At 43.1% G+C, this 559,276-nt stretch overlaps 15 protein-coding genes, 2 long non-coding RNA genes and 1 pseudogene across 29 annotated transcripts; 9 read left to right on the top strand and 9 right to left on the bottom strand.

The window, feature by feature from the left end:
• The first annotated feature begins 36,854 nt into the window (after positions 1-36,854).
• LOC100135930 (fatty acid-binding protein, liver-type) lies at positions 36,855-38,575 on the top strand. Its single transcript, XM_021590970.3, has 4 exons — positions 36,855-36,988; positions 37,797-37,969; positions 38,316-38,405; positions 38,488-38,575. Exons 1-4 carry the CDS (start codon positions 36,922-36,924, stop codon positions 38,536-38,538), a joined length of 381 nt encoding a protein of 126 aa, XP_021446645.2. The 5' UTR covers positions 36,855-36,921; the 3' UTR covers positions 38,539-38,575.
• A 134-nt stretch (positions 38,576-38,709) lies between these two features.
• On the bottom strand, positions 38,710-47,325 carry LOC110509834 (histone-lysine N-methyltransferase Smyd1). Of its 2 annotated transcripts, XM_021590967.3 has the most exons (10): positions 47,158-47,325; positions 42,773-42,949; positions 42,359-42,566; positions 42,000-42,130; positions 41,884-41,922; positions 40,537-40,732; positions 39,808-39,900; positions 39,558-39,721; positions 39,287-39,455; positions 38,710-39,137 (listed from the first exon to the last, which is right to left on the bottom strand). In XM_021590967.3, exons 1-10 carry the CDS (start codon positions 47,289-47,291, stop codon positions 38,985-38,987), a joined length of 1,464 nt encoding a protein of 487 aa, XP_021446642.3. In that variant the 5' UTR covers positions 47,292-47,325; the 3' UTR covers positions 38,710-38,984. The 2 variants fall into 2 exon arrangements, with proteins under 2 accessions (XP_021446642.3, XP_021446644.3); XM_021590969.3 differs by lacking the exon at positions 41,884-41,922.
• A 2,073-nt stretch (positions 47,326-49,398) lies between these two features.
• Positions 49,399-53,283, bottom strand: LOC110509835 (sepiapterin reductase). Of its 2 annotated transcripts, none has more exons than XM_021590971.3 (3): positions 52,737-53,283; positions 52,132-52,422; positions 49,399-51,341 (listed from the first exon to the last, which is right to left on the bottom strand). In XM_021590971.3, the coding sequence occupies exons 1-3, from the start codon at positions 53,080-53,082 to the stop codon at positions 51,151-51,153; spliced, it is 828 nt and encodes a 275-aa protein (XP_021446646.2). In that variant the 5' UTR covers positions 53,083-53,283; the 3' UTR covers positions 49,399-51,150. The 2 variants fall into 2 exon arrangements, with proteins under 2 accessions (XP_021446646.2, XP_090082981.1); XM_090226855.1 differs by having other exon boundaries at positions 52,346-52,422; positions 52,737-53,082.
• Positions 52,377-54,945, top strand: LOC110509836 (uncharacterized). Its single transcript, XR_002471491.3, has 2 exons — positions 52,377-52,719; positions 52,831-54,945. It is a non-coding gene; the product is annotated as an uncharacterized LOC110509836 (long non-coding RNA).
• An 18,773-nt stretch (positions 54,946-73,718) lies between these two features.
• On the top strand, positions 73,719-82,057 carry LOC110509837 (uncharacterized). Its single transcript, XM_021590972.3, has 4 exons — positions 73,719-74,212; positions 75,759-75,938; positions 79,535-79,696; positions 79,989-82,057. Exons 2-4 carry the CDS (start codon positions 75,761-75,763, stop codon positions 80,408-80,410), a joined length of 762 nt encoding a protein of 253 aa, XP_021446647.1. The 5' UTR covers positions 73,719-74,212; positions 75,759-75,760; the 3' UTR covers positions 80,411-82,057.
• A 9,581-nt stretch (positions 82,058-91,638) lies between these two features.
• LOC110509838 (leucine zipper putative tumor suppressor 1-like) lies at positions 91,639-108,517 on the top strand. The gene is made up of 7 exons (XM_021590973.3): positions 91,639-91,837; positions 99,900-100,676; positions 101,202-101,816; positions 102,716-102,844; positions 103,105-103,296; positions 103,681-103,911; positions 104,163-108,517. Exons 2-7 carry the CDS (start codon positions 100,062-100,064, stop codon positions 105,009-105,011), a joined length of 2,631 nt encoding a protein of 876 aa, XP_021446648.2. The 5' UTR covers positions 91,639-91,837; positions 99,900-100,061; the 3' UTR covers positions 105,012-108,517.
• A 186-nt stretch (positions 108,518-108,703) lies between these two features.
• fastkd5 (FASTK mitochondrial RNA regulator 5) lies at positions 108,704-112,453 on the top strand. Its single transcript, XM_021590974.3, has 2 exons — positions 108,704-109,011; positions 109,466-112,453. The coding sequence occupies exon 2, from the start codon at positions 109,478-109,480 to the stop codon at positions 111,908-111,910; it is 2,433 nt and encodes an 810-aa protein (XP_021446649.3). The 5' UTR covers positions 108,704-109,011; positions 109,466-109,477; the 3' UTR covers positions 111,911-112,453.
• Positions 112,454-137,453: 25,000 nt separating this feature from the next.
• On the top strand, positions 137,454-139,229 carry LOC100301660 (vasotocin-neurophysin VT 1). The gene is made up of 3 exons (XM_021590976.3): positions 137,454-137,904; positions 138,441-138,642; positions 138,791-139,229. The coding sequence occupies exons 1-3, from the start codon at positions 137,785-137,787 to the stop codon at positions 138,928-138,930; spliced, it is 462 nt and encodes a 153-aa protein (XP_021446651.1). The 5' UTR covers positions 137,454-137,784; the 3' UTR covers positions 138,931-139,229.
• Positions 139,230-139,771: 542 nt separating this feature from the next.
• ythdc2 (YTH domain containing 2) lies at positions 139,772-165,152 on the bottom strand. Of its 2 annotated transcripts, XM_036967431.2 has the most exons (32): positions 165,083-165,152; positions 164,324-164,495; positions 164,130-164,220; positions 163,724-163,920; positions 163,347-163,549; positions 160,421-160,587; positions 160,224-160,326; positions 156,113-156,269; positions 155,754-155,861; positions 155,498-155,652; positions 153,286-153,421; positions 151,897-152,023; positions 151,730-151,795; positions 151,456-151,634; positions 151,221-151,317; positions 150,770-150,857; positions 150,243-150,323; positions 147,509-147,591; positions 147,272-147,377; positions 147,006-147,125; positions 146,554-146,826; positions 146,226-146,352; positions 145,601-145,809; positions 145,147-145,342; positions 143,452-143,558; positions 143,158-143,277; positions 142,817-143,028; positions 142,014-142,191; positions 141,688-141,894; positions 141,437-141,619; positions 140,933-141,019; positions 139,772-140,664 (listed from the first exon to the last, which is right to left on the bottom strand). In XM_036967431.2, the coding sequence occupies exons 2-32, from the start codon at positions 164,487-164,489 to the stop codon at positions 140,659-140,661; spliced, it is 4,335 nt and encodes a 1,444-aa protein (XP_036823326.2). In that variant the 5' UTR covers positions 164,490-164,495; positions 165,083-165,152; the 3' UTR covers positions 139,772-140,658. The 2 variants fall into 2 exon arrangements, with proteins under 2 accessions (XP_036823326.2, XP_090082979.1); XM_090226853.1 differs by lacking the exon at positions 139,772-140,664 and having other exon boundaries at positions 140,746-141,019.
• A 10,564-nt stretch (positions 165,153-175,716) lies between these two features.
• Positions 175,717-325,426, top strand: LOC110509842 (MCC regulator of WNT signaling pathway). Of its 5 annotated transcripts, none has more exons than XM_036967258.2 (19): positions 175,717-176,840; positions 178,398-178,642; positions 179,288-179,511; positions 230,822-230,935; positions 243,906-244,048; positions 246,026-246,168; positions 252,649-252,812; positions 259,296-259,502; positions 266,556-266,702; positions 267,720-267,809; positions 272,792-272,940; positions 275,166-275,306; positions 277,579-277,679; positions 281,664-281,847; positions 295,793-296,027; positions 296,759-296,971; positions 323,165-323,256; positions 323,356-323,478; positions 324,269-325,426. In XM_036967258.2, exons 1-19 carry the CDS (start codon positions 176,725-176,727, stop codon positions 324,447-324,449), a joined length of 3,012 nt encoding a protein of 1,003 aa, XP_036823153.1. In that variant the 5' UTR covers positions 175,717-176,724; the 3' UTR covers positions 324,450-325,426. The 5 variants fall into 5 exon arrangements, with proteins under 5 accessions (XP_036823153.1, XP_036823154.1, XP_036823157.1 ...); XM_036967259.2 differs by having other exon boundaries at positions 176,481-176,840; positions 179,300-179,511; XM_036967262.2 differs by lacking the exons at positions 175,717-176,840; positions 178,398-178,642; positions 179,288-179,511 and adding an exon at positions 198,408-199,286.
• A 5,767-nt stretch (positions 325,427-331,193) lies between these two features.
• LOC110509843 (boophilin-H2) lies at positions 331,194-334,677 on the top strand. Its single transcript, XM_021590981.3, has 6 exons — positions 331,194-331,916; positions 332,473-332,682; positions 332,961-333,125; positions 333,496-333,564; positions 333,710-333,788; positions 333,972-334,677. The coding sequence occupies exons 1-6, from the start codon at positions 331,853-331,855 to the stop codon at positions 334,024-334,026; spliced, it is 642 nt and encodes a 213-aa protein (XP_021446656.2). The 5' UTR covers positions 331,194-331,852; the 3' UTR covers positions 334,027-334,677.
• A 13,288-nt stretch (positions 334,678-347,965) lies between these two features.
• Positions 347,966-406,328, top strand: LOC110509844 (myosin-IIIb). Of its 3 annotated transcripts, XM_090226851.1 has the most exons (31): positions 347,998-348,384; positions 350,565-350,630; positions 350,990-351,120; positions 368,473-368,575; positions 378,145-378,247; positions 378,403-378,559; positions 379,259-379,361; positions 379,573-379,698; positions 381,786-381,894; positions 386,909-387,025; positions 387,148-387,248; positions 388,738-388,824; positions 389,910-389,975; positions 390,189-390,251; positions 390,600-390,650; positions 390,848-390,959; positions 391,363-391,406; positions 391,588-391,653; positions 391,858-391,977; positions 397,109-397,194; positions 397,360-397,407; positions 397,556-397,603; positions 398,728-398,819; positions 399,291-399,401; positions 399,688-399,809; positions 400,618-400,862; positions 401,163-401,252; positions 401,655-401,820; positions 401,970-402,347; positions 403,315-403,387; positions 405,527-406,328. In XM_090226851.1, exons 1-31 carry the CDS (start codon positions 348,283-348,285, stop codon positions 405,532-405,534), a joined length of 3,294 nt encoding a protein of 1,097 aa, XP_090082977.1. In that variant the 5' UTR covers positions 347,998-348,282; the 3' UTR covers positions 405,535-406,328. The 3 variants fall into 3 exon arrangements, 2 of the variants coding, with proteins under 2 accessions (XP_090082976.1, XP_090082977.1); XM_090226850.1 differs by lacking the exon at positions 390,600-390,650 and having other exon boundaries at positions 347,966-348,384; positions 390,189-390,302; XR_016493289.1 differs by lacking the exons at positions 390,600-390,650; positions 398,728-398,819; positions 403,315-403,387; positions 405,527-406,328 and having other exon boundaries at positions 347,966-348,384; positions 390,189-390,302.
• A 4,971-nt stretch (positions 406,329-411,299) lies between these two features.
• On the bottom strand, positions 411,300-474,852 carry arrdc1b (arrestin domain containing 1b). The gene is made up of 8 exons (XM_021590984.3): positions 474,427-474,852; positions 438,874-438,984; positions 423,363-423,413; positions 420,697-420,851; positions 417,002-417,184; positions 415,469-415,645; positions 414,427-414,892; positions 411,300-414,245 (listed from the first exon to the last, which is right to left on the bottom strand). The coding sequence occupies exons 1-8, from the start codon at positions 474,542-474,544 to the stop codon at positions 414,178-414,180; spliced, it is 1,329 nt and encodes a 442-aa protein (XP_021446659.1). The 5' UTR covers positions 474,545-474,852; the 3' UTR covers positions 411,300-414,177.
• A 5,814-nt stretch (positions 474,853-480,666) lies between these two features.
• Positions 480,667-481,703, bottom strand: LOC110509846 (glutamine synthetase-like; annotated as a pseudogene). The gene is made up of 3 exons (XR_016493139.1): positions 481,625-481,703; positions 481,187-481,445; positions 480,667-481,086 (listed from the first exon to the last, which is right to left on the bottom strand). The product of XR_016493139.1 is annotated as a glutamine synthetase-like (transcript).
• Positions 481,704-486,583: 4,880 nt separating this feature from the next.
• On the bottom strand, positions 486,584-488,122 carry LOC149970397 (uncharacterized). The gene is made up of 2 exons (XR_016493288.1): positions 487,529-488,122; positions 486,584-487,331 (listed from the first exon to the last, which is right to left on the bottom strand). It is a non-coding gene; the product is annotated as an uncharacterized LOC149970397 (long non-coding RNA).
• Positions 488,123-488,423: 301 nt separating this feature from the next.
• On the bottom strand, positions 488,424-505,044 carry mamdc4 (MAM domain containing 4). Of its 2 annotated transcripts, none has more exons than XM_090226849.1 (29): positions 504,695-505,044; positions 504,006-504,098; positions 503,547-503,708; positions 501,920-502,045; positions 501,536-501,772; positions 499,807-499,932; positions 499,569-499,727; positions 499,367-499,470; positions 498,772-498,927; positions 498,490-498,580; positions 498,200-498,316; positions 495,014-495,100; positions 494,688-494,825; positions 494,413-494,552; positions 494,177-494,285; positions 493,926-494,030; positions 493,590-493,724; positions 493,288-493,415; positions 492,906-493,119; positions 492,167-492,304; positions 491,721-491,848; positions 491,387-491,477; positions 491,149-491,298; positions 490,813-490,938; positions 490,526-490,650; positions 489,913-490,018; positions 489,614-489,819; positions 489,415-489,486; positions 488,424-489,312 (listed from the first exon to the last, which is right to left on the bottom strand). In XM_090226849.1, the coding sequence occupies exons 1-29, from the start codon at positions 504,975-504,977 to the stop codon at positions 489,277-489,279; spliced, it is 3,888 nt and encodes a 1,295-aa protein (XP_090082975.1). In that variant the 5' UTR covers positions 504,978-505,044; the 3' UTR covers positions 488,424-489,276. The 2 variants fall into 2 exon arrangements, with proteins under 2 accessions (XP_090082975.1, XP_021446663.3); XM_021590988.3 differs by having other exon boundaries at positions 489,415-489,489; positions 504,695-505,043.
• A 712-nt stretch (positions 505,045-505,756) lies between these two features.
• phpt1 (phosphohistidine phosphatase 1) lies at positions 505,757-509,556 on the bottom strand. Its single transcript, XM_021590993.3, has 3 exons — positions 509,220-509,556; positions 506,454-506,581; positions 505,757-506,298 (listed from the first exon to the last, which is right to left on the bottom strand). The coding sequence occupies exons 1-3, from the start codon at positions 509,383-509,385 to the stop codon at positions 506,206-506,208; spliced, it is 387 nt and encodes a 128-aa protein (XP_021446668.1). The 5' UTR covers positions 509,386-509,556; the 3' UTR covers positions 505,757-506,205.
• A 36-nt stretch (positions 509,557-509,592) lies between these two features.
• Positions 509,593-541,141, bottom strand: LOC110509849 (ectonucleoside triphosphate diphosphohydrolase 2). 2 transcript variants are annotated; one of them, XM_021590989.3, is made up of 9 exons: positions 540,731-541,141; positions 518,435-518,552; positions 516,664-516,814; positions 513,594-513,753; positions 512,960-513,187; positions 511,011-511,283; positions 510,681-510,800; positions 510,346-510,480; positions 509,593-510,118 (listed from the first exon to the last, which is right to left on the bottom strand). In XM_021590989.3, the coding sequence occupies exons 1-9, from the start codon at positions 540,845-540,847 to the stop codon at positions 509,903-509,905; spliced, it is 1,518 nt and encodes a 505-aa protein (XP_021446664.1). In that variant the 5' UTR covers positions 540,848-541,141; the 3' UTR covers positions 509,593-509,902. The 2 variants fall into 2 exon arrangements, with proteins under 2 accessions (XP_021446664.1, XP_021446665.1); XM_021590990.3 differs by lacking the exon at positions 540,731-541,141 and adding an exon at positions 532,011-532,135.
• Between the last annotated feature and the right edge of the window lie 18,135 nt (positions 541,142-559,276).

Here is a 559,276-nt window from a genome sequence, read left to right as displayed (position 1 = left end):
TACAGTCTAGCCAGACACCTACAGTGCCTTGCGAAAGTATTCGGCCCCCTTGAACTTTGCGACCTTTTGCCACATTTCAGGCTTCAAACATAAAGATATAAAACTGTATTTTTTGTGAAGAATCAACAACAAGTGGGACACAATCATGAAGTGGAACGACATTTATTGGATATTTCAAACTTTTTTAACAAATCAAAAACTGAAAAATTGGGCGTGCAAAATTATTCAGCCCCTTTACTTTCAGTGCAGCAAACTCTCTCCAGAAGTTCAGTGAGGATCTCTGAATGATCCAATATTGACCTAAATGACTAATGATGATAAATACAATCCACCTGTGTGTAATCAAGTCTCCGTATAAATGAACCTGCACTGTGATAGTCTCAGAGGTCCGTTAAAAGCGCAGAGAGCATCATGAAGAACAAGGAACACACCAGGCAGGTCCGAGATACTGTTGTGAAGAAGTTTAAAGCCGGATTTGGATACAAAAATATTTTCCAAGCTTTAAACATCCCAAGGAGCACTGTGCAAGCGATAATATTGAAATGGAAGGAGTATCAGACCACTGCAAATCTACCAAGACCTCCTACCAAGGAGAAGACTGATCAGAGATGCAGCCAAGAGGCCCATGATCACTCTGGATGAACTGCAGAGATCTACAGCTGAGGTGCGAGACTCTGTCCATAGGACAACAATCAGTCGTATATTGCACAAATCTGGCCTTTATGGAAGAGTGGCAAGAAGAAAGCCATTTCTTAAAGATATCCATAAAAAGTGTTGTTTAAAGTTTGCCACAAGCCACCTGGGAGACACACCAAACATGTGGAAGAAGGTGCTCTGGTCAGATGAAACCAAAATTGAACTTTTTGGCAACAATGTAAAACGTTATGTTTGGCGTAAAAGCAACACAGCTCATCACCCTGAACACAACATCCCCACTGTCAAACATGGTGGTGGCAGCATCATGGTTTGGGCCTGCTTTTCTTCAGCAGGGACAGGGAAGATGGATGGAGCCAAATACAGGACCATTCTGGAAGAAAACCTGATGGAGTCTGCAAAAGACCTGAGACTGGGACGGAGATTTGTCTTCCAACAAGACAATGATCCAAAACATAAAGCAAAATCTACAATGGAATGGTTCAAAAATAAACATATCCAGGTGTTAGAATGGCCAAGTCAAAGTCCAGACCTGAATCCAATCGAGAATCTGTGGAAAGAACTGAAAACTGCTGTTCACAAATGCTCTCCATCCAACCTCACTGAGCTCGAGCTGTTTTGCAAGGAGGAATGGGAAAAAAATGTCAGTCTCTCGATGTGCAAAACTGATAGAGACATACCCCAAGCGACTTACAGCTGTAATCGCAGCAAAAGGTGGCGCTACAAAGTATTAACTTTATAATTTTGCACGCCCAATTTTTCAGTTTTTGATTTGTTAAAAAAGTTTGAAATATCCACTAAATGTCGTTCCACTTCATGATTGTGTCCCACTTGTTGTTGATTCTTCACAAAAAAATACAGTTTTATATATTTATGTTTGAAGCCTGAAATGTGGCAAAAGGTTGCAAAGTTCAAGGGGGCCGAATACTTTCGCAAGTCACTGTAGGTACTTATAGATGTCCATATATTCTAGGTCGGAACCATCCAGGGTGGTGATGCTAGTCAGGCCTGCGGGTGCAGGCAGCGAACGGTTGAAAAGCATGCATTTGGTTTTATTAGCGTTTAAGAGCAGTTGGAGGCCACGGAAGGAGTGTTGTATGGCGTTGAAGCTCGTTTGGAGGTTAGATAGCACAGTGTCCAGTGGAGCAGTGGAGCTGTTGGCCGAAGTTGGAGTAGCCAGGAGGAAGGCATGGGAAATGAGAAAGGCATGAGAAATGCTTGTTGAAGTTTTCGATTATCATGGATTTATCAGTGGTGACCGTGTTACCTAGCCTCAGTGCAGTGGGCAGCTGGGAGGAGGTGCTCTTGTTTTCCATGGACTTTACAGTGTCCTGACATTTAATCCTAGTAAAAATTAACTGTCTTAGGTCAGTTAGGATCACCACTTAATTTTAAGAATGTGAAATGTCAGAATAATAGTAGAGAGAATGATTTATTTCAGCTTTTATTTCTTTCATCACATTCCCAGTGGGTCAGAAGTTTACATACACTCAATTAGTATTTTGTATCATTGCCTTTAAATTGTTTATCTTGGGTCAAACGTTTCATGTAGCCTTCCACAAGCTTCCCACAATAAGTTGGGTGAATTTTGGTCCATTCCTCCTGACAGAGCTGGTGTAACTGAGTCAGGTTTGTAGGCCTCCTTGTTCGGACACGCTTTTCAGTTCTGCCCACACATTTTCTATAGGATTGAGGTCAGGGCTTTGTGATGGCCAATCCAATACTTTTACTTTGTTGTCCTTAAGCCATTTTGCCACAACTTTGGAAGTATGCTTGGGGTCATTGTTCATTTGGAAGATCCATTTGCGACCAAGCTTTAACTTCCTGACTGATGTCTTGAGATGTTGCTTCAATATATCCACATAATTTTCCTCCCTCATGATGCCATCTATTTTGTGAAGTGCAGCAGTCCTACCTGCAGCAAAGCACCCCCACAACATCATGCTGCCACCTGTGTGCTTCATGGTTGGGATGTTGTTCTTCGGCTTGCAAGCCTCCCTCTTTTTCCTCCAAACACAACTAAGGTCATTATGGCCAAACAGTTCTATTTTTGTTTCATCAGACCAGAGAACATTTCTCCAAAAAGTACAATCTTTGTCCCCGTGTGCAGTTGCAAACCGTACTCTGGCTTTTTTTTATGGCAGTTTTGGAGCAGTGGCTTCTTCCTTGCTGAGCAGCCTTTCAGGTTATGTCGACATAGGACTCGTTTTACTGTGGATATAGATACTTTTGTACCTGTTTCCTCCAGCATCTTCACAAGGTCCTTTGCTGTTGTTCTGGAATTGATTTGCACTTTTCGCACCAAAGTACGTTCATCTCTAGGAGACAGAACGCGTCTCCTTCCTGAGCGGTACGACGGCTGCGTGGTCCCATGTGTTTATAGTTGCGTACTGTTGTTTGTACAGATTAACGTGGTACCTCCAGACATTTGGAAATTGCTCCCAAGGATGAACCACAATTTGGCTGATTTCTTTTGATTTTCCCATGATGTCAAGCAAAGAGGCACTGAGTTTGAAGGTAGGCCTTGAAATACATCCACAGGTACACCTCCAATTGACTCAAATGATCTCAATTAGCCTATCAGAAACTTCTAAAGCCATGACATAATTTTCTGGAATTTTCTAAGCTGTTTAAAGGCATAGTCAACTTAGTGTATGTAAACTTCTGACCCACTGGAATTGTGATAGTGAATTATAAGTGAAATAGTCTGTAAACAATTGTTGGAAAAATTACTTGTGTCATGCACAAAGTAGATGTCCTAACCGACTTACCAAAACTATAGTTTCTTGACAAGACATTTGTGGAGTGGTTGAAAAACGAGTTTTAATGACTCCAACCTAAGTGTATGCAAACTTCCGACTTCAACTGTATCTCTCCACACACCATCTCACGTCCACATTTTATGCATTCTGCCAGTGTTGCCAGGGACATGGATCTGCGTGGCTGCAGAGTGGTTGGGGAGGGGAAATTTGCAGGCACCAGTGACCACAACCACTCTCAGCATGAAAGGTAATTTTGTGTATGCAGTTATAGGCAAGTAACGTATTAAGAACTCTATCACATGTGCTCTAATTATCCCTACATGTGCAACTCAGGAGATCTAACAGTTAGTTGTATGATATTTTTTATTTAACACAACGCAATCACAACAATACATACCACTTGTTACAAAATGAAGAGTTGGTGAAAATAGTTATGCAGTTTGATGATTTGCCTGTTAATAATTTGAGCTGTGTCCCAATTAATCAGTAAAGTTGCCTTGTATAACAAAATGTACACAAATTGTAAATGATACAGTATTTAATAAAAGCTTCATGTACAAGTAGTACAATATACCAACTCCAGGATTCTATAAAACGCTCACAACATTGTATTTACATTGACATGAGTTATGTCAAACAAATATTGGAAGTGATGTCAGATATACTGTACTGTTTGCTGTGACATTATAGGGGTCCACCTGTCTTTTTTTGACATGAGTACAGCATGAGGTACTTTCTTTCTGTCCTCCTACACAAAAACAATCAACAAGTGCTGCATCAGAGTAAAAATGACAAGATAAAGAACCCCTTAGAGAAGTGGAAGGTTATGCATCCTGATGTAAATGATATGCAAATATGCTCTTACTTATATGTAAAATTTTGAACACTGAGTGTACAAAACATTAAGAACACCTTCCTAATATTGAGTTGCACCCCTTTTTGCCCTCAGAACAGCATAAATTCTTCGGGGCATGGACTCTACATTGTGTTAAAATCGTTCCACAGGGATGCTGGCCCATGTTGACTCTAACGCTTCCCACAGTTGTGTCAAGTTGGCTGGATGTCCTTTGGGAGGTGGACCATTCTTGATACACATGGAAAACTGTTGAGCGTGAAAAACCCAGCAGTTCTTGACTCACTCAAGCCGGTGCGCCTGGCACCTACGACCATACCCCTTTTAAAAGGCAGTTCAATCTTTTGACTTCCTCATTTACTCTCTGAATGGCACACATACACAATCCATGTGTCTCAACTGTCTCAAGACTACTCCCCTTCTTCTACAATGCCTTCTGCAAGTATTCACACTCCTCAACTTTTTCCACATTTTGTTGTGATACAGCCTGAATTTAAAATGGGTTAAATTGAGATTTCGTGTCACTGGCCTACACACAATACTCTATAACGTCAAAGTGCAATTATGTTTTTATACATTTTTACAAATGTATTAAAAATGAAATTCTGAAATTTCTTGAGTCAATATGTGTTCAACCCCTTATGTTATGGCTAGCCTAAACAAGTTCAGTAGTATAAATGTGCTTAACGAGTCACATAATAAGTTGCTAATCTAATGCCTCGCAAAGAAGAGCACCTGTAGATGGGTAAAAAAAAAGAAGCAGACATTGAATATCCCTTTAAACACGGTGAAGTTATTAATAACACTTTGGATGGTGTATCAAGGATGGATCAACAACATTGTCGTTACTGCACAAAACTAACATAAATGAGAGTGAAAAGAAGGAAGCCTGTACATAATAAAAATATCAAAGTGCATCCTGTTTGCAAAGAGGCACTGAAGTAAAACTGGAAAAAAATGTGTCAAATAAATTAACTTTATGTACTGAACACATCACTGAGTACCACTCAATATTTTCAAGCATAGAGGTGGCTGCTTCATGTTATGGGTATGAGTGTTTTTTTTAGAATACAAATAAACGGAATAGAGTGTAGGTGTGTAAAAATGTTGAATAATAAACTACATTTATCAATCTGACTCCATTATTATGTGAATAAATGCAACATACCCTGTGCATCTCTGTAGGATCTAGCAAGATAGAGAATTATTGTATCACCGATTTAGGACTACAATGAACATGTGTCTATCTTGCACTGTTAAGCAGCTAATCCTGGCGACCAATGTTCTAGCATTAATTTGAGGCAAACAGATCACAGATGTCAAGGTGGTACCCAAGCATGTGTTATTTGTAGTGTAATTAATAACTATTAATAGACCTACTAAATTATAAGCGTATAGTCAAATAATTACTCTGTAAAATGAGGAATGCATTTACTCAATTCAACTAATAATTTATTAGTTAGGAAATAATTGACACAATCCAGTCACTTTAAAAATACACCATCCAGAAAACATACAACGCAATAAGACATATCAAAACGCATAGCTTTTTGTGAAATCTTGAAACAATCCAAACATCACAATTTAATTCACACACAGCAACATCAATTTCGTAAATTCAAGTTTATCAGTCTGAGTTGGAGGACTGGCCACCCCTCATGGCCTGGTTCCTCTCTAGGTTTCTTTCTAGGTTTTGGCCTTTCTAGGAAGTTTTTCCTAGCCACTGTGATTCTACACCTACATTGCTTGCTGTTTGGGGTTCTAGAGGAAAACCTGGTTCAGTCTGCTTTCCAACAGACACTGGGATACAAATTCACTTTCAGCAGGACAATAACCTAAAACACAAGGCCAAATATACACGGGAGTTATTTACAAAGACACTCTCTTTGGGAATTATTTTATTTTGGAATTGAACAAGTCAGCAAAACAAACGCGGTGGCGATGTTGACAAATACTGAAGGTCCAGAGAGACGTCCTGGATCCATTCCTTAGATACTTTAGTCCCCAGAGGTATTAACCTAGAGAAGGACTATAGCAGGCTTTTGTGAAGGTCCCCATCGGTTTGTTGGTCCAGTGACAACCCCCCCATTTGTACTTCTTGTTTACACATGGAGGGAGCTTAGTAGCTCACTAACTGTTGTCCAAACCACTTGTTAGATCTCTTTGCCTAAGCTTATGTTTTGTTGTTGTTATCCCTAGTGTTGCTTAGCCCTGTTGTTAATTTTCCAATACTCAACATATTCAACATGCATTATATAGTAATATTTGTATGTCAATTACACCTACTGTAGTTGAAAAAAAGTTTCCCAGTTTTCCAATAGTTTTTTTTACTTGTTCCACTTCTGTATTTCATTACTAGGTGGAGACATTGACCATAGCACCCTACACCCTGCGTACCAGCCTGTAGGAAGACTGGGCTGTGAGCTGGACGTCCTGGGGCAGGCTGTGCTGACTTCAGACAATGGGCACGGCAGAATGGGCTCCAGCACATAATGGCACCAGCAGTCCAGTCTATGAGGGGATTGTGTTGCTGGAGCCAAGAGATTCACAATACCACGGGAACCCGAGGAGACTTAATCAGCATAAATTGGATTGCCTCGCTGTAGTTCCCTAACACTTGTAGGTTGATGGGAGTGGTATTGTGAGTGACCTGGCCTATAGAGCGCCCGACCACCGCTCTAACGTCCACGGGAATGGAGAGGGGCTGAGTGGGGTTGCCCAGCTCAGACACCAGGGTAGCATCCCCCCAAAAAACTATCATTGGCCCCAGAGTCAATGAGTACCCAGAGGGATTTCGTCTGGTTCCCCCACAGCAGGATGGCATGGAAAGGGGTGCGAGTAAGGGAAGAGGAAAAGTTCACCGTATGGCCCTCCAGGGTACTCGCCCCTTCTTGATTCTGGAACCTGACGGGCTTTTCTCTCCCAGTGCTCCCTCATTTTTGAGCTGCAGCCTTCTTCATTCCCCTCGGACCGCTCGAGGATGTCGTACATCATAACGAGGATGTCCGAGAGGGAGGGAGCCTGGGCTACGGCGGTGTGGGAGTAGTCTGCTGTCTGGCTCAGTCTAGAGGAGTTTGTGGCAGAAGTTCGGAAGGTGTTTGATTCTCCGTTGTCCAGGAGAGAGGCTGCTCCAGCTACGTCAAGACTCCCGTAGTGTGGCAGGTGGATTTTATCGAACGCCTGATCATGGCGTTCTGCCAGGGTATGGAGTCCTTCCATAAAGGCATTGCAGTAACTCCTCGTGTCTTCCAATGGTGGCTCCTTGAAGGGAGACAGCATTGTGGAGCTGGTCCAAGTCTGCCATTACCTCAGGATAAGACCCAGATGCAGACAACAAGAGATGTTTATTGACCCAAACAGGGGGGATGCAAAAGACAGGTCAAAGGCAGGCAGAGGTCCGTAATCCAGGGCAGAGTGTATAAGGTACTGAACAGTAGGGAGGGTCAGGGTAGGCAGAGGTTCGTAAATGGGTCACAGTCAGGCAGGTACAGAACAGCAGGCAGGCTCGGGGTAAGGGCAGGCAGAACAGTCAGAACCAGAACTTGATAAAGCAGGGAGATGGGAAAACTCGCTGGTAAAACCTGACAAGACGAACTGGCAATAGTCCAACAGAGAACACAGGGTGGAAACAAGCACAAAGACAGGTGAAACAGATCAGGGTGTGACAATATCTAGGAATTCCATAAGGTCACTTTCATCAGTGTGGGTGCTTTGAAATAAACAGGTAGTCCAAATCAGTGTTAAGAGTTGGATTATTTTCTGTAGGAAAAGGACCAACAAAAGTTTCCTGCAGGCAAATTACCAAATCGCCCTCTAGTGGCCTCATGGGTGGAATGTTATTAATATTTTTTTACAATATCATAATGAATAAAATAAAATGTAATGCCAAAAATCAGTTGTTTCTATGTCAAGCGATTGTTATATTTCAGTCTTCTCTGATGTATAAAGTTTAATATTGGGTTCCATTAAAAATGTAATGCATTTCAACTCTATAACTGACATGTTAGAGGTGTCTTGTTTTAAGCCCATAACCATGTGTGTTTGGTGTGTACTTTTGTTTCAAAGTATATTTGCTTAAGACTATCAAGAAACACTGTGTGACCCTGACTTAGGCCACTGCAGTAAAATGTTTTGAAATAACTTTCAGAAAACAGTATGCAAGATTGATAGATAGCATTAACAATAGTTTCTCCTATACTTCCAAAGCCATATGGTTATGCCTCTAATCATGCCGCTTATAAAACATCTTAGATGCACAAAAGCACCATTGTCAATTCAAATGTAAAGGAGTCTTTGTATTTAACCAAGACACTATACCATTGAGGATCTGCTGCATGGTTTGTCGTATTGGATCCTCTGCTCAGCTGAAATGTGGGAACGTCGCCTAGTGATGCAGCCTGCAGCTCCACTATAGTTAGGCAGGTAGCTCTCTGGTAGAGGCAAGGAATCAGCAGCGGCCAGCTTGGAAAACGATTGAAATTGGATAAATGGCATGCGATCAACGTTAGCTGGAGGTGGAACACACAAGAGGACCTCGGGTATGTGGCATGTGAAAACAAACAGTAAATAACACTCACGCCAATGAAGACAAAAAAATGCAGGCAAACTGGGATAGAGCGTGGGTTTGTCGGTATTGGATTTTGATTCTCATTGCTCAGCTGAGGTGTGGGAACGTTGCCTGGTGACGTCAGTAGCCTACAGTAGTTGTTTTCAGGAACAAGGGGTGTCCAAGCATAAACATGATCACTAACCACAGTATCATGGACCTCTGACGCCACACTTTCCTCACTTACATCGACTATCACAGTTATATCATTGTAACGTAGGCCTACATCTGACACACAACTTGTGTCATCATGCAGATCCAGCATCACAGTGATGTTGCAGCATCTGCATCCTCAACGACGTTACTTGCACAGTAAGTGTGATCATGTACAGCAGACGCTTTCGCATGATCAACGTTCACACTTACCTCTGTACCAACCACATTCCTTTGTCTTTCAATTGGGCATTGTGACCCCTTTTGAAGATGATCAGGGAAGGAGAAAATGGTTGGCACAGCAGTCGGGATGAGGCGGACCTTTCCCTTGTCATCATGCTGATAACACTTATGTTCAAAGTGATGGGCACAGACGAGAGTGTTGGCTTTGTTTGCAATTCATCCACCTGAAATCTGCTACCCACTGCTGCAGCCTGTGCATGTCATGAAATGGGAGCCTGTGGAAAAAGAATGTATTTAATAGTAGGCTAGGATTTAGCCAAGTGTAAACAGCAAACAACAGTGTAAACAGTCCTTACTTGACACAAAAAGGTTTAATTCTACACCCATTTGAATAGAAGAAAATATAATAATTTGTTTGTATAGATCTTCTCAGGGGACCCTGACCCCAAGTTTGGGAAGCACGTACCGAGACCACCTTTTCATCCTAATCTTCTAAAAATAAGTTTGCTCAAGCAATGTAGACACAATGATTAATGTAAATTACACTCTGCCTTATTTTTACCTGCTATCTTGCTATCTTCTATAATTGTGTTTGAAAGCTATTTAATGTGAATTTGACACACTAGCTTGCTAGCCTCAATCAACGACATTCAATGTGGGTAGGCTAACCAAGATACTAGCTATAGAAAATCACTAGCTAGACAAACTGCACAGATCGCTTCTAAATCGTTTTATTTTTTTAGGATAAAGTATCTCGCTAAAGTTAGTTATAGCTAGGCTGACTTGAGTCACATTAGATCTGTCACATTTAGCTAGTTAGTGAGCTGGCGATCTCACGAATAGCAAGATATCTAGCTAAAATGGATCCATGGATTCTAGCTAGCTAGATAGCATATATATACACAGTACCAGTCAAAAGTTTGGACACACCTACTCATTGGAGGGTTTTTCTTTATTTTTAATATTTTCTACATTTTAGAATAATAGTGAAGACATCAAAACTAACACATATGGAATCACGTCGTAACCAAAACAAGTGTTAAAATATAAATATATTTTATATTCTTCAAAGTAGCCACACTTTGTCTTGATGACATCTTTGCACACTCTTGGCATTATCGCAACCAGTTTCATGATGAATGCTTTTAAAACAGTCTTGGAGGAGTTCCCACATATGCTGAGCACTTGTTGGCTGCTTTTCCGTCACCTTATTTTCAGTAAGGTAAATTGTTAATATTCATCTATGCAAGTGATGTCATCTAGTAACATCCCATCTAGTAACAGTCCAAACCAAACCACCGCACTTGGGTTGAGGTCGGGTGATTGAGGAGGCCAAATCATCTGATGCACTACCATCACTCTCCTTCTTTATCAAATAGCCTGGAGGTATGTGTTGGGTCATCATCCTGTTGAAAAACAAATGATAGTCCCACTAAGCCCAAATGAGATTGGATGGCGTATCGCTGCAGATTGCTGTTGTAGCCATGCTGGTTAAGTGTGTCCTGAATTCAAAATAAATCACAGTGTCACATGCAAAGCACCACCACACCACCTCCTCCATGCTTCACGGTGGGAACCACGCATGCAGAAATCATCTGGTTAGAAGAGGATAGCATACAGACAAACAAAGAACATGAGAGAAAAAAGGGAGAAAGGAATGTAATCTACAAAGTCAGATTTTCTGCGTCTCACAAAGACATTTGGAACCAAAAACCTCACATTTGTACTCAGGCCAAAGGAAATATTTCCACTGCTTGTGTTTCTTGGCCCAAGCAAGTTTCTTCTTATTATTGGTGTCCTTTAGTACTGGTTTCTATGCAGTAATTCGACCACGAAGGCCTGATTCACAGTCTCCTCTGAACAGTTGATGTTGAGATTGTCATGTATTGTCATGTTGTGTCTTGTTTCTGTCCTTTCTCTTCACCCTGTCTCCCCCTGCTGGTCGTACTAGGTTACCTTTTCTTCCCCTCTTTCCCCCAGCTGTTCCTTGTCTTCTCTGACTACCTCGTTCACCCCTTTTCCCACCTGTTCCCTTTTTCCCTCTGATTAGGTCTCTATATCTCTCTCTGTTTCTGCTCCTGTCTTTGTCGGATTCTCGTTTGTGTTACTCATGCCTGAACCAGACTATCGTCGTGTTTGCTGCAACCTTGTCCTGTCCTGTCGGAATCTGCATGTTCATCTAACCTTGTCCTGTCCTGTCGGAATCTGCCTGTCCATCTGAGCCTACGTGTGTTTCGTCATTAAAGAAACTCTGTTTTGTTAATTCGCTTTTGGGTCCTCATTCACGCACCTGACAGAAGAATCCGACCAAGAATGGACCCAGCGACTTCGGATCCTCTCCACTCAGCCGTCGAGATCCAGGGAGCGATGCTAGGCAGACACGAGCAGGAATTGTCTGCTGCTCGACATGCCGTTGAGACCCTGGCCACCCAAGTCTCCAACCTCACAGAACAGGTTCACCATCTCCGCCTCGATCCACCGGCCACTTCCAGGGCTTTCGAATCTCCGGAGCCCAGAATCAATAACCCGCCGTGTTACTCTGGGGAGCCCACTGAATGCCGCTCGTTCCTCACCCAGTGTGATATTGTGTTTTCTCTCCAGCCCAACACTTACTCCAGGAGCACTGCTCGTATCGCCTACGTCATATCTCTCCTTACTGGACGGGCTCGTGAGTGGGGCACGGCAATCTGGGAGGCAAGGGCTGAGTGTACTAACCAGTATCAGGACTTTAAGGAGGAGATGATACGGGTTTTTGATCGATCTGTTTTTGGGGAGGAGGCTTCCAGGGTCCTGTCTTCCCTATGTCAAGGTAATCGATCCATAACAGACTACTCTATTGAGTTTCGCACTCTTGCTGCCTCCAGTGGCTGGAACGAGCCGGCTTTGCTCGCTCGTTTTCTGGAGGGTCTCCGCGCAGAGGTAAAGGATGAGATTCTCTCCCGGGAGGTTCCTTCCAGCGTGGATTCCTTGATTGAACTCGCTATTCGCATTGAGCGACGGGTTGATCTTCGTCACCGAGCTCGTGGAAAGGAGCTCGCGTTCTCCGTTGCCCCCCTCTCCGCATCACTACCATCTTCCTCTGCCGGCTCGGGTGCTGAGCCTATGCAGCTGGGAGGTATCCGCATCTCGACTAAAGAGAGGGAACGGAGAATCACCAACCGCCTCTGTCTCTATTGCGGTTCCGCTGGTCATTTTGTCACTTCATGTCCAGTAAAAGCCAGAGCTCATCAGTAAGCGGAGGGCTACTGGTGAGCGCTACTACTCCTGTCTCTCCTTCAAGATCCTGCACTACCTTGTCGGTCCATCTACGCTGGACCGGTTCGTCAGCTTCCTGCAGTGCCTTGATAGACTCTGGGGCGGAGGGCTGTTTTATGGACGAGACCTGGGCTCGGGAACATGACATTCCTCTCAGACAGTTAAGGGAGTCCACGGCCTTGTTCGCCTTGGATGGTAGTCCTCTCCCCAGGATTCAGCGTGAGACGCTACCTTTAACCCTCACTGTCTCTGGTAATCATAGCGAAACCATTTCTTTTTTCATTTTTCGTTCACCTTTTACACCTGTTGTTTTGGGCCATCCCTGGCTAGTTTGTCATAATCCTTCTATTAATTGGTCTAGTAATTCTATCCTCTCCTGGAACGTCTCTTGTCATGTGAAATGTTTAATGTCTGCTATCCCTCCTGTTTCCTCTGTCTCTTCTTCACAGGAGGAGCCTGGTGATTTGACAGGGGTGCCGGAGGAATATCACGATCTGCGCACGGTGTTCAGTCGGTCCAGGGCCACCTCTCTTCCTCCACACCGGTCGTATGATTGTAGTATTGATCTCCTTCCGGGAACCACTCCCCCCCGGGGTAGACTATACTCTCTGTCGGCTCCCGAACGTAAGGCTCTCGAAGATTATTTGTCTGTAGCTCTTGCCGCCGGTACCATAGTCCCCTCCTCCTCTCCCGCCGGAGCGGGGTTTTTTTTTGTTAAGAAGAAGGACGGGTCCCTGCGCCCCTGCATAGATTATCGAGGGCTGAATGACATAACAGTGAAGAATCGTTATCCGCTTCCTCTTATGTCTTCAGCCTTCGAGATCCTGCAGGGAGCCAGGTTTTTCACTAAGTTGGACCTTCGTAACGCTTACCATCTCGTGCGCATCAGGGAGGGGGACGAGTGGAAGACGGCGTTTAACACTCCGTTAGGGCACTTTGAATACCGGGTTCTTCCTTTCGGCCTCGCTAACGCTCCAGCTGTCTTTCAGGCATTAGTCAATGATCTCCTGAGAGACATGCTGAACATCTTTGTTTTCGTTTACCTTGACGATATCCTGATTTTTTCACCGTCACTCCAGATTCATGTTCAGCACGTTCGACGTGTCCTCCAGCGCCTTTTAGAGAATTGTCTTTTTGTGAAGGCTGAGAAGTGCACTTTTCATGCCTCCTCCGTCACATTTCTCGGTTCTGTTATTTCCGCTGAAGGCATTAAGATGGATCCCGCTAAGGTCCAAGCTGTCATTGATTGGCCCGTCCCTAAGTCACGCGTCGAGCTGCAGCGCTTTCTCGGCTTCGCGAACTTCTATCGTCGTTTCATCCGTAATTTCGGTCAGGTGGCAGCTCCTCTCACAGCCCTTACTTCTGTCAAGACGTGCTTTAAGTGGTCCGTTTCCGCCCAGGGAGCTTTTGATCTCCTCAAGAATCGTTTTACATCCGCACCTATCCTTGTTACACCTGACGTCTCTAGACAGTTCGTTGTCGAGGTTGACGCGTCAGAGGTGGGCGTGGGAGCCATTCTTTCTCAGCGCTCCCTCTCTGACGACAAGGTCCACCCTTGCGCGTATTTTTCTCATCGCCTGTCGCCGTCGGAACGTAACTATGATGTGGGAAACCGCGAACTGCTCGCCATCCGCTTAGCCCTAGGCGAATGGCGACAGTGGTTGGAGGGGGCGACCGTTCCTTTTGTCGTTTGGACCGACCATAGGAACCTTGAGTACATCCGTTCTGCCAAACGACTTAATGCGCGTCAGGCGCGCTGGGCGCTGTTTTTCGCTCGTTTCGAGTTCGTGATTTCTTATCGTCCGGGCTCTAAGAACACCAAGCCTGATGCTTTATCTCGTCTCTTCAGTTCTTCAGTAGCCTCCACTGACCCCGAGGGGATTCTCCCTGAGGGGCGTGTTGTCGGGTTGACTGTCTGGGGAATTGAGAGGCAGGTAAAGCAAGCACTCACTCACACTCCGTCGCCGCGCGCTTGTCCTAGGAACCTTCTTTTCGTTCCCGTTCCTACTCGTCTGGCCGTTCTTCAGTGGGCTCACTCTGCCAAGTTAGCCGGCCACCCTGGCGTTCGGGGTACGCTTGCTTCCATTCGCCAGCGTTTTTGGTGGCCCACCCGGGAGCATGACACGCGTCGTTTCGTGGCTGCTTGTTCGGTCTGCGCGCAGACTAAGTCCGGTAACTCCCCTCCTGCCGGCCGTCTCAGGCCGCTTCCCATTCCCTCTCGACCGTGGTCTCACATCGCCTTAGATTTTGTCACCGGACTGCCTTCGTCAGCGGGGAAGACTGTTATTCTTACGGTTGTCGATAGGTTCTCTAAGGCGGCTCATTTTATTCCCCTTGCTAAGCTTCCTTCTGCTAAAGAGACGGCACAAATCATCATCGAGAATGTTTTCAGAATTCATGGCCTTCCGTCAGACGTCGTTTCGGACAGAGGTCCGCAATTCACGTCTCAATTTTGGAGGGAGTTTTGCCGTTTGATTGGGGCTTCCGTCAGTCTCTCTTCCGGCTTTCACCCCCAGTCTAACGGTCAAGCAGAACGGGCCAATCAGACTATTGGTCGCATCTTACGCAGTCTTTCTTTTCGCAACCCTGCGTCTTGGTCAGAACAGCTCCCCTGGGCAGAATACGCCCACAACTCGCTTCCTTCGTCTGCGACCGGGCTATCTCCTTTTCAGAGTAGCCTCGGGTACCAGCCTCCGCTGTTCTCATCTCAGTTCGCCGAGTCCAGCGTCCCCTCCGCTCAGGCTTTTGTCCAACGTTGCGAGCGCACCTGGAAGAGGGTCAGGTCTGCACTTTGCCGTTATAGGGCGCAGACTGTGAGAGCTGCTAATAAGCGTAGAACTAAGAGTCCTAGATATTGTCGCGGTCAGAGAGTTTGGCTCTCCACTCAGAACCTTCCCCTTAAGACAGCTTCTCGCAAGTTGACCCCGCGGTTCATTGGTCCGTTCCGTATTTCTCAGATCATTAATCCTGTCGCAGTGCGACTTCTTCTTCCGCGATATCTTCGTCGCGTCCACCCGGTCTTCCATGTCTCCTGTGTTAAGCCCGTTCTTCGCGCCCCCGCTCGTCTCCCCCCCCCCCCCCCCATCCTTGTCGAGGGCGCACCTATCTACAGGGTCCGTAAGATTTTGGACATGCGTCCTCGGGGCCGTGGTCATCAGTACCTAGTGGATTGGGAGGGGTACGGTCCTGAGGAGAGGAGTTGGGTTCCCTCTCGGGACGTGCTGGACCGTTCGCTGATCGATGATTTCCTCCGTTGCCGCCAGGTTTCCTCCTCGAGTGCGCCAGGAGGCGCTCGGTGAGTGGGGGGGTACTGTCATGTATTGTCATGTTGTGTCTTGTTTCTGTCCTTTCTCTTCACCCTGTCTCCCTCTGCTGGTCGTACTAGGTTACCTTTTCTTCCCCTCTTTCCCCCAGCTGTTCCTTGTCTTCTCTGACTACCTCGTTCACCCCTTTTCCCACCTGTTCCCTTTTTCCCTCTGATTAGGTCTCTATATCTCTCTCTGTTTCTGCTCCTGTCTTTGTCGGATTCTCGTTTGTGTTACTCATGCCTGAACCAGACTATCGTCGTGTTTGCTGCAACCTTGTCCTGTCCTGTCGGAATCTGCATGTTCATCTAACCTTGTCCTGTCCTGTCGGAATCTGCCTGTCCATCTGAGCCTACGTGTGTTTCGTCATTAAAGAAACTCTGTTTTGTTAATTCGCTTTTGGGTCCTCATTCACGCACCTGACAGAGATGTGTCTATTACTTGAACTAAAGCATTTTTTTGGTCTGCAATCTGACATGCAGTTAACTCTAATGAACGTATCCTCTGCAGCAATGACCGGCCACTGGCATTAAACAAAGCATGTGTCCATGTATGCTGATGATTCAAGCATAAATGCATCAGCAACCACAGCTAATGAAGTCACTGAAACCCTTAAAGAGTTGCAGTCTGTTTTGGATTAGGTGTCCAGTAATAAACTGGTCATGAACATCTCTACAACTAAGAGCATTTTATTTGGTACCAAATTATTCCTTAAGTTCGAGACCTCAGCTGAATCTGACAATGAATGGTGTGGCTGTTAAAAAAGTTAAGGAGACTAAATTACTTGGTGTTACCTTAGATTTTAAAACTGTCATGGACAAAACATATACAGTGCCTTGCGAAAGTATTCGGCCCCCTTGAACTTTGCGACCTTTTGCCACATTTCAGGCTTCAAACATAAAGATATAAAACTGTATTTTTTTGTGAAGAATCAACAACAAGTGGGACACAATCATGAAGTGGAACAACATTTATTGGATATTTCAAACTTTTTTAACAAATCCAAAACTGAAAAATTGGGCGTGCAAAATTATTCAGCCCCTTTACTTTCAGTGCAGCAAACTCTCTCCAGAAGTTCAGTGAGGATCTCTGAATGATCCAATGTTGACCTAAATGACTAATGATGATAAATACAATCCACCTGTGTGTAATCAAGTCTCCGTATAAATGCACCTGCACTGTGATAGTCTCAGAGGTCCGTTAAAAGCGCAGAGAGCATCATGAAGAACAAGGAACACACCAGGCAGGTCCGAGATACTGTTGTGAAGAAGTTTAAAGCCGGATTTGGATACAAAAAGATTTCCCAAGCTTTAAACATCCCAAGGAGCACTGTGCAAGCGATAATATTGAAATGGAAGGAGTATCAGACCACTGCAAATCTACCAAGACCTGGCCGTCCCTCTAAACTTTCAGCTCATACAAGGAGAAGACTGATCAGAGATGCAGCCAAGAGGCCCATGATCACTCTGGATGAACTGCAGAGATCTACAGCTGAGGTGGGAGACTCTGTCCATAGGACAACAATCAGTCGTATATTGCACAAATCTGGCCTTTATGGAAGAGTGGCAAGAAGAAAGCCATTTCTTAAAGATATCCATAAAAAGTGTTGTTTAAAGTTTGCCACAAGCCACCTGGGAGACACACCAAACATGTGGAAGAAGGTGCTCTGGTCAGATGAAACCAAAATTGAACTTTTTGGCAACAATGCAAAACGTTATGTTTGGCGTAAAAGCAACACAGCTGAACACACCATCCCCACTGTCAAACATGGTGGTGGCAGCATCATGGTTTGGGCCTGCTTTTCTTCAGCAGGGACAGGGAAGATGGTTAAAATTGATGGGAAGATGGATGGAGCCAAATACAGGACCATTCTGGAAGAAAACCTGATGGAGTCTGCAAAAGACCTGAGACTGGGACGGAGATTTGTCTTCCAACAAGACTATGATCCAAAACATAAAGCAAAATCTACAATGGAATGGTTCAAAAATAAACATATCCAGGTGTTAGAATGGCCAAGTCAAAGTTCAGACCTGAATCCAATCGAGAATCTGTGGAAAGAACTGAAAACTGCTGTTCACAAATGCTCTCCATCCAACCTCACTGAGCTCGAGCTATTTTGCAAGGAGGAATGGGAAAAAAATTCAGTCTCTCGATGTGCAAAACTGATAGAGACATAACCCAAGCGACTTACAGCTGTAATCGCAGAAAAAGGTGGCGCTACAAAGTATTAACTTAAGGGGGCTGAATAATTTTGCACGCCCAATTTTTCAGTTTTTGATTTGTTAAAAAAGTTTGAAATATCCAATAAATGTCGTTCCACTTCATGATTGTGTCCCACTTGTTGTTGATTCTTCACAAAAAAATACAGTTTTATATCTTTATGTTTGAAGCCTGAAATGTGGCAAAAGGTCGCAAAGTTCAAGGGGGCCGAATACTTTCGCAAGGCACTGTAGATTCAATGGTTGTAAAGATGGGGACAGGTCTGTCCGTAATAAAGAGATGCTCTGCTTTTTTGACACCACACTCCAAAAAGCAAGTCCCGCAGGCTCTAGTTTTGTATTATCTTAGTTATTGTCCAGTCCTGTGGTCGAGTGCTGCAAGGAAAGACCTAGTTAAGCTGCAGCTGGCCCAGAACAGAGTGGCACGTCATTGTAATCCGAGGGCTAATATAAATACTATGCATGCCAGTCTCTCTTGGCTAAGAGTTAAGGAGAGACTGACTGCATCACTTCTTTTTTATAAGAAACATTGTTTTTTCCGACCATTTCAACAGAACTTCAACAATCAATTGGCAAAACTGAATATATACAGTACTTTCAGAAAGTAATCAGACCATGACTTAATATTTTGTTACGTTACAGCCTTACTCTAAAATGGATGGGGGAAAAAAGTGTATGTATGTATATATACAGTGCCTTGCGAAAGTATTCGGCCCCCTTGAACTTTGCGACCTTTTGCCACATTTCAGGCTTCAAACATAAAGATATAAAACTGTATTTTTTTGTGAAGAATCAACAACAAGTGGGACACAATCATGAAGTGGAACGACATTTATTGGATATTTCAAACTTTTTGAACAAATCAAAAACTGAAAAATTGGGCGTGCAAAATTATTCAGCCCCCTTAAGTTAATACTTTGTAGCGCCACCTTTTGCTGCGATTACAGCTGTAAGTTGCTTGGGGTATGTCTCTATCAGTTTTTCACATCGAGAGACTGACATTTTTTCCCATTCCTCCTTGCAAAACAGCTCGGGCTCAGTGAGGTTGGATGGAGAGCATTTGTGAACAGCAGTTTTCAGTTATTTCCACAGATTCTCGATTGGATTCAGGTCTGGACTTTGACTTGGCCATTCTAACACCTGGATATGTTTATTTTTGAACCATTCCATTGTAGATTTTGCTTTATGTTTTGGATCATTGTCTTGTTGGAAGACAAATCTCCGTCCCAGTCTCAGGTCTTTTGCAGACTCCATCAGGTTTTCTTCCAGAATGGTCCTGTATTTGGCTCCATCCATCTTCCCATCTATTTTAACCATCTTCCCTGTCCCTGCTGAAGAAAAGCAGGCCCAAACCATGATGCTGCCACCACCATGTTTGACAGTGGGGATAGTGTGTTCAGCTGTGTTGCTTTTACGCCAAACATAACGTTTTGAATTGTTGCCAAAAGGTTCAATTTTGGTTTCATCTGACCAGAGCACCTTCTTCAACAGGTTTGGTGTGTCTCCCAGGTGGCTTGTGGCAAACTTTAAACGACACTTTTTATGGATATCTTTAAGAAATGGCTTTCTTTTTGCCACTCTTCCATAAAGGCCAGATTTGTGCAATATACGACTGATTGTTGTCCTATGGACAGAGTCTCCCACCTCAGCTGTAGATCTCTGCAGTTCATCCAGAGTGATCATGGGCCTCTTGGCTGCATCTCTGATCAGTCTTCTCCTTGTATGAGCTGAAAGTTTAGAGGGACGGCCAGGTCTTGGTAGATTTGCAGTGGTCTGATACTCCTTCCATTTCAATATTATCGCTTGCACAGTGCTCCTTGGGATGTTTAAAGCTTGGGAAATCTTTTTGTATCCAAATCCGGCTTTAAACTTCTTCACAACAGTATCTCGGACCTGCCTGGTGTGTTTCTTGTTCTTCATGATGCTCTCTGCGCTTTTAACGGACCTCTGAGACTATCACAGTGCAGGTGCATTTATACGGAGACTTGATTACACACAGGTGGATTGTATTTATCATCATTAGTCATTTAGGTCAACATTGGATCATTCAGAGATCCTCACTGAACTTCTGGAGAGAGTTTGCTGCATTGAAAGTAAAGGGGCTGAATAATTTTGCACGCCCAATTTTTCAGTTTTTGATTTGTTAAAAAAGTTTGAAATATCCAATAAATGTCGTTCCACTTCATGATTGTGTCCCACTTGTTGTTGATTCTTCACAAAAAAATACAGTTTTATATCTTTATGTTTGAGGCCTGAAATGTGGCAAAAGGTCGCAAAGTTCAAGGGGGCCGAATACTTTCGCAAGGCACTGTATATATATATACACACACACATACATACATACACAAGAACAAGAATGTTTTTGCAAATATTTTAAAAGTAAAAATTAGATAGTGGGGCAAAAAAGTATTTAGTCAGCCACCAATTGTGCAAGTTCTCCCACTTAAAAAGATGAAAGAGGCCTGTAATTTTCATCATAAGTACACTTCAACTATGACAGACAAAATGAGAATAAAAAAATCCAGAAAATCACATTGTATGATTTTTAATGAATTTATTTGCAAATTATGGTGGAAAATAAGTATTTGGTCACCTACAAACAAGCAAGATTTCTGTCTCTCACAGACCTGTAACTTCTTCTTTAAGAGGCTCCTCTGCCCTCCACTCGTTACCTGTATTAATGGCACCTGTTTGAACTTGTTATCAGTATAAAAGACACCTGTCCACAACCTCAAACAGTCACACTCCAAACTCCACTATGGCCAAGACCAAAGAGATGTCAAAGGACACCAGAAACAAAATTGTAGACCTGCACCAGGCTGGGAAGACTGAATCTGCAATAGGTAAGCAGCTTGGTTTGAAGAAATCAACTGTGGGAGCAATTATTAGGAAATGGAAGACATACAAGACCACTGATAATCTCCCTCGATCTGGGGCTCCACGCAAGATCTCACCCCGTGGGGTCAAAATGATCACAAGAACGGTGAGCATAAATCCCAGAACCACACGGGGGGACCTAGTGAATGACCTGCAGAGAGCTGGGACCAAAGTAACAAAGCCTACCATCAGTAACACACTACGCCGCCAGGGACTCAAATCCTGCAGTGCCAGACGTGTCCCCCTGCTTAAGCCAGTACATGTCCAGGCCCGTCTGAAGTTTGCTAGAGAGCATTTGGATGATCCAGAAGAAGACTAGGAGAATGTCATATGGTCAGATGAAACCAAAATATAACTTTTTGGTAAAAAAACTCAACTTGTCGAGTATGCTGAGTTGCATCCAAAGAACACCATACCTACTGTGAAGCATGGGGGTGGAAACATCATGCTTTGGGGCTGTTTTTCTGCAAAGGGACCAGGACGACTGATCCGTGTAAAGGAAAGAATGAATGGGGCCATGTATCGTGAGATTTTGAGTCCCAAACACACCGCCCGGGCAACGAAGGAGTGGCTTCGTAAGAAGCATTTCAAGGTCCTGGAGTGGCCTAGCCAGTCTCCAGATCTCAACCCCATAGAAAATCTTTGGAGGGAGTTGAAAGTCCGTGTTGCCCAGCAACAGCCCCAAAACATCACTGCTCTAGAGGAGATCTGCATTGAGGAATGGGCCAAAATACCAGCAACAGTGTGTGAAAACCTTATGAAGAATTACAGAAAACGTTTGACCTCTGTCATTGCCAACAAACGGTATATAACAAAGTATTGAGATAAACTTTTGTTATTGACCAAATACTTATTTTCCACCATAATATGCAAATAAATTCATAAAAAATCCTACAATGTGATTTTCTGGATTTTTTTCTTCTCATTTTGTCTGTCATAGTTGAAGTGTACCTTTGATGAAAATTACAGGCCTCTCTCATCTTTTTAAGTGTTAGAACTTGCACAATTGGTGGCTGACTAAATACTTTTTTGCCCCACTGTACCTACATAAGTATTAAGACCCTTTGCTATGAGACTTGAAATTGAGCTCAGGTGCATCCTGTTTCCATTGATCATCCATGAGATGTTTCTTCAACTTGATTGGAGTCCAACTGTGGTAAATTCAGTTCATTGGACATGATTTGGAAAGGCACACACGTCTCTATAAAGGTCCCACAGTTGACAGTGCATGTCAGAGCAAAAAGCAGGCCATGAGGTAGAAGGAATTGTCCGTAGAGCTACGAGACAGGATTGTGTCGAGGCACAGATATGGGTACCAAACATTTCTGCAGTATTGAAGGTCCCCAAGAACACAGTGGCCTCCATCATTCCTAAATGGAAGAAGTTTGGATCCACCAAGACTCTTCCTAGAGCTTGCTGCCCGGCCAAACTGAGCAATCGGGGGAGAAGGGCCTTGGTTAGGGAGGTAACCAAGAACCAGATGGTCACTCTGACAGAGCTCCAGAGATGGTTGTCCTTCTGGAAGATTCTCCCATCTCTGCAGCACTCCACCAATCAGGCCTTCATGGTAGAGTGGCCAAACGGAAAGCCACGCCTCAGTAAAAGGCACATAACCGCTCGCTTAGAGTTTTTCCAAAAGCGTCACGTCTGGAGGAATCCTAGCACCATCCCTACGGTGAAGCATGGGTGTGTCAACATTATGCTGTGGGAATGTTTTTCAGCGGCAGGGACTGGGAGACTAGTCAGGATCGAGGGAAATATGAACGGAGCAAAGTACAGAGATATCCTTGATGAAAACCTGCTCCAGAGCGCTCAGGACCTCACACTGGGGAGAAGGTTCACCTTCTAACAGGAAAATTACCCTAAGCACATAGCCAAGACAATACAGGAGTGGCTTCGGGACAAATATCTGATTGTCCTTGAGTGGCCCAGCCAGAGCCCGGACTTGAACCCGATCCAACATCTCTGGAGAGACCTGAAAATAGCTGTGCAGCGAAGCACCCCATCCAACCTGACAGAGCCTGAGAGGATCTGCAGAGAAGAATGGGAGAAACTCCCTAAATACAGGTGTGCCAAGCTTGTAGCGTCATACCCAAGAAGACGCAAGGCTGTAATCGCTGCCAAAGGTGCTTTAACAAAAGTACTGTGTAAAGGGTCTGAATACTTATGTAAATGTCACATTTCCATAACACAAAGTGTACATACATACACACATACATTTCTAAAAAACATGTTTTTGGTTTGTCATTATGGGGTATTGTTTGTAGATTGAAAAATTGTTCATCCATTTTAGAATAAGGCTAATGTACCAAATGTGGAAAAGGTCAAGGGGTCTGAATACTTTTCAAATGCACTGTATATAGTGTGGGTATTTGTATTAGGGTGGTCATAGTTGGTCAGCTAACTTATTGTAATATTAGTAAACAATTGTTTTAGTATTACATTGTCTAAAGCTGTTCATACTGAACACATCCCAAATATCATCTATACAGCTAATGACAAAAATGTCATGTCAACAAAAGTTGCCATTAAAAGTGAGCTTTTGCTAAGTTACTTTGGACAAAATGAAGATGCAATGTATTTTTTTTTAATTCATCTTACTACAGATCAATTTGAGCTCATTCTGAATGTGATTTATTTATAGAAAATTCTGTTATAACTTAAACCTCTACAATAGTTTGATGGCCCTAGGCTATTGCACTTAAAGTGCCATACTTTATGGTACTGGATGTCCATGACCCACACATGATAAGATTACCTTATCTGACTGATAGCTAATCTTTGCACTTTAGTTCAATGGTTATTTGTAACCAATAGCATAACCCCTGTACCCAGAAATACTGCGAGGTCAGTTGGGTTTCTCATTTTGACTATGGTGCTCCTCAGCTACGATTATTCTTAAATCTAAAGATGTTGTCTTGACTACAAATTCTCAAATTGAAAAGCATGGATGTGTAATCCAAAGGGAACCTGCACACCATTGCGAAAGGCTATAGGCTGAAAAGTAAAATGTACTAAGTTTTAAATAAGTAGTCAGTTTGTATACGTAGTTCAATGTGTACTGCCAACCCCTTTTAACATGTTCCTCCTCAACACTTAGGTTTGCCAGATGATCTCATCCAGAAGGGAAAGGACATCAAGAGTGTGTCGGAGATTGAGCAGAATGGAGACCACTTCAAAGTGACCGTGACCACAGGCACCAAGGTCATGGTCAACTTGTTCAGGGTCGGCCAGGAGGCTGAGATGGAGATGATGACTGGAGAGAAGATAAAGGTGAGTTTGTCAACCAGACAAGCCCTGTAATTACTTGGCCTCCTGGGTACACCTAAACATTGGTTAACTTGTACTTGAGTTGTAAATACACTACATGGCCAAAGGTCAAACATCACATTCCAAAATCATAAGCATTAATATGGAATTGGTCCCCCCCTTTGCTGTAATAACAGCCTCCACTCTTCTGGGAAGGCTTTCTACTAGATGTTGGAACATTGCTAATGGGACTTGCTTCCATTCAGCCATGAGCATTAAGTGAGGTCAGGCAATTAGCCCTGGCTCGCAGTCGGTGTTCCAATTCACCTCAAAAGGTGTTCGATTTGGTTGAGGTTAGGGCTCTGTGCAGGTCAGTCAAGTTCTTCCACACCGATCGACAAACTATTTCTGTATAGACCACGCTTTGTGCACAAGGGAATTGTCATGCTGAAACAGGAAAAGGCCTTCCCCAAACTGTTGCAACAAAGTTGGGAGCACAGAATTGTCTAGAATGTCAATGTATGCTGTAGCATTACAATTTCCCTACATTGGAATTAAGAGGCTGTCACGGCCGTCCTCCTCTTCATCTGAAGAGGAGAGGCGAGATGGATCTGAGGACCAATACGCAGCGTGGTAAGTGTCCATGGTGAATCTTTAATAAAGAAAGACTGAACACTATGCAAAAGAGTAACAAAAACAATAAACCAAATACGACCGTGAAGCTACAAAATGAGACCTGTGCTGACACAAGCCACTAACATAGACAATCACCCACAAACAAACAGTGCAACCCAGGCTACCTAAGTATGATTCTCAATCAGAGACAACTAATGACACCTGCCTCTGATTGAGAACCATACTAGGCCGAAAACATAGAAATGCCCCAAAACATAGAAAAACAAACATAGACTGCCCACCCAACTCACGCCCTGACCATACTAAATAAATACAAAACAACGGAAATAAAGGTCAGAACGTGACAGAGGCCTAGCCCAAACCAGGAAAAACAGCCCCAGACCATTATTCCTCCACCAAACCTTACAGTTGGTACTATGCATTGGGGCAGGTAGCGTTCTCTTTGCATCCGCCAAACCCAGATTCGTACGTTGGACTGCCAGATGGTGAAGAGTGAGTCATCACTCCAGAGAACGCATTTCCACTGCTCCAGAGTCCAATGGTGGAAAAATTTACACCACTCCAGCCGACGCTTGGCATTGGGCATGGTGATCTTAAGCTTGTGTGCAGCTCCTCGGCCATGGAAACCCAGCTCCAGATGAACAGTTCTTGTGCTGACGTTGCTTCCAGAGGCAGTTTGGAACTCGGTAGTGAGTGTTACTGAGAACAGATGATTTTTCAGCACTCTGTGGTCCCGTTTTCTGAGCTTGTGGCCCAAAACTTTGCGGCTGAGCTGTTGTTGCACCTAGTCGTTTCCACTTGACATTAACATCCCGTAGCTGATCGGGGCAGCTCTAGCAAGGAAGAAATTTGACAAACCGACTTGTTGGAAATGTGGCACCCTATGACTGTGCCACGTTGAAAGTCACTTATCTCTTCCATAAAGTCTTTCTACTGCCAATGTTAGTCAATGGAGATTTCATGGCTGTGTGCTCGATGTTATACACCTGTACAAACAATAGTACGCAAGTATAAACACCATGGGACCATACCGCTCAGGAAGGAGACACGTTCTGTCTCCTAGAGTTGAACATACTTTGGTGCGAAAAGTACAAATCAATCCCAGAACAACAGAAAAGGACCTTGTGAAGATGCTGGAGGAAACAGGTACAAAAGTATCTATATCCACAGTAAAACAAGTCCTATATCGACACAACCTGAAAGGCCGCTCAAAAAGAAAGAAGCCACTGCTCCGCCATAGAAAAGCCAGACTACGGTTTTCAACTGCACATGGGGACAAAGATCGTACTTTTTGGAGAAATGTCCTCTGGTCTGATAAAATAAAAATAGAACTGTTTGGCCACAATGACCATTTGTTATGTTTGGAGGAAAAAGGGAGAGGCTTGCAAGCCGAAGAACACCGTCCCAACCGTGAAGCACGGGAGTGGCAGCATCATGTTGTGGGTGTGCTTTGCTGCAGGAGGGACTGGTGCACCCTTGTCGTAACACAGCTGATTGGCTCAAAGGCATTAAGAAGGAAAACATTTCCACATATTAACTTTTAAGAAGGCATACCTGTTAATTGAAACGCATTCCAGGTGGCAACCTCATGAAGCTGGTTGAGAGAATGCCAAGAGTGTGCAAAGCTGTCATCAAGAGAAAGAGTGGCTACTTTGAAGATTTGTTTAACGAGCAAGCCAAAAAGCAAAGGCAAAATCAGTGGGTGCAGTTCCCTTTTAAAGTAAACCAAAGTTTTAAAAAATACGTAAAACGCCATCTAAGCAGTTATCAAATAATGTTACTGGTATATGCAGTTAACTTAGCCAGCAGAGTCTGCTAATCCAATAGTGATATAGTGAGGTAAAGGTGGCATTGGGCAGAGGAGAAGAGTCAAAAATAAGATGGCAATCAGAGGACGGCTCCAGGCAGATGGAAATGATCACAACAGCAGCCAGTCAGCTACTGTAGCGCGCTAATACTAAGCAAAGGTTGAAAAACTCTGGAAGCCTACTTCACGGAGAACAGAGTAAGTACTGGGTTTGAGGAGCTAGAGAAGTAACTTTGTTCAACTCTGAGTAACCGGTCATATGCAAGTTAAAGAAGGTACATTTCTATGGCAAACTAACCGGCTCCGGGGCAGGCTAACTCCATTTATCCTAAATAAAGTGTCTGAGCCACGAGTTGAGGACCAATGAAATCAGATACCCTCCATCTTGCAAAGATTGTCATCACCCCCTTCATTTGAGGAAGACAATTGAATAAATACTGTATTAAAATGTTTGTGTGTAAATTCTTTTTTAAAAGGGTACTGTTAAATAGCTATGACAGCATTTGCTTTCCAAACCGTATGTTTCCCACGCGATTGTATTTAGAATTTTGCATAAGGCAAATTACAGCTGCAACCAACCATATAGTTCCCATTCAAGTCAAGACTGGCAGCTATTGCTCGTGTACCCATGAGTTTAACAGTCAAATTGCCAGATTTAGTGGTTCCAAACCCCTTCTATGAATGATATGTCTGTGGCCACAACACAACAAGATGTTCCACAGATAGAAGGAGCGATAGGAGTGGGGAAAAGGTGCTTGTGCATTGATACGCACACCTATTTCACACCATAGCCTGCTGAATTTGCAAGATAACTTTTCTTTAATTTTGATTTAGGCTCAAATGAAAATGTGGCACTTAGATTGACGTTTCAGCATTGTCTCATTGAAGGGTTCAGTGTTCGACTTACCATGTGCTATGTGCACTAGTAGTTAAAAACATGCTGGAGTTTATCTTCTTCTTCTGTGGATTTTTAATGGCGGTTGGCAACCAACTTTAAGATGCATTACCACCACCAACTGAATTGGATTATGGACCAGAGACGGAAGGACTAAAATACCCTAAAGAAAATAAATGCATAATTAAATACTATATCCCCTGAAGATATCCCCAGCAGTTCACTTGCTCTTGGCTTTTCAAATCAGTTACTCTACAGATCTAATAATAAATCACTCCCTTTCCCTCCCATATTTCTGGCACTGAAATAGAATGTGTTCCACGTCACCAGCGCCTCTTGACAATGATTACATCTCCCAGATGGATGTTTCCCCACCATTTTGTACTATTGAGCCTTGTGTCCCAGTCTCAGCATTGTGATTACGCTTTCCTCCCTTCTCTCTCGGCCTGATGACCTCTCTGCCCCCACCTTTTCCTGAATATTATACAGGTTTCTTCCCGTTCCCTCCCCTTTCCACAGCTCTTGCCATTTGTTTTTAACCACTGTTTTTATGGTTAAAAACTGCTTTACTGATTGACAATTCCATCTCAACATTAGGATGTTTAAGAACCTGCTTGTCGATAACATCCACATCCTCATTTCCCTCTACTGCAACATGAGCTAGTACCCAGATGAACATCCCAAATATCTGTCTCACCCTTTAAAAGCACTGCAAAACCTCATAGAATACTTCCTGTCTGCTCCGAGACAAATTAATTTAAGCTCATCAGTGCTGCAAAGGTGTCAGAGCCGATGACTACCCTGTCTGGCCTCACCTCCTCCACCCCCTCTGCAGCCAAGAGTATGGTCATCAACTCCATTCTCTAAATTGAAGAAAGCGGCTACCACCACCTAATTTTCCTGTTCCTTCCGTATGACTGACTCAAGGCACAGTACAGGATCCATCGTTCCCCTGCCTTTTCTGAACCCACTTTCATCTTGTGACATTAGTCCTCTATTCTCCATAAAGTAAGTCAGCCTTTCATCCTTTCCATAACTTTCCATACATGAGATGTCTACGCTATCGGCCAATCGCTTGAAGGAGTAGTAGGGCCTTCCCCTGGTTTCCGCACCGGCAACCACTAGTCTACTTCCAGGCAGTTTCCCTTCCTGCCACACCTTATTGTAAATGCCCAATACTTTCTCCATTGCAGTGTCTCTGAGATGAGACTTCATGATGTAACACATCTAATTCTTCCCAGGAGATGCTACCCCAGCTTTAGCTAAGGCTTATCTAAGGCTTATCTCTTATCTCAGGCAATGTAAAAGGGGCATTCAATGCATCCCCCACCATCTCCCTCTGATCCAGGATCCCCGGATGCTCTCCTCTGTCCGATTATTAGAGCTGTACATCTTCACAAATGCCTGAGCTAACATCTCTGCCTTCTCCATATCTCTCACTGCAACAATCTCCCCACTTTCAGCACAGGGAGATCCCAATCTCGTCTGACCCCACTCATCCTTTTAATCATCCCCCATACCACTACCAAAGTAAAAGTTCACTATAACCATGTTCCCACCTCCCAACACCACCTCTACATACTCCTGTCCTCCCTTCACCCACTACCGTTCAGTTTAATCAGGCACGCTACTAATTTATCAACTACACATTTACATACCTGCTTGAGTTTGACCTCCTTCTCATACTGTTTACATTGAAACACACCAAACTTCCATCACGAAGACCTTCAGCAGACACAACCTCTCCTACTTTACTCTCCAAATCCCTAGTCAAAGTGATCGGACTCAGCGCCGTGACTCCACCCTCGTCCTTAAATTTCACCAACACCTTGTACTCGCAGTACAATACTGCAACCCGAACCTCCCTCATCACTACTTTCCCCCGAAAAGAACGGCAAAGTCTCCTCAGGCTTCCTCTTCTTCTTAACCTTCCCTCTCACTACTCTACCTCCACCTTTTTCCTCTCCACCACTACACTCCAACCAGTCCTCCTCAACTCTTAACCCCCCTTACCTATCCAGCCATCTCTGCTCCAGTCACAGCCCAGTGTTGCTCAACCACCTCCACAGGAGGTAGCGGCAGGCAGACGTGCAATATCCCTGTCGTAGTACGAATGAAGACTGAGTAGATCTCGCTTGCTTCGTAGGATACCCCTCAGGTTGAAAGGTTGACCAAACAAATTGGAGGACGTAAAGAACAGACAAGGTTCTAAACAATTAGAGCAGGCAGGAATGATTTTCCACTTTCCTTTTGAGCCAGAGGTTAGCCTGCCAGTGCAGGAGAAATCAGAGTTGCCTGGAATTTAGGCTTACTAGTGTTTTAATCCCCAAAGATGTAACATGCGTTTCTCGAAACACCAAGTGCGATTAGGATTGAAAGAAAGGCAGCGCTGCTCTCGGATCAACCTTCGCCATTCAAGTCTAACCTTAACATTAGAATTATTTCACAATACTAATGACGGATAAGCTCTCAGAGAGTTACCTACCACCTACTACGTCTTCAAATGTTGAAGCAGCTTATTCTAATGCTTACCAAATAAAAATGTACTTAAATCACTTATCATTGAGCACACGTTAGGCTACACATCATGAAATTAGTTGGGACAAATTACAGACAGTAGCCTACTAGTGGCAAAATATAGCTCAATTGATGGAACATGACATTTATTTAAATATGATTAAAATAGGCCTATAGTTAACTCTTTATATTTTAATGCAGTCATGTCGGTTTTCATTTGCAGCATCTTTTCACCCATCGCTTTGTATCAATTGCAAAGACATTGGCAACCTTGTGTTTGTAGTCAACTTTGTTTTGATGTTACCTGTGGTCACAGATACACGATGTGATTCTATGCTTAGCGGAGATCTTCTGTGTATAAAGTGACGTGGGAGGGCAAAAAAGCATCGAACGACTGACTTAGCTGTACGAGTGGTCTGCGGCAGGCGTTAGATTAATAGTGATGGTTTTGGGAAACAGCTCGCCGATTTAACAACGCTCCTACAAAGGTTCTAACAATGAACTTAGCCTTAAAATGCTTTTGGGAAACCGGGATTGTAGCAGCTGAGCAGGATCATGCCGTCCTGATGTGTGGGGGGAATCTGAATGGTTGTTTACATCACACTGCCTCGTGATTGGTCGATTGTACCTCAACACTTGGTTTCCATCGTTGAGAAATATCAGCGAGGATGAGGAAGACAGAGGCCCAACTCGGTCTCCCTCCAGCAGGTGGCGTTTGTGTGTTGCGTCACCCACCAAGAAAGGAGTTTTTGTATGGAGGTCAAAGAGAGCGTATTGAATTTGGTCAACAAAAAAATGTATGGCATATTTGCTATGTGAAGTTTGTTTGATCGAATAGAAGTTTCAAAATGCTTAAGTAGTTACGAGTGTATTGATATCCTTTAAGTCGGACATGTGACATCCCGGCAACTTTGACTAAAAACACTATCGGAGTTGTTTCGAGATGGCTATGCATATTCATGGCATGAGGCTTGTAGCATAGCATCTCTCGCCATTGAATACAGGCGGCTGACGTCAATAATCCTCATCGAATATTCACAAAAGGATTACAATAATGAGATTTATCCACCAATCTTAAGAAAGAATAATGGCGGCAGAGGGGGGGCTTCCGTTTTACGGGCTTCTAACCAACTGTGCTATCTTGTGTTTTTTCACATTGTTTGTAACTTATTTTGTACATAATGTTGCTGCTACAGTCTCTTATGACCGAAAACAGCTTTTGGATATCCAAACAGCGATTACTCACCTCGAACTTGACAAACATTTTCTTTAATGAGTCCGACGCAAAGGATATACTGCTTCTCCGAGACCAGGCCCAAATTCCCATCATTCGAGTGAAGAAAAGACGGAAATACAGGGGGCAGAGATCGATGTGCCTGGTGAAAATTAGTCGGCGAGTGGGTCACCCACCTCTACCATCCGTTCCAGTGTCCAACGTGCAATCACTGGAGAATAAACTGGATGATCTTCATTCGAGGCTATCCTACCAACAGGACATTAAAAATGGTAATATCTTATGTTTCACCCAGTCGTGGCTGAACGACGACACGGATAATATACAGGTGGCTGGGTTTTCCATGCATCAGCAGGACAGAACAGCTACGTCAGGTAAGACAAGGGGTGCGGGTGTGACTATTTGTCAATAACAGCTGGTGCGCAATTTCCAATATCAAGGAAGTCGCCTGAGGTAGAGTACCTCATGATAAGCTGTAGACCACACTAGATACCAAGCGCGTATTAATTTACATTTTTCGTAGGCATCTATTTACGACCACAAACCGATGCTGGCACTAAGACCGCACTCAACGAGCTGTATAAGGCCATACGCAAACAAGAAAATGCTCATCCAGAAGCAGCGCTCCTAGTGTCCGGGGATTTTAATGCAGACAAACTTAAATCTGTTTTACCTCACTTCTACCAGCATGTCACATGTGTAACCAGAGGAAATAAAATATATAGACCACCTTTACTCCACACACAGAGCATACAATGCTCTCCTGGCCCTACATTTTGCAAATCTGACCATTATTCTATCCTCCTGATTCCTGCTTACAAGCAAAAGCTAAAGCAGGAAGTGCCAGTGACTTGCACTATACAGAAGTGGTCAGATGACGTACGCTACAGGACTGTTTTGCTAGCACAGACTGGAATATGTTCCAGGATTCATCCAATGGCATTGAGGAGTATACCATCTCAGTCACCGGCTTCATCAATAAGTGCATCGACAAAGTCATCCCCACAGTGGTAGTACGTACATATCCCAACCAGAAGCCATGGATTACAGGAAACATCTGCACCGAGCTAAAGGCTAGAGCTGCTGCTTTCAAGGAGTGGGACACTAGTCCAGAAGCTTATAAGAAATCCCACTATGCCCTCAGACGAACCATCAAACATGCAAGGGTCAACACAGGATTAAGATTGAATCCTACTACACCGGCTCGGACGCTCGTCGGATGCGACAGGGCTTGCAAACAATTACGGACTACAAAGGGAAGCACAAGCCTATCAGACGAGCTAAATGTCCTTTATGCTCGCTTCGAGGCAAGCAACACCGAAGCATACATGAGAGCACCAGCTGTTCCGGACTACTGTGTGATCATGCTCCCTGTAGCCGATGTGAGTAAGACCTTTAAACAGGTCAACATTCACAAGGCTGCAGGTCCAGATGGATTACCAGGACGTGTACTCAGAGCATGCACATACCAACAGGCAAGTGTCTTCACTGACATTTTCATCCTCTCCCTGACTGAGTCTGTAATACCTGCATGTTTCAAGCAGACCACCATAATCGCCGTGCCCAAGAAAGTGAAGGTAAACTTCCTAAATGACTACTGCCCCGTAGCACTCACGTCAGTAGACATGAAGTGCTTTGAAAGGCAGGTCATGGCTTACATCAACACAATCCTCCTGGAAACACTGGACCCCCTCCAATTCTCATACCGACCCAACCGATCCACAGATGAGGCAATCTCTATTGCACTCCACACTGCCCTTTCCCACCTGGACAAAAGGAACACCTATGTGAGAATGCTGTTCATTAAAAACAGCTCAGCATCATAGTGTCCACGAAGCTCATCACTAAGCTAAGGACTCTGACACCTCCCTCTGCAACTGGATCCCCCGACAGGCCACCCCCAGGTGGTAAGATTAGGCAACAACACGTCTGTCACGCTGATCCTTAACACTGGGGCCCCTCAGGGCTTAGTCCCCGACTGCACTCCCTGTTCACCCACGACTGCGTGGCCAAGCATGACACTGACGACAAAACAGTGGTAGGCCTGTTCATCAACAACGATGAGACAGCCTATAAGGAGGTTGTCAAGAGACCTGGCAGTGTGGTGCCAGGACAAGAACTTCTCCCTCAACGTGAGTAAGACAAAGGAGCTGTTCATGGACTACTGGAAAAGGAGAGCCGAACATGCCCCCATTCTCATCAACAGGGCTGTAGTGGAGCGGGTCGAGAGTTTCAAGTTCCTTGGTGTCCACATCAACAACCTATCATGGGTCAAACATACCAAGACAGTCGAAATGGGCACGACAAAACATTTTCCCCATCAGGAGACTGAAAAGATTTGGCATGGGTCCCCAGATCCTCAAAAAGTTCTACAGCTGCACCATCTAGAGCATCCTGACTGGTTTCATCACCGCCTGGTATGGCAAATGCTCGGCATCCGCGCGTAAGACGCTACAGAGGGTAGTGCGTACGGCCTAGTCCATCACTGGGGCCAAGCGGTCCCGGAGCACCAAGTCTAGATCCAAAAAGCTCCTTAACAGCTTCTACCTCCAAGCCATAAGACTGCTGAACAATTTGTCAGTCCACCAATTTGTCAGTCCACCTGGACTATTTACATTGACACTCCCCCACTCCCCTATGGTCAGGGCATGACAGGCTCAACCGGACCGGGTTATGTGTTGTGAAGCTAGCCACAATAAGGATTAGGCACAATAGTGGAATTTGCGGTTTGCCTTCAAAACAAAAGTATGTCTTTGAAAGCGATGCAGAAGGTTACAATTGATGGAATCTTGCCATATTTAGACTAGATAATGTTAAATAAGTTTGGAATGTGAAGAAATGAAATATCAGTCTATTTTGTGACACCCACAGAACACAAATGTGAAAACTTCATGCAAATATTAGCGTTGTAGCTCTTATCGCGGGACTGTGACTGTGTGAAAACCTCCCCAGTCAGCCTATTGTGTGTATTGGCATTCATATTGCACTGCACAGCATCACCTAAGGATTGGGGATCAAAGAAATGGGGTATCAGTCTACTTAATACCCAATATATTTTTACACTACATCCTCCTCAGAGTTATCAGACTCAAACATCCACGCAGTATTGTTTTTCCCCTGGAATAGTGTTCTACACACAGGTTGACAATAAATGTGGCTCAATTCACAGTTGTTTCAGAGTCCCGCAATAAGAGTTACGACGCTAATGTTGTGTCACTGAGTAGACTGATACCTATGTGTTGTGGATCAATGACATAGGATAAGGCTGTACAGTGAAATAAGTATGCCCCAATGCAATTCTAAAGCATAATGCATCCAGTGCGATTTCCACAGATTTTTGTTGATTTTATATAACATTCCAACCTCGTTTAGCATGATCAACACAATTATGGCATAATTCTACTATTTGTAATAATTTGCATCACTATCAATTACATACTTTTATTTGGAAGGCTAACCGCAAAGTCCACTATTGTGGCTAGCTTCACAGATGGGTCCTATCACCATTAATCAAATAAGAACCATCTTATAAATTATTGTTATTTTAGATGATGACACCTAGCTATAGTTAGCTAGCTACGTATAGATACTGAAACAGATTGTTGTTTTGCTATGTTTTTGGGGAAGAACATGGTTTGCATCCATGAGCTAGCTAGCTTTTTTTTAATGACCAGCACTGTAGGTGCACGAGACAATTTTACCAGCATCATAAACATATGTATTGATGAATCGTTGTAACATATGATATACTAGTGATAGTGTAATCAATGTGTTATAACTACGTAAATGATTATGTGACGTGCAGTCATATTCAGGTCCTGATTGGTCAACAAGCTTATTTGACATGCGAATTAGTGTTATTTGACACGCAAAGACCCAAACGGCGTTCCGTAGTTTGAGAAATCCTGGTTGAGAATGAAATGACTGAACAAATGAAACGAAACAGCACAACAAGCAAGTGAAAGAAATAGGTTTTGATTATGTTTTACTGGTAATGGGGCCATATGTAATTGCAAAAATGTTTTGGTCAGTGGTGTGTGTATGTAAGGCAAAGCAGTTAAGAACAAATTCTTCTTTACAATGACTGCCGACCCCAGGCCAAACCCGGACGACGCTGGGCCAATTGTGTGCCGCCCTATTGGACTCCCAATCAAGGCCAGATGTGATACAGCCTGAATTCGAACCAGGGTCTGTAGTGACACCTCTTGTACTGAGATGCAGTGCCTTAGACCACAGTGCCTGTGTGTGTGTTAAGCGTTCTAGTACAGTTAAATAGTTAAGGTCGCTAAAAAATGTAATATCGGTATCGTTTTTTTGGGGGGGGGGCAAGGAAAATATCAGATCAGTATCAGCCAAAAATGTAATAACAGTGCATCACTAATTTCTACCATATAAACCTCTCTCAAACATTGTGGTGGTGTCTGGGGACATACAGGGGATATGGATGCAGACTGCGTGTAAGTAGGCAACAACCTATTTTTTATGCGCAAAGATAGTCACTTGGTGGACATTCGATGATGCAATTAGGTCATACATCAGATAACATTGGCAATGGGCTAGATTTGTTCCTACCAACCTAACGATTAATTTGACAACCCCCATGTAACTATAGTTCAAACACAGACCAAATCGAAGTGTACCTTGTGTAAGATGTTTGCTGTTTGCTGAAAAGTTGTGTAAAATAAACATTTTGACTCTCGGGTCTGGTGATCAATAATGGTAAGTCACAGGCAGACAAAAAATATATCCGCATTATCAGTGGAGTCCCGGCCTTCGATGTGTACCAACGTACTCCGTGTTTATTTCGTTTATGCTTCACAACGCTAACCGGAATGTAGGTAGCAGCCATCTTGAAATTAGGTCATTGGCTCGGCCTGCCCTTATAAATGTGTATGCCCATATATGTTAGTAAAATGTGACGGCACTGATCAATAGCCAATATACTTAGCTTTCTGCAAACACCCTGCTTTTGCAGAAAGGGGCTACCGTTCTCATACCAGACTGAATTGAATTAAAACAAATATGGATGAAATAGGCTAAAGTACTCATTTTAGGTACCGGTAATGTTTACATTTAGGTACACGAGCTCCACAATCCTTTTGAGCTAATATTTTATAAGGGTAACAGGAGCAAAACATTTGAGGTGCCAGTACTTAGGTCCAGTGAGCTCCTGCCAAAGTAAAGCACTGGGTTTACCCAGTAAATTACTGGGAGCGTGTGAGTCTTTTTTTTATAACCCACTACAGTTTACTCGCCAGCACCTCTAATGTTGTGGGTGTGCCCCAGCTGATATTTTTCGCTAGATGTTTTTTTTGCCTTTACTGAAATTATATGCAGTGAACGTTTCAAAGGTAGATCTGATACGCACACAAACAGTCAAGGATGACTCTCGGTTAATCGGTCATAGGCCAAGTGATAGGCCTAATTCGCCTTTACCAATAAACGTTTTCCAGATTAGCTTGAAACTATCATCGGCACAGTTGAAGTTGCTTGATTGAAGTTCCCCGATTGCAGCTGTGGGAGAACCAGCCAATTGTTGCTCACGCGTTTCACAATGGATGAGCTCACCTGAAGCCACGTAGTAATTAAGTCACCTGATGGTCACGTAGTAATTAAGTCACCTGATGTATCTATCTGTTGGTTAATAATTACCCCAGTCTTTGGTATATAAAGGTAGAAGGGTCTCTCCTACATTCCACCCGCTCTTTAGTTCACGATGGCGTTCACTGGGAAATATCAGCTTGAGTCGCAGGAGAATTTTGAGCCTTTCATGAAGGCAATTGGCAAGTAACGAACTATTAATAGGGTTATGCTCTTATCATAGACAGTATAAAACAGCCTCTTTATGACTGTGCAAACGGTTAGTATTTTGTTCTGTGGTGCTATCTTCTCAATTTTCACTTTCACACTTTTATAATGGTAGATAAACCAACTTCTTGATGTTGCTGTTCTGTTGAAACAATCTAAATTGGCAAAACAATATTTAGAGTGGGCTGTCATAGTTGGTCAGTTAACTTTTTGTTACTCTGCTCATCCCAAGACAATCTATACAGTTGCCACTAAGTAGCTAATTTTGACAAAATCAAGATAATGTTTTTCTGGAATTAGTCTTATTACAGCTCAATTTGAGAGTTTGGAATTTGTGATTTAGTTAGCAAATTATGCTATAACTTAAACCTCTACAATAGTTTGAGGGCCCTAGGCTATTGCACTTAAAATGCCATACTTTATGGTACTGGCTGTCCATGACCCACATGCAGCTGTAAGATTGGTTATGTCAGATAAGGTACTCTTTGCACTTTAGCTCAATGGTTATTTGTAACCAATAACATAACCCCTGCACCCAAATACTGCTAGGTCGGTTGGGGTTCTTATTGTAACTATGGTGCTACGGTTATTCTTAAATCTAAAGATATCATAACTACAAATTTAAAAGCATGGGTTTGTAATCCAAGTGGAACCTGCACACCATTGCAAAAGGCTATAGGCTGAAAAGTAAAATGTACTAAGTTTTAAATAAGTAGTCAGTTTGTATACGTAGTTCAATGTGTACTGCCAACCCCTTTTAACATGTTCCTCCTCAACACTTAGGTTTGCCAGATGATCTCATCCAGAAGGGAAAGGACATCAAGAGTGTGTCGGAGATTGAGCAGAATGGAGACCACTTCAAAGTGACCGTGACCACAGGCACCAAGGTCATGGTCAACTCGTTCACGGTCGGCCAGGAGGCTGAGCTGGAGACGTTGACTGGAGAGAAGATCAAGGTGAGTTGGTCAACTAGACACACCTGCAATTACTTTGCCTTGTGGGCACACCTGAACATTGGTTAACTTGTATTTGCGTTATAAATAACATGAGTGGGCATTATGGTATTTGAGGGCCAAAGTATGCAGCCACTTTTTCCAGTTCCAACTTTTGCACATGAGAAACTGTTTCCTTAGTGCTTGTGCAAAGGTCTTGTTGCCCTCAATTAAGTTTCTCTCCCAACATCAGCTGTTTAATTTTATGAATGATGTTAAACCTGCTTAGGACAAGCTGTAGTGCAGTAACTTGGTGTAGTTTACTACTCTACATGTTATGTCATGCACTGACTCTTTTACCCTTCCCCAGTCTACGGTGAATCTGGTTGGGAACAAGCTAATGGTCTCATTGAAGGGCATTGAGTCTGTCACTGAATTCAATGGGGACACCATTATTGCTGTAAGTATGTGGTTGTTGGCCCAGCATGGGTTTAAACTGTCAAATGTAACTGCTGTAGACCCTAATCTGTGCACCTTTCTAGACAATGACGCTGGGCCCCATCGTCTACAAGAGGATAAGCAAGCGGATCTAGGGATCTCAACCCTCTTTGAATAAATTAAGGAAATGTATTTTGACTTTGTGGTTTGTCTATAAAATTTCTCTGTAGCTTTGCTTGAGCTGCAGTATATAGCACTAGATGACAATATCAATTTTCACTTATTACTGCATACATTCAATATTTCACATGGTACTTAGGCACATGGTTGGTACACTGATTCAATCTTTACTAGCATAAAGGTGGGAGCAATCATGATTTCACAGGTACTTTGAGCCTTACAGATGTAGATGAGGCCTCCTTGTATATTGTAGTTCATACATATGGAAATCTCAATGTTAAAAGCAGGAACTTCACTACTTACATTCCAACAATATCTAGCTATTGCGAAACTTGTGTAACCCACTTTCAATGTGAGAATTGATACTTCTGGGTAGATTTGGTGACCACTCATACCCTTGAAATGCATTGTCTACAGAAGCTTATTGCTTGTGGCTGAGTGCCTTTATGTTGTCCTCAACACTGCTTGCTTCAGCCATGGGCTTGTTCTGCAGGGCAGCCTCTCTCATGCTGTGGTAGACATGCTCATTCTGCTTGAACATCCTCAGCTCCATCTCAGTCTGCATACGCATTGACTAGGAAACAAAGTCGGGGGTCAAGTATGGTAATTGAGTTAACACTACCTGACATTCTACACTTCTATTTCATTTAACATTTGTTCTCTACTGAACAGGGCTGTCTTTGTTAAATTCCAAAAGTTAATTGACCTTAAGGTATTTGGTACCTCAAGGTCCTTGGTAATAGGGTGGTTGGGTCCGTGGGTGACCATGAGGATGGCGTAGGCCTTGCAGATCATTTCATGGCCAACCTTGATGAGCCCTGCGTGCCAGTGGGTCACACCAGCACGCATGATGGCCATGCCCAAATGGGCATTATTGGGATGGTACAACTTCCTGTTCAGGGGAGGGATAAAGATTAGTTAAGTGAAAGGAATGTGATGTCAATGCTAGACATGCTAATCTTATAGGCACATTGGTCTCCTCCCCATCACTCACATGTAGCCCTCCACCAGTCTGCCTGCGTATTCTGCAGCCTCTGAGAAGAACTGCAGGTAGGACAGCACCTCACTGGCTGTACTCAGCATGCGCAGATGGTACAGGTGTGTCTTACCAAACACGGGCTCCTGTTTGTGTAGACACTCACGACACAGCTTCACCACCTATAGGGTGAGTTATATGGGCAAGAAAAAGGTGGTTCTTTATCAAGCTCAATGCCATTCCTAATGGTAAAGGATGGGATTGTTACCTCATGGAAGTCGCCAGCAGTGCGAGCTGCCTCAACCTTGGCCAAGCACTCCAAACTGAACTCCTGTACCTCCTTTACCAGCTGATCAGAGGGCTGAGAATAGTTTAAACAAGTGTAAGTCTAGGACTATTTAGGAAACATGCACATCATTCACTCCTGATCATTGACAGTAAAATAAAGCTCATGACAAATGCAGTACTGCAGACAACCACAAGTGGCATCCACAACTGTTTCATTGAAGGACATGTTGGTCCAGTAAGTAGTCAAACACCTGGTGACCTAATGGTCAATTTGCTCTAAGTCAATGGATATATATCCTGTCATTGACCTGTGTCTAAAGACATGGTCATGTGCTGGAGTTAGTCATAGGATTTAGCAATGTCTCAATTGAAATTCAGCATCAGGTGATCAATGTATGTTTTATGGTCTCGGCTAATGTTTAGGGTGGGGATCATGTCAGGCACGATTGAGTTAAGGGTGAGGGGAAGCATGGAACTTGACTCAACTGAATAGTAACTAGGAAGTGAAGTGTTTAAGGCCCCTGGGCCCTCAGAGGTATGATCATTTTAAAACGTGCTTCTGACACAGCAGAGGTGCCCATCTGCGTGCAAGAGTTACGTGCCCAACGTGAGTCTGGGTATGGCAGGGTCCAGGGACCCAGAACCCCATTGTTTGGAATGGAAGGAATTGACACCAACCCTGTCCTTAACCCGCCACTACTTTCCCCACCTTGTTTCCATCGATCTCCTTGGCAGCCATCTTTAGGTCATCCTTGAGGTGCTCGCTGCAGCTTTTACAGGTACAGTCAAAGTGGTACTGATGCTTCAGGGCGCGCTGGCGGTCCGTTGACACATTCAGGAAGTCCACGTAGCCCACCGTCAGTTCCTCGTTCTCAGAAATCTTACACAGCGCACGCAGCTCGATCCTGGGGGAGCAGGGCGGCATGGTTAGCCCTTGGCCTTAGTGTACCGGCTGCTCTAGGATCAGCTCTAAATGTCACATGCTGGGCCATAGAACAGGCCCTAGAGAAGTTGATAAGCGAGATGCTGTATTGTGATGTCATGGGAGTAACCATAGGGGAGGGTAAAAGGGTAGTGTAGCCCCTAGGAGGTCTTTGGATCATTTATGGCACAGGTGGTAGTGTGCTTTCCCTGTTAGGGTAGGGCTGTGACTGAGTTCAAGCCATCCTACAAATGTTCCCTCTCAATTGCTACGATCGCAAAAGTGCAGGAAAGCTATTGCATTGACATAGTTTGCCAGGTACCTGGCAGCATTTGGGGTCTTTTGGAGATAGGAAACTGTGAAACCTTCATTTGCCAGTCAGCAAACATAAACATCACTGATTGGATAATCCTGGCTGCTCAAAGTTCAGAAGGTTATATTGATCGTTCAGAGTTCAATAACTTCTTGGACTGTTGGCTCCCGATGAGCAATAAATGACGCTTTAGAGAAACATCGACAGCCAGTTTGCAGAGACAGTGGGGGTTTCCATTTCCCTCAACTTTAAGAAACAGTCTAACAAAGCAGTTGGGGATTTTGCACTGACAGATGACCAAAAACACATCTCAGGTCATCACCAACACAATGCAAGCAGTTAAAAAAAAAAAAGCATTATTGTTATGATGGGATGTTTTAAAGTAATATTAAGGTAGATGACTGAAATTGAACAGTCTCTCACAATAGACACACCACTCAACAAAGCCCCAAGCAGGACAGCAACTCAGTCCTACTGGGAGCTAAAGAAACCATGCTATACGTTTTAGTTAGACCCAATTTGTTGAGTTTCATAATATTTTGTTTTCACCCTCCTAGGGGTTAAATTTGAGACTTATGAGAATTACTCTTTTGATCTTGTTCACTGAGCAAAATAGTCCCGTAGGTTACTGCTATAGAAAAAAATGAGAAATATAGGGGAAAATCACATCAATGTAATAGTCAAGGTTAGAATGCCTGAGTGTAATTTGGTACACTTCTGTTTTTACTTCCTCACTATCATCCAGTGATAGAGGTTTATAAGGATTGGCTGTTCAAGGTTCAAAGGTTAGACGTTAGCTCAAAGCAGACAGGCAGACCCACCTCCTTTTAGAGTGGTAGGCTGCGTTCAGAGTTGACTGACTGGAAGAGAAGATGGCAGTCAAAGTTTACAAAACACATATAAATCTCACTCTTTCTTTCTCTCTTGGGATACATACTTGCCATGGTTCAGGATGACAGTACAGTTGGGCCAGCAGTCGTGGTTGACCAGACACAGGTTAGGGAACAGACCCACTCCCACCGCCTGCAGACCCCTCTGGTCACTCAGAGTAAAGCCATTACACTTGATCTACAGATGGATGGAGGGAGAGGGACCGATGGAATGAGAATGCCAGAAACAAAGTGGATAGAGAGCGAATGATAGAGGGAGAGACCAAGGTTAATGATGACAATACCTCACAGTACATAGTAAAATAACACATACTATAGTCATAATAGATTAACCAGTGATCTTGTATGTACTGTGCCAAAGTTTGAAATAACTGGATGGTAAGATGACTAATTCAGTGATACGTACTATGCCAAAGATGTGTGAGATGTACTCCTTGCCATGCCTGGTTTTGGGACAGTAGTCCAGGAAGTTTTGCATGTCGATCTTGAGCTCTTTGAAGTCCTCAGCGAGCATGTCGGCCACGTGGTCCTCCAGCTGGTCCACAGAAGTCAGCTGGCCGTCCGACACAATGCCTGTGTCCTTCTGTATGCGCCACAGCACACGGGCAGTAAGACTGGAGAGGAACAGGGAGAGTTACCATTAATTAGCATTATAGGGTTATATTAACTTGCCAAGGCATTGACAACAACCCACCCCAGTATTTCTTCCCCTTTCCCTCCATTCTCCTCCTACTCACATTTTCCTCCTCCACCTCCTCTCTTCTTTAACTCTCCCATTCTCCTCTCCCTCCCTTCACGCTCTCCCTCCTTGCCTCCTTACCGTACATTCTCATTAGGGGCCTTTTCGTACTTCTTGATGGCGGCACACTCCTGCTTGTGCTCATCCCAGCATGCAGTCTGGCAGGTTCGGTCACAGTAGTGGGCGAATTTACACTGGGCGCAGCGGTGCAGGTTGGCCTGGCGACGGAAGCAGCTATGGCACACCTGCTGAGACAGACTGGAGGGAGGGTAAGGGAGGTCATGGGTTAGAGGTCATGATTTCTTATGGGGTTGCCCAGCCCCCTGGCACTCTTGTAGTCAAACTCTGTTGCAGTCTCATGCTCCCTCCTATCCTTGGTACTTTAACTATCATATTCATATGGATCTAGATATGAACAAAGCAAGGCAATAACCAGTGGATCATATCAGGGACTGATAATGGAGTGGATTTATTTAGCTAGCTATTTTCACTGTGGTGCGTCTCAAAGACAGTGATTGTTCCCATTTGAAACGGGGGTTGATTAGATGGCCGTGGTTGTGTGAGAAGCCAGCAGGTTGGAGAGACAAATACCAGGGATATGTTGGTGTGCTGAAGAGTAGGCTTTTAGGGATGAATGATGAGCTCTCATCAAACTGAGTAGGGAGCCATTTCTGTACCTTATCAGTATGACCTTTTCTGTGTCGGCATTTAAATCTCTAAGTCCGTTACTCCTTACCTCATATTTCCTCTTTCCTTTTTTTCCTATAGGTCTTTCCTGGCTATCCTCTTGTTTCCCCTCACCCTTTTTCAGTGTCATCATACATATCCCAAAAATATTGGCTCGTATTACTTGTGTGCTATATTTACATAATGGGCTATTCTGAGATGACACTACGGAAACATGATGACATTCTCCACACACCTTCCACACGTCTCTCTCTACTTCATCTTTCTCTCCTCTCTCTCTCTCTAAAACTCTGTTTGTACTTCATCTGAGAATGTTTCCACTGTCATTCCATGTACTTGTCAAGCTCCACCATTATATCACTGCTGGTGTATATATATTTATTTATGTGGGGTTCAGTGGCTAAGCTATTAGCCTCATCCATAGCTGGGAGGACATTAGCTATTTATGGTGAAAGGTCTTGGTCTACTAGTCATATGAGAACTAGCCTATATTTCTGTCGCCTTATTATAAAGTAAGGCCCTTAGTTGTTCAATAAACTAACTGAGTACATGATTTACTCTACCTATGACAGTTGAACATCAAGCACACATCAAAATATTTAAACAATGTGGACAACAACAAAGTTACCTTAAAACAATGCATACTGTAATTATCTTTATGATTGTGCCTGTAGTTTCATAGTTTTCAATTGAAACAGGCCCCAGCTGCCTAGGGGCCCCCACTTTATACAGCCTATATATTGAATAAATTACTAAAATTAAAAACGTACATGAAATACATATTTTCCATTATTGGATAAACATAATCATAGCAACTAATGTCTGTGGAAAAATGTGCCCTTTGGGGGCAGGGGGTGCTCAAAATGTCCCCTCAAGGGGGGGCCCCTCAACAACAACATTCTTAAAACGCCCATGTAGACAGGCACCTGACTGGTCCCAGCTTTCACTCCCTCTGATGTGCCAACAAAAAGGTACCCGAGATCCCATTTCTAAAGTAAAGAAATCACACAATACATGAGGCCAGACTTCCTAAAAAAAAAATAAGAATAATAATCTAGCAGCATTCAAACCTACTTTCTGAACATGCATGTTGTACACAACTTCCTAGATCTCTGAACTTTGCCTTAAGGTGAAGGCCGGGGAGTACATTATGTTTTTGTATATAAAAATAGAACATTTGTGGCACACATTCAATATTCCTGGATAAACATGTCCTATTGGACATTACTGTGTATAGGGTAGACCCTCTAGAACAATTTTAACCCAAGGTCTGCAAAAAGTTTTAGCATAGGTCTAGAAAGATGTGTAAGGGACACAGCAATGCCAAAAACATAATACTAAACAGTGGTTGCTTAAAATAAACTGCCACACCTTGAAGACAAGCTATGGGCTTGTGTGTGTAAACAGTTTATCCCATGGGTCTCTGGGAGTGTGTCTAAAAATATATAACTAGTTTGTTAATGCCTGCACTGATTGTTGGCATGCTGAAAAGCTTCAGGAACACATGTGATCTTCTTTTCTAAGAAATATGAAATGACTGCCTGATGATCTTCCTTCTGCTTTCCTGAATTTTTCAATACCTGTCTGGTACATTTAAATCCCTGGAAAGCATATTTAATTCAGATTTAAATTTGGCATTACCTGATTTGACATCTTTGTGTTATATTTGTGTTATAAGGCCAGATTCAAAAGCATCATGAAATAATTTTGAGAGATTTGTTTCCGATTCGCCTAGGGTCCTAAAATACAAAACAAAATAGTGTGATGGTCAATGATATCCCTATTTTAAAACAAATATGTTAATATTGGAGTAAATATAGTACTGAAATGCATGTATTCAGTGGAATGCACTGTACTTCGACATTGTGAAGGTCTGCCACATCTCTCCTTTGAAAGTCAACTGAGTCATTGGATTATTATGATGTTTTCTTTATGCAGTTTGGCTCATTGAACAGGTCAGAATCTATGTTTAAAGGTGTTGAGTGGTATGGAGGTTTTTTGCAATACGCTGTAGATGTATGTGTTCCAGAGTAGAGACCCACAATAGCTACTGAGTTACCTGAATGTCTTGTATTTATATGGTATTGGCTTTTCATTCTTAGTAGATCTAGTTTCTCAATGTTCATCTCAAAGTGCACCGGGTTGATAGCTGTTAATTTTTATTTTTATTTTTTTCAAATCCTAGCAAAGCCCCTGTACGTCTGCTGTTTAGTAAGACGTGGTTGGGCAGGGGGGAAAGTATATGTCACTTTGGTGGTGACATGTTGTAGATAAGCAACAAACACACAAACAGGTATTACAATATACAGTGTATCAATCTTGTTAAACCTCCATCTACTACTGTACAGTTGGATGGTCCATGAATAAGACCACACTTTTAGTTCAGTGCACTCTGTTTGTGTGTGTGTAGTGAGAGGTCGCGGTCTCTATATCTGCTGGAATGCTGGTCACCGATATGCCTGCTTATGCTGCAGGACCAGTGTGGGGCCATATAAGAACTAGCGTTGGTAGGACAGCAAGAATGCAGCTCTTAGCGTTCAGGAATTGTGTCATAATTGCTAATATTTGCCAGGTTGCAGTTGTTTCCGCCAGTCATTTTCTGAGGTTTTGTCAAAGCCCCTTCTAACGAGTCATGCGCGAAAACAAATTCAACGTGCCCACTGGCTATATAAACTGGTGGGTGCAAAGTCAAACAGCCCGCCCGCTGGTTTCGCGGTGACCACATGGTCCTAAGGAACACAGGTGCTTTTTGTTGTTGTTTTTTAACAGCCTGCAATTTTCTTTCAGAGATGGCTTTCTTTTTTACAGCCTGCTATTCGACCATCAAAAGGTTCAGGGCTGGACCAAAAACATTGACAGTGAGTGAATCCTGCCTGGTAAAAACATTGGATTATTTTTATGATCTAGTGTAACATATGTGGATGTGTGAAACTTACTCCTCGGCCTGCACTTGCGAATATCTAGCATTTCGCGTGGCGCTGACTGGTAAGACACTTCAGGAGGGCAGTCACGTGTGCTAGCAAGGCAGAGGTCCCGAGTTTACGTCAGGTGTGGGCTGAAACAGGATGAAGTGGTACTCGCTAAGCAAGCAGCGTGACGTCCTTTACACTAGCTCCATGTTGATTTACAACGTGTTGAACCCAATGCCGAGGACCTCTCAAATCATACAAGTCAACATGATGAGCTGAACAATCCGCTCTAATGCTGACGTTTTTCTGTGTGAAAATTTTGGGAAGTACACTTTGGAAAGAATAATGCTGAATCATTCATTTTTATTCTCTTGGAGGCAAAGGACACACAGTGTGACATCACTTTACTGTATATGAGTAGCACATTACTGAATGTGCAAGCATTTGCAAGCATTTAAACAACCGGATGTGAAGTTTTGGACATACTGGACTGCAATGTATTTCAATAATCTTTTGTTTGGTTGTAATATTAAACAGATATTAAAATGAATTACATTTATACTTGAACAGCAGGTAACCTTTTTAACCCAGCACCTGAGGAGTAATTATATGCTCATGCCACTATGAGATACCAATACTATACATGGCCACCATGAATCAGGCCCTACCTGTCAAAGACATAGCAGAATGAATGTATTTTTTAACTAAAAAGAACCACAGTCTCAAATTGTTAAAGATATGCATTGATACAGGAACCATATAGGTATCATTTGTGCATTCAATTTGGCTTTATTACTGAGAAATAATGGAAGTGTGCATGCCACAGAGATTTTGCCATTATGACCCAAATCTCCATGTATTGGGCCCTACCTGTCGAAGACCACTGCAGCGAAGCTGGGCTCAGCGAACACTACCTCCCCAGGACAAAGGTCTTTGGTGGTCCTAAGACCCCTGCCCTTCTCCCCAGCATCAAACACCTCTACGTTGTCCATATCCAGAGTCATTACCAAGTGGACAAGACTGGAACACCTCACAGATAGAGGTTAAAAAGAGAGGGAGAAGGAGTAGTGCTGTCTGGAGTGCGCTTCTAAAACGTTCAGCACCTGCCCTTCTCCTCAGCCCGACCCCACCCTCCAAATATAGACTGGCCTTCCTGGGACTGTACCATCTGTGTGTGTGGGGGGGCTGTGGGAGTCTAGGGCCTTGAGAGTGGAAGTCCTGGGAAAGCTTACTCCATAGGGGGAAGAGTTGTACAGGTCTGCCTGGATGTCCTCCCCTTCTTTGGGGTTGGTTGAGGCCAGGCCCAGGGGTATTTTTGTCTGGCAGCTGTGTCTGTATGTCTCTGTCTGGGGAGGTAGGAGGCAACTGACTTGGAAGAGGCCTGATCAAACACTTCTCTCTGTTGCTTTTGTTCTCACTCTAGCTACTGTATCGGTCAGTACCACAGTCTGCAGTTTGCTCTTCTCTGCTTTCTGTGTCTGGCTGTTCACACTTTCCTCTCATCCAGTGTCCCTTTCTCCCTTTTGTCAAAAATATATACATCTCAAGGACAGCAAGACTGTCATATATGAAGAATGGTCAAGTGCAATTAAATACATTGTTCTGTAATTTGTAGTTATATATGATAGCCCTATTTAATCCCAAACAATAAAACCTCATTGAAAGTCATGATTTATTGAATGCTGTAATATCCTGTCTCAACAAACCAGGACTTGACAATGACATACATTTTGAATATATGCTGCATGGGTCATATTTTCCCTTTCACTTCACAGGGTGATTAATACCCTAAAAGAACACCACCCAAAAGAAGCAAGGATGCTTCTGGGATTACACAGCCTTGTGAAGACAGACTGTTTACAGTGGGAGAGCGGTGAGGGGGAAGAGAAGTTAGAAAATCAGATGGGGGAGGAGAGGAGGATAGGATTTGTTTGCCTGTCACATGTAGCTCCTGGCAAATGTTCTTTGGAAGGTGAAGATGGGAGAGACTTAAGACAGTGGCTCTGAGCATTTACCCTATTTGTCCTGTTGTACTCAAAGGTCTGACTGGTCTGGTGCTGCAGAAACGAAACACTGATCAGCTGAGTAGGAAACTATGCAACACCATCTGTGAATCTAAGATCATACCACAAAGCATTTGACTTCATAACAGCAGAATAACTATGAATACTGTAATGTAAGCAGTCAAACGAGTAAAATATTAGTTTCCAAATAAAAATAAACTGCAGGAATTTTGTTATTTTATATGATTTTCACTTCGCGGCTGAGCCATTGTTGCTCTTGGATGTTTGCACTTCACAATAACAGTACTTACAGTTGACTGGGGAAGCTCTGGCAGGGCCAAAATTTTACGAACTGACTTGTTGGTTCCACATTGAAAGTCACTGAGTTCTTCAGTATGGGGCATTCTACTGCCATTGTATGTAAATGGAGATTGCATGGCTGTGAGATCAATTTTATACACCTGTCAGCAACAGATATAGCCAAATCCACTAATTTGAAGGGGTGTCCACATACACTACATGTCCAAAAGTATCTGTATTCCTGACAGAGAGAGTGGGTTACATTAATGGGTGTTTGTGATTCAATACATAAAAGGCCTTTAAAATGTTCCCAAAGTGGGCCTCCCGGTGGCGCAGTGGTCTAAGGCACTGCATCGCAGTGCTAGATGTGCCACCAGAGGCTCTGTCGCAGCCGGACGTGACTGGGAGGTCCATGGGGCGACGTACAATTGGCCTAGGGTTGCCTGGGTTAGGCCGGTAGGGATATCCTTGTCTTTCAGCGCACTAGCAACTCCTGTGGCTGACCAGGTCGCTAGGTGTACGGTGTTTCCTCTGACACATTGGTGCGGCTAGCTCCCAGGTTGGATGCGCGCTGTGTTAAGAAGCAGTGCGGCTTGGTTTGGTTGTGTTTCAGAGGACGCATGGCTCTCGACCTTCGTCTCTCCAGAGCCCATATGGGAGTTGTAGCGATGAGACAAGGCAGTAACTACTAATAATTGGATACCACGAAATTGGGGAGAAAAAGGGGGTAAAAAAAAGTCTCAAGTATTTTAAGCCAATACACAAATCAACCCATACAGTTACATGAGAATACAACAATTATAAGCAATTTACAGTACACAAACTATTTAATGAAAATGTCAACAGCGCATTTACAGTTCCCAACCACACTGAACACTAAAAAGTCCACTCCAGCGTAAAGCACAGGAGAGAGAGAGCGTCAGACAGACAAAATGGTCTTGGCTGTTAACTTCCGTCTCAGTTGCACGCATCTGCCTGTCTGTCCAATACACCGTTGGTTTGTCTGTCGTGCCAACCGAGAGCTCTCACACACACACAAGAAACATTTACTTCCTCCTTGATAGCTGGTGCGCTCTTAAGACCTCTTAAGGATCGGCCCCCTTTTTCCAATTTACGCCTAAAATGACATACTCAAATCGAACTGCCTGTAGCAAAGATATGCATTTTCTTGGTACCATTTGAAAGGAAACACGTTGAAGTTTGTGGAAATATGAAAGGAATGTAGGAGAATAACACATTAGATCTGGTAGAAGATGGTACAAAAAATACATTTTGTTTTCTTTGTATTATCTTTGAAATGCAAGAGAAAGGCCATAATGTATTATCCCATTCCAGATGCAATTTAGATTTTGGCCACTAGATGGCAGCGGTGTATGCAACGTTTTAGACTGATCCAATGAACCATTGCATTTTTGGGGAAAAAATGGTTTCAAGACTGCCCAAATGTGCCTAATTTGTTTATTAATAACGTTTCATGTTCAAAACTGCACTCTCCTCAAACAATAGTATGGTATTATTTCACTGTAATAGTTACTGTAAACTGGACAGTGCAGTTAGATTAACAATAATTTAAGCTTTCTGCCAATATCAGATATGTCTATGTCCTGGGAAATGTTTTTGTTACATACAACCTCATGCTAATCGCATTAGTCAACATTAGCGCAACTGTCCCACAGGGAACACACCAATCATGAAGAAGTTAAAGTGGTAGCGCACAGTGAAGGCTCTGTGCAGGATTTCACCACAACACTGAAACATATGGAATACCTCCATGAAATGCCACAAGTATAGCACAACAACTCTTAAAAAGCAAAGGCATTAATAAAAGTACAGACAGAAAGATAGGAGAAAATAATTGCTCTATACTGTTTAACAGCAGTAAATTTGGTCTCAATATATAGGAATGATTTTGAATGGTACATCTATACTACGAAAACAGATCTACATATAAGCAGAGGTAATGCAAGAAGGCACCATTCAAGTATACACGTATGATCATATAAGGAACACGAAATAATCAACGTTAAATCACCAATAAGTTGCAGCCTTCACTTGATTTCATTGGTTTTGTTAGGCTGTGACCATTTGTACAAACACGAGCATATCAGCACCACTAACAACTAGGAAATGGCAGATCAAAAGATGCACAGTTTAGAGTTCAGTAAACTTTGTTTGAGATAAAGAACTTTAATATATGCTATTTTGGTACCAAAAGTGCCAAGGCAAATTAGAACAGTACTGTCATGAGATGGAATGTTAGGCCCTAACATGGACTCGGGATAGTTTGCCAAACTCAGTAACTACTGTAGGCCTATGGCATTGGATGACAGAAACCTCTTCAACCTTCCTTCTCTCCATGTCTCCTGATTCGGTAAAAGGTTCACTCAATCCTTACCACCTTTGAAAACAGGTTTAGAATCAGATCTTATTAACCCAAAACCATCTTTGAAGCGAACTAACTAATCTGTACCAGTTGTTCTGGCTATAAAATTGTACCTACACCAGAAATATTCATCTCCAGTCTGAGCCACACTGTGTCTTCTAGTTCCCCCCTCTCTCCCTACAGATCATAGAAATCAAGGTGTGCTCCGGAGGGGTATTCATCCTCCAGCAGCACCTTCATCAGCTTAGCACAGGAGTCTTCACAGGTAAGCAGCTGACCCTGGGAGAGCATGACTGAGAAGGACTTCCTCACACCAGGGTCTGCCGTGCAGTCCCTGGCCTCCACCTGCATGTCCGTGTCCAGGGGACCTAGAGAAACACAGAGAGACAGGATCTAAGTTGGTCACAAGTCACTGGATGGTCATGTTAGAAAGGAAACAAATTGCAATATCGTGATAATGGGCAGTCATGATGATCCATTTCAAGGGTAAATTTCAGCTGAACTGGAATTGACCCCAGGCCTGACTGTAACATAGCTAAGTTCATAGGTCAAAGACATCCATAATAAATCCATTCAGTGCTCTATTTCAAAATCAGTAGTCTTACTACCTGGGGATTAATTTAATCTCCAATGCCAGGTTGAATTAGTCTGGCTAACGCCAAACTCTCGAAGTCCTCCTGACTTCAGAGTCTGAAATGGGGCTGTTCTCGGCACAATGCATCAAATGAAGGGTGCTGTGCTTTTACTGGTTGACTATCCTGTCTTTCTCACTCAAACACCTACAAGCAGCCACACACAGCCCCAGGGCACCGCCCCCTTCCATTACAATGGTTGGATTTTCAAATTTAAAAAACTAGCGGAGGGGAAAAAAACATTTCAGGGAACCAATCAAATATGTCGCACAATTTCTGAGCGCATATTGCATTAACAAACAGCCTCCTTTCCAGACCTGTGTGGTCACAGCTCACCCTGCGCTGTAAGTCACGTGGGTCGTGTCAGCCAGGCTAAGGTTGAATGGCTCTTGACAGACACATGAACGATGACCAAGTCAATTTCAAATAAATAAATAAATAAATATATAAATAATAAAGGTCAGTTCAGGAGTGTGTACCTGAGGTGTATTGTTTTATTTATCAGGGGTTAAAAGCCTAAAGCTACCTGGGGAATAGTTGAGTACACGAAGGTCTGGCTCCTCCTCTGCCAGCACACGGAACATCATGTCTCTGGCTGCCTTGCCTGTGCAGTACAGCACCCAGGAGGGGAGGGGCTGCAGGGCACACAACGAGCTCACGTTGACTACACTGCGCCGCAGCCCCTGTCGTCGTGGGAACACCTGCAGCAGGCCGGCTGTCAGGCTGAGGGCGGAGCTTACGTTGAGTGACAGGTAGGAGTCCACCTCCGCCATGTTGGTGAAACTCTGGGCATAGCGCGACACGTCTCCCAGAGAGGCTGGAGGGGGAGGGGAACGGGAAAATGTCAGATTATACAACTGTTGAATTATATCACTTAATTGCAGTGTGTGGACTAGGCCTACTAGGCTGTATAGTCCGACTTTGTAATTTTGGGAGATTTGATGAGCACAATCAAATACAATTAGATTTGATTCATAAATAAGTAACTAAAGATGAAAAAATTAATGAGACCTAATTTGAAAATCTGTAAACTGAACACTTTTTTTTTGGTTGGATAATTGTCATAGTAGACGTATGGCAGTCAAGCAAGCAGGAAGGCAGTAAACGGTTACAGGTGGATGAATAATTTACCAGCATTGTTTATCAGTATGAGATGTTCAATATCCTCGGAGGAAATCTCTTTCGCCGCCCTGATGACACTTTCCACCCCTTCTTTCATTCCCAGGTCTACGACAACACAACGAGTTACCAACCCTGCCCTGCCCGCATCCGATGAAGCCAAATTTTCCTGGAGTTCCCGCAATTTCTCATCGGAGCGAGCGGCCAAAACAAGCACCGACCTCGGTTTAAGTAACAGGGAAATCTCTTTCGCTATGGTTCGGCCAAATCCTTTGGACGCCCCGGTGATGATGCACAGCGCTCTCCCTAGGTCCTTCGCGTCTGGTATAATTACGTTGGAGATACCATTGGCCTGCATTTTGGTGAAATGGGAGCGGAAATGTACAGCTTCTACTTATAAAGGCTGGGAGAGTTTTGTAAAGAACCGTTTTAAAATAATTGTTCAAATCGATTAGATTGAGGAACGGATATGGATGCCAAAAATAAACATGACGAATGAGCACTCCTTTTATCCCGCCCACTTTATGATGTTCAAGCGAATTCGCGACTTAGTTTGTACAATGAATAAGCAAATGTTTTATTAAATGCCTAGATGTGGGCTGTGCTGGCCAAAATGTGTTCTTATCAATGATGTATCTTATTGTAGCGATAGCCGCGCTTATAAACTGGGGTCGCTACATTATTTAAGCAAATGAAAAATTAAAATATAAGATAAGACAACCGAGGTAAAGACAGTTTCTGAGCCATAGACTCCAAATAAGTGTCATAATGTTGGAAAAATTGCCCACAACATTGCACAGGTCTTATTTTCACGATTTGGACATTAATTCGCGTTTCAAAGCTAATAAACATGTGGAAATGTGAGCAGCATTTTGTAGTCCTAGTTGAATTCGTTAGGGAATGTAAACAAAGTACAAACTTTTTTTACATTCAAATTTCAATAGTTCCTTGGTCATGTGACCTAGTGACTTCAAACAAGGTTCAGAATGTCCACTGACTACCCTTCTATATTGCACACCCTTTAGTTTGTCCATTTTCATCTCACATGGTTTTACACACATTTTTCTAAATTTAGAATTTCAATAGCTCCTTGGTCATGTGACCTGGTGACTTCCAACAAGGTTCAGCATGTCCACTCAGTGGCCCTACACATTGCACACCCTTTAGTTTGTCCATTTTCATCTCACATGGTTTTACATGAATTTTTAAAAATTTTAAATTTCAATAGCTCCTTGGTCATGTGACCTAATATCCGCTGACTACCCTTCTATATTGCACACTATTGTTTGTGTACTGTAAAATCACGCGTTGTAACGTACATTTTTCATAGTTTCACATTTGCAATAGCTCCTTGGTCATGTCAATTACGCTCCTAAGAAGCATGCAGTGTATATACAGCCATATTGCATAACCTCTAGTCATGTATCTTCTATATTGTTGTACATTAATATTAGTTTGACAATTACGGGGTTCAGTCCAGTGTTGTGTTTACCCTTTTCTTTAATATTTATCTATAATAATTGGTAGTTCTAAGTACTTATTTTCCCTGTTTTTTATTTTTCCACAGTATTTAACAGTGGTACACAATAGGAGAGAGACAAATAATATCTCCTTTCGTTGTTAATATCAACCATAAAGGAAAAAGTATAAGAGTCATGCTATTAATTGTCCAAAGCAGGGATGGAGAGTGAGCTGGTGAGGTAGGCTGCAGTGGGTTTGCTGGTCAATACATATACTGAACATGTAACCACAGTAATGGTGGCTAGTAAATCCATGAATAAAAATGTAATATTGACAAATTAAACTGAAATTGTAGACCTTTAATCTTTTAAAACATGTCAGACACTTAACTTCAAATAAGTATGAAACATTTCCATGTTAACTTTCTCTTTATCCCTGGTTGATGGACATTTCAGAGCCTCTTCAGTGTGGATGGGGTATAGCATACATTTTCAACAACAAAGGCTACACTTCTAGTTTCTGTTCTTTACTCTTTTGAACTATTTTGTCTTCATTCCTAGGCACAGCACATGGAACCACCGTTGGCATGCAAAACATTAAATCTAAAACAAACCAAACGTAACACGTTATAAATAATATCAAGTATCAATGCTGTATGAAGAATTAGCCATCCATTGTGTTATGTCATAAATTGTCTTACATGCCGTCACTGTTGTCAAAAGATTATAAACATGTTAAATAAAGTTACTAACCCAGTCAGTCTTAGGGCCACATCCAGGTTCTTTATCAGTGGCACACATGAAGCAGTTGTTGGCTTTGTTGAACTCTGAAATCATAGGCATGAAATGAACATATGGCTGTCCCACACAACTACATAAAAATAAAGAATTTACATTTACTTTAAATTAAATGTCATTACATAACAGAAATGTTTAGTATATTCATAGCCATTTATTTTCGCAGTTGCTCCATGTGTTTTTTTGAAGGCTCCATGTCAATTTGAGAGGGGATGTTGGGGAAGTTCTGTGCAACTTCCTTGGCCATCTACACCAAAAAATAAAATAGAGTTTTTGACCTAATTGTCACAACAGCTAACCATTCATTATTGAAAATATAACTACCAAACCTGCATTACAAAGACCCCACCGCTGAAGGTGTCCTGCTGCATGGTGTGAATTATTTCCCCTCCTTTCCACTTTATGTCCACCCAGTCGTCTTTTCCATGACAGGATCTTCTCATTTTGAAGTATTGTCTTTTTTTATGTAAACATAATGGAATTATGATTAGTTATAGGCAAATGAATACACAAGCCAAATGTGTATGCTGTTTTCCTTATCACTATAATCTAGTAGGTCATTTCCTTTATGCCCCTTTCTACACACAGCCTAAATTATAGGCACTGAACCATTTACAGGACAATAATAAAAGTAGCATATAGGATCCAACCCTATCACATAGTGAATAAATGTAGAGCGTTTATAGACTTTAAGAAAAAAATATTAAGTGACAGTTACATCAGTACGCGCTTAAAGAAAGTCATATCACAAAGATCACAGATGACAGTGCCCACTAAATCTATGACAATAGAAAATGAATTGTAAGCACCAAAGTGTTTGCCAAAATAATATCTGAAAATGTCAGTTGTTGAAAATAATACTTCTATTTGCAATACCAATTTATGATATAGGCAGTTGAGGAATATCCCATGTACCAACACTACATGTAGGACGGACATAAGACATTCCCACATACAGTATTTTTTAAATTTCACCTTTATTCAACAAGGTCAGCCAGTTGAGAACAAGTTCTCATTTACAACTGCGACCTGGCCAAGATAAAGCAAAGCAGTGTGACACAAACAACAACACAGTTACACATGGAATAAACAAACATACAGTCAATAGCACAATAGAAAAGTATATATACAGTGTGTGCAAATGAAGTAAGATTAGGGAGGTAAGGCAATAAATAGGCTGTAGTGGCGAAATAATTACAATTTCACAAATAAACACTGGAGTGAGATGTGCAGAAGATGAATGTGCAAGTAGAGATACTGGTGTGTAAAGGAGCAAAAAAATATACATAAATAAATAAAAATATGGGGATGGGGTAGTTGGATGGGCTACTTACAGATGGGCTACGTACAGGTGCAATGATCTGTAAGCTGCTCTGACAGCTGATGCTTAAAGATAGTGAGGGAGATATGAGTCTCCAGCTTCAGTGATTTTTTCAATTAGTTTCAGTCACTGGCAGCAGAGAACTGGAAGGAAAGGCGGCCAAAGGAGGAATTGGCTTTGAGGGTGACCAGTGAAATATACCTGCTGGAGCGGGTGCTACGGGTGGGTGCTGCTATGGTGACCAGTGAGCTGAGATAAGGCAGGGCTTTATCTAGCAAGGACTTATAGATGACCTTGAGCCAGTGGGTTTGGTGACAAATATGAAGCGAGGAACAGCCAACGAGAGCATACAGGTCGCAGTGGTGGGTAGTATAGGGGGCTTTGGTGATGAAACGGATGGCACTGTGATAGACTGCATTCAATTTGCTGAGTAGAGTGTTAGAGGCTATTTTGTACATGACATTGCCGAAGTCAAGGATCAGTAGAATAGTCAGTTTTACGAGGGTATGTTTGGCAGCATGAGTGAAGGATGCTTTGTTGCGAAATAGCAAGCTGATTCTATATTTAATTTTGGATTGGAGATGCTTAATGTGAGTCTGGAAGGAGAGTTTACAGTCTAACCAGACACCTAGGTATTTGTGGTTGTCCACATATTCTAGGTCAGAACCATCCAGCGTAGTGATGCTAGGCGGGTGGGCAGATGCGGGCAGTGATCGGTTGAAGAGCATGCATTTAGTTTTACTTGCATTTAAGGGCAGTTGGAGGCCAGGGAAGGAGAGTTGTATGGCATTGAAGCTTGTCTGGAGGTTTGTTAACACAGTGTCCAAAGAAGGGCCAGAAGTATACAGAATGGTGTCGTCTGCGTAGAGGTGGATCAGAGAATCACCAGCCTCAGGAGCGACATCATTGATGTATACAGAGAAAAGAGTCGGCCCGAGAATTGAACCCTGTGGCACCCCCATAGAGACTGGCAGAAGTCCGGACAACATGCCCTCCCATTTGACACACTGAACTCTGTCTGAGAAGTAGTTGGTGAACCAGACGAGGCAGTCATTTGAGAAATCAAGGCTGTTGAGTCTGCCGATAAGAATGCGGTGATTGACAGAGTCGAATGCCTTGGCCAGGTCGATGGATACAGCTGCACATTATTGTCTTTTGTCGATGGCGATTATGATATCGTTTAGGACCTTGAGCGTGGCTGAGGTGCACCCATGACCAGCTCGGAAACCAGATTGCATAGTGGAGAAGGTACGGTGGAATTCTAAATGATCGGTGATCTGTTTGTTAACTTGGCTTTCGAAGACCTTAGAAAGGCAGGGTAGGATAAATCTAGGTCTGTAACAGTTTTGGTCTAGAGTGTCACCCCCTTTGAAGAGGGGGATGACCGCGGCAGCTTTCCAATCATTGGGGATCTCAGACGATACGAAAGAAGCTAGTAATATAGTTTGCAACAATTGCGGCGGATGATTTTAGAAAGAGAGGGTCCAGATTGTCTAGCCCAGCTGATTTGTAGAGGTCCAGATTTTGCAGCTCTTTCAGAACATCAACTATCTGAATTTGGGTGAAGGAGAAATGGGGGAGGCTTGGGAAAGTTGCTGTGGGGGGTGCAGAGCTGTTGATCGGGGTAAGGGTAGCCAGGTGGAAAGCAAGGCCAGCCACAGAAAAATGCTTATTGAAATTCTCGATAATTGTAGATTTATCAGTGGTGACAATGTTTCCTAGCCTCAGTACAGTGGGCAGCTGGGAGGAGGTGCTCTTATTCTCCATGGACTTTACAGTGTCCTAGAACTTTTTGGAGTTTGTGCTACAGGATGCAAATTTCTGTTTGAAAAAGCTTGCCTTTTCTTTCCTAACTGCCTGTGTATATTTGTTCCTGACATCCCTGAAAAGTTGCATATTGCGGGGGCTGTTCGATGCTAATGCAGTACGCCACAGGATGTTTTTGTGCTGGTCAAGGGCAGTCAGGTCTGGAGTGAACTAAGGGCTTTATCTGTTCCTGGTTCTAATTTTTTTGAATGGGGCATGCTTATTTAAGATGCTGAGGAAAGCACTTTTAAAGAATAACCAGGCATCCTCTACTGACGGAATGAGGTCAATATCTTTCAAGGATACCCAGGCCAGGTCGATTAGAAATGCCTGTCAGCTGAAGTGTTTTAAGGAGCGTTTGACTGTGATGAGGGGTGGTCGTTTGACCGCGAACCTATTACGGACGCAGGCAATGAGGCAGTGATCGCTGAGATCCTGGTTGAAGACAACAGAGGTGTATTTAGAGGACATGTTGGTCAGAATGATATCTATGAGGGTGCCCGAGTTTACGGATTTGGGGTTGTACCTGGTAGGTTCCATGATAATTTGGGTGAGATTGAAGGCATCTAGCTCAGATTGTAGGATGGCTGGGGTGTTAAGCATATCCCAGTTTAGGTCACCTAACAGTACAAACTCTGAAGATAAATGGGGGGCAATTAATTCACATATGGTGTCCAGGCGCTGCTGGGGGCTGAGGGGGGTCTGTAACAAGAGGCAACAGTGAGAGACTTATTCTGGAAAGGTGGATTTTTAAAAGTAGAACCTCGAACTGTTTGGGCACAGACCTGGATAGCATGACAGAACTCTGCAGGCTGTCTCTGCAGTAGATTGCAACTCCACCCCCTTTGGCAGTTCTGTCTTGGCGGAAAATGTATTCACATACATAGAGGCATTTTTCAGCTAGGATTTTACCAATCAGAATCCAGACTAGATATGACAATGTTGCCAGCACAGGATGTAATACACCCTTACAACAATCTATTTTTTGATCTTCTTGACTTCTTATCTGGTAAACTGCTACTGTGTGTCAATAAAAGAGCCCCAATTAGGGGTTAGTGTACTCCAGTAAAAAAGGGCTGGTTTAGATTAAAAACTATTGCCCTGTGTCCCCATTCATAGGGGCATGAGAGACTAGTCAGTGGTAGAATTGAGTTGACATTTTATTGGCCCAAACACCCACAGACCCACTTGGTTGAGGTTACTCATGGACAGTAATTAGTAATAAAAAATGTTTTTGCATTGATGCATTGTGTCTTCTAACTGTCCAAGAATAGGATCCAAAGTGTTCGGAAGTATTTGTTCCCATAAATACAAAGGAGGATGTCTCTCCTCATACCTCTGTCACTTTAGCCAGACTGCCAGACTGTGCACCACAGAGCCAATCAGGAGAGAATACGTACAGGTCTACGGTGCCAATTGAAAGTAAAGGGGTGTGTCTGTGCCTTTTGGATTACTCTCTCTTTATAGAAAACCTCTGTGGTTCAAGTCAAGAGCTACCCTTCCCCTTTCAGTCTGCTCTGCGCATGTCTGAAAGTGACAGAGCCAGCAGCCAAGAGAGTTTTTCACAGTATGTCATAAAAAAGTATTACATTCATAAGTTTATGTAAAATGCTAATATGTATTAGATAAAGTACAATGGAATAACTACGACCTGAATTTGAATACAGCATGTTCCGATTCCTCCTTCTCTTTCTGTCCAGCAGGGTCAACCAAAAACACTTGGCCTCATGCAGATACTGGGGAAGCAATATGGAAATGTATTGATCCCTTAAATTATGTTACTATTAAAATACCCATTTCACAACCCTCATACCACTTCACAAAAATGTACCTAAATCAATGTATTACTGCCTATTACTGTGATTAAAAAGAGCATATGAAACATTGTTTTTCATGAGGCACCTTCCTTTACGCACCTCTGTTCGAACACCTCTCCTGTCCTTGATCCATACCACATACAGCCATTTGTGGATCTTATCAGTGTCCATGTGAAAGTTAGTTATTGCGAGGATGGAACATTTGATGACTTAAAAACATTTTTGTTTTTATACCCATGTGAAATGAAGGCCTGCAAAGTTTACAGATTTAAGTCTAATAGCATGAGATGAAAGTAGACAAACATCAGAGTATGCAATATGAAGGCATAGTCAGTGGACATTCTGAACCTTGTTTGAGGTCACTAGGTCACATGACCAAGGAGCTATTGAAATTCTACATTTTGAAAAATTAATGTAAAACCATGTGAGATGAAAATGGACCAACTAAAGGGTGTGTAATGTGTGTCTATGCCATTGGGTTAGCCACAACCAGTTTTGAAAGGAGTAATGTTTAAAGAGCTATTGAAATGTGAACATTTTGATTTGTCACTATGTTGACGGTCCCTAACTGTTGGAAAACTACAGGCGAATATCCGTCGAATATCCAATCTGAAACTGTCTTCACCTCGGTGATAAGACATTATTTACTAAATCCAATAACTTAACTCAGTGCAACGTCAGTGCAACATAATCCTGACCTGTGTTCCACTAATTGGTCGTTTGATCAATCACAGCAGATCTTTTCACATTATGTTTTTTAGAGCTGATCCGATTGGTCAAACTAATAATTTGTGGAAAAAAAGACCAGAATTGGGCTGCCTGTCTAAACGTAGCCATATATAATAGAACTGTGTTGAGGAATGTTTTCCAGTCTCACTTGATCTGTTTTGTCGAAACCAACCAATCTAGTGATGCTCAACTTCCAGAGTATACAATAATGTATGCATTTTCACTACACTAAACTATCACACCTATTTTTTTTAAATTAATTTCCTTTTTGTGCACTTCAACATTGTCCCTTATGTGTTAATTGTCTGAGTACATCGAGAGATCCATCCTCAGATGAGATCTATTCTTTATCAATGAAGAAATCTTTAGTAAATTGGTGCTTTAGCTTTACACAGTCTGTACATGAGATTATCCATTAAGTAAATAATTAGATTTTCCAGTCTGTGTCCAATTTTAAGAATACATACATTGCCTGTCTAAACTGGTGTGTACATGTATTTGTAACAGTTGTTTGTACACCTGAATGTCACACCATACACCTTTTTCTTTACAACCAGATGGAAAATAGATATGGAATTCAACATGCCACATGATTTGTTTCATACATACTTACAGAAGAATGTGTAGCAAATCTCACCACATGACTTGACCACATGACTCAATTTACTGTATTGGCCCTCACCGAAGAGCAGCTTTTATTACAACTCTTTGAATCATGTCCATATCTATTAATTACAAATCATTCATAATTACCAATTTATTACCTATAAGTTACCTTGCCACACACACCTGTCTTTTTATCTGATACAATTATCATCCATGACCAAGAAATGCATGAAATGTATAGGTCTACAGAGTAAGGGGACAGCACTTGGTCACAGCATGCAACATTATGGTTCACACAGGGTGTGGCAAGTACTGTATCTACAGTACATGGTGCACGGGAGCTGAGGAATATTGCCACATAATGTCATGTTGTAGATTATAATGTATGATGATATGGATCAGAATGAAGAGGATTGTGGATGTTTAAAACATTTAAAAAAGTCAAATGTTACACTCAGTGCTTGACTTGAGCAATTTCTACAGCTTGAGTTCCTGCACCTCTTATAGAATATTACCTCAAAAGTATTGTGGAGTTCCTGCAACTAAATATAAACATCTATTTCAATCCAAGTCAAGCACTGGTTACGCTTTTAGTATGATATGAATCCATGTCTTTCTTTTCTGTGGGAAAAGGGACAATCATTTTTAAAAGATATCCACCCACAGTACCAGTCAAAAGTTTGGACACACCTACTAAATCCAGGGTTTTTCTTTATTTTTACTATTTTCGACATTGTAGCATAATAGTGAAGACATCAAAACTGAAATAACACAAATGGAATCATGTAGTAAGCAAAATATATGTTATATTTAAGATTGTTCAAAGTAGCCACCCTTTGCCTGGATGACAGACACATCTCAACATCATCTGTTCAGAGGAGACTGCGTGAATCAGGCCTTCATGGTCGAATTGCTGCAAAGAAACCACTACTAAAGGACACCAATAATAAGAAGAGGCTTGCTTGCGCCAAGAAACACGCACAATGGACATTAGACCTTGGTCTGATGAGTCCAAATTTGAGATTATTGGTTCCATCCCCGTGTCTTTGTGAGACGCAGAGTAGGTGAAAGGATTCTCTCCGCTTGTGTGGTTCCCACCGTGAAGCATGGAGGAGGGGGTGTGATGGTGTAGGGGTGCTTTGCTGGTGACACTGTCTGTAATTTATTTAGAATTCAAGGCACACTTAACCAGCATGGCTACCACAGCATTCTGCATCGATACGCCATCCCATCTGGTTTGCGGTTAGTGGAACTATCAGTTATGAGTCCTTCACTCGCAAAGTGAAGGAAAAGCAGCCAACAAGTGCTCAGCATGTATGGGGACTCCTTCAAGACTGTTGGAAAAGCATTCCAAGGGAAGTTGGTTGAGAGAATGCCAAGAGTGTGCAAAGCTGTCATCAAGGCAAAGGGTGGCTACTTTGAAGAATCTAATCTAGAATCTAAAACATATATGTTGTTTGGTTCCTACATGATTCCATGTGTGTTATTTCATAGTTTTGATGTGTTCTCTATTATTCTACAATGTTGAAAAGAGTTTTAAAAAATTAGAAAAGCACTCGAATGAGTAGGTGTGTCCAAACTTTTGACTGGTACTGTACATTGAGAGTAAAGTCAGGCCATTGTTGTCTTGCTTTATTCAAGCCACACTAGGGACATCATTTAAACCCAGTTTTAAGCCCTTATTTGGTTCTTTCTGAACCACATAGTACCAGAGTAACACTGTGGATCTCTCATTGAAATAAACATTGTGTCAACTTGGAACTGTTGTGAATGAAGCTGTATGGATAATGCATAGAGCTTCAGACAAGTAGGGAATGTGGAGTTAATAATACATTAGCTTTAGATTATGTTTTGGTATGAGTTGAGGACAGGAGTGACAGTGGAACACCATGGTTTAATAGTGAGTAATGTTGTTTTCATACCAACAAAATATTAGGCTTACAGTAAATGTTGTTCGACAACAGAGCATAGTAGTAAAATGGGGAATAAAACCCTTACTATATGATATATTCAGGTGTTTCTAATCTAGGTTTTAACATTAAATCTTGTATGTTATTCTCACAATCACATTCTATCAAGTTCCAAGCTCCCATGATTAGGCCAATGAGGATTTGATTGGTGATGTTATCATCTAGCCACACAGTGGCAGTGTTGGTCTTTCACTTTTAAAAATGGAAGACTATAGTTGATCATGTAACAGTCTTAGAAGCAGAACATAAAACACACTTGTCTCTCATGGATTGTGAATATACGACTGATTGTTGTCCTATGGACAGAGTCTCCCACTTCAGCTGTAGATCTCTGCAGTTCATCCAGAGTGATCATGGGCCTCTTGGCTGCATCTCTGATCAGTCTTCTCCTTGTATGAGTTGAAAGTTTAGAGGGACGTCCAGGTCTTGGTAGATTTGCAGTGGTCTGATACTCCTTCCATTTCAATATTATCGCTTGCACAGTGCTCCTTGGGATGTTTAAAGCTTGGGAAATCTTTTTGTATCCAAATCCGGCTTTAAACTTCTTCACAACAGTATCTCGGACCTGCCTGGTGTGTTCCTTGTTCTTGGGGATGCTCTCTGCGCTTTTAACGGACCTCTGAGACTATCACAGGGCAGGTGCATTTATACGGAGACTTGATTACACACAGGTGGATTGTATTTATCATCATTAGTCATTTAGGTCAACATTGGATCATTCAGAGATCCTCACTGAACTTATGGAGAGAGTTTGCTGCACTGAAAGTAAAGGGGCTGAATAATTTTGCACGCCCAATTTTTCAGTTTTTGATTTGTTAAAAAAGTTTGAAATATCCAATAAATGTCGTTCCACTTCATGATTGTGTCCCACTTGTTGTTGATTCTTCACAAAAAAATACAGTTTTATATCTTTATGTTTGAAGCCTGAAATGTGGCAAAAGGTCGCAAAGTTCAAGGGGGCCGAATACTTTCGCAAGGCACTGTACCCTTGAATCTTGTAATAAATCAAAGCTAGTGATACATAACTTGACATTATGAGAGGATAACAAACCTTCCAATTAATGGCAGTGCATTTCTTAGCCGTTGTAATGCTTGGTTACACAGTCAATCTTCTGTACTCCCTCCACTGAACTCTGCATCTCCTTCCGTACATTTTTCAAGGACAAGATCACCAAAATAAACTCATCACTGACTGATCCATCTCCCCACCCCTCCCCCGGTTATCATGCGGTAACAGAGAGAACATTCTATGACTAGGGTGGCTCACATCGGCTACTGAGAGGGTGATCACACAGTCTTCAGGAACAGCTGATGCTCGATGCTCGCATACATGCTTCAGTGTATTTCTATTTGTATTTATTATGGATCCCCATTAGCTGTTGCCAAGGCAGCAGCTACTCTTCCTGGGGTCCAGCTAAATTAAGGCAGTTTATTACATTTTAAAAACATTACAAAACATTCACAACAGACTGTGTGCCCTCAGACTGTGTGACTCCAACACTACCAAATATCTACAAGACTAAATCCATGTGTATGTGTGTATAGTGCGTGTGTGTATAGTGTGTAATCGAATCAAATCCAATTTTATTGGTCACATACACATGGTTAGCAGATGTTAATGCGAGAGTAGCGAAATGCTTGTGCGTCTAGTTCCGACCGTACAGTAATATCTAACAAGTAATCTAACCTAACAATTTCACAGCAAGTACCTTATACATACACAGGTGCAAAGGAATGAATAAGAATATGTACATTTAAATATATGGATGAGCGATGGCCGAACGGCATAGGCAAGATGCAGTAGATGGTATAGAATACAGTATATACATATGAGATGAGTAATGTAGGGTATGTAAACATTATATAAAGTGGCATTGTTAAAAGTGACTAGTGATACATTTATTACATCCAATTTTCAATTATTAAAGTGGTTAGAGATTTGAGTTAGTATGTTGGCAGCAGCCACTCAATGTTAGTGATGGCTGTTTAACATTCTGATGGCCTTGAGATAGAAGCTGTTTTTCAGTCTCTCGGTCCCAGCTTTGATGCACCTGTACTGCCCTCGCCTTCACCCTGCACGGTGAACAGGCAGTGGCTCGGGGGTTGTTGTCCTTGATGATCTTTTTAGCCTTCCTGTGACATCGGGTGGTGTAGGTGTCCTGGAGGGCAGGTAGTTTGCCCCCGGTGATGTGTTGTGCAGACCTCACTACCCTCTGGAGAGCCTTACGGTTGTAGGCGGAGCAGTTGCCGTACCAGGCGGTGATGCTCTTGATTGTGCATCTGTAAAGGTTTGTGAGTGTTTTTGGTGACAAGCCAAATTTCTTCAGCATCCTGAGGTTAGTATATTTGTTTACTGTGAAATAGCATTGTATCTGGTCAAACACAATTTTTGGGTTGGTAACAGGCTGATTGGTCGGCTATTTGAGCCAGTAAAGGGGGCTTTACTATTCTTGGGTAGCGAAATGACTTTAGCTTCCCTCCAGGCCCACACTTTCTAGTAGGTTTAAATTGAAGATGTGGCAAATAGGAGTGGCAATATCGTCTGCTATTATCCTCAGTAATTTCCCATTCAGATTGTCAGACCCCAGTGGCTTGTCATGTTGATAGACAGCAATAATTATTTCACCTCTTCTACACTGACTTCACGGAATTCAAAAGTACAATTCTTGTCTTTCATAATTTGGTCCGATATACATGAATGTGAAGTGTCAGCGTTTGTTGCTGGCATGTCATCCCTAAGTTTGCTTAACTTGCCAATTAAAAAGTCAGTAAAGTAGTTGGCAATATCAGTGGGCTTTGTGATGAATGAGCCATCTGATTCAATGAATGATGGAGCTTTTTTTCCCAAAGAGTTGGCTTTTTTTCCCAAAATATCATTTAAGGTGGCCCAAATATTTTTACTATCATTCTTTATATAATTGATCTTTGTTTCATAGTATAGTTTATTTAAATGTTTATTTAGTTTAGTCACATGATTTCTTAATTTGCAGTACATTTGCCAATCAGTTGGGCTGCCGGACTTATTTGCCATACCTTTTGCCTCATCCCTCTCAACCGCACAATTGTTTTATTTCTCATAAATGTAACAGTTTTTACAGTCATTTTCTTAATGGGTGCGTGCCTATTAGTAACTGGAATAAGCAATTTCATAAATGTTTTTAGTGCAGCTTTTGGTTGCTCCTCATTACACACCACAGACTATCAAATATTATTTACATCATCAACATGTCACACCCTGATCCGTTTCAAATCTGCTTGGAATCAAGAGGCACTGTTCGATATGTTCCTGCATGGCGTCACAGAGGAGGTCAAGGACAAGCTTGCAGCCCAGGAGTTACCTATGGAGCTCGATTCCCTCATCGCTTTGATCATCCGTATCGATGGGCGATTACGGGAACAACGGAGGGAGAGGAAATTGGATTTCACTCGCACGCCCAGGGATCCCCCTTGCCTCTAAGTCATCCCGGAAGCTCCCGACAGTCTCGTTGCTGAGAGAACCCGAGGCTTCTCGACCTGCCCCGAGGGCTGCCAAAGATGTCTGAGTCACCGCTTACTAAGCCTATAGCACTAAGCAGAGCTAGGCTGTCGCCAGCGGAACGGCAATGAAATAAGATGGCGCCGAAGAACAAGGCTGACGTTTTACATTCTCCCAACCAATTGTGCAATTTAAAACCAAAGGGTTTTGTGTAACTTATTTTTAAACTTATTGTGTGCATAATGTTGCTGCTACCGTTTCTTATGACCGAAAATAACTTCTGGACCACAGAAAAGCGATTACTCACCGCGGACTGGAAGAAATGTTTTCCTTTAACGAGTCCGATGGGAAGGATATGCTGCTTTCACTGGAACAGACCCAGAGCCATGCCTTTTGCGTGAAGAAAAGACACCGGAAAAGGGGACGCAGATCGGGGATCGTTCTGAGAAGACGGAGGCGAGCGAGTAAACTCCCAATGCCTTCCATTCTCCTTGCTAACGTGCAATCGTTTGAAAATAAAGTTGATGACCTACTTTTAAGATTATCCTACCAACGGGACATTAACTGTAACATCTTATGTTTCACCGAGACATGGCTGAACGAAGAAACGGACAATATAGATCTGGCGGGATTTTCCATGCATCGGCAGAACAGACACTACTTCTGGTAAGACGAGGGGTGGGGGTGTGTGTCTTTTTGTCAATAACAGCTGGTGTCTAATATTAAAGAAGTCTTAAGGTATTCCTCGCCTGATAAGCTGTCGACCACACTATCTACCAAGAGAGTTCTCATCTGTATTATCTGTAGTTGTCTATTTACCACCACAAAGCGAAGCTGGCACTAAGACCACTCTCAACCAACTCTATAAGGCCATAAGCAAAGAAGAAAATACTCACCCAGAAGCGGCGCTCCTAGTAGCCGGGGACTTTAATGCGGGCAAAGTTAAATCAGTTTTACCTCATTTTTACCAGGATGTCACATATGCAACCAGGGTAAAATAAAATCCTAGACCACCTAGACCACACACAGAGATGCATGCAAAGCTCTCCCCTGCGCTCCATTTGGCAAATATGACAATAAGTCTATCCTCCTGATTCCTGCTTACAAGCAAAACCTAAAGCAGGAAGCACCAGTGACTCGCTCAATATGGAAGTGGATGCTACACTACAGGACTGTTTTACTAGCACAGACTGGAATATGTTCCGGGATTCATCCAATGGCATTGAGGAATACATCACCTCAATCATCAGCTTCATCAATAAATGCATCGATGACGTCGTCCCCACAGTGACTGTAGGTACATATCCCAACCAGAAGCCATGGATTACAGGCAACATCCACATCAAGCTAAAGGCTAGAGCTGGAAGCTTTCAAGGAGCGGGAGACTAATCTGGACACTTATAAGAAATCCCGCTATGCCCTTAGACGAACCATCAAACAAGTGAAGCGTCAATACAGGATTAAGATTGAATCCTACTACACCGGCTCTGATGCTCGTCGGATGTGGCAGGGCTTGAAAACTATTACGGACTACAAAGGGACATCCAGAAGCGAGCTACCCAGTGACGCGAGCCTAGCAAATGAGTTAAATGCCTTTATGCTCGCTTCGAGGCAAGCAACACTGAAGCATACATGAGAGCAACAGCTGTTCTGGATGACTGTGTGATAACGCTCTCAGTAGCAGATGTGAGAAAATACTTTTAAACAGGTCAACATTCTCAAAGCCGCTGGGCCAGACGGATTATCAGGATGTGTACTCAAAGCATGCGTGGACCAACTGTCAAGTGTCTTCACTGACATTTTCAACCTCTCCCTGGCCGAGTCTGTAATACCTGCATTTTCAAGGAGACCACCATAGTCCCTATGCCCAAGGAAGTGAAGGTAACCTGCCTAAATTATTTTTGCCCATAGGCACTCACGTCGGTAGCCATGAAGTGCTTTAAAAGGCTGGTCATGGCTCACATCAACAGCATCCCCCCGGACACCCTAGACCCACTCCAATTCGCATAACGCCCCAACAGATCCACAGATGACGTAATCTCAATCGCACTCCACACCACCCTTTCTCACCTGGACAAAAGGAACACCTATGTGAGAATGCTGTTCATCGACTGCAGCTCAGCATTCAACATCATAGTGCCCACGAAGCTCATCACTAAGCTAAGAACTCTGAGACTAAACACCTCCCTCTGCAACTGGATCCTGGATTTCCTGACAGACCACCCCCAGGTGGTAAGAGTAGAAAACAACACGCTGATCCTTAACACTGGGGCCCCTCAGGGGTGTGTACTTAGTCCCCTCCTGTATTCCCTATTCACCCACGACTGCATGGCCAACACGACTCCAACACCATCATTAAGTTTGCTGATGACACAACAGTGGTAGGCCTGACCACCGACAACGATGAGACGGCCTATAGGGAGGAGGTCAGAGAACTGGCAGTGTCATGCCAGGACAACAACCTCTCCCTCAATGTGAGTAAGACAAAGGATCTGACAGTGGACTACAGGAAAAGGCGGGCCGAATAGGCCCCCATTAACATCGATGGGGCTGTTGTGGAGCAGGTTGAGAGCTTCAAGTTCCTTGGTGTCCACATCACCAGCGAACTATCATGGTCCAAACATACCAAGACAGTGGTGAAGAGGGCACAACAAAACATTTTCCCCGTCAGGAGACTGAAAAGATTTGGCATGAGCCCCCTGATCCTCAAAAGATTCTACAGTTGCACCATCGAGAGCAACCTGACAGGTTGCATCACCGCCTGGTATGGCATCTGCTCGGCATCTGTAAGGCACTACAGAGGGTAGTGCGAACGGCCCAGTACATCACTGGGGCCAAGCTTCCTGCCACCCAGGACCTATATAATAAGCGGTCTAGGACCAAAAGGCTCCTCAACAGCTTCTACCCCCAAGCAATTACTTTTTATTTTAGCTTACTTGGTAATTTTTTTTTTCTTCTTGAACCGCGTTGTTGATTTAAGAGCTTGTAAGTAAGCATTTCACGGTAAAGTCTACACTTGTTGTATTTGGCGCATGTGGCAGATAAAGTTTGATTTGAATACAGGATCGACACGAAGAGTTGTCTGTATTGCGGGACTCTTGGTCATTTTGTGTCCTCTTATCCTTTAAAAAAAACAGCCACACCGATAGGAGCGAGTACTCTGGTGGGCCATATGGAGAACATTCCTGATTCTCTTGCTCGCACCCCTTTTCATGCCATTCTGCTGTGGGGAGACCAGTCCAAATCTCTCCGGGTTCTCATTGATTATGGGGCCGATGAGAGCTTTTTGGACACTACCCTGACGTCTGAGCTGAACATCCCCACTCAGCCCCTCTCCATTCCCATGGACGTTAGAGTGCTGGAGGGGCGCTCTATAGGCCGAGTCACTCACAACACCACTCCCATCAACCTATACGTGTGTCTTGGAACCACAGCAAAATCTATCCAGTTCCTGCTCATCAAGTCCCCTCTGATTCCCGTGGTATTGGGATTCTCCTGGCTCCAGCAACACAATTCCCTCATTAACTGGTCTACTGGTGCCATCATCGGCTGGAGCCCGTTCTGCCACGCCCATTGCCTGAATTCAGCACAACCTGCCCCGGGACGTCTTCTTGGGGGCTCGGAAGGTGCCCCGGACCTTACCGCCATTCCCGCCGGGTACCAGGACCTCCGGGAGGTGTTCAGCAAGGCCCGGGCCACTTCACTCCCACCGCACCGAACTTATGACTGCAGGACTGACCTTCTCACTAGCACGACTACGCCCCGGGGATGACTGTACTCTCTGTCGGGACCAGAGACCAAGGCGATGGAGAACTACATTGGGGACTCCCTTGCTGCAGGATTAATCTGTCCTTATTCTTCTCCCGCTGGCGCATGGTTCTTCTTTGCACCCGTGCATCGACTACAGGTTCTCAACTACATAAGGGTGAAGAACCGCTAAGGCTAAGGTTACGTTAGTGGAGGAGCAGATTGTGACCACAGCAACACTGCCACCAGACAAAGTAGCCATCTCCTGTATCAATGGAGACACCCACTATTATTAGACACTGTTTCATTAGTCGTATGAGTGCGAAGATCTGGGCTCGCACAGCTTGGTCTGCCATGTAGGTCCATTTATGGAACTTTACGGCTCTATCGCGGGCGGTCAGTTGGTACCGGGACAGAATCTTGGTTTTTAGTCACCCATAGTCAGCAGCTTCGCGGGGGTCCAGGTCATAGTAGACTTCCTGGGCTATCCCGGTCAAAAGAGGGGCTGACGCTCTTGCCCATTCTGTGAGGGGCCACTCTTCCAAGGTGTCCGTCCTTTTGAATGTTATGATGAAAGCCTCAATATCATCCTTTGAGAGGCGAGGTAAGATGGCGTGAGCAGCAGCTCTCGGCTTCACTCTCAGTTCTTCTCGCCGGCTCAGATGTTGTTGCATGAGTTCTATGGTTGTCTGCTGTGCCATGATCAACTGTTGTAGTAGAGCATTATCCATCTTTCTTGAATGGTTCCTCTGTGTCTACCGGTAGATTTTCATTTTCCTCACTTTTCCTTGTGTAACTCGTCCACCTAATTCACGCATTCTCCACCAATGTGAGCTGACCAAGTACTTTGAGGTTGCTCTAAAGCGGAAAGGTGGAATAAATGAGTCGGGAGCAGGTTCTTACGTTGAACAAAGTTCTCTACTTAGGTATTTATTTCTTCTCAAACACGATCAGGGATGATCTCACAAGGAAAACACAAATCTTCTTCTTTACAGGAACAAGGAACACAAGTAATTTTGAACTATAACATAAATTATGGGTGTGTCGCCACCTTAACTATCCGTTCGTGGAGAGCCCCCTTCAGGGTGGTGGTACGGATCCGTGGTTGCCATTCCCAAGAGGTAGTTTTTCCTCTTCTTCTCCCTTCCGTCCGGTAAGTCCTCTCATTTGGAGAAGCAATAAAAAAAAAATTCTCCATTCTCCCCAACTACCGGTTCCCTCCTCTCTCTTGTAGGGGGAAAATAATAGGTCATTAGTAGCATCAGCTGTGCTTAATTGCCTCTGATCACCTTGACTCACAGGCTGGGCTACTATCCGTGGGACCAGCCTGCCCCCTGGTGGTCCTTCCACAAAAAATTAAGGATTTCCTCTTATCCGCTCGTTGTCCCCTTATGCAATAGTTTGGACATCTCAATTGTCAGTAGAAACCACATTTGTTTAAGCAAGTCAGCCATGTCTTTTTAAAAGACGGTAAATGAGGATAAATGAACTTTTTCGCTGCCAGACAAGGTACCGCAGAGAGCCAGGTATTGCTGAAAAGAAAGCTCTGCTGTTGGTACAGCTTTATATAGGCCCTAACAGTTTGTGGGCACCGTTTGTCACCGTTATAGTGCAATTAATGTATTGTTTAGTGTTGTGTTGTGTAGAGGCTTTGCTAAATGAAGATGAATGAACTGTTTCTCTGACAGACAAGGCTACGCTGAGAGCCAGGTGTAGCTGAAAAGAAAGCTCTGCTATTGGTACAGCTTTCTGTAGGCCCTAACAGTTTGTGGGCACCGTTTGTCACCATTATAGTGCAATGAATGTATTATTAAGTGTTGTGTTGTGTAGAGGCTTTGCTGGCATGCATCCCAATTTTGGGGGGTTGAGTTTGCCCCAACAAGATTTACATGCTAAAATCGCCACTGGGGACTAAGATGTGATATGGAGTTCGATTTGGCCTCTGCATTACTCCTGGTCTCCACATTTGTGTCACATGGAGCCTCCAACCACATTTTTGGATCAAGCATAATTTTTTTTAAAAGTTGCTCCGGGAAGGCATGAAGTATGAATGCCCTGACTTCTGGAAAGGCCGTATCACCAAATAAGCTGCACGGCCAATGCAGACTTCAGATTGATGTCCCAAGCACCCCGGATAGCAATGGCCTTTATAATTTTTGGTAATCCAGAGGAAGAGAGAGAAGGAAGCGAGATGTTTGAAATGGAAAAGTGGTAGCCTATGAAAAATAAGAACATCAAGACGAAGCAGCTGCTTTATAAGTGGTATGCACTGTTGAGCACTACACCCCGAGAGGTTCATGCTGATTGTGCAGAGATTGTGACAGCCGGTTAAATGCAGTCCCTTGAGAAGGCAAGAACAAGATGTATGTCAGGAGAAGTGCAGTATTATCATAAGGAGACATATACTTGGAATATGGAGGAGGAATGGAGGGAAAAAGTGAGGCAGAGGAGGTCTAAGAGAGAGAGAGAGGGAGGAAGAGGGTGAGATTGAGTCTGTTAGAAATAGCGGGAAAAGGGAAATGGTTTGTTAAAGAAGAATGGTAGAAAGTGTAAGCAGAGTGAGCTGAAGACAGGAGGAGAAATGGAAGTGAAGGAGGTCGATGTATCGGAGGTGGTAGGTGTGGTGAAGTTCTCGGAGGTCGAGGCTTTTACCGAGGGTCAGCATGAAGATGAGTGTGTGACAGCAAGAGTGAAGTTTTTGGAAAAGTGGACCCTTGCCTTTTGGCTGATCCATTTGTGGGTGAAAACAGAGTTGGGTGCTGTGGTATCGGTGAGGGTAATCAGAAGTGGTCTTGTGGTAATTGTTTGTGTTTCTGCTGGTCAGAGGGAGAAGGCGCTCCGTGTTAAACAAATGAGGACAAGAAAGGTAAATTGTTTCTCTCCCAAGAAAAGGATGCCAAAGGAGTGATTACTGGGGTAGCAGTAAATGTAAACGTTGACCAATTTAAGGGGAAGATTCACAGTGTTTGTGATGCTTGTCGTTTGAGGTAGGACTAAATAGATGTAAATAGTGGAGTAGGGTGGTGTTATTTTTAAGAAATTGTGAGTGTAGTGTTAAAATTAGAAGGTAGGGTATTTGTTAATTTATTGCTTTTTTCAAGCAAAGTATAAGGGAGGAGGCGGTAATGCAACATTTATTGGATGCCAACCGCCGTTAAACCTCATCGAAGAAAAAGGAAAGGAACAGGAAGCGAGAGGATCAACTCGGCGGCAAATCTGCTCCCCCAGCAGGTTGCGTTTTTTTTCGTTGTTTCGCCCACCAAGCAAGTCGTTTTGTATGTAGGTCAATGACAATGTCGAATTTGGTCAACTACAATATGAATGCCTTATATGTTACGTGAGGTTTATTTGATCGAATAGAAGTTTCGTAATGCTTAAATTGTTATGAGTGTACAGATATAAGTAGGACACGTGACATCCCGGCAATTTTGAGGGGAAAAAAACACTTTTTATTGGAGTTGCCTCTAGATCGACATGCATATTCATTCATGTGATGGGGCAGTTGCATAGCGTAGAAAGGATAGGCGGGAACTAGACAGCCCCTTTGTGGACAGCAACTCCCATTTTTAGGGCGGAGAGACATGTATCTTGTCAGTATATCTATTATTTTTGGCTAAATACAAACGAGATAATCCCGTGTTGAAATGGATTGAGATTACGTCAACTAAAAAACGATATATTTTTTTGCCACACCTATCAGTCGTTGAGATATATATTAATAATTATATGTTCGTGGATTTCATTGTTTTTTTTAGCTCGGTAAGTCACGTTAGCCATAGAAGTAGCTTGGGTATGGTTGTTGTTATTGTGCCCGTGCATTTTAAATAGCCATCTAGTTACTTGATTGATAATTTATTATCTGAGTTCATTCAGGGCACGAGAGGGGTTGGAACTGTGACATTTCCAATGCCTAATTTTACACACCCATCATGTATAGCTAGCTTTTCAGACAATAAACTGAACAATAGACGATTCAGTTGTTTCGCATGACGTTTTTATTTTTATTATTTGATTATCCCTGAATAGCACGTAACGTTAGCGAGTCTACATTTTAGTCTCAAGCATACTTTGTAGTGTATTGTGCTAGGCTTGGTGCTGGTTAGGGAAGGGTTAAGTGCTATATGCATTACCTAACAATGTTAGCTAATTTGATTCTGAGAAAATATTGCTGTTCTTAGAACAGCTCTCTCATTTGAGGTATCCCTACATTCGGTTTACAGTAGTAATGTTCCTACAACCTGCACCAGAACACTGCTTCTTAGTTAGGCAATTTTTTTTGTGTGCATAATCTCTCTTTACTTTGTAGGTGTAAACTGTATTTACATTGGAATTATATTATTATACTGAACAAAAATATAAATACAACAATTTCAAAGATTTTACTGAGTTACAGTTCATATAAGGAAATCAGTCAATTTAAACAAATGAACTAGGCCCTAATCTATGGATTGGGCATGTGCGCAGCCATGGGTGGGCCTGGGAGGACATGAGCCCACCCAATTGGGAGCCGGGCCCACTCACTGGGGAGCCAGGTCCAGCCAATCAGAATCAGTTTTTCCCCACAAAAGGGCTTTATTACAAACACAAATACTCATCAAATTCATCAGCAGCCCTGATGGCTGGTCTCAGACAGTCCCGCAGTTGTAGAAGCTGGAGGTGGAGAACCTGGGCTGGCGTGGTTACACGTGGTCTGCTGTTGTGAGGCCAGTTGGACGTACTGCCAAATTCTCTAAAACGATGATGGAGGTGGCTTATGGTAGCGAAATGAATGTTAAATTCTCTAGCAACAGCTCTGGTGGACATACCTGCAGTCAGCAGGCCAGTTGCACGCTATTTCAAAACGTGTGACAAAACTGCACATTTTAGTGGATTTTTATTCTCCCCTGCTCAATGTTAACATGCCACACCTGTCAGGTGGATGGATTATTTTGTCAACGGAGAAATGCTCACTAACAGGGATGTAAACAAACTTGTGCACAAAATTGGAGAGAAATAAGCTTTTTGTGTGTATGGAACATTTCTGTGAAAAACAAATTCAACTCATGAAATATGGGACGAACACTTTACATGTTGTGTTTAATATTTTTGTTCACTATACATCTAGCATAACCATACACATTGCTTGTCTGAAAGAGTAAAAAAAATATCCAGTCCAGACTAGTACAACACCCAGCCTAAATGCTGACATCACATTTATGCATTTGGCAACTGTTGCAAAGTCTGAGGTTGAAAAACCTTTCTCTGTTGTAAAGCAGCATCATTTGTAAAAATTGTTATTGGTAAATCCATTGTGTCTCCCCTCCAGCCATGACTCTGAGCATGTCTCCGGCTGCGGTGTGCCAGTGCTTTACACTGGTGTCACTGTGCACATCCATCGCCGACCCAAACTGGATCCAAGTCATGAACAACACTGACCCTGGAGGCAAACAGCTCATCTATGGTGTGGCTTTCATACTGCATGCTCCCCAGAACCTCACTGACACAGGTAGGGGCAAGACTGGAGGTGGAAGAAGTGTTGTACTGAGGATTGTCTTTTCACTCTTATCAAGTTTTATTGCTCGTATGTACGGAATACACATGGTATACACCGTCCAATGACATGCTTGCTTGCAGGTTCCTTCTCGACAATGCAACATCAATAAGAAATAAAATAATATAAACAAAGTAAATCAGTAGCATATAATACACATTTTGGCATAAGTATAATACAGGAAGACAATATATATAGTCCAATATTTACATGTGTTTTGGAGAAAGGATGGATTGGGGGGCAAGTGTCATGTTGACACTGTTAAAATGTGCTCACGCTATGTCTGATAATATGTGTCTGTATTCTATTCTTCTATGTTTGCATTGTCCATATGTAATTGTGTGTATTCCCTGCTTGAGCACATTAGTCTGTGAGCAGCTGTGGGTGTACTGTAAATGTTTATACAGTGCCTTCGGGAAAGTATTCAGAACCCTTGACTTACAACCTTATTCTAAAATTGATCAAATAATAAATTTACACACAATACCCCATAATGACAAAGCGAAAACAGGTTTTTAGAATTTGTTTGCAAATGTATAAAATAGAAATACCTTATATAACTATTCAGACCCTTTGCTATGAGACTCGAAATTGAGTGCATGTGCATCCTGTTTCCATTGATCATCCTTGATGTATTTAAAACTTGATTGGAGTCCACTTGTGGTAAATTCAATTGATTGGACATGATTTGGAAAGGCACACACCTGTTTATATCAGGTCTCGAAGTTGACCGTGCATGTCAGAGCAAAAACAAAGCCATGAGGTTGAAGGAATTGTTCGTAGAGCTCAGAGACAGGATTGTGTCGAGGCACAGATCTGGGGAAAGGTACCAAAACAATTATGCAGCATTGAAGGTCCCCAAGAACACAGTGGCCTCCATTCTTTAAATGGAAGAAGTTTGGAACCACCAAGACTCTTCCAAGAGCTGTCCGCCCGGCCAAACTGAGCAATCGGGGGAGAAGGGCCTTGATCAGGGAGGTGACCAAGAACCCGATGGTCACTCTGACAGAGATTGAGTTCCTCTGTGGAGGTGGGAGAACCATCCAGAAGGACAACCATCTCTGCAGCACTCCAACCTTTAGACCTTTATGGTAGAGTGACTAGACGAAAGCCACTCCTCAGTAAAATACACATGACAGGCCACATGGAGTTTGCCAAAAGGCACCTAAAGACTCTCAGACCATGAGAAACAAGATTATTTGGTCTGATGAAACCAAGATGAAACTTGGTCTGAATGCCAAGCGTCATGTCTGGAGAACACCTGGCACCATCCCTACGGTGAAGCATGGTGGTGGCAGCATCATACTGTGGGTTTAATTTTCAGCGGCTTGGACTGGGAGACTAGTCAGGATCGAGGCAAAGATGAATGGAGCAATATACAGAGAGATCCTTGATGAAAACCACCTGCTCCAGAGCACTCAGGAACTCCGACTGGGGCGAAGGTTCACCTTCCAACAGGACAACGACCCTAAGCACACAGCCAAGACAACGCAAGAGTGGCTTCGGGACAATTTTCTTAATGTCCTTGAGTGGCCCAGCCAGAGCCCGAACTTGAACCCGATCGAACATCTCGGGACAGACCTGAAAATTGCTGTGCAGCAATGCTCCCCATCCAACCTGACAGAGCTTGAGAGTATCTGCAGAGTAGAATGGGAGAAACTCCCCAAATACAGGCGTGCCAAGCTTGTAGTGTCATACCCAAGAAGACTTAAAGCTGTAATCGCTCCCAAAGGTGCTTCAACAAAGTACTGAGTAAACGGTCTGAATAATTACAGTACCAGTCAAAAGTTTGGACACACCTACTCATTCCAGGGTTTTTCTTTATTTTTTACTATTTTCTACATTGTAGAATAATAGTGAAAACATCAACTATGAAATTACACATATGGAATCATGTAGTAAACAAAGTGTTAAATAAATCAAAATATATTTTATATTTGAGATTCTTAAAAGTAGCCACCCCTTGTTTTGATGACAGCTTTGCACACCCTTGGCATTCTCTCAACCAGATTCATGAGGTAGTCAGTCACCTGGAATTAATTTCAATTAACAGGTGTGCCTTGTTAAAAGTTCATTTGTGGAATTTCTTTCCTTCTTAATGTGTTTGTTTGAGCCAATCAGTTGTGTTGTGAGAAGGTAGGGGTGGTATACAGAAGAGAGCCCTATTTGGAAAAAGACCAAGTCCATATTATGGCAAGAACAGCTCAAATAAGCAAAGAGACACGACAGTTCATCATTATTTTAAGGCATGAAGGTCAGTCAATCCCAGAAAATGTCAATAAATTTGAAAGTTTCTTCAAGTGTAGTTGCAAAAACCATCAAGCACTATGATTTTAAACTGGCTCTCATGAGGACTGCCACAGGAAAGGAAGATCTAGAGTTACCTCTGCTGCAGAGGATAAGTTCATTAGAGTTACCAGCCTCAGAAATTACAGCCCAAATAAATGCTTCACGGAGTTCAAGTAACAGACACATTTCAACATCAATTGTTCAGAGGAGGCTGCGTGAATCAGGCCTTCATGGTCAAATTGCTGCAAAGAAACCACTACTAAAGGACACCAATAAAAAGAAGATAGTTGCGTGGGCCAAGAAACACGAGAAATAAACATTTAGACCGGTGGAAATCTGTCCTTTGGTCTGATGAACCAAATTTGAGATTTTTGGTTCCATTCCAACCGCCTTGTCTTTGTGAGACACATAGTGGGTGAACAGATGATCTTTTAATCTGTGGTTCCCACCGTGAAGCATGCAGCAGGAGGTGTGATGGTGTAGGGGTGCTTTGCTGGTGACACTGTGATTTATTTAGAATTCAAGGCACACCTAACCAGCATGGCTACCACAGCATTCTGCAGTGATACGCCATCCCCATCTGGTTTGCGCTTAGTGGAACTATCATTTGTTTTTCAACAGGACAATGACCCAACACACCTCCAGGCCGTAATAAGGGCTATTTGACCAAGAAGGAAAGGGAAGGAATGTTGCATCAGATGACCTGGCCTCCACAATCACCTGACCTCAACCTAATTGAGATGGTTTGGGATGAGTTGGACCGCAGAGTGAAAGAAAAGCAGCCAACAGGTGCTCAGCATATGTGGGAACTCCTTCAAGACTGTTGGAAAAGCATTCCAGGTGAAGCTGGTTGTGAAAATGCCAAGAGTGTGCAACGCTGTCATCAAGGCAAAGTGTGGCTACTTTGAAGAATATAAAATATATTTTGATTTGTTTAAAACTTTTTGGTTACTACATGATTCCATGTGTTATTTTGTAGTTTTGATATCTTCTCTCTTATTCTATGATGGAGAAAATAGTACAAATAAAGAAAAACCCTTGAATGAGTAGTTGTGTCACTTTTGACTGTTACTGTATGTAACTGTCATATTTCAGTTGTGTTTCTAATAAATTTGCTATAATTTCTAGAAACCTGATGCTTTGTCATTATGGGGTATTGTGTGTAGATTCCCCCCGATAAATTTAATACATTTTAGAATAAGGCTGTATCGTAACAAAATGTGGAAAAAGTCAAGTGGTATGTGTGCGTTCCCTCCCTGCAGGTCCCCTGGGTGGTGTAAATGGCTGGGGGGTGTGGCTGCTTTATGCCCTGGCAGCTCTGTGCTACAGTGCTGTCCTGCTCTCCAGCTCCTCCTTCCTATTGGACTTCCTGGGGACTGGGATGTCCCACCCTCGACTGGTGGTGTTACTCCACATCTCCACAGGTAACCTAACTTCTCTGTCTCTCATTTTTATTTATTTCTCTCTTGCTCTCTTTTGCTGTCTTTTTCTGTTTTCTCACTCACTGAGGGCTTATCACAATACTGTCATCACTTGAAGAAGAATGCACTCTCACAGGTCTCTCAAAATATGAACTCTCATAGAATGACGAGCCATGTTTGCTGAGCCATGTTAGCTTACATCACTCTCTGCAGTTCTCTCTGGGATTAATTAGTATGTCATTCTCTCTCTCTCTCTTACCAACTCTCTCTATTTTCTTCCTTCCTCTCTACCCAGTGGTTCTCCTCCTGTCTGTTCTGGGAGTGTGTGGGGCCTGCCTGTACATCATTCACTGCAACCTTCAGGAGGGCAAGCTTGGGCCACTGTGGGAATGGGTGGGGGGCTGGACCTGGCCTGGGTCTGGCTCCAGGAGCCAGGGAGGGGTGGCGGGGATGAAGCCTTACCCAGGGGAGAGCTTCTACATCACCATGCTGGGCCTGCTCTTCTCCTGCCTGGCCGGTGTGATCAGCCTGAGCAGCCTAGGGGACACCACCTCCACCCAGAGGGACTACATAGCTGTGGTGGAGTGGGACGACAGTGACACAGAGCCCCTTACCCCCAGGGAGCAGGGAGTGGGACAGTCTGACGAAGAGGAGGGGGTAGGAGACGTGTTGCCTGAAATTACTCAGGGGGAGGTGGGTGGAAGTGGAGACTCCTAAAGGGGTTTCTCGGACCACTACAGAGGTAGAGGTTTGAATGTGTGGCCCAAAATGGCTTAGTTTCGGGCTAGAATAAAAACCAGGACCACACCACACATGGCCTGTAACAGACTTAATTAGACAGCAGTGCTGGCGCCTTCCCTGGTCATGTTTTGAATCCCTATTGCTTCACTGGACCAAGCTGGTGGAATCCAGTCAGGAGCCAAAAAAGAGACCAGATACATTTCCTAATGTTGTTTTAATGTTTGTCTGCCTAAAACATGCCTTCTCGGGGTATGTACAGTTGCACAACATCAAGTCAATAACCCATTTACCCATTTTTCATTGTGGGAGTTTATGCCCAGCGTCTCACACTTGACCTGACCAAGATAAATCGTTCTTTGGCTAGCTGTGATATTTGGAAAAGTGTGACAAGAATGTAACACGGTTAAGCTATTTCTGTCTGTGTGTGACCAGGGAAAGTGAGAGTCTGTATGTTATAATCGATGTGTGATGCAAATTATATGCCCTTCCTGCTCATCAATGGGAACAAGCTTTGACCCTGTTCACATTACTGCAAAATAACCACTGGGGAATGTTCCGGATCAGCGAATGGTTTGTAACAGTTCAGAACCAGAAAATATGTTCAATGAGCAGAAGTTCAGACTGCTTAACATTGCGATCGTAACACAGTACAATCACCTATTCTCCTCTTCTAGTTAACATAAAAATCACTAGAGGAAGGTTTTTCTGATTCTCTTCTTTTAACAGGTTGTTTTTTAACGTATGCATTATTTTAACTTCTTAAAACCCTTTGCACAGTCGTCCATAGTGACACTTTAAGTTTCCCAAATGGTGGAAACAAATCACAGATTTCTATGGAAGATTTACCTGAAGTATACTGAAACTGGAGTTTCCTCTGAGAAATTCCATTTAAAAAGCCCATTTGGCTTCTATTATGGCCACTATAGCTTTAATCACAAATTGAGGAACTATTTATTAGCATGGTTGTTTACTACTATAGGAAAGATTGAGTGGGGATATGAAGTCTTTCCTTTCCACAGTAGGTAGTGTAAATACATGGCTCTTGCCTTTAAATGACTTGCTATCTAATCATATTTGAATATGATGTATTAAATATTTGATGTGCTTAAATATTTATTGTTTCATAAAATGGCACTGCTATTGGTCACTAGATACCTCAGATCACTGTGAAAATATATCCCGGTTTGGCATCTTTAGGCGTCTACATTACAGCACAAACCACTGTATGTATGCTTAACCTACTTGAAGGTAACCAATAAGACAAGCTCCTTGATGGTGCTTGGTTGCATGTGACGGTAGGACCATGGATATTGACTTGATAAATTAAGATGGCTGCCTAGAATCAGGTTTTCCTTACCCGCTTATACCCTCAAGGCCTGTTTCCTGGACACAGATTAATCTTAGTCCTGGACTAGGAAACATTTTCGATGGAGATTGTTTTTAGTTCAAGACTAGGCTTAATATGTGTCTAGGAAACTGTCCCTCAATCTTTTCCTCAGGTACATAGGAAGACGTTCCTTCTCTTATTCCAGGGTCACAGTCCCATCTCTATGAATCCGACTTTTCATTGTTGTTGTTTATGATGCTATTTATTCATTAAACTATTTTTGCGTATTTGTAAAACATGTGTACATGCATTTTCTTTCTGTTCCAGAACAGAAGTGTCCAGTCCAGTTACTCTCATTCCCACTCATCTGCTGCATGTGTTGGTGTCTGTCATCTCTGCTTCTATAGGTTCATTTCCAACCTACATCATCAGGAAATGGTCTTCATCCAAGACCGCACATGACCAGGTATTAACTTAGAATGTACATGGTAATTATCCAGTAATAACCTACAGTATGAATTACTTGTTTTCTTTGGGATTCATTTAAACAAGCCCCCACAACATTCACCATTTGGTACTAGGTTATGAAAATGTGTTTTAATTGTTATAAGTACCTAACGCCATACTATTTCTCTAGTAAATGCCAGTCTAAACAGTATCAAAAATGAATTGCTACCAAAATTCAGCCTGTGGCAACATCTTATTATCAAATGAGGCATCTACTGTAGTAGAGGGCTAGGGATTTTCTTTTAACCACAAACAATGAGATCGTCCCCCGATGATGTTTGTTGTAATGGAATGTGTATACAGTATCTTCATAGTGTATATCTGACTACTCTATGCAGGGTTCCATCCTATCAAAGAAAAGTTGTCTGGACCAATGTCAATATTTTCCATAGTTACTGGCTTGTGTTTGTGTGGGGATGTTCTTATTTATCATGGGAGTGTCTAACACCCCTGGACATGATTGACATCTGAATCCTGTCTGTTGTTGACAGTAGGTATCCTGGGGTATATGTAAGACTCATTATAGGGACTGCTAACCTTCTCTTCATTGACAATCAGATGGATCCAAATATACCTCTCCCTTTCAGAACTGTCCCACATCTTTCCTGAAGTCTTTCTGAATGCATAGGCAGGATTTAGGGTTAGCCAGGCAGGACTCGCTGTGAATATGATGTCCCCTCAGTCAGCAAGCAATGACTTCAGCAGACAAACCACTACTGGGTAAATATAAATAATCTAAAGATATGGTTGAATATAGCCTATATCTATCCTATTAGTAGATTGGCACAAGGTTGGTTTACACCTGGGTTGCACTGTTCCAATCAAAAGCCCCTCTCTTTTCCTCTCCCCAACGGCTCCCTCTACTGTCACATGACTCCACTCCCTTCTCTCATTGGACGGAAACCATTACCATAGTGACCTTGATAAATTGTTGATGTCGCCAGTGAATTTGTGAATGAGAGATAAGAAAGGAGAGAAGTGGGAGAGAGTCAAAGAGCCTATTTTAGTGGTGGTGTTGCGCTGCTGGGTATGTGAGTTGAATTTGTTAGTTTACATACACTTAGGTTTGAGTCATTAAAGCTTGTTTTTAAACCACTCCACAAATGTCTTGTTAACTAACTATAGTTTTAGCAAGTTGGTTAGGACATCTGCTTTGTGCATGACACAAGTAATTTTCCCAACAATTGTTTACAGACAGATTATTTCACTTATAATTCACTGTATCACAATTTCAGTGGGTCAGAAGTTTATATACACTAAGTTGACTGTGCCTTTAAACAGCTTGGAAAATTCCAGAAAATTATGTCATGGCTTTAGAAGCTTCTGATAGGCTTATTGACATCATTTGAGTCAATTGGAGGTGTAACTGTAGATGTATTTCAAGGCCAACCTTCAAACTCAGTGCCTCTTTGCTTGACATCATGGAAAATCCAAAGAAATCAGCCAAGACCTCAGAAAAAAAATTGGAGACCTCCACAAGTCTGATTCATCCTTGGGAGCAATTTCCGAATGCCTGAAGGTACCACATTCATCTGTACAAACAGTAGTACGCAACTATAAACACCATGGGAACACGCAGCCGTCATAACACTCAGGAAAAATACGCATTCTGTCTCCTAGAGATGAACGTACTTTGGTGCGAAAAGTGCAAATCAATCCCAGAACAACAGCAAAGGACCTTGTGAAGATGCTGGAGGAAACAGGTACAAAAGTATCTATATCCCCAGTAAAACAAGTCCTATATCGACATAACCTGAAAGGCCGCTCAGCATGGAAGAAATTAGCTATCATAAATGTTAGCACCACCTCTGCCTTTGCAGGATGCGCGGGGGGATATGGTTACTAGTGTAACCAGGAGGTGAGGCCTCCAGTAAATTCACACAGTAAATTCATCAGTCTTTTAAGCCATGTTTCAGTCAGGCCAATCACTTCAAGATTATGATCAGTCTTTAGTTCATTGACTATAACTGCCTTGGATGTGAGGGATCTAACATTAAGTAGCCCTATTTTGAGATGTGAGGTATCACAATCTCTTTCAATAATGGAAGGAATGGAGGAGTTCTTTATTCCAGTGAGATTGTTAAGGCAAACACCGCCATGTTTAGTTTTGCTCAACCTAGGTCGAGGCACAGACACGGTCTCAATGGGGATAGCTGAGCTGACTACACTGACTGAGCTAATGGCAGACTCCACTAAGCTGGCAGGCTGGCTAACAGCCTGCTGCCTGGCCTGCACCCTATTTCATTGTGGAGCTAGGGGAGTTAGAGCCCTGTCTATGTGTCAGGTGCGTGAATGAGGACCCAAAAGCGAATTAACAAACAGAGTTTCTTTAATGATGAACACACGTGGGCTCAGATGGACAGGTAGATTCCGACAGGACAGGACAAGGTTGCAGCAAACACGATGATAGTCTGGTTCAGGCATGAGACACACAAACAAGAATCCGACAAAGACAGGAGCAGAAACAGAGAGAGATATAGGGACCTAATCAGAGGGAAAAAGGGAACAGGTGGGAAAAGGGGTGAATGAGGTAGTCAGAGAAGACAAGGAACAGCTGGGGGAAAGAGGGACAGAAACGGTAACCTAGTACGACCAGCAGAGGGAGACAGGGTGAAAGGAAAGGACAGAAAGACACAACATGACAATACATGACAGTACCCCCCCACTCACCGAGCGCCTCCTGGCGCACTCGAGGAGGAAACCTGGCGGCAACGGAGGAAATCCTCGATCAGCGCACGGTCCAGCACGTCCCGAGAGGGAACCCAACTCCTCTCCTCAGGACCGTACCCCTCCCAATCTACGAGGTACTGGTGACCACGGCCCCGAGGACGCATGTCCAAAATCCTACGGACCCTGTAGATGGGTGCGCCCTCGACAAGGATGGGGGGGGGGGGGGGGGGGAGACGAGCGGGGGCGCGAAGAACGGGCTTGATACAGGAGACATGGAAGACCGGGTGGACGCGACGAAGGTATCGCGGAAGAAGAAGTCGAACTGCGACAGGATTAATGACCCGAGAAATACGGAACGGACCAATGAACCGCGGGGTCAACTTGCGAGAAGCCGTCTTAAGGGGAAGGTTCTGAGTGGAGAGCCAAACTCTCTGACCGCGACAATATCTAGGACTCTTAGTTCTACGCTTATTAGCAGCCCTCACAGTCTGCGTCCTATAACGGCAAAGTGCAGACCTGACCCTCTTCCAGGTGCGCTCGCAACGTTGGACAAAAGCCTGAGCGGAGGGGACGCTGGACTCGGCGAACTGAGATGAGAACAGCGGAGGCTGGTACCCGAGGCTACTCTGAAAAGGAGATAGCCCGGTCGCAGACGAAGGAAGCGAGTTGTGGGCGTATTCTGCCCAGGGGAGCTGTTCTGACCAAGACGCAGGGTTGCGAAAAGAAAGACTGCGTAAGATGCGACCAATAGTCTGATTGGCCCGTTCTGCTTGACCGTTAGACTGGGGGTGAAAGCCGGAAGAGAGACTGACGGAAGCCCCAATCAAACGGCAAAACTCCCTCCAAAATTGAGACGTGAATTGCGGACCTCTGTCCGAAACGACGTCTGACGGAAGGCCATGAATTCTGAAAACATTATCGATGATGATTTGTGCCGTCTCTTTAGCAGAAGGAAGCTTAGCAAGGGGAATGAAATGAGCCGCCTTAGAGAACCTATCGACAACCGTAAGAATAACAGTCTTCCCCGCTGACGAAGGCAGTCCGGTGACAAAATCTAAGGCGATGTGAGACCACGGTCGAGAGGGAATGGGAAGCGGCCTGAGACGGCCGGCAGGAGGGGAGTTACCGGACTTAGTCTGCGCGCAGACCGAACAAGCAGCCACGAAACGACGCGTGTCATGCTCCCGGGTGGGCCACCAAAAACGCTGGCGAATGGAAGCAAGCGTACCCCGAACGCCAGGGTGGCCGGCTAACTTGGCAGAGTGAGCCCACTGAAGAACGGCCAGACGAGTAGGAACGGGAACGAAAAGAAGGTTCCTAGGACAAGCGCGCGGCGACGGAGTGTGAGTGAGCGCTTGCTTTACCTGCCTCTCAATTCCCCAGACAGTCAACCCGACAACACGCCCCTCAGGGAGAATCCCCTCGGGGTCAGTGGAGGCTACTGAAGAACTGAAGAGACGAGATAAAGCATCAGGCTTGGTGTTCTTAGAGCCCGGACGATAAGAAATCACGAACTCGAAACGAGCGAAAAACAGCGCCCAACGCGCCTGACGCGCATTAAGTCGTTTGGCAGAACGGATGTACTCAAGGTTCCTATGGTCAGTCCAAACGACAAAAGGAACGGTCGCCCCCTCCAACCACTGTCGCCATTCGCCCAGGGCTAACCGGATGGCGAGCAGTTCGCGGTTTCCCACATCATAGTTACGTTCCGACGGCGACAGGCGATGAGAAAAATACGCGCATGGGTGGACCTTGTCGTCAGAGAGGGAGCGCTGAGAAAGAATGGCTCCCACGCCCACCTCTGACGCGTCAACCTCGACAACGAACTGTCTAGAGACGTCAGGTGTAACAAGGATAGGAGCGGATGTAAAACGATTCTTGAGGAGATCAAAAGCTCCCTGGGCGGAAACGGACCACTTAAAGCACGTCTTGACAGAAGTAAGGGCTGTGAGAGGAGCTGCCACCTGACCGAAATTACGGATGAAACGACGATAGAAGTTCGAAGCCGAGAAAGCGCTGCAGCTCGACGCGTGACTTAGGGGCGGGCCAATCAATGACAGCTTGGACCTTAGCGGGATCCATCTTAATGCCTTCAGCGGAAATAACAGAACCGAGAAATGTGACGGAGGAGGCATGAAAAGTGCACTTCTCAGCCTTCACAAAAAGACAATTCTCTAAAAGGCGCTGGAGGACACGTCGAACGTGCTGAACATGAATCTGGAGTGACGGTGAAAAAATCAGGATATCGTCAAGGTAAACGAAAACAAAGATGTTCAGCATGTCTCTCAGGACATCATTGACTAATGTCTGAAAGACAGCTGGAGCGTTAGCGAGGCCGAAAGGAAGAACCCGGTATTCAAAGTGCCCTAACGGAGTGTTAAACGCCGTCTTCCACTCGTCCCCCTCCCTGATGCGCACGAGATGGTAAGCGTTACGAAGGTCCAACTTAGTGAAAAACCTGGCTCCCTGCAGGATCTCGAAGGCTGAAGACATAAGAGGAAGCGGATAACGATTCTTCACTGTTATGTCATTCAGCCCTCGATAATCTATGCAGGGGCGCAGAGACCCGTCCTTCTTCTTGACAAAAAAAACCCCCGCTCCGGCGGGAGAGGAGGAGGGGACTATGGTACCGGCGTCAAGAGCTACAGACAAATAATCCTCGAGAGCCTTACGTTCGGGAGCCGACAGAGAGTATAGTCTACCCCGGGGGGGAGTGGTTCCCGGAAGGAGATCAATACTACAATCATACGACCGGTGTGGAGGAAGAGAGGTGGCCCTGGACCGACTGAACACCGTGCGCAGATCGTGATATTCCTCCGGCACCCCTGTCAAATCACCAGGCTCCTCCTGTGAAGAAGAGACAGAGGAAACAGGAGGGATAGCAGACATTAAACATTTCACATGACAAGAGACGTTCCAGGAGAGGATAGAATTACTAGACCAATTAATGGAAGGATTATGACAAACTAGCCAGGGATGGCCCAAAACAACAGGTGTAAAAGGTGAACGAAAAATTAAAAAAGAAATGGTTTCGCTATGATTACCAGAAACAGTGAGGGTTAAAGGTAGCGTCTCACGCTGAATCCTGGGGAGAGGACTACCATCCAGGGCGAACAAGGCCGTGGACTCCCTTAACTGTCTGAGAGGAATGTCATGTTCCCGAGCCCAGGTCTCGTCCATAAAACAGCCCTCCGCCCCAGAGTCTATTAAGGCACTGCAGGAAGCTGACGAACCGGTCCAGCGTAGATGGACCGACAAGGTAGTGCAGGATCTTGAAGGAGAGACAGGAGTAGTAGCGCTCACCAGTAGCCCTCCGCTTACTGATGAGCTCTGGCTTTTACTGGACATGAAGTGACAAAATGACCAGCAGAACCGCAATAGAGACAGAGGCGGTTGGTGATTCTCCGTTCCCTCTCCTTAGTCGAGATGCGGATACCTCCCAGCTGCATAGGCTCAGCTCCCGAGCCGGCAGAGGAAGATGGTAGTGATGCGGAGAGGGGGGCAACGGAGAACGCGAGCTCCTTTCCACGAGCTCGGTGACGAAGATCAACCCGTCGCTCAATGCGAATAGCGAGTTCAATCAAGGAATCCACGCTGGAAGGAACCTCCCGGGAGAGAATCTCATCCTTTACCTCTGCGCGGAGACCCTCCAGAAGACGAGCGAGCAAAGCCGGCTCGTTCCAGCCACTGGAGGCAGCAAGAGTGCGAAACTCAATAGAGTAGTCTGTTATGGATCGATTGCCTTGACATAGGGAAGACAGGGCCCTGGAAGCCTCCTCCCCAAAAACAGATCGATCAAAAACCCGTATCATCTCCTCCTTAAAGTCCTGATACTGGTTAGTACACTCAGCCCTTGCCTCCCAGATTGCCGTGCCCCACTCACGAGCCCGTCCAGTAAGGAGAGATATGACGTAGGCGACACGAGCAGTGCTCCTGGCGTAAGTGTTGGGCTGGAGAGAAAACACAATATCACACTGGGTGAGGAACGAGCGGCATTCAGTGGGCTCCCCAGAGTAACACGGCGGGTTATTGATTCTGGGCTCCGGAGATTCGAAAGCCCTGGAAGTGGCCGGTGGATCGAGGCGGAGATGGTGAACCTGTTCTGTGAGGTTGGAGACTTGGGTGGCCAGGGTCTCAACGGCATGTCGAGCAGCAGACAATTCCTGCTCGTGTCTGCCTAGCATCGCTCCCTGGATCTCGACGGCTGAGTGGAGAGGATCCGAAGTCGCTGGGTCCATTCTTGGTCGGATTCTTCTGTCAGGTGCGTGAATGAGGACCCAAAAGCGAATTAACAAACAGAGTTTCTTTAATGATGAACACACGTGGGCTCAGATGGACAGGTAGATTCCGACAGGACAGGACAAGGTTGCAGCAAACACGATGATAGTCTGGTTCAGGCATGAGACACACAAACAAGAATCCGACAAAGACAGGAGCAGAAACAGAGAGAGATATAGGGACCTAATCAGAGGGAAAAAGGGAACAGGTGGGAAAAGGGGTGAATGAGGTAGTCAGAGAAGACAAGGAACAGCTGGGGGAAAGAGGGACAGAAACGGTAATCTAGTACGACCAGCAGAGGGAGACAGGGTGAAAGGAAAGGACAGAAAGACACAACATGACAATACATGACAGTATGTTTGTAGATAAGATGAGAGCACCCCTCCAGCTAGGATGGAGTCCGTCACTCCTCAACAGTCCAGGCTTGGTCCTGTTTGTGGGTGAGTCCCAGAAAGAGGGCCAATTATCTACAAATTCTATATTTTGGGAGGGTCAGAAAAGAGTTTTCAACTAGCGATTGAGTTGTGAGACTTTGCTGTAGAGCTCCTCACTCCCCCTAACTGGGAGGGGGCCAGAGACAATTACTCGATGCCAACACATCTTTCTTTCAGTGCCTTAGACCACTGCACCGCTCGGGAGCCCCAAGTGTGTGAGCAGGTGTGTGAGCTGTAGTAGTAGATCAGTACAGCATGAAATGTGAATGCATGTTGTGTGTTTTAATGTCCAGATTGGATGTGGATCACCATATGCGTGGCGATAACAGTCATATATTTGCTTTTGTGTGTGTGTGTGTGTGCTATGCAAGCATTAACCATTTTTTCTGCTAACCTGGCTCAGAGATTGTGTGTTTGTCTTGTCTTGACAGTCCTGTTTGTCCCTATGTGTGCTGAATAGGTTATTTGAGTTTGAGAGTGGCTTGTGTGCTGGTCTGTGTTATGGCCCTGCAACACTGTAGCCATCGGGTGTCCGGCATTGCCGTCAGCCGTTGAGAAAATGCTTCCTATGAAATGAATGAAAGCTGCTTCACTGCCCGTGTTGAGCTCGCGTTGCATCGCGTCCAATGGCAGCGTCCAAGCTCAAGAATTGCAGAAGTTAAATAATTGATGACTGACGCTCTCTTTCAATCTATCTTGTGAATTGAAATAATTCAAAATAAAGTTGATTTTGGTTGCATATGGCCTCGACAAAACACCATTGGTTGTTTTACTAAGATTTATGAAGTCAAGAAGCTACTACTACTAGCTAGCTACATTGACTGGCTAGGTTCATAATTTAAACAACAGCAATTTGTGTAATTAGAGGATAATTTAGTACAACCACTAGCAACAATTTTGTACTTGTACTTACACATGTGTCTGGTACCATTCCATTCCAACCATTACAATAAAAATGTTATCCTATATTTCCTCCCACCAGCCTCCTCTAAAGTGAAGGACCATGGCTGTTTTCTGATCATGTTGACAGGGTTATGTGTGGAAGACTGCTTGTAATAGTTCTGCTTGTGTGCAAACAGTGGAGTGTGTATGAAGAAGGCATTATGACTGGGAAATAAGTCACACATTTCTTGACATTGGAAAAGGCTACTGAAAATAATGTGATTTACTCCAAATGAAACCAGAAACTCTCATACTCATCAACCCTTTCATTTAGTTTTGCTTGGAATGTAATGATCTAATGTTTTTAAATCTTTATAAAGGCACTTTTTGTGTGTGAGCTCTGATTTTGAACTCAATGCCTGCGTGTGCATTTGGTAAACCCAGTCAGAGGTTTAGAAGAGAGGACATGGTCCTTCTTATCCATCTACAGACAAGTTAACAGTTCTGTTCTGCTACAGCTTCAACATAGGCTAGTTTCTCTCGCTCTGCCCTCTCCCTGCTCATCTTTTGATATCTCTCTCTTTTGTCTCTTTCTGAAATTTCTCCCTGCATATCCCTCCTCTCTCTCTTGACTAGTCCTGAGTGAGGCTGATTTTCAGGCTCCAGTTCCTCACCTACACAAACACAGCCAGCTTTGCTGTCTCTGCCCCTGGGAACTGGCAATCATGTTTGCCCAAGGCCTCGCTTGCCCTCGGTACTAAGAACTGCATTCTGAGCTACACACACACTTATTATGCATGTATACTAGTACACACACACACTTATCCTGCCCGGTCATATGTAATTCCGTTGTATAGTACTCAAAGGAATATATACATAGTAAGACACAGAAAGACAAATTGCAAGATTGGCAAGAGTCCCCATTTTCCAGCAATAGCCACTGTATTTGTTATCCACTTATTCTGTGTGGAACAAAAGCAATACATTGTGTGCTATTCTGATGTGGAGGAAGAATTCACACCTTTGTTGCTGGAAGTGTGGCGCAGGCGCGGTGCCGTTCTGGGAAGGGGGCGGTGTCGTGGTCATCAGAAGGGGCGGGGCGGAGGTGGGTGTGTGACACAGCTGATGCACGCATCCTCTCGATGCCTCAATCACCCGATCTTTGCTACCGGTACTAGCGGCTGCAGCTTTCCCCGACCAGAGCCACACGAGTAGGCCTAGGCTATACTCCCGCTCCACCGTCGCTATCTGCGAACCTCGATTCCGACAGCTCGCCGAGGAGCAGTGCTGTGCCTGCCGCTAATAGTAAGTGTGGAGCTGCTGTTTGAGCGGAGCGCTCCATCATTTCCACAGAGAAATACGCGCACCTAGTAGGCGACGCAGCGCGGCGCACATCGACACCTGCGTTTTTCTATTTTTATCGCCATTCACTGCATTGCCAATCCATTATCCTGCCGCTTTACATGGTGCACGCTGACGGGGAGAAGGATTTGGGTGATTCAAATATTGTTGTGGCAGAGCGATGAGGGAGAGGGATACCGTTCTTGTTCATATTGCTTATTGGAGTGAAAGTAAAGACGGCGAGATGGGAATGTGGCAAAAGCGAGCGGTTGTGAGCGCGGGTTGTAGTTTACGACGCTCACTCGAGCACGACCCTCCGCTTCCCCCACGGGGGGAGAGCTATTTCCCTGACCCACACGCACATTATGCAGGCCTAATTCGTGAACGGAAAGAAATGCAGGGGGACATGGGTAGATCGTGTTAATTATCTCGTCTTTCGTTGTTGAGTTAGGGCTTTTTCGCTGGTATGGAGAAACGAGTGATGTTTCTCCATTGTGCTCTAGCATCGCCGCGTCAGCTGACAGTCACCCTGCCTGTGCACATCTGTGCGGTGAAAGGGTTGACGGAGGTTGTTTTAGCTGCTACAAAAATAATGAAGATCATTTTTATATATTAAGAGCATAAATTGACAGACCAAGAGCAAATGTCCTACAGTAGAATTTAGACCTACCTTGGCACTTAACAGGAATAGAGCTTGCATAGGAAATAGGCTGATTTATTAGGCCTACATCACTATAAACAGATGTAGCAAATACTGTGTTATTGACATGTCATGAAGCATATTATATATATATATGTGTGTGCGTGTGTATGTATATGTGTGTGAACTAAAAGTGAGGGCTAACATGTCAGTTGTAGGTATATGGACAGTAATTTGATGATAATGGCAAGGGAGCTCTGATAAAATAGGCCTATTGAATATATTCTACTGTGTAGTGTTTACCTCTGTGCCCAGTGTTACTGCTCTGGAGGTCTTCTAGACCTAGCTTATATGAGGCCTTTAATTAAGTGAAGTGTGTGTGTCTGTGTGTGTGTAGTGGGAAGTGGTCACTTTTTTGGGGGGACAGTTTGTTTGCATTTGAGTTGTGTGTATATAGGGGTCTATGTATGGACAATGCAGTGACAATATGGGGAGAACATGTATTGCAGGTGTGTGTGTGTGTACACCTATTAAATACCTCATAGTGCCTTTCAGCACAGGACAAGAGATTGAGAAGAATTACCTTTTTGAGAGATTTGAGGAATGTGTAAGTGTGTGAATGAGGGCACACAAGAAAGAGTGCTTGTGTGTGCCGTGCTCTCTCTGTATGAAGCATGGAGCCGATGATGTAATGCCTAGGAGTGTGTAACTGTGACAGTGAGGAGTGTAGGCACGTGCCACAGCTCAGCCAACACTGGAACAGGTCCCTCTACTGGCCATGGGGCAGTAACGCACCCTATCTAGTTTTGAACAGCACCTTATCCCAAGGATTCAGTACTCGCACTTTCACATTTGGTTCTGTTCTCATGTCCTACCTGAGATGGAATGTTAATTCTTACCTTACTATAGCAAAGTAGCATAGTAGATTAATGTGCACGGTCTTGGATTCAGGCATGAAGAGACAATGGAGAGAGAGACTTCACTCAACGGTTTGGCTGCATCTTTGCCCTGATAGGACTAGTATAGTCTACACTTGGTACAATATGCACTATAAATCCAGATATTACCTTTAGGTCAATGTTCAATCAGTGATAGTTGAGTAATCAGATAGTGTTCTCTGTCTGTGGTTCAGGGGACAGTGAAATAATGATAATATAGTGTGTATTCCTTATTGCCCTCAGTGATGCATACACAGACATGATGTACTCTCTTTATATGCACACATACTTTGCATGACCTTATTCTCAATGAAGTATTGATGATTGACTCCCATGTTTTTCCTTCTATTAGTCAGACAGTTGAAAAATACATTTTTTTTGTCATTATCATTGGCGCAGGGGGAAGAACTTGTGTCTGTGTGTATTTTCATTTGTTTGCATTTGTTTGCATGTGTGTGTCTTCAGGCATGAAGAGACAATGGAGAGAGAGAATTCGCACAATGGTTTGGCTGCATCTTTGCTCAGAAAGGGGTAGTAGGCAACACTTGGTACAATGCACTATAAATCCAGATATTACCTTTAGGTCAATGTTCAATCAGTGATAGTTGAGTAATCAGATGGTGTTTGTTCCCTGTGGGTGTGGTTCAGGGACAGAATATTTGTTGGCATTTGTGTATGTTTTATCGGTTTTCGTGTGTATATAAGACAGAAGGCATATGTTAACATGCAAATGTACCAGGTGTGCAAAAAACCTGCTCTGCTAACCATCAACAAATAGTGAGAGAAAGGGTGTGAAACGAAGATTGTGTGAGCAGTGAGCACAGTAAGCTTTCCTTCTATGATTGTACCTCAATTGCAAATCTTGAAAATGTCTGTTAATGTAGATGTGGAATGTAGTTAATATTTTGATTGAAACACTAATCAAGTAGTTATTGTGTATTAACTCAAATAAATCATATTGATGAGCTAGGCTACTTGTTAACCCTTTAAAGTTAAACTGACAGCATTAACTACTTTGCAGATATTAAACAAACAGACAATCGTAATATCAGTCATAAATATAAAATTCCCAGTTTATGCTTCAAAACCAACTTTATAAGAGGTTTTAAAAAAAAGTTTCATGTGACTCAAAATTCCACGAATACTTTTTGGTTAGGGTGGTGTAACGGAAGTGAAACGGCTAGCTTAGTTAGCGGTGGTACGCGCTAAATAGCGTTTCAATCGGTGACGTCACTTGCTCTGAGACCTTGAAGTAGTAGTTCCCCTTGCTCTGCAAGGGCCGCGGCTTTTGTGGAGCGATGAGTAACGATGCTTCGTGCGTGACTGTTGTTGATGTGTGCAGAGGGTCCTTGGTTCGCGCCCGGGTATGGGCGAGGGGACGGTTTAAAGTTATTCTGTTACAGTGGCAGCCTATTATGCCCATCTGCAAGCTTAGCAGCAAAGGCTGGACAAATATTTATCTATTTTGTTTTAATGTTAAAATACTATACAGCTTCCTATGTACATTCGTGAACATTGGACCAAAATGTTTTTCCAAATAAAACAATAGCCAGTTTGGGTCGCTGTTGCATGTTTCTTTGTAAAAACAAATAGGCTATGTCTGGCCTGAAAATGTGTTTTTTTTCCTATACGGGCCCGTGCACTGATTGAGTTTGACACCCCTAGCGTATCTATTTATTTATTGAGCTATAAACATAGAGCCTAACTTTAGCTAGCTAGCTGCTAGGAGGATGGCATGTCATTGGAGGAGTGGGTGAGTGACTGACTTTCCCCCTCATATCGTTTTCAGTGGCTACAGCTAGAGATCCAGGTGTCATATGGTTATTATATCGCTGCTGCCTATGCTGAAATTGAGCAACTGTTATCCAGTTAGCATATCTCTTAGTCGTCAATCAAATGCATTTGGCATCGATCAAATGGGCGGGAAGGCAGGCAGGTTCCGATTCAGTTGTTTAAAACGTAGGTTGGGACAAGCATGCACTGGCAGGCAAACTGCAGAAGGACGAGCAGGTTACTTTTCTGTTTCTCAGTGCAATTTTGTAGCCTACTAGTTTAACGAGTTTGAAGAGGGTTTATCTAATGTTCCGATGTTAGATTTGAGCTAATCTCGCTCTGACTACCATTAGTTGTTGATCTTGCTATTGTTGATGATGTGCATAGGCAACTGAGGGAGAGAGAGCCTGCCTTTTCATGGTTGTTTGATCAATAGGACTGTAAAATTCCCAAATGTAAGAGCGCTCCCATGGTTTTTACATATTTACAGAAATCCATTCAGGTGTGTTTTGTGGCTTTTGGTGAATGCGTTCTAATTATCTAATGTCACGCTGATGCTGCTGCCTATTAACACACACTCCAGTTCAAAGTGAATGATGGCAAGCCTGTGCGGCAAATGGCTTTTTTTGCATATAGGCCTACTGTAACTCTGATTGGCTATGGCGCACCGTTCTGCGTAGACGCTGGTCCTGGACAAGACAGTTGTTTTTATTAGGTTTTATTTGCTGCAGTGTCTATTAATTGTCCAAACGCAACTACACTGATTTCCCAAACATTCTATGAACTTATGAAAGAGTGAAAATTACCATATCTAAGTGCTCGCTTGTCAGCAAATGCAAGAAAATGTGTCATATTCTTCCTAGAGATGTGTATGAACAGATTTTTTAAAAGATTTCATGTTGCTAAAATTATGTCAGTTCCACTTTAATGTCAACTGTTTTTACAGTTATACGAGATGTGCTTTCATTTTTATTGCATAAACAATTTTCTCAACTGAAAAAACACATTTGAATATGAATTTTCCTATGATTTGGAATAAGGTGCAACTGTATAAGGAGGAATTTCTGCTGAAATTGATACTGCAAATTGTCCTTTATTATTAGCCTTTACATAATTTTTGGGATAATATTAAATGTACTTCATATACAGGTACAGTGCATTCGGAAACTATTTAGACCCCTTGACTTTTTCCAGATTTGGTTACGATACAGCCTTATTCTAAAATGTTTTTTCTTTCTTCTCATTAATCTACACACAATACTCCATGATGACAAAGCAAAAACAGGTTTTTAGACATTTTTGCAAATGTATAAAAAAAACATCACCACATTTACATAAGTATTCAGACCACTTTGTTAAAGCACCTTTGGAAGCGATTACAGCCTCGTTTTCTTTGGTATGACGCTACAAGCTTCGCACACCTGTATTTAGGGAGTTTCTCCCATTCTTCTCTGCAGATCCTCACAAGCTTTGTCAGGTTGGATAGGGAGCGTCGCTGCACAGCTATTTTCAGGTCTTTCCAGAGATGTTAGATTGAGTTCAAGTCCGGGCTCTGGATGGGCCACACAAGGACATTCAGAGACTTGTCCCGAAGCCACTCCTACATTGTCTTGGCTGTGTGCTTCGGGTTGTTGTCCTGTTGGAAGGTGAACCCCCACCCCAGTCTGAGGTCCTGAGCACTCTGGAGCAGGTTTTTATCAAGGATCTCTATGTACTTTAGTCCGTTCATCTTTCCATCGATCCTGACTAGTCTCCCAGTCCCTGCTGATAAAAATCATCCCCACAGCATGATCCTGCCACCACCATGCTTCACCATGGGGATGGTGTCAGGTTTCCTCCAGATGTGATGCTTGGCATTTAGGCCAAAGAGTTCAATCTTGGTTTCATCAGACTAGAGAATCTTGTTTCTCATGGTCTGACAGTCTTTAGGAGCCTTTTGGCAAACTCCAAGTGGCGGTCACGTGCCTTTTACTGAGGAGTGGCTTCCGTCTGTCCACTCTAGCATAAAGGCCTGATTTGGTGGAGTGCTGCAGAGATGGTTGTCCTTCTGGAAGGTTCTCCCATCTCCACAGAGGAACTCTGTCAGAGTGACCATCGGGTTCTTGAGTACCTCCCTGACCAAGGCCCTTCTCCCCCGATTGCTCAGTTTGGCCGGGCGTCCAGTTCTAGGAAGAGTCTTGGTGCTCCCAAACTTCTTCCATTTAAGAATGATGAAGGTCACTGTGTTCTTGGGGACCTTCAATGCTGCATAAATGTTTTGGTACCCTTCCCCAGATCTATGCCTCGACACAATCCTGTCTCGGACCTCTACGGAAAATTCCTTAAACCTCATTGCTTGGTTTTTGCTCTGACATGCACTGTCAACTGTGGGACCTTATATAGACAGGTGTGGGCCTTTCCAAATCATGGCCAATCAATTGAATTTAGCACAGTTGGACTCCAATCAAGCTGTAGAAGGATGATCAATGGAAACAGGATGTAATGTAACGAAATGTGGAAAAAGTCAATGGGTCTGAATACTTTCTGAATGTACTGTAAGTATCAAAAGTAAATGTAATTGCTAAAATACTTAAATATCAACATTAAAAGTATACACCGGGGCGGCAGGGTAGCCTAGTGGTTAGAGCGTTGGACTAGTAACCGGAAGGTTGCATATTAGAGTCAGTAAGGATGACCAGGGATGTTATCTTGATAAGTGAATTGGATCATTTCCCTGTCCTAAGCATTCAAAATGTAACATACTTTTGGGTGTCAGAGAAAATGTGTAGAGTAAAAGGTTTTAACATTTTATTTAGTGAAGTGTGTGTCTTATGTACAGTATGTCAACCCCTTTACTCTCTTCCTTGTATTTGTGTGTAGTATATAATTAACCACTATTTCTTTGGTGTCAGTTTGTCGTCTCAATAGTAACCTTAGCCCTGATTCAAACACCACTCTGTCGCCACACCAAACTAAAAAATGTCACTTTCTCTTTGGAAGAGAGAAGATAGAGTGCCGTTTGAAACCATTGTGTGCCTCATTTTTTTTTTTTTTTTACTTGCAAATTAAAAAAAAATCAAAAGCTGAAATGTCTTGTCAATAGGTATTCAACCCCTTTGTATGGCAAGCCTAAATAAATTCAGGAGTAAAAATGTGCATTATAAGTCACCATCAGTTGCATGAACTCAATCTGTGTGCAATAATAGGGTTTAACATGATTTTCGAATGTCTACCTCATCTTTGTACCCCACACATACAATTAATTATCTGTAAGTTCCTCAGTCAAGCAGTGGATTTCCAACACATTTAATCACTAAGACCAGGAAGGTTTTTCAATGCTTTGCAAAGAAGGGCATCTATTGGTAGATGAGTAAACATTTAAAACAGACACTGAATATCCCTTTGAGCATGGTGAAGTTATTAATTACACTTTGGATGGTTTATCAATACACCCAGTCACTACAAAGATACATGCGTCTTTTCGAACTCGTTTGACAGAAAGGAAGGGAACTGCTCAGGGATTTCACCATGAGGCCAATGGGGACGTTAAACCCGTTCTAGAGTTTAATAGCTGTGATAGGAGAACTCCAAAATACTAATCTAATTGAAAGTGTGAAAAGAAGGAAGAATTCCAAACACATGCATCATGTTTGCAACAGGGCACTAAAGTAGTACTGCAATGTCCTGAATACAAAGTGTTATGTTTTGAGCAAATCCAATTGCTGAGTACCACTCTCCATATTTTCAAGCATAGTGGTGGCTGTATCATGTTATGGGTATGCTTGTAATTGTTAAGGACTGGGATTTTCCTAAAGAAAATCCTGGTTCAGTCTGCTTTCCACCAGACACTGGGAGATGTATTCACCTTTCAGTAGCTAAATAACCTAAAACAGAAGGCCAAATACACACTGGAGTTGCTTATCAAGAAGACAGTGAATGTTCCTGAGTGGCCTAGTTACAGTTTTGACTTAAATCTGCTTGAATATCTATTGCAAGACTTGAAAATGATTGTCAAGCAATGATCAACAACCAATTTGACAGAGCTTGAAGAATTCTGAAAATAATAATGGGCAAATACTGTACAATCAAGGTGTGCAAAGCTCTTAAAGACTTACAGGAAAAGCACATTTCTGCCAAAGGTGATTCTAACATGTAATGTCCAAGAAAGGGGTGTGACTACTTCTGAAATTAGATATTTATGTATGTCATTTTCAATAAATGTAAAAAAAAAAAAAAATCTAAGCACATTTTTTTCACTTTGTCATTGTGGGGTGTTGTGTGTAGATGGGTGAGATTTGTAAAAAATGTAATCAATTTTGAATTCAGGCTGTAACACAACAGAATGTGGAATAAGTCAAGGAGTATGAATACTTTGAGGGCACTGTAGGTGCCGGTACTCATTTGGTGCCGTACTGTTTACATTTACTGTTTACATTTTAGGTGCAAGAGCTCCACAATACTTTTGAGCTAATATTCTATAAGAGGAACAGGAGCAGTAGAACATTTGAGGTGCCGATACTCCACTCCTGCCCAAGTCAAGCACTGATGGTCTCAGATATCGCAGTTGGAGGACTTCATCATCCTCCTTCTGTTACGAATAGTGTGTGTTTGTGTGTGGGCATGGGCTTGTGTGTACTTACAGTTTGTGTCTCTTTACCTTCTCCCTCTCCTCTCGATGTCTCTGTGTGTTCTGCAGTGCATGTCGGCTGGTGCTGCCTCCCTGCCCTCCATCATGGCACGTGTGGAGTGTGGGGGGATGAGTGAGGGGGGGCGCCCCCAGGGCATGGGAATTGTGGCCAGCGGGGTATTCTCCTCAACCACCACCTCTGGCCAGCAGCAGTAGCAGCAGGAGATCGCCATGCGGAGCGTGGGCACCCGCACCACCCAGCAGAACAGCCTGCCTCGTGCCCCCCCACCACCCCCCTCCACTTCCACCCACAGGGGCAGGGGCTTGGAAGATAGGAGTTACAGCATCGAGAGGTCCTCTCAGCAACCTCCTCCCCTGACCCATGCTAAGGGGACTACGGCTGACGAACGAAGCTTTGCCACAGTGGAGCACTCTTCTTCTTACTACGGCAGCGAGCGTCCTCTGCCGCTCTGCGAGAGAGCAGAGAGAGAGAGGCCCCCCGCCCATAACAATGGAAACAGACAAGTCTCCAATGGCAATAGGGGCGTTTCCAATGGGAACCGAGCAGCGGTGGGTAACAGTGAGAGGCAGGTGTCCAATGCAGTGTTTTTGAATGGAGGCGGGCGGTGTGATGGGCGGGACCAGAGGGATGGGGGGCGAGAAGTGCCGAGAGGGGCAGTGAGTTTGGACGTTTGCGGGAACAACGAGGTCTCGCTGAACAATGATCGAAACAGTAGCCAACAACTAGCTCAGTACAAGGAGGCGGGCGCCAGCGCAGCCAAACTGGATAACCATAACAACCCCCCCAACATCCTCCCCATCTCTGGGAAGCTGGAGAAGGTTCAGGTGAGTCTCTCTCCTCTCTCTTTCTCTGTGTGTGTGTGTCCAAATACAGGCTGTAAGTTGAGTATGAGGGTGCATGTTGAAAGTGTGTATTGTGCATGTGTGTATGTATTTGTACAGGAATGTATATAAAAAGCTGTCATAAATTGATATACTGTACTTTGTTACCTAGCTGCCTGAGTTATTTCTCCTCTCCCCTCAACTCCTCCATGCATTCTAATAGCATTAGCCTTTACTTAGCTGTTACTGTTCTTTATGATAGATTTCTGAAAAGGTCTCTCATACTGGACATTTGTTTTTTGTATATCTGCATATAATTTGTGTACCGGTACATTAACAAACCACAGTAAATGCTCTTAATCCCCATTTGAAATTCACATGTAGCGTCAGTATGCTTGCTGCTTAATTAATTACATGTATAGCAGCATATTCATAATCTCTGTCAACCTAATTGTCAAATAATGTATATTATACAATCCTTGCGTTACATTTCACAACCAATGCCATTTTCCATCCTCCCCCATCCAGAGCAACGATGGATTGGTCCGCCCCTCTGCCTTCAAGCCTGTAGTGCCCAAGAGCTTCCATTCCATGCAGAATCTCGTGTGCCCCCCCCAGACCGGAAGAGGGGGCCGCAGCCCCGGAGGAGGGGCCGGAGGTGGGGCTGGAGGTGGTGGGGGTCCCAGTCTACCAGGACCCCTCAGAGAGACAGACAGCTCTGGCAGCCAGGGTGGAGGTACCAGAGGCGGGGGAGGTGGTGGCAGCAGGGGCGGAGGTCAGGGGAGCCTCTCCGACTCAGGGAGGAACTCTCTAACCAGCCTGCCCACCTACGCTGGCTCCAGCTCGGGCTACGGGCCCCCGCCTGTCCTAGGGCCCCTGAGTGCCTCCACCAGCCACATCAACCGCCTGGGGACCACAGGGGCCCTGGAGAAGATGGACAAGCCTGGTGGCGTTAGCGGTAATAGTGGATACCAGAACGGACTGAGCACCTCGGATAGTGGTCGCTCCTCCTCTGGGAAGAGCTCCTCATCCTATCAGAGGCTCAGCCACCTGAGTGACGCCCCCCCGCCCCTCCGCCCCTCGCCCTCCTCCGATGACGTCATCCAGGACCTGGAGGATCGGCTATGGGAGAGAGAGCAAGAGGTGAGTTGAGACAGATGTAGATGACGAGAGAGGGAGAGAGGAGAAAGAATGGATACTACTGGGGGGTGCAGGAGGAGATTTAATATATTATATTGTAGAAGAAAGCAACAAACAAATAGTGCCAGTAGTGCACATTATCACAACTATAGGACAGTGAATGCAGTTATTTTATATAATCACAAGAAATTGTTATTTGAAATTTGAGGAGTTTGCATAACCCATAGAGGGCATAGGTAACTGTACTAGTGATCTTACTGTTTACCTAATACTGTCTATAGCTTAAGAATAACCCATACATAGCTTACACGTTCCTGTTTTTTTTGTTGTCTTTTTAAAGTTTTTTTATACTATTTTGATATTGAATACTGCACTGTTGGGAAGGGCTTGAAAGTTAAGCATTTCACAGTACTTGTGCATGTGACAAATAAAACTTGAAACTAAAACCGCTGGGAAACTGGTTGGGTGAGTTGATAAACTGGTCAGGTGGGTGTGCCCTAAACTCGCCGAGCGGACAACTGTATTTTTATTAGCTGACGGTCAACCAGGTAAGACACATTAGGTCTTTGGTTTGAAATAGTAGTGCAAGTTATTCAAGTACTGAGGGCTTGGAGGTAGCAATATTTGAAAGTGGGGTGGTACACCTTGGTGGTAGATGGTGAATGAGGAGTGTTACCCACATACAATACAATGCAATTCAATGAGACATAGTGGCACACCTAAAAAGCAATCAATTAATATTCAGTATCCGTTGACATTGCAAATGAGAAGTATAAAGAAATATGAAAGACTGGTGGGGCAGTAACCTTGATGATGGATGGCAGCCATTTTGTGAATTCCCCATCACCTCCTGCAGCTACATGTGAATTACAGATGAGTTACTTCCTTTCCTCCTCTCCCAGGTGCTCCACATGCGCCGTAATCTGGACCAGAGTGAGGCGGCCATCGTCCAGGTGTTTGAGGAGAAGCAGCGCGTGTGGGAGCGCCAGATGGACGAGCTGCGGCAGAATTATGCCTCACGCCTGCAGCAGGTAATGGCTCCTTAGTTCACAGATTGTGGGGTCGTAGGCTATACCCAATAGCACAATAGCATTTGCCATGGCTGCATGGCAAACACTGAGAAAGGCAAAGAATGAGCGTTGAGGAGTAGTTTTTGTCAAATTCTGTGCAAAATTTTTCCCACTTACCTTATTTCAAATAGTACATTCAATATGGCCGCCTCCAGTATACCCATTGTTGAATGTTGATTTGAATCGGGAATCTCCATTCTACCAAATGTATTTCTACCCAGGTGACGCGTCGCGCCCAGCGCTCCCAGAGTGCCTTGCAGGCCCAGATCACCCGTCTGTCGCAGGACAAGCGACGCCTGCATGAGGAGATGGCTGCGCTGCTGGCCCAGAGAGAAGAGCTGGAGAGGAAGTGCCTGGACTACAGGAAGGAGCAGGCTGACATCCTGCCACGCCTGGAGGAGACCAAATGGGAGGTGAGAGAGGGGACCCGGGGTTAAGAGGGTAGTGTGCATGGCTGGGTGTGGGATACTAGAGAGATGGGTGAGGTTTACAAGTTAACTGGGAGAAAGGTAAACTTAGGGGGCATGACAAGTGAGAGGGAGAATGTGAAAAGGAGTGCTGAGAATAAATAGTTGATGTCCATGCTAAAAATGACAAAGGGCAATACTGTCTAAACCAATGGTCAGATGTGTCCTATTTGTTCTGTGCAAATGCTTTTTGATCATTAGCACACAATGTAGCAGTAGCTGTCCTATACTGTAAGTGCACATCCATTACACAGACTCATGCCCTTTACATAGGTGCTTGTTCATCTCTATTTCAACCATGTCCATATCTTTCATCCCCCTCCCTGTCAGGTGTGTCAGAAGGCAGGGGAGATCTCCCTGCTGAAGCAGCAGCTGAGGGAGAGCCAGGCGGAGGTGACCCAGCGGGCGGGGGAGATGGTGGCCCTGCGGGGCCAGCTGAAGGAGGCCAACGCCCAGTTGAGGGACTGGGAAGAGGCCATGTTGGGCCTCAAGGACTCCTACAGCACCAAGAGCCTGGAGCTGGAGCGCTGCGAGGGGGAGCTGCAGAAGACGCTGACCGAGGTAGGGTTGAGGTCTGGAGAGTCAGAGACGGACCTGAAACACTAACTACCACTTGAAGGGTTGTTCTGGTCTGTGCACCACACGTTTTGAGCTCTTGAGTCACTCGCATGCATACAGTACAGATACAGGCATTGAAAGACACAAACAATACTCTCTCTCTCACACGACACGCATTAAGTGAATTAACTACCACTTACTCTCTCTTTAACTCCTGATTGACTCTCCGGCCTCTCCTCCCTGTGTCTCTCCAGGTCTCTCAGCTGAGGGACAAGCTGGATATGTTTGAGGCTGAGGTGGTAGGGCTGAAGCGGGCCCTGGGTGAGCTCAGTGTGAGGGATAGGGCTGTCGAGGCTAGTGGTGGAGGGAGCAGGGAAGCATCCAGGACCAGAGTGGGGCTTCCCTCGCCACACAGCCCACCTGAAGGCTCCGCCTTCTCCTACCCGGCCCTGCCTCCACCCCCCGTACCCCCCCCAGATGCCATACTGAGTTTGCAGAGCGATGAGGTTCAGTGCCAGGATGCCCACCATCGCCAGGAGGCTCACATGCGTCAGGAAGCCCACCAGCGTCAGGAGGCTCACTTGCGTCAGGAAGCTCATCAGCGTCAAGAGGCCCAACTGCGGCAGGAAATCCACCAGCAGCGCCAGGAGGCCCACCAGCAGTGGGAGGAGGCAGGGGACCTGCGCCGGCAGCTGGAGCACCTCCAAGGCGAGCTGCGTCTGGAACGACAGCAGCGTGAGCGACAGGCACTCACCTTCAAGAAGGAGCGCCATGTGTGGATGGACGAGAAGGAGCATGTGCTCAAGTACCAGGCCCAGCTGCAGCTCAGCTATGTGGAGACCCTGCAGAAGAACCAGGCCCTGGAGCTCCGCGTGGGCCAGCTGGGCTCCAAGCTCACCTCCACCAACACCACCCCCTCGCCCACCTCACCACCCCCACTGTCCCCCATCCCCCTGCCTGCCCCCGTCACTCCCCTACCCTCCCTCTCTCTCTCCCCACCTCCCCTTGCTGAGGACAAGAAGCTCCCTCCCGCCCTCCACCAGCTGGCCCCTCCCTGGCCGGTACTCACCCGTCTGGAGAGGATAGAATCCACAGAGATCTAGATTCTATGTGCTCTAGATCCATAGTCCTCCAGAACACTACAGAGCAGTTCAATTCAGCTTATACATACTTTTATAATAATTAAACAGTATCACATATCAATAGCATTCATTTTGTAGTCCTAAATAGTTGTACTCACTGCTACCCCGGGGCGGTCCTAGGACGCACTGCACTACGGATGGCAGAGAGAGGCATGGAGGACCATTGGGGAAGGAAAATAACAGTTTACTCTGGTTTTCAAAGACACTCTTCAAGCCACCCTGTATGCAGGTTTTAGTTCTATTGATCGGCAATCCACTGAACATTTAGGTTGGGGTGAATTTTGGGGTCAAGAGTAGCACACTATTGGAAAAGCTATTGGTGCATTGTCATTAGTATGAAATGAAATGAATATATTATAAAGCGAAGATTCTCCTCAAGGCAGCCTCTAGAAATTATGTGAAGTAAAAAAAATCTCAATTTAAATCAAGCCAAATACTACTACTAAACATGTACTACTGCAGTTGTCAAATACTGTAAAAGTAGGGATAAGGAAACTACCCTGCAGATTCTGTCTGGGCCTATTTGTAAATTGTCACAATAACTGACAGTGTAAAGACCGAGAATGTATGAAGTTTGATTTAGATTTTTTAAATTATTAATTTCACCTTTATTTAACCAGGTAGGCCAGTTGAGAACAAGTTCTCATTTACAACTGCGACCTGGCCAAGATAAAGCAAAGCAGTGCGACAAAAACAACACCGAGTTACACATGGAATTAACAAACGTACAGTCAATAACACAATAGAAAAATCTGTATACAGTATGTGCAAAATGAAGTAAGGAGGTAAGGCAATAAATAGGCCAATAGTGGCGAAGTAATTACAATCTAGCAATTTACACTGGAGTGATATGTGTAGATGAGGATGTGCATGTAGAGATACTGGTATGCAGAAAAACAAATATGGGGATGAGGTAGATAGTTGGTTGGATGGGCAATTTACAGATGGGCTGTATACAGCTGCAGCGATCGGTAAGCTGCTCTGACAGCTGACGCTTAAAGTTAGTGGGGGAGATATGAGTCTCCAACTTCAGTGATTTTTGCAATTTGTTCCAGACATTGGCAGCAGAGAACTGGAAGGAAAGGCGGCCAAAGGGGGTGTTGGCTTTGGGGATGACCAGTGAAATATATCTGCTGGAGCGCATGATACGGGTGGGTGTTGCTATGGTGACCAGTGAGCTGAGATAAGGCGGAGCGTTACCTAGCAAAGACTTATAGATGACCTGGAGCCAGTGGGTTTGGCAACGATTATGTAGCGAGGACCAGCCAACGAGAGCATACAGGTCGCAGTGGTGGTAGTATACGGGGCTTTGGTGACAAAACGGATGGCACTGTGATAGACTGCATCGAAATTTGCTGAGTTGAGTGTTGGAGGCTATTTTGTAAATGACATCGCCGAAGTCAAGAATCGGTAGGATAGTCAGTTTTACGAGGGTATGTTTGGCAGCATGAGTGAAGGAGGCTTTGTTGCGAAATAGGACGCCGATTCCAGATTTAACTTTGGATTGGAGATGCTTAATGTGAGTCTGGAAGGAGAGTTTACAGTCTAGCCAGACACCTACTACACCATTTGTAGTAGTGATGCTAGTCGGGCGGGCGGGCAGCGATCAGTTTAAGAGCATGCATTTCGTTTTACTAGCATTTAAGAGCAGTTGGAGGCCACGGAAGAGTGTTGTATGGCGTACAACACAGCTTTATCAACCTCCTGTACATAAAGGGTCTTGAAGAACAACATTGAATACTACTGGTGTCAGATTTGCGGCATGACTGTTGGGCATGTGTGGTTACTGTATGCCCGTAACAAGTTGGCCAGGGCCAGTTCTTCTGTTTAATTCACATGGTTAACATTAGGAACAAGATATGATTCAGGTAAACAGGGGGAGATCCATCCATACAGCCTCCCTCTGTGACTTTATTGGTGCTATAAGAACACACCACCACACCAAATCACGAAGGAAACAAACCAAAAGGTTAAGATACAGAAGCTGTTTTAAGGGGTGTGAGATGTGTTTTTCAGGAGTGTGTTGCATTGTGTTATTAAGGGGGGGGGGGGCATTTAATAATGTGCTTGGTTGAGATGGGAAAATGAGGCTTCGGAACGCTAAGGGCTGGGATTGCATGACAGGATCAGTTGTATTAACCAATCAGGGATCTCCAAAGCTTTGATGGGTCTGCAGCTGTGAATGATTGATGGCACATTGTATTTGTTGGGCGTAGAAGGCTTTGTTTCCTCCATCTCCAGTGATGCCGCACATGTAGATTCCTCTGTGCTATCAGTAGCTGCAGTGACTGAGGACAGCCACCTTGTGGCGACAACAACTGACACAAAATGGCTCAATCAGTCCCAGGATGACGAATCAGCTGCAAACCTCTTAGCATTTTACTTCGTTTCGAAACTACGTAGGCGACAGCTAAAAGCAGCTTGTAATTTGTTGACGTTCTAGATGCTTTTGGTCTCCATTGATATTTCTTAAAGTGACAAAAAGGGGTGTGTTAGTGATTAATTAATGATTACTTAAACATAAAGGTTGGTCAATGAAGCTGCTTTTCTGCGCAAAGTGTATATTTAAGATCACTAGCAGCAGGTGGTAGCTGAGCCAGCAGACTTGATGGTGTTAGATGCTAATTGTAAGATTCAGACTTTATAGGAAGAGTAATGAATTTTTGGAATGATTCTTTGAGATAATGGAGTGTACTTGTGTGGTGTACTTGTTTGAACAGGACCCACCCTTATTTGAAAAAACAATGTATATGTCAATATATACTACCTTTATAGATCTCTAGAATATATTTGGCTATATGGGACATTTTACAATATATTAAACTATTCTAAAATTTAGTGTGTACAGTATATGTTGACATATTTTTTCATGGGTCTGGGCAATTTAGAGAATAACTTTGAAGACAGGGGTGAAAGAAGTGAGGACTTAAAAAATAATGAATGTTAGAGAGGAAAAGAAAGAGGTAGAGCAAGGGATGGAGGGCCCACACCCTCAGTTTTGGGGCAACATTTGCTGCTATGTACTTTTGTTGTGTCCTGCTGTGTTCTTAGTAGAAACAGAAAGGCAGTGTACTTGGATGTAAATATTATTGTTATTTATTATGTGTACATATTTATTCAAATATATCAAGCTTATTACGTGTGAATAATTGAAGAGGATTATTATGAATTAATGAGACAGACATTTCCGCTTTTATTTTTTAAACTATATCAATATAAATATATAAATATATACATATATATGAAATCTTTTTAATTTTGATCTACTACATGGTACAGTACAACTGAAGCGATTGTTCAAAAACGAATATGTTCGATTTTTTGTGTGTTTCAACTCTTGTAATGTCTTAAAAGACAAAATGGTATCAAGTTTCTTTTTGTATTTATTTTGTGTTACTGAAAAATGGCTTGAAGAAAACATATCTTAGCAAATATTAATTTAATGATTAAAGATGTGATTAAATCTTGAATAACTCATTTTTTTGCCCACAGGGTGGTCACACATGCTCACTATGAATAAAGCTCAATACTCAATATCTGACTTTCAATTTTAAACATGTTGAAGTAGTTCTAATCTCTTATTAGAAATACAGTTGGCCAATCGTTGTGAAGTTAGGATAATTGAATACAGTTGGCCAATTACGCCCAATTTCAGTATTAGGATAGTATCGTGTAATATATTGATTATTGATTGATTGCATGATTTCACATTCATTTGAGCAACTGCGTAAGTAGGAAAACCCTGCCTTCCACATCTGCAGCATTCATTTAATATATACTAGGAGAGCGGTCTAGTGCACAGCTACTTCGACAAAGAGTTCGCTTTCGCTGACGCTACTATTTTTGTACCCGCACAGCGCCGTAGGTCAGAGCTCATCAGCGACCTTACAGACAAGGATGTTTCTGAAATGTCATAAAAAATGATATATATTTTTCCTTGTGCAAGATATTGCTATTATCGGTGAGTTTGCTTTGTTTTGTATATATGGAAACTGCAACTGGCTAGTATTGTGGAATAAATTAGCTAGCTAATACAATTTATCATACTTAGCTAACGTTAGCTAGCAACTCATTCCAAAGTGGCTACCTGGTTAGTTAACTAGCTACTGAACTTCAGGGGAGAGCTCGCCAGTCTACTGTACTGTGTTCTTCTTTGCCACCAATGTTATAGCTTACCCGGCGTTATCAATTATGTATATTAATATCCTAACGTTAGTTAGCTATAGGAAACCCAGCTAGCTAGCTATATCCTGAACAAGATTCCACATGGCTCTCGTATAGGCTGTTCTGTTAATATGGATGAAGTAGAAATGTCATCTCTAGAATTGAAGCAGCATGCACATTACATTTTAGGAACAATATATCTATAGTTAGACCAACAACCTAATAATTCCTGCACATTCTCTGCCTTTCAGCTTCTGAGGTGGATGTCTGTGGGATCATTATGCCATATGGCTAGGCTACGCCATCTCTCCCTAGCCCTCCATAGGCAGTTCCTCAGAGCTCGGCATCTGCACAACGCTAATGGAGCACCTGAAACGGAGGGACTCGATGAGGAGGACGGGAGGGAAGGGGTACATCCCGGGGGCTACAGGTTACAGTACAACCCCTCCTCTTACTATCGGCCCCAGCATGACCCTGGAGCCTCCCTGAGCAGGTTGGAGATGGAGGAGCAGTGTCAGTCCACCGTCACCTCTGCCTTCAGGCAGCAGAGTAACCGCTACAGTATCAGCTCCTCACGCCGCCTATCCAGCACCAAGAACACTCTGCTGGACCTGGCCTTCAACAGAGGCACTGGGGCTAAGGCAGAAAGGGTACCCCCCTACCGCACAGAACCCCTAACCCCAGATGTCAAAGGTGACCCCCGTGCCTTCCAGACATGCCGCCCAGAGTACTCAGCCATGACCCTTGACCTGTCCCAGCGGCCTGCCCCAGTCCATTCCAAGCAGGCCTTTTTCCTGCTGCACAAAGTAACCATCCTGAAGGGCAGCATGGAGCCTGTGGACGTAACCGGTTTCCTCACCAAGCTTAGCCACCTGCACCCGGACCAGACACCTTTAGTGAGGGGTGACACGCGTTTCATCATGCTGCTCCGCTACTCAGTGGAAAACCTGAGTCACTTCAGCCACTCCCAGCTACTGAAGGTGCTAAGGTCTTTTGTTTGGCTGGGCCTGCCCCCCACTCACAGCATGCTGGGGCTGTATGAGGCTGAGCTGGGCCGCAGGGCCGGGGAGATGGGCCTCCACCAGCTGCTGTTGGCCGCAGATCTGTGGCGCTGCCTGGGGAGGTCTGTGCCTCAGTACCTGCAGTGCCTGTATGACTGCGCCAGCCTGCACTTAGGCCAGGTAGGTGTCCCTGAGATAGTCCAGCTTCTGTATGTGATGGGGGAGGGCAGGCACTGCCCCAAAGAGCTAGTTCACCCCTTAGAGCAGATACTGATGCGTCACCTGGACCAGCTAGAGCCAGAGGAGGTAGGTGCAGTGTGCCTGGGCCTGTTCAAGTCCCAGACAGCGCTCTCGGAAGGATCGGTGAACCGGCTGGTGGACAGGGCCCACTCGGTTGTGTATGAGATGAGTGACTTTGCCATGGTGAATGTGATGAAGCTGTTGCGTTTTAGCTACCTGGACCATCGGGCTTGGCTTGAGGTCATGGCGCATGAGGTGCCTCGCCGTGCCCCCAGCATGGGCGTCCAGGGTCTGATGCATGTGGCACTGGCCTGCTCGTCCCTGCATTACCGCAACGAACGCATCCTCCTGGCTGTTGCTGAGCGCCTGCCGTCGTTAGCGCCACACTGTCGGAGCAAAGACTCGGGCAAGCTGATATGGGCCTTTGGGACCCTAGGTGTCTTGCCCAGCCAGTGCCCTAACTTCTACCCCAGCCTCATTGAGGCCCTCCGGCAGAGAGAGGATGAGTTCCAGCGCTATCCTGAGCACCTCCTAACCGGCCTCCTCGGCCTGGCATTTATCTGTCAGCTCCCTGAGGACCTTGTGGCGTTAGCTTTGAGCCCCGAGTTTGTTAGGCTAGCCACCAGGTCCAAACAGCTGGATCTGAAGAAAGACTTGTTCACTCTGGATGGGACGGTGGCGTTGGAGCTGCCTCACTGGACTGGCCCGCGGCTGAGTAGAGAGCTGCGGGAGGAGACAACGGAGATTCTGTGGCGCTTTGCCCAGAAGGATGTGTGTCAGAAGGTTGAGGTCCTTGAGGCAGAGGCCGTGTTACGGGACCTTCTGGGTGGAGAGGAGTTTGTGAGCAAACAAATGATCCTGCCTCACACCCGCTCCATCGACCTGGAGGTGCATTTGAACCCTGTCGGACAGCCGCTACCTGTGACCTCAGTGCAGACATACCCCATTTCCTCCCAGGATTGGACAACTTCTTCTGGCTCTTCTACTCAGGGCTGGGAGAAGATCAACACAGGAGTCACTCTCACCGAGGACCTTTTGACTCAACTTACCAATGGCAGAAAGACCCCCCTTCCTCCAACCCAAGCTTCTCAGCTGCCCCTCCTCCGAAGGACAGAGCCGGATGAGGGAGGGGGGCTGTTCAGTGTGGGAGTCGACCTGACGGACGGGCTTGTGGGGACTCTGACCAAACGTAACAACCCAGGCCCACTCCCCAGTGATTCCCACAAAGCCTCCATAGCCCCCATCAGACTGGCCATCCAGGTGACGAACAGGAACCACTACTGCTACCGCTCTCCACAGCTGCTGGGGCTGCACGCCATGAAACGGAGGCAGCTGAAGCTGACTGGATACCGAGTGGTGGAGCTGCCTCACCGTGAGTGGTTCCCTCTGCTGAGGCGAACCCACGCTGAGAAACTGGCCTATATGCACTGTAAGGTTTACGGCACCCTTGACTGACGTGTTCACATGTTGAAGGGCTAGGTGGAGATGAACATTTTAGCTAACACCTATCCAGTGCTTTTAGATCTCTGAACACTGAAGTGGTAGAGGCTAGGAACCAAAATGAAACCAGGCCCAAGGCTTACCAGGACTTTTTTTTAATTTTTTTTTTTTAGTAAGCTTATGGGCAATCCTTGTTGAGAGGCTGTTGAATATAATGTCAGATTTTTACCTTGTCAGCTCGGGGAATCGATCCAGCAACCTTTCGGTTACTGGCCCAACACTCTAACCACGAGGCTGCCTGCCACCCCTAAACAGTGTGAGAGGTGTCAAAAATAAATGTTATGACTGCAAGATTTTGAACAGCAGCCAAACATGACTTCTGCATGTTCTTCATGTGTGGGATGGGACATTTTTTGTTGCTAGTCCTAAGCTAAATGGTAAAAGAGGATCTATTAAGCGAACGTAATGAATGAATACTTTGAATGTACAGTACATATCACTTCCCCACTGTTGACATGTTTGCAGTATTCCATTAAATGTTTGATGGTCCATTAAAAACCGCTTCAGAGAACTCATTTTAGTATCTTCTGTGTAATAACTCGGGGTGGTAGGCGACATACAGTACCTTCGGGAAGTATTCAGACCCCAGCTTTATTCTAAAATGGATTCAATTGTTTTTTCCCCCTCATTAATCTACAAACAATAGCCCATTTCTAAAAACAGTTTTTTATTAAAAGTAAAAAACAAAAGACATTACATTTACAGAAGTATTAAGACCCTATACTCAGTACTTTGTTTGATTGGGTTCAAGTCTGGTTTCTGGCTGGGCCACTCAAGGACATTCAAAGACTTGTCCCTAAGCTACCCCTGCATTGTCTTGGCTGTGTGCTTCGGGTCGCTGTCCTGTTGGAAGATGAACCTTCGCCCCAGTCTGAAGTTTAGCGCACTCTGGAGCAGGTTCATCAAGGACCTCTCTGTACTTTGCGCCGTTCATCTTTGCCTCGATTCTGACTAGTCTCCCAGTCACTGCCGCTGACAAACAACCCCGTAGCATGATGCCGTCACCACCATGCTTCACCGTAGGGATGGTGCCAGGTTTCCTCCAGACGTGACACTTTGCATTCAGGCCAAATAGTTCAATCTTGATTTCATCAGACTAAGAGATTACTTTTTCTAAGGGTCAAAGTCCTTTTTAGGTGCCTTTTGACAAACTCCAAGCGGGCTGTTGTGTATTTTACTGAAGAGTGGCTTCCGTCTGTCCACTCTACCATAAAGGCCTGATATGTGGAGTGCTGCAGAGATGGTTGCCTCCACAGATGAGCTTTGTCAGTGACCATCAGATTCTTGGTCACCTCCCTGACCAAGGCCCTTCTACCCCAATTGCTCAGTTTGGACTGGGTGGCCAGCTCTAGGAAGAGTCTTGGTGTTTCCAAACTTCTTCCATTTAAGAATGATGGATGACACTTTGTTCTTGTGGACCTTCAATGCTGCAGACATTTTTTGGTACCCTTTCCCAGATCTGTGCCTCGACACAATCCTGTCTCGGAGCTCTACGGACAATTCCATCGACCTCATTGCTTGGCTTTTGCTCTGACATGCACTGTCAACTGTGGGACCTTATATAGACAGGTGTGTGCCTTTCCAAATCATGTCCAATCAATTGAATTTGCCACAGATGGACTCCAAGTTGAAACATCTCAAGGATGATCAATGGAAACCGGCTGCACCTGAGCTCAATTTCGAGTCTCATAGCAAAGGGTCTGAATACCTTTTTTTGTTCGTATAAATTTGCAAACATTTCTGAAAACCCCATAACGACAAAGCAAAAACAGGTTTTGTGTGTAGATTGCCGAGGATTTTTTAAAATCCATTTTAGAATAAGGCTGAAACATAACAATGTGGGTGGGGTCAAGGGGTCTGATAACTTTCCGAAGGCACTGTAGCCTATCATTAGACTTTTTTCCCTTCGATTTTATTGGTTTTAAATATTGCGATATTTAACGGCATATAACCTTACGTTTTGTGCCATTTACCCCCAGTCCAGCTGTCTATACAGTATAGATATCTGATTCATGTCTACCACATATGTGATTTGGCCTAAAATGTTCTATTATAATTCGCCAACCCCTAAATCCAGCAGTTTTTTTTCTCCCAGCTATGTATTTCTGCTTCACTATGCACATGCATTGATGTATTTCATTTAATTAAGAAAAGTTGAGGTTTTCATGTTATTGAGTGGAGGCACATATGTGAAGGGTTTAAATTACCATTCATTAATGTTAATCAGGAATTCAAAGTAGGATCTTAAATCTAAAGCCCATGTGCCCTTTTGTACGTGCAGGAAATTAAAATATTCTTGATTGACTGTTCATACACCTGGTTCTCCAGATTTGAGTTATTAGTGTGTGAGTTTGTTTGCGTGTGGGTGAGAGTAATCGAAGGCCAAGCGTACAAAATTAAGAACACTAAACGATAATCAGAGGTGTGGGGCAACTTCATGACCAGAATTGATACGCCTTTATTTATCCAGTTGTGTTCTTGAGGCAGGAAGTATAAAAAGGGACAGCATGTGTTATTTATAGCAGATTTTCTATTCGCTACATGTCAACAACTATACATCCTTTACTTTGACAAAGTGTTTTAAATCAGAAAAAAATGACACAAGGCATGGCATGAACAATTACCGTAAAGGTTTTCACATTTGTCACAGCCATATTCTTCATTTCATGTGTTAATTTACAAAACACTAATGGCCCTTTTTAAAAGAGGCTATTCAGTCAAGAATATAGGTTGTGCCAAATCTTACAAAAGTCTCAACGCATCACTGTACATTTGACTCATGTCTCTCTGAATGAGGTCGTTCGAGTGTGACGGTGTTTCAATGTTTTCTCAATAGACCAAAGACTTCACGTCACAATGTCAGCTGTTTCTTATAGAGAGCAGGGTCAATCATTCTCTGAGTCTTTTGATACTTGGTGACCAACTGTTCTCCATCATGTTTACTCGTTCTATGAAGGTCAAAGCTTTTCAATGTCCCGTTGAAGGTGTCCTCGTAACTCAACAGCATGCACCAACACAATAAAAGTGTCCGTGCCCTTTGTCCACGTTTGTGTAAGCCAGCGGACCCACTGACCTGACTGACCAACTGTGGTTAAACCGGGGTCATCTGTACAATGCAAGACTATGTTAGCATGCCGAGCTAAAGCCTAGGCATTAGCTTTGGAGGCTAGAGCAAGTTGTCAGGTCTCAAGGAAAGGTTACTCATCATGCGATTGTAGTTCACTGAACCACCTGTTACATAACCAGACCTTAATTGGTCTGACCTGGTCAGGGAAAAACTCTGGCCCTATGCCCAATAACTGGAAGGAATGGAGGAAGGTGAACATTTCTACACACCAATTTGGCCTGTCATGCTGGGTTTCTCAATTGGCATTGCATAGCCTCAACGTGACAGAAATTGTGAAATTTTGCCATTGCGAAAGCTGTTATTTGTCACTTTGGAATGTGGTCACTAGTGAATTGTTTAACATGCTTTTGTCTTGCACTTGTCTCTTTTGCTTTCTGTGATTTAAGAGATTCTTAAGTGTCTTATCCTTTATCCTGCCCGTGTCTGCGTGCCTCACTCCGTGTCTATCCTCCACGTCAATATACCCTTCCTTTTCAGGAGGAGACGAAGCATGAGTCAGAACTGTCCTTGGAGAGGAAGATGTGATGTTCTTTTCTCCCTATAGCCATATCCACTACGTCTTGTGTTTGTTCCTCATGGATTCAAGTACTGACAATACATCTTTGCCAATATTGTTGCTTCAACCTACATACTGGAACTGAATAAATATCTGTCCTACCTTTGTATAAGCATTATACAGGATCAGCCATAGTAATATGGCACACTCTTGCTCAAGGGCACATTGACAGATTTTTCACCTTGTTGGCTCGGGTATTCGAACCAGCGACCTTTCGGGTTACTGGCCCAATGCTGTTTCTGCTAGGCTACCTCCCACCCTGTCATATGTCCGTCATGTGAATATTTTACATAGTATGTCGCTTATTTTTGAGGTATTGACATTAAGTGGGGATGTTTATGAACAAAATCATGAGAATGTTCAGGAAAAAAAGTGACTGAGATGTGTGTATTACGGACAGAATTTCATTCTCCAATATGGCAGTGGCATTTTTATTTTTTTCACCTTTATTTAACTAGGTGGGCTAGTTGAGAACAAGTTCTCATTTACAACTGCGACCTGGCCAAGATAAAGCAAAGCAGTGTGACACAAACAACAACACAGAGTTACACATGGAATAACAAACATACGTCAATAATACAATAGAAAAAGTCTATATACAGTATGTGCAATGAATAGGCCATAGTGGCTAAATAATTACAATATAGCAATTAAACATGAGGGATAAATGTGTAGAAGATGAGTGTCCAAGTTGAGATACTGGGGTGCAAAGGGTGCCAAATAAATAAAATAACAGTATGGAGATGAGGTAGTTGGATGGGCTATTTACAGATGGGCTATGTACAGGTGCAGTGATCTGTGAGCTGCTCTGACAGCTGGTGCGTAAAGCTAGTGCGGGAGATACGAGTCTCCAGCATCAGTGATTTTTGCAGTTTGTTTCAGTCATTGGCAGCAGAGAACTGGAAGGAAAGACTTCCGAAGGAGGAATGGGCTTTGGGGGTGACCAGTAAAATATACCTGCTGGAGCGCGTGCTGCTTTGGTGACCAGTGAGCTGAGATAAGGCGGGACTTTACCTAGCAAAGACTTATGACCTGGAGCCAGTGGGTTTGGCGACGAATATGAAGCGAGGGGCCAGCCAACAAGAGCATACAGGTTGCAGTGGTGGGTAGTATATAGGGCTTTGGTGACAAAACGGATGGCACTGTGATAGACTGCATCCAATTTGCTGAGTAGAGTGTTGGAGGCTATTTTGTAAATGACAGCCGAAGTCAAGGATCTGTAGGATTGTCAGTTTTACGAGGGTATGTTTGGCAGCATGAGTGAAGGATGCTTTGTTGCGAAATAGAAAGCTGATTTTGGATTGGAGATGCTTAATGTGAGTCTGGAAGGAGAGTTGTATGGCATTGAAGCTCGTCTGGAGGTTTGTTAACACAGTGTCCAAAGAAGGGCCAGAAGTATAGAGAATGGTGTCGTCTGCGTAGAGGTCACCAGCCGCAAGAGCGACATCATTGATGTATACAGAGAAAAGAGGCGGCCCAAGAATTGAACCCTGTGGCACCCCCATAGAGACTGCCAGAGGTCCGGACAACAGGCCCTCCCATTTGACACACTGAACTCTGTCTGAGAAGTAGTTGGTGAACCAGACGAGGCAGTCATTTGAGAAACCAAGGCTGTTGAGTCTGCCGATAAGAATGTGGTGATTGTCAGAGTCGTCGATAGCCTTGGCCAGGTCGATGAATACAGCTGCACAGTATTGTCTCTTATCGATGACGATTATGATATCGTTTAGGACCTTGAGCGTGGCTGAGGTGCACCATGCCCAGATTGGAAACCAGATTGCATAGCGGAGAAGGTACGGTGGGATTCGCAATGGTCGGTAATCTGTTTGTTAACTTGGCTTTCGATGACCTTAGAAAGGTAGGGTAGGATAGATATAGGTCTGTAGCAGTTTGGGTCTGGAGTGTCTCCCCCTTTGAAGAGGTGGATGACCGCGGCAGCTTTCCAATCTTTGGGGATCTCAGACGATACGAGAGGTTGAACAGGCTAGTAATAGGGGTTGCAACAATTTTGGCGGATAATTTTTTTAAAGAGAGGGTCCAGATTGTCTAGCCCGACTGATTTGTAGGGGTCCAGATTTTGCAGCTCTTTCAGAACATCAGCTATCTGGATTTTTATTTATTCTATAAAACAGATTTACCAAGTGTTTGCACTACCATGTACACGTTTGTCTGTTTAAGCTAGAGATATCTGGGTTATTTGAATAGGCTGCGTCTTCCACCGCATCTGCCGATGTTGGCCTTTTGCATCTGCAGTGGAAGGTGGCAGAGCTACAGCAGTTTGTCAGACCAGGATATATCCTGAAAATCGGTCTTCTCACGAAAACGTCAATAGAGTCCAAACAGTTTGGGCTACACACTAATATGACCCCTTTAAAGATGAGACTCATGAACACGATGGTGTTCTCCGTTTTGCTCTATGACCCCCACTACTGTCATAGGACTCGTCTGAAGGTAATTCGGTACTGTGCCAAAAAATCTGTGAAAGTGAATAGGGCATTTCCACGTCGAAGGTATACGGTTTATTCCACAGTAGAAACATATTCCTGATCTTTCTTATCTCCGATATAGGACAGACATTTCAAAACATACACATGACCAAAAGTATGTGGACACCTGCTTGTCGAACATCTCATTCCAAAATTATGGGCATTAATATGGAGTTGGTCCCCCCCTTTGCTGCTATAATAGTCTCCACTTTTCTGGGAAGGCTTTCCACTAGATGTTGGAATATTGCTAGGGGACTTGCTTCCATTCAGCCACAAAGGCATTAGTGAGGTCGGGCACTGATGTTGGGCGATTAGGCCTGGCTTGCAGTTGGCGTTCCAATTTATCCCAAAGATGTTCAATGTGGTTGAAGTCAGGAATCTGTGCAGGCCAGTCAAGTTCTTCCACATCGATCTCAACAAATAATTTCTGTATGGACCTCGCTTTGTGCACTGTCATACTGAAACAGGAAAGGGCCTTCCCCAAACTGTTGCCACAAAGTTGGAAGCACAAAATTAGTCTAGAATGTCATTGTATGCTATAGTGTTAAGGGTTCCCTTCACTGGAACTAAGGGCCTAGCACGAGCAATGAAAAACAACCCCAGACCATTATTTCTCCACCAAACTTTACAGTTGGCACTATGCATTCGGGTAGATAGCGTTCTTCTGGCTTCCGCCAAACCCAGATTTGTCCATCAGACTGCCAGATGCTGAAGCTTGATTCATCACTCCAGTGAATGCGTTTCCACTGCTCGGCCATGGAAACCCATTTCATGAAGCTCCCGACGAACAGTTATTGTGCTGACGTTGCTTCCTGAGGCAGTTTGGAACTTGTTAATGAGTATTGAAGACAGACTATTTTTACATGCTTCAGCACTCTGTGGTCCCGTTCTGTGAGCTTGTGTGGCCTACCACTTTGCGACTGAGCCGTTGTTGCTCTTAGACGTTTCCACTAAACAATAAAAGCACTTGCAGTTGACTAGGGCAGAAATTTGACGAGTTAACTTGTTGGAAAGGTGGCATCCTATGACGGTGCCATGTTGAAAGTCACTGAGCTATTCAGTAAGGCCATTCTACTGCCAATGTTTGTCTATGGAGATTGCATGGCTGTGTGCTCGATTTTATACACCTGTCAGCAATGGGTGTGGCTGAAATAGCCAAATACACTAATCTGAAGGAGTGACAACATACTTTTGTATATATAGCGTACTTCCTTTTCATTTTTTTTTTTGACTATCCTTGTATGATTCTGTTATTCAATAGGTTTCTATGGGCTAATAACAGGAAGACCAAATTCAATATTTCATATACAGAACCAGTCAATAGTTTGGACACCTACTCATACAAGGGTTTTTCTTTATTATGACTATTTTCTACATTGTAGAATAATAGTGAAGACAACACAACACAAAATAATACATATGGAATCATGTAGTAACCAAAAAAAGTGTTAAATCAAAATATATTTGAGATTCTTCAAAGTAGCCTCCCTTTGCCCTGATGACAGCTTTGTACACTCTGGCATTCTCTCAACCAGCTTCATGAGGTAGTCACCTGGAATGCTTTTCCAACAGTCCCACATCTGCTGAGCACTTATTGGCTGCTTTTCCTTCACTCTGCGGTCCAACTCATCCCAAACCATCTCAATTGGATTGAGGTCGGGTGATTGTGGAGGCCAGGTTATCTGATGCAGCACTCATCACTTCCCTTGGACACATAGCCCTTACATAGCCTGGAGGTGTGTTTTGTGTCATTGTCCTGTCAAAAAACAAATGATAATCAGGCCTTTATGGTCGGAACATAAGCCTATGTGGCCACATTATATAGGAGAATGATGATCGGCAACAGACAACGCATCAGAAGTAAAAAATACAGCCAGACTGGCCTGCTACTGTGCCATTCTATAATCTGTCGACCCACAACTGATCCAAATGGAATGAAACATAAAAATGAGAGGGCTTTCACAGCATTATTAAAATTATATTTTAATGCAATTATAGTTCCTGAGTGGCACAGCGGTCTAAGGCACTGCATGCATCTCAGTGCAAGAGGTGTCACTACAGTTCCTGGTTCGAATACAGGCTGTATCGCATCCGGCCGTGATTGGGAGTTCTATAGGGCGTCGCCAGGATAGGCCGTCTTTGTAAATAAGAATTTGTTCTTAAATTTGTTTTTAAATGCAGAATTGGAGTGTTGTTGGTTAGTCTAGGTATGATAAGTTTATTGTCCCAAAATAGGATCAATAGGGGAGCTTTTTGAACTGTCTTGACTGTTATTTCATGCGCAATGACGCACCTGGCCTCTCGGCTGCCAATTAGATTTGTGAAGATTTGAAATATTTTATGTGTGGTATGATTGCTAGTTAACGTATTGCAGATATTGACTAAAGCCACTATAGTTTACTATATGGTGCTTTTGTAAAGTATTTAGATACCTTGACCTTTTCCACTTTTTGTTGTTACAGCCTTATTCTAAAATTAATGAAATTGTTTTTTTCCTCAGCAATCTACACACAATACTCCATAATGACAAAGCAAAAACAGGTTTTAGACATTTTTGCAAATGTATAAAAATAGAAAAAAACAGAAATATCACATTTACATAAGTATTCAGACCCTTTACTTAGTACTTTGTTGAAGAACCTTTGGTAGTGATTACAGCCTTGAGTCTTCTTGGGTATGACAAGCTACAAGCTTGGCACCACTGCATTTGGGGAGTTTCTCCCATTCTTCTCTGCAGATCCTCTCAAGCTCTGTCAGGTTGGATGGGGTGCGTCGCTGCACAGATCATTTCAGGTCTCTCCAGAGATGTTCGATTGAGTTCAAGTCCGGGCTCTGGCTGGGCCATTCAAGGACATTCAGAGACTTGTCCCGAAGCCACTCCTGCGTTGTCTTGGATGTGTGCTTAGGGTCGTTGTCCTGTTGGAAAGTGAACCTTTGCCCCAGTCTGAGGTCCTGAGCGCTCTGGAGCAGGTTTTCATCAAGGATGTCTCTGTACTTTTCTCTGTCCATCTTTCCCTTGATCCTAACTAGTCTCCCAGTTCCTGCCGCTGAACAACATCCCCACAGCATGATGCTGCCACCACCATGCTTCACAGTAGGGATGGTGCCTATTTTCCTCCAAACAGGTTTTTAGTACCAAAAGTCCACTTGGCAATCGGGCCAAAGAGTTCAATCTTCATTTCATCAGACCAAATAAACTTTTTTCTCATGGTCTGAGAGTCTTTCGGTGCCTTTTGGCAAACTTCAAGCGGGCTGTCATGTGCCTTTTACTGAGGAGTGTCTTCCTTCTGTCCACTCTACCATAAAGGCCTAGTTGGTGGAGTTCTGCAGAGATGGTTGTTCTTCTGGAAGGTTCTCCCATTTTGACAGAGTAACTCTGGAGCACTGTGAGAGTGACCATCAGGTTCTTGGTCACCTCCCTGACAAAGGCCCTTCTCCCCGATTGCTCAGTTTGGCCCGGGTGGCCAGCTCTAGGAAGAGTCTTGGGGGTTTCAAATGTCTTCAATTTAAGAATGATGGAGGCCACTGTGTTATTGGGAACATTCAATGCTGCAGACATTTTTTTGGTACCCTTCCCCAGATCTGTGCCTTGACACAATCCTATCTCAGTGCTCTACAGACAATTCCTTCGACCTCATGGCTTGGTTTTTGCTCTGACATGCACTGTCAACTTCGGGACCTTATATAGACAGGTGTGCCTTTCCAAATCATGTCCAATCAATTGAATTTACCTGAGATGAGATGCATGCAGTGCCTTAGACCGCTGTGCCACTCGGGAACTATAATTGCATTAAAATATAATTTTAATAATGCCGTGAAAGCCCTCTTATTCACAGCAAAGTGTCTGAGTACTTATGTAAATATTGTATGTTTTTATTTGTAATACATTTGCAAACATTTCAAAAAACCTGTTATCACTTTGTCATTATGAGGTATTATGTGTAGATCAATGAGGGAAAAAAAATGTATTTAATCCATTTCAGAATAAGGCTGTAACGTAACAAAATGTGGAAAAAGTCAAGAGGTCTGAATACTTTACAAATGCACTTTAGATAGAGGGCAGGATAGACAGTTGACTATGTTGACCTGTGGTATAGTAAGCACATGGAAAAGAGTAGTGCATAGGGGAAGTACCAAAACACATTTATAAAATCTGCAAATGTAAATCACGGGAAAAAAGCACTACCCTCCTCTGTGCTCAATAAAAAAAATTAAAAAAGTAACGACAACCCTCCCCTATTTTGGACCAGACCAGACCCCACCCCAGTAAATGTTGAACTGTCCCTTGCTAACCAATCTTACTCTGTATTAAATTATGTCATCAACCCCATACATCATGTTCCTTTGATCAAGGCCTTTGGTCACCTTGGTTGGGGTTCAAAGGTTAAACAGGCACAATAGAGAGCGGGGAACAAAATGTATTCATTAATCTTTAAAATCATTCTCTGTGAGATTGCCAATGTGGTTCAAGGGCCCATCCAACTAAGGTTAGTTCCTTCAGTTGCCTTGAAGGAAATTAGTAAATTCCTGAGCAAAGACCATGCTTTATGTGTTGTGGCCTTTAAAGCCTATTGGATATTTGCTGTCATTATCCATCCACTATCTAGAGTTAGCTCTGCACAATGTCAACAAAGTACTAATGAAAAATAAATGTTTTTTGGGAGTTGTGAAGTTAAACGTTTTATACCAGATTTAAACATTTCATATCTCTCTCTGGTTCTATTTCAGCTAGCTACATACAGTTGCAAGAAGAAGTATGTGATCCCTTTGGAATTACCTGGAATTCTACATAAATTGGTCATATTTGATCTGATCATCTAGATCACAACAATAGACAAACACAGTCTGCTTAAACTAATAACACACAAACAATTATATGTTTTCATGTCTTGATTGAACACACCGTGTAAACATTTACAGTGCAGGGTGGGGAAAGTATGTGAACCCTTGGATTTAATAACTGGTTGACCCTTTGGCAGTAATAAACTCAACCAACAGAATTTTGGACCATTCATCTTTACAAAACTGTTTCAGTTCAGCAATATACTTAGGATGTCTGGTGTGAACCGCTCTTGAGGTCATGCCACAGCATTTTAAAATCAGGTTGAGGTCAGGACTCTGACTGGGCCACTCCAGAAGGCGTATTTTCTTCTGTTGACACCATTTTGTTGTTGATTTACTTCTGTGTTTTGGGTCGTTGTCCTGTTGAACTTCAATTGGCGGACAGATAGCCTTACATTCTCCTGCAAAATGTCTTGATAAACTTGGGAATTCATTTTTCAAATCAAATTTTATTTGTCACATACACATGGTTAGCAGATGTTAATGCGAGTGTAGCGAAATGCTTGTGCTTCTAGTTCCGACCATGCAGTAACATCTAACAAGTAATCTTACCTAACAATTTCCTTATACACACAAGTGTAAAGGAATTAATAAGAATATGTACATAAAAATATATGAATGATGATGGCCGAACTGCATAGGCAAGATGCAGTAGATGGTAGAGTACAGTATATACATATGAGATGAGTAATGTAGGGTATGTAAACATTATATAAAGTGGCATTGTTTAAAGTGGCTAGTGATGCATTTATTACATCAAGATGCAGTAGATGGTATAGAGTACAGTATACACATATGAGATCAGTAATGAAGGGTATGTAAACATTATATAAAGTGGCATTGTTTAAAGTGGCTAGTGATGCATTTATTACATCAAGATGCAGTAGATGGTATAGAGTACAGTATACACATATGAGATCAGTAATGAAGGGTATGTAAACATTATATAAAGTGGCATTGTTTAAAGTGGCTAGTGATGCATTTATTACATCAAGATGCAGTAGATGGTATAGAGTACAGTATACACATATGAGATCAGTAATGAAGGGTATGTAAACATTATATAAAGTGGCATTGTTTAAAGTGGCTAGTGATACATTTATTACATCAATGTTCCATTATTAAAGTGGCTGGAGTTGAGTCAGTATGTTGGCAGCAGCCACTCAATGTTAGTGGTGGCTGTTTAACAGTCTGATGTCCTTGAGATAGAAGCTGTATTTCAGTCTCTCGGTGCCCGCTTTGATGCACCTGTACTGACCTCGCCTTCTGTATGATAGCGGGGTGAACAGGCAGTGGCTCGGGGGGTTGTTGTCCTGGATTATCTTTTTGGCCTTCCTGTAACATCGGGTGGTGTAGGTGTCCTGGAGGGCAGGTAGTTTGCCCCCGGTGATGCGTTGTGCAGACCTCAATACCCTCTGGAGAGCCTTACGGTTGTGGGCGGAGCAGTTGCCGTACCAGGCGGCGATGCTCTCGATTGTGCATCTATAAAGGTTTGTCAGTGTTTTTGGTGACAAGCCGAAATTCTTCAGCCTCCTGAGGTTGAAGAGGCGCTGCTGCGCCTTCTTCACCACGCTGTCTGTGTGGGTGGACCATTTCAGTTTGTCTGTGATGTGTATGCCGAGGAACTTAAAACTTTACACCCTCTCCACTACTGTCCCGTCGATGTGGATAGGGGGCTGCTCCCTCTGCTGTTTCCTGAAGTCCACAATCATCTCTTTTGTTTTGTTTTGTTGACATTGAGTGTGAGGCTATTTTCCTGACACCACACTCCGAGGGCCCTCACCTCCTCCCAGTAGGTCATCTCGTCGTTGTTGGTAATCAAGCCTACCACTGTAGTGTCGTCTGCAAACTTGATGATTGAGTTGGATGCCACGCAGTCGTGGGTGAACAGGGTGTACAGGAGAGGGCTGAGAACCCACCCTTATGGGGCCCCAGTGTTGAGGATCAGCGGGGTGGAGATGTTGTTACCTACCCTCACCACCTGGGGGCGGCCCGCCAGGAAGTCCAGGACCCAATTGCACAGGGCGAGGTCGAGACCCAGACCCTCTTGTCCAGATTGGTTAGGGCAGTGTGCAGTGTGATTACGATTGCATCGTCTGTGGACCTATTGGGGCGGTAAGCAAATTGGAGTGGGTCTAGGGTGTCAGGTAGGGTGGAGGTGATATGGTCCTTGACTAGTCTCTCAAAGCACTTCATGATGACGGAAGTGAGTGCTATGGGGCGTTAGTCATTTAGCTCAGTTACCTTAGTTTTCTTGGGAACAGGAACGGAATGGTGACCCTCTTGAAGCATGTGGGAACAGCAGACTGGGATAAGGATTGATTGAATATGTCACACCAGCCAGCTGGTCTGCGCATGCTCTGAGGACGCGGCCTGGGATGCCGTCTGGGCCTGCAGCCTTGCGAGGTTTAACACGTTTAAATGTTTTACTGCACTGAAAGGGAGCCCACGGGTTTTGATAGTGGGCCGTGTCAGTGGAACTGTATTGTCCTCAAAGCGAGCAAAGAAGTTGTATAATTTGTCTGGGAGCAAGACATCGTGGTCGGCGACGGGGCTGGTTTTTCTTTTGTAATCCGTGATTGACTGGAGACCCTGCCACATACCTCTCATGTCTGAGCCGTTGAATTGCGACTCTACTTTGTCTCTATACTGACGCTTAGCTTGTTTGTTTGCCTTGCAGAGGGAATAGCTACACTGTTTGTATTCGGTCATGTTTCTGGTCACCTTGCCCTGATTAAAAGCAGTGGTTCGCACTTTCAGTTTTGCGCAAATGCTGCCATCAATCCACGGTTTCTGGTTGGGGAATATTTTAATAGACGCTGTGCATCGGTACAACATCACCGATGCACCGATGCACTTGCTAATAAACTCACTCACCAAATCAGCGTATTCATCAATGTTGTTGTTCGACGCTATGCGGAACATATCCCAGTCCACGTGATGGAAGCAATCTTGAAGCGTGGAATCCGATTGGTCGGACCAGCGTTGAACAGACCTGAGCACGGGTGCTTACTGTTTTAATTTCTGTCTATAGGCTGGGAGCAACAAAATGGAGTCGTGGTCAGCTTTTCCGAAAGGAGGGCGGGGGAGGGCCTTATATGCGTCGCGGAAGTTAGAATAACAATGATCCAGTGTTTTGCCAGCCCGGGTCGCGCAATCGATATGCTGGTTAAATTTAGGGAGCCTTGTTTTCAGATTAGCCTTGTTAAAATCCCCAGCTACAATAAATGCAGCCTCAAGATATGTGGTTTCCGTCAATGATAGCAAGCTCTCCAGGCCCTAAGGCAGCAAAGCAGCCCCATACCATGATGCTCCCTCTACCATACTTTACAGTTGAGATGAGGTTTTGATGTTGGTGTGCTGTGCCTTTTTCTCTCCACACATATTGTTGTGTGTTCCTTCCAAACAACTTAACTTTAGTTTAATCTGTCCACAGAATATTTTGCCATAAGCGCTGTGGAACATCCAGGTGCTCTTTTGCTAACTTCAGACGTGCAGAAATGTTTGTTTTTTTGGACAACAGTGGCTTCTTCTGTGGTGTCCTCCCATGACCACCATTCTTGTTTTACGTATCGTAGATACGTGTTTTACGTATCGTAGACCCGTCAACAGAGATGTTAGCATGTTTCAGAGATTTCTGTAAGTCTTTAGCTGACACGCTAGGATTCTTCTTAACCTCATTGAGCATTCTGCACTGTGCTCTTTGTAGGATGGCCACTCCTAGCGAGAGTAGCAATAGTGCTCAACTTTCTCCATTTATAAACAATTTGTCTTACTGTGGACTGATGAACATCAAGGCTTTAGAGATACTTTTGTAACCCTTTCCAGCTTTATGCAAGTCAATAATTCTTAATCTTAGGTCTTCTGAGATCTATTTTGTTCAAGACATGGTTCACATCAGGCAATGCTTCTTGTGAATAGCAAATTCACATTTTGTGAGTATTTTTTATAGGGCATGGCAGTTCTAACCAACTTCTCCAATCTCGTCGTATTGATTGGACTCCAGGTTAGCTGACTCCAATAAGCTTTTGGAAAAGTCATTATCCCTAGGGGTTCACATACTTTTTCCAACCTACACTGTGAATGTTTAAATGATGTATTCCATATAGATGAGTAAAATACAATAATTTGTGTGTTTTTAGTTTAAGCACACTGTGTTTGTCTGTTGTGACTAAGATGAAGATCAGAAATGCAGGTATTTCCAAAGGGTTCACATACTTTTTTTTGCCACTGTAACTGGAAGGTAACCAGAATATCTTTCCTTCTTTCACTGCATTTGGGGCAGCAGGTAGCCTAGTGGTTAGAATGTTGGGCCAGTAACCGAAAGGTTTCTAGATCGAATCCCCCAAGCTGACAATGTACAAATCTGTCATTATGAACAAGGCAGTTAACCCACTGTTCCTTGGCCATCATTGTAAATAAGAATTTGTTCTTCACTGACTTGCCTAGTTAAATTTTAAAAATACAATTTCACTGCACTCAGAGACAACTGAATAAATGCGCTAAAGGAGTCAATAGAATGCAGATGTTCCGTTGACCAGATTGGAGCACATTCAACAAATCTGATCTAACAAAGTGGATATTTGTCAAATCCGTCATGATTGATGTATTGTAACAGTCCCATAATGTGGTTACTTAAGTCCGATTTGTCTGTTTTCGCTGCATAACATGTAGAAGTTCTCTTTTCAGGTTTAGTATAAGTGACTGCTAAATGCTAACTCCCGTTTTTATAAACTGGTTAGCAAAGCTACCATACAGAAATCAGTGGTGGTAGTCAAATTCAGTTTGTTAAAGGATTTTTATGAATAATGACTAAATTATGTTTACATTTAAATCAGAACGAAAACTAAACAGAATACTACTATGTTACTGTATGGATGTATGAATCTTATTATAATCATAATACTGAATGTAATGTGTATAGTTTTCGTCAAGAATTAGAAGGACTTTCTGTTCCTTGTTAGAAACTAATGGAGCTATCGTCAGACTGGCTGGAATGCTGTGTTCCTTACAGGACATCCTGTCTCTACCCAGGGAGGGGAGAGACCTTGGGCTAGTAGTAGATTGTTTAACAGGTGGCAGACAATGTGGGAAGGCTTGTGAACTATATTGCCATTGTATCTGAGAGGAGAGACATTTATGATGAAATAGTAGGTATATAAACTAACGTACATGATTTTATATGTAGTACTCTCGAGAATAAATGCTATTGATTGATTTTGAGACTGGTTTCTGTCCATTTTATGCAAATAAGTATCTCCAAATTCTTAGAAATGGGCAGAGTGTTTTAATTGAATTGGTTGGTGAACATATAGGAATGAAATTCCTTTAACAAGTTTGAACTGTAATGCAGTTGATTGGTAAGAATGACCTGAACATGTGTTTAGGGTTGACATCCATACAAGCATTATACTCCGATCTTCACCTCAACAGTGTGAAATACACATTATTAATAAATATTCTAAATGTAGGCAAATTTTACTAGGGGGGCAATAAGGAGACAGACTCAGGGTCTTTCCCCCACGTGTTTCCATTGTTTTGGTCGAGTTCGATTGACCTCTTTACCGCATCTATACAAGAAAGCGTGCTTTTCTGATCTTGTCTAGTACTTCTAAAACTCTCTAATATGCGTGACGCAGGGTTTAGTTTCTTGGCAATGACATTGTCTAGGCCACAAGCAACATGGTTAAAGGTGGGCATGACGCATTTATTCAATTACGTCCCGATTTCATAACTACTTTGTTTCCTATGTCCTTCTCAAAGCAGAGGACGTGTGCCAGAGGCCGCTGGTCCTTTTAAGTGGATTGTCAAATTGAAATGAAGTGTGTCATGACATAGAGTCACTGAAGGATGGGGAGGGAGTTATAGAAGAGGCTGTTTGCAAAGTTTCCAGCTCTGTGCTCAAGGTTCAGAAACAAATAGACTATTGTGGAACGGAAATCAAATTTTCATATACAGTGAATAATTTCAATGACAGGGCTTCATGATAGACAACAGATTGTTCACATGAAAACCATGATAAAGGGCAGGAAAAATAGGTTGACTTTGGGCTCTATTCAATCAGATCCACTTTAGCCTATGTAACAGTATAGACTTTACGTCCTTCCCCTCGCCCCGACCTGGGCGCGAACGAGGGACGCTCTGCACACATCAACAGTCACCCTCGAAGCATCGTTAGCCATCGCTCCACAAAAGCAGCGGCCCTTGCAGAGCTGCGAGGGGAACCACTACTTCAAGGTCTCAGAGCATGTGACATCACCGATTGAAACGCCACTAGCACGCACCTACGCTAAAGCTAGCCATTTCACATCGGCTACACCTACACAGCTATCAAATCCGCAAGTGGCTCCTGACATTAGCTTATACCTAAAGCCAACATTGCCATTGGCTGCACGGAGTTGCATTAACAGAAATCCCATGCAGCCTTGTTTACAAGTTTGAACACTGGAAGGTGAGATGTAATTTACACCATGACTTAGATGATATACAGTGCCTTGCGAAAGTATTCGCCCCCCTTGAGCTTTGCGACCTTTTGCCACATTTCAGGCTTCAAACATAAAGATATAAAACTGTATTTTTTTTGTGAAGAATCAACAACAAGTAGGACACAATCATGAAGTGGAACGACATTTATTGGATATTTCAAACTTTTTTAACAAATCAAAAACTGAAAAATTGGGCGTGCAAAATTATTCAGCCCCTTTACTTTCAGTGCAGCAAACTCTCTCCATAAGTTCAGTGAGTATCTCTGAATGATCCAATGTTGACCTAAATGACTAATGATGATAAATACAATCCACCTGTGTGTAATCAAGTCTCCGTATAAATGCACCTGCACTGTGATAGTCTCAGAGGTCCGTTAAAAGCGCAGAGAGCATCATGAAGAACAAGGAACACACCAGGCAGGTCCGAGATACTGTTGTGAAGAAGTTTAAAGCCGGATTTGGATACAAAAAGATTTCCCAAGCTTTAAACATCCCAAGGAGCACTGTGCAAGCGATAATATTGAAATGGAAGGAGTATCAGACACCTGCAAATCTACCAAGACCTGGCCGTCAGCTCATACAAGGAGAAGACTGATCAGAGATGCAGCCAAGAGGCCCATGATCACTCTGGATGAACTGCAGAGATCTACAGCTGAGGTGGGAGACTCTGTCCATAGAACAACAATCAGTCGTATATTGCACAAATCTGGCCTTTATGGAAGAGGGGCAAGAAGAAAGCCATTTCTTAAAGATATCCATAAAAAGTGTTGTTTAAAGTTTGCCACAAGCCACCTGGGAGACACACCAAACATGTGGAAGAAGGTGCTCTGGTCAGATGAAACCAAAATTGAACTTTTTGGCAACAATGCAAAACGTTATGTTTGGCGTAAAAGCAACACAGCTGAACACACCATCCCCACTGTCAAACATGGTGGTGGCAGCATCATGGTTTGGGGCTGCTTTTCTTCAGCAGGGACAGGGAAGATGGTTAAAATTGATGGGAAGATGGATGGAGCCAAATACAGGACCATTCTGGAAGAAAACCTGATGGAGTCTGCAAAAGACCTGAGACTGGGACGGAGATTTGTCTTCCAACAAGACAATGATCCAAAACATAAAGCAAAATCTACAATGGAATGGTTCAAAAATAAACATATCCAGGTGTTAGAATGGCCAAGTCAAAGTCCAGACCTGAATCCAATCGAGAATCTGTGGAAAGAACTGAAAACTGCTGTTCACAAATGCTCTCCATCCAACCTCACTGAGCTCGAGCTGTTTTGCAAGGAGGAATGGGAAAAAATGTCAGTCTCTCGATGTGCAAAACTGATAGAGACATACCCCAAGCGACTTACAGCTGTAATCGCAGCAAAAGGTGGCGCTACAAAGTATTAACTTAAGGGGGCTGAATCATTTTGCACGCCCAATTTTTCAGTTTTTGATTTGTTAATAAAGTTTGAAATATCCAATAAATGTCGTTCCACTTCATGATTGTGTCCCACTTGTTGTTGATTCTTCACAAAAAAATACAGTTTTATATCTTTATGTTTGAAGCCTGAAATGTGGCAAAAGGTCGCAAAGTTCAAGGGGGCCGAATACTTTCGCAAGGCACTGTAAATCCTCATTTTGTTGAATGATTTTTCAATTTGAGCTTAATTATTTATATATAGCCTCCACTTTCTTGTCCTGAACTTCTAACGTGAGTGGGGCAGGTGTGGCTTCATGACAATGATCGCAAGAGCAGCTGCTAACCCGATTGGACAGCTCCAACGCAGTTCCACCTCCCAACAAAAACACCTGCTATGCGGGTGTCTGCTTGTCGCCATTAACTCTTGATCTGATTGAATCTAGGCCTTAATGTTTGGATAAGTGTTTTTTCATTAATTGTTAGTTTAAGTTATATATAAAGTATGTCAAGACATTTAACGCATACATTATTTATTGAATTACTTATTTTTAAATGAGGACATTTAAAATGTGTATTTCAGTTCAAACAGGGAGAAATTGTAGGGGTGTTAACAGATAGGCTGTAGCATGAACCAGCGTTAATGCTTTTGATATCACCAAGGTTTCTGTCGGCTGCACACATTCTTTTCCACATTTTGTTGAGTTACAGCCTTATTCGAAAATGTATTAAATCAATTAAATAAAACGTTCATCAATCTACATACAACACAACAATGATAAAGTGAAAACAGGTTTTTAGAATTTCTTATTTTCCTGACACCACACTCCGAGTGCCCTCACCTCCTCCCTGTAGGTTATCTCGTTGTTGTTGATAATCAAGCCCACTACTGTTGTGTCGTCTGCAAACTTGATGATTGAGTTGGAGGCGTGCATGGCCACGCAGACGTGGGTGAACAGGGAGTACAGTAGGGGGCTGAGCACGCACACTTGTGGGGCCCCAGTGTTGAGGATCAGCGAAGTGGAAGTGTTGTTTCCTACCTTCAACACCTCGGGGTACCCCATCAGAAAGTCCAGGACCCAATTGCACAGGTCGAGACCCAGGGCCTCCAGCTTGATGACGAACTTGGAGGGTACTATGGTGCTGAATGCTGAGCTGTAGTCAATGAACAGCATTTTTGCATAGGTATTTATTTTGTGGAGATGGGATAGGGCAGTGTGCAGTGTGATGGCAATTGATTCGTCTGTGGACCTGTTGGGGCAGTATGCAAACTGAAGTGGGTCTAGGGTGGCCAGAAAGGTGGAGGTGATATGATCCTTGACTAGTCTCTCAAAGCACTTCATAATGAAGAATCGACTCGCACTCTCATCTTTACCTTCTGCTCAAAATTAGACACTAATAATTTGCCAGTGCAGTGGTCCTAAACTGTACTGTTTATTTTGTTTGAGATTTCAGTTAAGTTCAGTTATCTTTGCCCTCTTGGGTACAGGAGCAATGGTAGCCATCTTGAAGCATGCGCAGTCCTTGTTAGCTGGCCGCAACGGTGGCACTGTATTATCCTCAGAGCGGGCAAAGAAGGTGTTTAGTTTGTCTGGAAGCGTGACGACGGTGTCCGTGACGTGGCTGGATTTCTTTTTGTAGTTCGATACATTTTGTGTCTGAGCCGTTGAATTGCGACTCCACCTTGTCCCTGTACTGGCATTTCGCTTGTTTGATTGCCTTGCGGAGGGAGTAGCTACACTGTTTATATTCAGACATTTTCCGAGACTTCTTTCCATGGTTAAATGCGATGGATCGCTCTTTCAGTTTTGCCCGAATGCCGCCATCCATCCACGGTTTCTGGTTAGGAGAGGTTTTAGACACACTGGGTACAACATCTTCAATGCACTTCTTTATAAACACACTCACCCAGTCAGTGGATAGTTCGATGTTGTTCTCTGAGGGTGACCGGAACATATTCCAGTCCGCGTGACCAAAACAATCTTGAAGTATGACTTCCGATTGGTCGGACCAGCGCTGAATGGTTATCGTCACTGATACAGTGGGGCAAAAAAGTATTTAGTCAGCCACTAATTGTGCAAGTTCTCCAACTTAAAAAGATGAGAGAGGCCTGTAATTTTCATCATAGGTACACTTCAACTATGACAGACAAAATGAGAAAAAAAATCCAGAAAATCACATTGTAGGATTTTTTATGAATTTATTTGCAAATTATGGTGGAAAATAAGTATTTTGTCAATAATAAATTAAGTTTATCTCAATACTTTGTTTTATACCCTTTGTTGGCAATGACAGAGGTCAAACGTTTTCTGTAAGTCTTCACAAGGTTTTCACACACTGTTGCTGGTATTTTGGCCCATTCCACCATGCAGATCTCCTCTAGAGCAGTGATGCTTTGGGGCTGTTGCTGGGCAACACAGACTTTCAACTCCCTCCAAAGATTTTCTATGGGGTTGAGATCTGGAGACTAGCTAGGCCACTCCAGGACCTTGAAATGCTTCTTACGAAGCCACTCCTTCGTTGCCCGGGCGGTGTGTTTGGGATCATTGTCATGCTGAAAGACCCAGCCACGTTTCATCTTCAATGCCCTTGCTGATGGTAGGCTTTGTTACTTTGGTCCCAGCTCTCTGCAGGTCATTCACTAGGTCCCCCCGTGTGGTTCTGGGATTTTTGCTCACCATTCTTATGATAATTTTGACCCCACGGGGTGAGATCTTGCGTGGAGCCCCAGATCGAGGGAGATTATCAGTGGTCTTGTATGTCTTCCTTCCTAATAATTGCTCCCACAGTTGATTTCTTCAAACCAAGCTGCTTACCTATTGCAGATTCAGTCTTCCCAGCCTGGTGCGGGTCTACAATTTTGTCCTTTGACAGCTCTTTGGTCTTGGCCATAGTGGAGTTTGGAGTGTGACTGTTTGAGGTTGTGGACAGGTGTCTTTTATACTGATAACAAGTTCAAACAGCTGCCATTAATACAGGTAACGAGTGGAGGACAGAGGAGCCTCTTAAAGAAGAAGTTACAGGTCTGTGAGAGCCAGAAATCTTGCTTGTTTGTAGGTGACCAAATACTTATTTTCCACCATAATTTGCAAATAAATTCATAAAAAATCCTACAATGTGATTTTCTGGATTTGTTGTCTCATTTTGTCAGTCATAGTTGAAGTGTACCTATGATGAAAATTACAGGCCTCTCTCATCTTTTTAAGTGGGAGAACTTGCACAATTGGTGGCTGACTAAATACTTTTTTGCCCCACTGTATATCCTGTTTGAGTTTTTGCCTATAAGACGGAAGGAACAAGCATCGTCGTGGTTGGATTTGCCAAAGGGAGAGCTTTGTATGCCCTTAGAGTATCAGTGGTCGAGGGTTTTGCACATGCGCACAGCGCAATCAATATGCTGGAAGAATTTAGGTAGACTTGTTCTCAAATTTGCATTGTTAAAATCCCCAGCTACAATAAATGGAGCCTCAGGATGTATGGTTTCCAGTTTGCATATAGTCCAGTGAAGTTCCTTGATGGCCGTCTTGGTGTCTGCTTGAGGGGGAATGTACACAGCTGTGACTATAACTGACGAGAATTCTCTGTTGGCGCGATGCATGGAGAAGCCCGGTGGCTGAACCAATTCCTACAGCATATCCCGAGAGAGCCATGTTTCCGTGAAACAGAGACTGTTACAATCTCTGATGTCTCTCTCCGGAAGGCAACCCTTGCTTGAATTACATATACCTTGTTGTCAAGAGACTGGACATTGGCTAGTAGTATACTCAGGAGCCTGGTCAGGTGGCCGGTTCACCTGCCCCTTCTGCGACGTCATTGTTTTGGATCGTCTACTGGAATTATCTCCATTGTTCTGGATGGTGGTCCAAACAGAGGATCCGATTCAGGAAAATCTTATTCCTGGTCGTAATGTTGGTAAGTTGACATTGCTCTTATATCCAATAGTTATTTCAGGCTGTATGTAATAAGACTTAAGATTTCCTGGGGTAACAATGTAAGAAATAATACGTAAAAAAAAAAAATACTGCATAGTTTCTTAAGAACTCGAAGTGAGGCGGCCATCTGTTGGCTCCAGAGATGGTCGCTAGTATGTCAAGCAGTATGTTGGCGCCGTACTGTTCTTAAGCTCAGGTGCATCCTGCTTCTATTGATCATCCTTGAGATGTTTCTACAGTCGTGGCCAAAAGTTTTGAGAATGACACAAATATACATTTTCACAAAGTCTGCTGCCTCAGTGTCTTTAGATGTTTTTTGTCAGATGTTACTATGACATACTGAAGTATAATTACGAGCATTTCATAAGTGTCAAAGGCTTTTATTGACAATTACATGAAGTTGATGCAAAGAGTCAATATTTGCAGTGTTGACCCTTTTTCAAGACCTCTGCTATCCGCCCTGGCATGCTGTCAATTAACTTCTGGGTCATATCCTGACTGATGGCAGCCCATTCTTGCATAATCAATGCTTGGAGTTTGTCAGAATTTGTGGGATTTTGTTTGTCTACCCGCCTCTTGAGGATTGACCACAAGTTCTCAATGGGATTAAGGTCTGGGGAGTTTCCTGTCCATGGACTCAAAATATCAATGTTTTGTTCCCCAAGCCAATTAGTTATCACTTTTGCCTTATGGCAAGGTGCTCCATCATGCTGGAAAAGGCATTGTTCGTCACCAAACTGTTCCTGGATGGTTGGGAGATACGGCCTCGATCCCGGGCTGTGTCGCAGCTGGCTGCGACTGGAAGACTCACGAGGCAGTGCACAATTGGCCCAGCGTCGCCCGGGTTAGGGGAGAGTTTGGCCAAGCTGGGATGTCCTTGTCCCATCGCACTCTAGCAACTCTTTGTGGCACCCCGGCACATGCACGCCGACTTCGGTCGCCAGCTGTACGGTGTTTCCTCAGACACATTGGTGTGGCTTGCTTCCGGGTTAATGACCCGAAGCACACAGCCAAGACAACCTGACAGAGCTTGAGAGGATCTGCAGAGAACAATGGGAGAAACTCCCCAAATACAGGTATGCCAGGCTTGTAGCGTCATACCCAAGAAGACTCAAGGCTGTAATATCTGTCAAAGGCGCTTCAACAAGGCACTGAGTAAAGGGTCTGAATACTTATGTAAATGTAATATTTTTTATTTTGAATAAATGTTCTAACATTTCTAAAAACCTGTTTTTGCTTTGTCAGTATGGGGTATTGTGTGTAGACTGATGAGGGATTAAAACAAATCTATTTTAGAATAAGACTAACTTAACTAAATCTGGAAAAGTGAAGGGGTCTGAATACTTTCCGAATGCACTAAGTGCTGTACAATGTCGGTCTCTCCACACACACACAGGCACACTGTCCCCTGACGCATCTCTGCGTTGGAGTCTGACCTCTGGCCCTCTTCAGAGATGGTCTTTGATGCCTTGTTTGTAACTTCTTCTCTGAGTAATTGTTGTAACGAGACACTTATTGAGATTTTACTATTCCAATGCCAGTATGAGACACAACAAGCCACCTGTTGTGACATTAAGAATTAACACTCATTTAGAAAGGCCCATTTGAATTTCCAATAGCTTGATATATTCCTAAATAATGGTGTCAAATGGCACTGCATAAACATGGTTATTTAAAACCTTACACTAGCTGTAGCTTATTTTATCTGTCCCATGTCTTGTCCTACTAATATGGCTTATTCCAAGGTATTGGAGAGCTACTCTCAAATAGACGATTGTTACATGCAGAATTGTTTATTTCCCAGTTCTCTCACCACTGCCATAGCTCTACAGTATACTATTTATGGAATCATTGGGCAGTCTAAGAAATGTGTGTGCCAAGCTGCACCATTGGCTAATCTACCCAACATCATTAGGACGTCTGTATCTTCTACCACACCACGTGCTGTACTAAACTGTACTAGTTGTACTGGCTGTATTTTTTACATCACAGCATTACCATGAAGCCATAGGGGTGGGGGTAGAAATTGTTCTTTTTGCTCCATCCGTTTGATGGCTCCCCATGACTTCTCACTATTGCTCCATTTTGTTTGCTGCCTTGCATATGAATGACTGGTTTAGTATAACAATCATAAATATTCAGAGCAATTAGCCTTGTCATCCCTGTAAAGGGACTGACAGCATCTTCTCATAATCAGAGGTCCTGCTTGATGTGCCTTAAACAAAATGGAAGATTTCTGATGCAGCTCATCACTCAGGGTCTTCGCTGCTTGTTCTGTCTGTCTAATAGCTTGTCACAAGCATACCACTCTGGATCAATGTCACACCGTTTGTTTCTCCATCACTCACTGTTCTTTCTTGGCCATCCCTATTCTCAGTCTCTTGTCCTATGATTGGAATGCAAAGGGTTAATTAAGGGGCGACAACTTGCATGACCTAAAAATGAGATTTAAGAACAAATGATCTTGTATGTTGTAAAAATCCAGGTTTAGGATATTTTTTTAGAGACAATTATTAACCTCATTGGCAATATATGGAGTTGAATGGTTACATTTCTTTGTAATGCATCTTATTGGAATGTCTATGGCATCACATAATTTCAAGGCAAAATCCATTTGGTCTGACAGTGGGCAGGTGTAAAGGGCAGTCTCCCGTCAACTCCTTGAAGTATACAGACAGACGGTATCAAACGGTCAGTCTCATCCATCTATTCTAACAGTGTCATTCCTCTATTCTAATATACTTTTTATAATCCAAATGGGAGAGATTAATTTTGAAAGCTGAGTCATCAAATATCAGATCGGACATTGGGGGTGGTCCCATTGGGGTGCAAAGTGTTGTGATGACGTAGGCGCAAAGCTTAAGCTTTATCAATTGGTACGATCCCTATAAATAACGGAAAGTTCCTAGCAGACATTCGAAAAGAAAAACCGAGCCCTTTGAAAGAGTTCAGTTGTAGCCGACAGTATCAATTGGACGAAGCAGTTCAGACTGAACAAGATGTCATATTCTACGTTTCCACTGCTGTGGGTCCTGGGGCTCCTCGCGCTCTCCTCCGCGTGCTACATCCAGAACTGTCCGCGAGGCGGGAAGCGCTCTTTTCCTGATCTTCCACGACAGGTGAGTTTATTCGTCGATTTAAAATGGGAAGTAAAGTTACTGATGTGTTCCCAAGTAAGTTTATTTTTTTTAATTTCGTAGTTCGTTATAGTTACAGTAACGAGTGCTTTGGTGTTTTAAGAAACTTTATTGGTGCAAATAACCTATTGCTTGAATTAAGGAGCCTATTTATTCGAATCAGTTAGGCCTATTTATGAAAATAAAATAATAGTCAGATTAGTATCAAAGCAGCTTCGTGTGGATAGCCTATATGCTGCCACATTCATTGCGCAAAATAGGGATGATTTTGGCTACATAATGGTCCTTCATGTGACTCCTTGCTCATGCTTGCAAAATTAAATCATGGCTCAAAGTAGGCTAGATACTAACGTTATTCATTTCAACCTCAAATGCAGTAATCAGCGGGAATTATACATTCAGGTGTTGTGTAGCCGTGTTTCCAATGCGCTATGGTCGTGCGTAATGGCCAAAAGGCACCGTCTGCTGGCCACTCTACCATTAGCACAGGAATTAACAATGGATGCTTTGATTTCCAGTGCATGTCGTGTGGCCCCGGGGACAGGGGCCGCTGCTTTGGCCCCAATATCTGCTGTGGGGAGGGGATGGGCTGCTACGTGGGCTCGCCAGAGGCAGCTGGCTGCGTGGAGGAGAACTACCTGCCCTCCCCCTGCGAGGCTGGAGGAAGAGTGTGTGGCTCTGAGGGAAGCTGTGCTGCATCCGGAGTCTGCTGTGACTCAGGTAAGACAGTTAGTCAGTAAATGGAAAGGTGAGCTTTGAAACAGTTGCTAAAATGTTTTACTAATGGGAGGTGACTTGTGCACTTACTTGAATCCAAATATTTTTGCATCATCCATTTGTCATAATACTATTGAACTTTTTTTTACAGAGAGTTGTGTGCTAGACCCAGACTGCCTAGAAGACAGTAAACGTCAGTCACCCAGCAAACAGAACGCTGCCTTAATGGGTGGTTTGGCAGGAGACCTGCTGCGGATCCTACATGCCACCAGCAGAGGGAGACCTCAGTAACCAACCACTGCCCATCCCTCACCTGAACACACCCAGAATAGAGCTTAAATTCACCATTTCACATGCACTACTACAAAAACAAACCTCACACAGATTCACAGACACACAGCAGAAGTAGAGAGCAGGCTTGCTACATAAGGGGGAAATGTATCAGCTCTACATGAATGTTTACTGTGTGCTCAGTAGCCTTCAGTAAGTTGTAATTTCTAATGCTTCAACTCAAATATGCATTGTACAATCTACTGGGGTGGAAGGGATGTAAATATGTAGTTAATAAATATTTTCTTGCACTATTAAAATGTGTATTTCCTATGGCTTACTGAGAGGTACAGTAACAGGCAAACAGCAGCTTTATAGGGATCGTTCACCACAAAAACAAAGGGGTTCTTGTCAGGGTTGGTGACAATAACTGTCTAAATTCAAGTAAATGTATTAATTGATTTGCATTCCTATGGACCACATTTTTTAATTCAAGTCTGGAATACCAAGCAGGTAGCCTACCAGTTAGAGCGGTGGGCCAGTAACCGAAAGATGGCTAGTTCGAATCCCCGAGCCAACAAGGTGAAATATTGTTAATATGCCCTTGAGCAAGGCACTTAACAATAATTGCTTGAGGGTCCCCGTTGACCCTGGCCGTGACCCCACCGAGGGTGTCTCAGGGAGATTGGGCTAAGCAAAAAATAAATTTACAATTCACACTTGTACATGTGTGAAATAGGACAAATATAAGCACCTACCAAATTATTATTAAGATTTGGCACCATATAATCTTTGATTTTAGGATGAACTTTCCCTTTCAGGTGATACTGCAATGTGGGTGTATTAAAAAGCTGACAGTCTATTGATAAAAATTCTTTATATCTATTTCCTACTTCAACAATACAACCATAAAAAAAAAACTCAAACGAAAAGAGACTTGTCAGTCAATCGTAATATTTAACCCCTTGCTGAACCAGGGCTAAAATGAACAGATGATAAAAAATATATCCAAAAACTGGATAAAAGTAATTATTTTTTTCTTTAAATACATTTACAAAAGATCATAAATCAGTTGAAATGAATAAAAACAAACATTTTGGTCATTGACAGAGAAAGACATGACCTCTAGTAAGGTCTCACCAGGCACAGCTTAGCTACAGTACAAGGTTACATTATGGTTGCTCCAGTCTGAGCGACCTTGTGCAGTGACACACATTCAAACATGTTAACATTCAACACATGGAGTGCTATGGTACATGCAACTCATGTGCTGTGAGAAGCATTGAAAAAAAAAAAAAAACACGATTCCTCACTGAATGTCCCAATCATCATCATTACATTTCACTGTAGTCACTGGGAATTAGCGTAGATGTCAGTCTCGTCATCAAAGTTATAATTTGCTTAAAAAAACACCAGGAAATGAATATTAAAAACAAAACTTTTCTCGTGAGGTCACTTCATGTTAACACAGCTTTCTGCACTTAGATATTCTTAAACATAACATTATAGCATCTGAAAAGGTTAACAACTTCAGAACATGAATCTCAGTAACAAATCTATTTTTTTGCCAAATACAAACACATTGGGTAACTGGTTGTGGACCACTGACAAACAAGTGTGTGTGGAGGTGGTTCAAAACACATTTAGGAAATAAAACTAGCCCTCGATCTGTTATAATGCTTTCTTCGATCTGTTATAATGACACATAGCCAAGTCAAGTGGTGAGGTCCTGAAGGTCAGTGCAATCTCTCATGGCTAAAGAGGGAGAAAATACATGTAATGACCACATTGCCAACAAGTAATGGTATTTAAGAAAAATAATCAAATGGACATAGCAAAAGAACAGGTCAAGGCTCAGTAAAATGAAACCATAGTTTGGTGCATTGTAAAATGAGAAATGGGACTATCCAAGAGTGAGCAGTTATTTTGTCAGATTTTCTTAAACACTGTGCAAATTCTATTTCTGGAGTCACGTTGTGTGTAACCTGTGGTTATCTGATGATAAAGATGGGTCCTGTTGTACCTCATGTTGCTGTTGTGGTTGCTGTGGTTTCCCTGAGAGTCTCTCCCACAGCTGCAGCAGCTGGCCTCCAGCCTGAGGCTCCAACTCCTACACCAGGAAGCAGAGAGGGAGGAGAAGTGAGGAAGGAGAGTGAGATGAACTAACAAAATTAGTTACATTTCAGTCATAGAAATATACACACCATAGATGGAAATGAGCTATTTAGCAATATATTGGTTGTGCATCCTCCCCAACAAATTAACCAGTCATCTCACTTGATGTCTTGCAGGGCATTTTAGTGGGTGTGTTTTGGCAAGATGGTTTAATGAGTCTTCAACTTTTGAATCTTCTTTGTTGACAATATTGTTCTCTGATAGTGGGATCATCTTGAACCCACATCTTAACAGTAGTCTGAGGTCATTCTGACCATATTAGCTGTGTAACATATCTGTTTGTTCATTGGATTATATTGGTCCTAGTCTTTGGAAATGTTGTGGCTGTATTGATGTTAGTCAGGTAACCCACCTGTCCGTCTCTGCTGATCTGCACCTTCTTGTTGTCGTTCCAGGGGTTGAGCAGCTGGTGGGTACACTGGAAGGGCAGGCTCTCCTTCCTGGTCCACTCCACACTGAAGACCCCCCCCAGCCCTGTGGAGCCCCAGTCCTGACAGCGCTCCTGTCCAATGACCGACGTCATCCGTGCATAGCCCTGAGGCACAAAAATGACATGTTACAGCCTGCCATTCTCCATTTACTCTCACTTACACACACACACACCTGGAAGTGTCCGGAGCCCTGCACAGAGAAGACCAAGAAGACAAGGCTGCTCTCCAGGAAGGCTCTGTTGAGTTTGAGCTCGTTGCTGGGCGTGGTGGACCAGATTCCTTTCTGCTGGGAGATGTCAATGTTCCTCAGGTTGCTGCTCTTCATGATGAAGTAACGCACCAGTGCAACGCCTGGCCTCGGGGACGGAGACTTGGAGCACTGAGGGAGACATTGAGTTGAGAAACTATGATATATTTAGATTTACACACTGGGATAAAGGACTTTAACCATTGCTGGAGACAAACCTATATTAATAATGATATTGGTTATTTGTGTACCTTTCCTGATGAGGTGGGGGAGGGGCTGGGACAGGGGCTGGGGAAGCCGAGTGAAGCCGATTCAGGAGACTTGGGGGTGGAGGAGTGGTCGTCTGTGGGGCGCCTGGAGCCCCTGTCCCTGCTGCCATGGGGGGCTTTGGGGTGCAGGAGGGCCGAGGCAGGGGAGAGTCTTGAGGACCTGGAGGAAGAGGGGTGGATGGTCTGAGGGGTTAGAGGACTGGCCTGGAACTGGACATAGATCAAAAAATGTAATTAACAGGTTGATATTGCCTTCGCTAACCTATAAGGCAGGGGTAGGAAACTAGACTCAGCCACGGGCGGATTCTTGTTGGAGCAGATGGTCGGGAAGCCGGAACATAAGTATAATAATTTGTACACTGCAAATTGACTACAACTAAGCCCAAAGAGATTGTTATTTTCATTGATTGTACAATAATTGATTGTACAATCATTTCATACCTAGATTACATTGAGACACGATCGTGTCTTTTATTTATTCTTGGGAACAGATTTCCTAAATGAAACAACTTCTTTGTTGAACTCCTTGTGATTTATTTTTATGCCCCCCCCCCCAAATATATATATATATATATATATATATATATATATATATATATATATATATATATATATATATACACACACACATACATACACACACACACCTTGCAGGCCAGTTTTGGTCTGCGGGCTGCCTGTTGCCGACCCCTGCTATAAGGCATTGTACTGTAAATACTGAGATAAAACATTTGATCATAGTTGGTCCATTTCCCATACTGACACATCTAAACCCCTCTCCTCACCTGTCTGTGGCTGTGTGTGAGGGGGCGGGGATGAGGGGTTCGTCAGGGAGCTCCGGGATGTCAGGGCTGGCTGTGGGGCCGGAGGTTCTCCTGCTGTTGGCGTTCCTCCAGGAGGAGGTCTGGGGGAGCTCCTCAGAGGACATGGGCCGGGGCCTCTGGCCAATCCCTGTGGGCTGCTGCAGCCCTGCAGTCTGATCCTCAGCCCCCAGCACCTGGAGACAGGATGAGGATGGATGGGTCAGTGACAGCTAACAGGCTTGACAGCTAACAACAGGCTTGACAGCTAACAACAGGCATTTCCAGCATTTCTTTCATAATTTAAGCCAGAGTGTAGAACTGACCGACACCAGGGCCCGTATGGTGGCCTCATCCAGCTGGGACCAGGGCTTGGAGGGGGAGCGGATCCTCCTCAGGAATAAACCGTGCCACTTCTGCCTCAGCTGGAACACCAGACCCACCATCTGACAGACAGAAGGATGGGAGGGAGGAAATTAGGGAGGGAGGAGAGAGTGGGTTATACAGCTAAGAATATAATAAACACTAAATGCAAACTGCTGTTTAAAATGCCAAGTTGTATTGCTTGAAGGGCACGTTGAGTATATTAGCACTGCAAAATAACCAACCTTGATCCTCACCTCTTTGTCCAGTTTGAAGTTGAGCCACTCATCGATCTTCATCTGAGCCAGGTTGGCTGTGGAGCGATCCTCAATCTCACTGTCACTGCTCTCATTCACCACATCATCTACAGCAGGCACATAGGAGGTTAGGTTTTGTTGTTTACAGAATACACATCATCTAGTGACCATACAGGCAGAGAGTGATATCTACAAGTAGGACTGGGCGATACAGCCAAAATATAATATCACAACATTTTTCTCATGTTTGACAGTATTCAACAGTATTTTATGCTTCTGAATAAAAGTTCTAAATATATTAAAGAGTAGTGCTTGACCATAGGATGGCAAAAAATGGATTCTTAGTGGTTTTAAAGGCTTTCTCCAATGATTATTTTATACACAACCAAACGAGGACAAAACTGACAGAAAAGTCATTTATTTAGCACTGGATGAACCTATCATTATAGACAATATTGTAAAAATCCACTGGTATTCACGATATACTACCCAGCCCTATCTACAAGTCTCTTTGGAGCAGTCATGACACATTGGTTTCCTTACCTTGCAAGCAGTCTATGGACAGGGTATGACAGCAATCCATGCTTTGGTTTAGTTTCTCTGGCACGGTTTCCACATGCTAATGTTTTTACATTTGTGGCACAAATCCCATTCAAGTCATGGGACCGCCATTAGCATTTCTCGCACATGTCCAAATCATCCGAAAGTATCTAAAATTTATTGTGAAGCTCAACAAAGTCACTTATAGATGTTTACAACATGATGCGTGAAAAATGCTAAAATCGGTCCCCTTACTTAAAACCTCTACGGGATCAGTGTCCCCCCCTGCAGGTCGGTTGAGTTAAGTAGGCCATTGTGAATAGCATGAGGTTGTAAGTAACACATTTTTTCCCCAGGACATAGACATATCTGATATGGGCAGAAAGCTTAAATTCTTGTTAATCTAACTACACTGTCCAATTTACAGTAGCTATTACAGTGAAAGAATGCCATGCTATTGTTTAAGGAGAGTGCACAATTATGAACTTGAAAATGTATTAATAAACTAAATAGGCACATTTGGGCAGTCTTGATACAACATTTTGAACATATATGCAATGGTTCATTGGATTAGTGTAAAACTTCGCACACACTGCTGCCATCTAGTGGCCAAAATCTAAATTGCACCTGGGCTGGAATAATACGTTATGGCCTTTCTCGTATTTCAAAGATGGTACCAAACGCATGTTTTTTTCTTTGTATTATCTTTTACCAGATCTAATGTGTTATATTATTCTACACTAATTTCACATTTCCACAAACTTCAAAGTGTTTCCATTTAAATGGTATCAAGAATATGCATATCCTTGCTTCATGTTCTGAGCTACAGGCAGTTAGATTTGGGCATGTCATTTTTTGCAATTAAAAAAAAAAAAAGGGGTCAGATCCTTAAGAGGTTTTTGGGATTTGTGCCACAAATGCTAAAACATTAGCATGTGAAAACAGTGCCAGGGAAACAAAACCAAAGCATGGATTTCTGTCATACCTTGTCCATAGACCGGTTACAGGGTAAGGAAAGCAATATATAATTTTGAAATTTGGATGAACTATCCCTTTAAGTGTATTACAAATACAAGCAAAACTTGAGTACCTTAATTCTTAAATTTAATTCACAACGTGTAGCAAAGGATGTTTCCTTCAGTTAGATAACCCTACCTTTCTGAACAGCAGGTTCTTGTAGGGCTGTGCTGGGCAGTTTGGCACAGCCCCCGAAGATGGCTATGGTTATGGGGGAGACCACAGAGCAGCAGCGGATGCTGGCTATCCTATGGGCTCGCGTCATCTCGTCATAGATCAACCAATCGGTGGGCAGGGACTGGACGGCTGCCACCTGACCATTGGCTGGGGGGATCTACGAGATGAAGGAAGTACAAACATGTTTTAAGTTTGTTGCTTTGAGTCAGGGTTGGTTTGAGTTTATAAGGTTTGAGTATATATGGTTTGGACTAAATGTAAGCATACAGTAAAAAAATAAAATAAGATGAAGATAGGTGCTTCCTATCTTAAGAAAACTGCACTAAACAGGGTTCACTGAAGAAGACCCTTTGCTCCACTAGGAGTTAAATAAGAAGTCAGTCAAGTAGGTGAAGATAGGATGTGTGCTAGCTACCTTCTTGTGGGGCTGTGGCTGGCTGAGGATGGAGGTGGGGTGGAAGCGGACCCTCTTCTCCTTGGCCCCAGACAGAGAACAGCTCTCACGGTCCACATGGATCAGGTTGGGGTACATTCCGGCCACCAGGGCTGCCTTCACCACTGACCAGTTCTCAGAGTTCAGGTTCACATCACGGATGTCCCCGCCGCCCCGTGCCCGCACAAAGCCTGGTGGTGGAATACACAATGGAAAATATTTTTCTTTCTGAAAAATGTTCTGTGAGGGAGCTGTCCTTCGAGGGAGCCGTGGTGGTGCTGTGTGTGAGAGAGTGTAGGGGGGAGGTGGGAGGGACAAAGGAAAATTCCACAGGATATGAGTCGCAGTGGTGCTGTGTGTGGGGGTGGGGCACAGGACATGGTGGGCACCAAGACATGTGGATGACTCACAAGGCTATTCATTTCACAGAAGGTCAGTTGGAGGTTGTGTGGGCTTCAATAAAGCATTAGTCTTTATCCAACACCACTTACAGTCAAATTAATACATTCGGTATACAAACAACCTTGGTCCCCCATGCTCCACCTGAGCCCTCAGAACCACTGTATTACTGAGAAGGAGAGCATACAACAAGATAGATAAGGCTGACCTATGGCTCGGAGCTGTCCTAGCAGCTGGGTCCTCATCCCTATGATGATCTCCATGGTAGCCTGGGACAGGAAGTTCTTCTCACAGAAGGACCTTTCCCAGCCATCTGTGCGGGCCTTCTGCCAAGCCTACATACAACACAGCAGGTGAGATGTAGTTAGGAACATGTCGCTTGGACAGTGTTTTTTTCATTCCGATTTGTGCAGTCAAATCAAGCATTTAGCTTGATGAAAAACAAGCATTTAGCTAAATGAAAAACATTTAGCTCTAAACATCTCAACAGCAATTTGACAGAGTTTTTTCATTAAACCCCAAATTCCCCCCGTTACCTGGAAGGCTCGGAGCAGGGCCATATGGTCGCTGAATGTCCCTGCAGTAAAGCGCTTCCGGCACAGCATGGATGCCCTCTTCTGAGAGGCCTGGGAGGGCAGCACAAAGGGGTCGCGATGGGCCAGCGTGCAGGCGATGGTCAAGATGGGGTCTAGGCACTTGAGCACCACGGCACATAACACCATCTTTCCCAGGTGGGGCTCCACAGGCAGGTCAGCCAGGTGGTAGCCCAGCTCCGTCAGGTCCTCCCACGGGTCCATGGCGTCTATGGTCTATGGATGGGGGATCAATTTAATGGTTAGTGTTGTGTTCTATCTATGGTCATTATGTAGAGTCACAGTGCCAAGAACTGATGCCCTCCACCTCCATAACAAAAATAGTCAATGATAAAGGACAGAAGATAAAATATTATTCAGGTCATGATTGGTTCAAAACAAAAAATAAATTTTACCTTGAGCATCTGCACCGCGTTTTTTACAATGAGGATGGGGGGTGGTTCGGGTGCTTTGGACAGGAATTCAGCGATGGAACAGGTGATTGGGGCCAACAGCTTGGTGTGGAGACAGAGTTCCTGAAAGAGAGAGAGAAATGGGAGGAGTTACTACCACGATTAACACTGCCTTATGAGTGTGTGAGGGGTATGCTTGCATGCAAGGGTTTATAATAACTTTATCTGTATAAAGTATGCTTCATACATTCTGCTTGAAGTGTGTGTACCTGCAGAGGCATCCTCAGTAGCTGGGGCACCTGGTACTCCAGCATGTTGTTAAAGCGGAGACGACTGAAGAGGTGGAAGCAGATCCCTGGTCGGCAACGTCCAGCTCTGTCAAACAACACAAGACTCATTCAAGAGGGGGCTTAAGACATTATGAGGCTTCATAAGAGATGATACTCCCTTATGATATGTCTATAGAGTGCCTCTGTGGTAGGGCTCAGATGTACACTGTGCCTCACCTGCCCTTCCTCTGCAGAGAGCTGGCCTTGGAGATCCACACCATCTTCAGCATGGTCACATGGTTCAGGGCATCAAAGGACTTCTGTGATAGTGAAACAAATCACGTATCAGATTTGCTATTCTGTCACGGAGGCGTGCCGTACTCCGTGATCAGGGAGCGTACTCCGTGATCAGGGAGCGTACTCCGCCAGGGAGGCGTGCCGTACTCCGCCAGGGAGGCGTGACAGCCCACTTGGAGTTTGCCAAAAGGCACCTAAAGGACTGTCAGACTGATGAATCCAAGATTGAACTCTTTGGCCTGAATGCCAAGCCTCATCTCTGGAGGAAATCTGGCTCCATGCTGTGCGGATATTTTTCAGTGGCAGGGACTGGGAGACTAGTCAGGATCGAGCGAAAGATGAATGGAGCAAAGTACAGAGAGAGATCGTTGATGAAAACCTGCTCCAGAGCACTCAGGACCTCAGACTGGTGTGAAGGTTCACCTTCCAACAGCACACAGCCAAGACAACGCATGAGTGGTTTCAGGATCTGAATGTCCTTTAGTGGCCCAGCCAGAGCCCGGACTTAAACCCGATCAAATAGAACGGGAGAAACTCCCCAAATACAGGTGTGCCATCTTGTAGAGTTATACCCAAGAAGAATCGAGGCTGTAATCCCTGCCAAAGGTGCTTCAACAAAGTACTGAGTAAAAGGTCTGAATATGTATATAAATGTCAATACATCTAAAATCCGTTTTTTTGCTTTGTCATTATGGGGTATTGTGTGTAAATTGATGAGAAAAAAATAAATAATATATTTTAGAATAAGGCTGTAACCTAACAAATTGTGGAAAAAGTCAAGGGGTCTGAATACTTTCCGAAGGCATTATATATACACACCACCAGCACACAACAATGAGAGACTGGATCCTGGAGTCACTTATTGTTGTGCAGCATGCCCCAGGTAATCTAATTACAGTATGGAATTCAACAAAAATATTTGCCAGCTAGATTTCTTATAACTATTAAGTTAAACTGTCTAAAATGTGATAAACGCACTGCAGTTGGGCATGTACTGGGCCATACACACTACCCTCTGTAGTGCCTTGTGGTCGGAGGCCGAGAAGTTGCCATACCAGGCAGTGATGCAACCCGTCAGGATGCTTTAGATGGTGCAACAGTAGAATCTTTTGAGGATCTGAGGATCCATGCCAAATCTTTTCAGTCTCCTGAATAGGTTTTGTCGTGCCCTCTTCACGACTGTCTTGGTGTGCTTGGACCATGTCAGTTTGTTGTTGATGTGGACGCCAAGGAACTTGAAGCTCTCAACCTGATCCACTACAGCCCTGTCGATGAGAACGGGGACGTAGTCGCTCCTACTTTTCCTGTAGTCCACAATCACCTCTTTTGTCTTGATTACGTTGGAGACGCTCTCCCACTACTCTCTCCTCATCAATGTTATCGTCTCTCCCTTCTGTTAAATACTTCTTCCTCTTGTCCCCTCCCGCGCCGTGGCTGAGTGACTAATTGCGACCTTACAGAACATGCCTACTGGCACTTCCGGAGGACCTATCATCCTCACTCCCTCCTCTCTACCTTCTGTTCCTCTGTATCCGCTGCTAAAGCCACTTTCTACCACTCAAAATGTTAAGTTTCTGTCTCTAACCCCAGGAAACTCTTTACCAAGTTCTCCTCCCTCGTTATTCCTCCACCCCCTCTCAGCGGACAATTTTGTCAACCACTGTGAAAAGGTTGACGACATTCGCTCAGCCTATTGACTCCGCTGGTCCCACAGAACTACCCTACGCCTTAACCTCTTTCTCCACTCTCTCTCCAGATTAAATCTGGCAACTAGTGAGGTCAGGCCACTGGACAACCTGCCCGTTTGACCCCATCCCCTCCTCCAGACCATCTCTGGAGACCTTTTCCCATTCCTCATCAACTCATCCCTGACGATTGGCTGCATCCTCTCGGACTTCAAAATGGCCAATCACTCCCCTCTTCAAGAAAGCAACCCTCGAGGCCTCTAACATCAAACTACAGACTCCCTTTTTTTTCTTTCCAAAACACACTCGCTATCAGAACAATTTTTTTGACCCTAACCAGTCAGGCTTCAAAACGGGTGACACATCCGAGACTACTCTTCTCTGTGTCATGGAGGCTCTCTGCACTGCCAAAGCTGACTGTCTCTCCTTTCTTCTCATCCTCCTAGATCTATCCGCTGCCTTCGACACCGTGAACCATCCAATCCTCTTCGCCATCCATCTCAGCGCTGGACGTCTAAAGGCTCTGCACACTTTTGGATTGCATCCTACCTAGCAGGCCGCTGCTACCAGGTGACGTGGAGAGGATGTGTCTGCAACACATACTCCCACTACTGGTGTCCCCCAGGGCTCGGTTCTAGGCCCTCTCCTCTTCATACACCAAGTCAATCGGTTCCGTCCTGTCCTCACATGGTCTCTCTCCAAGCTCTTCTCTTTCCTGGCACTCCAATGGTGGAACCAGCTTCCCCCTGAAACTAGGACAGCAGAGTCTCTGCCCATTTTCGGAAAATATCTGAAACCATACCTCTTCAAAAGAGCATCTTAAATAATGCCACCCCCCCTCGCAAAAATGTACTTACTAGGACTGTGATATGTGATTGGCCCATCTAGCCATCTTCAGATGAAAGCACTAACTAAGTCACTCTGGATATGAGTGTCTGCTAAATGACAAATGCCAATGTAAAATGTGTGCAGTAGACTTGTTTTCAAACCTCTTTTACTTTTCCTGCGTCAATGACAAATACGACATCGTTGACAGTGATACTCGTCTCTGCGATGTTAGTGGAGAGAATCTGAGGAAGAGAGGAAAAGACTTGATTTCTGAACAAGAAGCTGTGGTTGAATGGTATTTTGGTTTACAGGGGCAATCAGCAGTTGCAACAAAAATGTTTTACATATAAATTGATATTTACCATTGACTGAGAATATAACTGCCTCATGAGCTTAGTTCAAGTCTCATACCCCATCAGAACCCAAAATATAAGCTTATTTTACTGTGTTTGTAAACAAACACTATATAGCTTCAAAACATGATTAAAACTATAATTTTGATATCATAACTATGAATTTGAGAGTGGTTACATTTCTCCAGAACCATCCCTCAGCTTTTTACAGAAACAGAGGCAGGGAGTACGCTTTGTTATTGTTTCTACTGCTGACTGTCGCTTTAAGGAACACTTTGTGGTCAAACTCATCTTTGGTGGGTTAGCCAGCACAGTAGACCTAAAAATACACTCACTATTTTCCGGATACCAGCTGGAGTGTTCCTCAGCACTTTCTTCTGATCCGAGGTCTGCATGTTGGAGTGGAGTGTAAAGACCTGGTACCTATGGAGAAACAACACAGATCTGAGGTTCTAGATGTGGTTCACACAGGACAAATAAACAAAAAAATCTCTTCGTCGTCTCCTACAAATAATCCATATTTCTTGTAAAAATAGGTCTATTTGGCCATTTTTGTAAATTTAGTGAGGTTTACTAATCTGACTTGCAAATGTGTTCGGTGTAAATCAACATTTGGGTTGCATAAGCAGGAACATGGAGTAACCGCATGTAAAAAAACAAAAAAAACAGATTGATGTACAGAATAATTGACATAAATAGACAAGAGCTATGTTGAAATACCGATGGCCCAATTATGAACTGTTGAGAGTGACACATTGCTCTTGCCAGTCATTTAACTGACGGTACCTTTGAGAGTGGTCTGTGAATCTTTTATCGTCGTACAGGATACGGTCCCTCAGACCCACTATCTCATCGTATCCGGGGAGGAAGATCAAAACCGCACCTGACATGGAAAATATTTAAAATAAACTTGTCATTCTATACAAGCAAGGGAAATTGGCACTGACACTTTGTATCAAACATTTTGAAAAGTAAAAAAATAAAAGACATCCAGTAGTCACTAGACAAGAGAATCTCTCACCGTCTTCTGAGCTGGTGCAAATGTTGTGTAGCAGGTGCATGATGAGGTCCAGGTCCACCCTCTCATCGTCAAAGCTGTGGTGGTATTCCTTGAGCAGCTCCTGGTCCTCCGGGCTCATTTCTGTGGTGGCAGCCTGCACCAGGGACCACTCGTCCAGCTTCCCCGCCTCCAGGGATGAGCTACCAAGGGAATGAGGCTTTCTGTTATCATCCTCCACAAACAACGCCAAGGTTTCCATGTAGTCATTCATAATAATGACAAATGGTCATCTTACAGGTAGGATTCTAGTAGGTCCACCACTTCTGCCTGCTGGAAGTGCTTGGCCCAGTCCAGCGCAGTCCTGAAACAAACCAAATACTGATCAAGATTTCAGACTTAGTAATGGTTTATAGAGCAACTAAAAATAAGATGCATTTATACAGTTATTTAATAAACCCGTACCAGCCATTGGAGGCCTTGATTCTGACGCTGGCTCCCATACTCAAAAGCTGCTCAATCTGACTGAGGAAGCCTCGACCTGCTGCCACCATGAGTGGAGTGGCGCTCGTTTCACTGTGCATGTAGTCCACTGAGGAGCAGAAGGGGAGGAGGACATATCTGGCTGATAACTATTGAAAATATTACTCTCAAAAATATACATTTTTGATAACATTGGTGTCATTATTTTTTTACACAAATAAGACACTATATAAACAAAAGCATATGGACAACCCTTCAAATCATTTGCTGACAGGTGTATAAAATCAAGCACAAAGCAATGAAATCTCCAGAGACAAACATTGTCAGTAGAATGGCATTACTGAGGAGCTCAGTGACTTTCAACGTGGCATTGTCATAGGATGCCACTTTTCCAACAAGTCAATTCGTCAAATTTCCCCAGTCAACAGTAAGTACTGTTATTGCGAAGTGGAAACGTCTAGGAGCAATAACGGCTCAGCCGTGAGGTGGTAGGCCACACAAACTCACAGAATGGGAACACCGAGTGCTGAAGCACTTAAAAATTGTCTGTCCTCATTTGCAACACTCACTACTGAGTTCTAAACTGCCTCTGGAAGCAAAGTCAGCACAATAACTGTTCGTCGGGACATTCATGAAATGGGTTTCCATGGCCAAGCAGCCACACTCAAGCCTAAGATCACCAAGCCCAATGCCAAGAGTTGGCTGGTGTAAAGCTCGCCCGCCATTGGACTCTGGAGCAGTGGAAACGTGTTCTCTAGAGTGATGAATCATGCTTCACCAATCTGGGTTTGGCGAATGCCAGGAGAACGCTACCTGCCCTAATGCATAGTGCCAAATGTAAAGTTTGGTGGAGGAGGAATAATGGTCGGGGCTGTTTTTCATGGTTCGGTCTAGGTTTCTAAGTTCTAATGAAGGGAAATCTTGATGCTACCAGCATACAATGACATTCTTGATGATTAAACTTTGTGGCAACAGTTTGGGAAACAACCTTTCCTGTTTCAGCATGACAATGCCTTTGTGCACAAAGCGAGATCCATAGAGAAATGATTTGTCGAGATCGGTGAGGAAGAACTTGACTGGCCTGCAGAGCCCTGACCACATTCCCATCGAATTCCTTGGGATGAATTGGAACGCCGACTGTGCCCGACCTCACTAATGCTCGTTGCTGAATGGAATGAAGTCCCACAGCAATGTTTCAACCTCTAGTGGAAAGCCTTCCCAGAAGAGTGGGGGCTGTTATAGCAGCAAAATGCCAACGATTTTGGAATGAGATGTTCAACAAGCCGGTGTCCACATACTTTTGGTAATGTAGTGTAGATACAAGAATAAACTGTGGCACATAATTAAAGATGCACACAAAACCCAGCTTACCGCTGACGTTCTCACTCAGGATGAGATTGAAGAGCTGGACGAAGGCGTCAGCGTCCTGGTTGAGGAAGATGTCTGAGATGCAGGCATCCATCTCCTTCAGCAGCCACGGGTCCAATGATGCCACATCTTTCTCATTCTGGAACAAGACACCCTGTATCAAACTAATAGCAAACCCAGTGCCACTTTTAGTAAGAACCAGCAAATATACCCTCTGTGACGTTGGTGAAGTAAAGAGTGAATAATCAGAAAATAAGTAGTGGTATCACTTTGATGCATACAGAATAAATGCTGAAAATAACTGAAGCAACTGGGAGAAAATAACATCAAAATCATTAAGGATGTAATGTAGCATGCATCGGTCAGGAAATCGATTTAAACGTTACAAATCGCTGGTTCACTAAATTTATTTTCTCAAAATTACTTTCTACCTTCCAAAAATACCTCATCTTTAGTGTCAAAGCAAGCATGTAATTGTGTTGACAGTCATTGATCTACAAGTAATTTAATAATTTTGATTGCTTAACAACCCGAGGCAATATATGTTGTGTGCAGCTTTGCGCGTTGACCAAGGAGAGGTAGGCTTTGCTGACCAGACCGCTTGCGTGCCTGTGCCATTACGAGCATGTTGATTTTGTCCACCCACACCAGACGTGATCAGGACACGCAGGTTGAAATATCAAAACGAACTCTGAACCAACTATATTCATTTGGGGACAGGTCAAAAAGCATTAAACATGTATGCCAATTTAGCTAGCTAATTTGTCCTGGGATATAAACATCAGGTAGTTATTTTACCTGACATGCACAAGGTCCTCTACCCTGACAATTAATCCACAGATAAAAGGGTGAAAGTTTGTTTCTAGTAATCTCTCCTCCTTGAGGCTTCTTATTCTTCTTTGAACTTTACATGGCGGTTGGCAACCAACTTTAAAGAGCATTACCACTACCAACTGAACTGGAGTGTGGACCTCAGTTCATCTTTCAAATCACCCACGTGGGTATATGCTCCTAAAAACCAATGAGGAGATAGGAGAGGCGGGACTTGCAGCACCTGGCTACGCAGATGCTCGTTGACGCGAGTGAGCAGAGTGGGTGCAATGATTGAATAACATATGTACATTTATTTTGCAGCACTCGCGCACGTGACACGAGCAGCATGTTACTCCTTATCTGGCACATCTGCGAGTCACCTTGGTAAAATGGCTTGCGCAATATTATGCTTTATTAGTTGAATGACAAAGAAAGTAATTTTCTAGGTTATTTTTTAGCAAATGTGCTATACATTTTATCTGGCTATACATGATCAGGGCTTACATTCAAATGTATTTTGATTGTTCAGGTTAACCATCAGCAATAGTAGGTAGGTAGTTTTATTTGAAATCTTCAATACACATAGTCATTTTTAGATGTACAAGGTAAAGTTGATAATTTCATAACAAGGACAAGAAGAAAGGATAAGAGAAACTCACTCATGGCTAGAAGGGATACAACTTTAGTCAGATGAAATATTAAAATATTTTATTTTAGCTAACCCTAACCCTTTTGCTAACCTTAACATAATTATCCTAACTTGCTGCGTATGTTCTCCTAACCCGCAAAGAAAAGTCAAATTTGACATAAGATGTATCACATCTAGCCAAAACGAGCTCACTCCTGAGTTGTCAAAACCCCTCAAACTCAACTCTGGACCTCAAAGCTTCAACTTGGATAATAGCTTTAAAGCACACAGTACAGCTGTCTAACACAATTGTCATTAAGCTTAACTTTTCCTTCACACTATATATTTATATTAATTGGCTATCTCATAGCTATTTTTTAAAGATAAATATTGATACATTAGTAGCTCTTACACTTTTAATCAGAAAGCTCAGAGAGGCCCAAGCTCAGAGAGGCCCAAGCTCAGAGAGGCCCAAGCTCAGAGAGGCCCAAGCTCAGAGAGGTGCAGCGCATGAGCTCCATTCAGCAGCAGATTTTACATTTAGAATGGAAAATGAATGTGTTTACGGAACAAATGTTAGTGCATTGAATTGTAACACACGGATTCGTTCCTCTAATCAAACCGAATAGTTTGAAACTTAAATGTATTGTTCCTGTATCGTATCAGAGCCCACGTATCTAGATACGCATCGAATTGTCTTAAAGGGAAAGACACACATCCCTAGAAAACATGGATATTGAGAAATGAGAATGGCCCATATCCACTTGTTCTCACCAGCTGGGTGAAAACACTGTCCCCTCCATCGTCCAGCAGGTCGTTCTCCTGAAGGACACAGGAGGCCGAGGTGGTCTTCTCCCTCTGGGGCTCCTGGCGGGAGCCACCCTCACGCACTTTACACCACTCTGTCAAAGACATCTGTTGCTTTTCCTCTGCCAGGGACGACACACACATACACTCATTAATTCTGGGAGACACTGGACATCAAAGCGGAAATCAAAGAAACAATGAATGACCAATGGTTGGTAGTTACCCCTCTGGATCTCCTTTTTGTATTTCCTCATGTCTTTGTTTGAATAGCCTGTTGTCCTCAAGATGTCTTCCAGGAAAAGTTGCTTCACCTCAAATGGTCTTCCTTTGACTAGATAAAAGCATACATTCATAATTTCTAATTTTGATTCATTTCACTTAACAAATCAGTGCTGGCAGGACCAGTCAAAAAAGCACTAGCCCCTTCCATACAGAGGTCTTCCCCTGCAATTACCTGGCTTTTGCAGGTAACGGTTTCACTGGTGAATCCCCGTCCCAATTTCAAATGAATAGATTAAGTGATTCTGTAGTGATTTCTACACTCTCGTCTCTGTAGGTGGTCTATCCAAACACATGACTTACTGTGGATGACAGGACAGGAGCCAAAGTAGCGGAGGAACAGCTCCACGTCCAGGGCAGCACTGGACAGGATGAGCTTCAGATTAGGCATCGTCTGGAGCATGTCCCTCATCTTGGTCAGCAGGAAGTCACTCAGACCATCCCGCTCGTGAACCTCATCCTGATTGGATAAGAGGTTGGAAGTGCAACAGGATTCAGTCATTGACATGATTTCACGCACCAGACCCAGAGATTTTTATAACTAACCCAAGATCGACCACCACCTGTCGTTTCCAATGGGAGAAAATTAATCATAGTGGGTAGAACAAGTAAGGAGGTGGGCAGAGCCAAGCACAAACTAGCGAGATCTTATTAGCGTGTTCTAGCATGCGCTTTAATATTTCTGTTAGTGAATACCTACTCTGTGAAGTGCGTGTGTGCAATAGCTAAATTCACCCTTGGACTCCTAAACAATATAATTTTTTAAAACTTTGGCAAAGAGTAGTCTACAAAACTTAGTCCATTCTGTTCATAACAGATTTGTTTTGGGAACAAAAAAACTATATTGGAGATCAAAATGTTTCATTGATGACAAAATGTGCTTAATGTCGGCCAAAATCCATCTCGCTCCATCTTTTCACACTGGACTTCCTCATCACCATATTTGGTGGTGAGAGGAAATGCCAACCAGATGCTTCAGATTTATACATCCGGTGAAACATCTGGCTCAATGTTTTATCTGTGGCAGACCTGACAACTTTAAATCATTTTTATGAGTACCACTTCAGCACAGCGGTGTGCGTGTTACACCCACACTGCTCAAATCGTAGGCATTTGTTTTGTTTGCCTAATAATGATGTTGGCAGAAGACTGCCTTTGTAGGAATGGTAAGCTATAGACTGTTATGGGTACTTGGTACTACAAGACAATGGTACTTGCCTACGGTGCAGCAAGAGGTAATGCCCCTCCCTACCTTCAGGTTATGCTCAAAACCTACAGCCCAACCTAAGTACTCTGTTCTGCCACCTCTGGTTTCTTGGCCCTCCTACCCCTTTGGGAACGCAGCTCCCGTTCAGCCCAGTCCAAGCTCTTCTCTACCCTGGCACCCCAATGGTGGAACCAGCTTCCACCTGAAGCTAGGAGAGCAGAGTCCCATCCCATCTTCTAAAAACATCTGAAACCCCACCTCTTCAAAGAGTATGTTAAATAATCCCAGAGCACTCAGACCAAATAAATTGTATTTCGTGAACAAACAATCACACTTGACTTTCTTTCCCCCTCCTTACTAGCTCTGAATTTACTGATAGCTACTTTGAGGGAAAATGTACTTACTACGACAGGTGGTTGTCCCACATATCTATTTTAAGATGAATGCACTAACTGTAAGTCACTCTGGATAAGAGTATCTGCTAAATGACTCAAATGTAAATGTAATTGGCTGCCCTCAGTAGCTAACTAGAAATATATGTTTAAATTTACAAATCAGGGCTATCCTTAGGATTTTCTGATAAGGTGTTGCTGATGTAGGACTATGGTTGGTAGGGGGGAGGTCCGGGGCTGGTCAGTCATTTCGTCACTCAGGAAGTTGAAGCATTTTTGAAAAACCTGTAACTGCAATTGTTGCCAACACAGAAGTCTTGTGCCTGATCCTAAAGGAAATTGAGGTGGTCTGTAATGATTATAGTTTCAAGTTTTAGTGTCACTTGCACAAATACAGTGAAATGCCCTTCCTACAAGCTCTAAATTCTATTTAATAGGTGTCTTTATGTGGATAGAAAATGTGAACGGGCTTAATTTTGCTTGGGGAGAAAATGCTTAATTCAATTACTGGATGCAATGTAGTAGTCTTGCTTACTGTAGGATATTTGGAATATGAAACAACTGGACTAGGCCTATATGAGCTTGTTTCAGATCTCCATTCCTGACCTCATCCATCTAGTTGGGTCTGACTACTCGGCTACCATTCATTCAGCATGCCTTGTCATTGGTAAACTGACTACTATCACATCATTAGCAGCCTACTGTTGACAGACAGCTATATGAGATTTATTAACATAGCCATACTAATCTTTAACAGTCTAACATAACTTTCTGTGAAGGATGGTATTAGCGGAATAGCTCTGTCTGCCATGTCAGTTTCCATCCACATAGCGAAGTGCACTGAACTACCGCAACACAACTAATGTTACCTTGCTCGTCAATGTGCGTGCGCCTACTACGGTTGTGGAGATCAAAGGATGTGCGGGCAAGAAAGTGTCCTCACTTAATTTACTAAACACTGTAGCTAACTACCTTCAACAAAATGTGCTTGACTAACACTGAAAAAGGGTAGGAAAAAAAATGGAGAACGAACTGTTTGCCAAATACATTTTCCAGATGCATCAACAGACAAAGAGGAGAGCTGCCGTCCAGGGAGGAAAAGAAACGTCCCCTTTTCAGTCTTTCAAAGATAATTCGTAAAAATCCAAATAACTTCACAGATCTTCATTGTAAAGGGTTTAAACACTGTTTCCCCATGCCTGGTCAATGAAACCTAAACAATTAATGAACATGCACCTGTGGAAGGGTCGTTAAGACACTAACAGCTTACAGACGGTAGGCAATTAAGGTCACAGTTATGAAAACTTAGGACACTAAAGAGGCCTTTCTACTGACTCTGAAAAACACCAAAAGAAAGATGCCCAGGGTCCCTGCTCATCTGCGTGAATGTGTCTTAGGCATGCTGCAAGGAGGCATGAGGACTGCAGATGTGGCCAGGGCAATGAATTGCAATGTCCGTACTGGGAGATGCCTAAGACAGCGCTACAGGGAGACAGGACGGACAGCTGATCGTCCTCGCATTGGCAGACCACGTGTAACAACACCTGCACAGGATCGGTACATCCGAACATCACACCTGCGGGACAGGTACAGGATGGCAACAACAATCACCCGAGTTACACCAGGAACGCACAATCCCTCCATCAGTGCTCAGACTGTCCGCAATAGGCTGAGAGAAGCTGGACTGAGGGCTTGTAGGCCTGTTGTAAGGCAAGACCTCACCAGACATCACCGGCAACAACGTCAGCTATGGGCACAAACCCACCGTCGCTGGACCAGACAAGACTGGCAAAAAGTGCTCTTCACTGACGAGTCGCGGTTTTGTCTCATCAGGGGTGATGGCCGGAATTGCGTTTATCGTCGAAGGAATGAGCGTTACACCGAGGCCTGTACTCTGTAACGGGATCGATTTGGAGGTGGAGGGTCCGGCATGGTCTGGGGCGGTGTGTCACAGCATCATCGGACTGAGCTTGTTGTCATTGCAGGCAATCTCAACGCTGTGCGTTACAGGGAAGATATCCTCCTCCCTCATTTGGTACCCTTCCTGCAGGCTCATCCTGACATGACCCTCCAGCATGACAAAGCCACCAGCCATACTGCTTGTTCTGTGCGTGATTTCCTGCAAGACAGGAATGTCAGTGTTCTAAAATGGCCAGCGAAGAGCCCGGATCTCAATCCCATTGAGCACTACTGGGACCTGTTGGATCGGAGGGTGAGGGCTAGGGCCATTCCCCACAGAAATGCCCGGGCCCCTGCAGGTGCCTTGGTGGAAGAGGGGAGTAACATCTCACAGTAAGAACTGGCAAATCTGGTGCAGTCCATGAGGAAGAGATGCACTGCAGTACTTAATGCAGCTGGAGGCCACGCCAGATACCGACTGTTACTTTTGATTTTGACCCCCCTTTGTTCAGGGACACATTATTCAATTTCTGTTAGTCACATGTCTGTGGAACTTGTTCAGTTTGTGTCTCAGTTGTTGAATATTGTTATGTTCATACAAATATTTACACATGTTAAGTTTGCTGAAAATAAACACAGTTGACAGTGAGAGGACGCTTCTTTTTTTGCTGAGTTTAGTACTACAACTATGGCGGCGGGCCAGAGCGGAGAGCTAGAGATTTTTTCTCCTTGCCCAAGTCATCTGATAGGCTCAGATCCGGTTGTGTCAAAAACCACAATGTGCCAACTGGAAGCTTATTTTTGCGTATTTTTTTGGGTAGTCTTTCATACCAGTGTACTTTGACCTCAAATTGCGGGCATGCATACAGTCAAGGCAGTGAACGACAACAAAAGGGCAACAATAACTTGTACTCACCACAATGACGTGAGTAACAGTGGACATTGTGGTGTCTCCGGCCATCAGTGTTCTCAGCAGGACTCCGCTTGTGCAGAAGGTCAGCAGCGTCTTAGGAGAAACTCTAAAGGGTCAACCAGAGTCATTAATTTCCTCACAGTAACTCAGCCAAAGTAAACAGAGACAGTGCCTCCCTCACTCCATCTCTTTGCTCCTACCTGCTCTCCAGGCGGATCTGGTAGCCAATGGTCTGACCGATGCTCTCCCCTCTCTCCGCAGCAACCCGCTCTGCCACAGCGATGGCTGCCAGACGCCGGGGCTGTGTGCAGAAGATCCGACAGGGGATCCCATTTCGGCTGCAGTCGTCCAGGAGGAACTGTGGGATCTGGAATGGCAAAACATTTCTAGATGATCAGGAACTCTATTTACAAATGCAATACCTTATCATACCAATGCAATGCCTTTGTAGGCTATACAGTGCCTTCAGAAAGTATTCACACTTTACTTTTCCCAAATGCTGTTGTGTTACAGCCTGAACTCAAATTTGATTACATTTTCGATTTTGTGTCCACTGACCTACACACAATATCCCATAATGTCAGCGGAATTACGTTTTTAGAAAATGTTACAAATGAATTACAAACGAAAGGCTGAAATGTCTCAAGTCAATAAGTATCCAATCCCTTTGTTATGGCAAGTTAAGTTAAGCAGTAAAAATGTGCTTAACAAGTCAGAGTGAGTCCATGCAACTTATGTGCAATAGTGATAAACATTATTTTTGAAAGACTACCTCAACTTTGCACCCCATACATACATATGACATACAGATAACTAAGGTCCCTCAGTCAAACAGTGAATTTCAAACACATTCAACCACAAAGACCAGAGAGATTTTCCAATGTCTCGCAAAGAAGGGCACCTATTGGTAGATGGTTAAAAATAAATACAAAGCAGACATTGAATATCCCTTTGAGCATGGTGAAAATATGAATTGCCTCCCGAGTGGCGCAGTGGTCTAAGAAACTGCATCGCAGTGTTAGCTGTGCCACTAGAGATTCTGGGTTTGAGTCCAGGCTCCGTCGCAGCTGACCGGGAGACCCATGGGGAGCCACACAATCGACCCAGCGTCGTTAGGGGAGGGTTTGGCTGACAGGGATGTCCTTGTCCCATCACACACTAGTGATTCCTGTGGCGGGCCGGGTGCACTGCACGCTGACACGGTCGCCAGGTGTACAGTGTTTCCTCCGACACATTGGTGCGGCTGGCTTCCGGGTTAAGTGGGCATTGTTTCAAGAAGCAGTGTGGCTTGGATGGGTTGTGTTTCGGAGGACTCACTGTTCTCGACCTTCGCCTCTCCCGAGTCCGTATGGGAGTCGCAGCGTTGGGACAAGACCATAACTACAAATTGGATACCATGAAATTGGGGAGAAGAGGTAAAAAAATATATAAAAAAACTTTTCAAAATGTTTAATATTACACTTTGTATGAGTTTAATGGCTGTGATAGGAGAAAACTGAGAACAGAACAACAACATTGTAGGTACTCCACAACGCTAACCTAAATGACAGAGTGAAAAGAAGGAAGCCTGTACAGAATACAAATAAATATATATATAAATATAAATTATATAAATATATATATAATATAAATATACACTGGAGTTGCTTACCAAGACGACATTGAATGCTTGAAAATCTCTGACAAGACTTAAATGTCTGTCTAGCAATGATCAGCAACCAACTTGACAGAGTATGATTTTTTTTTTTTTTGAAAATGTGAAAATATTGTACAGACTTACCCATTATGACTCACAGCTGTAATCGCTGTGAAAGGTGGTTCTAACATGTATTGACTCAGGGGTGTGCCCATTATTCTTTTGAAAATTCTTCAAACTCTGTCAAATGAGTTGTTGATCATTGCTAGACAACCATTTTCAGGTCTTGCCATAGATTTAAGTCAGAACTCAGCCACTCAGGAACATTCACAAACTTCTTGGTAAGCAACTCCAGTGTAGATTAGGCCTTGTGTTTTAGGTTATTGTTATTTTGTAAGGTGAATTTATCTTGCAGTGTCTGGTGGAAAGTAGACTGAACCAGGTTTTCCTCTAAGATTTTGCCTGTGCATAACTCCATTCTGTTGATTTTTTATCCTGAAAACCACCCCAGTCCTTAACGATTACAAGCATACCCATAACATGATACAGGAATCACTATGCTTGAAAATATATTGAGTGGTACTCAGCAATGTGTTGTATTGGATTTGCCCCAAACATAACACTTTGTATTCAGGACAAAAAGTGAACTGCTTTGTAAAATATTTTTGCTGTATTACTTTAGTGCCTTGTTGCAAACAGGATGCATGTTTTGGAATATTTTTTAATATTGTTCAGGCTTCCTTCTGTCTCAATTAGGTTAGTATTGGGAAGTAACTATAATTTCCTCAGTTTTTTCCTATCATAGCATTTAAACTCAGTAAATGTTTTAAAGACATTGGCCTCATGGTGAAATCCCTGAGCGGTTTCCTTCCTCTCCGGCAATTGAGTTAAGGACACCTGTATCTTTGTAGTGACCGGGTGTATTGATACACCATCCAAAGTGTAATTAATAACTTCACCATGATCAAAAGGACATTTAATGTCAGTTATATATTTTTTTACCCATCTACCAATAGGTGCCCTTCTTTGCGAGGCACTGAAAAACCTTGGTCTTTGAGGTTGAATCGGTTTGAATTTCACTGCTCGACTGAGGGACCTTACAGATAATTGTGTGGCGTACAGAGATGAGGTAGTCATTCAAAAATCATGTTAAACACTATTATTGCACACAGATTGAGTTCATGCAACTAATGGTGACTTATAATGCACATTTTTACTCCTGAACAAATTTTTGTTTACCATAACAAAGAGGTTGAATACTTATTGACTAAGGACATTTCAGCTTTTCATTTGTTATTAATTTGTAAAAAAATTAAATAATAATCTAAACATAATTCCACTTTAACATTATGGGGCACTGTGTGGAGGCCAGTGACACAAAATCTAAATCTATTTTAAATTCAGACAACAAAATGTTGAAAAAGTCAAGTGACGTGAATTCTTTATGGCACTTTATGTGGACAGTGATGTAAAATGTTTCTCCCCATCACCTGTGTAGTTTTTCCAGAGCCGGTCTCCCCCACCACTAGGACAACACGGTTGTCTTTGATGACCTGGACGATCTCCTCCTGGCGCTCGTACACAGGAAGTGAGCTGCGGAAGAAGTCCAGTTCAGATGGGCCCCTCTTCTGGGGCACCTGGGGAATGCCGTTGTTGAGCCGCCCACTGGTCCTGTTCTTGTCACGGCTGCTCTCTGGTGGAGAAAAAAAAGAGGGGCAGAGGAATGTTAAAACTTTGAATTGTCAACACATTTTAACAGATAGATCATTTATTCATTCATCAGTACATTGTTATTAAAAACAAAGGTTGACAAGGACTCCCATTGACATCAATGTATTATTAACCCTGAAATATAACTACCACTCACCAGCCTCAATGGCCACAGACAAGCCCCTCTCAGTGCGAGGCAGTAGGTCTGTGCGCTCCTTGTTGGTGATGGGGAACCTCTGCAGCAGGCTCCGCACAGCGTGCTTGGAATTGTGAGAAAGGTTGAAAGTCATGATGGACTGGGCCGTCTCCGAGCCATCCTTCTTTCTGATAGTGAGGGTCCGGCTTGATCCTTTTCTGAAAATGAATGAAATAAGGATGTTAGACTTGAAGCACAGCACACTTTAGTAAACCTGATGGATGCTTTTAGGGAGTTACATTTCCAGTACAATATTGAGGAGGGATACACAAACTTTTCTATTCAAGTACTGCTTTTAAAACAGGAGTATCCAAGGTTGACCTAAGACTACGGGCTCTGACAACTGATGTCAAGTTGTATTGCTTACCCTCTGCTTTTAGAGATATATCCAAGGGACTGTGCAAAGCGATGGATGAAGGCTCTCTCAGTACTAGACAGGGAGGAAGGGAACTCCATTTCTGTAAAATCAAAAGAACTAATGTAGTATACTACATCACATAATCCAAATGTCTCCTTGAATCACCACTTCATCACATGAGTAGAATGAACATTTTATGTTACCTTTTTGCTCACTGTACTGAAACCTCTCAAGGGAGATGTTCACAGCAATCTTAACTTCTTCGTCGATGCGTATGTCTTTCAGCCCTTTGCCCCTGGGCCCCCCACCACCAGAGTGTTTTGATTTGCCCATGGCAGGTTTGGGTGAGGCATTACTAGGACGTGACATGATGCACTGTAGAACACAAGTGTTATTAAGATGTAGCTAGCTAATAAGCAACCAACCCGCAATCTCCCTAGATGACGGTCACATTTTAGTTACTTGGACTAGCTAACTAGAGACAAAAGGGATGAGCTACCATGCAAGTGGCCAGATGCTGGCAAATATTCACTGTTAACTACTTCTGACTGACTCTCCTCTACCTAACGTTAGTTATTCATAAACTCGGACATAACTTAGTTAGCTAGCCATAGCTTTCACCAGAGGCTGACTGACAGTGTGAGCCATACATTACTTTTAGCAAATCTTTGAGTAAAAAGCGAACTAATGACATGTGTTGATTTTGTTAGCCACCTTAGCAAACTCGTTAGTAACTCAGAAAGATAGCTAGCTATATTATCTGCAAGCAAAAACTAATGTTAGCTAACCCAGTAACGTTACCGGTAGCTAGCTATCGTTAGCCAGGTTGCTAACTAACTAGCTAGCGGAATTAAGCTAGCTAACGTGTCATTGAACTTTATCCATCCTTGAGTTAATTATACATGCATGTCATAGATACAATGTTTCACATATAGCTAGGTAACGTTTTAACTAGCTAATACCGATGTCAGATCCCGCTCGTGCGCCTCTGTTCGTCTAATCCAGTAGTTTGTAAACGCTGACCGACTTCATGAGATTCAGATAAATCACCACTAGAGGTGCATGATCAGAGCTACTTTAGAAGAGATGGAAAACACCAATGGAATCGAAATTATGCCCATTGCGTGCGTTGCACATGCTACGTCAATGGGCCGCGCGGAGCATTCTGGGCGAATCAGGGACAAGGAGAGCTCTCGTTCAAGGAGTGAATAGGAGTCAATTGGGCGCCAGCTCAAAAAAACAACATTAGCATGAATTTCATCAACAAGAATTACAATACTACAAATATTTTCCGAGATGTGATATAATTAACTTGCTATGTGTAATATTCTACAGCTTTGGAATCGTGACATTACATACTTTCGATGAAAATAGGCACGTTTCTCAACTCATACCCTGACTTGTAAAAGTCACACATATGCCCAGGCCGTGAGCAGGCAAACAGGCCTAACCCCCACTCATGCACTAGCCCAAGCCAATGGCATGTACCAGATGCTCAGCAGGCGCTGCTCACACTTACTGTCCTGAGACCAAACCACACAACCAAAAACATTGGACACTTTATGGAACACAAAGCCTTCACTATCTCATCCTGGAATATCCAAGGCCTGAGGTCATCTGCCTTTGGCCTAAAGAGCAGGAACCTGCACTTCATCAAAGAAATCGGAAATACAGACATTGTCATCCTACAATAAACATAGTATAGAGGAGAAGGACCCACTGGTTGCCCTCTAGGTTACAGAGAGCTGGTAGTCCCATCCACCAAACTACCAGGTGTGTAAGAAGGAAGGGACTACGGGTGTATGCTAATTTGGTATAGAGCAGACGTAACTCACTCCATTAAATTAATCAAAACAGGAACATTTTACATTTGGCTAGAAATTCAAAAGGAAATTATCTTAACAGAGAAAAATGACCTCCTGTGTGCTACCTATATCGCCCCACTAGAATCCCCATACTTTAATGAAGACAGCTTCTCAATAATTTCCAGGCCCAGGGACATGTACTCGTCTGTGGAGACTTCAATGCCAGAACCGGACAAGAACATAACACGCTCAGCACACAGGGGTCAAACACCTGCCTGGAGGTGACAGCATTCCCTCCTTCATATGCCCCCCTAGGCACAACTATGACAACATAACCAACAAAAACGGGTCACAACTCCTGCAGTTCTGTCGCACGCTGGGTATGTACATAGTCAATGGTAGGCTTCGAGGGGACTCCTACGGTAGGTGGTAGCTCATCTCTTGGCAATAGTACTGTAGACTACTTTATCACTGACCTTAAACCAGAGTCTCTCAGAGTGTTCACAGTCAGCCCACTGACACCCCTATCAGATCACAGCAAAATCACAGTCTACTTGAACTGAGCAATACTCAGTCATGAGGCATCAAAGCCAAAGTAATACTAAGAAATGCTATAGATGGAAGGAATGTATTGTGGAAACCTAAAAAAAAACAGTTAGGCAACATCAAATGCAATCCCTTCTAGATAACTTCAGGGACAAAACATTCCACTGTAATAGTGAAGGTGTAAATTTGGCAGTAGAAAATGTTAACAGTATATTTAACCTCTCAACTTCCCTATCTAATCTAAACCGAAGAAAATTAACAACAATGACAAATGGTTTGAGGAAGAATGCAAAAACCTAAGAAAGAAATTGAGAAACCTGTCCAACCAAAAACATAGAGATCCTGAAAACCTGAGTCTACGACTTCACTATGGTGAATTACTAAAACAATACAGAAATACACTAGGGAAAAAGAAGGAACAGCACATCAGAAATCAGCTCAATGTAATTGAAGAATTCATAGACTCTAACCACTTCTGGGAAAATTGGAAAACACTAAACAAACAACAACACAAAGAATTATCTATCCAAAATGGAGATACCAATTCTCTAATCTTTTTGGCTCTATAACAAAGAACAAACAGCAAAAACATATACATGATCAAATAAAAATCTTAGAATCAACTATTACAGACTACCAGAGCCCACTGGATTTTCCAAATACCTTGAATGAACGACAGGACGAAATATAAACCCTCCAACCCAAAACGGCCTGAGGTGTTGATGGTATCCTCAATGAAATGATAAAATATACAGACAACAAATTCCAATTGGCTATACTAAAACTCTTTAACATCACCCTTAGCTCTGGCATCTTCCCCAATATTTGGAACCAAGGACTGATCACGCCAATCCAAAAAAGTGGAGACAAATTTGACCCCAATAACTTAGTATGCATCAACAGCAACCTTGGGAAAATCCTCTGCATTATCATTAACAGCAGACTCATACATTTCCTCGGTGAAAACAATGTACTGAGCAAATGTCAAATTGGCTTTTTACCAAATTATCGTACGACAGACCACATTTTCACCCTGCACACCCTAATTGGCAAACAAACCAAAACAAAGGCAAAGTCTTCTCATGCTTTGTTAATTTCAAAAAAGCTTTCGACTCAATTTGGCATGAGGGTCTGCTATACAAATTGATGGAAAGTAGTGTTGGGGGAAAAACATACAACATTATAAAATCCATGTACACAAACAAGTGTGCAGTTAAAATAGGCAAAAAACACACAAATTTCTTCCCACAGGGCTGTGGGGTGAGACCGTGATGCAGCTTAAGCCCCACCCTCTTCAACATATATAGTTGAAGTTAGAAGTTGAAGTTGGAAGTCATTAAAACTCGTTTTTCAAACACTCCACAAATTTCTTGTTAACAAACTATAGTTTTGGCAAGTCGGTTAGGACATCTACTTTGTGCATGACACAGGTCCTTTTTCCAACAATTGTTTACAGACAGATTATTTCACTTATATTCACTGTATCACAATTTCAGTGGGTCAGAAGTTTACATACACTAAGTTGACTGTGCCTTTAAACAGCTTGGAAAATTACAGAAAATGATGTCCTGGCTTTAGAAGCTTCTGATTGACTCAAATGATGCCAATTAGCCTATTGGAGGTGTACCTGTGGATGTATTTTAAGGCCTACCTTCAAACTCAGTGCCTCTTTGCTTGACATCATGGGAAAATCCAAAGAAATCAAACAAGACATCAGAAAAAAAAATTGTAGACCTCCACAAGTCTGGTTCATCCTTGGGAGCAATTTCCAAATGCCTGAAGGTACCACGTTCATCTGTACAAACAATAGTACGCAAGTATAAACACCATGGGACCACGCAGCCATCATACCGCTCAGGAAGGAGACGCGTTCTGTCTCCTAGAGATGAACGTACTTTGGTGCGAAAAGTGAAAATCAATCCCAAAACAACAGCAAAATACCTTGTGTAGATGCTGGAGGAAACAGGTACAAAAGTATCTATATCCACACGAGTCCTATATCGTTATAACCTGAAAGGACGCTCAGTAAGGAAAACCCCCATAAAAAAACCAGACTACAGTTTGCAACTGCACATGGGGACAAAGATTGTACTTTTTGGAGAAATGTCCTCTGGTCTGATGAAACAAAAATAGAACTGTTTGGCCATAATGACCATCGTTATGTTTGGAGGAAAAAGGGGGAGGCTTGCAAGCCGAAGAACACCATCCCAACCGTGAAGAACGGGGGTGGCAGCATCATGTTGTGGGGGTGCTTTGCTGCAGGAGAGACTGGTGCACTTCACAAAACAGATGGCATCATGAGGAATGACAATTATGTGGATATATTGAAGCAACATCTCAAGACATCAATCAGGAAGTTAAAGATTGGTCGCAAATGGGTCTTCCAAATGACCCCAAGCATACTTCCAAAGTTGTGGCAAAATGGCTTAAGGACAACAAAGTCAAGGTATTGGAGTGGCCATCACAAAGCCCTGACCTCAATCCTATAGAAATTTTGTGGGCAGAACTGAAAAACATGTGCAAGCAAGGAGGCCTGAAAACCTGACTCAGTTACTCCAGCTCTGTCAGGAGGAATGGGCCAAAATTCACCCAACTTATTGTAGGAAGCTTGTGGAAGGCTACCCGAAACGTTTGACCCAAGTTAAACATTTTAAAGGCAATGCTACCAAATACTAATTGAGTGTATGTAAACATCTGGCCGACTGGGAATGTGATGAAAGAAATAAACGCTGAAATAAATCATTCTGAGTATTCTGTCATTTCACATTCTAAAATAAAGTGGTGATCCTAACTGACCTAAGACAGTGAATTTTTACTAGGATTAAATGTCAGGAAAAACTGAGTTTAAATGTATTTGGCTAAGGTGTATGTAAACTACCGACTTCAACTGTATGTACGTATATGTATGCATTTGTGCATTTATATGTATGCATGTATGTATATATTTGCAAAAAATATGGGTGATTGTAAGTGATGCAGACAAATACATTGATGGAAGCTACAATATATCTGTAATATTAAAACTGATCTACCCCCTAAATAAATACATAAATACTAATCCAGATCGTGTACTGTCATTCCAGGTTCAGTGTTTGACGTGACTTAGTTGAAATTGGCTTACTAGCTAGGAAGCAAGTGACAATAACGTTATCCAGCCTGCATAGCAACCATTTTCTTTATAATGGATGACCAGTACTTTTGCATAACAATGATACAAATATAATTAAGGACTGGGTCACGTCTGTAGCAACATGACCAAAATAACCAGATTCATGGCTGGACAATATCTTCTGGCAGAAAAATGAAATTGTATGAATGTACTTATCAAAATAAAAATGTTAACGAATTTTTTTAATTCATTGTTATTTTAACAGTTTTATTAATGCGATAAGGCACACGATGCAGTGCTGTATCATACAGTCACATGTAAATGGGTTAAACACCATTTACCTGGCTGTATTCATGATACAGCACTGCCTCTTGTTTGCTTTCATGTGGCTCGTTCATTGTACAATGTTGACAGCTTCATTTAACACATTGTATTGATAAGATGTCAAACTCTACTTAATAGCTACACTCACCAACACAGGATAAACTTTATCCCTCATTCTGGCCTTGACCACATCAGTAAGTTGCCCCTCACTAGCTGTACTTCTCAACATGGCTGGACTTATAGTGGTCTTCTCCGTTTCATGCTCTTATGCTCATCCTTAAAAAAATGCCATTAGGTCTGAAACAGACACCAAGGGCGACATACTGTGCAAACAATTCTCTTGGCTCAGTAAAACAACAAAAAATCTACTCCTCTGCTAACTAGCTAAAGTTTAGTCAGTGGCTAGCAAAGATAGAGAGAAAGGGGACAGAAGAAGTTCAACACTTTATTCAATTAATTTCAACACTTTATTCAATTCATTAAAATACAGCACATGGATTCCACATGGATTAGGACACAGAAGTTATGTGATCTCGCTGGTGAACGTTAGCTGACAGTGTCGGCTAGAGATGACGTACAGGAGATTTCTGAAGGAATTCGTAGTCTTGCATGAGGTTCTCTGCTAATTAGCATTTCACAGTAAATAGAAGCGAGTATATTGGTAAAACTCAACTTGTCCGATAAATAATTAAACGGTTATCAAAACGCCAAGGTAAGCCTACACCAAACACATACTTAATTTGAAGTGGTTCTAAAATATCCTATGGAAAAATTATTGGAACCATTTCTGTGTTTGACTGCTAGGTTTTAATGTTTGCTTCCTTGACGCTTCTTCTTCTGTGGGGTTTATCGGCGGTTGGCATCCAATGTTATGGGGCATTACCACCACCTACTGTACTGGAGTGTATGTCAGAGACAGGGAAGGACTAAATCCCACCTGTCAGCCCCTTTTCTCTTAAAAAATATAACACAATTTTTTGACTGTATCTAACGATGTTCTACTTACTATGCTCTTTAAACTCAATTCCTGTGTCCCTTCTCCCTCATACTGGATCTCTGTATCTCTTTCCCCATCATACTGTCCACACTGTATTAGCACATGCTCCACTTTCTCTGTGGGCAGGAATTTGGAGTACCTCATACTGTAGCTAAATGCTTGCAGACTCATCAACATAGCACGAGTCAGAGCATATACTCTAACTTTAAATCAAATAAAATTAATTTATAAAGCCCTTCTTACATCAGCTGATATCTCAAAGTGCTGTACAGAAACCCAGCCTAAAACCCCAAACAGCAAGCAATACAGGTGTAGAAGCGCGGTGGCTAGGAAAAACTCCCTAGAAAGGCCAGAACCTAGAAAGAAACCTAGAGAGGAACCAGGCTATGAAGGCTGGCCAGTCCTCTTCTGGCTGTGCCGGGTGGAGATTATAAAAGAACATGGCCAAGATGTTCAAATGTTCATAGATGACCAGCAGGGTCAAATAATAATAATCCCAGTGGTTGTCAAGGGTGCAACAGGTCAGCACCTCAGGAGTAAATATCAGTTGGCTTTTCATAGCCGATCATAGCCGCTCCTGCTGTCTCTAGAGAGTTGAAAACAGAAGGTCTGGGACAGGTTTACTTTACTCTTTTTGGAACTTCCTCCACCCACTGAAAGGCCAACAGTACAGCCATCAGCTCTGCTATATATACAGCCAGGTGGTCTGTAATACATTTCCTTACTGCGACCCAACTTTACTGTACAACAAAGGCTGACCCAGTCCGACCTGTCCTTGGATTTTTTGATCCATCTGTATATATAGGTATAAAATCCATATATATTGTATCCAGTTGTCTTTTAAATAACTTGGATGGATCAACCCCTTCCCTGTCTTTCTGTACTCTCTCTAACACTTGTAAATCAACTACTGGAGGTGGGAGTAGCCATGGTGGACTCACAGGGATAGGTACCGTGGGGCTAAAGTCCATGCCATACAATCTCATCTGCCTCACCCACCCATCTAAAACTTTTATTCTGTCCATGTTCATGTTCCCAACATGCCTGTAGTAACCCTTTTGTGGGGTTCAAACACCCCATGCCCCTGTAAGTTAACCCACTAGTTCATTGTCAGCTTTTGCCTTCTTATATGTAATAGCATCTCCCACATCTCCACCTGTAGAGCTGACACTAGAGGCCCCACTACATATTCTGCTACCTTGTGCCTATATGACATCAAGCCTTTCCAGTGATATCCTGGCTGCCGAACCACACACTATACTTCCATAGTCTATTACAGATTGGATCAAAGCAACATACGTGGTCCTCAGTGAGGAACGCCCAGCCCCCACTCTGTCCCTGTCAGAGAGCTTCACATTTAGAACTTTTTTACATTTTCCCACCTCTCTATACGTGTGTTCTGCCCATGTCAGCTTAGTATCAAAGTATACCCCAAGAAACCTGAAGGACCCCACCCTCTCCAAATGTCTCCCATACAACCTCAGGCATATCTCATCTCCCACCTAAAAAACACTGAGTTCTCTACAGAAAACCTGAATCCCCACTTCAATGCCCACCGCTCTACCTCAACCGTTTCATGTACCTTCCTGACTTTGTATGGTACATTTCTTTGCCTCTTCAATTAGGCCCCATCATCTGCAAATAAAGACCTACCAATATCCGTCCATACCTGAGAGTAAACATCATTGATCATGATTGAGAACAAAAGAGGACTAATCACACACCCCTGCGGTGTACTGTTATCCACCAAGTAACTGCCTGACAGAGACATCCCCACCCTCACCTGGATAGATCTTCCAAACAGGAAGTATTTTATCCAATTGTACATTCTTCCTCCTACCTCCAAAAGATTAAGCTTGATTAGCAACCCCCTCCTTCCACATCATATCGTACGCCTTTTCAACTAATACCATAAAGGTCTGGGATCATCAACTAGATTCAGCATGGAACGATTTTTCCTTGAGCGAATGGTCGGGGGCTGGAACATAACAATTTGTAGACCGCTTTAGTTCTAGCTCCCCAGCAACCACTAAATTACTGCAAGTACGAGTAGAACATTCAGTAAAGTTTTTCATAATTACTGTAGGTGGGTGCTTACATTTGTCATATTTCCCACATGTACAAGTATGTATTATACATGTTATAAAATTCATTTTTTGCATATCCCACTCCCCCTGAGACACCCTCAGAGAGTGGGGTCACGGCCAAGGTTCAGCCATTATTTGAGTGTCAATCGCATAGCAATGATCGCAGAGACCATGTGATGAGTGATAATGGCGCCAGAGGGGATGGCTGTCGTTTCACGTGCTCCTAACCAACTGTGCTATTTTGTTCGTTTTTTTGCATTGCTTGTAACTCATTTTGTACATAATGTATCTTATGACCGAAAAGAGATTCTGGACATCAGAACAGAGATTACTCACCTCGAACTGGAAAAAATATTTTTCTTCAATGAGTCCGATGCGAAGGATTTACTGCTTTGTCGAGACAAGGCCCAAATCCCAGTCATCTGCGTGAAGAAAAGACAGAGAAAAAGGGTGAGGAGGGTGGGGTGTCTTGTAAGAATTTTCAGACGAGTAGGTAAACCATCACTAGCCTCAGTATTATTGGCCAATATGCAATCATTGGAAAACAAACTGGACGATCTACTATTAAGACTATCCTACCAACGGGACATTAAAAACTGTAATATCTTATGTTTCACCGAACCGTGGCTAAACGACGACACATATAATATAAAGCTGTCTGGCTTCTCCATGCATTGGCAGGACAGAGCAGCTACGTCTGGTAATACGAGCTCTTGTGCAATGTCTAATATTAAAGAAGTATCAAGGTATTGCTCACCTGAGGTAAAATACCTCATGATAAGCTGTAGACCACACTATCTACCATCTCATCTATATGAAGGCCAGCATCCCGGAGTCGCCTCTTCACTGTTGACGTTGAGACTGGTGTTTTGCGGGTACTATTTAATGAAGCTGCCAGTTGAAGACTTGTGAGGCGTCTGTTTCTCAAACTAGACACTCTAATGTACTTGTCCTCTTGCGCAGTTGTGCATCGGGGCCTCCCACTTCTCTTTCTATTCTGGTTAGAACCAGTTTGCGCTATTCTGTGAAGGGAGTAGCACACAGCGTCGTACGAGATCTTCAGTTTCTTGGCAATTTCTCACATGGAATAGCCTTAATTTCTCAGAACAAGAATAGGCTGACGAGTTTCAGAAGAAAGTCTTTGTTTCTGGCCATTTTGAGCCTATAATCGAACCTACAAATACTGATGGTCCAGATACTCAACTAGTCTAAAGAAGGCCAGTTTTATTGGTTCTTTAATCAGGACAACAGTTTTCAGCTGTGCTAACATAATTGCAAAATAGTTTTCTAATGATCAATTAGCCTTTTAAAATGATAAACTTGGATTAGCTAACACAACGTGCCATTGGAACACAGGAGTGATTGGTTACGGATAATGGGCCTCTGTATGCCTATGTAGATATTCCATAAAAAATCAGCCGTTTCCAGCTACAATAGTCATTTACAACATTAACAATGTTTACACTGTATTTCTGATCTATTTGATTATATTTTAATGGACAAAAAAATAGCTTTTCTTTAAAAAATAAGGACATTTCTAAGTGACCCCAAACTTTCGAATGGTAGTGAATATATAAAAAAACATGTCTACAGACAGAAACATAACACAATTTGAAGTCAAATAGGGTAGAGTCTTACAGGTATTGGAAACAACATTGGCTGTGGATACGGTGGGAACATGGGGTCTGAGCAAGTGTGATGTCATTAATGTGTCACGTTCTGACCTTAGTTCTGTTATTTTATCTTTGTTTCAGTATGGTCAGGACGTGAGTTGTGTGGGCAGGCTATGTTTGTTTTTCTATGTTGGTTTTTGAGTTCGGCCTAGTATCGTTCTCAATCAGAGGCAGCTGTCAATTGTTGTCCCTGATTGAGAATCATACTTGGGTAGCCTGAGTTTCACGTTTGGGTTGTGGGTGTTTGTCTTCCGTGTCAGTGTTTGTCACCACACGGGACTGTTTCTTTCATTTCACATTTATTGTTTTGTATTTCATAGTGTTCTGTTTATGTTTTAAAATAAACATTATGGACTCTTCCCACGCTGCGTTTTGGTCCTCCGATCCTTCTCCTCCTCAGAAGAGGAGGACGAGATCCCTTACATAATGTTTGTGGAACTGTAAGTAAATGTTAGTTTGTATGTTTTTTTTTTACAAAAAAGAAGCAAAAAATTGAAATCTAATTATACAAAAAAGTGGCTTTAGCAGCAGATACGTAGGTAGAGAAGGTAGAGAGGAGGGAGTGAAAGGATGATAACTTCTGGAGGACCTTTCTTCCATTTTCGCTTAGCTGCTTGCAGCCCTGTTCCGTAAGCTCACCATGAGTCACTCAGCCATGGAGAAGGAGGGGGAGGTCCGAGCCGGCCGGGAGGAAAGGGGACAGTGCGAATCATAGGATGTGGTAAGGGAGGCGAGTAGGGTTGAAGAGGCAGAACCAGGAGACAGGAGGGAGAAGGATTTAGCAGAAGGGAGATAGGATAGAAGAGGAGAAAGGAGTGGGAGAGCGAAGATTGATACGGCGCATGACCATCTGGGTAGGGGCTGAGTGGGTAGGGTTGGAGGAGAGAGAGACAGAAAAGTAAACAAAGTAGTGATCAGAGACCTGGAGGGAGGTTGCACTGAGATTAGTAGGTGAACAGCCTCTAGTAAAGATGCGGTCAAGCGTAATGCCTGCCTTGTGAGTGGGAGGGGACTGGAAAATGCTGAGGCCAAAAGAGTCAAGGAGGGGAGAGAAAGAGGTAGAAAGAAATGTTGGGAGGTTGAAGTTGCCCAGTACGAAGAGCAGTGAACCATCATCAGGAAATTAGTATATCAAGTTGTCAAGCTCGTTGAGAAACTCTAAGGGCACCCAGTGGGAGATAGATGAAAACAATGTTAATCTTGAGTGGACAAATGACAGTATGGATTTCAAATGAGGAGATGGACAGGTGAGTGAGGGAGAAAAGAGTGGACCTGTGCCACCTCCGTGATGACCAGATGCTATTGGACTATGAGATAACACGTAGTCAGATGAAGAGAGAGCAGCTGGAGTAGCAGTGTTCTCTTGGTTGATCCATGTCTCCATCTGGGCCAAAATGTCTCGGGACTGAAGGGCAGCATCGGCTGAGATGAACTTGGCATTCTTGACTGCAGATCGGCAGTTCCAAATGCGGCTGGAGACCAAGCCTTGATCCACATGGATCATTAGGCAAATGTATTCTGTAAATAGCTCACAGCCATTACATACTGGTCTATTACCTAGCTAGGCCTATATTACTTCAGGTATTCATGTTTCATCAATGAAATGCTTTGTTACTTTGCAACAACATACATGTGGTAACTTTATTGACAGTCCTCGTTTAAATTATAAATAGTTATCAATAGTTTTGGTAATTTGACTATCAAATGTGCAATCATTGTGCATAATTTTAATGCTGCACAGGGCAATATCCGACAAAGAACATTGCAATGCTCTGCTAGACTGCCGAAAGACCAACCCACTCCGCCTCACCAACAGTTTACCCAAAAGCATTTTAACGCCCTCGCTGACCCCCAACAGATGTCGAGCTTGACTTTTACTGCACACGCTGCACCCTTCTTTTCGCAGAAATGACCTAAACCCAAGTTTACATTTGATTCTATTCAACCCAGTGCCGGCTATTAGCCCACACTTACGGGAAGTGTGATGAAGGAGCAGTTACTTTGTTGAGATTGGATACTAGAAGCGGTAGTAGCCAAGTTATAGTATTTATTGAGGGAAGCTCATGGCGGCTGTGAGTGTGAGTAGCGGTAGTAGTGACACATCTAGCACCGGCGAAGAGGAGAGGATGAGGCGGTTGTTTCTGACTTGCGACGGCGACGGTGATGGATACATCAACAGGTATGCTATTTATTAACTACAAGGTGGATTTAGAATTCAATGTTACATATTGTCCATACATCTAACGTTAGCTACGAGCTGAAAATATTACAATTGATTTAGCTGCGATTCTTTGCTTTAGTTTTGTAATAAACTAATTTCATTTTCCGGTGAGTTCAGTAGCGAATAATTTATCAGATTTGGGTTTGACTGCTTCGAAACCATACATCGGTATTCGAAATATGCTCAGGCTCGACAACTGGCAAAGGCAACCTACAAAACATCTGCATGCCATGGCGTTGGCTTGAGGTTTTGAAAGTTCGCTAGCTACTCAAATTTCCGTTTGACGATGGAAATGTTGCAACAGTGATCTAACTAAATGAAACTAGACCCCCAGACCACTGACTAGCTCTAGAATATAATAAACTGTTGACTAATAACATACTGTACTTCTTATTATGTGACCAACAATATCATAATAATTACCATCCAGTTTGTAGCTTGTTACAAGAAAATGTATCGATGCTCATGTTCTAATAGCTTATGCACTAATGCTGTTCATTACTGCTTTCCCGCGGCCCCATGTTTATTGACGAGGCCTTAGCCTACATAGTGTAAATAAACACCAACCCTCCAACGCCGATCACAGCAACTGGTTTTGATGCAGCGCCCAAAGACGCATCAAGATGGCATGAGCCAGCCAAGATCACAGAGAAGACTCCTGAGCACAGGGAACTGAAATTGAACATTTGCCCATAAATCGGGATAAGAATCTATACCTATTCCTGTCCTAACATAGTCTTGTGTGTGTGAGTTATGGTGGCAGTAAGTTATTAAGTTACAGTTTACACAGCGATATGAGTTTTATAATCACAGTGGTGGTCTCTAATTCTAAGATGTTTATGAACTCTGATGTGTTGATTGTTCTTGTTAGTAAATAAAGTAGGCCTGCTGAAGGCTATACAGAAGCAGAGTGAGCAGTGAGGAAAAGTAAAACATGCAGGAGAGGAGCGAGAGCTTAAGAGTATTGGCACTTTTGACTCAACTCAAACACATCTGTTTTTACAGAGAAACCCATGGTTTGCTTAGCCACTTGAGATACTATTTGTGGCCTAGAATGCACTGTATAAAATGGAAATGCTGTAAGGCATTAAAGGTGACAACTTGAACCATGCATACAAACCCTTAGACATGAAACTGATGAATAAGATATCCATTGTGCTAAATAACTACAGCTTGAAGGCCATACAGGGATCAAATCCCCCTTCTAGGGGAATATATTTTGCCTGACACGAATTGTGTGCTTTTCAACTTCATCTAAGAAACCTATTTACCCCCTCTAAACCTTTCCTAATATCACTTTTCACTTCTTTGAGAAGTGAAGCACATTTCTCAGGCTGGTGCCCTGGTTAATGTTCCAGAAATTCAGGTTAGTGCTGCAACTTGTACACCACTCTTCAGACAATTGAAAACCATTCTCTTCCTCGCTCTCTCTCTCCTTTTCCCTCTGCCTTTCTTTCCTTCTCTATCTTATGTCCTTCTCTCCCTTTCTTTTTCCATCTCCCTCTCTCCTGTTAGGAATGACCTGCTGATGGTGTGCAGACAGCTTAACATGGAGGAGTCTGTGGCAGAGATCATGGGCCAGCTGGGAGCGGATGAGCGAGGCAAGATTTCCTTCGAGGACTTCACCCGCTGCCGCATGCAGCTCGTCAACGAGATCCGCAAGGAAGAGGGCGAGCTCTCCCAACGCTCCCAGGACTCTGAAACTAGGAAGCTCAGGGAACACATCGCCTCTTGGCCAACCAGCAGCGAGAACAGCCTGGGTGAGTTTGGAGATAGCCAATCACGATTAGGCACAATTGTAAACGGTATTGTTGAACAAGAGACGGCAACTAATCACAGCTGCCTACAAGCATAAAACCAACTAAGAACAGGCAACACCAAACAACTAAACCTAACATCCAACAACTAACCACAAACTACCACTTACTCTTATACCACAGTCATTAACCATAAACAACTGACACCAAACCTCTAACAACCACAACATAACCTGCATGACTGAGGCTAGGGTTTTTATCATTGTTGCTAGCCAACACCTTCAGTCACCTTTGTTTTAATTGTTCCTGGAATATCCGCGAGTGCTCATTATTATGTAATGAAATGAGAGCATAATGACCAGGAATGTTTACCCTCTAGTCCATTCACGAACATGGGCCATTTATAGTGACTTATTCAATCAGCCTAACTCGACCCACTTTACATGTGCATGAAACCACTTCAAAAGTAATCCACAGAGAACAAAACATGTAAATCTACTTGCACAGGGAAGCATGCAGGCATGCAGAAAAATATGTAGCCCGAGGTTCTCTTGAATCAGATCTGGTTGGGAGTGTAAACCCTTCACAGTGCTTATTATTTATGAGTTACTATCTGTTTAGTTTTGATTTATAACATGTGTCCCCTAGGGGCCCTGTCAGGGGCCAGAGAGAGCTGGGAGTACGACTCTGGGGCCAGGGACCTCCAGAGTCCAGACATCCAGCCTCAGCAAACACAGACCCAGCAGCAGCCAGCCATCCTCCAACCGCCTGGGACTGTCCTAGAACAGCAGGCTGCCCTTCATATGCTCCTTTCCCAGACCAGCGCCCGCTGTAGCCCCCTGGGGGGAAATTACCTGGAGCTGGCCAACACAGTGAGTATGCCTCTGGTGACGCTGGTAGTGCTGGTGGTAATATTGCATTGTATTGATTCCTGGTATGTTTCCTTTAGAATTTTCTTGTGAGCCACCCAATGAGCAAATTAGGCCTAGTTGTTTCTAGTCACAAGCCATTCTCCGGCCCAGTACAAATTGGCTGCCAGTGCAACCCACCATTTGGTAAACACTGATATAGGACATAATGGTAAGATCAGGGAGTATCAGCTGACTACTTAGCCTCTGAGTTATGAGATTTTTATTACGGCCAATGATGAAGGAATGAGTGTGTAATCAATGGTGATATGAAGAAATTGGAATTCTAGAACAGACAACAGTGTTTATGTAAGGTGTCATGGCACCTCCAACCCTCATACTCTGTGTAGTATGTAACACACAGAACCCTGAGAAGTGTTGTCATGCTGTGTGAAAGTTGAACCATTGAAAATATATATAATCTCCTTCTGGGAAGGGAGTAGAGGGTAGGTGTAGTAAGCCTGGTAATGCTCTAGAGGTCAGTGCTGCTTATGTTAACGCAATTTTCTCACATTCTACTCTCCTGTTTATAGTAGCCACCGGCCTGGCCTGTATGGCTTGACATCATGGTACCTACCCCCTGTTTATGATTAGGAGAGGGTAATTCTAGAGCTGTGTATAAGACTGGGCAAGTAGCCATTAATCTATAATGAGGATTTCTCAATTCCAGAAGTTAATTTAATTTAAGTTTACTTCCTGAATGGATTAAGTTGAAATCACATCTCTAACTGTGACACCATCCCTGTGTCTTTACTCTTCAGCAAGATAACTTGTCAAACCCACAGAACTCTTTTGACTATAGAAACACAGTGGTGTATCGCAATACATTTTCTGCTTGGTCCGGGTAAGGATTCCAACTCTCCCTAAGTGTTGATCGGGTGTCCTGCGGTGGGTGTAGCTGGTGCATGGAAGTCAGGTGCAGGAGAGCAGAGATGAGTGAACAAAGAAGCACTTTACTGAGGTAATAGTAAGAACAGAATGCAACCACGTCACAAAAACAAATGCCCAAAGAACAAGTGAGGCAGCACAAAGTACAACACTCAAGTATAAAGTACCGACTGCCACAAATCACGGGTACAAATAAAACCCGGCGCAACCCAGCTGGAAGCGTGCCAACCTAGACAATAAACAATACCCAATACAGACATGGAGGGAACAGAGGGCTAAATACACATAGTAACCATGAGGAGATGTAAACAAGGTGTGTGGAAAACAAGACAAAACAAATGGAAAAATTAAAGGTGGAGCGGGTATGGCTAGAAGACTGGTGACGTCGACCGCCGAACGCCGCCCGAACAAGGAGAGGGACCAACTTCGGCGGAAGTCGTGACATCGGGGCTCTCCTTAGCTTTGAGGAGTATCATCATAAGGGTATCAGCATAATCTCCATCACCTTCCCTGAGCAGTTCTCACACCATCACACCCCTTCATTAATGCATCCATATTTATTATGAATCATATGGGGCAGTCTCATGAGCTGCCATGTCCCCTTCCTATATCAGCTTTCAGGGCTGGGCGCCTTTTTGGACCCACATAAATCATTTAGTGGTTTATTACTGAGATTAACATCATGACACCGTCTCTGTGTAGATTAGCACAGGCACCGGAGAGAATGGGAGGTTGAACGTTATCAGTTGTCAGTGACAGAGATGTTTGTGTCTGAGTGAGAAAGTGTAGTCACTAGTCACCCCCCCCCACACGCAATTAGTAGCCCCCCTTTACGGGCTTGTCCTGCCGGCACTGCTATATACAGCCGTTTCGATTACAGCCCTAATGGAACATCTGGTTGCTGACACAGGGAGGATGTGTAACTATCAATGCTTCGGTTGTCTGTAGGTCGACCTGGGACTTTATGGACGTGTTCGTGTCATGTTTTTGGATGTTTTCAGAATAGGGAGAACGTACAGAGTGGATGCTATGTAGCCAATTATTTGATTTTCATGCCAGGGTTGGTCCTTTTTTCTACATGTTTATGAAAGGCTGACATGTAAAAGGTCCAAACGTGTGATTTAGGATAAGTTTTAACTTCCTTCATGTACTCACATAGACCATGTGACTTGTTAGTATGTGGAGGCCTTGTATTATATTCTGTCATTGAAGGCCATTTATTAATATTAAGAGATGGTTTTATACATCAGCTGATGAGTCCAGAGTGAATCCTTCATATTCTCCTGTGTAAATAGAAGTGCGTGTGTGTGCATGTGCATGCGTGGTGTGCGTGAGAGTGAGTGAATGTTTATGTGCATCAGTCAGCGTCCTGTATAGCAGAGAATACATTGCCTTCCCTGGTTGAATAGAATCCCATGCCCCCTCACCCAACACACATTACCCAACTTCGTCTCCCTCTACACTTAGCAAACATTGTGTTTAGGGGGAAATAATGTGTACGTCATTATCTCCCTGAGAAGAAACTTAATTCATGGGTTTGCAGATTGCTTTCTATTGCAGTTATTAGTTAATTCACACTCCTATTCATTACCTGGTATTTTATTGGCTAGTTAGGGGGGATTAAGGGAATATTGTTACCTTGTTGGCTGCAGCCAGCATCCAACAAGGGCTGTAAAGGCAGATTAACACTGTCAATGTAATCATTGAACACATGCAGCGGACGGACGTAAACAGATTAAACAATGAGGATGGTATATCACTGTCAATGGGAATTTCTGACCGCATTGAGCTGAAACCTAAACTTTTCAACCCCCTTTTTTATTTGGACAGCTCTGTGCACTTTGACCCCGAAAAGAGGACTCTCTTTCTGAAGAGTCTCAGACCCTGTTTGAGTACTTGCACCCTCATTTATTTCCTTGTGGTAGTCTGTTGGGGTTTGGATAAGTGAAAACACCTGTTGCTGTCATCAATCCAACCCTTGTGACAGTTTTACTTATTTTGCTATTATTCCAACCACATCTGTGTCTCTGTGATAACTGCAAGGGAGGAAGGAAAGGAGAATTTGTAGGCCTAAATATTGGGAGAGGGCCCTGATTTGATTCACGATTACTCGTTCCAGTTGTCTTTAGCCTGAGGGCTGAGCTTCTTTCGGGCCTCGCTGCCTCATAGGTTAAACAAAGAAATCCCACACTACACCATTCTTGAGTTCACCGTGTGGCCTTGTAATATATTTTCTAGCCCTTCGGTAAATACTTTACTGTGGTGGGTTGTCTCAGTTGAGCACATCTTGATAATCCTCTCCCTTTTTTGAGGAAGTACATATGTACTGGAGCACTCAAGTGTTGCCTTTTAGCCAAGCTCTTTTCATCACCCCTCCTGATTGTATAAAGGGTGGCTGTGAGGGTACTCTAGATTGAAAACCTGGCCAATATGCTAAGCCCAGCACACACAGGCCCATCTCGTTAGTGTTGGGACGCATGCCTCCTCTCTCCCTCATTCTCTCTCTCTCTCTCTCTCTCTCTCTCTCTCTCATACACAATCTAATCATCCCTAACATACATGTTCCCTGGGATTGCAGGCATGATTCATGCCTGTAACACACACATGACATGCTCACATGGATGCGCACACACAGTTAAGTACCATCTCATCAGCGCTGCTGGGATACACTTGCTGATCACACCCAATGATTCATGCCTCACACACACAAACACACACACAGTTTAATGCCATCTCATTATTGGGCTCATTAACCGTTGACCCACCAATCACTCAGACCAGCAGGCCCACTGCATTCAGCAACTTTTATGCTAGTCCATTGTCGATTTCGAAACTCTCAAGTAGTTCACTCTATCTTCATGCAACCTTAGATTGGCCTTGAAAATCAAGATTGCTTGAGTCAAATGGTTGTGAACCTTGATTATTGCAAAGTGAGAAAAACGTTGTCTATTTAACGGTTTCTTGAAAACAGTGGTTGCTACCTGAGATGGCTTGGGGTTTCAATCTCATAGTGGGTAATGCTTTAATACGTGATTCAATATTAACGCCACAATCACTGACACAGGAGTGTAAAAGAGATGCCTTTCTCTGTAATGCTGTCCGCCCATACACACACACACACTTGTTCCCCACCATTACATTAAATCCCATCCTCCTTGAATACTGTATACTGGCAGTATATAACCTCCCATTCATGAGAAGGCCACTGTCATTTATTAATTCCATACATGTGCAGCATGCTCTAGTACTTTACAACCTGATGTATGGTAAGCTAAAGCCACCAGGTTGCAACCATACAGGCTGAAATAGGCTATCCATAGTCAGATCTCTCTTTACAATAGTGTTTTGCAAGACACTTTTGTCTGATCTAAATTACATGCCACTTACAGACCCAGGCGAAAGTATTCACCCCCCTCTGCATTTTTCCTATTTTGTTGTATATCATGTGAGACTTAGATTGCACACAGGTGGACTTTATTTAGCTAATTATGTGACTTCTGAAGATAATTTGGTTGCACCAGATCTTATTTAGGGGCTTCATAGCAAAAGATGTGCTCAACTGAGACAACCCACCACATATGCATGCAACACTTTTCAGTTTGTAATTTTCTTAAAGTAATTTTTTTCACTTCACCAATTTGGACTATTTTGTGTATATGTCCATGACATGAAATCCAAATAAAAGTATATTTAAATTACCGGTTGTAATGCAACAAAATAGGAAAAACGCCAAGGGGGATGAATACTTTTGCAAGGCACTGTACATTATATAGACCTGTTTAAACAGCCTCTATATGGCAGTTTCTCTTTAAGGATCATACATGTGTAATACTCCCACTGGTGTGAATGGTAAGGTTTTGTCCATAGCGGAAGTGCCGAGCTTGCTGTATCTTTCTCACTACTGGTCTCCATCTGGTGTCTCAGTATGAAATCCTCCTATGATATGACACCAGGGCCTCAGCCAAGCCCCAAAATAGAGCAAAGTAATCCTAATAGATTAATATACAGCTACTAATGGACAGTTTCTAGACATCCAAGACAGCATAAAGACAAATTAATATACAGTACCAGTCAAAAGCTTGTATGAAATAACATAAATCATATATTTGATATTCTTCCATTTTTATTTTATTTTATTTAACCTTTATTTAACCAGGAAGGGCTCATTGAGATTTAAAATAAAAATTTCAAGAGCGTCCTGGCAAAAATAGGCAGCACCAAGTCATTACAAAAATTACAGATAAACAACATGAAAAAAAATAGCCACCCTTTGTCTTGATGACAGCTTTGCACACTCTTGGCATTCTCTCAACTAGCTTCATGAGGTAGTCACCTCGAATGCATTTCAATTAACAGGTGTGCCTTGTTAAAAGTTAATATGTGGAATTAATTTCCTTCTTAATGCGTTTTTGGCCAGTCGGTTGTGTTGTGACAAGGTAGGGGTGGTATACAGAAGATAGCCCTATTTGGTAAAAGACCAAGTCCATATTACGGCAAGAACAGCTCAAATAAGCAAAGAGGAAATGACAGTCCATCATTACTTTAAGGCATGAAGGTCAGTCAATCAAGAAAATGTCAATAACTTTGAAAGTTTGTTCAAGTGCAGTGGAAAAACCATCAAGCCCTATGGTGAAACTGGCTCTCATGAGGACTACCACTGGAATGGAAGACCCAGAGTTACCTCTGCTGCAGAGGATAAGTTCATTAGAGTTACCAGCCTCAGAAATTGCAACCCAATTAAATGCTTCACAGAGTTCAAGTAACATACACATCTCAACATCAACTGTTCAGAGGAGGCTGCATGACTCAGGCCTTCGTGGTTGAATTGCTGCAAAGAAACCACTACTAAAGGACACCAATAAGAAGAAGAGACTTGCTTAGGCCAAGAAACATGAGCAATGGCTGTTAGACGGGTGGAAATCTGTCCTTTGGTCTGAGTCCAAATTTGAGATTTTTGGTTCCAACCAACGTGTCTTTGTGAGACGCGGAGTAGGTGAGTGGATGATCTCTGCATGTGTGGTTCCCACCATGAAGCATGGGGGAGGAGGTGTGATGGTGTGGGGTTGATTTGCTGGTGACACTGTCAGTGATTTATTTAGAATTGAAGGCACAATTTACCAGCATGTCTACCACAGCATTCTACAGTGATATGCCATCCGATCTGGTTTACGCTTAGTCCAACTATCATTTGTTTTTCAGCAGGCCAATAACCCAACACATCTCCAGGATGTGTAAGGGCTATTTGATCAAGAATGAGAGTGATTGAGTGCTGCATCAGATGACCTGGCCTCCACAATCACCTGACCGCAACCCAATTGAGATGGTTTGGGATGAGTTGGACCACAGAGTGAAGGAAAAGCCGCCAACAAGTGCTCAGCATATGTGGGAACTCCTTCAAGACTGTTGGAAAAGCGTTCCAGGTAAAGCTGGTTGAGAGAATGCCAAGAGTGTGCAGAGCTGTTTATCAAGGCAAAGGGTGGCTTAGAGTTACTACATGATTCCATATGTGTTATTGCATAGTTTGGATGTCTTCACTATTAATCTAAAATGTAGAATATAGTAAAAATAAGGAAAAACCCTTGAATGAGTTGGTGTGTCCAAACTTTTGACTGGTACTGTATGTTAGTTAACTATGCAGTGTTTGATGAGTGTAGGGAGGAGGACTTGTATTTTGACAAAATTAGCTTACGGAGGGAACAGTGTTTTTACCAGAGGAAGAGAAGGGCTTGGAGGATGAGGGGAGGAGGAGCAGTCATGCTGAGAGGATGTAGACACAGCCGAGCGGTCTTGCCACATGTTAATGGAGGAGGGGAAGGAAGACGGGGAGAGGAATAGGTAGAGGGGTAGGCAGGGGAGGAAGATACAGAGTCACCAGGGGAATGATCCAGAACAGGAATGTGCATCCCGAGCCTCCTGTTTCTTCTCTTGCCTCAGGGAACACACACACACACACACACACACACACACACACACACACACACCAGGCTATCCATTTTCCACACCAGCCTTGGTTCATGTCTTGTTTGCTGTTTGTGAGTTGCGAGTTGTAAGCTAGCCTGGCTAGTGGTCTTACAAAGCCTATTCCCCCATTTTTACCATCCTCCTAAAGAGCACTCAAGTTTCTACATCGCCTACCCAGTATGAATCCAGACACAGGCAGGCTGATACATGGCACATGCATCAGTCTGAAGCAGCTTGGTTATTCTGGCGTCTCTGTTTAAGTCTCCATCAGCACTATGTGGTATAAAGCTGTAATGGATGACTTATATGTGCCTTAGATTGCTCTTTAAAAAGCACAAGCCTCAGCCATTTCTAAGCAGGCACTAATCCTGATCTTAGCATCGATCACAGGAAAGCTCTCTGCCATCTATCTCTCTGTGTGCTGTATGTCACTGCATGTGAGTAATTGTATTTACCCATTACTTGATGACAATAATTACTTTTGTCCAGGCATTAAGCCCAGAGGTCAGCCTCAACTTGACCTCTGGCATTCAATGAGCCAGAGAGTAGAAATTACATGGCCCACTCTTCCTGGATTGGTAAATGTATTTATCATTGTGAAATGTCAAAGGGAAAACATTCAATTACCCTAAGTACAAAAAGTAATTAAGTTAGACTTTAAGTTGTGGAACGTCCACAGGATAGGAGTACAATAAAGCTATCCTTCTCAGTCACTTCTTTCAAAATGGCAGATGTTGTTTTGACCTTACAGCTGAGCTGAGGAAGAGCTGAATCAATTTGTGCCTAACTCGTGGTCAGTTGCGGATGTCACAACCAGTTGTGACAGGTGTTATGTCAGTCTTATAGCAGCATTATGTCTTCCTGCTTTAGTGGGAGTTTTTCAATAGATCAGACACTGTTATTCAGCAGGTAAGATAGAACTGCCAAAGGGGGCGGTGTTGCAATCTACTGCAAAGATAGCCTGCAGAGTTCTGTATTACTATCCAAGTCTGTACCCAAACAATTCGAGCTTCTACTTCTAAAAATTCACCTTTCCAGAAACAAGTCTCTCACTGTTGCCGCTTGATATAGACTCCCTCTGCCCCCAGCTGTGCCCCCGATACCATATGTGAATTGATTGCCCCCCATCTATCTTCTGAGCTCGTGCTACTAGGTGACCTAAACTGGGACATGCTTAACACCCCGGCCATCCTACAATCTAAGCTTGATGCCCTCAATCTCACACAAATGATCAATAAACCTACCAGGTACAACTCCAAATCCGTATACACGGGCACCCTCATAGATGTCATCCTAACTAACTCGCCCTCCAAATACACCTCTGCTGTTTTCAATCCAGATCTCAGCGATCACTGCCTCATTGCCTGCATCCGAAATAGGTCTGCGACCAAACGATTACCCCTCATCACTGTCAAACGCTCCCTAAAACACTTCTGCGAGCAGGCCTTTCTAATCGACCTGGCCGGGGTATCCTGGAATGACATTGACCTCATCCCGTCAGATGATGCCTGGCTATTCTTTAAAGGTGCCTTCCTCACCATCTTAAACAAGCATGCCCCATTCCAAAAATGTAGAACTAGGAATAGATATAGTCCTTGGTTCACTCCAGACCTGTCTGCCCTTGACCAGCACAAAAACATCCTGTGGCGTTCTGCGTTAACATCGAATAGCCCCCATGATAAGCAGCTTTTCAGGGAAGTTAGGAACAAATATACACAGGCAGTTAGGAAAGCTAAGGCTAGCTTTTTCAAACAGAAATTTGCATCCTGTAGTACTAACTCAAAAAGTTCTGGGACACTGTAAAGTCCATGGAGAATAAGAGCACCTCCTCCCAGCTGCCCACTGCTCTGAAGCTAGGAAACACTGTCACCACAGATAAATCCACTATAATTGAGAATTTCAATAAGCATTTCTCTACGGCTGGCCATGCTTTCCACCTGGCTACACCTACCCCGGTCAACTGCCCAGCACCCTCCACAGCAACCCGCCAAAGTCCCCACCATTTCTCCTTCACCCAAATCCAGACAGCTGATGTACTGAAAGAGCTGCAAAATCTGGACCCATACAAATCAGCCGGACTAGACAATCTGGACCCTCTCTTTCTAAAATTATCTGCCGATATTGTTGCAACTCCTATTACTAGCCTGTTCAACCTCTCTTTCGTATCGTCTGAGATTCCCAAAGATTGGAAAGCTGCCGCGGTCATCCCCCTCTTCAAAAGGGGTGACACTCTAGACCCAAACTGCTACAGACCTATATCTATCCTACCCTGTCTTTCTGCAATCTGGTTTCAGAGCTGGTCATGGGTGCACCTCAGCCACGCTCAAGGTCCTAAACGACATCATAACCGCCATCGATAAGAGACATTACCGTGCAGCTGTATTCATCGACCTGGCCAAGGCTTTCGACTCTGTCAATCACCACATCCTCATCGGCAGACTCGATAGCCTTGGTTTTTCAAATGATTGCCTCGCCTGGTTCACCAACTACTTCTCTGATAGATATCAGTGTGTCAATTCGGAGGCCTGTTGTCCGGACCTCTGGCAGTCTCTATGGGGGTGGCACAGAATTAAATCCTCGGGCCGACTCTCTTCTCTGTCAACGATGTCGCTCTTGCTGTTGGTGATTCTCTGATACACCTCTACTCAGGCGACACAATTCTGTATACCTCTGGCCCTTCTTTGGACACTGTGTTAACTAACCTCCAGACGAGCTTCAATGCCATACCACTCTCCTTCCGTTGACTCCAACTGCTCTTAAACGCAAGTAAAACTAAATGCATGCTATTCAACCGATCACTGCCCGCACCTGCTCGCCCGTCCAGCATCACTACTCTAGATGGCTCTGACTTAGAATACGTGAACAACTACAAATACCAGACTCGCATTAAGCATCTCCAATCCAAAATTAAATCTAGAATCGGCTTCCTATATCGCAACAAAGTATCCTTCGCTCATGCTTCCAAACATACCCTCGTAAAACTGACCATCCTACCGATCCTCGACTTCGGTGATGTCATCTATAAAATAGCCTCCAACACTCTACTCAACAAACTGGATGCAGTCTATCACAGTGCCATCCGTTTTGTCACCAAAACCCCATACACTACCCACCATTGCGACCTGTACACTCTCGTTGGTTGGCCCTCGCTTCATACTCGTCGCCAAACCCACTGGCTACAGGTTATCTACAAGTCTCTGCTAGGTAAAGCCCCGCCTTATCTCAGCTCACTGGTCACCATAGCATTACCCACCCGTAGCACGCGCTCCAGCAATTATATCTCACTGGTCACCCCCAAAGCCAATTCCTCCTTTGGTCGTCTCTCCTTCCAGTTCTCTGCTGCCAATGACTGGAACAAACTGCAAAAATCTCTGAAGCTGGATACTCATATCTCCCTCACTAGCTTTAAGCGCCAGAGCAGCTCACAGATCAGCAGCTGTCAGAGCAGCTCACCACACTGCACCTGTACATAGCCCGTCTGTAAACAGCCCATCTATCTACCTTCCTCATCACCATACTGTATTTATTTATTTATCTTGCTCCTCTGCACTCCAGCATCTCTACTTCCACATTCATCTTCTGCCGATCTACCATTCCAGTGTTTAATTGCTATATTATAATTACTTCGCCACCATGGCCTATTTATTGACTTAACTCACTTATCTTACCTCATTTGCACTCACTGTATATAGACTTTTTTAAAGATGTATTCTACTGTATTATTGACTGTATGTTTTGTTTATTCCATGTGTAACTCTGTGTTGTATTGTGTAGAATTGCTATGCTTTATCTTGGCTAGGTCGCAGTTGCAAATGAGAACTTGTTCTCGACTGGCCTACCTGGTTAAATAAAGGTGAAATGAAATAAAAAAGGTAGAGAAAGAATGGCACCACCTGCCTGGCCCTTAGCCAGTCCTTCCTCTATAGTGGCCAGCTGCTGCACTGTTTGGATAAGTGTCTATCTCTGGATAGCCCTAAACCCATAGCCCCCCCTGTGTGCTGGGCTAGCCTTATCGCTATCTGCCCTCAAACCTTAGCCCTCCCTGTGTGCAAGGCTAGCCTTATCGCTATCTGCCGACAACTCCTAGCCCTCCTTGTGGGCTAGTTCTGCTAGCTTTATTGCTATCTGCCCTGCAGCTGATTTGATTTCACACGCAAGCAAGTTGGGTTTCACTGTGTCACTGACTCTGTCCCTCTCCCAGTGCCACTCCTCTTTTCTCTACCTCTTGGAAAAGTGCCCAGAAAAGCATTAGCGACTCTCCAATCTGCCCAGCCAGCATCACTGCACTGCACAGACACTGTCCTCCAAGCTCGGTCAGTTTCTAACAAGGTGTTAGCTGTGATGTGTTGGCCTAGTTTGAAGTTGTAATGGCTCTTTTGGAATAACCTGTGGGTGTTGGAAAGCTGTCGTGGGAACTGTGTGTTAGTGATGAGGTAAGCTTCAGAGGTGACGGGACAGGAGGATGAAAATGATGGATGGTATTTTTGTGGGTAAAGTCTCTAGGTCATGTTAGCCCTGTAGTATAGTGCTGGGTTGCCAGGTTGGAGTGGATGCAGCTAGAGACCAGACCAGAGAACACTGCATAGGCAGTGGGTCTTGGATATCTATGTGGGCGAGGGGAGAGGCTGTTGGCTGTTTTACACTGCTGTGTAGATTGGATGAGTAACATGCAATCTATCTTCAAGGATGACTCATTTTAGTCTGGTTGGAGAATCGCTTTCTGTTTGGGCATATTTTATTACATACTCAGCTGTATTTTGGGGCTCCCGAGTGGCGCAGCGGTCTAAGGCACTGCATCTCAGTGCTCAAGGCGTTACTACAGACCCTGGTTAGATTCCAGGCTGTTTCACAACCGGCCGTGATTGGGAGTCCCATAGGGCGGCGCACAATTGGCCCAACGTTGTCTGGGTTAGGGTTTGGCCGGGGTAGGCCGTCATTTGTAAATAAGAATTTGTTCTTAACTGACTTGCTAGTTAAATAAAGGTTAAATAAAATAAAAAATACATTTTAAATTGTCTACCTACATGCTGTACTATATTGCTTTACATTGTTCTGGGAGATTGTATTTCCATGTTGTGTAGTGATTGGTATGTGAGCTTTCTTCCACTACTAACCTGTTGGATCTGCACTAGTAACAGCCAAGTGTCATTATGTGAACACATTATTTCTATCTGCCTAGAAAACTTCTCAGGAAAAAGAGAACATTTTGAGGAAAGAAGGGGTCTATTCTCCATATCATTGTTCGCATTTCATTTTCACTGGGCAGGGAGAGAGGGAGAGGGACTAGACTACATGCTCCATACCATTTATTTGAGTCTCTCAATTAGAAAGTAAGTAAGTGGAAGTGGTTTCAGCACAGTTCTTTTTTTTACCCCCTAGTGAAATAAATGGGAGGACATTAGCCTGGGAATTTATAAAATTTGCAATGAAATATGCATTTCTGTTTGATGCTGTGGTGAAGCTTTGTGCTAAATGATGACAGTTTTAAGTATTTATACGGCCTTGCTTTGAAGTATTACTATTGACTTTGAATTCAGTGATCAGGGCATTGTGAGTTTAAATTATTGTTGATTCATTTTCTAATTTGCATGGCAAGTAAGGGAGAGTTCCAATTAAGGGAATATTCCAGCGTGTGTGTGTTTCCCCTCTTCATTCTGTTCTTTGTGTGTTTGCATGCTGATGAGCAGTGTCCAGCTTGGGGAGCAGCATGATTTGTAGCTGAGCTGAAAGGTCAGGATCATCCAAGTGCTTCCTAACACCCCTGCTGTGAGTGAGCACATCTAAATTAGATTATTGTGATGCTCCTGCTGTGTCCATCCACATCTTTGTGGGTGTGTGTATGCTACTCTGCTATGTGGTCTCCTTGGCACCTTGGTCGTTCCTTTATTGTGGCTTCCTGTTACATCACATGTCATATAAAAAATCCAACCAATATCAATAGGGGGAGCTAGGGCTGGGCGATATGACGATACACACTGCTCAAAAAAATAAAGGGAACACTTAAACAACACAATGTAACTCCAAGTCAATCACACTTCTGTGAAATCAAACTGTCCACTTAGGAAGCAACACAGATTGACAATCAATTTCACATGCTGTTGTGCAAATGGAATAGACAACAGGTGGAAATTATAGGCAATTAGCAAGGCACCCCCAATAAAGGAGTGGTTCTGCAGGTGATAACCACAGACCACTTCTCAGTTCCTATGCTTCCTGGCTGATGTTTTGGTCACTTTTGAATGCTGGCTGTGCTTTCACTCTAGTGGTAGCATGAGACGGAGTCTACAACCCACACAAGTGGCTCAGGTAGTGCAGCTCATCCAGGATGGCACATCAATGCGAGCTGTGACAAGAAGGTTTGCTGTGTCTGTCAGCGTAGTGTCCAGAGCATGGAGGCGCTACCAGGAGACAGGCCAGTACATCAGGAGACGTGGAGGAGGCCGTAGGAGGGCAACAACCCAGCAGCAGGACCGCTACCTCCGCCTTTGTGCAAGGAGGAGCAGGAGGAGCACTGCCAGAGCCCTGCAAAATGACCTCCAGCAGGCCACAAATGTGCATGTGTCTGCTCAAACGGTCAGAAACAGACTCCATGAGGGTGGTATGAGGGCCCGACGTCCACAGGTGGGGGTTGTGCTTACAGCCCAACACCGTGCAGGACGTTTGGCATTTGCCACAGAACACCAATATTGGCAAATTCGCCACTGGCGCCCTGTGCTCTTCACAGATGAAAGCAGGTTCACACTGAGCACATGTGACAGACGTGACAGAGTCTGGAGACGGCGCGGAGAACGTTCTGCTGCCTGCAACATCCTCCAGCATGACCGGTTTGGCGGTGGGTTAGTCATGGTGTGGGGTGGCATTTCTTTGGGGGGCCGCACAGCCCTCCATGTGCTCGCCAGAGGTAGCCTGACTGCCATTAGGTACCGAGATGAGATCCTCAGACCCCTTGTGAGATGCTGGTGCGGTTGGCCCTGGGTTCCTCCTAATGCAAGACAATGCTAGACCTCATGTGGCTGGAGTGTGTCAGCAGTTCCTGCAAGAGGAAGGCATTGATGCTATGGACTGGCCCGACCGTTCCCCAGACCTGAATCCAATTGAGCACATCTGGGACATCATGTCTCGCTCCATCCAATAACGCCACGTTGCACCACAGACTGTCCAGGATTTGGCGGATGCTTTAGTCCAGGTCTGGGAGGAGATCCCTCAGGAGACCATCCGCCAACTCATCAGGAGCATGCCCAGGCGTTGTAGGGAGGTCATACAGGCACGTGGAGGCCACACACACTACTGAGCCTCATTTTGACTTGTTTTAAGGACATTACATCAAAGTTGGATCAGCCTGTAGTGTGGTTTTCCTCTTTAACTTTGAGTGTGACTCCAAATCCAGACCTCCCTGGGTTGATACATTTGATTTCCATTGATCATTTTTGTGTGATTTTGTTGTCAGCACATTCAACTATGTAAAGAAAAAAGTATTTAATAAGAATATTTCATCCATTCAGATCTAGGATGTGTTATTTTATTGTTCCCTTTATTTTTTTGAGCAGTGTATATATCTTGTGACGATAGACGTTTTTTCTATCGTTTCATATTATGCTGTCATTTATTTTGTTGTGTCGCAAATCACACTCTTTGCGGCAATGTTTTTCTTCAATTGGACGTCGCTTTGCGTTCTTCCACATGTGCCGTGTGGAAGGATATTTGCGACACAAACAAACATGGAGGAGAGTGAAAATGACAGAGAGCACAGAGACACGGAGCTCATACCTAAAAGAGGGGCTACTTTGGTCACATGGACTTGGTTTGGGTATGAAAAGTCTGACACAGACCATATAACCGTCCTCTGCTAAATATGCTGCAGGCCGGTCCCGACAAACAGGCTCAAACACCACTAACCTCTAACCTCTTTTACCACCTACGCAAGAATCATGTGAAACATTACGGAGAGAGTCTACGGATGAGACCCAAAAAGTACAGTTGAGTGCTCAAAACAAACCCCAGTCTCAGACGTTGCAAGAGGCTTTTGCCCTCGCCACACCATATGGTAAATAATCACGAAGATGGAAGGAGATAACAGCTGTCTTTGCAGATGTAAGTTGTAACGGCATGGCCCCAATTTACACGGGTGAGAACCGTGGGTTACAGGAGTTGGTGCTATACACTCAACCCAAGGTACCAAATGCAAATTGATGTGGCACGTATTGATGCAAAAATAACATGCAAAACAGGCGAGGCTCCCCCCCCCTCCCGAAAAATAACAATCAATGATATATATATATATATATATATTACACACACACACACACACACAGTGGGGCAAAAAAGTATTTAGTCAGCCACCAATTGTGCAAGTTCTCCCACTTAAAAAGATGAGAGGCCTATAATTTTTATCATAGGTACACTTCAACTATGACAGACAAAATGAGAGAAAAAAGTCCAGAAAATCACATTGTAGGATTTTTAATGAATTTATTTGCAAATGATGGTGGAAAATAAGTATTTGGTCAATAACAAAAGTTTATCTCAATACTTTGTTTTATACCCTTTGTTGGCAATGACAGAGGTCAAACGTTTTCTGTAAGTCTTCACAAGGTTTTCACACACTGTTGCTGGTATTTTGGCCCATTCCTCCATGCAGATCTCCTCTAGAGCAGTGATGTTTTGGGGCTGTTGCTGGGCAACACGGACTTTCAACTCCCTCCAAAGATTTTCTATGGGGTTGAGATCTGGAGACTGGCTAGGCCACTCCAGGACCTTGAAATGCTGAAGCCACTCCTTCGTTGCCCGGGCGGTGTGTTTGGGATCATTGTCATGCTGAAAGACCCAGCCACGTTTCATCTTCAATGCCCTTGCTGATGGAAGGAGGTTTTCACTCAAAATCTCACGATACATGGCCCCATTCATTCTTTCCTTTACACGGATCAGTCATCCTGGTCCCTTTGCAGAAAAACAGCCCCAAAGCATGATGTTTCCACCCCCATGCTTCACAGTAGGTATGGTGTTCTTTGGATGCAACTCTGCATTCTTTGTCCTCCAAACACGACGAGTTGAGTTTTTACCAAAAAGTTATATTTTGGTTTCATCTGACCATATGACATTCTCCCAATCTTCTTCTGGATCATCCAAATGTTCTCTAGCAAACTTCAAACGGGCCTGGAATATGTACTGGCTTAAGCAGGGGGACACGTCTGGCAATGCAGGATTTGAGTCCCTGGCGGCGTAGTGTGTTACTGATGGTAGGCTTTGTTACTTTGGTCCCAGCTCTCTGCAGGTCATTCACTAGGTCCCCCCGTGTGGTTCTGGGATTTTTGCTCACCGTTCTTGTGATCATTTTGACCCCACGGGGTGAGATCTTGCGTGGAGCCCCAGATCGAGGGAGATTATCAGTGGTCTTGTATGTTTTCTATTTCCTAATAATTGCTCCCGCAGTTGATTTCTTCAAACCAAGCTGCTTACCTACTGCAGATTCAGTCTTCCCAGCCTGGTGCAGGTCTACAATTTTGTTTCTGGTGTCCTTTGACAGCTCTTTGGTCTTGGCCATGGTGGAGTTTGGAGTGTGACTGTTTGAGGTTGTGGACAGGTGTCTTTTATACTGATAACAAGTTCAAACAGGTGCCATTAATACAGGTAACGAGTGGAGGACAGAGGAGCCTCTTAAAGAAGAAGTTGTTACAGGTCTGTGAGAGCCAGAAATCTTGCTTGTTTGTAGGTGACCAAATACTTATTTTCCATCATAATTTGCATATAAATTCATTAAAAATGCTACAATGTGATTTTCTGGATCTTTTTCAATTTTTTTCCGTCATAGTTGAAGTGTACCTATGATGAAAATTACAGGCCTCTCTCATCTTTTTAAGTGGGAGAACTTGCACAATTGGTGGCTGACTAAATACTTTTTTGCCCCACTCCTTTATTTTTTTTGTTTGCAACTATAGTTGAAGTGTTTTTTATTTATCTTTTGAGATTTTATTCATTAATATTTTATTTTTTGTTACATGCTTAATTGAACAAAGGTTCTAAATAAAAGGAGAAATAATCAAATATGAGTAAGTACCTTTTATTTGTTGAGTATAATTCAAAATGTAATAAGAAGTAGGCCTTTTACATGTGGTCATTTTATATAAACTATTTATTTATTACAGAAAATAAATGTGCTATATCGGGATATGTATCGTTATCGTGACATGAAATGACCTATATCGGGATATGAGATTTTGGCCATATCGCCCAGCCCTAGGGGGAGCTGTTGATTATTTTTTTCCATTCAAAGCAGTGGGCGAAAGGTGGTCTTTCTACCAATTAAAAAAATCCTTAAGTGACTGCCTTTTCCCCTTGTCAATTTAGACTAATTCAGATAGATTCAGTTAGATTATCATCTATCATTGAACCAAGTAGTCAAATATGCATTACTGGTTGCTCTAAACACTGGTCTTCAATATATTAATAAAGTGCTCCAATCTGTTCTTATTTAATGAGGCCTGAACGAGCCGCTAATGAACTGGTCTACTAGTGCGCTCTACACACTAAAATTAAGATACGAAAGGAGCCACAATGTCAGAAGTGCACTTTAATAGCTTGAACAGCCTCAGAGAAGATGAGGGGAATGTTCTGGAACAGTGTCATTTCTAGAGCTTCATGGAGGAAAAGAGGAGAGGGAGGTGGGGAAAAAAGACTGAATGCACTCTGTTGAACATACACTACATGGCCAAAAGTATATGAACACTTGCTTGTCTCACTCCAAAATCATGGACATTAATATGGAGGTCGGCCCCCTTTGCTGCTATAACAGCCTCCACTCGTTTGGGAAGCCTTTCCACTAGATGTTGGAACATTGCTGCGGGGACTTGCTTCCATTCAGCCACGAGCATTAGAGAGGTCGGGCCCTGATGTTGGCCGATTAAGCCAGGCTCACAGGAAAGGGCCTCCCCAAACTGTTGCCACAAAGTTAAAGCACAGAATTGTCTAGAATGTCATTGTATGCTGTAGCGTTAAGATTTCCCTTCACTGGAACTAAGGGGCCTAGCCCAAACACTGAATAACAGATCCAGTCCATTATTCCTCCTCCACCAAACTTTACAGTTGGCACTATGCATTGGGGGCAGGTAGCGTTCTCCTGGCATCTGCCAAACCCAGATTTGTCCATCGGACTGCCAGATGGTGAAGCGAAATTCATCACTCCAGTGAATGCGTTTCCACTGCTTTAGCGTCAAACGGCGGGCGAGCTTTACACCACTCCAGCCGACGCTTGGCATTGCGCTTGTGTACAGCTGCTCGGCCGTGGAAACTCATATAATGAAGCTCCTGACAAACAGTTATTGTGGTGACTTTGCATCTAGAGGCAGTTTGGAACTCGGTAGTCAGTGTTGCAACCGAGGATAGACAATTTTTACAAGCTACGCACTTCAGCGCTAGGCAGTCCCATTCTGTGAGCTTGTGTTGCCTACCACTTTGTGGCTGAGCTGTTATTGCTCCTAGACGTCTCCACAAAAACAGCACTTACTGTTGATCCGGGCAGCTCTAGCAGAAATTTGACAATCTGACTTGTTGGAAAGGTGGCATCCTATGACCGTACAAGGTTGAAAGTCACTGAGCTCTTCAGTAAGGCAATTCTACTGCCAATGTTTGTTTAGGGAGATTGCATGGCTGTGTGCTCAATTTTATACACCTGTCAGCAACGGTTGTGGCTGAAATAGTCAAATCCACTCATTTGTCGGGGTGTCCACATCCTTTTGGCCATTTAGTGTTGGGGCAGTCAGACAGTCTTTTGTGTGAGTGCTGGCCTGAGTTTAGCTAAAAAAAACTGTTGAAAGCTGTGATAGAAACTCCTACAACTGGAGGGAGGGGGAGCCATAGAGGGAGGGACAAGCAGAGAGGGAGAGGGAGGGACAAGCAGAGAGAGGGAGGGAGGGACAAGCAGAGGGAGAGAGGGAGGGAGGGACAAGCAGAGGGAGAGAGGGTGGGAGGGACCAGGAGAGGGTGGGAGGGACCAGGAGAGGGTGGGAGGGACAAGCAGAGAGGGAGAGAGTTGGAGTGAGAGAAGGAGGGATAGGGAGTGAGAGCCAGAGTGAGGAAGAGCGAGATCTGCGATTGGATGGTCTGGGAAAGGCACAGAGTAACTTAAGGAATAGGAGGAAGTGAGGGAGGGGGTGCTGCTAAAACTTGAATTTGTATCGGAGAGGGGTAGCAGAGAGAGGAGGGGTGTCAGGAGGAACCCGACAGGCAAACTGCAATCTGACAGGCAGCCAACATGCAGAGACGCTGACAAACTGGGGAACGCCCCCTGCTACACACACACGCTGAGCCTGGCCCAGGAGAGTTCTCTCCACACACACTCTGGCTGTGTTGGCAGCGCGTGGAGATGACCAGGGGGAGCGGCATGCAGAAGGCGAGCCAGCTAGGAGAGACTCCTGCAGTTTTCCTCAGTACACTCAGGAATGGTTCGCCTGAGGGGCAGCAGGGGCGCTACTGATTTAACAGATAACGGATCATGAAACATGTGCCGGTGTCTGTAACTGTGCACCTCTGAATGGTGTGTGTGAGCGTGTTTGTGTGTGTGGGTGTGTATATACCTCCACCTTTGGTCAGTCTGTGTGTGTGTGTTCACTCTGATCACGGTGTGGAATAAGGGTCGTTTTTTGAATGAAGATGGCTGGCCATGGCAGCCAGTGGAAACTGGAGACGACAAGCAGCTGAAGACAAGGAACTAAGGGACTGCTTTTTTCTTTCGTGCCTTTTTGTTGTTCCCTTCGTCCGTCTCTCCTTCTTCTTCTTCTCCATCAGGAGGGGGCGAGCCCTGCAATCTTAATCTGTTTGGAGAGTTTGGGAAAATCATGAACTCTTCCGGAGCAGTTGGGAAATTTGGGAGTGAATCCCAGATTGAAGGGGGCAAGGTAAGATGAGTTATCTTTATTTCTAAAAAGTTTGGGTTGGAAGTGGTCACTCATGTCTTTTAGGGTTCCTGTGAAATCTGGTTGTCACTCATTTCTAGGTTATTACAAGTTTTGGCCAAGAGGTAGGTCTCCTTTCTTATAGCCCAAGCGACTTGGCTGTCATTTCTGGAAGGTTTCAGTCAGAGCTGTCAGTCTGTCTTTCATCCCCCTATAAACACTTTTGCCTTCCATGTGGGCAGCGCACGGCTCACTGAGTCTCAAGGCAGCGAGTTGACAGAACATCTGAGTCATCTGGGCTAGTCCTCGACCCCCCCCTTCTCTCTTCCCTGCCGTCCCCCCTGCCTGCAGCATATTAAATCCTGGTGGGGGGGAAGTTCGGTTTAGGCTAAATACTTCTCAAAGTGGGGGAGGATAGGGGGAAGTGAATTAGGATCAAATGCTTCGGGTGTATAAAGCTCCACACAGAGAAAATATAATATTAGCTTGCTTGCTAACTAGCACCCTGTTTTCTCTCGCTGTCTTTTCCTTTGACTCTGTAGAGCATAAAACAAACTGCTTGGCTGGTTTGGAAGACTTTAAACTTTTCCAAGGGTTTTTGAGAGGTGGATAGTAATCAAGCTCTGACTGTTAGTGAAAGCTCTTCTACAGAACCAAGTGTGTGTTTCAAGGTGTTTGTGGCCCCTTTCCCTTCCTAAGGCGTCAGCATGCTTCACTTCGCCTGGCGGCTAGCCGAAGACGTCTAGGAGAATTGAAGGAGTGTGCTCGTTTACTCCCTTAAAAGACCTTTGCTTGAAAAACAAGAAAAAAGCAGCAATTGTGCTGTTTGTCCATTTTGAGACGTCGTAGCTAGTATACACTTCCTCAAAATAGTCTGAATTAATCTAAGATAACTAAAGAAATCGGTCATTCATGCATGATGCACTGCTTTGCTTTATCTTGGCCAGGTTGCAGTTGTAAATGAGAACTTGTTCTCAACTGGCCTACCTGGTTAAATAAAGGTGGTGGGGGGGGGGATCATTGACGCTTATGCAGAGGAGTTCTAAGTAGCACAATTTTACATCTAACTAAGATGTCTGGTGCAGTATTTCTCAATGAGAAGGGGGTGTAGGCTTCGGCTCCCGAACTTAGGCTGGCCTCTAGAATTTTTTGTGTGTGCCCGAACAGCTAAAAAAAAACCTTACTAAAGTCCAAAACACCACAAAGGTTTGTCATCATATGTGCACAAACTCTTCCGAACTGTTTTGGCTGGGAGCATGCGGACGCCTTTACCCCCACATCGTCCACAGATGAGAATTGTTAAAACTCCCAGAGAGTCACAATGGCTTTCTGTTTTATGAAGACACAGGAAGTGTGGCTCCTTGTAGAGGCATGTTGTCGGGTGGATCGAGTCCCCCGGGGCCCCTCACTTTAACTTTACTTTATTAGCTTTATTATTGCAGGGACAGTGCACATTTTAATGAACATTTTAGTAAAATGGCACATTTTCGACCGCAGTCTCTGGTCAGGTTATTTAAAAACACGTAAAATGACAATACAGACAGATAATGAACACGTACAGAGCAACATATGACAACCCTTAGCAGGTAGACAGAGAAATCACACAAAATGCAACTCAGTCTCCAGTTCTCCAAATGAGTTGAATTTGGGATGAGGGCGTTGTGGTCCAACGGGGTTGTAGCCTGCTGTCTCTTCCACACTGCTGCATCCTGTCATCTTAATAGTTAATGTTCAGTGTCACTTTGACTTTGATTTGTAGTTGATGGTGTCGATCAGATTCTGGTCGTTGAAGGGATTGGTTATTAATCATTTGTAGAATGGATTCTGAATAAAGAATAAAACCTTGTTTGATAAGCTGCTGGAGTTCGTTTAGAACATAACACCGGCAGCTTTTTTTGGTCACAGTTTGCTCAGAGGGCTTTGCAGCAGTGTTTTATTGTCTATTCTAGCCCGACTAAAGACCGCCATGGTTAGTGTTTTAACTCCCAGGCCAGACTAGAGCTACCCAAATAAACGTCTAGGGAGTAGGCAGCATCGGCCAAATAAACCTAGAGCGGCGCTGTATAGACTAGAAACAGAGTGACCTTGGGTGAGGTTGAGGTATTCCATCTTGGCTGTCCAGGGAGGGCTGCCGGGAGAAGACAAATGTAGGGAGCAGGAGGCAAGTATCCAGCCTCCTGTCTAGAGACTCTCTATATCTTTGTTTCAACCCTACGGAGCAGGGGTGTCAAACTCATTCCACGGATGGCCTAGTGTCTGCAGGTTTTTGCATTTTCCTTTCAATTAAGACCTAGATAACCAGGTGAGGGGAGTGCCTTACAAATTATTGACCTTTTAATTCATCAATCAAGTACAAGGGTGGCGCAAAAACCTGCAGACACTCGGCCCTCCGTGGAATGAGTTTGACACGTGCTATTTCAATGGAGCCAATTTCAAGGAGGAGAGGGAGTTCAGTTTTAGTAACCAACAATGTGTGCTAGAGCTCTTTTGGGACAGAGCAGGGGTTAGAGAGAAAACGATGCATGAACGTGTCAACTTGTACTTCTTCCCCTCACTAACCCTGCAGCTCTGGTAAAGCAATGTTCAGGGGCTTAGGCTATTTCCCCCAGCCACTTCAAGCACAACACTGGCTTTCCCTCTAGAGCCAAACTAGGATCTAAAGCAAACCACATTTCTGCCTGCATGAGCGCCCACTCCCAACCTAAAATGGGAAAGCATACTCTTCCTTGTTAGATGAACCATACTCAGATGATCAAAGACAGCGTGTTTTCCATGTCATTTTATTTCTTCACTCCCCTCACATCAACTCAAAATGTTTTCTTGTCTGGGCAGATGTTTTAGGGGCGGCTTTACCTTCAATTTATGGCAAGGGAAAGCAAACTGGATCTGTCAGTGACTTAACGGCCGCAGCATTGTAAGTGTAGCACTCAGTCATCGTTTGCGCCGCTGATGTTCTAGAGAATCATAAACAACGGTTGAGGCACTCAATCGATGCAGGGAGGAAGAGATGGTGTAACACTGGAGGTTGCAGGAGAGTAGAGCTTTAGTCCCTGTGCCGCCACTGGTTGGTAGGCAACCTGGATTTACTGTGCCTTTTAAAGTGGTCTTCTAACTCATTCAACTGGAAAACACAAGAGAAGCAGGGCCTGTAGGTCGAATTTACGAGCTCCTCCTGGTAGGTAGCATAAACCAGAACAATGACTCAGTGTAGGAATGAATAATCGTGGCCCTGTATTTCTTTATCCCCATATTTATTGATGGGTCCCCTCAGTATAACTGAGGGTCTCTAATAAAATGTGCTGTAACATATTTATGCCTTTTCTACATTTCTGAATGAATTATGGGAAGGAAGGGGAAATATTGATTGAAGCAACGTTTGCTATTTTATTAGGATCCCCATTAGCTGTTGCTAACATTTTAATGGACAAGAACAGCTCAAGGACAGACATACGTCAATGTAAAACATCACACACATCCTACATATCAGTACATACACAACAAAAATGAATTCCTCAAACAACGGCGTTGTGCCGTGAGGTGTTGCTTTATCTATTTTTTAAAAACCTGGTTTGCAGGTTTAAGCAATCACTTAAGCAATCTGAGATTAGGCTTGGGCGATATACCGTATCCCAGCGTATTTTGAAATACAGACTGTGATTCGTAGGGGGGGCCTGCTACGTCACTGCTTATAACTATAAATTAAGTTTAACTAAAGAATCTAAGATGTGTCAAATTAATTAAATCCAGCTCAAGGTTCCAGCTATGCATTTGGCTAGATGTCAAGATCAAGTTTCTTGGTTACAGCACAGACGTTCAAGATCCCTGTTGCCTAAATTGTTTTGCGCGTAAAAATACATCTTTTGACGCTATGAAACATCTGGATATCGCCCAACCCTATCTGAGATGGGAGTTCCATACCATCATGGCTCTATATAAGACTGAATTAGAATTTGTTCTGGATTTGGAGACTGTGAAAATACCCCTTTTGGCATGTCTGGTGTGGTAAGTGTGTGTGTCAGAGCTCTGTCTAAGTTGACTATGCAAACAATTTGGCATTTTCAACACATTGTTTCTTATAAAAATAATTGATGCAGTCAGTACTTTTATCCAAGAGAGACTGTACCTAGCCGTTGGTTTACTTTCACCCCTGACTAGGCTTACCTCTTCAATTTTATATATCAGTTTGCTTAGTGCTTAATGTGCACTGACTACACTCTACAGTAAGTGTTAAACCATGAATATAAAAATGTAGTTATTGATAGTAGATGTGGATTTATATTCCCTCATGGAGTCTGCATAGTCTCCGAAGTATGCAGTCTCTATGCCTATATATTGACCAAGGCATCAGTAACTAACAGACTGTTTTTCGTAACCCTGGCAGTCTCTAACCACCAAGGTTATTTCTTGCTAATATTTTCTGGTTGAGTGCTCTGTACGAAAGTCAGAAGGCTGTATGTAGGGATACACCATTCATCACACAAATGTTCGGGGGGGGAGGTTGTGCTATACATCATATCTACTTGTTTACAGGGAGGGGGAGAGAGAGCATATGGACTCAGCTACTACCTTTTATATGGAACATATACAGTGGGTATAGATCACTGTTTCTTTCACCTCCCTAGGGTTCACTTGGCAAAGCCACTGACCAGCATCACTAAAACTCCCCCTCAAATGGGAATCACTGAGCGTTCTTCTCCCCTTCTCTCCTTACCATTCCACCTCCAGAGCGCTCACCCATGCGTTCCTTTAGAAAGCCAGCACCAGCACACCAGAGGTGTGTCGTCGTGGCGATAGTGCTCGAGCAGCATGCATAATGTTCCCATGCTGCACAGTCAGATATGGCCATGTGCTTGTTTCTAATTACTCGCTAAGTGGTTCTCTATATCTCCCGCCCTTCATTACCTCTCTCCATAGGCACAATGTTATGATGAGGAGGGCTAGAGCCTCTCCAGAAAGCGATGGCATCCTTAGAAACACAGACACACCACTGGCCATGCTTTAGTTCTGTGGGGGGGGGGGGGGGGGGGGACATAATCCTGTGGTTGAAATATCACTCTCAAAACAATAGGGCATGGTCTTGAACAGCAAGAGGCCTCAATGTGTAGAGAGGGCTGTTTAGGCTTTTGCATCCTTAGCCGGTGGGATCTCCTACTTCTAAATTCCAATGACCAAGCAATTGGCTTTCGAACAAGCAGCAGCATCCAACAGACTAGCAACAGTCTGATTTTTAGTATAAGCTCTTATACAGACCCAAGGTTTTTTTTAAGGTCTTCATGACTTATCACCAACTACCACAAAATTATGTCAACTAACAAACGTATAAACCTCTTTCACTAGATGCACCATCATCAATATTTTCTATTGAAGCACAGCGTGTTTATTAGCTAGTCCTGGAATAGCATTTCCAGTACAGCTGCTCCTAAAGTGCTGTGGTCAATCCAGCTGTCATTATACAAGTGCTTTGAAGGAGATAACATGTCATTTTAAAAGGAGAATCAGGATTTTATATACTTAACATTTATCAGAGCAAACCGCTCACTAATCAAAGCCATAGACTTTTTATGGTTGTCATGTAGATGTTTATAGTTGTCGTATGTTAATGTTCATAGAAAGCAATTGTAACTATGTTTGAAGAATTGATTCATGGTCAGTTCCTGTTCTTCTGTCTGTTGTCTTTAACCTAAAGTTAAACTGATAAATCATGGACATAGCCACTGGTACATTGTGGTACATTGCCATAGAAATCTGCAAATTATCCAACTCCTTGCCACTAATTACTATGCTAACTCTGACAAGCTACAGTAACACATTTTAGCCAATGCATTTCAATTCCATCTCTGTCATAAATCCCACTTTAAATGACTCTCAAGGGTTCGGGATGATACTGTATTTCTGTGATGAATTTGAAAATGCGTGGCTGAAAGAAGGGAAGTATGCCAAGGTTTCCCCAGTCTATTGTCCCACGTCAGTCTGAAGCTGCAGCTGCCTAATTGAAATAATTTATTTACTGGGGGAGCCCTCTAACTCCCTTCTCTAAATCTTTTGTAGGTAATTAGAGGGAAATACTTGGGCCTCAGAGCGACGAGAGGAGCACTGAGAATCACACACACACGTATGCCATGCACGTGCGCACACACACTTAGATTTAAAAAGTCACACACTTTCGGAGACACACATTCAGAAACATAATCACACAAATGCACAGTTTTTTTGTATCTCAAATTCACTCACACACTGACCTTTCCCCTCCCACGGTCTTTCTCATTCTCTCTGCCATTCTCCCCCATCAGGGATGAGAGACTGGGTAGAGCCACTGCCAATATATATGTAATGGACCTGGAGCATTTGACACTTTGAAATGAGGCCTGAGAGTGAGGAGAGGGAGAATTCACCTTTCATAGTCCAGTATGCTGCAAAACCTGAGCCTTTCTTCTTCTTTCTCTCTCTCCTCCCAGTCAAAACAAACATGGCAATTTTAGAGGTATATTTTGAAAGGATAAAACCTCTAATACCATTAATTGACACAATGAACAGGAAAGTGACAAAACAAATGCCATGATGATGGATTTTCTTGGTACATCTCTGGGCACAAGTCTCTGTAATTGAGCAGACTGTTCTTTGTGTGGGCTTGTGTTTTTAGATATGGTTATATAACAGTACCTTTTAAGGGGGGAGGACGAGCAGGGAATGAGCAAGCATGCAGAAATTGAGTTGATTCCCCGTGCTCTCACAGATCTTGACAAGCCTTTTCAAGATCGTAAGCCTATGTTTGGGCAGATGCTGAAATGTGCCGCCATGGTTTTCCGATCCTATTGTTATTGAATGTGCTTTAATATTATGTCAAGCTTATTTACATATCATAAAGTGTAGGGCTTTGGTCGAAATGTTGAAACTTATTTTTTCCATATATAGACAGACTAAAACCAACTACATATGCACTAAGCTTGTCTGATGCTGTAAGCACACTGTTTGATTAAACAGTGCTGAAATTACAACATTTCAGCCATTTGGTTTCTTACTTGTTACTTACTTGTTTCTGACTTAGAAGTTCTGTTACCGAAATCTGTCATTTGTTTAGGAAAAACCTTGCCTATTCCCTCAAACCTTGCTCTCTTTACGTGAAATGTGTAAGCATCGCATGCTTGTGACCAATGGGGCCTGACCTTAATAGCCTATCGTAATCACACCAGTACATTGGTTATAACAAACACACAGTAACGAACACAGTAACAGATGACAGCAAAATGCATGCAGAGGATGTGAAAAAGAATGCCCCCCAGCATTGCAATGTGAGCTAAACATTGCACTTGCTCTTGAGATGCGTTTTAAGGCTACGGATGCAAAAGTGAACTTATCATTTCCAAACATTTAGGTCAGTTGTATGCTGCTTTGCGATTTATTAACCTCTCTAGGGTATGTGGGGACGCTAGCATCCCACCTGGCCAACATCCAGTGAGATTGCAGAGCACCAAATTCAAATACAGAAATAGTCATTATAAAAATTCAGAAAAGATACAACTATTTTAAATTGGTTTAAAGATGAACTTCTTGTGAATCCAACCACGGTGTCAGATTTCAAAAATGCTTTACGCCGAAAGCATACCGTACAATTATTTGAGAACATAGCCCAGCAGACAAATCATTACAAACAGTAACCAGCCAAGTAGAAGAGTTACACAAGTCAGAAATATAGATCAAATTAATCACTTACCTTTGATGATCTTCATATGTTTGCACTCAGAAGACATTCATTTATTTAATAAATGTTCCTTTTGTTCGATATAGTTTCTCTTTATATCCGAAAACCTCACTTTTGTTCGCATGTTTTCTTCAGTAATCCACAGGCTCAAACGCAGTCACAACAGGCAGACAAAAAAAATCGAATTGTTTCTATGAACTTTACGGATACATGTCAAACGATGTTTATATCCTCAGGCTGTTTTTAGCCTAAATCGATAATATTTCAACCGGACAATAACGTTGTCAATATAAAAGGTAAACAAGAAAGGCACTCTCTCGGTCGCGCGCATGAAAAAGCTCTGTGACACGGCAGAGTCCACTCATTCAGACTGCTCTTACTCCCTCCTTTTTCAGAATACAAGCCTGAAACAATTTCTAGAGACTGTTGACATCTAATGGAAGGCATAGGAACTGCAATTTGAGTCCTAAATCAATGGAGACTGTAATGGCTTTGCATAGAAAACTACACACACACAAAAAAATCCTACTCCCTGAATGGAGGTTTTTGCCTGCCAAATCAGTTCTGTTATACCCACATACATTATTTTAACAGTTTTGGAAACTTTAGAGTGTTTACTATACAAATATATTTTTATGCATATCCTATCTTCTGGGCCTGAGTAGAAGGCAGTTTAATTTGGGCAAAATTCCAAATGCTGCCTCCTACCCTAGAGAAGTTAAACAACAAGGCTTACATTTAAATAGGTACAATATTTTTTACTGATGCATTTGCCAATATTCAATTCATACGCACACAACATATGAACAAAAACATTCACTGAAAGTTGATACATGCGGGCCCTTCATATATAGGCTATGCGCAGCACCTGTCAAACTCAGACATTTCTCTCAACACACAGGGATGTCGATTCGCACGGGACTATTATTATCAGAGGGCTTTGGAGTTCCCAAAGGTAGGTTATTCTGTCTGGAATTGTTAATGTCCTGCCATGTACAAATTACTGACATGGCAGATTCGGATGGGACAAAAATGACGTGGTGTTTTGTGCTTGTGCACAGAATTACATTCCTTGTCTCTGGTGCTGCTGCTGCCTCCTCCATATTGTTCTCAATCCCAATATGCTGGTTAATTTTGCTATTATGCGCATAACAGAGAAATGCACCAATTCTATAGCGCACTGAAAATTGTTTCACAACCGAGGACAGTGACCATATCCAACACGGGAGAAAGCAAATTTGTTATAAAATAATATTACATTTATTAGTGTTGCACCATTTATTTGTACATAATATAACATTATTAAATTTCAGTGTCACATGTCTTAGAACAGGTTTTCCTAAACTGCGGTACGCAATGCCATCGGGGATACGCCAAATTAAAATGTGATTCACATTTTCAAACAGTCCATTTATATTTTCCAACGGGGCTATACATTTGGGTGAGGTTGTTTTCTTACCTGAGTAGCTTCTTTTCACTGCAAAAAAATACAATTAAACCATTAGTGTTGAGCGAAATAACAACGCAATGTCAAATACATGTAGCCTAGTCAAATAATTAACATCCAGTCACATTAACCATTACACTCTCGTGGTAATTCCACTAATGGTCCGTCGGTAGCCAAACATAGCTGCTGCTCATTCCATTTGCTCGAAAATGGATAAATGGTTCAAAAAAGTTAGGCCTGCGTCCATAGAGACACATACCAGCTCTTCTGCTGCTACCAGCAGTACTACACCTGTGTCACGATCGTTATGAGAGACGGACCAAGGCGCAGCGTGAGTATAGTTCCACATATTTTTAATCTCTGTGAAACAAACAAAACAATAAACAATGAAACGTGAAGTCATGACGTGCACACAGGCAACTAAACAAACAATATCCCATAAAACACAGGTGGGGAAATGGCTACCTAAATATGATCCCACAATCAGAGGCAACGATAAACAGCTGCCTCTAATTGGGAACCACATTAGCACCAACATAGAAATAGACATACTAGAACACCCCCTAGTCACGCCCTGACCTACTACACCATAGAGAACCAAGGGCTCTCTATGGTCAGGGTGTGACAGTCCCCCCTCCCCCCAAAGGTGCGGACTCCGGCCGCAAAACCTGAAACCAAATGGGGAGGGTAGGGGGGGTGATTAGTGTCAGTGGCGGCTCCGGCGTTCAGCCCCACGGCTGAACGCTGTGCCTGGACTGGGCACCGGCGCAGAGGAAGGCTCCGGCGCAGAGGAAGGCTCCTGCCCTGGAGCTGGACTGGACGCCTTGCCTGGAAGCTCCGGACCGTTGACCGGAGGCACTGGACTATGAATGCGCAATAGAGGCCTGGTGCGTGGAGCCGGCACAGGTGGTACCAGACTGGTGACACGCACTTCAGGGAGATTGCGGGGAGTTGACAAAGGATGTACTGGACTGGGAAGGCGCACTGGAGGCCTGATGCGTGGAGCCGGCACAGGTTGGTGACACGCACTTCAGGAAGGGTACGGAGAGCTGGCACAGGACTCACCAAACTGCTGACAGGCTCTTCACGGTCGGATGCCATGCAGAACACACCTACATAACATTTCTCTCTTCTCTCTTTCCCAACTTCTCCATCGCCTCCCTGGCGGTCTCTGGCTCTGCCGCCAGCTCCATGTGCCCCCCCACAAAATAATCTTGGTTTCTTTTGCAGTAACCTGACGACACGCTCCTCATGGCGAGTGCGAGGAAACGGCACAGGACATACCGGGCTGGGGAGGCGCACTGGAGATCTGGTGCGTGGAGCCGGCACAGATGGCACCGGACTGATGACCCGCTCTTCAGGCCGCCTGCGCTGCTGCCTACTCCTTGCTAACCCCTCTCTCCGGTATCCTTCCTCACATTGTTCCATCGACTCCAAGGCGGGCTCTGGCACACCCCTCGTGCCACCCCCCAAAATCTTGGGGTTTCTGTGGATGTGGTCCCCGGCGTCATCGCTGTCCTTCCATGCTCCTTGGCAACTCCCGGCAAGGAAGGGTCTCGTGTCCTCCCATGATTTCCTCCCATGATTTCCTCCCATGTCCAAAACACCTTCTCCTTCATGGCACGTTGCTTGGTACTTGCGTGTTAGGATATTCTGTCACGATCGTTATGAGAGACGGACCAAGGCGCAGCGTGAGTATAGTTCCACATATTTTAAATCTCCATGAAACAAAAGAAACAACAAAACGTGAAGTCATGATGTGCACACAGGCAACTAAACACAAACAACATCCCACAAAACACAGGTGGGGAAATGGCTACCTAAATATGATCCCCAATCAGAGGCAACGATAAACAGCTGCCTCTAATTGGGAACCGCATTAGCACCAACATAGAAATAGACATACTAGAACACCCCCTAGTCACACCCTGACCTACTACACCATAGAGAACCAAGGGCTCTCTATGGTCAATGTCTATGACAACCTGCACCTATCGACGACAAGTTGTTCTGCATGCACGGGCAAATCCAATGCTAGCATCAGTTATTCTACGTTTAGCCCAGCTAGCATGGACACTGACAGTTGTGAATCTGATGCAGCCGAAGATCTACTGCTCCCTTACCCGGGAAAACACCAAACAACAGTACTTTCTCACAACTTGATGAAACCTTCACTTGCGCAGACATTTAGAAACAAAACATGCCAATTTGAAAAATAAGCCACGGGAGTTTTTTGAGCGAGAATTAAGACTTTTGAGTAGTAAGACAAGTATAAAAGCAACAGATACCATTAATAAGAAGGGCTAGAAGCGTCTTATATGGTGAGCTACCGAGTGGCTAGGACAGGCAAGCCCCATACTATTGTGGAGGGCTTAAAAATTTCTTACGGATAGGCGGGACAGTTGCATCCCACTTGGGCAAAAAACAGGGAAAATGCAGCGCGGCAAATTCAAAAAAATTATATAAAATCAAACTTTCATTAAATCCCAAATGTAAGATACTCAATTATAAGCTACACTTGTTGTGAATCCAGGCAACATGTCAGATTTTAAAAATGCTTTTTTGGCGAAAGCATAAGAAGCTATTATCTGATGATAGCACCAGCACTAAACAAAGGGGGACGCATATTTCAACCCTGCAGGCGCTACACAAAACGCAGAAATTAAATATAAAACATGCGTTACCTTTGACAAGCTTCTTTTGTTGGCACTCCAATATGTCCCATAAACATTGGTCCTTTGTTCAATTAATTCCGTCCATATATATCCAAAATGATAATTTATTTGACGCGTTTGATCCTGAAAAAAAACTGCTTCCAAAATGCGCAACTTCACTACAAAATATTTTAAAAGTTGCTTATAAACTTTGTCAAAATATTTCAAACTACTTTTGTAATACAACTTTAGGTATTTTTAAACATGAATAATCGATCAAATTGTAGACGGGTCTTTCTGTGTTCAATACAGGAATGAAAACAAACCAGCGCTACTCCTCACGCCTTGCGCAACTCTCAACAGTGTTACCCAGTTCCTAGTTGACCTACTTCTTCATTGCACAAAGGAATAACCTCAACCAAATTCCAAAGACTGGCGACATCCAGTGGAAGCGGTAGGAACTGAAAACCAGTTCCTAAGAAATATCGTTTTCCAATGAGAACTAACTGAACAGACAGACCTAAAAAAAAAAAAAAATCTGAACGGTTAGTCCTCGAGGTTTTGCCTGCTACCTAAGTTCTGTTATACTCACAGACATGATTCAAACAGTTTTAGAAACTTCAGTGTTTTCTATCCAAATCTATGAATAATATTCATATCTTATATTCTTGGTATGAGTAGCAGGAAGTTAAAATTGGGCACACTATTTATCCAAAAGTGAAAATTCTGCCCCCTAGCCCCAAGAGGTTAATTCTTCCTGCTGCTGCGGATATGGCTGGGACAATGCTGGGGGAAAAGGCCAAAAAAACTATACAGACAATACCCTTCATAAAACAACACTGTTTCACAGCGCATCAGTGACATGGCAGGAGATGTTTTGAAACAGTTACTGCTTCACATACAAGCCAGTGAATTCTATGCATTACAGCTGGATGAGTCAGCAGATGTGGCTGGACCGCCACAGCTCCTGGTATATGTCCGTTACATTTATGGGGGGTCAATTAAGATAGACATCCTCTTCTGGAAACCAGGACAACAGAGGATATTTTTTAATTACTGGACATCTTTGTGACATCAAATGGACTTTGGTGGGCAAGATGTGTTGGTGTCTGTACTGATGGCACAAAAGCTATGACAGGGAAACATAGTGGAGTGTTAACGCACGTGCAAGTAGTTGCTCCCGACGCCACTTGGGTACACTGCAGCACCCACTGAGAGGCTCTTGCTGCCAAGGGAATGCCTGACAGCTTGAAAGATGTTTTGGACACTACAGTGAAAATGGTTAACTTGGTTAAAGCAAGGCCCCTGAACCCTCATGTATTTTCTGCACTATGCAATGATATGGGCAGCTACCATGTTATGCTTTTACAACATACAGAAGTGCGCTGGTTATCAAGGGGCAAAGGATTGACACGTTTTTTTAATTGAGAGACGAGATTAAAGTTTTCTTTACTGACCATCATTTTCACCTGTCTGACCGCTTGACTAGTTTCTCACACGACTGGCCTATCTGGGTGATTTTTTTTCTCTCGCCTGAATGATCTGAATCTAGGATTACAGGGACTCTCGGCAACTATATTTAATGCAGGACAAAATTGAAGCTATGACTAAGAAGTTGAGCTCTTCTCTGACTGCATTAACAAGGACAACACACAGGGTTTTCCATCATTGGATGATTTTTTTGTGTGTGTGCCAATGAACTCAAGCTTACAGACAATGTCAAATGTGATATAGCGATGCACCTGAGTGAGTTGGGTGCGCAATTACGCAGGTACTTTCCAGAAACCGATGACACAAACAACTAGTTTCGTTATCCCTTTCCTGTCCTCCCTCCAGTCCACTTACCGATATCTGAACAAGAGATCCTCATCGAAATTTCAACAAGCGGTTCTGTGAAAATGGAATTGAATCAGAAGCCACTGCCAGATTTCTGTATTGGGCTGCGCTCAGAGTATCCTGCCTTGGCAAATTGCACTGTTAAGACACTGATGCCCTTTGCAACCACGTACCTATGTGAGTGAGTGGATTCTCAGCCCTCACTAGCATAAAAACTACATACAGGCACAGACTGTGTGTGGAAAATGATTTAAGACTGAGACTCTCTCCAACACAACCCAACATTGCAGAGTAATGTGCATCTTTTCAAGCACACCCTTCTCATTAACCTGGGGTGAGTTATTCACAATTTCCAATGAACAAATCAACAGATGGTGTGATCAGAAACTGACGTACCTTCAACCTAGTTCAGCTTGTATCTCTTTGGCAGTTATCATTGGTTCTGTTTCTACCATTCGCACTAACCTTCTGTTCAATCTGGGGTCAATATTCCTCTTGCGGCCGCGCCCAGGGAGGTTGGCTACAGTTCCATGGACCTTAAGTTCTTAATATTTGCAACTGTTGTCACAGGAACATCAAGCTGCTAGGAGATGGTCTTGTGGACTTTACATTTACCACGCTTGTCTATTATTTTCTTTCTAATCTCCTCAGACAAATCTCTGTTTTGCTTTCTCTGGCCCATGTTCAGTGTGGTGCACACAATGATACCAAACAGCTCAGTGGCTACTTTACTCTGGCCCATGTTCAGTGTGGTGCACACAATGATACCAAACAGCTCAGTGACTACTTTACTCTGGCCCATGTTCAGTGTGGTGCACACAATGATACCAAACAGCTCAGTGACTACTTTTCTCCATTTAAATAGGCTGACTGACTGATTACAAGATTGGAGATGTGTGATACTAATTAAAGAAAATAATTAGTTTGAAATATCACTATAATCCAATGTATTTATTATATTGTGTGTCCAGGCCATTTTAGAATATCTTTGCAGAATAAGCAATAATGAATCTCTTTTAACAGCTTCTTTGCTTTATTCTATGACATACCAAAGGCATGCAAGTATACACAATAAAATATATTTTCATTTCATCACTTTTCAGAAGGAATGAAGCATTATTTCAATGAGCTGTCAGGGTACCAACAAATTTGAGCACTTCTGTATGTAAGATGGCTAAATAAAGAGCAAATTGACTGATTATTATTTGTGCCTTGATCCTATAAGAGCTTTTTGTCACTGTCACAATCCGGCTTGTGGGAAAACTCACACTCATTCTTATGTTTAATACATGTATAGTGTGTGTGTGGCAGGCTTACAATGTTGGCAAAAAAACAACATTTGAGAGTGTGCTGACCCAGGTGCTAGAGGGGGTACGCAGCTGGAGGTTGAATGTTTGAAGGGGTACGGGACTATAAAACGTTTGGGAACCACTGTCTTAGAGTGATGGACTGCGACATCCCTGTGGCCTCCTCAATAAATGAGTCCACTGAGACAGGCGCGAATCAGATAGGTGTCTTCTGCAACATAAAGAAATAAAAGCAATCTTGGTCGACCAAGCTGAGAGCTGTTTCTTAGAGCAGGAGTTTTCTAAGTTTTCTCGCCCAGGCAAACCAGCAACTCAGGGACCCCCATCATACTGTATGTTAGCAAAAAAATACTGGCAAGTAGAAGTAATTAAAATGTTTAAATGAATAGACTTGGTAGACAGTTTTGAATTTTTTTGACCTCCACAGTGCATTGGAAGAGGAATTTGCTCTAGGAGCACCGTACTACTATGGCTGACCCTGTAAAACAACACATTTCACTGCACCTATCGGGTGTATGTGACAATAACACATCTATATTTATGTCCTCCACCTGTCTATGGTTTGAAGGCTGTCGTTTTGGAACAGTCAGTCAAGATGTCCATTGTCTTGTTTTTTTCATTAGTGTGATTGTGTTTCACTGTATCATGTTTAAATACAGGTATATTCAGGTATAACTATAAGCACAGAACACTTAAAGTACCTCTGTGTTTTCCCCTAGAGAGTTAAACGTGTTCAGGCAACAAGGCTACCATTCATATTAGCCTTAATTGGCCTTTAGCAAAATGAGGATTTCTCATACATTATGCCATTACAAATCTACTGCTAGACTAGGCTTTATGTAAAAGTAGGTGAAAGGGAATGTGTAAATGTCTCCTTGTGATATTTGCTGTTTTTTCACGAGAGGAATGAGCACTAGTACTTTGTTTGTATACTTTGCACTGATGGAGGTTTTTCTGGGGGAAATAGAGTATTATTATTATTAGTTGGGGACCCCGAGTGGCGCAGGGGTGTAAGACACTGCATCTCAGTGCTAGAGGCGTCACTACAGACCCTGGTTCGATTCCAGGCTGTATCACAACTGGCCGTGATTGGCAGTGCCATAGTGGCGCACAATTGGCCCAGCGTCGTCCGGATTAGGGTTTGGCCAGGGGTAGGCCGTCATTGTAAATACGAATTTGTTCTTAACTGACTTGCCTAGGTAAATTAAGGTTAAATTAAAATAAAATTACCTTGAGGTAATTTTGTTTTTTTGTGGGAGGAATAAGTGATTCAGAGCTTTATGTACTTTGATGAAGTAAAGTACTTGTTTTCAAGGTGGAGGCTTCACTGCTAATTCCTGGAATCTGTGGTCTCAGGAAGAGAGGTCTCTGTCCAGACTTTGTGTCTGCTGTGTCCAGTAGGAGTTCCAGGTCATGGCCACTCACTCCTGACCTTTCACCCTGGACACAGCCTGTCCTGTCCACTTCACTAATGTCTCTCTATATATACACACACACACACACACACACACACACACACACACACACACACACACACACCAGCTCTGATTCCGCATTCCTGTCTCCACGCTGTGTTTCAGTTTGTGTTGCCCTTCCCCGCTCTGTGGAGGGAAAGGGAGGGGGTTAGAAGTCTAGTAGTGCCCAGGGACCGTTCTCAGTGCTCAGTCCAATAGAAGGCAGCTGCACTGACTAACAGCAACGGCCCCAACGCTGCGACTAACACCCCCCACTAGGACAGGAAGGAAAGGGCGACACTAACAACAAAAGGTGAAAAAACACACAGAGGAGAGCAGAGCAGCCCTTTGTTTCAGGGGGAACTTACACAGTAAAGCCTCCACAATGGACAGAACACCACCGGGAGAGAGCTTATACTGTAGTTTTAGGAGGGTGAACCCTGAGGCTGTTGTTTTCCAGTAGTAGTGTAGTTCTGTTGGTGGAAACATAATGGCATGCTGGGCGACCGTGTGCTACCTCTGAGCAGGAGATGAAGACAAGCTACAGCCTGGAGGAGAAACACACACAGCGCCTTGGTCAGGGGAAGAGGGGGAGCACCGATAAGGAGAAAAGAGGAGCAAAGACAGGAGAAGAACAAAGAGAGACTTTGACAAGAGTAGAGGATGAGGTGAGACTTACAGTAGGAAGTAAGAGACAGAGGAGCAGAGCGTGTAGTTTCAGAGAAGAGGAGTTGTAGCAGCGACGCAAATGAGAAGACTGAGGGGAGGCCCTCTTTGGGGAAGAGAAACAAACGATTTGGTAGGAGAGGCCAGAAGAGGGTGAGAGAGAGGAGGGTAGCATGAGGCTCCTCCACAGCTGTCTGTTTGTTTATGAAAGGTGAGTTTGTTCATGCCTGTCAGCCAACCATGTGGGTATTCACAGCTGAGGAGCCTGCAGATGTATGCAGGGAGGGGGCACAGAGGCTCAGAGGGGTGACAGTGGGTGGAGGTGAAGCAGTAGTAGTCCCTGACAAGCGGTGGTGCGTTAGGTTGACTACTTCCCTTAAAGAGATGCGGTAGACAGACCTACTTTGTTTTCTTGACCAGTCTACCTAGTTTGAATTTATTCAGCCCATCAGTTGTTTTATTTTCGTACTTTGTCAAACAAATGTTTTTCTTTCACGTTTTTAATGGGGGAATTTGTTTTTGTTAGGTCTGTCGTCTAATAACTGCTGCAGTGATCTTTCTATTTTACGGCACCGTTAAGCTACACAAGCTGGATTTGTTTCGTATTATACAGGCTAAATGAGGAGGGCTTTGTGTGAATGGTAATGAAGATGATTATTTCCTATCTCTATGTCTTTGTCCCTAGGACATGGCCTGTTATTGGTTGTGCATCAGATTTATCCTGTAGGATGTCACAGATTCCTTCCTTATCCCCCGTATCAGAGGTTGTCTTTCATAAACGCTTTTAGAAGTATTGTACTTTTATCTGTGTTTGCTCTTTCTGTAAAACAATCATGCTATAATTCAGTAATTAAACTGTCAAAAATGCTTTTGAATTATACAGAGTATAGATAAATCAGACCGCAAACCATTTTCGGGAAATACCAAAAATATTGGCATTATTGTGTATTTTAATATCTAAATATACACTGAGTGTACAAAACATTTGGGTCACTTTCTAATATGTAGTTGCACCCTCAATTTGTCTGGGTGTGGACCCTACAAGGTGTCGAAAGCGTTCCACAGGGATGTGGGCCCATGTTGACTCCAATTTTTGTAATTGTTTTATTTCACCTTTATTTAACCAGGTAGGGAAGTTGAGAACAAGTTCTCATTTACAATTGCGAACTGGCCAAGATAAAGAAAATCAGTTCGACACATACAACAACACAGAGTTACACATGGAGTAAAACAAACACCAGTCAATAATACAGTAGAAAAACAAGTATATATACAATGTGAGCAAATGAGGTGAGATAAGGGAGGTAAACGCAAAAAAAAAGAGGCCATGGTGTTGAAGTAAATACAATATAGCAAGTAAAACACTGGAATGGTAGATTTGCAGTGGAAGAATGTGCAAGGTAGAGATAGAAATAATAGGGTGCAAAGGAGAAAAATAACTAAATAAATACAGTAGGGGGAGAGGTAGTTGTTTGGGCTAAATTATAGATGGTTTATGTACAGGTGCAGTAATCTGTGAGCTGCTCTGACAGCTGGTGCTGAAAGCTAGTGAGGGAGATAAGTGTCTCCAGTTTCAGAGATTTTTATAGTTCACTCCAGTAATTGGCAGCAGAGAACTAGAAGGAGAGGCGGCCAAAGGAATAATTGGTTTTGGGGGTGACCAGAGAGATATACCTGCTGGAGCGCGTGCTACAGGTGGGTGCTGATATGGTGACCAGCGAGCTGAGATAAGGGGGGACTTTACCTAGCAGGGTCTTGTAGATGACCTGGAGCCAGTGGGTTTGGCGATGAGTATGAAGCGAGGACCAGCCAACGAGAGCGTACAGATTGCAGTGGTGGGTAGTATATGGGGCTCTGGTGACAAAACGGATGGCACTGTGATAGACTGCATCCAATTTATTGAGTAGGGTATTGGAGGCTATTTTGTAAATGACATCGCCGAAGTCGAGGATCGGTAGGATGGTCAGTTTTACAAGGGTATGTTTGGCAGCATGAGTGAAGGATGCTTTGTTGCGAAATAGGAAGCCGATTCTAGATTTAACTTTGGATTGGAGATGTTTGATGTGAGTCTGGAAGGAGAGTTTACTGTCTAACCAGACACCTAGGTATTTGTAGTTGTCCACATATTCTAAGTCAGAACCGTCCAGAGTAGTGATGTTGGAGGGGCGGGCAGGTGCAGGCAGCGATCGGTTGAAGTTTTACTTGTATTTAAGAGCAATTGGAGACCACGGAAGGAGAGTGGTATGGCATTGAAGCTCATCTGGAGGGTTGTTAACACAGTGTCCAAAGAAGGGCCAGAAGTATACAGAATGGTGTCGTCTGCGTAGAGGTGGATCAGAGACTCACCAGCAGCAAGAGCGACATCATTGATGTATACAGAGAAGAGAGTCGGTCCAAGAATTGAACCCTGTGGCACCCCAATAGAGACTGCCAGAGGCCCGGACAACAGGCCCTCCGATTTGACACACTGAACTCTATCAGAGAAGTAGTTGGTGAACCAGGCGAGGCAATCATTTGAGAAACCAAGGCTGTCGAGTCTGCCGATGAGGATGTGGTGATTGACAGAGTCGAAAGCCATGGCCAGATCAATAAATACGGCTGCACAGTATTGTTTCTTATCGATGGCGGTTAAGATATCGTTTAGGACCTTGAGCATTGCTGAGGTGCACCCATGACCAGCTCTGAAACCAGATTGCATAGCCGAGAAGGTATGGTGGGATTCGAAATGGTCGATAATCTGTTTGTTGACTTGGCTTTCGAAGACCTTAGAAAGGCAGGGTAGGATAGATATAGGTCTGTAGCAGTTTGGGGCAAGAGTGTCCCCCCCCTTTTGAAGAGGGGGATGACCGCAGCTGCTTTCCAATCTTTGGGAAACTCAGATGACACGAGAGGTTGAACAGGCTAGTAATAGGGGTTGCAACAATTTCGGCAGATAATTTTAGAAAGAAAGGGTCCAGATTGTCTAGCCCGGCTGATTTGTATGGGGCTCTTTCAGAACATCGGCTGACTGGATTTGGGAGAAGGAGAAATGGGGAAGGCTTGGGCGAGTTGCTGTGGGGAGTGCAGTGCTGTTAACCGGGGTAGGGGTAGTCAGGTGGAAAGCATGGCCAGCCGTAGAAAAATGCTTATTGAAATTCTCAATTATCGTGGATTTATTGGTGGTGACAGTGTTTCCTCTCCTCAGTGCAGTGGGCAGCTGGGAGGAGGTGTTCTTATTCTCCATGTACTTTACAGTGTCCCAGAACTTTTTTGAGTTTGTGTTGCAGGAAGCACATTTCTGTTTGAAAAAGCAATTCTTGGCTTTTCTAACTGCCTGTGTATATTGGTTTCTAGCTTCCCTGAAAAGTTGCATATCACGGGGGCTGTTCGATGCTAATGCAGAACGCCATAGGATGCTTCCCACAGTTGTGTCAAGTTGGCTGGATGTCTTTTGGGTGGTGGACCATTCTTGATACACATGGGAAACTGCTGAGAGTGTAAAACCCAACAGCGCTGCAGCTCTTGACACACTCAAACCAGTGCGCCTGGCACCTATTACCATACCCGTTCAAAGGCACTTAAATCTTTTGTCTTGCCCATTCACCCTCTGAATGGCATACAAAAACAATTACTGTCTCTGTCTCAAGGCTTAAAATGGTCTCCTCCCCTTCATATAGACTGATTCAAAGTGGATATAACAAGTGACCTCAATAAGGGATCATAGCTTTCACCTGGATTCACCTGGTCAGTCTGTCATGGAAAGAGCATGTTTTGTACACTCCGTGTACATGTAACTGCCAAAATAAAGAATACAAAGTATATTGAAAGCAGGTGCTTCCACACAGGTGTGGATCCTGAGTTATTTAAGCAATTAACATCCCATCATGCTTCAGGTTATGTATAAAAATGCCCAGTTGCCCATTATTTTGGCTACCATGGCTAGAAGAAGAGATCTCAGTGACCTTTGAAAGGGGGGTCTCAACGGAGCATAGGGGCTCTAAAGTTTTTTGTGGGTGTTTCATTCACCAGACATCCCACCTACACGGAAAACAAAAATATAAATGCAACATGTAAAGTGTTGGTTTCATGAGCTAAAATAAAGATCCCAGAAATGTTCGATACTCACAATATTTCTCTCAAATGTTGTGCACCCATTTGTTTACATCCCTGTTAGTGAGCATTTCTCCTTTGCCAAGATAACCAATCCACCTGACAGGTGTGGCATATGACGAAGCTGATTAAACAGCATGATCATTGCACAGGTGCACCTTGTGCTTGGGGACAAAGGCCACAATGTGCCGTTTTGTCACACAACACAATGCCAGGATGTGTTTTGAGGGTGTGTGTAATTGGCATGCTGACTGCAGGAATGTCCACCAGAACTGTTTCCAGATAATTTAATGTTAATTTCTCTACCATAAGCCACCTCCAAAGTGGAAATTTGAATGCAAAGCTACCGTGACGAGATCCTGAGGTCCATTGTCGTGCCATTCATCAGCCTCCATCACCTTGTATTTCAACATGATAATGCATGGCCCCATGTCGGAAGTATCTGTACACAATTCCTGGAAGCTAAAAATGTCCTAGCTCTTCCATGGCCTGCATACTCACGAGACATGTCACCCCTTGAGCATGTTTGGAATGCTCTGAATAGTCCTATAATTCCTATAATAACTACAACCTAAAACGTCTTACCTGGGAATATTGAAGACTCATGTTAAGAGGAACCACCAGCTTTCAAACGTTAGCTTTCTTACATAGCACATATTGCACTTTAACTTTCTTCTCCGAAACTTTGTTTTTGCATTATTTAAACCAAATTGAACATGTTTCATTATTTATGTGAGGCTAAATTTTATTGATGTATTATATTTATTGATATTAAGTTAAAATAAGTGTTCATTCAGTATTGTTGTAATTGTCATTATTACAAATACATTTAAAAAATTGTCCGATTAATCGGTATTGGCTTTTTTTGTCCTCCAATTATCGGTATCGGCGTTGAAAAATCATAATCGGTCGACCTCTAGTCTGTATCAGCATGGAGTTAGCTTTCCCTGGGCTCAAGGTTACACTTTCGAATTTCATTTAGGGACTCTCTATGACCATTCCTGGTGTTTATGCCATCCCACTCCCAACATGGCAAATGTAGCCTAGCTGTCATGGTAAGCAACAATTTATTGAAAATTAGTTTTGGCAGGTTCGTATACAAAGTATTCCTAGGGATACAGTACAATGTCCTTGTGAGAGACCTGTGTGCCTAGATGGGGTGGGGGCATTGGGGAGAGGTGGAGGTATTAAGGGTCGGAGGGTTGGCGTGTGTGGGTTTCTCCAGAAATTCCAATGCTTTTAAGGTAATTATAATCCCTGAGAAATGACAAGTGACATATGGGTGGAATGCCGAAAGGAGGGAAGACCACTTCCCATGTGGCATCCAGACATTTCCTCAAAGTAAATAGGGTGTGTGTGAATATAGGCTGTCAGAATGTCACACAGACGCATACCACTAGGAGAGCCTTTAAAACACCGCCTAGCCTAACATGCTAACCTATTGGCACTTTCATAATGAGAAATACCCCAGCAAAGCCATTTGATCCCAAATCAGTTTTGTAGATTAGATTAGATTTTGATTTAGTCACATGCACAGGGTTGCAGATGTATGTTAACCTACTAGACGCCCCTCTGCATTGGAAGTTAAGTTAATTTGACTAAAGGCCCATGCCTGTGAAGGGAGTTGTCAGGAGGCCATATACTGGGGCAAATAACAAGAACAACAAACAATTCTACCCTATGTATGCCACAGTAGGGTTGCAAAATTCCGGGAACTTTCAATAAATTCACTGGTTTTCCAGAAATCCTGGTTGCAGGATACCGGATCTTCTGCTTATTCCTTCCTGTACCTGGGATATCGAGAGAACTTGGGAATTTATTAAAGTTCCTGGAATTTTGCAATCCTACACCACATTTTACCTAAACTGAGTATACAGTGTATACAGTTTTACAGTTTTACCTAAACTGAGTATACAGTGCCTTCAGAAGGTATTCAGACCCCTTGACTTTTTCCGCATTTTGTTACAATACAGCCTTATTTTAAAATGGTTTAAACATGTTTTTTTATCCTCAGCAATCTACACACAATTCCCCATAATGACAAAGCAAAAACAGGTTTTTAGACATTTTTGTTTTTTATTTACATAAGTATTCAAACCCTTTGCTATGAGTCTTGAAATTGAGTGCAGGTGCATCCTGTTTCCATTGATCATCCTTAGGATGTTTCTACAACTTGATTGGAGTCCACCTGTGTTAAATTCCATTGATTGGACATGATTTGGAAAGGCGCACAAACCTGTCTATATAAAGGTCCCACAGTTGACAGTGCAAGTCAGAGCAAAAACCAAACCATGAAGTCGAAGGAATTGTCTGTAGAGCTGCTGGGTTTTTCAAGCTCAACAGTTTCCAGTGTGTATCAAGAATGGTCCATCACCCAAAGGACATCCAGCCAACTTGACATGACTGTTGGAAGCAGTGGAGTCAACATGGGCTAGCATCATTGTGGAATGCTTTCGACACGTTTTAGTCCATGCCACAATGAATTTAGACTGTTCTGAAGGCAAAAGCGCGTATTGGGAAGGTGTTCCTATTGTTTTGTACACTGTGTTCATTATGATATAAAATAATTCTACATGAAGCAATTTCTTGCCTCATTTCGTTTAATGCGCTAGGTACTGTTGCATGAATTGTTCTATACCAATTAAATTGCGAGCACAAGTGGGGGGGAATAAATGTCTCTTGAACTGCATGTTTGAAACCCCTGACCTTACTGTTAAGGCTCTGATTGTTAAGGGTAAAACTGACCCTATATCTGAGTTCAATCAGGAGAGCAATGAATCTCAACACAGAAAAGCTTCAGTGTTAGCATTTTGCCAGCAGCCGGCAAGGCCACGTTTTTCCACTTGCCCTGAAGATAACTCTGCGGATTGCTGCAGCTTTGGCAAAATAAAATGTAGAACACAAGGCCTGGCTCTAATGTATTAAATTAGCCTCAGCATCGAAGACTTCCCATGTGATCCATTTGTCTCTGTCTTCTGGCCATAACACAAATTAGACAAATGAATCACGTCGACTTCCCTCAGCATGTGGAGCACCAAACTATTTTTGGTGCAAGGCGGCGAGGTGAGAGATTGATTCAGCCTCTTTCGGAGCTTCTTTTTGTGGACCCTGACCGGGCAATTCATTGTTCCATTGGTTGACGTTTTTTTTCCTCTGGCCTGAGGAAGGGTAGCTATTTGATAAATGAGCTGCATAGTTAGGCTGAATAAAGCTTGTACCTGCTTCATTCTGCCTTAGTGATGGCTAATGTACAATGTTGCCCTAGTTAGTACACATTTCTACTCTTGGTAGTGTACACAGTACTCACATCCTACTCACTACCTAGTGTTTGACTTTTATAGCTTGGGTTTAGCCATAGGCTCTAGAGTACAAAACCCCCTGTACTGTAGGTCTTCTCATTTTTACAATGGTGGTAGAGGCATCAAGACCTTTTATCTTCAGTTAATAGCTCACAGACACAGATTGGGGACAACCTTCATAAGGTCAATGAGTATGCAGCTTTCAGATTACTCAATTTGACTCAAATTGTTGAGCATACATAACTGACCATGCGGATACCATTTTGATATATGGCACTGTCTTGCATTTAATTGCTAGATATGACTTTTCCATTATCCACTAATGATAATGTATCTCTACCTGGTAATGTATCTCTACCTTCTCTTTCTGGTAAGTAATATTAGAATGAAAGGGTCATGCTTTAGGCTATTTAAAGGAAGGTGCGTAAGGTTGACATGGACACACTGAGTGGTACTGATGGAGATGTTAGAGGATTGCCCTCCATCTGAAAAGGACACTTCTGGATTCCTGGGTGGCACCTGTAGAACCACCCTGCCCCCTACTCCCTCAACATAGATAATGGAAGTGCATCATGGGGCTCTATCATTTTACCCATGAGAACTTGCCCCTAGAAGCTGAAATGGCTAGGGGAGATAGAGAGAGATGTAAACTCTTCTCATACTTTGTTGATTTCAAAAAATCTTTTGACTCAATTTGGCATGAGGTCTGCTATACAAACTTATGGAAAGCGGTGTTGGGGGAAAACATACGATATTATAAAATCCATGTACACAAACAACAATTGGCAAAAAACACTTTTTTCCACAGTGCCATGGGGTGAGACAGCGATCCCCCTCCATCCCATGATCACCCCACCCTCTTCAACATGCAGTGTATTCGGAAAGTGTTCAGACTCCTTGACTTTTTCCACATTTTGTTACGCTACAGTCTTATTCTAAAATGGATTAAATGTTTTTTTCCCCCTCATCAATCTACACACAATACCCCATAATGACAAAGCAAAAACTTTTTTTTTTCATGTTTGCAAATGTATTAAAAATCTAAGCAGAAATATCACATTTACATAAGTAGGGCTGTGGCGGTCACAAAATTTTGTCAGATGGTGTTTGTCAAGCAAATAACTGTCGGTCTCACGGTAATTGACCATTAATTAACAAACACATTTAGCATCTCCTGGCTTCCACACACAGCCTCAAGCCACTGATGCAGACCTTTGGAACATCTATATTTTAAAAAGTCTTATAAATCCATGTAATATAGCCTACACCTTCACAATAAATCCATTATTTATTTTAGACAGGTCTAAAGAAGCATGATATGAAAAAAATGTAATCTATTTCAGAAGAACAGAATAGCATACTCTGAGTTGTTCTTATGTTAGGTCCTCATCTGGCTATGCCACATTTCTGTGGGCTACACTAGCTCATTTAGCAGACAAGATTTGCTTAGAATTCCATATCATTATTTTATAGTATTAAAAATACAATTGAACAAAGCTGAATAAAATATAAATATTTTCTCCAAACAATTTGAGGGAGTGCGCACATGTGGCTATTCTGTGTTGAGCGGTTAACAAAGAAATAGGTACTCCTATATGCTTTACTTATAGTTATTATTAATGTAACTTTAGTCGTTCTACAAATGTTGGGCTATATGTTTAGGTTTTTAATACATTGTAAGGCTGCGTGATGCGACTCTAATGATGATTTGAAAAAAGTTGTTTGAAATGCATGAGCCTTGCTTGTTTTTTTTGCGCAGGCTGTACACACTTCATTAGTCTCTCATTCACAATTTGACAAGCACTTGATAATGCTTCGAATTTCACGGTGGCCTTCCCTTTGTGGCCGTAATGCACCCTAAAAATCCCTGCCTTTTGCGGCCAGTGGCCATTGTGCCCTTGGCCCGGAGTGCTGCGTTGTGCCCTTTTTATGTACCTTTCACTCACATGCCTCTCCATCCCATGATCTGGTCTTTCTAACAGTAAAGACAAACACAAATTGTCTTCCCCAAATTTGAAACTCACACGCTACTTATGTATGTCAGTTAGCGGATTAATGTGCCTAATTTTAAGAAGTTATTTGGAGGCTTTAGTTGTGGTATAAACCTTCAAAACATGAGGTGTGCGACTATTATTAGAAAAAGTTGCCCCAAAAAAAGAGGTATTGTTTCTTATGCTGGGCATCATTCACAAGTGGCTAATAATCTCACCCATCAGACTATTCTTGATTTAATCTTTGCATATACTAAATAATATGTCTGAAATGTGTTTTTCTTGAGAATGGAACATTATCATGCACCTGTCTCGACGCAGGTGTAGCGGGAAAAAATACATGTCATCTATGCACTTAAATAGCTAAAGGAGGACACTTTTCCTGTGGTTCATTTTCATGCTAGCCAGGTAGGCTATACTCCTGTTGTAAAGATATACAATGTGCTTAATTTTAGGAAAGTTGAGAAATAATTATAGTAGGCTTAGCCCATAGAAAGCTGATGGGACTCTCCTCTTTTTAGTAGAGGCCATCACTCTGTTTTCTCGCGCAATTGCATAGCCTATAGAAATGTTGCGCAACATGAGCTCATGGGCTCTCATTAAGTTTTTGATTAGATTTTTGATTACATTTGCATTGATGTCAGAGTGATTAGAGGGACAATAGAGTGCTGAGTACCAGGCAGTTAGCAAGTTTGGTAGGCTACTAATGACCATCAGCAGCATCAGAGCTTGGAGAAACCTAATTACCGTGACTAAACGGTCACGTGGAATTTGACTGCCTTCATGACTCATGACTGACAGTGTGGAGGTAATACGGTCACCGCAACAGCCCTACACATAAGAATTCAGACCCTTTACTCAGTACTTTGTTGAAGCACCTTTGGCAGCGACTACAGCCTTGAGTGTGACGCGACAAGCTTGACACACCTTTATTTGGGGAGTTTCTCCTATTCTTCTCTGCAGATCCTCCCGAGCTCTGTCAGGTTGTATGGGGAATGTCGCTGCACAGCTATTTTCAGGTCTCCCCAGAGATGTTTGATCAGGTTCAAGTCCCGGCTCTTGCGGGACACTCAAGGACATTCAGATACTTGTCCCGAAGCCACTCCTGCATTGTCTTGGCTGTGTGCTTAGGTCATTGTTCTGTTGGAAGGTGAACCTTCACCCTAGTCTCAGTGCTCTGGAACAGGTTTTCATCAAGGATCTCGTTGTACTTTGCTCCGTTCATCTTTCCTTCGATCCTGACTAGTCTCCCAGTTCCTGCAGCTGAACAACATCCCAACAGTATGATGCTGCCACCACCATGCATCACAGTAGGGATGGTCCCAGGTTTCCTCCAGACGTGACAATTGGCATTCAGTCCGAAGAGTTCAATCTTGATTTCATCAGACCAGAGAATCTTGTTTCTTAGGTGCTTTTTGGTAAACTCCAAGTGGGATGCCATGCCTTTTACTGAGGAGTGGCTTCCGTTTGGCCACTTAAGCCTGATTGGTGGAGTGCTGTAGAGAAGGTTGTTCGTCTGGAAGGTTCTCCCATCTCCACATAGGAACTCTGGAGCTCTGTTAGTGACCATTGGGTTCCTTCCTTACCCAGATCTGTGCCTTGACACAATCCTGTGCTCTGACATGCACTGTCAACTGTGGGACCTTATATAGATGTGTGTGCTTTCCCAAATCATGTCAAATCAATTGAACTCACCACAGGTGGATTCCAGTCAAGTTGTAGAAACATCTCAAGGATGATCAATGGAAACAGGATGCACCTGAGCTCAATTTGAAGTCTCAAAGCAAAGGGTCTGAATACTTATAAGCTATTTCTGCTTTTTTAGTTTTAATACATGTGCCAAATTTTCTAAAAACCTGTTTTCGCTTTGTCATTATGAGAGAGTAAGTAAATAAATAAATATTGTATGGGGTCACCAATTACCTCTACATCATGCCTCTGCCTGCCTTTCTGTCTCCCATGTCATTTCCTCCTTTTACCTCTGATCTCTCTCTCTCTCTCCCGTGACCACAGCACAATCTCATGCCAAAACCCAGTAAGAATTGGCCGCAACCCACCATTTGGCAAACAGGCTACACAAACAATCGATTGGATGTGGACCGAACAGGGTTTCCTGTTGAAGTAATGTTAGTTCTGGTGGTTGGCCCCTTCAGTTGATCAAATGGTGATTACTGGTAAAACTAGGCACAAGGCATTGAATTATGTCATTGTCTCACTCACTTGACTTATCATGCAGGCCTAACCTATGTTTTCATGCACACTACAGTGTTATACAGTATATCTATATAAAAGCAAATACTGTATCGATCTAATCCTAGATTGATTTATATTATCTATGAATTAGGGCTTTTTATAAACGGCCCTCGTTTGAAATGCTCCCTCCATCCCTCTCTGCTTGAGTGTTAATGGCCCATTCTTAATAGCAGGTGATCCTCGCAGTCCCTCTCACTTCCTGAGAGGATTAATTCAAAGTGTTTCTCTCCCTCAGGACTGATCAGAGACGGCAGAGGAGTATCGCTTGTGATTTAATTCACATCGCTGCTTGCGCAGAAATACATACTGTACTTGTTCTGTCCAGAGTTATGGTAGTAAAATAGTCTTTATATGTAGGTCTGTGTAAAGAGAAATGTAGGAAATGGTGTGAAGAAAAGATTCACCTTGAAGTTGTGTGAATGAACAACACTTTCTTTTTGAGTACTGTGTAGCTGACTTTTCACCAAGAATGTACTATTCAGGAGTTATTGTAGAAAGTACTGAGTCCAAAAGATTCTCCTTGAAGTATTGTAAGCCTGTATGGACTACATGCATGTTTGGAATTGTTTTTGTGTAGCCTGTTTGCCAAATGGTGGGTTGCGGACAATTCTTACTGTTTTTTTCCCCTTGAGATTGTGCTGTCGCTCTTGTTGCTGGTGATTCTCTGATCCACCTCTACGCAGATGAGACCATTCTGTATACTTCTGGCCCTTCTTTGGACACTGTGTTAACTAACCTCCAGACGAGCTTCAATGCCATACCACTCTCCTTCCGTTGACTCCAACTGCTCTTAAATGCAAGTAAAACTAAATGCATGCTCTTCAACGGATCGCTGCCTGCACCTGCCCGCCCGTCCAGCATCACTACTCTGGATGGTTCTGACTTAAAATATGTGGACAACTACAAATACCTACGTGTCTGGTTAGACTGTAAACTCTCCTTCGAGACTCACATCAAACATCTCCAATCCAAAATTAAATATAGAATCGGCTTCCTATTTTGCAAAAAAGCATCCTTCACTCATGCTGCCAAACATACCCTCGTAAAACTGACCGTCCTACCGATCCTCGACTTCGGCGATGTCATTTACAAAATAGCCTCCAACACTCTACTCAGCAAATTGGATGCAGTCTATCACAGTGCCATCCATTTTGTCACCAAAGCCCCATATACTACCCACCATTTCAACCTATACGCTCTCGTTGACTGGCCCTCGCTTCATATTCATCGCCAAACTCACTGGCTCCAGGTCATCTACAAGTCTTTGCTAGGTAAAGCCCTGCCTTATCTCAGCTCACTGGTCACCATAGCAACACCCACCCGTAGCACTCTCTCCAGCAGGTATATCTCACTAGTCTCCCCAAAGCCAATTCCTCCTTTGGCCGCCTTTCCTTCCAGTTCTCTGCTGCCAATGACTGGAACGAACTGCAAAAATCACTGATGCTGGAGACTCATATCTCCCTCACTAGCTGTCAGTGCAGCTCACAGATCACTGCACCTGTACATAGCCTATCTGTAATATAGCCCATCCAACTACCTCATCCCCATACTGTATTTATTTATTTATCTTGCTCCTTTGCAACCCAGTATCTCTACTTGCACATTCAGTGTTTAATTGGTATATTGCAATTACTTATTATTTATTGCCTTACCTCCCTAATCTTACCTCATTTGCACAGACTGTATATAGATTTTTTCTACTGTATTATTGACTATGTTTATTTATTCCATGTGTAACTCTGTGTTGTTGTATGTGTCGAACTGCTTTGCTTTATTCTTGGCCAGGTCGCAGTTGTAAATGAGAACTTGTTCTTAACTGGTTAAATAAAGGTGATGTAAAAAAAAATGGTCAAAGGTTAGGCTAGTAACATTTCTTTGTCTAGAGATCCACAATAAAATTAGAAGTGGTTTAGTTTGGTCTCAGAAGGTTTTGGAACCACTGTACTACAGATAGAACTCAAGTAGTGAAAATAAATCCTCAGGGGCTGGTTTGAGTTAGGTTAGCAGTGGAGGCTAACTTTAGCATCACAGATCTGTGTTGGGTATATATGGAGGTTGGTCTGTCTTTTTCTTTCTTCCCTTGAAAACCAAGTCTGCTCCTTTTGTCCAGTTTGGAAAGGACTCTCATTGTAGCTTAGTGGCATGCAGCCCCATTTGTATCTGCACTCAGTCTCTGCCTAGTCATGACAGCTCTAATTCCTCTCTGAAAGTTAAGCCTCCACACTGCAGGATGAAACAAAGGTTGTCGCGGAGAAGTTTGTTGTGTTTTTCTGTTGCAGTATGCTGAGGTAAGGGGTAAGAGTTTTCTAATGCCCCTAGGCATATCTTTTGTGAGACTTCTTCTCAATATGAGAAAGCAGGACTGTGTTTTTTTTAGTTTATTGTGTTAGTCTTAATCTACCATTTAAAAACCTTGTTCATATTTTTCCATGGAAAATGTGGGCCTAAGTCGATTTTTGGCATTAGAAATGCATACGGCTTAAAGAATGACTGTGAGCAGGCTAACTGAATAGAGTAGAGAGTGTGTGTGTGTGTGTGTGTGTGTGTGTGTGTGTGTGTGTGTGTGTGTGTGTGTGTGTGTGTGTGTGTGTGTGTGTGTGCGTGACACCTCAGCCCACCCAAGTGAAAAGTCTACATGCTCCACATGATAAAGTGTTAGCGCTCTCTCTGTTCTGTATCAGGGCTTAAACTCTTCGTGGGAGAGTGTGGAGGTTGGAAGTGTGTGTGCTCTGTAATCATTGTATATGTTGTAACTTGGTCTGTGTATGTGTGTGCTTGTATCCATGCCTGTGTGTGTGTGTGTGTGTGTGTTATGGTTCTAAGACTCTCCCCTTTCTCTGTAGCTCCAGCTGACAGCCCTGGCCTCGTGGAAGGGGGACTTGGTGGAGCTGAACAAGCGGCTGGTGCAGACAGAGAGAGAAAGAGAGCTGCTAGAGAAGAGACTGGCCAAAGCACAGGTACTCTACCAGACAATATATGTACATATTGTATATTCACATGGATTCATATTCTGCATTGTGAACTCACCTTTTACCTTAACTTAAGCTTACCATTCAAAGTCCCATACCAAGATAATTGCTGTAATGCTGTGGGTACCACCACCACCTCATCTAAAGCCTTACAAATCTGAATAACATTTATGTTTATGTCCATAAGCCAGCTGCAGTGGATCTCTCATCGTGATCAATCATTTGTGAAACCCTGTGTAAATGGTTCCTCTTTCCCCCTCCTCTTTTCTACACCTGTGGTTTAGAACTCTCTGGTATGCAAGTTCCTTTGTAGGATTTGTATCTTTGAATAATAACCCAAACTGCTCTGATGGATGTTAAAGAACTACAGTAAAATGGAATTGAACTGGCTTCACATAAGATATTCTTTCGATGTATGTTTTTTGAAGAATATCCAGGAATAGCTGACGCGTCACATAGGCACTGATTTGCATGGCTTACCTATTGGAATGTGTTCGGAAATCTCCCCTCCCTCCCAAAACAACCAGTCCTTATGCTCCAATCAGAGTTGTTACTCGTCCGAGAATAGATGCAGAATTCTGATAAACATCATCACGGAGATCATCTTTTGGTTGTTACTATCTAGCATGCGCTCGAAAGGAACTATTTTCAGCAATCGGGTATCACTTTCCCATTACATTGCTCATAGTATCGTATTATTTATTAGAAGCTTTGCTTTTTAAATAATGAGGAAATTGATTTGGCATGAAACAACACTCCCCATATGTCACTGGAACCAGGAAGCCTCAGTAACCATGCCAACTGCTTAGCTTCGATCTGCTTTGTAGTTTTCCCAGTCCCAGTGATTGACACTGGCACTCTCCTAGGAGGGAGTTTTGGGCTCTACCTCTCTCTCTCTCTGTGTGTGTGTGTGTGTGTGTGTGTGTGTGTGTGTGTGTGTGTGTGTGTGTGTGTGTGTGTGTGTGTGTGTGTGTGTGTGTGTGTGTGTGTGTGTGTGTGTGTGTGTGTGTGTGTGTGTGTGTGGACAGAATGAATGGGTGTGCTAACGTTTTTTTATCTAATGGAATGAGTGTAATAGCGAGACAGATTGTGTGAGTACCTGTTCTATAAATGCCTGGGGAATTAAGAAGCTGTTTATTCAGACATGGCCTTCTGAAGCATCTCCCTCAGGCTGTTAGACTCAGTCTCTCTCCGTGAGCCACCACTGCGTGTCTCCCTGGAACCCTGCAAACAGACACAGCACTGGTTCAAAGAGCTGTGGAATACTTTTGTTGGCACCTACATCGACTGGGTATTTTCCTCGTGGTGATGTTTTTGAACAAAAGGCAATCTGTTACTGTAATTTGTGTTAAATATTGATGCTAGAAGCTATTTGGTTTGTCGGTTTCCCACCTGCTCCGATGGATTTAGATAAAGAGGGATAGGCCATGAGTTAAAGAAAATAAAGAAGTAGCTTGAACTGTACTTGCACTGGATGCCATTGTGTTTGGAGAGGAGTGAATAGAATGAAACCTGACATTGGTAGTTGTAGAGAGACTGATCGATTAGATAGTGATGTCATCATACCAAGATTCTACAGATAGCACTAGGCCTATATCAGCACTGGCAGAGAATTGAAACATTTGGCTCCCATTTCCACTTTCCAGTGTGTTTTTTTATGATACAAACTATCTACACATCTCATTATGTTAGTGTCTGCATAGAGAGTAATGACTGGAATCCTTATAAGTCAGGATCTACACAAGTCAATGATGCCTGTCAGGTCCTAACTCAGACAAAGTACTGACATTCTTGACACTCTTGACATTTGAACCCTCTCATTGGTCTAAAATAAAAAGTCGTAAATATGCAGGACATTTCAGTTAAACAAGTTTATGCCCATGATATGTGGTGCCTAGAAGTCTAAGGAGGATGTTTGGCTCCAAAAGAGCATGTTTTCCTGAAGTGGATTATTTTTTATTTGACTGTTGTATTGGGGTGACCTTTTGTTCAGAACTCCCCACTCACAAAAATAATTTTAGACTTTTGGTGGGCTTTTCACCTCACAATGTACTTCTGATTGAGGACAGACAGACCAAGCCATTGGCCCTTGTAGAAGTTCTTGCCTATTTTTATTTTTTTAAATTTTTATTTCACCTTTATTTAACCGGGTAGGCTAGTTGAGAACAAGTTCTCATTTGCAACTGCGACCTGGCCAATATAAAGCGTAGCAATTCGACACAAACAACAACACAGAGTTACACATGGAATAAACAAAACATACAGTCAATAATACAGTAGAACAAAAGAAAACAAAAAGTATATATACAGTGAGTGCAAATGAGGTAAGGTAAGGAAATAAATAGGCCATGGTGGCGAAGTAATTACAATATAGCAATTAAACACTGGAATGGTAGATCGGCAGAAGGTGAATGTGCAGGTAGAGATACTGGGGTGCAAAGGAGCAAAATAAATCAATAAATACCAGTATGGGGATGAGGTAGGTAGATAGATGGGCTGTTTACAGATGGGTTATGTACAGGTTCAGTAATCTGTAAGCTGCTCTGACAGCTGGTGCTTAAAGCTAGTGAGGGAGATGTGAGTCTCCAGCTTCAGAGATTTTTGCAATTCGTTCCAGTCATGGGCAGCAGAGAACTGGAAGGAAAGACGACCAAAGGAGGAATTGGCTTTGGGGGTGACCAGTGAGCTATACCTGCTGGAGATACCTGCTGGAGCGCGTGCTACGAGTGAGCTGAGATAAGGCGGGGCTTTACCTAGCAGAGACTTGTAGATAACCTGTAGCCAGTGGGTTTGGCGACGAGTATGAAGCGAGGGCCAACCAACGAGAACGTACAGGTCGCAATGGTGGGTAGTGTATGGGGCTTTGGTGACGAAACGGATGGCACTGTGATAGACTGCATCCAGTTTGTTGAGTAGAGTGTTGGATGCTATTTTATAGATGACATCATCAAAGTCGAGGATCGGTAGAATGGTCAGTTTTACGAGGGTATGTTTGGCAGCATGAGTAAAGGATGCTTTGTTGCGATATAGGGAGCCGATTCTAGATTTAATTTTGGATTGGAGATGCTTAATGTGAGTCTGGAATGAGAGTTTACAGTCTAACCAGACACCCAGTATTTGTAGTTGTCCACGTGTTCTAAGTCAGAGCCGTCTAGAGTAGCGATGCTGGATGGGCGAGCAGGTGCGGGCAGTGATCGGTTGAATTGTATGCATTTAGTTTTACTTGCGTTTAAGAGCAGTTGGAGGCCACGGAAGGAGAGTTGTATGGCATTGAAGCTCATCTGGAGGTGAGTTAACACAGTGTCCAAGGAGGGGCCAGAAGTATACAGAATGGTGTCGTCTGCGTAGAGGTGGATCAGAGAATCACCAGCAGCAAGAGCAACATCATTGATGTATACAGAAAAGAGAGTCGGTCCAAGAATTGAACCCTGTGGCACCCCCATAGAGACTGCCAGAGGTCCGGACAACAGGTCCTCCGATTTGACACACTGAACTCTATCAGAGTAAACCTGGCGAGGCAATTCTTTGAGAAACCAAGGCTGTCGAGTCTGCCAATAAGAATGTTGTGATTGACAGAGTCGAAAGCCTAGGCCAGGTCGATGAATACGGCTGCACAGTAATGTCTCTTATCGATGGCGGTTATGATGTCGTTTAGAACCTTGAGCGTGGGTGAGGTGCACCCATGACCAGCTCTGAAGCCAGATTGCATAGCGGAGAAGGTATGGTGGGATTCGAAATGGTCAGTAATCTCTTTGTTAACTTGGCTTTCAAAGACCTTAGAAAGACAGGGTAGGATAGATATAGGTCTGTAGCAGTTTGGGTCTAGAGTGTCACCCCCTTTGAAGAGGGGGATGACTGTGGCAGCTTTCCAATCTTTGGGAAACTCAGACGATACGGAAGAGAGGTTGAACAGGCTAGTAATAGGGGTTGCAACAATTTCGGCAGATCATTTTAGAAAGAAAGGGTCCAGATTGTCTAGCCCGGCTGATTTGTAGGAGTCCAGATTTTGCAGCTCTTTCAGAACATCAGCTATCTGGATTTGGGTAAAGGAGAAATGGTGGGGGCTTCTGCGGGTTGCTGTGGAGGGTGCCGGGCAGTTGACCGGGGTAGGGGTAGCCATGTGGAAAATATTGCCAGCCGTAGAGAAATGCTTATTGAAATTCTCAATTATAGTGGATTTATCGGTGGTGACAGTGTTTCCTAGCTTCAGTGCAGTGGGCAGCTGGGAGGAGGTGTTCTTATTCTCCATGGACTTTACAGTGTCCCAGAACTTTTTTGAGTTAGTACTACAGGATGCAAATTTCTGTTTGAAAAAGCTTGTCTTAGCTTTTCTAACTGCCTGTGTATATTTGTTCCTGACTTCCCTGAAAAGTTGCATATCACGGGGACTATTCGATGCTAATGCAGAACGCCACAGGATGTTTTTTTGCTGGTCAAGGGCAGACCGGTCTGGAGTGAACCAAGGACTATATCTATTCCTAGTTCTTCATTTTTTGAGAGGGGCATGCTTGTTTAAGATGGTGAGGAAGGCACTTTTAAAGAATAGCCAGGCATCCTCTACTGACGGGATGAGGTCAATGTCATTCCAGGGTACCCCGGCCAGGTCGATTAGAAAGGCCTGCTCGCAGAAGTGTTTCAGGGAGCGTTTGACAGTGATGAGGGGTGGTCGTTTGGTCGCAGACCCATTACGGATGCAGGCAATGAGGCAGTGATCGCTGAGATCTTGATTGAAAACAGCCTATGAAGGTCAGAGCCAAACTGCTCTCAAAATATGTTTTGGCCCTGGCCATAAACCACATGTCATTTCCTATCAGAGACTGTTGTGCCTCTGGGCATCAGTGGACGGGTGTTATGACAGTTGGTGACACGCGTCATACTGCGTGACCTGATAATGGCTGAGTGGAAGCTGCTCTTTGTCCCTGCAGCTCTCCATGGGGTAGGGAGCTAAAGCCACTCAGCTATTTTAATTGCCACTGCTGGCCATTTAACTGGAGGACTCCTGACTCAACTGGAGGATGAAGTACACCCCTGACTCCCCAAGCTTCTGACTTTTGACCTATTGACCTTTGAATCCTACTCTCAGAAACATGGGTCTTAGACTTTTTCAATGGGGCGTAATGTTTAGAAGGTCGCATATAGAAAGATTCTACACTAAAGCTGGGCGATATGGATAAAAATCCATATCGCAATATATTGTCTGAATTTATGGCATAATGACAAATAGAACAATACGTTTATAACAATGTGCACCGTAGGTTTTTAAATGATCCTTTTGTCACGACCGTCGTATGAATAATTAGACCAAGGCGCAGCGTGAGTAGAGTTCCACAATTTAATGATAGTGACACTTCCAAAACAACACAGATATAACGATCGTGAAATACGTAGCGCACATTGTCACTCAAACAAAACAATATCCCACATCGCAGGTGGGAAAAAGGACACACTAAGTATGATCCCCAATTAGAGGCAACGATCATCAGCTGCCTCCAATTGGGAACCATACACACACACCAACATAGAAATATAATACCTAGAAACCCCCCTAGTCACGCCCTGACCTAAAACACCATAGAGAACCATGAGGGCTCTCTATGGTCAGGCCATGACACCTTTAAACTACTACTACTACTACTTGTTGGATGGTTGTACTCATCAGTTGTCCCATTAACAATCACCCATATTAGCAAACTTATTTAATTTCAATTCACTTCACATTTCTCTACTATAGGCTACATGTCGTAATGAACGATGTCAGTAAAATGCCTGCGATAATTTAAATTGTATCGTCCCAGCTATATTCCACACGACTCAATGTTCTGCATGACAAGAGTTTTATGCTTTTTCTATCAACATCATGCAATTCTATGATATTTGTCACATTCATTTGGCAGTGTGATAAAAAGAAAAGTAATGTTTTATTTATTTAAAACCTGTTGTGACTAGGGGGCAGTATTTTCATTTTTGAAGAAAAAAACGTTCCCGTAGTAAATGGGATATTTTGTCAGGACAAGATGCTAGAATATGCATATAATTGACAGCTTAGGATAGAAAACACTCTAAAGTTTCCAAAACTGTAAAAATATTGTCTGTGAGTATAACCTAACTGATGTTGCAGGCGAAAGCCTGAGAAAAATCCAAACCGGAAGTGCCTCATGTTTTGAAAGCGCTGCGTTCTAATGCGTCCCTATTGAGCAGTGAATGGGCTATCAACCAGATTACTCTTTCTCTGTATTCCCGAAGGTGTCTACAGCATTGTGACGTAGTTTTACGCATTTATGTTGAAGAATACCCGTAAGCGGCTACATTGCACAAGTGGTCACCTGATGCTCCCAGATAAATTCTTGCGTAAAATACAGAGGTAGCCATTACTCCAATCGGTCCTACTGAAAAACGAATTGTCCCGATGGATATATTATCGAATAGATATTTGAAAAACACCTTGAGGATTGATTATAAACAAAGTTTGCCATGTTTCTGTCCATATTATGGCGCTAATTTTGAATATTTTTCGCCGTTTTCGTGACTGCAATTTCCGGGCGATTTCTCAGCCAAACGTGAAGAACAAACAGAGCTATTTCGCCTACAAAAATAATATTTTTGGAAAAAAGGAACATTTGCTATCTAACTGGGAGTCTCGTTGAGTGAAAACATCCGAAGCTCATCAAAGGTAAACGATTTAATTTGATTGCTTTTCTGATTTCCGTGACCAAGTTACCTGCTGCTAGCTGGACAAAATGCTATGCTAGGCTATCGATAAACTTACACAAATGCTTGTCTAACTTTGGCTATAAAGCATATTTTGAAAATCTGAGATGACAAGGTGATTAACAAAAGGCTAAGCTGTGTCTCAATATATTTGTCATGTACTGTCATGTTGTGTCTTGTCTCTGTCCTTTCCCTTCACCCTGTCTCCCTCTGCTGGTCGTTGTTAGGTTACCTTTTCTCCCCCTCTTTCCCCCAGCTGTGCCTTGTCTCCTCCTAACCACCTCGTCACCCCTTTTCCCACCTGTTCCCTTTTTCCCTCTGATTAGGTCCCTATATCTCTCTCTGTTTCTGCTCCTGTCCTTGTCGGATTCTTGTTTGTTGTGTTTCATGCCTGAACCAGACTGTCGTCATGTTTGCTGTAACCTTGTCTTGTCCTGTCGGAATCTGCCGGTCCGTCTGAGCCTACCTATGTTTGGTAATTAAAGAAGCTCTGTTTAAGTTAATTCGCTTTTGGGTCCTCATTCACGCACCGTAACAGAAGAATCCGACCAAGAATGGACCCAGCGACTTCGGATCCTCTCCACTCAGCCGTCGGGATCCAGGGAGCGATGCTAGGCAGACACGAGCAGGAATTGTCTGCTGCTCGACATGCCGTTGAGACCCTGGCCACCCAAGTCTCCAACCTCACAGAACAGGTTCACCATCTCCGCCTCGATCCACCGGCCACTTCCAGGGCTTTCGAATCTCCGGAGCCCAGAATCAATAACCCGCCGTGTTACTCTGGGGAGCCCACTGAATGCCGCTCGTTCCTCACCCAGTGTGATATTGTGTTTTCTCTCCAGCCCTACACTTTCTCCAGGAGCACTGCTCGTGTCGCCTACGTCATATCTCTCCTTATTGGACGGGCTCGTGAGTGGGGCACGGCAATCTGGGAGGCAAGGGCTGAGTGTACTAACCAGTATCAGGACTTTAAGGAGGAGATGATACGGGTTTTTGATCGATCTGTTTTTGGGGAGGAGGCTTCCAGGGCCCTGTCTTCCCTATGTCAAGGTAATCGATCCATAACAGACTACTCTATTGAGTTTCGCACTCTTGCTGCCTCCAGTGGCTGGAACGAGCCGGCTTTGCTCGCTCGTTTTCTGGAGGGTCTCCGCGCAGAGGTAAAGGATGAGATTCTCTCCCGGGAGGTTCCTTCCAGCGTGGATTCCTTGATTGAACTCGCTATTCGCATTGAGCGACGGGTTGATCTTCGTCACCGAGCTCGTGGAAAGGAGCTCGCGTTCTCCGTTGCCCCCCTCTCCGCATCACTACCATCTTCCTCTGCCGGCTCGGGTGCTGAGCCCATGCAGCTGGGAGGTATCCGCATCTCGACTAAGGAGAGGGAACGGAGAATCACCAACCGCCTCTGTCTCTATTGCGGTTCCGCTGGTCATTTTGTCACTTCATGTCCAGTAAAAGGCCAGAGCTCATCAGTAAGCGGAGGGCTACTGGTGAGCGCTACTACTCCTGTCTCTCCTTCAAGATCCTGCACTACCTTGTCGGTCCATCTACGCTGGACCGGTTCGTCAGCTTCCTGCAGTGCCTTAATAGACTCTGGGGCGGAGGGCTGTTTTATGGACGAGACCTGGGCTCGGGAACATGACATTCCTCTCAGACAGTTAAAGGAGCCCACGGCCTTGTTCGCCCTGGATGGTAGTCCTCTCCCCAGGATTCAGCGTGAGACGCTACCTTTAACCCTCACTGTTTCTGGTAATCATAGTGAAACCATTTCTTTTTAAATTTTTCGTTCACCTTTTACACCTGTTGTTTTGGGCCATCCCTGGCTAGTTTGTCATAATCCTTCCATTAATTGGTCTAGTAATTCTATCCTCTCCTGGAACGTCTCTTGTCATGTGAAATGTTTAATGTCTGCTATCCCTCCTGTTTCCTCTGTCTCTTCTTCACAGGAGGAGCCTGGTGATTTTTCCATTAATTGGTCTAGTAATTCTATCCTCTCCTGGAACGTCTCTTGTCATGTGAAATGTTTAATGTCTGCTATCCCTCCTGTTTCCTCTGTCTCTTCTTCACAGGAGGAGCCTGGTGATTTGACAGGGGTGCCGGAGGAATATCACGATCTGCGCACGGTGTTCAGTCGGTCCAGGGCCACCTCTCTTCCTCCACACCGGTCGTATGATTGTAGTATTGATCTCCTTCCGGGAACCACCCCCCCCCCCGGGGTAGACTATACTCTCTGTCGGCTCCCGAACGTAAGGCTCTCGAAGATTATTTGTCTGTAGCTCTTGACGCCGGTACCATAGTCCCCTCCTCCTCTCCCGCCGGAGCGGGGTTTTTTTTTGTCAAGAAGAAGGACGGGTCTCTGCGCCCCTGCATAGATTATCGAGGTCTGAATGACATAACAGTGAAGAATCGTTATCCGCTTCCTCTTATGTCTTCAGCCTTCGAGATCCTGCAGGGAGCCAGGTTTTTCACTAAGTTGGACCTTCGTAACGCTTACCATCTCGTGCGCATCAGGGAGAGGGACGAGTGGAAGACGGCGTTTAACACTCCGTTAGGGCACTTTGAATACCGGGTTCTTCCTTTCGGCCTCGCTAACGCTCCAGCTGTCTTTCAGGCATTAGTCAATGATGTCCTGAGAGACATGCTGAACATCTTTGTTTTCGTTTACCTTGACGATATCCTGATTTTTTCACCGTCACTCCAGATTCATGTTCAGCACGTTCGACGTGTCCTCCAGCGCCTTTTAGAGAATTGTCTTTTTGTGAAGGCTGAGAAGTGCACTTTTCATGCCTCCTCCGTCACATTTCTCGGTTCTGTTATTTCCGCTGAAGGCATTAAGATGGATCCCGCTAAGGTCCAAGCTGTCATTGATTGGCCCGTCCCTAAGTCACGCGTCGAGCTGCAGCGCTTTCTCGGCTTCGCGAACTTCTATCGTCGTTTCATCCGTAATTTCGGTCAGGTGGCAGCTCCTCTCACAGCCCTTACTTCTGTCAAGACGTGCTTTAAGTGGTCCGTTTCCGCCCAGGGAGCTTTTGATCTCCTCAAGAATCGTTTTACATCCGCTCCTATCCTTGTTACACCTGACGTCTCTAGACAGTTCGTTGTCGAGGTTGACGCGTCAGAGGTGGGCGTGGGAGCCATTCTTTCTCAGCGCTCCCTCTCTGACGACAAGGTCCACCCATGCGCGTATTTTTCTCATCGCCTGTCGCTGTCGGAACGTAACTATGATGTGGGTAACCGCGAACTGCTCGCCATCCGGTTAGCCCTAGGCGAATGGCGACAGTGGTTGGAAGGGGCGACCGTTCCTTTTGTCGTTTGGACTGACCATAGGAACCTTGAGTACATCCGTTCTGCCAAACGACTTAATGCGCGTCAGGCGCGTTGGGCGCTGTTTTTCGCTCGTTTCGAGTTTGTGATTTCTTATCGTCCGGGCTCTAAGAACACCAAGCCTGATGCTTTGTCTCGTCTCTTCAGTTCTTCAGTAGCCTCCACTGAACCCGAGGGGATTCTCCCTGAGGGGCGTGTTGTCGGGTTGACTGTCTGGGGAATTGAGAGGCAGGTAAAGCAAGCGCTCACTCACACTCCGTCGCCGCGCGCTTGTCCTAGGAACCTTCTTTTCGTTCCCGTTCCTACTCGTCTGGCCGTTCTTCAGTGGGCTCACTCTGCCAAGTTAGCCGGCCACCCTGGCGTTCGGGGTACGCTTGCTTCCATTCGCCAGCGTTTTTGGTGGCCCACCCGGGAGCATGACACGCGTCGTTTCGTGGCTGCTTGTTCGGTCTGCGCGCAGACTAAGTCCGGTAACTCTCCTCCTGCCGGCCGTCTCAGGCCGCTTCCTATTCCCTCTCGACCGTGGTCTCACATCGCCTTAGATTTTGTCACCGGACTGCCTTCGTCAGCGGGGAAGACTGTTATTCTTACGGTTGTCGATAGGTTCTCTAAGGCGGCTCATTTCATTCCCCTTGCTAAGCTTCCTTCTGCTAAAGAGACGGCACAAATCATCATCGAGAATGTTTTCAGAATTCATGGCCTTCCGTCAGACGTCGTTTCGGACAGAGGTCCGCAATTCACGTCTCAATTTTGGAGGGAGTTTTGCCGTTTGATTGGGGCTTCCGTCAGTCTCTCTTCCGGCTTTCACCCCCAGTCTAACGGTCAAGCAGAACGGGCCAATCAGACTATTGGTCGCATCTTACGCAGTCTTTCTTTTCGCAACCCTGCGTCTTGGTCAGAACAGCTCCCCTGGGCAGAATACGCCCACAACTCGCTTCCTTCGTCTGCGACCGGGCTATCTCCTTTTCAGAGTAGCCTCGGGTACCAGCCTCCGCTGTTCTCATCTCAGTTCGCCGAGTCCAGCGTCCCCTCCGCTCAGGCTTTTGTCCAACGTTGCGAGCGCACCTGGAAGAGGGTCAGGTCTGCACTTTGCCGTTATAGGACGCAGACTGTGAGGGCTGCTAATAAGTGTAGAACTAAGAGTCCTAGATATTGTCGCGGTCAGAGAGTTTGGCTCTCCACTCAGAACCTTCCCCTTAAGACGGCTTCTCGCAAGTTGACCCCGCGGTTCATTGGTCCGTTCCGTATTTCTCGGGTCATTAATCCTGTCGCAGTTCGACTTCTTCTTCCGCGATACCTTCGTCGCGTCCACCCGGTCTTCCATGTCTCCTGCATCAAGCCCGTCCTTCGCGCCCCCGCTCGTCTCCCCCCCCCCCCCCCCCATCCTTGTCGAGGGCGCACCCATCTACAGGGTCCGTAGAATTTTGGACATGCGTCCTCGGGGCCGTGGTCACCAGTACCTCGTAGATTGGGAGGGGTACGGTCCTGAGGAGAGGAGTTGGGTTCCCTCTCGGGACGTGCTGGACCGTGCGCTGATCGAGGATTTCCTCCGTTGCCGCCAGGTTTCCTCCTCGAGTGCGCCAGGAGGCGCTCGGTGAGTGGGGGGGTACTGTCATGTACTGTCATGTTGTGTCTTGTCTCTGTCCTTTCCCTTCACCCTGTCTCCCTCTGCTGGTCGTTGTTAGGTTACCTTTTCTCCCCCTCTTTCCCCCAGCTGTGCCTTGTCTCCTCCTAACCACCTCGTCACCCCTTTTCCCACCTGTTCCCTTTTTCCCTCTGATTAGGTCCCTATATCTCTCTCTGTTTCTGCTCCTGTCCTTGTCGGATTCTTGTTTGTTGTGTTTCATGCCTGAACCAGACTGTCGTCATGTTTGCTGTAACCTTGTCTTGTCCTGTCGGAATCTGCCGGTCCGTCTGAGCCTACCTATGTTTGGTAATTAAAGAAGCTCTGTTTAAGTTAATTCGCTTTTGGGTCCTCATTCACGCACCGTAACAATATTTCATTTGTGATTTTCATGAATAGGAATATTTACTAGGAATTTTTATGTCCATTGCGTTATGCTAATTAGTGTCAGGCGATGATTACGCTCCCGCATGCGGGATGGGGAGTCACTAGAGGATTTATTAACCTTTATTTAACTAGGCAAGTCAGTTAAGAACAAATTCTTATTTACAATGACGGCCTACCTCGGGCAAACCCTAACCGGACGATGCTGGGCCAATTGTGCGCCCAATCACAGCCGGTTGTGATACAGCCTGGAATCGAACCAGGGTCTGTAGTGACGCCTCTAGCACTGACATGCAGTGCCTTAGACCGCTGCGCCACTCGGGAGCCCCACTTGGGAGATTTCTGTATTCATAAACACAGAAATGATTGTCAAAACGCTAAACCATTGTGAATAAGTCCATAGTAGTTGTAGGAGATAGTTTGCAGGAATGTTAGAGCTTGATTAATGTTCCATTGTGTAAAGCACTAGGCAGACCCCTCTTTGTCTGGCTTTGTTTAATTTTCATGTTCAACCGCTGACACAGGCCAGAAAAACATACCAATCTGCGGAGGTCATTCCAGGAAGCGCAGTATAACACACACGCGCTCAAGCCTGATCTCTCTTTCTCACTCTAACTCACTCACCTCTTCTCATCCTCCACTTGTAATATAGCTGAGGGGAAAGCTCATACATTTCTCTCTCCCAACCTCTGGGCTCCATGTAGACACTCCCCAGAAAAGCCCTTAGACCTCACACACAGTGTGTGTGTGTGTGTGTGTGTGCGAGAGACAACCAACCTTGCAAACCAACAGAGAATCGCCTTTAAAAAATGTGCAAATAACAGAATAGGATGTCGTTTGGATATTAAGGCTTTAGCTCAGTGGGATAACATGGTCTTGGATTGAGTCATAACATATTTATAATGTGTGTTTTGTCAGTGTGAGCAGTCCTATCTGATGCGGGAGCATGAGGACGTTCAGGAGCGGACCACCCTACGATACGAGGAGAGGATCACAGAGCTACACAGCATCATCGCTGAGCTCAACAAGAAGATAGACCTGCTACAAGGCACTACCATCAGGTGGGTGGCACACACACACGCACGCACACACAGACGTTGTTTACTTATTGTAGTGAAATCAAAATCGGAGCATTTGCGTCAGAGGCCTTGTAAGTGTTTGTTTTCCTAGCTCAAGTGGCCTCTCCAGCCCTCTCCACCGGTGCTTAACACACTGATGTGCACCGGAAATAAACTCCCAAATAGGCATTGGGTTGAGTGCTAAGCAGGACCATTAACCAAACAACTCATTAGAATGAACTCAAGAATGGCAGCCCCCCAAAATTCCTCCATTTCCAAAATGCATACTGGTTTTGGTCACACTTTATTTGGATAGTCCGGATTGTCCATCTGTAGATGCTTTACAGGTTTAGAATAAGGGTTAGTGTAAGGGTTAAGGCTAGGGTAAAGGTTAATAGATAGTTACTGTTAGGCCATCTGTAGATGCTCAAATACAGTGTTACCCTGTTTTTTTTATTAGGTAATAGATTCTTAGGAATTTTGGAGAAGAGGAATTTTTTGAATCTGTTTTCTTTCATTCTCTGTTTGTGTGTGTTTATGTTTGCATAAACGGTGCCATGCCAAATCAGTGTATCTTGCTTCATGTTGTCAGAACAGCACATAACAGTGTGAGTCAGTACTTTCTATTTGTCAACCTTGTGAGAACTATGTGATGTGTATTTATTGCCCGGCTATTTAATTCACAGACGTGCAATCGAAAGATTGTGTCAAACCAATGAAATGCAACCAAACGACCCTATAATTCAGAGCTACAGGCAAGATGTTACATTTTAGTGTTTGGTAGCAGCAGTGACGTTGTTTACTGCAGTACTACTTTCACCAATATTGTTTATTTCTGTATTACATACATAGACCTATTGGATAGAGTTTGGATAGAATACATTATTCCAATGCAACTCCAGGCATGTGTGGCAGACAAAATACAGTGTCCGAGACACAGGCACAAGAATCAACATTCATTCAAAATGTGGAAATGTGTGCTGCTTTCATTCGGATCTAGGAATGTTCCTCGATAAATGTATCTAGCCGTCGTGCAAGGGAGGACAAGTGGTATCAACATAGGTGTGGGGTGTCCGTGCTTCATCTAATAGATCATCCGATGTGCTCAGTCTCACAGACGTGTAAACACTGCACTTCTTAGATCTGACATTTCTCCTGCAGGTTGGTCACACCGGGAGCTTTCCTCTCATTAAAACTACACATGATCTTCATGCTTGTGCATATATTTAAATACTTATGCCTGAGAAGTTCAGACTGGGACGTCACTATTGCTTAATTGCAGAGGGTTCTCATCTGAAGCACGAATACACAAACATGTGTGTGTTTACGTACTGTATAGAGTTAATCAGCTTGCATATTCATGTGGAAAGTGTGCATATTTGAAAAGGACAAATTCTCGCCACCGCTTTATATGAAAGGCATAGATTTCCATGTTTAATAAGTCATATCTAATCACATGAAATAACCTGTAAAATGGCAAAATACAGCCAACGGATGCTAAACTTACGGTATATAGGCTGGATCTCAGAGGGCTTGAATCAAAGGACCTATTATACTGTAGGTTTTCTCAGGTCGTTTTTCCAGAAATTAACCATGTTAACTATACTCAAGGCTTAAGATTGGCATGATGGTACATCTACACACTTACTGTTTCTATTTTAAGATAAATAGCTGATGCCCTACAAAACAAAATGATTTCTCATTCCCACTGATCAATTCTATACACCATCATCTGGTTGTGTGTGTGTGTGTGTGTGTGTGTGTGGTCATGACAACAACATTGAAGTAAAAAACAAAGTTCGCAGGGAATTGTCACACCCGCCTGGTTGCCAAATCAGTTTAATGCTTTAGCTGACTCGTCTGTTTGCCATCATGCCAGGAAATTAGTGTTATCAAACCACAAACACATCTGTCAACAAGGCTAGTGGCATATCACTTTGCCTTAACGCCGACATAACTCAGTGACCCTCTGCCCCTCAGGGAGGAGGATGAGTTTTCGGAGCTGCGTTCGGAGCTCAGCCACAGCCAGCACGAGGTCAACGAGGACGGACGCAGCCTCGACCAGGACGTTGCCTCCGTGTCACTGGCTGAAAACCACTCCACCCTGGCGACCGCCAACATGGGTAAGAAAGGACACTGCAGTGCTTGACTGTAAACCCACATACAACTCTTATAAATGAGTTTGACTTGCTCTGAATACCCTCGCTCTATGGTTTAGTGGACACATTCACAACCAAGCTGGAGTTTGCTCCACTCCATCAGTAGAATGAATGTGTTTATGCCCTCAGGCTAATCTTCGCTTTTCTGTTTCACTAATAACTGCTTCGATCAGTGGTTCATATGAATCATCTCTCCCATGGAGAGACTGTTACCTATCTGTGCCCATAGTTGTACTCTGTGACCTACAGTATCTGTGCATATCCTCCCTTGATGGATGGCCTGTTGCCAACCAACTGCTATAGGGTTGATGGCACCCAATACACAATTATCGGCTTCTAGCGGAGATCGAATGAGGAGCAGTTATGTGCGTGTGTGTATGTGACTGTGTGTGCGCATTTGTGCTCGCATGCACACTCCCACAATGGAAAATTGATTCAGCAGAGTCCGTGCAGCAGTTCCTTCGAGACGTTATTTATTCTCCCCTCTATCAATGGTGCTGAGTGCACCCAGCAATCACTTGTCAATGGTAAAGAGCTTCATTGGTTTCTCTTCTTCCTTATTCTCAACGTTGAGCAGAGAGAGAGAGAAGAAAAACATATTTTTCATTCATTACAGGTCTTTGTCTCTAGCTGTAGCCGACACACACACACACACACACACACACACACACACGGATTAAGTTTTGTTAATCATCACGTTCGTTCGCACAGCACTAATTACTTTCGAATTGTTGGCAAAACCAGCATTTACTTTGCCCCTCCAGCGGTAGGAGAAGGGGGGAGATATGGAAAAACATCTAAGTCGCTCTCCACATTTCCATATTCCACACAATGTACCCAGGCTATGTTTGTCTAGGTCTGGGAAGATACTAATAATCCTCATCATCATCATTGTGGATGCAGTATGGCAGCAGGTGCTCACCATCGGCATGGGGGTATTGGATGCTTTGCAGGGCTTTTATTTATATGCTCATTTAAATTAATTTCTGATGAGCCAATTTGATTCCTTCTGGAGATATGAAGATGACACAGTGAATAGGGAACTGAAGCTTTGAAAGTGGTACATGCCTTTTAGGGCTGACCCCATTTAGTCGACTGGTTGATTGTTTACTGATAGGCTGTTGGTCGACCAAGATTTCTTTAGTTGGGCAGTAGCAAAACAAAATGCTTCAATCATGGGGTACAAGACACCTGTCTGATTGGCGCCTGCCTGAGTGAACTGATCCATTGTGGAGGCAGTGGGGATGGCACAGTCCGTCACTCTAAGGCTACTGAAATTGTACAGTGCAGTCGGAAAGTTTTCAGACCCCTTCGACTTTTTCCACATTTGTTACGGTACAGCCTTATTCTAAAAATAAAAATAAACATTTAAAAAAATAAAAAAATATCATCGGATGTGATGATCACAATGTAGTATCTAGGAAAACCAATGTTCTGAAGGCTGGGCCTAATATAGTGTAAAAGAGGTCATACAATAAGTTTTGTAGTGATTCATATGTTGTTGATGTAAAGAATGTTTGTTGGTCTGTGTTGTGTAATGAGGAGCAAACAACAGACTTGGCACTTGATGCATTTATGAAATTGCTTATTCCAGTTACTAATAATCATGCACCCATTTAAGGAAATGACTGTAAAAACTGTTATATCCCTGTGGATTAATGAGAAAATGAAAAATGGTATGGTTGAGGGATGAGGGAAAAGGAATGGCAAATAAGTCTGGCTGCACAACCGATTGGCAAACGTATTGCAAGTTGAGAAATGATGTGACTAAACTGAATAAAAAGAAGAAGAAACTACACTATGAAACAAAGATAAATGAAAAAAAACTTTGGAGCACCTTAAATTAAATTTTGTGAAAAAAGGCAAACTGAGCTCCATTTGTTGAATCAGATGGCTCATTCATCACAAAACCAACTGATATTGCCAACTACCTTCTAATGATTTTCTTTTTGGCAAGATTAGCAAATTTAGGCATGACATGCCAGCAACAAACGCTGACACTACACATCCAAGTATATCTGACCAAATTATGAAAGACAAGCATTGTAATTTTGAATTCTGTAAATAATTTGTTGTTGTCTATCAACAATGACAAGCCACAGGGGTCTGACAATGGAAAATGACTGAGGATAATAGCAGATGATATTGCCACTCTTATTTGCCATATCTTCAGTCTAAGCCTACTAGAAGGTGTGTGCCCCCAACACCTCTTTTACGCTGCTGCTACTCTGTTTATCATGTATGCATAGTCACTTTAATTATACCTACATGTACATATTACCTCAATTAGCCCGACTAACTGGTGCCCTCGCACATTGACTCTGTACCTGTACCACCTGTATACAGCCATTGTCATTTTACTGTATTTTTTCTTTCTTTACTTATCTATTGTTGACCTATTTTTTACTTAAAATTGCACTGTTGGTTAGGGCTTGTAAGTAAGCATTTCACTGTAAGGTTGTATTCGGCGTATGTGACAAATAAACTTTGACTTGATATGGAGGGAACCAACAGTCATGACTGGCTCAAATAGCCGACCAACCAGCCTGTTACCAACCCTTAGTAAACTTTTAGAAAAAATGGTGTTTGACCAGATACAAGGCTATTTTACAGTAAACAAATTGACAACATATTTTCAGCATGCTTATAGGGAAGGACATTCAACAAGTACAGCACTTACACAAATGACTGATTGGCTGAGAGGAATTGATGATAAAAAATATTGGGGGGGGGGCTGTTCTGTTAGACTTTAGTGCAGCTTTTGACATTATCGGTCATAGTCTGCTGCTCGAAAAACGCATTTGTTATGGCTTAACACCCCCTGCTATATTGTGGATAAAGAGTTACCTGTCTGACAGAACACAGAGGGTGTTCTTTAATGGAAGCCACTCCAACATAATCCAGGTAGAATCAGGAATTCCCCAGGGCAACTGTCTAGGCCCCTTACTTTTTTAGATCTTTACTAATGACATGACACTGACTTTGAGTAAAGCCAGTGTATCTATGCGGATGACTCAACACTATACATGTCAGCTACTACAGCGACTGAAATGACTGCAACACTTAACAAAGAGTTGCAATTTGTTTCAGAGTGGGTGGCAAGGAATAAGTTAGTCCAAAATAAAAAAAAATAACTACAATCATTGTATTTGGGACAAATCATTCACTAAACCTTAAACCTCAACTAAATCTTAGAATAAATCATGTGGAAATTGAGCAAGTTGAGGTGATATAACTGCTTGGAGTAACCCTGGATTGTAAACTGTCATTGTCAAAACATTTTGATACCACAATAGTTAAGATAGGAGATAGAAGTCTGTCCATAATAAAGTAGCACTCTAACTAAACATCAACAAGGCAGGTCCTACTGGCCCTAGTTTTGTCGCACCTGGACTACTGTTCCGTTGTGTGGTCGGGTGCCACAAAAACGGACTTAGGAAAATTGCAATTGGCTCAGAACAGGGCAGCACGGCTGACCCTTGGATGTACATAAAGAGCCAATATGCATGTCAATCTCTCCTGGCTCAAAGTGGAGGAGAGATTGATTTTATTACTACTTGTATTTATGAGAGGTATTAAGATGTTGAATGCACCGTGCTGTCTGTTTGAACTAGTGGCACACAGCTCGGACACCCATGAATGCCCCCCAAAACAAGCCACAAGGTCTCTTCACAGTCTCCAGGTCCAGAACAGACAATGGGAAGCGCACAGTACTACATAGAGCTATAACTACATGGAACTCTATTCCACATCAAGTAACTGATGCAAGGAGTAAAATTAGATTTAAAAATACACCTTATGGAACAGCAGGGACTGTGAAGCAACAAACATAGGCACAGACACATGCATACACACACACACACGATAACATACGCACTACACACACATACACATGGATTTTGTACTGTAGATATGTGGTAGTGGTGGAGTAGGGGCTTGAGGGCACACAGTGTGTTGTGAAATCTGTGAATGTATTGTATTTTTTTTTTAATCGCATAAAACTGCCTTAATTTTTCTAGACCACAGGATCCATAATAAATAAATACAAATACAAATCAACACATAATGACAAAGAAAAAACAGGTTTTTAGAAATGTTAGAAAATATGCACTGCTGGTCAAAAGTTTTAGGACACCTACTCATTCAAGGGTTTTTCTTAATTTTTTTTACTATTTTCTACATTGTAGAATAATAATGAAGACCTCAAAACTATGAAATAACACATACGGGAATCATGTAGTAATCATGAAGTAATTTGAGATTCTTCAAAGTAGCCACCCTTTGCCTTGATGACAGCTTTGCACACTTGGCATTCTCTCAACCAGCTTCATGAGGTAGTCACCTGGAATGCATTTCAATTAACCTTCTGTGCCTTCTTAAAAGTTAATTTGTGGAATTTCTTTCCTTCTTAATGCGTTTGAGCCAGTCAGTTGTGTTGTGAGAAGGTAGGGGTGGTATACAGAAGATAGCCCTATTTGGTAAAAGACCATATCCATATTATGGCAAGAACAGCTCAAATAAGCAAAGAGAAACGACAGTCCATCATTACTTTAAGACATAAAGGTTAGTCAATACTGAACATGTCAATAACTTTGAAAGTTGCTTCAAGTGCAGTCGCAAAAACCATCAAGCGCTATGATGAAACTGGCTCTCATGAGGACCGCCACAGGAATGGAAGACCCAGAGTTACCTCTGCTGCAGAGGATAAGTTCATTAGAGTTACCAGCCTCAGAAATTGCAGCCCAAATAAATGCTTCACTGAGTTCAAGTAACAAGCACATCTCAACATCAACTGTTCAGAGGAGACTGCGTGAATCAGGCCTTCATGGTCTAATTGCTAAGATACTTGCTTGGGCCAAGAAACATGAGCAATGGACATTAGACCTGTGGAAATTTACAACAGACTCTCTGGTGCGCTTATAATTTATTCAAATTATATTGTAATCTAACAGCACCTGTTTGGCACACATAATATGCACGCAGGGCTCACTCCTTACTTTATTTTTCTTGAACTCCAGTACTTTCCACAACTAGTAAAATGTTTTCCACACCTGACTTCCCCTTTTACCTCCTGAGCAACCAAACATTCCCCAGTTTAGAGTTTATTTGTCATGTCTGCATCCATTTTTGCTGTCACGTGTTATGGTGTTCAGAGTTTGTTCTAACAGTTTATTGACGTGATTATGATCTGCTATAGGTCAGGCCCTGTTGGTCACGTCTATGCGATGCATACGTGTCACGTAAAAAGAGCCGGGGTTGAGGCAATAGGAAATGTTTTTCCTAAATAAATGAGGGATTTCGGTAACAGAACTTTTCAGTCAGAAATGGCTGTAATTATGTTACAGCTTCAGCAACGCGGACAACGTAATAAACACGGTTGATGTTCTGTGGTGGTCGCTGCAGCAGGAAGGAGAGAGAGACAACACTATAAACACTGTTGATGTTCTGTGGTGGTCGCTGCAGCAGGAAGGAGAGAGAGACAACACTATAAACACTGTTGATGTTCTGTGGTGGTCGCTGCAGCAGGAAGGAGAGAGAGACAACACTATAAACACTGTTGATGTTCTGTGGTGGTCGCTGCAGCAGGAGGAGGCCGGCCAGCACAATCAAACAATTGTGGTCCAGCTCGCTCTTGTCACGTGTGTGTTTTATGGTTGATTTGATGAAAACACATACTGTAGGGTGTGTCTATATATGGAAAAATACACGTTAAAATATGTTGACCAATCGATGGTCGAAAGAACAGACGACCCTTGGTCGACCAAGATTTTAAAAAAAATCTGTTCGGGGACAGTCCTACATGTTGGTTGGAGCTTGCTGCTTGCCTTGCAGCCCAGGGTTGTGGGTTTGATTTCCACAGGTGTTATCTGTAGGTCTCTGTGTTTTAAATGTACTGAATTTCAATATTATCATATAATATGAAAAATAATTGTCCTTCTTGTATCATTGTCTTTCTCTCAAATAGTTGTGGTGTGTGTTATGTTCTCTCTAAACAGCAGATGTGTGTGTGATGCGGTTTAATGAGTGCGTTACTAGCCTGCAGCATGCCAGCAGCAGCGTCACCCAGTTAATCCAGGCACTCAGTTAAACCGTTAGCATTTAGTACATGGCTGGTTATCAGTATGGCCCTAGCACACAAAACATCAACACTATGCTCCAAGGTCACCTTGCTCATGCAGACTAGAGTAGCTGTGTTGTTCTAGCCACATTGAGGTTTGATTATTTGTTCCTAGATCAGTGTATCTGGCTGTAGTCCTACTATTTTGACCAGCATCCTGCACACTAGAATTAATTAATCTGGTTCCAGATCCGTTTGACTCTGGACTTCTTCCCTGTACTGCAGTGGCCTGAACTCCGTTTGCCTGACATTACATTACATTAGGCTTTAAAACATGAATATGTTCCTAGACCAGTCTGAGCCGGACCTGTGCTTTCTCCCTGTAGACAACTGCAGTGACCTGAACTCAGAGCTGCAGCGGGTTCTGACAGGGTTGGAGAGCGTGCTGTGTGGGAGGAAGAAGAGCACATGCAGCCTGTCTGTGGCCGAGGTGGACCGCCAGATAGAGCAGCTGACCACCGCCAGCCAACACTGTGACCTTGCCATCAAGGTAAGACACCAGAAAATGACTAGAGGCAAATACTGAGACTCGTTTTAGGAAATCCTTTTCCTTCCATATAAACACAATTCATTGGTAGGAAAGCGTGAAGGAGGATAAAGAGAAAGAAAGACATGCAGGATAGATGAAAATAGGTTAACCTAATACTGGTACAAACATCTCCTATTAAATGCATTCACAGACGCTTAAAGAAAGGTAAATGGAAAACGGTGAGATTAGTTATAATATAACTGTTGTAGGATGTTGAACTGTCTTGCTGGAAGACCCAAGCCACTTCCAGTAATCTGTCAGCAGGGGTCCTGGGGTGACCCTGGGTTGTACCCACCAGTAACAGCCCGTCTCAGCCTGGGACGCCTGTGTGATTCAGACTGATGTCATAGACTGATGACGGGCCTGATGGTGGTCCCCACGGTGACACCTCAGCTCTGGTAATGGAAACCTGTCTGCCTGGCTGTCGTCTCCGTAGCGATGGGAGTGTCAGCAGTCCTAAGGGGATTTCAGTCTGCTAGCTATTTCTTTCCTCGCAAACAGATAATACAACACACACATACACAGGGAAAGATGGGAGAATGAGAGAGGGAGAACGAAAGGGAAGTAGACCTATAGACACAGAATGTGACAGAGATGTAGAGAAATTAACCGTGAGCGAGAGAGACAGTTATGCTAAAGAAAGAGGTAGAGAAAGGAGGGAGGCAAAGTGAAGGACAGAGAAATACAGCAATTATTTTGCTGATGTTGCTTCCAGAGGCAGTTTGGAAGTCAATAGTGAGTGTTGCAAACAAGGACAGACGATTTTTACGAACTTCTGAACTCAGCGGTTCTGTGAGCTTGTGCGGCTGAGCCATTGTTGCTCCTAGACGTTTCCACTTCACTCTAACCGGACTTAGAGTTGACCGGGACAGCTCTAGCAGGGAAGAAATTTGACGAACTGACTTGTTGGAAAGGTGGCATCCTATAATGATACCACATTGAAAGTCACTGAGCTCTTCGCAAGGCCATTCTACTGCCAACGTTTGTCTATGGATATTGCTTGGCTGTGTGCTCGATTTTATACACCTGTCAGCAACGGGTGTGGCTGAAATGGCAGAATCCACTAATTTGAAGGGGTGTCCACATAATTTTGTATATATAGTGTATGTCCTTCGTGTTAAGACTGTTAAAGGCATAACAGACAATCACTGTAACTGGCATTCAGTTAGTGACTGTCATAGCCCACTCACTGTAAGGTGTGAGAATGGATTTACTTGGCTTTATGTTATCAGTCTGAATGGACTTCCATCACAAACCATTGTGTCAGAGCTGCAATAGAGGACAGATGGAGATATATTACTGTAAAGAAAGAGAAATCAAGGTCCCTATGTTTGATGTTTATTCAGTGATCTACATTTTCTAATAAACTAATTGAACTTGGCTATCAATTTCACCCCCTTTTGTTGGCTGATCACAGTGGACACAACCAGTGCTAGTCTGACCACTTAATGCTAACCCAGTTACATTTTGTGGGAAGAAAAATAGACACCTTCACAGTTCCAGCATCCTAATGGTGTCTCTTTCACATCTGTAACAACAGAATTTTTGTAATTTGATAGAAACATTTATCCAGTGAGTATGAGAGGTGGAGCTGATTCCGACACCGATATATCCAGTCCTTTCAGATTTGCGAGGAGTCAGCCAAGGGTCTAGTGATGGGTTTGGGACACAGTATCCCATGGTGTGTGGACCCAATCCATTACCATTGACTAAGCCTATAAAAAGAATACCACACAGGCAAATGTGTATCTTCTCCAAGGCCATTTGTTGATATTGGGTGTTCATGCGGCACAGACAAGTTTAAGTTACTCCACACGTTCCATAGCAGTAGCTGGGCTTATAAAACCGTACTTTATATAATATAGAGCCCAGGCTGTTATCTCTGGTTTTGAATCTGAATTTAGAGAAGTGAATTTGAATGCATCCAAGAAGTTGAATATAGGAAACTTTGAAAACTTGTATCAACAATGAATGCAATATCTTCCATATTAAAACCGAATGTTAAGTGCATTTGGAAAGTATTCAGACCCCTTGACTTTTCCCACATTTTGTTATGTTACAGACTTATTCTAAAATTGATTTTTTTTAAAAATCCTCATCAATTGCCACACATTACCCCATAAGGACAAAGAAAGAAAAAAAGTATAATTTTTTTGCAAATGTATTAAAAATAAAAAAACAGATACCTTATTTACCCAAGTATTCAGACCCTTTGCTATGAGACTCAAAATTGACCTCAGGTGCATCCTATTTCCATTGATCATCCAGATGTTTCTATAACTTGATTGGAGTCCATCTATGGTAAATTCAGTTGTTTGGAAATTATTTGGAAAGGTACCTCTATATAATTCCCCACAGTTTACAGTGCATGTCAGAGCAAAAACCAAGCCATGAGGTTGAAGGAATTGTCCTTAGAGCTCCAAGACAGGATGTTGTCGAGTCAAAGATCTGGGGAAGGGTACCAAAACATTTCTGCAACATTGAAGGTCCCAAAGAACACAGTGGCCTCCATCATTCTGAAATGGGAGAAGTTTGGAACCATCAAGACTCTTCCTTGAGCTGGCCACCTGGCTAAACTGAGCAATCAGGGGAGAAGGGCCTTGGTCAGGGAGGTGACCAAGAACCCAATGGTCACTCTGACAGAGCTCCAGAGTTCCTCTGTGGAAATGGGAGAACCTTCCAGAAGGACAACCATCTCTGCAGCAATCCACCAATCAGGGCTTTATGGTAGAGTGGCCAGACGGAAGCCACTCTTCAGTAAAAGGCACATGACAGCCGCTTGCCAAAATGAGATACAAGATTATTAAAATTATTATATTTTTCACATTTATTTCACCAGTTAGGCCAGTTGATGGAATTGATGGAATTAGTTCAATATCCTTCCAGGATATCCGGGGCAGGTCGATTAGAAAGGCCTGCTCGCTGAAGTGTTTTAGGGAGCGTTTGACAGTGATGAGTGGTGGTTGTTTGATCGCAGACCCATTACGAACGCAGGCAACGAGGCAGTGATCACTGAGATTCTTGAATTCTGTTGAAGACAGCAGAGGTGTATTTAGAGGCCAGGTTGGTCAGGATGATATCTATGTGGGTGCAGGCTATCTCTACAGGAGATCACAACTCCACCCCCTTTGGTAGTTCTATCTTTGGTCTGATGAAACCAAGATTGAACTCTTTGGCCTGAATGCCAAGCGTCACGTCTGGAGGAAACCTGGTACCATCCCTACGGGGAAGCATGGTGTTGGCAGCATCATGCTGTGAGGATGTTTTTCAGCAGCAGGGACTGCGAGACTAGTCAGGATCGAGGGAAAGATGAACAGAGCAAAGTACAGGGAGATCCTTGATGAAAACCTGCTCTAGAGCACTCAGGACCTCAGACTGGTGTGAAGGTTCACTTTCCGACAGGACAACGACCCTAAGCACACAGCCACGGCACGCAGGAGGGGACAAGTCTCTGAATGTCCTTGAGTGGCCCAAACGGACCCAATCGGACATCTCTGGAGAGACCTGAAAATGGCTGTGCAGCAATGCTCCCCATCCAACCTGACAGAGCTGGAGAGGATCTGCATAGAAGAATTGGAGAAACTCCCCAAGTACAGGTGTGCCAAGCTTGTAGCGTCATACCCAAGAAGACTCAAGCCTGTAATCGCTGCCAAAGGGGCTTCAACAAGGTACTGAGTAAAGGGTCTGAATACTTATGAAAATATGATATTTCCAAAAACCTGTTTTTGCTTTGTCATTATGGGTATCGTGTGTAGATTTAATCCATTTTAGAATAAGGCTATAACGTAACAAAAAGTGGGAAAAGTCAGGGGGTCTGAATACAGTGCCTTCAGATAGTATTCATACCCATTGACTTATAACACATTTTGTTGTGTTACGGCCTGGATTTAACATGTATGAATTTAATAAAAACGGCACTGTAAATATTCAATTGAATTTTATAACAGAATTAAATATTTATTCAATTCAGTTTCAAATCGTGATTTGAATCTATGATTCAATTTGTGCATTCCAAATTCCAAAATATGAAATTCCATTTCAGTATCCTAATACAAATGCAAAACTTTTGCTCCATAGCTGGCCTGGTATGAGATCTACAGCAGTCGATGAGACTTGGGAAGCTCATTCCATTTCCTTTCACTGTTTAAACCAATTTCCTCTTCATCAACCCCCCCCCTGCTCTCTCGCTATCGCTCTTGCTCTGTTTGGGAGCTGTGAGAGGGAGATGGATGGATGGAGGGATGAGAGGGCTAGATGGATGGAGGGATAAGAGAGGTTGACTCTCTGGGGTGGAGAGGAGATGAAGGTGAGACTCAAGCGTGTCTCTAAGCCCACTAAACCTATGAATCACTCTGGCATCAGAGAGTGGGGATCTGTAAAGACAGACATGGTCATAGACTCTAACCATCTGCCATATCTCACACGCGCGTACGCATGCACGCACTCACGCACATACACAGTTATGCACTCTGAAATATGGGCACTTTGAGAGATCAGGGGTTTCTTACACTAGATTAAAAAATGAAAAAGTCACATGTACATAAATCATAGTCTTGGATACTTGTTCTACTCATGTAAATTGAGACGCATGATGGACTACACTACCCACAAATTATTAACATACAAATTGTGAACTGCTATGTAGGGTAAAAGTCTGTGCAAAAACTAATGTGCCTGACATGTTAGATTTTCTTGTTTTGTCTGTCTCACTTTTGTTTTGTCTCCTTGTTAGTTTCCACAGTCATCCACAGTCATTCACATTTGGTTACTAGAATTGTTACCATTAATCTCAATCTCAACACCCTATATACAGTTGAAGTTTACATACACCTTAGCCAAGTACATTTAAAATCAGTTTTTCACAATTCCTGACATTTAATCCTTGTAAAAATTCCCTGTCTTAGGTCAGTTTGGATCACCACTTTATTTTAAGAATGTGAAATGTCAGAATAATAGTAGAGAGAACGATTTCTTTCTCTTTTATTTCTTTCATCACATTCCCAGTGTGTCAGAAGTTTACATTACACTCAATTAGTATTTGGTAGCATTGCTTTTAAATTCTTTAACTTGGGTCAAACGTTTCGGGTAGCCTACCACAAGCTTCCCACAATAAGTTGGGTGAATGTTGGCCCATTCCTCCTGACAGAGCTGGTGTAACTGAGTCAGGTTTGTAGGCCTCCTTGCACGTACACGCTTTTTCAGTTTTTCGATTTTCTGTAGGATTGAGGTTAGGGCTTTGTGATGGCCACTCCAATACTTTGACTTTGTTGTCCTTAAGCCATTTTGCCACAACTTTGGAAGAATTCTTGTGGTCATTGTCCATTTGGAAGACCCATTTGCGACCAGATGTTGCTTCAAAATATCCACATAATTGTCCTTCCTCATGATGCCATCTGTTTTGTGAAGTGCACCAGTCCCTCCTGCAGCAAAGCACCCCCACAACATCATGCTGCTACCCCCGTGCTTCACGGTTGGGATGGTGTTCTTCGGCTTGCAAGCATCCCCCTTTTTCCTCCAAACATAACAATGGTCATTATGGCCAAACAGTTCTATTTTTGTTTCATCAGACCAGAGGACATTTCTTCATGTGCAGTTGCAAACCGTAGTCTGGCTTTTTTATGGCGGTTTTGGAGCAGTGGCTTCTTCCTTGCTGAGCGGCCTTTCAGGTTATGTCGATACAGGACTCGTTTTACTGTGGATATAGATACTTTTGTACCTGTTTCCTCCAGCATCTTCACAAGGTCCTTTGCTGTTGTTCTGGGATTGATTTGCACTTTTCACACCAAAAGTACGTTCACCTCTAGTAGACAGAACGCTCCTCCTTCCTGGGCGGTATGACGGCTTCGTGGTCCCATGGTGTTTATACTTGCGTACTATTGTTTATAGAGATGAAGGTGGTACCTTCAGGCATTTGGAAATTGCTCCCAAGGTTGAACCAGACTTGTGGAGGTCTACAATATTTTTTCTGAGGTCTTGGCTGATTTATTTTGGTTTTCAAATGATGTCAAACAAAGAGGCACTGAGTTTGAAGGTAGGCCTTGAAATACATCCACAGGTACACCTCCAATTGACTCAAATAATGTCAATCAGTCTATCAGAAGCTTCTAATGCCATGCCATCATTTTCTGGAATTTTCAAAGATGTTTAAAGGCACAGTCAACTTTGTGTATGTAAACTTCTGACCCACTTGAATTGTGATGCAGTGAATTATAAGTGAAATAATCTGTCTGTAAACAATTGTTGGAAAAATGACTTGTGTCATTCACAAAGCAGATGTCCTAACCGACTTGCCAAAACTATAGTTTGTTATCAAGAATTTTTTGGAGTGGTTGAAAAATGAGTTTTAATGACTCCATCCTAAGTGTATGTAAACTTCCGACTTCAACTGTACACACGGCACTTTAAAATAAAATAATGTTCCCCCTCTTTCCTCCTTTCCCCCAGACGGTGGAGGAGATCGAGGGGGCCTTGGGCCGGGACTTCTACCCCAGCCTGTCGGAGGAGCGTATGCACTGGCAGAAGGAGCTGGCCGGCCTGAGGGAAGAGAACGAGAGCCTAACGGCCATGCTGTGCTCCAAGGAGGAGGACCTGAACCGCACCAAGGCCACCATGAACGCAATCCGGGAGGAACGTGACCGCTTGAGGCGACGGGTCAGTCAGCTGGGTCCTGTTATTATGATTTTTTAAAAGCATTTTCTGTCATTTGGTTTATGGGTTTTGTTTGTTTTTTGTGTACCTTTTGAGCCTTTCCACATGACTGTGTTGGTGGCTGACAGACTGGGGTGCATCGTTGCTTATTATTACTAAGACGGGTTTACATACATTTTTATTGAATCTGACCCATAAGTCAATATGATACAAAAAGGTATCTAGTGAGGTGGAAGGAAGAAAGAAGAGACTCAACATAGCTGTATGTTTCTTAGTTTTCATTCGCTTTCATGTTTTTTATTAGATCCCGAAAAAGTTGTGAGAACTTGAGCCTATTACCAAATCTTTAGTAAATGTGTCCTAGTGTGAACCTGTTCTAGGCAGAGAACTAAGACTGAATCTGAATGAATAAAAACATTCTCTCCACAGAGGCTCTAAGCTGCAATTATGGTCCACCATGTCCGTTGGATTGAAAGATCTGCGGCGATCAGTTCAAATATAGACATGTTCTCTGATGCTTTGTCGCTAGGCCACTGCATTGACAGACACTCGCACGTACCATTTCTAATTCCAGGAAGTTTATTCAGGGAAGTCTGAAGGAGTAGAAGACTGGGCACCAGTGGCAAGACACGTGTATTTATCCTTGCTCCTGCAAGAATGAACGCTTAGAATTTTCCAGCTGCGAACTGAGTTCTGCTTTCTGAACCAAACTATGGATGGTGCGCCGGTTGGGGCAGCCATCTGAATCAATAGGTTGAGCGTTTTTAGACACATAATCAAATCTGGTGTCCTCCCAAGGCTTGCTGGAGCTAGTTAGGACCGTAATGCGATTAGACCGCGAGATGCATCGAGCGAAAAATGGCCAGGCCGACCTAACCAGCCTCACTAATTCTGGCGGGTCCTCAAAGGAGTCCTAGACGCAGCAGAAAAAGCATCCCAGCTCAGCTCAGAGCACTCGTTCCTCCCACCCTCTCAATTTCTCTTCTCCTCTTTCCTCTAATGAAATCTGTTTGTTTTACAGAGAAATTGGACAAATGCATTGCATTGCTATTTCAATGTGGGGCTCCTTAAACGATTTGCTATGCACACACCAGCGCGTCCTTGGGGGCCCGCTTCCTCCCGCTCAGCCTTTTAAAATATGGATTCCCCCTCATTTGAGACTCAAGGTCCAGATACGATCTTAACTTTCCTTCCATAGGCTTTTACCCTCCATTGAAGGACAGGTATTTACTGTGGTAGTAAGCATCTTTTACACATTTTACAGTACTGTAAAATACTGTATGTGTCTTGTCCACATAATTCAGCTGTGTCAGCATTTTGTTTACGATACAAAAGAGTGTTTGAATTTAAAGGCCAGATACAGAACACTATATATTGGCATGTCATTGTAAGCCTTCTAAGCTTTTACAATGCACTCCACTCATAATAAGAATCACATATGTTGGACTCAACCACTTCCAGAGGAAACACCACAGTATAAGGCAGTGTATACTGGACCAAAATGTAAACGCACCATGGTAAGTGTTGGTCCCATGTTTCATGAGCTGAAATAAAAGATATGAGAAATTGTCCATACACACAAAAAGCTTATTTCTCTCAAATTTTGTGTGTAAATTTGGTGAGCATTTCTCCTTTGCCAAGATAATCCATCCAGTTGACATTTGTTGCATATGAAGAAGCTGATTAAACAGCATGATCATTACACAGGTGCACCTTGTGCTAGGGACAATAACAAGCCACTCTAAAATGTGCTGTTTTGTCACACAATGCCACAGATGTCTCAAGGTTTGAGGGAGTGTACAATTGGCATGCTGACTGCAGGAATGTCCACCAGAGTTGTTGCCAGCCTCACAACCGCAGACCACGTGTAACCATGCCAGCCCAGGACCTTCACTTCCGGCTTCTTCACCTGCTGGATTGTCTGAGACCTGCCACTCGAACAGCTGATGAAACTGAGGAATATTTCTGTCTTTAATAAAGCTCTTTGTGGGGAAAAACGAATTCTGATTGGCTGGCCTGGTGCTGCAATGGCTGGACCTGGCTCCCAAGTGGGTATGTCTATGCCCTCCCAGGCCCACCCATGGCTGCGCCCCTTCCCAGTCATGTAAAATCCATGGATTAGGGCCTAATGAATGTATTTCAATTGACTGATTTCCTTATATGAACTTTAACTCAGTAAAATCGTTCAAATTGTTGCATATTGCCGTTTATATTGTTGTTCAGTATACTTTTTAAAATCAGCTGGATACAAGAACAGCCCTGGACACATGTGCATGTGAGTCAAACAAAGTCCTCGGTTTATAAACTGGCCAGAACCAAATAGAACCAGAATCATATTATTTGCAGTTTCTTTTCTCAGGGATCATGAGGTGAGACAGCTGGCTAGAGGACTAGTTCATAATGTCGCAGTCATCTCTGTGTCCTTTGTCAGCACATGGCAGCCATGTTTTTTTTTTTCAGACCCTCGACTCCCAGGGAGTTTCTCAGGAGAGGAGAACAGGAAAAACAGCAGTGTTCAAAGTCATGGCCAAGCTTTCCCTCATTCTTTTACATGCTCTCTCTATCTCTCTCTCACTCACATTTATTGGCTTGGGAAACATATGCTTACATTGCCAAAGCAAGTGAAATTAACAATACAAAGTGAACAGTCATTGTCTATATACAGTTGTCGTGACTTTACATTCATTAATCTGATGACTGTTATTTAATCCACTAACTATCTTTAATTGTTACCCGACTTTAAATTAATAATGTAACAATTAACTCATTAGGATTTGGGGCACCACGGAAGAAGATGTTTAGAGTTACCATCTCCCGAATTAAAGTTATACTGTATAAGGTTTCATCAATAAACAGTCATCTTATTACTCATTGCAGTGGCTTGTGAAAAAATGTACCCCCCTTGGCATTTTTCCTATTTTGTTGCCTTACAACCTGGAATTAAAATCTATTTTATCATTATCATGTATCATTTGATTTACACAACATGCCTACCGCTTTGAAGATGCAAAATATTTTTAATTGTGAAGCAAACAAGAAATAAGACAAAAAAACAGAACTTGAGCGTGCATTACTATTCACCATCCAAAGTCAATACTTTGTAGAGCCACCTTTTGCAGCAATTTCAGCTGCAAGTCTCTTGGGGTATGTCTCTATAAGCTTGGCACATCTAGCCACTGGGATTTTTGCCCTTTCTTCAAGGCAAAACTGCTTCAGCTCCTTCAAGTTGGATGGGTTCCACTGGTGTACAGGAATCTTTAAGTCATACCACAGATTCTCAATTGGATTGAGGTCTGAGCTTTGACTAGGCCATTCCAAGACATTTAAATGTTTCCCCTTAAACCACTCGAGTGTTGCTATAGCAGTATGCTTAGGGTCATTGTCCTGCTGGAAGGTGAACCTCCATCCCAGTCTCAAATCTCTGGATGACTGAAACAGGTTTCCCTCAATAATTTCCCTGTATTTAGCGCCATCATCATTCCTTCAATTTTGACCAGTTTCGTAGTCCATGCCGATGGAAAAAAAATCGATCCCTGCCGATGGATTTTTTTCATGCCAAAAAGCTCAATTTTTATTCTCATTTGACCGGAGTACCTTCTTCCATATGTTTGGGGAGTCTCCCACATGCCTTTTGGCCAACACCAAACATGTTTGCTTCTTCTTCTTTTTTAAGCAATGGCTTTTTTCTGGCCACTTTTCCGTAAAGTGTATGGCTTAAAGAGCTTTGCAGCTCCTTCAGGTTTATATTTGGTATCTGTGTTGCCTCTCTGATTAATGCCCTACATGCCTGGTCCGTGAGTTTTGGTGGGCGGCCCTCTCTTGGCATGTTTGCCCCTTCCTTAGTGGTGTTGCAGACTCTGAGGCCTTTCAGAACAGGTGTATATATACTGACATGTGACAGATCATGTGACACTTAGATTTCACACAAGTGGACTTTATTTAACTAATTATGTGACTTCTGAAGGTAATTGGTTGCACCAGATCTTATTTAGGGGCTTCATAGCAAAGTGGTTGAATCCATATACACGCACCACTTTTCAGTTGTTGTTTTTTTTGGAACAAGTTGTTTTTTAAACAGATGGAGAGGGGGAAAAAGAGAGAGACCGAGAGAAACGTAAACTTTCTATAACTATTCTCCCATTAAACATATACTTTGCACATTACGCCGCCAATTTGGAATAAGAAATCATGAATGTGTTTACGTGTGAAATGTTCGTTGTTTATCTCGGTCGGAAACAAGCCTTCTCGGAAAGTTGTTAGCCTTCCAGCTGTATGGCTCTGATTGTCTGAAAGGGCTATCTCCTTTCCCGTCTTCTACTGTTGTTCACTCTGGAAGATAACCGCCATGTCGACGGTTCCCATTGGTGATGAGCGTAGTAGGATAGTCTCACTTAGATTAGCTTTTCTCAATATCTGACTTAAGACAGCTGTACCAGTGATTTTCTGAGATGAGCTTCTCGCCTCTTCCTCCTCGTGTTGGTATTCAGGATTCGGACCACAATAGACATGAGCTGCAGCTCTTCGTCTCTCTGGTCTAAAGGAAGGTGAGTATTTCTTCACCCCATGTTGAGATTCAGAGTTTCAGCCATTTAAAACATGTAGCTCTCGCCTCACGCTTCCTGGTCTAATGTTAATTTTGTAACCAAGGCTTTTTATGCACTCTGGCCAAAAGGGGCGTTCCATCATGCTGACAAGCTTTAGCATTGACCTCACTCGGGGCGTGGCTACTTAATGTGCAAAGGATATGATTACAAGTTCTCTCTTACCCGTCCTAAAAGCTCTTTCATATCTTAACAAAAATACTTTAATAATTGTTCATATTGTATTCACAACATATTGGATGAAAACTTGACAGATAAAGTGGGTATCCTTTCCAAGTTGTAGTATTTGGTCCATACCGTTTTTAATAACATCACAAAATGAAAAACAATATGACATTAGTTTCCTATGTCTCCCCACTGACTATTTCCCATGTCGTTACTTTAGAAATATTGTTCCATGATTCACTTTTTTAACGTTAAGAGTTTTCGGGCGGGCAAAAATCTCTCTAGACAACAGCATTTCTTTGGTTGATACTAAAGGGTAGAGAGAGAGTTCTCTCCTGCTTAAATTTACGACCAGGTGTGGAGGTTTCAAAACCCCCACAGTTCTCTCTTCCCCTCATTTGTCGGTGGGAGAGGGTCTGGTTATTGTCAGCCATTGCTAAGCTGACCTGACCCATTGTGATCCTCACAGGACAGTGTTGTAACAATGTGCAAATACTTAAAGTAGAAAATGGAAAATAAATAAATGTAAATACATGTTTTTTTTTCTTCAAACACCATTGTTAACAGGTCACAAATCTTGCTGCTGTGATTGCACGCTGGGGGTCTGGAATTGTATTTGTTTTCAAATCTTTGTGGGTCTGTGTAATCTGAGGGTATTATGTATCTCTAATATGCTCATACATTTGGCAGGAGGTTAGGAAGTGCAGCTCAGTTTTCAATGGATTTTGTAGGCAGTGTGCACAGCCTGTACATAGTCAAAGCTTTTCTTAATTTTGGGTCAGTCACAGTGGTCCGGTATTCTGCCACTGTACTCTGTTTAGGGCCAAATAGCGTTCTAGTTTGCTCAGTGAAAATAAAAATATATATTTACAATGTGTCACGTAATATTGTTTTGTGTTCTCATGATTTGGTTGGGTCTAATTGTGTTTCCAGGACCAGCTTGCTATCTCTCCCTCTCTCCTACACCCTGTCTGTCCCTGCTCTCCCGCTCTCATTCCCAGTGTCTGCTTCACTGTCAACCTTTCCCCAACCCTGTCTGTCCCTGCTCTCCCTCTCTCATTCCCAGTGTCTGCTTCACTGTCAACCTTTCCCCACTCTCCTCTAGCCCCCCTCTTTCTGTCACTCACTTTCTCTTCTGTTTCCGCTCTACCCTTTCTCTCTCTATCTGTCTCTGAAAGTCTCCTCTCCCCTGGCGTCCGTAGGGAAATAGAGGTGGGGAAAATCTGTTCTCGCAGTCTGGCTGGCGGAGGCAGAGACAGAGTTAGTGGCAGATGCAGGCTTATCGCCTCAGCTGTTTTCCAGGCCAGTATGTCTGTCCTAGAGGAAGCATGATTTAAATTTCAGACCATACATTTGATGTAGATAGATTTACCTGTGCCTATAATGTCACATGTATGTGTGAAATTTAAAGGTTTGCCTATATTATTGACAACATGCAGGTAGCTAACATGACTTTGAATTCTTGTCATGTGTATTCAGCTATCCAGTGCTGCCAACAACTCATGCCAGTTGCTGACTGTTTTCGGGTATATATTGTGGTGTCTCTGTGTGTACAATGGGTGCTGTGTAAAGCACAAAAGGCCATTGTTTTCAAAACCAAGTTTGCTGAGTTTTCACTGTTTATATAGTATTTTCATGAGCCAGGGGTCAAACTAATGTTCTTTCTTTTCCACGCTTTTCCTGGCAGAGGAAGCTCTCTCCCTCTGACACATACACACACCCCAACATTCATGCACACAACCACACACACACACCTGGAGCCTAAACTGCTTAGGGTTGTGAAGAAGTAACAACATATTGACAACAGCATTTGGATTTTGTATACAAGCTGCAAGCATAATACAGACAAATCCAAGCTTGCATACAAATTCATTGCGAGATCTGGCAAGCTTTTCCAAATAGCTGATGCTTAATATAGAGTGAGAAGAAGCAGTGGAGTGACTCAAGTACCCTGTTGCCTCTGCATTCATGATATCATCACTGTCCCAAAATTCCTGCCTTTGCCCACTGCTTTAAAGAGATGGGATGGATCCTCACATTGTCTAAAACTGGAGAAAGTAGTGGTTAAAGTTGCAACTAACTGAGTCCTTTTGTCAATCCTCTGTATGATGAGGTCATACGCAGTTGTGGGTTTTCAGCAGGTCTGGGTGTTATTGATGTTTTATTTATGTTATTTTAATGTTTTGCCATGACCACCAGCTTATGTGTGTCTTTGTGTGCCATATAATTAAATAGAACACATTCACATTAAATAGTCATATAATATATCTCTATGGTGTCTTATCACCAGGTGCGGGAGCTGCAGACGCGTCTCCAGAGCTCCCAGCCTGCAGGCCTGTCCAGCCCCGGGCGTCTCACCCCCGCCTCCCGTCCAATCAACCCCAGCACTGGGGAACTCAGCACCAGCAGCAGCAGTAACGATATACCTGTGGCCAAGGTAGAACACACACACTATGACATGCATAGTAAGGGGAAGAAAGAAAAGTTATGCATGTGGAAGTACATTAAAGGGTTAAGACCTCACACGGTCTTGAGTAATAGAATTGATGAAATGGAACATGGTACATTCATATGAGGTAATGCAATGTCTCTCTGGGGATCTTATGAACTCTCCTCTGGAATGACCAAGGACAAACATTTTGTTTTCTTTTTGCAATTTTCACCATCTCTTATAGTACTGTCTCTATGAGCTGAATTGCGCGCGTCCAGCCAGAGAGGGACAGTGGCAATCAGGCAACCATTCGCTCTTCCACTGTCCCGTGTGTGTCCTTGACATTGAGCCTCAGAGGGAATACAATACATTAGAGCAGTGGACCTTTTCTGAGCCGAGATCACTTTCTGAGTCAAAATGAAGGCTGAGACACCCCAGATAAAAAAAAAATGTAAACCTATGCAACATTAACCTATTAAAAACAGCTCTGTAGAAATTAAGTTTGCATTATGCTATATTCCCAATTCATTATGCAATGCCTGAATTGCCCTGCCAATGATGTTCTTCTCAGACATTACATTTCACACTGGTAATAGATCATAATTTGTTGTATTACTTGTGAGGCACAGCTGAGTGAGCATACATTGAAATAATGTGCTTGCTTTATGTTACTGGACTGCTTGTGCCTGCCTCTGATGGTCAGTCTCAGCAGGGGGAGTGCATCAGCGGGTCCGCCTCTCACCATCAGACTATCCCTCAGCCCTCCCTGCTTCGCTAAGACCAAAAAGGGGATGGCGAAACTCGCGCTAATGGCAAAACTCGAGTCCCACCGCATTAGTTCTGCCTAATGTACAAATTCATGTTGTTGCTCTTATGACCAGAGTAAGTGAAATATTCCTTGATATAAAAGAAGACAGAAAGAAGTAGGAATGTAAGGCTATATTGTTGTTGTTTTTTATAGAAATGCTTTGCGATTGACTAGGAATGCCTTGGAGATCAAGCAGTTTGTTGTCTTGTTGCTAGGTGGCGGAGCGGGTGAAACTGTCTAAAACCAGGTCGGAGTCTTCCTCCACCGAGAGGCCTGTTCTGGGATCAGAGATCAGCAGCATCGGGGTAAGGAGCTACTGGATGCCTATTCAATACTGAAGGCTTTGAGGGGGAAGATGGCAATGTTAAAATAAAGTAAGTAGGATAGAGAGAGGGGTAGACAGAATATGAGAGAGAGCAACAGTAGGTAGGACATTTCCTTGTAGCAGCTGGCCGATGATAACCGCAGCATCAGCAGAAGTGTCAGAGACGGGTATCTATCACCAGTATGGTGTGATAGACCTGGTGTGGCTCATACCCTACTGCTCCCTCCCTCTGCACCCACATATCTCCGTTGGCACTAAAGATTGATCTGACAACGTCACCTCGAACAGAGGAACAGGGAGGGGGGGACTATCAACAGACCCAGCTACAGTGCCATCGGAAAGTATTCAGACCCCTTTACTTTTTCACATTTTGTTACGTTACAGCCTTATTCTAAAATGGAAAAAAGTTCCTCAGCAATCTACACACAATACCCCACAATGACAAAGCGAAAACAGGTTTGTATACATTTTTGCAAATGTATTAAAAACAGAAATACCTTATATACATAAGTATTCAGACCCTTTGCTATGAGACTCGAATTTGAGCTCAGGTGCATCCTTTTTTATTGATTTATTTCACCTTTATTTAACCAGGTAGGCTAGTTGAGAACAAGTTCTCATTTGCAACTGTGACAACGACACAGGGTTACACATGGAGTAAACAATAAACAAGTCAATAACACAGTAGAAAAAAATTGTCTATATACATTGTGTGCAAAGGCATGAGGAGGTAGGCGAATAATTACAATTTTGCAGATTAACACTGGAGTGATAAATGATCACATGGTCATGTGCAGGTAGAGATACTGGTGTGCAAAAGAGCAGAAAAGTAAATAAATAAAAACAGTATGGGGATGAGGTAGGTAAATTGGGTGGGCTGTATACCGATGGACTATGTACAGCTGCAGCGATCGGTTAGCTGCTCAAATAGCAGATGTTTATAGTTGGTGAGGGAGATAAAAGTCTCCAACTTCAGCGATTTTTGCAATTCGTTCCAGTCACAGGCAGCAGAGAACTGGAAGGAAAGGCGGCCAAATGAGGTGTTGGCTTTAGGGATGATCAGTGTGATACACCTGCTGGAGCGCGTGCTACGGGTGGGTGTTGCCATCGTGACCAGTGAACTGAGATAAGGCGGAGCTTTACCTAGCATGGACTTGTAGATGACCTGGATGGCCAGTGGGTCTGGCGATGAATATGTAGCGAGGGCCAGCCGACTAGAGCATACAGGTCGCAGTGGTGGGTGGTATAAGGTGCTTTAGTAACAAAACGGATGGCACTGTGATAAACTGCATCCAGTTTGCTGAGTAGAGTATTGGAAGCTATTTTGTAGATGACATCGCCGAAGTCGGTAGAGATACTGGTGTGCAAAAGAGCAGAAAAGTAAATAAATAAAAACAGTATGGGGATGAGGTAGGTAAATTGGGTGGGCTGTATACCGATGGACTATGTACAGCTGCAGCGATCGGTTAGCTGCTCAAATAGCAGATGTTTATAGTTGGTGAGGGAGAAGTCTCCAACTTCAGCGATTTTTGCAATTCGTTCCAGTCACAGGCAGCAGAGAACTGGAAGGAAAGGCGGCCAAATGAGGTGTTGGCTTTAGGGATGATCAGTGTGATACACCTGCTGGAGCGCGTGCTATGGGTGGGTGTTGCCATCGTGACCAGTGAACTGAGATAAGGCGGAGCTTTACCTAGCATGGACTTGTAGATGACCTGGATGGCCAGTGGGTCTGGCGATGAATATGTAGCGAGGGCCAGCCGACTAGAGCATACAGGTCGCAGTGGTGGGTGGTATAAGGTGCTTTAGTAACAAAACGGATGGCACTGTGATAAACTGCATCCAGTTTGCTGAGTAGAGTATTGGAAGCTATTTTGTAGATGACATCGCCGAAGTCGGATCGGTAGGATAGTCAGTTTTACTAGGGTAAGTTTGGCGGCGTGAGTGGAGGCTTTGTTGTGAAATAGAAAGCCGACTCTAGATTTGATTTTAGATTGGAGATGTTTGATATGAGTCTGGAAGGAGAGTTTACAGTCTAGCCAGACACCTAGGTCCTTATAGATGTCCACATATTCTAGGTCGGAACCATCCAGGGTGGTGATGCTAGTCGGGCGTGTGGGTGCAGGCAGCTAACGGTTGAAAAGCATGCATTTGGTTTTACTAGCGTTTAAGAGCAGTTTTTACAACTTATTGGAGTCCAACTGTGTTAAATTCAATTGATTATACACGATTTGGAAAGGCACACATCTGTTTATATAAGATCCCACAGTTGACAGTGCATGTCGGATCAAAAACCAATTGAGATTGAAGGAATTGTCAGTAGAACTCCGAGACTGGATTGTTTTGAGGCATGGATCTGGGGAAGGGTACCAAAACATTTCTCCAGCATTGAAGGTCCCCAAGAACACAGTGGCTTCCTTCATTCTTAAATGGAAGAAGTTTGGAACCACCAATACTCTTCCTAGAGCTGGCATCCCAGGCAAACTGAGCAATCCTGGGAAAAGGGCCACCAAGAACCCAGCTCTAGAGTTCGTCTGTGGAGATGTGAGAACCTTCTGGACAACCATGTCTGCAGCAATCCACCAGTCAGGCCTTTATGGTAGAGTGGCCAGACGGAAGCCACTCCTCGGTAAATGGAACATGACAGCCTGCTTGGAGTTTGCCAAAAGGCACCTAAAGACTCTCAAATCATGAGGAACAAGATTCTCTGGTCTGATGAAACCAAGATTGAACTCTTTGGCCTGAAGGCCAAACGTCACATCTGGGGGAAACCTGTACCATCCCTATGATGAAGCATGGTGGTGGCAGCATCATGCTGTGAGGATGTTTTTCAGCATCAGGGCCTGGGAGACTAGTCAGGATCGAGGCAATAATGAACGGAGAAAAGTACAGAGAGATCCTTATTGAAAATCTGCTACAGAGTGCTCACAACCTCAGACTGGGGTGAAGTTGTGGCCAAAAGTTTTGAGAATGACACAAATATAAATTTACACAAAGTCTGCTGCCTCAGTTTGTGTGATGGCAATTTGCATATACTCCAGAATGTTATGAAGAGTGATCAGATGAATTGCAATTAATTGCAAAGTCCCTCTTTGCCATGCAAATTAACTGAATCGCCCAAAAAAACATTTCCACTGCATTTCAGCCCTGCCACAAAAGGACCAGCTGACATCATGTCAGTGATTCTCTCGTTAACCCAGGTGTGAGTGTTGATGAGGACAAGGCTGGAGATCACTCTGTCATGCTGGTTGAGTTTGAATAACAGACTGGAAGCTTCAAAAGGAGGGTGGTGCTTGGAATCATTGTTTTTCCTCTGTCAACAATGGTCTCCTAAAGTTGATTCAAAAGTTCAAAAGTTGATTCAGCTGCGGGATCGGGGCACCACCAGTACAGAGCTTGCTCAGGAATGGCAGCAGGCAGGTGTGAGTGCATCTGCACGAACAGTGAGGCAAAGACTTTTGGAGGATGGCCTGGTGTCAAGAAGGGCAGCAAAGAAGCCACTTCTCTCCAGGAAAAACATCGGGGATAGACTGATAATCTGCAAAAGGTACAGGGATTGGACTGCTGAGGACTGGGGTAAAGTCATTTTCTCTGATGAATCCCCTTTCCCGATTTGTTTGGGGCATCCGGAAAAAGCTTTTCCGGAGAAGACAAGGTGAGCGCTACCATCAGTTCTGTGTCATGCCAAAAGTAAAGCATCCTGAGACCATTCATGTGTGGGGTTGCTTCTCAGCCAAGGGAGTGGGCTCACTCACAATTTTGCCTAAGAACACAGCCATGAATAAAGAATGGTACCAATACGTCCTCCGAGAGCAACTTCTCCCAACCATCCAGGTTGGTGCCGAACAATGCCTTTTCCAGCATGACAGAGCACCTTGCCATAAGGCAAAAGTGATAACTAAGTGGCTCGGGGAACAAAACATCGATATTTTGGGTCCATGGCCAGGAAACACCCCAGACCTTAATCCCATTGAGAACTTGTGGTCAATCCTCAAGAGGCGGGTGGACAAACAAAAACCCACATTCTGACAAACTCCATGCATTGATTATGCAAGAATTGGCTGCCATCAGCCAGGATGTGGCCCAGAAGTTAATTGACAGCATGCCAGGGCGGATAGCAGAGGTCTTGAAAATGAAGGGTCAACACTGTAAATATTGACACTTTGCATCAACTTCATGTAATTGTCAATAAAAGCCTTTGACACTTATGAAATGCATGTAATTATACTTAAGTATTCCATAGTATCATCTGACAAAAATATCTAAAGACACTGAAGCAGCAAACTTTGTGGAAATTAATATTTGTGTCATTCTCAAAACTTTTGGCCACAACTGTACATCGTTTTATCTCTCTCCTCTTTCATTCCTCTTCTGATGCCCTCTTTTCTCTAGTGCCTCCCTCCCTCTCTCCCTTTCCTTCCCTCTCTTTTAATATCTCCCTCTCTCCCCTTGGTGTGTGTTCAGGTGTGAGTGACAGGAACCAATCCTAATGATTCCAGGACTTCTCTTTTCCTTGAAGCTCTGGCCACCAAAATTCTCTTTAGCCGGAACCCATCTGGCCCAAAATAGACTTGAAAGAGTGAGAGGGAAGAGCGAGAAAGAGATGCAGACTGTTAGTATTCCTCTGGGACTAGGCTGAGACAGATTATGTAAGGGAGGGAGAGCAAAGTTCAATAGAAAGCCTGTATACAATCTCTTGAAAAATAGTTGAATCTCAATAAAAACCGATCTGTATAATTAAAGGTTATAAACACATTCGGTATAAACTCAATGTGGATTAAGAGAGTGGAGGATCACAAAGAAATCCCCTCAGTCTGCCTGACCCTTTAAATTCCAATTGTGCTGTTTTTCCGTTGTGATTTTTGGCTGCACCTTGACTCACATTGGATGAAGAGCTGTCTACTCCCCTCCATAGATGTAAATGTCAGTCTTTCCCCCATGTACCCCTGTTCCTCTTCCTCCCAGGTGTCCAGTAATGTGGCGGAGCACTTGGCACACTCCCTCCAGGACTGCTCCAACATCCAGGAGATCTTCCAGACCCTCTACTCCCACGGATCAGCCATCTCTGAGAACAAGATCAGGGAGTTTGAGGTGGAGACGGAGAGACTTAACAGGTGACACTCAAACCACATTGCCTGTCACTTACAGCCCTGATCTGAGTAATGTTATAATAAAGTCATACTGTATCCCACCATTAATGCCAAATGTACACACACCTGTCTATATAAGGTCCCACAGTTGACAGTGCAACCAAGCCATGAGGTTGAAAGAATTGTCCGTAGTGCTCCGAGACGGGATTGTGTCGAGGCACAAATCTGGGGAAGGGTACAAAAACATTTCTGCAACATTGAAGGTTCCCAAGAACGCAGTGGCCTCCATCATTTTTAAATTAAAGAAGTTTGGAACAACCAAGTATCTTCCTAGATCTGGCCTCCTGGCCAAACTGAGCAATCGGGGGATAAGGGCCTTGGTCAGGGAGGTGACCAAGAAACCGATGGTCACTCTGACAGAGCTCCAGAGTTCCTCTGTAGAGATGGGAGAACCTTCCAGAATCAAATCATATCGAATTGTATTTGTCACATGCGCCGAATACAACAGGTTTGTGAAATGCTTACTTAAAAGACCTTAACCAACAATGCAGTTTTAAGAAAATAACAACAACAAAAAAGTAACAAATAAACAAATAAAAGTAACAAATAATTAAAGAGCAGCGTCAATGTGCGTCAATGTGCGGGGGCACCAGTTAGTCGAGGTAATTGCGGTAATATGTGCATGCCGGTAGAGTGGGGGGGGGGGGCGCATTTGAGTAGGGCGGCAGGGTAGCCTAGTGGTTAGAGAGTTGGACTAGTAACCGGAAGGCTGCAAGTTCAAATCCCAGAGCTGACAAGGTACAAATCTGTCCCTGAACAGGCAGTTAACCCACTGTTCCTAGGCTGTCATTGAAAATAAGAATTTGTTCTTAACTGACTTGCCTAGTTAAATAAAGGTAAAATAAAAATAAATAAAAAATGTACAGGATGGCTTGGGGGAGAAGCTGTTTAGAAACCTCTTGGACTTGGCGCTCTGGTATTTTCGTTTTCGAATGCATTGTATGTAAGTTTACATCGGTAAAATACACAAATTTGCTTTGTATTGATGTAGGATAAAAAAGGCCATGTTTAAAATGTAAACTGTAGTATTAACATCCCCCTGTCCTACACTAGTTTAGAGGTTCACACTAGAGGTACTTATCTATCAGCGAGTCTTCATTATGGGTCCTTTAAGAAAGCCCAAGCCTGTGAATGAACCCGATTCAGGCACATGTTCAGTGTTTGTGTTCTAACATGCAGGTGAATTTTTATTAAACCGGTTTTATTTCCAGCTCTTCTTTTCCTCAAAAAGCTCCCTTCAGAAGTCTGTTCCAAGCGAATGAAGTAGTAACTCTTCAAACAGTGCACTTTAGGATCTTTGGGGGGATTTCAAACTTAGCGAATTATGTTATGACGTTTCCTCATAATCCTGACTATTTGGAAGTGAGATGTGGAGATCTGAGTGTTCTCAGTAGGAGGGCTTAAGTCGTAATCCTTTGTAATTCCTGTGCGTTTTATCACTTCATTCCAGTCAGAGCTTCAGACTTAGTAGACATTTAAAGCAGATGGGTTTGAAATCTTGTGAAACACTGCTTATACAGTTCTGTAGGTCTGTCTCTCAGGCCAAATCGAATGTCAAGATCGCGGTGATTGTTCAGTTTTCAATTTTTTTGAACAAAGAACACATTCGATCACTCTTTTTTTAGGCTTATCCAAATGGATAAGTACGCTTAAAGGGATAGTTTACCTTGAAATCGAAGGTAAGTGGTATAATACATCATAAGTGCGCCAATCCAAAATGAAGGGGATAGCTTGGCACCTGGTAACCTGTGACTTAGATTTTGGGGTGTGTCTACTTAAAAGTTGTTATTTTGCCCATGTTTTTATGGGATGTTTAACCACCAGGCTGCGGACACGCCCTCTTTTCTCTTCATTAAGCCCTGAGTGCTTTATTGACAGCCTTAATTATATGGATAGTTACGTGTCACTAGCTACTCTCATATAATCTACCCATAAAACCAAGGCCATTTGAGTAAGAGAGAGGAGGGTGGCTATAGTTGCAGTGTCCGTTTGTCCCCTAACACTCCCTTTACTGCAATAGCTGATGTGTGATGAGCGATCTGGCACAAAATAACTGCCGTGAATCACGCAGGTGGGTGCTTTAAATCGCTGGTGGAGGGGTGAGTTGCAATGTGAAGTGCTTTGAGGTATAACAAGCACTTTATACAGTAAATGTAATCCAATAATGATGACTAATGTGTGTGTTCCAGCCGCATCGAGCACCTGAAGTCTCAGAATGACCTCTTGACCATCACGTTGGAGGAGTGTAAGGGCAACGCAGAGAGGATGAGCATGCTGGTCGGCAAATATGAGTCCAACGCTACCGCCCTACGACTGGCACTGCAGTACAGGTACACAAACACACGGACACACACACTCTCACGCGCGCACACACAAAGCAAGGCCTAACCTAATGGAGCATGCAAAATACACATTACTCACATTCCCACACTCATGCTTGTGCTCAAGTGCCAAGGTGAAAATCTGAATCCAAATGTCTTCATCCACATCTATGGACAAGCTTAATTTTCTTAGCTAACAAAAACCTTTATCAAGCTGTAACCGTAGTAGCCATACTAATGCTACCTCATTAGAAGCCTCTTCCGGTAATTATAATTAGGCTGCTTTCGCGGCGGTCAGGGCCTCTTTTGTACGTCGCCTTAGGTAGAAGCCATCCGCATCTCATTAGCATTCTCATCCCCTTGGCCAATCAAGGGGTCTGTGTGTTTGTGTGCGGGCTCTTCTCTGATAAATTGCCCTGAAGGTGCCCATTCAGCAAAGCTAACGCAAACGAGAATCGAAAGGAAAACGGATCTAATCTGAGTGGTATTTATGATTAGCATAATGCAAATCATTCAACTATGCTTATTCTGTGGTGATGTTATGAGATGCAGAAAAGTTCTGCTTTGAACCCTTTTCTTGCGTGGCAAGATTTAGGAAGACTTTCTGCCAATGGCCGACCTCAAATGGAAAAAGTAGCATTTTTAGCTGTTGATGTTGGGTGAATGTTATGTTGTAGGGGCATGATATGGTAATGTTACGTGTGTTTCTCATGGCATTCTGCCATAGCATGTCTCAGAAAGATGGTACTCATGTTGCCTCATCGGCAAAGCTTAGCTATGATCAGATGCGTAAACTGACAGACACCGAAATAGACTGACAGACACCGAAATAGAAACATTATAGCAATAAAGGATCATTAATTGTCTTGCCCATTACACCGGAGTACACAACACACTGATTAGCCCCCAAATGCATTGTTAATATCACATCAGTTACATTACACACACACTCTCTCAATGTATACATTTCCCCCTGTAGCACTGATGCCAGCGCTTTGATTGAATTCAACCCCACCGAGTGTGATGTCAGCGAGGCCACCCCATTGGGTCATTTGGGAAGAAATAGACTTTCATTGGAACGAGGGTGGATGGGGGACTGCGATGTGTGTGTGTGTCTAATATGTGGTGGAAGATTCTTCAAGGCTCGCTCTCTCTCTCTGTGTGTGTGTGTGCACGTGTGTTCGTGAGAGAGTTGGACTCTTTGTGTCATTTTAAAACTATAATCATAAGATGAAACATCAGGGTGTATTCTGGTGGTGATGCTGACAACTTTTTGGTGTTTTTCAGGCAGAAACTTTTTTTGTTCATTCTTGAGAGAGTGACTAACTCATAGTGTTGGAGTGAGCTATTAAAGGGTGTAAAGGTATCCACAGGATTTGTTTTGGTACGGCTGAACTAGCAGTCGTGTGCGTGAGTGCGTAAATGGGAAACGTGTGTCTTTAAATCAGCTCTGGCCCTCTAGTGTCAACAGTCTCTCACACTCACACACACGCACACACAAACACCTGACCTACCTCAAATCCACTCAAAATAAAGAGAGACTAGCTATGAGGACGAAATAAATACAATAGATGTTCCATGTCTGAATTGAGTGCAGACTTCAGACTTCCTCTGTGGACAAATGAGGAGTTTTCTTTGTAGGCGTAATACTTGGTTAATTACCCAAGCTCTCTCTGTATTTGTTTGGAGTAGAGGTGTTTTTTTTTCCTGATGTGTAATCATTGACTGATTAAAAGATATTGCCTCGCTAAAAGATTTCCACAGGATTGTTTTTCTCCCATCTCTGAGCCCCAGGCAAACACACACACACGCAACACACGCTATAATGACTGTAGTTATATATAAATCAGCACCTCTCAGCCATGGTCCTTTTGAACGCTTGATGAAAGTGCAGCACAGATAAGTGGACGCAAGAGGCCTCTGCATTCCTCCACTAAGAGTGTGTGTATGTGTGTGTGTGTGAGAGAAAGAGTTGATATGTGTTATCATTCAGTAGTTGAGTAGTGCAAATAGATTTAGCTGACATGTTTGTCTATGGGTTCTTTGTTAATCAGTGATCAGGGGCCTATGAGATACTTTATAAGTGTGTGAGTGTTAACCAAAATAATAATAAGATGTTTTATTGTCACATACACCGGATAGGTGCAGTGAAATGTGTTGTTTTGCAGGGTCAGCCATAGAAGTTTGGCGCCACTGGAGCAATTATGGTTAAGTGCTTTGCTCAAGGGCACATCGACAGACTTTTCACCTTGTCGGCTCGTGTTTGTGTTCTTTCTCCCAGTGAACAGTGTATAGAGGCCTATGAGCTGCTGTTGACGCTGGCGGAGAGTGAACAGAGTCTGGTACTGGGCCAGTTCAGAGCTGCCGGAGTGGGCGACGTAGGTGAGTAACACACACACTCACTCTTCATGCCTACACGGGCTCGTTTGTTCTTTGATCAGTGCAGATTTGTTTCTTCCTACACTCAGAGACCCACAGTTGAACTCCAACCAATCAAAGCAAAGAGGCCACCTCTCAAAAATACTATTTTAATCTTTTACTCGTTATATACTCTTTTATAAATTGCTCCACTCTCATTTCATTCCTTTACAAACCTCACCTCCATCACTCCTGTTTTCTCTTCACTTCACTTCATCCTCCCATCATAAACTTTAATCAGACTAAGTAAATATAAAGATCCAGTCCATTTAAAAAATTGGAGGCCCCTTACACTTCAGTGTTGTGATGCAAAAATTCTAGCAAAGTGAATAGCGCTTAAAATTAAAAGGTATTGTCAGATAGTATTCATTCTAACCAGACAGGTTTTTTGCATCTGGGAAACCAGGCCTGGTATTCATAGCTGACTTTGAAAAGGTTTTTGATAAAGTACGACAGGAATTTATCTATAAATGCCTCTCACTTTCGGTTATTTGAAAATGAAATAATCTCCAAAATATCTAAATTTTTTAAACAAGCCATAGAAAGTTGGTTGCTATTTCAGTTTAATCTACCAGAAAAGACACAACAAATATTACGGTTAAACTGAAATATACAAATAATTGATATAAAATGTTTTGGGATAAAAAAGGTATCTTTGTAAGTGATATCATAAATAGGACTGGTGGAATTATGTCACATGCAGCTAACATAAATACATGGGAATATATTGGAAATATCAAAATTACAACCAACTAATTGCAGCAAAAGTAAGGAACTTGTCTGTCAACCCTGTATTGAAGACCAAAATTGGCAAAAGAAAATTGTGATGAGTAAAAAAAGTATACCAGTTTCATTTAAGGACCAAAAAAAATGTACAGCTGTGCCATATAGATTGGGAAATAGTTGGGAAGAGATTTTCAATGTACCGCTTTTCTGTGAAGGGAGTAGTACGCAGCGTTGTACGAGATCTTCAGTTTCTTGGCAATTTCTTGCATGAAATAGCCTTAATTTCTCAGAATAAGAATAGACTGACTAGTTTCAGAAGAAAGTTATTTGTTTCTGGTCATTTTGAGCCTGTAATCGAACCCACAAATTCTGATGCTCCAGATACTCAACTAGTGTAAAGAAGGCCAGTTTTATTTCTTCTTTAATCAGGACAACAGTTTTCAGCTGTGCTAATATAATTGCAAAACGGTTTTCTAATGATCAATTAGCCTTTTAAAATGATAAACTTGGATTAGCTAACACAACGTGCCATTGGAATTCAGGAGTGATGGTTGCTGATTATGGGCCTCTGTACGCCTATGTAGATATTCCATAAAAGTCAGTCGTTTCCAGCTACAATAATCATTTACAACATTAACAATGTCTACACTGTATTTCTGATCTACTTGATGTTTTTTAATGGACAAAAAAAATGGCTTTTCTTTCAAAAACAAGGACATTTCTAAGTGACCCCAAACTTTTGAACAGTTACGTGTGTATATAGACCCTTTGTACATATATATATATATATATATATATATATATATATATATATATATACACACACACACACACACACACACACACACACACACACACACACACACACACACACACACACACACACACACACACACACACACACACACACTGCCTTCGGAAAGTATTCAGACTGCTTGACTTTTTCCATGTTTTGTTACGTTATAGTCTTATTCTAAATTGAATGAAATAGTATTTTCCCTCATCAATCTACACACAAGACCCCATAATGTCAAAGCAAAAATAGGTCTTTAGAAATGTTTGCTAATACAAAACAGATTTGCATAAGTATTCAGACCCTTTACTCAATACTTGAAGCACCTTTGGCATCGATTACAGAGTATTTTTGGGCATGACACTAGAAGCTTGGCATACCTGTATTTGATGGAGTTTCTCCCATTCTTCTCTGCAGATCATCTCAAGCTCTGTCAGGTTGGAGGAGGAGCGTTGCTGCACAGCTATTTTTAGGTCTCTCCAGAGATATTCGATCTGGTTCAAGTCCGGGCTCTGGCTGGTTCCCTCAAGGACATTCAGAGACTTTCCCGAAGACAGTCCTGTGTTGTCTTGGCTGTGTGCTTAGGGTCGTTGTCCTGTTGGAAGGTGAACCTTCGCCCCAGTCTGAGATCTTGAGCACTCTGGAGCAGGTTTTGATGAAGAATCTCTCTGTACTTTGCTCCATTCATCTTTCCCCCAATCCTGAATAGTCACCAAGTCCCTGCCACTGAAAAACATCCCCACAGCATGATTCTGCCACCACCATGCTTCACCGTATGGATAGTGCCAGGTTTCCTCCAGACGTGGTGCTTTGCATTCAGGCCAAAGAGTTCAATCTTGGTTTCCTCATCCAGAGAATCTTGTTTCTCATGGTCTGAGAATCTTTAGGTGCCTTTTGGCAAACTCCAAGCGGGCTGTCATGTGCCTTTTACTGAGGAGTGGCTTCCGCCTGGCCTGATTGGTGGAGTGCTGCAGAGATGGTTGTCCTTCTAGAATGTTCTCCCATCTCCACAGAGGCACTATAGAGCTCTGTCAGAGTGACCATCGGGTTCTTTGTCACCTTCCTGACCAAGTTCCTTCTCCCCCCGATTGCTCAGTTTGGCCGGGAGGTTTGGCTTGGTGGTTCCAAACTTCTTCCATTCAATAATGGAGGCCACTGTGTTCTTGGGGACTTTCAATGTTGCAGACTTTATTTTAAGAATGGGAAACGTCAGAATAGTAGCAGAGAGAATGATTTATTTCAGCTTTTATTTTTTTCATCACATCACAGTCAGGTTTGTAGGCCTCCTTGCTCGCACATGCTTTTTCAGTTCTGCCCACAAATTGTCTATAGGATTGAGGTCAGGGCTTTGTGATGGCAACTCCAATACCTTTACTTTGTTGTCCTTAAGCAATTTTGCTACAATTTTGGAAGTATGCTTGGGGTCATTGTCCATTTGGAAGACCCATTTGCGACTTAACTTTAACTTATATCTTGAGATGTTGCTAAAATATATCCACATAATTTTTCTCCCTCATGATGCCATCTATTTTGTGAAGTGCACCAGTCCCTCCTGCAGCAAAGCACCCCCACAACATGACGCCGTGCTTCACGGTTGGGATGGTGTTCTTCGGCTTCCAAGCCTCCCCCTTTTTCCTCCAAACATAACGATGGTCATTATGGCATTATGACATTTCTCCAAAAAGTACTATCTTTGTCCCCATGTGCAGTTGCAAACTGTAATCTGACTTTGTTATGGCGGTTTTGAAACAATGGCTACTTCGTTGCTGAGTGGCCTTTCATGTTATGTCGATATAGGACTTATTTTACTGTGGACTTAGATACTTTTGTACTTGTTTCCTCCAGCGTCTTCACAAGGTCCTTTGCTGTTGTTCTGGGATTGATTTGCACTTTTCGCACCAAAGTACATTCATCTCTAGGAGACAGAATGCGTCTCCTTCCTGAGCGGTATGACGGCTGCGTGGTCCCATAGTGTTTATACTTGCGTACTATTGTTTGTACAGATGAATGTGGTACCTTCAGGTGTTTGGAAATTGCTCCCAAGGATGAACCAGACTTGTGGAGGTCTATAATTGTTATCTGAGGTCTTGGCTTGGCTTTCTGAGGTCTTGGCCTCACAACTCCCTTGTAACACATGCCTCCCTCCTAACCTTTTCCCCTTCAACACAAAACAGTATCTCAGACGAACATCCCTTTATTCATCTAATGCTGACTAACATTACATATAGTATTTGCAGCCTTGTATAGCCACGTGTACAGTACATTTTCATTTGGAATACTTCATTCAATCGTGGTTAATGTGGCATATATTTTTAGATCTAGTACATTCAAGACCAAATGTTGGCTTTGTGACAGCCCTGGCAATTACAATGACTCCAGCAAATAAAAGCTAATTGACATCTCTCTTTCTACTGTGTGTGTGTGTGTAGGCGAGAAGTTGGGAGAGGAGAGCATCACTCAAATCCTGAAGAGGGCCCATGACTGCAGGAAGACAGCAGAGAATGCAGCCAAGGATCTTCTGGGCAGGCTGGACGGTAGCTGTGGAGCCGCATTCGCTGTGACTGGCTGCAGTGTTCAACCATGGGAGAGCCTGTCCTCCAATAGTCACACTAGGTATGTGTGTATATCAGTGGCAGTCGGTGCCGTTTAAGATGAAGAAGGATATATATATATATATTTTTTTTTATGAGCATGGCCTTATTTCTATTACAGCATATTGGATGACTGTCATTCATATTCCATTCACCCAGCTCAATGTAACATTAATAGGTTCAGTCTACTACATAATACCCACATTCGCCCCCTGCCGAGCCCTCGCGACCCCCACATTTTGGGAACCGCTGTAGTTTATGCTTTCAATCCATATTGAAACATAATTAAAGCCAACCCTCTGCTCAAGTGCCCATGACATTTCAGGCAAGGAAGCCGCTCCCTAAACAAAGCTTTCATTTACAGTCACTGCTCTGGGAAAGAAAATACATGACATTCAAATGCGGCTCACATTTAAGTCAGGGGCACAGCAGAAAATTGACAATTAGTGTAGGAGATGAGAGTCTACAGTGCTCTGCAGTGGCTGCACTAGAGCAGTGGTCTCCAACCTTTTCTAGCAAAAATTAAACATGTCGCAAGCTACTCATACTTTTTTTTACAGCTTTCAAATAGGCACATTCTTGTCCTCTACCCTGCCACTCTTCCCTGGGTCCTTGGTGTAAAAGATATGTGTTTTCTGTCTATATACCGGTTAAAATAATGGTTAATAAACATCTCTAAGGGGCCCCATACAATTATTTTTAATATTTTCTGTAATTCTGCTTTATATATACACTGCTCAAAAAAATAAAGGGAACACTTAAAACAACACAATGTAACTCCAAGTCAATCACACTTCTGTGAAATCAAACTGTCCACGTAGGAAGCAACACTGATTGACAATAAATTTTACATGCTGTTGTGCAAATGGAATAGACAACAGGTGGAAATTATAGGCAATTAGCAAGACACCCCCAATAAAGGAGTGGTTCTGCAGGTGGTGACCACAGACCACTTCTCAGTTCCTATGCTTCCTGGCTGATGTTTTGGTCTCTTTTGAATGCTGGTGGTGCTTTCACTCTAGTGGTAGCATGAGACGGAGTCTACAACCCACACAAGTGGCTCAGGTAGTGCAGCCCATCCAGGATGGCACATCAATGCGAGCTGTGGCAAGAAGCATAGTGTCCAGAGCATGGAGGCGCTACCAGGAGACAGGCCAGTACATCAGGAGACGTGGAGGAGGCCGTAGGAGGGCAACAACCCAGCAGCAGGACCGCTACCTCCGCCTTTGTGCAAGGAGGAGCACTGCCAGAGCCCTGCAAATGCCACAAATGTGCATGTGTCTGCTCAAACGGTCAGAAACAGAATCCATGAGGGTGGTATGAGGGCCCGACATCCATAGGTGGGGGTTGTGCTTACAGCCCAACACCGTGCAGGACGTTTGGCATTTGCCAGAGAACACCAAGATTGGCAAATTCGCCACTGGCTCCCTGTGCTCTTCACAGATGAAAGCAGGTTCACACTGAGCACATGTGAGAGACGTGACCGAGTCTGGAGACGCCATGGAGAACGTTCTGCTGCCTGCAACATCCTCCAGCATGACCGGTTTGGCGGTGGGTTAGTCATGGTGTGGGGTGGCATTTCTTTGGGGGGCCGCACAGCCCTCCATGTGCTCACCAGAGGTAGCCTGACTGCCATTAGGTACCGAGATATGATTCTCAGACCCCTTGTGAGACCATATGCTGGTGCGGTTGGTCCTGGGTTCCTCTTAATGCAAGACAATGCTAGATCTCATGTGGCTGGAGTGTGTCAGCAGTTCCTGCAAGAGGAAGGCATTGATGCTATGGACTGGCCCGCCCGTTCCCCAGACCTGAATCCAATTGAGCACATCTGGGACATCATGTCTTGCTCCATCCACCAACACCACAGACTGTCCAGGAGTTGGCGGATGCTGTAGTCCAGGTCTGGGAGGAGATCCCTCAGGAGACCATTCGCCACCTCATCAGGACCATGCCCAGGCGTTGTAGGGAGGTCATACAGGCACGTGGAGGCCACACACACTACTGAGCCTAATTTTGACTTGTTTTAAGGACATTGCGTCAAAGTTGGATCAGCCTGTAGTGTGGTTTTCCACTTTAATTTTGAGTGTGACTCCAAATCCAGACCTCCATGGGTTGATAAATTTGATTTCCATTGATCATTTTTGTGTGATTTTGTTGTCAGCACATTCAACTATGTAAAGAAATAAGTATTTAATAAGAATATTTCATTCATTCAGATCTAGGATGTGTTATTTTAGTGTTCCCTTTATTGTTTTGATCAGTGTATATATATTTTAATTGCTGTCAATATTACAGTATTCTGAGTCAAGGTCAATGCTTAAATCACATCGAATACCAATTTTGAGGTCTGGGGAAATAAAACAAATACATTTAGATTAGTGTAATCACCTTTAATTGCTCATTCAGAAAGCGAGGAATGTGTGTTGGCGTATCTGCTGTTAGGCCCACTGCTGCAGCACATGTCGTGGCAGAGTTTAGCAATAAAATGGCCACCCAATTGATACAAATAGTTATTATATATGTCTGTCAGGTAAGCCTAATTTGCAGTTAACACTAATTGAGAAGGCTTTGGGGGTCTTACTGTCTACCCAGACAACTTATCTTTACTAGCATCGTTAACTGTCTACATACGGTGTGATAGAAAAATGTGCACACCAAACAGACACAAGCAATATTGCTGGAAATTAATTAAGCCAATAGCGGCTTGATTAGCCATTTGATTAGCTGTTCAGGAGTCTTATAGGTTGGTGGTAGAAGCTGTTTAGAAGCCTCTTGGACCTAGACTTGGCGCTCCTGTACCATTTGCCGTGCGCTAGCAGAGAGAGCAGTCTATGACTAGGTTGGCTGGAGTCTTTAACAATTTTTTAGGGCCTTCCTCTGACACTGACTAATATAAAGATCCTGGATGGCAGGAAGCTTGGCCCCGGTGATGTACTGGGCTGTACGCACTACCCTCTGTAGTAGAGGTCGACCGATTATGATTTTTCAACACCGATACCGATTATTGGAGGACCAAAAAAAGCTGATAACGATTAATCGGCCGATTTTTTTTTTTGTTGTTGATATATATATATATACACAGTGGGGAGAACAAGTATTTGATACACTGCTGATTTTGCAGGTTTTCCTACTTACAAAGTATGTAGAGGTCTGTAATTTTTATCAGAGGTACACTTCAACTGTGCGAGACGGAATCTAAAACAAAAATCCAGAAAATCACAGTGTATGATTTTTAAGTCATTATTTTGCATTTTAAATATGCAGGTTTAAAAAATACATACTTGTGTATTGATTTTAAGAAAGGCATTGATGTTTATGATTAGGTACACATTAGAACGACAGTGCTTCTTTTGCGAATGCGCTTGTGCCTGTTAAATCATCACCCGTTTGGTGAAGTAGATTGATTCGATGATAAATTAACAGGCACCGCATCGATTATATGCAACACAGGACTAACTAGATAATCTAGTAATATCATCAACCATGTGTAGTTAACTAGTGATTATGTTAAGATTGATTGTTTTTTATACGATAAGTTTAATGCTAGCTAGCAACTTACCTTGGCTCCTTGCTGCACTCACATAACAGGTGGTCTCCCTGCCATGCAGTCTCCTCGTGGAGTGCAATGTAATCGGCCATAATCGGTGTCCAAAAATGCTGATTATGAAAACTTGAATTCGCCCTTAATTAATCTGCCATTCCGATTAAAACCTCTCTGGGATATGTGGGACGCTACCGTCCCACCTGGCCAAAAGCCAGTGAAAATGCAGAGCGCCAAATTCAAATACATTACTATAAAAATCTAACTTTCATGAAATCACACATGTAAGATACCAAATTAAAGCTACACTTGTTGTGTATCCTGCCAACGTGTCAGGTTTCAAAAATGCTTTTTGGCGAAAGCAAACTATGCTATTATCTGAGGATAGCACCATAGCAAACAAAGAGAGAGAAGCATATTTCAACTCTGCAGGCGCGACACAAAACGCAAAAATACAAATATAATTCATGCCTTACCTTTGACGAGCTTCTTTTGTTGGCACTCCAATATGTCCCATAAACATCACAAATGGTCCTTTTGTTTGATTAATTCCGTCGATATATATCCATAAGGTCCATTTATTTGGCGCGTTTGATCCAGAAAAACACCAGTTCCAACTTGCACAATGTGACTACAAAATATCTCAAAAGTTACCTGTAAACTTTGCCAAAACATTACAAACTACTTTTGTAATACAACTTTAGGTATTTTTTAATGTAAATAATGGATCAAATTGAAGACGGGATGATCTGTGTTCAATACAGGAGGAAAACAAACTGTAGTTAGCTTTCTGGTCACTCGCCTCTATCTAACAGTACACTTCAAGTTACCTCGTTCAAGATGGCCGTACTTCTTCATTACACAAAGGAAAAACCTCAACCAATTTCTAAAGACTGTTGACATCCAGTGGAAGCGATAGGAACTGCAAGAAGGTCCCTTAGAAATCTGTATTCCCAAAGAAAAGAGAGTAACCTCATTGAAAAGAGAGTGACCTCAAAAAAAAAAAAATCTGAATGGTTTGTCCTCTGGGTTTCGTCTGCTAAATAAGTTCTGTTATACTCACAGACATGATTCAAACAGTTTTAGAAACTTCAGAGTGTTTTCTATCCAAATATACTAATAATATGCATATCTTATCTTCTGGGGATGAGCAGCCAGTTGAATTTGGGCATGCATTTCATCCGGACGTGAAAATACTGCCCCCTGTCACCAAGAAGTTAATCGGTTGACCTCTGTAATACCTTGCGGTCTGAGGCCGAGCAGTTACCATACCAGGCAGTGATGCAAACCGTCAGGATGCTCTCGCTGGTGCAGCTGTAAAACATTTTGATGATCTGAGGACCCATGCCAAATCTTTTCAGTCTCCTAGGGGGGAATAGGCTTTGTCGTGCCCTCTTCACGACTGTCTTGGTGTGCTTGGACAATGTTAGTTTGTTTGTGAACTGGACGCCAAGGAAGTTGAAGCTCTCAACCTGCTCCACTACAGCCCCATCGATAAGAATAGAAGCGTGCTCTTCATTTCCTGTAGTCCACAATCATCTCCTTTGTCTTAATCACATTGAGGGAGAGGTTGTTGTCCTTGCACCACGCGGTCAGGTCTCTGACCTCCCTATAGGCTGTCTCATTCTTGTCTGTGATCAGGTCTACCACTGTTGTGTTATCAGCAAACTTAATGATGGTGTTGGAGTCATGCCTGACCGTGCAGTCATAAGTGAACAGCGAGTACAGGAGGGAGGGGACTGAGCACCCACCCCTGAGGGGCCCCCGTGTTGAGGATCAGCGTGGCGGATGTGTTGTTACCTACCCTTACCACCTGGGGCGGCCCATCAGGAAGTTCCGGATCCAGTTGCAGAGAGAGGTGTTTAGTCCCAGGGTCCGTAGCTTAGTGATGAGCTTTGAGGGCACTATGGTGTTGAACACTGAGCTTTTGTCAATGAATAACATTCTCACATGGGTGTTCCTTTTGTCCAGGTGGTAAAGGGTAGTGTGGAGTGCAATAGAGATTGCATCATCTTTGGATCTGTTGGGGCGGTATGCAAATTGGAGTGGGTCTAGTGTTTCTGGGATAATGGTATTGATGTGAGCCATGACCAGCCTTTCAAAGCATTTCATGGCAACAGACGTGAGTGCTATGGGTCGGCAGTCATTTAGACAGGTTACCTTGGCTTTATTGGCCACAGGGACTATGATGGTCTGCTTGAAACATGTAGGTATTACAGACTGGGCCAGGGACAGGTTGAAAATGTCAGTGAAGACGCTAGCCAGCTGGTCAGCGCATGCTCTGAGTACTTGTCCTGGTAATCCATCTGGCCCTGCGGCCTTGTGAATGTTAACCTGTTCTAAGGTCTTACTCACATAGGCTACGGAGAGCGAGATCACAAAGTTGTCCAGAACAGCTGGGGTTCTCATGCATGATTCAGTTTTACTTGTTTAGATGCGGGCATAGAAGCTTGTCTGGTAGGGTCACGTCACTGGGCAGTTCACGGCTGGGTTTCCCTTTATAATTCCCTTTGGGTTTCCCTTTGTAAGTTTGCAAGCCCTGCCACATCCGACGAGCGTCAGAGCCGGCGTAGTAGTCCTGTATTGACGCTTTGCCTGTATATTGGCTCGTCGGAGGTCATAGTTGGATTTCTTATAAGCTTCCGGATTAGTGTCCCACACCTTGAAAGTGGCAGTTGTAGCCTTTAGCTCAGTGTGGATGTTGCCTGGATATTATTTACTTACGGTCAATATGGGGACGACGTCGTCAATGCACTTATTAATGAAGAGACTGATGTGGTAACTCTTCAATGTTATCAGGTTAATCCTGGAACATATTCCAGTTTGTGCAAAACAGTCCTGTAGCTTAGCATCTGCTTCATCGGGCCACTTCGGTATTGAGCTGGTACTTCCTGTTTTGAGTTATGGTCAGATTTGCCAAAGGGAGGGTAGGGAGAGCCTTGTATGCGTTTCTGTCTTTGGAGTAAAGGGGATGTATAATTGTGTCGCTTCCAGTTGCACAGGTGACGTGCTGATATAAATTGAGGTAAAACAGATTTCAGTTCTCCTTCATTAAAATTATTGGCCACGAGAAGTGCCGCCTCTGGGTGTGCGTTTTCTTGTTTGCTTATGGCCGTATACAGCTTGTTGAGTGCGCTCTTGGTGCAATTATCGGTTTGTAGTGGTAAATAGTCAGCTACGAAAAATATTGATTAAAATTTGGTAAATAGTATGTTCTGCAGCCAATGTTCCCTCCCCAGGTCTGCTGAGCGCCAACTTGAACGTTGTGAAAATTCTGTGCAACTTTTAGCCACACTAAGCCTGTACCCGCTTTAAATGACCGTTTCAGACAGTAGTCAAGGAGGCAACTGTGGCTATTTGATCATAATGTAGGCCTTCAAGAATGGTCTACCATAAAAAACAATGGAGAAAACTGCATCCCATAACAATTTAACATGGAAATAACTGTTCTATCATTCAGCCTACATTAGCAGCCAATGTGTCATGTTCAATGTAGGCTACATTCCATGACTTTTAGGAGAGAAAAAAACATGCAGTGCTTGACATGAAGATTTTTATCCACTTGTCCTTCAGACAAGGAGGTGACTGAAAATGATGTTGTCGTGTTTGATGTAATGGTATGGGAATTATTATTCCCATACCCTTATTACAGAGATTCAGACAAATGATGTTACCCTTTGCCTATTGGCTACTTAGCTTATTCAAGCCGGTCTCAAAGTACAACACTGCCCCTTAAGACAAAAAAAAGCTCTTTACCAGACTCACTTTTCAAAGATGTCTAGACATTTTTACGTTTTGTGCTCTTGTAGGAAGCAATCACTCCCCCATTGCGGACTACAAATTATCTATAATTGGGCTAATAACTCACTAACTAGCAAAGGATGAACAAATGTGCACACATGGCTACATGCAGCTCTCGCTTTGATCTCAAAACAAGTGTATCTTGGTTATGCTGCACGGTGTGTGTGTAGAGTACGGCTGAGTCGTGCATGTCAGTGCAATATATTCCTACTCCGATGCGTTCTACCTACAACAAAATCTCTCTCTCTCATACCACACTACCGTTCAAAAGTTTGGGGTCACTGAGAAATGTCCTTCTGTTTGAAAGAAAAGTAAATAGTTTTGTCCATTAAAATAACATAAAATTGATCAGAAATACAGTGTAGACATTGTTAATATTGTAAATTATTATTGTAGCTGGAAAATGTTTGATGGAATATCTACAGTGGGGCAAAAAAGTATTTAGTCAGCCACCAATTGTGAAAGTTCTCCCACTTAAAAAGATGAGAGAGGCCTGTAATTTTCATCATAGGTACACTTCAACTATGACAGACAAAATGAGAAAAAAAATCCAGAAAATCACATTGTAGGATTTTTTATGAATTTATTTGCAAATTATGGTAGAAAATAAGTATTTGGTCAATAACAAAAGTTTATCTCAATACTTTGTTTTATACCCTTTGTTGGCAATGACAGAGGTCAAACGTTTTCTGTAAGTCTTCACAAGGTTTTCACACACTGTTGCTGGTATTTTGGCCCATTCTTCCATGCAGATCTCCTCTAGAGCAGTGATGTTTTGGGGCTGTTGCTGGACAACACGGACTTTCAACTCCCTCCAAAGATTTTCTATGGGGTTGAGATCTGGAGACTGGCTAGGCCACTCCAGGACCTTGAAATGCTTCTTAGAAAGCCACTCCTTCGTTGCCCGGGCGGTGTGTTTCGGATCATTGTCATGCTGAAAGACCCAGCCACGTTTCATCTTCATTGCCCTTGCTGATGGAAGGAGGTTTTCACTCAAAATCTCATGATACATGGCCCCATTCATTCTTTCCTTTACACGGATCAGTCGTCCTGGTCCCTTTGCAGAAAAACAGCCCCAAAGCATGATGTTTCCACCCCCATGCTTCACAGTAGGTATGGTGTTCTTTGGATGCAACTCAGCATTCTTTGTCCTCCAAACACGAGTTGAGTTTTTACCAAAAAGTTATATTTTGGTTTCATCTGACCATATGACATTCTCCCAATCTTCTTCTGGATCATCCAAATGCTCTCTAGCAAACTTCAGACGGGCCTGGACATGTACTGGCTTAAGCAGGGGGACACATCTGGCACTGCAGGATTTGAGTCCCTGGCAGCGTAGTGTGTTACTGATGGTAGGCTTTGTTACTTTGATCCCAGATCTCTGCAGGTCATTCACTAGGTCCCCCCATGTGGTTCTGGGATTTTTTTTTTTCAGCCACCATCACTCCGGTGTTCCAATGGCATATTGTGTTAGCTAATCCAAGTTTATCATTTAAAAGGCTAATTGATCATTAGAAAACCCTTTTGCAATCAACCTTTTGCAATCATGTTAGTACAGCTGAAAACTGTTGTTCTGATTAAAGAAGCAATAAAACTGGCCTTCTTTAGACTAATTGAGTATCTGGAGCATCAGCATTTGTGGGTTTGATAACAGGCTCAAAATGTCCAGAAACAAAGAAACTCGTCAGTCTCTTTTTGTTCTGAGAAATTAAGGCTATTCCATGCGAGAAATTGCCAAGAAACTGAATATCTCGTACAACGCTGTGTACTACTCTCTTCACAGAACAGCGCAAACTGTCTCTAACCAGAATAGAAGGAGGAGTGGGAGGCCCTGGAGCACAACTGAGCAAAAGGACAAGTACATTGGAGTGTCTAGCTTGGGAAAAAAACACCTCACATGTCCTCAACGGGCAGCTTCATTAAATAGAACCCGCAAAACACCAGTATCAACGTCAACAGTGAAGAGGTGACTCCGGGATGCTGGCCTTCTAGGCAGAGATGCAAAGAAAAAGTAATATCTCAGACTAGCCAATAAAAAGAAATCTGCCGACCGGTCTAGACGATGCATGGAAAAGCCAACGAGATGTATTCTACTCTGTGAAACATAGAATATTACAGTTCTTTTGGTCCCGTTGATAGGATAGTCTCGATTGGAGCTCGTCCAGTTTGTTCTTTAGTGACTGTACGTTCACCAACAGAACAGAGGGTAGAGGTGGTATCCACTGCAGCGCAATTTTCATCATCGTCTCCCAAGGACACTGTGTACAGCAAAGACTAAAAACAATCAAAGTGTCTATGTTGTCTATGTTACACACATAGACACTCAACCATGCAAATTGGCGGAGTAATTATTTATTTGGACACAAGACATTAGTCTTTCTCTTATACAGACATCGTACACACTCTCACTAAATCACATCCAATATCATACACATCAACCTACTCAGATTTACTACACACATAATATATTGTCTCAATTTTATAACATCTGTGGCATTGGCTCACAGGCAAATAGGCAACGGAGTAAAACAAATATTGCTAGAACCTATTTCTTGAATTCTAAATATCAGACATTTGAAAGCTCTAATTTTGACCATCATAACACCTCTGATGGCAGTAACTTTACAAGCACTAATTATGGTCAATGTAACGGCTGTTGGAAGGAGAGGACCAACATGCAGCGTGGTAAGTGTTCATATTCTTTAATGAAACAACTGAACACTGAAAAAACGACAAACGAACAGTCCTGTACGGTGAAGGAAAACACAGAACAGAAAATAATCACCCACACCACACAGGTGGGAAAAGGCTACCTAAGTATGATTCTCAATCAGAGACAACGAACGACACCTGCCTCTGATTGAGAACCATACCAGGCCAAACACAAAACCACAACATAGAAAAAAGAACAGACTACCCACCCAACTCACACCCTGACCATACTAAAACAAAGACATAACAAAAGAACTAAGGTCAGAACGTGACAGTCAATTTAGACTGAGAATAGTATCTAGTTATGGGAAGGGGTGAAATAAGTATAGCCAGTTATAATTGTAACGGTTTAGCAGATTATAAAAAAAGAGCAGCCTTTACATGGCTAAAAGAAAAGGAATATAACATACAACATATAACTGTTTACACAAAACGCACTATACATCCTTAGATGAAGATTGCTTGGAAAAAGGAATGGGGTGGTGATAGAAAATTATATCATGGACAAAGGAACTCAGAAGGTGTGATGATATTAATTAACAAAAATTTTGGTCTGAATGTGCAAATAGTCAGGAATGATTCGCAAGGAAGGTGGATCCAAAATTATTCCTGAATCTCCATTACAAGAATGCTAACAAAAAATAATTTGCAGAAACTTGTTACTGAAGATGGAGTCATCTATGATTCTCTGAATGATATTTAAAAAGAGGAAGCTAATTATTTTAGGCAGATGTTCTCTTTTCCGTCTCCTCCTCTCCCACTGAATGAAGATTACGGTAAGGAATTCTTTCCAAATAATATAAATATAAATACGAAAATTAACAAATATGCAGAAATATCAGTGCGAAGGCCTAATTACAGAGGAATAACTTTTTGAGGCTATTAAATCCTTTCAGCCTGGAAAACCCCCAGGGCTTGATGGCATACCGGTAGAGGTATATCAAGTATTTTTTGAGATACTAAAAGCTCCATTGTTAGAAATGGTAGTCTGTCAGGTACTCAGCAGGAAGGTCTGATTTCTCTATTATTAAAACAAGACCCAGATGGCAAATATAAAGACCCAGTCTATCTAAAAAACTGGAGGCCCCTTACACTTCAATGTTGTGATGCAAAAATACTAGTGAAATGCATAGCACTCAGAATTAAAAGGGTTTTACCAGGTATTGTTCATCCTGATCAGACAGGTTTGTTACATGGACGATACATTGGCGATAATATACGACAACTACTAGAAATAATAGAACATCATGAAACATCTAAGAAGCCAGGCCTGGTATTTATAGCGGATTTTGAAAAGGTATTTGATAAAGTAAGACTGGATTTTATTTATAAATGCCTGGATGTTTTTAATTTTGGTAATTCTCATATATAATGGGTAAAAAATAATGTATAACAACCCCAGGTGTAAAATCGTAAATAACAACTACTACTCAGAGTTTTGAATTGGCAAGAGGAGTTAAACAAGGGTGCCTGCTGTCACCATATCAATTCATTATGGCCATCGAAATGCTAGCTATTAAAATCAGATCAAATTACAACATTTGAGGTGTAGAAATCCCAGGCTTAAAAACAAAGGTCTCCATGTATGCCGATGACTCAAATTTTGTATTAAGTCCGCAAGCTAGATCCCTGCAATGTCTCATTGAAGCTCTAGATAACTTTTCTGTACTCTCTGGACTAAAACCTAAGTGTACAATATTACGTATTGGATCTTTTAAAAAACACAACTTTAACATTACCCTGCAGTTTACCTATAAAATGGACTGATGGTGAAGTAGACATACTTGGTATTCATGTAACAAAATATATAAATAAGCTCTCCATAATGCATTTCAATAGAAAACCTTTAAAAATAGACAAGATCCTGCAACCATGGAGAGGAAAAAGGATGATTAGTTTTTCAAATCATATGAGCAAAAAATATTTTGCTTTATCTGGGATGCTAAACCAGATAAAAGATAACGTGCCTATCTATATAATGAATATGAATTGGGTGGGTTGAGATTATTAAATATAAAAGCACTAAACCTCTCTCTAAAAGCTTCACTTATTCAAACGTTTTATTTGAAGCCTAAATTGTTCTCAAGTAGTCTCATTTTCGGTAAATTGAATATGATACTTTTTTCAAAGTATCTGTCTTTTTCAAACAAGCATTGCAGAGCTGGCAACAATTTAAATTTCATCCCCCTGAAAAATAGAACAAATATTATGGCTAAACTCAAATGTGCTGGTTGATGAAGCTGTTTGAAAAGGGTATTTTGTTCTCAAATTATATTGTAAATTGGAATGGGAGAGTTATGTCCTTCATGGAATTGTACAGGAAGGTCTGCTCAATCCAAGAGTACAACCAACTGATTACAGCATTACCCCAAAAATGGAGGAGGCCCGTGGCAGCGGGAGGTAAAGAACTGGTCTGTCTGCCCAATATAAAGGATCAAAACTGGCGAGGAATACAAATAGGAAAGTATACCAGTTTCATTGGAGGACCAGGATGTTGACCACTGTGTCATACAGATTGCAAAATAGTTGGGAAGAGATTTTTGATGTACCGATTCCATGCTACAGGGTGTATGAGTTGATATATAAAACAACACAAGATTCAAGACTTCGTGCTTTTCAGCTAAATTTATTATATAGAATTCTTGCCACCAACAAAATGTTGAATATTTGGGGCATAAAATCATCGAAGCTCTGCAGATTTTGTTGTGAGGATACAGAATCAATAGACCATTTATTTTGGTATGGCCCTCAGGTAGCCTGTTTCTGGTCTCAGGTTCAGGAATGGCTGAAAATGCATTGCATGGATCTAAAATTGACTCAAGAAATAGGTACATTTTACTGTTAGGACTGTTAGGAGATCTGGAGAGACCGGGTCAGTCAATTACTAATATATTAATACTCTTAGTAAAAGTATTTATCTTGAACTCGAAATCTGTGGATTCTATTTTATTAGATAGATTGAGACAAGTGGGAGTGGAGTTGCAGTGCGGGAGATGGAAATATGGTCAAAGATAAAAGTTTTAAAAAGTAAAACATAATAAAAGTATGTTTGAATGACACTGAGGGGCAGTGTTTTTACAACTAATGCCAGTTTGCCTGAGGCTGATGCCGTGCAGGTGTTTGTAGACATGCAAATACACACTCTCATTCAAATAAACGCATACAAGAACACACACATACATGTAATATTGCCAGACATGCACACAAACATATACAGTTGGCATTGCTGTTATGATTTTAGTTGTCCTTGATGTCCTTTGTTTTAAATGTATTTAATTTTTTTGCGTTGTTGTTTTCTTCCGTCTTTTTCTTTTTTCTCTTTAGTTCATTCTCTTGGTTTTTGGTGCATTGGTGGGTTCTTGGGGGTGGGGAATGGAATTAATTATATATATTTTTTAATTCTTCTTCTTGGGGTGGGGACTCTGGGAGGGGTGTCGAATGGTTGATGGACAGTTATTGGGGAACTGTGGGGGGGGGGGGGGATCTTGGAGGGTTCAGGTTCCCGTTTTTTGGCCTGGTGGGAGATCTGTCAACGTGCCCTTGAGCAGGGCATTGACCCTGGATGCTACTGTGTGTCGCTCTGAATGGGAGTCTGTTGGATGACTGGTATGATGTAGTTGTTGAGCAGCTTCACTGCAGTATATTGTATGTTTTGGATATTCAATAAAAACAACAGGAAAAAGAGTATCTGGGATGATTTCTACACAGTATTTGGTGACTTAATTTCTTCCCGTGTCAGACTCGCAAGGCACAGATCTAGGAACAGTTTAGCTTCTCTAATTGTGATCTTAACTGTTCAAGGGGAAATGAAGACTACTTTCTAGATGCTAGCTATCATCCAACAGAGCAACATTTTATGATGTGTGTGTGTGTGTGTGTGTGTGTGTGTGTGTGTGTGTGTGTGTGTGTGTAGCACCACCAGTTCCACGACCAGCTCGTGCGACACAGACTTCTCCAAGGAGGACGAACAGCGACTGAAAGACTACGTGCAGCAGCTAAAGAATGACCGTGCGGCAGTCAAGCTGACCATGCTGGAGCTAGAGAGCGTTCACGTCGACCCCCTCAGCCTTGAGGTCAAGCCCCGGGGAGACACGCACCGTCTGGACCTGGAGAACGCTGTGCTGATGCAGGAGCTCATGGCCATGAAGGTGAGAGGGAGAGGGAGGGAGAAGGAGGGAGCGCGGGGAGAGGAGAGTGGGAGGGAGAGCATACACACGGGCCTTTTCATTCAATTCTACTCATTTTGCCATGTAGTGGAGAGACATTTTTGCAGTTCTTAATATGATATCTGAGTAAGAGTGGGATCCCCCCCGGTTGTTAATTCAACCACGATTACTACAAGTGCAGATAGCTGGCCGCTAGACTAACTTACCGATCAAAAAAACAAAACAGATATGGGCTAATTGAGTCACTGTCGGTTTCCATCAAACCTTTTTATGCGAGTAAAGTACATGTCGGATAAATAATGTCACAACAGACCTGTTGGAAACCGTGTCTGTATACTTTCCAAATGTCGACAAAACAAAATACACTACACGAGGTGGGATCTTTCTGTGTCAAGAAAATGAATTATGTGAGAAATATCGATATAATAACCATCATATGGAAGTAAACTTGGAGTCACGTGATGACATGCTGTGTGATCCTCCCACCACGACTTGGGAAAGCATGCAGTTTATTAGGCTACAGATGAAATAAGTTATGATGAACTTCACAGGGTGGTGAAAGTTCATGGTAATGAGCTTTGATGTTTGGTATACTCAGTGTCTATCCTTATTTCCTCCCTACCTTTTTCCCCTTTCTTCCATATGGTTACAATATGATAAGAATAACTTGTAGCTTGTTTATATTAGCTTGTTAACCCTTCCTCTCCCCTCAGGAGGAGATGGCGGAGCTGAAGGCCCAGCTCTACCTGCTGGAGAAGGAGAAGAAGGCAGTGGAGCTGCGGCTGAGCACGCGGGAGGCCCAGGAGCAGGCCTACCTGGTGCACATCGAGCACCTCAAGGCCGAAGTGGAGGAGCAGCAGGAGCAGCGCAGGAGATCCCTCAGCTCCACTGGGAGTAGTACTAAAGACAAGAGCCAAGCCGCTAAGGTGTGTGGATAACACACACGCATGCACACACACCTCTCAGAAACTGAGAGGATGGGAAGAGAAAGTAGACAAATTAGGACTTCCAGAGTCCCAAGTGCAATTCTAAACTATCAAATACTTTTTTACCTGAACTCCAAGAGGTCTGGGAGATCAATTAGATATCAGAGAACTAAGCCCCTCACACCATCCATAGTCTTTTCTGCCCATTCCTTTAATACATATAGACAGAGATCAGTTGTGTATTTGTGTGTGTGCCAGGATTAAGAAAGGGAATAGAATAGAGGTGTGCTTCTCTCTGATCACAGCCCTGAGCTTCCAATGCTTGTGACACTACATTAGCCTTGTAATCCACTGGATACGATAACAGTGCCCTTCCATGTCCCCCGGCTGGGACAGGGATTATGTGAACACACACATGCACTTCACATCTCTTGGCATGCACACAACATTCTAACACACACCCTTACAGCTTTACGTGCAGACACACAAACACACACTACCTTAAATCTCGAGCCCCCCCCTGCTCTCCCTGCTATCACCGTAGCTCTGTTTGTTCAATAAGGCTTACTCCTCGGTTGCTAGGAGCAACCAGCGTTGAATGTGCCAATCAAAGGGCCATCTGTAAATGCAAGTGCTTTTCAGAGTGAAAGACAGAGCAGCCACTATTATTGCCCCCCCCCCGCTTTCAAACCAGCTACCTTTTATATCTACAGACCAATTCTTATTGTTAGGGTCTAGAAATGCCTGTTTGATTGTATTTCACACACGGGGGTAGACTCTAATAGCCACACATACCTCCCACTGTGGGGGAGTGTATACTCATGCATGCTCTCTCTTACTCTCACTCACACACACTATGTTAGATCATTCCGCTCTGTCAGAGCCCATGATCAGAGCCATTCATCACCTGGAGCGGTGGATGTTTGTGACACACACACACACTGCAAGCCTAATCAAGCAAAATGCACACAGCACAAAGGCAATTACCCAACACGCGTGTGCGCGCTTGCGCTCACACACACACAACACTGACCAGCATCTCCCAGTATCTTCCCCTCCTCCATTGTCTCTTCCTATATCCATTTCCCCACTACCTTAATGGAAGCCATGTTCCAATCTCTATCAACAGCCCTGTAATCAAATCAGGCTAGCAGGATAGCAGGCCCTGAATGTATGACAGCATACCTGTAACTCGATAAGTCATGTAGCATGCTCAATGAATACTCTGACATGCTTGTCCAGTGTGAGTCGAGCTGTATTGTTCTGTAGTCCAAGTGTAAGGCAATACAAAGGGATAAGTCGTTGAAGCATTGACTATATGAATGGACAAAGCCATTGAAGACGTCACACCATGTTTGAAGTCTCAAGGGGAGTTTTATGTAGACATAACATGCACAGTTCGAGCTAGTCCAGGAAGTGACATTGCAGGCTAGTTCAGTGCTGACCCCTCTTATTGAGTATCTCAAGTTGAAAGCTGGCCGGTGTACTGCAGGCTGCCATTAGCTGTTAAATTATCCTTATTACTTTTGTGTGCTATTTTAAAGTAATAGTTTCAAGGACATACATCTGGTGTAATAGAAGCAAATATTGGTACCATGATTGTCTTCTAAAAATGTTTTTATTTCCACTAATATTTACCACGAAGATTGCCATTTTCCTATTCATTATAGTGGGGGAGTCTGCTTTCTGGAAACAACAGCCTGCAGGACACTGGAAGGCCTTGAACTTCATGGTTTCAATGAGAGGGGGCCGTCGTTCTCCCCTGGGTTGGTGGTAGTGCTGCCACCTATAAGACCAAGCTTTTTACTGCATGTGACAGCTTGAGGTAAAAGTTGCCCTTAACCACAGATCTAGGATCAGATTACCTTCTCCAAATTGCATAGCCACAGGAAGTAGAGGCGTTGAATGTGTTGCAGCACCCCCTGATAAATGTAAATAATATTTCCAAAATTATATAATTACTCCTGTCTGAACACTACCTTAATTTGGGCAGTACAGTTGCCAAATATTGAATGGCTTGTTGTGTTGTGGCAACAGAAATATTATCCATAGAACCCAGCTAGCACATAACGTTCTGACAGTGGTGTAAAGTACTGAAGTAAAAATACTTTAAAGTACTACTTTAGTAGTATCTGTACTACTTTACTATTCATATTTTTACAGCTTTTACTTTTACTTCACTACATTCCTGAAGAAAATATTGAACATTTTACTCCATACATTTTCCCTGACAACCAAAAGTACTCGTTACATTTTGAATGCTTAGCAGGACAGAATAATTGTCAAATTCACTCACTTATCAAGCTAACACTTGGTCATCTCTACTGCCTCTGGGCTGGCAGACTCACTAAACACAAATGCATCTTTTGTAAATAACGTCATAGTGTTGGAGTGTTCCCTTGGCTATCTGTACATTTTAAAAACAAGAAAATTGTTAATATTTTGCTTAATATAAGGATTTTTTTTATATTTAAGTATATTTTAGCAATTACATTTAATATTGATATTTAAGTATATTTAAAACCAAATACTTTTAGACTTTTACTCAAGTAGTATTTTACTGGCTGAATTTTACTTGAGTAACTTTCTATTAAGGTATCTATACTTTTACTCAAGTATCACAATTGGGTACTTTTTCCACCACTGTGTTCTGAGAACCATATGTTTCTTAGAGCTTGCTAAAGGCGTGGTTGTCCTATGGCCATTTTGTATAAAACTTTCCCATAGCATTTTATACAGGTTTCTCATGGTTATTTTTAAAGTTCTCAGAACGTTCAAAGAATGTTGAGAAACAACGTTCTTCTGTAGGAATTCTAGTACTTCAGCATTATGTTTCCTCATGGTTCAATTTCAAGTCCTGTTCTCAAACATTAAGAAAACTTTCCATAAAAAACACAGGAAAACATTGGTAACGGTCAAAGAACATTCTAAGAATGTTATTTCAAAATGTATATATATTCCGTTCTCAGCGTCAACAAATCTCATGGGCATGCTCAAAATGGTTGTCAGTTCTGACTTGAATGGGCACTTTCGTTCTATGGATTCTATTTCTATAGATTTTATTTATCTTTGCGCTGTCAGTGAATGGCTAAAGGCCTTTTGCAAATATCAGAATACAATTGCTGGAAATACGTTTGGAAAGCAAATTCCTACTGCTGAAAAGAAAAACTAATTTGGTAAAAACCACCTTTTTTTTTCCTCACAACAACTCTGAAGAACAGCACTGTTTTTAAGTAACTCAGGCCTATCTTGCCTAGGCTACGCATATTCATGCTGTCTTCATAATTGTGTGAGTCAGTGCCACTGGAAAGTTGATTTTGTAGCCTACTGTGGCCTATAATATTTTTATATTTCCTCCTAATGTTGTACAATCTGTGTCTCCTTTATTTTTATTGAACCTGGGCCAGGTCAAGACCAAGGCCCGGTTTCCCAAAAGCATCTTAAGGCTAAGTTAATGACAATGAATGCTTTTTGGAAATCGGGCCGAGGTTGTTTTTTTAATCTGTTTGACAGTGTCAAGAGTAGCCACTCATTTAGGTCCTTTGCGTAGTGTAAAACATATTCTGATAATGTCTCCTCTCATGTAGGCCTAAATGACGTAGAATTGCATGAAATGCGTTAATAAAAGGACCCATTTTTCCAGACCCTGCTAAGACCCCCCCCCCCCGTGTTAAAATCATAAAACCGCTTCTGCTGAACTGTATGCCATTAGGCAAATGCGATGATGGAATGTGTTATTATAAAGGGATTTTTGTTAACTTAATCACTGTAAAGCGCTGATCAGAGTCCAAAACGTGTACGCACAACAGTGTTTTAGAATATTGTCCCGTTGGCTTTCATAATTTTGCTATTCTCAGCACGCAATCAAGCAATTTCTCCAACCGTCAATACATTCAAATGAATAGAGGACGTGTACACAGAACACGTTGGTTGGGATTGTGCGATCAGGCTGTGCATCCCCCGCGAATGGTTATGGGGGGTGATAAAGGCCATAATTAATACCTGTGAAGCTACTGATACCTCTCATGAAGTCACCAAACATCTTCCTAGCGCCATAAAACACTGCCATGAATTAACCTGGACTGTCAATGCAGACACGTTTTTTTCGAAGGCGTCAAACTGCTGACTTGTTCACGTCACATGACACGTACACTTTATGTAGACATAGTATTCACGTGGTGTTCCCGTTGCGTAATGTCTACATGTGTTACGCGTCACGTGTTAGTTTGTCTGTTTAGTTTATTATTAAAGATCTCACCATGATGTCACTTTACAAACATCTACATGATTTTGTAAAAAATCTTTTTTATTGCCAGAGTAATGTAATAAATTTCATTTGTCAATTTATCTAAAATAGACCTATCACCTTAATACAAAAATTATTAGGCTTGTTGATATTGCAGCCAGCCACCATCACTGTGTAGATATGCCTATTTCTCACATCAACACAGACACAAGGGCTTCTTTGTTGGATGTAGCCCTATTGAGAAATAAGAGGTAGCCTAGGTCTCTAGTGGTGCATTCAAAACAACTCGGAAGTCGGCAATCTCCGACTTCAGTGCGTTCAAGACAACTGGGAACTTTGGTGGAAAAACGAGCTCAGACTGGGATTTTTTTTGTTTGTTTTGAAAGGTCATCACACTCGGAATTCCAATTCAGAATCTTTCAGGCATCTTTCTCTGACCTGAAAATCACTGATGTCATGATTTGATCTCGTTTTTTCCCCACTTCCCACTTTACCGGATTAACAGACACAATCACTGTCACCATGCAATCCTTAGGCTATACATTTCTGTGGAGATGTCTTATGGTTAAAAGTAGGGTTTCGAATTGAGGGGGTTTGTGAGGATTTACTTTAGGCCTAACCCTTGTTATAGTAATGGGAAAAAAAACATATGCTACTACTTGTTTGCTTAGCCATAGGAAAAGCAATGGTCCAGATTATATAAAGCGATCGAGGCAGTAACAATGATTCACTCCACAATTATTTACATATAGTCTACTAGCCTATCGAAGGTCTTGCTCAGCCTAAACATCACAGGCAAATGTGGTTGGTTTATTAAATACTCTGCAATTTAGAGCTATGCCTACCGCACAATACCAAATCGTTGGTATGGGTCTATGCATAGACCAAACAGCTTAACAGATAAAAACATGTATTATTCAGGAGAATCGCATTGAATCATGCTATTCATTTCAGTGCAGTTGCGTTCTTATACATATCCTTAGACTAAATGGAACCGAAACACCCCAGCCTGTTTTGATCACAGATCATTATGAAGCCTGAACATTTCAGCTGTTTGTCATTGATTTAGCCCACAATCACCTACACATTTGATACACATGAAGGCCTATATTTAATGTGGATTTGACAAACAAAAGCCTGACTAGGATCCTGACTTTGCCACAGGTCATATTTGTTACCAATTAGGCTAAATGTATTCCTATTAATTTTGCATAGGCTAAAACCATTGCGATTCATGTTATTTACCATCTTCTGCTTTTTATGGATGAACAGGCATCAGGGTAAAGAATTACATCATTTAAATCCCCCCCCCCCCCCCTATACATTGTTACTTACCTTACAGATCACAAAGTGAGCTAATGTCCACTCCATTCATATGCAAATACAATTGATTCATACACTGGCTTGTCTGGCTGACATGTTTTCATTTTAAACAGGCCTTCTGTTATCTACACTGAAATAAAATTGTTTCAGTATTCCTCTATTATGACTTTAAAAAGTACACCCTTGTGGTTGAATATATATCTAAATCTATTAGAGGTCGACCGATTATGATTTTTCAACGCCGATACCGATTATTGGATGGCAACAAAAAAAAAATGATACCGATTAATCGGCCAATTTTTTAAATGTATTTGTAATATTGACAATTACAACAATACTAAATGAACACTTATTTTAACTTAATATAATACATAAATAAAATCAATTCAGCCTCAAATAAATAATGAAACATGTTCAATTTGGTTTAAATAATGCAAAAACAAAGTGTTGGAGAAGAAAGTAAAAGTGCAATATGTGCCATGCAAGAAAGCTAACGTATAAGTTCCTTGCTCAGAACATGAGAACATATGAAAGCTGGTGGTTCCTTTTAACATGAGTCTTCAATATTCACAGGTAAAAAGTTTTAGGTTGTAGTTATTATAGGAATTGTAGGACTATTTCTCTCTCTACCTATTGGATGTTCTTATAGGCACTATAGTATTGCCAGTGTAACAGTATAGCTTCAGTACCTCTCCTCGCTCGAATCAGGAACACAACGACAACAGCCACCCTCGAAGCAGCGTTACCCATGCAGAGCAAGGGGAACAACTACTCCAAGTCTCAGAGCGAGTGACATTTGAAACGCTATTAGCGCGCACCTCGCTAGCTAGCTAGCCTGTTTCACATCACATCGTTACACCAGCCTAATCTCGGGAGTTGATAGGCTTGAAGTCATAAACAGCAGAGCTGCTGGCAAAACGCACGAAAGTGCTGTTTGAACGAATGCTTATGAGCCTGCTGGTGCCTACCATCGCTCAGTCAGACTGCTCTATCAAATCATAGACTTAATTATAACATAATAACACACTGAAATGCGAGCCTTAGGTCATTAATATGGTCGAATCCGGAAACTATCATCTCAAAAACAAGATGTTTATTCTTTCAGTGAAATACGGAACCATTCCGTATTTTATCTAACGGGTGGCATCCATCCGTCTAAATATTCCTGTTACATTGCACAACTTTCAATGTTATGTCATAATTACGTAAAATTCTGGCAAATTAGTTCGCAATGAGCCCGTCGGCCCAAACTGTTGCATATACCCACCCTGACTCTGCATGAACGCAAGAGAAGTGACACAATTTAACCTGGTTAATATTGCCTGCTAACCTGGATTTCTTTTAGCTAAATATGCAGGTTTAAAAATATATCCTTCTGTGTATTGATTTTAAGAAAGGCATTGGTGTTTATGGTTAGGTACACGTTGGAGCAACGACTGTCCTTTTTCGCGAATGCGCACTGCATCGATTATATGCAACGCAGGACACGCTAGATAAACTAGTAATATCATTAACCATGTGTAAATATAACTAGTGATTATGATTGATTAAGTTTAATGCCAGATAGCAACTTACCTTGGCTTCTTACTGCATTCGCGTAACAGGCGGGCTCCTCGTGAGGCAGGTGGTTAGAGCGTTGGACTAGTTAACCGTAAGGTTGCAAGATTGAATCCCCGAGCTGACAAGGTAAAAATCTGTCGTTCTGCCCCTGAACAAGGCAGTTAACCCACCGTTCCTCGGCCGTCATTGAAAATAAGAATGTGTTCTTAACTGACTTGCCTAGTTAAAAAAATATTAAATAAAAGGTGTAAAAAAAACCATTTAAATAGACAAAATCGGTGTCCAAAATGTCCGATTGTTATGAAAATTATTCAGCCATTCCGAAGAATCGGTCGACCTCTAATATCTATTGTATGTCTTATTAATTATTCATGTTAACTGAACAAATACCACCAAGGGATACATTACAATTCACAATAATAAACACCTTAATAAACAGCTGTGAAAACCAATCTGGCAATATTTTATATTTAAATACATAAACGTAGATTTTTTTTTTGTTGCTACGTGTGTCAATTTACTTTCAGACTTTTTATACTCACAATCATCGACTGAAATACTGAATTCTGGTGTGTGGAATAGAGAGGAGGTGAGTGTGGATGAGAGGTTCTTCCTGTCACTTGTTTTCAACAGGTAGTCAGTCAGTCTTGGAAGGTGCCCTCTTTGTTCTGAGTGTTTGCCATGTTAGTGTTTTTAGCTAATCTGTGCATCTCACATTATGTGCCCAGTATGATAGTTTTCTTGCTCTTTCTTAGCAGATAATGACAACATGACAAGAACAGTAGATGATGTAGTGTAAAGTTGGGAGGGTGGTTAGTAATGGAGGACATCAGGAGGATCCATGTCTGGGTGTTAGGCAGAGCTCCTAGGTCCTGGAGAACAGGAGCAGAGTAAAGGGAACAGGGTAGGAGACAGATGTAAACAAGCAAAACACAGGTTAAAGGATTATCAGGTATGTAAAAATACAGTTATTGAATGATTTAATTGAAATGTTTGATTAGACATGCAATAGTGTTAATGGATACCTGTCTAATTGTTTATGTCAGGGGGGTTGGTAAGGGAGGTAAGGGATGGTCCCTGGAAAAGATAGAGAGATGAGTTGTGAGAGAAAGTACAGGGTGGTGTCATAACCACTTGAGTCATACACCTTAACAGTACCTAAATGGAAGTGGCGGTTACTTAACATGACCCCGTGGTTAGCTTTGAGATTGACTATTTGGAGAAACCACTGGGCCAGTGTTGGTACTGCTGACACCATGGTGATGCCGCCCACCACGAGGAGGCAAATGCAAATAGTTATCTGAGATTTATATTCACCTTAACGGATGGTGACCCCAGCCAGGAGCGAAAGAGCACCAAGCTTTCCCAGGGCTCACCTTCCTTTCGTCCTTCTTCCAAGCCATGTCATTTGCCCGGATGTCAAAGCACTTGGTCCCCTTGATTCTCTTCCGGTGGCTCTCCTTTTTCTCATGCGCCTTGTCCATGTTCAGTCTCACCTTGATTGATTATATTTCATATTATTATAAATACATCTCTTATATCTCTTGGAAGGCCAGAAAATAAATTAACAGTGGACAAAAAAATGTACCTGGTCAAGAACCTCCACATCCTTCTCAGTTCGTGCCTGAAGGTGGTCCTCAAAGGCGTTCTGATCTGGTTCGACAACTTACACCACATCAGGTGGAGTATCAGTGATCTCAAAGTACGTTATGCAAAAATTGCAATAGAAAACACTAAGTCAATCACGTTTTTTTTATACTACAGTATATGCAATAATTGTATATACAATTACATTGTTTACCTCAGTAAACAGCTCCCGTCCGTACAGCAGGTGATATGGTGAGTACTCTGGAGGCCTGGACGCTGCTGTTGTGTGCAAAGCTAATTACCTTCAGATTGTCCTTCCACCATTCCTGGTACCTGTCAAGGACTTTGCCCATGGCAGTCCCATTGGTCCGTTCATCCAAACCTGGAGTAACCATACATCTACACATGCACGTTTATATATAACTCACTGTACTATCAGTGTCAATTTCAAAAAGACGAAATTACTGGATGCCTATGCGAAACAATGCTACAACCATTACATTATTAACCACTAACGCTAACATATGTAAGCTAACATTGACTAAAACCAACTAGCCTAGAGCTAACTATCGCTTAGCCAAGCTAGATTTGGTTAGCATCAAGCTAGAGAACTGTAAAACAATATTTTCGTACAAATATTAACACTAGCACATTTTATCGTGACATCACATATTGTAGCGACCCACACAGGCAGCTCTGTGTTTTATGTGTTAGGCTATTAATGGGTTGTGTTGTACTTACCAGTGTTCGCGGGGTCCGACATGCCAATCAACCTGCTATCTGCCAATCACGGGAATGCCTGGAATGTTCTGATGCTGGGCGGTTGGCGGAGTGGCGTGGAGGGGGTTGGGCAAGGGGATGGAGCATTGGAAGTTAAGACCAGGTTTAGCCATTGTTCTCTCTCTTACGTCTGGCCTTCACAAGATAAGCTCAAATCAAATCCAATTTTATTTGTCACATACACATGGTTAGCAGATGTTAATGCGAGTGTAGCGAAATGCTTGTGCTTCTAGTTCCGACAATGCAATAGTAACCAACGAGTAATCTAACCTAACAATTTCACAACAAGTACCTTATACACACAAGTGTAAATGATAAAGAATATGTACATAAAGATATATGAATGGGTGATGGTACAGAACGGCATAGGCAAGATGCAGTAGATGGTGTAGAGTACAGTATATACATATGAGATGAGTAATGTAGGGTGTAAACATAATATTAAGTGGCATTGTTTAAAGTGGCTAGTGATGCATTTTTTACATCAATTCCCATTATTAAAGTGGCTGGAGTTGAGTCAGTATGTTGGCAGCAGCCACTCAATGTTAATGATGGCTGTTTAACAGTCTGATGGCCTTGAGATAGAAGCTGTTTTTTAGTCTCTCGGTCCCTGCTTTTATGCACCTGTACTGACCTCACCTTCTGGATGATAGCGGGGTGAACAGGCAGTGACTCGGGTGGTTGTTGTCCTTGATGAGCTTCATGGCCTTCCTGTGACATCGGGTGGTGTAGGTGTCCTGGAGGGCAGGTAGTTTGCCCCCGGTGATGCATTTGGCAGACCTTATGACCCTCTGGAGAGCCTTACGGTTGTGGGCGGAGCAGTTGCCGTACCAGGCAGTGATACAGCCCGACAGGATGCTCTCGGTTGTGCATCTGTAAAAGTTTGTGAGTGCTTTTGGTGACGAGCCAAATTTCTTCAGCCTCCTGAGGTTGAAGAGGCGCTGCTGCGCCTTCTTCACAACGCTGTCTGTGTGGGTGTTCCAATCCAGTTTGTCCGTGATGTGTACGCCGACGAACTTAAAACTTACTACCCTCTCCACTACTGTTCCATCGATGTGGATAGGGGGGTGTTCCCTCTGCTGTTTCCTGAAGTCCACGATCATCTCCTTTGTTTTGTTGACATTGAGTGTGAGGTTATTTTCCTGACACCACACTCCGAGGGCCCTCACCTCCTCCCTGTAGGCCGTCTCATTGTTGTTGGTAATCAATTCTACCACTGTAGTGTTGTCCGCAAACTTGATGATTGAGTTGGAGGCGTACATGGCCACACAGTCGTGGGTGAACAGGGAGTACAGGAGAGGGCTCAGAACGCACTCTTGTGGAGCCACAGTGTTGAGGATCAGCGGGGTGGAGATGTTGTTACCTACTCTCACCACCTGGGGGCGGCCCGTCAGGAAGTCCAGTACCCAGTTGCACAGGGCGGGGTAGGGCCTTATATGCGTCGCAAAATTTAGAATAACTATGATCCAGGGTTTTACCAGCCCTGGTAGCACAATCGATATGCTGATAGAATTTAGGGAGTGTTGTTTTCAGATTAGCCTTGTTAAAATCCTCAGCTACAATGAATGCAGCCTCAGGATATGTGGTTTCCAGTTTGCATAGAGTCAAATAAAGTTGGTTCAGGGCCATCGATGTGTCTGCTTGGGGTGGAATATATACGACTGTGATTATAATCTAAGAGAATTCCCTTGGTAGATAATGCGGTCGACATTTGATTGTGAGGAATTCTAAGTCAGGTGAACAGAAGGACTTGAGTTCCTGTATGTTGTTATGATCACACCATGTCTCGTTAATCATAAGGCATACCCACCCGCCCCTCTTCTTACCAGAAAGATGCTTGTTTCTGTCGGCGAGATGCGTGAAGAAACCAGCTGGCTGCACCCACTCCGATAGTGTCTCTCGAGTGAGCCATGTTTCCGGTTGGTTTGTAGGGCACCTTTCATTTATTTGGCGTGGCCTACGGCCAAACAGTAGCCTGTGTAAAGTTGGGTTAATAAACCGTCAATTCGTAAACTCAAGCCTCAGTCTGGACACTTGTTCCTTTATGATCTAGTCAGGTCATTACATTGGTTTTAGTTGTAAAAATGTTAAAAGTTAGCCAGCTAGGTAGCTGACTTCTGTGGCTAGCTACTGTAGGTGAGAACGGGGGTTGAAAATGCTTTGAGGGAATCCGAAAGTGAAGTTGGAGGTAGGGGACGATTATGGCCAAGAAGGTGCGTGTGCATGGACGTCGGAGGATCTGGCTGTGGTGATCGCCAGGGCATCGGAGCCCAGAGGCCGCTTGAGGGAGGACGTTAGAGTGATGGCGGCTGAAGCGGGCATGAGTCCTTCGTAGACTGTGTTTGGCACGGATTCAGGTGGGCGGACCGAAGGGGTGACGTCGACGCGGCGGGACGAGGAATCTGGGGCTCATGATGTAAACAAACATGGCGGCGCCCCAGTTCCTGGCTGCGTCCGTATCAGTTAAGACCCCGAAGTATTCCGGTAAGGCGGATTGGGAAGCTTTTCATGCCAAGTTTGAACTGTTAGCTCATTTTAGGAGGGGGTCGGATGAAGAAAGGGCACTGCAGTTGGCTTTATGCCTCACGGATGATGCTCTGCTTTAGTGGGAGCACTGAGGAGGCGCTATGGACAGTGTGTACAGCCCGGGCTACTGTGCTCCAAACTGAGTAATAGACACAGGCAGCCTGGAGAGCCTCTACGGGTGCTAGCTAATGACATTGAGAGCCTGTCTCGGCGGGCATATGCTCACATGCCCCCCTCCGTGCAGAGCGAGCTAGCACGGGACCAGTTCATACAGGCGCTCTCTCCTACGGAGCTGCGCATACAGATCCAGCTGGCTCATCCTGAGTCATTGCAGATAGCATTGGAGATGGCTTTGGAGAGGGAGCTGGTGTGGGCTGGGGCTTCAGCTGTGGCTTTTGTAGGGGTTCAGGGAGACAGACCCTCTGTGCGGGCTGTGGGGCAGAGCAGCACAGAGCCGGAAAAGCCTGCATGGGTGGCTGAAATGACAGAACTCATTCGTGCTGTGTCGCTAAAGGCGACACGAAACGCACGCCCTGATCCCAGGGTCTGCTGGGGTTGTAGCCAGCCAGGCCATCTGCGCCGGGATTGCCCCATGTTCCCTAGAGCTCAGGGAAACGGCTCGGGGTCTGCATAGACCGGGTAGTGCGGACCCCTGGCTTTCTTTCCCAACCACCATCTTCTTCGGGAGGAGCCAACCGGCACAGACAGGGAAGCAAGGCTCCACTTCCCCCAGAAGAAGACAAGGGCAAGCGGCTGGAGCCTGTTGTTGTGGTGGGCCGAACCTGTGTTGGGGACTTTTGTCATGTCCCTGTCACTGTGGAGGGGGTGCCCTGCTCTGCCCTGGTGGACACTGGGTCCACAGTAACTCTGGTGAGGCCGGATATTGTGCCAGGTTGGACTCAGTGTGAGCCCACAACTGTGCAGCTCCGTACAGTCACAGGTGAGCTGGTACTCATGAAAGGGCTCTGACAGTAGGGTGCAGGTCTGTGCATCATCCTGTGTGGGTGGCGGCTGTGCAGGACCCTTGTATCCTGGGATTGGACTTTCTTAGGAGCACAGGCTGCCAGTTAGACCTAAATGGGGGCACACTGAGCTTCCAGGGAGGGCCGGCAGTCACCAAATAAATCAAATCAAATCAAATTTTATTTGTCACATACACATGGTTAGCAGATGTTAATGCGAGTGTAGCGAAATGCTTGTGCTTCTAGTTCCGACAATGCAGTAATAACAAGTAATCTAACTAACAATTCCAAAACTACTGTCTTGTACACAGTGTAAGGGGATAAAGAATATGTACATAAGGATATATGAATGAGTGATTGTACAGAGCAGCATAGGCAAGATACAGTAGATGGTATCGAGTACAGTATGTACAAATGAGATGAGTATGTAAACAAAGTGGCATAGTTTAAAGTGGCTAGTGATACATGTATTACATAAGGATACAGTCGATGATATAGAGTACAGTATATATGTATGCATATGAGATGAATAATGTAGGGTAAGTAACATTATATAAGGTAGCATTGTTTAAAGTGGCTAGTGATATATTTACATCATTTCCCATCAATTCCCATTATTAAAGTGGCTGGAGTTGAGTCAGTGTCAGTGTGTTGGCAGCAGCCACTCAATGTTAGTGGTGGCTGTTTAACAGTCTGATGGCCTTGAGATAGAAGCTGTTTTTCAGTCTCTCGGTCCCAGCTTTGATGCACCTGTACTGACCTCGCCTTCTGGATGATAGCGGGGTGAACAGGCAGTGGCTCGGGTGGTTGATGTCCTTGATGATCTTTATGGCCTTCCTGTGACATCGGGTGGTGTAGGTGTCCTGGAGGGCAGGTAGTTTGCCCCCGGTGATGTGTTGTGCAGACCTCACTACCCTCTGGAGAGCCTTACGGTTGAGGGCGGTGCAGTTGCCATACCAGGCGGTGATACAGCCCGCCAGGATGCTCTCGATTGTGCATCTGTAGAAGTTTGTGAGTGCTTTTGGTGACAAGCCGAATTTCTTCAGCCTCCTGAGGTTGAAGAGGCGCTGCTGCGCCTTCTTCACGATGCTGTCTGTGTGAGTGGACCAATTCAGTTTGTCTGTGATGTGTATGCCGAGGAACTTAAAACTTGCTACCCTCTCCACTACTGTTCCATCGATGTGGATAGGGGGGTGTTCCCTCTGCTGTTTCCTGAAGTCCACAATCATCTCCTTAGTTTTGTTGACGTTGAGTGTGAGGTTATTTTCCTGACACCACACTCCGAGGGCCCTCACCTCTTCCCTGTAGGCCGTCTCGTCGTTGTTGGTAATCAAGCCTACCACTGTTGTGTCGTCCGCAAACTTGATGATTGAGTTGGAGGCGTGCGTGGCCACGCAGTCGTGGGTGAACAGGGAGTACAGGAGAGGGCTCAGAACGCACCCTTGTGGGGCCCCAGTGTTGAGGATCAGCGGGGAGGAGATGTTGTTGCCTACCCTCACCACCTGGGGGCGGCCCGTCAGGAAGTCCAGTACCCAGTTGCACAGGGCGGGGTCGAGACCCAGGGTCTCGAGCTTGATGACGAGCTTGGAGGGTACTATGGTGTTGAATGCCGAGCTGTAGTCGATGAACAGCATTCTCACATAGGTATTCCTCTTGTCCAGATGGGTTAGGGCAGTGTGCAGTGTGGTTGAGATTGCATCTTCTGTGGACCTATTTGGGCGGTAAGCAAATTGGAGTGGGTCTAGGGTGTCAGGTAGGGTGGAGGTGATATGGTCCTTGACTAGTCTCTCAAAGCACTTCATGATGACGGATGTGAGTGCTACGGGGCGGTAGTCGTTTAGCTCAGTTACCTTAGCTTTCTTGGGAACAGGAACAATGGTGGCCCTCTTGAAGCATGTGGGAACAGCAGACTGGGATAGGGATTGATTGAATATGTCCGTAAACACACCAGCCAGCTGGTCTGCGCATGCTCTGAGGGCGCGCCTGGGGATGCCGTCTGGGCCTGCAGCCTTGCGAGGGTTAACACGTTTAAATGTCTTACTCACCTCGGCTGCAGTGAAGGAGAGACCGCATGTTTTCGTTGCAGGCCGTGTCAGTGGCACTGTATTGTCCTCAAAGCGGGCAAAAAAGTTATTTAGTCTGCCTGGGAGCAAGACATCCTGGTCCGTGACTGGGCTGGATTTCTTCCTGTAGTCCGTGATTGACTGTAGACCCTGCCACATGCCTCTTGTGTCTGAGCCGTTGAATTGAGATTCTACTTTGTCTCTGTACTGGCGCTTAGCTTGTTTGATAGCCTTGCGGAGGGAATAGCTGCACTGTTTGTATTCAGTCATGTTACCAGACACCTTGCCCTGATTAAAAGCAGTGGTTCGCGCTTTCAGTTTCACACGAATGCTGCCATCAATCCACGGTTTCTGGTTAGGGAATGTTTTAATCGTTGCTATGGGAACGGCATCTTCAACGCACGTTCTAATGAACTCGCACACCGAATCAGCGTATTCGTCAATGTTGTTATCTGACGCAATACGAAACATCTCCCAGTCCACGTGATGGAAGCAGTCTTGGAGTGTGGAGTCAGCTTGGTCGGACCAGCGTTGGACAGACCTCAGCGTGGGAGCCTCTTGTTTTAGTTTCTGTCTGTAGGCAGGGATCAACAAAATGGAGTCGTGGTCAGCTTTTCCGAAAGGGGGGCGGGGCAGGGCCTTATATGCGTCGCGGAAGTTAGAGTAACAATGATCCAAGGTCTTTCCACCCCTGGTTGCGCAATCGATATGCTGATAAAATTTAGGGAGTCTTGTTTTCAGATTAGCCTTGTTAAAATCCCCAGCTACAATGAATGCAGCCTCCGGATAAATCGTTTCCAGTTTGCAGAGAGTTAAATAAAGTTTGTTCAGAGCCATCGATGTGTCTGCTTGGGGGGGGATATATACGGCTGTGATTATAATCAAAGAGAATTCTCTTGGTAGATAATGCGGTCTACATTTGATTGTGAGGAATTCTAAATCAGGTGAACAGAAGGATTTGAGTTCCTGTATGTTTCTTTCATCACACCATGTCACGTTGGCCATGAGGCATACGCCCCCGCCCCTCTTCTTACCAGAAAGATGTTTGTTTCTGTCAGCGCGATGCGTGGAGAAACCTATTGTCTGCACCGCTTCGGATAGAGTCTCTCCAGTGAGCCATGGCCCCCCCTAATGTCACATTCACTCAACCCAACAAACCCTTTACTCCAACACTTCAAGCAGCACAGACTCATGGCTGCCTCCCCCTCCCCCACATCTGTGTGTGACTTTTCCCCAGCCCCCCTGTCACCTACGGCTGTGTGTTACATTCCCCCAGCTACCTCCACGACACATCTCTCCGTGACTCTGGGTTGCGCCCCCCCCAGCCCAGCTACCCCAGATGGGAGAGGAGAGGACACTGTGTTGGTCCTGACCCCGAGCAGCAGGAACGGTTGTGGCATTTGCTGTTTGAATTCAGAGAGTGAGGAAGAGGTGGGTCAGACTCATCTGGTGCAGCATGAGATTGACACAGGTGATGCTCGACCCATCAAGATGCGTCCCCGCCGTATCCCGCTGGCACGCCAGGAGGCGGCAGACAAGGCTGTATTGGAGATGCAGCGGGCAGACTTCATCAAGCCCTCAGACAGCCCCTGGGCGGCGCCAGTCGTCATGGTTCCTAAGAAGAGGGACAAGCTGAGGTTCTGTGCGGACTACAGGCGGCTGAATGAGGTAACCAGGAAGGGCTCATACCCCATACCACGTATCGATGAGTCGCTGGACCTGGTTAGGGGTCCGCCTGGTTCTCCTCACTAGACCTACGCAGTGGCTATTGGCAGGTGCCCCTCTCCACAGAGGCCAGAGCCAAAACTGCGTTCTCCACTGACAGAGGACACTGGCAGTTCAAGGTCCTGTGCTTCGGCCTGTGCAACGCTCCAGCTACTTTTGAGCGTTTGATAGACAGGGTGCTGGATGGCATCCCCCAACAGCAGTGTCTGGATACCTTGATGACATCCTGGCCCATGGCTGCTCCTTCCAGTCAGCCCTGGTGGCGCTTCGGCGTGTGCTGGAGCGGGTGGCTGCCGCAGGTCTGAAGCTCCGCCCTGAGAAGTGCCACTTCATGAGGAGAGAGGCCACAGAGTGGGGAAGGAGGGGATCAGCACCATGGAGGACAAGGTGGGGGCTGTCAGAGACTGGCCCACGCCCACCGACCAGCGTCAGCTGAAGAGCTTCCTGGCCTGGCCTCGTACTACAGGAGGTTTGTACGGGGCTTCTCAAGCGTCGCTGCTCCCCTGAACCACCTGCTGCCGAAGGACAAGGCCTTCACTTGGACAGTGGAGTGTGACGAAGCCTTCAACACCCTCAAATGTGCACTGATCGAGGCCCCCGTGCTCACCTTGCCCTTTATCCTGGACACAGACGCGAGCAATGAGTGGGGTGGGGTGCTGGGTGGGGTGCTGGCCCAGGTGGGGCCAGAGGGGGAGAGAGTGGTGGCGTACTTCAGCAAAACATTTGACAAACATGAGCGCCGCTACTGTGTCACCCGGCGGGAGCTCTTGGCCTTTGTGGCTTCCGTCAAACACTTCAAGTACTACCTGGGTGGCCTGCCCTTTACTGTAAGGACTGACCACTCTGCTCTCCAGTGGCTCATGTCTTTCAGAGAGCCACAGCGGCAGGTGGCTCACTGGTTGGAGGAGCTTCAGCCGTATGACTTCACAGTGGTGCACAGGGCAGGGGCACACCACTCCAACGCCGATGCCATGTCCCGTCGGCCCTGTACTGCAGACGGCTGCCGTCACTGTGAGCAGAGAGAGCTGTGTGTAGAGGAGGGGGTCTGTGCCACAGTGTGTCGGTCGTGCGGGCCTGTCTGCTGCGAGCTGTAGACTATCGACGTGGCTGAATGGGACGGGACACAGACCTACAGCCAGTGCTACAGTGGGTAGAGGCGCAGGTGAGGCCACCATGGGAAGAAGTGACAGAGGTGAGGTACAGTTACCTGCTACCTCTTATCGCCACGGCGATTGAGTCAATGCACGGGGCGCGCTTCTTTACAAAACTGGATCTCAGGAGCGCATACCACGTGGTGCCTATACCATGTGGGGCGTATCCGGGAGGGAAACGAGTGGAAGACGGCGTTTAGTACCACCTCAGGGCATTATGAGTACCTCGTCATGCCGTACGGTTTGATGAATGCTCCATCAGTCTTCCAATCCTTTATAGACGAGAATTTCCGGGACCTGCACAGGCAGGGTGTAGTGGTGTATATCGATGACATTCTGATATACTCCGCTACATGTGGCAAGCATGTGTCTTTGGTGCGCAAGGTACTTGGACAACTTTTGGAGCATGACCTGTACGTAAAGGCTGAGAAATACCTGTTCTTTCAGCAAGCTGTCTCCTTCCTAGGGTATCGCATTTCCACATTAGGGGTGGAGATGGACAGTGACCGCATTTCAGCCGTGCGAAATTGGCCGACTCCCACCACGGTAAAGGAGGTGCAGCGATTTTTGGGGTTTGCCAATTACTACCGGAGATTTATCCGCGGTTTCGGTCAGGTGACTGCTCCCATTACATCACTGCTGAAGGGGGGTCCTGTACATCTGCAGTGGTCAGTTGAGGCGTACAGGGCTTTTGGGCAACTAAGGGCTCTGTTTACCTCGGCGCCCGTGCTGGCCCATCCGGATCCCTCTTTGGCGTTCATAGTGGAGGTGGATGCGTCCGAGGCTGGGATAGGAGCGGTGTTCTCTCAGCGCTCAGGTACACCACCGAAGCTCCGCCTCTGTGCCTTCTTCTCAGCCCGGCGGAGCAAAACTATGACGTGGGGGACCGGGAGCTGTTGACGGTAGTCAAGGCCTTGAATGCGTGGAGACATTGGCTTGAGGGGGCGTGTAGGGGCTTGAGGGGGCGTCCTTTTCTCATCTGGACTGACCACCGCAATCTGGAGTACATCCGGGCAGCGAGGAGACTGAACCCCCACCCAAGGTGGGCCATGTTTTTCACCCTTTCGTACAGACCAGGTTCCCAGAACGTTAAGGCAGACGCACTGTCCTGGCAGTATGACACAGAGAAGCGGCCCATGGATCCCACTCCCATACTCCCCGCCTCTTGCTTGGTGGCGCCGGTAGTGTGGGAGCTGGACGCGGACATTGAGCAGGCGTCACGTGCAGAGCCCTCTCCTCCTCAGTGTCCAGCTGGGCGTCTGTACGTACTGTCTGCTGTCCGTGACCGGCTGATCTATTGGGCCAACACGTCACCCTCCTCTGGTCATCCTGGGATCGGTTGGACGGTGCACTGTCTTAGTGCGAAGTACTGGGGGCCCACTTTGGCTAAGGATGTGAGGGTTTATGTTTCCTCCTGCTCGGTGTGCGCCCAGTGTAAGGCTCCTAGGCACCTGCCCATAGGTAAGCTACAACCCTTACCCGTTCCACAACGGCCGTGGTCGCACCTGTCGGTGGATTTCATAACTGACCTTCCACCACGATCCTGGTCGTTGTGGATAATTTTTCTAAGTCCTGTCGTCTCCTCCCTTTGCCCGGTCTCCCTACGGCCCTACAGACTGCGGGGTGCCTGAGGATATAGTGTCTGATCGGAGCCTCGCGTCAATGTGGTGGTACTGTCACGATGTCTGCCGAAGTCGTTCCTCTCCTTGTTCAGACGGTGTTCAGCGGTCGACGTCACCGGTCTTCTAGCCATCACTGATCTATTTTTCATGTTCCATTTGTTTTGTTTTGTCTTCACACTCACCTGGTTTCAATTCCCTAATTACATGTTGTATATGTTCCCTCTGTTTCCCCCATGTCCTTGTCGGGAATTGTTTATTTGTAAGTACTCGTGCTATGTGTTACTGTGGCGCTACGGGTTTTGTACCCATGTGTCCTCAGAGCATGCGCAGACCAGCTGGCTGGTGTGTTTACGGACATATTCAATGAATCCTTATCCCAGTCTAAATGACTACCGCCACGTAGCACTCACTTCCGTCATCATGAAGTGCTTTGAGAGACTAGTCAAGGACCAAATCACCTCCACCCTACCTGACACCCTAGACCCACTCCAATTTGCTTACTGCCCCAATAGGTCCACAGACGACGCAATCGCAATCACACTGCACACTGCCCTAACCCATCTGGACAAGAGGAATACCTATGTAAGAATGGTGTTCGTCGATTATAGCTCAGCATTTAACACCATAGTACCCTCCAAACTCGTCATTAAGGTCAAGACCCTGGGTCTGGACCCCGCCCTGTGCAACTGGGTACTGAACTTCCTGATGGGCCGCCCCCAGGTGGTGAGGGTAGGTAACAACATCTCCACCCCGCTGATCCTCAACACTGGGGCCCCACAAAGGTGCGTTCTCAGCCCTCTCCTGTACTCCCTGTTCAACCACGACTGCGTGGCCATGCACGCCTCCAACTCAATCATCAAGTTTGCAGACGACACTACAGTGGTAGGCTTGATTACCAACAACGACGAGACGGCCTACAGGGAGCAGGTGAGGGCCCTCGGAGTGTGGTGTCAGGAGAATAACCGCACACTCAATGTCAACAAAACAAAGGAGATGATCGTGGAAACAGCAGAGGGAGCAGCCCCCTATCCACATTGACGGGAGAGTAGTGGAGAGGGTGGAAAGTTTTAAGTTTCTCGGCATACACATCACGGACAAACTGAAATGGTCCACCCACACAGACAGCGTGGTGAAGAAGGCGCAGCAGCGCCTCGTCAAGGACAACAACCACCCGAGCTACTGCCCTATCACCCGCTACCAGACAGCGAGGTCAGTACAGGTGCATCAAAGCTGGGACCGAGAGACTGAAAAACAGCTTCTATATCAAGGCCATCAGACTGTTAATTCTTGGAACTCCCTCTCCCGGATCCGGGAGAATTGTCATCAACTAACACTAATTAGCATAACGCAACGGACAAAAAATATTACTAGAAAATATTCATATTCATGAAACCACAAGTGAAATATATTGAAACACAGCTTAGCCTTTTGTTAATCACCCTGTCATCTCAGATTTTGAAATTATGCTTTACAGCCAAAGCAAGACAAGCATTTTTGTAAGTTCATCGATAGCCTAGCATAGCATTATGCCTAGCTAGCAGCAGGCAGCTTGGTCACGAAAATCAGAAAAGCAATCAAATTAAATCGTTTACCTTTGATGAGCTTTGGATGTTTTCACTCACAAGACTCCCAGTGAGACAGCAAATGTAATTTTGTCCCATAAAGATTATTTTTATAGCCGAAATACCTCCAGTACTTCACGTTTGGTTGAGAAATCCAACGGTCACGACAACGCCGAAAAATATTCCAAATTAGATCCATAATATTGACAGAAACATGGCAAACGTTTTTTATAATCAATCCTCAAGGTGTTTTTCAAATATCTATTCGATAATATATCAACCGGGACAGGTGGCTTCTTAGTAAGAAAGAGAGAAACAATGGTCCCATTTGTCTATTACGCACAAATCACTCTGAGAGCCTCCAGCTGACCACTGACGCAATGTCGTCGTTCAGGCTCATTTTTCAAAATAAAAGCCTGAAACTATGTATTGGGACACGAGACACATTAGGGAAGCCATAGAAAAAGGAGTCTGGTTGATATCCCATTTACTGCCCAATAGGGATGCATAGGAACGCAGAGCTTTCTAAATAAGAGTCCCTTCCTGATTGGATTTTTCTCAGGCTTTTGCCTGCAATATCAGTTCTGTTATACTCACAGACAATATGTTTACAGTTTTGGAAACTTTAGAGTGTTTTCTATCCTATGCTGTCAATTATATGCATATTCTAGCATTTTCCAAAAATGAAAATAGTGCCCCCTAGTTCCAAGAGGTTAAACAGCCATCACTAACATTGAGTGGCTGCTGCCAACATACTGACTCAACTCTAGCCACTTTAATAATGGAAAAATTGATATAATAAATGTATCGCTAGCCACTTTAAACAATGCCACTAATGTTTACAAACCCTACATTACTCATCTCATATGTACAGTATATACTGTACTCTATACCATATACTGCATCTTGACTATGCCGTTCGGCCATCACTCATTCATATATTTTTATGTACATATTCTTATTCATTCCTTTACACTTGTTTGTATAAGGTAGTTATTGTGAAATTGTTAGGTTAGATTACTTGTAAGATATTACTGCATGGTTGGAACTAGAAGCACAAGTATTTCGCTACACTCGCATTAACATCTGCTAACCATGTGTATGTGACAAATAACGATTTGATTTGAGGAAACTATCTGGGAAAGACACTCGAAAATTGCTTGTGCCGCTTGTAAAAAAATAAATAAAAATGAATGTCTGCGTCGCCGCTGAGCTCTCAAATGCCGTGTCAGGCTCTCACTCTATGAACATCCACTGTTATCCAGATTCCTTGGGACGTCCTTACCCTGAACCCTAAACTAACACTAAACTTAACAATTTTACATTTACACTTGATAGAGGTAGGGACATGCCAAGGATCCCGAAAAGCAAGGACCCTCTGGAAAGCTTATGAACTCCTCTATTCGACTGAAAGCTGGGGACACAACTTTTATTGGTTGTCTGATGTAGGCTACTGGGAACTGGTAACAACACAGTCTGTGATTGACTAACAACATTTAGATATGTATACAGCGAGATAAGATAAAATAGCATGCCATGAGGTGTTGAAGGAAAGACAGATTACCTATAGATTGGACACAATCTTTTCTAGGCCATTAGCAATAACAGGAAATACACAAGCCGTAGGCTACACTCGGAGGCTACTTCGGTATGTCGGCTTACACGGGAAAAACTGTACGTTTCTAACATTTATGTTTGAGATTTAATTAGTATAAATATAAACTATGCACCTTATGACTTTCATTAACACACAGGCGTCGCGCAGATGTTAGTAAGGCAGCCACACTGTGGTACGGTTGCCTAGGCTTAACGCAGACGTTAGTAAGGCAGCCACACGGTGGCACGGTTGCCTAGGCTTTATTAAGTCTCTTATCACCCCCCATACAGTAGATGGTGGTCTCAGAGCCATGCAGCTACGTCACAATGGGTTGCCGGACTATCACGTCTCTACATTTGTGGATTTTTATTTAAAGGTATTTTATCAAGGTAATTCTGAGACCAAGGTCTATTTTACAGATGAGCCCTGAATTACAGAAAATGCAAATGCAAAATGCAAGCAGAAAGAATAAACATCATAAAAAAACAAACACTTGCTAAATCGTAATAAGGTTCTCAATCAACTTTCTGAATTACATTAGAGACACCAGAACATCACATTTTAGAACGTTTTGAAGATTGTTCCACAAATAAGGTGCAAGAAAACAAAAAGCTGATTTACCTAACTCAGTAGAGACCAAAGGAGTTTCTAGAGTTAACCATCCCTGAGACCAGGTGTGGTAACTCGTATGTGTAGTGATGATGTTTGGTACAGTGGGACTTTTTGTAAAAGGGCTATATAATTTAAAAGATAGCAATGTATCAACCTACGTGACATTGAAGAGGGCCAACCAACTTTCTGGTAGAGAATCCAGTAATGATTACTAAAATTGTTGCCCGTCATAAAGCGCAGTGCTCTTTGATAAACTGCATCTGACAGCTTTAATGAAGTGGCAGCTGCGTTCATATAGATGTCACCATAGTCTAGGACATATAGGAACTTAAACTGCATCTGACAGCTTTAATGAAGTGGCAGCTGCGAACATATAGATGTCGCTATAGTCTAGGACTGATAGGAATTGAAACTGAATAATCTGCTTTCTACTATTTAGCGAGAGGCAGGACATATTTCTATAGAAGAGACTCATCAATATGCTTTTTAAAAGACAGCTTTTCATCTATCCAGATGCCCAGATATTTGTTAGCAGGGACACGATCAATATGGACACCATCCAAAGTACACATGCTTATATCATCAGACTTATTTTGATGCGCTCTAGAGAACAACATAGTTTTATCTGTATTCAGTACTAATTCCAGGTCAAGAAAGTTTTTCTGTAATACAATGACGGCAGACTGTAGTTGAGATAGAGCCTGGTCAACCATGGGGGCAATAGTATACACAACAGTATCATCGGCATAAAAGTGCAGGTTACAATTTTTTACAGACAAGTCGATATTGTTAATGTAAACAGTAAAAAGTACAGGACCCATTAAGTACAGGACCCATCCCTGCGGGACACATTTTGTAATATCCAGGAAACCTGATTCAACACCATCAGTAGATATATAGTACTGTACATTGAGTTCTATCTGTCAAGTAAATTGTTTTACCTTTTACATACAGCCTGGTCTAGGCCAATTGGGGGAAGCCTCTGAATTAGCAGTGAGTGATCCGTATCGAAAGCCTTTGGCAGGTCAATGAAGAGGGGAGCACAATGTTGTCTTTTATCCATACAATTAACCACATAATTTATAACTAGGGATGCAGCAGAGATAGTGCTAAGACCTGGTCTAAAACCCGACTCATGTACATTTCAAAGAAAATAAAGCTCTTAGCTGGGAATTAATCAAGGAATCTAATATTTTAGCTAGGCAAGAAAGTTTACAAATAGGCTGATTTTTGTATTATTTAAATCAGGGCCTCCTGAGTGGTGCAGCTGTCTAAGGCACTGCAAGTAGTGCTAACTGTGTCACTATAGATCCTGGTTCGATTCCAGGCTGTGTTGCAACCGCCCGCAACCGGGAGACCCATGAGGTGGCGCACAATTGGCCCAGCGTCGTCCGGGTTAGGGGAGGGTTTGGCCAGCCGGGATGTCCTTGTCCTATCGCGCTCTAACAACTCCTGTGGCGGGCCAGGCGCATGCACGCTGACACGGTCGCCAGGTGTACGGTGTTTCCTCCGACATATTGGTGTGGCTGGCTTCCAGGTTAAGCGAGCAATGTGTCAAGAAGCAGTGCGGTTTGGCATGTTTTGGAGGATGCAGGGCTCTCAACATTCGCCTATACCCGAGTCCATATGGGAGTTGCAGCGATGGACAAGACTAACTACCAATTGGATATCACGAAAAAAGGGGTAAACATTTTTTTTTAAACGAAATTGGGGAGAAAAAGGGGTAAACATTTTGATATCCAATTGGTAGTTACAGTCTTGTCCCATCGCTGCAACTATATATATATATATATATATATATATATATATATATATAGTTGCAGCGATATAACTGTATATATATACAGTTGAAGTCGGAAGTTTACATACAGTTAGGTTGTTGTCATAAAAAACTTGTTTTTCAACCACTCCACAAAAGTCTTGTTAACAAACTATAGTTTTGGCAAGTCGTTTAGGACATCTACTTTGCGCATGAAACAAGTAATTTTTCCAACAATTATTTACAGATTATTTCACTTATAATTCAGTGGGTCAGAAGTTTACATACACTTAGTTGACTGTGCCTTTAAACAACTTGGAAAATTGCGAAAAATGATGTCATGGCTTTAGAAGCTTCTGATAGGCTAATTGACATCATTTGAGTCAATTGGAGGTGTACCTGTGGATGTATTTCAAGGCCTACCTTCAAACTCAGTGCCTCTTTGCTTGACATCATGGGAAAATCAAAAGAAATCAGAAAAAAATGTGTGGTGCACAGGGTGGCAGCATCATGTTGTGGGGGTGCTTTGCTGCAGGAGGGACTGGTGCACTGGGAATGTGATGAAATAAATAAAAGCTGAAATAAATAATTCTCTCTACTATTATTCTGACATTTCACATTCATAAAGTAAAGTGGTGATCCTAACTGACCTAAGACAGGGGATTTTTACTAGTATTAAATGTCAGGAATTGTGTGTGTGTGTATGTATATATTTAGATCACAAGGGTCACCACCTTTGTTAAGTGGGAGTACATGGGCCACCTTCAAACCTTGGGAATAGTCCCAGATATAATCTTTACGTAAAAAATATGAGTTAATGATTCAGAAAACGGGAGCGAGAGCTGCAGCAAAAATGGATCAAGCATGTCAGCTCCAGTGGATTTTTGAAAATGAAAACAAAGACTTACTAGAAGTTAACTGGTTAAACGTTGAGTCAGCTAGAGGCTGGCAAAGGGAAGAGCATTCGATTGACTACACCACCACATTATGCTTGAGTGTTTGATCTGTAGGCAGCCTAATCACCTCAGCCCATCAGTTCACCAGGCGTAGTATGATAATGGTTAGTATTAGCACTGTATGGTTGTAGACCAGCTCTTCATGGTATTGTTATGTTCCAGGATTGTGGAGACTCTCCGGCCATCAGCCTATCAGACCTGAGGACACTGAATGATAGCGACCTGGCAGCAGAGCTCACCAACGCACTGAGACGGTAAAAAACCCAACGCACTATGTGTGCGTGTGTATCTCTGTGTGGATGTCTGTCTATCTGCTATGTGTTCCTGACTCATCCCGTGTGTGTGTGTCTCAGGGAGAAGAAGCTAAAGGGGCGTGTCCAGGAGCTAGTGGCAGCGCTGGAAAGACTAACCAAGAGTAGTGAGGTCCGCCACCAGCAGAGTGCCGAGTTCGTCAACGATCTGAAACGGGCAAACAGGTAACCATAGTAACACTCACAGGAAAACAGGTAACCATAGTAACACTCAGACGAAATATTTTTTGTGATTAAAAGTGAAAATGTTTGTAGAAAATACATTTGGCTTTATTGTGTGTATGTGTGTGGGGGGGGGGGGTTGTATATGGCTACCCATATACAGTGGAGCAAAAAAGTATTTAGGCAGCCACCAATTGTGCAAGTTCTCCCACTTAAAAAGATGAGAGATTTTTGTTATTGACCAAATACTTATTTTCCACCATAATTTGCAAATAAATTCATTAAAAATCCTACAATGTGATTTTTGGGATTTTTTTTTCTCATTTTGTCTGTCATAGTTGAAGTGTACCTATGATGAAAATTACAGGCAAGTGGGACAACTTGCACAATTGGTGGCTGACTAAATACTTTTTTGCCCCACTGTATAAAGAAGATGTATTCATTCAACAATCCAATGAGTTTATTGGAGCTATTGTTGGGATTCTGATCTTTTATAACAGTAGTTGGCTTGCATTTTAATACAGGGGTTGCCATCTAGTGGGAAATGGGTGAATTAATGCACTATTCTTTATGGATAGCACAAACACAATTCTCCTCTTAAACACATTGACGCTTAGTTGCTACATCTAACCATTTTATATTTTACTTCAACCCCTTAGTACCTCTGTGACTTGACTCACCACATCAAAACTGAAGTCAATTCATCTGTCTGCATTTTCCTGTCTAGCTATTTGACTCTGTCTCTCCTCTCTAACCTGTCTCTCTCTCTCTCTTCTCTCTTTCCTCTGTCCAGTAACCTGGTGGCTGCGTATGAGAAGGCCAAGAAAAAGCACCAGGGTAAGCTGAAAAAGCTGGAGGCGCAGATGATGGCCATGGTGGAGCGCCACGAGACACAGGTTCGCATGCTCAAACAACGCATCGCCCTGCTGGAGGAGGAAAACTCACGGCCACACACCAATGAGACCTCCCTATGAGAACTGATGAGACATCTCTATCAGAACTCACAAGGCATCACTATGAGAACTCACCAGACGTTGCTTCAGAAACTCACCAGACGTCGCTTCAGAAACTCACCAGACGTCGCTTCAGAAACTCACCAGACATCGCTATGAGAACTCACGAGAACTCATCGCAATGAGAGACATCACAATGAGAGACACATCACTGTGAGAACTTGCAGCCAAAACTCACAGCGCCACACCAACAGGACCTCCGGGTGAGCAACGCAAGGAGACTTCATGTCCACATTATTATATGAAACATCATTACGAGCATCGGTTAGAGGAGGGGACAAGGGAATGGCTGGTGTGTGTGTGTGCTGAGAATGTAAGCTTTCCCTACCAACCCATAGACACCCTGCAGTCCTATTCGGCACATACACGTGGGGAGGAAATTCTGCGGTGATAGCTGCAAGTTCATTGGCCAGCAGATGGACAGGTAAAACTGCCAGGACCAATTAGAGTTGACGCTACAAATGACAGCTTTCAATCATATCTGCAGAACGACACATTTTGTTTACCACAGAAACCGGTAGAGGAAAAGTGTCATTTTATATTTTTTGAGAGGAGCACTATAAGTAAGCAATAAGGCACCTCAGGGGTTTGGGGAATATGGACAACATACCACGGCTAAAGGCTGTTCTTATGCACGACGCATCGTGGAGTGCCTGGATACAGCCCTTAGATGTGGCATATTGGCCATATACCACAAACCCCTGAGGTGCCTTATTGCTATTATAAACTGGTTACCAACGTAATTAGAGCTGTAAAAATATTTTTTGTTTATATACCACAGCTGTCAGCCAATCAGCATTCAGGGCTCTAACCACCCAGTTTATAATATAAACTAACTATCCTTACTGGCAAATGATTAACTATTATCTCCCAGTTTATTTCAAATGTTAGCTTTGATTTGGTAGCCTTTTTGTTATTTCAAGGTTTGACTGCAAATTTTTAAATTTAAAGTTAAGTTTAAGTTTAAAGCAGAGATCCAGATTATTCATTTAGTCATCCCCTTCATGGACACAGATTTGTTGCACACACACAAACATCCTCCCCGGCCAAAGCACTTAACACCACATTGCCTTGTTGAGGACTCTTTGTTTTTCTGCAAGACTTAAACCTGGACCTCCAATGTTAACAAATGGCTGCTACTCTCTGTCTGTCTGTCTGTCTGTCTGTCTGTCTGTCTGTCTGTCTGTCTGTCTGTCTGTCTGTCTGTCTGTCTGTCTGTGTCTGTGTCTGTGTCTGTGTCTGTGTCTGTGTCTGTGTCTGTGTCTTGGGACGAGGGAAAAACATACTTACTATTCTATAGCAATCTGAGATGCTGCATTCTCACTCTACCTGACTGCTGTTCCGTTCAACATCACTACTGTTGCTAGCTACTATAAATCGGCTTAAACCTGGAGCCTAGCACCCAGGTGACACCCATGTTTCTAGATAACCATCAGTAGCTTGGTATACAGATGCTTTGATTAGGCAGGGGTGGATCAATTCCATCTAATTCATTTCATTTGGAAAATTGTCATTGGCAATATTTTGCTTCAATTCATTAACCAAATTTCCATTGAATTTCTGAGTTTGCATGTATTAACCCCAGTCCTGCTGTTTGGTAAGATTCACTACTAAAGCAAGCACTGGTGTGTAGACACGTATAGGAGTGATGTAATTTCCTCTCAATAAACCGTCATAGTTATGACTTATCTCGCAAATACAGTCAGTACCTGTATTTTGTTTCTGTTGTGCTTCTCAGGCATACAACACAAGTGAATCTGGAGCTCCAGTGGAGTGGTTGGTCTCATCTTCTGTTCTGTGAATGAGACAAGACGGGTTAGGGGGGTGGGCAAAGTAAGGGGGTTGGGGGTAAGGAAGGGGGGTGGGCAAAGTTAGGGGGTTGGGGGTAAGGAAGGTGGGTTGGCAAACAAATGACCTTATTTGCACAGATCTGTTTTGGAATCAAATCTTGGCAATCGTCGTTTTGTTGATTTTTAAGAGGTTGTATTTGTTTATATAATAAAGTAATAAACCAATTTAAATAAATGCCAACTGAGTGCTTGTCTGTTTTTCTTATGCTACAAAAACAAGCATTTATTCATTCAGAAGACTAAGTATAAAGTATAATTTAGAAAAGCATGAGATGTCTCTCTTCCGAGATTTTATTATACTTGTTGTAGTGTTAAGCGTAAATCATAGTCCACAGACGCTAGGACGCAATAATCCAGTGTCCCACTGTGACATTGCTACACAGGTTTAAGACCACCATCCGAGGGGGAACGCACAGCCTGAACGCGCACCTCACAATTCCCAACCAACGCGTCTCCGGTACGCATCCTCTACTAATTTTAATGTGTTGACAGTTAGAGAAATTTCTTGAGCTGCACTGAGGATTTGAAAAAGTATGGAAGCCAACGGTCCAATATTCTAGAACACTGCTGTGCATGTGCGTACATGTTTTGGACTATGATAAACCCTTTATGCTCATAGAGATCCTATTAAATTACTGTTAGTATTCTAATTCCTAATTCTATGGCTACATAGTAATATGCATATTATTAGTAGTATTGGATAGAAAACACTCTGAAGCTTGGCCTACTGAATACACTGTGTCTATGGGGTCAAGTTGCACTTCCTAAGGCTTCCACTAGATGTCAACCGTCTTTAGAAACTTGTTTCAGGCTTCTGCTATAAAGGAGGGGAGAGTGGCAGAGTGTCTCAGGCTCGTGACGCGCGCTCCCGACAGAGTTAGCTCTCGTTCCAGTGCTTTTCTTCAGACATAGGAATTCTCCGGTTGGAAACGTATTGATGATTTATGTTAAAAACATCCTAAATATTGATTCCATACATCGTTTGACTTGTTTCTACGACCTGTAACGGAAATTTTCGAGTTCTTGTCTGGACGTAGTGCTCGCGCCTCATGAAGATGGACTACTGGGCTGAACACGCTACCAACAAGTGTTTATTTGGACATAAATGATGGACTTTATGGAACAAATCAGTAATTTATTGTCGAACTGGGATTGCTGGGAGTGCATTCTGATGAAGATCATCTAAGGTAAGGGAATATTTATAATGTTATTTCTAACTTCTGTTGACTCCAACAGGATTGGGCTCTGAGCGCCGTACTCAGATTATGCTTTTTCCGTAATTAAAAAAAAAAAATCTGACACAGCGGTTGCATTAAGGAGAAGTCTCTTTAATTTTGTGAATAACACTTTTATCTTTTATCAATGTTTATTATGAGTATTTCTGAAAAAATGGCTGTGTTTTTTTGACTTGGCTATCACCTAACAATCATGTTGTGCTTTCGCTGTAAAGCCTTTTTGAAATCGGACACGATGTGTAGATTAACACACAGAATAACAGATCTGAGGAAGAGAGCATAGATAAGTAAAAAATTGAAAATAAAAGTAACAAATAATTAAACAGCAACAGAAAAATAACAATAATGAAGCTATATACAGGGTGTACCGGTACAGAGTCAATGTGTGGGGGCACCGGTTAGTCAAAGTAATTGAGGTAATATGTACATGTAGGTAGAGTTAAGGTGACTATGCATTGATAATAAACAGAGACTAGCAGCTGCGTAAAAGTGGGGTCTTGATAGCCCTTTTATTAGCTGTTCAGGAGTCTTATGGCTTGGGGGTAGAAACTGTTAAGAAGCCTCTTGGACCTAGACTTGGCTCCCCAGTAACGCTTGCCGTGTGGTAGCGAGAGGGTGGCTGGAGTCTTTGACAAATTTTAGGGCCTTCCACTGACACCGCCTGGTATAGAGGTCCTGGATGGCGGGAAGCTTGGCCCCAGTGGTGTACTGGGCCGTATTCACTACCCTCTGTAGTGCCTTGCGGTCAGAGGCCGAGCAGTTGCCTTACCAGGCAGTGATGCAACCAGTCAGGATAGTCTTGATGGTGCAGCTGTAGAACCTTTTGAAAATCTGAGGACCCATGCCAAATCTCTTCAGTCTACTGAGGGAGAATAGGCTTTGTCATGCCCTCTTCATGACTGTCTTAGTGTGTTTCGACGATGATAGTTTGTTGGTGATGTAGACACCAAAGAACTTGAAGTTCACAACCTGTTCCACTGCAGCCCGGTCGACTAGAATGTGGGTGTGCTTGGTACTCCTTTTCCTGTAGTCTATATTTCATCTTTGTCTTGATCACGTTGAGGGAGGGGTTGTTGTCCTGGCACCACAAATAAGCAAAGAGAAACATCAGTCCATCATTACTTTAAGACTAGAAGGTCAGTCATTCAGAATATTTCAAGAACTTTGAACGTTTCTTCAAGTGCAATCGCAAAAACCATCAAGCGCTATGATGAAACTGGCTCTCATGAGGACCGCCACAGGAAAGGAAGACCCAGAGTTACCTCTGCTGCAGAGGATAAGTTCATTAAAGTTAACTGCACCTCAGATTGCAGCCCAAAGAAATGGTAGCCAAAATAATGTGCAACTGGGCATTTTTATACATGAACCTAAGCATGATGGGATGTTAATTGCTTAATTAACTCAGAAACCACGCCTCTGTGGAAGCACCTGCTTTCAATATACTTTGTATCCCTCATTTAATCAAGTGTTTGCTTTATTTTGGCAGTTACCTGTATCTCTCTCATCAAAATCAACATTTCCCAAATGGTGGGCCAGGAACCAGTAGTGTGGTTTGATAGGGTTTCACGTTGTTTCATGACACCCTCACATGGAACAGTTTCAGTGTGTAATGGTGTCTTGTGATCCCCAGGATGTCACTGTGTGATCTTCCAGTTTCCTGTGTGCATCATGTGAGCAGCACCAGATGTTATTGGAACCTGAGCTGGGCCATGGGTAGCAATAGATACAGAATTCTACCTATTGTTTTTTTGCAGTCAAAATTTTAAAAGCAACAAATTAACACTTAAACAGAGGTCCCCACCCTAAGAAATAATATTTTAACAGGCAAGACTGAAGGACACCTATGCCCTGTCAGACAGTACAGGCAGAGCAAAGGACCCCTCAGCACTCACTGCCAGCACAAGAAAGGCTGTTTCATCATCATCATTCTGAGAAGGGTCAACTTTGAATTATCTTGACTGGAATCAACTTTAAACTCATAAGATCCACACACTTCTTTGTTTTTTTTCTACATTTGTCTGAGGTCTTTTCAAATCACTTTTGAAAAGCCACACTGGACGCTTGTATTGTGTACTTTATGTCCATAATATATACCATACAATCTTGAACACATACAGTGGAGTGGGCCTAAGATAAAAGGAAATAACATCATATATGAAATATCACTGTGCCATCATTCTCATTGCTGGTCATAAAGACTGCTCTGTTGACACCGTCATAATATTTAGGCCAACTTCTCTGACGTAGCTCTGTTATATTATCTTCACTGACTGTAAACTGATACCTGTTTTGGTTTATAGGCGAGAGTGAGACTGCTTTAACTCGATACTTGACTCCTCGTGGACTTCATCCAAATGCTTTTGTCCAATATACTGTAGGCTGTATGGAGGCTTCATCACAGTAGTCTAAATTGGCTTCCTTTCATAGACTTCTGCACTTCATCTGCACTAATCTGAAAACAAAGGGTAAGACATAGCAGTTTGGGGGATTTCAGAAATGTGATATTACCTCAGGTTCTTTCATATCAGTGCAGACAAGGGGTAGCAGACAGAGAGAGGAATCCCCTTTAGACTATTGCAATGCACCCTAGGTGTCGGAGTCTAAATACAACATTGTTCAGCAATCTTATGCACGTCTTAAAATTATACGATAAGGAAACATACAGTTGAAATCAGAAGTTTACATACACTTAGGTTGGAGTAATTAAAACTTGTTTTTCAACCACTCCACACATTTCTTGTTAACAAACTATAGTTTTGGCAAGTCGGTTAGGATATCTACTTTCTGCATGACACAAGTAATTTTTCCAACAATTGTTTCCAACAATTCATTTCACTTATAATTCACCGTATCACAATTCCAGTGGGTCAGAAGTTTACATACACTGAGTTGACTTTGCCTTTAAACAGCTTGGAAAATTCCAGAAAATGATGTCATGGGTTTAGAAGCTTCTGATAGGCTAATTGACATCATTTGAATCAATTGGAGGTGTACCTGTGGATGTATTTCAAGGCCTACCTTCAAACTCAGTGCCTCTTTGCTTGACATCATGGGAAAATCAAAAGAAATCAGGATGTGGACACGAAGCTAGGGTAAACCTGCCCTTTTTATTTTTTTACTTTTTGAAAATACTAATATTAATGGACCAAAATGCCCCAACATTTAAAAGTAGATGCAAAAATATAATTTTAGCCTGTGGTGCCTGGTCTTAAACATTATAACAAAAACCCATACACCAATGCAACACTGTATAATTTGCATAGTCATATGGTCTTCCTGTTTGTTAGATGTAGAATCAACAAAATGGCTGCCGTACAGCAGCCACTCTCCCTCCCCACCCTCTGTAGCAGCCTACCTGCAGCTGGGTAGAGCTTGTCAAACTTGGCAGAGCAGGCCTCCTTGCACTGCTTGTCTGTGTTGAGCGGTTCTCATTCCCTTCCAGTCCTTTGTAGAAAAAAGAGAAACAGACGCCTGGTCCCTCATCGTAGTAATACAGCAGTTTGTTGTTGTTGTCTTCCTTTCCCTGCACTGACTTCCCCTCATTCATCTTACTACTGCAAAACGGCTCTGACAGAAGGCCACTTGTCAGTAACAAAAGTAGTTACAGTACATGTTCTCTTGCCAGTTTCCACAGTTCTTCAATAGCAAAAAGCCAGGGTTAGGGTTATGGTTGAGGCTGAGGTTCGGGTTATAGTTGAGGCTAGGGTTGAACTGGGATCTGGACATGAAAATAGGGTTGGGCTAAGGGTTATGACTATGGATAGGGTTACTGCTGTAAGTAAAATGTATTCCCATTGTATGGTTAGGGTTAGTACTTTTATCCTACTTTCTATCCTGCTTTTTGACCCTAGGTTCAGGAGCTCAGCTCTGGGTTGCTCCAGCTCAATGTAACCACTGCACAGGACTTTACATTTTGAAAATGGACAATATTTACTTGAAGATACAAGAAAGGTAACCATAAAGTCTTGTAGTTGGGGATAGGCTTCTTTATTTCTCAATTTCTGTTTGTGAAATGCTTGATTACTCAACTACAATAAAAAGATGAACACTGGAAAAGTGTTTCCAAGATACTGCCAGTCATTTCCATGTTTTATGACTGAAACCATGGGGTCTATGACCGACAGCGAGACACTCCTAGGTAATAAAAACCTACTTGTTGATAAGGGGTCCAAAGGACGTTCCCTGCCTGTGGACAGAAGCTCATAGAACAGGATTTGAAAAGAAACTTGACATCTTCTGCTGGGGGAATCTACAGTCTTGGCCTACCAGCGTCAAAACGATGGCATATCCACTTTTACATGTCTTTTTACTTGGAGTTATGCTTCCTATAGCTTCGTCCATGAGTGAGTATATTCTGTTTCTTAACATCCTGCATTTTCTCTACGAACCCTTGTTAATCGCTTTGACTGCTTTAACTATAGTATGTGTGCTACTGTAACCAGGTCACTGAGCTCCTACTTTGTCATAATTCCTTTATGTCCAGTTATATCAAAGCAAAATCAAAGTAAGGCAAACACGGTTACTAAGTCTAGTATTGTAAATAATGTTGTATTTTTTTCTCTGAAATGAATGAATTATGTAACCCATCCAAGGTAAGGCTGAAGTTACATTTGTGAGTGGGATCATTTATCAATATGATTGTGATGAATATTGAGAAAATGTTGAGAGAAGTGTGAAGATGATGCTAGGAATTGAAAACCTTGCTTTTCAAGCGCAGGTGTGTCAGACTCAGAAATAAAAAATGAATCAGACAGCTGAGATGGTTCAAATTAGATTTAGAATATACTTGCAAATCATTAATAGAAACTGTATTTTTGCTGTTGAAGAACTCTGTCAAAACTGGCAAGAGAACATGTACTGTAACTACTCAGTGACTGACAAGTGGCCATCTTCTGTCAGAGCCACTTTGCAGTAGTAAGATGGACGAGGGGAAGGCAGTGGCGGGAAAGGAAGACGACAAACAACTGCAGTATTACTACAATGAGGGAAAAGGCGCCTGTTTTCCTTTCTTCTACAAAGGACTGGAAGGGAATGAGAACCGCTTCAACACAGACAGGCAGTGTATGAATGCCTGCTCTGACAAGTTTGAAGAGCTCTATCCAGCTGCAGGTAGGCTGCTACAGAGGGTGGGGAGGGAGAGCGGCTGCTGTATGGCGGCCATTTTGTTAGGTGTGGATTCTAAGATGATTCATGAACATAAAATATAAGATATTAACAAAACCACATAAAAAGCAAACAGACAGCATACACAGCAATCCTATAATCTGATTATTATGCTACACTAACCTCTCAAAATGATCCATCCATTTAAGGAGGAATCGTGGAGCTGTTCATAGAAGTTTGTCAAACCAATTCATATTCCTCATCTATTCTCTGCGCTTTCTCAGATGGAGTGTGTGGCCTCCCAGTGGACCATGGTAGTTGTTTTGCTATGTTGCTGATGCACTACTACAACGCAGAAGAGGGGAACTGTCGTGTCTTCCACTACAGCGGCTGTCAGGGCAATGGCAACCGCTTCGAGACCCGAGAGCAGTGTCTGCAGACATGCATGGGTCAGTTCACTATTTATTGTTGTGATGCCACTATTTCTCATCTCTTCCTCCGAGGTAATGGCAATATACCTCAATATGCACTCAAAAATCAACAACCCATCATATTCAATATAATGAACCTACACATTTCTAGATTTCACTCAACTGCCACGTGTAAAGGCTCGTTTCTGTATGAAAATAGTTTGTAGATATTGAAGTGCATTTGAATCATTATTAAGGTGCAATTGTCCTTTACAACAGACATTCACCTGGCTAACTGTTTGGACTGTTCTTCTTAGTCCAGTAGAGGTCCTTCCTCCACAACGTTATTGCAACTCTGTCTCTATCATGCTTGTTTGTCCCGTTCATGTGAGATATTATTCTTCTGCAGCCAAAGCAGGAAGATTTGGTGGTGCTATGGAACCAGGAACCAACCCAGATGAGAGTTCCACTAATGCAGGTACATCAATACCTTTGTGTACAGATAAGAAATTAGCTAATATCTTGATGATAATCTTTGTAATTGAGCTATATTGTGGTTATGAAAGAATTCCTTTTGTATTTTTGGTTCTTAATCCTAACTGTCTTTGTTGTGTTTGTCTCAGGACTGATTGTGGGTATTTTAGGAGGAATTGTGTTCGCAGTGGCGGTGATCTCTGCTATTGTTCTTTTTGTTGTCCAAAGGTAAGCAAAGGTGCAGCAATGTACTCTTACAAAGTCAATACAGTAAAAATAAATGAAGGAAAGGGGTGAGAATCCATCTTTGGATTTCATGGTAATATCAATAAGTATGTTAACTCTGGAAATCATAGATTCAGATTTAAGATTTGATTACACTGAAATGTTTACATTTTTTTTACTTCACAGGAAAGAGAAATCAAGAAAAGGGAGTGAGCAGGTACAAACTCTTGAGATGAAGTAGAGATGCATCACCCTCAAGCCTTGTTTTGGATTTTGTTTAAATGTGTTATGTTTTAAATGTTGTACTCTATTTTAGTTGAATAAAAAAGGAAAATGTATCCCATGCCTTATCTATATATTTCTTGGTTTACAAACTGTGGGATGTTGACAAAGTTAGCAGGTGATGAGCATTAACCAAACTGTAAATAATGCCTGCATATTGTATGTTGAATTTTGTAACAAGGACTGATCTGATCAACCCTCAAACTGGTCTCAGACGTATAAACTGATCAACTCTCTTTTTCAGAAACCTAAACACTTATTCATGTTCAAATTACAATGCCATGTTTTAAGCAGTGGGGGCTGGTGGGATGAGCTATAGGAGGATGGGCTCATTGTAAGGACTGGAATTAAATAATTGGAACGGCGTCAAGTGTGATTGCCATATGTTTGATACCGTTCCATTTATTTCATTCCAGCCATTACAATGAGCCCGTCCTCCTATAGCTCCTCCCACCATCCTCCACTGGTTTTAAGTTAATTATTTTTCAACTAAGTCTATCTTATAAACAATTCAATAGATTGTTGAAAGGATTTACGTTTTTACATTTGGATATGAATGTTTGCATTTGTTCTTTATTGTACAAACATGAAAATAAATGCATTTTCATAATTTGGTATGGTCTTTTTCTTCCAAGTTGTCCAAGCACATGGAAAAATAAACTGATATGAAAAAGTCAACTGTTTGTGAAGTGATTGTTTTGCTCTGTGAAATATATATAAAAAAATCCCACTTATGATTTTTGATCTCCCAAAAATCCCTGGCATATTTTAGATGGATTACATTTAAAATGTACTTTGCCTCTAAATATACAAACACTGACAACATTCCCTCGCTCAAAGGCTTTAAAATTCCATCCATGCCTCAGACAATTTCACTGCTTTGTCCTGTGTGACGTGCTCACAATGGCAATTAGTATGTACATATGTACAAAATGGAGGTGAAATTCAGTTATACTAGAGGGTAGAGATTTTATGTTGTTATACACTAAAGGGAACACTTAAACAACACAATGTAACTTTTGTCAATCACACTTCTGTGAAATCAAACTGTCCACTAAGGAAGCAACACTGATTGACAAATTTCACATGCTGTTGTGCAAATGGAATAGACAACAGGTGGAAATTATAGGCAATTAGCAAGACACCCCCAATAAAGGAGTGGTTCTGCAGGTGATAACTACAGACCACTTCTCAGTTCCTATGCTTCCTGGCTGATGTTTTGGTCACTTTTGAATGCTGGCGGTGCTTTCACTCTAATGGTAGCATGAGATGGAGTCTACAACCCACACAAGTGGCTCAGGTAGTGCAGCTCATCCAGGATGGCACATCAATGCGAGCTGTGGCAAGAAGGTTTGCTGTGTCTGTCAGCGTAGTGTCCAGAGCATGGAGGCGCTACCAGGAGACAGGCCAGTACATCAGGAGACGTGGAGGAGGCCCTAGGAGGGCAACAACCCAGCAGCAGGACTGCTACCTCCGCCTTTGTGCAAGGAGGAGCAGGAGGAGCACTGCCAGAGCCCTGCAAAATGACCTCCAGCAGGCCACAAATGTGCATGTGTCTGCTCAAACAGTCAGAAACAGACTCCATGAGGGTGGTATGAGGGCCCGACGTCCACAGGTGGGGGTTGTGCTTACAGCCCAACACCGTGCAGGACGTTTGGCATTTGCCACAGAACACCAAGATTGGCAAATTCGCCACTGGCGCCCTGTGCTCTTCACATAGATGAAAGCAGGTTCACACTGAGCACATGTGACAGACGTGACAGAGTCTGGAGACGCCGTGGAGAATGTTCTACTGCCTGCAACATCCTCCAGCATGACCGGTTTGGCGGTGGGTCAGTCATGGTGTGGGGTGGCATTTCTTTGGGGGGCCGCACAGCCTTCCATGTGCTCGCCAGAGGTAGCCTGACTGCCATTAGGTACCGAGATGAGATCCTCAGACCCCTTGTGAGATGCTGGTGCGGTTGGCCCTGGGTTCCTCCTACTGCAAGACAATGCTAGACCTCATGTGGCCGGAGTGTCAGCAGTTCCTGCAAGAGGAAGGCATTGATGCTATGGATTGGCCCACCCGTTCCCCAGACCTGAATCCAATAGAGCACATCTGGGACATCATGTCTCGCTCCATACACCAACATGGCGTTGCACCACAGACTGTCCAGGAGTTGTCCAGACTCATCAGGATCATGCCCAGGCGTTGTAGGGAGGTCATACAGGCACGTGGAGGCCACACACACTACTGGAGGCCACATACACTACTGAGCCTCATTTTGATTTGTTTTAAGGACATTACATCAAAGTTGGATCAGCCTGTAGTGTGGTTTTCCACTTTAATTTTGAGTGTGACTCCAAATCCAGACCTCCATGGGTTGATAAATTTGATTTCCATTGATCATTTTTGTGTGATTTTGTTGTCAGCACATTCAACTATGTAAAGAAAAAAGTACTTAATAGGAATATTCCATTCATTCAGATCTAGGATGTGTTATTTTAGTGTTCCGTAAATTTTTTTTAGCAGTGTATAATGCACAGTGTAATAGCACTATAATAACGTCTTTCTTCAGACACTCACATACAGGTCGAAAGATCCCTGTTAGGGGTATCATCTCATGCAAGACCAAGGGAGTAATCCATCTCATCACCTGTTCATGTGGAAAATCCTATGTAGGACAAACGAAAAGACAATTAAAACAACGCATAGCTGAACACCGCAGCTCAATCAGGTGTAAGAACATTTGACTATCCGGAAGCAGCTCACTTTGTTGAAGCTAACCATCCCATTTCCTCCCTCAAATACACAGGCATTGAGCATGTTGCTCTACCAAGGAGAGGAGGTAACATTGAGATCCCACTACTACAAAAAGAAGCTTACTGGATATCCTATCTAAAAACATTGACCCCTGGTGGTCTGAATATTGACTTTGATCTCAGGCCCTTCTTATGAACACATTTTCCTTTATGAACAAGTCTTGTAAATGTAAAAAATCGTATTTTTACAGCTTATTAGTGTACACTGTTGATGATGATCATTATAAATTAAGGTTGAACCAATATAACATGTAACAAAAATGAAATACGAAATTATGTGAAATTGAATGAAACAACAATGTATGTTGACGCTAATATGATGTACACTATTCCATTATGTTTCTATATGATAACAATATGATAACAATAGCATAATATATTTAATATATTTAATATGCCATATACTATTTTTTAAACCATTTTTAACAGTTTCACTAATTAATTTTAATGAACTTAATCATTATGACACACCCCTCACCACTGTCATTGGTTACACTAATTGCACTGTGTGTATACATAACTTGGTTCAAGTATTCATGACATTACCCTGAGGAAGGCACAGTGATGCTGAAACCCATTAAATGGCTGGGAGATTATACATGGAGTGTGCGACATTCTTTATGTAGATTGACGAGGAAAATAAATAATATAATACCTTTTTTAATAAGGCTGTAACGTAACAAAATGTGGAAAAAGGCAAGGCTTCTGAATACTCTCCGAATGCACTGAGAGGCATCACCTTAACCGCAAATTAAAATAACCAAGTAGTTGTCTGCTAATTTAATATTTTTTATAAAAATACACTTAAAATACAGCACAAAAAACAATTAGCCATGTCAAATCAAATCCTATTTTATTTTGTCACATGCACCGAAAACAACTGGTGTAGATTTTACCCTGAAATAAGTGGAACGGTATCAAATACATCAAACACATGGTTTCCAGATGCCATCCCATTTGCAGCAGCCTCCACTGATACATGAAGGCAGGGCAAAGAGAGTTCGCGCCAGGTATAGGCCGAAGTGGTACTCGGTAAGTAAGCAGGGTGTTGTCCTTTACATAGGCATCGGGATAGATAATAATAATAGTAAAATAAAGAACAGAGTAGCAGCAGCAAATTATGATTGTGAAAGTGCCTGTGTCTTTGTGTTGGGTATGTAATGTACAAAGTCGGGAAGTTTACATACACCTTAGCCAAATATATTTAAACTCAGTTTTTCACAATTCCTGACATTTAATCCTAGTAAAAATTCAATGATTTAGGTCAGTTAGGATCACCACTTTATTTTAAGAATAGGGAAATGTCAGAATAATAGTAGAGAATTATTTCTTTCAGCTTTTCTTTCTTTCATCACATTCCCAGTGGGTCAGAGGTCAACATATACTCAATTAGTATTTGGTAGCATTGCCTTTAAATTGTTTTACATGGGTCAAACTTTTCGGGTAGCCTTCCACAAGCTGGTGTAACTGAGTCAGGTTTGTAGGCCTCTTTGCTCGCACACACTTTTTCAGTTCTGCCCACAAATTTTCCATAGGATTGAGGTCAGGGCTTTGTGATGGCCACTCCAATACCTTGCCTTTGTTGTCCTTAAGCCATTTTGCCACAACTTTGGAAGTATGCTTGGGTTCATTGTCCATTTGGAAGACCCATTTGTGATCAAGCTTTAACTTCATGACTGATGTCTTGAGATGTTGCTTCAATATATCCACATAATTTTCTTTCCTCATGATGCCATCTCTTTTGTGAAGTGCACCAGCCCCTCCTGCAGCAAAGCACCCCCACAACATGATTACAGAAAATGATGTCATGGCTTTAGAAGCTTCTGATAGGCTAATTGACATCATTTGAGTCAGTTGGAGGTGTGCCTGTGGATGTATTTCAAGGCCTACCTTCAAACTCAGTGCCTCTTTGCTTGACATCATGGGAAAATCAAAAGAAATTAGCCAAGACCTCAGAAAAAAATTGTAGACCTCCACAAGTCTGGTTCATCCTTGGGAGCAATTTCCATACGACTGAAGATACCATCTGTACAAACAATAGTACGCAAGTATAAACACCAACTTTTAGCCAAGAGCGGATAATGCTTGTAATCCATGTTTTTTGGTTTGGATACGTTGTGGGGACGACATCGTCTATGCACTTATTGATGAAGCGTGTGACTGCTGTGGTAAACTCCTCAATGCTATCGGATGAATCCCAGAACATATCCCAGTCTGTACTAGCAAAACAGTCTTGAAGCCTCTGGTCTGCTTCATCCGACCACTTCCGTATTGAGCACATTACTGGTACTTCCTGTTTGAGCTTTTGTTTGTAAACTGGAAGCAGGAGAATGGAGTCATGGTCAGATTTGCCGAAGGGAGGACCATGGGTAGAATAATGGGTAGAATAAATGTGGTCTAGTTTTAGCGCCCCCTAGTGGCGCAGGAGATGTGTTGGTAGACGTGAGGTAGTGCGGTTTTAAGTCTCCCCACGTTAGCCTCCGACCACCAGAAATGCTGCCTCGTTTAAACACCCCTATTGAAGAGCAAACCTGCTTAATAGCCTGATGAGCAGAAGTGTACCTGCTGCTCCTTGATTCCTCCCATAAACATATAGGCCTAATCATGTGTTATAAACATCACTTTGTAAGAAAAACATACTTAATAGCCTGATGAGCGGAAGTGTGCCAGCTGCTCCTTGACTCTCATGCAATCTTGTACTTTTTCATGGCAATCCTTGTAATGGAGTCCAGATGTGCATTGGTTAGTCTGTTCCTATGTTTTCTCTTCACAGAGTTCATGGTTGAAAATGTTGATTCACAAGTGTATGTGCTCACCTTTTGAACACGTCTTCAGAGCTGGGCACTCTGTGTCAGGGACCATGTTCCAGAAGTGGGAAACACCTGTTATGAGCTCAGCTTTCAGGGTGTCATTTGCCTGCAGTTCAACAACTTCACATTCCACTGCAGCATGGTCAGGGGAGAGGCCTGTGATGACTGCGGCCAGAGAAGTCCCTGGGACTTGGAAGAGGTTCTTAATGAAATGGAAAAATTCCTTTGCACTCCTGTACATCTTGGAATCTTGATTCAAAATCGCTCCTCAGCTCCTCCAACACTTCCACAAATGCATCGTAGTTGAAATGTTGCAAAGGTTCTGGGTCATTTGTGGTGACTGCTATGAGTTTTGGGAAGTGCACAAATGTTCTGAGATATGAACAGTGTTGTGATTTTGTTTTGGAACGCTGTGATAACACGTAGCATGTTACTTGCAGGGATTACATTTTAGAGTAAAAAGTTGCTCTGGGAACACACCAATGTAAAATCTTATATTCCACATTCTATTCTATTCTATTCTAAAACATATTTTTAAATTGTTTTATAATTTTGCTCGCTCTCCCAATTCCACCGCTAGTTACCTGACTTTTTTATTCCCTTGGTGCTGGAGATTCAGTGTACTCAGATGGCAAGTGATGTCAGTCAACGTGGCAAAATGTATTATCCACTCAGGAATTTCCAAGTCCGGCTCGTCTCTCTCCTTATTTGAGAGGAATTTGTGTATTTGGGGGAGGAGACTCAAAAACCACTCAAGTACTCTGCCACAAGATAACCATCTCACCTCGTTGTGCATCACCAAGTCACTGTTAGGAGTGTGTATTGGAGGCGAAGTCAGGTGCAGGAGAGCAGAACCGGAACATAGACAAAAAGTAATGCGCGTAACAATATCCACAATATCAAAATACACGTAACACAAACAATCCTACAAAAAGACATGATGGGGAACAGAGGGATAAATACATATGAATTGATTGGGGAATAAAAAACAGGTGTGCAGGGAACAAGACAAAACAAATGGATACATGAAAAATGGAGCGGCGATGGCTAGAAAGCCAGTGACGTCGACCGCTGAACGCCGCCCGAACAAGGAGAGGAGCCGACTTCGGCGGAAGTCGTGACAGTCACTGTATTTTGTCTCATACTCCTGCAGCAGTTCACAAAGCTGCCGATGATTCAGTGCTCTTGAAACAATACAGTTGACCACTTGTACAAGCAGTTGCATCACATTCTTCAACTCACTGTTCTTGAGTTTTGCCACGAGTTGGGGATCACAGCAAAGTTGGGGATCCCTTCTCTCTTCTCATTACCCCGACAAGTCCCTTCTTTTTCCCAGGCACGTTTGGGGCTCCATCAGTGCACACACATGCGAGATTTGACCCGTTCCAAATTGTTCTCATCCATAAAGGTCTGAAGTGCATTCAACACATCCTCTCCTCTCATTTGACTCTTGCAGTGGTAGTAAGCACAACAGTTCTTACCAATTAGATTCATCTTTCGGGAACCAGACCCATATGCATAACTGAGCGATGTCCCAAACATCTGTGCGTTCGTCCAATGCTATTCTGAAACACGGAGCCGCTGATATATCCTCGTTTAGATCCTTACCAATGTACTTTCCTATTTCTTCAACCCTTCTTATTCTGGTTGTGTCCGATAGTTGCAGTCCTTTAATTTGTTTTAGAATTGCATCTTTGTTACTGAAATAAGCATAAATTATTTCTGCTGAATACAAAAAATATTTTTTCACTGTCTGCATCCGTAATCCATGCAATCTCATATGTTGTCTCTGTCGATTTCTCTGCAGCAGAAGTTGTTCTGTTCAACTGCTTTAAGTACAAAGAAAAATTATGTTGTCCATTTTTCTTGAAACATTCGATATCAAATCAAATCAAATTTGTTTATATAGCCCTTCATACATCAGCTGATATCTCAAAGTGCTGTACAGAAACCCGGCCTAAAACCCCAAACAGCAAGCAATGCAGGTGTAGAAGCACGGTGGCTAGGAAAAACTACCTAGAAAGGCCAAAACCTAGGAAGAAACCTAGAGTGGAACCAGGCTATGTGGGGTGTCCAGTCCTCTTCTGGCTGTGCCTGGTGGAGATTATAACAGAACATGGCCAAGATGTTCAAATGTTCATAAATGACCAAAATGGTCCAATAATAATAAGGCAGAACAGTTGAAACTGGAGCAGCAGCACGGCCAGGTGGACTGGGGACAGCAAGGAGTCATCATGTCAGGTAGTCCTGAGACATGGTCCTAGGGCTCAGGTCCTCCGAGAGAGAGAAAGAAAGAGAGAAAGAGAGAATTAGAGAGAGCACACTTAACATAAACTACTGCAGCATAAATACTGGAGGCTGAGACAGGAGGGGTCAGGAGACACTGTGGCCCTATCCGAGGACACCCCCGGACAGGGCCAAACAGGAAGGATATAACCCCCACCCACTTTGCCAAAGCACAGCCCCCACACCACTAGAGGGACATCTTCAACCACCAACTTACCATCCTGAGACAAGGCCGAGTATAGCCCACAAAGATCTCCGCCACGGCACAACCCAAGGGGGTGGGGCGCCAACCCAGACAGGAAGATCACATTAGTGACTCAACCCACTCAGGTGACGCACCCCTCCCAGGGACGGTATGAAAGAGCCCCAGTAAGCCAGTGACTCTGTGACTCTGCCAGTGACTCTGCCCCTGTAATAGGGTTAGAGGCAGAGAATCCCAGTGGAAAGAGGGGAACCGGCCAGGCAGAGACAGCAAGGGCGGTTCGTTGCTCCAGAGCCATTCCGTTCACCTTCCCACTCCTGGGCCAGACTACACTCAATCATATGACCCACTGAAGAGATGAGTCTTCAGTAAAGACTTAAAGGTTGAGACCGAGTTTGCGTCTCTTACATGGGTAGGCAGACCGTTCCATAAAAATGGAGCTCTATAGGTGAAAGCCCTGCCTCCAGCTGTTTGCTTAGAAATTCTAGTGAGAATTAGGAGGCCTGCGTCTTGTGACCGTAGTGTACGTGTAGGTATGTATGGCAGGACCAAATCAGAGAGATAGGTAGGAGCAAGCCCATGTAATGCTTTGTAGGTTAGCAGTAAAACCTTGAAATCAGCCCTTGCCTTGACAGCAAGCCAGTGTAGGGAGGTTAGCACTGGAGTAATATGATCACATTTTTTGGTTCTAGTCAGGATTCTAGCAGACGTATTTAGCACTAACTGAAGTTTATTTAGTGATTTATCCGGGTAGCCGGAAAGTAGAGCATTGCAGTAGTCTAACCTAGAAGTGACAAAAGCATGAATTAATTTTTATGCATCATTTTTGGACAGAAAGTTTCTGATTTTTGCAATGTTACGTAGATGGTCCAGAGTAACGCCGAAGTCCTTCACAGTTTTATTTGAGACGACTGTACAACCATTAAGATTAATTGTGAGATTCAACAGAAGATCTCTTTGTTTCTTGGGACCTAGAACAAGCATCTCTGTTTTGTCCGAGTTTAAAAGTAGAAAGTTTGCATCCCTCCACTTCCTTATGTCTGAAACACAGGCTTCTAGCGAGGGCAATTTTGGGGCTTCACCATGTTTCATTGAAATGTACAGCTGTGTGTCATCCGCATAGGAGTGAAAGTTAACATTATGTTTTTGAATGACATCCCCAAGAGGTAAAATATATAGTGAAAACAATAGTGGTCCTAAAACGGAACCTTGAGGAACACCGAAATTTACAGTTGATTTGTCAGAGGACAAACCATTCACAGAGACAAACTGATATCTTTCTGACAGATAAGATTTAAACCAGGCCAGAACTTGTCCGTGTAGACCAATTTGGGTTTCCAATCTCTCCAAAAGAATGTGGTGATCGATGGTATCAAAAGCAGCACTAAGGTCTAGGAGCACAAGGACAGATGCAGAGCCTCGGTCTGATGCCATTAAAAGGTAATTTACCACCTTCACAAGTGCAGTCTCAGGGCTATAATGGGGTCTAAAACCAGACTGAAGCATTTTGTATACATTGTTTGTCTTTAGGAAGGCAGTGAGTTGCTGCGCAACAGCCTTTTCTAAAATTTTTGAGAGGAATGGAAGATTCGATATAGGCCAAAAACTTTTTTATTTTTCTGGGTCAAGGTTTGGCTTTTTCAAGAGAGGCCTTATTACTGCCACTTTTAGTGAGTATGGTACACATCCGGTGGATAGAGAGACGTTTATTATGTTCAACATAGGAGGGCCAAGCACAGGAAGCAGCTCTTTCAGTAGTTTAGTTGGAATAGGGTCCAGTATGCAGCTTGAAGGTTTAGAGGCCATGATTATTTTCATCATTGTGTCAAGAGATATAGTACTAAAACACTTGAGCGTCTCTCTTGATCCTAGGTCCTGGCAGAGTTGTGCAGACTCAGGACAACTGAGCTTTGAAGGAATACGCAGATTTAAAGAGGAGTCCGTAATTTGCTTTCTAATAATCATGATCTTTTCCTCAAAGAAGTTCATGAATTTATCACTGCTGAAGTGAAAGCCATCCTCTCTTGGGGAATGCTGCTTTTTAGTTAGCTTTGCGACAGTATCAAAAAGGAATTTTGGGTTGTTCTTATTTTCCTCAATTAAGTTAGAAAAATAGGATGATTGAGCAGCAGTAAGGGCTCTTCGGTACTGCACGGTACTGTCTTTCCAAGCTAGTCGGAAGACTTCCAGTTTGGTGTGGCGCCATTTCCGTTCCAATTTTCTGGAAGCTTGCTTCAGAGCTCGGGTATTTTCTGTGTACCAGGGAGCTAGTTTCTTTTGAGAAATGTTTTTAGTTTTTAGGGGTGCAACTGCATCTAGGGTATTGCGCAAAGTTAAATTGAGTTCCTCAATTAGGTGGTTAACTGATTTTTGTCCTCTGGCGTCCTTGGGTAGACAGAGGGAATCTGGAAGGACATCAAGGAATCTTTGTGTTGTCTGTGAATTTATAGCACGACTTTTGATGTTCCTTGGTTGGGGTCTGAGCAGATTATTTGTTGCAATTGCAAACGTAATAAAATGGTGGTCCGATAGTCCAGGATTATGAGGAAAAACATTAAGATCCACAACATTTATTCCATGGGACAAAACTAGGTCCAGAGTATGACTGTGACAGTGAGTGGGTCCAGAGACATGTTGGACAAAACCCACTGAGTCGATGATGGCTCCGAAAGCCTTTTGGAGTGGGTCTGTGGACTTTTCCATGTGAATATTAAAGTCACCAAAGATTAGAATATAATCTGCTATGACTACAAGGTCCGATAGGAATTCAGGGAACTCAATGAGGAACGCTGTATATGGCCCAGGAGGCCATATAAAGTGATTGAGTAGGCTGCATAGATTTCATGACTAGAAGCTCAAAAGACGAAAACTTCTTTTTTTTGTAAATTGAAATTTGCTATGTTAGCAACACCTCCGCCTTTGCGGGATGCACGGGGGATATGGTCACTAGTGTAGCCAGGAGGTGAGGCCTCATTTAACACAGTAAATTCATCAGGCTTAAGCCATATTTCAGTCAGGCCAATCACATCAAGATTATGATCAGTGATTAGTTCATTGACTATAATTTCCTTTGAAGTAAGGGATCTAACATTAAGTAGCCCTATTTTGAGATGTGAGGTATCATGATCTCTTTCAATAATGACAGGAATGGAGGAGGTCTTTATCCTAGTGAGATTGCTAAGGCGAACACCACCATGTTTAGTTTTGCCCAACCTAGGTCGAGGCACAGACACGGTCTCAATGGGGATAGTTGAGCTGACTACACTGACTGTGCTAGTGGCAGACTCCACTATGCTGGCAGGCTGGCTAACAGCCTGCTGCCTGGCCTGCACCCTATTTCATTGTGGAGCTAGAGGAGTTAGAGCCCTGTCTATGTTGGTAGATAAGATGAGAGCACCCCTCCAGGTAGGATGGAGTCCGTCACTCCTCAGCAGGTCAGGCTTGGTCCTGTTTGTGGGTGAGTCCCAGACAGAGGGCCAATTATCTACAAATTCTATCTTTTGGGAGGGGCAGAAAACAGTTTTCAACCAGCGATTGAGTTGTGAGACTCTGCTGTAGAGCTCATCACTCCCCCTAACTGGGAGGGGGCCAGAGACAATTACTCGATGCCGACACATCTTTCTAGCTGATTTACACGCTGAAGTTATGTGATCTCTGACTGTTTCATCCTAACATCGTTGGTGCCGACGTGGATATTCGATATTCATCTTTCAACAGCCGTACCTTTCTCTTTTTGCTAAATTGTCCCTCATTTGTGTGTGCGGGTACACTAGCTTACTCATCCTCACCCTCCTCATTGTCATGTTCAGTTGCAGTGACTGGTTGCTCATTATTTCATTTTTGCATGCGCTTGACTATTACAAATAGTTTGGTAGTTTGATTCGACCAAAGATGGGGATAAATACTGACTTCGATGCAGCCCAAAACCTTCATTCTGCTCTCCACCTCCCGCCTCTGTATCTAGCCTTGTTGAGAGCATAGCAACAGTTTACTCAACTACAGATGTTGATGCAGCAGCTCAACATAATATTATACTGCCACCTATTGGGCAAGCAAAATAGTGCAGTTTGTGTTTGTGTAATTTGACTGCTCAGAAACTATTTGAAATTGTGCTGTATTTGGTAGTCTGCAGGGTTGGGTAGGTTACTTTCTAAATGTAATCCGTTACAGTTACTGTTAAATGTAATTTGTTACCTGTCCAAAATAGTAATCAGTAATGTAACTTTTGGATTACCCAAACTCACTGCTCAAACTCTGATTACATTCAGTTACTTTTAGATTACTTTCCCCTTAAAATGCATTAGAAGACAAAAATGTATGTTACCAATTGAACACATCTATTGCAAGATAAATCCATGTTAAAGTTTACATAGGTGGCCATATATGGATGTTACATTTTACATTATGGGATGGTTATGTAGGCTTCATCTAACCCATCACTTTCTATTACACATGGGCTCCCGAGTGGCGCAGTGGTCTAAGGCTTTGCAACTCAGTGCTAGAGGTGTCACTACAGACCCTGGTTTGATTCCAGGTTGTATCACAACTGGCTGTGATTGGGAGTCCCGTAGAGTGGTGCCCAATTGGCCCAGCATCGTTAGGGTTTGGCCAGGGTAGGCCGTTAGTGTAAATAAGAATTTGTTCTTAACTGACTTGCCTAGTAAATTAAAAATATATTAATACGAAAAAATGATATCTTTACATTAAAAACCAAAGTCTATCAGAATTCCAGTCATTCCAATGAATGCAATACCTCTTGATCTTCAAGAATATAACTTGGACGTATAGATTAGCCAAAGTATTTTACCTGAGCATAACCCCAAAAGTAAGGATTTACTAGCCAGCCCTGCTCTGTTGTTTATGATTTTGTTGTCATGGAGGACTGATTGGGCTCATCGATTCAAGTTGAATAAATTCTGCGTTACATGGAATGGCATGCTTTGAGCACTACTGAAAGGTGCTATATACATGTGAGAAATTTATGCCATATTCTGCATTTGCTATGGGTCTATTGTTTACCTTTTTGTTGGTGACACTTTGATATCTTGATAATAGTGAATCGACTCTGCTGCACGAGCATGCTGTTGCGGCACGGTCGATAGCGCGCCGGACCTCGGGCTCGAAGGTGGAGGCTTCGAGACCTGCTCCCTGCTGTTTCATTACAATATGTTTAAAGGGAAAATCCACAGATGAAACAATAACAAAACGGACCGCCTGGCCTCTATTTTGGTAAAAAACTGTCCACTGCTGTCATCCTTACTTCCAAGCTTTAATTCAAGTTGGATAATCTTTGGATGCTGACAGCAGTCGCACAGTTGAAAAACAGCTTGGATTGTAGCCCACAAACGCCTATTCCTGCTCTTTTCCCGCAATCCATCAAACACATTTGGTGTCATCATAGTGGTCTCTGATTTATGGTCAGAGACCATTTATGCTCATTTTTTCAATGCTGTTTTGAATTTCATTGAGAAAACAGAGAAGTGTCAAATATTTTTTTCGCAAACATCCTTTCTGAATTTCAAAGTAATCCTCGAAGTATCTGTAATCTGATTACAATATGTTTTGCTGGTATTTTAACAAATTACAGTTAGCTTTTTGTAATCCCGTACGTGTAACACATTACATATAATCTGTTACTCCCCAACCCTGGTAGTCTGTACATTTAAAATATAAATATTACTGCGAGCCGCCAATCAAGGCTATATGACTGGACTATATCAACAATTGACGAATGAAACGAATACTAAAATATAGTTTGGGGGAGTTTTCCTTTAACCATTATACATTTTAATTTCAACGGGGTGACGTCAGGGTTGACCGTCCCAAGGATACAGTATAGCAACGAAAGAGAGGGAACCCTTGCTTTGCACGCCTTTTAACTTCAGTACTCCCCTGGGAGTAGAGTAAACTCAGTTCAGTTACGCTGTGTGCACTGCTGTCACAGTAGACTTTTTACGACATTAACACCGCTGTCGTTTTTAGGCGCATATGTTGGATTTTAACGGCAGAAAACCAAGGCAAATTAATTTGTTTTTATCAAGCTTCAGTATAGTCCAGTAACGTTACATATAATTATTGCATCCGAGTTTATCGAATAAATACGATTTAGAAAGAAATGGAGGGGCTCTTCCACGAAGATTTGGCAGCCTTGTCAGATTTGGATGAACAAAGTTTGTTGGAATCCCTGAGTCAACGGTTCAAACAAGATCGCATCTATGTAAGTACATGTTCAGACTTGAAATGTGTATGTGACTGTTTTGGGAAAAGCAACGTGGTTTCAGAGCATGTCCTATTGTTCTGTACGTAAATCCGATACATTTAATTTAGTGTGGTATGTTACGTTTTCGCATGGTATTAATTTGTGGATGTCCATTCATTTCGTATGATATGTTAGGAATTACAATTTGTATGTTACGTTACGAATTGCAATTTGTATGATATGTTACGAATTTGAAAAAGGAAGTATGATATGTTACAAATTCCAATTTGTTGTAGCTAACGTTAGCTAGGTGGCTAACACTAAGGTTAGCTAGCAGGGCTAACGTTAGTGCTAGGGGTTAGGGCAGAGTTTCGTAACTGATTCCCCCGGGAGTGGTTTTATTTGGCCCCCCAAGTTTTCTGAGCAAAAAAAACCATCAACAATGTTGAAGGGTTGGGATCTATGTACAACACAGATATTCAGTCATATATCAACATGTCATTTTAATTCATGCCATTGTTTGCTGCCAGAACAAAACCTTTGTCACAAATAAATTGTAATTGTCAGATGGTTCGTCAACAAGTATAGACTAACAGTGAAATGCTTATTTAGGCCCTTCCCAACAATGCAGAATACAACAAATAAAAAATAATAATAGTAACACAAGGAATAAATACAAAATTAGATATGATAGCTTGGCTATATACGGAATATATATTTGGAAAGCAGACCCCTTGATTTTTTACACATTTTGTTACGTTACAGCCTTATTCCGAAATGGATTAAATAAAAAATAAAAATTGCCTCAATCTACACACACAACCCCATAATGGCAAAGCGAAAACAACAGTTTTTTAGACATTTTTGCAAATGTATAAAAAACCGAAATACCTTATTTGCTGTGAGACTTGAAATTGAGCTCCAGTGCATCCTGTTTCCATTGGTCATCCTTGAAATGATTCTACAACTTCATTGGAGTCCACCTGTGGTCAATTCAGTTGATTGGACATAATTTGGAAAGGCACACCTGTCTATATAAGGTCCCACAGTTGACAGTGTATGTCAGAACAAAAACCAAGCCATGAGGTCGAAGGAATTGTCCGTAGAGCTCCGAGACAGGCCTTTATGGTAGAGTGGTCAGATGGAAGCCACTCTTCATCAAAAGGCACGCCAGCGCACTTAAAGTTTGCCAAAAGGCACCTAAAGGACTCAGACCATGAAAGACGAGGTTTGTTGGTCTGATGAAACCAAGATTGATGTCTTTGGCCTGAATGCCAAGCGTCACGTCTGGAGGAAACCTTGCACCATCCCTACGGTGAAGCATGGTGGTGGCAGCATCATGCTGTGGGGATGTTTTTCAGCGACAGGGACTGGAAGATGAGTCAGGATTGAGGGAAAGATGAATGGAGCACACAGCCAAGACCACACAGGAGTGGCTTCTGGGCCAGTCTCAATGTCCTTGAGTGGCCCAGCCAGAGCCCGGAATTGAACCAGATCGAACATCTCTGGAGAGACCTGAAAATACCTGTGCAGCGATGCTCCCCATCCAACCAGACAGAGCTTGAGAGGATCTGCAGAGAAGAATGGGGGAAATTCCCCAAATACAAGTGGGCCAAGCTATAGCGTCATACCCAAGAAGACTTGGTAATCGCTGCCAAAGGTGCTTCAACATGGTACTGAGGAAAGGGTCTGAATATTTATGCAAATGTGATATTTATTTTTATAAATGTGCAAAAATGTCAACTGTTTATGCTTTTTTATTATGGGGTATTGTGTGTAGATTGATGAGGGGGGAAACTATTTAATCAATTTTAGAATAAGGCTGTAACGCAACCAAGATGTGGACAAAGTCAAGGGTTCTGAGTACTTTCTGAATGCACTGTACATTGAGTACCAGTACCAAGTTGATGTGCAGGTGTACAACGAAATTGAGGTAGATATGTACATAAACTGTAAGCACTGGTGAAGTGACTAGGCAACAGGATAGATAATAGACAGTAGCTGCAGCGTGTGTAGAAGTGTGTGTGCGTAGAGTCAGTGACATTGACTCTATGCAGTGAGTGGAGTGGTGTGTGTGTTTGAAAATACAGTACAATACACATTAATTGGGCGGCAGGTAGCCTAGCGGTTAAAGTGTTGGGCCAGTAACCTAGTAAACTCTCTCTCTCTCTTTCCCTCTTACCACCTATCTCTACAAGACCTACATTGGGGACATCTTGGTGGCCATAAATCCATTTAAATACCTCCCTCTCTATGTGAAAGAGGTAAGTACTCCCACAAGACCAATAAGCATTAAGCTGTGCTGGCAGACTTTCTCCTAAAAGCTGCCCTAGTTATCTTGTGACTCATTATAACCTGGAAAACATTAAAGTTGGCATATTGCAATTAATAATGGCACTTCAACCCAGAAGATAACTTATTTTCTTGGAATAGGACTAGACACTGAACTTGCAATTGTTTTGGGGACTTTTGAATAGCTCCAACTAATATTGAGGCTTTAGCACTTATGCTTGCCTTTATTATCTTAGGTGACATAACTGACCAGGAATCTTAAAAAAAAAAAAATCTACTAAACTATTTGTAGACAATGGCTTTAAAGATGTTCCTCCTTGTATCTGTGTAGGTGTCAGAGAGGTATAAGTACCATGAGAAGAGCAAGCTACCTCCTCATATATTCGCTGTGGCAGACAGAGCCTACCAGTCCATGATGGGAAGGTTAGCCACGGGACCCCGAAACCAATGCATTGTTATCAGGTAAATCCATTAACAGTCTAATACTTATTTTACACTACTGAGCCAAGCTGTATTGGACTAGCCTGGTCACATATCCACTATAATAGTTGCTGGAAACATGTTGTAAAGGACAATGAATAGAAAGTATCCAAGCCAGCACTGTAACAACGGTTAATGTAATACACTGGTTAATGTAATAACTTTTCAATTTTGTACGTAAAAAAACGGGTTAATGTAATAACTTGCTGGTTAACGTAATAAAATGTTCCGCTATTAACCTGTAATTATTACATTAACCGGTGAGTAACAACTTTGTGGATGAATAATGTAATAACTTCAACCAATCATGTAATAACATACCAAAATCAATGTTTTTATGTGCTACTTTTCTCAATTTGATGCACATACAGTTGAAGTCAGAAGTTTACATACACTTAGGTTGGAGTCATTAACTTGTTTTTCAACCACTCCACAAATGTCTTGTTAACAAACTATAGTTTTGGCAAGTCGGTTAGGACATCTACTTTGTGCATGACACAAGTAATTTTTCCAACAATTGTTTAGACACCGTGAATTATAAGTGAAATAACACAATTCCAGTGGGTCAGAAGTTTACATACACTAAGCTGACTGTGCCTTTAAACAGCTTGGAAAATTCCAGAAAAGGATGGCATAGCTTTAGAAGCTTCTGACATGCTAATTGACATCATTTGAGTCAATTGGAGGTGTACCTGTGGATGTATTTCAAGGCCTACCTTCAAACTCAGTGCCTCTTTGCTTGACGTCATGGGAAAATCAAAAGAAATCAGCCAAGACTTCAGAAAAAAATTATAGACCTCCCCATGTCTGGTTCATCCTTGGGAACAATTTCCAAACGCCTGAAGGTACCACGTTTATCTGTACAAACAATAGTACGCAAGTATAAACACCATGGGACCACGCAGCCGTCATACCGCTCAGGAAGGAGACGTGTTCTGTCTCCTAGAGATGACTTCACAAAATAGATGACATCATGAGGAAAGAAAATTATGTGGATATATTGAAGCAACATCTCAAGACATCAATCAGGAAGTTAAAGCTTGGTCGCAAATGGGTCTTCCAAATGGACAATGACCCCAAGCATGCGTCCAATGGTGTGGCAAAATGGCTTCAGGACAACAAAGTCAAGGTATTAGTGGCCATCACAAAGCCCTGACCTCAATCCTATAGAAAATTTGTGGGGAGAACTGAAAAAGTGTGTGCGAACAAGGAGGCAGACAAACCTGACTCAGTTACACCAACTCTGTCAGAGGAATGGGCCAAAATTCATCCAACTTATTGTGGGAAGCTTGTGAAAGGCTACCTGAAACATTTGACCCATGTAAAACAATTTAAAGGCAATGCTATCAAATACTAATTGACTGTATGTAAACTTCTGACCCACTGGGAATGTGATGAAAGAAATAAAAGCTGAAATAAATAATTCTCTCAATTCTGACATTTCACATTCTTAAAATAAAGTGGTGATCCTAAGACATGGAATTTTTACTAGGATTAAATGTCAGGAATTGTGAAACTTGAGTTTAAATGTATTTGGCTAAACTTCCAACTTCAACTGTACTACCACCCACTGACAATTACAACTCAAACACATGCCCATCATACAGGAACACTCACAAGCACACGTTGAAATGTACACACATGCACAGTCGTAGACATTCACCGGACAGTTTATTAGGTACACCACCCCGTTCTCATGGCTCGCTCCTGCAGATGGGGAGTAATGTGGCTTTCTATATAGAGCATGCAGACAGGCATCGTTAGTTACTGTTCTATTGAGTGTTCGAAGGGGCAAAACAAGTGACCTAAGTGACTGAGTGTGGTATGATCGTTGTTTCCAGGTGAGCTGGATCCAGGATCTCAGAATTTTTGAGAACAAGTTCTCATTTACAATTGCGACCTGGCCAAGATAAAGCAAAGCAGTTCGACACATACAACGACACAGAGTTACACATGGAGTAAAACAAACATACAGTCAATAATACAGTATAAACAAGTCTATATACGATGTGAGCAAATGAGGTGAGATAAGGGAGGTAAAGGCAAAAAGGCCATGGTGGCAAAGTAAATACAATATAGCAAGTAAAACACTGGAATGGTAGATTTGCAATGGGAGAATGTGCAAAGTAGAAATAAAAATAATGGGGTGCAAAGGAGCAAAATAAATAAATAAATAAAATACAGTAGGGAAAGAGGTAGTTGTTTGGGCTAAATTATAGGTGGGCTATGTACAGGTGCAGTAATCTGTGAGCTGCTCTGACAGTTGGTGCTTAAAGCTAGTGACGGAGATAAGTGTTTCCAGTTTCAGAGATTTTTGTAGTTCGTTCCAGTCATTGGCAGCAGAGAACTGGAAGGAGAGGCGGCCAAAGAAAGAATTGGTTTTGGGGGTGACTCGAGAGATATACCTGCTGGAGCGTGTGCTACAGGTGGGAGATGCAATGGTGACCAGCGAGCTGAGATAAGGGGGGACTTTACCTAGCAGGGTCTTGTAGATGACATGGAGCCAGTGGGTTTGGCGACGAGTATGAAGCGAGGGCCAGCCAACAAGAGCGTACAGGTCGCAATGGTGGGTAGTATATGGGGCTTTGGTGACAAAACGGATTGCACTGTGATAGACTGCATCCAATTTGTTGAGTAGGGTATTGGAGGCTATTTTGTAAATGACATCGCCAAAGTCGAGGATTGGTAGGATGGTCAGTTTTACAAGGGTATGTTTGGCAGCATGAGTGAAGGATGCTTTGTTGCGAAATAGGAAGCCAATTCTAGATTTAACTTTGGATTGGAGATGTTTGATATGGGTCTGGAAGGAGAGTTTACAGTCTAACCAGACACCTAAGTATTTGTAGTTGTCCACGTATTCTAAGTCAGAGCCGTCCAGAGTAGTAATGTTGGACAGGCGGGTAGGTACAGGTAGCGATCGGTTGAAGAGCATGCATTTAGTTTTACTTGTATTTAAGAGCAATTGGAGGCCACGGAAGGAGAGTTGTATGGCATTGAAGCTTGCCTGGAGGGTTGTTAACACAGTGTCCAAAGAAGGGCCAGAAGTATACAGAATGGTGTCGTCTGCGTAGAGGTGGATCAGAGACTCACCAGCAGCAAGAGCGACCTCATTGATGTATACAGAGAAGAGAGTCGGTCCAAGAATTGAACCCTGTGGCACCCCCATAGACTGCCAGAGGTCCGGACAGCAGACCCTCCGATTTGACACACTGAACTCTATCAGAGAAGTAGTTGGTGAACCAGGCGAGGCAATCATTTGAGAAACCAAGGCTGTCGAGTCTGCCGATGAGGATGTGGTGATTGACAGAGTCAAGCCTTGGCCAGATCAATGAATACGGCTGCACAGTAATGTTTCTTATCGATGGCGGTTAAGATATCATTTAGGACCTTGAGCGTGGCTGAGGTGCACCCATGACCAGCTCTGAAACCAGATTGCATAGCAGAGAAGGTATGGTGAGATTCGAAATGGTCGGTAATCTGTTTGTTGACTTGGCTTTCGAAGACCTTAGAAAGGCATGGTAGGGTAGATATAGGTCTGTAGCAGTTTGGGTCAAGAGTGTCACCCCCTTTGAAGAGGGGGAAGACTGCAGCTGCTTTCCAATCTTTGGGAATCTCAGACGACACGAAAGAGAGGTTGAACAGGCTAGTAATAGGGGTGGCAACAATTTTGGCAGATCATTTTAGAAAGAAAGGGTCCAGATTGTCTAGCCCGGCTGATTTGTAGGGGTCCAGATTTTGCAGCTCATTCAGAACATCAGCTGAGCAGATTTGGGAGAAGGAGAAATGGGGAAGGCTTGGGCGAGTTGTTGTGGGGGGTGCAGTGCTGTTGACTGGGATAGGAGTAGCCAGGTGGAAAGCATGGCCAGCTGTAGAAAAATGCTTATTGAAATTCTCAATTATGGTGGATTTATCAGTGGTGACAGTGTTTCCTATCTTCAGTGCAGTGGGCAGCTGGGAGGAGGTGTTCTTATTCTCCATGGACTTTAGTGTCCCAGAACTTTTTTGAGTTAGTGTTGCAGGAAGCAAATTTCTGCTTGAAAAAGCTAGCCTTGGCTTTTCTAACTGCCTGTGTATAATGGTTTCTAGCTTCCCTGAACAGCTGCATTTCACGGGGGCTGTTCGATGCTAATGCAGAACGCCATAGGATGTTTTTGTGTTGGTTAAGGGCAGTCAGGTCTGGGGAGAACCAAGGGCTATATCTGTTCCTGGTTCTAAATTTCTTGAATGGGGCATGTTTATTTAAGATGGTTAGGAAGCATTTAAAAAAAATATTCAGGCATCCTCTACTGACGGGATGAGATCAATATCCTTCCAGGATACCCCGGCCAGGTCGATTAGAAAGGCCTGCTCGCTGAAGTGTTTCAAGGAGCGTTTTACAGTGATGAGTGGAGGTCGTTTGACCGCTGACACATTACGGATGCAGGCAATGAGGCAGTGATCGCTGAGATCTTGGTTGAAAACAGCAGAGGTGTATTTAGAGGGCAAGTTGGTTAGGATGATATCTATGAGGGTGCCCGTGTTTAAGGCTTTGGGGAGGTACCTGGTAGGTTCATTGATAATTTGTGTGAGGTTGAGGGCATCAAGTTTAGATTGTAGGATGGCTGGGGTGTTAAGCATGTTCCAGTTTAGGTCGCCTAGCAGCACAAGCTCTGAAGATAGATGGGGGGCAATCAGTTCACATATGGTGTCCAGAGCACAGCTGGGGGCAGAGGGTGGTCTATAGCAGGTGGCAACGGTGAGAGACTTGTTTTTAGAGAGGTGGATTGTTAAAAGTAGAAGTTCAAATTGTTTGGGTACAGACCTGGATAGTAGGACAGAACTCTGCAGGCTATCTTTGCAGTAGATTGCAACACCGCCCCCTTTGGCAGTTCTATCTTGTCTGAAAATGTTGTAGTTTGGAATTAAAATGTCTGAATTTTTGGTGGTCTTCCTAAGCCAGGATTCAGACACAGCTAGAACATCCGGGTTGGCAGAGTGTGCTAAAGCAGTGAATAGAACCAACTTAGGGAGGAGGCTTCTAATGTTAACATGCATGAAACCAAGGCTATTACGGTTACAGAAGTTGTCAAAAGAGAGCGCCTGGGGAATAGGAGTGGAGCTAGGCACTGCAGGGCCTGGATTCACCTCTACATCGCCAGAGGAACAGAGTAGGAGTAGAATAAGGGTGCGGCTAAAAGCAATAAGAATTGGTCGTTTAGAACGTCTGGAACAGAGAGTGAAAGGAGGTTTCTGGGGGCGATAAAATAGCATCAAGGTATAATGTACAGGCAAAGGTAAGGTAGGATGTGAATACAGTGGAGGTAAACCTAGGTATTGAGTGATGAAGAGAGAGATATTGTCTCTAGAAACATCATTGAAACCAAGAGATGTCATTGCATGTGTGGGTGGTGGAACTAATAGGTTGGATAAGGTATAATGAGCAGGACTAGAGGCTCTACAGTGAAATAAGCCAATAAACACTAACCAGAACAGCAATGGACAAGGCATATTGACATTAAGGAGAGGCATGCTCAGTCGAGTGATCAAAAGGGTCCAGTGAGTGGAGAGGTTGGTTGGGGGTCACGGCGATTTAGACAGCTAAATCGGTAGCAAGCTAGCATAGGAGTAAGCTAGCATAGAATGGAGGTCTGTTATTAGCCAACTCTTGCATTCCGTCAGTAGATTAGTGGGTTTCCGTGTGGTAGATGGGATTAATCCAAATCACACAACAACAACAAAAATAAAAACAATAGATATAGTTATAGAGGCCCAAGAAGAAAAATAAATAAATAAATAAATAGAAATGGCCGCCCTCCGGGGGTTTTCACACACGAGAGTGTCAAGGGTTTGCCGAGAATGGTGCAATAAACAGAAAACATTCATTCGGTGGAAGTCCCGGAGCGAAAACAGCTTGTCGAAGGAAAATGGCAAGAATAGGGCAAGTTAAGAGGCGGGCCACAAACAGATCAATAATGGCGTAGTACAGCAGTGATGTGCAGAATGGCATCTCGGAACGAACAAATGGTCGATCCTTGTCGGATGGGCTATTGCAGCAGATGACCACACTGGGTTCATCTCCTATCAGCTAAAAACAAGAAGAAGCGGCTCTAGTCGGCACACGATCACTAACACTGGACATTTGAGGAGTGGAAAAACATTGCCTGGAACATGACTGCGAGTTCAGTTCACTTGAGTGGCTTGCACAGTCCCCAGACCTCAAACCAATTGAGCATCTTTGGGATGAGATGGAATGAGCTGTTCACAGCATGAATGTACCGCCGTCCAATCTGTAGCAACTGAGTGATGCCATCGCATTAGCATGGACCAACATCCCTGTGGAATGTTTCCGACATCTTGTAGAATTCCCAGAAGAATCGGGCTGTTCTGGAGGCAATGGGAAGTCCGACCCGGTCCTAGATGGGTGTACCTAAATAAATTTGCAGGTGAATGTAAAGACGCACAAATTAAAATGTACACACACCAAATTAACTGCGTACTCATACATGAAGACATAGTTTGGTAAAGTGTGGTTCACCAAACTACCAAACCAAATTGAAATGTAGACACACATACACTCGGGTAACACTTTACTTGATTGGTTTCATAGAAGGTTTCATGAATGCCATTCATGACATCAGTGAAATGGAATTTTCTAAATAAAAGTTGTAATGGAACACATCTTTACTTAGGCCAGGATTCAAGCACCCCTTTTCGGCTATTCACCATTTAAAGGCAATGTTACCCCTGTCGCAAAGATTGCATTGAGTAAATGCTGCAGATTCTTTAAATGTCAACCTGTTTTTATTACCAGTTATTTTATATTAGAAATATCTGGTGTTTGAGCTGGATGGTTGCTGGTGTTAAAAAATATATAGATAATAAATAAAACTAGGCAAGTCAGTTAAGAACAAATTCTTATTTACAATGACAGCCTACACCGGCCAAACCTGGATGACGCCAATTGTGCGTCGCCCTATTGGACTCCCAATCATGGCCGGTTGTGATACAGCCTGGATTTTAACCACAGTGTCTGTAGTGACGCCTCTAGCACTGAGATGCAGTTCCTTGGACTGCTGCGCCACTCGGGAGCCCACTTACTGACTGGTTTATTTCTGTGCAGAACTAGCTGACTAAATCCAACTCCACGATTTACGATGGAGTTGAGCGGCGACTGGTGTGGGCGGACTAGAGTTCTGACATCACACAAATTATATTTTTATCAAAAACAATGAATTATAGCACCCAAAGGATACCTCTGATGACATTTATTAGGGGTTTAGCAGCGAAGCTCGTGAAAGCTATTATATTTGTTGACTATTATTATTCCTCTTCTTTACAAATGTGGATACATAGATGTACCAAATTTGGTGCTGCTCGGTCCAGCGGTCCTGGAGAAGAAGACGTTTTAAAGTGGTCAACATCATTAAAAATGGTCCATAAAACCTGAAAAGCATATTATATTGCATGAGCAGCTTGATTTTGTGTTCTGATATTTGGCAAGCTTAGTAAACAGTACAAATATAACTCGTCCTAGGACAATGTGTGCAATTTTTCCTGATGGTGACACAGTGGACACACATCTGAACCCCGGAATAGCTGCTTGCAGCTTTAATTATGAAATGTTTTTACTCTGTGTCAAAACAATGACATGGACATCCCCTTGTACTTAAAAATTGCACACGCCTCTCCCCTCATTGAATTGACCAACAATTATGATTACAACCTCAAATAACAATAACTGTAGCGACCCTGTGTTTATGAACGTGGTGATCGACTTTACCACTTGCATGGACAAGCTCACTTTCATTAAACTTGTTGGGGTTTGTTACAGATGTCTCTTTCCATTCATCAAATGACCAGTTTGGATGCTGGAATTAGTAGAGTTGATGAACATGCACAGGTAGCCTACAGGATACTTTTTAAGTAGCCTAATCAGATTTAAAACATTGTGACTGGTTGTGTTGGTGCCACATCTAAAACAAGATCAATAGGGGAGCTTTTTGAGCTGCGTTTCTCATGTCTTCACTGTTCTTTAATGCGCAACGACGCACCTGTCCTCTCCGCTGCCTATCAGCTATTCCTCTATGTTCTGGTGGATTTATATTGAAAATTGGTGCAGATTTGAATGATTTTATTTGTGGTATGATTGGTTGTTTGCTTATTGTAGATCTGGACAAACAATCCACCTACCACTATTGTCACTGAATGGTGGAAAGAGGACAGGATTAGGCAGACTAGTAGACTATATTGACCTGTGGTTTCGTAAGCGTGTGGAAAAGCCTAGTGCATACGGGAAGTACCAAAACACCTTAATAGTGCAAGCAGATGAGGACATTTTGGCTATGGCGCCGACAGAGATGGCTGCCTCACTTCGCGTTCCTAGGAAACTATGCAGTTTTTTGTTTTTTTCCGTGTTATTTCTTACATTGGTACTTCAGGTCATCTTAGGTTTCATTACATACAGTCGAGAAGAACTACTGAATATAAGAGCAGCGTCAACTCACCATCAGTACGACCAAGAATATGACTTTCGCGAAGCAGATCCTGTGTTCTGCCTTTTCACCCAGGACAATGGATCCCAGCCGGCGACCCAAAAAACTTTGTAAAAGAGGGAAACGAAGCGGTCTTCTGGTCAGACTCCGGAGACGGGCACATCGCGCACCACTCCCTAGCATACTTCTCGCCAATGTCCAGTCTCTTGACAACAAGGTTGATGAAATCTGAGCAAGGGTAGCATTTCAGAGGGACATCAGAGACTGTAACGTTCTTTGCTTCACGGAAACATAGCGTCTCTCCAGTGAGCCATCGGAGTCGGTGCAGCCAGCTGGTTTCTCCCCGCATCGCGCAGACAGAAACAAACATCTTTCTGGTAAGAAGAGGGGCGGGGGCGTATGCTTCATGGTTAATGTGACGTGGTGTGATCATAACAACATACAGGTACTCAAGTCCTTCTGTTCACCTTATTTAGAATTCCTCACAATCAAATGTCGACCGCATTATCTACCAAGGGAATTCTCTTCGATTATAATCACAGCCGTATATATTCCCCCCCAAGCAGACACATCGATGGCTCTGAACAAACTTTATTTGACTCTTTGCAAACTGGAATCCACATATCCTGAGGCTGCATTCATTGTAGCTGGGGATTTTAACAAGGCTAATCTGAAAACAAGACTCCCTAAATTCTATCAGCATATCGATTGCGCAACCAGGGCTGGCAAAACCTTGGATCAGTGCTATTCTAACTTCCGCGACGCATATAAGGCCCTCTCCCGCTCTCCTTTCGGAAAAGCTGACCACGACTCCATTTTGTTGCTCCCTGCCTACAAACAGAAACTAAAACAAGAAGCTCCCGCGCTGAGGTCTGTTCAACGCTTGTCCGACCAATCTGATTCCACACTCCAAGACTGCTTCCATCACGTGGACTGGGATATGTTTCGTATTGCGTCAGACAACAACATTGACGAATACGCTGATTCGGTGAGCAAGTTCATTAAAACGTGCGTTGAAGATGTCGTTCCCATAGCAACGATTAAAACATTCCCAAACCAGAAACCGTGGATTGATGGCAGCATTTGCGTGAAACTGAAAGCGCGAACCACTGCTTTTAATCAGGGCAAGGTGACCGGAAACATGACCGAATACAAACAGTGTAGCTATTCCCTCCGCAAGGCAATCAAACAAGCTAAGCGTCAATATAGAGACAAAGTAGAATCGCAATTCAAAGGCTCAGACACGAGGTATGTGGCAGGGTCTACAGTCAATCACGGATTACAAAAGAAAACCAGCCCAGTCACGGACCAGGATGCCTTGCTCCCAGGCAGACTAAATAACTTTTTTGCCCGCTTTGAGGACAATACAGTGCCACTGACACAGCCCGCAACCAAAACATGCGGACTCTCCTATACTGCAGCCGAGGTGAGTAAAACATTTAAACGTGTTAACCCTCGCAAGGCTGCAGGCCCAGACGGCATCCCCAGGCGCGCCCTCAGAGCATGCGCAGACCAGCTGGCTGGTGTGTTTACGGACATATTCAATCAATCCCTATCCCAGTCTGCTGTTCCCACATGCTTCAAGAGGGCCACCATTGTTCCTGTTCCCAAGAAAGCTAAGGTAACTGAGCTAAACGACTACCGCCCCGTAGCACTCACTTCCGTCATCATGAAGTGCTTTGAGAGACTAGTCAAGGACCATATCACCTCCACCCTACCTGACACCCTAGACCCACTCCAATTTGCTTACCGCCCAAATAGGTCCACAGACGACGCAATCTCAACCACACTACACACTGCCCTAACCCATCTGGACAAGAGGAATACCTATGTGAGAATGCTGTTCATCGACTACAGCTCAGCATTTAACACCATAGTACCCTCCAAACTCGTCATCAAGCTCGAGACCCTGGGTCTCAACCCCGCCCTGTGCAACTGGGTACTGGACTTCCTGACGGGCCGCCCCCAGGTGGTGAGGGTAGGTAACAACATCTCCACCCTGCTGATCCTCAACACTGGGGCCCCACAAGGGTGCGTTCTGAGCCCTCTCCTGTACTCCCTGTTCACCCACGACTGCGTGGCCACGCACGCCTCCAACTCAATCATCAAGTTTGCGGACGACACAACAGTGGTAGGCTTGATTACCAACAACGACGAGACGGCCTACAGGGAGGAGGTGAGGGCCCTCGGAGTGTGGTGTCAGGAAAATAACCTCACACTCAACGTCAACAAAACTAAGGAGATGATTGTGGACTTCAGGAAACAGCAGAGGGAACACCCCCCTATCCACATCGATGGAACAGTAGTGGAGAGGTTAGTAAGTTTTAAGTTCCTCGGCGTACACATCACAGACAAACTGAATTGGTCCACCCACACAGACAGCATCGTGAAGAAGGCGCAGCAGCGCCTCTTCAACCTCAGGAGGCTGAAGAAATTTGGCTTGTCACCAAAAGCACTCACAAACTTCTACAGATGCACAATCGAGAGCATCCTGTCGGGCTGTATCACCGCCTGGTACGGCAACTGCTCCGCCCACAACCGTAAGGCTCTCCAGAGGGTAGTGAGGACCGCACAACGCATCACCGGGGGCAAACTACCTGCCCTCCAGGACACCTACACCACCCGATGTCACAGGAAGGCCATAAAGCTCATCAAGGACAACAACCACCCGAGCCACTGCCTGTTCACCCCGCTATCATCCAGAAGGCGAGGTTAGTACAGGTGCATCAAAGCTGGGACCGAGAGACTGAAAAACAGCTTCTATCTCAAGGCCATCAGACTGTTAAACAGCCACCACTAACATTGAGTGGCTGCTGCCAACACACTGACTCAACTCCAGCCACTTTAATAATGGGAATTGATGTAAAATGTATCACCAGCCACTTTAAACAATGCTACTTGAATAATGTAGGGTATGTAAACATATTATCTCATGTCTACGTATATACTGTACTCTATATCATCTACTGCATCTTTATTCAATACATGTATCACTAGCCACTTTTAACTATGCCACTTTGTTTACATACTCATCTCATATGTATATACTGTACTCGATACCATCTACTGCATCTTGCCTATGCCGTTCTGTACCATCACGCATTCACATATCTTTATGTTCATATTGTTTATCCCCTTACACTTGTGTATAAGGTAGTAGTTTTGGAATTGTTAGTTAGATTACTCGTTGGTTATTACTGCATTGTCGGAACTAGAAGCACAAGCATTTCGCTACACTCGCAGTAACATCTGCTAACCATGTGTATGTGACAAATAAAATTTGATTTGATTTGAAATGTGTGTATATAGTAAAACCAGGGGAAAAAACGCATTACCCTCCCCTGTGTCCAATAAAAAAAACACAACCCTCCCCAAAGCAAAAAAATAAAAGTTTATCAACCCTCTATTCTCTCCTACCCCAGTAAATGTCAAACTATCCCTTAAAGGACACAGCTGGAGATATACATCCTGTTCAATGTTTTATTACGTTAACCGGCAAGTTATTACATGAACCGTTGTTACAAGCATGGTTCAGTTTGGGTTGGCACAATAGTGTGAACGGTTTTTCATAAGCTGTCTTGAACACTATCCAGACATTTCCTGACAAACAGCAACAAACACCAATGTCAGGGTTTTGTTTTGCTCAGCGTTCGCGGTTCTCTTTTATGCTGATATTGACAGCGTAGCTGTGTCTGTGTTTGTTGTGGCTGCAGATCAGCAGGCTTGCGTCATGTCAGCATTATCCTGCTGCTAAATGCTGCCATAGTGAAGAGGTCTTGTGTAGCCTCCTGGTGAGAACACACCGTTTTCCTTATCTGCCTCTGGTGACCTTCATCTAGCTTGAAATATGGCACCCTTTTCTATTGCAGATGGAAGAAAAACATATTTTTTTACTGTCTGTCTGTCTGTCTGTCTGAATCCCCTTATCTGAGCATTTCTCACAACCTACTCCCCTCATGGTTCCTGTGTGTTATCCCCCCAAAATCTCCTGGAAATGATTTTACAGCAGTTTTGGATCTCTTTATTACAATACCACTATAGCATCCAGTATCAAGCTACAGAGGTTTCCACTACAGTAATGTGGATTCCTCCCTAAGAAATAAACTTACACTGAAGGTCTGCCCCGGCATAAAGCTACAGTAAACTTGGTTAACACGAGGGAGGTTTTCCTCAATGGGTTTATCAGACGTTTAGGAGCTTAACTTTAGCCCTGTCAATCATTCCAGTGGAGGATATTTTGTACTGTACTTTGCTCTCCACTGCTGCAGGCTACAGACCTTTTTTTAGATGTTGGTGTATAGATTTTAATATGGTCATTTCAAACACTTTGTCACCTTAAATGAATATGCAACCTGCGTGTGAATGTTTAAAAATTTAAGCCACTTTTATCCATTTTCTCTTAAGATAAAATGTCAAATGGCATAACATACAACTTTGGACTGAAAAGTAACATCAGCAAACCAGACCATGGATTCTAGTATTGCAGATACATGTATCTACAGGATGTGTATCTCCAGCTGTGTCCTTTTTAGGAAAGTGATACATGAGGGTATTCAGGGCCGGAAACAGGTGTTATTGCGAATTATTTGTAGACTGGAAGGGTGAACACCATGTAGGTTGCATCTGTGGACATGTTGATTGGTAAACTCCTGCAATGGAAGTGAGATGTTCTGTTTTACATCCACAGAAGCTTGTGGATCCATCTGGAAAGAGGGGGGCTTAAATGCTTTAAAGCATGAATGGAAGGACTAATGCACTTTTACAGATCTATGCGGTTGTTGCTTGTATAGTATTTTCCCATTTGTTGTTCCAAGCACACGCCTTCCCAGCAGCCCCGGCAGTGTTTGATAGGGCCAGTCGTTCTGGGTTACAGCGACGCCACTGATAAATGAGCCAGTCAGGCGGTGGGAGGGGTTGAATGAGGCTGATAATTGTTTAGGCAACAAGGAAGGACTGTGATTGACGACCTACTAGGGCTGGGTGATATATTCAAGTTTGTTTTAGCGCGATATGGAAAATGCCTGTATCGCAATAATCGAGGTTCTGTTATAACGTAACGTTTTACAAATGCAGCATCTCACTGTCTCTGTCAGCCCAATGTCGAATCATGTCCCAATCGCGTGCCAACACATGCACAGAGGTTATCCACCAATCACAGCCCTAGACAGCCTTTCACAAGAAAAGTTTGAGATGGAAGGAGAATGGATGCATTGACCATTACATGGCGAAATACAGTGGGGAGAACAACTATTTGATACACTGCCGATTTTGCAGGTTTTCCTACTTACAAAGCATGTAGAGGTCTGTAATTTTTATCATAGGTACACTTCAACTGTGAGAGACGGAATCTAAAAAAAAATCCAGAAAATCACATTGTATGATTTTTAAGTAATTACTTTGCATTTTATTGCATGACATAAGTATTTGATACATCAGAAAAGCAGAACTTAATATTTGGTACAGAAACCTTTGTTTGCAATTAGAGATCATACGTTTCCTGTAGTTCTTGACAAGGTTTGTACACACTGCAGCAGGGATTTTGGCCCACTCCTCCATACAGACCTTCTCCAGATCCTTCAGGTTTCGGGGCTGTCGCTGGGCAATAGGACTTTCAGCTCCCTCCAAAGATGTTCTATTGGGTTCAGGTCTGGAGACTGGCTAGGCCACTCCAGGACCTTGAGATGCTTCTTACGGAGCCACTCCTTAGTTGCCCTGGCTGTGTGCTTCGGGCCGTTGTCATGCTGGAAGACCCAGCCACGACCCATCTTCAATGCTCTTACTGAGGGAAGAAGGATGTTGGCCAAGATCTCGCGATACATGGCCCCATCCATCCTCCCCTCAATATGGTGCAGTCGTCCTGTCCCCTTTGCAGAAAAGCATCCCCAAATAATGATGTTTCCACCTCCATGCTTCACGTTGGGATGGTGTTCTTGGGGTTGTACTCATCCTTCTTCTTCCTCCAAACACGGCGAGTTGAGTTTAGACCAAAAAGTCCTATTTTTGTCTCATCAGACCACATGACCTTCTCCCATTCCTCCTCTGGATCATCCAGATGGTCATTGGCAAACTTCAGACGGGCCTGGACATGCGCTGGCTTGAGCAGGGGGACCTTGCGTGCACTGCAGGATTTTAATCCATGACGGCGTAGTGTGTTACTAATGGTTTTCTTTGAGACTGTGGTCCCAGGTCTCTTCAGGTCATTGACCAGGTCCTGCTGTGTAGTTCTGGGCTGATCCCTCACCTTCCTCATGATAATTGATGCCCCATGAGGTGAGATCTTGCATGGAGCCCCAGACCGAGGGTGATTGGCCGTCATCTTGAACTTCTTCCATTTTCTAATAATTGCACCAACAGTTGTTGCCTTCTCACCAAGCTGCTTGCCTATTGTCCTGTAGCCCATCCCAGCCTTGTGCAGGTCTACAATTTTATCCCTGATGTCCTTACACAGCACTCTGGTCTTGGCCATTGTGTAGAGGTTGGAGTCTGTTTGAGTGTGTGGACAAGAGTCTTTTATACAGGTAACGAGTTCAAACAGGTGCAGTTAATACAGGTAATGAGTGGAGAACAGGAGGGCATCTTAAAGAAAAACTAACAACTAAAACGAACAGCCTGAATTCTTACTGGTTGGTAGGTGATCAAATACTTATGTCATGCAATAAAAAGCAAATTAATTACTTAAAAGATCATATAATGTGATTTTATGGATTTTTATTTTAGTTTCCGTCTCTCACAGTTGAAGTGTACCTATGATAAAATGTTACAGACCTCTCTACATGCTTTGTAAGTAGGAAAACCTGCAAAATCGGCAGTGTATCAAATACTTGTTCTCCCCACTGTATATGGTTTCAGTCTTTACAGTAGAAAAGTCATGCTTTAAAAAGCTGCTAGGTACAGTTGACCACAAATATCAGCTGCCAAGCCGTAGGTATTTAACTGAAGAAGGCCTGCCGCGATTATACACTGCTACCGGCGAAAGAGTCGCAGAGAAGCTGGCTAGTGTTTCTTATTTTTCCACCACAGTCGATCTATGGTCGAGCAGAACGTCAGAGCCGTACCGAAGTTTGACAGTCCACTACATCAATGAACACTGGAAATTGCGAAATGTCTGCCTCCAGACGTCTAACTTCCCCGATGATCATACGGGTGAAGTAATGGCCCAGGATCTCAACGACTCTGGCGTCGTGGAAGATGAGCGAAGACCAACAGGTGTACATGACAACTGACAGCAGGAGCAACATGATAAAAACATGGCTCTTGAACAACTGATTGTTGTATTCCCAAAAATGATTATATAAATTACATATTCAAACAGCTAGTGGTCAAACATTACTTAACAATAGAATATACGTGTGGGTGTTATTAATTTGTTTTGCACAAATAGATGTGTGTGTGTGTGTTTGTTTGTTTGTTTGTACACACCTCAATTTCTTGTTATTTATATATAAATAAAATCTCGTGACTCTTCGAAACCTCTGAATTTTTTTTATATATTACTTTTAGGCCATATCGCCCAGCCCTATGACCTACAGTATACAATGACAGGGAGAGAAAACACTAGCCTAAATGCATAGGTATACCCAAATGTTAGGATGTAAATAACACTTCTTATTTTAATTAGAAAGGGCCAGACAAAAGGTGTCAAATGTTCAGTAGACAAAATGAAACTACATTGACAGTTTTGCCCCCCACAGCCCCGTCCCCCAATGCACCAGCGACCATCAAATGAACAAAAGAGAAAGACAAAGGAAAATAGAGAGCAAAAATCATGAAAGCAAAGCCAACTGAATATGTTTGAGTGCATGTATGGCACTATTTACATGTGTGTCCATGTATGTGCACGTGTGTGCATTTTGAATGAGAGTGTGTGTGTGTATGCATGTGTTCAAACACCTGCAAGGCTTCAGGCTCAGGCAAACAGGCATTAGCTGTAACGATACTGTCCCTCTGTAATTCAAACTTTCTTTTTATTTTATTTTGACTTTCTTTTTTACTTCTTGCTTCATTGTAGGACAATAAATATGCTATAGAGTTGCCATGGAGCCTAGATTTTACATGGGGATAAGGAAGAAATGCATTCAACTGCCAAGCCTTATCAGTTCTCCCAGGATTTTAAACTGAGTGTTGTTCTTGGACATGAACTTGCAGTTGGTAAATGTAGAGTTTAACGCAAACGTTATGCAGAAAGTCAAGAAGACTGATGGAATAATGGAAATACAACCAGCGTTGATGTCATGGAAACATTTAAATTAGATTTAAAACATTTATTTGTGAAATGCCATTTGCGATCAGAGCTTATAACAATAGCCCTAGGCCACGCTTGGCTTTCTCCCCTTGGCAGAATGGCGACTCCTGGTATCAACAGTAGCTTCACTGTATTTAGGCTACACTATCAGCTGCACATGCACATTTGCATGTCCTATTGCTCATGCAAAACCCTGCACTGGTTTTCAAGTACTCACTCATGTGTACTGCTTATCAGTTTGGTAGAGAGATACATCAAGCTCCTGTAATTTGGCTGCCAAATGTCCTTCTAATTCTGGGTCACTAGAAACATGAACACATTTGTAAACAATCATGTTGAAGCCTAGCTTAATTAGGAATATGGTTCTGAACAAGGTAGATTAAAAAGTCGACATTCTGAGGTGATATTGTGTTATCTGTACCAAATGAATCTGCCAGTCAGTGTTCAGAATGTCTATTTCTCTAGTCTGTGTATTCTAGCAATGCACTGCTTTTTTTTTCTCTTTTGAATTTGAGCAATTGAGTAAATTGCCTTATTCAATGTTGTAATACAGCCGTACTATATGGCGCCACTGATACACTGGCACTTATTTAGAATGGTCTCCTGTACTTTGTTACACAGTGGGGAGAGTGGAGCAGGGAAGACCGAGAGCACCAAGCTGCTGCTCAGACAGATCATGGAGCTGTGCAGAGCCAACTCACAGCTAGAGCAACAGATACTACAGGTAAGACTCTACCATGCGCATACCTACACCAATGCTACCATATTGCAGGAAAGAGCTATGTCATTCTCCATACTATGAGCAACAGAAATTGCCGGGAAGACAGAGGTCTGTTATTATACCAATAACAATGCTGACTTTTATCAGACAAATGACAGTAATAACAAATTGGGTTGGCTGTTGGAGGTATGAGAGACATACTGCAGCTAGACCAGTTTTGACATGTCCCTTCTACAACACTTCAGGATTGCCCTCATACCTCAGTTTAAATCAATATGGACATGGAATTTGCATGATATGAACAGAATGGGACACTCCTCTTATTGCCAATGCCTCAGACATAGTTTGAATAGGAGTTGGATGTTGATCCAAGGCTACTTTGCCAGCTTACTTTCAGAGTATTCAGCAGCAGTAGCACTGATGGACTGATGAATGACGTGTGGTCCCACCTTGACATCATCTTGATATTCACCTCTGTGTGTAGTTGTCACGGTAAATACAGGGCTTGTGACCTGCTCGTAACACTCATTCCGCGTTCAAAACAACTGGGAACTCTGGTCAAATCATGGCGTCCGTGATCTTCAGGTCAGAAAGTCTGAGCTCTAGAAAGAGGCCCAAGTTCCCGAGTTGGATGACCGTTCAAATCTATTTTTCCCAGTCGGAGCTTGTTTTTCCCCCCCAGAGTTCCCAGTTGTTTTGAACGCACTGAAGTCGGAAGTCGAAGATTTCCAAGTTCCCAGTTGTTTTGAACGCGACATCATTCCAACGTCTGTGTGTCAGCCATTTTAGTGAGTCACTCAGTTGAAAAAGGGATGTTTAAGGTCATACTTTGTTCTTTTACGGTCCCACCTTCAGGTTGACGTGTTTTTTTATGGGCGAGAAACAATGAAATGTCACGATTGCGTCAAAGAAAGGGTTTGGCTTTTCTTAAAATAGCCTTGATTGTTGTATTCCTATAGGCCTGCCCACTGCCTGTTCAAAGAATGTAGCAGTGATAAAGAGGTGTGTTCTAGAAGGTATAATAACGTTGAATAGGTTAGGTTACCTAAGTCCCAGCATTCACCATTCTGTACCAACAAACCGAGCACACCATGCACTATGCAGAGACCCACACTTGGGAAATTAACCAATTGGCGTAGACCTCATTTCATTGCACACCACTCGTAGACCGTAGTCTCAGGTTACCTACTATTTACCATGGGTCCAACTGAAACAGCTGAGTCTTGTCAAATGGCAAAACATTACCCAGTAACACAAAAGCATGTTTTTCTAGTTAGATGTGTAGCTGATGAGACTGCACAGTGGAGTGTACCGGTTTGAACTCGCCCAACATGGAATCCCAGTCCAGAAATGCTACACATTGGATTGGCTACATCCAGTTTGACATCGTAGGACATTTTATTTGGTTTGTTTATAAAAAATGAATGTAGGAAACCCTCTAAGTCTGAAGTAAATGAGGAATTATAGAGATACCTAGATAAGACTGTTTTGTCTGGCATGTATTAGCTCAAGGTTCTCTCCAATTTTACAAAAACAAATTCTGGATTCTACTACCGTTTTATGCCTATACAGTGCATTTGGAAAGTATTCAGGCTCCTTGACTTTTTCTACATTGTTACGTTACAGCCTTATTCTAAAATGTATTCAATTGTTTTCTTCCCTTCATCAGTCTACACACAACACCCCCATACTGACAAATCAAAAACAGGTTTTTAGAAGTATCACACTTACATAAGTATTCAGACCCTTTACTTTGTTGAAGGACCTTTGGCAGCAATTACAGCCTCAAGTCTAATTGGGTTTGACGCTACAAGCTTGGCACACCTGTATTTGGGGAGTTTCTCCCATTCTTCTCTGCCAATCCTCTCAAGCTCTGGCAGGCTGGATGGGGAGCATCGCTGCACAGCTATTTTCAGGCTTTTCCACAGATGTTCGATCGGGTCCTGAGTGCTCTGGAGCAGTTTTTCATCAAGGATCTCTCTGTACTTTGCTCCGTTCATCTTTCCCTCGATCCTGACTAGTCTCCCAGTCCAAGCCGTTGAAAAACATCCCCACGGCATGATGCTGCCACCCATGCTTCACGGTAGGATGTTGCCACGTTTCCTCCAGATGTGACGCTTGGCATTCAGGCCAAAGAGTTCAATCTTCATTTCATCAGACCAGAGAATCTTGTTTCTTATGGTTGGAGAGTCCTTTAGGTTCCTTCAGGCGGGATGTCGTGCATTTTCCTGAGGGGTAGCTTCCATCTGGCCACTCTTATCATAAAGGCCTTATTGGTGGATTGCTGCAGAGATGGTTGTCCTTCTGGAAGGTTCTCCCATCTCCACAGAGGAACTCTGGAGCTCTGTCAGTGACCATCAGGGTTCTTGGTCACCTCCCTGACCAAGTCCCTTCTCCCCTGATTGCTCAGTTTGTTGGGCAGCCAGCTCTAGGAATGGTGGTTCCAAACCTCTTCCATTTACGAATGATGGAGGCCACTGCGTTCTTGGGGACCTTCAATGCTGCAGAAATGTTTTGGTACCCTTCCCCAGATCTGTGCCCTAACACAATCCTGTATGGAAGGGCTATGGAGCATTTACTTCAACCTCTTGGCTTGGTTTTTGATCTGACATACACTGTCAACTGTGGCACATTTTTATATAGACAGGTTTGTGCGCCTTTCCGAATCATGTCCAAAGGGTCTAAATACTTATGTAAATAAGGTATTTCATTTGGATTTTTTTTTTTTTATGTGCAAAAATGTAAACCTGTTTTCTCTGTCATTGTAGGGTATTGTGTGTAGATTGAGGACGTGGTGCCCACATTCTGAAATATGATTTGTCCCCCTCAGTCTTATCATTGGAATGTGGTATAAAACAGGGAAACGGTGTGCTTTAGGACCATGCGGCCGCCTCCGAGTGGTCGGGTAGGCTGTTTTTGGAGTGTGCATCCGACTGGGTAAAAAAAAAAATAGAATCCCTCCCTCACTTCTGAAACCAAAGTTGCGCCCCTGTTCAGCATGGTTGACCGCTTGAGGGGAAGGGGGCAGGAGAGATGGTCTCTATCTTCTGTTGTATTAACTATGCTGTGTATTCCCCCTCATTCATAGTAGTGTTCAGTGATAGTTGAAAGTGATATAGCATCAATCAAGTGATGCTATGATAACCTTATCTAATGGCTACATATACAGTATTATGTTGTAGGATTGTCATCCATCATGACCAAAGGTTATTATCTGCTTTGATATTGGAGAAGTATGATCTAATGCACACCCCTTTGGAATGTCATTGGACACATGTTGAGGATGGTCCTTTTGAAATAAGATGGTGGTATAGCGCTGTGCTTTTTCTTCGTGTACTACAGTACGGTCCACTGTGTTGCATTGGTTACCAAACTTGTTCTCATTGTGACCGAAATGAAAAGCTTTAGAATTTTCTTGTGACCCACCAAATACACACAACCACGTTTCTGGATTTCTGCCACAACCCAAGAGACACTTCCTTCCTACCATTTTGGAATCTCAAACGGAATATCATAACATCATGGATGTTTTACTTTTCTACCTCTTTTTGACTTCCTCTTGGCTCCCCCACTGTGATGATTACTATGGTAAACACACAGACTTGACCGACACCTCTCTCCGGCCCCTGTTTTCTCACGCCTGTCTCATGGTACGAGAAGTTCTCTGTGGGACACGGGATGAGACTGAGGGCCTCGAGGAAAACTAGGAAGTGTGGGGAAATTCCTCCAGCCTTTCTGGGGAATTGCATCACTGGGACTTGGTGGGAGTGATTGGCTGGCTCCTTGGCTGTGAGCTAGGGTTCAGAGAAAGGCTGTGTTTGACAACACTTTTTATTACACTGATGTTATTTCGGGGTACATGTGGTTGTAGTAGACATGGATTTGATTAGCTTGTATGGCTTAGGTCAGTATTCTGTAATGTACTGTACATTTGCTGGTTATTCTCACAAGTGTTACAGCTGCATGTTCTCTTCAGTCAGGGTGCTGATGAAGTATTCTAGACCTTTTTGGAACAGTGGAAAATGCAGTTCAACTGACCACTAAAAAACAGAGTAAGAATGGAAATATGGGTTTTCAGATATACTGTAGCCACATGTTCAAAGTCACTACTTTTTCTATGCCACGTAATGGTTTGCTTGCGTGTCTGCAGAGCAGGGATAATTGGGAGAGCCAAAGGGGGAGTACAGAGTTCCAGCAGTCAATAAAACATATTTTCCAGAGTTTCACATCTTCCATTTCCCCCTGCTGTTCTGCTGCGGTCTTCTGATGAGTTTGAGACAATCGTAGGTTCACTGAGTCCAAGTAAACATTCATAATGCAAACACTTTTTCATAAATCACTGTTCACACCATACAGTTATGTTTCATTCATTGTACTTAAAGTGCTCCCTGGAACAAGTACATGGTATTGACGATCTCACTTGACTATTCCTAATATGGTACATCTTCTACCCTCTCTGACTGTTGTCAACAGTTGGCCTGGTAATTGACGGGATGGGGGAAGTGAGAACTTAGAGGTTAAGAGTGAAATATGTTGAAAGGCTGACAGGAAATCCTGTGTCATTTACTCCTACCTCGGCATGCAATCCCCTCATTGTGGTCACAGCCAGGACATTGGTTTCATTACAATCATGTGTTTTGCATTATTGTTTAAAAACAAGTATATTGCTCTCGCTGCATTCTTTTATATGTTTGCTAATGTTCATTTGTTAACTTTTGCACACAGGTTGATAAGTCATCACCACCACATTTTTGATGGTCTGCTAGAGTTCAACACACTGACATGACTTGTAATCTAGTTATATCGAGTTGAAGGCGATGTTACAAAGTGTTTTATAGCTTCAATATGCCATCAGTTTTCCCTGAATAACTGCATTGTATTCCTCGCCCATCTTTCACTTCCTTCATTCTCCTGAGGTGTCTATATATCATTAATTTACACATGAATCCAATGACCTTTTAACTTTAGTATTCATTTCCCCTGGGGAAAACTCTTGACCTTGCTCCTCTGCTATTGTGATATCTTGGTTTCAAAGTACCACATCCTTAACTTTCATGCTCTTTACTAGTCAGGAAACAAGTGAAAGGTTTCACTGGTCATGAATTCTGTATTGTATTGCATCCAGAGAACAATGCTATCATTCTTCCCTTGTTTATCCGATGATACAATCACGTTTTATTGGTCACATACACATGGTTAGCAGATGTTAATGCGAGTGTAGTGATGCTTGTGCTTCTAGTTCCGACTGCAGTAAAAACTAACAAGTAATCTAACAATTTCCCAACAACTACCTAATACACTCCAATCTAGAGAGGTGAATGAGAATAAGTACAGTTGAAGTCGGAGGTTTACATACACTTAGGATAGTCATTAACACTTGTTTTTCAAGCACTCCACAAGTTTCTTGTTAACAAACTATAGTTTGGCAAGTCAGTTAGGACATCTACTTTGTGCATGACACAAGTAATTTTAACAATTGTTTACAGACAGTTTATTTCACTTATAATTCACTGTATCACAATTCCAGTGGGTCAGAAGTTTACATACACTAGGTTGACTGTGCCTTTAAACAGCTTGGAAAATTCCAGAAGATTTCAAGGCTTTAGAAGCTTCTGATAGGCTAATTGACATCATTTGAGTCAATTGGAGGTGTATCCGTGGATGTATTTCAAGGCCTACCTTCAAACTCAGTGCCTCTTTACTTGACATCATGGGAAAATAAAAAATAACCTAGACCTCAGAAATAAAATTGTAGACCTCCACAAGTCTGGTTCATCCTTGGGAGCAATTTCCAAACTCCTGAAGGTACCACGCTCATCTGTACAAACAATAGTACGCAAGTATAAACACCATGGGACCACACAGCTGTCATACCAATCAGGAAGGAGACGCGTTCTTTCTCCAAGAGATGAATGTACTTTTGTGCGAAAAGTGCAAATCAATCCCAGAACAACAGCAAGGACCTTGTGAGATGCTGGAGGAAACAGGTCCTATATCGACATAACCTGAAAGGCCGCTCAGCAAGCAAGAAGCCATTGCTCCAAAACCGCCATTAAAAAAGCCAGAGTACGGTTTACAACTGCACATGGGGACAAAGATCGTACTTTTTGGAGAAATGTCTGATGAAACAAAAATAGAACTGTTTGACCGTAATGACCATCGTTATGTTTGGAGGAAAAAGGGGGAGGCTTGCAAGCCGACGAACACCATCCCAACTGTGAAGCACGGGGGTGGCAGCATCATGTTGTGGGGGTGCTTTGCAGCAGGAGGGACTGGTGTACTTCGCAAAATAGATGGAATCATGAGGAAAGAAAATTGTGGATATATTGAAGCTCAATATCTCAAGACATCAGCCAGGAAGTTAAAGCTTGGTTGCAAATGGGTCTTCCAAATGGACAAGGACCCCAAGCATACATCCAAAGTTGTGGCAAAATGGTTTAAGGACAATGAAGTCAAGCTATTGGAGTGGCTATCACAAAGCCCTGACCTCAATCCTACAGAAAATTTGTGGGCAGAACTGAAAAAGTGTGTGCGATCAAGGAGGCCTACAAACCTGACTCAGTTACACCAGCTCTGTTAGGAGGAATGGTCCAAAATTCCCCCAACTTATTGTGGGAAGCTTGTGGAAGGCTGCCTGAAACATTTGACCCAAGTTAAATAATTTAACAGGCAATGCTACCAAATACTAATTGAGTGTATGAAAACTTCTGACCCACTGGGAATGTGATGAAAGAAATATAAGCTGAAATAAGTAATTCTCTATTTTCTATTTTGACATTTCAAATTCTTAAAATAAAGTGGTGATCCTGACTCACCCCTGGACAGGGAATTTTTACAATGATTAAATGTCAGGAATATGAGAAACTGAGTTTAAATGTATTTGGCTAAGGTGTATGTAAACTTCCGACTTCAACTGTACAGTCGTGCCCAAAAGTTTTGAGAATGTCACACATATTAATATTCACAAAGTCTGCTGCCTCAGTTTGTATGATGGCAATTTGCATATACTCCAGAATGTTATGAAGAGTGATCAGATGAATTGCAAAGTCCCTCTTTGCCATGCAAATGAACTGAATACCCCAAAAACATTTCCACGGCATTTCAGCCCTGCCACAAAAGGACGAGCTGACATGTCAGTGATTCTCTCGTTAACACAGGTGTGAGTGAGGACAAGGCTGGAGATCACTCTGTCATGCTGATTTGAGTTTGAATAACAGACTGGAAGCTTCAAAAGGAGGGGGGTGCTTGGAATCATTGTTCTTCCTCTGTCAATCATGGTTAACTGCAAGGAAACACGTGCCGTCATTATTGCTTTACACAAAAAGGGCTTCACAGGCAAGGATATTGCTGCCAGTAAGATTGCACCTAAGTCAACCATTAATCGGATCATCAAGAACTTCAAGGAGAGCGGTTCAGTTGTTGTGAAGAAGGCTTCAGGGCGCCCAAGAAAGTCCAGCAAGCGCCAAGACCGTCTCCTGAAGTTGATTCAGCTGCGGGATCGGGGCACCACCTGTACAGAGCTTGCTCAGGAATGGCAGCCGGCAGGTGTGAGTGCATCTGCACGCACAGACTTTTGGAGGATGGCCTGGTGTCAAGAAGGGCAGCAAAGAAGCCACTTCTCTCCAGGAAACACATCAAGAACAGACTGGTATTCTGCAAAATGTACAGGGATTGGACTGTTGAGGACTGGGGTAAAGTAATTTTCTCTTAATCCCCTTTCCGATTGTTTGGGGCATCCAGAAAAAAGCTTGTCCGGAGAAGATGAGGTGAGCGCTACCATCAGTCATGTGTCGTGCCAACAGTAAAGCATCCAGAGACCATTCATGTGTGGGGTTGCTTCTCAGCCAAGGGAGTGGGCTCACTCACAGTTTTGCCTAAGAACACAGCCATGAATAAAAAAATGGTACCAACACATCCTCCGAGAGCAACTTTTCCCAACCGTCCAGGAACAGTTTAGGTGACGAACAATGCCTTTTCCAGCATGATGGAGCACCTTGCCATAAGGCAAAAGTGATAACTAAGTGGCTCGGGGAACAAAACATTGATATTTTGGGTTCATGGCCAGGAAACTCCCCAGATCTTAATCCCATTGAGAACTTGTGGTCAATCCTCAAGAGGCAGGTGGACAAACAAAACCCCACAAATTCTGACAAACTCCAAGCATTGATTATGCAAGAATGGGCTGCCATCAGTCAGGATGTTGCCCAGAAGTTAATTGACAGCATGCCAGGGCAGATTGCAGAGGTCATGAAAAAGTAGGGTCAACACTGCAAATATCAACTTCATGTAATTGTCAATAAAAGCCTTTGGCACTTATGAAATGCTTGTAATTATACTTCAGTATCCCATAGTAACATCTGACAATAATATCTAAAGACACTGAAGCAGCAACCTTTTGTGGAAATTAATATTTGTCATTCTCAAAACTTTTGGCCACGACTCTACATGTAAGTAAACTCAGCAAAAAAAGAAACGTCCTCTCACTGTCAACTACGTTTATTTTCAGCAAACAGCTTAATATATGTAAATATTTGTGTTTACATAAGATTCAACAACTGAGACATAAACTGAACAAGTTCCACAGACATGTGACTAACATAAATGGAATAATGTGTCCCTGTACAAAGGGGGGGTCAAAATCAAAAGTAACAGTCAGTATCTGGTGTGGCCACCAGCTATGGTGTGGCTGTCCTGCTATGTTGTTGTGCCCTATGATGCAGTGAATTGTTGTGCCCTACGATAGTGGCTGTCCTGCTATGTTGTTGTGCCCTATGATGCAGTCAGTTGTTGTGCCCTGCGATAGTGGCTGTCCCGCTATGTTGTAGTGCCCTATGAAACCGTGTTTAAACCCTTTACAATGAAGATCTGTGAAGTTATTTGGATTTTTTCAAATTATCTTTGAAAGACAGCGTCCTGAAAAAGGGACGTTTTCTTTTTTTGCTGAGTTTATATGGATGAGCGATTGCCGAGCTGCATAGGCAAGGTGCAATAGATGTTATAAAATACAGTATATACATCAAATTAAACTTTATTTGTTACATGTGCCAGATTCAATAAGTGTAGACCTTACCGTGAAATGCTTACTTCACGGTAAGGTCTACACTTGTTGTACTTGTAAGATATGTAAACATTATTAAAGTGGCATTTGTTTAAAGTGACTAGTGATCCATTTTATTGAAGTGGCCAGTGATTGTGTCTCAATGTAAGCAGCAGCCTCTCTGTGTTAGTGATGGCTGTTTAACAGTCTGATGGCCTTGAGATAGAAGCTGTTTTTCAGTCTCTCGGTCCCAGCTTTGATGCACCTGTACTGACCTCGCCTTCTGGATGGCAGCAGTGTGAATGGGCAGTGGCCCGGGTGGTGGTTGTCCTTGAATAAACCGTGTCCCTCTAATATAGTGTGGTCAGGCACACGGCTAGTGAACTACACAAATGCTGTATACCTCTTGGAAAGTTGCAAATCTATCGATGTCTTGTGATTAGGGCTTGGAAATGTTAAACTCCTGGCTCGATGTAGGATCACCATGATGTAAGCTCTGGTGCTGTACTGATCTTGTGCTGTATGGTATTTCTAGGTGAATCCTCTGCTGGAGGCCTTTGGCAATGCACAGACTGTGATGAATGACAACAGCAGTCGCTTCGGGAAGTACATTCAGCTGCGCTTCCACAACTCCTCAGGTGGGTGGGGGGGTGGGGGTGTGTATTCATCTATTGTGTGTACTTATGTTCATATTTGTTTATTTATACACTAAATGTATGTGGTGATTGCATTGATACGACAGACATGTAGAATGACTTGATCCTGTGTGTGTGTGGTGCTGTGCTCTTAACAGTAAAAGGAGCTAAGATCAACGAGTACCTCCTGGAGAAGTCTCGTGTGGTCCACCAGGATGAGGGCGAGAGAAACTTCCATATCTTCTACTGCATGCTGGCGGGCATCTCCCCGGAGGACAAAGACATGTATGGACTCCTGGACCCCACGCAGTACAGGTGGGTCCACTGTGATGTTATCATTCTGCAACGTTTCCTCCACAGGTAGTGATGACTCTGTGGGTGTGGTCTGGGAAGTTAGACATTTCCACAGAGTCATAGGGTCACACTGTAATAATTTAATTTTTTTATGTTTCTGACATAAACCAAGGTTTTTGTTTTGGAACTCTGATATCTAGTCTTAATGTTCCTTCCTGCCTTTTTTGGTTCTTATGGCTTATACAAATAGCGACCACATATAGTTCTCAGTGTTGTTCAGTATGTGTATGCTACTTGTATTTCACTTCTTCTTGACAGTTGAACAGGCCTAGGCCTGGAGTGAAATGCTAGTTATTTAAACAATGTGGTGTTTGTAGTGCGCTATGATGCAGTCAGTTGCTGTGCCCTACGATAGTGGCTACCCTGCTATGTTGTTGTGCCCTATGATGCAGTGAGTTGTTGTGCCCTGCGATAGTGGCTGTCCTGCTATGTTGTAGTGCCCTATGATGCAGTCAGTTGTTGTGCCCTGCGATAGTGGCTGTCCCGCTATGTTGTAGTGCCCTATGATACAGTGCAGCAATGTAGAAGCCTCAAAGTGTTTGTCAATCAGATATGCATTATGCGTTGACCGTTATGCCCCCTACATATGTAGCCTGTGTGTGTGTTCTGTGCTCACTCATCAGATCTGTATAAATGTGTTTCTGTGGCTGTGTCTGTCAGGTATCTGAATGGGCGGTACGGCTCTGAGGACATAGTGAGGAAATGGGGGGAGAAGTACAGTGAAGTGTGTAACGCAATGGACATGGTGGGATTTCAGGAACAGGTAAGACCTCTCTGAAACTCTTTCTCATCCATCCGTTTGCAGTATGTCAGCCATGAGGGCAACATCTGAATCTGATTGATTGTACTTTGTTGGACTAATTGGTTGATTGACTGATAAACAAATTGTTAGATGTTATTAACCAGTTGATAAATGACCAATTGATTGACTGACAGATGGACTGATTGTATATATGTATATGTTGTGTCATCAGGAGAAGGTAGACATGATGACTATCCTGGCAGGGATCCTGTCTTTGGGAAACATCATGTTTGAGCCCACAGAGACCGACGTGCTCAGGGTCACTGGCAAGTCCATGGGCTGGCTCAAAGCCACAGCTGTGAGTCTACATCCTCCTCCACTCCTTCTTTGCCATTCTTTCTTTTGCTCTCAAGGAAATGGCTAGTCTGGCAGTATCAATTATTACGAACGTGAGAGGATGGTACTGCCAAACCAATAGATTCATGAATAAGCTAATTAAAATGGGTGGCTACAGAGTATATTTTGGGTTCTCGAGTGGGCCAGCGGTCTAAGGCACTGCATCTCAGTGCAAGAGGTGTCACTACAGACCCTGGTTTGATTCCAGGCTGTAACACAACCGGCCAGGATTGGGAGTCCCATAGGGCGGCGCACAATTAGCTCAGCGTCGTTAGGGTTTGTCCAGGGAAGGCCGTCATTGTAAATAAGAATTTGTTCTTAACTGACTTGCCTAGTTAAATAAAATAAACATTTAATTCCATTTGGCCTCGTTTAGTAGCAGCTTCTGTTAACATATGCAGTTTACTTATTGACCTATTGGTGTTTTCTAAGATTACAGTAGGCATTTTTGACCTTTTCCTCCATAAATGTTCATCAGTGGTATTGACATAGCAAAATATAAACTACAAGAACAGTTCCAATCAACAGTTTACAGTAGAAGAGTCATCTGATAGTGGTTTATGCAGCAGAAGGAAGGGGTCCAACGACTAAGCTAGGGGAAGAAACTGTTGATTATCAGTCCTGAGCATACATGGTAAAAAAACAAACAAGGGGATTTTTGAGGCAATCACTACAGTACTTTCTTTACAAAATCACCTCTGACCTTTATAACATGGGCAGCTGCTGGCTCATGGAGACAGTTTTGACACTTTGTGTGTTCTTTTCAACTAGTTTGTGTGTCCATGATATTTAAACGTTCTGCTGCGTCTGTTCGTTTGCGTATGCATAGATCCACATGCTATTTAAACAGGTGATCGTGTGTGTGCGTGCCTTCAATTTAAACAGGTGAATGATTGCACCCTGCTCCGCTGTCCCTCTTGATTAGCAGCCCTCCCAGGCCGGCAGTGGGCTGAGGCAACATCTGGCCAGCTTAGATAAGACACAGGGTCACGAGGGGCTATATTTGGAGTTTAATGGAGAGGTACTGCTCACGATGCTAGGTTAACTTCCACCTGACGCAGGATCAGCTGGTCTTTGCCCAGTTTTCATCGTCATCATTATGAGCAAAACATCTTCACAGATCTGGATACTGAGGGGATTTGGGTTCTAGCAACAGGGGTGATTAGGGCACGCTAGCAACAGGGGTGATTAGGGCACATTAGCAACAGGGGTGATTAGGGCACGCTAGCAACAGGGGTGATTAGGGCACGCTAGCAACAGGGGTGATTAGGGCACGCTAGCAACAGGGGTGATTAGGGCACGCTAGCAACAGGGCACGCTAGCAACAGGTGTCCGACCACTGTAATTGCTTCTCCCTTCGTGATCCTAATGCTAAACTGTTGCTAATATAGACAAACACAAAATATTTGGTTCCTGACTGTCCACTGACTATTACTGGGTATCCAGATATGAAGCAAATGTATAGTTTGAGTGAAATATACTTTTTGGGGGGCTAATAGTACAAATCTATAGCATTAGGACTGTTTCCCCTTTTTTAACATTGATTAATTGAAAGTATTGCTGTCTGAGGATGGTCTTTGTTTGATGTTTGGCAGGTTTTTGCATGATAGCATTGCCTAGCAATGCCATGACCTTAGCTTTGCATGTTCAATAGGGCCACGTCTGGGCTAAAAGGGCCTTGGGGCTGGGTTATCTAGGAGCTATTGTGTGTAAGGTTGTGTACTTTGTACACTTTCTGTGCCTATGTTTTTGTGTGTTAATCTGATCATGGAAGTATCCCTTTAACACGTGGATACTGTTTGTCTCTGCGTGCAGTTTGATGGAAGTTGTTGACTGTCATTAACGCTGTTAGCATGCTAGTAGATACCGTAAACTTCCAGTCATTGTGCTAACGCTAGTTAGTATTGGCTTGCGAAACTACCTCTAACTTCTTTTATACTGGATGCAGAGACATACAAATGACTCTGGGGAAGTAGATGACGGATCATTAAGGATCATTGACAAAATCCTGAAGTATCCCTTTTAATATTGGTGTGTTTGCCTTCTCAGGGTCAGTTTGGGGTGCAGGAGGAGGAGTTGCTGAGGAGTCTGACCTGTACTCTGTCTGTGACGAGAGGAGAAGCCATCCGCAGGCTGCACAACCAGCAGCAGGCCGAGGGTAAGGAGAAAAGCTCTGGTCCAGGATCCGCTTCCCTTACCACATCACCTTAGCCATTAGAAAGGAGGGCCTGAGTCCGTATTAACCACCATGGATACTAACTGTTGTTGGGCCTCTAGAACCCAGTTTCGTAATTCATTTGGGCTTTCCATGAAACTGGAGAGCACACGGTTTATGTACATTCCTGACCGTGCTAGAACAGTATGAAAGAACATTACAGGATACGGTTTAATACAGTAAATGTACCGTGTCTTACTAATGCCAGCCAATGATGTCCCTAAGATATTTGACAATTTTTTTGTGTTTTCACCCTAATGGTTAAGGTTAGGATTAAGGGAGGGTAAACTGACCACAACTTCCTCCTCGTGTGTTTAAAGAAGGCCCATGTCTGTCTGACCAACCACTGTAAATTGTATTGGATTTATTAAAGATCCTCATTAGTTCCTGCAAAGGCAGCAGCTACTCTTCCTGGGGTCCAGCAACATTAGGCAGTTATATATACAATTTAAAAATATTACATGACATTACATTTCATAGCACATTTAGTGTGTTCCCTCAGGCCACTAATCTACTACCACATATCTACAATACAAAATCCATATGTACGTGTGTAGAGTGAGTGTCTTATCATGTGTGTGTCTCTCTTCAGTCTCCGCTGTTCCATATGGTGTTTTTAAAAAAAACTCTGATTCTACTGCTTGCATCAGTTACCTGATGTGGAATAGAGTTCCATGTAGTCATGGTTCTATGTAGTACTGGGCGACTCCCATAGTCTGTTCTGGACTTGGGGATTTTGAAGAGACCTTTTGGTGGTATGTCTCAATCTCACACAAATCATCAAGGAACCCACCAGGTACAACCCTAAATCTGTAAACAAGGGCACCCTCATAGACGTCATCCTGACCAACTGGCCCTCCAAATACACCTCCGCTGTCTTCAACCAGGATCTCAGCGATCACTGCCTCATTGCCTGTATCCGCTACGGATCCGCAGTCAAATGACCACCCCTCATCACTGTCAAACGCTCCCTAAAACACTTCTGTGAGCAGGCCTTTCTAATCGATCTGGCCCGGGTATCCTGGAAGGATATTGACTTCATCCCGTCAGTTGAGGATGCCTGGTCATTCTTTAAAAGTAACTTCCTCACCATTTTAGATAAGCATGCTCCGTTCAAAAAATGCAGAACTAAGAACAGATATAGCCCTTGGTTCACTCCAGACCTGACTGCCCTCAACCAGCACAAAAACATCCTGTGGCGGACTGCAATAGCATCGAATAGTCCCCGCAATATGCAACTGTTCAGGGAAGTCAGGAACCAATACACGCAGTCAGCCAGGAAAGCAAAGGCCAGCTTCTTCAGGCAGAAATTTGCATCCTGTAGCTAACTCCAAAAAGTTCTGGGACACTGTGAAGTCCATGGAGAACAAGAGCACCTCCTCCCAGCTGCCCACTGCACTGAGGCTAGGTAACACGGTCACCACCGATAAATCAATGATTATCGAAAACTTCAACAAGCATTTCTCAACGGCTGGCCATGCCTTCCTCCTGGCTACTCCAACCTCGGCCAACAGCTCCGCCCCCCCCCCCTGCAGCTACTCGCCCAAGCCTCTCCGGGTTCTCCTTTACCCAAATCCAGATAGCAGATGTTCTGAAAGAGCTGCAAAACCTGGACCCGTACAAATCCGCTGGGCTAGACAATCTGGACCCTCTGTTTCTGAAACTATCCGCCGCCATTGTCGCAACCCCTATTACCAGCCTGTTCAACCTCTCTTTCATATCGTCTGAGATCCCCAAGGATTGGAAAGCTGCCGCAGTCATCCCCCTCTTCAAAGGGGCGGCAGGGTAGCCTAGTGGTTAGAGCGTTGGCCTAGTAACCGAAAGGTTGCAAGTTCATATCCCCGAGCTGACATGGTACAAATCTGTCGTTCTGCCCCTGAACAGGCAGTTAACCCACTGTTCCTAGGCCGTCATTGAAAATAAGAATTTGTTCTTAACTAGCTTGCCTAGTTAAATGAAGGTAAAAATAAAAAATAAAATAAAAATAAAAAGGGGGAGACACCCTGGACCCAAACTGTTACAGACCAATACCCATCCTGCCCTGCCTATCTAAGGTCTTCGAAAGCCAAGTCAACAAACAGGTCACTGACCATCTCGAATCCCACCGTACCTTCTCCGCTGTGCAATCTGGTTTCCGAGCTGGTCACGGGTGCACCTCAGCCACGCTCAAGGTACTAAACGATATCATAACCGCCATCGATAAAAGACAGTACTGTGCAGCCGTCTTCATCGACCTTGCCAAGGCTTTCGACTCTGTCAATCACCATATTCTTATCCGCAGACTCAGTAGCCTCGGTTTTTCTGATAACTGCCTTGCCTGGTTCACCAACTACTTTGCAGACAGAGTTCAGTGTGTCAAATCGGAGGGCATGCTGTCCGGTCCTCTGGCAGTCTCTATGGGGGTGCCACAGGGTTCAATTCTCGGGCCGACTCTTTTCTCTGTCTTTTCTCAAGGATGTTGCTCTTGCTACGGGCGATTCCCTGATCCACCTCTACGCAGACGACACCATTCTGTATACTTCCGGCCCGCCCTTGGACACTGTGCTATCTAACCTCCAAACAAGCTTCAATGCCATACAACACTCCTTCCGTGGCCTCCAACTGCTCTTAAACGCTAGTAAAACCAAATGCATGCTTTTCAACCGTTCGCTGCCTGCACCCGCACGCCCGACTAGCATCACCACCCTGGATGGTTCCGACCTAGAATATGTGGACATCTATAAGTGCCTAGGTGTCTGGCTAGACTGTAAACTCTCCTTCCAGACTCATATCAAACATCTCCAATCTAAAATCAAATCTAGAGTCAGCTTTCTATTCCCCAACAAAGCCTCCTTCACTCACGCCGCCAAACTTACCCTAGTAATACTGACTATCCTACCGATCCTCGACTTCGGCGATGTCATCTACAAAATAGCTTCCAATACTCTACTCAGCAAACTGGATGCAGTTTATCACAGTGCCATCCGTTTTGTTACTAAAGCACCTTATACCACCCACCACTGCGACCTGTATGCTCTAGTCGGCTGGCCCTCGCTACATATTCGTCGCCAGACCCACTGGCTCCAGGTCATCTACAAGTCCATGCTAGGTAAAGCTCCGCCTTATCTCAGTTCACTGGTCACGATGGCAACACCCACCCGTAGCACGCGCTCCAGCAGGTGTATCTCACGGATCATCCCTAAAGCCAACACCTCATTTGGCCGCCTTTCGTTTCAGTTGTCTGCTGCCTGTGACTGGAACGAATTGCAAAAATCGCTGAAGTTGGAGACTTTTATCTCCCTCACCAACTTCAAACATCTGCTATCTGAGCAGCTAAACGATCGCTGCAGCTGTACATAGTCAATCGGTAAATAGCCCACCCAATTTTACCTACCTCATCCCCATACTGTTTATATTTATTTACTTGTCTGCTCTTTTGCACACCAATATCTCTACCTGTACATGACCATCTGATCATTTATCACTCCAGTGTTAATCTGCAAAATTGTAATTATTCGCCTACCTCCTCATGCCTTTTGCACACAATGTATATAGACTCTCTTTTTTTTTCTACTGTGTTATAGACTTGTTAATTGTTTACTCCATGTGTAACTCTGTGTTGTCTGTTCACACTGCTATGCTTTATCTTGGCCAGGTCGCAGTTGCAAATGAGAACTTGTTCTCAACTAGCCTACCTGGTTAAATAAAGGTGAAATAAAAAATAAATTTAAAAAAAGTATGCATGGGTGTCCGAGCTGTGTGCTAGTAGTTCAAGTTCTTACAAAAACAATGAATGATGATGTCAATCCCTCCACTTTGAGCCATTAGAGATGTATTTAAATAAAGAAAAAATGGACATGCATATTATTGTTAGTTCTCCGTGTACATTTAAGGGCCAGTCGTGCTGCCCTCTTCTGAGTCAGTTGTAATTTTCCGATGTCCCTCTTTGTGGCACCTGACCACAAGACTGAACAGTCAAGAGCCTTTAGGACCTGCCTTGTTGATATTGTTGTTAAAAAGGCAGAGCAGCACTTTATTATGGACCGACTTCTCCCCATCTTAGCTACTATTGTATCAACATGTTTTGACCATGACAGTTTACAATCCAGGATTACTCCTAGCAGTTTAGTCAACTCAACTTGCTCAATTTCCACATTTATTTATTACAATAGTAGTTGCGGTTTAGTGAATGATTTGTCCCAAATACAATGCTTTTAGTTTTTGAAATATTTAGGACTAACTTATTCCTTGCCACCCATTCCAAAAATAACTACAGCTCTTTAAGTGTTACAGTAATTTCAGTAGCTCATGTGTTGAGTCATCCGCATACATAGATACACTGGCTTTACTCAAGGCCAATGGCGTGTCATTAGTAAAGACTGAAAAAAGTAAGGGGCCTAGACAGCGCCCTGGGGAATTCCTGATTCCACCTGGATTATGTTGGAGTGGCTTCCATTAAAGAACACCCTCTGTGTTCTGTTAGACCGGTAACTCTTTATCCACAATATAGCATGGAGTGTAAAGCCATAACACGTACGTTTTTCCGTCAGAAGACTACGATCGATAATGTCAAAAGCCACACTGAAGTCTAACAGAACAGCCCCCACAATATTTTTTAACATAAATGTGTCTCAGCCAATCAGTAATTTGTCTAATGCCATGCTTGTTGAATGTCCTTCCCTATAAGCATGCTGAAAGTCTGTTGTCAATTTGTTTATAGTAAAATATCATTGTATAAGCATAGTCAAGCATAGTTTTTTCTGAAAGTTTACTAAGGGTTGGTAACAGGCTGGTTGGTTGGCTATTTGAGCTAGTATTTTTGGTTAGCGGATTACTTTTGCTTCGCTCCAGGCCTGACTGCTTTAGCATCAATGGGAAAGAAAAAAATAAACTGAAGCTCAAAATAGAAATACTATTAATCATGTTTTCAAGAGCACTTGACTCCGTTAATATGTTGTTGTTGTGTGTTTGTCTACAGATGCCAGGGACTCCATTGCCAAAGTGGCTTATGGGAGAGTATTCGGCTGGATTGTCAGTAAAGTTAACGAACTGCTGGCTCCCAATGTTGACTTTGACGTTGAGCTGAATGAAATAGGTCCGTTTCAAGGGAAACTTTAAATGTAACAAAATTCCACAACTCTTTTTACATTTTCGTCTTCTCAACTAGAGATGATCAATGTCAGATTGACCATTCTATTTTCTTGTTATATAATACAGGTATCCTTGACATTTTCGGGTTTGAGAATTTTGCCGTGAACCGTTTTGAGCAGCTCTGCATCAACCTGGCCAATGAACAGCTGCAGTACTTCTTTAACCACGTAAGTGTAAATATCAGTGCCCTGTCATCTTGGGTCCCTTAGAAGTGATTCTCTATTTAAGTCCCCTAAAATGACAGCCTGTAGGGTTTGTTAGCGTAAGACCCAAACACTTAAAAGAAACACGTGGTCAGCTTGTCTCTTTATTTAGTATTAGTAGAGGAACAGGAATCCAAACATACTCTGCAATTGGTTCTGCTTTTTGAAATGGCTATAAATGCCTATTAGTGTCTCTTTTTTAAATGTTATGTTTCAGTGGAAGGCTTCAGAAAAACATGTAATTTTAGGTCAGCTGGGCTACAGTACATACAGTGAGCTCCAAAAGTATTGAGACAGTGTTTTTTTTCCTTCTTGTTGTTTTGGATCTGTACTCCTGCACTTTGCATTTAAAATGATACAATGAATATTAGGTTAATGTGCAGACTATCAGCTACCATGATTATGGATATTCCTGAATTAGAAAGTTAGAGGCATAAATATCACACCCCCCCCCCCAAAAAAAATGCTAACCTCCCCTGTTATTGTATTGGTGAGAGGTTAGCATGTCTTGGGGTTATGATATTTGTGCATCAGTAACTTTCTCACTCATCATTATTCACAATTCATTCAAGATTATTCGTAATCATGGTAGCATTCACATTAATGTAGAAGTGTTTAGAAACATATTCTATTCTTATTTACGATAAGTGTCTCAAATGACACTACATGATTTACCATTCATTTCTATCAGGCACAAAATAATCTGAAACAACCAAAATAAACAGCAAATGCATCCAACAAGTTTGTAGAGTCACAAGATTGATGTTATCATTGTGTGCTAGGAATATGGGACCAAATACTAAACTTTTGATACACATAAGTGAGTTTGTACCAATACCTTAGTCCCCATGTTTTAGGGGACCAATGTACAACAAGTGCTGTAATTTCTAAACAGTTTAACCAATATGGATGAAAATACCCTCAAATTAAAGCGGACATTCTGCACTTTAACCTCATCATTATATCATCATTATATCATCTTTATTTCAAAGTGCTAGAGTACAGAGCCAAAACAACATGTGTCCCAATACTTTTGGAGCTCACTGTACTGTATGCATGGGATGCTGGAGTTAAAGAGTCTACTTGTACTAGTCACACTGCTGTGGACTACTCTCTGCTAGTAAACATTACAGTTTACCTTTGGGGCCTGTCCATTTGAGCACTGAATACATTTGGTACAAATGCCATAGGAATCTGCTTATGATGATTTACTACTGTCGGATCACTAGATTACTACTGCATAGGGCTTCAGGGCTTCTGTTGGCGTTTTTGTGACTGAAGGCAACACACTATTGAATGTGCTATCTTCTCATGAAACGATTGGACAAAGCAGATTGATCCAATGAAAGATGTTCCCCTGTGACCAAAGCTCTTGTGAAAGAAACTGGAAATACCTGCTGTCCTTTTGTTTTTAGTCGTTCATGCGTCTTTGTATGCATTTGTCATCCTGCAGCACATCTTTCTGATGGAGCAGAATGAATACAAGGAAGAGGGCATCGAGTGGGAGACGATCTCCTTCAAAGACAACAAGCCTATCCTGGTAAAAAGACACAGCCTACTTTTTTCCCCCTCATCACTTACAGTAGTACTCTTTTTCCCCCTCATCACTTACAGTAGTACTCTTTTTCCCCCTCATCACTTACAGTAGTACTCTTTTTCCCCCTCATCACTTACAGTAGTACTCTTTTTCCCCCTCATCACTTACAGTAGTACTCTTTTTCCCCCTCATCACTTACAGTAGTACTCTTTTTCCCCCTCATCACTTACAGTAGTACTCTTTTTCCCCCTCATCACTTACAGTAGTACTCTTTTTCCCCCTCATCACTTACAGTAGTACTCTTTTTCCCCCTCATCACTTACAGTAGTACTCTTTTTCCCCCTCATCACTTACAGTAGTACTCTTTTTCTCTCTGCCTTTTTTGCATCCCCTTTTTACACCCTTTCTCTATCGCATACTTTTTTTGCTCTCCCTTTCACTCTGTTTACCTCCCCCCCTCTCTCAGTAATAACACAGACAGGTTGTGTAAACCCACTGAGTCTGGCAGATATAAAAGAACGCAGACCCCAGGAAGGGGAAATGCTGACGGGGCAGTGTTCAGTCACATGCCAGTAGCTTAATAGGCACTTCAGCTTTCAGCCTGTGGCATCATCCTCTTGTCTATATAGAAGCATCTGGTGTCATTTGGCAGAAAATAGTGTCCCTGTCCATGGCTGAAGGTATGAGTAGAGCCTGTCTGTAAGTTATGGGATAAGATGGACACATTAGGAGTTGTGGGAAGACCTAGAGCGAGTAATGCACAACCTGGATCCACAGGTAATTTGCTGTGTACCCACTCTGTCCTAATGCCTACTGAGCACTATACAACTTCAAGAGCATTTTACAGTGTAGGGGCCCTAGTCAATAAAAACCTGGAAACCTTGTTAACCAATCTTCAGGAAAACAAATTATTCTCCTTGTACTGTGAGAATGTTCTGTTTTAAAGTCATATGAAGTTGTGTATCATGTTTGTTTTACCCAGTTAACAATTGGCTAGATTAACCCAAATATGCATTTTCACAATAGAATGTGTTTGTTTAGGTGTTTTTCCTTGTCTCGTATACAACTAATGTGTGTCTCTCCCACAGGACCTGATCCTTACTAAACCTATTGGCATACTTTCTCTCCTGGACGAGCAGAGTGCCTTTCCTCAGGTACTGTAGTGGTCTCCATACACCCATACATCTCTGTATTCATCAGGGATGGGCTCACTTCCATTTCAATTCCACTCAATTCAGAAAGTACACCAAATTACAGAATTTCATTGTACTTCCTGAATTGACTGGAATTGAAATGAAATTGACCCCAACCCTGATATACATTTTTGTGTATTAATTCTAATCTCTTTTCCCTATTTGTCCCCTAAGGCATCAGACAGAGACTTTGTGGACAAGTTGAACAGTAAATTTAAAAGCAGCCCCCACTATGAGGTGGTCCGAAGTCACAGCCCCCTCTTCACTGTGGTTCACTATGCTGGGAAGGTGAGGTTACATACCTCCTTTATAATGCACTATGAGGTGGTCCGGAGTCACAGCCCCCTCTTCACTGTGGTTCACTATGCTGGGAAGGTGAGGTTACATACCTCCTTTATAATGCACTATGAGGTGGTCCGGAGTCACAGCCCCCTCTTCACTGTGGTTCACTATGCTGGGAAGGTGAGGTTACATACTTCCTTTATAATGCACTATGAGGGGGTCCGGAGTCACAGCCCCCTCTTCACTGTGGTTCACTATGCTGGGAAGGTGAGGTTACATACCTCCTTTATAATGCACTATGAGGTGGTCCGGAGTCACAGCCCCCTCTTCACTGTGGTTCACTATGCTGGGAAGGTGAGGTTACATACCCGCCTTTATAATGGTACTTTATAATGCACTATGAGTATTGATATAGGCCATTTATAAGCTATTGTTTAGAACTACACTTATACTACATTATGACTGCATAATAACTCACTGAGTGTGTTTATGAAGCATTGTAGATATGGACTTCAAATGAAGTGTACGTGTTCTGTACTTCCTGTGTCCAGGTCCAGTATAATGGAGGAGGCTTCCTAGAGATGAACAGAGATACCATCCCAGCCAGCATCAGAGACCTCTTCATCAACAGTGTCACCCCTCTACTCAGTGTCCTTTTTGCCGGTCTGAATGTGTCTGTTTTCTACAGCTCTGCGTTTAGCCAGAAAGGAACCAGTCTATGGCTTTGTTTTTATTTCTGATGCAATCTCTTATTTGTCTTTTTGCACAGTGATTTGTTAAACTGTAGCTATTAAATCAGTTGTGTACACATGCTTGACATGAATCAGAGCTGATACACAATGACGTTTGCTGGTTCCCAATGAGAGCTTGTGGACAAATACACCTCTTAGAAAATGATGTAGTACGCATTTATAAATAATACATGCTTACTCTTATCTGAACACACCACCATAACATGTACAGCCTCTGGTTAGTTTGAGCATTGTTCTAGTTTAAAACATTGATCACAGTCTGTCTGGCATCTCATATCTAATATTCATATGATTTATATTTTATGTATCTTCAGCCACAATCTCCAGGACAGGGACCTTGATGCCACGCAAAGCAAAGGTCGGCATTGTAGATCACAAGTCCAGTGATGTTTTTAATTTTTTTATGACAGTTTCTGTAGAATAATTATTGGTAACTAACAGCAAGGCCATATTTTGACCTTTCTTAGAGTACAAGTCAGAGGCATAAAGTGGATTTTTTTGGGGGGGGGTGTAAAGGATGTTAATATTTTTTCCTTTAGGTCATGCAAAAGGCAGATGACAACTTTAACTCAACTAGGAAACAGTCGGTGGGGGCCCAGTTTAAGGTAAGATGGAAGTTGACTCTATATAGCACATCTGGCTTTATAAACCTCTTATTTCTGAGCATTTGGTTTCATAATGTCTGAGCACTAAGTAGGAACCAAACTGAAAATCCTAAATATGCCTACCTATAGACTGGACTGCTGTAAATTAAAGATGCACAGATAAGTTAGTAATCTCCACAATGTGTATGTGTGTATTCCTTGCAGCACTCTCTAGCTGTGCTGATGGAGAAGATGTTTGTGGCCAATCCTCACTTTGTTCGCTGCATTAAACCTAACGGCAACAAGCTTCCTGACCAGGTGGACAACAAAAGGGTCATGGACCAGGTGAGAACCAATATATCATATCCTTTCAGATACTGCACTGTTCATATCTACCTTACACTGAAGAATAACCAGGTATCATCCAATGCTTTAGTATTTCCCCTAGCTACTGTAGATGACTTCCTGGGAAGGGTGCACAAGCCTACTGATACAGCACCAGTACTTTTGTGCCCTCAACGTTTTAACCCTTTTTCAGAATCATCTATGCTTACAAAAGCTATGTGAACGGTGCATAACTGTCAGTGCTAAAAGTTATATCTATAACACAGTATTGATCCTAAGAGTGAGTGTAGATTGAGTGAACTTCAGCGTCAGGGTTGTGTTCAATAGGCACGAAATGGAAGAAATGGGACTGAACCTATCTGAACTTGACCAATAATAAACGCTTGTTTTCCTTTTCCGTAGCAAAATGTTTTGCTCCGGTGTGTCCTAATGAACATGATTCAGTTCCCAGTATGGCAATCAGGGGTTGACTAAGCAGCAGCAGTAACAGGGTCTAGGTCAGGGCCATAGGGGGCCCGCCCTACCGTACCTCCTTGCCTGTCCAAAAAACATATTGAAATATTGATCTTTATTTGACTGAGACACGCCGACAAAGACTCATCAATCTCAGATAAAGCATCCGAGCCCATCTGTCTCAGTATGTGTAGACCATGCATCTGATTCTGTCTGGACCAAAAGAGTATGGCATGTCATACTATTTCTACATATAATAAGACAGAGGGGTGCTGTTTCGCTCACTAAGATGCTTTCTCCGGTGAGAGTTTCAGCAGAGGGGAAGAGGCGAAGCAAGCGGGTGGGCTCGCTCGCGCCAAAATCTGTCCAGAATATGCCCTGTGTGTTTTTATGGGTATAATATGCAGACCTAAAGCTTGTCGCCTGCGTTCCCGCCTTTGGGACAACGTCTCCTATTGTTAGGGTGGAGACATGAGCATCTTGTCGTTATATACAGAGCTCTGGTTTCAGACTCTTGTGAAAGGAAAGTTGGCAAGTGCACAGTGCACTGTTAGGATAATGGCTTCTCCTAAAGTAAGTTGATGTTTTGCCAAAATTCTATAATTCCTACTGTCTAAATAAAAACATTCAAAGTACTTCCTCCAGAATGTGCTCAGTGGTCTCCTGACAATTCATGTGCCTTCATGGTTTCCTTATGGGCGTTGTTTGCCCTTTTGATTGTTCTTTTATTTTTTTTTAAATGAATCAATTCCCCATTACAAATGTCACCAGTAGGCCCAGTAAATATACTGTTAATCCCCAGTCATTTGGTTAGTCATTTGTTAATGCATGTATTAATTAGTAATTTACTGTTCTCTTTCCCGGAGTGGAAAAATTGTTTGCAAAGTTCACAACCTGCTACGCTTGTGAGAAACACAGTGCCCATTTGGCAATGTATGATTTCTGATTGTCTTAACTCACCGCGTCCACCACTAATAAGCTGAGCTTCTCACAAATGTTTTATTCACCTCACACAGTAACCTCACAACTTAACTTCTTTGAGACTGGGGGGCAGTATTGAGTAGCTTGGATGAAGATGCCCAGAGTAAACTGCCTGCTACTCAGGCCCAGTTGCGAATATATGCATATTATTAGTACATTTGGATAGAAAACACTCTGAAGTTTCTGAAACGGTTTGAATGATGTCTGTGAGTATAACAAAACTCATATGGCAGGCAAAAAACCTGAGGTTTGTAGTTTTTCAAGTCATTGCCTATCGAATATACAGTGTCTATGGGGTCATATTGCACTTCCTAAGGCTTCCACTAGATGTCAACAGTCTTTAGAACCTTGTGTGATGCTTCTACTGTGTGGAGGGGGGAATGAGAGCGTCATGGGTCTGGGTCTGCCAGAGTGCCATGAGCTGACCACGCGCGTTCACGTGAGAGTTAGCTTGCGTTCCATTGCATTTCTACAGACAAAGGAATTCTCCAGTTGAAACATTATTGAAGATTTATGATAAAAACATCCTAAAGATTGATTCTATACTTCGTTTGACATGTTTCTACGGACTGTAACATAACTTTTTGACTTTGTCTGCTCGTGCCTCATGAATTTGGATTACTGGGCTAAACTCGTGAACAAAAAGGAGGTATTTGGACATAAATTATGGACTTTATCGAACAAAACAAACATTTATTGTGGAACTAGGATTCCTTGGAGTGTATTCTGATGAAGATTATCAAAGGTAAGTGAATATTTATAATGCTATTTCTGACTTTGTTGACTCCACAACACGATGGATATCTGTATGGCTTGTTTTGTTGTCTGAGAGCTGTACTCAGATTATTGCATGGTGTGCTTTTTCGGGAAAGGTTTTTTGAAATCTGACAGCGGTTGCATTAAGGAGAAGTGGATCTAAAATTCCATGCATAACACTTTTTTTTATTTTTTTACCCCCTTTTTCTCCCCAATTTCGTGGTATCCAATTGTTAGTAGCTACTATCTTGTCTCATCGCTACAACTCCCGTACGGGCTCGGGAGAGACGAAGGTCGAAAGTCATGCGTCCTCCGATACACAACCCAACCAAGCCGCACTGCTTCTTAACACAGCGCGCATCCAACCCGGAAGCCAGCCGCAACAATGAGTTGGAGGAAACACCGTGCACCTGGCAACCTTGGTTAGCGTGCACTGCACCCGGCCCGCCACAGGAGTCGCTGGTGCACAATGAGACAAGGATATCCCTACCGGCCAAACCCTCCCTAACCCGGACAACGCTGGGCCAATTGTGCGTCGCCCCACGGACCTCCCAGTTGCGACATAGGCGAACCCAGAGTCTCTGGTGGCACAGCCCTTAACCACTGCGCCACCCGGGTGGCCCTAACACTTGTATCTTTTAGCAATGTTTATTATGAGTATTTCTGTAAATTGATGTGGCTCAAAATCACCGGATGTTTTGGAACTACTGAACGTAACGCGCCAATGTAAACTGAGATTTTTGGATATAAATATTAACTTTATCGAACAAAACAGTCATGTATTGTGTAACATGAACTCCAATGAGTGTCATCTGATGAAGATCATAAAATGAATCACTATCCTTTGATCTCTATTTCTGCTTTTTGTGACTCCTCTCTTTTGGCTGGAAAAATGGCTGTGCTTTTCTGTGACTAAGTACTGACATAACATAATCCTTTGGTGTGTTTTCGTCGTAAAGCCTTTTTGAAATCGTAAACTGTGGCTGGATTTACAACAAGTTTATCTTTGAAATGGTATGAAATACTTGTATGTTTGAGGAATTTTAATTATGGGATTTCTGTTTTGAATTTGGCGCCCTGCACTTTCACTGGCTGTTGTTAAGGTGGGATGCTACCTTCCTGAATATCCTAGAGAGGTTAAGATCCTTTGCAAATGGATCAATGTGTCCATATGGCAGATACTGGTGCTCTCGCCTTAGTTGAATTTATATTTTTTTAAATCATTTTACTTTAGATTTGTATGATTAACCACGTGACAATGATTTTGAGAAACGAGAATGTTCTGTGAAAAAATGTGCACGCCTATTTAAATCAAAGGCCTGTCCAACGGATTCATTCTGCTGCCAGCCCTGGGACTAGGTACTAGGTTAGTGGGTCAGTGTGTCTGATGTTCATAGGAAGTGGATTTGGCCCCAGGGGAGGGTTAGTATAGCCCTGATGGCACAATGAAGCCGGTCAATACTCTGCCCTGTCAGTGAACACTGCTGTCTAGTCTGACACCAGGGGTCTTTCTTCCCTCGCCTCTCCTCCTCATCTGTAGTGCTTTTTAATTTGTTTGTCTAGGGCTGAACTGATAAAACAGTACAATGCAGTATTGGCGGGGGGGTGGACAATAGTCAAACTGGAACTATTGTTAATTGATTCCTGTGAATAGTCTGTTAAAGCTGAGTCTTTTTTTTTTCCGTTACATGTGTGGGTCATTCCACCAATACGGTGACTTTTGAGATGTGTAACTTGGTAAATAATATTTTTATTTCACAAAATGTTTACATTCTGTCAAAGAGCACATGTTCAACTTCATAAAAAAAACGAATTTCCCATCTCAAGAGGAAAAAAAAAAAAATGGAAGTGCCAAATGTAACAGGGTTGACGTGTTTTAAATGATTAATATATCCCTTTGTGACAGGGGGAATGGAAGCTTGGTGTGTGCAACAGGGAATAATTTGAATGCAAGTTTAAAGCATTTCTAGCCGGTCTGTCTATGGGTAACAGGGTTGACGTGTTTTAAATTATTCATAAATCCCCTTGTGGCAGGGGGAATGGAAGTTTGGTGTGTGCAACAGGGAATGATTTTAAAGCATTTCTAGCCGGTCTGTCTATGGGTAACAGGGTTGACGTGTTTTGCTCGGTCCACTCCGTTTACCTCCACAAAACGCCAGGAAATGACCAAGAAGAGTAGAACCAGCTCACCTGCTTTTACTGTATGATTTATTTAAAAAATAGTTTTACCATATTAAAATGAGAGTTCAGATGTAAATCAATCAATAATCTCATGAAATAAGTAATAATCTTCAGAAATGACTTTGTCAAAGCAACAAAATAACCAAGGCTTTACGATGATGAAACTTGGATACATGTTTTGGTTAAGTGGGTTAAAATCTTCCTGGAAGTGATACAGGGCTTCTTTAAATAAAATAAATAAAATAATTTTAATGGATGTTTTATTAATTTGTTGAATTCTCCATGTGGTCTATATTAAAGGACACTTCATTTAATATAACAGGCTTTTACAATTCAATATTGGTGCTCAATTTCTACTTAAAATATCAAAGGCATGCAAATGGCAGTGTTTTTGTGGCACAACCCATGTATGTTGTTATAGGGGCATAATATACAGATTTTTACAATGTTCATCATTGAGATCTCTGTGCTGTAGATCTATTGCCCTCCATAAGCTAGACTAGTTAAAGACTAGTTCAAGACTAGCCAAAATAGTTATCATTCTGGAGCTGCCTGGCCATCTGTGGTTTGTGTGTTTTAAACAATAATCATCATAACGGTGCATTATGTTACATCGCCACCTGCTGTTCAGCCTTGAGATTGCATTTAGTTTCAAATAAGTCCAGTAGGTCCCTAATATGGCCATCAGTAACACCTGATTCTGTTTGGTCTCTGTGGAACATATTCAAATGTTAACTAAGAATAATTAAATATTTTCCAGCTAAGATACAACGGCCTGCTGGAAACCATCAGGATACGAAGAGATGGCTTCTCCTGGCGACCCTCATTCAAAGAATTTGCTCAGAGGTGTGTGTGTGTGTGAATTTATATATTTTTATCAAACTTTGCATTATTTGTATAATTTGTATTATTTGTATAATAATCTTGACCAACACATAAACTTGTATGCAAGATATTTCTGTACACTGCCGTTTTATTTTCGCTGCACCATGCTAAACTCTCTGTCTTCAGATATAACATTCTGCTGATCAAGCCAGATTTACCACTAACCAAGGAAAGGTATGTTTAAAGACACTTGCTCTCATTCCAGCAATTTAAAAAATATGACATACATCAAAGTCCATTTGAGATATTAAACAGATCTTTGTAGCTGTGTTTTGTTACATCTTATCAAATGTAACCTGTGTGGTTTGTGGGTCTTTTTCAGCTGCTTGTCCATCCTCAACACTACTGCGATACATGGCTGGAAGTGTGGGTAAGTCTACAGTAGTTGCTTTTGTTGTGTTAAATTAATTGTCAATCGGTCCTAGAAGACTAACTTACTTACTCCTGAATCGTCCTTTTTTATAATATATCCGTTCATCAAAGCATGTCATTCAGGCTATACTCATCAATGTTTCATGCGTTTACGCTAGAGGTAATAGTGTTGATAAGATTTCAGTTTCAAGACATTTAGGTAGCTGCCTCCTAGATTCCAACATTCAATTTCAAGTCTTATAAAACTCAATCAGTCAAGTGAAAATCAGTCTGTCAAAAGCAGCTCATTCTTCAGTTAACAGGTTAGCGTTGTCATTGGCTTCAAATCAAATTGTATTTGTCACATACACATGGTTAGCAGATGTTAATGCGAGTGTAGCGAAATGCTTGTGCTTCTAGTTCCGACAATGCAGTAATAACCAACGAGTAATCTAACCTAACAATTTCACAACAACTACCTTATACACACAAGTGTAAAGAAATGAATAAGGATATGTACATAAAGATATATGAATGAGTGATGGTATAGAACGGCATTGTCAAGATGCAGTAGATGGTATAGAGTACAGTATATACATATGAGATGAGTACTGTAGGGTATGTAAACATTATATTAAGTGGCATAGTTTAAAGTGGCTAGTGATACTTTTTTTTTTTTACATCAATTCCCATTATTAAAGTGGCTGGAGTTGAGTCAGTATGTTGGCAGCAGCCACTCAATGTTAGTGGTGGCTGTTTAACAGTCTGATGGCCTTGAGATAGAAGCTGTTTTTCAGTCTCTCGGTCCCAGCTTTGATGCACCTGTACTGACCTCGCCTTCTGGATGATAGCGGGGTGAACAGGCAGTGGCTTGTACTGGGAGGTCAGCTCAGGGTTTATATTGAGTAGAGGTCTTTATCTCAGTTACACTCTTTCACCCTCTTGGTCCCCAGCTCCTGCTTTCTACTTCTGTGTTGTTCTTTAGAAATGTCCCAAAGTTATGAATGTGGATTAATGATTACTGGAGTTAAGTGGTAATCTCAATCTTTCTCGACTATAACAGTGCTCTATGCAACAATTCCCCCTGCAAATAGTACTTAATATCTATGAACACTGTTCAAACATTCTCTCTCACTATGGCAGGTCGTCTCGTCTGTTCTTTAAGTACTGGCACCAGGAGGAGTTGTCCAGGCTGTTGGAGAGACTGGGCAAGGCAGCTCTAGTCATCCAGAAAAGTGAGGGTCACTCATCAATAGTATCTGGAACATAGTCTCTCAAATGTCTGTCAAACAGCTTCATTGGCCTCTGTGAAATGTTACTGCTTTTAAACTCAGGCCTGAGGCTAGAAAACCTTGCAGGTAGGTAGATTAGGTAGATGACGTTGACATTGTTGAATCATGTCCCATCATGATGTATTTCAGACATTGCCATCAGCACCTTACTTGGTGTTTTAAGTGCTACCTGCAGTCTTTGTGTTGCAACTCCCCACGACCCTGTAAGATGGATGATAGTTTCCCTGTTATACTGTCTGGTATCTTGATTTCAAGGCCTGTGATGACTGTTGCATCATTTTGTGTCGGAATGTGGTTCTTTACCATGTCATCCAGTAGTAATGTAGTAATCTCTCTTCACTGTATCTCCCCCTCTGGCTCTCTCTCCCCCTCTGGCTCTCTGTTCACATTGTCTCTGTTGCTGTGTTGCTGCAGACTACCTCTCTCTGCGCTACAGGAGGAAGTACCTGTCCCTACTGTTGGAGGTGAGCAGACAGAGGCAGGCTCAGAGAGAGAGGGAGGAGGAGCTAGAGGAGGAGAACAAGAGTAAGTAGAAGGAATATCGCTTTCCTTTTCTCTTTTGCCCTCTCATATCACTCTTGCTCACCTTCCCTCCAATCCCCCTACTTGTTCTCTTTCTCCCTACCACTGTTCTATTTTTGCTCTTGACCTTTTTACCCCTCAACTCTTTCTCTCTCTACCCCTCTACATGCTTGTTGTCAAAGACATTTCTATATGATATCTTGAATATTTCAGCACTGTAAGGATCCTTGTCACTCAACATATGCAGCCCTATTAGTGCTGTATCAACATTATTGTGTGTGTGTCTCAGGGCCCGTCTCTCCACCCGTGCCCCTACCCAGGAGGAAGAAGCCTCAGCCCCGGCCTCGCTCCATCATGCCCACAGCTGCCCACCTGGCCCCTGTCCCCCGGCCCCGCAACAAACAGTTTGAGGTGGGCCATATTGAAATGAATTTATTTTGGATAACAGACATACAATAAACAATGTGGACCCAGAGGGTATCACTTGAAAGTATTATTTAAAATGCTTGTTTCCAAAGTGGTCCTCGATGGTACATTTCTACACTCAAGACCCTGGTAACCTTTAATTAATTTGAAACAGTGAAAAGTAATTTTCAAAAAGTAATCTCATGTTTAGTCTCTCGATCTCTGGTGCTAGCTAGCCCATAGACAGCATGTTAGTTGAAACCTGCTATTGACTGATCTTGTACCCTTCGACAATCGCCCTCCCACTCTTTCCTCTGACATCCCCTCCTACTCTCTGATGACTAAGGCCTAGATTCAATCAAATCAAGCGTTGGAGTTGTCCAATAGGTGAGCTGCTGCTCTTCATCATTGTCATAAAGCCTAAAGCGTCCCACTCACGTTAGAAGTTCAGAACGGGAAAGTGTAGGCTATATAGAAATAAAGACACTCAAATAAAAAATCATTAAACTAAATAATGAGGATTTCTATCAGCCTAATCGAGGTGTAGATTACATCTCACATTCCAGTGTTCCAACTTGTAAAGAAGGCTGCATGGGATTTCTCTTATTACGATTCCATGTAGCCAATTGCAACGTCCGTTTTAGGTATAATTCTAGGAGCTGCTTATGGATTGGTCAGCTGTAACACAGTTCCGACACCGCCAAAACAACCACTATGCGGATGTTGGCTAATGAGATCTGATTGAATAGAACCCTAAACTGAGCCTTAAACTACCCTAAGATTGACCCTATACGGTTCCCTCGGTCTCTCCCAGGCCACTCCCTTTGACAACCTGGAGGTGCACAGTGAACTGGCTGAGCTGATGGGCCAGGTGGGGGGAGAGGAGCGGGCCAGGGAGAGGAGCGGGCCAGGGAGAGGAGCGGGCCAGGGAGAGGAGCGGGCCAGGGAGAGGAGCAAGAAGAGAAGGGACAACATCCGCTGGTTCAGGGAGACGCAGGCCCGCAAGGTGGTCCGCAACGGTGCCTTCCCCTGCTGGTTCCATGGCATGATAACACGTAGGTCAGTAAGACAGGAGGACACACACACACACAGCATATGTTTTACCATCCTTGTGGAGACCTAAAATTGATTGACATTAAAAATCCTATTTTCCAAACCTTAAACCTAACGCTAATTGTAACCCAAACTCCTAAGCCTGAAATATCCTTTTCCTCATGGGGACCTGTAAAATGTCCCCACGAGGGAGAATTGCCCTTGTTTTACTGTCCAGTACCAACGAGGATAGTAATACACACTTCAGACTTAATTCTGTCAGATTTCAGGGTGGTTTTAAACGCACTGTGTATGTCTCCTCTCCAGACAAGCGGAGGATCTGATGACGGACAAGCCTGTAGGCTGCTTCCTGATTCGTGTAGGACAGAGCCGGGAGGGCTACACACTAACATACAAGTAAGACTACGGATGACAATCTGGATCCAAATGACCTTCCCCTACTGGGTCTTGTTCTCATCACATCACATTAGATCAGTGGTCACCTTGAGGAAGGGTGCAGTTAAGTGTATTTGAAAGGGGTTGATAGACGAGTAGAAACAAGAACAGAAGACAGGGTTGTGTTCAGTAGGCAGTAAACGTTTTGATATAGATTTGGAATGGGGAGGTACTAACTGAACTTGTCCCCATTAGAGGGATTTTTGTTTTTCGTTAAATTGTTTTACTACAGTGTGCTGAAAACGACCCGGCGCTATAGCGTGAGATATAAGACATTAAACCCCTAACTCCTGTTTGCTCCCTCACCCTGTCTGACCGATATGTACCCTTTACCCTCTGTCCTCTCCATCTATCCGATGTCAGGGGGGCAAACCGCTGTAGGCACTACATGATTGAGATGCAGTCCAACGGGAAGTATGTGATCCTGGGGGAGGATAAAGCCCACCCCTCCCTGCCTGACCTGGTGCAGCACCACAGCCGGGTGGGCATCAAGCCCTTCAACGAGCTGCTCACCACCACCTGTGGACAGGTCAGCAATTGGACCCCTTTAGGGTCTGGCTCCTGTGGAATATACTCACTGTTGGCACAGGCTCTGGCATGACCTGTGTGTAATACTGTACATTAAGAATGGATAATCAAACATTTTATGCACTAATGTTATTCTTTTTGCTGTTCCAGACATGTGACCACAATACAGACTACGAGGACTTGAAGGGCCTGGATCACCTGGCCGTGGTTGACTGCAGGAGCACCGTGTCTGGGGAAGAGGAGGGCGAGTTGAGCCCGGATCAGGTCCACCTGGAGTTCCAGCAGCTCTTCCTGCCTCCGGGGCAGAACCCCGCCCTGGAGGCCCAGAGACCCCCTGTCCTCAGGCGGATATCTGACCGCAGACACCGGGCCGAGGCTGAAGGAGGACCGGAGGCCCTGGGAGGGAAGCTCAGAGATGGGGAGAGAGGAAGAGCGTGGGGAGATGAGCGGGACCGCAAGAGCAGGCCCTTTCCCCGGTTGTATCCTTCCATCCGATTGGCTATGAGGGAGATCCAGCAGATCCAACAGGTGAGAGGAAAGGGAAGATGGTGGATAGATGGGAGACTTAATATGTTCAATGATAAGGTGATTGGACATATAGTTTAGACTTTAATGACCTACGTATTAAAGGGATACTTCAGGATTTTGACAATGAAGCCCTTCCATCTACTTCCCTAGAGTCTGATTAACTCGTGGAAACCATTTTTATGTCTCTGCACAGAGATGTGAAAATGCCAAAATCCCGAAGTATCCTTTTAATGCTGGATCCAGTCAGTCATAATTTCTCAGTTTCAGCTAATTTCTCAATAAAATTACACAAACATCTTCTTGGAATGTCAGGGTCTATATAACTGGCTGGGCACATCTGGTCTATTGCTAGAACTGGGTCAGTTACATCTGCGTATAGATGGCAGTCAGTATATGGTGTTAAACCATTAAAATAGCTACACTGTAGGCCTATTCTTTAAAACTTGTCATGACGCAACATACTACTTCATTATTCACTATTATCAAATGGGCTTTTTGAATTTATACAATGTAGGTTGAACCCTGTCTTTGTTTTCTTTCAACCCAGATCATAGGTTGAACCCTGTCTTTGTTTTCTTCCAACCCAGATCATAGGTTGAACCCTGTCTTTGTTTTCTTCCAACCCAGATCATAGGTTGAACCCTGTCTTTGTTTTCTTTCAACCCAGATCATAGGTTGAACCCTGTCTTTGTTTTCTTTCAACCCAGATCGTAGGTTGAACCCTGTCTTTGTTTTCTTTCAACCCAGATCATAGGTTGAACCCTGTCTTTGTTTTCTTCCAACCCAGATCATTTCAGAACCTCAGGGTTGATTTTAGGACCTGACTTTTATGCTGAACCATGATTTTCTGAATACATAGCCAAACCGATACAATTCATGCTGGAGTACTGTGCCCCGAGTGTTCATTAATCTGCATTAATAAAGAATTGTGGATGCATTTGTGATCTTCTCTGTCTTGTGTCTGCAGCACTTTTCAGATGTCCAGGAACAGAGCCCCGCCGTCTCTCACAGTACACCCAAGCCCTCCTGGAGGAGGACAGGTAGGTCATAGTAGCTACGCGCATACCCCGCCCACCTGACGATCTGTCTTTTTCAGCCGTCTGTTTCCTCTGTGGGGTGCAGAATCCACTTGTCACGTAAACCTTGCTGAATTGATTGCTTTCATTTTATGAAAATGAAATGATATCATGTTACGACCGCGGAAATGTTTGTAATGACCTGTCAAACACACCCCGATAATGGCTGAAATGGGCTCAATGGAATGCGTCGTCTTCCCGTTGCATCGAGAAAAATGCTAAAGCTTCGTTGGAGATTTAACACATCTCGACACTTACATCACAAGAAAGAGAAGAAAGAACTTTATTTTGATGGATGTACATTTTTTTCACTAATTTAAAAAAGAAAACAAATTGTACAGTTGAAATATTTACAAACTAGAGGCGCTGAAATAAAAGCAACTGCTGAAAATTAACACAAATTATAGTGATATTGTGTCTGATCTCGCAAACCATGTAAAGTATGTATAGATACGCTTGGCTCTAGATTATGCCTGTTGATTTTCAAGAGGGTATCCTGCTATTGACACTTGTTTAATTATGCAACAGAACGTGACGACAGTAATTAGTGAGGCAGTCTAGGCCGTGCAGGTGGGCCTAAACAGAGCACGGTTTTGGTGGTTGCTGACCTGTTCCACCCCATTGGTAATATATTAATATATGCAAATATACCCAGTGCATTTATACAAATGAGGCACATATCATTTTCTTTAGTTTAACTTCTTGACACACTTATCCCGTTAGCGGGATCATTTTCATCAACACCCGCTGAATTGCAGAGCGCCAAATTCAAATGAAATTACTAAAAATATTTAATATTCATGAAATCACAAGTGCAATATAGCAAAACACAGCGTAGCTTGTTGTTAATCCACCTGGTGTGTCAGATTTCAATACAGCTTTCGGCGAAAGCATAACAAGCGTTTATGTAAGAACATCTCTCTCAGTAGACAATATTAAACAGCTAGCAGCCAAGTAGATTGGTCACGAAAGTCAGAAAAGCAATAAATTAAATTGCTTTAATGATCTTCAGATGTTTGCACTCACGAGACTCCCAGTTACACAATAAATGTTCCTTTTGTTCCATAAAGATTATTTTTATATCCAAAATACCTCCATTTGTTTGGCGCATTATGTTCAGAAATCCACAGGCTCGAGTGGTCACGACATCGCAGACGAAAATTCCAATAGTATCCGTAATGTCCACAGAAACATGTCAAATGTTTTTTTATAATCAAGCCTCAGGTTGTTTTTAAATTATATAATCGATAATATATCATCCGGGACTATAGCTTTTTCAATAGGAGAGGGAGAGACAATGGCTGCCCCACTCTGTTGCGCAAGCAAAACTCTGCGAACACCCAGCTATCCACTGACGCGGTGTGATCTTTCTCGCTCATATTTCAAAATAAAAGCCTGAAACTATGTCTAAAGACTGTTGACACCTTGAAGAAGCCATAGGAATCTGGTTGATATCCCTTTAAATGGAAACAAGGCATCCACTGGAACAGAGAGCTTTCAGGAAAAACAGCACTTCCTTGTTGGATTTTCCTCAGGTTTTCGCCTGCAATATCAGTTATGTTATACTCACAGACAATATTTTGACAGTTTTGGAAACGTGTTTTCTATCCTAATCTGACAATTATATGCATATTCTAGATTCTGGGCCTGAGAAATAGGCCGTTCCAAATGGGTACGGTTTTTAGCCCAAAACAAAAATCCTACCCCCTACACTCAAGAAGTTAACGCAACATATTTAAAAAGAAAAAAAAATACCTAATAGCATTAGAAAATATATATAGGAGTGCATTCTAATAAAATAGATGTGTAATTTGACACATTTAATACCTGAATTCCCACCAAAATCCCTGAACTTTGTGCTATAATTCAGTCAACATCTGATTAGTTTTTAAAATGTAAACCATTGTCCAACTGTTGTATTTATTAGAATTGTTTTTAAAAACCTTTTAACAATTTATATGCATGTTTCTAGTCATAGTTCTGGCCAGCAGGGCTCTACAAGGCATTGTGCAATATATTGTGTCCAGACATGTCTTTGTCGTGTAGAATATTTAGCTAAGCAGTGATTTAAACTGACTTATGCTATTTTTGTTTCTGTTGCAGATTCATAACCCATGTGATGGAGGGAGTTCATTCAAAGCTGCTATTTGTTGTTTTTGCCCATCTGAATGAGTTAACTGTACCTTATTCTGTCAAGCGTTAACCAGGTTTTTATAAACAAATTGTAAGGAGATACTTCCTTGTTTTTACTAGTGTTTTATTTAGTCACAATTTTAATATAAATTTGTTTACGTTTCTGAATATTGTTTTATGTGTGTATGTAAATTATTCAGTGGGCATTTTACATTCACTGTTTTACTGAATGTGTTTTTTACATTTTAGATATCTGGTTGTGCAAGTTTTTTTTTTTTTTCTTCATAATAATAAAATCTGCAGTCAAAAAAGCTTAGGCCACAGCCATGTATTCCTTCTTTAGTTTCACCGTATCAGTCATCATTGAGTTATTATTTTTTATTTTTACCAGTTAAATAATCATCCAATATGCTTACAGACCTGTGCAGAGGAGTGGTTTGGACTTCAACAGATATTACTAGCAGCCAGTGATATCCAGAGTAGTAGACAGATCACAGCCCAGTTTCCCAAAAGCATCTTAGAATCAATCATATGACCTATGGTTCTAACGATGGATTTATTAGCCTTAAGATGCTTTTGGACACCGGGCCCAAAACCATAGAGGCCTCTATCAAAAAGCCATGTTGTCATGGGCAGTGCCATTGAGGGCTTCCACCATTTTAATGTAGCCAACTGGGTGGGACTTCCATTCCATTCCATTGTTTGATCCCTCCTGGTGATTCTGTTGGAGTCCGGGTCATCAGGAGCGATCAGCCAATCATGAAGAAGAAAATTAACTACTTCAAAATAGAAAGAGTACTTTATTAATCTGAGTCCATCTTTTGGTGCTGTCACACTATAATGACACCGATACAAAGATGAGTCCTCGATCTCTATGATCAGATCAGGCAAACAGGAGTCACTGGGCCATAGATCTAAATCGACCATACACTGTAGGACTCCAAATCTCATTGATGGATCTCAGGGTTCTGGCTCTCGCACTGTGTCACCGTCTACTCCATCCAAGGTAATGTGATGCTGCTGTGAAACTGTTATGGATATACGTTGTGCACAACTCATGGATGTCAGAAAATGATTTGAGACGGACGTCGCAGCGGGAAAGTGCTAAATGAGAACTTGTGAGTGAAATTAATGAAGATCTGAGGAAAATATTGCCGTGGTTAAGGATAATATTGAAGTGAGTGACAATCAGGAGCCTATTGAGAAACAAGAAATGGCTAGAATTGTCGGAATCATTGGACAGTTTGATAAAAGTATTGAGCAGTGGAACTCCTATACAGAATGGTTAGAATCTTTTGTTCTTGCAAATGACATTGAGGACAAAATGGTGCCTACATTTTTTTTTTGTGTGATAGGGCCAAACATTTAATTTACTACACAGCCTGCTACAGCCAGACAGAACAGGTAAAATGACGTATGGTGATATTGTGGGAATCATGAAAGGAGACTTTTCACCAAAACCACTAGTTGCTGAAAGGTTTAGGTTCATAAGAGAGAAATCAGAAATGGGGAGAATCAGTGACAATGTTTGCTGCTGTGTTAATTTAACTCACAATGCTCTGATAGTTTATTTGTGTCCTAAATTACACCATTAGAGACAGACTAGTATGTGGCATACGGAGTGAAGCCACACAAGATACTGTTAGCAGAAAGTATTCTGACCTTGGCAAGGCCATAGAAGTCAGTGTTTCCATGGAACCTGAGAGGCTCAGGAAAGTGCAGAGTTGCTACATTTTTCACCTCCACCATAGGCCCTGTTCCAAAGAATGCCAAGATAGTAATTTAAACAGGCTATCGCCCCATAGCACTCACATCTAGCAATGAAATGCTTTGAAGTGTTCATCATGGCTCACATCAACACCATGAATCCCAGATACCCTGGACTCACTCCAAATTGCAACAACAGATCACAAAATCCCTTTTGCACTTCACACTGACCTGCCCACCTGCAGCTCCATCTGCAACTGGCTTCTGGACTTCCTGGCGGGCCGTCCCCAGGGGTTGAGGGTAGGCAACACATCCGCCATGCTGACCAGGGGGCCCCTCAAAGGGTTGCGTGCTTAGTCCCTTCCTGTACTCCCTGTTCGCGCACGACTCCAACCCCATCATTAAGTTTGCTGACAACACAACGGTGGTCGGCATGATCACCAATGATGATGAGACAGCCTATGAGATGAGGTCAATAACCTGGCAGTGTGGTGCTAGGACAACGTCAGGAAGACAAAGATTGTGGACTACAAGAAACGGAGAGCCGAGCACGCCTGCATCCACATCGACAGGACTGTAGTGGAGCGGGTCGAGAGCTTCGAATTCCTGTGTCCAGATCACTGAGGAATTAACTTTGTCCACACACACCAACACAGGAGGCTGAAAAGATTTGACATGGGTCTTCAGATCGTCAAAAAGTTGTACAGCTGCACCATTGACAGAATCTTGACTGGCTGCATCACCGCTTGGTATGGCAACTGCTTGGCAAGGCGCTACAGAGGATAAAGCGTACGGCCCAGTACGTCACTGGGGCCGAGCTCACTGCCATCCAGAACCTCTATGCCAGGTGGTGTCAGAGGAAGGCCCTAAAAATTGTCAAAGACTCCAGTCACCCTAGTATAGACTGTTCTTTCTGCTATCGCACGGCAAGTGGTACCGATGCACCAAGTCTGGAGCCAACGGAGCCCTGAACAGCTTCTACCCCCAGGCTATAAGACTGCTAAATAGTTAGTCCAAGTAGGTATTTGGGCTATCTGCATTGACCCCCTTTGCACTAACTCTTTTGACTCATCACACACTGCTGTTACTGATTTTTTTAAAATCTATTTTGCCTAGTCACTTTACCCCTACCTACACTACTGTTCAAAAGTTTGGGGTCACTTAAATGTTCTCGTTTTTGAAAGAAAAGCATTTTTGTTGTCCATTTAAAATAACATCAAATTGATCAGAAATACAGTGTAGACGTTGTTAATGTTGTAAATGACTATTGTGGCTGGAAACGGCTGATTTTTAATGGAATATCTACATTGGCGTACAGAGGCCCATTATCAGCAACTATCACTCCTGTGTTCCAATGGCACATTGTGTTAGCTAATCCAAATGTATCATTTTAAAATACTAATTAATCATTATAAAACCATTTTGCAATTACGTTAGCACAGCTGAAACCTGTTGTGCTGATTTAAAGAAGCAATAAAACTGGCCTTCTTTAGACTAGTTGAGTATCTGGAGCATCAGTATTTGTGGGTTTGATTACAGGTTAAAAAAGGCCAGAAAGTATTCATGCCCATTGACTTATTCCACATTTTGTTGTGTTACAACCTGAATTCAAATGGATTAAATATATTTTTATTCCTCACCCATCTACACACAATTCCCTATAATGACAAAGTGAAAACATGTTTTTAGAAATTTTAGCACATTTTATTAAATGAGGTACTGAAATATCTAATTTGCATACAGTACCAGCCAAAAGTTTGGACAACTACTCATTCAAGGGTTTTTATTTTTACATTGTAGAATAACAGTGAAGACATCAAAACTATGAAGTAACATTCTGTATCCTGTAGTAACCAAAAAAGTGTGAAACAAATCAAAATATATTTTATATTTGACATTCTTGAAAGTAGCCACCCTTTGCCTCTGACAGCTTTGCACACTCTTGGCATTCTCTCAACCAGCTTCACCTGGAATGCTTTTCCAACACTTTTGAAGGGGTTCCCACATATGCTGAGCACTTGTTGGCTGCTTTTCCTTCACTCTGCGGTCCAACTCATCCCAAATCATCTCAATTGGGTTGAGGTTTGGTGGTTGTGGAGGCCAGGTCATCTGATGCAGCACTCCATCACTCCTTATTGGTCAAATAGCCCTTACACAGCCTGTGTTGGGTCATTGTCCTGTTGAAAAACAAATGATAGTCCCACTAAACGCAAACCAGATGGGATGGTGTATCGCTGCAGAATGTTTGCTGCTGTGTTAATTTAACTCACAATTCTCTGAGTTTATTTATGTTCTAAATTACACCATTAGACAGACTAGTATGTGGCATACGGAGTGAAGCCACACAAAAGAGACTGTTAACAGAAAGTATTCTGACCTTGGCAAAGGCCATAGTAGCTGATAAAGAGGCTCAGTCGTAGACTTCATCAGGAAAGTGCACAGAGTTGCTACATTTTTCAAAACCACCATAGGCCAAAAACATCTGATTGGCTCAGAATAAAAACTGGTTTGGATCTGACAACCAGATTAATTGGTTGAAACACTAAACAGCATTTTTTTTATCAATGGGTAGTGAGCTCATTGTATGGTTACCCTAGATAATTAGGCCTAGATCATTCTAATCACTTAACCATACTGCCATTAATCTCATTTGAACATCTTGACCATGTTCCGTTATAATCTCCACCCGGCACAGCCAGAAGAGGACTGGCCACCCCACATAGCCTGGTTCCTCTCTAGGTTTCTTCCTAGGTTTTGGCCTTTCTAGGGAGTTTTTCCTAGCCACCGTGCTTCTACACCTGCATTGCTTGCTGTTTGGGGTTTTAGGCTGGGTTTCTGTACAGCACTTTGAGATATCAGCTGATGTACGAAGGGCTATATAAATATATATATATTTTTTTTTGTAGTTCTTCCATATTTCATTAGTTAAGTAGGCAATTTACCATTTCTTCATCCATGTATGCGTTGGATTGCTCGTCCAATTTACTATGATGAAATGCAAATTGGTTATGATCGACGATAGGTCAGTCATCCAAGGACACTGTAGTAGGCCAGTGACGTAACAAATAGGTCAGCGGGAGGAGGGGGGGGATGTCAGGGAGGGGTTTTCTGTGCGCTCTCTGACATCACGCATTCTAAACCCTCAAATGATTTACCTCACAAGTGGTTTGTACATTCTGGTGTATGTAAAAAATGTATGGAAAGAATGTCAAACGATATACCGTATATACAGGGGCTAACTTTAACTCACCACTAGCTCTGTCTCCTGTGGTTGATAATGATATAGGCCTGTAGCCCACACACCTTGTTTGGGTCATTATATCATCACAGCAGGTGGTGGAGCTGAAGACAAGGCAATAGTCTAGATGTTGGCCCCAATATTTACTTCCATTATAAAAGATCCAACAGTGTAGGTGTTGCAGCATGACAAAAATTAAGCAATGGCCACATACCAGCATAGAATATCCAGCAGTGATTCTGCACATTATGTTAAATGTGAAATTAGGTTGCCCTTGCAGATTATATTCCCTCCATCCCTTGGCAGGTATGCAAGCAGACATGAGCTCTGTGGTCCATGTGTGACACAGGGAGGCTGTCGGATTGGGGCTAAGCAGTTTCTATGGCAACAGAGGATGAGCGATGCTGCGGTAAACAGTGAGGTGGCGAGCCCGGGGATGATGCCTGAAAAGGCTGTTTCTTCCTTGCTCTTCTCACGCTCTACCCTGCTGCTCCCATTGTCATGGCTACTGGACAGTCTTTGGGCCATGTCATTGTCAAAACATTATAAGGAAGGAGGCTAAAGTATAGCATCTCAGTCACACCAAGGCATGTAGGATTACACAGGCAGAACACAAGGCATATGTTCCCATCTTTTAAAGCAGTTGATAGACCCATTTCCTTTGACGGCACCTGAGGTCACCTTTAATTCTCTATCATCCAACCACTTATAGTATCATAACATGATATCTTTGTGCTTTGGGACAGGTAAATATAGGGCCCAAGAAACCATTTTCCTTTGCAAAACCAGTACAAAGGATATGTCAGATTATCATTTTATTGGTAAACTGTACAATTTTGATTTACTATGGTGCTACATTTTTTTCTCCATAATATTTTCTCTCTCTCAAATGCCTACTACCATTTGCACCAGAAAACTGTTCACAAGTAGAAAAATACAAAACCACATGTACACCACTCACCGATTTGTGAGGGGAAAGAATGTACAATGAAAACATGGAGTTTAGAAAGCTATAGTACCTTTGGTGAAGAGAAATAAAAACAGTGGGGCAGGACGGATAAACGCAGCATGAAATGACTTGAGAACTAAGCTGCCGTACCAAACACGGAGATAACAGAATTGCACATTTTTTGTCTTGTTCTTTTTCTAGGATTAAAGAAGAGGAGATCCAAGGTCCACAAGCAGAGCTGAAATACATTTGAGGAAAATCCTCACGGGTTTCACAGCTACTTTAGTATTCATTCAGTGCATCTTCAGTCCAGGGGAGACCAGTAGATAAAACAGGGAGGGCCACAAAAGCACTCCCAATATTTTCCTAGACAAAGAGATCCTATTCCAAACCTCTAGCACCTGGATGATGACTATGCAGACTAATGGGAACTGGGATCATGTAGTTAAGGCTTGGTTTAACAACAACTCAGTGGACATGTACATTACACAGTATGTTTCACACAGTAGAAGGTGTAATATTATGTCTAGTGATGTTTAATGAGTGTATTACATAGTATATTTCGGATGTCACTTTCTGGTCAAGCTGCAAAGCCGGAAGATCTACTTCTCTTCTTAAAATCAAATAATATTTTAACCTTAACCACACTGCTAACCGTATTCCTAATCCTAACCTCAAATTAAAACCCTAAATGTTGACAATATATTGCACATTTTGATTTAGCAGCTTGGCCTTATTTTCGGGAATCGTATGTTTCACACAATAGTAGATGTAATTTGTTAGTGACGTGAGTAAACTCTGAGAAGATGGTAAATAAAGTAGAGGTGTGATTTCTATGGTTCTTTCAGAGCTGATGCCTTATTACTTTAGAGCAGTGGTCTAAACCGCAGATCAATTCCCAATATCACCTGCCATCTTTTTTTCTGGTATATGAAGGCTTTGACAGCACGAGGCTGCCATTACAGGAGGGATGGCTATATACATTTATTCCCACAGCAGGTGCTAAAGTTTGTAATTAATTACAGAATTGTATGAAACATAAGCCACAGTGTGGTTGGCCTAGACATACAAAAGGAGGCTGTCATTGAGACAGAAACAAGACATACAAATCAACATAAACACACAGTGGATGATATTGCCTGATGTCAAGTTGTAAAACTGATCTGTCCAACGTTATCAACTGCCAAAGACAGGAGGGGCGATCACCAACAGGAACTGGTACGCTACATACACATTCACACACAACAACATATACATGCACTGTTTCAAACTGCCAAAAAGTGCTGTCTTGTGCTTGAACATTTCACACTGTTGGTTGTCGCACCAACAAATGTGTTATCTGCATTGACTGCCATTTCCAAAGCAACAGAAACCCTGAAGACAACCGTCTTCATCACCACATAGTAATGTAGGTAGAACAGAAGGAGTTAAGGCCACATGGGGAAAATCAGGGTAAAAATTGTATCCAGGGTAAAAAAAAAGAAAAGAGGAAGGTAAAAGTGTTTGCATCAGATGTCATAAATGCATATCAACCCTTGCTATGTCAATTACCCCTACACACCCAAGAGTACAATGTCCCGCTTGTCTGTTTCAAGATGATGAGGTGTGACAAGATATGAAGCCCCTGGTCAGTAGATCACAGGTTGAAGGAGTATGTTCTACTTAGCAGGCATCATTGAGTTCCAGTGCTTTAGGGCTCTATTCAATCTGCATTGCAGCTTTACAGCGTGCTTGAAATTTAAAGACCATGTTCCTGCTTTAGCGGAGACTGCATTCACTGTAAACGCTGCAGATGTCGGCTCAATGGGAATTGACCTCTACATTTCTATCGTGGAATCTGCAACGCTTCAGCTTTACAGATTAAATAGTGCCCTTAGTGATGGTCAGAAGCTTTCCCAATGGGCAACATTCTCTTCTGTTGATGGGCAACATTCTCTTCCGTTGATGGCCACCAGGGGGTAGGCATGCTCAGGTCCTGATGTCCAGCTAGACCAGCCCGACTCCACCCATCAAAAGACGGAGCCACTGTGGTGGAAGTGGATAGTGATGGATCGGAATTACAGTAGTGTGCACATTTAGAAAGAAACTACAACAAAGGCCAGCTTTTGGTTGTGTCTGAAGGATGAAGGAGAGACAGTAGCGGGCCTACAACAATTTCAAGGCATCATAGATGCAAGAATATTCTCAAATGCAAAAATGTTTAGCCTCCAATGGGCTCTAATCATGGAATATCATACCCACTATATGTTTACTCTGAAGTGCTAATTTTAGACACAGTTCATGTTCTCTCTCAAGCAATCTATATAATAGCAGGACATTTTAGTCAGGGAGAAAAAGGGGTATAAACCATCATGACACACACATAGAAAACAACAGATATGATCCCTTTTTTAAACATATTTAGAGCAGGGCTCTCCAACCCCGTTCCTGGAGAGCTACAGTCCTGTAGGTTTTCACTCCAACCCTATTCCTGGAGCTACCCTCCTGTAGGTTTTCCAGGAATAGGGTCGGAGTGAAAACCTACAGGAGGGTAGCTCCAGGAACAGGGTCGGAATGAAAAACTACAGGTGGGTAGCTCCAGGAACAGGGTTGGAGAGCCCTGTTTAAGTGTAACATTTAGGAGGTTAGCATCTTCTATCCCCTTGGAGCTAGGGCTGCAGTACCCTATTTGTCCTTTAGGGAGTGTAATTGCAGTTTTGAGCTGCATTATGCTCAGTCCCCTCTCCTCTACGGCCTGCTGTTGTTGAAGCTGGAGTTGTTGCTGCTGCAGCTCTCCTCATAGGTGGGAGGGGGTTCTGTAAGATCCACATACAAACCAGAGAAACAGTCCGACAAATAGTAGACTATTGTTCATTTATCATCATAATGAAACAGAAGTGATTTACAGAATCAACTCCAGACAGGTTAAACTGTGTGTAGGAGCAGCAAGTGGTGACTAACTATGTAATAGTGCTGTATTAGGCAGGGGTAACTCACCATGTGGGTAGTCCCAGGTGCTGTACTCAGGGGGGAGTATGAGAGGACAGGACGTGGGTACTGGGGTGACGTTTCCCTCTGTAAAGAAAGGGATGGTGGACCCAGTGGACACACAGAACAGAGGCGCAGAGGTGTCGTCGGCACGTCGCTGGCTGGGTGGGAAAGCTGCACCGGGAGCGTAGCTAAATGCACTGGGGGACATGATGGGGGGCTGGCCGGATTGGTCCTGCTGGGAGTGGCTCTTAGTGGGGATCTCCTCGCTGACTGAACCCCCTGCACCCAACTCCTCCTCCAGGTCCTCCTCAGCTGGGGGTGCGCTGGGGGTAACCCCTTCCAGGCCGGTGTTAGGGCTGATGGGTGTTGGGGCTGGGGTTGAGGGCATAGCTCGTGACGGGGTCAAGTTGACAGCGATGTTCCCGATGTAGATGGGTAAAGTGACAACCGTCTCAGGGGATTTTAGTGATACCTGCAGCGTTCACAAAGACACAATGTAAATGTTAAATATCCTGTCATCCCAGGTGATCCTTTAAGTACAGTACTGACACAAATCGCTTTGCCATACTGTATGACGACCAAGACATCTGATCTGTTCAGATTACCATAGTTATAATCCCTGAACTCAAAAGAGACCTCTGAAATTGAGCATGAATGACTTACAGCATACTACATGGCAGGTGCATTGGGTTAATGAGAGGATTACTACAGTATGGTACTGTATGAGGAACATTGTCTGGTTCATATTGCAACTATAACTACAGAATGAGAATGGTTGAGAATGGTTTACCAAGAAAAACTTCCAAAATGACCTTTTAACCTCTAATTTGTCCTTTTGGAAGTTTTTCTTGGTAAGCAACTCTCATGATTTTTGTCATTGTTGCTGAGCACTCCTCCTTGCCTTTGTTTGCTGAAGCGCGAAGTACCCACCTGAACTCTATAGAATGAACACTATACAACTGCTAAAACTCTGAAATACCACCTGTGAACAACATGCTTTAAATCGGGTGGATGCCCATCAGAGCACTCGATTGAGGATGTTACTTACCTGGATGAAGTAGTCGATCTCTATGAGGCTGCAGCCGGCCAGGGCAGACTGGGGGAGGGGCGGTACGATGATCTGCTCTCGCCACTCAGCGTGTTTCCCCGCCTTCACTCCCGCCCCCTCTACCTCTGCTATGGTCCGCAGGTCGTACAAAGCTCGTTTGGTCTTATAAGTCACTTTCTGAGCAAGAGAAAAGGAGGAGGGGTATCAGAGACAAGATCTACATCCAACAAACATACAGCCTAGAGTAAACAATACAGACAAACACTACAGATCAAATATATACACTAAAAATACTCAAAAGTATGTGTACAGCTGCTCGTCGAACATCTCATTCCAAAATCCTGGGCATTAATATGGAGTTGGTCCCACCTTAGCTGCTATAACAGCCTTCACTTTTCTGGGAAGGCTTTCCACTCGATGTTGGAACATTGCTAAAGCTACTTCCATTCAGTCACAAGAGCATTAGTGAGATCAGGTACGCAGTCGGAGTTCCAATTCATTCCAAAGGTGTTTGATGGGGTTGAGGTCAGGGCTCTGGGCAGGCCAGTCAAGTTCTTCCACACCAATCTCGACAAACCACTTCTGCATGGACCTCACTTAGTGCATGGGGGCATTGTCATGATGAAACAGGAAAGGCCTTCCCAAGACTGTTGCCACAAAGTTGGACAGAATAGTCTAGAATGCAATTGTATGCTGTAGCATTACAATTTCCCTTCACTGGAACTAAGGGGCCTAGCCCGAACCATGAAAAACAGCCTCAGACCATTATTCCTCCTCTACCACACTTTACAGTTAGCACTATGCATTGGGGTAGGTAGCGTTCTCCTGGCATCTGCCAAACCCAGATTCGTCCGTCTGACTGCCAGATGGTGAAGCGTGATTCATCACTCCAGAGAACGCGTTTCCACGGCACCAGAGTCCAGTGGCTGTGAGCTTTACACCACTCCAGACAACGCTTGGCATTGCGCATGGTGATCTTAGGCTTGTGTGCGTGCGGCTGCTCGGCTATGGAAACCCATTTCATGAAGTTTCTGACGAACAGTTCTTAAGCTGACGTTGCTTCCAGGGGCAGTTTGGAACTCAGTAGTGAGTGTTGCAACCGAGAAGACAAATTGTATGCGCTCCATGCTTCAGCATTCGGCGGTTCCGTTCCGTGAACTTGTGTGGCCTACTACTTTACGGCTGACCCATTGTTGCTCCGAGACATTTCCACTTCCCAATAACAGCACTTACAGTTGACCGGGGCAGCTCCAGCAGGGCAGAAATTTGATGAACTGACTTGTTGGAAGACAGTGCCACGTTGAAAGTCACTGAGCTCTCCAGTAAGGTCATTCTACTGCCAATGTTAGTCTATGGAAATTAAATGGCTGTGTGCTACATTTTATACAACTGTCAAGCAACGGTGTGGTTGAAATAGCCGAATCCACTAATTTGAAGGGGTGTCCACATACTTTAGTATATATAGTGTATTAGCATTTGATCAAAAGTTACACCAGTAGCAACATGAAACCGTGAGACGTGGTCGTGTGGTACCTGTATGAGACTGGCCAGCACGCAGCCCGTGTCCTTGCCTGACTTGTTGTGGATCTCAGTGGCTAGTCTGATGATCTGGCCTGGTGTGTATCCCCTCAGGTCACTGCAAGCCTTGAGCATGAGGGTGCCCGTCTTCACCAGGAGATAGCTGAACCTCTTAGTGGTCACAGCATAACTGGGTTGCTGGGGAGAAGCAGTCATAGGAAGGGTAAAACAACCAGTTCTGAGGGACAGATGAACAGAGCGTAGTAACAGAAATAAGAGCTGGGGGGAAGACCTCGTGTAATCTTCAATTATGGATGAGAAAGTGGTTTTACTGCGCTCATCGTGGAGAAATCAAATCCCATAACTATCAAACAAAATAAGGCATGATCAAATAAGTGGGCACTCTACAGGTAGTCAGTCCACTGTCCTCTTCAGAAATATATACTGTTCTAGTACACAGTCTATAGCCAAGTACTATACAGTGCCTTGCGAAAGTATTCGGCCCCCTTGAACTTTGTGACCTTTTGCCACATTTCAGGCTTCAAACATAAAGATATAAAACTGTATTTTTTTGTGAAGAATCAACAACAAGTGGGACACAATCATTAAGTGGAACGACATTTATTGGATATTTCAAACGTTTTTAACAAATCAAAAACTGAAAAATTGGGCGTGCAAAATTATTCAGCCCCTTTACTTTCAGTGCAGCAAACTCGCTCCAAAAGTTCAGTGAGGATCTCTCAATGATCCAATGTTGACCTAAATGACTAATGATGATAAATACAATCCATCTGTGTGTAATGAAGTCTCCGTATAAATGCACCTGCACTGTGATAGTCTCAGAGGTCCGTTAAAAGCGCCGAGAGCATCATGAAGAACAAGGAACACACCAGGCAGGTCCGAGATACTGTTGTGAAGAAGTTTAAAGCCGGATTTGGATACAAAAAGATTTCCCAAGCTTTAAACATCCCAAGGAGCACTGTGCAAGCGATAATACTGAAATGGAAGGAGTATCAGACCACTGCAAATCTACCAAGACCTGGCCGTCCCTCTAAACTTTCAGCTCATACAAGGAGAAGACTGATCAGAGATGCAGCCAAGAGGCCCATGATCACTCTGGATGAACTGCAGAGATCTACAGCTGAGGTGGGAGACTCTGTCCATAGGACAACAATCAGTCGTATATTGCACAAATCTGGCCTTTATGGAAGAGTGGCAAGAAGAAAGCCTTTTCTTAAAGATATCCATAAAAAGTGTTGTTTAAAGTTTGCCACAAGCCACCTGGGAGACACACCAAACATGTGAAAGAAGGTGCTCTGGTCAGATGAAACCAAAATTGAACTTTTTGGCAACAATGCAAAACGTTATGTTTGGCGTAAAAGCAACACAGCTGAACACACCATCCCCACTGTCAAACATGGTGGTGGCAGCATCATGGTTTGGGCCTGCTTTTCTTCAGCAGGGCCAGGGAAGATGGTTAAAATTGATGGGAAGATGGATGGAGCCAAATACAGGACCATTCTGCAAGAAAACCTGATGGAGTCTGCAAAAGCCCTGAGACTGGGACTGAGATTTGTCTTCCAACAAGACAATGATCCAAAACATAAAGCAAAATCTACAATGGAATGGTTCAAAAATAAACATATCCAGGTGTTAGAATGGCCAAGTCAAAGTCCAGACCTGAATCCAATCGAGAATCTGTGGAAAGAACTGAAAACTGCTGTTCACAAATGCTCTCCATCCAACCTCACTGAGCTCGAGCTGTTTTGCAAGGAGGAATGGGAAGAAATGTCAGTCTCTCGATGTGCAAAACTGATAGAGACATACCCCAAGCGACTTACAGCTGTAATCGCAGCAAAAGGTGGCGCTACAAAGTATTAACTTAAGGGGGCTGAATAATTTTGCACGCCCAATTTTTCAGTTTTTGATTTGTTAAAAACGTTTGAAATATCCAATAAATGTCGTTCCACTTCATGATTGTGTCCCACTTGTTGTTGATTCTTCACAAAAAAATACAGTTTTATATCTTTATGTTTGAAGCCTGAAATGTGGCATAAGGTCGCAAAGTTCAAGGGGGCCGAATACTTTCGCAAGGCACTGTATATACACACCACCTTTTAAAAGTTTGGGGTCACTTAGAAATGTCCTTGTTTTTGAAAGAAAAGCTTTTTTTTTTATCCATTAAAATAACTTCAAATTGATCAGAAATACAGTGTAAACATTGTTAATGTTGTAAATGATTATTGTAGCTGGAAACGGGTGATTCTTAATGGAATAGGTGCACAGAGGCCCATTATCAGCAACCATCACTCCTGTGTTCCAATGGCACATTGTGTTAGCTAATCCAAGTGTATTATTTTAAAAGTTTAATTGATCATTATAAAACCCTTTTGCAATTATGTTAGCACAGCTGAAAACTGTTGTTTTGATTGAAGAAGCAATAAAACTGGCCTTCTTTAGACTAGTTGAGTATATGGAGCATCAGCATTTGTGAGTTCAATTACAGGCTCAAAATGGCCAGAAACAAATAACTTACTTCTGAAACTCATCAGTCTATTCTTGTTCTGAGGAATTAAGACTATTCAATGTGAGAAATTGCCAAGAAACTGAAGATCTCGTACAACGCTGTGTACTACCCCTTCACAGAACAGCGCAAACTGGCTCTAACCAGAATAGAAAGAGGAGTGGAAGGCCCTGGTGCAAAACTGAGCAAGAGGACAAGTACATTAGTGTCTAGTTTGAGAAACAGATGCATCACAAGTCCTCAACTGGCAGCTTCATTAAATAGTACCCGCAAAATACCAGTCTCAACATCAACAGTGAAGAGGCAACTCCGGGATGCTGGTCCTTCTAGGCAGAGTTGCAAAGAAAAAGCCATATTTCAGACTGGCCAATAAAAAGAAAAGATTAAGATGGGCAAAAGAACACAGACACTGGACAGAGGAAGATTGGAAAAAAACTGTTATGGACAGACAAATCTAAGTTTGAGGTGTTCGGATCACAAAGAAGAACATTCGTGAGACACAGAAAAAATTAAAAGATGCAGGAGGAGTGCTTGACGACGTCTGTCAAGCATGGTGGAGGCAATGTGATGGTCTGAGGGTGATTTGGTGGTGGTAAAGTGGGAGATTTGTACAGGGTAAAAGGGATCTTGAAGAAGGAAGGCTATCACTCCGTTTTGCAATGCCATACCCTGTTGACGGCGCTTAATTGGAGCCAATTTCCTTCTACAACAGAACAATGACCCAAAGCACGGCTCCAAACTATGCAATAACTATTTAGGGAAGAAGCAGTCAGCTGGTATTCTGTCTATAATGGAGTGGCCAGCACAGTCATGGGATCTCAACCCTATTGAGGTATTGTGGGAGCAGCTTGACCGTACGTAAGAAGTGCCCATCAAGCCAATCCAACTTCAGGAAGCATGAGACAAAGTCTCTTCGGATTACCTCAACAAATTGACAACTAGAATGCCAAGGTCTGCAAGGCGGTATTTGCTGCAAATGGAGGATTCTTTGATGAAAGCAAAGTTTTAAAGGACACAATTATTATTTAAATTAAAAATCATTATTTATATCCTTGTCAACGTCTTGACTATATTTCCTATTCATTTTGCAACTAATTTCATGTATGTTTTCATGGAAATGACTGCATAATAACACAAGTTCAGACAGTGAGACAGTGCTGAGACATTGGTGACTGGTGGTCTTTACCTCAATGTCGGGCACTTGATTGAGGTTGAGCAGGTTGAGTAGGTAGAAGGGCTTCTGGGCCTTGTAGTCCTTGGAGAAGCGAGGTGTGTCTATGACGGCTCTCACACGGTAAACAATTTTCCCAAAGGGCCCTTCAAAGGAGGTTGGGGCAGCCACTGAGTTGGACAAATACAAACACAGTTATTAGACAGAGCGAGATTGACTAGAGAGAGTTTAAGATTGTATACTAAATGTAACTCTTGGACATAAATAATTTCACAATATCAACTGCTACAGCAGCAACATAGACCACAGCTGATTAATTTATTTCATAAAGCCTCTGCTGTCTGCAGGTGAAACCTATAAATGGGAATGCGAGATTCTGACCTAAACAGGGTGGCAGTCTAAAATGGTGGCTGGTCAGTGTGTGTACTTTATCAGAGGAGGGCCAGTCAGTGCTTGGTCTGAGCAGTGGGAAGCAGATAGATCAGGACAGGGGGACAGATACTCAGGGCTCCTAGCAGCGCTGTCACTAAGTGTCTGTGCCTATCTGTCTGATCTGCACAGATCCCCTCCTAACAGGACAGGGGGACAGATACTCAGGGCTCTGTGCCTATCTGTCTGATCTGCACAGATCCCCTCCTAACAGGACAGGGGGAGGACAGAGTTTATTTACAGACTCCCGAAAGGACAGAGGATAGAGGAGGAGAGATGGAGGAACGGAAACTGAAGAAGAGAAAGACAAAAATAACAATTCTGAGAGGTTTGAAGGAGAGAGGAAATGGAGAATGGTAGGATGAAGTTTAGTACAAAAAGAGATAGAGATGAGAGAAAAACCTTGGAACATCTCAGAGAAAAACCTTGGAAAACATGTTATCTACAATCTGAATACATTTACAAATGTCATACTGGGTTAAAGAAATGTTCATACTGAATATCCATCTACTGTATTCAGCTCATAAAGCACGATAGGTGCTGATACATTCAAATTGGAACGTAATTGTGTCCAATGTCATGCTTTTAACCAAATACATTATAGGATTTTCCTATGAATCATTGGAATAAATAGATAATGCAAAATGGAAGACTTATGAAGGACAGAGATGCATACAGAACACACAATTCAGTCTCTCACATTCTCAATATTATCAATTCCAATTCAGCCCTCCTCCTCTTGCAGCCCTTTTCTGCAGACAAATGACCAAATCATCTTCTAGTGGCTTCACGGGTGGAATGTTATTAATATAAAAAACCTGCCAAAAATCTGGTGTTTCTATGTCAAACGGTTTTGTTATATTTCAGTCTTCTGTGGTGTATATGAAGTGTAATATTGGGATGCAAACAAAAAATGTAATACATTTCAACTCTATATCTGACATGGTACTGGTGTCTTCTTTTTTTAAGGTTAAATGATCAAGTCAGCAGCGGGTGCCTCACAGGGGAATTGCCTGCTGTCAAAAAGGATTAGTGAGGAGCAGCAGTCTGGGTGCAGAAGGCTTGGCAGAACAGACACAGACAGGCTCCTGGCCAGAGGGAACCCAGCACCAGGCCAGCCAGTCACGTCTCCCTAAGGAAAGAGTGGCTGTCTGGCCTCTTCTACCACTTGCTCCTCTTCTCCAGCCTCCTCCACAGAACCAAGGGCTCCTTTTTTCAAGTCTTTACTTTAAGTGTTTATGTACATTCAACCATCTTCACAGCACAAACACTAGTTTTAATGTAGCATCCCATTTGGAGGCGCTATAAAATGTGGATTTTAAAGCCTCCCCTGTCACCCCTTGACCTGACAACCAGCAGGGGGCACTGCCACTGGGTCACACAGCTCAATTAAGTGCCTGGATGATTCAATCATCAGCTCTATAATTATCATGTATTCTGTTGCTGTTCTGTTGACGACGGGGGAAGGAGGGACGTGGAGAGCAGCAGGGTGATTGCAGGGGGCCCACAAGGAGCAATTAAATAGTGACAGCACTACGGGACTAAAGGACTATATATAGACAGAGTGTAGCCTAATAGACAGACAACCACTGCACTGTCTGTGCCCTCACACCTGTATGTACTCAAGTTCACAGTCCAGTCAAAAGCATTCCGGAGAAAACAAGGAATAGCATTCTGCATGTCATGTGTTACGACACAAAGGAGTGTCTGTAGGGACATGATAAGTCTCTAGGCTACTGGCACTTGTTTGCTTTGTGTTAGTCCTTGGCCAGGGGTGACTAACATGGCCTACTTTGACATATATCACCCACTCAGACAGGAGATGTTGGCTGACACAAGGGGGGCTGGCTGACTAAGGCAGTTACAATTAAAGTGCATGTAGCACAAGGGCAGAGACATTAGTTTCAATAATGTACCCTACTTCTGATATGAAAAGGCATTTCTTTATTTACCTGAACAAACTGTACTGAACCTTCTTATACCATTCATAATGCTATATTATATCCAGTCCAATTGTTTCATTGTTAGACAAAGAGCCAAGGGCCCTAAGCAATACTACAAAAGCAACACACACTGTGCCTATTCAGAAACTTCACGCTATCAGTGGTTATACCTGAAAACCAGATTCCTTCAAAAAGTCACCAACAAGAGTTCAGCTGTACTGCACTGACAAAAATAATGATATGGACCTCAGTGTGGTTGACATGGAGGAATGCAGTTCAATAGGTTTTCCAGAATTATCCCAAACTTACCTGGGATGACAAATTGGAAAGGGAAACTGTGCTCGCCAGCTGCCAGGGTACCTGTAAGAGATAGAGATAGCTTGGTCAGATAGACAGGCAAAATCACATTTAGACAGACAGACAAGTACAGACACAGACACAGAGCGCAAGGTAGACTAGTGGCCAGTCTAAGGCCTTGATTCAATCAGATCAAGCGTTAACTGGCGATATCTGACACCCGCAACGCTGGTGTTTTGGCAGTGTCGGAGGTGTAACTGCGTTAGAGCTGTCAAATCAGAGCGGCTGCTCGCGTAGTCACTGCCACAAAGTGCCCCACTCAAGTTAGAAGTTCAGAACGGGAAAGTGTAGGCTATATAGAAATAAAGACACTCAAATAAAAAATCATTAAACTATATAATGAGGATTTCTATCAGCCTAATCGAGGTGTAGATTACATCTCATATGCAGTGTTTGAACTTGTAAACCAGGCTGCATGGGATTTATCTTAATGCGGCACTGTGCAGTCAATGGCAATGTCTGCTTTAGGTATAATGTCAGGAGCCGCTTGTGGATTTGACAGCTCTAATGCAGTTCCGCCTCCGACATCACCAAAACAACAGCAGATCTGATAGAATCGAGCCCCACATTTTTAACAGCTCTCACAATGGTGTACAATAAGGGATTATGTTTTTCACTCTGCTTTTCTATATCAACCCACTGTGACATTTCAGCACAAAGGTGTGCAAGTACGATGTGTGTGTGTATGAACAGCTCAGTGGGTAACCATGGAGATCCCTAGGTTAAGCACCACACCTGCAGGGCTGAGGGTTCACCTACATTCTTAAAAAAAAAAAAAAGGTGCTATCTAGAACCAAAAAGGGTTCTTTGCCTGTCCCCATAGGATAACCCTTTGAATAACCCCATGGAACCCAAAATAGTTCTACCTGGAACCAAAACGAGTTCTACCTGGAAACAAAAAGGGTTATACTACGGGGACAGCCGCAGAAACCATTTGGAAACCTTTTTTTAATTTAAGAGTGAAGTTTATGTGATAAACCAACAACATTGTTCAACTGCAGTTCCAGAGACATCATTTCACTTCTGATAATACAGATAATACAACTTGAGTTTTTGAAAGTTTTGTGGGAATACACTCATATTTCACTCATAATGTGGTTTTAAAAGAACATTGTGCCAATGGAGGCGATAAACCAATAGATACTGTAGGTTTCATAATATAGAAAACCTTGTAGACATTAAAGCCTCTCTGGCCATTAATTTCCTCATAAGCCGACAGTCCAATTAAAATTGTTCAGATAGCAGTGTTCGTTCACTGCATCAAGACGTCAATGTGTTTTCCGTTTGTGTCCATTTCCTAAAGGGGAAGCGCTCAGGGAATTCCACATTTTCATTTACATCACTTGTTTACTGTTAGAGGAAGCATCTCTTTGCAAGAAAAGGCAAGGGTGTCACGCTATGAAAGCAACTCTGCAGGTGCCTCATGTAGTAGCCACATTCTTCCACCTTTTCTCGCTCTCTCTTTCTCACTCAACTCTGTAGAGCTTTCTCACTCAACTCTGTAGAGCTTTCTCACTCAACCTTGTAGAGAACCAGTCTCCACATGCTGCTGAGAGAAAGTACAGTACAGGGAAACTTAAACAAAGTTGATGGGGCTGTATTTCAAATGAGCTCTAGGTGAGAGACAGAGCCGTCTACTGCAGTTCAAGACAGTTGAAAACACGTACAGCGTTTCTAGCTATGCAACAATATAGAGCAGTTGTATTATAAAGATATTTTCACCACCAGTTTGGTACAGTTTGACATTATGATGACATTTCGTGATGTTTTTGTTTGTGCCGCTTTACCTTTTGTTAAAACCAGGTTTGCTGTTTATTTGAGCAATATGAGATGGAAGGAAGTTATACTGTACATTATATTGTAGTCTCGGTTAATGATTTTTGACGTTCATTAATGTTTTGGATGTGTACTAAATAGCCCTCTACTTTTTTATTTTCAAGACACAAACACCAGTGAATGGAGACAGCACCTGGTTTTGTTCTCTGCGTCCCAGCACAGCCTGTTCACCGGCCCCAAGCACTACCTCTACCCCCAGTACTGACTGGTGGTCGCCTCCCAGCCCATCTCCCGCACTGAGTTGCAGTGCAGAATTAGAAACATCTCCATGCTGGACCTGGGAAGCTCAATCCTGGGCCCACCTCCAAGATCTACTCCACTGATGCCACAGAGCAGCAGCAGTAGTTCTGTAGCAGGGGTGTGAGAAGAAGGGAGAAAACAGCTGCAGACATCACTCACAAAGGCATTGATTGAAGACATGTCTTGTTCGCAATGTTGTGTGTCTCACATGTCTGTTCATAAGACACTGTTTTACTATTGTTCCGAAATATTTATATGGCTCATAAATATTTGTATCTACACTCTTGACACTTCATATTTCACCCTTTTGTTGTTTACATGTCTGTTCATAGCAGACACTGTTGTACTACTGTTAAGAAATACGTATATTCAGAAATATTTGTAACTATACTGACATGTTTTATTCCATAGACACTTGTTTACATGTCTGTTCTCAGCAGAGAACAGACATTTTGTACTGTGGTTTACTTTCAGAAGCAATAATAAAGGTTTATTTGTGTGCTGAAAAAGCATTACTTCATCGCAACACAAGGTGTTTGACCGCATTCTATTTGCGCTGACAAAGTACAGAAGAACTGTGTGCCACAGATTTTACTGGCTTTTTTTCTACTTGTGGTGTAGTTCAAGCTAATCTAAATTAAAACACAGTGCACATAAAGAACTGGGTCTGTGTGTACATCAAAAATCTTCATCCTTGCGGCCATGATGCCAAATGCATTCTCTGACTCTCCGACAACGAGAATGGTGGTAGTTCCAGGTAGTAATTTTTTTTAAACTCATTTTTCAACCACTCCACAAATGTCTTGTTAACCAACTATAGTTCTGGAAAGTCGGTTAGGACATCTACTTGACATGACATCTAAATGACAGAAGTCATTTTTACAACAATTGTTTACAGACAGATTATTTCACTTATAATTCACTGTATCACAATTCCACTGGGTCAGAAGTTAACATACACTAAGTTGACTGTTTTTTTATTTATTTTTTTATTTCACCTTTATTTAACCAGGTAGGCTAGTTGAGAACAAGTTCTCATTTGAAACTGCGACCTGGCCAAGATAAAGCAAAGCAGTGTGACACAGACAACAACACAGAGTTACACATGGAGTAAACAATAAACAAGCCAATAACACAATAAACAAGTCAATGACACAGTAGAAAAAAGAAAGTCTATATACAGAGTGTGCAAAAGGCATGAGGAGGTAGGCAATAAATAGGCCATAGGAGCAAATAATTACAATTTAGCAGATTAACACTGGAGTGATAAATGAGCAGATTATGTGCAAGTAGAGATACTGGTGTGCAAAAGAGCAGAAAAGTAAATAAAATAAAAACAGTATGGGGATGAGGTAGGTAGATTGGGTGGGCTATTTACAGATGGACTATGTACAGCTGCAGCGATTGGTTAGTTGATTGTTAAAGTTGGTGAGGGAAATAAAAGTCTCCAACTTCAGCGATTTTTGCAATTCGTTCCAGTCACTGGCAACAGAAAACTGGAAGGAAAGGCGGCCAAATGAGGTGTTGGCTTTGGGGATGATCAGTGAGATATACCTGCTGGAACATGTGCTATGGGCGGGTGTTGTTATCGTGACCAGTGAACTGAGATAAGGCGGAGCTTTACCTAGCATAGACTTATAGATGACCTGGAGCCAGTGGGTCTGGCGACGAATATGTAGCGAGGGCCAGCCGACTAGAGCATATAGTTCGCAGTGGTGGGTGGTATAAGGTGATTTGGTAACAAAACGGATGGCACAGTGATAGACTGCATCCAGTTTGCTTAGTAGAGTGTTGGAAGCTATTTTGTAGATGACATCGCCGAAGTTGAGGATCGGTAGGATAGTCAGTTTTACTAGGGTAAGTTTGGCGGCGTGAGTGAAGAAGGCTTTGTTGCGCGATAGAAAGCCGATTCTAGATTTAATTTTGGATTGGAGATGTTTAATATGAGTCTGGAAGGAGAGTTTACAGTCTAGCCAGACACCTAGGTATTTATAGTTTTCCACATATTCTAGGTCGGAACCGTCCAGGGTGGTGATGCTAGTCAGGCGGGCGGGTGCGGGCAGCGAACGGTTGAAAAGCATGCATTTGGTTTTACTAGCGTTTAAGAGCAGTTGGAGGCCACGGAAGGAGTGTTGTATGGCATTGAAGCTCGTTTGGAGGTTTGTTAGCACAGTGTCCAAGGAAGGGCCAGAAGTATACAGAATGGTGTCGTCTGCATAGAGGTGGATCAGGGAATAGCCTGCAGCAAGAGCGACATCATTGAAAAATACAGAGAAAAGAGTCGGTCCGAGATTTGAACCCTGTGGTACCCCGATAGAAAATGCCAGAGGTCCGATTTGACACACTGAACTCTGTCTGCAAAGTAGTTAGTGAACCAGGCGAGGCATTCATTAGAAAAACAAAGGCTATTGAGTCTGCCGGTAAGAATACGGGGATTGACAGAGTTGAAAGCCTTGGCCAGGTTGATGAAGACGGCTGCACAGTACTGTCTTTTATCGATGGCGGTTATGATATCGTTTAGTACTTTGAGCGTGGCTGAGGTGCACCCGTGACCGGCTCGGAAGCCGGATTGCACAGCGGAGAAGGTACGGTGGGATTCGAAATGGTCAGTGATCTGTTGATTAACTTGGCTTTCGAAGACTTTAGATAGGCAGGGCAGGATGGATATAGGTCCGTAACAGTTTGGGTTTAGGGTGTCACCCCCTTTGAAGAGGGGGATGACCGCGGCAGCTTTCCAATCTTTAGGGATCTCGGACGATACGAAAGAGAGATTGAACAGGCTGCTAATAGGGGTTGCAACAATGGCGGTGGATAGTTTTAGAAAGAGAGGGTCCAGATTGTCTAGCCCAGCTGATTTGTATGGGTCTAGGTTTTGTAGCTCTTTCAGAACATCTGCTGTCTGGATTTGGGTGAAGGAGAAGCTGGGGAGGCTTGGGCGAGTAGCTGTGGGGGAGGCGGAGCTGTTGGCCAGGGTTGGAGTAGCCAGGAGGAAGGCATGGCCAGCCGTTGAGAAATGCTTATTGAAATGTTTGATTATCATGGATTTATCAGTGGTGACCGTGTTACCTAGCCTCAGTGCAGTGGGCAGCTGGGAGGAGGTGCTCTTGTTCTCCATGGACTTTACAGTGTCCCAAAACCTTTTGGAGTTAGAGCTACAGGATGCAAATTTCTGCATGAAAAAGCTAGCCTTTGCTTTCCTGACTGACTGCGTGTATTGGTTCCTGACTTCCCTGAACAGTTGCATATCGTGGGGACTATTCGATGTTATTGCAGTCTGCCACAGGATGTTTTTTGTGCTGGTCAAGGGCAGTCAGGTCTGGAGTGAACCAAGGGCTATTTCTGTTCTTGGTTCTGCATTTTTTGAACGGGGCATGGTTATCTAAGATGGTGAGGAAATTACTTTTAAAGAATGACCAGGCATCCTCGACTGACGGGATGAGGTCAATATCCTTCCAGGATACCCGGGCCAGGTCGATTAGAAAGGCCTGCTCGCAGAAGTGTTTTAGGGCGCGTTTGACTATGATGAGGGGTGGTCATTTGACCGTGGGCCCATAGCAGACACAGGCAATGGGGCAGTGATCGCTGAGATCCTGATTGAAAACAGTGGAGGTGTATTTGGAGGGCAAGTTGGTCAGGATAATGTCTATGAGGGTGCCCATGTTTACAGATTTAGGGTTGTACCTGTTGGGTTCCTAGATGATTTGTGTGAGATTGAGGGCATCTAGCTTAGATTGTAGGACTGCCGGGGTGTTAAGAATATCCCAGTTTAGGTCACCTAACAGAACGAACTCTGAAGCTAGATGGGGGGCGATCAATTCACAAATGGTGTCCAGGGCACAGCTGGGAGGGGAGGGGGGTCGATAGCAGGCTTCAACATGAGGGACTTAATTCTGGAGAGGTTCATTTTTTAAATTAGGAGTTCAATCTGTTTGGGTATAAACTTGGAAAGTATGACAGAACTTTGCAGGCTATCTCTGCAGTAGATTGCACCTCCTTCTCCTTTGGCAGTTCTATCTTGACGGAAAATGTTGTAGCTGGGTATGGAAATCTCAGAATTGTTGGTGGCCTTCCTAAACCAGGATTCAGACACGGCAAGGACATCAGGGTTGGCGGAGTGTGCTAAAGCAGTAAGTAAAACAAACTGTGAAATCAGCCAAGACCTCAGAAACAGAATTGTAGACCTCAACAAGTCTGGTTCATCCTTGGGAGCAATTTCCAAACGCCTGAAGGTACCACATTCATCTGTACAAACAATAGTACGCAAGTATAAACACCATGGGATAACGCAGCCATCATACCGCTCAGGAAGGAGACGCATTCTGTTTCCTAGAGAGAAACGTACTTTGCTGCGAAAAGTGCAAATCAATCCCAGAACAACAGCAAAGGACCCTGTGAAGATGCTGGAGGAAACATGTACAAAAGTATCTACATGCACAGTAATACGAGTCCTGTATCGATATAACCTGAAAGGCCGCTCAGCAAGGAAGAAGCCACTATTCCAAAACCACCAGAAAAAGCCAGACTACGGTTTGAAACTGCACATGGGGACAAAGATTGTACTTTTTGGAGAAATGTCCTCTGATCTGATGAAACAAAAATAGAACTGTTTGGCCATAATGATCATCGTTATGTTTGGAGGAAAAAGGGGGAGGCTTGGAAGCCGAAGAACACCATCCCAACCGTGAAGCACGGGGGTGGCAGCATCATGTGGTGGGGGTGCTTTGCTGCAGGAGGGACTGGTGCACTTCATAAAATAGATGGCACCATGAGGGAGGAAAATTATGTGGATATATTGAAGCAACATCTCAAGACATCAGTCAAGAGATTAAAGCTTGGTCGCAAATGGGTCTTCCAAATCGACAATGACCCCAAGCATACTTCCAAAGTTGTGGCAAAATGGCTTAAGGACAACAAAGTCAAGCTATTGGAGTGGACATCACAAAGCCCTGACCTCAATCCTATAGAACATTTGTGGGCAGAACTGAAAAAGCGTGTGCGAGCAAGGAGGTCCACAAACCTGACTCAGTTACATCAGCTCTGTCAAGAGGAATGGGCCAAAATTCATCCAACTTATTGTGGGAAGCTTGTGGAAGGCTACCCGAAACATTTGACCCAAGTTAAACAATTTAACAGGCAATGCTACCAAATACTAATTGAGTGTATGAAAACTTCTGACCCACTGGGAATGTGATGAAAGAAATAAAAGCTGAAATAAATCATTCTCTCTAATATTATTCTGACATTTCACATTCTTAAAATAAAGTGGTGATCCTAACTGACCTAAGACAGGGTATTTTTACTAGGATTAAAGGTCAGGTATTGTGAAAAACTGAGTTTAAATGTATTTGGCTAAGGTGTATGTAAATTTCCGACTTCAACTGTATCTCAAACAGAAGCCATAGATTACAGGCAACATCTGCACCGAGCTAAAGGCTAGAGCTGCCGCTTTCAAGAAGCGGGTCACAAATCCGGACGCTTACAAGTAATCCCACTATGCCCTCAGAAGGACCATCAAACAGGCAAAGCGTCAATACAGGATTAAGAGAAACACAGCCGCGAGCTGCCCAGTGACGCGAGCCTGCTAGACGGGCTAAATACCTTTTATGCTCGCTTCGTGGAAAGCAACACTGAAGCATGCATGAGAGCACCAGCTGTTCCAGATGACTGTGAGCCGATGTGAGCAAGACCTGTGAGCTTTTTGTAGCCGATGTGAGCAAGACCTTTAAACAGATCAACATTCACAAGGCCAGACGGATTACTAGGACGTGTACTCAGAGCATGCGCGGACCAACAGGCAAGTCTTCACGGACATTTTCGACCTCTCCCTGACCGAGTATGTAATACCTACATGTTTCAAGCAGACCACCATAGTCCCTGTGCCCAAGAAAACAAAGGTAACATGTCGGTAACCATGAAGTGCCTTGAAAGGCTGGTCATGGCTCACATCCCGGAAACCTGAGACCCACTCTAATTTCCATACCGCCCCAACAGATCCACAGATGACGCAATCTCAATCACACTCCCCATTCCCACCTGGACAAAAGGAACACCTGTGAGATTGCTTTTCATTGACTACAGCTCCGTGTTCAACACCATAGTGCCCACAAAGCTCATCACTAAGCTAAGGACCCTGGGATTAAACACCTCTCTCTGCAACTGGATCCTGGACTTCCTGACGGGTCGCCCCCAGGTGATGAGGGTAGGTAACAACACATCCGCCACGCTGATCCTCAACACAGGGGCCCCTCATGGTAACCAGCTAGGTTAACATCCAATTGGCGACAGGTTTTATATTCAAAACTCTGCATAAAAACAATATGCGCATTTTCCTACCAAAGATGTGTTTTCATCAAATTGAGTTGTTGCAGATAAAAGGCAGTGCATGATGGTGCAGCACACATAAACATACATTTTGTGGTTAAATTCCCATGTACTGAATAAAAAATACCTCTTACGTATTGTGGTTCCTGTACAGGAACCAAAGTCAGCGGAAATTTCAGAGCGCCACTCGTAGTACTCGGTAAAACTCAAACTTTCATTAAAACACACAAGCAAGGTACTCAATTAAAGCTACACTCGTTGTGAATCTAGCCAACATGTCAGATTTGTAAAATGCTTTTTGGCGAAAGCATGAGAAGCTATTATCTGATAGCATGCACCCCCCAAAATACCTGAACGAGACCTAAACATAATTTCCTGGGTGCACCCCAAGACAGGAAGTGCCTATACGTCATCCCACCAAGGATAAACTTGCAACGAAATGCCAGTATTGGCGACATCGTGTAGAAGCTGTAGGCGTTGTAAACGGAACCTCATCTATTTTCTATCGCCTTAGACAATTGAAAGACTGGAGGATGAATATTTTTTTTGTGTTTTTGGTGAACAGTTTTCCCTGGGATTTTTACTCCTGAACACGTTCTGTTATAGCCACAGACATGATTTAACCAGTTTTAGAAACTTCAGAGTGTTTTCTATACACACATACTTATCATATCTTATCATATGCATATACTATATTCCTGGCATGAGTAGCAGGACGTTGAAATGTTGCGCGATTTTTAACAAAAAGTTGCGAAAAGCTGCGAGAATTCGCATCATCCGTAACAGGTTAAATGGGTTTCCATCGAATTTCCAACTCCACTGATGACTTTCTCACCAAAATGTTTTCTTTTGCTACAGAACTGTATCTGCACGCTGCTGACTAGAGCGCACCTATGAGATGATGATGAGATTAGTACGGACAAAAACAATTTTTATTTGCCTAACACAACCTAGCGTCGATGATCATTGTTACCAGAATAAAACCCTTAAGATGTATTGTAAAGGAGCCTCAAGCACATCACCTTGCACTTTTACCACCCTGTGAAGTTCATCATAACTTATTTCATCTGTAGCCTAATAAACTGCATGCTTTCCAGACGTAGTGGGAGGATCACACAAGGTGACTCCATGTTTACTTCCATATGATGGTTAATATATCCATATTTTCGCATAAAAGCATTTCCCTCAACATTTCTCATTTAATTCATATTATCGACACAAAAAGATCCCACTTTGTCTAGCATATTTATTTTTTTCTGATTTTTTTTATCTGACATGTACTTTACTTGCATAAAAAGGTTGGATGGAAACCTGGTTACAGAATCACTTGTTATTTGTTCCTAAAAACCCAAAGCCAGCAATAGAGGCCTTTAAGACACTTGTACAGGAAATTTGCACTGATGCACTGACTACTGGGAAAGAGATGAGATGCAAACACCTCTTCACAGCTTGGCTAAAGATGACTGACAGCTTACCGCAGTCACACACACACACACACCACCCTACCATCTGCAGGATATATCTGAGGGTCACATGAACAGAAGTAGGAGAGTATGGGAGGGTACGCTGCCTCATCCCCGTAACCCCCCTACATGTGTGGCTGGCATACCACATTAACAGTCAGCCACAGTGGCCACACGTGTCCCCTTGTGTGGTTGGCCACTGCTGTACCCTTCCCTGTCTCAGTGTCCCTACTGTGCCTGTGTCACATAACCTAGAGGCAGAGGAGCCCATTGTTGGGAGGAAAAATGGGATAGGAAAAAAACATTGAGATAAAAAGGAGGAGGATGTGAAATTAATTATTTATGACTCTTCAGTTTTGGTGTGTGTGTGTGTGTGTGTGTGTGTGTGTGTGTGTGTGTGTGTGTGTGTGTGTGTGTGTGTGTGTGTGTGTGTGTGTGTGTGTGTGTCAGAGGTGTTGGGATAGTTAAAAGTGGTAAATTACACAAACCCATCCAGTGATGATTCTAATAATCTCTTGGGATGTTTACGTGATGGATGTGTGGTATAGGATCGGTACACACATTGGAATTCTACAAAGAAATGAAAACAAATAAGGTGTCACTCTTAAATAACTTCCAACATATTTGTATGCATGCATGCTAGAACATCTACAATCACTGTAAAGGCTCGTGCTTGAGTTTGTGCATGCTTCCGCCTATTTGTATGCAACATGCACAATCAGTACTTGGATTCCAACTGCTTTCAGCTCTTTGATCTAAGAATAGTCCTGGATTTCACATGCTTCTGTGAGGCTAAACTACATCAAAAATATTAAATCAGCTCTATCGACTGGAATTTTGAGCAGCAAAGACATTCAAGTGCATCTAATTAAATTCCCTTAACTGATCCAATGAATTGACAGAACATTACAAACACTAACTAGGACATAAAACAAACAGGCATGGAACTGATCTGTCGTTACACAACTGAGTGTTAATGAGACAGTAATTAATATTGACTGCAAGAAATGTCTATTAGACAAGTAGTAATATGGCCAGCCAAATCTGAATAGATTCATATTTGCAATTCACAATCTGTGATCACACCAGCTTCAATAAATACTGAATAAATAAATAACTGTTTGATAGTTTCACATTCACACTCTCCTTCAAATTAGTGGACTTGGCTATTTCAGTCACACCCGTTACTGACAGGTGTATAAAATCGAGCACACGGCTATCCAATCTCCATAGACAAACAATGACAGTAGAATGGCCCATACGGAAGAGCTCAGTGACTTTCAAAGTGGCACTGTCAACGTAGGATGCTACCTTTCCAACAAGTCAGTTTGTCACATTTCCTTCCGCCTTGCTAAAGCTGCAACACCCGTTACAAACTGCCTCTGGAACCATCGTCAGCACAAGAACTGTTCGTCAGCAGCTTCATGAAATGGGTTTCCATGGCCGAGCAGCCACACACAAGCCTAAGATCACCATGTGCAATGCCCAGTGTCGGCTGGAGTGGTGTAAAGCTCTCTGCCATTGGACTCTAGAGCAGTGGAAATGCGTTCTATGGAGTGATGAATCACGCTTCACCATCTGGCAGTCCGACAGACGAATCTGGGTTTGGCGGATGCCAGGAGAACACTACCTGCCAGAATGCATATTGCTAACTGTAAAGTTTGGTGGAGGAGGAATAATGGTCTGGGGCTTTTTTTCCTGATTTGGGCTAGGCCCCGTAGTTCCAGTGAAGGGAAATCTTAACGCTACATCATTCAACAATTCTGTGCTTCCAACTTTGTGGCAACAGACCCTTTCCTGTTTCAGCATGACAATGTCCCTGCGCACAAAGTGAGGTCCATAAAGAAATGGTTTGTTGAGATTGGTGTGGAAAAACTTGACTGGCTTGCACAGAGCCCTGACCTCAACCCAATTGAACACCTTTGGGATGAATTGAAAGGCAGACTTTGAGCCAGGCCTAATCGCCCAAAATCAGTGCCCGACCTCACTAATTCTCGTGGCTGAATGGAAAGTCCCCGCAGCAATGTTCCAACATCTAGTGGAAATCCTTCCCAGAAGAGTGGAGGCTGTTATAGCAGCAAAGGGGGGACGAACTCCATATTAATGCACATGATTTTGGAATGAGATGTTCGATGAGCAGGTGTCCACATTCTTTTGGCCATGGAGTGTATGTATTTGACGATACCCAATAGCACATTCACACAAACACAACACGAGGGGCTTTTCTCTAAATGTTTGTGGTCAGGCGGCTCAGTGGGTTGTTGGAGAAAAGTGCTTGCAACACCAAAATTATGGGTTAATGAATCTGTATGGATATTGAATATATGAATATACAAGGAAAGTCTATGGAGTATACTGGAAGAATGAAGACAGAAAGAAGGAAGACAGAGCTGAATAGACTGCTCTCTAGTAACACCTCCCAGCTCTGTGAAAAACCACTGAGCCTATAGGTGAGAGATGCAGAGTTGAACATTAAGCAACATAGTAGTGGTGTGCTAACCTAACCAGCATGGATTATACCCAGTTGTCTGTCCCGACAGGACCAAAAAAAGCTGTCTATGTTTGGTTGAGATTTGGTCTGGTCTGGACTGGCCTTGATTTGGCCCAAACATAGACGTCTATAATTGGTTCAGATTTGGTCCGGACCAAATCAGGTTCGGACCAAATCATAGACAACCATGTTTCACAAGTTTGAACAGCACAGTACATCATAGTATAGTACATTACAGTACATAGTAAAGAAAAGTAGAATATAGTACAGTTATGTACAGCAGAGTAAAGTATAGTGTACTGTATTGTACCCAACTTTACTCTAATGTACTTTACTCTAATGTACTGTACTCTTCTATAATGAACTAAACTAAACTGTACTGTACTCTTCTGAATTAAACTCCACGGTACTCTACTGAATTAAATTATACTGTACTGTACTCTACTACACTCTACTCTACTGAATAAAACTTGATGACTGTCATGTGCTCTACTGACTCTACTGTGCTCTACTGCACTAAGCTGTGCCGTACTATAATGTGATGTTCAAAGTTGTGAAACATAGCCTAGAAGTATATGATTTGTTCAGATTTGGATCTGGTCCGCACAGACCAAATATGTACTTGTTTGGGGGTGGAGCTCATCACAATAATACCCAGCATGCTTTGTAAGTGTACATTTTGGTCATTCAGCCGACGCTATTATCTAGAGAGAGACTTAGTCAGTCAAGCGCATTCAACTAAGGTAGATAAACACCAACATAAGTGCATGTGACAGATGGGAGTAATAATAAATATTCTGTTGTAATCTTCAGTTGGCTCATTTGTCCTATTAAATGATACTTCAGGATCTTGGCCATGAAGCCCTTTACCTACTTCCCGAGAGTCAGATGAATTCGTGGATACCATTTTTATATCTGCTTGCAGTTTGAAGGAAGTTGCTAACTAGAGTTAGCGCGATGACTCGAAGTCTATGGTATGAGCTAGCATGCTGGTAGATACCGTAGACTTCCAGTCATTGCGCTTATGCTAGTAAGCATTGGCTCACAAAATAGCCTCTAACTTTATTCAGTAGAAGTAGATAAAAATCCCAAAGTATCCCGTTAAGAGGCATGAAAAATGATTATTTTGATATAATGCTTATTACTGCATTGAGAATATATGTGTAGTTGAAATTTGGCCATAGAATCAATGACCGAAAAATACATATTTTCAACATCTGTAAATTACGTATTTTCAGGACGTAAAAATACATATAAATACGTCATTTACAGATGTTGAAAATTCTATGGCCAAATTTCAACTACACATATATTTTCAATGCCTTAAGCATTATATCAAAATAACACTTTTTTCATATTTTTTTTCAACGTCCAGAAATGACATATTTTCAACATCTGTAAAATACATATTTTCACCTTTCACTCAGCACCTAAAATGACCTGACGTCAATGTCAAATACTAGTTTTGCTTACTGGGCATGCTCCACAGCTCACATACAGCACAACCAGGCCTGCCTGGGTTTAATGACTTCCAGTACCAGTGTGTTGTTCCACTCAAATCTACATTCTCAACAGGTTTCACCACGTATGCATGGCAGATCATTCACATGTTGAGGTATGGACAATATTAACACACTAGAAGGAAAACTCTGCACTCACTGAAATAGTCTTTACATTTTAATGCCTTCTTAACAGAGGTCAGGAAAAACAGATGCGTTTTGGCAGCAGCCTTCGTCACCCATATTTATAGATGACGCCACATTGTAGTAATGATTCTTTCTTTTTTCACAATCATTATTTACATACATTTTCTGCTGTTTTCCATAAGAGCTTCAAAATAACACTAATAATAAACAAAAAAAGGTGCACCTGTTGCTCACAGGAAGCAACTTAACTGGGTTCTTCATTAAGGCCTCTCAGTATGACTATAATGAACATGTGTCTAACTTGCACCGTTATGTGATTATTAAGAGACTAGATAGCTAATCCTGGCAACCAATATTCTAGCATTCATTTAGAGGCAAGCAGATCATAGATGACAAAGTGGTACCCCAGCATGTGCTATGTGTATAGTGTAATTTACAACTATCAATAGACCTACTAAAATATAAGCGTTTAGTCAATCAAAGAGTTACTCTGTAAAACAAGGAACACATTTACTAAATTCAACTAATAGAATGTATTAGTCATAAAATAATTAACACTCAAAACAATTACAGTGTACATGAAATACTTTATACATTACTATCAAGGCACAAGGCGAGACCCAAATGCAGACACAGGAAGCAAATGTTACAATGTTTATTACTCCAAAGGGGTAGGCAAGAGAATGGTCGTGGACCGGCAAAAAGGTCCAAACCAGATCAGAGTCCAGAGTGGTAGACAGGCTGGTCAAGGCAGACAGAATGGTCAAGCAGGTGGGTACAAAGTCCAGAAACAGGCAAGGGTCAAAACCGGGAGGACTAGAAAAAGGAGAATGCAAAAAGCAGGAGAATGGGAAAACCGCTGGTTGACTTGAAAACATCCAAGACGAACTGGCACAGAGAGACAGGAAACACAGGGATAAATACACCGGGGAAAATAAGCGACACCTGGAGGGGGTGGAGACAATCACAGGGACAAGTGAAATAGATAAGGGTGTGACAATTACAGAATAACACAGAGTAAATGACTATGAATGTTCTACGCCAGAACACCACCACAAGACCATCGGGAGACAAACAGATGGGTTCTGTGGAGCACAGCACATCCCTTCTCTTTATCAGCAATTGTTAGGTAGAGCCACGTTCGCAGACAGAACATTTAGTACAGGAACACCCCTGCAGGGACCTATTACTTCAGTTGATTGTCAGTTTCAGTATTTGGTCTCAAGAGGTGTGTAAAATTGCAATTATACTTCAGAATGATCACCACTATAAAAAGTTCAAAACCGCTTTTTAGGACAAAAACCTAATCGAGCGGCAGAATGCTACATTATTTTCACAGCATTTTATAATTCAACAGAGATGAAGAGGGCTGCAACTCGACCAGCCTCTATTTAGATTCTCATTCTATATGTTATACTCTATATATTTTGTATCAGTAGCCGCAAAATGGCTTCCATAATCCTCACCTTTGTCAGCTACAGACAGTGTGCTGCTGAAGTATTGCTCTTCCAGTGTCCACGACGTGTCGTTCATTTTGTTGGAGACCCCACATGATCCCAGGCAGTTCACCTTAATGGCTGGAATGGAAAGAAAGAAAGGATTCAATCAACTGTGCAGTTAACTAACTTTGTCTATCATTCATAGTTCTCTAAAATGGGTGTTTCCATTATGAGTTTTTCTATCTGTCATGAGTTGGTATTAAAAATGGATGGTATAAACACCAAATAGCAGAGTTTTCAATGAATGGTGTCTATAAATATGTTTTGCTGTTGACAGGAAGCCACATGTTCAACATGAACCCCTTTAAATGAAACCCTTGGCCCTGGTGTGCTCACTGTGCAGTGTAAAAATAGCAGCACTAAACATTCAATAGCGAGGGGTTTGTAGAGTGATCTGTATCATAGACTGGAATAGCCTCACCACTCACCTGTTCGATGGGGCTATTGAATATGTTACTAAGAAGCTAATGCAAGTAAATTCCAATTGCTAGCCTATAATCGGGGAAGCCAGCCACCCTTGCCCTATCGGGATAGGCAGACTCTACATCAAACTTCAGATAAACCCGAACTTTTCTGGGTAATATTATCATTATGTAAGTAAAGGTCAACCTAGACGTGTTCCAGGAGATTTTTATCATGTTTAATGATGTAGCATACATGCAGCCACTACTAATCTATGATAAGCTCCTATCTCTCCCCAGAGGGTTAGTGTGATCCTCAGAGGGATCTGAGAGTGACATCATGATCACACCGCACACAGCAGACACAACACATGTGACGTGATGTATGGAGAGGCTCTGTGTGGTTTAAGGACCGCTGTGTTGAGTTCCATACTAGGCTTGGGTGGTAAATTGTATATTGGGGTATTTGGAAAACTTCACAGGATGGTTTTTCCAATAGCGTCAATACTGTCAAAACAATTTCTTTGAAGTTGTTCAATATATTTTAATATTTAAGGCTACTTTTTAAGCTAATAAATACGTAGAGTCAACTTGTGCAATATGTTAGGAGATAAAGCAGATTCCATCCTTCATTTCATTGGTCACATTATTTTACAATATGAAGCTTACAGTAGTTCCCCAGAACAGTTGAGCCAGTCATATGTTTTGCTGTAAAAAGCACAATGGGTTAAATTTTGCCATTAGCGGCGGCTGCTGCTACTGGGTAGGGTGGCTCTATTCTCTCTTGGTTGTAAATAATCAAACAAAACAGACACTTGATTGTATTGTGTAGTTAACAGATGGAGAACGTGGAGGAAACAGCAAAGAAACAGTATCAGTGTTTGCCAATATTCATATGAAAGAAGTGTCGAATGGGGACCATTTTGTGTCCAATGATTGTTAGAAAAATCCATTCTGGAAAAATAATTCTGGTTGGGTAAGCCTGGGGGATGTTCTAAAGCCCAAGTCACCACACAGCACTGCATTACAGCACATGTCAATGGCTGTAGGGGCAGCAAGTAGCCTGGCGGGTAGGACCATTGGGCTAGTAAGTGAAAGGTTGCTGGATCGAATCCCCAAGCTGACAAGATAAAAATCTGTTGTTCTGAGCAAGGCAGGTAACCCACTGTTCCCTGGGCGCTGATGACATGGAAGTTGATTAAGGCAGCCGCCTGCACCTCTCTGATTCAGAGATTTTTCAGTTGAATGCATTCAGTTGTACAACTGACTAGATATCCTCCTTTCCCTGTAGTCAGAGCTCTGTCTGACTCTGTCCATATCTCTCAGAACTGAAACCTGTTGATAATGTGCAGTGGAACACCATGTGCACACAAGGTCACGCTCCTCCTCTCTTATAGCATCATGTTCCCTCATTGCCTCACATTGTCAAAAATGGAGGGAGAAAGAGAGGTCAGAGATGGAGAGATCTGTACAGGGACGGAAGTGGTAGCATATGACACTGCGCAGTTATGGACTGTGTGACCGAGTGACACACACAAGTAGAAGATAGCTCGCTAACTCTACTGTCACCAGTGGAGGGGAGCCATCTCTAATCTGCTAACCCCACCACCACAGCAGATATACTGACTGTAAGGCAGCACATTACTTCCTGTGTCAGCAGAACTATATGCCTTCATACACCTACCAGCAGTGCCTACAAGAATCACTCACACATAGTAATGTTAACAGAAGTTTAGCAGTCTTGAGCCATCCCTTATCAGATCACACATGAAGTATTTACAACCTCTGAGCATCAAACAAACACAACAAATGATCAGAGAATGCATTGCTGGGTGGGAGAGAGGAGAGACTAGAGCGAGTTCTGACTCAGTGTCTGTCTTTGTGTTCACTCTAATATGCTGGAGTCCTTCCAAGGCCTATTCCACGGTTCAATAAGTGTAGGAGAAACAAGACAGTAGGCGTGGAGAACACCGGCTCCATTTATTAGTTTCAATTTTCAACGTTTATTCTCCCCGTTCACAGGATACAGATTAAAGCTGATCCCCAAAGGATCAGCCAGCATAGGCTACTCCAGTACTGGAAGTGTTCATATGATCAGGACCTTGACAAACATGGATGGTTGTATCATAAGTAGAGGTCGACCGATTACGATTTTTCAACGCTGATACCGATTATTGGAGGACCAAAAAAGCCGATACCAATAATGTAATAATGACAATTACAACAATACTGAATGAACACTTTTATTTTAACTTAATATAATACATAAATAAAAATCTATTCAAATAAATAATGAAACATTCAATTTGGTTTAAATAATGCAAAAACAAAGTGTTGGAGAAGAAAGTAAAAGTGCAATATGTGCCATGTGAAAAAAGCCAACGTTTAAGTTCCTTGCTCCGAACATGAGAACCTATGAAAGCTGGTGGTTCCTTTTAACATGAGTCTTCAATATTCCCAGTTAAGTTTTAGGTTGTAGTTATTATAGGAATTATAGGACTATTTCTCTCTATTCCATTTGTATTTCATATACCTTTGACTATTAGATGTTCTTATAGGCACTATAGTATTGCCAGTCTAATCTCGGGAGTTGATAGGCTTAAGGTCATAAACAGCGCTGTGCTTCAAGCATTGCGAAGAGCTGCTGGCAAACACAGGAAAGTGCTGTTTGAATGAATGCTTACTGCTCGATCAGACTTAATTACAATATAATAAACACACAGAAATACGAGCCTTAGGTCATTAATATGGTCAAATCCGTAAAAACTTATTTTGAAAACAAAACATTTATTCTTTCAGTGAAATACAGAACCGTTCCGTATTTTATCGAACGGGTTGCATCCATAAGTCTAAATATTGATGTTACATTGCACAACCTTCAATGTTATGTCATAATTATGTAAAATTATGGCAAATTAATTACGGTCTTTGTTAGGAAGAAATGGTCTTCACACAGTTTGCAAAGAGCCAGGCGGCCCAAACTGCTACATATACCCTGACTCTGCTTGCAAAGAACGCAAGAGAAGTGACACAATTTCCCTAGTTAATATTGCCTGCTAACATGAATTTATTTTAACTAAATATGCAGGTTTAAGAAAATATACTTGTGTATTGATTTTAAGAAAGGCATTGATGTTTATGGTTAGGTACATTGGTGCAACGACAGTGCTTTTATTTGCGAATCACCCGTTTGGCGAAATAGGCTGTGATTAGATGATAAATTAACAGGCACCGCATTGATTATTAGCAATGCAGGACAAGCTAGTTAAACTAGTAATATCATCAACCATGTGTAGTTAACTAGTAATTATGTTAAGATTGATTGTTTTTATAAGATAAGTTTAATGCTAGCTAGCAACTTACCTTGGCTCCTTGCTGCACTCGTGTAACAGGTGGTGATTAAGGAAGCGTAGGCTGAATATACTTTTGTCAAATTTTATGATCATTATTTTATTTGTAATTTTTTTTTACTTGTGCATAAGGCATATGTTTTGTCCATGTGCAATATGATTTCATAGGAAGACAAAAGTCACTTTTTTTTGGCCAAATGCCATAAGAAATGTCCAAATGCAATATGATGGTGGGGCGGAAAACAGTCTCCTCGTGGAGTGCAATGTAATCGGCCATAATTGGCATTCAAAAATGCAGATTACCCCTTTGTTATGAAAACTTGAAATCGGCCCTAATTAATCGGCCATGCCGATTAATCGGTCGACCTCTAATTATAAGCACTCCTTATCCCTTGGTTGAGAGCTTAGAATAGGTCACATTTTCTTCCCCTTCCCTACTTCTTTGTGTAGGTTTGAAGGACTTTTTGTCTAGGACCTATTATACCTGACATTACAACCTTTCTCCTCTTCCCACAGGAATGTCTTTGAGGGCACACTTTCATAGAAACTATTATGCAATATTGCATTACAGTTTGTAATGTGTCTGTGTTCTTTCAAACATTTTACATTTTAGTCATTTACCAGATGCTCTTAACTAGAGCGACTTACAGTAGTGACTGCATACATTTTAATACTTTCTTCATACTGGTCCCCCCGTGGGAGTCGAACCCGCAACCCTGGTGCCATGCTCTACCAATTTAGCTACACAGGACTATAGAACCTAGAGTTCCTGTGATTTGACATGGATTTTTAAACCTTTGGTTAATGTTATTGGCCTAGTTAATCTTTTGGTACATGCCTAGGTGGGCAATGCAACTATCTTGTTGGGAAGAAATCTCCTCGGTAACAGATAGAGGGTTGCCCTGACAGTGCAACCAATCAGGGCCATGATATGAAGTCATTCAGTTAGAGAACATGACCCCTAGTGACATCCCTGCATGGCAACAATGAGTCAGCGTGTGTGTCAGGAGAGAGGAACTGGCAGGGAAAACAAAAGACAGACTTTGGGCTGATAATGATATTTCCTTGTTTACGAGCACCCTTAGAAGGGTTTCAACTGGTGGGGCGGAAAACAGAGGAGCTACAGTGGGTTTGTTTAAGGTCTGGCATTTAAGAGAACAATAAAAGACAGCGGTAGCTCGTTTTCCTCCAGCCAAAACAAGGAGCGGAACTGTGGCTCAAACAAGGGGAGGATTGTATCTGTCCAGAGGCTGGTATTTCATCACAGCTAGATCAGGAGTATTAATGAGCAGATTAAAAAGGTCTGCTGAATTTATTGGGAGACCAGGAGGAACATTCCATGGATGTTCTCAGAGTCTTAGAGGTCCACGTGATGTCAACAGTATCATACACACCCACACATATACACACAAGTTCACATAAGATAAAGCATCCTAAGATAAAAAAGGGTGGTACCTTTAAAGGAGCCAAATCCACGCTGACTTCCCCTAAATAAAGAAAGGTGTTTGCAACAAGAGAGAAAGCTGAAGACTTGATACTCCCTGTTGAGATCTGTCCACCTTCACTTTACTTGAATGTTTCTATTCACCGCACATATCACTTAAGTTACAACACCAATGAAAACCTGTAGACTCCAGTTTTACATGAGGCCCATTAGCAGGGCAGAGATCACCCGTACTTCGTCATTTTCAACATATCCCATCCTTACACTCCAGTAATCCAATGCCACGCTCACTATCCTCATTAAATCTTAAAGAGCTGCAAACAATTAGAGAGCCTCTTGCTTTCAGCTAGCTAGCTAATGTTAGCTGGCTGGCTGGCTCGACTATGCAAGTAACCATTTCAATAGAATGTTCATGATGTCACTGCGACAACTGTCATAAGACGTAGCTGGTAAATTTGCTCTGGCTATCTACTCTGATTTCAAAGCACTCATCTGAGTGTGCCAGAGCGCAGAATAACTGACGAATTTACGAATTTTCGAACGCTCAACACCCGTTGAACTGGTCAGTAAAGGTTGGCAAAAAAGCGTAATTACATTTTTGCCAGCAGCACATTTGTAGTCACCAACGCTCGGTATAACATAAAAATAACGTAACCAGCTCTGCTAGGGCTAGTAAAATGTTCAGAGTGAACTGTTCCCTCATTTGTGTCTGGAAGTAGCTAGAAAACGGTAGCCAGTTAGCTTGAGTGCTTGACTGCTGTTGTTAGGTCAGAAAGCTCGATCAACCCTACTCCTCGGCCAGTGTCCAGTGTGAGCTCTGAAAGGTCTGTGTTTATGAACGGACAATTTGACAAAGCTCTGAGTTTATGAACGTCCAGAGCGCACTCTGAGCACACTCTAGCACTCCAGATTGAATATATGATCACACCCATAGTATAAACCAGCCTTTAGTCTGAAATATTTGGTTGTTTAGTACATGGCCTCACATGTGTCTCCTTAAAGAGCTGGGTGCGGCCAAGGCTTAAGAGAGTGTGAACGATGCTGAATGGGTGAAGACAAATAAGAGCTCTCTAATACTAAAGGTGTACCAAAACATTCAAGAGACATTTTCAAACAAAATAGGTTACAAGTTTATCAACTTTCAAAGCAGAATTACTTACTTTTTGTTCCTCCTGCAGTATATGATATACAATTTTCTAGCTCTGAGTATCTACTTTTATCCAATGTAAAAGACACAATTTAAAATTTTGCCAAATAAGATTGAGCCGCATCTCTCACTTCTCCATGCTCACAGTGAGGAGAGGGAGTCCAAGTGGCTTGCTCACACAGCAGCCGACAGCAAAAGTGGACAAGCAGATACTTTCATAGCAGGAATACAAAATAATGCATAGGCTATTTCTGTTGATCAAATTGTTCTAAAACCATTAGCCTATCTGCAGGAATGTTGTATTGCAAAATCAAAGAAAATGACTGGCTTATGCAAAATGCTTCAGTAAGAGGAAGGCAATGTCGGTAACTTTCTGTTTATCGTCCTAGCTCTAATTGAGAGTATAGTGGTCAGTAAGTGCTCATGCCTGACTCCTCATCTCTGTCTGCTGACTGGCCATAAAAGAAGGGGCAGAACAGACATCCATCCCCCTTCTTAATCTCTGCTGATTTCCACTGATACCATTATGTGCTCTTTGGGGATAACCAAACTTCTCAGGTCATGAGGCCTGGACCTGAGCCTAATTGGGGGGAAATGTTTGGGGTCTGGGCACGGTGCTACTGCAGGAGCACCCAGAGTGAAAACTTTAGGTTATGACTTTAACCCTGTTTCTCTGATAGTATAAGTGAGGTATTTCACTATGGGATACACCCCCAGTGTATTCATCAGAAGCCTTCATTGCACTACGCCAGCCATGATTGGCTGGACGTCGAGAAGTGTGCGTCAGAGAGGGGTACCCTATAAAAGGACAGACGTAGCATCTCCTATTTGGAAAGGTGTTATTTAGTGAGCGCTTTACCCGTGTGAGGTTTGGTCCAGGAAGCGAAAAACTCATCACATTTTCTAAACTCCTTAGTCCTGTCCATGTTAATTAATTAATTTTTATTTAACCAGGCAAGTCAGTTAAGAACACATTCTTACAATGACGGCCAGAAGGACAACCATCTCTGCAGCACTCCACCTACCAGTGGCCAGGCGGAAGCCACAACTCAGTAAAAGGCACATGAGAGCCCGCTTGGAGTTTGCCAAAGGGCACTTAAAGGAATCTCAGGCCATGAGAAACAAGATTCTCTGGTCTGATGAAACCAAGATTGAACTATTTGGCCTGAATGCCAAGTGTCACGTCTGGAGGAAACTAGGCACCGCTCATCACCTGGCCAACACCATCCCTACAGTGAAGCATGGTGGTGGCTACATCTTGCTGTGTGGATGTTTTTCAGCGGCAGGGATTGAGACTAGTCAGGATCGAGGGAAAGATGAACGGAGCAATATACAGAGAGATCCTCGATGAAAAACTGCTCCAGAGTGCTCAGAACCTCAGACTGGGGTGAAGGTTCACCTTCCAACAAAACAACGACCCTAAGCACACAGCCAAGACAACGCAGGAGTGGCTTCGGGACAAGTCTCGGAATGTCCTGAGTGGCCGAGCCAGAGCCAGGAATTTAACTCAATCAAACATCTCTATAGAGACCTGAAAATAGCTGTGCAACCAAGAAGACTCGAGGCTGTAACCTCTGCCAAAGGTGCTTCAACAAAGTACTGAGTAAAAGGTCTGAATACTTATGTAAATGTAATATTTCCATTTTTTATTTGTAATACATTTGCAAAAATGTATAAAAAAAATGTTTTTGCTTTTTCATTATGGGGTATTGTGTGTAGATTTTGTGTAGATTGATGAGGGAAAAAATCTATTTCATAGATTATGTAACGTAACAAAATGTGGAAAAAGTAAAGGGGACTGAATACTTTCCGAATGCACTGAATGGTGAACAATATGTTTGGAACATCGAATCTCAGTAGAACCACTGTTTCGAATTGTAATATATATACACACTGAGTGTAAAAAACTTTAAGAAGAAGACCTTCCTAATATTTTGCCATGAGAACTGCCTCAATTTGTCGGGGCATGGACTCTGCAAGGTTTCAAAAGCGCTCCACAGGGATGCTGGCCCATGTTGACTCCAATGCTTCCCACAGTTGTGTCAAATTGGCTGGATGTCCTTTGGTTGGTGGACCATTAGAGATACACACGGAAAACTGTTGAGCGTACCAGCACTTACGTATCATGATAATATCATAAAATTCCCAGCTTTAATTCACACACATAAACACACAATCGCTTTGCATGCAGGCGCATAATAATTGACCTACTATACCAGAGGAAATGGTATATGCAAAATACCTCAGACCCTTCTGTTAGCCTACTACCTTCTACTACTGAATAAAGATACTCTTGGTTACTCTCACCCAGACTTATCTTGGAGGAATTGCAATTTAAATGCAAATATTTCTTTATCTACCCCAGGCCCTGTGGGACCTTAGTTGAACCGACAGCTCCTGCAGTCCTGTCTGTGCAGGATTCACTTACAGGCATTTGAACTAGATCATTAGATGAACTTACTGTGTGCTCTTTGAGCGTTACTGAGAGACAGAGAGAAGGAGATGGAGTGGAAGGGAGAGAAATACGGCAACAGTACGCTTTAACTTGAAATTAAAATTACTTTGACAAAATTTGAAACGTGTAATATCTGAAAACGTAGATAGCTAGCTAGACTATCTTACCCGAATACATGGGTGGGTATACATGGATGGACACTTCTCCCTCTCTTTCACGGATGCCATGGTGGCCTTACTTTGAAGATGTAATCCGGAGACAGGTGTTTTATACAACAACCTACTTGCATACTTGCAATCGAACGGCAGAACATTAAAAAACAGCGTTAGAAAGGATTACCTAAACATACTGACCAGCTCATGTTATAGACAGAAGCGTGCAACATGGCAGACCAATCCGAACGCATCTTTCGACATGTCCAGCCCACCCATTATCTCAGCCAATCATGGCTAGCAGGAAGGTTCCTGTCTTTTTCTGTGGTAAGGCTCGTAATATTGTATTTACAGTTGGCATACAAGTTTGTTATTAAAGCACATGAAAGTTCACATGTTACAGAGGAATTAATGCCCAAAAATGCATTTAGATTTTTTTTTTTTATTGACGTTTTCTGTGAGTATATAATTTATTTTTCACCTCTTAATGTTGAACTCATGGTACCACTTTTCAACCGGAGTAGGCTGTAGTATGGTTTTGATGCACCCGCAGAGTGGAGCAGAGCGAGCTATTTGCAGTGAATAGGTCTAGGCTTTTTGTAGGACATTAGCCTACATTTACTGACATATTATTTAATTACCCTACATGGCTATATAGCAACAATATCATATTTAGAGTTATCAATCTAGATAAGTGTTTTGAGTTCCCTCTATCTCAGGTGGTGAATAATATAGCCTATAGGGACCAATATGCACAAAGTTGTTGGCAAATCCTCTGAAGAGCCAAAAATACATCTCATAATTCTGGATCCTATTTTGACATGTTTGAAATGTTGCACATCAAAATATAAATCATGCATTTCCTGGATATGTTAGATGAAATAGCTTACTTTTAAATCATAGGCTACCATCTCAGTTGTCTTACTTGGCACTGTAAAAAAAAAATCATAGAGTGTGGCTAAGTCAGGTAGGAGACCTGACCTGCTTACTGTGGAGAGAGAGGGACCGTGCAGGCACCATGTTATGCCGTGAGGCGCACGGTGTCCCCGGTGCGCAGGCATAGCCCGGTGCGGTACATAGCAGCGCCTCGTATCGGCCGGGCTAGAGTGGGCATCGAGCCAGGTGCCATAAAGCCGGCTCAGCGCATCTGGTCTCCAGTGCGTCTCCTCGGGCCGGGGTACATGGCACCAGCCCTACGTATGGTGTCCCCGGTTCGCCAGCACAGCCCAGTGCGGGCTATTCCACCTCGCTGCACTGGCCTGGCTACGGGGAGCAATTCAGCCAGGTATGGTTGGTCAGGCTCGGTGCTCGAGACCTGCAATGCGCCTCCACGGTCCGGCCTATCCGGTGCCGCCTCCACGCACCAGCCCTCCGGTGGCAACCCCCCGCACCAGGCTGTCTCTCCGTCTCCTCCCTACAGGTGCTCCCGCCTGTCCAGTGCTACCAGTCTTCCTCATGCCCAGCGCTGCCAGAGGCTCCCGTCTGTCCTGAGCTGCCAGAGTCTCCGTCTGTCCTGAGCTGCCAGAGCCGCCCGTCTGTCCTGAGCTGCCAGAGCCGCCCGTCTGTCCTGAGCTGCCAGAGCCGCCCGTCTGTCCTGAGCTGCCAGAGCCGCCCGTCTGTCCTGAGCTGCCAGAGCCGCCCGTCTGTCCTGAGCTGCCAGAGCCGCCCGTCAGTCCTGAGCTGCCAGAGCCGCCCGTCAGTCCTGAGCTGCCAGAGCCGTCCGTCAGCCAGGAGCTGCCAGAGCCGTCCGTCAGCCAGGAGCTGCCAGAGCCGTCTGTCAGCCAGGAGCTGCCAGAGTTTCTCTCAATCGCCCTTCACTCCGGAGCTGCCGGAGTCTCCCGCCTGTCCGGTTCTGCCGGAATCTCCCGTCCAGTTGGGACCCATGGCGAGGGTCCCCAGTCCGAGGTCCGGGGGGGGGGGGGTACTGTCACGGTCTGACCTTAGTTCTTTTGTTATGCCTTTGTTTTAGTATGGTCAGGGCATGAGTTGGGTGGGTGGTCTCTGTTCCGTTTTTAATGTTGTGTTTGCGTTTGGCCTGGTATGGTTCTCAATCAGAGGCAGGTGTCGTTAGTTGTCTCGGATTGAGAATCATACTTAGGTAGCCTTTTCTCACTTGTGTTTCGTGGGTGTTTATTTTCTGTGTTTGTATTTCACCGTTCAGGACTGTTTTAGTTTCGTTCTCGTGTTTTGTTGTTTTTGTTTGAGTATTCGTTTTCATTAAAAGAGAATATGAATACTTACCACGCTGCACCTTGGTCCTTCTCTCCATCTCCTAACGACGAGCGTTACCGATTCGTTTTTGGAACCTTCCGGTTACTAGTCCAACGCTCTAACCACCTGCCTTACATTGCACTCCACGAGGAGCCTGCGTGGCAGGCTGACTACCTGTTACGCGAGGGCAGCAAGAAGCCAAGGTAAGTTGCTAGCTAGCATTAAACTTGTAAAAAACAATCAATCTTCACATAATCACTAGTTAACTACACATGGTTGATGATATTACTAGTTTATCTAGCGGGTCCTACGTTGCATATAATTGATGCGGTGCCTGTTAATTTCTCATCGAATCACAGTCTACTTCGCCAAACGGGTGATGATTTAGGACTGTCGTTGCACCAAACCTAACCATAAATATCAATGCCTTTCTTTAAAATCAATACACAAGTATATATTTTTAAACCTGACTTAGAGATGCCACCCCGTCAGATAAAATACGGAACGGTTCAACTCAAATCAAAGTTTATTTGTCACGTGCGCCGAACCTTACAGTGAAATGCTTACTTACAGGCTCTAACCAATACTGCAGGGGGGAAAAAGTATGTGTGTCTCGGTGTGGAGGTAAGTAAAGAAATAAAACAACAGTAAAAATACATTTGAAAATAAGAGTAGCAAGGCTATATACAGACACCGGTTAGTCAGGCTTATTGAGGTAGTATGTACATGTGGGTATGGTTAAAGTGACTATGCAGATGGGACACAATGCAGATAGGCCGGTTAGCCAATGTGCGGGAGCACTAGTTGGTTGGGCCAATTGAGGTAGTATGTACATGAATGTATAGTTAAAGTGATGCATATAAGATAAACAGAGAATAGCAGCAGTGTAAAAGAGGGGTTGGGGGGGGTCACACAATGCAAATAGTCCGGGTAACCATTTGGTATTTCACTGAAAAAATAAACGTTTTGTTTACGAAATGATAGTTTCCGGATTCGACCATATTAATGACCAAAGGCTCGTATTTATGTGTGTTGTTATGTTATAATTAAGTCTATGATTTGATATTTGATAGAGCAGTCTGACTGAGCGATGGTAGGCAGCAGCAGGCTTGTACGATTTTAATTCAAACAGCACTTTTGTGCGTTTTGCCAGCAGCTCTTCGCAATGCTTCAAGCATTGAGCTGTTTATTACTTCAAGCCTATCAACTCCTGAGATTAGGCTGGTGTAACCAATGTCAAATGGCTAGCTAGTTAGCGGGGTGCGTGGTAATAGCGTTTCAATCGGTCACGTCACTCGCTCTGAGACTTGGAGTAGTTCTTCCCCTTGCTCTGCAAGGGCCGCGGCTTTTGTGGAGCGATGGGTAACGATGTTTCGAGGGCGGCTGTTGTCGATGTGTTCCTGGTTTGAGCCCAGGTAGGGGCGAGAAGAGGGACGGAAACTATACTGTTACACTGAAAATACTAAAGTGCCTATAAGAACACCCAATAGTCAAAGGTATATGAAATACAAATGGTATAGAGAGAAATAGTCCTATAATTCCTATAATAACTACAACCTAAAACTTCTTACCTGGGAATATTGAAGACTCATGTTTAAAGGAAACACCAGCTTTCATATGATCTCATGTTCTGAGCAAGGAACTTAAACGTTAGCTTTTTTACATGGCACATATAGCACTTTTACTTTCTTCTCCAACACTTTGTTTTTGCAGTATTTAAACCAAATTGAACATGTTTCATTATTTATTTGAGGCTAAATTGATTTTATTGATGTATTATATTAAGTTAAAATAAGTGTTCATTCAGTATTGTTGTAATTGTCATTATTACAATTAAAAATAAATAAAAAAATTGGCCGATTAATCTGTATTGGATTTTTTTGGTCCTCCAATAATCGGTATCGGCGTTGAAAAATCATAATCGGTCGACCTCTATCTCAGATCATGAGAAACAAGAGTCTCTGTTCTTTTATCTCCTTAATCCTGTCCCATTGCTACAACTCCAGTATGGACTTGGGAGAGGCGAAACACAATCCAGCCAAGCTGCTCTGCTTCTTGACACAATGCCCGCTTAACCCGACACCAATGTGTCAGAGGAAACACTGTACACCTGGTGACCGTGTCAGTGTGCAATTCGCCCAGCCCACCACAGGAGTCGCTAGTGCGTGATGAGACAAGAATATCCCTGCCGGCCAAACCCTCCCTTAACTCGAATGACGCTGGGCCAATTGTGCTCCCCCCATGGGTCTCCCGGTTGCGGCCGGCTGCGACAGAGCCTGGACTCAAACCAGGATCTCTAGGGTCACAACTAGCACTGTGAGGCAGTGCCTTAGACCTCTGAGCCACTCGGGAGTCCCTAAGATTGAACTCTTTGGCCTGAATGCCAAGCGTCACGTCTGGAGGAAAGCTGGCACCATTCCTACGGTGAAGCATGGTGGTGGCAGCATCATGCTGTGGGAATGCTTTTCAGCGGAAGGGACTGGGAGACTAGTCAGGATCGAGGGAAAGATGAACGGGGCAAAGTACAGAAAGATCCTTGATGAAAACCTGCTCCAGAGCGCTCAGGACCTCAGACTAGGGCAAAGGTTCACCTTCCAACAGGACAACAACCCTAAGCACACAGCCAAGACAACACAGGAGTGGCTTCGGGACAAGTCTTTCAATGTCCTTGAGAGGCCCAGCCAGAGCCCGGACTTGAACCCGATCGAACATCTATGGAGAGACATAAAAATATCTGTGCAGCGACGCTCCCCATACAACCTAACAGAGCTTGAGAGTATCTGCAAAGAAGAATGGGAGAAACTCCCCAAATACAGGTATGCCAAGTTTGTAGCATCATACCCAAGAAGACTCATGGCTGTAATCGCTGCCAAAGGTACTTCAACAAAGTACTGAGTAAACGGTCTGAATACTTATGTACATTTTATATTTCCGTATGAAAAAAACCCAAATATTTAAGTTTTTGGTTTGTCAATTTGGGGTGTTGTGTGTAGATTGATGAGGGGGGGAAACGATTTAATCCATTTTAGAATAAGGATGTAACGTAACAAAATGTGGAAAAAGTCAAGGGGTCTGAATACTTTCCGAATGCACTGTATATTATTGGAAGAGTATGCAGTTCCCCTCCACACATTTCCCTACCAAGCATCCTCTGTCTGAGCCAGTCTGGCCCACAGCCGAGCCATTACAAACCATGTAACAAAACTGTAGAGTCGGCTACTCTTGGCATCCTCGCTCTCCTTTTAAGACTTTGTACAGGCCTTGTACATTTCCACCAACCATCCTGCAAAGTTAAAATAAGAGCCAGAGGTAGGCCTAAACCCTGCCTTGCCTTTCAGAGGGATTTATTTGCAATATGGGATCTGCTTTGATTGTGTACATACAGATAAGGCACAGCAGCATGATGAGTATATGTTAAATCATCCATCAAAAAGGCAGTTTTTCGAAATGTTGATTGTGACTGATTAACATTATAGACAAAAGCATAATGGCAATCTTTGAGCCTTTGGAATTAGGATTATATCATATGGCCTATATAAAACTATGTATAGCCTACTGTACAAACTGGTTTGTTGCCTCGTAGTATCTTGTAAAAATCAGATAAAATAAAATCCTAATTATGTTACACATTGTTGAGTTGGAGGATCTGCTGAATTATTGTGGAAGAAGTAGATTGTAATTTGAGGAAATATGCAAAGTCAATGCACATCAATGTGTCTATGTAAAGGCCTGTTCAAATACTCATCAAACTAAACTACTTCAACTACTACTTCAACTACTACTTCAACTACTACTTCATAGCATTTCTTAGAATCCTGAGAAGTTCAAAAACGGGTGAATGTCGTTACTCTTGTATTTACCCAGGTGCACCAATAGGAAACAATCATGTCAGTTTGGGTCATGTTGCGTTGAATCCTTAAATACTCAACCTAATAATAATAAGAATAAGAATAATACTAGATTGGATTTATATAGTGCTTTTCTACCAACATGGATAGTCAAAGCACTTTACATAGTAGGGAGAAACTCACCTCACCCCAAATGGGTGATGCACGGTGACCATTTTTGTGCCAGAACACTCACCACACATCAGCTATCAGGTGGTGAGGTGAGGAGTGATATATGCCGATTAGGAATGAGGGGGATAATTAGGTAGCCATGATGCAATTGGGCCAGGTTGGGAATGTTGCCACTTGATCTAACATACAGAAAACTAGGTCAAATAAAGAAATGAAAGAAACCTGATAAATGCATTTTGAGCATGATTCCATTACCATACAAAAAAATTACAAGTAGCATAAACTGTTGTGTGACCTGATGTAAACTAGATGGAGATAAAGAGACTCCTGTGGCAAGAGGAGCCTTTGTTTTGAGAGGAGAGGGGGAGGAGAGGGGAGGGCTATCACAGGTGGAGAGGTGAAGGGGGAAGGTAGAAACCTCCTCTCTCCAGTGGCCATTGATCAGAGTTGGTGTCATGGTAACCAACACATTACCTTCACACACACACACAACAGCTGCTGGCTTGCTTACCTGTCTCAAGTGATAGTGGCTATTATACACTCAGTGTACAGTGTGGTCTTGTGTGTAGTGTAGTCAGCTCAGATCCATCAAACCACCCATTCTGTGTCCAGCAGTAGAGAGTGGTTCTGTTAACTGTGGAATGTGTGACATTCCAGACAATCTTCCAGCTCCCCACCACCCCCAACACAACCTCTCCCATCCCTTCTGTCTACAAGGGCCTCTGTCTCCAAGGATGGGTGAACCCTGGCCTTTCAAGACAATCATTCCAAGGCTTGATCAATGTTTGGATCCTTGTTATCATGAGGGTTACAGGAAACCAGATAGTTTTGTGAGCTCATACAGCCTTAAACAATATAACACCAGGCTAAGTGCCTGTCACATTATGTCAAGTTAACAACAGAGAACAGCACACGCTAACTGGAAAATCCACTTGGTGTGTAGATAATGACAATCAAAATGTAATCTGTATCTCTAAGCAGGAAACCAATGTCTCTGTCTCTTACACAATGTACAAGTGGTAGGTGACTCATCCATCTCCACCCAGGAAGGGTTTGATCTCTAGACTAGTTACAGGTAACTGCCAAAATAAAGGAAACACTTGCCCATTATTTTGGCTACCATGGATAGAAGAAGAAATCTCAGTGACTTTGAAAGAGGGATCTCAAAAGTGCATGGAGGGTTAAAAGAGTGTGTGTGTATATGTGTGTTTCAGTCACAAGATCTCAACCCAATGGAACTCTTATGGGAGATTCTTGAGCGACACCTAAGACAGCATTTTCCACCACCATCTTGTGGAAGAATGGTGTCACATCCCTCGAATAGAGATCCAGGCACTTGTAGAATATATGCCTAAGCGCATTGAAGCTGTTCTGGCTGCTCGTGCTGGCCCAACGTCTAGAGCTGGGACGATAAACCGAAAATTTGCCACCGTGCCTGCTCCATGCCTGCTCCACTTACTCATTGCTAGCTGTAGCCTGTCCTGAGGAGAAACTGCACTCCCTTGGGAGTCTGGGCTGTATCGTCCCTTATGTTGCATAGAAGTTAACACACTTGAATAATGCTACAAGGCATGTACATTTTTTTTTTTTACTGTTAATTACTGTTCACACAACAATGCCCATTAGCATTACAGGCTAGAACACTTTACAATGCAAGAAGATACCGGTAGCTTCAAGCTTTGTAGGTCAACATTCCTTGCTAGCTTACAACATCAATTCACTACCCATAGTACAAAACAGTGATAATGCAAAATATTGCTGATTTCAAAGTTGATTGTCACCAAAAACATTATTCATTTTCTTCATCTCCCCTGCCTCACATCTCTCAATATCATCTTCTGTGCGTGAGAATAACGTATAGAAACAGTGCGCACTTCCATAAAATAAAGGGTTGATTCTTCTATGGAAAAGCTGTTGATCAGTACAATAAAATAAGTCCCAAATGGAAGGGAACTGTTTTTCCTCTGTAGCCTCTTGAAATCAACCAAAACAAGCTCAATAACTCAATGCATGCACACCTATTGAATATGCATTCACCTGTATTGTGAATAAGCCTAGGCTACATCTTGATTTACCTAGTTCCTTTATAGACTCGAGATTTACAATTCAAATAAATGATTACCCTTATGTTATGTAGTTAGATTGATTAAAAAAATATATGTCAAATTGATTGTATAATTGATTAATTCATTAAAAAAAATAACATTTCAAATGTAATAATGAACTCAAAAGATCTGTCTGAATCAAGTGCCATTCTCTGACTTTGGCTAATATGCCTTCTTTTTTTGCTGTGGTATCGTTTTGGTAACGAGTATCGTGATGGTATAGAGCAGAGTTATGGACTCGAGTCACATGACACGGACTCGAGGCTGACTCGAGTCACAAACTTGATGACTTGAGACTCGACAGAAAATAATTTAACTTGAGACTTGACTTGGAGCTTTAAGACTTGGGACTCGACTTTGACTTGAGACTGATGACTTGATCTTATCTAGCCAGGTTTGGAAATGTTTTGTCACTCATTTTGTGGCACAGAGTCTACATGGTTTACTCTACACACAGCCAGAGACAGTAGCAGCACCATCGCTCTTACAAAACAACCTGCAACAGATTGGCACTGACTGGACCAGCAAACTGTCAATCAATACAGGTCTGGTGGCAAGCTAGCAAACAGATTGCTGATTTACTGTACAGCTATAGGATTGGGTTCAGCGCAAAAGTCAAATTATAGGAAGAGAAGATTGCCGTAATAAATAAATATGCAGTATCAACATTTTTGGGGGGGATCAAGAAAATTAACTTTTTACATTGCAAGCCCATCAGTAATGGGTCAATAATTACTAGCATAGGCCTACTGGTATTTTAGGAAGTAACAAATGCTTGAAATTGATAATTTACTTATGAAGCTTGCATTTGGAATTTGATTCAAATTAATTATTACTGTGGCAAAGACGCACCATAGTTCAGAGATTCGTACGTCTGTGTCCTATGTCTCTGACATTCTGGTTGTGCGAAATAGAATCACACGTGCCTCAGTGTGCATAGAAATATGTTACGTGGCCTGCAATCCACGCTTTGGAGTCAGAACGTTGAATAAGATACATTTATTGTTCTATGTATGCATTGTGTTGAAATATCATTAATAATCATTAAGTCTTATTAAGACAAATGCATCAGTGTGGAAATTGCCTTTTACATTGTAGAACCAGTTTGTTTATTGGTTGTAATTGCCAATTGGGTAATTGTATGGGTCCTGGGGGCCAAATGCTTATATTATGTAAGCCTACCGTTTGAGCTCCTGTTAGACAGATTCCATTTGGTTTTTCAAGGGGAGGATGTACAGTCTTGCCCTCTACCTGTGTCCGTTCAAATATGACAGGTTAATCCGGATACAGAGGCTATTTTTTGGGGCTATTGCCGGTGTATATTTGTTAAATCTACATGTATATTTTGTATGATATGGCACTTTCACCTTCAGATCACCATGACTTGTAAATAAATCTACACGCTGAGCATGTCAACCTGCCTGCCTTCTGCTGGTTTCATGCTCTTATGACTGCTACCAGGACAATATTTTACAATTAGCTTACATGGGCTAATAAAAATGTGTTGTACAAACAATTATGAAAAGGGCTGTCTGGTAGCCTCAATAAATAGACAAAGATTTGTAGTTGAACAAGTCATTGCATGTATAGATTTTTTTAAACTTGATTTAAGACTTGACTTGAAAACTTGTGACTCGACTTGCTCTTAGAATGCACGACTTGGACTTCACTCGAGTCTTGACCCGTTCTACTTGGGACTAGACTTGAGTCTTGCTTGTGACTAGAATAATAGTGACTTGGTCCCACCTCTGGTATAGACTATTGTGATACTAAACCTGGTATCGAAGTCAGAATTCTGGTATTGTGACAACACTAGACCATACCGATCACTTATCGCTGGTATTTTGCTTCTATGTGACCCGTTTCAAGAAAATAGGCGTATGTCACGGGTCACTACTTCACACAAGAGCCATTTGAACGTAATATTTTGTTTTATCAAAATGAGCATTTTGGCAGAAATGCCTTCTGAGACATGTGAACTTTCATGTGCCGTAATAACAAACTTCTATACCGTCTGTCAGAGATGTTCACAAGTCTTTGAGGTAGAGTCCAAGTCAAGTCTCAAGTCTTTTAGGGCCAAGTCTAAGTCAAGTCTCAAGTCCCTTTTGGAAATGGCTTTCTTCCTGCTGTGGGTTAGGTCTATAAACCTTGTAAATGATTTGAAGAGACTCTCTTGTTCATTAGTCCAAATTGTATGAAAGAAAGCACATCAGGCGCTATTTAAATCAAAACAATTTACATTAATAAAAGTCATTGTAAGGGATATGAAAAAAAGCAAACATAACATTTTAAAGTGCATGGGTATTTTGTGGCAGACATTGTCTATATTTCAATTAATTCTGTCACACAAACAGAAAAGCTGTAGATGAGGGAAGATAAATGACAAGTATGAATGTAAACCAAACTGACAAGTGTTCAATAACTGCACTAGTAAAGTGTCCTATATATCAAAAGTAATGACCTTTAGGGGCTGGTAAAACCTTGGATCATTGCTATTCTAACATCCGCGACGCATATAAGGCCCTCCCCCGCCCTCCTTTCGGAAAAGCTGACGACGACTCCATTTTGTTGCTCCCTAACTACAGACAGAAGCTAAAACAAGAAGATCCCGCGCTGAGGTCTGTTCAACGCTGGTCCGACCAATCTGACTCCACGCTCCAAGACTGCTTCCATCACGAGGACTGGGATATGTTCCGCATTGCGGCGAACAACAGCATTGACGAATACGCCGATTCGGTGTGCGAGTTCATTAGAACGTGCATTGAAGATGTCGTTCCCATAGCATCGATTAAAACATTCCCAAACCAGAAACCGTGGATTGATGGCAGCATTCGCATGAAACTGAAAGCGCGAACCACTGCTTTTAATCAGGGCAAGGTGACCGAAAACATGACCGAATACAAATAGTGTAACTATTCCCTCCGCAAGGCAATCAAACAAGCTAAGCGTCAGTATAGAGACAAAGTAGAGTCGCAATTCAACGGCTCAGACACAAGAGGTATGTGGCAGGGTCTACAGTCAATCACGGATTACAAAAAGAAAACCAGCCCCGTCACGGACCAGGATGTCTTGCTCCCAGGCAGACTAAATAACTGTTTTGCTCGCTTTGAGGACAATACAGTGCCACTGACACGGCCAGCAACCAAAACATACGGACTCTCCTTCACTGCAGCCAACGTGAGTAAAACATTTAAACGTGTTAACCCTCGCAAGGCTGCAGGCCCAGACGGCATCCCCAGCCGCGCCCTCAGAGCATGCGCAGACCAGCTGGCTGGTGTGTTTACGGACATATTCAATCATCCCTTATCCCAGTCTGCTGTTCCCACATGCTTCAAGAGGGCCACCATTGTTCCTGTTCCCAAGAAAGCTAAGGTAACTGAGCTAAACGACTACCGCCCCGTAGCACTCACTTCCGTCATCATGAAGTGCTTTGAGAGACTAGTCAAGGACCATATCACCTCCACCCTACCTGACACCCTAGACCCACTCCAATTTGCTTACCGCCCAAATAGGTCCACAGACGACGCAATCGCAACCACACTGCACACTACCCTAACCCATCTGGACAAGAGGAATACCTATGTGAGAATGCTGTTCATCGACTACAGCTCAGCATTTAACACCATAGTACCCTCCAAACTCGTCATCAAGCTCGAGACCCTGGGTCTCGACCCCGCCCTGTGCAACTGGGTACTGGACTTCCTGACGGGCCGCCCCCAGGTGGTGAGGGTAGGTAACAACATCTCCACCCCGCTGATCCTCAACACTGGGGCCCCACAAGGGTGCGTTCTGAGCCCTCTCCTGTACTCCCTGTTCACCCACGACTGCGTGGCCACGCACGCCTCCAACTCAATCATCAAGTTTGCGGATGACACTACAGTGGTAGGCTTGACTACCAACAACGACGAGATGGCCTACAGGGAGGAGGTGAGGGCCCTCGGAGTGTGGTGTCAGGAAAATAACCTCACACTCAACGTCAACAAAACTAAGGAGATAATTGTGGACTTCAGGAAACAACAGGGAGCACCCCCCTATCCACATCGATGGGACAGGTAAGTTTTAAGTTCCTCGGCGTACACATCACAGACAAACTGAATTGGTCCACCCACACAGACAGCATCGTGAAGAAGGCGCAGCAGCGCCTCTTCAACCTCAGGAGGCTGAAGAAATTTGGCTTGTCACCAAAAACACTCACAAACCTCTACAGATGCACAATCGAGAGCATCCTGTCGGGCTGTATCACTGCCTGGTACGGAAACTGCTCCGCCCACAACCGTAAGGCTCTCCAGAGGGTAGTGAGGTCTGCACAACGCATCACCGGGGGCAAACTACCTGCCCTCCAGGACACCTACACCACCCGATGTCACAGGAAGGCCATAAAGATCATCAAGGACAACAACCACCCAAGCCACTGCCTGTTCACCCCGCTATCATCCAGAAGGCGAGGTCAGTACAGGTGCATCAAAGCTGGGACCGAGAGACTGAAAAACAGCTTCTATCTCAAGGCCATCAGACTGTTAAACAGCCACCACTAACATTGAGTGGCTGCTGCCAACACACTGACTCAACTCCAGCCACTTTAATAATGGGAATTGATGGAAATTGATGGAAAATATATCACTAGCCACTTTAAACAATGCTACTTAATATAATGTTTACATACCCTACATTATTCATCTCATATGTATATGTACAGTGCCTTGCGAAAGTGTTTGGCCCCCTTGAACTTTGTGACCTTTTGCCACATTTCAGGCTTCAAACTTAAAGATATAAAACTGTATTTTTTTGTGAAGAATCAACAACAAGTGGGACACAATCATGAAGTGGAACGACATTTATTGGATATTTCAAACTTTTTTAACAAATCAAAAACTGAAAAATTGGGCGTGCAAAATTATTCAGCCCCCTTAAGTTAATACTTTGTAGCGCCACCTTTTGCTGCGATTACAGCTGTAAGTCGCTTGGGGTATGTCTCTATCAGTTTTGCACATCGAGAGACTGAATTTTTTTCCCATTCCTCCTTGCAAAACAGCTCGAGCTCAGTGAGGTTGGATGGAGATGCATTTGTGAACAGCAGTTTTCAGTTCTTTCCACAGATTCTCGATTGGATTCAGGTCTGGACTTTGACTTGGCCATTCTAACACCTGGATATGCTTATTTTTTAACCATTCCATTGTAGATTTTGCTTTATGTTTTGGATCATTGTCTTGTTGGAAGACAAATCTCCATCCCAGTCTCAGGTCTTTTGCAGACTCCGTCAGGTTTTCTTGCAGAATGGTCCTGTATTTGGCTCCATCCATCTTCCCATCAATTTTAACCATCTTCCCTGTCCCTGCTGAAGAAAAGCAGGCCCAAACCATGATGCTGCCACCACCATGTTTGACAGTGGGGATGGTGTGTTCAGTGTGATGAGCTGTGTTGCTTTTACGCCAAACATAACGTTTTGCATTGTTGCCAAAAAGTTCAATTTTGGTTTCATCTGACCAGAGCACCTTCTTTCACATGTTTGGTGTGTCTCCCAGGTGGCTTGTGGCAAACTTTAAACGACACTTTTTATGGATATCTTTAAGAAATGGCTTTCTTCTTGCCACTCTTCCATAAAGGCCAGATTTGTGCAATATACGACTGATTGTTGTCCTATGGACAGAGTCTCCCACCTCAGCTGTAGATCTCTGCAGTTCATCCAGAGTGATATGGGCCTCTTGGCTGCATCTCTGATCAGTCTTCTCCTTGTATGGGCTGAAAGTTTAGAGGGACGGCCAGGTCTTGGTAGATTTGCAGTGGTCTGATACTCCTTCCATTTCAATATTATCCCTTGCACAGTGCTCCTTGGGATGTTTAAAGCTTGGGAAATCTTTTTGTATCCAAATCCGGCTTTAAACTTCTTCACAACAGTATCTCGGACCTGCCTGGTGTGTTCCTTGTTCTTCATGATGCTCTCTGCGCTTTTAACGGACCTCTGAGACTATCACAGTGCAGGTGCATTTATGAGGAGACTTGATTACACACAGGTGGATTGTATTTATCATCATTAGTCATTTAGGTCAACATTGGATCATTCAGAGATCCTCACTGAACTTCTGGAGAGAGTTTGCTGCACTGAAAGTAAAGAGGCTGAATAATTTTGCACGCCCAATTTTTCAGTTTTTGATTTGTTAAAAAAGTTTGAAATATCCAATAAATGTCGTTCCACTTCATGATTGTGTCCCAGTTGTTGTTGATTCTTCACAAAAAAATACAGTTTTATATCTTTATGTTTGAAGCCTGAAATGTGGCAAAAGGTCGCAAAGTTCAAGGGGGCCGAATACTTTCGCAAGGCACTGTATATACTGTACTCTTATCATCTACTGCATCTTTATTTAATACATGTATCACTAGCCACTTTAAACTATGCCACTTTACTCATCTCATATGTATATACTGCATCTTGCCTATGCCGTTCTGTCCCATCACTCATTCATATATCTTTATGTACATGTTCTTTATCCCTTTACACTTGTGTGTATAAGGTAGTAGTTGTGGAATTGTTAGGTTAGATTACTCGTTGGTTATTACTGCATTGTTGGAACTAGAAGCACAAGCATTTCGCTACACTCGCATTAACATCTGCTAACCATGTGTATGTGACAAATACATTTGATTTGATTATAAAAAATATACTAAAATATACTTACTGACCATGACATTTAACAGAAATACAAGTAGCAAATTACATCCTGTGCCCTAAGACGGAGAACATTTCTGTTGCAGACAGTTTACATTTCAGAAAGATCAAGTTTGTCAGCGTTTTTGCACTGAGCCTGACATGATGAGGGCGCATGATGAGGCCTCCATGACTAAACACTCTCTCCACTGGGGCACTGGTGGCAGGCACAGCCAACACTTGAAATCGATACGTTCTTGTCTGCATATTTTTTGACATTCTAGAATGCTTTTCAGCCCTCTGGATTAAACTACTTTGTGTTACAATGCCGCCTGTTCAAATGAAATCAAATTGTATTAGTCACATGCGCCGAATACAACAGGTGTACGTACACCTTACAGTGAAATGCTTACTTACGAGCCCAAAACCAACAATGCAGTTTAAAATATGGACAAGAATAAGAGATAAAAGTAACAAGTAATTGAAGAGCAGCAGTAAAATAACAATAGCGAGACTATATACAGGGTGGTACCAATACAGAGTCAATATGCGGGACACCGGTTAGTTGAGGTAGTATGTACATGTAGGTAGAGTTATTAAAGTGACTGTGCATAGATGACAACAGAGAGTAGCAGTGGTGTAAAGGGGGGGAGGGGACAATGCAAATAGTCCAGGTAGCCATTTGACTAGATGTTCAGGAGTCTTATGGCTTGGGGGTAGAAGTTGTTCAGAAGCCTCTTGGACCTAGACTTGGCTCTCCGGTACCGCTTGCCGTCGATGACTAGGGTGGCTGGAGTCTGACAATTTTTAGGGCCTCATTCCACGGCCTGGTATAGAGGTCCTGGATGGCAGGAAGCTTGGCCCCAGTGATGTACTGGGCCGTTCGCACTACCCTCTGTAGTGCCTTGCGGTTGGAGGCTGAGCAGTTGCCATACCAGGCAGTGATGCAACCAGTCAGGATGCTCTCGATGGTGCAGCTGTAGAACCTTTTGAGGATCTGAGGACCCATGCCAAATCTTTTTCAGTCTCCTGAGGGGAATAGGTTTTGTCGTGCCCTCTTCATGACTGTCTTGGTCAGCTTGGACCATGTTAGTTTGTTGGTGACATGGACACCAAGGAACGTGAAGCTCTTAACCTGCTCCACTGCAGCCCTGTCGATGAGAATGGTGGCGTGCTCGGTCCTCTTTTTCCTGTAGTCCACAATCATCTCCTTTGTCTTGATCACGTTGTGGGAGAGGTTGTTCTCCTGGCACCACATGGCCAGGTCGCTGACCTTCTCCCTATAGGCTGTCTCGTTGTTGTCGGTGATCAGGCCTACTACTGTTGTGTCATCAGCAAATGTAATGATGGTGTTGGAGTCGTGCCTGGCCGTGCAGTCATGAGTGAACAGGGAATACAGCAGGGGACTGAGCACGAACCTCTCAGGGGCCCCTGTGTTGAGGATCAGCGTGGCAGATGTGTTGTTACTTACCCTTACCACCTGGGGGCGGCCCATCAGGAAGTCAAGGATCCAGTTGCAGAGGGAGGTGTTTAGTCCAGGGTCCTTAGCTTATTGATGAGCTTTGAGGGCACTATGGTGTTGAACGTTGTGCTACAGTCAATGAATAGCATTCTCGCATATGTGTTCCTTTTGTTCAGGTGGGAAAAGGCAGTGTCGAGTGCAATATTGATTGCATCATCTGTGGATCTGTTGGGGCGGTATGCAAATTGAAGTGGGTCTAGGGTTTCTGGGTGTTGATGTGAGCCATGACCAGCCTTTCAAAGCACTTCGTGGCTACAGACGTGTTCCATGTTATCTGACAGAATGTACAACAAAAACTTATCCCAGTACTGACTTACATTGTTCACAAGTCTCTCATCTAGAATCCAAGTCAAGTCTCAAGGCAACTGATCGCGAGTCTAAGTCAAGTCGCAAGTAATTTTGCGACTTAAGTGCAACTCGAGACCGAGTCTCGGACTCGAGTTTCCATCTCTACCATCTGTAAATACAAATAAAATTGTTAAATTACGAGCCTGGTTGGTTTAGCCACATAAAAAGCCAGCAACATTCCTGCTAGCCATGATTGGCTGAGATAATGAATGGGCTGGACATGCCAAGAAATTAGTTCAGGCTGGTCTGCCATATAGCAAGCTTCTGTCTATTTGAGCTGGTTAGTATGTGTAGGTAATCCTGTCTAACGCAGCTTTTAAAAAATATATATTGCTTAGTAGAACTGCATAAGTGTTGCTCTCCACTTTCTGGAGGACCAAGTTTTGAAATCAGAGGAGTTAGAGTTTGATAGCTAAGGAGATGGAGAAAACACCTGTCTCCGGATTACATTTTCAAACTAAGGGCAATCATGGCATCTGTGACAGGGAGAAGCGTCCAACCATAATGTAAGATAGTCTAGCTAGCTATATTTTCAGATATTACACGTTTCTAATTTTGACATCAAATCTTTTAATTTCAAGTTAGAGTGTACTGTTAGCTAGCTAGCTTTAGCCGGCTGGCTCGCTAGCTAACGTTACATGTATGATCCTATTATTCGTATCTCAGAGCCATTTGCTTTGCTAGTTATAGCCTAATATTAGCTAGCTAACATTGAACCTGTTTGGTTAGCTACCTGCAGATTCATGCAAGGTAGTAATGTCATGAGTTGGGATTATGGTTCATTGTTTAGCTAGGTAGCTACATGTCTTAACAAAAGACTCCACTATGCAAGTGTCCATTTTAATAGAATGTCAATGCAACAACTGTTAGCCAGTTCGCTTGGGTGCTTGACTGCTGTTAGGACAGAATGCTCGGATCAACAATTAAAGAGATTGGTGGAGCTAAAGCTTAAGAGGTTGTGAATGATGCTGAATAGGTGTAGACAAAGAAGAGCTCTTCAGTAGGTACCAAAACATTCAAAGGCCACTTTCTCAAAAGTGAGGTTACAAGTTTGTCAACTTTCAAAGCAGATTTACTTTCCAATTGTTCCTCAAATGCAGTGTATAATGTACTATTTTGTAGCTCTGTGTCTCTCCTTTCATCAAACATAAAACGGCCGCGACCGGGAGGTCCGTGGGGCGACTCACAATTGACATAGCGTCGTCCGGGTTAGGGAGGGCTTGGCCGGTAGGGATATCCTTGTCTCATCACGCACCAGCTACTCCTGTGGCAGGCCGGCCGCAGTGCGTGCCAACCAAGGTTGCCAGGTGCACGGTGTTTCCTCCGACACATTGGTGCGGCTGGCTTCCGGGTTGGATGCGCGCTGTGTTAAGAAGCAGTGCGGCTTGGTTGTGTTGTGTATTGGAGGACGCATGACTTTCAACCTTCATCTCTCCCGAGCCCGTACGGGAGTTGTAGAGATGAGACAAGATGGTAGCTACTAACAATTGGATACCATGAAATCGGGAGTTGTAGCGATGAGACAAGATGGTAGCTACTAACAATTGGATATTGGGGAGAAAAAAAGGGGGTAGAATTAAAAAAATAATAATAATAAACACATAAGACCAAATCAAGGCCGTCGGTCACATATCGTTCATTACAACGATATTTACTAGAGGAATGTGAAGTTTGAAATTAAATATGTTTGCTAACATGGGTGACTGTTAATGGGACAATTGATGGCTACAACAATCAAACTAGTACTAGTAGTTTAAAGGATCATATTTTTTTATTGCACATTAATTATCTTTCTATTTATCGTTATCACATTAATTTAGGCAATTTATTGCAATGGATTTTTGTCCATATCGTCCCAACTCTACCAATGCCCTATTAAGACACTTTATGTTGGTGTTTGCTTTATTTTGGCAGTCTCCAGTACATCCTTTCCTCTGACTTCATGGATCTCTAACGATTGAACAAGTTAAAGCCAGTCAAATGATGAGAATGAACTTGTTGCTTACACCTTTACAGATCATTGCAGAAGAGACAAGCGGAAAGGAAGTCTACTAAAACCAATGTCTCCAGTGGAGCCAAGTACACTCGCCATGCAGATATTACAATATTACAATACAATAAGGGAACTAAGTCCTGTTAACTTAGAAAAAAAGAGTGGGGGAGATGTGTGAGGTGAGGAAGGGGTGGGATTCCACCAAGGGATTCTGATAGATTAGGGGTTTATGAGGGAGTTGGGGTACGCAGGCCAGAAAAGGTTCAATCATATCTAAGCCAAGGGGGAGGTAGTGGTTGGTGGCTGTTAGGGATGCCATGAAACAATATTGTATAAATATTTTTTTTTACCCTTGGTAAGTAGTCCAGTCAAAGTCTGATGATTGGGCCTTTTGCCACCTGAGTCTGATACATCTAGGTTAATCACAAACAATCTTCCCTCCACACTATTTCAGGGCTATGATGATATCATGATTTAGTCAAACCCCTCAATCTAGACAGACCAGGGAGAAACTGAGACTCTGGCCCTGTGGGAAAGGCTTTCTTTGTGACTCACTACAATTTGCAGCCAGGAAGGCAGGGAGTGTGTGCTGAACTGGGGGAGACGGAAGAGTCATCAAGGTTCATGCTGATTGGTGGTTTCCCAGGTCACTAGGGAATGAACCATAAAAGTTCAAACTGATAGTGATAACAAAACATTGCACAGTCGCACCATCCAAATGACATGCGTTTGAAAGCCTTGTGTTTTGTAGGCCTAGCAAGGCACACTGAAACATGCTAGTCAGTCATGGAAACAGCACATGACAGGAGAAAGTAAAGAGTGTCTTTAGTGTTGTTGGCATGAGGGCAGTTGTTCCCGTTACAGTTCATGAGTGTTGGGTTACAGTAAATGTTTGTCTGTTTCTGTTTTCTGCAAGCGCCGGCATCATCCATTATCAGCCAGCCACAAACAAATAGGATGAATAGGTCCAGGTCTAATTTCCCCACCTTGCTCTTTACAGTCTGCTTAGGCTTGTAAAGTTAAACCAAACATGCATTACTGGCCACTTCAAAAGAACAACAGACTAGATGCTAGTATCAACCATCCATACTGGGTCTGAAAACCTGTTTCGTTTCTGGTTTCTCTTTATTGGCCTAGTTGCAAGAGGTTATCAGATAGCGTTTTCACCTGAAATGTCAGGTTGGGAAAAACCAGCCTCCCCTTACGTATAACTCTCAAAGAGCCCTTTGATGGGACTTCATCAGACTGATGTGGCGTTTTCACCTGAAATGTTAGTTTCATTTCCTACCAGCCTCAAAATTGGACACTTCCAGTGACAGTCAGATGGACATCAAATGTGTGAGTCAATTATATACATCCTGACCACAAGCTTCCCAAAGCCTGATGAAACCAGCAGTATCAATACAGTGGGGTTACCTTACTGTATCAGATGTCTATATGTGACTCACCACCTGGATTCAGTCTTATGTAGCAATATTTGAATTTCTGTTTTTTACATTGGATAAAAGTAGAGACTCAGAGCTACAAAATGGTATATCGTACATTGCATTTGAAGAACAATGGGAAAGTAATTCTGCTTTGAAAGTTGATAAACTTGTCAACTCATTTTTGAGAAAATTGCATTTTAGTGTTACGGTGAGAGAGCTCTTCTTTGTCTACACCCATTTAGCATCGTTCACACCCTCTTAAGCTTTAGCCCCCCACATCTCGTTAATGCTCTGGACGATAATTTGTTTACCTCTGGATAACATGAAAACAGCCTAAACGGCTCTGCTGGCAACAATTTCATTATGCTTTTTTGCCGACTTTTACTGACACCGGCCATATTCAATGGGTGTTGTAGCTAGCTACCTAGGTAAACAAGGAACGTAGCTAGGCAAACAACATGTAAGATCACACACATCACATCACGTTAGCTAACGAGCCAGCCAGCTAACAGTAGCTAACAATACACTTTAGCTTGAAATGAAACCACTTTGTAAAAATGTTAAAAGTGTAATATCTGAAAATGTAGCTAGCTAGACTATCTTACATACATGGTGGACGCGTCTCCCTGTCATGAATCTATGCCACAAATGGTTTTAGTTTTAAGACGTAATCCAGAAACAAGTGTTTTCGCCATCTCTCTAGCTATCGTACTCTAATTCCACTGATTTCAAGACTCGATCCTCCAGAAAGTGGAGAGCAAACATTATGCAGCTACATTTTAAAAAATCAGCGTTCGACAGAATTCCAACACAGACTGACCAGCTAAAATAGACAAAAGCCTTCTATATGGCAGACCAATCCGAACTTATCTCTCGGCGTGTCCAGCCCACTCATTATCTCAGCCAATCATGACTAGGTGGAAGGTTGCTATCTTTTTATGTGGCTTAACCAACAAGGCTCATAATTGAACAATTTTATTCATATTTACAGATGGCATACAAGTTTGTTATTAAGGCACATGAAAGTTAACATGTTCAAGAAGGCATTTCTGCCGACAAAAAAAACACATTTCGATAAAAATTGTTTTTACATTGAAACTGCTCTCCTGTGAAGTCGTGACTTGCGACCTACGCCTAGTTTCCTGAATCGGGTCACATATTCAGACTGGGGCCCACCATGCTGCTCACCCAGGGGAAGCTCCAGGAAAGACAGACAGCCAGTCAACACAGAGCAGTACAGTGAACATACATGTAATAGACACCATGATTCTCACAGCCACCATGTCAGATCTATAAAGGGACGGTCACAGTCTTATTATTGACTCTGTGGGTTCCCCTGCCACTGAATGAATGCTAAGTAACCAAAGAAAAACAGAACGCCATGGTCTACCTATGTCTACCTGAGCTAGCCTTTATGTGAGGGGCTGCCATAATCAACATACACGGCGCCTGGGGAACAGTGGGTTAACTGCCTTGCTCAGGGGCAGAATGACAGTTTTTTTTTACCTTGCCAGCTCGGGGATTTGATCTAGCAACCTTTCGGTTACTGGCCCAATGCTGCCGCCCCTTGTGTTTGTCTTCCTCTGCTAGATAATCAATGGAAATAGACTAATGGTCTACTCTTCATCAATAATACAGTGGGCCAGTGAATCTCCCTCATCATTCAAGGTCCGTCTCTACATACAGACACACCATAGGCTGCACCACACCACTGTTCTTGCTATTCTATTAGTTGCTGTACAACACTGGGTAACTGTATACACCTCACTCAGACCACAATGCAGATGCAAGGCAGGTATTGAGCCAGTCCATAAAGCTCACATAATGAAGACATCCATGTAATGGATAGCATACACATAATAGTATGTACTGTAGTGCCAGATAGTGTATACACACAAAAGTACATATTTATCCACAGAAACGACACACCCGATTGATCTCCTTTCCTAAAATATCCTCACAGCAGTCCTGTTGCATATAGTGACGATGACAGAATGAAATACAATAACCTGGTGTTAATGCAGTGTCTGATGCAGTTCCTCAACATGATTCAGGGCTTGCTAGGGCTGGCTCTAAAGCCAAATAGACATGGCTACACATCAGCAGAATGATTTTAAAAAGCTCTTGAGTACCCATTGTCTCCTGGGGCCTTACAGACTTCATGCAGACTGACTAAACGAGAGGAGAGACTAGGCTGATTGTGTAGGCACTAGGTAGCTCACGGACAATGGTGTGGCTAGGAGACAGAGATCAATTTCAACCAATTTCCCCTCCTTTCTCTCTGCGGGGTGGCAGTGGCCCTCCGGCAATCGGCAGTGAAGCTTGAGGAACAAACCTCTGTGGGAGAGAAGACAAGAGTGCTGACATTTGTCACACAGGAAAGTATGGTATATATCACCATCGGTTTGGAATGAGGCAGCAGCAACCATATCAAGAGAAGATGGGATACATTTGAACAATGGCATTCTGAATTTGAATCTGAACATTAGGGGTGGACACAGAAAACATGATGTATTTTCTGTTCTCACTAATCTACATAGATTTTCTTTCGGTCTCCAAAAAACAGGTTTATATGTCTGGTGTTTTGAGATAGATAGTGAGAGTATTGGGAGAGGATACAGCCTGTGATAGGAATACAGAGTACTCCTGGACCCTATTTGTCTGGTATTAATGTTTCACCAATCACAGTCTAAAAAAACATGGCTGGCATTACTACTGGAAAGAAATCAAGACATTTTATCCGGTTATAGCCAGGGCATTTAAAATATTCTGTTGTTAATTAGATTTAGAGTCAAGGCATTTAATGGATAATGATGTCATCAATCAAATAGGGGAGCCATTGCATCTAAAAGGATGATGTCATTGATCACATAGACGGGCATTTACAGTAAAGGGTGATGTCATGCCTGAGAAAGAGCCTGAAATGGGTCCAGAATCTCTTAACCTAAGGAGCCTTCATTCAACAAGGATGTGCCATATACAGTGCCTTGCGAAAGTATTCGGCCCCCTTGAACTTTGCGACCTTTTGCCACATTTCAGGCTTCAAACATAAAGATATAAAACTGTATTTTTTTGTGAAGAATCAACAACAACTGGGACACAATCATGAAGTGGAATGACATTTATTGGATATTTCAAACTTTTTTAACAAATCAAAAACTGAAAAATTGGGCGTGCAAAATTATTCAGCCCCTTTACTTTCAGTGCAGCAAACTCTCTCCAGAAGTTCAGTGAGGATCTCTGAATGATCCAATGTTGACCTAAATGACTAATGATGATAAATACAATCCACCTGTGTGTAATCAAGTCTCCTCATAAATGCACCTGCACTGTGATAGTCTCAGAGGTCCGTTAAAAGCGCAGAGAGCATCATGAAGAACAAGGAACACACCAGGCAGGTCCGAGATACTGTTGTGAAGAAGTTTAAAGCCGGATTTGGATACAAAAAGATTTCCCAAGCTTTAAACATCCCAAGGAGCACTGTGCAAGGGATAATATTGAAATGGAAGGAGTATCAGACCACTGCAAATCTACCAAGACCTGGCCGTCCCTCTAAACTTTCAGCCCATACAAGGAGAAGACTGATCAGAGATGCAGCCAAGAGGCCCATGATCACTCTGGATGAACTGCAGAGATCTACAGCTGAGGTGGGAGACTCTGTCTATAGGACAACAATCAGTCGTATATTGCACAAATCTGGCCTTTATGGAAGAGTGGCAAGAAGAAAGCCATTTCTTAAAGATATCCATAAAAAGTGTCGTTTAAAGTTTGCCACAAGCCACCTGGGAGACACACCAAACATGTGAAAGAAGGTGCTCTGGTCAGATGAAACCAAAATTGAACTTTTTGGCAACAATGCAAAACGTTATGTTTGGCGTAAAAGCAACACAGCTCATCACACTGAACACACCATCCCCACTGTCAAACATGGTGGTGGCAGCATCATGGTTTGGGCCTGCCTTTCTTCAGCAGGGACAGGGAAGATGGTTAAAATTGATGGGAAGATGGATGGAGCCAAATACAGGACCATTCTGGAAGAAAACCTGACGGAGTCTGCAAAAGACCTGAGACTGGGACGGAGATTTGTCTTCCAACAAGACAATGATCCAAAACATAAAGCAAAATCTACAATGGAATGGTTCAACAATAAACATATCCAGGTGTTAGAATGGCCAAGTCAAAGTCCAGACCTGAATCCAATCGAGAATCTGTGGAAAGAACTGAAAACTGCTGTTCACAAATGCTCTCCATCCAACCTCACTGAGCTCGAGCTGTTTTGCAAGGAGGAATGGGAAAAAGCGACTTACAGCTGTAATCACAGCAAAAGGTGGCGCTACAAAGTATTAACTTAAGGGGGCTGAATAATTTTGCACGCCCAATTTTTCAGTTTTTGATTTGTTAAAAAGGTTTGAAATATCCAATAAATGTCGTTCCACTTCATGATTGTGTCCCACTTGTTGTTGATTCTTCACAAAAAAAATACAGTTTTATATCTTTATGTTTGAAGCCTGAAATGTGGCAAAAGGTCGCAAAGTTCAAGGGGGCCGAATACTTTCGCACGGCACTGTATCACATCGGGGGATGATAACATGGTCTGGTCACAGGTTTCACGCTAGAAGTCTAATGTGAATGCTGTGAGTGTATTACTTAAACACAGAATGTGGTAGGCAAGTTACAGACTATCTACTGACAACTGCCGGATTCTATGAGGGTGTTGGTGTTAGGCTGATGACAACACCTACCCACTAACACTACCCCCCAAGTGTCTCCGTCCTCGGAGCTCACACCTACTAGTCTCATCAGTCACCATAGGGATGTGTGATCGGCCGGCCCGGTGCCAATATGACCTCCCAGTGTAACGTATCACAGTACGCGCCACGACCCGTCTTAATGCGATGTGTCACAGGTCTGCAAACATGGGACGGTCTTAATCTACTAATACATACATGTCAAGGTGGATCAGGCTCAGAATGTCAAGGAGACTGAGAAATGTTGGCTTAAATTCACCATGTCACACGACATGATTGAGACAGAAAAATATATATATATGATATTCAAACTTAATAGCAATACTTGAATAACACACATCATGTGATTTCAAATTTAGATCCATATGCAGGTGTTTAATAAAGAAAGCAAACAGATTAAAGTGGAAGTCAGACAAAGGATGCTTGCAAAATACTTGGCATTAGTCAAACTACATTAATGGGGATTCTGGGAAGGGTTTGCATTTCAAGTAACCACACTTGCCAATTTAAAGGGCCAAAATCTTATTGCCTAATAGATTATTGCCATCGCACTAGGCTTGTCTGTGAGATGAGACTGCCATCTAACAAGTCTGAAAATTACATATACTGTATTATTGCAAGCAAGGAGCTGTTAATGATGTTGTGTAATGGTCATATATCATGTGAAGTGAAATATACTTATTGTGAAGTTGTCTATGGCTATGGGCTGATTGCATTCCCCTATTATCTGCCAGGAATCTCATCTAAGACTACTTCTACACACAATTTAAACAATGAGTGCTTTGTGTACCTTCATGGAAACCTCACAAGCTGCCCTCCACCTTACCTAACCTATTTTCGACCTTCTACCATCTCAAAAACATAATCTATACAAAACCTAAAATGATCTGTCTTTTTAAGTAACAATCCACTGAGCACACATTGGGTGAATCAACGTTTCCATGTCATTTAAATTTCATTTAAACGTTGAACCAACGTGGAATAGACGTTGAATTGTCGTCTGTCCAGTGGGAATTGACCAGATTAAAATCAGACATTCACACCTTGAAAAAAAAAAACACTACACTGCCACACCTGTTGACTTTCTGTTCTTGTGGTTTTTCTCCACATCATATTGGAATAACTGGCAACATATATACAACTATGATAACTAAACTACAGGCCATACTAAACTAGAACTAAACAGGATGCGATAATGTTACGGGATATTGCTACTGTCTGAAAGTAACTGTTACCAAAACTGCTGTAAACATCTGAAATCAGCAGCTGTCACAGTCAAGAACAGGCATGCCCACTACCCAGCACCAACGCACAATAGCTATCCAAACATAAATGTAGGATACTACTAATACAATGTTACATGACAAAAGGCAAATACAATAGACAATAGAAAACTCATACATGTCATTTTTGGAAATTAAGGACAGCATCTTTCATTTAAACCATGTAAAGAGCGGAAAAGTTCCACCCCTCCCGCAGTTCGTCCACCGAAATCGAATCCTAATGCGCTTCGTTGAGCCAGTGGTAAATGTATCAACAAATAATTACATCTTACCCTTATATTGCAGTGAGCTACCACTTGTAATTTTCACAGTCCCACTTATGGATTCGCCAGGGCTGTAGACCACTTTGTTGTTGGTAAAAGTAATATCGAATTCCTGAAGCTTGCCCATGACTTCGCTACCCTCCGCGTCTCACAACAAAAAAACGGATTATGGTGCGCGAGGGACAGGTCTTCCGCCGCCTATGGAAATTTGAACCGAGCTCTCTCGAAGATGGTGGATAAATAAAGATGTACTACTGAGGCCGTTTACCACTGAAAAACATGGTTAGTTTCGGTCTGCTTAAGGGGGTGGCTCTCCCGATAGGCACCAATGCGATAGCAGCTGGGTCTAGTCTGCTAGTTCATGGACTGTAATATAACCAGAAAAACGAGGGAGTGGGATGTCTCGCTTCCCCTTCCGTCTCTGGCTCTCTAATCTCACCTGCAGCATGCACTCCACCGAGTTTTCAAGAGCAGTGACGTCAATAAACAAATATGTATTATATTCAAGTGCATTTTGTTATACTTGTTGTTAATAATAACAAATATATATTTCTAAAAAAATATTCAAGGTTGGTAGCCTACTCTTTCATAACTAGCCACATAATGTAAATATATGTTATTCAAGCAGTTGCGTTTAGGTCATCTTGACATATTCACAGTACACCTCCCAGTGGAGATACTATAATAACACTGTAATAACCACAGTACACATTACACTACTCAACATTGGTCTCTGAAATGTTCTATATTTCTTAAACATGCTATTTTGCAGACATTGAGCCATTGATTGAGTTGGACCACACATTCACTGACTTACAGGACGGATGCATCATACACTGTATGGTGGGTTACCCCTCTCTTCACCCATCTCCACCTCCATCCCCACCTCACTAGAAAATGGTAGACAGCAGGGCACTCCCCATCTCCAGATCGAGATTAGCTACATGCTGCTGACATCAGCAATTTGTCTCACTCAGAAAGGATGGCTGATCAGAGCAGAGGTAGGCAACCCTGTTCCTGGAGTGACGTAGATATTGCAGGATTTTGTCCCAACTGGGCACCATGTCAGACCAACTGAGCTAATGGATTAGTTCAGTGATTGACAAAATTCAACACACCTGGTTTTCCAGAGTGTTTAAATCAAAAACATGAAGTGACTGCGGCACACCAGGACCATGGTTGCCTACCTCTGGAGCAAAGGAATGTGATAGTTTATAGCTCTCAGAGAAAAGAATGAAAGTATCCTGGAGAGAATGAGCTCCCAAGCTGAAGTGGTAATGGGACTTCTGTTCCCAAATGAGGAGCTAGTTGTTCCCCGTTTAAGCTGAGTAAGTCATTTATCTACGCTTATTGCTTTATTAGTGCATGTAGTAAGGTGATATACTGAAGTGCAAGCTTGTGAAACATACAGTTATTGCATTTGCACACACACACACACACACACACACACACACACACACACACACACACACACACACACAAGCTTGTGTGTGTGTCAGAGAGAGAGAGAGAGAGAGAGAGAGAGAGAGAGAGAGAGAGAGAGAGAGAGAGAGAGAGAGAGAGAGACAGACAATGACTGGGCTGTTAAAAAAGCAGAGTACATCACATGCAATGAGACAGATGCTTCCATGACAACAGACAGACGCAGTAGTTGCCAAGTTACTGCCAGTATCCATGGAAATGGCTCTCATCTTGTCTGAATAAGTATTTAATTTTGAAGCAGCATGTTGTATATGCCTCCAGGTTGCTGATTCACTGTAGGTTCAAACGCCTGTAGAAGTATCTGAAATTACCCTCTTTGACATTCACTCCACCTCTATTACTGAATTTATGAGCCATTTTCAAATGCATAGGATAAATCAATGAATATAAACGTGATTCCAGCAGCAGTCCATAGCCACATGAAATGGCAACTGAAGGCGTAGATGGAAGTAACACCAGCATATAGAGGCATTCAGATATCAGGACTTGATATCAGTAGCACACATCATATCCTCCTGAGATCCAGCAATTCATTTCTGTCCTCTCTAGTACACATCAGTTCTTGGTCCATACCTCTGATGCCATACAAACCACTGTATAAGTCCTGTTGTCCCTTTGAGAGGAAATTCTTGGTGTCACGACTTCCGCCGAAGTCGGTTCCTCTCCTTGTTCGGGCGACGTTCGGCGGTCGACGTCACTGGTCTTCTAGCCATCGCCGATCCACCTTTAATTTTCCATTTGTTTTGTCTTGTCTTCCTGCACACCTGATTTACATCTCCTACTAATTTACATGTGTATTTCGCCCTCTGTTCCCTCCATGTCTGTGTGGGGTATTGTTTATTGTCAAGGTTGGCATGCTTCCAGGCTGGGTTGCGGCGGGTTTTATTTATACCCGTGATTTGTGGCAGCCGGTACTTTGTACTTGGGTTTCATACTTTGTGCTGCCTCATTTGTTCTTTGGGCATTTGTGTTGTGACTCGGTTGCGTTCTGTATTATGATTGCCTAAGTAAAGTGCTTTGTCCATTCATCTCTGCTCTCCTGCGCCTGACTTCCATGCACCAGCTACACCCACCATTGACACTTGGCTTTTCACTGATATCACATGTGGGGGTGTGACCTTGACAACTTTATCTTCCTGGTTCTTAATTAAATGGCTGCCGTCAAAATTAGCACATTTTATGGAAGTGTGTATGGAAATGTATGTAATTATTAATAAAAAAAATTGTGAGTTTGATATTCTAATTGTTTCTAGTAAGTGAATATCTCAGGAATAGTTAAGTGAGTTATGAGGACTGTGTAATATATTTTTTTCACAATAAATAAGAGCTTATCAAGAAATGCCCTCAGTAGTGGACACCTGGATGCCGCAACTATGTTTTTCACCTACTGTACCATTGGCTGTAATGTTAATGTTTTAATATTTACGTCCTAATGACCACTACGGAGGACAATTTTGCACATACAATAAAAAATAAATAACATGTTTAGGTAATAAGTACATTTTTCACATCAAAGACTTACATTATGTAAAAAATAAAAAAATAAACTTTCTGGTCTCAGAAGGCTATTATACTCAACATCCTCATCCAGACACCTACTAGGTTCAAATCAGGTAAACACATGTATTATGCAACCAGTTTATAGACATTTACTGCTGGGTGGTTTGATGATGTGTTATGGATTTAACTACAAGCGTAGTACCAACGGCAGTTTGAACCAACCTTCAAATTGTATACATGACGGTTGTTAAATTGGTCCCAGATTCAGCTATGTTCAGCATATAGTGCCTTCGGAAGATATTCAAGACCCCTTGACTTTTTCCACATTTTGTTACATTACAGCCTTATTCTAAAATAGATTAACATTTAAAAAAAATCCTCAGCAGTCTACACACAACACAATGACAAAGCAAAAACAGCTTTTTACACATTTCTGCTCATTTAGTAAAAATAAAATAAGTATTCAGACCCTTTGCTATGAGCCTCGAAATTGAGCTCAGGTGCATCCAATATCCATTGATCCTCCTTGAGATGTTTCTACAACTTGACTGGAGTCCACCTGTGGTAAATTCAATTGATTGGACATGATTTAGAAAGGCACGCACATGTCTATATAAGGTCCCACAGTTGGCAGTGCATGTCAAAAACCAAGCCATGAGGTCGAAGTAATTGTCTGTTGAGCTCTGAGACATGATTGTGTCGAGGCACAGAAGGTCCCCAAGAACGCAGTGGCCTCCATTCTTAAATGGAAAAAGTTTGGAACCACCAAGACTCTTCCTAGAGCTGGCCGCACGGCCAGACTGAGCAATTGGGGGAGAAGGGCCTTGGTCAGGGAGGTAACCAAGACCCCACTGGTCACTGTGACAAAGCTGATGAAAACAGGATTGAACTCTTTGGCCTGAATGCCAAGCGTCACGTCCGGAGGAAACCTGAAACCATCCCTACGGGGAAGCATGGTGGTGGCAGCATCATGCTGTGGGGATGTTTTTCAGCGGCAGGGACTGGGAGACTAGTCAGGATTAAGGCAAAGATGAATGGAGCAAAGTAGAGAGATCCTTAATGAAGGACAACGACCCTAAGCACACAGGACAACGACCCTAAGCACACAGCCAAGACAACGCAGGAGTGGCTTCGGGACAAGTCTATGAATGTCCTTGAGTGGCCCAGCCAGAGCCCGGACTTGAACCCGATCGAACATCTTTGGAGAGACCTGAAAATAGCTGTGCAGCAACGCTCCTCATCCAACCTGACAGGAATTGAGAGGATCTGCAGAGAAGAATGGGAGAAACTCCACAAATACAGGTGTCGAGCTTATAGCATCATAACCAAGAAGACTCGAGGCTGTTATCGCTGCAACAAACTACTGAGTAAAGGGTCTGAATACTTATGTAAATGTAATATTTCTGTATTTTTTTTTTATTAGCAAAACATTCTAAAAAAACAGTTTTTGCTTTGTCATTATGTGGTATTGTGAGGGGAAAAAATAATGTAATCAATTTTAGAATAGGGCTGTAACCTTACAGAATGTGGTAAACGGCAAGGGGTCTGAATACTTTCCATACTTTCCATAACTATACATAGCGTTTACATTAATATGTTAGGGTTATGGCTAGGGTAAGGTAGTTTGGTACCAATATCTTCAGCTAACATTCCACTCCTTGCCAAAGGTGTAGACATGAAGCTAGGGTTAGGGTTATGGATAGGGTTCGGGTTGAGCCAGGTTGTAGACATGAAGTTAGGGTTAGGGTTGAGCCAGGGTGTAGACATGAAGCTAGGGTTAGGGTTTTAACTAGGGTTAGGGTTCGGGTTGAGCCAGGTTGTAGACATGAAGTTAGGGTTAGGGTTGAGCCAGGGTGTAGACACGAAGCTTGGGTTAGGGCTAGGGTGCAGACATGAAGCTAGGGTTAGGGCTAGGGTTAGGGCTCGGGTGTAGACATGAAGCTGGGGTTAGGGCTAGGGTTAGGGCTAGGGTTAGGGTTATGGTTAGGGCTAGGGTCAGGGCTGAGCCAGGGTGTAGACATGAAGCTTGGGGCAGGGCTAGGGCTAGGGTTATGGTTAGGACTAGGGTCAGGGCTAGGGTTATGGTTAGGACTAGGGTTAGGGTTGAGCCAGGGTGCAGACATGAAGCTAGGGTTATGGTTACTGTTGAGCCAGGTTGCAGACATGAAGCTAGGGCTAGGGTTACTGTTGAGCCAGGGTGCAGACATGAAGCTAGGGTTATGGTTATGGTTAGGGTTGAGCCAGGGTGCGAACATGAAGCTAGGGTTAGGGCTAGGGTTAGGGTTAGGGTTAGGGTTAGGGCTGAGCCAGGGTGTAGACATGAAGCTTGGGGTAGGGCTAGCGCTAGGGTTAGGGCTAGGGTTATGGTTAGGACTAGGGTTAGGGTTGAGCCAGGGTGCAGACATGAAGCTAGGGTTATGGTTAGGGTTAGGGTTAAGCCAGGGTGCGAACATGAAGCTAGGGTTAGGGCTAGGGTTAGGCCAGGGTGCGAACATGAAGCTAGGGTTATGGTTAGGGTTGAGCCAGGGTGCGAACATGAAGATAGGGTTATGGTTAGGGTTGAGCCAGGGTGCGAACATGAAGCTAGGGTTATGGTTAGGGTTGGGGTTAAGCCAGGGTGCGAACATGAAGCTAGGGTTAGGGCTAGGGTTACTGTTGAGCCAGAGTGTGAACATAAGACGATAGGAAAGTGTGGAGAGACATGGCAGATGACAGTGAGCAGGGCACCTCCACCTCCAAATTCCCACTTCAACTCCTGATGATGAGAAATTCATGATGCCAAACTAAAGTAATACCATTCCATCACCATTCAAGTTTTGTCAATGGGTGAGATGCAGTATGGCTTGACGTGATGTGTGTGTTGTTTTAACCACAGCTGACATGTTGGTAATAAATAAGCTAACCTGATTCAATGCATTTACAGTCTAATTTGACTGGTTGTCATGTGTTGTCAATATATTCAAATAGTTTACAATCAAAGGTTAATGTGAGTTTATTGTGCTATTCATTTTATTGTCATTCACGTCCAGTATGAGGGGTGACAATCAAAACTTGCATCATGATTCCACCTAGTGGTCATTTTAAAGAACATGCGGCTCATTCAATTCTGCACCTCTTTATTTAATCTCAATTTCAGACAAACTGAATAATATGCCAATTGGACCAGCTGTAATCTGAAATATGTAAAACTATAATTGACCATAAACATTCAACCTACCTTCAAGTAATGACTCTTCAAAGTCAGCAAATCAAAAAATATCACTACAGATTGCTTTGGCTACAATATAGTTCTCTCCTACAATCATGTAACGGGCCGGTTTCCCCGAACCAGCAGCTACAGTACCATACTGTATGAGTCTGGTCACTCTCTCATGTACTCTCCTCTTCCTCCTCCACCCGAGCAGGCAGGTGCTTGTGATGCCATCATGGCATAAGGGTGACAGCTGGCGGAGGGCCGACAGTCTTCAATGTAGCCATTCTCCTTCCTGGCCCAACTAGCGTGGGATCCAGATGCTGGCCCCGCGGTTGGCCACCCTGGCATAGAAGACATATTGACCCGCGAGGGTGATGGAGGTTTCATGGAATCCTGTGAGGCATCTGATGTTGTCCTGGCCTCCGCAAGGGTCATACACACGGATGTGCTCGGCGTGTTGCTTGCTCAGCTTCTCAATGGCCTGCTCAATATGTCTGTTTGAAGAGGGGAGGGGTTAGGTATTGGACCAAATCTCATAGTTATACAGCCTTACAGAACCTGACAGTGCAATAATGTTTTTACAGTAATACTCACTGCAGCCACCCTTCTTCACTTATCTCCTTGGTGCTAACTTCGGTGTGGCAGCCCGCGCCGTTCCAGTTCCCCTTTAAAACCATCCTGAAAGACTTGTTATACAGCATTGGAGAAAAAAAAGTCTAAGTTTACTGAGTCGGCATGACCTCAACATTGGTGCCACAGATTCTGAGCCCAGAATAGAGACATGCCTTGTAGTGACACTCCACAATGTCCCTGCCATAGATATTGTCTGCACCAACCCCACAGTAGTGTGGACCTGAAAGAGAGAGAGTTAAATGGAAACAAATTCAAAGGCCTATTTAATAACATTAAGATTGTATATGGACATATAGATTGAGGTAGATTTAATATATGTAGTGCTTTTCCGAGTGCACAAGACCATTTACATTATGAAATGAACAAGGACACATGGTATAATACAATAGAGTCAGTCACCTTGGGGACCTGGGAATCCATTTTGGGGCCAGCCATAAGGGTGACCATCCATCCCTAGGAGAGTGTACTCCTGCTCCATTCAAAACTAGGGGGTATAGTCCTTCACCTTCTTACAGCCTGAAAGTATGTCACACTCTGTATAGGAGAGAAAAGGCATACTGTAGGGTTAGTTTGATTGAAAGGGAAATATTAGACAGTCAAAGCCTACAGGCTGCTGTTTATCTTGACCAAAACCAGTTGGTATCTGTCAACTGATGTAGAAAAGTGATCTCTTGCAGTAATTATTTTTTTTACAGGTACCTGCAGGCAAGCGGTTGTACTTAAGGACCTCACACAGTACCAGTTTGTTGGGTGACAGGGTGAAATGGTCCCGGAACATCAAATCAAATTTTATTAGTCACATGCGCAGTGAAATGCTTGCTTACTTACGAGCGCCTAACCAACAATGCAGTTTAAAAAAAATACAGATAAGAATAAGAGATAAAAGCAACAAGTAATTAAAGAGCAGCAGCGAAATAACGAAAGCGTGACTATATACAGGGGGGTACCGATACAGAGTCAATGCGCGGGGACACCAGTTAGTTGAGGTAGTATGTACATGTCGGTAGAGTTATTGAAGGGACAATGCATAGATGACAACAGAGAGTAGCAGTGGTGTAAAGAGGGGTGAGAGGGCACTGCAAATAGTCTGGGTAGCCATTTGACTAGATGTTCAAGAGTCTTATGGCTCGGGGTAGAAGCTGTTTAGAGCCCTCTTGGACCTAAACTTGGCGCTCCGGTAACGCTTGCCGTGCAGTAGCAGAGAGCACAGTCTATGACTAGGGTGGCTGGAGACTTTGACAATTTTTAGGGCCTTCTTCTGACACCGCCTGGTATAGAGGTCCTGGATGGCAGGAAGCTTGGCCCAGTGATGTACTGGGCTGTTCACACTAGCCTCTGTAGTGCCTTGCAGTCGGAGGCAGAGCAGTTGCCGTACCAGGCAGTGAAACAACCCGTCAGGATGCTCTGTAGAGCAGGTTCTATCTGTAGAACCTAAGGATCTGAGGACCCATGCCAAATCTTTTCAGTCTCCTGAGGGGGAACATAGCCACTGGGATCAGGTACCTGTCACTGTTGGATCCCTGGACATGGTAGGTGCTGGAGCCATCACAATTCTCACAATATCAATTCCAACATTAACATCACTGTACTAGAGATAAAATGTTCTGCGAGATGGGCCTAATGCTTTGGGCTTGATGAAGCAAGCAAAACTTCATTATACATGTCACCTCTGGACAAGTATGCTTTCTTGTCAGGTAAACACTACAAGTCAAATTCAGAACTTCTTTTTACCTTCCTGCAGAGAATTTGTGAATTTTACAGTGGCTTACAGGCAGCTCTGTGGCAAGTAAAATTATGTATTTCATATTACAGAACACTTACTGTAATATAAATACGGTATCAAAGCAAGTAATGACACAATAAAATACCGTAAAATTTACTGTATTATACTGTAAAAAAGTCAATGCTATCAGAATCGGAATGAATTAATGGATGAATGAAATTAATTGAGTGTAGGGGTTTGTATTTCACAGTATTTTACTGTAATTACAAGGTATTGGTGCTAGTAGGTTGGCTGCTATGTAAAGTGTTTACACAGTATATTCAAGAATATTTGGTGTTTTATATCACTTACAGTTCTGCAGGCCTTAACAACAGCTTCCAAGCTGGCAGCGACTACAGGACAAAAACAGACCAAAGAATATGGCAAAATGTTCAACCATTTAAGGTTAAAGACTTGCTGCCACTCCGATCTGTACCCTATACAAATTGATGGGGCATTGTAACCACATGAGTTAAATTGTTACAGGATTCTCACTCATGGTTGCAACAAATACAACCTCTTCCAAGGCAAACGCAAAAATATGATAATGAACCAGAAACCACAATACCATGCACCCACTAGTGGTCAAGAGGTTTTTGGCGCTCTAAAAGGTATGGTACGGTACTGTATTCTGTCAAATGGAATTACAGTACCATTCGTAATACAGCAATTCTTTCCCTGCCCATATTTCCCACAATGCACCATAATTTACAGTATGCTGCAGAGTATTTCACTGATGATAATACACCAAATTACTATATAATTTACAGTTCTCCGTTACAGTGTAGACATACAGTGCAGAAAGAAAAGGCATACAAAATAAACCTGCACACTGTTGTATTCTCCCAAATATCATGTTTTTCTAGGACAATAATCTTTTGTCAATTGGTCTTCATCAAAAAACCTCTTTAACAAAATGTATCATTTGTGAGCACACAACGGTATTTGTGAGTTTTTATTTTGTTTATATTGAACAATTTGCTCTACCTGACACCTGGTAAGTTTAGCTGGTTGTGCACACATTAAATTAATGTAAAGCATGTCCTCCCACTGGGCACAGACACCAGTTCAACAGCCAGTCCACATTGGTTCAATATCATTTCAATGAAATGACATGGAAACAACGTTGATTTAACCAGTGTGTGGACGAGGCGTTTCACTTTCTTTTACATCATCCAAACTTCCAACTTCTTCACTTGCTGTTTTATGGGTGACGTGAGGAGAGTTGATTCTACTGAAGCAGGGCTCTGATCTCTCTTCCTGTCAGCCTCAGATCATCCAAGTCGATTGAGACGTCTAAACCCATTTAGAGTTTTTACACAGGTTATGGAAATTAGCTTGTTGTGACATGGAAGAGAGAGGCTCACATGTCCTCTCATCACTGACAGCTGAGCTATCAATCAACTATTTAAACTGCTTTGAAGTTCATTGTCTTACCATATAACTAATTACACAAACATTTGAATTAACATTAAAACACCTTAAACTTGTTTCTAAAAAGGTTTCCGTAATCTACATCCGGCTTTGACTAGTTGTCAACTATGTAAGTCTTATGATGTACATTTAACTTTGAGTTGACAACATCCTTTAGTATTTCACAGGTCCACATCTGTGAAAAAATAAACTGAAGAGAAGCAAAAGCACCGACCAACTCAAATTCACAATGTGATCCTATATGCAAACACCAACAACAATTTCAAATTCTGTTTCATTTGTTGACATCCTACACATGTTAACCCCTAAATGAACACAAAACCCTCTTACAAAAATACAACCAGATTTCGACAAGCATGGACCTTTGAACCAGGAAGACTGCGGCAGCCAAATGCTTCCTTCCCATGAAAAATAAAACATGAGCACCCACCTGTGCTATCGCAGGCGGGCCATCTGCTGAGAGAGGACTAGTGCTGTTTAGTGATCCATGCATTGTAAGCAGCTCAGTGCACAAGAGCACACATTACAGGCCAGTACGGAGGACGGCTCCTTATGAAACGCACCTACTTTCCACTAGGCTGGCTTTCCTGAGACTGACACGGTCTTCTAATGACACGGACTACTGATCTGACATTGGGGGACTGGCCAGAAGACAGAAGGGGTGGGTATTTCTGAGTCTGATGTGGCACAGTGCTCAACGTCTGCTGACAAAGTCAACGACTACAGGAGGGAGAGATCGGGTGTCTCTCGTGTATAATCAGATAATATACTGAGATTGGGAGAGGTGCTATGTAAGCCTAAACTGTATGAGTCATCTTTTGAAAAGTAGGTATGAAGCCACTGAATCCTTCCTCCAATTTTATAAGAAAAAGATGCAAATAAAGTTCTAATTGTTTCAAAGGGAATGCTATGTTTTGCAGGCCATTACCAAAATTGACATGTAACATTATCTCCGATCAAGTCTCTTATTCTTTTGTATTCGATACAACAGTCCAATATTGTGCTATAACACAACATATTTGATATATACTGAACAAAAATATTAACGCAACATGTAAAGTGTTGGTCCCATGTTTCATGAGCTGAAATAAAATATCCCAGAAATGTTCCATACACAATTATTTTTTTTTCTTTCAAATGTTGTGCACAAATGTGTTTAAATCCCTGCTAGTGAATATTTCTCATTTGGCCAGATAATCCATCCACCTGACAGGTGAGGCATATCAAGAAGCTAATTAAACAGCATTATCATTACACAGGTGCACCTTGTGCTGTGGACAATAATGGGCTACTTTAAAATGTGCAGTTTTGTCACACAACACAATGCCACAGACGTCTCAAGTTTTTAGGGATAGCGCAATTGGCATGCTAACTGCATGAGTGTCCAACAGAGCTGTTGCCAGAAAATGTCATGTTCATTTCTATACCATATATGGCTTCCAATATCATTTTAGAGAGTTTGGCAGTACGTCCAACTGGCCTCAATCGCAGACCACGTGTATGGCATCATGTGGGTGAGCGGTTTGCTGATGTCAATGTTGTGAACAGTGAGTGCCCCATGGTGGTGATGGGGTTATGGTATGGGCAGGGATAAGCTATGGAAAACAAAAACATTGCATTTTATCGATGGTAATTTGAATGCACAGAGATACCATAGAGATCCTGAAGCCCATTGTTGTGCCACTCATCTCCCGCCATCACCTCATGTTTCAGCATGATAATGCATAGCACCATGTCACAAGAATCTGTACACAATTCCTGGAAGCTGAAAATGTCCCAGTTCTTCTATGGCCTGCATACTCACCAGACATGTCACCAATTGAGCATGTTTGGGATGCTCCGGATGTACAATAGCGTGTTCCTGTTCCCACCAATATCCAGAAACTTCGCACAGCCATTGAATAGGAGAGGGACAACATTCCACAGGCCACAATCAACTCAATGAGAAGGAGATGTGGTCACGCTGCATGAGGCAAATGGTGGTCACACCAGATACTGACTGGTTTTCTGATTCACACCCCTACCTTTAAAAAAAAAAGAAGGTATCTGTGACCAAAATATGCATATCTGTATTCCCAGTCAAATCTATAGACTAGGGCCTAATTAATTTATTTCAATAGGCTGATTTCCTTAAATGAAGTGCAACTCAGTAAAGTCTCGGAAATTGTTGCATGTTGCATTATTATTTTGTTCAGTATACTGGCTGCTCCATCACAGACAGTCTTTCAATGGTTCATTTCAGAAGTGTGTGTTAATACAAACGTTATTAGAGCCACATCCACAGTAAACACACCTGGTGGTCTCTACATTGGTGGGAAACATGACAAACATGTATTTTTCTCTTTGAGAAAGAATTAAGTGTCTAAATGAAAAGGACACAAACTTCCTGGATGGATCTGATGGAATATATAGCATTCTTTTGGAAGTGTGGTCTAAAAGACAGATCCTGAAGGGAGGCTAACAGCTGATTTGGAATACAAACATCACCAAATAACATGATAACATAGGACTATGACCATATAGATTAACAAATAAATAGACAAAATTCCCACACATCCACAGACATTTCCTCATGTTGTACTGCTCTCCGGAGTTTAGACTCGTAGCTGTGTTGACCAAATCCCCATGGCCAATGTGCTGCTCAATCACAGCAAAGAGATGCTGCAGCAGATCAAGCTCTTCAAACCTGTCAAAGTTCCAAGTTCAAGACAAGAAGAGGTCTTTCAGTAGAACAATCCACTCTGGGGTTGTGGAATTGTCTGAAATTCTGCTCAACAGATGCTCTCTCCAGCTCAGGCCTTTCTGACAATTCGTCGCCCACTTTTCCCAGCAGCCCTCCTCCAGTCTCGTCCTCTCTCTGTCCTGCAAGGCTGGCTACTGACCCGCCAGCTGCTAGGGCAAACTCGGGCACTGAGGGGTAGAGAGGAGGAAGTAACAGTTGAATGAATAATGTATTTGTCATGCTGTATTGTAATAACTGCATAATAGCCTGTAATGATGAATATTAGTTATTCAAACACACAAAAAAGTTAATTATAATAGCCTTAGTCTACTACCATGGATGCATTTTGTTATTCATCCCATAATAGCATTCACATAGCCCTTACCTGGTACTCCACATCGGCCCGGCTCGTTTGCGGGGCTTGGCAGCTTGCCTCCGGTACTGCAACCAGCCGCAGACCAGCTCATGAGCGATCATCATATACAGCAGGAAGATGAGAACAGCGGGATCCATCCGAACGAACGGTAACGGGCTGCTGTGCAGGTATTCGAAGAGGACGGATGGCGCGAGTCTGGAAAGGAGGTTGTCCAGGGAGCGGGAGCCAGAATGGGTTCGCGCGTGGTATACTCCGTTTATTCTCGAGAGCAATGAAGTAATTTGTCCTAATGGAATTGCAACGGAGATTTTCTCGAGTCCTGCTCCTTCCTAATTTGCGCCTAATAACCACCCACATCTATGGGTGTGTGCGCTGTCACTGTGTAGCCTACCCCACCCGTGCTAATCTCACTATAGACTAGGCTACAGCCGAAATGATGCCCCCCCCCCCCCCCCCCCCCCCCACCACCGATCAATACAGTGTGTACCCCAACCATCTTCGTACGAGTTGGTCATCTAATCGAAAACATGCTACTGTGCAAGTGACCATTATGCTTTTAATACTATTGATGCCACCGAAGAGGACAGGGGAGGATGTTGCCGTGGAGACATGGCGGTTGCTAGGGTGGGATGTCGTGTCGTGATTCCCTTGTCCATCTGTTTTTTTGATCAATCTCATTTGACCAGGGCAAAGCCTTCTGGACTCTTGATCAGGAAGCCAAGAGAAATAACATGACAATTTACTTACCTTATGATTACACATTAGACCCATAATTAGGCTACACATAGGTCTGACTGGTTTTAGTTTAATATATCTACCATGCATGTTACTTGTCACAAGATATATAATAGCCTCATAATCAAATAAATGATGCTATTTATTGTAAAACTGAACTGAAGCAATATGGTGCATGACATTCTGATTTAATTAGTACTATTCATCATCACAAAACATACAACTAAGCTACATTTCAATAGCATTTTGCTTGGAAATACATGCTCATCATTATATTTTCCTTTTAGTATTTTATTTGCCCCAGAACATCAGCACTGTATTTGGAAGCAAATTGCAACAAGGCACCTCTCTTTCACAGATTCTAATATAAGGCATCCCATCCCTCTCTCTGTCTTTGTCTCTCTTACTTGAAGTTGAACCAGCTGCCTTCTATGACAGTGTTTATAAACAGCTATATAGCATGGCTCTCATATCAATAAGCTATAAGTACAATTTAGCACTGTAGCCAACAGATAGGATTCTGCGACAGACATTTTTGTCAGTGTTCTTCATTTCTACTTCATCTAACTCATTATTAGTAGAATTACCATAGCAGAGCAGTGTCTGTCTTATCTCTGAGGACCGAAGGGGCAATTTCATGCTTTGGCAGCTAGAACTGCATACAGTGAGCCATCTCATCTCATTGACCTCCAACTATCCTGACAGTCCACCAGCAGAAGTCCCAGACTTCAGGACCCAGTCAGTCAAATCTGCAGCTGCTTCATTGATTGCAATGGTACATGGATGAGAGTGCGTGTGTTTGTGTGTAGGGTTTGTGAAGGTGTGCAGTGGATGCTATAGCCATTCACTCAAAGTTAACAAGTCAATGCTATCCTGATATCCAGGTGTGTGTGTGTGTGTGTGTGTGTGTGTGTGTGTGTGTGTGTGTGTGTGTGTCAGGTGCAAGACGACACAAGCAGTTCTTCTGCTGTGATATCGCCTTCATTTCACAAAGCCGCCACTAGGCAGCAGAGTCTCCCCTTCTACACCATCTCCTTCCTCACTAATTCTGAGGAATCCTGCAGACACACAAAAACAGATATTTGTAGGTTATTCACAGATCACATTAGAATAAATACGTCAACATAAGTTAATTGATTCTAAGTGGGACATGTACTTACAGAGACGCATACTTCATTAGTGAAGTCCCCCGCCATTGGTTGTGCCGGAACTGGAGACACAGTCATTCGGTCCTGCTGAAAATGGACAAAAGGAGAATGATAACAAATGTGCAAATATTTCATGTTAGAAACACCTTCTTGAGCCGTTCCTTGAACCGTTCTTGAATCAGGTGAAAAAACCCCAAGCCATAATACTCACTGTGGGGTGTGGGTCATACATGTCATTGGCAATGCCTTCGATAGCGGAAGGCGAAGCTGATTGTTCCACAGCTCCGCCAGTCATTGCCTTTGTTTTGTCCTGAGTGCGCAGGTAGTAGTACAGCAACACTCCCAGAGTGGCCAGCAGCAGCAGTACCACGATGATGGAAGCAACAATACCTCCTGCGTTGTCTGGTTCTGGTGTGGCTGTATTGGACATAAGGTGCTATTAGATAAGGGTTGCTCAGCCAGGCCTGGCGAGTGGCATGAGCCATGAAAAAGATATTGCTTGTGTCTTACTTGTTAGTGGGTCTTTTGCTTCACCGGCACAGTTAAATCCTATGTCATAGTCAATGTCATCCAGGGCCAAGACTCCAGCGTATCCTTTGAAACCCTCAAATATAATCTAGAAACACACATTCTCAATAAACAACAACCCTTCCTTGCAATAATACAATATGAGACAATATATATAGGTAACTGGCAAAATAAAGGAAACACCAAAATAAAGTGTCTTAATAGGCCGTTGGGCCACCACGAGCCAGAACAGCTCCAATGTGCCTCGGCATAGGAGGGATGCGACACAAGAAAATCCAGCATTTGGTGTTTTGTTGATGGCGGTGAAAAACGTAGTCTCAGGCGTCACTCCAGAATCTCCCCTAAGTGTTCAAATCTTGTGACCGAGATGCACACGTACACGATCGCACACACACACTTTAAGCCCCCTATGCTCCGTTGAGATGCCCTCTTTCAAAGTCACTGAGATCTCTTCTTCTAGCCATGGTAGCCATAATAATGGGTAACTGGGCATTTTTATACATGACCTGAAGCATGATGGGATGTTAATTGCTTAATAAACTCAGGAACCACACCTGTGTTGTGTGTGTGTGTATGTACTTGTGTGATGTCTGACCTGATACTCTTCAGCAGAAGTGATGTCAACATTGAAGCGTGACCAAACTGCTCCCACCTCTTCCACACTCAACATTTGTTCCAGGTTCCCTTCAGACTGCCTAAACACCTTCAGATGACTACCATCTGCATGGACACAGTATGGAATATAACGGCATTAACAAACTGGCAACCAGGATCACCAACATCATGGTCGGCATCATCACATAGAAACAGACAGGTAAGGCAGGTTGTTTGATAGAGTTAAGACAGCAGTGGTAAAGTCCAGTGGTGTAGGTTGGGTCTTACGGGAGACTGGTTTGTACACCCAGAAGCGCAGGCAGGTGCCCATGGTGGAGGGCAGATGAGGACTCAGTAACCAGGCCTTGTATTTGGCTGTGTCCCTGGTGCTACTGGGGAGGAACAGGAAGTGACCTGCAGAATGGACACAAGGACAATAAGACTGGGACCATCAGAACATGGATTCTAATCTGGAAGAGTAGAATTTCAGAGGCCAATTTGATGCTTATGACGACTCTTATAATGCATTATAACTGCATCATACCTGCATCTTGTAAGTAAAGTGTGAGGATTAATCAAGACCGTAGCTTACAGTAAATGCATTTAAATGTGTCAGTGTGTAACCTCTCTCTGTCCCAAGGGTGTGGTCATGGGATGGGGTGGGGTAGTGGGTCTCTGCCTCAGCACTGGTCAGCTCCCAGTCCAACTGGTCTAGCTCAGGGTTCTGAGTGTTGGTCCAGTCACACATTCCTATCTCCAGGTCACACTTAGTACCTGACAAACACACCAGCATGCATGTCACTAACACACACAATAAGAATAATTATCTCTCTGTGTGTTCGTGAGTGTGTAAAGTACTGACCAAGTGTTTGACAAGGATGGCTTGAGAAAATTACGTCATCAACTGAGACATGAGTGCCTTTGCCACCCGCTCCCTGCACCTCAAACTCCAACTGAAACACAAACCATTTTCAATTCAGTCATTTAGCAGACACTTATCCAGAGCGACATACAGAAGCAATTAGGGTTAAGTGCCTTGCACAAGGGTATATCGTCAGATTTTTCATCTAGTTGGCTCGGGGATTCAAACCAGCGACCTTTCGGCTACTGGCCCAACACTAGGCTGCTTACATCTGACCTTTCAGTGCTTGCAGTGTCTGACCAGTGGCTTGATCACATGACATCATGTACACTACCTGCCAGTCTGTGATGGTGCTGCTGATGTTGCCGTTGCCTTGGCGCCAGACATCTCCCTGGTCCAGGTTGTTGGAGAAGATCTTCACCCTATCTCCTTTCACTGGCTTCATGTACACAGTCAGCAAACCTAAAATAGATCACACACACACTAATGTTGGCGAACATATTTTTTTGTAGTACATTTACCCCTTTTTTGTGATATCCAATTGGTAGTCACAGTCTTGTCCCATTGCTGCAACTCCCGCTAGAGCGCGATGGGACAAGGACATCCCAGCTGGCCAAGCCCTCCCCTGACCCGGACGACGCCTGGCCAATTGTGCGTCGTCTGTAGTGACTCCTCAAGCATTTCGATGCCTTAGACCGCTGCGCCACTCTGGAGGCCCCAGCATGCAAAGTGTGACGTGTGATTGAGGGTGGGTATGTACTGTAAAAGGTATATACTCACCAGGATTCTCTCCCCCCATGTGGTACCAGAAGTGAACACACTCTGTTTGTGCCACGCCTACTCGCACAGGGGATGTAAGGGTGGCCACACTGCCCTGTGGTAGGATCTCCACATCACTGTCTGCCATCATGTAGTACCCTAAGGACCAACAATAGGATATGTTTAAGTAGATTCCATGTATCTTTGTATCTCTCACTACTTGTATTTCTGAGAGGTATTGACATGTTGAAAGCACTGAGCTGTCTGTTTAAACAACTAGCACACAGCTCAGACACCCATGCATACCCCACAAGACATGCCACCAGAGGGCTCTTCACACTCCCCAAGTCCAGAACAGACTATGGGAGGTGCACATTACTACATAGAGCCACGACTACATGGAACTCTATTCCACATCAGGTAACTGATGCAGCAGTAGAATCAGATTGAAAAAACAGATAAAAATACACCTCATGGAAGAGTGGGGACTGTGAAGCAACACAAACATAGGCACAGACACATGCATACACACACATGATAACATACGCACTACACACACATACACATGGATTTTGTGTTGTAGATATGTGGCCTTGAAGGCACACAGTGTGTTGTGAAATCTGTTATAAACGTATTGTAATGTTTTAAAAATTGTATAACTGCCTTAATTTTGCCAGACTCCAGGAAGAGTAACGGGATCCATAATAAATACAAAGTATGTCCTTTTGTCGTTCTATTTCTCTCTCTCTCCATCTCTCACCCATCACTGTCTCCAGTGTGTGGTCTGTTTTTGGCCCAGTGTTGGAGGACTGCCAGTTAGTGTGGAGCCAGCTGGCAGTGCCAGTGCTGGTGTAGCCGCATTGCTGGCCTTCAAAGGAGCACTTATTGGGCACGGTGCATGGGCCGTTCACAAACGCCACGTCATCTAGTGCAACCCGCCCGTCAAAGCCGGAGCGCACTGCTTCAAATATCAGCTGTGTGTGTTTGTGAATCAGAGAGGAGGAAGGAGAGGGGAGCGGGGAGCAGGGGTGGAGAGGGAAGTGTCATATCAATGTCAACATGAACAGACATATTCTATTTTTGTTATTATTATGTTTATTACGTGTAACTGGACCTGAATCGTGTATTGAACCCACTCATACCTGGAAGCTAGTTAGCTGCTCAGATACTGGACAGTGTCCCTCATGCCAGAAGTTGCCATGGGCACCACTGCGGCTCCATAGCAGACTCTCACCGCCGTAGGCATCACGCATCTTAACACTGAGTGCACCTGAGAGGGATAGAGAGAGGGTGAGATGGAGGGGAGTTGAGAGAGAAGGAGTAAAAACATAGGAAGAGGATGTGAGAGGAAGAGAAGAGGGAGATAGAAATAGAACGTGAAAGTGGTGTTCATTGTGTTCAGGAGTGACTCTTCTGGAAGTCAAGGAGAGCCCTTCATCCTCACCTGTCTCAGGCCCGTAGAGCTTATAATAGAAGGACAGGCAGTGATGTCCGGGGGTGCCTGGCTGACGGTACGATAACAGACGGCCAGACACACCCCGTAACAAGGGGCTCCATACGTCTACAGCAAGGCTTTTACCTGTTATCAAAGGCAGGATTAATTAAGGCGTTATAGACCCCTAATGACTTAATGATCAGGTCCATTGGTTACAGAGAGAGCAGAGAACACTTGGAGTAAAGCTACTATGTGAGAAGTACGACATGTTTAGAATGTACAACTGGTATGTGGTTATGTGAACCTAGCTAACTATTCTATGCAGGTGTAAGGTCATGTTAGTACCGACGCCAATGGAATGGTCCATCCCTGTGAGCAGGCTCCAGTCAAAGTTGTCCGTTTGATCCTGGTACCAGCCACACAGTCCCTCTTCGAAGTTACATGACAGAGCTGTCCAGAAGAAACAAATCATATCAGCAGAAAATCAACAAAATAAAATGCTATATACTATACAGGATAAGTGTGTGACCATACTAAAATACTAAATGATCACAACAACAACAATATTTGTTCAAACTGAAACATAAATTGCTTACCTGTGGGAGAGGATGGGAAATACTGAGCGTGACAGTTGATGAAACGAACATCCTTCACAGATATTCTGGCACATGGGCACAACTTCCTAGCACGAGCCACAAATTCCATCTTGGAAAGAGAGGGGGAGTGAAAGAAAGAGTAACCACAGCATCAAAAAATGAATACAATTAATATGGTAGTAGATAATACAAGATAAACCAAACCAAACCATAAGCATGTCCTGAAGGTATCATACCTGGAAGCGGTGATCCCTGGCTCCGATGTACACCTGCGCCTGCTGGTACACCCCCTCTACAGGTCCTGTTTTCCCACTGAACTCCCACAGCCTGGGCAGAATGCCCAACAGACTGTCAATCACCCGGATGGACAGCTCACCTAGGGGAGAAAACAGGGAACAAAGAGGCAGAGGTAAAGACAAGGAGCGGCAGATGTCCTGAACTGTAGGAGGGACATAGGTTTTGGTTAAGGGGATTGTTAGGGTTTTCTTGCAGGTGTCTGAGGCCGTGTTACCGGTGTGATTGCTCTTGCTGGTCAAGGAGTAGGAGAAGTTGAGGGTGCAGGCTGGCCCCGAGGGGCCCAGGAGAGGGGTGCGTGTCTGGGCCTCAGTTAACTGCTGCCCTGGGGCTTCAGCTAAAAACAGGTACTTGTCTGAGGGAAGCGAGAGAGATGGAGAGAGTTGGAGGTCTATCACTATACTGAAAAACAAACTAAACAAAATGTACAGCTGACCAGACATGGCCACTCATACCTTATAGTATCTTGATATGCACACAAGCATAACACACAGAAGCAAGTATGCACACGCATACGCACACACTCATCTGTCCAAAAGTTACCTTTGGGGGTGTCATTCAGGACCCACTGCTGGCTTCCAATGCTGCTGTCTGTCCATCCAGAGCTGCCCTTCTCATAGGAGAAGTCCCCTACACAAACACACACACTAAGAACATGCAGATTCACACCAAACATTTTTTGACAAATACAGTTGAAGTCGGAGGTTTACATACACTTAGGTTAGAGTCATTAAAACTTGTTTTTCAACCACTCTACAAATTTCTTGTTAACAAACTATAGTTTTGGCAAGTCGGTTAGAACATCTACTTTGTGCATGACAAGTAATTTTTCCAACAATTGTTTAGACAGATTATTTCACTTATTATTCACTGCATCACAATTCCACTGGGTCAGAAGTTTACATACACTAAGTTGACTGTGCCTTTAAACAGCTTGGAAAAATCCAGAAAATGATGTCATGGCTTTAGAAGCTTCTGATAGGCTAATTGACATCATTTGAGTCAATTGGAGGTGTACCTGTGGATGTGTTTCAAGGCCTACCTTCAAACTCTGTGCCTCTTTTGCTTAAAATCATGGGAAAATCAAAATAAATCAGCAAAGACCTCAGAAAAACAATTGTAGACCTCCACAAGTCTGGTTCATCCTTGGGAGCAAATTCCAAATGCCTGAAGGTACCACGTTCATCTGTACAAACAATAGTACGCAAGTATAAACACCATGGGACCACGCAGCCGTCATACCGTTCAGGAAGGAGACCCGTTCGGTCTCCTAGAGATTAACATATTTTGGTGCGAAAACTGCAACTCAATCCCAGAACAACAGCAAAGGACCCTGTGAAGATGCTGGAGGAAACAGGTACAAAAGTATCTATATCCACAGTAAAACGAGTCCTATAATCGACATAACCTGAAAGGCCGCTCAGCAAGGAAGAAGCCACTGCTCCAAAACCGCCATAAAAAAGCCAGACTTCGGTTTGCAACTGCACATGGGAACAAAGACTGTACTTTTTGGAGAAATGTCCTCTGGTCTGATGAAACAAAAATAGAACTGTTTGGCTATAATGACCATCATGAATAAACCAAGATGGCATAGCAGTCAGACGTCCTTTATCCTCTTTCTTTTCGTGTCCCGTGTATATATATATTTACATCTTTCTTCGTATATCTTTTATATATTTTCTTTTTCCAAAAACTCAACTTCAAAACACTCTCCTGCAACCCGCCAATTTTTAAAAAGTATTATTTACCTCAAATCTGTAATCCACAATAGAAGCTAGCCAGAAGCTAACCGGAAGTTAGCAAGAAGCTAACCAGAAGCTAGCAAGAAGCTAGCCAGTTTACTGGCTAACGTTATTATTCAGCTAACTACGGTTTGGACACTGTGTTAACAACCCTCCAGATGAGCTTCAATGCCATACAACTCTCTGTGGCCTCCAATTGCTCTTAAATACAAGTAGAACTAAATGCATGCTCTTCAACCGATCGCTGCCTGCACCTGCCCGCCCGTCCAACATCACTACTCTGGACGGTTCTGACTTAGAATATGTGGACTACAAATACCTAGGTGTCTGGTTAGACTGTAAACTCTCCTTCCAGACCCATATCAAACATCTCCAATAAATCTAGAATTGGTTTCCTATTTCGCAACAAAGCATCCTTCACTCATGCTGCCAAACATACCCTTGTAAAACTGACCATCCTGCCGATCCTCGACTTCGGCGATGTCATTTACAAAATAACCTCCAATACCCTAGTCAATAAATTGGATGCAGTCTATCACAGTGCCATCTGTTTTGTCACCAAAGCCCCATATACTACCCAACACTGCGACCTGTACGCTCTCGTTGGCTGGCCCTCGCTTTATACTCGTCGCCAAACCCACAGGCTCCAGGTCATCAACAAGACCGTGCTAGGTAAAGTCCCCCCTTATCTCAGCTCGCTGGTCACCATAGCAGCACCCGCCTGTAGCACGCGCTCCAGCAGGTATATCTCTCTGGTCACCTCCAAAACCAATTCTTCCTTTGGCCGCCTCTCCTTCCAGTTCTCTGCTGCCAATGACTGGAACGAACTACTAAAATCTCTGAAACTGGAAACACTTATCTCCCTCACTAGCTTAAGCACCAGCTGTCAGAGCAGCTCACACATCACTGCACCTGTACATTGCCCATCTATAATTTAGCCAAAACAACTACCTCTCCCCCTACTGTATTTATTTATTTTGCTCCTTTGCACCCCATTATTTCTCTCTCTACCTTGCACATTCTTCCACCGCAAATCTCCCATTCCAGTGTTTTACTTGCTATATTGTATTTACTTCGCCACCATGGCCTTTTTTTTTTTCTTTTTTTTTTTTGCATTTACCTCCCTTATCTCACCTCATTTACTCACATTGTATATAGACTTGTTTTTCTACTGTATTATTGACTGTATGTTTGTTTTACTCCATGTGTAACTCTGTGTTGTTGTATGTGTCGAACTGCTTTGCTTTATCTTGGCCAGTTCGCAATTGTAAATGAGAACTTGTTGTATCATGTTGTGGGGGTGCTTTGCTGCAGGAGGGATATGCGCACTGCACAAAATAGATGGCTTCATAAGGAAGGAAAATGATGTGGATATATTGAAGCAACATCTCAAGACATCAGTCAGGAAGTTAAAGCTTGGTCGCAATGAGTCTTCCAAATGGACAATGACCCCAAGCATTCTTCCAAAGTTGTGGCAAAATGGCTTAAGGACAACAAAGTCAAGGTATTGGAGTGGCCATCACAAAGCCTTAACCTCAATCCCATAGAAAATGTGTGAGCAGAACTGAAAAAGCTTGTGCGAGCAAGGAGGCCTACAAACCTGACTCGGTTACACAAGCTCTGTCAGGAGGAATGGGCCAACATTCACCCAACTTATTGTGGGAAGCTTGTGGAAGGCTACCTGAAATGTTTGACCCAAGTTAAACAATTGAAAGGCAATGCTACCAAATACTAATTGAGTGTATATAAACTTCTGACCCATTGGGAATGTGATGAAACAAATAAAAGCTGAAATAAATCATTCTCTCTACTATTATTCTGACATTTCACATTCTTAAAATAAAGTGGAATTTTTACTAGGATTAAAATGTCAGGAATTGTGAAAAACTGAGTTTAAATGTATTTGGCGAAGGTGTATGTAAATTTCCGACTTCAACTGTATAATACACCTACAATAATACATACATCGTAAACGCAGAGTACTCACCGCACTTGGCCTCGTCATCTTTATCCTCACAGTCTTCACGAAAGTCACAGATCTTACTGGTATCGCTAGTGCAAGGATGCCCAGGAGGTTTGGGGAAATTTGCTAATGTGAAATTTTCTGCAAGAGGAAAGGTGGGAAGGGGACAGAGTAAGCGGGTAAATAGATGCAGTATACATGCTATGTTATGACCATATTGCACTGTGCTGTTGGTTAACATTATTAGTAGTTCAGTTCTGTATACATTGTGTGATTCAGAAGATACCTTCCTTGTATGTGTTTATTTGGTTCACCTTTAGAGAGACGGCAGTTAGGAGACATCATAATGCTATCTATAGCAACCCCTCCATACTCCTTGTCTCGGATCGCAGCCACAAACACAAGCTAAGACAGATGAATGTCATTAAAAGGAGAAAGAGAGCAATATGCAAATGAAAAGGTGGTCAGTATTCAACAGGCTTTTATAACAATACTGTCCCTCATCCAATGTAAAGCTCTTTGATTATCTGGAAAACCATCTGAAACAGATGTCCACGCTTTGATTATGTCCACAAAGCCCTATCCAGTCCACTCACTTGGAAGCTGGTGTTGCTAATGATCTCCACCTCAGCCTTGACCCAGAGGTCCCCTAGGGCACCCCCCCTCTGCCACACCGGGTAGATCTCAGTGTCTGCCACCAGCACAGACAGGCCTCCAGACCTTGGCCCAAACTGGTGGCTGTACATCACCATCTACAGGGCAGACATGATGTTCATTTAGGTGTTTTTGCTCACATTAAAGACAAGTATCTATACAGACTGTAGTACATTAGTAATAAAAGTGAACATAATGATTGATTCAACTATTGTTACCTTGACTGAGAGGTTAGCAATATGATGACTGTCAAGAGTGATGTGTGTGATAGTGTGTGATAGTGTGTGTATGTGTGATGTGCGTTTGGTAGCCTTACACCAGTAATATAAATGTTGCTGGTTTGAATCCCTGAGTCTACAGGGTGAAAAATCAGCCGATGTGCTCTTGAGCAAGGCACTTATCCCTAATTGTTCCTGTAAGCTAAATGGCAAAAAATGTTACATGTAAATGTGCGTATAAAGTTCAAAAGACTGGCCTGCCAAGGTAGAAGCCATGTGTGTGTGTGTGGAGACAGCATTATTGTGCCTTAGTGCATACCTTGCAAGGATGTGTGCTATTGGTTGGTTCCAGTAGAGGGCTTTGAAAGGATGTCCAATCAGATTTGAGCCCGCCTTCAGGTACAGTGACATACAGGAAGTGACCTTCAGGGCAATAACACAAGTTGAAGACATCTCACTGAGGAAAAAAATCAGGACAGAACAAGTATTACTATGTTTCTATAATGTCATTGAGCTTGTACCCGATGCAGTATTGTCGGAATGGTCTCTACCAGGTCCTTTAAAAGGGTCTGTTGTGGAGATATTGGCTTGACTGGTCCTTGTCCACTTCAGACTAGTGGAGAGAGTCCTCAGGTCCCAGTTACACACTCCTTCCTCAAAGTCACAGCCCCAGTAGCCTCCTAAACACACAAAGCCATACAGAGTTCATAAAAATAGTGGAACAGGGTTAAAATAAGGATGAAATAAGGTGACTCTCACCACAATTCTGCTCATCAGTTTTGTCACCACAGTCATCAGAGCCGTCACAGACCTGACGCTGCTCCACACAGCCCTCCCTGTTACACTGCAGTAACCCTGCAGCACACGACTCCCCTGGGACTGGCACTGAGAACAAAGAGAGAGGTAGAGGTGGAGAGAAAGAGAGAAAAGAGAGAGAAAGAGTTAAAATAGTAATCTCTCTTAACTCAAAGTGATGTTAAAACCTTTTTGGGATAGGGGGCAGCATTTTCACTTTTGGATGAATAGCGTGCCCAGAGTGAACTGCCTCCTAATCTGTCTCAGATGCTAATATATGCATATTAGTATTAGTATTGGATAGAAAACACTCTGAAGTTTCTAAAACTGTTTGAATGATGTCTGTGAGTATAACAGAACTCATATGGCAGGAGAAAACCTGAGAAAAATCCAACCAGGAAGTAGGACATCTGAGGTTTGTAGTTTTTCAATGCTTGACCTACCGAGTACACATTGAGATATGGATGAGGTTGCACTTCCTAGGGCTTCCACTAGATGTCAACTGTCTTTTGAAACTTGAATGAGGATTCTACTATGAAGTAGGGGCTCATGAGACCTCTTTGAGTCAGTGGTCTGGCAGAGAGCCTTGCTCTCATGACGCACACTCCCGACAGAGTTACCTCGCATTCCAGTGCTTTTTCTGAAGACAAAGAAATTCTCCGGTTGGAACATTATGGATGTTTTATGTTAAAAACATCCTAACGATTGATTCCATACATCGTTTGACATGTTTCTAAAGGACAGTAATGGAACTTTGAGTTTTTGTCTGGATGAAATGCTTGTGCCTCATGAAGATGGATTACTGGGCTGAACACGCTAACAACAAGTGGCTATTTGGACATAAATGATGGAACTTTATGGAACAAATCAGTCATTGATTGTGGAACTGGGATTCCTGGAAGTACATTCTGATGAAGATCAAAGGTAAGTGAATATTTATGGTGTTGTTTCTAACTTTGTTGATTCCAAAATGGCGGCTATTCCTCTGGCTGTTTTGGGTTCTGAGTGCCGTTCTCAGATTATGCTTTTTCCGTAAAGTTTTTTAAAAATCTGACACAGCAGTTGCATTAAGGATAAGTCTATCTTTAATTCTGTGAATAACACTAGTATCTTTTATCAATGTTTATTATTAGTATTTCTGCAAAATCCCCAGATATTTTGGAATCAAAACATTACTGCACGTAAGGCGCCAATGTAAACTGAGATTTTTGGATATAAATATGCACATTATCAAACAAAACATACATGTATTGTGTAACATGATGTCATATGAGTGTCATCTGATGAAGATCATCAAAGGTTAGTGATTCATTTTATCTCTATTTCTTCTTTTTGTGACTCCAATCTTTGGCTGGGAAAATGGCTGTGTTTTTTCAACTTGGTGGTGATCTAACATAATCATATGTTGTGCTTTAGCTGTAAAGCATTTTTTGAAACAGGACACGATGGGTAGATTAACAAGATGTTTATCTTTCATTTGCTATATTGGACTTGTTAATGTGTGAAAGTTACATATTTCTAAAAAATATTTTTGAATTTCGCTCGCTGCCTTTTCAGGGGAATGTTGTCGAGGTGTTCTGCAAGCGGAACCCCAGCGCTAGAAAGGTTAACACACTGACACAGAATAACAGATCTGAGGAAGAGTGCATAAAGAAACAGAGGAATCAAAAGACAGAAAAAGAGCGAGACTCACAAGGCAGGGCACAGTCGAAGAACTGCAGCTGGTCTATAGCCACGTCTCCCCGGCGCCCCTCGGTGCGTTGGGAGTGGAGGCGGATCTGGAAGGTGGTGGGGATGCGTCCCAGGAAGACGGTTGCCTCCCTCCAGCCACGCACGCTGGTGCTCTCAGGACGCCACACCACTGCCTGCTGGGTGCTGTCCTCCCTATACACAGATGCCCACAGTGGGGCAGGCCCCATTCCTGTGAACCCTGATAATAGTATAAAGGTTAGATTTTGGGGGAATTTACCTCATTCTACACAGTGGCTAACCCCTGTGTTTCCCATGCTAAAATTGATCAGAAGAACTAGCTAAATATTACTGTAAAACCCTTGATTTTGTAATGCTATTGTGTTACCTGGGTCCCAGAGGAAGTATCTGAGGTGCATTCGGCATGAGGGAGAAGACTGTTTCATCATTGGAGATGCCATCACTGCAGTGCTGGGAGAATGTGCCTTCACTTCGGTCACTCCCATAAACCAACCTGAAAAAATAAAACACGCAGTCATTGTATAATCTCCCACACACAAATAGCCCCATTCACCAAAGCCCCATATACTACCCACCACTCTCGTTGGCTGGCCCGCACTTCATATACGTCGCCAAACCCACTGGCTCCAGGTCATCTATGTCTTTGCTAGGAAACGCTCTGCCTTATCTCAGCTCACTACGGGTGGGTGCACGGACAGGTATATTTCACTGGTCACCCCCAAAGCCTATTCCTACTTTGGCCGCCTTTCCTTACAGTTCTCTGCTGCCAATGACTGGAACGAATTGCAAAAATCACTGAAGCTGGAGACTCATATCTCCCTCACTAACTTTAAGCATGAGCTATCAGAGCAGCTCACAGATCACTGCATCTGTACATAGCCCATCCAACTACCTGATAAAATAATGTATATGTTGAAAGATAATGATAAATTGATTCCATTCTGAAACCTTATAACTGTATGAAATTGATTAGAATCATAAAATTATAATCTGATGATGTGTGTAGTTTTAGTCAGAATTAGGTTAAACAATGTATCTGTATAGTGGAAAAACACAGACTGTCTGAACAAGGCGTAGTTTAGTGTTTGAACTTGTATGTGTGTGCCGAAGAAAAAAACAGAACAGTTAAACTGTGTTTGGACCGACCTGGCTAGGCCTCTGAGGAACCTATGATAGCATAGGGAGTACTTCTCAAGGTTTCCCTAATCTCGGGGGAATGGAACTGTCGGCTGGGCAGTGATACACAGTGGTGAGAACTATGGAGAAGGATAAAACTCCCCTACTGCTTGTGTGGAAGTATGTGCGCAGCTATAAAATGTCTTTGTATAATGGACTTTAGTACAGTTTATTCAAAGAACGTTCTATCTTTTTGCATAAGCTGAGCTTTTGATTAATTATTATTAAACCCATGGTCTTACAGATCTCGGGGATTGGTCAGAGCTATATATTGTCAGTTATTATCATTGGGATTGAAAATTCTCGTGACACTACCTCATCCCCATATTGTTATATATTTATAAAAACATTTACTCCTTTGCACCCCAGTATCTCTACTTGCACATTCATCTACTGCACATCTATCACTCCAGTGTTTAATTGCTAGATTGTAATTACTTCGCCACTACAGCCGGTTTATTGCCTTACCTCATTTGCACACACTGTATACAGATTTTTTTCCTATTGTGCTATTGACTGTACGTTTGTTTATTCCATGTGTGACTCTGTTGTTGTTTGTGTCGCACTGCTTTGCTTTATCTTGTCCAGCTCGCAGTTGTAAATGAGAATTAGTTCTCAACTGGCCTACCTGGTTAAATAAAAAAATTAAATAAAAAATAGATGTGAATTACATTTTTTAGTAGTGTGTGATACAAATCTTCTTAGCCCTGTGTTTTAGTGTTTTTTAAATTAGTGTACATTCACTGGGAGAGCAGGAGTGTGAGTATCTGAGTGCACCGAGTCCCTATCTGTGTGTTGTAGTACTGTCGAGAGTGTACCTGTGGCTGTCCCAATGGTGAAGTCTGAGGAGGGTCCGCTGTCTGGCAGTGTGTCCCCTCTCTGACGCCTCTCCCAGGAGTAGGCCTTCTCCAAGGACTGGTCCTGCCAGCCACACACGTCTGGGTCCTCAAAGTCACACACAAAGTCCATCCCTCTGTAGCCTTGGGTTTCACACCAACACGCACGATACAGACAGGCAGACAGATAGGCAAGCAGACAGACAGGCATCACTTAAAATCAAAAGCTTGTATTGCAATGTGTTTGTCTGAGGGAGCTGCAGTGTGTGTTCTTGGAAATTGGTTTTTCTTCCTTTTTCCATCCCGTTCTAGTGATATAACATAACGTTTGGTAAATGTCAGCGCTGCATGATTGGTGTTCAGTGGCAAATGGGCACGGTCACTGGAGCGCAGGTACTAGAATTGATTTGTACGGCTCAGTCAGAGCAGAGGGAGTCTTACCACAGCCGTTTTCATCGATGCAGTCTGTACAGTCACAAACAAAGTCACACTTCAGCTCTGGGGTCTGGCATGCAAGTGTCTGTGAGCCAATCGCTGCAAAACAACAGACTCATCATTGACTTTGACAATAATCTCCATCTACAGTACAGTAGGAGAGTGATTTAAGCAAAAAAAACTAAAACAGTCTTTTTTAAGTGGCCAATTGCATAAATGCCCCAGTAGGATCTTCCATTCTCGGACCCGAGTGAGTACGTGCAATAATTACCCGGGCAGTAACTAACCCCTTAATTCCCCTCTTATCAGAACCCATTATAATCAACGTTTTATGAGGCTGCTAATGTTAGCAGGCTCAAAGGCCATACAGTGCAGTAATCTGGGAAATGTTCAATCCAAGGTCCCTGACAACAGCTATTACAGAATCCATGTCACAAGAGTCCATAAAGTAACACTGTAAATAATAAATAACCATTTTTGTGGTAGCAGTAACTTCCAAAGCCACAGGACCTAGGTTCATCATGCACCTGTGATCTACACAGCCTATTTCAAGTCAAAAACAAAAACGATATTGCACTTCCTTGATAACTGTGAATTTAAAAAATGTCCTTGTTGCTGACACGGACAGGGAGTTCAGTAAACACTAGCCTACATTTAGCAAAGTATTGCATGAAGACTAGTGTCAATGTTCTTACCCCAGTGAAACGTCAGCAGTAAAACCAGTGCTGAAATCCCTCTGTTAAATCCCATGTTACCCTTCTCTTTCTGCTGGAGCTGTGGACGTCTGAACACCACCTGGCACCTACTAGACTGTGATAACAGCCACGGTCTGCCTCTGACCTCCTCTGATCTGCTGATAGATAACAGGTAGACTTTACATCCACCTGCATCGGTCAGAGCCGTCGGTCGTAAAACAGCACATTCCATCTTTAAAGGTACTTTACTGAACAGAGGACTAAATATTGTGGCTGCAAGCATTCATCAAAGGTCCTGAATTACTCTTCATGGCAGATCTGCAGTGCTCAGTGTCATGTAGAAACCTGACTTCTACATGCTCAGAGCCAAGGCACTGAATAGTGATAGGATACTAATTTGCAATGTATACCTTTATGAAAGTACCAACTTGTGATATGGATACTTTAAATTCACTATAGATACATCATTTAATTGGCAGTAGCACATACTGACAGCAAGGTATATTTTAGGTACATGATTGAGTGTAGATTTGCAGTATACAGTGATGTAATGGTAAAAACAATAGGTGGGTAAACTGATTGTGGTGTAAAAAGTAACACTCCCTATACTTTCATGTAAACTGCATTTACCCTCCACTATACCACTGTGCCTGTATGGCAACATCGGAAGTTAACACATTTCAGATCAATGAGTTCATCTGACCTTATCTGATATCCACATTTATAAATCACTCATGTAGCAGTTGCTCAGCAATTTGAAGTTTAGTGGCTCCCAAAACCATATGAACTTCCTGTAGTTAGCTACACAGTGAGATAAAAGTAGAGAGAAACGTAATGACAGATGCGTTTTTTCTGTTATGAAAACAGGAGTGCGCTATTTGAAAGATGGAGTGTTATATTTCCCCTATGTTGAACCACATTGCTCAACATGATAATGGTTTTATGACTACATGACCGGAGATGGAATTTCATACTCATTCGTTTTCAGGTACCGGTATTGTATGATATAAAATGTCCTTACTAAACATGAATTCATGCTAATAAAGCATACGTTACAATGTATTAAATCAATGTAAACATTTATTCGTTTTATGGTTAAACATGAAAAGATGAATGTTTTCCATGTATTGTTTCACTGAAACAAAATACAAAATCAAGCACGGTTCTGGGTATATTAGTCAGCAACTAGGTCAGCATTTCCCAAACTTTTTTACCTTAGCACTTCACAGCTGATTCAAATAAACAAAGCTTGATGCTGATTTGATCATTTGAATACACTGTGTGTAAGGCAACAAAAATGAATATGCACCCATTGGGTTCCCTAGGACTGAGTTTGGGAAACGATGAACTAGGTAATGTGTCAGTCTTAGTCCCAGCTTTGTACCGACAGGTTTGTCTTCAGATCTCACATACTGTGATGCCACTGAGGTTTTGCAGTGTTCTGTTGGTCCACACTCAGGAAGGAGTTAGGCCCGAACCAAGTCCAAGCACAGAGGTGGGTCCAGTGTAGGTCAGTATCCCTCATCAGCCCAGGTGATCTCGTATTTAGGATAGCGCACCTTCAGTTTCTCTGTGGAAACAGCGTGATTTGCTTTGCCAAAGCCCTGCAAAGAACAAGAAAGCAATTCAAAGGATAACTCGGCTGCTAGGAAATAACGAACCTCAAGAGATGTAATAATCAGCCATGCAATATCAGAAAACCCAATCAATAGACGCACGAGTTCCACTGAAAGAACAACGCTATTCTGCATTCTCTTACCATGGAGTAGCCATAGACGTGGATCTTCTTTGACTGGCAGTCGTGCTTAATCCTTCCTCCTCCAATACATTCACAGTCCAGGTGCCCTCCTTTCTCAAGCTCCTCTGCTACCTTGTCATAGATATCCGCTGCAGGGACAAAAACACCAAATCATTCATGTACTCAAGGTTTCAGATCCAATCTCTTTGAAATACTCAAAATAGACACTATTTCAAAAGCACTGATGTGCAGAATAACCCAGTGAAAGTCTGTTGTTTTTTGTATGAGGAATGTACACTATATCTACAAAAGTACACCCCTTCAAATGATTGGATTTGGCTATTTCGGCCACACCCGTTGCTGACAGGTGTATACAATTGAGCACAGAGCCATGCAATCTCCAGAGGTAAACATTGGAAGTAGAATGGCCTTACTGAAGAGCTCAGTGACATTCAATGTGGCACCGTCATAGAATGCCAGCTTTCCAACAAGTAATGTTGTCACATTTCTGCCCTGCTAGAGCTGCCCCAATCAACTGGAAGTTATGTTATTGTGGAAGTGGAAACGTCTAGGCGCAAAAACGGCTCATTAGTCAAAAATAAAAATAGTAAAGTATAGTACAGATACCAAAAATAACTAAGTAGTACTTCAAAGTATTTTTACACCACTGCCCAGGAGAGTGGAGGCAATTATGCATGGTTGTCTCTACCTTCTTGCCCTTTGTGTTGTTGTCTGTGCCCAATAATGTTTGTACCATGTTGTGTTGCTACCATGCTGCGTTGTCATGTGTTGCTGCCTTAGGTCTCTCTTTATGAAGTGGTGTGTTGTCTCTCGTCGTGATGTGTTTTTCACAGTTGAAGTCGGAAGCTTACATACACCTTTGCCAAATACATTTAAACTCAGTTATTCACAATTCATGACAATTCCTAACTGTCTTAGGTCAGTTAGGATCACCACTTTATTTTAAGAATGTGAAATGTCAGAATAATAGTAGAGAGAATGATTTATTTCAGCCATCACAATCCCAGTGGGTCAGAAGTTTACATACACTCAATTAGTATTGGTTAGCATTGCCTTTAAAATGGTTTAACTTGGGTCAAACGTGTCAGGTAGCCTTCCACAAGCTTCCTAAAACAAGTTGGGTGAATTTTGACCCATTCCTCCTGACAGAGATGGTGTAACTGAGTCAGGTTCGTAGGCCTCCTTGCTTGCACACGCTTTATCAGTTCTGCCCACAAATTTTCTATAGGATTGAGGTCAGGGCTTTGTGATGGCCACTCCAATACCTTGACTTTGTTGTCCGTAAGCCATTTTCCACAACTTTGGAAGTATGCTTGGGGTCGTCCATTTGGAAGACCCATTTACGACCAAGCTTGAACTTCCTGACTGATGTCTTGAGATGTTGCTTCAATATATCCACATCATTTTCCGTCCTTATGATGCCATCTATTTTGTGAAGTGCACCCGTCCCTCCTGTAGCAAAGCATTCCCACAACATGATGCTGCCACCCCCGTGCTTCACAGTTAGGAGGGTGTTCTTTTGACTTGCAAGCCTCCCCCTTTTTCCTCCAAACATAATGATGGTCATTATTGCCAAACAGTTCTATTATTGTTTCATCTGACCAGAGGACATTTCTCCAAAAAGTACAATCTTTGTCCCCATGTGCAGTTGCAAACCATAGTCTGGCTTTTTTCTGGTGGTTTTGGAGCAGTGGCTTCTTCCTTGCTGAGTGGCCTTTCAGGTTATGTCGATATAGGACTCGTTTTACTGTGGATATAGATACTTTTGTACCTGTCTCTTCCAGCATTATCACAAGGACCTTTGCAGTTGTTCTGGGATTGATTTGCACTTTTCGCACCAAAGTACGTTCATCTCTAGGAGACAGAACAGGTCTCCTTCCTGAGCGGTATGACGGCTGCATGGTCCCATGGTGTTTATACTTGCATACTATTGTTTGTACAGATGAACGTGGTACCTTCAGGCATTTGGAAATTGCTGACCAAAGATGAACCAGACTTGTGGAGGTCTACAATTCTTTTTCTGAGGTCTTGGCTGATTTCTTTGATTTTCCCATGATTTTAAGCAAAGAGGAACTGAGTTTAAAGGTAGGCCTTGAAATACATCCACACCTCCAATTGACTCTTCTGATATGCTAATTGACATGACATAATTTTCTGGAATTTTCCAAGCTGTTTTTGGCAGTCAACTTAGCGTATGTAAACTTCTGACCGAGCGGAATTGTGATACAGTGAATTATTAGTGAAATAATCTGTCTGTAAACAATTGTTGGAAAAATTACTTGTGTCATGCACAAAGTAGATGTCCTAACCGACTTACCAAAATCATAGTTTGTTAACAAGAAATTTGTGGAGTGGTTGAAAAACGAGTTTTAATGACTCCAACCGAAGTCTAGGTAAACTTCCGACTTAAACTGTACACACACACACACATACATATATATATATACACACATATATATATATATATATATATATATATACACACACATATATATATATACACACATATATATATACATATATATACACATATACATATATATATATAATATATATGACAAAACACCACTACATGAAGAGAGACCTAAGACAACAATATAGCAAGGTAGGGCTGGACTGACTGACCTCTGACATTTTCAGTGACATAAGCCCCACCTACTGGCTCGCAAGCGTCACTGCCGGCACAGTACGAGTAGATCAGTGACATATGCATGAATTATACTAAAACTGAAATACAAAAAGCATCCTCATTCTTGGTCCTCTTACCATGATATTCGGCCCAGGCATATCCACGTACAATATCTAGGCTCGAATCGTCGCCGTCTTCTTTACTGTGTACTCGAATGAGAACGTATTTGAACACACCCGTCGGGTCGATTTCTGCCTCTGGAATGTTCGCCATTAGGGAAGCAGCCTTCGTTTGAGTACACATTTTTCCTTAAAATACTTCCACGAAATGCAACGTACTTAGCTAGTTCGCACAGCTGATAATGATTGAATTTGAAATAGTAGACAATTCTTCCTGCGATGATCAATGTGGAAAGAAAGATCCGTAGCACACTTCCGGAAATACAGAAAGATGCTATTATGGTACTTGTAGTTTTAGTCAGTTGTAGTCAATATACAAACACTTCTCATGTACAAAACAAAACAGTTTATTTTTTGTTATCAAAATACAAAATGAATATAAATCACAAACAAATGGCACTTAAATGTTGGGTAAATGTGTTGTGAGAGTGATGTTGAACATTAATTATAGCCTACATTGCGTGCTGTACAGAAAACCCCCTATTTGTTAAAGCGAAGATATTTAAAATGTACTGACAGCCTGGGAGGACTCACTTTTTTATCTCTGTGTAAAGAGAGACAATATAATTAATACTTTATCCAACATTATATCTACACACTCCAGGATAGTAACACCAGCATAAGGGATTCCCTTATGATGATTAGCTGGCAATGTCACTGCTTCCTTTCTTCTTCCCGCGGCAGGCTTGCAGGGAGACGTACATCAGGGCGGTGGTGAGGAGTAGGGCGAAGAGGAAGAGCAGGGCCGCCCAGGCTCCAGGTTTCAGAGCCTTCCTCAGGCCTACGCTCTCCCCTGGCAGAAGACTGCTCAAACTGAGCATGTAGCCCAGGGCCCAGCCCACAGAGGTATCCCCTGCCTAGTGACATTTCAAACAAACACCTCAGGTTAGCCTGGGTACACTCAGAACATTCTGATAGGCACTTGGTGCACTAGGGGTCAAAGCTGAAATGGAGAGGATGTAGCCTAAAAATAAGTACATTACAAACACTAACAAGACTTTGTGTAATGTCAATGATAATGCTGGTATCTGGAGTAAAATAAGGAGATCGAGAAATAAATCATATTCACATCAAGCAAGCTTACCTTTTTCTGGAAAGAAATGCGGGGGAATGAGATCTCGTCAAAGCCATAGCCTCTCGTGAAGAGCACCTTGGTGAAGACAGAAGCAGCACAGAAGTCCTGCAGACGAGGCTCCTGGTCTGGGGCCAGCACCAACATCTGAAACAGGATACAAAAATGTGTACTGCATAGCCATGAAATCCATCCAGAAATCCATGAAAACACATGCAAACACTGACAGGGTCTCTCACATGCATGCAGGCTCTCTCCCCTTCACACATAAATGTTCTCTCTCTCTCACACACACACACACACACACACACACACACACACACACACACAAAGAGAGGGCTGCTGACCTCATTGATGCTCATGTTACAGACAGCACGGGCTGCCTCTTCCAGTTGGGCAGGGGTGGCAACAAGAATTCCTGTAGTAGTCTGTAGGAACTGGTGAATGTAGAAGAAGGCTGAGAACGCCTGATGGACAAATGGAGCGAAAGAGAGAAAAAAAGGATGAGTTATGATTAGGGTCGGCGCTGTAGTTAGGGTTAGGTTTGTGTTTTGAGGGTTGGGTTTAAGGTTAGGGTTGAACCACGATGTGGACATGAAACTAGGTTTAGGGTTGTAGTTGAGGATAGGGTTATGGTTGATTCAACCACTGTATGGGCCCCTCCTAATGCCTCTCACCATGAAGCTGCCACTGACATTGGGCTGGAACACCTTGTCAAAGGAGCACTGGGAGAAGGGGCAGCTGTGGAAGGAGAAGATCTCAGTCATGTTGCCCAGGCAGTGATCATAGTCGCCACTGCCCTCCACAGATAGGGCTGCCTGGGGATTGTAGCCAGAGCTGGGTGTCAGGCCCACCGTGCAGGGAGAGTCAAACAATGTCCCCACCTTCATGGTGACGTTGTAGCCTGCAGGGAAGCACGGGTGGGACATTTTCCCCGTGTGACCCTGACCCTGAGAGAGAGACAGAGAGAGAGAGAGAGAGAGAGAGAGAGAGACAGAGAGAGAGAGAGAGAGAGAGAGAGAGACAGAGACAGAGAGAGATAGAGAGACACAGAGATAGAGAGAGAGACACACACAGAGAGAGAGAGAGACACACAGAGAGAGAGAGAGAGAGAGAGACAGACAGAGAGAGAGACGACAGAGAGAGAGACGACAGAGAGAGACAGACAGAGAGAGCGAGACACAGAGAGCGAGAGAGACAGAGAGACAGAGAGAGACAGAGACAGAGACAGAGAGAGAGAGAGAGAGAGAGAGAGAGAGAGAGAGAATTTATTACAGTAACTTGACACTTTCCTATAACAAGTAGAGACCAGGCTACAGTCATAAATGGAGTACTATGGTACTGAGGACCAATATCTATTGTTGGAATTAATGCCTGGGATGACTTTCAAATACACATGGTTATCTTAATCTGTTATAGATACAACACATAGAAACAATCTGGGGGTGATATATTAGTGGGTGGGTTTCCAATGATTTATAACAAAGTTTCTAGATTTCTTGTAACGTGACATGACTGGGAAAGACTCCGGGCCCTTGCTGGAATGCATAAAGGTAAATACACACACTATGGAGACGGAAGGTACAGAGCGTTGCACGGTACTGCAATGTCCTTTTTCGGCTCCTTGTAATACAGTCCGGGATTCGGCGCAATTTTGTACAACCTAAAAACTGAAAAGCGCCTTATCATTCCTTTTGCAGACATGGGTGCAGTGTTGTCGCTTGGTTCCTTGATCTGATATATAGACTATATTAACCAAAATCCGTCTAGACCTTCATTACCTTCTCTCTCTAGTCAGAATGCGACTATGCCATGATCAGGACAGAGCGGAGCCAGCTTGAGAAAACGGACCTCAACCCAGGGGTGGGAGATGGAAGTGTACTCCTAATTATCCCATTATCCCAACTGACACATCGAGAATATTGAAATACTGCTAGTTTTTTGTCAGCATGCTATTGCAGCCAATTGGATTCCATGAAAATGCGAATCCTAGCATTGGGGCGAGATTGCTCGTTTTTCGGAAGCATGCGGTCATTAAAAACGAGCAGAATTTCAATCTTCTAGATAATTTCACTTATAATTCACTGTATCACAATTCCAGTGGGTCAGAAGTTTTCATACACGAAGTTGACTGTGCCTTTAAACAGCTTGGGAAATTCTAGAAAATTATGTCATGGCTTTAGAAGCTTCTGATAGGCTAATTGACATCATTTGTGTCAATTGGAGGTGTACCTGTGTATGTGTTTCAAGGCCAACCTTCAGTATATACATATGAAATGGGTAAAACAGTATGTAAACATTATTGAAGTGACCAGTGTTCCATGTCTATGTACACAGGGCAGCAGCCTCTAAGGTGCAGGGTTGAGTAACCAGGTGGTAGCCAGCTAGTGACTTAGTTCAGGGCAGGGTAATGGGTGGAGGCCGGCTAGGGTTGGCTATTTAACATTCTGATGGCCTTGAGATAGATGCTGTTTTTCATTCTCTCGGTTCCAACTTTGATGCACCTGTACTGACCTCGCCTTCTGGATGATGGCAGGGTGAACAGGCAGTGAAATGGAGTGAAGCTTACAGTAAGTAGTCTTTAGGGGGTTCTGATGTTGTTGTGGCCAAACAGAGTGTTTCCTACCGTCACCAAGTGAGCCAGTAGGCGTTTGAAGACCTGGTCTCGTCCGTAGCACAGGAAGCTGTGTGTGTACAGGGAGTAGTCATGGCCATACAAACGTAGATTCATCCTGTCCCTCTTGTCCTCCACCTCGTCCTTGGTCACAAAGGTGATCTGGGTGGAAGCCCCACCAAAGTCCAGCGCCCCCACAGTCTGTCTGCCTGGGCTCAGCCAATGGCCCACAAAGCCATACTGCAGCGGGCACATAGGGACATGAGTAATATGAGAGGTGTGTGGGTAGCTTGTCTAGTCAGCTGTGCTTTAATGGTTACTAGAGGTCCTCCGGTAGCCATCTACTCAACCAATTAATCCTAACACAAGAATCAGCCTTAGTGGAAATCGGTCATTTGGTAGCTATAATCAATTTCCTTTCAATCTTCAAAGAATGTCTACAGAAGCTTGAAATGAAACTAACACAGGGTCCTTAAGTTTTTAACTGCTTATGGTTGCATTGAAAGAAAAGCATAAGGCAGGGATCGATTTCGAACCACCATAGCAATGTTTATGCAGGATCTTTATTTACAAACAACTGTATAAATAAACACTTATTTGGGGTACCATAAATAACTATAGAATGGTGAAAGCTGAGCCATGGTACCTTGATGAAGTTCTCCAAGAGATAGTTGACAGTGACCCAGCCGTACGCTCCCTCCTCCTGGCCACTTAAGATGGCTGCCCCCTGGTAGTTAAAAGGATAGGACTGGATTGTTCGACCCACTTCTTTTAAGACCTGAGCTGACTGGACAGGGCTGGAGATACTGTTGAGAAAGGGAAATGTACCACTTCAGATACTTTAGATGCGCAAAGAGAAGATACAGGCACGAATCAACATGGGGGTATTGAATGAACAACATTACTCAGCTTGACAACAATAACCAGTGACGTAAAGTACTTAAGTAGAAATAGTTTAAAGTACTACTTTTACTTCATTACATTCCTAAAGAAAATAATGTACTTTTTCTTTGACACCCCAAAATACTCGTTACATTTGAAATGCTTAGCAGGACAGGAAAATGGTCCAATTCATGCACTTATCAAGAGAATGGTGGTTATCCCTACTGCCTCTGGTGGACTCACCAAACACAAATGCATCGATTGAAAATGATGTCTGAGTGTTGGAGTGTGCCACTGGCTAGCCGTAAATTGAAAAAACAATTAAATGTTGCCGTCTGCTTTGCTTAATATAAGAAATTTGAAAATATTTATACTTTAACTTTTGATACTTAAGTATATTTAGAACCAAATACTTTTAGACTTTTAATCATGCTATATTTTACTCGGTAACTTTCACTTTTACTTGAGTAACTTTGTATGAAGGTGTCTATACTTTAACTCAAGTGTGACAGTTGGGTACTTTTTCCACCACTGACAATAACCTATTAACAAGACACGCACATCTCTCAATCTTGTTGTTGACTCATCTCAGAACCCCAACCTGACTCACATTTTACCCTGCAATAACACAAAGAGAAAGACAAGGCGACAATTCGATATAGAATCTCTTATTGTGCAACTTTGTGTGTGACTGTATTTTATAGTAACGTTATGTACAGTTGAAGTCAGAAGTTTACATACACTTAGGTTGAAGTCATTAAAACTTATTTTTCAACCACTCCACAAATTTCTTGTTAACAAACTATAGTTTTATAAGTCAGTTAGGACATCTACTTTGTGCATGACACAAGTAATTTTTCCAACAATTGTTTACAGACAGATTATTTCACTTATAATTCACTGTATCACAATTCCACTGGGTCAGAAGTTTACATACACGAAATTGACTGTGCTTTTAAACAGCATGGAAAATTCCAGAAAATGATGTCATGGCTTTAGAAGCTTCTGATAGGCTAATTGACATCATTTGAGTCAATTGGAGGTGTACCTGTGGATGTGTTTCAAGGCCTACCTTCAAACTCAGTGCCTCTTTGCTTAAAATCATGGGAAAATCTAAAGAAATCAGCAAAGACCTCAGAATGAAAATTGTAGACCTCCACAAGTCTGGTTCATCCTTGGGAGCAATTTCCAAATGCCTGAAGGTACCACGTTCATCTCTACAAACAAGAGTACGCAAGAATAAACACCATGGGACCACACAGCCGTCATTCCGCTCAGGAAGGAGACGCGTTCTTTCTCACAGAGATGTATGTACTTTGGTGCGAAAAGTGCAAATCAAACCCAGAACAACAGCAAAGGACCTTGTGAAGATGCTGGAGGAAACAGGTACAAAAATATCTATATCCACAGTAAAACGAGTCCTATATCGACATAACCTGAAAGGCCACTCAGCAAGGAAGAAGCCACTGCTCCAAAACCACCATAAAAAATCCAGACTACGGTTTGCAACTGCACATGGAGAAATGTCCTCTGGTCTGAAGAAACAAAAATAGAACTGTTTGGCCATAATGACCATCGTTATGTTCGAAGGAAAAAGGGGGAGGCTTGCAAGTCGAAGAACACCATCCTAACCGTGAAGCACAGGGTGGCAGCATCATGTTGTGGGGATGCTTTGCTGCAGGAGGTGCACATCACAAAATAGATGGTATCATGAGGAAAGAAAATTATGTGGATATATTGAAGCAACATCTCAAGACATCAGTCAGGAAGTTAAAGCTTGGTGGCAAATTGGTCTTCCAAATGGACAATGACCCCAGGCATACTTACAAAGTTGTGGCAAAATGGCTTCAGGACAACAAAGTCAAGGTATTGGAGTGGCCATCACAAAGCCCTGACCTCAATCCTATAGAACAGCTCTGTCAGGAGGAATAGGCCAAAATTCACCCAAAATATTGTGGGAATCTTGTGGGAGGCTACCCAAAATGTTTGGCAATGCTACCAAATACTAATTGAGTGTATGTAAACTTCTTACCCATTGGGAATGTGATGAAAGAAATAAAAGCTGAAATAAATAATTATCTCAACTATTATTCTGGCATTTCACATTCTTAAAATAAAGTGGTGATCCTAACGGACCTAAAACAGGGAATTTTTACTAGGATTAAATGTCAGGAATTGTGAAAAACGGAGTTTAAAGTATTTGGCTAAGGTGTATGTAAACTTCTGACTTCAACTGTATGTATGTAAACTTCTGACTTCAACTGTATGTATGTAAACTTCTGACTTCAACTGTATGTATGTAAACTTCTGACTTCGTCCGTCCGTCTGTCTGTCTCTTTGATGTACATTCTGTTAACTTTGCTTGTGTTTAAAACCATTGTGTGCAAGAGCATGAGAAATGTCTATGTGTACATATCTGCATGGACATGGGTGTCTTAGTGTAACTTTGTGTGTACATAATGTGTGTGTATCAGTGGAGGGGAGGAAGGGGAGGATGACGGAATGGATGTGTTTGATACCATTCCATTCACTCCATTCCAGACATTATTATGAGCCGTCCTCCCCTCAGCTGCCTCTACTGTTGTGTATGCTTCTTTGATCAAAATGTAGGAATATGACATCCCTTGTGTTTTAAACAGGTGTGGTAGTGTTTGCTTAGAGCTCGGCAGATGAAAGGTGGGGGCTTGTTCTTGCCTGTCTGCCTCTGAGTGTGAAATCCTTACCCACTGATTGTATGTAAACAAAGGTACACACACACACAAAGATACACAGACACAAATGCTTGTGCACTCACACTCAAACACACACAGATGCATACACAAACTATAACTCACTTGAGCAGCCTCATGCCAGCAGTGGCTCCGAGGTAGACAGGTGTGAGGTGGTGCCTGGCTCTGGGGATGTCCCGCGTGGCCTGGTCCAGACAAGACTGGAGGCTTCTCCCTGCCTCTCGCTGCTGTCCCGCATAGCTAGAGATTCCTCCACCTGCATAGCGGGAACACCCAGACATACTTTATGGCAGAACAAACACCCCTCACCTGGGTGTCCATGCCCTGGTTCATGGAGCAGGATTAAGCCCAGGCAGTGACCCAGGGATCAGGTCATGCATGCCTTCCCCTAACTCAGACCAGATCAAGAGAATTCCCTGCATTCTGTGGGGCATTGAAGCAGGAGGCAGAGCTTTCTGCTCAACACATTACATTGTGAGGGAGAAGTTGGGTAGTCTCACCCCTTGGAATGCTTCTGTTCCAACACACAAAACTCACACACGCACACAAACTACTTTCCAATACAGTTAGCTAGCTTAGCTGGAGCCCGACGAATTCCAAGACAGACCAAACTGCCCAGGTGCTACCTTGAGTCTAACACCCTTGAACTCTTTGTTTCTAATACCCTGTGAGGTAGAGAGGAGGAGGAAGAAGTCGAGATTTCAGTGTTTGATCCCATCATGTTATACTGGTCAGAGAATCCCAGGATATTTAAAGGTCTTAACCCATGCGGTTGCTGAAAGACAGTAAAGAACAGTAAGTGAAGCATGTATTGTTTCCTGGCACTAGCGGTACAGGTGATGACAGATGGGAGGAGCTGTTGAGGAGTTGATGTTGCTGCTTCAATCAATCAAATGTATTTATAAATCCCTTTTTACATCAGCCGATGTCACAAAGTGCTATACAGAACTCTCTAGCTGCAACCTACTTGCACTGACTTCTCTGATAACTTACTGTGCTTACTATGACTATGACATGTAGTTGTCTGACCTAACGATCTGGATAAGAGCCTCTGCTAAATGACTAAAATGTAAATGTATATGCTGTTTACATGTACTCTAGGAGAGCTGGTGTACTTACAAATACTTCACATTAATTAAAGCAGCCAACTACCGTGATCTATACAAACACGTAACTCTTCTAGGCATGACAGGACTGGAAAACCACACAGTGCACTGAGTCACTGCGGAACTATTGACAGATCCACCGTTGCTAGGCATCTATGTTTTTCTGCTTCTTTATCTCTGGCCTTGTGTGATGAGATACCGTAACCCACACGGCGTGAACACAGCACACAATGGGGACTGTTCTTTGCCAACTGGAGCGCCCAAAAAGTTTTCTTCTTGGGGTTAAGGTTTTGGGTAATACAGTATTTTACAATTATTATTGTTTAAAAAATATTTATATATATTTTTTATTACCTTTATTTAACTAGGCAAGTCAGTTAAGAACAAATTATTATTTTTAATGATGGCCTAGGAACAGTGGGTTAACTGTCTTGTTCAGGGGCAGAATGACAGATTTTTACCTTGTCAGCTCGGGGATTCAAACTAGCTACCTTTCGGTTACAAGTCCAATGCTCTAACCACTAGGCTACCTGCCACCCCATTTGCCTGCTCTTTGATAAACATTTCGGATGCAAATCTGTACTTTCTGGTACTTCAAATAATTGGTTACTCACTGGTAACACATGGTAATACTACTTGTTTTAAGTCTCAAAAGGAACAAAAGAGTAATAACAATTTAATTACGATTCTACCAAGTAATTTCTATGTAAACATTTGATAAATAGCAGACAACCACCTGGAAGAATCCTTCCATTGGGATACTGTCTTACCCTTGGGGTGGCATTCAGTGTGCTGAGTGACCACACCCGTGCCATTCTGCTTGTCTGCCGGCCACTTGTAGATGTACATGGCTGTGTGAGAGGAGCCTGCGTCCAGAACTATCCCATACTGGGGAGAGGGTTGGAGAGAAGAGAAGAGAAGAGAGGGAGATTAGAGACAAATCTTGAGAAAAAAGAGCTGATTTAGAATAATACCCAAGAAAAGACAACCTATTTGGGTATACTCCAAACCATAACAGGTTACAAACGATCAGGTGTTTGAAATCCATCTATGCCAATACATTTAATATGGATAGAGACATCTGGAAGACATTTAACTAGATTGAAGGCCTGTCCTCTTGCTTTTATGACATCGTGTATACATTTTGGGCAGCAAGAATGTTGCTTGCATGTTTACGTCAATGGTAAGATAGATGGAAAGTTGTAGAGGATGTGAAAGAGGATGAGGGAATTAATTAGGAGAAGTAAGAGGCCCTGTCTGGTCTGAGAACAACCCATGATTGCAAATCATGAAGGAACGGTTTAGAGTGTGTACGCTCCAATCCTGATTATGCTATGAATCATAAACTCTAAACATGGTAAATTGTGTGTAAATATTCAAATGAGTAAGGCAACATTAACTTTCTAAGATACTGTCTTCTATTAAAACCCTTGGGCCAACATCCTGCATGAGGCCACTTTGTAATGATGACATTATTACAGCAGAACTTACTATGACCAAAATATGCTGAACAAAAATTTAAATGCAACATGTAAAGTGTTGGTCCCATGTTTCATGAGCTGAAATAAAAAATCCCAGAAATGTACGCACAAAAAGCTTATTTCTTATGAGCACAAATTTGTTTACATCCCTGTTAGAGAGCATTTCTCATTTGCCAAGATAATCCATCCACCTGACAGGTGTGGCAAATCAAGAAGCTGATTAAACGGCATGATCATTATAAAGGTGCACCTTGTGCTGGGGACAATAAAAGGCTACTCTAAAATGTGCAGTTTTATCACACAAAACAATGCCACAGATGTCTCAAGTTTTGAGGGAGTGTGCAATTGGCATGCAGATTGCAAGGAATGACCACCAGAGCTGTTGCCAGAAAATTGAATGTTAATTTCTTTACCACAAGCTGCCTCCAACATCATTTTAGAGAATTTGGCAGTACTTCCAACTGGTCTCACAACCGCAGACAACGTGTAACCACGCCAGCCCAGGTCTTCTTCACCTGCGGGATCATCTGAGACCAGCCACACGGACAGCTGATGAAACTGAGGAGTGTTTCTGTCTGTAATAAAAAAACTAATTCTGATTGGCAGGTCCTGGATCCCAAGTGGGTGGACCCACCCATGGCTGCGCTCCTGCCGTCATGTGAAATCCATAGATTAATTCATTTATTTAAATTTACTGATTTAACTTGTAACTCAGTAAATTTGTTGAAATTGCCTACGGCAGTGGTTCCCAAACGTTTTATAATCGTGTACCCCTTCAAACATTCAACCTCCAGCTGCGTACCCCCTCTAGCACCAGGGTCAGCACTCTCAAATGTTGTTTTTTTGCCATCTTTGTAAGCCAGCCACACACAAAACTATACGACACATTTATTAAACATAAGAATGAGTGTGAGTTTTTGTCACAACCCGGCTCGTGGGAAGTGACAAAGAGCTCTTTTAGAACCAGGGCACAAATAATAATATAATAATAATCAATAATTTTGTTCTCTATTTAGCCATCTTACATATAAAACCTTATTTGTTCATCAACAATTGTGAATAACTCACCACAGGCTAATGAGAAGGGTGTGCTTGAAAGGATGTACATAGACTCTCTCCAATACAACCCAACATTGCAGAGTTCAGTCTTAAATCATTTCCCACACAGTCTGTGCCTGTATGTAGTTTTTATGCTAGGGAGGGCTGAGAATCCACTCTCACATAGTTACATGGTTGCAAAGGGCATCAGTGTCTTAACAGTGCAATTTGCCAAGGTAGGATACTCTGAGCGCAGCCCTATGCAGAAATCTGACAGTGGTTTCTGATTAAATTAAATTTTCACAGAACCGCTTGTTGCAATTTCTATGAGGTTCTCTTGTTCACAAGTGGACTGGAGGCAGGGCATTAAAGGGATAACGAATCCAGTTGTTTGTGTTGTCTGTTTCGGGAAAATACCTGTGTAATTGCGCACCCAGCTCACTCACTCGCTATATCACATTTGACATTGTCTGTAAGCTTGAGTTCATTTGCATGATGAAAAGACCTGTGTGTTGTCCTTGTTAATGCAGATAGAGAAGAGCTCCAATTTCTTAGTCATAGCCTTCATTTTGTCCCGCACATTGAACATAGTTGAGGAGAGTCCCTGTAATCCTAGATTCAGATCTTTCAGGCAAGAAAAAACATCACCCAGATAGGCCAGTCGTGTGAGAAACTCATCATCATGCAAGCGGTCAGACAAGTGAGAATTATGGTCAGTAAAGAAAACTTTAAGCTCGTCTCTCAATTAAAAAAACGTGTTAATAATTTTCCCTTTGATAACCACTTCACTCATCAACTCATCCCTGACCACTGGTCGTGACACCTTTGTCTTCAAAATGGCCCGAGTCGCTCCCCTCCTCAAACACACAACACGACTCCTGACGTCAAAAACAATAGACCTATTCCTTTGTTTTCTTTCCCAAACACTTGAGTGTGCGGTCTCTAAACTTTCTCTCACAAAGATCTTCTTGACCCTAACCAGACAGGCTTCAAGACGGGTCACTCAATCGAGACTGCTCTGTGTCATGGAGGCTCGCCACAATGCCAAAGCTGACTCTCCTCTGTTATCATCCTCCTAGATCGATCTGCTGCCTTCAACACCATGAACCATCATATCCTCTCCACTCTTTGTTTTGGGCGTCTTAGCCTCTGCACACTCTTGGATTGCATCAAACCTGGCAGGCCGCTCCTACCAGGTGACGTGGAGAGGATTCTGTGTCTGCACCACATACTCTCACAACTGGTGTCCCCCAGTGCTCGGTTCTAGGCCCTCTTCTCTCTATACACCAAGTCACTCAGCGCCGTCATATCCTCACATCGTCTCTCCTATCATTGCTATGCTCAACTATTTTTCTCCTTCCCCCCCTTCTAACACCAAGGTGGCAACACTCATCTCTGCGTGCCTGGCAGATATCTCAACTTGGATGTCAGCACACCACCTCAAGCTCAACCTCGACAAGACAGAGCTGCTCTTCCTGCCAGGGACGGCCTGCCAGCTCAAATAACTCCATCACGATTGACAACTCCACAATGTCACCCTCCCAGAGTGCAAAGAAAATTGGTGTGACCCTGGACAACACCCTATCGTTCTCTGCAAACATCAAAGCAGTGACTCGCTCCTGCAGGTTCATGCTCTACAACATCTGTAGAGTACGACCCTTCCTTACACAGGAAGTGGCGCAGGTCCTAATCCAGGCACTTGTCCTCTCCCATCTGGACTACTGCAACTCGTTGTTTGGGCTCCCCGCAACTTATACAGGGCGCTGCAGCCTGCCTGGTTTTCAACCTTCCCAAGTTCACTCGTCATCCCGCTCCTCCCCACACTCCACTGGTTTCCAGTCGAAGCTCACATCCACTACAAGACCATGGTGCTTACCTACGGAACAGCAAGAGGAACTGCTACTCCCTACTTTCAGACCACGCTCAAACCCTACACCCCAGCACTCCGTTGTGCCACCTCCGGTCTCTTTGCCCTCCCACCCATACAGAGTCCATGCATATCTTTTGAAAACATCTGGAACCTTACCTCTTCAAACAGTATCTGAAATAATCCTCCTCACCTTTTTGTGGCAGAGCTGGGATGAGTTGGTTATCATTTTGTATTGAGCATACATCTCCATACCCCTTGATTAATTGCGTGACATAATTTGACTGTTTTATATCATTCATAACCATACGTTCCTAAAACATTATCTACACGAGAACTGGTTTATCTTCTCCGTATATTGGCGTCTAGCCATATTATTTGCTGTAATATGTTGTGCCTCTTCAGGATGATAAAATTGGAATAGTAGCCAACTCTGTAAAGCCTCATTTTAAAAAAGAGGATAATTTAAACAGGGCTCCATTGTCAAGCGACTGGAAATGTATGATTTTATTCTGTATAACAGCAAAGAGACCACTTTGAAACACTGGATGTGTCTCTCTTAGTAGCCTACTGGATAACCAGTTAGGATTTAGTGCCTTAGGAAAGTATTCAGACCCCTTGACATTTTCCACATTTGGTTCCATTACAGCTTTACTCTAAAATGGATTATGTATAATTTTTTGAATTCCTCAATCTACACACAATACCCCATAATGACAAAGCAAAGAATTTTTTTGCAAACCTTATTTACATAAGTATTAGGACCCTTTGCTATGAGACTCGAAATTGAGTTCCGGTGTATCCTGTTTCCATTGATCATCCTTGATGTTTCTACAAATTGATTAGAGTCCACCTGTGGTAAAATCAATTGATTGGACATTATTTGGAAAGGCACACGCCTGTCTATATAAAGGTCCAACAGTTGACAGTGCATGTCAGAGCAAAAACCAAGCCATGAGGTCGAAGGAATTGTCCGTAGAGCTCAGAGACAGGATTGTGTCGAGGCTCAGATCTGGGGAAGGATACCAAAACATTTCTGCAGCATTGAAGGTCCCCAAGAACACAGTGGCCTCCATTCTTAAATGGAAGAAGTTTGGAACCACCAAGACTCTGCCTAGAGCTGGCCGTTCGGCCAAACTGAGCAATCGGGGGAGAAGGGCCTTGGTCAGGGAGGTTACCAAGAACCCGATGGTCACTCTGATAGAGCTCTAGAGTTCCTCTGTGGAGATGGGAGAACCTTCCAGAAGGACAACCATCTCTGCAGCACTCTACCAATCAGGCCTTTATGGAAGAAGCCACTTCTCGGGAAAAGGCATGACAACCCACTTGGAGTTTGCCAAAAGGCACCTAAAAGCAAGGTTTTCTGGTGTGATGAAACCAGGATTGAACTCTTTGACCTGAATGCCAAGCTTCACGTCTGGAGGAAACCTGGCCCCATCCTTACGGTGAACCATGGTGGTGGCAGCATCATGCTGTGGGGATGTTTTTCAACGGCAGGGACTGGGAGACTAGTTTTTGAGGGAAAGAAGAATGGATCAAAGTATAGAGAGATCAATGATGAAAACCTGCTCCAGAGCACCCAGGACCTCAGACTGGGGCGAAGGTTCACCTTCCAGCAGGACAACGACCCTAAGCACACACCCAAGACAAACGCAGGAGTGACTTTGGGACAAGTATGTCCGAATTTTTAAGCGTCCATACATCAACCAGTGCCAACGTGTCCATAATTCATAATATGAGCGCCAGAGGGTGAAAATGAGCAGTATTATTGCCTTTACGTTCTATTGATGTACTTAATAGAGTGTGCACCTTTCTGATTCAGAGGGATTGGGTTAAATGCAGAAGACATGAGAACTGAATGCATGAATGAATGCGTTCAGTTGTGCAACTGACTAGGTATCCCCTTTCCTAGTTCCCTACCATTGTAAAATAGTTATGAGTCAAATTAGATTCTTATAAATACACAATGACCAAAAGTATGTGGATACCTGCTTGTCAAACATCTAATTCCAAAATCATGGGCATTAATATAGAGTTGCCCGCCCCCCTTTGCTGCTATAACAGTCTCCACTCTTCTGGGAAGGCTTTCCACCAGATGTTGGAACATTGCTGCGGGGACTTGCTTCCATTCAGCCACGAGCATAGTGAGGTCCGACACTGATGTTGGGCAATTGGGCCCGACTCGCATTCAGCATTCCAATTCATCCCAAAGGTGTTCGATGGGGTTGAGGTCTGGGCTCTGTGCAGGCCAGTCAAGTTCTTCTACACTAATCAACAAATAATTTCAGTGGAAACCAACCTCCAGCCACTGAAAATTAACAAGCGTGATTTAGCTCGCCCGCATGCGGTTTGGATGGGGTTCACACATTAAAATACCTTAATATAAGGGGCACAACTTTGGCTTTAAAGTGGGGGGGACATAACTTTGCAAAGGGTCTGACATCTAAAGCAAATTTACTGCATTTCTACACAATCCAATATAACCCATGGCCCTTCTAGCCCTCTCTATTTAGAACAAAACATTTGAAAAAATGCACCCAGTCATCAAGCTAGGTAAGAGATCGTCGTTAAATAGGTTTAAGTGATTGATAAGACTGAACTAGATAAAAAGTAATTCAATAATCAATATCGTGTAGCACCTTTAACAAATCACTTTAAAAAAATGTCTTTATTAAGAAATCCTCTATATCAAATTTCTGCCAGACCTCCCAGCTAGCCTGAGCCACCTGCACCCCTGACCCCCACCAGTCTAGTCAATACCTAAACTCTCCCAAAACACATTTTCCCTACCTTTTTTTTCTTCTTTATTCCCAAGAGAAAGGTTTAGAAACAAAAGTTTAAAAAAATATATAAAAATCACATACAACTACACATGTAAATTAACACAGAGAAACAGTACATCCTCCATGCTGGGAAGGCTTTCTACCAGATGTTGGATCATTGCTGCGGGGACTTGCTTCCATTCAGCCACAAGAGCATTAGTGAGGTTGGGAACTGACTTTGGGCAATTAGGCCTGGCTCAAAGTCAGCATTCCAATTCATCCCAAAGGTGTTTAATGGGGTTGAGGTCAGAGCTCTGTGCAGGCCAGTCAAGTTCTTCCACACCGATCTCAACAAACCATTTCTGTATGGACCTCGCTTTGTGCATGGGGGCATTGTCAAGCTGAAACAGAAAAGGGCCTTCCCCAAACTGTTGTCACAAAGTTGGAAGCACAGAATCGTCTAGAATGTCATTGTATGCTATGGAGTTAAAATTTCCCTTCACTGGAACTAAGGGGCCTAGCCTGAACCATGAAAAACAGCCCCAGACCATTATTCCTCCTCCACCAAACTTTAAAGTTGGCACTATGCATTGGGGCACGTAGTGTTCTCCTGGCATCCGCCAAACTCAGATCCATCCGATGGACTGCCAGATGGTGAAGTGTGATTCAACACTCCAGAGACCAATGGCCGTGCGTTTACACCACTCCAGCCAACGCTTGGCATTGTGCATGGTGATCTTAGGCTTGTGTGTGGCTGCTTGGCCATGGAAACCCATTTTATGAAGCTCCCAACTAACCGTTCTTGTGCTGACATTGCTCCAGAGGTAGTTTGGAACTCCGTAGTGAGTGTTGCAACCGAGGACAGAATTTTTACACTCTACGCAGTTCAGCACTCCGCGGTCCTGTTCTGTGCGTTTGTGTGGCCTACCACTTCGTGGCTGAGCCGTTGTTGCTCCCAGACCACGGCACAATAACAGCACTTACAGTTGACCGGGGAAGCTCTAGCAGGCTAGAGATTTGAAGTACTGACTTGTTGGAAAGGTGGCATTCTTTGACGGTGCCACTTTGAAAGTCACTGAGCTCTTCAGTAAGGCCATTCTACTGCCAATGTTTGTCTATGGAGATTGCATAGCCATGTGTTCGATTTTAAACATCTGTGGTAAACAGGTTTGGCTGAAATAGCCTAATCCACTCATTTAAAGGGGTGTCCACATACTTTTGTGAATAAATAGTGGATTTTCAAAGCAGTTTGGATCGTCATTTTTCGGTCCTTATAGATTTGAGACAACTGTTAATCATCAAATAGTATATTCAAGGCAATCCATCTTCCTTCCAAATCCATTGTAACATATCGTACCTCAAGATCCAAATTGTTTTTGAGTAGGATCATAACACCTTTTGAATTTCTTTACCCACCGACTGCAATAGATTTGACCATCCCATTATTTTTCCCAGGGCACTTCATTAAAGATATTGAATGAGCTTCCTGAAGAGAATATGTAATCCTTGTCCTTTAGCCATGTAAAAATTATTTTCTTATTATCAGCATAAAAACAGTGGAATTATAGCTAGCTATACTTAATACACTGATGACCATGATGGGTTACATTTTAAGATACTCATCGCTGTCCTTACAACCATTTTGAGATACTTCTCCATACTAACTCTAAGTAGACCTCCAGTTGTCCTCCAATACCCCTCCCACAAAAACACATAACATTGAGATGGGTCTTCATATATTTTCTCATTTTGACTCCATACCTTATGTAAGGTGTTGATACACTACATAAACAGCTACAATGAAAGCAGTATTGATCAACCCTTAAGCTTCTAAGTGGGCATGTATTCACAAGACATAAAAAATAAATACAAATCCCCCATGTTCCTCTTTCACCTCCTCCCCTTTCCCCTTTGATGCTTCCTGCGTGAATCTGTCCTGTACTGATGCACCAGTGAGAGAGCGACCTTATTGGTGCCTCTGTAGTGGTAATTCCCTTTAATGCAGGTTATTGGTCAGTGACTGTCTCTATGCAATACAAAGAAAAAATATATATAGTCTTGGCCAGACTTAATTGTGCTCTAGTGAACCACAAATGTAATATTTTAAATAAGGTGTGTATAAAAAAACAAGATATAACCTATATAATAACACGATTCATGATTCCATTGGTAAGTCCAATTTATTAGGTACACCCATCTAGTACTGGGTTGGATCCCACTTTACCCCCAGAACAGTCTGAATTTTCTGGGGCCTAGAAATGTTGCTATATTTGGTATCAAGGGACCTAATGTGTGCCAGGAAAACATTCCCTACACCATTACACCACCAGCCTGTACCGTTGACACATGGCAGGATGGGGCCATAGACACATGCAGCTTACGCCAAATCCTGATTCTGCCATCAGCATGATGCAAAGGAACCGGGATTTGTCAGACCAGCAATGTTTTTCCACTCCTCAATTGTCCAGTGTTGGTGATTGGTTGCCCACTGGAGCCTCTTGTTTATAGCTGATAGTAGTGGAACCCGGTGTGGTCATCTGTTGCAATAGCCCATCCGTGACAAGGACGAGTTCTGAGATGCCGTGCTGCACACCACTGTTGTACTTAATTGTTTATTTTCCTGTTTGTGGACCGCCTGTTAGTTTGCACGATTCTTGTCATTCTCCTTCGAACCTCTCATCAACAAGCTGTTTTTGCCCACAGGGCTGCTGCTGGATTGATGTGTGTGAAAAGCCCAGGAGGCCGGCCGCTTCTGAGATACTGGAACTGACGCGCCTGGCACCGATGATCATACCACGCTCAGTCGCTTAGGTCACTTGTTTTGCCCATTCTAATGTCCTTTCGAAACAGTAACTGAATGCTTCAATGCCTGTCTGCCTGCTTTCTGTAGCAGGGCTCGGCCAAGTGACTACAGTTGAAGTCAGAAGTTTACATACATCTTCGCCAAATACATTCAAACTCAGTTTTTCACAAATCCTGACATTTAATCCTAGTAAATATTCTAGGATCACCACTTTATTTTAAGAATGTGAAATCAGAATAATAATAATTAGAATAATAGTAGAGTGAATGATTTCTTTCATCACATTCCCAGTGGGTCAGAAGTTTACATACACTCAATTAGTATTTGGTAGCATTACATTTAAATTGTTTAACTTGGGTCAAACGTTTCGGGTAGCCTCCCACAAGCTTCCCACAATAAATTGGGTGAATGTTGGCCTATTCCTCCTGACAGAGCTGGTGTATTTGAGTCAGGTTTGTAGGCCTCCTTGCTCACACACGCTTTTTCAGTTCTGCCCACGAATTCTATAGGATTGAGGTCAGGGCTTTGTGATGGCCACTCCAATACCTTGACTTTGTTTTCCAAAGTTGTGGCAAAATGGCTTAAGGACGACACATTTGCGACCAAGCTTTAACTTCCTGACTGATGTCTTGAGAAGTTGCTTCATTATATCCACATCATTTTCTTTCCTTATGATGCCATTATCTTGTTAAGTGCAAAAGTCCCTCCTGTAGCAAAGCACCCCCACAACATGATGCTGCCACTCCCATGCTTCACGGTTGGCATGGTTTTCTTCAGTTTGCAAGCCTCCCCCTTTTTACTCCATTATGGCCAAACAGTTCTATTTTTGTTTCATCAGACCAAAGGACATTTCTCCAAAAAGTACGATATTTGTCCCCATGTGCAGTTGCAAACCGTAGTCTGGCTTTTTTTATGGCGGTTTTGGAGCAGTGGCTTCTTCCTTGCTGAGCGGCCATTCAGGTTATGTCGATATAGGACTCGTTTTACTGTGGATATGGATACTTTGCTGCTGTTCTGGGATTGATTTGTACTTTTCGCACCAAAGCATGTTCATCTCTGGGAGACAGAACGAGTCTCCTTCCTGAGTGGTAAGACGGCTGCGTGGTCCCATGGTATTTATACTTGCATACTATTGTTTGTAGAGATGAATGTGGTACCTTCAGGCATTTGGAAATTGCTCCCACGGATGAACTAGACTTGTGGAGGTCTACAATTGTTTTTCTGAGGTCTTGGCTGATTTCTTTTGGTTTTCCAATGATGTCAAGCAAATGGGCACTGGGTTTGAAGGTAGGCCTTGAAATACATCCACAGGTACACCTCCAATTGACTCAAATTATGTAAATTATCCTGTCAGAAGCTTCTAAAGCCATGACATCCTTTTCTGGAATGTTCCAAGCTGTTTAAAGGCACAGTCAACTTTGTATGTAAACTTCTAACCCACTGGAATTGTGATATACTGAATTATAAGTGAAATAATCTCTGTAAACAATTGTTGGAAAAAGTACTTGTGTCATGCAGGCATACAACCACTGAAGTAGCCTACAGTTCTATTACATAGCACACAACCACCGATAGGGGCGCACTGGTTTTCTCCCACGGGGACAAAACGGGCAGCTCACTAAGAGCAGGGTGGTATAATGACTTGTAACATCAATGCAATATAGGCACCAGTAGAGCCAAAGCGAGTGCGTCCAATTATCGGCTACATGTTCAGTTGGCCTAGCTAAATTTCTTGTACATTCCACCTTGGGATTCAGTGAATTCATCTTTCATGCATCTTTCTTTCGACACTAAACCCACCACTGGTGTGCGTGGGCAAAGAGCTCTATCTTCATGTCATCTAACAAATGTAAATGCTTGGAGATTGCTAAACAGCATTGGCACTTGGATTGGAATCAGATCACATGAAAAGAGCTATTTTACATACAATATAGCTCAGTATGTATTAATTTTATACAGGGTGCCAATCATTTTTGACCTGATTGTATGTCTCTCAGAGCATTCATGCATATGTGAACCTGCAAAAAGGAAACGTGATACTAACATACATCATGAGTAAGTAGCCTAGGACAAGACTTGGCTTGTGCAAGCCTGAACAGCTCATAGGAGCAGGAGGCTATTTACTGTTTTTGTAGCGTGAGAATGCTTCATTACCATTACTCCCAATCTACAGTGCATTTGGAAAGTATTCAGATCTCTTGACTTGTTCCACATTGTTACATTACAGCCTTATTCTAAAATGGATTCAAGTGTTTCCCCCCCATCAATCTACACACAATACCCCACGATGACAAAGCAACAACAGGTTTTTAGACATTTACCACCCCACCCCCCAAAAAATATATGGTAGCGATTACAGCCTCGAGTCTTTTTGGGAATGACGCTACAAGCTTGGCACACTTGTATTTGGGGAGTTTCCCCCATTCTTCTCTGCAGATCCTCTCAAGGTCTGTCAGGTTAGACAGGGAGCGCCGCTGCACAGCTATTTTCAGGCCTTTCCAGAGATGTTGGATCAGGTTCAAGTCCAGGCTCTGGGCTGGGCCACTCAAGGACATTCATAGACTTGTCTCCTGCGTTGTTATGGCTTAGTGAACCTTCACCCCAGTCAGAGGTCCTGAGCACTCTGGAGCAGGTTTTCATCAAGGATCTCTGTACTTTGCGCCGTTCATCTTTCCCTCGATCTGGACTAGTCTATCCAGTCCCTGCCACTGAAAAACATCCCCACAGCATTATGCTGCCACCACCATGCTTCACCGTAGGGATGGTGCCAGGTTTCCTCCAGACGTGAGGATTGGCATTCAGGCCAAAGAGTTCAATCTTGGTTTCATTTGACCAGAGAACCTTGTTTCTCATGTTCTGAGAGTCCTTTAGGTGCCTTTTGGTAAACTCCAAGTGGGCTGTCATGTGCCTTTTACTGAGTGGCTTCCATCTGGCCACTCTACCATAAAGCCCTTATTGGTGGTGTGCTGCAGAGATGGTTGTCCTTCTGGCAGGTTCTCCCATCTCCACAGAGGAACTTTGGAGCTTTGTCAGAGTCATCATCAGGTTCTTGGTAACCTCCTTGACGAAAGGCCTTCTCCCCTGTTTGCTCAGTTTGGTCGTGCGGACAGCTCTAGGTAGAGTAACTTCTTCCACTTAGAATGATAGAGTCCACTGTGTTCTTGGGGATCTCCAGTGCTGCAGAAATGTTTTGATACCCTTCCCCACATCTGTGCCTCAACACAATCCTGTCTTGGAGCTCTATAGACAATTCATCTGACATACACAATCAACTGTTCTTGGCTGTAATGGCTGTAATGTAACAATGTGGAAAAGGGGAAGGGGTCTGAATACTTTCCGAATGCACTGAAGCTCTAATGCTGAGAGCAAAGCAGAGACGCATTGGGTCCCATTTTTACAGTATTTGGTACGACTCGGCAGGGGATCTAACTCCCAACCTTCAAACCACAAGGTCACTGAGTTGGTTTGCATACTGTGCATAGCTGAAATTATATTTAACTGAAGTGCTGTCTCTGTACATTTATCTGGCACTAAATGGAATAGAAACAGCTGATTGGCATGGCCGGCATGTTCCACCCCAGGACTACAACTTCCTGTTTTGACCTCCCAATAAACCCCCCCAAAACTCTTCAGTTGAAAACGAGCTCACCCGATGACATGTTTGATGGGGCGGGGGTGGAACAGGATGAGACCTTCAAACTTTTTCTAAACAAACTGACTGTTAACCATTTCACCAGCTAACAGGAAGCTGTGGTCGATGGCTTCGGTATGGGGGGGAAGAGAGCGAGCCGGTAGGGGCGACACACAGAAAACAAATAGTAGTCTCTAGCTGTGATGATAGGTTTTCTGATTTTTAAACAAAGATTTCTCAATTACACAAACTCACCCAATGAGAGGCAAGAGGCAGAGAAGGAAGAAGAGTCTTCCAAAAACAGAGCAACATGGATATGCAACTAAACTAACATAATGAATATGCCCCATTGACAAAAAAATACAGCAGTAGTCATTCGTAGGGTTCTACGGTGTGATCAGACAGAACTGCAGACCAGTCCTCCACAAAGAGCTGCTTTCCTGTTTTTCCATTGACAACATCATATAGGGTATTCATACAACTTGAAGGGTATTCATAACATTTATATGAGGACCGGTAGAGATTTGATTCACATTCTTTATATACACAGACGGTCAATAACCCATGCAAGTAGTAGTTATCTGTTATGGTTCAAGGCATTCAACTACTCTTCCCTCTGAGGTTTTTAAATTCACCCAAACATACACAGGGTTGAGCCATTGGCAACATCTGTTCGAGCAAACAGAGGCTCCTTTCAGCATTGCACAAAGAGCCAGGCACGCATTAGGGTATGTGACTGTTAAAATGCAAACACTTCACTATACCTGACCACACATCATGTTGCCCACATTGTGTTGTTAGTTTACATGCCATCCGTGTAAAGAGAATTTTGAAGAAGTCCAGGCGACTGCTCCATGAGCAGTGAAGAGAACACAGAGAGACTCAGAGACTCAATGATCAGATATGCTGTAAATCATCTGATTCTGTGTCTATTGGAGTCTTATGGATCTAAATGAAACTACAGGGCGCTGCAGAATCATAATGGCCCCTGAATGTGACTTGGCCAGGCCCAGGGAACCCTGCTCTGCTCTGGCAGCAGAACTACCAGGAGAGCACATCTATCTGCAACCCAGTTATGGATGTAATTCGTGAACGTTAGATTCTGAAGCACGCTGCTATAATGGTTCAATTTATAATTAATCATATCTGATTTGCCTGATTGCCATAAACTTGGGAAATATACATTTGGGGGGATTGGGGGGTGCAGCAGACTTTTTTAAAACATTAAGTATTTATGATGCTTGATAGACGTATAAACTGCGAAAAAAGCATCGCCTTGAATATTGATTATTGCTAATTAAAGTTGCTTCCTCTGGACAGCCCTCCTTTTCACAACTCTCCTATTTATGACTCCTCGTGGCATTTCTCTGCTTGTGGTTCGGTCTACCAATTAGCTGTGGGGAGCTTAAACAAGCCAGTCATTAGTTGTAATTAGGAAGTGGTTAATTGCGATACATTAAAGGCGAGGCCCATCACGGTGAAGGATGGTTGTTGTCGCCACTACTGGAAACAGGGTCATGCTCACAACAAATACTCCCCGAGTGTTTTTTGTCTTGGTGTTTATAGTGCCTTCTCTCTCTCTTTGGTTGTTTTAGGCCCTCCATTTTTTATTAACTTCTAGCTGAAGCTCTTCTGTGTTAGAAAACCTCTCTAATACAGTCATTGAGCCTCCACAGATCTCACTAGACTGAGGCTGGGGTCTAGAATATTGGCCATACAGCTGCTTCTCTGGGTTACAGTGTGGAAGGAGGGTACACGTACAACAGAGAGAAACAGAAAGTGATAAAGAATCACTTAGACTGAAATCATTCAGTGAGTCTCTCAACTTGGAATTGGGGCTCTGCATACATCGTAGACAGCGAGAGACACAGAGAGAGGTGAGAAAGCAGACACCAGACACCACCAATAGGATATTTCAGATGAAGGTAATGTAGTTCCAAGGACCCTGGCTGCAATGTAATGCAGGCCTATGTCAGTGAGGCATAGTTTCTGTGGAGGTCAAGGCTTCACTTGTGAAAACAGAAGGCATGTAGATGCACACACACACACTACATTGGAGGTTGACCGATTACGATATTTCAATGCCGATACCGATTATTGAAGGACCAAAAAAAGCTGATACCGATTAATCGGACGGTTTTTATATATATATTTGTAACAATGACAATTACAACAATACTGAATGAACACTTATTTTAACTTAACATAATACATAAATAAATAATGAAACGTGTTCAATTTGGTTTAAATAATGCAAAAAAACTGTGTTGGAGAAGAAAGTAAAAGTGCAATATGTGCCATGTAAGAAAGCTAACGTTTAAGTTCCTTGCTCAGAACATATGAAAGCTGGTGGTTCCTTTTAACATGAGTCTTCAATATTCCCAGTTAAGAAGTTTTAGGTTGTAGTTATTATAGGAATTATAGGACTATTTCTCTCAATACCATTTGTATTTCATATACCTTTGACTATTGGATGTTCTTATAGGCACTTTAGTATTGCCAGCGTAATCTCGGGAGTTGATAGGCTTGAAGTCATAAACAGCGCTGTGCATCCCACATTGCTAAGAGCTGCTGTTTGAATGAATGCTTACAAGCCTGCTGCTGCCTACCACCGCTCAGTCAGACTATCATATATCAAATCATAGACTTAATTATAATATAATATAAAACACAGAAATACGAGCCTTAGGTCATTAATATGGTCAAATCCGGCAACTATAATTTCAAAAACAAAAAGTTTATTCTTTCAGTGAAATACGGAACCGTTCCATATTTTGTCAAACGGGTGGCATCCATAAGTCTAAATATTGCTGTTACATTGCACAACCTTCAATGTTATGTCAGAATTATCTAAAATTCTGGCAAATTAATTATGGTCTTTGTTAGGAAGAAATGGTGTTCGCAACGAGCCAGACGGCCCAAATTGCTGCATATACCCTGACTGTGCTTGCACAGAACGCAAGAGAAGTGAAACAATTTCCCTAGTTAATATTGCCTGTTAACAAATTTATTTGAACTAAATATGCAGGTTTAAAAAATACATGTGTATTGATTATCAGAAAGGCATTGATGTTTATGGTTTGGTACATTGAAGCAACGACAGTGCTTTTTTTGCGAATGCGCTTGTTAAATCATCACCCGTTTGGCGAAGTAGGCTGTGATTCGATGATAAATTAACGGGCACCTCATTGATTATTTGCAACGCGGGACAAGCTAGTTAAAGTAGTAATATCATCAACCATGTGTAGTTAACTAGTGATTGTTTTTTACAAGATAAGTTTAATGCTAGCTAGCAACTTACAGTGGGGCAAAAAAGTATTTAGTCAGCCACCAAATGTGCAAGTTCTCCCACTTAAAAATATGAGAGGCCTGTAATTTTCATCATAGGTACACTTCAACTATGACAGAAAAAATGAGAAAAAAAATCCAGAAAAATCACATTGTAGGAATTGTAATGAATTTATTTGCAAAATATGGTGGAAAATAAGTATTTGGTCACCTACAAACAAGCAAGATTTCTGGCTCTCATAGACCTGTAACTTCTTCTTTAAGAGGCTCCTCTGCCTTCCACTCGTTACCTGTATTAATGGCACCTGTTTGAACTTGTTATCAGTATAAAAGACACCTGTCCACAACCTCAAACAGTCACACTCCAAACTCCACTATGGCCAAGACCAAAGACTTGTCAAAGGACGCCAGAAACAAAATTGTAGACCTGCACCAGGCTGGGAAGACTGAATCTGCAATAGGTAAGCAGCTTGGTTTGAAGAAATCAACTGTGGGAGCAATTATTAGGAAATGGAAGACATACAAGACCACTGATAATCTCCCTCGATCTGGGGCTCCACGCAAGATCTCACCCCGTGGGGTCAAAATGATCACAAGAACGGTGAGCAAAAATCCCAGAACCACACGGGAGGACCTAGTGAATGACCTGCAGAGAGCTGGGACCAAAGTAACAAAGCCTACCATCAGTAACACAATACGCCGCCAGGGACTCAAATCCTGCAGTGCCAGACGTGTCCCCCTGCTTAAGCCAGTACATGTCCAGGCCCGTCTGAAGTTTGCTAGAGAACATTTGGATGATCCAGAAGAGGATTGGGAGAATGTCATATGGTCAGATGAAACGAAAATATAACTTTTTGGTAAAAACTCAACTTGTCGTGTTTGGAGGACAAAGAATGCTGAGTTGCATCCAAAGAACACCATACCTACTGTGAAGCATAGGGGTGGAAACATCATGCTTTGGGGCTGTTTTCCTGCAAAGGGACCAGGACGACTGATCCGTGTAAAGAAAATAATGAATGGGGCCATGTATCGTGAGATTTTGAGTGAAAACCTCCTTCCATCAGCAACGGCATTGAAGATGAAACGTGGCTGGGTCTTTCAGCATGACAATGATCCCAAACACACCACCCGGGCAACGAAGGAGTGGCTTCAGCATTTCAAGGTCCTGGAGTGGCCTAGCCAGTCTCCAGATCTCAACCCCATAGAAAATCTTTGGAGGGAGTTGAAAGTCCGTGTTGCCCAGCAACAGCCCCAAAACATCACTGCTCTAGAGGAGGAATGCATGGAGGAATGGGCCAAAATACCAGCAACAGTGTGAAAACCTTGTGAAGACTTACAGAAAACATTTGACCTCTGTCATTGCCAACAAAGGGTATATAACAAAGTATTGAGATAAACTTTTGTTATTGACCAAATACTTATTTTCCACCATAATTTGCAAATAAATTCATTAAAAATCCTACAATGTGATTTTCTGGATGTTTTTTTCTCATTTTGTCTGTCATAGTTGAAGTGTACCTATGATGGAAATTACAGGCCTCTCTCATCTTTTTAAGTGGGAGAACTTGCACAATTGGTGGCTGACAATACTTTTTTGCCCCACTGTACCTTGGCTCCTTGCTGCACTCGTGTAACAGGTTTGTGGAGTGCAATGTAAATCGGCCATAATCGGCATCAAAAAAGCAGATTATCAATTGTTATGAAAACTTTAAAAAAATGCAGATTAATCGGTTGACCTCTACACTACATGTTAATGTATGTAAATTGTAGTCTTTTCTGTAATGTATTTTTCTTTATATGTTGGACCCCAGTAAGTGACATAAGGTGAAAGATACATTGTCTCAGCAGATTGCTTTGGACACCACAAAGTAGTGTCACTAGGTTGTTAGCAACTCACACCCATGTTAACACTTCTCAGGGTGAATATTATATGATGACAATGTGACCCAGACACATTAATGGCCAAATATGTTTTGGTAATTTTCAGTGACTGTAATATTGGATAGATGCTCAGCAAGGTTGGCTATCAACCTTATTCAAATGTATGGAAGGAAGAATGTTAACCCTAAGATGGTAGGCTAACTAAATTGCTACAAGTTTCTTATATTATTTTATGTATGAGGTGGATCAGCCTGGTCTCACAGACCAGTAGTGGTAGAATGGCACTGAAGAGGATGGTTGACGTTTTTTTGCGTTGTTTGTAACTTATTTGTACATAATGTTGCTGCTACCATCTCTTATGACCACAAATAACTTCTGGACATCAGAACTGGGATTACTCACTACGGACTGGAAGAAGCTTTTTCCTTTAACGAGTCCGACGAGAAAGATATACTGCTCTCCCTGGAACAGGCTCAGATCCACATAATTTGCGTGAAGTAAAGACGGAGGAAAAGAGGACGCAGATCAGGCTGCCTTTTGAGAATCTGTAGGCGAGCGAGTAAAGTCCCATTGCCATCAATTCTACTTGCTAACATGCAATCATTGGAAAATAAAATGGATGACCTACGATTATGATTATCCTACCAATTAAGAACTGTAATATCCTATGTTTCACCGACAATATAGAGTTGGAGGGATTTTCAATGCACCCTCAGAACAAAGAAGCTGCTTCTGGTAAGACGAGGGGTGGGGGTGTGTGTCTTTTTGTCAATAAGAGCTGGTGCGCGATGTCTTATATTAAAGAAGTCTCGAGGTATTCTCACCTGAGGATTGCTCACCTGAGGAAGACCACACAATCTACCAAGAGAGTTCTCAGCTATATTATTCGTAGCCATCTATTTACCTCCACAGACCGATGCTGGCACTAAGAGCACACTCAACCAACTCTATAAGGCCATAAGCAAACAAGACAATGTTCACCCAGAAGCAGCGCTCCTAGTGGCCAGGGACTTTAATGCAGGCAAACTTCAATCAGTTTTACCAATTATTTTACCAGCACGTCACATGCGCAACCAGAGAGAGAAAAAAAAAAACTCTAGACCACCTTTACTCCACACACAGAGATGCATGCAAAGCTCTCCCCCACCCTCCATTTGGCAAATTCGACAATAATTCTATCCTCCTGATTCCTGCTTACAAGCATAAACTAAAGCAAGAAGCACCAGTGACTCGCTCAATACGGAAGTGGTCAGATGGCGCGGACGCTACACTACAGGACAGTTTTGCTAGCACAGACTGGAATATGTTCTGGGATTCATCCAATGTTATTGAGGAGTATACCACCTCAGTCATCGTCTTCATCAATAAGTGCATCGACGACGTCATCCCCACAGTGACCGTACGTATATATCCAAACCAGAAGCCATCGATTACAGGCAACATCCGCATCGAGCTAAAGGCTACAGCTGCCAATTTCAAGATGCGGGACACTAATCTGGACGCCTATAAGAAATCCCGCTATGCCCTCAAATGAACCATCAAACAAGCAAAGCGTCAATACAGGATTAAGATTGAATCCTACTACACGGGCTCAGATGCTCGTCGAATGTGGCAGGGCTAGAAAACTATTATGGACTACAAAGGGAAACCCAGATGCGAGCTGCCCAGTGACGCGAGCTTATCAGACGAGCTAAATTCCTTTTATGCTCGCTTCGAGGCAAGCAACACTGAAGCATGCATGAGAGCACCAGCTGTTCTGGATGACTGTGTGATAACACTTTTGGTAGCCAATGTAAGCAAGACCTTTAAACAGATCAACATTCACAAAGCCGCAGGGCCAGATGGATTACCAGGACGTGTACTCAAAGCATGCTGCGGACCAACAGGCAAGTGTCTTCACTGACATTTTCAACCTGAGTCTGTAATACTGACATGTTTCAAGCAGATCACCATAGTCCCTGTGCCCAAGGAAGCGAAGGTAACCTGCCTAAATTATTATCGCCCTGTAGCACTCACGTTGATAGCCATGAAGTGCTTTGAAAGGCTGGTCATAGCTCACATCAACAGCATCCTCCCAGATACCCTAGACCCACTCTAATTCGCATATCGACCCAACAGATCCACAGATAACGCAATCTCAATCACACTCCACACTGCCCTTTCCCACCTGGACAAAAGAACCACCTATGTGAGAATGCTGTTCATTAACTACAGCTCAGCATCCAACACCATAGTGCCCACAAAGCTCAGCACTAAGCTAAGGACCCTGGGACTAAACACCTCCCTCTGCAACTGGATCCTGGACTTCCTGACGGGCCACCCCCAGGTGGTAAGGGTAAGTAACAACACGTCTGCCACGCTGATCCTCAACACTGGGGCCCCTCAGGGGTGTGCACTTAGTCCCCTCATATACTCCCCATTCAACCACGACTGCGTGGTCAAACACGACTCCAACACCATCATTAAGTTTGCTGATGACACAACAGTGGTAGGCCTGATCACCGACAACGATGAGACAGCCTATAGGGAGATGGTCAGAGAAATGTCCGCATTACCAACGATCCATCATGGTCCAAATACACCAAGACAGTTGTGAAGAGGGCAGGACAAAACCTTTTCCCCATCCTCAGGAGACTGAAAAGATTTGACATGGGTCCCCAGATCCTCAAAGTTCTACAGCTGCACCATTGAGAGCACCCTGACCCGTTGCATCCCCGCCAGGTATGGCAACTGCTCGGATTCTGACCGTAATGCGCTACAGAAGTTAGCGCATACGGTCCAGTACATCACTGGGGCCAAGCTTCCTGCAATCCAGGACCTATATAAATAGGCGTGTCAGAGAAAAGCCCATAAAAATGTCAGAGACTCCAGTCACCCAAGTCATAGACAGTTTTCTCTGCTACTGCACGGCAAGAGGTACCGGAGTGCCAAGTCTAGAACCAAAAAGTCTCCTGAACAGCTTCTACCCCCAATCCATAAGACTGCTGAACAATTAATCAAATGTCCACTGGACAATGACATTAACCACCTCCATTTATTTTGTACACTGCTGCTACTCGCTGTTTATCTATGCATAGTCACTTCACCCCTACCTACATGTACAAATGACCTCTAACCTGTACCCTCGCACACTGACTCAGTACCGGTAATCCCTGTATATAGCCTAGTTATTGTTATGTTATTGGGTTGCTTTTCATTATTTTTTACTTTAGTTTATTTGGTAAAAATGTTCTTACCTCTTCTTAAACTGCACTGTTGGTTAAGGGCTTGTAAGTAAGCATTTCACGGTAAAGTCTACACTTGTATTCGGCACATGTGACAAATACAGTTTGATTTGATTTAGACTTAGCATAGTAAACATTCAAATTAGTATGTGTTACCTTTGGTATGGTTACATAAGACAGGTTACTTGAGGCAAAAAACGAAAGGAGGGTCATTGGTCAGGGTGGATGAGTGGGTGTATAATGTGAACGTATAGCAACCAAAAGGTTGCGTGTTTAAATCTCATCATGGACACTAGCATTTTAGCAACTTTGCAACTACTTATCATGTTAGCTAACCCTAACCCCTAGCCAGCTAACGTTAGCCACAATAAACTGCAATTCGTAAGGCTTCATACCTTGTACAATATGTTACGAATTTGCAATTCATAATTCATAACATATCATACAAATTGTAATTTGTAACATATGAAATGGATGATGGGCATCCAAAAATGTATACATACCATATGAAACGTGACATGCATACTAAAAGGAGCATCTTGGGTTTACATAAAGAATAATATGAAATGCTTCGGGACCAGGTTGCAGAGATGGATAGACTGACAGAATTGTTGAATGCTTGTTGACAATTGTATTATCTTCAGTGTTGTAGTCAGTAGACACAAATTACCTTGTCGAATATGCAGTTTATATTCTGCATGCTGCTGCCTGCAGATAGACACCTCACTCCACTCCATTCACAGCCTACACTGTCCCTTACAAAAAATATATAGCACTTTTGAAACTGAAGTAAAAGTGCAGTAACTGCAGTCCACTGTAGTATTTTGGACACAGTAATTGCAGAATAACTGCAGTCGCACTGCAAAATTAGTTGTAAAAAAAAAAAGTATTTTGGAAGCAGTATTTGCAGCATATTGCAGTTAACTCCGCTTTAACTGCAGTTATACTGCATTATACTACAGTTAAACTGCACTCTGACTGCAATCTTTTTTCGTAAGGGGTTGGTGAGGCTAATTGTTTTCAGCTTACATTTCACGAACCAGCATAAAACGCTGACATACACAGTCCAAAAATAGCCCAACGAATCTTACCATAAATTCCGGAGGTTCGGTCAAGTCATCCGTGGGAATAGTTAGAAGGAGAATGGCTACAATCCCAAACAGTAATAGCGCAACCGTAGCGAATATATGACAGCGTCGCTTGGCCATTGTTAAAAATTGAGCAGTGCTCTTCTTGCAGATGAAATCCACAGTGCGTGCGCTGCCTGATTTGGCAGTGAAGGCAAGGGAGTTTGGATAACAGCTTGAGGTAACTACACAATGGGTTTGGCTTCATACAAAGCATAATTTAAGTCACTTCGGCATGACTTCCAATTACTTATTTACTTCCCATCACAAAACCCCACAGATAGAACCATTGGTAGTAGGGCTGTGCCTCACAATAAGATATTATCACTTTTATACCATATGTATTGCCATTCTACATGTATCACGATTCTATGTGGGTTGTTCCAAAAATTAGGTGCCTTTTGAGTTGTGTAAATTGGTGGGGGAAAAAAGGTTTATTTCACAGAATTTAAAATTGCAGTTAAAATCTTGCACATTGAACAAAAATATAAACACAACATCAAACTTTGTCACATGCCCGAATACAACAAGTGTAGACCTTACCGTGAAATGCTTACTTACAAGCCCTTAACCAAAAGTGCAGTTCAAGAGTTGAGAAAATAATTACCAAATAAAGTAAATAATAAAAAGTGACACAATAACATAACAATAAGGAGGCTATGTACAGTGGGTACTAGAGGTTCACCGATTATGATTTTACCGCCGATACCGATTATTGGAGGCCCAAAAAAAGCCGATACCAATTAATCTGTCGATTTTTATTTATATATATATATATATATATATATAATATGTGTGTAATAATAACAATTACAACAATACTGAATGAACACTTATTTGAACTTAATATAATACATATAAAAATCTATTTAGCCTCAAATAAATAATGAAGCATGTTCAATTTGGTTTAAATAATGCAAAATCAAAGTGAAAAGTGCAATATTTGCCATGTAAAAAAGCTCATGTTTAAGTTCCTTGCTCAGAACATGAGAACATATGAAAGCTGGTGGTTCCTTTTTAACATGAGTCTTCAATATTCCCAGTTAAGAAGTTTTAGGTTGTAGTTATTATAAGGATTCTAGGAATATTTCTCTTTATACAATTTGTATTTCATATACCTTTGACTATTGGATGTTCTTATAGGCACTTTAGTATTGCCAGCCTAATCTCGGGAGTTGATAGGCTTGAAGTCACACAGTCTCCCCGTGGAGTGCAATGTAATCGGCGTCCAAAAATGCCGATATCCAATTGTTATGAAAACTTGAAATCGGCCCTAATTAAATCGGTCGACCTCTAGGGGGTACCTGTACCAAGTAAGTGTGCGGGGGTACAGGTTTCAAAGATTTTACTGAGTTACAGTTCATATAAAGAAATCAGTCAATTAAAATAAATACATTAGGCCTAATCTATGGATTTCACCTGACTGGCAATACAGATATGCAAATATAGGGGTGTGGATCAGAAAACCAGTCAGTAGCCTCCCGAGTGGTGCAGCGGTCTAAGGCATTGCATCGCAGTGCTTGAGGCGTCACTAAAGACCCGGGTTTGATCCCAGGATGTCCTTGTCGATTTGGGGCTCTAGCGACTGCTTGTGGCGGTCTGGGCGCATGGATGCTGACTTTGGTCACCAGTTTGGTGCGGCTGACTTCCGAGTTAAGTGAGCAGTGTGTCAAGAAGCAGTGCGGCTTGGCGGGGTAGTGTTTCGGAGGACGCATGGCTCTCGACCTTCACCTCTCCCGAGTCCGTTCGGGAGTTTAAGCGATGGGACAAGACTAACTACAAATTGGGGAGAAAAAGGGGTAAAAAGTACAAATAAATAAATAAAACCAGTCAGTCTCTGGTGTAACCACCATTTGCCTCATGTAGCCCACACATATCCTTCACATAGAATTAAATGAGGCTGTTGATTGTGGCCTGTGGAATGTTGTCCCACTCCTCTTCAATGTCTGTGCGAAGTTGCTGGATATTAGCGGGAACTATAACACGCTGTCGTCAAGTCGATCTAGAGCATCCCAAACATGCACAAACTTGGGATCTTTTTATTCAGCTCATGAAATATGTAAATTATTGATATGTAGCCTACCCATTGATTCTTGAAGAATATAACTTATAAATGCCTCATGAGCTTAATTCAATCGCCATACCCCATCAGAACCCAATAGTGGGATTTCTTATAAGCTTCCCACTCCTTGAGTCCTACTCCTTGAAAGCGGCAGCGCTTCTGGTTTCTGGTAGGTACGTACGGTCACGGTGGGGACGACGTCGTCGATGCACTTATTGATGAAGCCAGTGACTGATGTGGTGTACTCCTCAATGCCATCGAAAGAATCCCGGAACATATTCCAGTCTGCACTAGCAAAACAGTCCTATAGTAAAGCATCTGCTTCATCTGACCACTTTATTATTCACCAAGTCACTGGTGCTTCCTGCTTTAGTTTTTGCTTGTAAGCAGGAATCTGGAGGATAGAATTATGGTCAGATTTGCCAAATGTAGGGAGAGAGAGCTTTGTACGCATCTCTGTGTGTGTTGAGTAAAGGTGGTCCAGAGTTTTTTCCCCTCTGGGTGCACATTTAACATGCTGATAGAAATGAGGTAAAACTGATGAGTTTCCCTGCATTAAAGTCCCCGGCCACTAGGAGCGCCATCTCTGGATGAGCGTTTTCCTGTTTGCTTATGGCCTTATACAGCTCGTTGGGTGCGGTCTTAGTGCCAGCATCGGTCTGTAGTGGTATATAGACAGCTACGAAAAATATAGATGCAAACTCTCTTGGTAAATAGTGTGGTCTAATGCTTAAAACCTCTAGATTTCCTTGCACCAGCTGTTGCTTACAAATATGCATAGGCCGCCACTCCTTGTCTTACCAGAGGCCGCTGTTGTATCCTGCCGTAAAAGCTTAAAATCCACCAGCTGTACGCTAATCATGTCGGCGTTAAGCCACGACTCTGTGAAACATAAGATATTTCAGTTTATAATGTCCCTTTGGTAGGATATACATGCTTGTAGTTCATCTATGTTATTATCGATTGATTGTACTTTGGCTAATAGGACCGATGGTAAAGGTAGATTACCCTCTTGGCGATGGATCCTTACAAGGCACCTGGACCGTCGTACATGATACCTCCATCTTTTCCTCCTGCGAATGACAGGAATGAGGGCCATGTCGGGTGTCTGGAGTAAATCCTTCCCGTTCAACTCGTTGAAGAAGAATTCCTCCAGTACGGGGTGAGTAATCGCTGTCCTGATATCAAGCAGCTGTTTTCCGTCATAAGACACAGTGGCAGAAACATTATGTAAAAAATACACTGCCCAAAAAAATAAAGGGAACACTTAAACAACACAATGTAACTCCAAGTCAATCACACTTCTGTGAAATCAAACTGTCCACTTAGGAAGCAACACTGATTGACAATAAATTTCACATGCTGTTGTGCAAATGGAATAGACAACAGGTGGAAATTATAGGCAATTGGAAAGACACCCCCAATAAAGGAGTGGTTCTGCAGGTGGGGACCACAGACCACTTCTCAGCTCCTATGCTTCCTGGATGATATTTTGGTCTCTTTTGAATGCTGGCGGTGCTTTCATTCTAGTGGTAGCATGAGACGGAGTCTACAACCCACACAAGTGGATCAGGTAGTGCAGCTCATCCAGGATGGCACATCAATGCGAGCTGTGGCAAGAAGGTTTGCTGTGTCTGTCAGCGTAGTGTCCAGAGCATGGAGGCGCTACCAGGAGACAGGCAAGTACATCAGGAAACGTGGAGGAGGCCGTAGGAGGGCAACAACCCAGCAGCAGGACCGCTTCCTCCGCCTTTGTGCAAGGAGGAGCAGGAGGAGCACTGCCAGAGCCCTGCAAAATGACCTCCAGCAGGCCACAAATGTGCATGTGTCTGCTCAAATGGTCAGAAACAGACTCCATGAGGGTGGTATGAGGGCCCGACGTCCACAGGTGGGGGTTGTGCTTACAGCCCAACACCGTGCAGAACGTTTGGCATTTGCCAGAGAACACCAAGATTGGAAAATTCGCCACTGGCGCCCTGTGCTCTTCACAGATGAAAGCAGGTTCACACTGAGCACATGTGACAGAGTCTGGAGACGCCGTGGAGAACGTTCTGCTGCCTGCAACATCTTCCAGCATGACCGGTTTGGCGGTGGGTCAGTCATGGTGTGGGGTGGCATTTCTTTGGGGGGGTCGCACAGCCCTCCATGTGCTCGCCAGAAGTAGCCTGACTGCCATTAGGTACCGAGATGAGATCCTCAGACCCCTTGTGAGACCATATGCTGGTGCGGTTGGCCCTGGGTTCCTCCTAATGCAAGACAACGCTAGACCTCATGTGGCTGGAGTGTGTCAGCAGTTCCTGCAAGAGGAAGGCATTGATGCTATGGACTGGCCCGCCCGTTCCCCAGACCTGAATCCAATTGAGCACATCTGGGACATCATGTCTCGCTCCATCCACCAACGCCACGTTGCACCACAGACTAACCAGGAGTTGGCGGATGCTTTAGTCCAAGTCTGGGAGGAGATCCCTCAGGAGACTATCCACCACCTCATCAGGAGCATGCCCAGGTGTTGTAGGGAGGTCATACAGGCACGTGGAGGCCACACACACTACTGAGCCTCATTTTGACTTGTTAGCCTGTAGTGTGGTTTTCCACTTTAATTTTGAGTGTGACTCCAAATCCAGACCTCCATGGGTTGATAAATTTTATTTCCATTGATAATTTGTGTGTGATTTTGTTGTCAGCACATTCAACTATGTAAAGAAAAAAAGTATTTAATAAGAATATTTCATTCATTCAGATCTAGGATGTGTTATTTTAGTGTTCCCTTTATTTTTTTGAGCAGTGTATATTACAAATAATGCAAAAAAACATACACAATTGGTTATGCGATCGTAAAAAGGCGGCCATCTCCTTCGGTGCCAAATGTAAACAAACACTATAGCCTCAAATCATGATTAAAACTACAACAATGTATATCATGGATGGTCAGTCCTTACATCCATAGCTCTGTCTATGATTTCCAGAGTGGCTACATTCTCCAGCCCCATCCCTCAGTTTCTTTACGAAATGGGTGGGGATTCCACTTTACTGTTTCAACTCCAGATTGACGCTTTTACATTCTGGCATTAAGAACACATGTGCGGGGGGATTGGAGGGACGCCATGTGCGACTGACGTGTTTTCCGTTTGCTCCCGTGGTATTCTTAAAGTTTATGTGAATTTTGCAGCAGAACCGTATTTATTTTCAAATATTAGTTTGGTGATCCCTTTCCGTAAAAACCAAGACTACTTTGCTTCCGAATGTCAGCATGTCGACGAAACATAAGGCCAAAACCATGACTTTGAGAACCCGGTCTACAAGACTCACTCTCACCACCGCCCTCTCCTGAGTCTGAGGGCCTGGAGACTCACACTTTACCCGGGGGTGCGGCTTGGTCTGGCGGCGCTGAAATGAACATTCTCGAGGCCATCAAACTACTACGCTCTGAGATAGTTGAACTGAAAACGGAGGTGGTTGCTACGATTGAGGTCCGAATACAGGAGGTTTCGGATACTTTAAAAGCAGATCTAACCATCCTGCGGAACGAGACGGTGCCAGCAATCACATCACTCAAAACAACAACGGCGTCGCACACTACAACGATTGCAGCACTGGAGCCCTCCGGTACTAGCTGTGTGAGTTTAGAGGGATTCTCTCGCTGCAATAACCTGAGACTTGTATCGGTTCCAGAGTCAGCGGAAATGCCTTGCGCCACGGATTTAGTTTCCGGGCTGCTGAAGGATGTTTTTGCCTTAGATGAAAAGCCCCTGATTGATCGTGCCCACCAGTCGCTGCACCCAAAGCCCCGGGATGGGGAGAGGCCCCATGACATAATTCTTCGAGTGCACTTTTTCCATGAGAAGATGGAGATTCTCCGACGAGCCCGCAATACCACTGAGCTTTCAAGGACAGAGCTTCTCCATCTACCAGGACTACTCCCCCGTTTCCAGGCAGCGCTCAGCTTTCAGACAAGCCAAACGACTACTTCGGGACCATCCAAGTGTGAAGTATGGACTGCAATTCCCAGCCCGTTTATGGCTATGTCATGATGGTAAAGACTACACATTTGAGTCTCCGGATGAGGCTATGGCTCACATTCAACGTCACATCAAGAAGTCTTGAACTTGCTCACAGTTCAGCAACTGTTGCTTGCAAACTGTGGAAAGTAAGTATCCCACCTGTGGTACAATTATGTTAAGTTATAACATGCTAGTCTTGTATAGTTGGGGAGTTGGCGAACCCATTCAGGCTTATTTTATGTGACCTAATGTTTTGATCATCTAGTGTGCTTGCCTTACAACCATTCAGTCATTTTAATTTCATTGTACTAAGGTTTTACTTAGCCTAGAAACACAGGAGTTGTCTCGTTCACCTATTCAGTTTGTTTACATAGTATCTCAGTGACTCAAAATATTTTTGGTTATTTTTTTACTGCATCTGTTTGCATTGACCCAGTAAACGGTAAATGTTTCCTGAGGCTACATGTTTTTCGGGGTCTTCACTTCAATTTTAAAAGTTTTGAGCATCATTTATGCCCAGCAAACATTCAACGTTGCGCACACGTAGTTTTTTGGTCTTGGTTGTAAGCTGTCTCAGCGTCAACTAGACAACTATTATTATTATTTTTTTATTTTTTATTGTCTTACTACGATTTCCTTACTTCAAATTAGGTTTTTGGCTGAGAGCCTTTATACATTTTATTTATTTTCTCTCTCAATGCCTGTTATAAGACTGGGAATATAATTATATACATCTACAAGTGGTGCTTTTGTAACTTTGTTTGCACAAGGGATTAACTTATAAAAAATAAATCTCTCTTTTTTCTGTTTGATCCACTAACAAAACGCGACTTTAAAGAGTGGGACTGTGGGTTTAGATTTAAGACCGCACTCTCACAGACATACTGTGCGAAGAGAACATGTTCTATTTAGGCTTGTACCTCGTTTGGGGAGGTACTGTCTGGGATGGGGGGTGGGGGGAGGTTGAATTGTTCAGTTCTAATGTTGTCATTCTGTCTTTCTAGTTCTTTTTTCAAACATCTTCCACCGTACATTGTTATTCTGGGGTTTGTGGGCGCTCATTGCTTTTCCATTCTATGCTCTAATGACAGGGTTGTATAACGGGAATGCCCAGGGGTGCCGAAATAATGCGATCAAGTACATTTCGTGGAACATCAAAGGGGTTAATAACCCGGTGAAGCGTAAGAGGGCGTTGACACACTTAAAGGGTTTGAATGCAAATGTTGCATTTCTACAAGAGACTCACTTGAGGACTGGTGAGCATTTTAGGATGCTTAGGGACTGGGTTGGTCAAGTGTTCCACTAACTTTCATAGTAAATCAAGAGGTGCTGCCATTTTGGTTGATAAAGCTACTCCCTTTGTAGCTTCTAGGTTATTGCTGATCCTAAGGGACGATACGTCATAGTAACCGGTAAACTGTTTTCTACCCCTCTTGTTTTGGCTAGTGTTTATGCTCCCAATTGGGATGACACACGTTTCATTTCTTCCTTTTTGTATGCTATACCCAATTTAGATTCTCATTTGTTGATTGTAGGGGGGATTTCAACTGTAAAATGTCCCCAGTTCTTGACGAGTCCTCAAGAACAACTACAGGCCCATCTAAATGTGCCCTACTTATTCAATCCTTTCTTCAGAAATATGCTATGTTTGAGGCCTGGCGTTTCCTACATCCTACAGATAGACAGTATTCCTTTTATTCTCATGTTCATCAAACATACTCCCGGATTGATTACTTCTTTTTGGACAAAAAACTTCTGCCTAACCTTCGGCAGTGTACTTACGAGAGTATTGTTATTTCTGACCATTCACCATTAGTTCTTGAACTAGAGTTTCCACAGCAACCTCCTATGTGTTATCAATGGCGTCTTAACCCCATTTTACTCTCAGATAAGGAGTTTGTCAATTTAATTTATTCTGAAATCACCTTATTCCTAAAAACTAATTCAACACCAGGTATGTCCTGCTCTACCATATGGGAGTCTCTCAAAGCATACCTACGTGGCCAAATTATTTCTTATACAGCCACCCAAAACAGAGTTCGCTCTCGGCGACTTCAGGACCTGAGCGAGTACATAGACACATTGGATGAGAAATATGCTACGGATCCTTCTTCTGATCTGCATAAAGAGCGCCAACTACTCCAATCTGAATTTGATGAGCTTTCTACCAGGCAAGCTGAACAGTTACTCTTGCGAACTCAGTACAGAGTGTATGAACAAGGCGACAAGGCCAGTAAACTCCTTGCACATCAGATCCGTAAATCTGAGGCCTCACGTTTAATCCCACAAATAAGGACCCCGTCTGGTGCCACGACAGTTAAATATAAAGAGATCAATTCAAACAATTTTACTCTGCGCTATACACCTCTGAATCCCCTCAAGACCCTTTGCTGATTTATTCCTTCTTTAATGGCTTGAATATGCCTTCAATTGATACGGACTCCCAAGACCGTCTAGAAGAAGAATTTACACCTGAGGAGATTGCAACAGCAGTGTCCGCAATGAAAAGTGGTAAATTACCGGGTCCGGACGGTTTTCCAACTGAATTTTACAGGACATTTTCTGGTCTGCTTTGCCCATTCTTGTCTCGACTATTTGCAGAGTGCCTTAATACCTCAAAGCTACCGCCTTGTCTTTATCAGGCTTCAATTTCATTACTATTAAAGAAAAACAAAGACTCCCTGGAATGTGGATCCTATCGCCCAATCTCGCTTTTAAATTGTGATTACAAAATCCTATCCAAGCTTTTAGCCATCCGTATGGAAGGCTTGCTGCACCAAGTAATACACTTTGACCAGACTGGCTTTGTGAGACATAGGCATTTGTTTTTCAATATTAGGCGCCTTATGAATATACTGTACTCTCCAGTGTCGGAGGACCCGGAGGTGGTGGTCTCACTTGATGCGGAAAAAGCTTTTGACCGCGTTGAGTGGGATTACCTAACAGCTGCCCTTTATAGATTTGGCTTTGGCCCCAAATTCATTGCATGGATAAAGATGATTTATTTTTCCCCCATGGATTCGGTACGGACTAACAACTTGTCCTCTGACTATTTTCCCTTGCACCGCGGATCCAGACAGGGTTGTCCACTCTCCCCCTTGTTGTTTGCTTTGGCAATCGAGCCTCTCGCCATTGCACTACACTCTAATGTTGCCATTCAAGGAATAATCAGGACGGGCTTAGAGCAGAAAGCCTCGCTATATGCTGACGACCTCCTTTTGTTTATCTCTAACCCTGATACCTCATTGCCACGTGCCTTTTCTGTTCTTAAAAAGTTTGGATCAATCTCAGGGTATAAACTGAATCTATGCAAGAGTGAGCTTTTTCCTGTAAATAAGGCTGCTTTAAAGTGCTCTTTTACAAGTTCTCAGTTTAGGATTGTCTGGGATCAATTCACCTACTTGGGAGTTAAAGTAACAAGGAAATATTCAAATTTGTTTCAGGAAAACTTTGTTGCTCTAGCAGACAGTTTGAAACAATCTTTAACTTTTTGGAATTCGCTACCTCTTTCTCTTATCGGTAGGATTAATGTCATTAAAATGAGTGTGTTGCCCAAATTTTTATATTTATTTCAATATTTACCCATTTTCATTCCAAAATCTTTTTTTATTTCACATTCATGTATTTTATTTGGGATGGCAAGGTACCACGGATTGGTAGAAAACATTTACAGAAGCCTAAGTCGTTGGGGGGTTTAGCTCTACCAAATATTCAGACTTACTATTGGGCTGCAAATTTCAGAGCCCTACTGTACTGGCTGCAGACTGATCCTAGACCACTCTGGGTCCAGATGGAGTCTGAATCATGTAAACCTGCTGCACTTTCTTCTGTGTTGTGCTCATCTCTCCCAGTGTCCCTAGGCAAAAGGTGTGTCAAACCAATTGTAAAGCAGTCTCTTAAAATTTGTAATCAGTTCCGTTTAGCCTTTAGCCTCCGAGGCTTTTCTCTATCAAGCCCAATTAATCATAACATTTTATTTCCTCCATCTTTGAATGATGTGGCTTTTGCCATCTGGCACTCACTAGGCCTCTCCTCACTAGCCCAATTATTCTTTGATGATACATTTGCCTCTTTTGCTCAGCTACAGGAAAAGTTCAACCTCCTCCAATCCCACTTTTTCCGCTACCTCCAGACTAGAAACTTTGTCAGAGGTAACACACCTCAATTTCCCCATAGGCCTGCGAATACAGCCATAGAGAGCATCTTGGAGCTGAATAAGCTTCCTGGGGCGCAATTTCAGATGTGTATGCAATCATTCATGACTTACAGAACCCTTCTTTGGTGCCTTTAAAGACTCGATGGGAAAAGGATTTGTGGAAGGAACTTGGGGAAGACACCTGGGAATCTGTGCTGCACAGGGTGCATTCATCCTCTTTTAGCACTAGACACAGCCTCATTCAATTCAAGGTGGTTCACTGTATCCACTGGTCTGGGGCCAAACTTGGAAGAATATTCTCTGATTTTGATCCTACCTGTGTCAGATGTAAAATGAATGGCAGCTCCCCCATCTTATAAATATTGGGTGAGAGATGTGTTGTGCTGTCTGAAACGTGAAAAAATTATATTCAATTCACGTGGGAACCCCAAACTGTTTATTGAGGCTTGGGCTCCATTCCGGTCTTACTTTAAACAGTCCATCCTCTGATGGCATTCCTATTAAAACCAAAATAAGTCTGTATTTGACCCCCCTGTGACTTAAGGGTTGATGAGCATTTCTTTGTGTTTTTTCTGGATGGTCGGTCTGTGGCCATGACGGTCTGTGAGTGGTTGCATTTCTCCACTCCTATCCCTTGACTGTGTTTGCTCTGTCCCTGTACTATAAATTGCCCTTTAACCTTTGTAGCCTTCTGCCCGGTGTGTTTAACTTGTCTAGTATGGTATCTTTAAACTTTTTTTTTTAAATGTATTATTTGTATTTTTTCTAGTTGAGTATATGATTTATATTGCTTTGTGTTGTCTCGTCTGTGTGTGTGTAAAACTTAAGAGTTAAAAAAAATAAAAATAAAAGAGCACATGTTCAACTTAATCAAAAATGTTATTTTCCATCTCAGGAGGTTAAATAAAAATGACTATAGTAAGCGTATATTACGTAATAAATAAAGCAAGCGTTGACGATTTCATCTTAAATCAGCCATAGTGCCTTGGGAAAGTATTCAGACCCCTTGACTTTTCCCACATTTTGTTAGGTTACAGCCTTATTCTAAAATTGATTAAATTGTTTTTATCCCCTCATCAATCTACACACAATAGCCCATAATGACAAAGCACATTTTTGGTAATTTATTCAAAATAAACCAGTTACATAATTATTCAAACCCTTTACGCAATACTTTGTTGAAGTACCTTTGGCAGCAATTACAGCCTCAAGTCTTCTTGTGTATGACACTTCAAGCATGGCACACCTCTATTTGGGGAGTTTCTCCCATTCTTCTCTGCAGTTCCTCTCAAGCTCTGTCAGTTTGGATGGGGACTCTAGAGCTCTGTCAGAGTGACCATCGGGTTCCTGCTCACCTCCCTGACCAAGGCCCTTCTCCCCTGATTACTCGGTTTGGCCGGGTGGCCAGCTCTAGGAAGAGTATTGGTGGTTCCAAACTTCATCCATTTAAGAATGATGGAGGCCACCATGTTCTTGGGGATCTTCAGTGCTGCAGAAATGTTTTGGTACCCTTCCCCAGATCTGTGCCTCGACACAATTCTGTCTCGGAGCTCTACAGACAATTCCTTCGACCTCATGGCTTGGTTTTTGCTCTGATATGCACTGTCAACTGTGGGACCTTATATAGACAGGTGTGCGCATTTCCAAATCATGTCCAATAAATTGAATTTAGCACAGGTGGACTCCAATCAAGTTGTAGAAACATCTCAAGGATGATGAATGGAAACAGGATTACCTGAGCTCAATTTTGAGTCTCATGGGTCTGAATACTTATGTCAATAAGGTATGTTTTTTATTTTTAATCCATTTGCAAAAAATTTGATCTAATTAAATTAGATGTTCAATGTTTAAAAAATATATATTTAAAAAAAGGAATAGTTTCACTATATTGAAATGAGAGTTCAGTTCACATTACATGGTTCACTAATCATATTAAATAAATAATCATCAGAAATTACTGTCAAAGCAACAAAATAAAATTAATTGGGTTAAAATCTCCTAGAAGTCGCAGAGGGACATATCAAAATACTGAATTTGATTTATTGAATTTTCCATGTGGTCTATATTAAAGGGCAGTTCATTTAAAATAACAGGCTTTTACAATTCAATATCTGTGCACAATTTCTACTAAAAATGTCAAAGGGATGCAAAAGGCACTAATTTTGTGAAATTACCCATGTATTTTCGATTCAATACTGCGATTTTATTGCTAATTATAAATATATATATCAATATATATATCTGCTGCAGAGGGACAAGAGAGCCCTGAGAAAACTAGTTTTGATAAATCATGGAAATAAAAGTGCTGGAAACATGTCTCACCATCCAGTAAAAATAAGATTAGAGGCAAAGCTGTAGAAGGAGAAATACCAAAGTTTTTGCGCAGGTGGAGTCGACTACTGCTAGCTAATTTTAATTTCCTAGCAAAGAAACACATACATACACAGTACCAGACAAAAGTCTGGACACACCTACTCATTATTTTTGCTATTTTCTACATTGTAGAATAATAGTGAGGACTTAACTATGAAATAACGCATGGAATAATGTAGTAACCACAAAAGTGTTAAATAAATCAAAATGTATTTTATATTTGAGATTCTTCAAAGTAGCCACACTTTGCCTTGATGACAGCTTTGCACACACTTGGCATTCTCTCAAACAGCTTCACCTGGAATGCTTTCCTAACAGTCTTGAAGGAGTTCCCACATATGCTGAGCACATGTTGGCTGCTTTCCCTTCACTCTGCGGTCTAACTCATCCCAAACCATCTCAATTGGGTTGAGGTCAGGTGATTTTGGAGGCCAGGTCATCTGATGCAGCACCATCACTATCCATCTTGGTCAAATAGCCCTTACACAGCCTGGAGGTGTGTTGGGTCATTGTCCTGTTGAAAAACAAATTATAGTCCCGCTAAGCACAAACTAGTTGGGATGGTGTATCGCTGCAGAATGCTGTGGTAGCCATGCTGGATAAGTGTGCCTTGAATTCTAAATCAAATCACTGACAGTGTAACCAGCAAAGCACCCCCACACCATCACACCTCCTCCTTCATGCTTCACTGTGGGAACCACACATGCGGAGATCATCCGTTTCACTACTTGGCGTCTCACAAAGACACAACGGGTGGAATCAAAAATCGCAAGTTTCGACTCATCAGACGACAGGATAGATTTCAACCATTCTAATATCCATTGTAGAGGTCGACCGATTAATCGGAATGGACGATTAATTAAGGCCAATTTCAAGTTTTCATAACAATCGGAAATCGGTATTTTTGGGCGCAGATTATTATTATTATCTGATTTTCAATGATGGCCTAGGAACGGTGGGTTAACTGCCTTGTTCAGGAGCAGAACGACAGATTTTCACATTGTCAGCTTGGGTGAACCAAACTTGCAACCTTACAGTAAACTAGTCCAACACTCTAACCACCTGCCTCTCATTGCACACCACGAGGAGCCTGCCTGTTACGCGAATGCAGTAGAAGCCAAGGTAAGTTGCTAGCTAGCATTAAACCTATCTTATAAAAAAACAATCATAATCCCTAGTTATAACTACACATGGTTGATGATATTACTAGTTTATCTAGCGTGTCCTGCGTTACATTTAATCGATGCAACGCTGGGGGATGATTTAACAAAAGCTCATTTTGCGAAAAAAGCACAATCGTTGGACGGCTGTACCTAACTATAAACACCAATGCCTTTCTTAAAATCAATACACAGAAGTATATATTTTTAAACCTGCATATTTAGCTAAAAGAAATCCAAATCTAGCTAGTTAGTGGGGTGTGCGCTAATAGCATTTCAAATGTCACTCGCTCTGAGATTGGAGTAGTTATTCCCCTTGCTCTGCAAGGGCCACGGCTTTCTGCTTCGAGTGTGGCTGTTGTCAATGTGTTCCTGGTTCGAGCCCAGGTAGGGTCGAGGAGAGGGACGGAAGCTATTCTGTTATAGCGGCAATACTATAGTGCCTAAGAACATCCAATAGTCAAAGGTATATGAAATACAAATGGTAGAGAGAGAAATAGTCCTATAAATACTATATTAACTACAACCTAAAACCTCTTACCTTGGAATATTGAAGTCTCATGTTAAAAGGAATCACCAACTTTCATATGTTCTCATGTTCTGAGCAAGGAACCCAAACTTTAGCTTTTTTTACATGGCACATATTGCACATTTACTTCTCCAACACTTTGTTTTTGCATTATTTAAACCAAATTGAACATGTTTCATTATTTATTTGAGGCTACATGGATTTTTATTGGTGTATTATATTAAGTTAAAATAAGTGTTCATTCAGTATTGTTGTAATTGTCATTATTATAAATAAATACAAATCGGCTGATTAATCGGTATTGGCTTTTTTGGTCCTCCAATAATCGGTATCGGCGTTGAAAAATCATAATCGGTCAACCTCTAACCTGTACTGACCTCGCCTTCTGGATGGTAGCGGTGTGAACAGGCAGTGGCTCGGATGGTTGATGTCCTTGATAATCTTTTTGGCCTTCCTGTGACATCGGGTGCTGTAGGCCTCATGGAGGGCAGATAGTTTGCCCTCGGTGATGCATTGTGCAGACCGCGCTACCCTCTTGAGAGCCTTGCGGTTGAAGGTGGTGCAGTTGCCATACCAGGCTTTGATACAGCCCAACAGGATGCTCTTGATTGTGCATCTGTTTTTTGACAAGCCAAATTTCTTCAGCCTCCTGAGGTTGAAGAAGCGCTGTGAGCCTTCTTCACCACACTGTGTGAGTGTACCATTTCAGTTTGTCTGTGATGTGTACGCAGAGGAACTTAACTTTCCACGTTCTCCATTGCCATTCAATGTGAATAGGGGGTGCTCCCTTTGCTGTTTCCTGAAGTCCACGATCATCTCCTTTGTTTTGTTGACGTTGAGTGATTGGTATCAGAAAAACAACCTCACTCCGACTGCCCTCACCTCCTCCCTGTATGCTGTCTCGTCGTTGTTGGTAATCAAGCCCACTACTGTTATGTTGTCTGCAAACTGGATGATTGAGTTGTAGGCGTGCATGGCCACGCAGTCGTGGGTGAACAGGGAGTACAGGAGGGGGCTGAGCACGCACCCTTGTGGGGCCCCAGTGTTGAGGGTCAGCAAAGTGGAGATGCTGTTTCCTACCTTCACCACCTGGGGGCTGCCCGTCAGAATGTCCAGGACCCAATTGCACAGGGCGGGGTTGAGACCCAGGGCCTCCAGCTTGATGATGAGCTTGGAGGGGACTATGGTGTTGAATTCTGAGCTGTAGTCAATGAACAGCATTCCTACATAGGTATTCCTTTTGTCCAGATGGGATTAGGCAGTGTGCCGTGTGATGGCGATTGCGTCGTCTGTTGACCTGTTGGGGCGGTATGCAAACTGGGTCTAGGGTGGCCGGTAAGGTGGAGGTGATATGATCCTTGACCAGTCTCTCAAAGCACTTCATGATGACAGAAGTGAGTGCTAAGGGGCAGTAGTCATTTAGTTCAGTTAGCTTTGCTTTCTTGGGTACAGGAACAATGGTAGCCATCTTGAAGCATGTGGGGACAACAGACTGGGATAGGGAGGGATTGAATATGTCCATAAACACACCAGCCAGCTGGTCTGTGCATGCTTTGAGGATGCGGCTTGGGATGCCGTCTGGGCCAGCAATCTTGCGAGGGTTAACATTTAAATGTTTTACTTACGTTGGCCACAGAGGAGCGGGCCGCGACGGTGGCACTGTATTATCCTCAAAGCGGGCGAAGGTGTTTAGTTTGTCTGGAAGCGTGACGTCGGTGTCCGTGACGTGGATGGATTTCTTTTTGTAGTCCGTGATTTCCTGTAGACCCTGCCACATACGTTTTGTGTCTGAGCTGTTGAATTGCGACTCCACCTTGTCCCTGTACTGGCATTTCGCTTGTTTGATTGCCTTGCGGAGGGAATAGCTACACTGTTTATATTCAGACATATTCCCAGATCTCTTTCCATGGTTAAATGCGGTGGAACGCGCTTTCAGTTTTGCACGAATGCCGCCATTCTGGTTAGGTTAGGTTTTAATAGTCAGTGGGTACATCTCCAATGCACTTCATTATAAACTCACTCACCGAGTCAGCGTATTGGTTGATGTTGTTCTCGGAGGCTGACCGGAACATATTCCAGTCCACGTGATCAAAGAAATCTTGAAGCGTGGCTTCCGATTGGTCAGACCAGCATTGAATGGTTCTTGTCACTGGTACATCCCATTTAAGTTTCTGCCTATAAGATGGGAGGAGCAAGTTGGCATTGTGGTCGGATTTGCCGAAGGGAGGGCAGGGGAGGGCTTTGTATGCATCGCGGAAGTTAGAGTAGCAGTGGTCGACGGTATTGCGCATGCATGTAGTGCAGTCAAAATGCTGGAAGAATTTAGGTACTTATTCTCAAATTTGCTTTGTTAAAATCCCCATCTACAATAAATGCAGCCTCGGCATGTATTGTTTCCAGTTTGAATATAGTCCAGTGAAGATCTTTGATGGCCGTCTTGGTGTCTGCTTGAGGGGGAATGTACACAGCTGTGACTATAACTGATGAGAATTCTCTTGGTAGGTAAAATGGCCGGCACTTGATTGTAAGGAATTCTAGATCGGCTGAACAGAAGGACATGAGTTCCTGTATGTTTCCATGATTACACCATGAGTTGTTAATCATAAAGCCCCCCCCCCCCGCCCTTCCTTTTCCCAGAGAGGTGTTTATCTCTGTCGGCGCGATGCATGGAGAAGCCCGGTGGCTGAACCGATTCCGACAACACGTTACAATCTCTGATGTCTCTCTGGAAGGCAGCCCTTGCTCAAATTTTGTCTACCTTGTTGTCAGGAGACTGGACATTGGCTAGTAGAATACTCGGGAGCGGTGTGCACATCTACGGAGCTTGGCCAGGTGGCCGCTTCATCTGTCCCTTCTGCGGGGTCGTTGTTTTGGATCTCCTACTGGAATTAGCTCAAATGTCCTGGATGGTGGTCCGAACAGAGGATCCGCTTCGGAAAAGTCATATTCCTGGTCGTAATGTTGGTAAGTTGACGTTATTTTATTCAATAGTTCTTCCCGGGTGTATGTAATACGACTTAAGATTTCCTGGGGTTTATGCGAATGCAGTTGAAGAAACTTTCAAAGTTCTTGACATTTTCAGATTGACTAACCTTCACATCTTAAAGTAATGATGGACTGTCGTTTCTCTTTGCTTATTTGTGCTGTTCTTGCCATTTATGGACACCCCGATGTGCAAAACTGATGTCAAAGCTGACGTGCATACCTATAGAACGGAGGTACATGACGTAATGACGCCACGTAAAATTTGGCGCTATTCATGCAACACAGCATTCCTAAATTAGCCCACAATGTCTGCTGTGTGGATCGAACAGACCACAAGTTGAGCAGTCATTTGAAAGAGTAACAAAACTTCAGCGAGACAACGAAAAGGCTTAATCCATTAATACCAAGATAATGGAATTCATTGCCCTTGGCAATCAACCGTTCTCTGTTGTGGGTGATGTTGGTTTTCGCCGACTGTACCGGTGCTCGACCACACTACCAACTGCGCTATTTTTCAGATGTTGCCCTACCGGAGTTACACAGTAATAGCGTCACTGCTATTAGCTTCACAGCATACATACGATGGAATGCCATTTGGGTCTTTGCCTGTCAAAAAAGATACAGTAGCACGGTCAAAGCTGTACAAAAGTCTGCAAACAAGCAAACACCGGCCACAAACAATGTGTTTACAATATCGCGCTGGTAATTAAGCATCATTTGTTCGACCGCAAAGTCTGGGGTAGCTATCTTTAGCTTAGTACCTAGCTAGCCCCCATACAATCAGCCTGAAAACAATGACCAGTAGAACCTGCAGTCATTTTCATTCAATCTTAGCAATGATTTAGGAATCCTTGTAAGTATTAGCTAGGTTGCCACTTGTTGTTTGCCTATTGAAATTGAACTTCATTTCATGAAAATAAATAGCTAGTCGGCAACTTAACCCTGTTGCCAAAAACTAACGTTATAAGCAGCCAGCTATCTGGCTAGTGAGGCTCGACCACACCGGGTTGTTTTGTGAAGCTAGCCACAATAAGGATTAGGAACAATAGTGGAAATTGCTGTTTGCCTTCAAAACAAAAGTATGGCATTGACAGTAATACAAATAGTAGAATGCCATACTTTTATTTTGAAGGCTTACCTGCAAAGTCCACTATTGTGGATAATCATTAGTGGCTAGCTTCACATAGATGGGTCCGACCACCATTAATAAATCAAATAAGAACTGTCTTATAAATTTGGGTTAT

Source organism: Oncorhynchus mykiss, chromosome 29, assembly GCF_057628025.1.
Source record: "Oncorhynchus mykiss isolate SJ-2025 chromosome 29, ASM5762802v1, whole genome shotgun sequence".
NCBI classification, from domain to species: Eukaryota; Metazoa; Chordata; class Actinopteri; order Salmoniformes; family Salmonidae; genus Oncorhynchus; species Oncorhynchus mykiss.
Note: the sequence above shows the minus strand (reverse complement) of the source record. Positions and strands in the feature narration are given on the sequence as shown.

Coding starts and splice junctions, on each gene's coding strand:
- LOC100135930 (XM_021590970.3), top strand. CDS start 36,922: ATGGCGTTCACTGGGAAATATCAGCTTGAGTCGCAGGAGAATTTTGAG. Junction 37,970..38,315: donor TGACTGGAGAGAAGATCAAG/GTGAGTTGGTCA, acceptor ACCCTTCCCCAG/TCTACGGTGAATCTGGTTGG. Junction 38,406..38,487: donor ATGGGGACACCATTATTGCT/GTAAGTATGTGG, acceptor GCACCTTTCTAG/ACAATGACGCTGGGCCCCAT.
- LOC110509834 (XM_021590967.3), bottom strand. CDS start 47,291: ATGACTCTGGATATGGACAACGTAGAGGTGTTTGATGCTGGGGAGAAG. Junction 42,131..42,358: donor TCTCACACATCTTTGGCATA/GTACGTATCACT, acceptor ATCCATCTGTAG/ATCAAGTGTAATGGCTTTAC. Junction 39,138..39,286: donor CTATTACCAAGGACCTTGAG/GTACCAAATACC, acceptor TTTGTTTCCTAG/TCAATGCGTATGCAGACTGA.
- LOC110509835 (XM_021590971.3), bottom strand. CDS start 53,082: ATGCAGGCCAATGGTATCTCCAACGTAATTATACCAGACGCGAAGGAC. Junction 52,423..52,736: donor CATACTGATAAACAATGCTG/GTAAATTATTCA, acceptor CTCCCCCTCCAG/CCTCTCTGGGAGACGTGTCG. Junction 51,342..52,131: donor TGTACTCAACTATTCCCCAG/GTAGCTTTAGGC, acceptor GTGTTTCTCTAG/GTCCCCTGGACACGGACATG.
- LOC110509837 (XM_021590972.3), top strand. CDS start 75,761: ATGACTCTGAGCATGTCTCCGGCTGCGGTGTGCCAGTGCTTTACACTG. Junction 75,939..79,534: donor CCAGAACCTCACTGACACAG/GTAGGGGCAAGA, acceptor CCCTCCCTGCAG/GTCCCCTGGGTGGTGTAAAT. Junction 79,697..79,988: donor GTTACTCCACATCTCCACAG/GTAACCTAACTT, acceptor CTCTCTACCCAG/TGGTTCTCCTCCTGTCTGTT.
- LOC110509838 (XM_021590973.3), top strand. CDS start 100,062: ATGCGGAGCGTGGGCACCCGCACCACCCAGCAGAACAGCCTGCCTCGT. Junction 100,677..101,201: donor GGAAGCTGGAGAAGGTTCAG/GTGAGTCTCTCT, acceptor TCCCCCATCCAG/AGCAACGATGGATTGGTCCG. Junction 101,817..102,715: donor TATGGGAGAGAGAGCAAGAG/GTGAGTTGAGAC, acceptor CTCCTCTCCCAG/GTGCTCCACATGCGCCGTAA.
- fastkd5 (XM_021590974.3), top strand. CDS start 109,478: ATGTCTGTGGGATCATTATGCCATATGGCTAGGCTACGCCATCTCTCC.
- LOC100301660 (XM_021590976.3), top strand. CDS start 137,785: ATGTCATATTCTACGTTTCCACTGCTGTGGGTCCTGGGGCTCCTCGCG. Junction 137,905..138,440: donor TTCCTGATCTTCCACGACAG/GTGAGTTTATTC, acceptor TTTGATTTCCAG/TGCATGTCGTGTGGCCCCGG. Junction 138,643..138,790: donor CGGAGTCTGCTGTGACTCAG/GTAAGACAGTTA, acceptor TTTTTTTTACAG/AGAGTTGTGTGCTAGACCCA.
- ythdc2 (XM_090226853.1), bottom strand. CDS start 164,489: ATGTCACGTCCTAGTAATGCCTCACCCAAACCTGCCATGGGCAAATCA. Junction 160,327..160,420: donor CAGATCCGCCTGGAGAGCAG/GTAGGAGCAAAG, acceptor TTGACCCTTTAG/AGTTTCTCCTAAGACGCTGC. Junction 151,635..151,729: donor GACCTACTAGAATCCTACCT/GTAAGATGACCA, acceptor TTCCCTTGGTAG/CTCATCCCTGGAGGCGGGGA.
- LOC110509842 (XM_036967258.2), top strand. CDS start 176,725: ATGGCGGCTGTGAGTGTGAGTAGCGGTAGTAGTGACACATCTAGCACC. Junction 176,841..178,397: donor GGTGATGGATACATCAACAG/GTATGCTATTTA, acceptor CTCTCCTGTTAG/GAATGACCTGCTGATGGTGT. Junction 296,972..323,164: donor ACAAGAGCCAAGCCGCTAAG/GTGTGTGGATAA, acceptor GTTATGTTCCAG/GATTGTGGAGACTCTCCGGC.
- LOC110509843 (XM_021590981.3), top strand. CDS start 331,853: ATGGCATATCCACTTTTACATGTCTTTTTACTTGGAGTTATGCTTCCT. Junction 332,683..332,960: donor AGAGCTCTATCCAGCTGCAG/GTAGGCTGCTAC, acceptor GCGCTTTCTCAG/ATGGAGTGTGTGGCCTCCCA. Junction 333,565..333,709: donor TGAGAGTTCCACTAATGCAG/GTACATCAATAC, acceptor TGTTTGTCTCAG/GACTGATTGTGGGTATTTTA.
- LOC110509844 (XM_090226850.1), top strand. CDS start 348,283: ATGGAGGGGCTCTTCCACGAAGATTTGGCAGCCTTGTCAGATTTGGAT. Junction 379,362..379,572: donor TGGTGGGATTTCAGGAACAG/GTAAGACCTCTC, acceptor TTGTGTCATCAG/GAGAAGGTAGACATGATGAC. Junction 391,654..391,857: donor CGGTGGGGGCCCAGTTTAAG/GTAAGATGGAAG, acceptor TATTCCTTGCAG/CACTCTCTAGCTGTGCTGAT.
- arrdc1b (XM_021590984.3), bottom strand. CDS start 474,544: ATGGGCAAGCTTCAGGAATTCGATATTACTTTTACCAACAACAAAGTG. Junction 423,414..438,873: donor ACTGTCTGTAGCTGACAAAG/GTGAGGATTATG, acceptor TATCTCTTACAG/GTACCCTGGCAGCTGGCGAG. Junction 420,852..423,362: donor TTTCCAATTTGTCATCCCAG/GTAAGTTTGGGA, acceptor TGTCCAACTCAG/TGGCTGCCCCAACCTCCTTT.
- mamdc4 (XM_021590988.3), bottom strand. CDS start 504,977: ATGCTTGCAGCCACAATATTTAGTCCTCTGTTCAGTAAAGTACCTTTA. Junction 503,709..504,005: donor CATCGATGAAAACGGCTGTG/GTAAGACTCCCT, acceptor GTGAAACCCAAG/GCTACAGAGGGATGGACTTT. Junction 490,019..490,525: donor CTTCTGCTGAAGAGTATCAG/GTCAGACATCAC, acceptor GTGTGTTTCTAG/ATTATATTTGAGGGTTTCAA.
- phpt1 (XM_021590993.3), bottom strand. CDS start 509,385: ATGTGTACTCAAACGAAGGCTGCTTCCCTAATGGCGAACATTCCAGAG. Junction 506,582..509,219: donor TGCCTGGGCCGAATATCATG/GTAAGAGGACCA, acceptor TTGTCCCTGCAG/CGGATATCTATGACAAGGTA. Junction 506,299..506,453: donor ACGTCTATGGCTACTCCATG/GTAAGAGAATGC, acceptor TGTTCTTTGCAG/GGCTTTGGCAAAGCAAATCA.
- LOC110509849 (XM_021590989.3), bottom strand. CDS start 540,847: ATGGCCAAGCGACGCTGTCATATATTCGCTACGGTTGCGCTATTACTG. Junction 510,481..510,680: donor GTAACATGAGCATCAATGAG/GTCAGCAGCCCT, acceptor ATCCTGTTTCAG/ATGTTGGTGCTGGCCCCAGA. Junction 510,119..510,345: donor GCATTTCTTTCCAGAAAAAG/GTAAGCTTGCTT, acceptor AAATGTCACTAG/GCAGGGGATACCTCTGTGGG.